General features: G+C 41.5%; 12 protein-coding genes, 2 long non-coding RNA genes and 1 pseudogene across 50 annotated transcripts; 9 read left to right on the top strand and 6 right to left on the bottom strand.

Moving 5' to 3' along the window:
- Window positions 1–3,966, bottom strand: part of LOC116240949 (homeobox protein NANOG-like) — a 4,431-nt pseudogene extending 465 nt beyond the window's left edge.
- A 20,705-nt stretch (window positions 3,967–24,671) lies between these two features.
- Window positions 24,672–32,479, bottom strand: LOC116240940 (solute carrier family 2, facilitated glucose transporter member 3). Its single transcript, XM_031611515.2, has 10 exons — window positions 32,326–32,479; window positions 29,937–30,032; window positions 28,356–28,516; window positions 27,881–28,121; window positions 27,565–27,727; window positions 26,770–26,957; window positions 26,344–26,448; window positions 25,850–25,951; window positions 25,412–25,615; window positions 24,672–24,962 (listed from the first exon to the last, which is right to left on the bottom strand). Exons 1-10 carry the CDS (start codon window positions 32,338–32,340, stop codon window positions 24,741–24,743), a joined length of 1,497 nt encoding a protein of 498 aa, XP_031467375.1. The 5' UTR covers window positions 32,341–32,479; the 3' UTR covers window positions 24,672–24,740.
- A 138-nt stretch (window positions 32,480–32,617) lies between these two features.
- Window positions 32,618–35,897, top strand: LOC116240942 (uncharacterized). 2 transcript variants are annotated; one of them, XR_004169425.2, is made up of 4 exons: window positions 32,618–32,814; window positions 33,062–33,154; window positions 34,047–34,277; window positions 35,477–35,897. It is a non-coding gene; the product is annotated as an uncharacterized LOC116240942 (long non-coding RNA). The 2 variants fall into 2 exon arrangements; XR_016470187.1 differs by having other exon boundaries at window positions 34,047–35,897.
- A 29,485-nt stretch (window positions 35,898–65,382) lies between these two features.
- On the top strand, window positions 65,383–100,279 carry FOXJ2 (forkhead box J2). Of its 7 annotated transcripts, none has more exons than XM_090148466.1 (12): window positions 71,800–72,583; window positions 73,644–73,756; window positions 89,923–90,275; window positions 90,778–90,852; window positions 91,512–91,580; window positions 91,907–92,047; window positions 92,504–92,702; window positions 94,557–94,877; window positions 95,260–95,361; window positions 95,819–96,019; window positions 97,147–97,245; window positions 97,798–100,279. In XM_090148466.1, the coding sequence occupies exons 3-12, from the start codon at window positions 89,943–89,945 to the stop codon at window positions 97,884–97,886; spliced, it is 1,629 nt and encodes a 542-aa protein (XP_090004592.1). In that variant the 5' UTR covers window positions 71,800–72,583; window positions 73,644–73,756; window positions 89,923–89,942; the 3' UTR covers window positions 97,887–100,279. The 7 variants fall into 7 exon arrangements, with proteins under 7 accessions (XP_090004605.1, XP_090004600.1, XP_090004592.1 ...); XM_090148451.1 differs by having other exon boundaries at window positions 73,641–73,756; XM_031611533.2 differs by having other exon boundaries at window positions 71,800–72,939; window positions 73,641–73,756.
- Window positions 100,280–109,273: 8,994 nt separating this feature from the next.
- NECAP1 (NECAP endocytosis associated 1) lies at window positions 109,274–117,451 on the top strand. Of its 2 annotated transcripts, none has more exons than XM_031611517.2 (8): window positions 109,274–109,935; window positions 112,124–112,224; window positions 112,376–112,480; window positions 112,853–112,934; window positions 113,654–113,762; window positions 113,846–114,041; window positions 115,088–115,181; window positions 115,529–117,451. In XM_031611517.2, the coding sequence occupies exons 1-8, from the start codon at window positions 109,535–109,537 to the stop codon at window positions 115,539–115,541; spliced, it is 1,101 nt and encodes a 366-aa protein (XP_031467377.1). In that variant the 5' UTR covers window positions 109,274–109,534; the 3' UTR covers window positions 115,542–117,451. The 2 variants fall into 2 exon arrangements, with proteins under 2 accessions (XP_031467377.1, XP_031467376.1); XM_031611516.2 differs by having other exon boundaries at window positions 109,277–109,935; window positions 115,302–117,451.
- A 26,466-nt stretch (window positions 117,452–143,917) lies between these two features.
- On the top strand, window positions 143,918–157,492 carry FKBP4 (FKBP prolyl isomerase 4). Its single transcript, XM_031611527.2, has 10 exons — window positions 143,918–144,215; window positions 146,130–146,274; window positions 147,499–147,641; window positions 151,503–151,623; window positions 152,171–152,327; window positions 153,585–153,675; window positions 153,991–154,074; window positions 154,486–154,671; window positions 155,055–155,294; window positions 156,823–157,492. Exons 1-10 carry the CDS (start codon window positions 144,132–144,134, stop codon window positions 156,898–156,900), a joined length of 1,329 nt encoding a protein of 442 aa, XP_031467387.1. The 5' UTR covers window positions 143,918–144,131; the 3' UTR covers window positions 156,901–157,492.
- A 3,121-nt stretch (window positions 157,493–160,613) lies between these two features.
- Window positions 160,614–178,175, top strand: ITFG2 (integrin alpha FG-GAP repeat containing 2). Of its 2 annotated transcripts, none has more exons than XM_031611526.2 (12): window positions 160,614–160,797; window positions 162,658–162,753; window positions 163,217–163,258; window positions 165,661–165,829; window positions 166,126–166,265; window positions 166,633–166,781; window positions 167,904–167,998; window positions 170,363–170,416; window positions 172,516–172,607; window positions 173,470–173,587; window positions 174,168–174,341; window positions 174,483–178,175. In XM_031611526.2, exons 1-12 carry the CDS (start codon window positions 160,702–160,704, stop codon window positions 174,638–174,640), a joined length of 1,383 nt encoding a protein of 460 aa, XP_031467386.1. In that variant the 5' UTR covers window positions 160,614–160,701; the 3' UTR covers window positions 174,641–178,175. The 2 variants fall into 2 exon arrangements, with proteins under 2 accessions (XP_031467386.1, XP_090004548.1); XM_090148422.1 differs by having other exon boundaries at window positions 160,661–160,813; window positions 174,483–176,898.
- A 32,227-nt stretch (window positions 178,176–210,402) lies between these two features.
- On the bottom strand, window positions 210,403–246,830 carry TULP3 (TUB like protein 3). Of its 4 annotated transcripts, none has more exons than XM_031611539.2 (11): window positions 246,711–246,830; window positions 229,813–229,864; window positions 224,793–224,955; window positions 222,143–222,319; window positions 220,315–220,448; window positions 218,191–218,388; window positions 217,584–217,696; window positions 217,056–217,170; window positions 215,726–215,824; window positions 213,307–213,478; window positions 210,403–212,812 (listed from the first exon to the last, which is right to left on the bottom strand). In XM_031611539.2, the coding sequence occupies exons 2-11, from the start codon at window positions 229,843–229,845 to the stop codon at window positions 212,679–212,681; spliced, it is 1,338 nt and encodes a 445-aa protein (XP_031467399.1). In that variant the 5' UTR covers window positions 229,846–229,864; window positions 246,711–246,830; the 3' UTR covers window positions 210,403–212,678. The 4 variants fall into 4 exon arrangements, with proteins under 4 accessions (XP_031467399.1, XP_031467398.1, XP_031467401.1 ...); XM_031611538.2 differs by lacking the exon at window positions 246,711–246,830 and adding an exon at window positions 245,768–245,907; XM_031611541.2 differs by lacking the exon at window positions 246,711–246,830 and adding an exon at window positions 245,768–245,907 and having other exon boundaries at window positions 220,396–220,448.
- On the bottom strand, window positions 246,366–250,570 carry RHNO1 (RAD9-HUS1-RAD1 interacting nuclear orphan 1). The gene is made up of 3 exons (XM_090148411.1): window positions 250,281–250,570; window positions 249,327–249,594; window positions 246,366–246,992 (listed from the first exon to the last, which is right to left on the bottom strand). Exons 2-3 carry the CDS (start codon window positions 249,492–249,494, stop codon window positions 246,366–246,368), a joined length of 795 nt encoding a protein of 264 aa, XP_090004537.1. The 5' UTR covers window positions 249,495–249,594; window positions 250,281–250,570.
- Window positions 250,571–250,645: 75 nt separating this feature from the next.
- On the top strand, window positions 250,646–261,730 carry FOXM1 (forkhead box M1). Of its 10 annotated transcripts, XM_090148314.1 has the most exons (12): window positions 250,759–250,848; window positions 251,049–251,196; window positions 251,881–252,111; window positions 253,095–253,688; window positions 254,718–254,866; window positions 255,068–255,274; window positions 255,692–255,820; window positions 255,972–256,055; window positions 256,379–256,420; window positions 257,316–257,394; window positions 257,854–258,035; window positions 259,093–261,730. In XM_090148314.1, the coding sequence occupies exons 4-12, from the start codon at window positions 253,142–253,144 to the stop codon at window positions 260,143–260,145; spliced, it is 2,472 nt and encodes an 823-aa protein (XP_090004440.1). In that variant the 5' UTR covers window positions 250,759–250,848; window positions 251,049–251,196; window positions 251,881–252,111; window positions 253,095–253,141; the 3' UTR covers window positions 260,146–261,730. The 10 variants fall into 10 exon arrangements, with proteins under 10 accessions (XP_090004486.1, XP_031467381.2, XP_090004481.1 ...); XM_090148322.1 differs by lacking the exon at window positions 251,881–252,111; XM_090148360.1 differs by lacking the exons at window positions 250,759–250,848; window positions 251,049–251,196; window positions 251,881–252,111 and adding an exon at window positions 250,646–250,752 and having other exon boundaries at window positions 255,119–255,274; window positions 259,093–261,612.
- Window positions 261,731–272,641: 10,911 nt separating this feature from the next.
- Window positions 272,642–336,971, top strand: TEAD4 (TEA domain transcription factor 4). 5 transcript variants are annotated; one of them, XM_090148300.1, is made up of 12 exons: window positions 272,642–272,835; window positions 292,221–292,475; window positions 313,418–313,482; window positions 314,450–314,512; window positions 318,349–318,483; window positions 319,216–319,259; window positions 321,173–321,228; window positions 321,997–322,127; window positions 323,347–323,520; window positions 332,318–332,458; window positions 333,840–333,992; window positions 336,333–336,971. In XM_090148300.1, exons 2-12 carry the CDS (start codon window positions 292,469–292,471, stop codon window positions 336,444–336,446), a joined length of 1,083 nt encoding a protein of 360 aa, XP_090004426.1. In that variant the 5' UTR covers window positions 272,642–272,835; window positions 292,221–292,468; the 3' UTR covers window positions 336,447–336,971. The 5 variants fall into 5 exon arrangements, with proteins under 5 accessions (XP_090004426.1, XP_031467403.2, XP_090004427.1 ...); XM_090148293.1 differs by lacking the exon at window positions 272,642–272,835 and adding an exon at window positions 273,143–273,234; XM_031611543.2 differs by lacking the exon at window positions 292,221–292,475.
- Window positions 336,972–358,178: 21,207 nt separating this feature from the next.
- On the top strand, window positions 358,179–521,414 carry TSPAN9 (tetraspanin 9). 11 transcript variants are annotated; one of them, XM_090148239.1, is made up of 10 exons: window positions 358,179–358,327; window positions 413,089–413,267; window positions 424,179–424,374; window positions 440,542–440,621; window positions 511,571–511,762; window positions 513,329–513,403; window positions 514,916–515,017; window positions 516,243–516,374; window positions 516,471–516,554; window positions 517,360–521,414. In XM_090148239.1, exons 3-10 carry the CDS (start codon window positions 424,323–424,325, stop codon window positions 517,429–517,431), a joined length of 789 nt encoding a protein of 262 aa, XP_090004365.1. In that variant the 5' UTR covers window positions 358,179–358,327; window positions 413,089–413,267; window positions 424,179–424,322; the 3' UTR covers window positions 517,432–521,414. The 11 variants fall into 11 exon arrangements, with proteins under 11 accessions (XP_090004365.1, XP_090004353.1, XP_031467405.2 ...); XM_090148227.1 differs by lacking the exon at window positions 424,179–424,374 and adding an exon at window positions 372,537–372,612 and having other exon boundaries at window positions 358,188–358,327; XM_090148261.1 differs by lacking the exon at window positions 413,089–413,267 and adding an exon at window positions 393,786–393,972 and having other exon boundaries at window positions 358,189–358,327.
- On the bottom strand, window positions 448,729–480,042 carry LOC149919754 (uncharacterized). The gene is made up of 3 exons (XR_016470116.1): window positions 479,196–480,042; window positions 451,067–451,297; window positions 448,729–449,718 (listed from the first exon to the last, which is right to left on the bottom strand). It is a non-coding gene; the product is annotated as an uncharacterized LOC149919754 (long non-coding RNA).
- Window positions 470,934–472,082, bottom strand: LOC149919755 (uncharacterized; the record flags this gene model as incomplete). Its single annotated transcript, XM_090134354.1, has 1 exon — window positions 470,934–472,082. A coding segment is annotated over one exon (1,050 nt), but the record flags the coding sequence as incomplete, so codon positions are not given.
- A 14,391-nt stretch (window positions 521,415–535,805) lies between the features above and the next one.
- PARP11 (poly(ADP-ribose) polymerase family member 11) lies at window positions 535,806–549,865 on the top strand. 2 transcript variants are annotated; one of them, XM_031611548.2, is made up of 9 exons: window positions 535,811–536,007; window positions 538,640–538,721; window positions 539,269–539,397; window positions 539,489–539,609; window positions 539,920–539,995; window positions 541,481–541,553; window positions 541,633–541,763; window positions 546,017–546,168; window positions 547,758–549,865. In XM_031611548.2, the coding sequence occupies exons 1-9, from the start codon at window positions 536,003–536,005 to the stop codon at window positions 548,069–548,071; spliced, it is 1,083 nt and encodes a 360-aa protein (XP_031467408.1). In that variant the 5' UTR covers window positions 535,811–536,002; the 3' UTR covers window positions 548,072–549,865. The 2 variants fall into 2 exon arrangements, with proteins under 2 accessions (XP_031467409.1, XP_031467408.1); XM_031611549.2 differs by lacking the exon at window positions 538,640–538,721 and having other exon boundaries at window positions 535,806–536,007.
- The last annotated feature ends 26,851 nt before the right edge of the window (window positions 549,866–576,716 follow it).

Raw genomic sequence — 576,716 nt, 5'->3', positions numbered from 1 at the left:
AAAACTATATCCGTCCCCTATAGTTTGGGGTGGATATAGAATCAAATGCAATATATAAGAAATACACTCTTACTCTGGCAGTACTGAAGTGACATAGTCAACATATTACCAGGCTACCTACAGAATGTGGAGAGTCATGCTAAGGCTGTGCCTCTGTGCTGAACAAACCAGAAGGCAGGGTATGCCTATGTGTGGTTAAGTTGCCCACATGTTCTTACTTGCATGAGGCACTGAATCCAAGCAGTCCACAAGCTATTCTTCTGGCACCTTTTCAGCTTCGTCCTCTGGTTTTGAAACCAAGTCTTCACCTTGGGTGGTGAAGGGAGAGCAGAGAAAATATCTGAAGGAATAGTGAATGTTATCAGATTTACAAGCAGTAATAACCAGGGGACAGTGGTCAGATGACGCATGGGCAGCAGTAGATAAAGCCCTTTAAGTGTTCCCTGAGGTTATTGCTTGGGAGATGTCTGTCTAGCAGCCTCAGCTGCTTTGGGAGGAGTGGATGGAGCAACATTATGGCCACATGACAATTATTGTTGTGACACAGAGATAAGTTTCAGTCATGGACATGAATGACCGTGAATTAGACCCATTCAGGCCTCCACAAGCCCCCGCACTGTAAGAAAACTTCTGAAACACTGTTTCTGCGTGTTTATTAGTGAAGTGAAAGGTTTATTCCTTGTATCTAGCAGTTTCTGAATTCAAAGGTTCTCACAGGGTGAATTCCAGGTATGTTTTCCCCCTGGGTTTTGTCTGGACTGTGAGAACAGCCATTGCAGAATGTTGACTGAAGGAAATAGCAGACTGCCCCACCAGCCTTGTCCCTGACAGAAGCAGTTCAGTATGTGGTTGCATATATATGCATGTGCAATGTATATATAACTATTTTAATCCCAGGACATCCAAGGACATACTGACCATCACACTTATCTCTTATATCCAAATTCCAGGCAGATTTTGGAGTTGTTACTGCATGTACTTGTGCCCCACCCTCAAGCTCTGTCTATTTAACCAACACCAGTTCACTATTCACAATGTATCTGGAGACCCTGAAGGACTGCAGTGTAGGAACCTAGCAGTATTTGCAAGGAGGGAGAGTGCTTAGAAGGATGTTTTTAGATATTGGATAAGATCACCCCTGGGAAGTGATAGTTACAGCTGTCAGCATATTACAGACAGAAAACTCTGGGAGTAGGAACACTGGTGTATGTCAGGGTTTCTGTGAAATTCATCAGTGCCTGAAAAAAAGATTGAAAAGTCCTATCAAGCCCAATACGTACATTAGTTTTTGCAAACACCATATTCATGACTGTATTTGTAATTCTACTACAAGTGTTGGCAAAAGTCCCCTTAGCTGACCCCTCACCGAGAACTGAGTAAAGTGCTACTGACTCTTGATTCCCAGAAGTACTTCAGATCTCTGGCATGAATAGACAGGAGAGCAACTGTTACATGGCACTTTTGCCTGTGCCCATTACCAGGAACTATTTTTTCCACCCTGTCACTGTTTTATGTGACTATTCAGCCTCTATATGACATATATACCTAAGTCTCTATGTTCACCTGCTGGTAGGTGAGCCCCAGCACAGCAGTCAGCTCCTGAATCTGATGGGCTGAGGTACTTCTGGCTCTGAAACTGCTGATGCAGGGTCTGTTGCTGCTCCTAGGAGAAAGCTGTGTGGCTCTTGGCCTTTTTGACTGCCCCGATGTCATATTCTCTGCCATTTTGAGACTTAGTGGTAGGTTGAGGGGATGAGGATGCTGTGTTGACTGATGACCAAGTCTGGCATGAACTAGCTGAAATTCCCAGAACTGGAAGAAGCTGAAGAAACATCTGAAAATAAAAAGACAATGTCAGAAATCATGTCAGACATTATGTACACCTGAATGGGTATGAGCACACTTCCTATGTATTGTGTGACAAGATCAGAACTCCTTGTTTACCTGAAAGGGGTCTACTTGAAGGAAAGTTCTGTGTCACACTTCTATGTTCATGAATCTGTGAACACAGACATGCTCACTGACAGTAAGCAGCTTTCCAGCTCTGACTCTCAGGATTTCCACAGCTCCTTTTTATGAGATGGAAAAAGGCACAGAGGGGAGAATGCTAAGCATTGGCTCATAGTATTATTATTCTCCTTCAAAAGGCCTCGGTAATATTTCATTTTCAGGTGGTATAAAGAAGCCTAGTCATGACTGCAAACAGCTTTGAGTTGATAACTGTGCTCCCCAAAACTGTCTGCCCGGGAATCTCAAGATATTACATAGACAGCGTGCATGATGGGGCAAAACAGACAGTGCTTTTAAGGGGAGGCAGATGTAGATTATCAAAGCCAGACTTGGATACTGGTTCACTCCAATGGATCTCACCTACAGACTGCCTCAGTGCTGGAAAAGTGTGCAGATTAAGAAGGGTTATTTAGCTAGGGAAGAACAAAGGAGAGAGATTTTACATAGAGATGGGAAGGGAGAGAGGAAAGGTAGAAGTGTAGGACAGAGGAAAAGACTCAACCCTGTATCAGGGTCATAGGGGACAAAATTCGAAAGTACAGAGGAAGCTCTTCAAGCCCTTTCTTGTTTGTTCTGATAAAAGTCCTGAAGGGGCCTGTGTTGAAGAATAAAGCCAAGACAAAGATCTAAAGGAAAAAAATCCTAAATAATCCAAACCACTTTTCCAGACAAAAGCTGCCAAAATACAAAGTCATTCCAGCTGCCTGGATAGGAGAATGATAAGGACAGATTACCCCTGTCATATTGCTGTCAGGTACCTGATTTCTGAGGCCTGTGAAAGGCTGAGAGCTTCTCAAGACAATCCTGACAAAAAGGCTGTGATACCAATCTTCTTCACATATCTCCAATGATAAATGTGTTCATTCCTTCTTCCTCCAGATACTCCTCTACAAACCCTACTGCATGGGTTCCCTTCTCTTCCTACTGACATTTCAGGAGAGAGGAGATGCAGTGAATGGGCAGTCCCATTTCAGTACACATCCTCTGACTATTGATCCCTATGGTTCCCAAACTCCTCGCTGGCCATCTTGAGAGCTGTAAGTCTGAAAAAAACTGAGGCATCCTCCTCATCTTCCTGAATACATATTCAATGCAAAGTACTAACGCCTTTCTGAGGAATGGGAAAGCATGTTGAGAATATGGGTTAGGAAAATAGGAAAGTCTTCTATCAGACAGGAAGCACAGAAAGATACTATCCTGCTAACATTCCCATATGTGTCCCTGCTCAGTCAGTCATCCAAAATCCCCATATAATTTATCACCTGCAGCTTTAGTTCCCCTCTTCTATAAGAAGAGACTGAAGGAAAAAGGAAGCAGGAAATAAACAGCAGTGGAACAAATGTAAATACAACAACCTAAAACATTTGTCTAAAACGAGGCCTAGACATTCCTCCTCTGAGAGCTACAAACATCTGTAAAACCATGCTGTCACACCATCTGAGCCTGGAGCACAGGCTTTCCTATGCCTGGACTGGTGATATTTACAGAATCAATTCACAGACACAAAAGCAGCATGGAAAGATGACATGACTGTCCAACACCATCCTTCCCACCTAGAACACCATTCTTCATCCAGCACCCATATATATTGGAAAAAGAAAAAAAAAAAAAAAAGAAAAAGAAAGAAAAAAAAAGGGGAAAAAAAAAAAGGAAAAAGGCGAGGAGATAAATAAGAAAAGATTTACTCAAGGCCGTTATTAAGCAAATGAGCAAGCCGGGGCCACAGGTATCCTGAAGATCAGCTCTAAGAAATAAGTGAAATGCCTTACCTGCAGTCTGCCTCTTCTCTCCTGTCTCTGGAGATAGACTGCTACTGGCCACTACTGCTGCTGCTGGCCCAACTGAAGCAGGAGCATGTCCTGCCTCCCCCACCGAGTTCCAGTACAGATCCAGGTATCCCATGCCAGACCCACCGGCTTACGGCTGGTAAAGGGGAAGAGTTAAATGTGCACACATGTGGGTTGGCTCCCACACCTTTCAGGAGATGCCACCTCCACTTAAGGGGCAGGTCTTACCAGCAAGCTGCAGTAGCCGTGAAGTATAGACAGGCAGTTACCCTTATAGCTCACCATAACTTGCCTGGGACTGCAATATCTATCATCGTCGGCTCCTCAAGGCTCTTTGTTATGCTGAAGAGGGCTGTTTGATAGGGTGGGGACAAAGCCGGGCATAGGGCGGAGGTGGGAGTACAAGTGGCACCAGGGCTGAAATTCTTGCCATTCTGCAGGTCTCAGTCACACCCGAGCAGCTCTGATTCAGAGCCCCAGGAAACCTCCTACTTGGTACTTTGGGATCAACTAAAATCGTCCCATCACAAAATAATCCCATGAACAGGGATGTCGTGTAGAAGAGGGCTCTTGACTTTTGGAAAAACGAACTCCATCTCCACCACAAGGAGGAGAATAGAGGAGATAGATCTGATGCTGAGCTATGCACTATCCTGCTGGGCAAACCCAAGCATGGGCTCCAGTTTATATAGGATATTCTGAGACCTTTGCCTTGTCTCTCTTCCCCTGACCCCACACCGATGTAGCAGCATTTTCCACACTCTCAGTGCAGATGTTAGGGGCAGAGCAAGAGGAAAAGACAGGTAAGGATCAGAGCTGGTGTCTAGAACATACTTTTTCCTTCCTCTCCTTTTCTTCTTTTTTCCTTTTTTTTTTTTTTCTTTTTCTCTTTTCTTTCTTTTTCTTTTCTTTGTCTTCCTTTCTTCTTTCTTTTCTTCTCTCTCTCTCACTCTCTTTCTTTCTTGATTATTAATATTATTTACTGAAAAAGGAACTTCACAGACAGCTAGCTGAAGATTATCAAAGGGCTGAGGCACCCCTCCTATGAAGAAATGTTGAGGAAAATGGGCTTTTTTAGCTTGGATAAGAGAAGACTCTAGAGAGACGTCATTGTGGCCTTCCACTACTTGAAGAGGAGCTTATAAGCAGGAGGGGTACCAACATTTTTCATGGTCTAATTGTTATAGGACAAGGGGAATGCATTTAAATTAAAAGAGGGGAAGTTTGGGTTAGATGGTAGGAAGAAATTCTTTACTCAGAGAGTAAAGAATCAGCCCAGGCCATCCTATGATTCCCCTACCCTTCAGACAGGGGTAGTGCTCAAGCCCTCTTGTTACTTTCATCGCCCTCCTCTGGACCTGCTCCAGCAACTCAATGTCCTTCTTGTGTTGGGGCCCCAGAAGTGAATATGGTACTCCAGGGGGTTCTCACGAGAGTAGAGCATAGCGGGGCAGAATCAGCTCCCTTGGCCTATTAGCCACAATTCTCTTGTTCTCTTGATGAAATCCAGGTTGGCCTTCTGGGCTGCAAGCACATGCTGCTAGCTCATGTTGAGTCTTTCATCACCAACATGTTCAAATCCTTCTCCTCAGGGCTGCTCTCAAGCCATTCTTCACCTAACCTGTATCTGTGCTTGTGATTTCCCCTACCCAAGTGCAGGACCTTGCAGTTGACCTTGTTGAACTTCATGAGGTTGGCATGGTACACCTCTCAAGCCTGTCCAGGTCTCTCTGGATGGCATCTCTTCCCTCTGGTGTGTCAACTGCATCATTCAGTTTGATGTCATCTGAAAACTTGCTGAGGATTCACTCAAACTCACTGTCCATGTTGCCTACAAAGATGTTAAATAACACTAGTTCCAGCACTGATCCCTGAGGAATATCACGTGTCACTGGCCTCTATTTGGACACTGAGTCATTGATCACAACTCTCTGAGTGTAACCATCCAGTCAATTCCTAATCCAGAGAGTGGTTCATTCATCAAATCCCTTTTTCTCCGATTTAGCAACCAGGATGTCGTGTGGAACAGTGTCAAACGCTTTGCACAAGTCCAGGTAAATTACATCAGTTGCTCAATGATTGGCTGTTTGCTGACATGTGGCCAACACAAGGGGGATAAGGACCTGCAAACCTGTTCATTAAATAACTAGTGGTAAGTGTGGGAGTCACAAAACACAGTAACAGGACAGTGGGCTTATCTGCTTTGTGGACTTGCTCCAGCGCCTTCCCCTCAATGGGTTTTGGTCTGCTTAAAAAGATTTTACTTGTTTCATCTCAAGAGACACTGAAGTGTCTAACTAATGTTAGACATTCATAGAATCATAGAATCGTTTGAGTTGGAAGATATGTTTAAAGGTTATCTAGTCCAACTTCTCTGCAGTGAACAGGGGCTTCTACAGTTAGGTCAGGTTGCTCAGAGCCCTGTCCAGCCTGATCTTGAATTTTTCCATGGGTCATCTCTGGGCAACCTGTTCCAGTGCTTCACTGCCCATACTGTAGAAAATATTTTCCTTATATCCAGTCTAAATCTCCTGCTTTAGTTTGAAAACATTTCCCCTTGTCTTATCACAACAGGTCCTACTAAAGAGTCTGTCCCCTACTGAAAGGCTGCTATCAGGTCTCCCTTAAGCCTTCTCCTCTCCAGTCTGAACAACCCCAGCTCTCAGACTGTCTTCATAGGGGAGGCTTCCATCCCTTGAATCACTTTTGTGATCCTCTTCTGGATGCATTCCAATAGATCCATGTGTCTCCTATAATGAGAATTCCGCATCTGGATCCTGCACTCTGGGTGAAGTCTCACCAGCACAGAGGAGAGGGACAGGATCGCCTCCGTCCAGCAACTAGCCACACTTCTTTTGACGCAGTCCAGGATACAGTTGGCTTTCTGGGCTGTGAAGGCACATTGCTGGCTCATGTCCAGCTTGCCATTCATCACTACCCCCAAGTGGATTAGTTGAAACTCATGAGGTTCTCCTGAGCCAACTGCTAGAGACTGTCTAGGTCTCTCTGTATGGCATCCCATCCCTCAGACATGTTAATTGTGCCACATAGCTTGGTGTCATCTGGAAACCTGCTGAGGGTGTACTCACTTCCATTGTTAACGTCACTGATGAAGATGTTAAAAAGAGCACTGGTTCTGGTACTGAGCCCCAGTGAAGTTCCAGAGTTGATTCAAATATTTATTGTTAAGAATCAGCCCACCCTTGGTTTAAGTACACATGCATGACTGGTTTAAGTTTAAACCTTAGTATGAAGTTTCACAGGAGTATTCTTATATAATTTAAATCTGGACTATCCCTGTTCTCCTTGACACCTCACTGCTCCACATGTGCCTTCCTCCCAAGCCTGTGCCTGCACCCAGTACCTGCCCAGCAGGCCAGAGAGGGGAAACTGATTGGTGAGAATGTTTGGGTGTCAGCAGGGAGAAGACAGGTGGGGTAAGCAAGGCCGCAAGAAATGTGAGTTAGATTAGCTTAAAGAGTACGGACCATCACTTCTATCAGCAATTCTGGCACTGCTCTGCATCCCTTGACAGATTATATCAGATATTCTCTGACTATACAGCAAGGGTGTCTTAAAAGCATTCTGAAATCTCTTACTGGGAAGTTGAAAAGAACTGCAGGACTGGCCTGTGAGTGAGCCTGAAAATCAAAACAGCTGCTCTTGAAACATCATGGACAGACCATCCAACACACATGTCACATAACTGCACATTTCTGCTGCCATGAGACCACCTCTTTTTCATGAGGTGCAGACAGGAAGGACCTCAGGGCCAGAGTACGCTCTCTTTCTTTTGGCATTCAATAATCATATTTTGTTATGATTTGTTTGCTTATCTTCCTATTAATCACTTAATTTAGCATGTTAATTACTTAATTGCAACTTCAGCTTGAACTTAATTCTTTTAAAGCCCTGTATTTTTCTCTATAGACTTAGTTTTTGGTGCTTTAATGTTTCCTACATTTTACCTTGCTTTGTGTGTGACTGTGCTGGAATCTAGTCAGATCCACATTAGCTATTTTTCACAAGGCCCTTGTTCTCCTTGAAGATTCTATTAATTAATCTGTATCAGAAGAAGAGTTTTTCTTTCCCTCTGCCACATATTGTTCTGCTGTGTTGAAGATAGGCATTATAAAGGAAAATGAACTAAAAAAAAAAACAACCCACAAATATTCGGAATCACTTATCCTTAGAAGGGACCTTCATGATCATAGCATCCAATATGCAGCTACTTTTAATTTTTTTTAAGTGTGAGGCATGCTAAGGTGAGAAATTCTGAAAGTACAAAAACCAATATTCTGCTAAGAAAAAAATGTTATGAGAACTAGGCTGAAGGGAAGGCCCTGGGAAGTGGCACCATATCTTCCACAGGTACCCTCATTACAACATTTCTTGAAACATAGGGGTTGATTTTCTTGCTTTCATTCATATTTAACAAAGTTTTTCTTATTCATTTTCTGTCTCTTAATGTTTAAAAGACATCTGTGGTTGGTAGCCAGAAGAATTTCTGTCATGATACAGCTGTGAGCTTATGAGCAGTGTCAGGAAACAGCAATGTCTCAGACAATCTAATGCTGATCTGTTTTTCCCATTTCCAAGAGTGCTAGTTCATATCATGTATTCACCAGCAGCAGAAACTGCTGCAAGAGTCCCGCATCAGAAATTGAAGATACATTTTCCTCCCTAATTGGTCTTCTCCCTAATCAGTATATGTTTTGTCTTTGAAGTTTGCTCATGAAGTAAAAAACAAGGATATAGTCCAGATCCACTATAACTAACTCCCCTAGAAGAATGAATCTTAACTGTCATTAATGCTATCTATCACATATTTTCTCCATTAAAAGTAAGAGGATGAGGGATTTTCTAATAGTTACATTTGTGCCTATTTCCCTTTTATCAAATGCTGTGAAATTTTTAATGGTGCTTGTTGCCATGGCACCAAGCTGTCTTGAGACCTTGAAATCTCAAATTATGCTTAACCATTTAATGTAACACAGAACATTGTAATCAAATTGCACACACATACAAAACACTCTCCTACCACTGAAAACCCCACTTGGTCCTCCAGAGATGTGATCTCTGTGTGATCCCCTTTTACAGCTGGTCCTAGGTAGATTTGCAGAAGAATTTCCACTTAAGTCCAGTTTGCTGGACTGTAGATTTCCATAGACATTCTTCCAGTGCAGATGTCAATACCTGGAAACCCATCCCACTCATTCACCTCTGACTGATATTAGGTTTTTAACTTAGGCTAGGTCCTACACTTTTTGACTTAGGCAAGACTAGGCTAGGCCCAAGCTAGGCTTTCAGTGCTCTTTTTATGGTAGTCAATCATCATGCTTCATGATCAGTATATAGTCTTATAAGGGACTGGTGAAATCTCACTAAATATCTTCTGAGCAAATGGCCTGCAAATAGAGATAAATTGATAGGGAACTCTGTCCACAGAACAAGACAGGAGGAAGACACTGAGCTAGGGCTTCTCTGCAGGGGAATAAGGTAGAGTGAGAGAATGTGATGACTTTTGGCAGCTGGAAGAAAGTTAGAGGTTTCTCAGTTACATTAAATGCAGGCAAAAAAATTGTTTTAAGGTACTTATAGGCCCTGGAACATCAAACTCCATAGACTCTTTGACATATCTGAGAGTGGGAGAAGAATGCAGTGTGCTCCTTTTCATGTCACCAGCTCTGGCATCTGGGATTCCACCAGCCCAAATGTGCCAGGAATTAACTCTCCTCAGACAAACTGAGATAACATAGCAGAGCTCTGATCAAGGGACTGATATCAAAGAAACAAGCCACTCAGCCCCAGGGCTGAATTATCAGAGCAGTTTATTCCAGCCTTTTCTCCTCCTTTCAAGCATCAGGTACAATTGCAGCAACAGCAGAACAAAAAGCTACAACATTCTAGGTGCTTCACAGACAGGGAAAATACAACCAGGAAGAATGGAATTCACAGGTGATACAAGGCTGGGAGAGTGTTGCAAATACCACAGAGAACAAAGAAAAAAATGCAAAAGGAGCCTATCTTTCTTGGGCAGGGAGGAAGAAGGAAAGGTGAGAATGAGTCATACACCTGGGGAAAAATAATCCCGAAGGGATGTGCAGAATGCACAGCATGAAAGAAAAAAAAAAAAAGGACAAGCAAGAGATGCATGTTTACTAGCTGAGGTATATTCAATTCAAATAATAGCTTGAATTTTGCAGGCATGCAAGCACTTGACAAAGATCTGCATCATCACATTTTCATGGAGAAACTGAGGCATAGCATGGACTCAGTAAAAGTTCTGTTGTACAGCACTTGCCACACCATGGCTAGGCAGAAACATGGGACTGTCAATGCAGAAAACTTTTGTCTTAGAACAAAAGGACAGTGTTATGCACAGTTATAGTGAGATTATCCAAATAAGGCTACATACTGTGTGCATGCCCTGAAAAACAAGAGGGAGGTCCCAAGGAAGAGCAGCAGGCGCAGGAGTGTTATAAACCAGCTCATCTTTCATCCCAAATGTACTTGAATTCCAACTGCAGTGCCTCATCCTCTCTACTTCTCTGTGAAGAAGTAGAGCTGTCTGTGGATTTAATCTCTTTACCGTTAAGATTTTTTATTTTTATTTTTATTGTCTTTTATTTTATTTTTTCTGAAAGCTTTCCCACTGCCAGCTCCATTCAGGTTGCTGTTCCTATAAGGAAAAAAAAAAAACAAAAAACACAAAAAAACAACAAGCAAACAAAACAAAACAAACAAACAAACAAACAAACAAACAAAAACCCAGCTCCTTCTTGCGAGCTGTGTTAGCTCTGCAAAGCAAATACAAGCCAGGCCATCGAATCTGTAGAAAAAATCCATTGTCACGGAAAGCGTGTTGCTGTGTCGCAGGTGTACACTGTGGAGGGGCACAGAAGTGTGGCTGAGTGGTGGTCTGATTTGAGTATTAGAGTTACAGGCTGGTTGATTTGGAGTATTTAGTGGGTTTTTTTGTTTGTTTGTTTGTTTGTTTGTTTGTTTGTTTAGAGATGATAGACACTGTGGGAAGGGGTCAAGTGTTTCAAGGGATTTTGTCATGGTGTTCATACTTCAGAGCAGCCCTATGCTTTATCGTGGTAAGAGTCAAGATTTGCCTCGTCAAGCCCTCAGGTTGTCTGAAAAAAATGTTACTAATAACTGCAGTGCAGATTAGTCTATGCCTTGCAAGGAGAATTGGTGGGTGAGTGGATGACAATTGTCAGTATGGAATAGTTGCTACAGGTGAGATGCCTCAGAAACATAAATGCTCTTAGCACACTGCCAACTAAACAGGTGCGTTTTCATGTTGCGGAGAGGGTAACACAGTGTTGGCACCCTCCACTAAGGGCACCTTGTGTTTCCGTGTGGATACTATGCTCTATTAAGAATCACAGAACCATAGAATGGCTTGGGTTGTAAGGGGCCCTAAAGATCACCTAGTTCCAATTCCCCTGTTCTACCAGATCGTGCTGCCCAGTGCCCCATCCAGCCTGAATGACTTTAGGAATGGGGCGAGGCATCCACAGCTTCTCTGGGAAACCTGTTGCAGTGCCTCATCACTCTCTGAGTAAAGAATGAGACGACTCAGGAGGAAGAAAGTAATTTGTTGCCTAGAGCTGATCTTTTCATGGGGAGGTTAACTCACTGGGAATACAACAAGAAAAGTAGTAGGTGAAAATACCAGCATGGAAAAACATTGGAGAGTTTTTTAAAAACTGCATTTCCCCTTCTGGAATGCATCTGAAGAGCTACTTTGTGCTCACTGCAGAAGAGGCAAATGCCAAGAAGCTCCCAGGATCATAGCAGAAACTGAAGCCTTTGGCTCTTCCCACTTCCCTAGTGATAGACCTCCTGCCTCAAGCTGTGGAAGGAGGACGCAGCCATGTACACCAGGCCCAGCAGGGCCAGCACCACCTGGCATCTTCCCTTCCCAGGTAGCAGTAGCACTTGTAAGGTGATGTGGCATACCAGACGCAGTAGCAGAAGCACTCTCAGGGCCTTGATCTCTAAGGGGCAAGTAGTTTAAGCTCAACAGAATCCCTGTGTCATGCAGTTTGGGTGGGATTAATGCTACTGCTGCTGCCCAAATCTCCACATGTAGTCCCAAAACTTTGTTCACAGAGCTGTATATTTTGAAGAAATCCTCAGCCAAGGGAAGAAAAATAAAATAAGGCCTAAAGAATGGCTCTAAGGGCTGGCAGTGAAAAGGGGATGCAGAGAAGTGGGTAAGAGCAGGAAACTTGAGAGAAGGTACAGAGAGGTTTCCAGAAGTGTAGGAGAGTGTAACAATAGATCACTTTCAGTTCTGTTGATATACAGTCGGATGCAGCAACTCACAGCATGAGGCTACAGGAGGCATACAAAGTATCCCAGAAAATAGTTGGGAAAATGCCATGTCATATGACCAAGTGAGATTCAGGATCACAGAGGAAAGGTCTTGAGATACAAGAGAGAGCCCAGAGCCGACGAGGTAGTGTAAAGCCAACCTCTACACTTTCTCTTCAGCCCTCTCTGTCCTTCCCAAACTTGGGAGATGTCAGCCTGGTGAAAGTGCACAGTAATCCTCACAAAGGTGTAAGATGAGAGATGGATATATTAAGAGACCGCAAAGGCCAAGAAAAGCCACTACATGTTGGAAGGAAGAGAAGAGGCTAGCAAAATTCTAGCTACTTCCAAGGTCCTAGGAGATGACAGAAAGAACTCTGTTGGTGCTGAGGATCAAGCACTGACTGCACCTAGCCTGCAGTGACTCTAATGGAACAGGGAAGCAGGCCCACAGGTATGGGGGTGGGAGAGAAGATCTGAATTTGCCAAATGAAGGAGTCTCCACCATCCTTTCCATGCTGTTTATCTCCCTTTGTGTGGTGTGCCTCTGATGGAGACAAATAACCTAAGGCAGTAATAGCAAGGAGCATGTAGTCTTATCAGTTCTTGTAACAGAAGATTCCTCATAAACTCAGGTCTCTTGCTGGAAGAGTTTAGCATCACATTGTGCTCTTTCTGCAAGTCATCCTTTACCCTCAGAGGTGAGCCACAGGCTCAGCAGTGTTTTTGTGGCCCCTTTGCTGCAGAGACTCCCACAGGGTGGAGTGTGATATGTGAGTCATTGATAAAACAGGATGAAAACCTTGACTCTCACAGATACGCAACTGCTCACTGGTGCAGGGCTCTATCATGACAATGATTCAGCTTTTACTATACATTCCAATAAATGTCAGCATTTTATAATCGATAATGCTGATCTCAGAAGTCCTCCCTAGACTGCATTACAAGAACTTGTTGCGTGTGAACATTTTGCACCTTTTCTTTCACCACTGGAGAGAAACCAGCACACTACGTGTGTGTAACTGAATTGTTCACATCCACAAACCACACGTTAGATATGCTTTTTGGCTCCAGTCCAGAAAGGACTCCCTGGGGACTGTGACATGGAGGTTTACAAGTAACATCTAGATGTGGCACTGAAGGAGATGTTTTAGTAGGCATGGTTGTGATGGGCTGGTGGTGGGAATAGACTATCTTTGTGGTCTTTCCAACCTTAATGATTCTATGATTCCATACGGTGAATGATTTTTGCGTCCTGCCTCATCAGAATTTTTAAAAAGTCTAACAGTAAAGATGATGTGATGCTGCTCCAGCATTCTATTTTGACTGCCATGAAATAAGGAAGCTGGAAAACTTTTCTTTCAATGCTTCTGCATTGACGGTTTTCCAGAGATGGATGGCCCTTGCAAATTTCAAAGCAAACACATTTACTGTCAGTACTAGACTTAGCTGACATTTGTCTTGGCCAGTTTTCTTTAACAGAAACTTGTCTTGCATGATCTAATGGTTAGAAACAGACTTCTGGTTTGCTTGTATGGAAAGGCTGCTCCTGACACACCACTCAGCTAAGCTTTAAGCAATCAATGGGTTCTGCAATTATCAGTTTGCCCTGATCTCTTTCCGCAGACAATAAATTCTAGCAGCAGTTTTTTCCTCTAAGCATGTGTCATTTTGGCTACCTATGAAAACTAATTTTGCAGAAATACGGGCATCCTAAGTTTGCAAGATGTGAGAAACTTTCTGCAGAAGCTGCTTGCTCATATCCTGCAGATTCATCTATAATTAAGTCCATGTGGCTGGTAAGACACAGTCTTAAATGTGTTGCATCCTTGCCCCTGAGAAAACATGGCTGTGCTGTGTTTATTGGAAACTTTCAAAGGCTGCCCATCTTCCCCCACCACACTCAGCTGCCTTATCAGTGATGGTAATTAAAACTGACAGTGCTAAATTTATCAAACCAAGTACAATTTCTGCAGCAACAGGATACAGTAGACTTCATCAGGCATGTAGGGGTGATACAGATGGAGCTTGGCCAATCAGAAAGTCCCATGGAAAGAACTGCAGCAAAGAAATGTTGTGTCTGCAGAAACTCAGGGAGAAAGAGGGGGAACAGCCCAGACGTTAGTCTTTCTTCCTCTCCTTCCAGCAGTTACTGCCAACACCTGGGTAGCTCTATACCCTTTTTTCTTTTTTTTTTGTTTTTTAAACTATGTCAATATTTAATTTAGCTGAACATGGGCTCTGGTTACTACTGCCTTTTCATAGCTGGCTTGCTCATAGCATTCCTCTGGGGCAATGAAGCCAGCGGCAGGACCAGAGGCGAGGTTCTCGCTGCACGTTCTGACCAGGAGATGGCACTGCCAGCCCCTCCTATTTGCAGGTGGCACAATTTTTACGCAGTTGCACAGGACAGCCAGCGCCTTGCATGCCCAGTACCTCCACCACCACCCCTGCCATATGATAAGACCTGGGTCACTTGCTTTGCTCTGTTTGCTAGGTTTCAACTGACTATCCCTTCTCCCAGTAAAGTCTCAGGATAAAAACTTGGACAAGAAAGCACACAGCATCACAGCATTTTACTGCATCCAAAATAGCCAGCTATAACCCCTCTCCTTATCTACTTCAGTCTCCTCTCTGTCCCTGCTTACCCCTGCCTCTCATCTTAGACCTGTCAGAGTTACATACATGTTCTAAACAATTGTGTTGTCATGTGATGTTGCTGTCTGTTTTTAAACATCAAACTCAGCCTGCACTTGCTTACCCAATATTTTTGCAAGCACACTCGTGTGTCCCTACTCTTCTCTCAATGGAACACTGACTGCCTTCAGGCTTTGCTTTACCCAGAGATTCCCAAGTCCTGTATCTGGCTAATAGAACAAGATTATTCTTCAGTATATCCATTACTCCAGATCTGCCTGCAGTTTTTAGTTCATTCCCACTATCCCAGTATGCTTGGCAGCCACTGTAACTGCAGAACACTCCTGGTTGGACATGAAAACACTGGTTTGGGTGGCAGTTGGTAACAAAGAGACAAAGACTGCTGGGATACAGCAAGTACTGAGCTGCAGTTTGTTGTAGGAGATAGAATTTCTTTCTTTCCTCTGTCTCACAGCAGTGTGCTCCCAGAACAGCACTTATCCCAGAAGAAACCCCTGAGTAATGTTTCACAATGGGACAGCTAACAGCTAGCTAACACCAGCTGCAAACTATTCTGCTTTTTTTGTTAACTTCCCTGCAGCCATGCTGCTTTCAAGGATTCTCCTGTACTCTTTTAGATCCCTTCTGCCTTCAGAGACCCGACTGATTTTCACTGTATACTTCTTCCCTCTACTGGTCACACAGAACTTCCTCTTGTCTTCTACTAACTGATAGATACTGACAGTGAGAGACATGCTCTGGCTATATGATTATCCTCCTGGCTCTGTGACAACAATCCCCAACTCTTGCCTGCTCTAGAATTCCCTTCTGTAGTCAACACTGTCTCTGACAGGCCTTGTGCTGCATCATCTCTTAGTGATTTCCTCCATTCCATCCTTCCTTGGCTTCCTATGATACTGTTCCCTTAATACCTACTTCATTTTCAGTTTAGCCTGCTTCTGTTATTTCACTCCTTGTTCATGCTCTACCAGCTCTGCACATTGCCTCTCTGACATTGATATATTCTTTTGACTTCTCTCAAACAGTGGAAGGTACTCATCAGACCATGGGAATATGTTGTCCTTCAGCACAGGCAGCCTGCTTTTCTCCACTTTCAATTGGCATCATGATGGAAGGCAGGTAACTATCTCTGTTGCTGAGTTCTGCCTTTAAGTGTCCCAGAAGCCCTCAGTTCCAGTTGTGCCATCAATGACTTTCCACAGATTTTCAGTGTCAGAATTGCAAGGATAGTGACAGCAGCATCAGTAGCTGCTTGCTAGCACCCAAGGTCTTAGTGCATGCAGAGAGATGAAGAATGAAAGACTTCTTCAAACCATCCTTGTTGCTGAGAGTCTGGGAACTCTGGCAGAAAAATATCCTGGCCAAGGAAGGACTTGCACAATGAATTAGAATGCAAGAAGTGTGTATGTAAGAGGAAAAGAAAAACCAGGAAGAGGCTGGAAGAGCTGCTTTTGTAATGAAAGATAAAATTAGAGATGTCACAGAATCAGAGAATGGCCTGGGTTGGAAGGGACCTCAAGGATCATGATCCAACCTCCCTGACACAGGCAGGGCCACCAACCTCCACATTTAATACTAGACCAGGCTGCCCAGGGCCCCATCCAACCTGGCCTTAAAACACCTCCATGGACGGGGCATCCACAACCTCTCTGGGCAAACTGTTCCAGCACCTCACCACTCTTGTAGGAAAGAACCGTCTCCTGACATCCAACCTAAATCTTCCCTCTCTCAACTAAAAACCATTTCCCCTTGTCCTGCTATTATCTACCCTTTCAAAGAGTTGACTCCCCTCCTGTTTACAGACTCTCTTTAGCTACTGGAAGGCTGCAATTAAATCACCCCACAGCCTTCTTTTCCCCATACTGAACAAGCCCAGCTCCCTCAGCTTATCTTTGTAGGGGAGGTGTTCCAGCCCTCTGATAATCTTTGTAACACCTCTGGACCCTCTCTAACAGCTCTCTGTTTTTATTGTGCTGGGGGCTCCAAACCTGGACAGTACTCTAGATGGGGCCTCAAAAGGGCAGAGCAGAGAGGGACAATCACCTCCCTGTCCCTGCTGGCCACCCCTCTTCTGATTGAGCCCAGGATATCATTTGCTTTCCAAGCTGCAAGAGCACACTGGTGGCTCACGTTCAGTTTTTCATCCATCAGGACCCCCAGGTCCTTCTCTACAGGGCTACTCTCAAGGACTGATCCTTTTGGTCCATATAAATGCCTGGGATTCCTCCGTCCCAAGTGCAAAACCTTGCACTTCGCTGTGTTGAACCTCGTTAGCTTCACCCAGGCCCACCTTTTCACAGAATCACAGAATCACAGAATTGCCAGGGTTGGAAGGGACCTCAAGGATCATGAATCTCCAACCCCCCTGCCACACACAGGGCCACCAACCATTCCACCTAATGCTAGACCAGACTGCCCAGGGCCCCATCCAATCTGGCCTCGAACACCTCCAGGGACGGGGCATCCACAACCTCCCTGGGCAGCCTGTTCCAGTACCTCACCACTCTCTCTGTAAAGAACTTCCCCCTGACGTCCAACCTAAATCTCCCTTCCCTCAGCTTAAAACCATTTCTCCTTGTCCTGCTGTCACTCACCCTTTCAAAGAGTTGATTCCCCTCCTGTTTGTAGGCTACCTTTAGGTACTGAAAGGCTGCAACGAGGTCACCCCGCAGCCTTCTTTTCTCCAGGCTGAACAAGCCCAGCTCTTTCAGCCTGTCCTCGTAGGGGAGGTGCTCCAGTCCCCTGATCATCTTCGTGGCCCTCCTCTGGACCCTCTCCAACAGCTCCCTGTCTTTCTTGTACTGGGGGCTCCAGACCTGGACGCAGTATTCCAGATGGGGCCTCACAAGAGCAGAGTAGAGGGGAACAATCACCTCTCTGTCCCTGCTGGCCACCCCTCTTTTGATGGAGCCCAGGATCCCATTTGCCTTCCGAGCCGCAAGGGCACACTGCTGGCTCATGTTAAGTTTTTCGTCTACCAAGACCCCCAGGTCCTTCTCCACAGGGCTGCTCTCAAGGACCGCTCCTTCCAGTCTTTTGAGTCTGTTGAGATCCCTCTGAATGGCATCCCTTCCTTCCACTGTGTCAACTGCACCACTCGGCTTGGTGTCATCAGAAAACTTGCTGAGGGTGCACTCAATTCCATCATCAGTGTCATTAATAAAGATGTTATAAAGATGTTAAAGAGAACCGGCCCCAAGACAGACCCTGGGGGGACACTGCTCGTTACCAGCCTCCACCTGGACATAGAACCATTAATCACCACCCTCTGCATGCAGCCTCTCAATCAATCCCTTGTCCATCAGATGGTCCACCAATCAAATCCACAGATTTTATAAGGATGTGGTGGGTGACCATGTCAAAAGTCTTGCTCAAGTCCAGGTAAATGACTCTGGTCATCTTCCTTTTGTCCACCAATGCCATCACTCCATCATAGAAGGCTACCAGATTGGTTAAGCATGACCTTCCCCTGGTGAAGCCGTGTGCTGGCTGTCTCTGATCACACGCTCATTCCTCATGTGATCAAGCATGTTGTCCAGGAGAATCTATTCTTCCCAGAGGATCTTCCTAGGTACAGAGGTGAGACTGACCAGGCTGTAGTTCCCTGGGTCCTCCTTGCTCCTTTCTTATAAATGGGAGTGACATGACCCTTCCTCCAAGTCATCTGGGACCCCACCTGACAGCCATGATTTTTCAAATATGATAGAGAGCGGCTTGGCAACCACCTCAGCCAGCTGCTTCAGAACCCTGGGACGCATGCCATCCGGCCCCATACACTTGTATGCATTCAGTCTCATGAGGTGGTCTCAGACTTGTTCTGCACTTACACAGAATCACCAAGGTTGGAAAAGACCTATCAGTGATAGTATTCACTAAACCATGTCCCTCAACACAAAATCAAAATGTTTCTTGAATACCTCCAGGGTCAGTGACTCTACCGCTTCCCTGGGCAGCCCATTCCAGTGCCTGACCACTCTTTCAGAAAAGTAGTATTTCCTAACATCCAGCCTAAATCTCCACTCATGCAGCTTGAAGCCATTCCCTCTAGTTCTATCACTAGTTACATGAGAGAAGAGGCCAACTCCCAGCTCACTACAACCTCCCTTCAGGTAGTTATAGAGAGCAATAATGTCTCCCCTGAGCCTCCTCTTCTCCACACTGAACAATCCCATTTCCTTCAGGCACTCCTCATAAGGCCTGTGCTCCAGACCCCTCACCAGCTTTGTCACCCTTCTTTGAACCTGCACGAGGGTCTTTCTTGCAGTGAGGGGCCCAAAACTGGACACAGTACTCAAATTGTAGCCTCACCAGAGCTGAGTACAGGATGACAATCACTTCCCTGTTCCTCCTGTAACACTGTTTCTGATGCAAGCCAGGATGCCATTGGCCTCCTTGGCCACTCAGGCACACTGCTGGCTCATGTTCAGCTGAGCATCAATCAAAACCCCCAGGTCCATTTCCTCTACGCAGTCCTCCAGCCACTCATCCCCAAGCCTGTAGCATTGCCTGGGGTTGTTGCAGCCAAAGTGCAGGACCCAGCATTTGGCCTTGTTGAACCTCATCCCATTGGCTTCAGCCCAGCTATCCAGCCTGTCCAGTTCCCTCTGTAGGGCCCCGTTACCCCCAGGCAGATCAACACTTCCAGCCAACTTGGTGTCATCTGCAAACTTACTGAGGGTGCACTCAATGCCTCCCATCCAGGAACAATAAAGATATTGAAGAGAACAGGCCCCAGCACCAATCCCTGGAAAACACCAGTTATTACAGGTCACCAGCTGGATTTAGCTCCATTCACTGCAACTCTCTAGGTCCAGCCTTTCAGCCAGTTCCTTATCCAGCCAAGAGCGTACCTGTCCAAGTCATGGGCTGCCAGCTTCTGCAAGAGAATGCTTGGGAGCGAGTGTCAAAGGCCTTGCTGAAATCTAGGAGGTAGGCCACATCAAGAGCCTTTCCCTTGTCTCCCAGATGGATCACTGGATCATAGAAGGAGATCAGGTTGGTCAAGCAGGACCTGCCTTTCGTGAACCCATGCTGGCTAGGCTTGTAGTTCCCCAGATCCTCTTTACAACCCTTCTTGTAGATGGGAGTCATATTGGCAAGCCTCCAGAGGAGAAAGAGCATGCCCATGGACTCACCCACTAATGAGATATCTGTAACATAAAATCAAATGCAAAGATTTGTGTGCAAGGCAGACATCTATAAAATTGTTTCAATAAAATGTGTTTTCACATTTCTTTTCACATAAACTGTTCTCTTGTCTGGTGTACAATTAAGTTCATTGGAGATAACACAGGCAAAAAGAAACAAGTGTCAATAAATGACATTTTGTGATGTTTTGTTGTTATGATAACATGTTATCTCAGCAATAAATGACCTTTAGTGGTGTTGTGGTGGCCATGAGAACTGTTTGGCTTAGATATAATTAACATCTCAACTGGAAAGAAATGTTTAAGTATTCAAACCACCTGACGCACACACTTTGTGCAGTGTCTGCTGATGCTGAAGCTATCCCGACTTACCTCTAGCATAGTTTGCGTTGTCTTCATTCTTTTTGCTTTTTCCCCCCTTTCCTCCACTCTCTTCCTATGAAGGATATTTTCATACTTTTTGATGAATTGCTCTTAGTTCCTGCCTGTGAAGGCAGTGAAGTTTCTTCTTTACCACATTCTAACCCAGATCCTGCTCCTCTAACCACTTCCCAACCCCTCCCCCTCCCCTTACTGAGAAATGTTGGGTAAGTACCACTGAAGGCCATGCTTGGGGGATTTGGGCTAACAATCACAAAAATCATAGAATGGCCTTGGTTGAAAAGGACCACAATGATCATCTAGTTTCAACCCCTATGCTATGTGCAGGATCGCCAACCACTTGACCAGGCTGCCCAGAGCTACATCCAGCCTGGCACATTGCCTCCAGGGATGGAGCATCCACAACCTGTTCCAGTACATCACCACCCTGTGTGTGAAAATCTTCCTCCTAATATCTAACCCAAACCTCTTCTGCCTCAGTTTAAAACCGTTCCCCCTTGTCATATCACTATCCACCCTTATAAATACCTGTTCACCCTCCTGTTTGTATGCTCCTTCAAATACTGAAAGACCACAATGAGGTCTCCCCAGAGCCTTCTGTTTTCCAAGCTAAACAAGCCCAGTTCCCTCAACCTTTCCTCATAGGAGAGGTGCTCCAGCCCTCTGATCATCTTAGTGGCCCTCCTCTAGACCCATTCCAAGAGCTCTGCATCTTTTGTGTACTGGGGACCCCAGGCCTGACACAATACACCAGATGGGGCCTCACAAGAGCTGAGTAGAGGGGGACAATCACCCCCCTCTCCCTGCTGGCCACCTTTTTAGTGCAGCCCAGAACACGGTTGGTCTTCCAGCCTGTAAGTGTACACTGCTGGCTCATGTCCAGCTTCTCATCTATCAGGATCCCCAAATCCTGGTAAGAAGCATGTCTGTACTAAGGAAAAGTAGTAGTAAAGGAATTCATTAAGCTATTAAGCATAGAAGGCTTAGGGAAATAGCCCTTCACACTGGAATACAATAGCAAATCCAGGCTGCTGAGCTAGCCAGAGAAAGAGCTTGTGACATACCAGCCTGTATTTGTTAGGAGTACAAAACAACTACAGCAAGTATGTCCAGCTAACAGCCTGTGGCCCCCATATGGCCTAAACTTTGTCCCACACCATCATGGCAGCAGTTCTTCCTTGCCAACCAGCCAGGCCCAGCCCTGAGCATGCACCTATTGCTCAGCAGCAAGCAAATATCAGTGTACAATTAGCACTATCCGGATTGAAACAAGTGCACAGGGATAGTCCAGTGCAAACTGAAATTATGGCAAGTCATTTTATGCATGTTGATACATTGACTAAACTCTGAACAACAAGCAAGCAGCCCTCCTTTCTATTGATAAAGGAATTGAAGTTTTCAAGACTGCTAAAAAAAAAATCATTTTTGTATATCTTCAACTCCATTTTCAGTTGACAGATATAGTACCTGTGAACTTTCAAATGGAATGTAATGTTGCAATCAGATGTTCAACTCAGAGAAAAATCTGATCCTTTATTTTAAGTAGATTTCAAGACCTATCTTAACAGAAAAATATCCTTCAATTCACAGTCACTCCTTATTCATGTCTTCAATTTTTGGGCAGTATGCACATTTGTAAGCAACTATTTTCAAGAGTGAAGTAAAATTCCAAAAATCTCTGATGATCACCTTGAGAACTCAACAAGTTCACCACCACTGCCATCAAATCAGATGGATGCATTAGTTTCCCAAAAAACAAGGTCAACTACTTCAATAGTTTTACGTTTTTGTGCTCTTTATGTTTTAATAAAATTATTGAAAAAAATAAGTTATTAGTCATACGCAGTAACTATATTATGTATTTTATATATAGTCCAAGACAATTCTTCACTCAGTAGGTCCCAGGCAAGCCAAGAAGTTGGACACTTATCAACTATATTGTTAAGATAAAACCCATAGCAGTTATTAGACCTGTAATCTTTATTTTAAAAACATGAAACAAATCACAATAAGCTTATAAAACCCATCAAAAATATCCACAATGCCATTACAGAATAACAAAAGATACCATATGAGAAAGACCTGTACATTTTGATCCAAGCCAACATACTTCTTAGAGCAAAGTATAGAATACACAGCTGTGGGAGAAATTTCCTAGGATAGCAGATGTCCATACAGAGGATATTTTCCTGCAAAGGAAGGGCACAAACCGTATAACTGGGCAAAAATACAAAAGTCAGGAGTGAGAGTAGTCTTATAAATACCTCTCAGAATAAATATCTCCTAGAGAAGCCTGATGGAAAGCAGGGGAAATTTGGACGCAATAGGACTATACTATGCAAAGATGGAAGTACTCCAAACAACATCACAGCAAGTATTTCAAAGGCAAATCTTATTGACCTCTCTAACTCTTTCTCATTAGAAAAGGCTGGAAAAAAAGGTCTCATCACTAGTTATAGAAAATGCCACAGACAACTCCAGAACTAAAGGGATATTCCTGAAAATATAGTTTCATAGCAAGTTGAAGAAAACTTGGGCTATGCATTCTATTACCAATTTTGCTGTCATGTTTCTCATTTGGGGCTCTTCTTTCTTTTACCCATCTAACCTGCTGCAAACCTGCTTCTTATATAAGATGTCTAATAATGAACTCTGGTGAGAGTCTACAGGTAGACCTGAGTTCGATTAAGACCAAAAAAACATGCAGGCCTGAGATAATGAGTCCACCCTCCCCACCACCACCACTTTTCTTAGCTTATACAGGCCAAAACTCAGAGCACTACAATCAGAGGAAGCAATAGTCCCAAAATACCACATATATTACTTTTTCTCCCCTTCCTAAACTGAACTGATTGCTTATACTTGGCTCAATAACTGTGGGTATATATACACATACTTTTGATTACCTAGCAATGAGAAAGAGGAGAGAGAATTACCTATGTAATGCTCCCTGTGTCTGCCTTGTTAGGTCTAACAGAGGTAATACTACAGATTTGCACAGAACAATGAACAATGCTGGGCACTGCCTCTTCCAGAGACATAGAACAAGAACATTTGGCCTACAACCGACTATAGACTGAATTTTTCAAGCTGCTAAACTAGCATATTCCACTAGCTCTAGTCCCTAATTCTGCATCTCTATGCATGTACACATGCCATAGCATGACCCTGTTAGACAAATGGTCCATTTTGCCTCCAATATTTATAAGTAATTGTTTAACAGCTTTGGAAAATAACTTTTAGCCTCATGCACTTTAAGTAACTATCTGCAAACATCAAACTTTCTGGCCTACTAGAATAAAGCAGAGAGGCCAAAAAGTCAAGAGAAGGCAAAAAAAAGTCACCTTCTGGTTTGCAGTCAATACCCTCAATCATCTTGAACAATGCTTAACTGTTACTGAAAACGTAAAGTAATAACATCCCTTTGCTACAATATCACTTTCCAAGTAATATTTTAGAGCAATATTTAAAGTCACCACCCAAAATATCTAAACTGCATATGAATTTTGGTGGACATATATACTGCTTCTCATCAGCATTCAGTTATTTGAATTACTTTTCAATGGGCAGAATTAACTGTAAAAGGTGATGCGCACAATTGGCTCTGTTCTACCATCCAAAATACCCAACTTACTGTTCAGTACAGTATTCCTTCTCTACAGTTTTATTGCACCTCAAGTCTACAGCATCTTCTGTTAGAATAACTATTTGTCAAACATCTTCAACTTCATTATCTGTACATTTTTGTACACCATTAAAAAAATAAATATTTACAAGGTGACATACAAATAAATAAACTTAAGTAAAAGTATGTTCTGTTTGTCTATACAAAAAAATAAAAGCAAGAAAAAAAATAGGCATGCAACTTGGTCCCCCTTTTCCTGAGGCTGAAAAAGTGCACACTGGAAAGGAAAAAGCAAGAAGATGGCTTTTTAGTAGGCTTGTTAAATTCCAGTGTAACACTGCACATACACGCGCACACATACACCCATAGAGAGTAGACTTGAAGGGCAGGGGACTCAATTTAGTGGGCAACTTTAACTCACTACAAAAATAGTATTTAAATTACATTACTGTCACTGCATAAATAAGTATGTTAATTCCAAACAGCAATTACAGATGAGAAAAGTAACAATATTACCAACGTGTTCACCTGATGTTTGTGGCAAAGAATGAGATTATTTTTTGCTAGAGTGCCAAGTACCTTCCAGTATTTAAAAAAAAAAAAAAAAAGAGATCACCTATATCAGATTTGCTTAACACTGGTAAGCCTAGCAGAATAGGGGGAACGAGGAGTATGTAGGTACAGAGAAGAAAATAGCAGCAGTTAGAGAAATAAATTGTTCCAGTTCTCATAATTTCTTTGCTTATTTCTTTAATGACTCTATGAATATGTAAGAGTCAAAAAAAGGGTGTGTCATGAATTTTAGGCATCTTCTTTGTCAGGTTCTATGCTGTTCATCTCCACCATGGGATTCTTCTCTATAGGTGGCGAGGATGGAGAGCATGTTTCTGCTTGTCCTTCAAAACCCCTGGAGATGTCTTCAAAAGTCCTGCCCTTGGTCTCTGGCACTTTGAAGTATGTGAAGATGAAGAAGATGAGCAGGAAAACAAGGAAGATAAGGAAGACATAGGGGCCACATAATTTCTGCAGTGAGAATAAAAACAGGTGATTTTAATTTGAAAAAATTAATTGCGAAGTCATTTCCTTCTCCAACAATAGCCTCATTGACTTGTCCTCAACATAAAAGATCTTTTTTTTTTTTTTAAAGTACCATATTTCTGTGGAGTTATGAAATGATTTAATACTGGTTCTGGTTGTCCAAAACTGAGGCCTTTAAAGGTAAAGTTTAAATGTATTAAAATGGCTCTAGACTAGAGGAAGTAACGAAGCAGAATGTTAGGCTACAACACTCTAACCTTCAATAGAAATCAGAATACAGACTTGGGGACCCCTTGAGGGATTCAGCCATCTGCCAGAAGTAGAGCCAAAATTCAAAGAGATCAGACTGCTAAAAACAAAACTTCTACAGCCAATCTGGACACCCATGACAATGCTGCAGCTCTCTTGAAGCGTTCTGCAAACAGAGTCCTTACCTCAGCATAGGGGAATAGCATTCCCACTAAGAAATTAGAGGTCCAGTTAGAACAACCAGCCACTGCCATGGCTGCAGGCCGTGGGCCTTGACTGAAAAGTTCTGCCACAATGAACCAAGGGATAGGTCCAGGGCCAATCTCAAAAAGGGCCACAAAGCCAAAAGTGGCAACAATGCTGATATATCTGATCCAATCCACAGCATCCTGCAAAGAAATAGGATATTATTAACTGCAATCTGAGAAGCAAATATGGCACAGCACAACATCCACCATCAATTCTCTTAGTTGTACTGTGAATGCTATAGCACAGCTCCTGCCATAAGGAAGCTGCACTTCTAGCCCCAGCTATAAATGTCTTGCTCTGAAATTCAGCCCTCTACAACTAGTCTTACACATCCCCTACTAGGGTCAGTCTGGATAAAACAATCAATTGCTCACCTTCAGAGCCAAAGCAATAGTCATAACAGCAGCACACACAGCCATGCCACCCAATCCAACTAAATGGAGGGTCCTGCGCCCTGCACGCTCTACCAGGAACAGCTGAAAATACAAAGAATTAAGTTAAGTAGCAAAAGCAGAAGAGGCTCCCTCATTCAGCATGCAGTGCACCTCTTTTGCATCTTCGTGTATTCCTCAACGTCAAGTCATCAAGTTGCTCTTCAGTACAAGTATTACTCTTCTTACTGCCTTCCCTTATCTTGTACCTCCACCAACACTCTTAATTTCATCCTTTACTTCATTTTTTTTTCCCCCTCTTAAAATGTATGTTCTCTTCTCCCATAATACTTTTAATGCATTCTTTTCTTTGCTCTTGTAGGCCAATAGTTAACTGCTGCTTTACTACAGCACAACTACCTGTCTTCAGTCACATCCCTCAGAAGACCCCATGCAGACAAGCAACTTTTCTCAAAAGAATGTCCTGTTCTACTTACGGATACAACAGTGAAGACTGTGTTTACCACACCAGCTCCAATGGTAGCATACACAGGCTCTGTGATACCAGCTCTTTCAAAAATCCCTGTAGAATAATAGAATACCTAGGAAGAAAAGCAAAGAGTTAGACACCATTGCAGTCTTAGTGTTTGAAAGCATGTTCCTCATTCCTTACTTAATGGCACAATCCTAACAAGCAGTCAGCAGTATAAAAGCAATCAACAGCATAATTCCAGTCAAGTTCCATTTGCTTGATGCATATCTCTAACGTCCTGCCAGGGTATGTGCAGTAGACGTAAAGGCCAAAATGATTGCCATCTTCATATTTGCAACCTCTACATTCACAAAGATGTTTTCCAGATGAAAGACATCTTTGAAAGACTAGTTTTCCCAGAAGCCCAATAGACAAGACAAAGATAACTCACAGCATTGATGCCTGAGAGCTGCTGAGAGAGTTGTAGCATGATGGAAATGATAATGGCTTGACGATAGTTTGGAGAGCGGAAGAGCTCTGGTACAGTTGCTTTCTTTTCCTGAGACATTTTAGCACTCTCTTCTTTCATCTCCAAGATGTCTTGAGATACATCTTGTGTCCCACGGAGCTTCTGGAGAACTGTAGGAAAGAATCCAAAAGCATAAGGTGGAACATTCCCACAACCACTAAGTTTCCCTAGACCATTCTGCTATTTGAGGGAAAGCACACTGGGAAAACAGAACCATATACAAATCTGTGTTTGGGCCTGCTCTGCTGTAAAGACAGAGCCACTATATGCAGCTTTTGCTCATTTTTTCAACTCACAGTTCAGAGAGCTGTGATCACCATGGAAACCAAACTCAGACTGTAGACACTCTTCATGTTACTTGTGCTCTGAACTTGCATTTGATCCCTAATTCTTGCCAGAGACGATTCCATGCCTCTGTGGTAAGGGTAGACCCTCCTAATCCATTATTAAATTTGCTTCAGGTGGAGCTGATATTTGCAGCAGCTGGTACTGCCACATCCCACCAGGCCAGGTGCCACTTCTTAATCCCACCAGGAGTTCATTGGGATTCTCAACTCCTGACACTGGTACAATTTAAAAGATGGGAGGGAAGGGTTAGTACCCTCTGGGATTCACATCCTTGTCTACCACAAATTCTAAAGACAATCTCAGCCTTCCACTCAAGCTCAGAGCAGGGAATTAAAATACAGTCCTGCCCCTTCAGAGACAAGTTCTTACCTGTTTGTGCTTTCTCTTCCTCCATCTTGTTGATCAACAGGAAACGGGGGCTCTCAGGGCAGAAAAGAAGAGCCACACACTGCAGAACTGCTGGGAGAATCGTGAACCCCAACAGCAATGGCCACAGTGTTTCAGTCCCCATTATCTCCTTGAGGCCAAAAATCTACACCAAGAATTTGAGAGAAATAAAGTTGTTGAAATAGAGTATGAGAGAACAATATACTGCTCCTGATGACAAAGGCAGACCACAAGATCAAGTCCACAAAGCCTCCCCTCACGTACCCTTTTCCTCCAAGTAGAAGTCTGTCAAGCCTACCTGGGCCACCAGGATGCCTATGACTATGCCCAGCTGGTTGAGGGTTCCAAAGGCTCCACGAAGGCTGGTGGGTGAGACCTCACTGATGTACATGGGAACAAAGCCAGTGCACAGACCACAGAAAAGGCCAATAATGAAGCGCCCAATTATCAGCATCTCCACTGCCTTTGCAATCTTGGATAAGGCCATGAGAGCACCCCCAACAAAAGCCAAGATGTTCACCAGCAGCATGGAGTTTCTCCTGCCAAGACAGAAATACCAAGTCTGAGCTTTAACTAGTAATAGAGCAAGAAAACCATAGGGAGAAAGATAAAGCTATCCATGACTCTTATCTTGGGAGCAGGGAGAGAACAGTATTTCCTGTTCAGCTTCTGCCTTTGCCTGCAACAGTTCACATCTCTGCCCTCTTCCTCCCACTCCCCTCCACTGCAGAGCATAAATTCATTAATAACTTGTATTTGTCTTCCCAACTTACCTGCCAAATCGATTGACGAAAAGGCTGACTGAGAAGGAGCCAATCATACCTCCTACTGAGAAGATTGCCACAGAAAGGGACCATAGTGAGGTAAGAAGCTCTGGGGAGATAGCCTCCCCACTCCGCTGAGATAGAGTTCTGTTGAAGAAGGCTTGGATGATCTGCAAGAGAAACCCAAGTAGGTAAGGAAGGTTTCCAATCCCATGGGAGAGGAATTTAGGAAAAAAATTTGGGATCATTTTTCTATTTTCAAGGAGTTATGCAGCAAAGATAGGCATTAAAAATTCAGTAGAAAGCAGCAGGTTATGCAAGAGATCAGAGTGATGAAAGAGGAATAAAAGTTTCACAGAGAAGTTCAGAGACTCGTAGTAGAATGATAAGAAATGGATTGTTTCACATAGAGCTGTCATAATTAAGGAAAGTGGGCTTATCTTCTGAATGTTTTCAGATGATCAGGGTCACTGCTGGTGTTTCAGGCATGAGACGGGAGTGCAAGAGAATAAGAAAAACAGCCAGAGAATGAAGAGGAATGTTTCTGGCAACACCAGAAATCTAGCAATAGAGAAGGGCTCTCTGCAAATGAAAATAGTTCAAGAGACATATAAAGTTTCATCGAGTTAAGCCTGAAAGCAGAAGCTTTATGCAAAACAATCCTTCACTGTTCCTTGGGACAAGATGAGATGCAACATAACAGGGCTGTGTTCCAATCTGAGGTATCCTTTTTGATAACAAAGGGAGCACTGCAAGAACTGAAGGGGATGTGGCCTCAGAATGCACCCAGCAGATGGCAGCAGGACATTAGCTAGGAAGGACCCTACCCCCCAGGATGTGATGTGACATCTATTCCTGGAGGTGGGGTGGATGTGGTATTGGTGACTCAGTTCCTGAGAAAAGAACCATCTTAGTTACAAGAAAACTGCATTTCTAATTTTCTTCATCTTTTCTTCTTTTTTCTGATGGTATAAGCATGATTTGTCTTTCACAAACACTGAATTGACACTTAACACAAATAAATAAATGAACAAGTCAGAGGCCCTAAGAGAAACTAAAACAACAGCAATCCCTACCAACCCTCTCGGCTTATCTCTGTGCACTGCTCTCTACACGCCTTCTCTGCCCCAGCTGTTTCATTCTGACTCAGAATATCCTGCCTCATTTCCTGACCTGGTGCAACAGGCCAGAAGCACGTTCTTACTCAATTTGTAAGTTTGGAGCAGAGTAGCACCTGGCAGAAAAAACTGAATTGTGTTTCCTCTCCTCTTGTGCCCTAAAGGGGAAGGGGGAAGATAAACTACTAAGAAACAAAATGACAACCCCTGAAGTAGGTGACAATCCAGGAGAAGGCAGATAGACCCCTTCCTTTCAGCAAAACTCTGCACTTCAAATTAAAATCATAATTCTCTCTGATCTCTCTCCTCGCCAGTAACTTTCCTGTCCTTTAAATGTCTTCTTTCCTTCAATTCAAACACCACAACTAAACTATTAGCTGTCTGACAGCTCCTCTCTCCTTCCTATGCTGTTTTTTTTCCTCCCCAGCACATTTACACATGTTTTTTCTCCCCAACTTATTCTTCCTCTCACCTTTTCAGGAGCATTAATGACACCAGTGTTGTATCCAAACTGGAGAGATCCAATGGCAGCAACAGTAACAGCATAGATAAGGGTTGCAGTGATTTTCTGAATAAAAAAAGAGAATGCAATTGTTTGGTTAATTGGTAGCTCATGCTTTCTATATAACTTGAGTTTCTCTTCAGCACAAATAGCTGAAGAGCCAATCTAGCTGGGCCAATTGTAATGAAGAGCCAAAAGATAAAGGAACATGCTTATATCCAGTGAGGATAGGTACCAACAAGAGACTGGAAACAGGTACAACTGAACAGTAACAATTCTGTGATTAGAAGGAGAGCCTGTCAGGTCCTACATCTGTACATCATGACATTTGACTACTTCCAGCTCACTAGTAATTAACACACCAGCTCCATCAGCAGCTGTTATTTTAGCTTTTCTATAAAGCTCTGCTGATCTCTGACATGTCATGAAACAAGGGTCTAACTCTTCCTCATTCTAACTGAGGAAGTCCCAAAAATAAGTGGGATATGGATATAATAAGGGCTTCTCAAATCTACATAAGGGCTACACTGGCAGTCACTTCTAACAGTTAAAGTTTACACTCTTCAGCAGCAGATCTGCTTTTCCCAGGCTAGAAGTCCCCAACCCTGCCCCTAAAGCTGGCACAGCAGCTTCCCTCACAGAAAAGTCTGTGCTGCCAGCATTCCTCATTTATTTTTCTTGCCACTGAGTCAATAACGAATATTCAAAACTAAGCACAGCTGGAATTTGAGTACATGTGAATCTATGTTTGGTTTTTTTTTTTAATTTAATAACTACTCAACACTCAAAGCCATAGAGGAAGCAGCTCCAATCTCAAAAGTCCCAAAGATCAAGAGACTTAACTGTCAGAGAAAAGCATCTGATATTTTCCAGGAGTAAATTAATGCATGGTTTCCCTCGGCTACATCATTTAAACATCCCATGTTAAGGTCTCTTCCTACTAAGGTTAATGCTGGAGGAAAGGGATATATTCCTATATTCCTGCATTGAGCAGATGATTCGCATGCTATTATTCACAGCTGAACAAGGTATGCCTTTTATAACACAGTAACTGACACAAGAGCATCCTTTCTCTCAAGGCCCTGCTTCTAGTAGTCATAGTTGACCCTTTTCCTCTGGATGCAGCAGGAATTATAGGACACCTGCTTTGTGAGCACCTCTTGCCTATGTGGTCCACACAGAATCAAGTTTATAACAAGGTTAGTTTTTTCTCACCACCTATCATGCTTCATTCTCCTTACTGTTGTTAGTTATTCAACTCCCACCCAGCCTCACACCATCCAAGATATCACATGGCCTGACCCAGCCTCTCCAGTGAGAGACCACAGTTTATGCATGGACCGTTTGTTACTGCTAGGGGAACACCTCCCAAAACAGAGAAACTCAGAAATAACAGCCGTATAAAGCAGTATGTAAAGGCCTAAGGCTGAGGCCTATACAGCGGTAAGATGCTCAAACTAACACTTCTTCCTCTGACCACTAGCAGCATCAGGATTCAGCAGCAGCACTCGTGAAGCATCTAGCAACAGCTCCCCTCTCCTCCACCGATAGCAACCTCAGAGTAGCATAAGTTTTTAAATCCAACTTGAGATGCCTCTGCCACACTCCGAGTGACTTTTGTCAGTTCCCTCTCCCTCCTTTTATTTCAGCTTCTCACACTCCTCTCATGTCCCATTAACATGGAGGTAAGAGCACGAGGCTCCCCGACACCGCCCTTCCCGCTGAGTAGAAATCCCTTGATTTCCTGCTCCTCTCCCTGGATGCTCCTAGACTCACCGCAGCCCCACGGGCGCACAGGTCACTCGTGGCCCACTGCAGCCTGCTCTCTATAAAAGAACAGGGAAAGGGCTTGGCTCTATTTTCTTCCGAAAATCGAGGGATAGTTTTAACGTACGCCGCAACGCCACCAATAAAACGCCTGTTTTAACAACCCTCATTTAAGTATCACGAATCCGCTGCTATTAACTCTGGGACAGATGACCACTACTCAGCCAACAAAAGACACGCCGTGATCGAAGCGAATTAAATATAGACGGTGTCACGCGGGCAGCCGGTAACACGCACCAACGGATCAACCCCACGGCCTGCAACAAACCTCCCTAGATAAGCTCCCCGTCCTTTCATGATATAGAGCTCTCGCCGAGCCGCCAGCCGAGAACCGCGGCCTGCCAGCCCCGCCACCACATCTCTCCTCGTTCACAACCGATGGCGGCGGGTGACGCTACGGCGATGAACCGCAACCCGCCGCCAGTCGCGACCAGATCCCTCCCCACTCCCGCCGACAGCCCCCGGCACTCTGGGGCAGCGGCCCCAGCTTTGCATCAGCTCTGCATCAGCTGTGACCGGCCGCACTCCTCACCTTCTTGTCAGCCATCTCCTGCAACGAACTGCTCCAGCACCCGCACCCAGCCTAACTGAACCCCAGAGCTACTCCGCCCACGCGCACGCACCGTTGCAGCGTCTGCGTGACAGCGCACCCTATACCCCCCGGCATCTACGTGTTTATGGGCTCAGTTCTGGGAGGGGGACGGAGGAGTGGCCGCGGCGGCGGGCGGTGCCGCCCCTCGGTTGCCATTGCGCCGAAGCGGTTTGAGATGTGCAGCCAGTTGCTGATGCTGTTCGGCAGTAGGAAAAATTTGTGAGGGTGCGGGGCAGCTCTTGCGGAGGCAGGTTTGACGCTGCGCAAGTATCGGCTGATGGTAGTACACGCGAGTGGATTGCGTGGAGAACGTTGTTTTGAAGCTGTAGTAAAAAATGCGTGTAACGAGCACACACGAGCAAAAGCAGAAGTTACGCTAGGTGCTGGTTCCTAACTCGTACTTTCTGGAGGAGACTTCTGGATGCCTGGGTGTGGTTTTTGCTTGCTACTTGTTTTGCTTAAAGATACATATTAAAAAAAAAAAAAAAAAAAAAAAAAAAAAAAAAGCTATAAGCAGCGGGGATAAAGCCTGCGGTGTGTCTTTGCAGCTGCACTGAGACCCATACTAGCACGCTTTCCAATCAAACTGGCTCCTATATTATACATTTATTTGCAACCCATCCTTAAGATAAAAAAATATATTTTTTTTTTTTTTAAATTGCCATGTTTCTACCAGGAGAGCAATGAAGAGCTGTACTTTCAATTCCGGACAAAAATGTTGTCAAACAGCACACGTCTTCGCTGAATTCTTCTGAACATTTTGCGAATGGTAACAGCTCAGACACGGGGCAGGGGTGAGGTTGCAGTCAGAGGAAGTTGCCATAATGTCATTTCCCTGCAATGGAAAATTATCTGGGGTGTGCTCATCATTTTTGTTACCAGATTCTGAGGAATCTGAGGGACGTTTTAAGTTCGTTACTACTTATTACGTTCCTGTTTCTTTGCCACCTGATCACACATGGGTACATAACTGAAAATTTATAGTGCAAATAGGGTAACAATTCGTCTCACTCACGGGCCTTTTTGCGTTGTTTAAATAATGTCGCCATCAGGGGGGAAAAAAAAAAAAAAGAAAAAAAGCTGTTGTGTAAAAGGAAGTCTGCAAATTCCTCTTTCTTAGGTTACATGATAAAAGCTCCTCTGCACTCCCACAGAGAAGCACGGAGAGACAATGACGGGAGGGGGTATACAATAAAGCCCTGCCCAGATCCTCCTCGGCTCATTACCGGAGCCATCAGCACATCAAAGTCTCATCTCCACATGCCCAGAGGGGCAAAATGGCAGATGGGAAAGCAATTGGGGGCTCAGAGGAAATATCACCTGACTGGGCCACTCCCGGGGTTGCTCTATTGTCCAGGTGCGAAAGCCAAAGCTCTGAGCGATGTCGGAGCAGCTTTCAGGCTGGGATGGGGGCGTGGGGATGTGCACTGCTGCACGGGACGCACGTTCCACAGGGCTTACAATTAGGGGAAGAATCAGAAGTGGAAGAAGGGAATAGTCTAGATCATTTGGGGAGGAACAAGCGTGGGAAAGTGGAGAAATAAGGGAAAATAAGGCTTTGTCCCATCTAAATCTCTAGCTGACCAGTGCCTTTCTCTATGCCTCACCAGCACAGTCTGTCCTAACTTGCCATTAAATTTCATGTCTAACTCTTTTCCTAGGTGATGAACACCCCATTTTGGGTGTGTGCATAGAAGCCTCAGTACCAGCCACTGCAGTAGGACTGTGCATCGGAGGGGCCCACGTGCCTGTGGTGAAATGAGCCCAGGTGTGCAGGAAGTTGCAAAGCAATGAGTGTAAAGGAGCTGCTTCTTGGAAGGATCAGGAGAGTCCCAGACAGCTGCGAGAGAAGCCATCTGTGTCAGAAACTGAACTATGGCTGCAGGCTTCAGGTCTCAAATGATTGGGTGCCAGCAAAAGGGGAGACTGATTCAGGAACGGATTGAGTATCTGTATTAGGTTACTCCAAAAGTAATGCCTCCTGTTTCTTTCCATGGAAACTCCCAGCAAATACAAAGGGCACAATAACACTATTGGATAGAGCAAATTCTCAGCTACAAAACACAGTTTTTCAACACAGTCACCACCATTAACTATGCATTTTCACCTGTGATGAGAAAGAGCCTTCATGCTCTTGTGGAGGTAATACACTGTCACCACATCCACTGTACCATCCACTGTGCTCACATCCACTGTTCAGTTTCCATAAATACTCAGCTAGGGTTAATGAATGTCAACATGTGCAATTTTTTCCTCATAGAGGCATTCAGTTCCTTCACATACACTTCCATGTCAGACACCACATTGTCAGACTGCCCTTCTGCTCATGTATCTGTGTGGTGGTCACATATGTAGGTATTTATGTGGATTGAGGAGCTGTGGAGCTTTGCTTCTACCAGGCTGCCATATCTAGCCCTAGCTCCCTAACACTCTTTGACTGATCTTGGCTCACATTTATTTTTCTTGTTCCTAGCTTATTTTCCACTTAATTGCATGCATAACAAACTCCACCTTGAATCTGATTACATAGATGTCTCAATCTCTGGCATTAGTTCTGAATATATTCAATTACTAGTTAATCTGTGAAGTTGCTATATTTGAAGAGAGCCTAAGCATTTCCAAATTTCAGAGGAAATCTCCGGACAGAAAAAAAAATCTGCTCAAATTGCATCACTTCTACTTTCTTCTTGGCCCACATGACTCAGTTGCAAGTGCTGGGAAATTCATATTTCAAGATTACATTAATCATGAAGTTTGACTAAATTAGTTTAAATACATGTTTAGCTTCTATTCCAACTTAGAAGCAGTACAAGTTTATCTGAAAATTATGTCTCTGTTACAAGATGCAGAACAAACTGAATGACAGTTTCTTATCCTTGTGGAGCTGATGGAATCAATGGCAGTAAAAAAGAGACAGAAGCTGAAAATCCATCACTGGGAAAGAAATTTCCTTAAGAAACGCAGAGAAAATACCCTACTCTCCCATTTCAGCTGGTTTTCCTCCTGTTATTCTGATGGTACTGAAATACTTAGTTTTGAAGTTTGCATCACAGTCTGTTCCTCTTAAATAACACTTTTGTTTCTGTTTTAGGACACACATTTACTTCCCACATTGTTTTTATGAAGATCGTTTTTATGAACATCATCCTTTGAGTAGCTATGGGAGAAGTATCTTAATGCCTTCTTAGCAGAGATACCTGATACTGCACCAATTAAAACTATCTACTTAATAAGGTTGAGTTGGATTTTTGTTTCTTTGTGGGTTTTTTTTAATGTGTTTTTGTTGTTTTATATATGTGAATATAATCATAGAATAATAGAATCATCAAGGTTGGAAAAGACCTCCAAGATCATCTATTCCAACTGTCCATCTACACCAATATTTCACCACTAAACTATTTGCCTTAGTACAACATGTAAACATTTCTTGAACACCTCCAGGGATGGTGATTCAACCACCTCCCTGGGCAGCCTGTTCCAGCACCTGACCACTCTTTCAGAGAATAAATTATTCCTAATATTCAACCTGAATACATCTTGAGGCCATTCCCTCTAGTCCTATCACTAGTTAGGCAGCAGAAGAGACTGATCCCACACCTCATCACAACTTGCTTTCAGGTAGTTGTAGAGAGCAAGTGTATTAATTGCATGAAGATGGAGACTCACTGCAGGTTACCAGTTGTCAACCAGCCAGTTTTTCAAGGAAAGGGCCAGGCAGAACTTCATGCTGACTGCCCCACACTATCCTAGCCATAGAACAATGTGAATTGGGAAAGACTCATTGTATACTTGAGAAGCTTCATTTATTTTAGCTTGGAACTCTTACATAACTAAAATGGTGCATGCCTAATAATGTTTCATTTCCAAATAAGCTACATTCTCCAGCTGTTTTTATCAGAGAATGCTTATTCAGCATTAAGAAAGAACTCCAACAACAAGCAAGCCTGTTCATATTTTATCACAAGGGTTGGAGCTGGAAAATGGTCCAGCCAGAAGCACCTTGCTTTGGCTTTTTGAGTATAGCAGTGGAACTCCAACAGGCATGGCAAACACATGTCATATACACAAGGTCTTGGCTCAGAAAGTACAATGAGAAGACATAGGAAGCTGAGTGCTAAAAAATATTTTTTATATCATCCATACCTCCACAACTTATTGGGAAAAGGAACCGATCGGCAGAAACTGATCAACTTAGCATCATTACCCCCGCTGTCCAAGCAAGCTCCTGGCAAAATAAATTCCACCTTAGCCTAGCTGCTTTGTCATATCTGCTCAGTATTCAATCAACTGGGAATGTTCCACGAAGTTCTTTCCTGCCTTTTTTTTCTCCTTAAGTTACTTTCCACCCCTCTTTGTTCTGCATTCAAATTCCAAAGGATTGCGGTGAATCCTTTCTCATGTTTCTTCCTGTTTTGCCCGGAGAACAAATTCTTCAGAGATAAGAGGAGAATGAACAAGGAGAATTATTATGCAGCGTTTGCCGTGAGAGATGATTTTGCAGTTTTCTGTTGTGTTTCTAACAAAAGCGTATTCAGAACAAAGGAGAGAGAACAAGAGCCAGCAGGGGCCAGATGCATCCCCCACTAACCGTGAGTAACTTTCATTGTTGAGAAGAGCTGAGAAAGAGTGGGAGAAAGAAGGAAAGATAAGGAGAAACAAGATGATGGGTGAGGAATAGGTTGGTCTGTAGACAGCAGAATGTTAAAAGAGTGAGAAGAGAGATAGAGAAGGGAGAGACAGAAGACAAAACCAAACTAATACAAAACAAGAAACGAAAATGCATATTAAGATGAAAAAGAGAATTAAACAGATTAGAGGATCAAAGCAGAGAAATAAAAAAGAAAACAAAGGAAAAGGCAGCAGCAGACTGTGTGAGAAAAAATATAACAGGTGAGTTGATAGAAAAGGCAAGCACAAGCAGACAGAAGTACAGGAAGAAATTGTGGAATCAGTAAGCAGAGCACACACGTAGCACTATCATTAATCCAAAGTCTTCTTTAACCTCTGCCTTTTTCCATGGTAAAATGTAGCTGAGGCTTCTTAAAACCTACCTAATTAACCTAGTTTGTTAATCAAATCATTACTGTCAAAAGCTTCTAATACTTTAACGATCACTTGCAAAGGGGAAGTAATTTTTTCGAGAAAAAAAAAATCGAAAAAACAAAAAAAAACAACAAAACAAACAAACAAACAAACAAAAAAAAAACTACAGAAAACAACATGCAGGAGAGCAAACCATGAGCAATAGCATTATGGTGAGAGCTGTTTCCTGCACGCAGCCTGCGCTACAAGAGAGACGTGACACCCAGAGAGTCGCTTGAGGTTCCCTTGTTCCACCTCCCATAGCACTTCAGGCCTCATCCACTTCTTTCGCTCTAAGCTACCTACCTACCTATTCTTTTTCTGATTAAAGTTGCAAAGACAACAGGCTTTCCACTATAGACAGAAGCCATATATTTCTGTATTTGTTTTTGTTGCTGATAATGTTTTTTTTTTTTCCCTTGTACTGTCTTTTTATCAGTCTTTAATATTGGTTTATATCTAAGAATAGCAACAATGAAATAGATGCATGAGACTTCGTGGAGAATGCTGTACAAATGTTTTCATAACCAACAGTCCTTTATATGATCCTTCTCCATTTTGGCTTCCTTTTTTCTGGTGTCAACAGGCAACAGGTGAGCTGTCTGAAATTGTTCAGAAGCTTCTCAGGATTGAGATGCTGCAGGGGCTGTGGAGGTAGAAGGCACTGGCAGAACTGTGCTGGCAACTCAGGGGTAAGTTGCCAGGAGGCTGCAGCACAAAAGAAAAAGGCTTTGGCCTAAATATCTGCAGCAAGGTTTTTAACAGTCAATGGATCTTACTAGAGTTTTCTCTACTCTGAGCAAGAAACTGGATTTGAGAGGCAATGGATGAAGACATACTGGCTATTTAAATTCAATTTAAAAACATAATCATAAATGGAGAAAAAAAGTTCAGACTAGTAAAATTAAAAAGATATTTTAGTAGCAGAGTCCTGACCAGCATCATAGCAAGAGGAAAGCATACTAGGTTCGGTAGAGTGGTTGGGTTGGGGATCAACTCATAAAAATATCAGAAGAGGAATAGAAGGTGACAGATGAGGAAGTAATGGCTGCAGTTCAGTCGAATCTTCTGCTGAGACCATTCCCTTCTTTTCTTGAGGACTGAAAAGCAGCATCATGAGTGGGTTTTTTTTTTTTATTAGTCTTCTCCAAAATAATCTTTATTTCATATTCTTGGCAAAACAATATATTCAGAAGGGGAGGGGAAGGGGGGGAAGTTGTTTCTTAATGGGAAACAGTTTTTCTCTGGAAGACATAAAAAGAAAACCTCTCAAGTACATGCAGGGCACTGAGCAAGCCCAAAAGAGAGATGACAGGAAGTCTGATGTATTTTTCTGCTTAAAGAGATGCAATGCTGCAATAATACAGATACTATCCAGAAAGCATTTGCTTTCTCACAGCATTTTATGCCTAGCCTAGCCAATCCAGAAGTGCAGTAAGTGCCAGGGCATGCTGTCTGCTGGCACATAGAGCCAGTCTTGGCCCGCACACCATGGCATGGGGTGGAGACATTTCAGCAGTGTAAGCCACTTTTATCTCTTGTCCCCATTTAGACATACTTTTCACACCCCAACATTAGCAACAGAAAGCTATGCACACAGCCAGTACATACACACGCAGTATGCAGAGGCAAACCCACCCACTATGCACACACTCCCCCACAATTACATATATTAGACAGATATGTATATTAACACAGCAGCTCAGACACAAACACACTCACATATAACTAGGCACAAGCAGAGCTGCAGATTCACAAATACCACTGCTGGAGACATTTCTCATCATGCCATATATCCTGCTCCCTAGTACATGGCCTGAATCACGTTGTATTTCCCAGCAGTTCCAAGCAGGGTTGTAGCCTGGGGGGAGAAAGCGGGGACTGTGAAAACTGCCTCAGTAAGACCATGTGTAATTAGATTCACAAATAAATAAAGGAAATAAAGCTTCTGGATAACCACTCTGCTCTGCAGCCTTGTTCACCTCACTGCTGCTGATTAAAATCAGCTGCTGTTGAACTGGCAGAGTTCAACTCAGCGAAGATGGGATTTGAGACACGCTCTCTTCTTTTACTGGGTATGTTTCACACAGTGGCTAAGCCAGCTAGTGCACAGGGAGATGCTCTGACTTGCCCCATGGCAGTGCTACCCCTTCAGCCACATCATACAGAATCCTGTATCTGCTGCTCAGTAGCAATGAGTAGAAGCAGCAGTCTATGTATTGTTACAAGCAGGATGGAAAAGGAGGTGATGTGAAGAGTACTCTAAAGTGCAACACATTGCTCCTCTCCATGCACAGTACACCAGGAAAAATGAGGGTAAATCACGAGTAGGAAGAGCCACCTTAGATCACCAGTCTAGCTCTACATTGCCAGCCATCAGAGAGGGGGTAGAAAGTATTGTGGCACACAGTCCTTCCTTCCCACCCAGCAATTCTGCCCTCTCATCCAGGACACCAGCAACCTTGGGGTGGGCATCTTTCTTACATTGATTGCATATGCTTCATTTGCCTTTTTCTTGCAAAACTCAGGCCATGAGCACACTTGCTGGGCTTGCTCCCACCCCACACATTTGCAGAAAGGCCTCCCTCCAGAGACAGCGTGTTTTTTTAAGTGTTTGTGTTGCCACTCTTGGAAGATGGTCAGTGACATTTCTGGGCAGATGCACAATTGCACCATGCTATGGTTCCACAAAAGCAGGACAGTGATGGGGAGCACACCCAAGCCTGCTCCCCAGTGTGCTAGAGAAGCTTGAGATGAGCAGGATGCAGCCCCTGCAGGAGGGCTACGCGGGGCCCCAGTGGGTCACAACCACCTTCATCACCATCCAGTAATCCTGCCCTTTATTTTGTCCTGCTTATGCAAACCAATCTGGCTCCTCTATTGCTCCCTCTAGATACTCCTCACACTGCATTGAAGATCCGTGCACTCTGCCTGCTGCTACTCACTTCCACTCCTACGCACACACATATCTGCTTGCCTGTGGCCCCCCTCATCTTTTTGAAAAGCAGCATGGTTACTTTCATCTGCTTGGCTGTGTGAGGGTGCTGAATACACAACTGCTGGGGGAGGAGGAGGGGGGTTTCTCAGAGGTCTACATCATGCTTTTCTTTATAAAATGTTCTGAGTTCTGACACAGATATGTGATATTGTGCTACTGCATGCCTGTATGAATGTTGTCTGAGATTACCAGTGCATTAATTCATAATACTGAAATGTGCATGTGTCTATTCTTTTATACCCATGAATATATATATATGCTCATGCTTTTATATCTGAGGATACATTAAAACATCTAAGATACTTGTACGCATGCTTCTATGTCGTGCTCACAGAATCTTAACCTGATGGGGAATTTCATCATCCAGATATCTGCTGGGAAAACAACACAGTGAGCTGCAACCAATCCAGGAGACTCCTGGAGTCTATTGATGATAGCTTTCTAGTTCAGGTACTGGGCAGACCAAACAGAGGTGAAGTGTTGCCAGGCCTGGTGCTCACCAGTGTGAAAAAATTGTTAAAGAGGCAGCCTCAACTGCAGCAACCATGCCCTGGTTGCATTCGTGATCTCAAGAAATGTGGGCCTGGGAAAGAGTAGAGCTAGGATTCTGAGTTTTGGGGGAGCAAACTTGAGGCTGCTTAAGGAATTGAAGGATGAGATCTCCTGGGAAGCTGTCCTTAGAGACAAAAGAGTGAAGGAAAGCTGGTTACTCTTTAAAGATGCCTTTTTGAGAGCACAAGAGCTCTCTGTCCCCCCATACAGAAAAACAGGCAGAGGAGGCAATAAACCGTGATTCAGCAAGGACCAGCTTGTCAAACTGACAGAAAAGGGCATGTATAGGCAGTGGAAACAAGGATGTGTCACTTATGAAGAATACAGGGATATTGTCCAGACATGCAGAGATGAGATTAGGAAAGCCAAGGCGCAGATGCAACTGAACCTGGTGAGCGATGTTAATAACGGGAAGTAGAGGTTCTACAGGTATACTGGTCAGAAGAGACAGGCCAAAGAGAACACACCCCCTCTGATAAATGAGAAAGCATAACTGGCAACAAAATATAGGGAGAAAGCTAAGGTACTTGTAGTAGTTCATTGGAGTTCTTTGCCTCAGTCTTCACTGTCAGCCAGGATTCTTATTTCTCAAATCCCTGAAACCCACATCCCTGAAACTCTAGGTGGGAACTGGGGGAGCAAATTGCCCCCCATTATAAGGATAAAGGAAGTCCAAGACTGCTTCAAAAGACTGTGTACAAGTCTATGGGGCTGGACAACATGCATTCCAGGGTCTTAATGGAGCTGGCTGATGTGGTTGCTGAGCTGCTCTTCACCACATTTTTTAAAAGTCATGGCTGTCAGGCAAATTCCTTGGTGACTCTCACTTATAAGAAAGGGAGAAAGGAAGATCTGGGGAACTACAGGCCTGTAAGCCTCACATTTGTGCCTGGGTAGATCATGGAAGGGATCCTCCTGGAAAACATATTAATGCATAGGAGAGATGAACAGGTGATTCGATACAGCACAGCTTCACCAAGGGAAGGTCCTGCCTGATCAATCTCGTGGCCTTCTATGATGCAGTGACGACACTGATGGACAAAAGGAAGGCAACTCATGTCATCTACCTGGACTTCTGCAAGGCTCTTGATATGGTCCCCTACCACATCCTTATCTTTAAATTGGAGATATATAGATTTGAAGGCTGGTGGATAAGGAATTGGTTGGAAGGCCACAGTCAGAGGGGTTGTGGTCAGTGGTTCTATGACCAGGTAGAGATTGGTGATGAGTGGTGTTCCCCAAGGGACTGTCTTGGGACTGGTACTCTTTAACACCTTTATCAATGACATCCATGAGGGGACCTAGTGCACCCTCAGAAAGTTGCTGAGGATGTGCTCAATCCCATTTTTTCTCATTTTTCAGGAAGCAGTTCATCCTAAGAAAGAACAAGGCAGGCAAGAATGCCAGGAGGTCTCCATAAATCAACAAGGAGTTTCTGGACTTACATAGGTGCAAAAAGAAAGTCTTCTGGGAGTGGAAGCAGGAACAGATTACCTGGGAGAATTACAGAGATGTCTGAGCAGTCAGGGATCAGGTTAGGGTAAACCCAGATAGAATTAAATCTAGCCAGGAACATAAAGGGGAACAAGGAAAAATTATACAGGTAAATAAGTTATAAAAGAAAGGTTGGGGAAGATGTGGGCCCTCTCCAGAAGGAAACTGGAGCCCTGGTCATGAGGGATATGCTGAAGTGCTCAGTGATTTATTTACCTGTCTTCACTGGCAAGGGCTCTAGCCACACCACCCGAGCTGCAGAAAATGAAGATAAGAACGGGGAGAAGGAATATCTGCCCATTTCAAGTGAAGATCAGATTCAAGACTGTCTAAAGAATCTGAAGGTGCACAAGGTGGTTCATGGCATCTGACAAGATCCATCCACAGATTCTGAGGGAACTGGCGGATGAAGTTGCCAAACCACTATCCATCATGTTTGAAAGATCATGGCAATCTGGTGAAGTTCCTGGAAAAGGGGAAACATAACCCCAATTTTCAAGAAGGGACAAAAGGAAGATTTGGGGAAATACAAGCCAGTCAGTCTCACCTCAGTGCCTGGCAAGATCATGGAACAGATCCTCCTGAAGGCCCTAAGGAAGGCATACAGAAAATAGAAATGATGTGATTGGTGGTAACCAAGATGGCTTCACCAAGGGCAAATCATGCCTGATAAACTTGGTGGCCTTTTATGATGGAGTTACAGCATCAGTGGATAAAGGAAGAGCAACTGACGTCATCTACCTGGACTTGTGCAAATCCAACTGGCTGGATGGCCGTACTCAGAGAGTTGTGATCCAATAGTCTCCACTCAGTGTCCAAATAGAGGCCAGTGACAAGTGATATTCCTCAGGGATCAGTGCTGGGACTAATGCTATTTAACATCTTTGTAGGCAACATGGACAGTGAGTTTGAGTGCACCCTCATCAAGTTTTCAGATGACACCAAGCTAGGTGGTGTAGCTGACAAGCTAGAGGGAAGGGATGCCATCCAGAGGGACCTGGACAGGCTTGAGAGGTGTGCCATGCCAACTTCATGAAGTTCAACAAGGTCAACTGTACCTGGGTAAGGGCAATCACAAGCACAGATGCAGGTTAGGCGAAGAATGGCTTGAGAGCAGCGCTGAGGAGAAGGATTTGCCCATTGGTGATGAAAGCATATTGGTGATGAAAGACTCAACATGAGCTAGCACGTGTGCTTGCAGCCCAGAAGGCCAACCATACCCTGGATTCCATCAAGAGAATTGTGGCCAACAGGCCAAGGGAGCTGATTCTACCCCTCTGCTCTACTCTCTTGAGACCCCCCTGGAGCACTGTATTCCACTTCTGGGGCCCCCAACACAAGAAGGACACTGAGTGGTTGGAGCAGGTCCAGAGGAGGGCCACAAAGGTGATCAGAGAGCTGGAGCACCTCTCCTATGAAGACAGGCTGAAGGAGCTGAGCTTGTTCAGTCTGGAGAAGGGAAGGTTGCGGGGAAACTTCTTTACAGCCTTCCAGAATTTAAAGGGAGGTTATAAACAGGAGGGAAATTAACATTTCACACAGGTAGGTAGTGATAGGAAAAGAGGAAATGGTTTTATACTAAAGGAGGGAAGATTTAGATCAGATGTCAAGGGAAAGTTTTTTTCACTAAGAGGGCAGTGAGGTACAGGCTGCCCATAGAGATTGTGAATGCCCTATCCCTGAAGGTGTTTGAGGTCAGTTTGGATGGGGCCTTGAGCAACCTCATTTAATACTTGATCTAGCTGTTGGCAACTCTGCCTGCAGCAGGGGGGCTAGAACTTTATTACCCTTGAGGCCCCTTCCAACCCAAGCCATTCTATGATTCTATGATACCTACTTAATGCATGGAAAGTACTTTAGTACATTAGTACATTTTTTAAGCTTAGCCTAGAGGAGGAGTCCCTGCAAAATTCTGTATGCCTGCTTGAGGGTGTTTGAAGTGACTGGGCATGTGGTCATCCCTCATATCTTTGAAGGGGGTTGTCACACAGGGTGCACAGGGAATGCTATCCTAGTAGATGTTCTCATCTTATTCCTGATAAAGCCTCTTGCAGGACTTGGCATACACATTTTCATTTTCATATGGATAGATCTTTCTGCTAGAATTCCTATTGTTCCTGCCAACATTAGCTTAGGATACAGAGTGGAAGCAAACAGGTTACTCCTCCGTGGCAACTCCCAGCAGAGGTTGATGTGGAAATCGCTTAGAGAGCATAGATAGGCCAGATGTTGCTTTGGCCCAGGCCTCTCCCAAGAGACAGTTTTGTAAACTGGAGAGGTCACAGTCTTGGCTGCACAGCTCATTCCTTCCAGTCTGCATTTCTCCCTTCAGAGTTCTCTCTCAAGATTATTTCATTTGCTCCAAAACAGTTCATACCCAGGTCAGCTTCTGGGAGGTCAGAGACTCCTTCAAGAACAGACAGAGATGTTTCAGATATCTTCAGCATTGAGAAGCTTCAGTTCTGAGTTCTCCAGAGATAACACAAATTATGGGACAGTTAGGAGAAAACAGGCTCATAACTGCTCTTTGGCTTTTCGTCTATGATAGCAACAGGTTCCCCACCATCTACACCACTTTTTACAACAGGAGCATCACTCTTGGAGAGCTCAGGGGTTTGGGGAAGGTTGTCCAAGTCTGTATCACATAGGAAACACCATCACATTTGGCTACAAATGCAGTGCCTGAACAGACAGCTTGCAGGCAGTGAGAATAAACTGTCCATCCCACAGCTCCAGATAGGGCTGAGGGGAATCCATACGAGAAGCCATCACATATCTTTTCAGGAGTGAAAGAGCATGGCCTTAGCTCAATGCTTCTGCACAGATTTGTTCCAGTTTAATTGACCAGGTGGGAACAGGGTACATTTTGTTTGCAAGAGATTATACTCCTGAATTAGCTCTCCTGCTCTCCTGCCAAGTCTCTTATCATTCTGCAAACAATGTGTGTAAGGGGAAATGAACCTGGGAAAAAAGAGACTGAATGTATAAGGAAGACTGTAGATTCCTCCGCTGATGACACAGATAAGTAGAACTTGCCATTCCCCAGCTTAGAAATTAAACTAAAGAAATAAGATGCAGTTCTAGGATAGCAAGGAACCATAGTGGAGGACTGTGTGCTGGCAAGACTAACCCCAACTACTAAGAGAGCTCCAGCAGCACCAAGGGAAAAGAAAGGTAAACCACCCATGGGGAAAGATAAAGAAAGATAAAAGGATCCAATCTTTAAAGGTGTTCTCTTCAGCCAGTGGTCTTCACCCAACGAAGTAATGCATTTAAATATCAGTCATCCTTCTGCTATAAAGCCCTGTCCTGGGAAGGGCCAGAGGCGATGTTCACACCCTCATCTATGTGCCTTGGTTTTACCATGTCATGTTACCTTCCTCTAGCCAGCTTTTGGTTTCTTTTGCATTTGTGCATTCCTACTGTCAGGTCGAGTTTCATCCTTTTTCACTTCTTTCTCTTTCTCCAAATCTCCTTCCATTCCGTTGTGATTTCTATATCCATCTCTTTTCCTAATGCTGTGTTTGCTTCAATACAATGCACATCTTTCTGTACACTCCCGTTCCCTCTGCTCTCCTTTCCCCAGCTCTTCCTTTCCGCAGTCCTTCCCTCCTCCTTTGTCACTGCCTGCACTCCCTGCCTCTCTCCCAGCTTCTGCTCCTGCCTCTGACGGCCCTCGGGAAGGACGCTGTGGTCGGCTCAAGCGGGGGTGGGGAGTTGCCCTCCTCTGTCCTTGATCGCTGTCATCGGCCTTCGGGAGAAGACAGGCGCTGGGGGGAGCTGGGCGCATCCCGTGCAGGCTCGCACGTCCTCTGCAGGCTGAGAGCCTCGGTGCGGTACAGCCTTGAGATTGCAACGCAGTAGAAGTGAGGCTGCAGGCTAGAGTGTTTTGGAGACAGCTAGTGCTACGCGTGGAAGCCTCAGAAACATCAGGATTCAGGGGACTGATACGATGAGTAGCTTTTTTTACATAGCTGGAGCATTCCCTAAGTGCTCAGCCACTCTGCAGAGGCACGCTACTCGTGGTGCCTCCTTTGCTTTCTTCCGGCAGTACACCATGGAGTTCCTCTCAGTACTCTTCTCTTGGGATCCACCAGTACCCACCACACACACACACTCTCTATCCGCACACAGATGTGTGTGTCTTAGACTTGCAATTTCTAAGTAGTTACATTTCTGAGGAACCAAATACTCCACTGAAAATCAGCCTGACATGCATACTCCTTGGGAAACTGAATTTCTCAAGCAACAGAGAGTGAAAAGAAAATGGGGGAAAACAAAACAAAACAAACAAACAAAAAAGCAACACAAAACGACCAAACAAGAAAACATACAAATTGAGATTTGTCAGGGGGAAGAGGAAGAGCAGGCATCTCCTGTGGGGACATGCCCATCACCTTCCACTCAGAAATACAGTAGTATTAGGCAGAAATAAAAGAAATGCCAAAACCAAAGAAGGCCTAGCTGAGTCTGAGCATGGGAACTTAGATGAAAGTGTCAGGGGTTGTGCCTTTGAGCCAAGTGTCCCCAAGTACTGCTGAGTTATTTGTGTTTGTACAGCCAGCTGGAACCAGACACAGAATAGACCTTGTCAGATCACCAAGCTTCAAGGGATCACAGAACAATATGCAAAGTGTTTCAAAATATGTAAGAAATTTCACATTCTGCATCCATAAGGCATGTACACAAATACCCCATTTTGATAGCACTGTAGAGCCTCGTGGCCTTGATTTCAGGCTAGGATGCCAGAATGTGGAGCACTTCAGCATAAATACGTTATCAGCATCTCAAACGAAAACAAAGAACCCAGAAGAAGATATGATTACTATAGATCCAAAAAGACAATAGTTAGGGGGACTGCAATACAAAAGGGTCTAGAGAAAATTGGTGAATTCCAGAACTCTTGAGGCTATTTTTCTTAGCATTGCTGGGAGCTGTCTCCCTCCAGAGGAGACGTGCAACCTATGTTTTTCTAACACTCACCCTTCTTACTTTTAAAAGAAGAATCTGCTCTTTTTCCTCATTGACAGAATAACTCTGTGATTAGAGCAATATCACGGAATCAGAGAACCATTTTCATCTTTTTCACAAACAGAACTTTTTTTCTGCATTCCTCAACATAGTCTTAATGGATCCAGAACTTGCTGTTGAAGGACAAACCCGCTCACCATTCTGCTATCATCTTCATAAGGTCTTCAGCTCTTCTTTAGGTCCCATAACTCCCTGTTTTAGTCCTGATAATAAACTTATTCTCCATCTAAGATAATAAGTTCAATCATGTATGTGGTCAGAAATGGAGTAAAGAAGAGAAGCCAAGATCACCTGCTTTCTGTACCCTTTCCAGGTAAGGTAGGGATCATGTTGCCTCATGCTTGATTCGTCCAATGCATCTTCTTCTTTGCAGGGGGATGTGCCCCACTACCTAACCTGGAATTTGCTGTCACTAAATTGTTAGGGCCTCCACCATTCCAGTTGTCTCCAGCTTCATAAGAATGCTCTTCTAAAATAACACATGCTGCATTTGATGTTGTGTCTGAAAGCAATGACAGAAATTTGCCTCCAGTGTATGACAGCGACTGAGTGGGTTTTTTCCAGGAATAAGATTTTTAGGTGTAGTTGCCTTAACACTGTCTATATCTACCTTTAGGCTCCTAAGACTCTACTGAAATCTGACTGCAACATAAGAAGCACTGCACTACTCGTTTCTATTAGAATAAGCAGCTGAACAAAGAAGAGTGAACTGCAACACTAAAGTGGGTCTAAAAAGGTCTTTCTCAAGGGAGGAAGGTGTGTGAACAGGTGGCAGTGGAATACAGCCGCTTAGACCTACTGTTCAATTTCATCCAGTTCTGTCACTACAGCTACCACATCATTCCTCTTCTCCAACTTCAACTCTCACCTGTCTTTCTAGCTTTTGTACCACAGAGAGCAACTGGGACAGTAATGGAAAGGATTAAGAAAGATTGAAAGTAAAGAATATGGGGAAGAAAGTATGTGTCTTTTAGAAAATGAGAGAAGCCCAGGAAAGATATAGCAAGAGAAAAACAATATGCAGGTTAAGGCTATGTGTGAGAGAAATACATTCATGAAAGAAAGAACAAGAATCATACAAAAGAAGAAAAGGAGAAAGAGAAACAAAAATGCACAGCTGATACAGAAATATTTATTTTTCTAGAAGGCAATATTCTTTTGACTTTCAGAAAGCAACTGAGTAAAAGTTGCATGACAGTTTAAGGGAAGGATGCTCTTGTAGTGGTTTTGAACAAAATGAAGCAATTAGTGCAGCAATGAAAAATAGGGACAGAACATGGGCAGGACTCTCACTATTCACAGAAGGGCTTTCTCTTCAGTTGTTAAATTGTTATTGTTACTTCAGTGACTCACTAACTTGGAGGTTTTCAAAGCTCCTCTTGGTCAAGAAATATCTCCTAGTCATACCTAGCATTAGATGGAGGCTTTCTGCAGCTCTTTGTAAAGTCATAAAGAATGAAGGCACCACAACCATTCACCATAACCTGTGTCAAGTGTTCAGGTTTCCCTGGGAATTTGGGACCTCAAGCCTAATCACCCTTAAGAGGTTGAAGACTTATCAGATAAGACATTCTTCAGCCTTTCAGAAGAATCACTGGATCAAAGAGGTAGGACAATATGCTAGTTATATGAGATCCTAAATCCTGAATTGACCTAAAAGTGCAGTGAAGCTCAGAGTTACATAAATAACAGATTGATCTGCAACTGATTCTTAGTCAACTATTAATGCAAGACTTCTGGAAACACATTAAACTGTGGGATGAAATGTAGTACAGCAGACTCAAGCCTCTCTGATTCCCATCATATTTTGTGCAAGTCTAGATATAAGAACTAGAATTACTTTGCCATGGCAGCTATTCCCCTAATTGTTCCAGAGTTTACCCCACAGAGCTCAGAATAATGCAGAAACTAACAAATTAAACAACTGCTGACATGTCTTTCAGAGCGTGGAACCAGCCAGGCATGATTATAATACAACTAATTAGTGCTCTGAAAGGGTCCAGTTCAAAACACGATGACACTGTAGAAAACACTGCATATAAGCAGTAAGAGTCAGCCATGTCTTGAAGATTAATCTCAAGACCTACACAGATAAGAAAAAAGAATTAATATTAATTCTGCTTTACTGATATGGGAACCAGGTGAGGAGTAATTACATGGCTTAGCCCAAGAGAAAATCCACAATAGAGTTAAGCCAGGTGGAAAAATAGGGAGACCTAAACTGGTGCTTCACTAGTTAGTCACTTCATGATCTGTCCCTGGATTAAAAGCAGGCACCATGACACCAACAGCTGTTATCTTTGGTAAACAGAGCTGCAACAAATGTTGTATTTTCAATGTGTTTCACATTCACCCTAGATTCCATGCTCCTTTACTTGATGCCTCTGGCATAAAAGAATAATGTGCTGGGAAGCAGAAAAGTACAGTTATGGATCATAAACCCTTACTTGCCTGTTGGAAATGTACAAAGCTGATACTATCTATGATTCTGTGATTTTTATCAGTAGAATACATGTCAATTTCTGTCCATCTAGCCTAGATTACAAGAAAGAAAACTACTTTTAAAGTTGCAGTCCATTTTTTTTCTTGTTTAGATGATATTTAGATGTTTTTTTGCTTAGATGACTAGAAAACTGATGTTCCAGTAAGACCCAAAATAGAACATTCTTCCTAAATCAAGGACACTCATTGACTGGTATTATGCACCAAAAGAAGTTGGGGTACAGAGATTCCAATATTTTTATTATTATTATTTATTATTATTATTATTATTTTTAAATTATATTACATCAAAATGTAGTTGTGACTACCTATGTGAGCACAAGCATATTCATCCTTTTTATAGAGTGGAATAAATATTGTTTAGTACTGTTACACTGTTCCTAAACTGCTTTTAGCAGTAGACAACCTGTCGAAGAGAGGAACAAATTATCACTGAAGAATATAACACTGAAGAATATATGTCAAAAATGCAAGCCATTCTTGCAGCCCTATGACCTCACAGGCATCTTCAAAGGGCTAAACTAATCATTGGTGGATTGTAGCATAGTAAAAGACCTGTCTTGGCCCCATAACAGAATGGTCATGACGTGCTCAAATACCTTACATCTTTTTCTGCCTCCAAGTTTTGTTTCCTTTGTGGTCTAATTTCCTGATCTGGTGTAGACTGTTAACATTAAAACAGGTTTCTGTGAGTGCAGCATGTTCTTTGGAGAACAGCTCTCTCCTCCTTCCAAATTTGATTGGTTATGTGGCAGCAGATGTGGAAGATGAAGCTGTCCCTGGTCCCTTCTCTGGGTCAGTTTTCAAGTTGCCCAGAAGACAGCAGAGAGTTCTGTTTGAGTCCTCTGTTTTCTGGTAAAAAAAAAAATAATAATAATAATAATTAATAATAATAAAAAAAATCATGTACTGTGATCCCCTCACAATAAATTTTACAATAAATTTAACTTGTTTTTGAAGAGAATGGGAGAATGTATGTCACCAGTCCCATGATACCAAAGTCTTCTTAGGCTTCCGGTTTCAGCAGATCTGCCTGGATCTTCATCTTCCAAATACCCTACTCTCACATGCCTTCGCTGAGAAAAACAAGAAGGTAGAAGGCAGTATGGAAGACTTAGCTGTGCTTTCTGCAAAACTTTGAAACCCTCTGCTTCCTTTAGACCTTCTCCCACTCTGAAGAAGAGAGAAACTAATCTCATTCCTGCCCGCAAGAGAGCTACCCAGACACAAGCACTCACCAAACAGAGCTGCTGCTTTTCCCTGGCCAGGTGAATTGGAATACAGCTGGTACTGGAGAGAGCAAACCAGATTCCAACACTGCTGGGTCCAGTCTGAGACCAGACCTTCAGGACCTTCTCTTTTCTTTTGTTTCTTCCTCACTTTCTTTCCTCTCACCTATGCTTTTTCTTTCTCCCACTGTCACCTCTCTGAGAGCCTGAAGCTGATGTGACACCACGAGGATGTCAAGTTACACCAACAGAGGCAGCATGAAGCACAGTCTTGAGAGCAGATATCCTGAGCAGATGCATGCTCTGCAAGCCTTGCAAGGTTCATTAGTTTGCTGTCTCCCGGCTGCCACTTCCACAAAGGTTTTAGACCATGGGTGTCCAACCTTTTGGCTTGCCTGGGCCACACTGGGTGAAGAGAAATTGTCTTGCACCACATATACATAGGTTGCTCTAAAAGTAATGTCTCCTATTTCTTTCCACGGAAACTACAATAGATACAATGAGCACAGTCACTCTGCTTGATAGAGCAAATTCTCAGCAACAAAACAATGTTTTTCAGCATACTTATCACCATTAGCATTTTCACCAGTGATGAAAAGAGCCTGCATGTAATGTTTGTCAAAACTTGCACCAGTGAAGGTGACTCACTGTCACTGCCACCACTGCTGAAACACACCCCTCATATCCACTGTTTGGTCTCAATCAGCCTTGATGAATGTCAGTGGGTGCCTTTTTTTCCACACAGAGGAATTCATTGACACACTTTTGTTCATATACACTTCCACGTCAGATGCCATTCTGTTATCAATGTGCTCATCAGAGATTTTTAATTAAGTTTTCCTATTCTTCATCCTTGATAGCAGTTGCTCACAAATGTACATACTGCCAAAAGCGATGACATCATTAAGGCATAACTGTGAAGTGAAGGATACTTTTCTTTGTTAAGAGAAGTCATATAAAAGTCTAATGAAGAACACGATCAGATTTTTTAGTCGAATTGCAACCCTACAAATTCCATCTGAAAGTTTGCAGGTGATGTATTTATGTTGACTGAAAATGGAGTCACAAACATAAATAGATGGATTTTTTTTTTCAATCTTGAAGACTATTCTGAAATTCCTGTATTAAAATGGAAAGTACAGCTGTGTACTTTCCCCTGTCCACAGGGCTGTGTTTAGCCAGTGTATCAAAATGCAGAACATTATTTGCAAGAACTTGAGTCAGTCCTGAACTGTGCTCTCCCCCTGCCAATCACATACTGATGTTTGATTGTTGAGGAGTGATGAGTGCGCACCCAGCCACACAACAGGGAGGAGCTGCCCTTAAGAGCCATGCAGAGCTGCGGGTAGAAGGTCCAATAGAGGCTCTGTGAAGGCAGGCTAGCTCCTGAAGGGCAAGTATACTGCAGAGTGGGTTGCATTCACTGATGCCTTTGGATTTGCCACAAGGCAAAGTGAAATCTCCTCCACCTCACCGGCTCTCCTGTTTCTAGGAAGACCTGGAAGTACCACAGGCCACTTCCTCCCCTTTAAAGCTTGCCAGCTGTCTTCCATTCATAGCTGAAGCAATCAGGTGTCCTCACTTACTCCACTTGGGTGAGGGACTCTGCTTTTAGGTATACAACAGTTATGAACACTTCATAGATACCCTGGCTTGTGAATTTTGTAAAAGGCTGACAATTTTCTTTCTTTCAGACAAATAGTGTTGTTGATATCTGCCACAGTGCTAAAGCAGACTGAGTTCTCCTAACAATGCTTCCTCAAATCTCATCATGGGCCAGATGATGACAGATGGTATTTGTGATTCTTCTGTTGGCACATTTTAGACTTTTATAATATGTATTTATTGGAGTGTAGTTCCAAAATGGGCCATATTTGAGAGACGTAAATAAATTCCTCTTGTGGAGAGTCATGTTGCTGTAGATCTGTTACAGAAATCTACTCTCAGCCTGTTTCACAATAAATAGCTACTTTGATGGTAACATGATCTGCTTCTGATATGTTTCAAAATCCCATGTGTTTTTACAGGCTAAAAATGATTTGGGGAGCTGAAAATTTATTAGCGAATAAGATCATTTTTATTTTCTATTAAAAAATGGATCTAGAGATACCACATAGCAGAGTAATTATCCCAGTGAAACAGATACAAGTTTACTTCTCCTCATAAATAACTATGTTTAGATTCAATGACAACATGAGCAATTGTGGTCAGTAGGACCTTAGAACAAAGGAACCTTCTTAGCATGTTAATATCGCTCCCAATAAAGTCAGCCTTGATTTGTAATTGCTAAGTGTTTTACTCAGAATACCACATTAACAACTGTAAATAGAAATTACCACAAAAGTAGCAATTTATGTTCCCAAGAGAGAGGTCAGAGTGCCCTTGCCATATGACCCTTGGGTCAGTCATGCCAGACTTGGAAACAGACTTTGGGCTTTCTATTTTTCTGGTCCTGCTATCCTCCATTCCCACCTCCACAACAACTGGAATTCCTTCTTCTGTCCTCCTCTACTTTAGCATTCTTTTTTTAGCATTCTGTGCAGCCTAAGCTGAAAGAAAAGTAACATGATGGAAATGTGCAACTGCAACCACCAGCATCCCCTTCTCCCCTCATGATCATGCATTGCCCCATGCCCTGTAACAGGTCACATCTTCAATTGTGTGCTATAGTCTCTACCCAGCACTGCCTAGCTCCTGCAGTTGTCCCTTTGTGAATTACACATCTTCCTTGCATTTGCAGGTTTCCTTCCACATCATCTTTTCTCCATCCTCTTTTTCCTTTCCAGCATCATTTTTGTTCAACAACTCCCTCCTCCTCTGCTTCCCTGGTTTAATCTATACTGAGATTAAGGTGTGGTATTTGCTACACAGGATAAACCAATCGTTTTACCAGTCTAAAATGGGCACAGTAGGTTAGTTTTAAATCACGTTAAATGGATCAAATTCAAATCTAAAAGACACTTTAAATCCTAATGTAGGCAAGAAACTTAAGTTTCTTTGCATTTCTCTTAAGTTTCTATTAATTTCTGACTCATCCTTTCCAAGAGTCTCTCCTCAGTTTTGTCCTGGTTTTTGTCATTTGGAATCCATCTCTTTCTCTCCTTTCTGTCCCAAAGAAGCTCTTTTGCAAAACTTTTCCATCGCCCTAAAGAGCACACAAGTCCTATTTTTTTCCTCTTCAGAATCTGCTACCACAACGTGATTTTTAGCCGCTCTCAGGCAAATCACATGCCTTTTTTTATTTTGATATTTTCCTTTTGCACGTATTTAAGTTACTATTTGATCACTTCTCATTCCAAGTTTATCACTCCTTCCCAAAAGACTCAGAAAGAAAAAAGAAAAAAAAAAAGGAAAAAAAAAAAAGAATCAACAAAAGACTTTCTTTGCAACTTAGATACGGGATAAGGTGAGGCCAGGTTCTGGGAAGAGTGCTGCTAATCATACAGGAAACAAAAGAGAGAGATTAGAAAATCATATTGGAGTTAAAACATGAAGGTAAAAGTTCACAGATAGGGCTGAGGCCTGATTCCACCTCCTCAGTGTCTTCAAGACAAGTGTAGGTGGCAGCATGAAGCAGCAGGCACTAAGCAGAGCAGCCCACCCCAGCACTCCACTCTACCGGCTGCCACCCATAGGGACCCAGTGGGAGCAGACGGGGTGTTGCAGATCATGCTCATCCCACTCCCTCTGCACTGGGACAGCAAGTCTCCAATGGCCACTGAAGTTTTGCTGTCCGCTGAAACACAGCATGCTTGCATAAGGCTAGGGATGACTGAATTACGAGGGGAATTCTAACTCACATAGCCTTTTGGTTTGTGTTACTAGTCACATTTTGATGTCAACTCACCAAATCTACTAAACATGTAGCCCTTTTATGTCTTAAAATGCATATTAATATAACACAACATGCTCATCTCCTTATGGCACTCTGCACTTTCCTGAAGTGGCCTGGATTTTCTCTCTCACTGATGTTTAAAAGGAGCAGAAGCTAAAACAAAATGATAAGTAGAAGCCCTAAAGGACTGTATCATTTACAGAACACTACGTAGGCATATGTTCATAATGTGTTGTGGCTAATGTTAAATATTGTGAATAGCGTTATTTGTTTTGCTTCATCCCTTTGTGCTTAAAGAACTAATGCATGACCTTGGTTTAACACATGTGAATTGTTGCTCGGCCTGCTCCCCTGCTGTGCATATCTCTGTGAAATTTCTTACAGCTTTCTGTTGACGGTGCAATACAAAAGGCACAATTATATGGCTACAGCAAAGCCTTTGCTGCTTTTTTGTTTGTTTGTTTGTTTTCCCAGGGGATCTACAATGTATGACATGTCTATTGCAGATGTATCAGAGTTTCCTTCCTGTGATTTTGTGAGAATTAGAGCCAAGTGCCACCTTTCTTAAGGTTTCTATGTCTAGAACTTTTTTTCAACTTCAAATTTAGTTTACCCTGCTTTTTAGCTACATGTTCTCGACAGCTCTTCAGGCATAATCTCATTAAGCATTTCAGTCCACGTGCATTCCTCAGACCTCCACCCTGTGGCAGAAGCAGCGAGAACTGTCCCGCTGCATTTCCTTTGGAATCGGAGGCTCTCCTGCAGCCCTGGGAACTCCCAACAGCTGCCCTCCTCGAACAGCCTCAGCTCCACCGCTGCCTGTTGAAAGTCTGACTTACTGCAGCCGCCTGCAGCACCAGATGGAAGAAAAAGGCAATCCTGTGCGTGGGGAGTTCTGCCCGGGGACAAAGATCTCTACAGCATGGGGACGGGGAGGGGAAGGATAGCAAGAAAAGCCCGAGGAAGAGGCAGGGGCCTGAAAGCGCAGTGGGCGCATTCCAAGCACCCCGCTTGCCTTTCTCAGTCTTCTCAGGAACCGCCGCACCCTAGCATTCCTGGAAGCGCTGCCAGGACTTGGGGCGGGTCGTCCTCGGCTCTGGATCAGCTCCAGCTGCCAGGTTGGGAGCCCCTCTTCCACGAGCTCACTTCTGTCAGTCCTGAACAGGAAAGGACCATTCTAGAGAAATCAGTTCCTAGAGGTTTTTTAGCTGCTTGCAGCTGTCTGCTTCTGAACAGAGCCCCAGAACAGACTGTGAAGATAATGTACCCTGATAGTGATTTATGATGTAAAAATCCAAGGGCTTTTTGCTTCGGGAAATTAGTGGCTCTGCTCTCGGTGGGATTGCTAAGCAATGCCTTCAGACTGGGACAAGGAGTTTGCACTTCTGAGAGGAAATGACCTGCTGCTGGACAGGAAGGGCATGGCAGGCAGGACCACTGCTGCTCAGCACGAGAGGCTGCAGATGGCATGGATGGTTTATCCCAGTGTTTGACTGACAGCTGGTTGCTTGCCAGGGACAAGTGAACGGCATGGCAGGAAGAGCAAATGGGTTCCCATGGCAACAGTCATCTGAGGTCAAAATGCTGATTGAGGCAGCCAGAGAAGATGAAATTTGATGAGAGGCTAAACCCCCCAGCAGTGATGGAGTGACTCAGTCCATCGGCTCTGGGCTCCTGAGAAGCTCTGCAAAGGCCCTAGTTATGCAGAATTACCCAGGGGCTCTCCCCAAGTCTGATAATCTGTCTGTCCTGAACGCCTGTCCTGAATCCACTCCAGCTATTTCTGTTTCTGGGTCACCAAGAATACATCTGCATAGCCAGCAGAGGTTGACTGCAGCGTGGGCGCCATATCCACACTAGTCTTAATCACCAGCAAGGGCAGCACCAGATAGGCTGCAGAGCACACTGTACTGCAGATTTTCAGAGGTTCTGCTTGCCAGTTACCACTTCTTCACTGTCCTTACTTACAGAAGCCAGCTGAGTAAAAAGCTATGTCTACCATGCCTAGTGATAACAAAATAATGTTTTTCTTTCTTCCTCCCCTACCGCCCACCTCTTTTTTTTTTTTTTTTTTTTTTTTTTTGTAGGAGTGCAAGCTTTGCAGTCCTCCTGAATATCTATCTGGGAAAACAGATGGATTTCAATGTGTCCCTGTGGAGTCCTGCCATGTTAAAATAGATTTTTGTTGCCATCTGGTGGATAACTGAAGAGAACCTGGAAAACTAGAATAAATACCTAAATTCACTCCATCCCCAGCCCTGCTATTCTTCAAGAGGGGCTTATTCACCTGTATTTATTCCACAGTCCCTATTCTTGCCATCATCACAATTTTGTCACAGCTGAGAGGAATATGTTAGTGTTGTTGGTGTGGAATATGTGTTGTTGTCGGTTGAGCCTCAACAGGGCTGATTACAGAAGGATGATCACTTCCCTGCTCCTACTAGCAAAACATTATTTCTGATAGAAGCCAGGATGCCACTGGCCATCTTGGCCACCTGGGCACACTGCTAGCTCATGTTCAGCCAAGTGTCAACCAATACCCCCAGGTCTGTTTCCTCTACACAGTCTTCCAGCCACTCTGCCTCAAGTCTGTAGCACTGCCTGGGGCTGTTGTGGCCAAAGTGCAGGACCTAGCACTTGGTCTCACTGAACTTCATCCCACTGGCCTCAGCACAGCAATCCAGTCTGTCCAGGCAGACAGGCATTTTAATGGCATTTGACTGTAGTCTTCCTTCAGTATTTGCTCCCAGCTATATTTAGCTCCTTGCTGAAGCCCTGCCACTGTGCTTCTCTTCCATGCCAGCCTTGCTCCAGCCTTGCTCCAGTCTAGACAGTTCTACCTGTTTCAACACCCAGCCTTAAAACCATATTGCCTGAACTGTAACAAGCTGACTTACCACTCAGGTACAGGTGACCTAGTGTCTCTCTCACTTCCTGGAGGCAGGGATGACAGTAAGGGAGTGACTCCCAATAAGGGAGTGACAAGATGTCAGGTGTCATCCCTGCCTCCAGGAAATCTCAGGAGATTCAGCCCAGGAACTCTCAGGAGAAGCAAGCCACATTCCAGCTCCATTTGGATGCTGGTGCTCCAGCATCAGCTTCTGTCCCATGTGAAATGGTCTGTGGAAGTGTAATGATCATCTCACAGCTGAACCCTTCCTTACCACACAAATATAATCAAGACAACTTCTTCAAAGAGGAACCTTACGAGGTTCAACAAATGCAAGTGTAAAATCCTGAGCCTGGGAAAAAATAGCCACATGTATCAGTAAAGGTTATGGGCCAACCTGCTGGAAAGAAGTTCTGCAGAGAAGGGCATAGATGTCCTAGTGGACAACAGGTTAGCCATGAGCCAGCAGGGTGCCTTTATGGCCAAGAAGCCCAGGGATCCATTAAAATGAGCATGGCCAACAGGTCGAGGGAGGTGATCCTCCCCTTCTACTCTGCCCTGGTAAAACCACATCTGGAATACTGCACCCAATTCTGGACTCCCCAGTTCAAAAAAGGCAGGGATCTCCTAGAAAGAGTCCAGCAGAGAGCACTGCAAAGATAATAAATGGCCTAGAGCAACTCCCATATGAGGAAAGGCAGAAAGACCAGGGACTGTTTAGCCTGGACAAGACTGAGAGGAGATCTTATCTATGCTTATAAATATCTCATTTTTGAGAGTCAAGTGGATTGGGCCAGGCTATTTTCAATGGTGCCCAGTGACAGAACAATGGGTAATGGGCATTAAATGGAACAAGGAAGTTCCATATGAACATGAGGAAGAACTTCTTGCCTTTGAGGGTTACAGAGCCCTGGAACAAGCTGCCAAGAGGTTGTGGAGTTTCCTTTTCAGGAGACATTCAAAACCCACATGGATGCTTTCCTCAGCAGCCTACTCTAGGAAACCTATATTTCCAGTTGGTTTGAACTAGATGGTCTCCAGAGGTCCCCTCTAATGCCTCCAATTCTGTGATGCCCTTTTGGTACTGTTCATCTATGTTATTTACTGGTTTTAACTCACTTTCCTGTTTGTGCTGCTAACGGTGTTATGAACGCACTCCTGAATAGCCTAAACAATCCCTCCACTGCAGGCGAGGCATTTAACAGTTCATGTACACCTCAAAGGACTGCAGTCAGGAGAAGCAGCACTCACAGTATTAAAGTAAAGGTAATAGGACTATCTGGGGATGTTTGACCATACAACACTCAGGGGGGCCCCTGGAAGAAACCATGCAATGCAGCATTCCCATTTCCAGCAGGGACCAACTTGAAAAGTCCTGGTGCAGTTGAAAACATCCTTCACTTTAGGCAATTGATTTTATATTCTCTACATCAGTACCGACCTCCACTGGGAAAACAGAAGGCTGAGAGTTTGTGGGGCTCAAAAACTGCAGTCATTTTCTCATCCAGCTCTCTACAGCTGCATGTTCGAGCTTCATATTTAGTCCACTATGTGCACAATCATTACCTTAGACCAGGCATGTGCAACCCATAGACTGCAGGCTGCATGTGGCCCAGCACAGCTCGCAAAGCAGACCGCCCCATGCTCTGCACCATCATGGCAGCAACTCTGTCACACTGAGGAGCCTGGCCAAGCCCCAGGCATGCACCCAAACTGTCAGTGTGCTATTAACACTGACTGAGCTGAAACCAGGACACAAGGAAGGTACAGTGCAGTGATAACTCAAGTTATGGCAAACCATTATCTGCATTTTGATAGACTGGTTAAACACAGTTCCATGAACAACAAAAAATATGCAGCCATGCTTTCTGTTCTGATAAAAGAATTTGAGAATAGGTTTCAAGACTGCCAAAATAATCATCACTTTTTTTTATACTTGCAACTCTATTTTTGTTCAACATAAGTACATTTTTCAAATGGAATGTATAGAATCACAGAATCACAGAATTGTAGGGGTTGGAAGGGACCTCAAGAGATCATCGAGTCCAACTCCCCTGCCAAAGCAATAGAGTTGCAATCAGATATTCAACTCAAAGATCTGAGCATGTCTCTTTACTTTCATAAGAGAAAAATATCCCTTGCTTTGAGTTCATGCTTTACTCATGTCATCACTTTTGGCAGTATGCACATTTGTGATCAGTGGTATAGGGTCTAGTTGGAGGCCCAAAACTAGCGGGTCCAGTCTTTTTCAACATCTTCTTCAATGACCTGGATGATGGGGTAGAGTTCATCCTCAGCAAGTCAGCTGATGATGTGAAGTTGGAAGGCATGGCTGAAATGCCAGATAGCCTGTACCATTCAGAGGGACCTGGATAAACTGGTAGTTGTGTGGAAAAGAACTTTGTGAGGTTCAACAAACGCAAGAGTAGATTCATGCACCTGAGAAAAATAACCATATGCATCAAGGAAGATTATGGACTAACTCGCTGGAGAGGAGCACTTCAGAGAAAGACCTAGTGGTCCTGGTGGACAACAGGTAGGACATGAGCCAGCAGTGTGCCTTCGTGGCCAAGAAGCCCAGCTGTATCCTGGGATGCATTAAAATGAACCTAGCCAGCAGGTCGAAGGAAATGATCCTCCCCCTCTATCTACCTTGGTAAAACTACATCTGGAATACTGTGCCCAGTTCTGGACACCTCAGATAAAAAAAAACCAAAACACAGGGATCTTCTAGAAGGAATCCAGCAGAGAGCGCTACAAAGATGATAAATGGCCTAGAGCTTGTCTCATATGAGGAAAGGTAGAGATACCTGAGTCTGTTCAGCCTGGAGAAGACGAAGAGGGGATCTGATCAGTGAATATAAATATATAAAGTGCAGGAGGTAATTGAATGAGGCCAGACTCTCTTCAGTGGTTTGCAGGAATAGGACAAGAAACGTGGCCAAGAACTTCAACATAGGAAGTTCCATGCAAATATATGGAAGAACAGTGAGAGTGACAGAGTACTGGAATACCCAGTGAGGTTGTAGAGTATCCTTCTTTGGAAATGAAAAGACACATTTGGATGCCTACCTATGCAACCTACTGTAAAGAACCCTCTTTAGCAGGGGCATTGGACTTGGTAATCTCTACAACTCCCTTCCAACTCCTGCAATTCTGTGATTATTAAAGATAAAGTACAGGAAGAGTAAAATTTCATCAACAATCTCTTTTGATGAGCACCTTGAAAACTCACTGAGAACGATTAACACTGCCATCAAATCAGACTTAATGCATTAATTTCACAAAAACAAGGTCAATCATCCCACTAGTTTTATGTTTCTGTTACTCATTTTTTAATGTTTTAATTCCTAAATGTCATTCAAAACCATTATTATGAGTGATATTATATGTATATGGAGCACTTCTAAGGGTTTTAATCTTCTACTATTAACTCTGATGCCTCGTTCTCAGGATGCAAAAGCATGAACTGCTCATTAGTCTGAGCTATTGCGATCAGCTTTATATCCTGTCTGCATTTTCACACCATCTGCTTTTGAAGTGGTAGACAGACTGTTAATCAGACTTAGTGCACTTCAGTGTCTCTGTAGTGCAAAGACTCTTTGAAAAGGGACTTGAAGTAGTTCTATGTTCACTGTTTCACAGTAGGTTCTGTCCACACTTACAGGTAGAAAGAGTTTTCATGGCTGCCAGTCCTGAGATGTGAAAACATAACTTTCCTTCCTTGGCACCACTGCCTAATGTAGAGACTTTAATATGCAAAAAAAGAATTGTCCTTTAAGCTACTAATTAATCTTTTACGTTATTCAATCAAACTAACTGAAACTAAAGAACATAATTCTATCAATTCAAAACAGGAAGTAGCAGTATCTCTCAACCTCAACTATTTTGACTCCATAGAGCTAACAAGCAAGAAAAACAGTAAAAATTAATTCAGTCAAGTTGGAAGACAGTCAGAGCACACCAACTTAACTGCTGAGTAAGAAGGTTATCTTTTTATATACAACTTTTCAGAGGAGAATCACTATAATTCTTGCTTGTGCTAAAAAGCATTCTCACACATAAAAACGATTCAGAAGTAAGCATTCCCATAAATACAATGAGGCTATAGTAATGTAACATCTGTAACGGCAGCTCAGCAGACTTTAGGGCCCAAGCATCTTCTATTTATTATCAGTCTGTCTAACTACTGAAATGTTTCACTTGTGAGTACTTCATAATTCTTAATTAAGTAGCACTAAATAAACCTTTGGATTCAAGAAATTATAATTATCATAGAAACATTTTCTTATGGAAAACTTTTTAGATGTTTAACACTGAATGAAAAAGAGTATTAACTGAAAATGTATTTGAAACATATTCAGTTCATCCCTGCAATTTTGCTCTTCCTGAGAAAGTTCCTCCATCCCCAGCAGTCTGCTGTTCTTGTAGTCTTAAGAGCACCTAAGTTGCAAAGGAATCTGTATTTAATTGTTACTTATTTACAAGAAAGTACTTGCTGACTGCAAGCTCTAACTTCACCCTCCAAGCTTTTCAGCTTGAGCTGAAGCCCCAGAACAAGATTCCTTAGCGTAACTTTCCACTGCTAATCTGTCCAGAAGGCCCATTCAGAACACATTTAAGCCACAGAAAACCTGATAGAAGCCGATAGGGTAGACAAAGCATAGAATCATGGAATGGCTTGGGTTGGAAGGGACCTCTAGGACCATCAAGCTCCATCCCCCTGCCACAGGCAGGGCCACCAACCTCCACATTTAATACTAGACCAGGCTGCCCAGGGCCCCATCCAACCTGGCCTTGAACACCTCCAGGGACAGAACATCCAGAACCTCCCAGGGCAGCCTGTTCTAGTGCCTCACCACTCTTACAGTAAAGAACTTTCCCCTCATATCCAACCTAAATCTTCCCTCCTTCAACTTAAAGCCATTTCCCCTTGTCCTGCTGTTATCTACCCTTTCAAAGAGTTGGCTCCCCTCCTGTTTATAGGCCCCCTTTAGGTACCGGAGGGCTGCAATGAGGTCACCCTGCAGCTTTCTTTTCTCCAGGATGAACAAGCCCAGCACCCTCAGCATGTCCGAGTTAAAACAATCTCTCCTGTCTGTGGGAGATCAGGATTCCAACTTCTCTGTTTTGCTTTCTGTCGGGTACCACATTCTGAACATGCAATTAGTTTCCAGTATTTGTCACTTTGTGTCTTGCTGGTATCTCCCATATACTGAATGAATGTCCTAAATACCAAAGTTCATAACACATTTCTTTTTATACCCATGAATATTTAACCATAAAGGGAATCTCAACAATAACCAATTTAAAAAGGCAACTACCTCCAAATACCCAAAGATGGAAAATAACAGCATTTACCTAAGAGAGATATGCAACCACATCTTTCTTTAAAAAAGAGCAGACAAGAATCTCCTGCCTATGATCCTTGGGAATGAGCCCTCTCCTGCTCTGGTAGCTACCTTCAGCCACTACACCTTTCTGAAAGATTGAGGAAAAAGCAGGCAAGCCAGATTTAAACCTTTGCTATACAGATACAAGAAGAATGAAACACCCTTGCAAAGATCTAAAAGTAGAGAAGCCTATTATAGAGTTCAGACAATACGAGACCAAGTACAGGAGACTTAGTATCCTTGCAGAGAGAAAGGTCACAGTACAATCTTAGCTTAAAAAGCATAAAAGATGTCAAAGAATCCAACAAGACCAAAACTGATAAGAAATCAGCCTTTGTTAGTTCAGTAGTCCACTGAACAACCTGCTTCAAAGCACACTGAAGTGCAGTTGTAGCCTGAAATGACTATTGCCATGATGTGTGATGGCACAGAGCCTTTACAGCTGGACTCAAAGAAAAGAAAGGGCAAACCATCAGAGAAATTAAGGCTGGGGCTTTCCTCCTTTTCAAAAGGACTTTCTGTATCAAAAGCACAGCCACTAGCTGAGACTTCTGACAGTTTCAGGGAAGGGTTCACATAGTTATAGATACCCTTTGAAAGCAGGCCCATGCTTTTGTGGGTGCGAGAGACAGGTGGGCTTCTTTCCACTTGGAAAGCTCAATTACCCTTTCCCAGTACTAAAATTAAACTTTAGAGTAGGACCAATTCCTTTTTTTAATATAAACCTGCTAGATTATACTGGCACACATTAAAGTATATAAAGCGGGTCCCCACTCTGAGAGCCCAAGTGGAGCTTTCCTGTGAAAAATTACATTTCACTCACTGAACTAATTTATGTCTGCTGAGCAAGTTAAGTTACATATAATGGCTTTAGTTCCACCCAAATGGTATCTATACAACCTAGATAGGAAGTCAGATACCATCTTCCCCTGTGTCATCACGACTCCTGTGCATACTATGTTTAAATTGATTATAGAGCACAAGGCCTGGCAACTCAGAAAGCACTATTCCACTCCAGTGCAGGCACTGCTACTACAAACATGGAGCTCCTCCTCTGCCATTTTGCCACCACTGTTTTCTACGAGGAGGAGAAAGAGGAGAAGGGAGGAAAGGCGACTTCCTCCCGCACAGCTCTACGCGGAGCGCAGCCACAAACGGCGCACAACGCCACCGCAGCCCCGCTGCTGAGCCCCGCTGCTGAGCCCGGCTACTGCGGTGCGATAGCAAGGCCGCAGCTCCCAGCGCACCTCTGCTCACGGACACAGCACCGCAGCTCCCTACCTCCCCAGCCCGCTTCTGACTGCCCACTCAGCTCCACCCGACGATATACCTCCCCTCCCCTCCCCTCCCCTCCCCTCCCCTCCCCTCCCCTCCGCCCCGCCCCGCCCCGTCCCGTCAGCCACCGTCCTCGCCATGACATGCGCAGCGAGGCGGAAGGAGAGCGGCCACCCTCTCCACGCATGTACCAGTCATTTTCCGAAGGACGACCGAACCCGCCTCAGGTCGCAGAGCTAACCGGAAGCTATGAGCCCCAGACAGGAAGTGACCCCTCTGCGCAATAACAAGTAGCCCCGCTGCCGGTGATGCACCGTCTGTGTCTCTTAGGACGACAGCACAGGCCTTTGTGTGTCATCTGACTGATTAGCTGAAGGCGACCAATAAGACCTCCTTTGCCTTCCTGTCAGGCCTTCTCTCGGGCCATGACCAATTGACAAAGCAAATTTTTCGCCCCTTGATGGATGGATGCAGGGGCCAATCAGAGAGAGGGCTGCGGGCTAGCTTTACCCCGCCTCCCTCCGGTGAGCTATGGAATGACGGCGCTAGCTGGGGGGGATGGTAAGGGCGTTGCGCCAGGTGCCCTCAGAAGCTGCATGCCCTCCGCCGCTAGGTCCCGGGCTCTGGAACCTCCTGCGGGCGGTGCGTTCTTGCCCGTGACTGTTGCCCATGGGATGCGACACGGGGCGGGGCCGCACGGCTGTGGCGCGGCGCGCGGTGGCGCCTCTCGCTCTTAAGGTAGCTCCGGTGTGCGATATTCTCGCCGTCCCTCCGCGGAAGGCGTCAGGAAAAGCTCGCCCAGGGCGGGAGCTCGCCATGGGTAAACGGGCGTTCCGGGATGGTCATGGCTTCGTCCAGGCTCGTCTAGCTCCGTTAGAACATTTTGCTTGTAGAGCGCTGGGAACGAGGCCTCTGATGTAGGGTGCAAAGTTACATAGCCTGTCGCACGTGCTTCTACGAACAGAGAATAGATCTGCTTTGTGGGGAGTGGTAACGGAGCTGGGTGCAGGAGAAGGAGGTATCTCCTAGTTTTAACCACCAGCAGATGAGAGTCTGTTACACGAGGCTTCTTCCTGCTGAGGCGTGGATGTATTGCATGCAGCAAATGGCAGCTGGGACCAAAGCAGTTGCATTTGAAAGATGAAGCCAGTAAATACATCCCTAGGTGCTTGTCCAACTTCATGTGGCCTGATCTCCCAGCAGGTCCTGTTGGCATCGGTCAAAAATGCTGGGTTCAGAGCCATTTTAGTAATTAAGATCCCAAACATGTATTTAAAGTTTCTAAACTACTGACTCTAGGCTCTTAATTGTTAAAGACCCATCATTATTTATGGGTACATGTAAAGAGGGTGTACATGTCGTTTCTGCAAAATGCCATGAAAAGGTTCAGAGAAGATAGCACTAGCAATAAAAGTACGTTTCAATTTATATTTATATACAAAAATATCAGATCTTTTATTAAGTAAGGTGTGGTTTTAGAAAAGGAAACAACCCTCAGGGGTGTTAGAATGCTATTATGCTAGATTGCATATTATGCATTTGCTAGATTGCTGAAGTGTGTGTGAAGTGTGAAGCTTATAACTGGTTGCAAATGGAAGGAACGGAAATTTAGCCAAGATGTGAAAGATAATTCCTTTCTAACTATCGTAAGTTTCATTGTCCTAACTGCCAAAAACCAAAGCCACCTCCTGCACTTTCATAGGCATCAGAAGTCCCAACCATCTCTGATCTATCTGTCAAAATTTGTAGCAATATAATAGAATCATAGAATGGCCTGGGTTGAAAAGGGTCATAATGATAATCTAGTTTCAACCACCTCGTCACAGGCAGGGATGCCAACCAGTAGCCCAGGCTGCCCAGAGCCACATCTAGCCTGGCCTTGAATGTCTCCAGGGAAGGGGCATCCACAACCTCCTCGGGCAACCTGCTCCAGTGTGTCACCATCCTCTGTGTGAAAAACTTCCTCCTAATATCTAACTTAAACCTCCCCTATCTTAGTTTAAAACCATTCCCCTCTGTCCTATCACTGTCCACCCTCAGATACAGTCTTTCCCCGTCCTGTTTATACGCCCCTTCAAATATTGGAAGACCATAATGAGGTCTCCCTGGAGCCTTCTCTAAGCTAAATGAGCCCAGTTCCCTCAACCTCTATTTACAGGAGAGGTGCTCCAGCCCTCTGATCATCTTAATGGCCCTCCTCTAGACCCATTCCAAGAGCTCTGCGTCTTTCTTGAAATGGGAGCCCCAAGCCTGGGCGCAGTATTCCAGATGGAGCCTCACAAGAGCTGAGTAGAGGGGGACAATCACCTCCCTCTCCCTGCTGGCCATCCCTTTTTTAGTGCAGCCCAGAACATAATTGGCCTTCCAGGCTGCAAGCACACACTGCTGGCTGATGTTCAGCTTCTTGTTTACCAGGACCCCTAAGTCCTTCTCTGCAGGGCTGCTCTCAAGGAGATCTTCCCCAGTTCGTATAAATACCTGGAACTGCCCTGTCCCAAGTGCAGCACCTTGCACATGGCCTTGTTGAACCTCACTAGATTTTCATGGGCCCACTTCTCCAGCCTGTCCAGGTTCCTCTGGACAGCTTCCATTCTCTCCAGCATATTGACTGTACCACTCAGCGTGGTGTCATCTGCAGACTTACTGAGAGTTCACTTGATGCCTGTATCATTGTATCATCTGTATCATTGATGAAGATGTTGAGGAGCACTGGTCCCAAGACCAACTGCTAAGGGACACCACTTGTGACTGGCCTTTACCCTGACAAAGAACCATTAATTAAGCCCTTTGGCTGCAACTAGTAAACCGGTTCTTAATCCACTGAACAGTCAGTCCATCCCTCAAATCCATACCTCTCCAATTTAGAGAGATGTGGTAAGGGACCATGTCAGAGCATTTATGGAAGTTCAGATGGATGGCATTCATCACCCTTCCCCTGTCCACCAGTCATAGAAGGCCACCAGATTGGTCAGGCAAGATTTGCCCTTGGTGAAGTCATGCTAGCTGTCTCTGATCACCTCTTTGTCTTGTATGTGCCTGCCTTAACATAGCTTCTAGGAGGATCTGCCTCATGATCATCCCAGGCACACAGGTGAGGCTCACTGCCCTATAGTTCCCTGGGTCTTCCTTTCTCCCTTTCTTAAAAATGGGAGTAATGTTTCCCTTTTTCTAGTCACAGGGGACTTCACTGGACAGCCATGATTTTCCAAATATGATGGAGAGCAACTCAATATATAGCAAACATTAACAATTCAGTCAAGTGGCTTTTTTTTTTTTTTTTTTTTAATCTGTCCTCCTATATTTTTAGCTTGGAGCAACTTTGGGAAGCTCTTTTGGCTTTCCAAATACTAAATATGATAAAGGGGTTGTGATCTGTTAGTTTCTACCTAGTCTTCTGCAAAGCCTTTGACACTGTCTCCCGCAGCATTCTCATGGAAAAGCTGGCAGCCCATGCCTTGTACAGACACACTTTTTGCTGGGTAAAGAACTGGCTAGAGGGCCAAACCCAGAGGGTGGTGATGAACGGAATTAAATCCAGCTGGCAACTGGTGAGGATTGGTGTTCCCCAGCATTCAGTACTGAGGGAGACACCCTGTCCTGCTCAGTATCTTTATTGACGACCCGGATGAGGGCTTTGAGTGCACCCTCAGTAAGTCTGCAGATGACACCAGGAAGTCTTGATCTGCCTGAGGGTAGGAAGGCCCTACGAGGGAGCTAGACAGGCAGCATCATTGGACTGAAGCCAATGTGATGAAGTTCAACAAGACCAAGTGTCATGTTCTGCACTTTGGCCACGACAATCCTAGGCAACACTGCAGGCTTGGGGCAGAGTGGCTGGAAGACTGTGTAGAAGAAATGGAACTGGGGCTGTTGGTCAGTCCTCAGCTAAATCAGTGTGCCAATGAGTCAGCAGTGTGCCTAGGTAGCTAGGAAGGCCAGTGGCATCCTGGCTGGTATCAGAAACAGTATTGCCAGCAGGAGCAGGGAAGTGATCATCCCCCTGTGCTCAGCTCTGGTGAAGCTGCACCTCAGGTACTGTGTTCAGTTTTGGACCCCTCACTACATCGTGGATGTTTGGACCAGATGAACTTGGAGGTCTTTTCCTATCTTGGTGGTTTTATGATTCTGTGTTTCTGCAGTGCATAGCTGCCCCTCAAAGACCCTTTTTGTATTTGATGGCATTTTTGTATTTATGTTCTTTCGAGTAGTGGAGTATGTTAATTACATAAGATCATTTTGTGCCTATAAAAAGCAGGGAATATTTTAGATGTGAATTTGGCAAAGAAGACAATAAAAAGTTAAAGGAAAAATAAATGGGAATTACAAATGGGATGCCTGGAGTGTATTGAGTCCGGCTGCATTTTTCCAACGCCTCTGCAGTTGGCTATAGATCGAACAATATGCAGTTACCTCTCATCAGTGCCTCCCAGCAAAATGGTGCTTCCGTCTTGTCTTTTGAGTCATGAGGAGTCTATGCACAATATCGACACAAATTCTAGCGAGAGAAGGACTTTAGGGCTTTGTATGGAAATAGCAGCGTGTAGTGAATACCATCTAGCTCTAAGAGGTGATCTAAGGAATGGATGTCCAACCTTTTGGCTTGTCTGGGCCACACTGAGTGGAGAAGATTTGTCTTGGACCGCATATATGTAGGTTGTTCTCCTATTTATTGCCATGGAAACTGTAAAAGATAAAATGAACATGGTAACTCTGCTTGATAGAGCAAATTCACAGCTACAAAACAATATTTTTCAACATACTCACCACGATTAGCAATGCATTTGTGCCAGTGATGAACAAGAGCCTGGATGCCATTTTCATCAAAACTTGAACCAGTAGAGGTGACCCACCGTTGCCACTGCTGAAATGCGCCATCTACTGTCTCACTGTGCTCATATCCATTGTCTCCATTAACTTTCAGCATCGATGAATGTCAATGAGTGCTTTAATTTCTGCATAGAGGAATTCAATGACATACTTTTGCTTCATATACACTTCAGTGTCTGGTGCCATTCTGTCAGGCTTCCCCTCTGCTGCCATCTGTTGCACGGCAACAAAATCTAATGGAATATTGTTGGGATGGTTCAGCCACTACTGCCATACTGCCAACATTCACCTTTGACATTATGGGCCAACATAATAAAACAGGAGGCATTACTTATGGAGCAGCTCTTATAAAATATATATTATAGTTAATGTATAAATGTAGCAAAACTTTAATGTTTAATATTTTTATTAAGATGATTTTTAAAAAGAAGAGAGAAAGCAACAAAAACATAAAACAGTGGGATATTTGACCTTGTTTTTGTGAAACCAAAGCATCAGTCTCGTTCAATGGCAGTGGCTGCAATTCTTCATGAGGTCTCAAAGTGCTCGTCAGAAAATTTTTATGAAGTTTTACTATTCCTGATCTTCATCCTTGACAGCAGTTGCTCACAAATGCGCGTACTGTCACAAGTGATGACATGAATAAAGTATGACTGTGAAGCAAGGGATATTTTTCTCTTATAAAATTCTGGTAAAAAGACACAATCAGATTTCTAAGTTGAATATCTGATGGCAACTTTATACATTCCATTTGAAAAATGTATTTACATTGAATGAAAATAGAGTTGCAAATATTAAAAAAAAAAAACAAAAAACAAAAAAACCCTGATGATTATTTTGACAATCTTGACACCTATTTTCAAATTCCTGTATCAAAACAGAAAGCATGGCTGCATATTTTTCTCTGTTCACAGGTCTGTGTTTAGCCAATGTATCAAAATGCAGAATATTATTTGCCATAACTTGAGATGGCACTGTACTATGCTCTCTTGGTGCCCTGGTTTCAGCTTAGGCAGCATCAATAGCACACTGATGGCTGGTTTGTTGCTGAACAATGGGTGCATGCCTGGGGCGGGGCAGGGCTGCTGCCGTGATTGTGAGGAGCGGTGGGGGGGGGGTGGCTGCAGGACGGGTTGTGCCTGGCTGCAGGTTGGACGTGCCTGTCCTAAGGGGAGGCAGAAAGCAAAGGGTGTAGGAGCTCAGGTGCCAGAGCTGGAGTGAGACTGTGGAAAAAAAAACCCAACAGAATGGGACAGGGCTCTGTCGTGGCCTGTGGAGGTGAGAGGGGTGCTGGCCATGGTAATGAATGGGAAGAGTATAAAGTGATCTGATGAGAGGGTAATATGGGTAAAGGCACAAGAAATCCTCCTCGATGGAGAGTAGATAATACCTTTGGGAAATGAGCTACTGCCTGCTCATGGACTGCTGGCACAAAAGTAAAACAAAGATTTGGTCTGGGAGAAGAGCACAAGCTCCCTGAGAGAATGGAGGTTGTGTGTTAATTCCCGTATTAATTCATTCTGAAATGAAGGCATGGGAGTTTGGCACAGATTTTGGCCTGTTGATAAAATGCAAGGAGTCTCTAGCAGATAGAAGAATAAAATAAGCCCTGCAAAAGCATTTAAGTCTCATAACAGTCCCTCTACCATCGTAGACATCGTTCTCATATTACTGTTCATGGAAGACAAAATTTACTCAGAAAATGCAATTTTTCCCCTATTCTTGTTTAATGTCTCCATGCCTTATAGCAGTGCCAGTGTTCAGAGAAATGCAAATAAAAAGCTAGCCATGGAAAGAAGAGATTATAAAATACGGTGAATCTGACTGGTATGGTAGGGAATCTGAGACTGCTACATGTTTGTACATTTCAGATGTTTGTGTGGTAGTAGTCTGCCTACATCACTGGCCTTAGATTAAGGGGGGATCCCTCACAATGGCTGTTCTTTCTTCCACATGCATTTTGGAGTATTTGCTCTATTATATGATTTACTTCACTGGAAAGTCTCCTTTAATTTTCTGAAATAACAGATAGTTGTCTTAGTCTGTGTCTCCAAAATGAGCTTTGCAACGTACCAACACAAAACTCACAATTTTAGCCAGGTAGGTGAAAATGAGACATGTATATAATTCACAGGGTTTTATGTATGTATGTTTTTAACTGATTGTAACATCTTGGAGGGGCAGCAACAAGACTTTTAAAAGGGTTGTGGATGCCTCTTAAAATTTGAGGATATTAATTGGTAGGTTATTGATAAATACATAGTGTGAGGAAAGATTATTAAAAATGAAGAATGGAATTTTCAGGGGGGTAGAAGCAGACTTGGTGTCTGGGCGGGAGCATGACAGTTATTACATGATTAAGGAGTATAATGACATTTTTGCCAAAAAGGTGATGGGGAGCGGTCCACCCAAGGCAGCAGGTCATCTTCCAGAGGTGTGGGGGCTGTGAAGGCAAGTGACTGTTTGGAAGCAGCATCAGGTGGGTGGGATGAGTTGTGTCCTAAAGCTGGAGCAGATGAACACTGTCTGGGTGAGTGACAGTTATGCAGGGGCCTCAACAGCTGTCCCAGTAGGCTGGGAGATGCAACAAGAAGCTTCCTCTGTCAGTGCCCTGAGGGCCTAGGGTCCAACGACCTGCAGGTGGCTCTGGGACAAAGCAAGGCCCTGGGGTGGAACGGCAATGTTGGAGTAGGCCGAGGTTTGGGTTGCCAGCGGGGGTCCCCGTCCTCTGAGCCACCAGGCTCCTCGAGATAAACTACGCACTCAGTTCTCTCCGGACACCGAGTGTGCGCTCGCACACAGCCCAAGCCCGGCGCCTCCTTAACCCGGGGAGGCGGGGGTGGCAGCGGCCGAGGGGAGCTCAGGGAGGCGGAGCGGAGGCCGGGGAGGAGTCGGGGCCTGCAGTGGAGCCGCAGCCCGGAGCAGCAGCTGCTGGAGCGGTGGGGCCTGGAGAGACTCAGCGCCATTCGGCTAGGGCCCCCCAGAGCCCGGGGAGCCCTCTGGAGACGAAGCTGAGGCGCAGCAGAAGGCGGTGGAGGCGACTGCTCTGTTTCGCGAGCCGCTGTGGCGTCCCGTGGTAGTCGGGCCCAGGCAAGAGGAGCTGGGGCCTGGGGGGAAGCCAGGGACGGCCTCCGGGCAGCCGGGGTGGGGGAACACCCCCGTAGCCAGGTGGGGTGGGGGAGAGACTGCCCGCCTGCTCCGTCCGCAGCCGGGAGGGAAGCACCTGGTTGGGCAGCCCTGCTCGCAGCCGGAGCACCCGGCGGGCCCTTGTCGAGGGCGGACCCGCCGGCCCCTTCCACGTTAACTAACTAAGGGGAATTTAGTACTGGCCCCCAACCCCGCTAACTAGCTGAGGGTGGGCAAAGGGCACAGCACCAAATTCTGATAGAGAAGAAAATCTACTCTTTCACTGGAAGAGAACCTCCTGGAGATCCTTTGATACCTATGTAAGTGAGAGGGATCCTCATTTCCCCAGTTTCTGAGGGTTGTGAGAATAACCCTGACTACCTGCTCCCCTTGCTACTTAGCTGCTGGGTGAGGGAATTCTTTCCTCAAGCGAGAAGTCAGCCCTTAACAAGCTGTTCCCTGGAGCAGATAGTGAACAGGGAGCCTTGACAGAAGAAACCTCATATGTTCAAGAGAGGCAGTTTCCAAAGCAGAAATAAGTAGGAGCTCCAGATAATTACCTAGTAATTTTAATTATTTACATCTGGTCAATAGACAGCAGAGAAAGTAAAACAAGGGGGAGAAAGCACAACCAGATTTGGATACTCTTCTTCCCTTTTCCAGTTGCTGTCCGCTACTGTTTTTACACAGTTTTTACTGATATTATCCACAGAACTGACAGTTCTTTCAGAGAAAGAGATCTGCCCACCCTTAAGGACAAGCTGTGCCAACAGCAAAGAGAAGAGAGACTTCCAGGTATGGAGATTATTTAAGATCAATATCCCCAACCTGGCAGTCAGTGAGGAAAAGAAAAGGCTTTCTCCTAAGGGTGACAGTAGTTAGCTGCCAGAATTGAGAGAGAATCTCCATCCAGGGATAAAAACAGCAGTTTCAGGGGAGTGAAGATTCCGAGCAGATTGTTTTAATACTCAAGATTCTGATTTCGTTCACAATCCCCTTGCTCTCAAAATATTTCTTGAAGAAGCTCTTGGAAGACTCTCTGAGGATGGCTCTCAGAGAAGAAGTGTGAAGAGCAGCACCCCCAGAAGCCAACACTGAAGATAGTCTGCCTCCCTCCCGAAAAATCTTCCAAACAGAGTGAGTTACTGCACTCCTGTTTGTATAGGTCCTTGTCTTTTTGCCTGTTATCCTTATTTCCAACATCTCTTCTCACTGTATCTGCTTTTCTTTTAATCTTTTTTTTTTCTCTCCTTTTGTTTCTGAACCTCTCTCAAGCCTTTTTTTGTGCATCTTTCTCTCATTTGGCAATCTTCTGCACTATATAGAATTGATCTGATTCTTTCATTGTTTAGTTTTCTTGGATACCTTAATCCTAATCAATTGTAATAAACCTTTGTCCTCTCCCTTATACTTTTTTGCAATGCTGTATTCATCCTAGGCTCAGCCTTTAGTCGTCACTGGCATGAAATTATTTTCTGCCATATAGGCATCTTTGAGAAGGATATTGTCCAAATAAATATTGTCCAAAAAAAAAAAAAAAAAAAAAAAAGCATTCTGGAGACACAAATGGCGAGTTGTAGTGCTAGTGTTCAAGGATGGGGCTGGAGTGTCAGTTCTTCATTTGTGCACTACTGTGTGAATAACTGTGGGAATGAAGTGATTATGGGCTGCATACTGTGCTGTGCTTGGAAGCTGAACATACAGATCTCAGAGCTAGTGCTTTGGGATGCATGTCCTATTGTACCTAGAGATTGTAGGATGAATTCTAGTAGAGTGCCCTTGAGAGTGCTGTTGTGTTCAGGGTACTGTACTGTTGTGCTCGGGGTCTAGGAATAATGGTAGTGGAACCTTCTCTGAAAGAAAAAAGAATAAGCCATTCTGTAGTCTTCCTGTGTGTTTTATGCTGTGTTCAGGAGCTTGGATTGTGAATGGTTATGTTGATGCTGTGATGAGACAAGCTAGTTGCTTTCTGTAGATGAGACAGTTAATTCCAGTCTCAAATGGATATTCTGACACTAAAGTGATTTCCTAAAAAAAAAAAAAACAAGTTTAAAATAGAATTTATCTCAAATGAAACCACAGCAGATTCCTGTGGGAGAAGAATCAAGTCTAAGGGTATCTCACCTGAGATATTTATGTTTGTGTTCTGCAGTGAGGAAATCCAAGATCAAAGGGCACTTGACCAGGACAGGAACCCTTTCAGAATCTATTTGGGATCACCGTGGTTAACAGGGAGTCCATGAAGAAAGAACTTGGTGTAATTTATCAGTAAGATCAAACTGAAAATGCCTCCAGGTTCATCCAAAGTGATTCCCAATTTATGCTAAAAATTTTGACAGTTATCCTTAGCTTGAGAAGATGCCCCTTTCTAAAGGAAGACTGAATCAAGAAGCGTATGTATGTTTTGTGGATATTGTTAGATGCTCTCCTACCTGTTGTCTTGCAGTTATGCAATCAACCTGTTTTGAGTACAGTGTTATCTAGTGCAAGGAAAGAGATAATTGAGGCATTTTGGCCTTTGTACACTGGGGGGGGGGGTAACAGACTTTTCATAGTGTGGAGGTTAATATACCTTACTCTACACCCATGATCACTGTAATGGCTTGACATTTTTCAATTACTTTTGGCTCTGATGGGTGCCAGAGCACTTTAAAGAATGTATGCATACCAACCTTATGAAAATTTGCTCTCTCAGTGATTTTTTTTTTCTTGTATATAAAATGCTTTTTTTCCCCCTCTTGGTTATGATGTTAAAGATTAAGATTTTTTTTAATTTTCTGTCAGAGCTTTAAGTATTCATGACAGACATCCAGGGTTGAAAGTCATGTGCATTAGTGTAATTGCTATTTATTTGTTAATTGCTGATAGGGCATTCATTGCTGACTCAGATACATAAACTTAAGACAATCTTTGCTCTGAAAACTTCATAGTCTAAAACACAACTGTACTACAGTCAGGATATACTGATACATTCAAAGAAGGGAATGATTTTTAGACAGCATAGATTTTCAGTGACAGTATTGGTATATGCATCAAATGTTTATCACTGCCTATATGTAGGTTCTTCTGAGATGGAATACTGCAGCTTTTCTGCATCATTTATTTTTTTTTTACAAAAGAAAAATGATGAATATTGTGTATTGAAATAAAAGTGCAAAGTACTGTATAGATGCATTTGATTGAAAGTGCTATGTCTTTTTGAGTTTACATTATGAATATTAAACTCAAACACCTAAAATTGGACTTCTAAAGCCAGTGTTTAGATACCTAAGTAAATAGCCAAATTCTCATGAGTGAGTGCTTTGGAAGAAGCAATGGAGATATCAGTATTTTAGTACAGAGACTCTTAGATGTGCGTATGAATTTGTACATATAAATTTGGTCATTCATGTTTTCAAAAGTTGACTTTATAGTTGAAGCAGTATAGTTCTGCCCTGTGTGCACTCTGTCTATTTTTGAGAACTAAGTGTATGCCAGGCCCTAAGGTAAAAATGAAATAAGAAAATCTGGAGAGTTATGGGGAAATGATTACATTACTAAAGGATTAGAAAGTTGTATTAATATTTAAATATGTATCTGTAAGTTCCTTGGATTTTATCTTGAACTATATAGGCAAGTGCATAGGGTCAGTCAGGAGTCAGAGAACTTCAAATGAAACAAAAAATTTAAGGGGTTTTGATATTGCTTCCCCATCCAGTATGTGATTTTGACAAATGCAGTAAATTTTTTTTTTTTTTTCCAATAAAAATAGAGCTGAATGCTGCTTGTGTCTCTGGAGAAGTTTTTTCTTAATCTAGAGGTACTGGTATCTTTGCATCCTCCCCTAAATGTCAGCTGACCTTTATGTAGTGGGAGATTCAGTCTGCGTCACAGTTTGGATCTTTGGCCCTCCAAGTGTCAGGAGAGAAGTATGATTAATTGCAACTGTGATATGGACAGTTGTCCCTCAAGAGCAAGGCTGAGATGATTATCTCATTTTACACATTTGTCAGACAGGAACTGCATCTCTGTCATTAGCAACCAAAAGATGAAATGCTTTTGGACTCATTTTTCCATTTGCTTTTCCCAGTCTTGGAAATGTAACCAGTGATGTTCAGAACTCTGTGTTTTGTAGTACTCAATTTGCAGAAATTGTTGCTGTATGATGCATTAGAATTGAAATTTAAAAAAACATACATGTTTCTAGCACTTCTGATGTGGAAGACAACTTTGAAAATGAGAGTAGTGTCCAGTTTAATGGACAGCCTAAAATGTCTGAACTCCAGTTGTGTTAACTCTGAAACCTAAAGAAAAGCATTTAAACCACTATGTTGCTGGCTTCTCTTGTTATTTCAGCAAGAATATCCAGTTGATGTGTCCTACAAGGATGATAAGTGCTTGGTAGTTGGAGTCAGTATTGCAAATTCTGCTGTTGAGATGTCTCCTTCTAAAGGATATGTGATGAACATAAAAATCTTCTGTGTACTTCTCTGTCCTTAGTTTTTCATATTTCAGCACAGCCTGTGTTATTGAGAGAAGGCAAAGAATGCTGCTGTGTCTTCACAGTTACTGAATTAGAAAATGTTCAGTTTACATTTGAAAAGAAACATGGAATATTGAGACATTCTCAGTATTCCTGAAGACCTTGCAACAGATTTCAGGACCATTTACTGTGGTGGCCTGTAGTGTTTTACCAAGATTTGAGTTGTTTTATCCTTCTGTCTTTGACCTATCTTGTCCCCTACCCCATCCTAAAATGAACGCTGGGGCTAGTATCTTAAAGGTAGATGTATGGATTCTGCAAGCTGCTGACCATTGCGAGCCCTTTCCTAAATCCCATCACTGGCTTCTTTTCATCATGACATAGTCAGATTCTTCTTCACCTTTAAGGTTCAGCATGCTTCCGCCCTTCCTTCTTCTTTAATCTCATTTCCTCCTACACTCCACTATTCTTCCCAGTTTTCTCTGTACTGCTCTTTGTATCTTATTTTCCTTACTGTCGCTTTGTCATTCTCTCCTGTGGTTCCATAAACCTAATATGCAATTACCTCTTTATAAAGCAAGCATTTCTAAGATGCTTCTAAGATTTCTAAGATGCTTTATTGTCAGCAGTTCTTTCTTTACCTGTTTCATGGGCTTTATTTCCACACCTGCATTTTGACCTGGTTGGCTTTTATTAGATAGAATACTTGTGGACACAAAACTGTGGGTGGTTGGTTGTTTTTTGTTTGTTTCTTTGTTTGTCAGCAGTTAAGTCAAGAAGCCTGCTTTTATACAAATATAAAATAAAAGGAATTTTCTTTCTCTGAAGATACACAGGTCATTTATGCTGGAGAATGACTCTGTCTCTGTACTCAGACTTGTTCATTCTTCCATCTTACCTTCTCATTTCACTTCCTCAAGAATAACAAGATTTTAGCTGATTGGAATGGAAAAACCCTTGTGTTTACAATCTCTGGTTGCTCCCAGTGTATCAGGACCTTGGTTTTGAACTGAGGTGTAATAGAAACTGAGTAATGAGGGAGAGATGAGGACTGAGAGCTTTTATTCCTTGAGGAATAAGTATTTGCTTTTTTTTTTTTAACATTACCAATTCATTATTTTTTATGCTCCTTACTGTGTAAAGGCTGTGGGTGGTTATAGTGGAAATATGTAATAACTGTTTAAAGTTCAAATTTGAACAACTGGGAAAGATTCTGAACTTTTTGTGGTGACAAAGGAGTGAAGTTTCAGAATTCTCATTCCCTCTTCCTAGTAGGAAAAAAACCAACCCTCCTTTCTGTCAGTAACTTGCAGAGAAAATGAACAAAACTGTTAAAAGCAATTTCAGAGCTACTTATTTTATCTTCACCTGAAAATGGGCAAGATTTGAATGTAGAGAACTGGTCTGGGAGACCTGCGTTCTTTGCATGGTTCTGCTGCTCCTATGCTGGCTGACCTTGGGCTGTGCTCTTTTCCTTGCAAGACTTATTTATATGAGAATTGGGTATTGATCCTTTATAAGGGTTCTAGAGTATTAGAAACACTTCATAAATCTGGGTGTTATTATCAGTGGTGTTCTTCCTGTTGATTTCCTTAATTACAGTGTGAAATCAAACTCAAAGACTATGCTGCTTCTCTTGGCATTAAGCAGTGAAAGCATGATGCCTCAACTCATTTTTGTTTCATGGAAGGACCCAAAATGCCAAAACTAAAGGGTGACAAATCCTGTATGTAGCCCAGATCTGTTTTTAAAATTGACTTCAGTATAGGTATCCTGACTCCCTTAAAGTGTCTCCTAAGATCTCTAATTACCTTTTCCTGGCCAGGTCTCAGAGTCTCTATTTCATCTTCATCCTTCTTGGCTTCCCTGCTGTTTTTGACACTTGATCATGCCCAGTCTTGAAATCTTGTCCTCCCTTGACTTTTTTGTCTATATTCTACTAGTTTCCCTGTAACTATTCTAGTCACTCATTCAGTTACTTCTGCGCACTAGGCCATTTACCTTACTCCATTTTTTTTTCTTCTGTAATTTAGACATAGAAACCCACCTCTGGTATACTCTCCTTGCTTTTCTTCTTGACAGTGATATTAAATTATGTATCTTAGTATACCACCTTAATGTTGGTGTTATTAAGCTTCAGGGCTAACAGTTATCCTTTATTGATGTCCTTTTTTAAAATGGGAATGTGAATAAAGTTTTCATTTATAAATGCATGTTGTATTCATCTGAGCTGGGTTTTTGTGGCTGAAGGTTTACTGCTGGATGTGATTCTTATAGGCAGCTAAAATTGAAATCCTTGTGTTCAAACAAGGTGCTTCCATGAGGCTGGGGGAAATACCTTCTCTTAAATATAGTTTATCTACAATTTACTTCTGTTTTTCCAAGGGGAAATTACATTCTAGGTATGTGCTCTTAAATTTGAGTTATTCCAGAAACAATAACCAATGCCTTCCTCAGTGTAGGGCTAATTGTTCTATCAATATTCTTAAATGCCAGATATTTATCTTGCCTATCTAAAATATTGCATAGTGGTTCTGAAGGTGGAGGGATGCTGTAGAGATTCTGCTGTGGTGATGTATTTTCTTTATGCTTCAACGTACTTGGTTTGATTTTTGCTTCAAATCTGTTATTTTGGGGATGTTATAATGGGACATTAGGTTTAAAATTAGAATAAATCATTTGTGGTGGTCTTACTACAAATAAAGTAGCTTTCGGCTCAGAAGTGTTTCAGACATGCCAGTACTCTTAATATCATTTGCTGTTTCTTTTGACAGGCATTACATATCCCCTACTCTCACTTGCACAGCAGCATAAATAAGGATTCTAATCTTACTCTGAACACATTTTCACACTGAGGTTTCTCTGAATTTCTACTGAATGTTTATATAACAAATGACAAAAATCTTTTTACTAGTTCATCTTAGTGCCCTGGCAGATTTTAATACTAGCTATACTTGATCCTAGCCTTGTATGCATGTAAAAACACTCTCTTCCTTGACATCAGAATACTTTGAATGTTGGCCATAATACCATCTATTAATAAGCTTAAACATGTAGAGTGAGTTTTGTAAACCAGATTTGTGCAGAACTGGAACACAGTGCTTTTGGGATTGGATCCTGATGCACTTCTGGCATGGGAGTTTTGGTGACTTTGTAGTCCCTGCAAATCTTGCTTCCGTTCCACCAAGACTACATAAACAGTCAGAGTTGTTCACTCACTAAATTCAAAATTCAAAATTATTTCTTACTCATGCAACTTTCATAAGGCAAAGGGAAATGTGCTGTTATATTTATGTCATTAGAATCTGTTATGTAAATAAACTTGCTTTATTTTTCTTCTCTTCTCCTGAACTTAGCATGAACCTCATCTTGTTGAGATTTGTTTGTTAAAGGAAAACCATATCTGTAAAACAATATGATTATAACAGAACAATTAGTTCAGTGATATTAATGAGCAATAAAGGAACAGAAAAATTTTGTCTCTCTTTAACTCTGACATTTTAGTACCATCTTAGTGTATTGTTATATTTTTTAGCAAATTTCCTGCTCAGAATGTCTTTGTTACTGTATTATCTAAGTTCTACTATGTGCAATAGCGTTAAACATTCAGAGCATTTGATCTTGCACACTAAATAGTTTTTAGTGTAGAGTCAGATGACTAAAATTATGACTAAAATTCATATATAGTATGCTGTGCTGTGTATTTAGATGACAACTTCCTTTGGTTGAAGTATTTAAGTATATTTTTTTCCTTTGATTCATGACCACTGTGAACTGTGTATGCTGTATTACCATCTCCCCAATCCATTAATTTATTGGGAATAAATTATTAGTATATTAGTTTAACTCTTCTATTAGTGTCTTTTTTTTTTTTCCTGCTGTTGTTCTGCTCCCAAAGAAGGGAAATGTAGTTTCAGGGTATGATGTTACCTCTTTGCTCCAGGTTACACTTTTCCTCCTTTCATATGACACTGTAGACAGAAATATACTTTGAAACTGCAATATTTCTCCGTGTGTGTGTGTGCGTGCGAGCCCTATTAGTGCTTACATGTTAAGTTTCATTTCATGAACAATACAAAGTAGCCTCTCTCTCCCTTTTGGATTTGATTCTAGAAACATAAGAAATTCCTGAAAACTTTTCACAAATAGTTACCAAAATGATGGATAGCAATTTCAAACTGTACAGATAACCAGATAAGCTTTATCTTTTTGTTTCATGTAAGGGAAAAAAAAATCCCTTAGTGAACAGGCTTACTTAGAAAAGGTGAGATTTTTTTAGTATTTTGTTCCTACCTGCTTAGTCCATATCTCCTTATTTTTGAAAAGAAGCACGTCTTGAGATGGCAGGTTTTTCTTCATGCAGGAATTTGCAGCATTGATTCTTCTTTCCTTTTTGTATTGGTGTAGAGGTTTCTTGCATTTGTAATTTGCATGAGTACTTCAAAATTATCTTTTCCCATCAAAGTAGAAACTGTCTATTTTCCCGTGTTTTCTCGTGTGTTACCTTCTTTCTTAATTTCTAAGGCAGTTTACTTTAATGGACATCCTTCTCACTATGCTGTTTCATAAAAGTTGTACTCAGCTACTTCTTTTTTGCCTGTTTGCTTATTTGTTCAGTACACCAGAAACTAGGTTTATCTCTGACTATACTAGGTGGATATTTTCATTTAGATCACTGGATCAGTGCGTTAGACACCTAATAGAAATTACCTTATTTTTACAGGTGTTCTGCCGTGATACGTCTCACTGCTTAGTAGTCTGTTCTGCGTATCTTCATTCTCAAGGGTTACATTCAGAAATTTGAGTCTCCTTTTGAATGTTTTGACAGTAGAGTTTCATTGGGTTAGAATAGCAGGAAAAAGAAAAAACAGCAGCGAAAATAAATACAGGGAAATAAATTTACAAGTCTGCTATAGAAATTGAATGTTCTGTAGCTTCTGTACAATGTAGTTTCACTTGTTTTACTCTCCTACTTCAGTTGTAATTGATTCTGAATGGACAGCCTTTGAGTCCTGTCTTAGAGAATATTTTTGGTTGTAAATGTTTATGGACTGCATAAGTATGAACTTAGAGTGCTGTTCCTTGCTTTCTTAGATCTTTTTCAGTCCTGATATATAAGTAATGGTGATACTGGGTAAGAACTGACTGTTCAAGCATTCACAAAACAGCAAAGTAGACAAAGTGCAGATTTTTTCAGTCCAGTAGCTGGTATAGTACAATCTGATAGTCTGTCCCTCCTCTCAGTGGGAGGTTTAATTTGCTACTTGCAAATATTCAAAATAAGGCAGTAGCTTTACTGAAAAGCTCTAGTAAGTATTACTAATCCCGAGGAAATTAGTAGTTATTAATAGATGGTCAGTGCTAGGATTTTTTTTTTAATATACTTTTGTTATAAATCAGACAGATTCTTGTGTATTTAACTGTAGATTTGAATTGGTACTTGGGTGACCTTTTTGCATCTCCGATCTGTCTTACATTGGGACTGTACTGGAATTAGTACCTGAGAAATGAAGACTCTGTAGTCAGTTCCCAGCTGTTGATGGTGGTTATAACTGCCAACCTTATTGAAGATTTTTAAAATCAGCCAATGCATAAACAGATACCATTTACTTCTGTACATGTAAAGTGGGAGACTATGAATTCTGGTCTTTAACTTCCTTTTTATTTGGAGTTAATTCTGACTTGCTAATGGGATAGGTTTGCTTGTTTGTTTAAAGACCCTTAATTCCAGTTCAGTGTGTTTGTTGTTAGCCATAAGTTCTTTTTTTTTTTCCTTTAAGTATCATCATAAAAAAAAAAAAAAAAAAAAAAGAGTTTGAGAGAAGAATTGCTATGCAATAAACTGTGAATTTGGTGGAATAATCAGCTGCTGTAGTTTGGCTGCAACATTGTTATATTGATCCATTAAGTACTGTCCAGCTGGTATACTGCCTGATTAGGTGAATGAGATATGTTGCAGAAATTACAGTAGGTGTTACTGTAAATGTTCTTTTAAATAATTGTGTGGCAAATTACACCAAATTATTTTTGTAATGATTATTTTCTGGAATTGCCTTCCATGAAGATTTGGCTGCATTTGAATGTTACATGTCCTGTACTCTAGGGGCACATATTTATAAATACAGTAATACAATCAAGTTTAAACTTCGAAAATCGTCTTACTCTAGTTTGAAAATTTTGATGGATTTCTGTTGGGTCCAAGTCCTTGCTTTCTGTTCTGAACAACTGTCTAGGACAGGCATGTCCAAACCGTGGCCCATGCGTTGCATGCAGCCTGGCACATGGTGGCTGCTCTGTCCTGCTGAGTGGCTCTGCTCATCCCTGGGCATGCACCTATCGCTCAGCAACAACCAATCTGTCAGTGTGCTATTGATGCTGCCTAAGCTGAAACCAGGGCACCAAGAGAGCATAGTACAGTGCCATCTCAAGTTATGGCAAATAATATTCTGCATTTTGATACATTGGCTAAACACAGACCTGTGAACAGAGAAAAATATGCAGCCATGCTTTCTGTTTTGATACAGGAATTTGAAAATAGGTTTCAAGATTGCAAAAAAAAATCATCAATTTTTTTTGTATACGTATACTTTTGTATATGCAACTCTATTTTCATTCAACATAAATACATTTTTAAAATGGAACGTAGAGAGTTGCCAACAGATATTCAACTGAGAAATCTGACTGGTCTTTTTACCAGAATTTTACAAGAGAAAAATATCCCTTGCTTCACAGTCATACTTTATTCATGTCATCGCTTTTGGCAGTATGCGCATTTGTGAGCAACTGCTGTCAAGAATGAAGCACAAGGAAAGTAAAACTTGACTTAAAAAATTCTCTAACAAGCACCTTGAGAACTCACAAAGAGTTGCAGCCACTGCCATAAAATAGGGCTGATGCTTTGGTTTCACAAAAACAAGGTCAGATATCCCACTAGCTTTGTTTTTGTTGCTCTTTTTTTTATTACCATTTTAATAAAAAAATATTAAACGTTGAAATGTTTTGTTGCATATAACATTAACTATAGTATATATTTTATTATATATTTTATGAGAACTGCTCCAAAAGTGGTGCCTCCTGTTATCTTATGTGTACCCATGATGTTAGAATAACTTTTAAATTGTTATTTAAGCTTCGTAGATTTTGTTTTCTTGTCGAAGAGTTTTATAAACCAGGGTATTAAAAAAATCAGATTCTTAGTGTGGATATAATAGGACCCAGTTTTAACCTGACACCCTCCTTGACAAAGATGTTCTACACTAATACAGAAATGCATGTATATTTGTCAGTTAATGCGTTGCCTATCAACCTTAAGTTCTACTGCATATCTGACCATTCCAAATATTCTACTGACTTAGCCTGGGCTAATCTGAAGCTTTATGGAAACTCATTGTTTCATTTGTTTCTGAAAATTCTATTATTTTTTAAAATTCTGTTCTTTCAAATTGGTATTTCAGTCTGTCATAGACTTTTATAACTTCATCTTTTTAATATCTGTGCTTGTCTTAAAAGTAACATGAATGTTGGGGAGGTTGACTGGTAAACTTGTGCTAGCAATACAAATCAGTACTAAAATAGCTTCAGCTGATGTTTCATAGTAGTTTAATATGCATGTGATAAGATGATTTGTTCTGTGATTCCCCTGTGAAAATTTAATTTTATGAGGCTTGCTTAAAAATTTAGCATTCAGCTGACATTAGTTTATTTTTGTTTTCTCCAAAGTTCATCAGAATAATAGTTTTTGTGAAGACTGTACAAGTAAAATTACCACGCAAGTTTAGCTGTATTTCAGTTAAATTTATAGATCAGCAATATTTTTCCATGCCCCCAGAATCTGTATAAAAATACGTTGTTCCTTTACCCTTGTATAATTTGGGAAGGAGTATTAACACTGCATTTATTTATTTATTAATATTTGAGAGCAGCACTTTTTGGTTGAGGTGATCTTTATTCAGGAGAGGTTCAGATTGGATATTAAGAAAAGGCTCCTCACCGAGAAGGGGTGGTCAGACACTGGAACAGGCTCCCCAGCAAAGTGATCACAGCACTGATTCTGTCAGAGTCTGTAGGAGACACAGAATCACAGAATGTCGTGTGTTGGAAGGGACCTGAAAGACCACCCAATTCTACCGCTGGCTCTCCATTGCTCAGTCAGGATTGTCATCCACTGGATCAGGTTGTCCTGGGCTCAATCCAACCTGGCCTTGAATGCGTCTAGGAACAGGAGTATCTACAACTTCTCTGAGCCGTCTGTTTCAGAGCCTTACTACCCTCTGAGTAAATACTTTTCCTAACATCTAACCTAGTATTTCCCTCTTTTAGTTTAAAGCCATTCCTATTTGTCTTCTCATGAGCAAACTATGTGAAAAATAGGTCTTCTTCCTGCTTATCAGCCCCTTTAAGTACTGGAAGGCCATAGTAAGATGTGTCTGGAGCTTTCTCCAAGCTAACCTTGCCCAACTCTAACCTTTTTTTGTATCTATCACCCTCCTCTGGACCTCCTCCCCATCCTTCTTGTGCTGAAGGCCCAGGGCCTCAAGAGGGCAGATTAGAGGGAAACAATTTCCCTTGCCCTGCTGGCCACCCTACTTTTGTTGCAACCCAGATAGATACAGTTGGCCTTCCAAGCTGCAAGTGCATGCTGCTGGTTCATGTCCAGCTTTTTGCCCACCAGGACCCTCAAGTCTTTTTCCACAGGGCTGCTTTCATTGAGTTCTCCAGGTCTGTCTACATATGTGATTGTTATGACCCAAGTGTAATACCTTGCACTTACCCTTGGTGAGCTTCATTTGTTTCTTATATGTTCACTTTTCAAGTCTGTTCAGGTTCTTCTGAATAGCATCCTTTCTTTTGATTAGATCAACTGTTCCACTTAGTATCATCAGCGAACTTACTGAGGGTACGCTTAATCTCACTGTCTAAGTGATTGATAAAGATGTTGAAGAGGACTGGTCCCAAGACTTAGTCCTGGGGGACACCACTTGTGACCAGTTTCCACCTGGACATAGATCTGTTGACTACAGCACTCTGGCTGTGACATTCCAACCAGTTCTTTATCCACGTAATAGTCCTGCCTTTAAATACATCTCTCTCCAATTTAGAGATAAAGATTGTGGTGTGGGACCACGTCAGAGGCCTTGCTGCCACAGGTCCTGATAGACGAGTTGCCCTTCCTCTGTGTACTGATGCTCTCACTCCACCATAGAAAACCACCAGACTGATCAGACACGATCTACCTTTTGTGAAGCTGTGCAGTCCCATCTTGGATCATCCCACATCTCACACATGCTCATTAGATCTGCTCTGTGATCTTCCCAGGCATATAACAGAAACCCTTTTGCAGCCCTGATTTTCTAGTTAGGTACAGTTAGTAGTCATTGCTATCAACTATGGTACTGTGGCAGATGAATATATAGCTAGGTTAGAAGCAGTTGGGTTTTTCCTTCACAGAAAGAAAAATTTTTTCCACCCGTTACAGATACTGTAGTGTTTCTGTTTAACTTTTCAGACTCCGTATCACTGGAGTGTGAATTATAACATTAGCTGTGCAATTAGAATTTGTTTTCTGAGCCCGGTGCATTGGTACAACTGCTTTTGGTAGTTGGGGGATGGATTTTGTTGATGTCATGTGATGGATTTTTAATCTCTGAAAAGTGATGAGCACTTGCATGAAAATGAAAAGTTTAATGCCCATGAATGTGTTGGAGAAAACAATCCTGATCACCAGGGTATGCTGGAAGCACCCATCTGGAAAGTAGTTCTGCAGAAAAGGATCTGGGAACCCTGATGGACGCCAAGTTGCCCTTCCTGCTGAGAAAGCTAAAGGCATTCTTGGCTGTATTAGGCAAAGTATTGCCAGCAGGTCATGAGAGGTGAATCTTCCTTGATCTGGGACTAGAGGTGTTCCCCAGGGGTCGGTGCTGGGTCCAGTCTTGTTCAGTATCTTTATCGATGACTTGATGAGGGTTTAGTGTCCACCTCAGCAAGTACACCAATTAAACAAAGCTGGGAGGAGTGGCTGACACGCCTGAAGGCTGTGCTGCTGTTCAGCAAGACCTGGACAGACTGGAGAGTTGGGCAGCAAGAAACCAGATGAGGTTTAAGAAAAGCAAGTGTGTTCCTTACACCTGGGAAGGAATAATCGTGGGTATCAGTAGAGGTTGAGGCACGACCTGCTGGAGAGGAGCTCTGTGGAGAAGGACCTGGGGGATCCTGGTGGATGACAGGCTGGCAATGAGCCAGCAGTGTGCCCTGGTGGCCAAGAAAGCCAATGGGATCTTGGGATGCATTAAAAGGAGTGTAACCAGCAGGTCAAGGAAGGTGATCCTCCTCCTCTACTCTGCCCTGGTCAGGCCTCACTTGGATTATTGTGTTCAGTTCTGGGCTCCCCTATATAAAAAAGATAGGGATCTCTTGGAGGGAGTCCAGCAGAGGGCCACAAAGATGATTGCAGGCCCTCCCCTGGCATCTCCCCTATGAGGAAAGGCTGAGCGAACTGGGGAAATGGCTGTAAAATGGAGCATAGGAAGTTCTGCACCAATATGCAAAGGAACTTCTTCACAGTGATAGTGCCAGAGCACTGGAACAGGCTACCCAGGGAGGTTGTGGGTTCCCCTTCTTTTGAGAAATTCAAGACCTGCCTGGATGCCTACCTGTGCAGCCTGCTGTAGGGGGCCTGCTTTGGCAGGGGGGTGGACTCAGTGTTCTCTACAGGTCCCTTCCAGCCCCTGCAATTCTGTGATTCTGTGATTCTTCTCTTCTCAGCACTTGTGAGGCTGCACCCAGTGCTGATCCAGTTCTGGGATCCCCAGTATAAGAGGGACACGCGCATAGTGGAGAGAGTCTAACAAAGAGCCATCGAGATGATGAAGGGTGCCTCTTTTATGAGGAGAGGCTGAGAGAGCTGGGACTGTTCAGCCTGGAGAAGAGAAGGTTTGGGGAGGTCTCTAAATGCCTGAAAGGAGAGTTCAAAGGTGATAGAGCCAGGCTCTTGTCAGTGAAGACTAGTGCCAGAACAAGAGGCAGTGGACACAAACTGGAATACTCTGAACATCAGGAAGCAATTCTGTGCTGTGTGGATAACGGAGCATTGGCACAGGTTGCCTGGAGAGGATGAGAGGTTTCTTTCTTGGAGATCTTCATAAGCTTCCTGGGTATGATTTTGGGCACCCTGCTGTAGGTTTGGAGCAAATGGACTCAGAGCCCTGCTAACCTCAGCCATTCTATAATTCTGTATAATGCATATGGTTGTACGGGAAGAACGAGGAGCTCCTGTTGGGTCCATCCACACTGTGTTATTGACAAATACCTATTTTTAGAACTAATGTCTATTTGTTACTGGCACAGATGGGTGTCTCCCTGTCTCATCTGATTTGCTCAGATGAGTGATGGGCTTGGGTGGAAGGTGTTGTGTAAAGAATTTTTCAGAAGTGGAATATGTTGATGTTAGTCTTTCTCTCCTAGATGTATGTGTGTGGGTAATTTGTTACATGACGATGTAGGTATGTGTATGCATGTGGTTAGGAATTTAACTTTTGTAATTACTAGCATGCAGTGGTATAGTATTGTCTAATTTTTAACAATGATTAATTTCCAAAGTGGCAGATGTAAAACTTGCAGCCTTTTAAGACTTTGTTCTTCTATTTTTGAAAAGAATAAGTGCAGAATAGTGCAGTTTTTGGCTGTGGAAGCTAGCTTGGTCCAAACTTAAAGAGATGGAGCCAATTGCAAGTAAGAATAATGATATTTATAATGCCATGACTACTACAAAAGACAGCATACAAACTTGTGTACTGAGTGTGCAAATGTATACATGTTTGTACTATTAAATATTTTCTCTTATAAAATAATTAAATACAACATCCTGGGTACAAGTGCTAGTCATGTTGGACAGATGTATCTTACTTCATGAGGGAAATATGTAATATTTATGAGAGAAAAGATCATGAGTCTATTTCTGTACTGTGTGTGAGCGTGGATAGGGCTGTTTTTCTTGTGTCTCAGATTTGGGGAAAACAATTTCTTGTTATATTGTGAATTAAGCAAGACCTAATGATATGTATATTTAGGTCGAATTGGTTATAGTAGGCGAAAGTGTAACTATTACAAGCTTAATATGGTCTGCATATACTTTAACATGGTAGTTGTAATTATCTGTATATAGTGTTATGCGTAATCTTGGTGTTTAAAATGAGATACATAATCCTGGCTCTAAGGAATAGTATTAATTATAATGTTGCCTGATGCAAAAACAAACAAACAAACAAAAATAACAGTTTTGGCCTTAGAGAGAAATTAATTTCTCCCAAATTAAGATGGTCACAGTCCTGGCTTCTCCAGAAGACCTTAATTAGATCATTAGATCCATTGTTGTTTGGATATGGTGTGAAGGAGTATTCCCTTTTAGGTATGATTCTCCTCTTACCTGATGCAAAAAAACTACTGGATTATAATGTAATCTTGCTGAAGGTCTCAAGGTTATATTGCTTAGATAGTAAAGGAGGGAATGCGATACAGCTGCAGAAGATAGTCTACTTCCTTTAAATAAATCTTCGTTGTTCACCTGAGAACAGTTGAGATGCTCTGGATAAGACTGTACAAGCAGTTATCATCAGCACTTTCCTAGCTATTATCAGCAAGGGTGGCCCTCCAGAGGATGTGGAGATAGGCCTTTTTTGATTATTATATTTGGCTGTTAATAAGGTATATCAAGTAGGATGATCTTCACTCAGGTGTTTTTTAATAGGGGAAGAAGTAGAAGAGGAATGCAAATGTATATTTCTGTTCTTATGGTTCATCTTGGTTGTATCTCTGGAGATCCCTTTCTCCTTCTGTCTCCTCACAGATATAGCTGCTTCCAGTATCATGGCCTCTGACCTGGAAAGCAGCCTCACTTCCATAGACTGGCTCCCACAGCTTACTTTAAGAGCTACTATTGAAAAATTAGGGGGTTCGTCACAAGCAGGACCTCCAGGGGCTGCCCGAAAGTGTCCTCCAGGCTCACCAACAGATCCCAATGCTACTCTCAGTAAGGATGAGGCTGCAGTGCATCAAGATGGCAAGCCACGTTACAGCTACGCCACTCTGATCACATATGCAATCAACTCATCCCCTGCCAAAAAGATGACACTTAGTGAGATTTACCGTTGGATCTGTGACAACTTTCCCTACTACAAAAATGCTGGTATTGGTTGGAAGGTAAGGACTTCAATAGCTAAACTGCTCTTTCTGTCTAATAAATGGACTTTATTTTCTTATTTTTGTGCCAAATATGTTCACTGAGCAAAAAGAAAACACACGTGAAAATAAGGTGACCAGAGAAGAAATGAACTGAAATGGAAGTCCCATTTTCTTTGAGATTTTTGTTGTATGTATGTGGCAGCCCTGTAAGTAGGACCCTGGGGAAAAAAACAGCAAGACAAAAATCACCACCCACAAAACCCACATCGCTACAGCCTCTCCATCACACTGATAGTATTTTTGTAGTACCTTCTATATATGTATAGATGGTTTGTCTGCATGTTACTCAGCCTGATAAATTCCTCTGATTTCCTCAGCTTCTGCTCTACCCTACTGTGGGTATATATTGTGCATTTGAGTATGCATCACCCTTCTGTTTTCTTTACCCATTCTTGAATGTACACAGAAAGCTGTACATTTTTGTTACAGCACTTACCTTTGTCTCTCAATCTCTCTTCAGAACTCAATTCGTCATAACCTCTCTCTGAATAAGTGTTTTCGGAAAGTGCCTCGACCAAGGGATGATCCGGGGAAGGTAAGAAATCCGAGTGCTCCTGGCCAAACCATTTAAAACTGCATGGAATGTGCAAGAATTGCCCTTTCTAACTGATTGTTGGAATTTGAAACCTGAAATGTAGGCAGAAAGGGAAGCAGTAGTAAATACAGTCGCTAGGTTCCCTTAGCTTCCCATTCTCTGACTGAAACATATCTGTGTGAAATGTGTTTACATCATGTGTTTAAGTTTCCTGTCATCATGGTGGACCTCCTTTGGCTCCATTCTTATATGTTAATGTCTTTCTTGCACAGGAAAGACTCAAGTGGGCACGGTACTCAAAATGGAGTCTCACAAGTATGGAAAAGGGGGTCCTTGTAGTTCTTTTTGCCCAGTCTGAACACTGAGTTAGTCCAATAAAAATTACGTGCTGTGAGGAGACACTGAAGGAGAACTTACAGGCCCCAAAGTGTTGGTCCAACTTGGATCAAGACATCTTTTGCTCTTGGAGTGACGAAAGTGGATAGCATCATTGTTCAATACAACACAATGCAATCTCTTCCAATTCTTGGTTGTCTGATATTCAGTGTGGTTCTGTTACTTAGTTGGTGCTGCATTATTTGACTCAGTAACCCACTGCTGTAGAAAGCTCTCTGATTTAATACTGCAGTCATTCATTCACCAGTGGGTCTTTTTTTCAGGGCTCTTATTGGACAATAGATACGTGTCCAGATATATCTCGCAAGAGGCGGCATCCTCCTGATGATGATGTGAGTGTTACTGTTTCCTGAGAGCATGGAGCAGTAGTGCAAGTTCCATTCTTGTTCGAAGAAGTTCTTCCAGCACTCCTGGGGGGGCAGCATATATAGATGAGGAGGATTAATGTGTATATTGTGCTCATTGGCCATTGTTACTGCTGTTCAGTAGCAAAATATAATTATGTTTAAAGTTCATTGTCTTGTCTCTTCAGTGACTATGGCCTAGTTCTCCTGCTTTCTAAGCCATGAACTACAGTAGGGGAACTGGTTTCTCATCTGCAGTTTCACTTCTCCATCTGTTATTTCATTTGGGTTCTTACTCTCTTCCCCATCCACAGATACCACAAGACTCCCCAGAACAGGAGGCAAGTAAGAGCCCCCGAGGGGCTGTTCCAGTCAGCACAGAAGCCTCTTTGCCACCTGAGGCTACCCCTCAGCTGTCACTCCAGAGCACTGCCCCCATTGCCAACTACAGTCAGGTGAGCAGTGGAGAACCTTAAGAAGTGTGAAAGAAGGAGGAGAAAAGAGCGAGGGGTGCTTGAATGGAAAAGTGGAGTGGTGAGAAAAGAGGGAATAGTGAAAAATGGCGAGGCAGAGGGGAAAAAATTAAAAAGGGAAGAAGTTAAAATCGATCAGACAGAAGATAGTGGAGGAAGTGATATTTAAGAAAGGGCTGAATGGGGATAAAGGTAAAGGCATAATGGTATTAGAGAGCTGAAGAATATGCTGGAACCAATATGCTGCAGGATGAGGGTGATGGTTAACTGTCCTCAAGGGAAATAGCTTTTGTGAAAAACCTGCTTACTGCAAGATGAGCTAAGTGATATGAGATAGCAGTGTATGTTCTATCTGTATGTAGTTTCTGGGCCCTGTCAGGAAGTTAAAAATCTAGTATAAAATAAAGGCCTAATTTCTGTCATCTGTGGTCCTTTTAGCAGTCTGCAGGGCCTGTGGATGTTGCCTCTACTGTAGCAGGGGGACAGGGCCGTGAAGGGGCCGATGTACCCCCCCCACTGTACAGTGCCAACCACGACTTCAAGTTCTCCTATTCTGAGATCAACTTTCAGGATCTTAGCTGGTCCTTCCGAAATCTCTACAAATCCATGCTGGAGAAATCATCTTCCTCTCAGCACGGTGAGTAACCATAAGGACCATGTGAAATGGGCAGATATCTGTTTGCATAGTCTTGTCCACTCATCTATCCTTGGTATGTCTCAGATCTTTCTTCTTTTAGGAGCAAAGCTTCTTTGGTGTGTTGTAATTGGTTCTGTCAGAGGCAAATAAGAAATCTGCATGTCCTTTCTTTATTGCACCTCACTGATTTGCTTAGAATGAAAAGGATAATGATTTAAAAATACCGTATCCTAATACAGAAGCAAATATTTAAAGTAGAAGCATATGAAAATGAAGACCTTGAAGAATAGCTTGTCTGAGAAGTACTGACAATCTGTCGGGCTAGAAAATGTAAGAGGAGGAGGATTTTTTCATGTAGGCAGTGGAATTTCCCCAAAAGGAAAATGAGAAGTTATCATTGCGAAGATCCTTTAAAAGCAGAATTGTACATAGTCTTGGAGAACTGAACTTTGAGAGGGAGAGGGAGCCTATAACTTCATTCATAGCTGACATTTCTGTTACTGCGGGAGCAGCTACTGGGAGGCATAACTGCTGTAGGGATGAGATCTGTGTTTCCACAGAAAGCGCTTCTGGAGAGTCTCCAATTTTTGTCTTCATCTTTAGATATTCTTCTAAATACTAGTCTGGTGTAGAAAGGAATATGTGATTAGAGGAGACTTTCACCTATGCTCTCAGCTAACATACAGTGCAGGCAGAGTTTGTTACTCTAGGAGGAGCCTCCTGATTTTGTAACTTCAGTGAGATAATAACAAGCTTTCATCAAGTGGCGCTTGATATTACTAGTAGGAATCTGTTGTGTGAGGTGCTGTAGAATAAGGTTACACAAATGTAGAGAAGAACCTTGACTCACTCTGTGTCTCTGTCTCTAAAAATTAAGCAACGATCTGCTTTTCTACAGCTGTAAGAACATCTTGGAAAACTTGCAGTTTTTGATGAAATTGTGGTGGTAACTTTGAGTCTGGATATTGGCCTTTTGGAGTCAGAATAATATTGACCCTTTTGCTCCATTGCAGTTAGTAGGTCTAAAGGTTGATTTTGGCTCTAGTGAAAAACTTAGGCTTGCTTTTACAGAGGGTCAGCTAATGAATGGTTAGCTGAGGTTACTGGCAAGTAATGCCTTTCGCTGCAATTTTTCTTAGAATTTCCATAACATAAGGAGAAAATAAACCAGGGAAGCAGATGTAAGAGATATGCAGAGCTCCTGATATGGGGAAGAATGGAGAACAAATGATGTTCTTGCATGTAGGGGATACCTGTAGTGGAAGAGAATAGAAATAATAACACCTAAAAAGTCAGGAAGAATCAAAGTAATAAAGGAGCCCTGATACGTGTGCTGTGCTCTGTGTATAGAAGCAGTAGGAAGCATGGCCACTAATGGTCTGTGTGAGAAAAATTGTGAGGGTTTCAGATGAAACTGCTTGTAAGATAGACTATGAAGGGAGCTTTTGGAAACAACAAATCAGATTTATCAACCTCCATATTCTAAATGCTTAAGTTTGCTTAGTGGTTATTTCTAGGAAAACAACATGTGCATGAAATTTCCAGAAAGCATGCATTACTTGCTAGATATAGATAGAAGCTAGATATAGATAGAAGTCCATGGAGGCATAGAAGTATTTAAACACTTAAATTAACACTAAGGAATTAAATTCTGCTGGGACTTTGTAGAGCCTTTTGTTGTTGATGGAACCTGGAACACATTAAGAGCTTAACTGTGCAGGTCCTAATTATTGGCAGCCTCTAGAGGGCACTTCAAAAGCTTCTTAAATAACACTGCTCATCCTCAGTGTGACATTAGAGATGGTCTGATCCAGGCAGCTCTTAAAGTTTCCTCCTCTCTCTTTCATCCCACAGGTTTCTCTTCTCTCCTTGGTGACATGCAGCCCTCCAACCACAACTACTACATGTACCAGCAGCAACAGCAGGGCCCCTCAGCAGTGGGTGCTGCTCCACCACTCCACACTCCAACTCCAGAAGGTTGCCCATCCCAAGGGGGAAAGCAGCAGGGTGGTGAAAGTTATGGCCCTCCGCCAGTGATGTCCATGCACCCTCCCCAAATGCAGCATGGAGGCTACCACCAGCATCAGCATCACCCACACTCCCACCCACAGCAGCAGCCACATCAGCAGCAGCAGCAGCAGCAGTCACAGGCTTCAGTCAACAGTGCTGGCTTTGGTGAGTCAGGGCTCATGGAAAGAACGGCTGGGAGAAATGGAGCAGTGGGGATCCTCAGATAGAAATTCCACAAGTGAGATTCCCCTAAGAATTGCCTACATAGTGAGCAGAAAAGGATGATAGCCAGTTATGATTGAAATCTGAGAAGGAAATTGCCTTCGTATTAGGGCTACGGTCATACTAAGTTTGAGATTCTGTTTAGGGATGCAGGATAAGTTCAGGAGCTAAATGAAAAGGGAGGCACTACCCTTGGTCTTCCAAGGGCAAAAAGATTTCTATCTACTACAGAATTAATATCTTTGAAGTGGCCAGTTATCTTGTATTAAGGGTGGAGGAAAAGGGTGTTCTGTATTGGAATAACATTTTTTCTATTTCATTACAGCATTTCCCCCTGATTGGTGCTCCAGCATTGATTCCCTGAAAGAGAGCTTCAAGATGGTAAACCGGCTGAACTGGTCTAGCATTGAGCACTCCCAATTCTCAGGTTAGTATTGGCTTAGTGCTGAGGCCTAGTGACTCAGTGACTAGGGACTGTAGTATCTAGAATTTGGGAGTGCAGCTCTTTTTTTTTTTTTTCAGCTTAACTTTGGCAAGTCTCATTTTTCTCATTGACTCAGCTGTTCCATGCAACCTACTTCATGGATCCTGTTAAAGACCCTAAAGCACTTGAACACTGTAGGGATTTGGGGCAAGAGAAATTAATTCATAAAAATATGTCAGAAGGTGAATGAGGATTTTTCCCTCCTACTTCTCCTTTTTTATACCCGAGTCAGTGAGACAATACCTTAAAAAAGAAGCTCTCCGTTATATCAGTGACTGATCATAAATAATGAAGTTGAGTTTATGGGGAGAAAGTGAGACTTAGGAGGAGAAGACAAAAGATTTAACAGGAGTGACTGCAGTTTAGTTGCTGTCTTTTACACTGTCCTTATCCTTTGCAGAGTTGATGGAGAGTCTGCGCCAGGCAGAGCGGAAGAACTGGACACTGGATCAACACCATATTGCCAATCTCTGTGACTCTCTTAATCACTTCCTTACCCAGACTGGTCAGCTCCCTCATCTGGTCGGCCCTCAGCAGCCCCCTCGAATCTCTGATTCTTGTGCCCTGAACAGTGGCAAACAGGAGCAATCCATGAATCAAGGTAATTTGGAGGGAAACTAAAATGCCATGTTAATGAAGGTCTGATTCTCTACATACCCTAAAATTCTTGCTACCTTGTAGTTAGTATAGCACCAAGCAGCTCTATCAGAAGCTGTTTATACAAACTATATTCAGTTCTTAGGTTTGTTCAGCCTAGAGAAGAGGAGGCTGAGGCAAGATGTCATCATGGCCATGCTTTCTCATGAGAGGGAGTGGAGGGGTTGGTGTTGACCAGCGATAGGAATCAGCGTGAAGCTGTGACAGGGCAGAGTCAGTTTTGTTGTCAAGGAAAAGCTCTTCACTGAGAAGGTGATCCGGCACTGGAACAGGATCCCCAGGGAAGTGATCATGGCACTGAACTTGCTGGAGTTCAAGCAAACAATGCTTCCAGTCATATGGTTTGATTTTTGGATGGTTCTGTGTGGAGCCAGGAGTTAGTCTCAGTGATCCTTGTGGGTCCCTTCCAACTCAGGATATTCAATGATTCTATGAAATCAGTCTCCTCTATTTGTAAAAAATTATTAGGATGTTCTGTGTCTGTGGCTGACGTGTACCATTATGTGATGCATCCTACCAAAAAGCATCTTCTCCAGGAAGAATTGCATTTAAATGGTTAATTTAAATAACCTGTAAAAAGAAAAGGGAAGGAACGGGTTTTGGTACAAAATCAACAGTAAAGAATGGCAAGGTAGAAATCTTGCTGTTCTAGGTGGCAGTAGCTGTAAAGGAGACAGCTTTTGTGCCTATATTGGAGAAGGACTGACTGGAAAAGGAATAGAAGAACATGCTCCAAGGAGAGTGCAGAGATGATCTTGGTGCAACTGTGATGGTGTGTGTCATCTAGTTTTTTTACTAAATGACTTCGTAGTAAACAATGAGAAATAGTGAACAGTGAGCCATTTTCTGGCATTTCTAGATGAAAAGTTTATTTTAAAATAATAAGTGAAACTCCTGCAGGTGCCAAGAACAAGAACTTCAACTGAGCCATAGCTTTTGGTTAGGACCAGACAACTGAACATCTCAGTATTCTGCGTGTTTGAGTGAGTTGCTCTGTGGCTGAGATGCAGCCCAATCAGGGCTAGGACAGCTGACCAGACCATTAACAATTTGTTTCATTTCATTTCACAGTGAACTCCTATGGTCAGCCCCAGCCTCCCCATCTCTTCTCCGGTCCATCTCCGATGTATCAGATTTCTACCCAGGACTCTCCAGGATATAATCGCCCAGGTAAGAAGTGATAGTAAGGCATATTATCTCTCTGAACATTTAAGAACTGGTTCTCAAGCTCTCTGCATTTCTCCCAAAACAGTCACTAATCCAGTGAAGCGCTCAGGGTAGAGAAAGTGCTTGGACTGCCAAGGACTCTTCATTAGGGCTGTGCCATAGCTCTAATAGATTTTAGAATTTCAGTGACCTGATTTCATTCACTTCACATAAATGGTCTTCTAGCCCTGTGTCACCATCAGTTGGTTGGACAAAGGCAAAATTACATTAGAAGCTTCTGTTGCTGAAGTTCCTTTGTATTTTATCAGCAGTCAGCTGTGGGGAGAGTTAAGGAAGCTGAGGCTTTAACCTCAGTAGAAGCTGCTCTGGAGAATTTCATAGCACACTACCGACAGACAGGGAGAAATTCATGCCAGTAGTGTTATTGCATATACTATTGAAACAGAGAAGTCCACAGTGCCCTTAATGGTTTATTTTGACCAAATGCCCACTTTGAAGAAGTATGACATTTTTTCTTCTAACTGTTCTTTTTCTTTTAACTGTTTTTTTACTCAGCTCATCATCTGGTCCCTCGGCCTTCAGGGCCTCCTCCAGGCACCAATGAGGAAATCCCTGATGATTTCGACTGGGACTTGATCACCTAGCGAGTTACAGACTTAAGAGCCCGTCCTTTGTGAAGGACGTGGGAGGGGAGGGGCATATGGGGTGAATGGTGCCACACCACTGTCTCCAGCCTTCCTATCTTGCCTGTATATAGATATATATTCTCTATCTCCGCCAGAGAAGCCACCGCAAGATGCTGCCGAAGATAATCTTTCATTGCGTCCTGTTTTATCTTTTTTCTTCTTTTGTTTATTATTATTGTTGTTGTTGTTATTATTATTATCAATAATTGAGCACAGCCCTTCCCCTCCTCTGGTGGCCTCGGATGCATCAGATCAAACCTTGTTGTGTGGTGCCCTGTATAGGGCAGAAAGATAGGTCCTTGCTGCCACGAAAAGACCTCAGAAGGCTGAATCCTTGTGTGCATCTTTCTCTGCCTCTGTCATTTTGCATTTAGCAATCCCTCTTTCCCTTCAAAGCGGACAGTAAATCTGTTGTATTGGATGCTGAGTGAGAGTCTAGTAGACCCCAGGAGTCTGTAGTTATGTTATTTCTTAAATGTTGTAAAGGTCAGGAGGCTAAAGGGACACTGTGGAGGGGTGATTTCAGCTCAGTGAACTGTTTCACACCAGCGGGAAAAGCAAGAAAAGAAATAGAGATCCCAAGTGCAAATAGGTTAATTTCTTAAGTTGGGAGAGCTAAGCTGAACTGGGAGGAAAAACCTGAGTTTGGAAAAAGGAGAATGTAGAAAAATGATGTTTCAGCAGAGATACTGGGTTTCAGAATGCACTGCCTCTTGGTGAGGACGAAGAGTGATTTTGAGAAGATCCTGACTGCTCTGCCTTTTGCAGTCTCCAAGGAAGTGAAGCCTACATACTCATCAGGTAAAAGAATCAGTCGAGGGTGTTGTGATCCAGCAAATTTTGTTTCCCAGAGTTTTTAATTTCACCCCTGCCCCTTTAAGCCTTTCTTCAAAGTATGCAGTGAGGCTCTTACTTGCATATGCAAACTTGAAAGTTTTCTCACACAGTCAGTATTTGCTCAATTGTTACTTAGCCCTCTGACCCTTGTACCTTTTTGGAGACTTTGTGGCAACAGGAGCCTTGCTGCATTGCTGTAAATTCTCAGTGGTCCCCACTTTGTGATTGGGTTAATGGTGGAAAGAGGAAGCTGCTGCTCAGAATGGAGGTGAATCAGGAGACTTCTGGTCAAGGAGCTCAGACCCTCTGGTTGAGTAAGTGAGAGCTTCTTAGAAGTGATTTTTGTAAGAGATGCATTAGAAGAGGGGATGAAGTAGAGCTGAACAGCCAAAGAGTATTGTATAGAAAGAGGGGGACGGGTATGTCAGACTCCTTGCAGTTCAGCTGAGGAAGATGATGGAATAGAATGTAAATCCCAGTTAATGGTTTCTGTCAGCAAATTAGGAAAGCAAAACAGATGCAGGAGTTAGTATTGAAATTCCTCCTCCCCTAAGCTGTGTCCTGAGTTACCTTTTCTTTTTCTGGTATGGCTCTGTTCTGTCAAACCTCTTGTTTAATTTTAGTATTTTGTAAAGCCTACCCCAGCCCTTATTCGCTGTTTATCAGTGAAAGGAACAAGACAGAAGTAAAATGTCATGGTGGCTTTGACGTACCTGGGGAAGAGGAGGTAAAAACGTCTGCTCTGACTGAAGAAAGATGGGGAACTAAAATTGCTTTTTAAATTTGCTGTAGGGATAAATCAATTGGATCTTTGTCAGGGATGTGGACAGTCTCATTGTAATGGGGAGGGGGGGCGGTGGGATGTTCTTTTTTTTTTTTAATGTGTGTATTGAGGGGGAGTTCATCAGTGAGTATGTCCAGGAGAAATGAGGAATCCCATAGACAACTTCAGCATGGAATTATCTGTTATCCATGCTGCCTCAGGATGGTAATGATACAACTTGGAAGCATGTCTGATTGGGTTTCTGTGGAATGTGGCACCAGATACAGCCTATGGTTGGTGCCAGTTAGTGCTTTGCAGAGCATATCACAGAGCCAGCCCTGTGGAAATCTGAAACCACTGAAAGAAAAAAAGAAAGATAGCTCCTTCAGCATATGAAAGTCCCCACAATTTGCATATTTATCTCATCTGCATAATGATTTGCTCCTTGTTTGCATATGTAAATACACGCCGGTCAGTGTGCAAATTAGCCTCCTTCCTCTGCCTCTGAAATACATGTGCATTGTCAGTGTGTGGGAAGGCATCGGGTTGGCTATGTGGAGCTCCACACTGGTACTAGCTGCAGGGAGTGAAGGGATGCAAACGTGCCATGGAAGTTCTTGCAGGCCCTTCCACAGTGGTACTGCCCACAGTGCTTTGTGTCAAGGGTCAAGGAGAGAGGGGCGTGGTCTCACAAGTTTATTTTTGTGCATGCTTTCTTAATAAAAAGAAAAAGTGAATGTTTATGGTTTAACTCCTTTGGTGCCAGTATTGCATTTCTTTTCTTTTGAACTGCGTCTAACAGGTGGGCTTAATTCCTACTTACCAGTTACCTTGAAAAGAAAATTTGGGAGTGGATATTACTAATTAACAGCCTCCACCTATGTACACTGCAAGTGAGACTTTTTAGGTTGTCAGCAGAGATTCAGAAGTTCTTATGGCTGTATTTTCTCAACGCTGAAATCAGTGCACCTTTCAACTTGCATTTTGGCCAGAAAGGCTGTGAAAACTACACCACAACTTAATAGCTGTTTTTCATAGCATTTATTGACCTTGCTCCTTAAAGCACTTTGTTAGAGTACTTAATAAACATACTTCTGTTTTCTAGGAGTAGAGAATATTCAACCTTTGGAAACATCCCTAGTAAGTCTCACTGGAAGAATTTTTTTTTTCTGCTATAAAGCACATCTTTCTTTTGGAGACCAGGAAATGACTGAGCTGGAATAGACCAGTTGTCCACCTGCCATGGGGTCATACTACAGTTTATCACTTCTCAGTTCCAAGGCTTTACAAACTGGATAATCGTCCAGCAACCATCCAATTTTGTTCTATCAGTGATGGCAACTGCTCAAATTCTGGTATCAGAAATAGTGCTGCCAACAGGAGCAGGGAAGTGATCATCCCCCCTGTACTCTGCTCTGGTGAAGCTGTACTGTGTTCAGTTTTGGGCCTGTCACTACAAAGAAGACATCGAGGCCCTGAAGTGTGTCCAGAGAAGGGCAACAAAGCTGGCACAAGGTCTGGAGCACAGGTCTTATGAGGAGTGGCTGAGAGAACTGGGATTGTTTAGTCTGGAGAAGGCTCAGAGAGACCTTTCAGCTCTCCACAGCTACCTAAAAGGAGGTTGTGGTGAGGTGGGTGACAGCCTCTTCTCCATCATAACTAGTGATAGGACTAGAGAAATGGCCTCAGGTTGCACCATGGGAGGTTCAGGTTAGAGATTAGGAAAAATTTATTCTCCAAAACAGTAGTCAGGCAGCCTGTCCAGGGAGGTGGTGGACTCACCGTCCCTGGAGGTGTTCAAGAAATGTTTAGAAGTTGTACTAGATAGGTGGACGGTTGGACTGGATGATCTTAGAGGTCTTTTCCAGACCTGATGATTCTATGATTCTTTAGATAAGTTTCATCACAAAGAGAATGCAACAGGCACTGTAATTATCATTTTTTTATAACAATTGCTCACAAGCTTTTTAGGCAAGTGGGACCCATAAGGAAAGCTATGAAATAAGTCATTGGAAAGCAGCTAGGAACTTCAAATTCTAACATGTTTATTTGATTTATTGTGATTTTACATGCAGAAGCAACTTTTTAAGGAGCAATTGGAAAGAAGTGCTGCAAGAGCTGAAGCTTACCGTCTCCCTGTACTGAAGATGGTATGAGACTAGGGAATCAGAGAATGCTGTGAACATTATTAATACAGATTTTACTCCAAAGCAAAAAGAAGAATGAATAAATAAGAAAATACTGTCCACACTATGTTTTCAAGAGTGTTAGAAGGGCTACTGTGTAGTTACATAGATGAAAGAAGGAAATGGAAGGGGTACCAAGGAGTGAACAATAAGAAACTGCAAGAAACTGAAGAGGAAAGCAACATTCAGTTTATTATAGTTACACCAGTGAAGCAGTTATTTCAGTGTGCTGGGGAGCAAGAACCATCAGTCCTGTCTCCAGAGTGACTGAAAAAAGTAAACTCATAACATTTTAGGAACTGATTGGATCCCCCTCCCCCCCCCCCAGTGCGCATGTATGTGCAAAGTAATCATCCCCCCCTGAGGGATAGGCTTACAAAGACTCATTTTTGAAGCTTTAGAGGCAACTGGCTGGTAAAATAAGAAAACAAGAAAATCAGAATAAACTGATACCAAAACACTGTCCTGAGCCAAAGAATATCAGGAAGGTAAGGAATGATAAGCATAGATACATACTTTAAAGTTTCCTTAAGAAAAAACAAGATCACAATGCCAAATCAGATATCTTGCCTATTGGCATAACACTGAATTTATTTCATAAATACAAATTCTAACATGATGCCATTAGATGTCAATGTCCAATCTTTTTGTTTTGTAGCTTCTTCATCTGTTATGAGATCAGCACATTTATCTAGCCAATCCAATTTCTTACCATTTTGGCTTTTTATCACTCCACATCAGCTGCTTTTCCAGCCTGAGAAAATTTAGTTCATGAAATACACGATAATACCCTGTGGAAAATCTGTTCCAATGTTCAACCACCCTCAGGGTAAAAAAGTGTTTTCTAGTGTCTTTTGGACAGAATTTCCCATGTTTCAGTCTGCCCCAACTGCCTGTCACCAGACACCACTGAGCCTGATTCCATCTCCTTTACACACACCAATCATTCCGTCATAGCCCTTTTCTGCATGAAAGGCAGTCCAGTCATCTAAGTGGCTTTTCACAAGCCTCACTCTGCTATGTCCCATATCCCTCTAGTACTGCAGAGCTCAGAACAGCATCCAGCACTTTAGATTTGGTCTCACCAGTAGGGAGGAAGGGGAAGAGCCTTTCCCTGCAACAGCTGGCAGCACTTCTAATGTAGCTTTGAATGCTGTTAGGCTTAATTACTGTGATGGGATAGTACTGGCTCATGTTCACCAGGACCACAAGATCATCATTCTCTACAAAACTGCTTACCAGTCAGTTGGCTCTAAGAATGTATAAATGTATGGGGTTATTCCTTCTCAGATACAGAACTTTGCGCTTCCCTTGAACTTCATTACGTTCCTGTCTGACTAATCAGCCTGTTGATGTTTCTCTGAGTTCCAGAAAAACCATCTGGTATGTCAGCCATTTTTGTATCACATGCAAACTTGTTAAGGGTGCACTCTGCTTCATCATCCAGGTTCTTAAAGAGTTAAACAGTACCAGAAAGTAGTATTCAGTAGTATTCTGCTGCTGAATACTACTAACTTGCACCTAATTGGATTTAGCTCTTCTGATCACCGCTCTCTGAGTCCAGTACTTCAATCCACCTCACTGCCCATTTTCTGTCAATTTGTCTGAGGATGATTGTGTTGAAATTAACATTGATAGTAAACCTCAACTGGTGATCATAATCAATTGACTAAAACCTTATTGCAAGTTACAATTGGCATTATTTCAAATTTGTCATTGTGAAACTGCAGCAGTCTACCAGTTACTAGTTACACCCATATAGTATCACAGAATCATAGAAGGGTTTGAGTTGGAAGAGATCTTATATACTGCTTTTAAGCAGCTCTGCTCTGTTCTTCTCCAAGGTTTGCCTCTCATTAACCTCTTTGCCTTAAATCTAGCAATCAGGCAAGCAATATAAAACTGGCAGTCTGTAAGCAGAGAGACAGAGCTTTATTTTACATTGTAGCATACATCTGCATTAAGAATCGGCTCCAAATATCCCTGCTCATTCTTGTGCAAGCTGCACAAAAGTGTTCAACACTCTCTTCCTAGGCAGGTATCTGTCTGCCTCAGTGCGCAGCCTGGTAAGGCAGACTTTCTTCATCCACACCGCAGGATATGGACCTCTGCTTCTTGGGCATCAAGATCCACCATAAAGTAATGTGTGTCAGCCCCTCTCTCCTACTTCAGAGAGGCAGAACTAGCTGGCAGAGATGAAAACAGAATTTTCACGTTTGCATAATTCCACGATCAGTTTGGGTACTTAGCTCACACCAGTCATGCATTGTCATTGCTTCTATGTATTTACTCATATAGTTGTCCACATTTTTTATTTTAAAAATGGCAAGTTACTTTTAGATCTGCCAGTTAAACTAGAAGTTTGCTGTTTTGTTCTTATTAATGTCTCAAGGAAATGTCACATATACATAGATTGCTCCAGAAGTAATGCTGCCTACTTATTTCTGAGGAAACCACAACAGATAAAATGAGCATAGTAACTCTGCTTGATAGAGAAAATTCTCAGCTACAAAACAGTATTTGTCAACATTCTAACCACCATTAGCTATGCATTCTCACCAGCGATGAACAAGAGCCAACATGCCATGTTCTCCAAAACCTGCACCAGAAAAGGTGACCCACTGTCACTGAAACACAGCATCTACCACCTCACTGTGCTCACATTCGCTGTTTAGTCTCCATAAATGTTTATCAAGCATTGATGAATGTCAATGGGTGCCTTTTTTTCCACATGAAGGAATTCAATGACACACCTTTGCTTCATATGTACTTGCATGTCAGATGCTATTTTGTTAGATTGCTCCACTACTGCCATCTATCACATAGCAACAAAATGTAACAGAATATTAGCAGGAAGGTTCAGCCTCTACTGCCGTAACACCAACATCCAGTTCTAACATCATGGGCCAGTATAGTAAAACAGGAAGCATGACTTTCAGAGCTGCCCCTATAAAATGTATAATATAGTTGTAGAGGAAATGCTAAGGCACAGCTTGAACCAGTAATTAAGCACCTGGTGGGAAGGCAGGGCCAACCCAGGGGAGCTCAGGTGTATTGCACCTGAGTGACCATAAGGGGTGGAGCCAGGGGAGGAGGGGGAGAGGGAGGAAAGTATCTCTGGTTATTCCTGCATATGTGAGGTTTTCTGGAGGTATGTAATTCCTTTTCCTTTATTTCTGTTCGTTGTTGCGTATGAGTGAATCTTTACTCACTGTAGCCTGGGATCTTGCTATTCTGCTGTCATTTCTGTGCTTTCTATTGTGTTATACTCCTCTTAAGTTTGGAACTGTATCTTTTGAAGTGGCCCCCCTGCCCACGTTCACGCTATGTGTGGTAGTGTGTCTATACATGGCTGTAGAACTCATGGATTTATTACAATGATTTAAACAGAATATACAAGGGACTGTAGTGGCTTGGCTCTTAAGACTATAGGACATGGGAGCTGAAAGCGTGGTTCAGTGATTTCTGGACATGCATCCATCACCCCACATTCAGCCCTCAGACAAAGATTACACATGACTATAATGCATAATGATAAAAATCATTCTCTAATTCAATGGATAATGGCTGCATGTAGAATCATGTGGCCTAATTAAAGCAATGTCCCATTAAATACTGGTCCATGGACTTTGATGGAGGAACTTCAAAATCATATTAGAGGATTTGGAACGAAGAAGGTGATTTATGATGCCACTTTTGAGAGTCTGGACCCGGCTAAGTTTTCAGCAGGAATAAGAGACCTCATTTTACACCAGGCACTTCCCCACCAGTATGGCCTACTGGTGTCTGTACTTAAGCCCTTTAGTGGCCTCAGAGGCCATCATCTAGCGAACAGTCCAGTTGGTGGCTGATCTAGGGGAAATGGAGCACGTATAGATCAGGCACAGTATCTGGACAATGAAAGGGCAGAGGTCCTCCCTGTAACTAAAACTAGGAGACCTGCCCTGCAGACATCTTGATAGGAACCCATACAGGTATCCTAGAAACAGATGTGCAATATTTAATCCAGGCTGGTATTCAACTTGCAAAAACTGATTTCCAGTCAATTGTGCCCTCCTCCAGCTATGGAACCAGCTGGAGGAAAATTAAAAATTTCAAAACACCCCCTAATAAGCAGGGGTAAGAATAATTGAATGAGTACAGTAATTGATGAGAACATGGAAAGGAAGAAGAGGCCTTCAAGCAAGCAAAACTAGCTTTTAAACAGGCCCAGGCACTGGGTATATTCCACCCTACCCTTCAAGCCAAACTAGATCTCCATGTGACTTAGAATGGGTTCAGCTGAAGCCTATGGCAGTGCCAGAATTCCATTTGAACCCCAGTTGGTTTCTGGTTTCAGAACTGGCATAGAGAAGTGAGGTATAGTATGATTGAAAAACTGGCCACCTAGTCTGCATTACAGGCAGTACAGGCAGTAACCCAAACAGCTGAAGTTATAGTTAAGATGACCTTACTAACTCAGGGAAGGGTGACAGATCTGATCCACCTTCCTAAGACAGGGGTGGCCCAAGCACAGACAGTGGCACAATGGGATGCCTATCTCAGCTGGAGGAGAAGTCTGTCTTAATCACTGTTGAAAGAAGAGCTCTAGAAGAGACAGTGGTTGCTCCAAGAGTCTCCTTCAAGAAGGGAAATATCCCACTCCTGAAGATGTCTGGTATACAGATGGGTTTAGCAAGGATAATCCAAGCAAGTACAGAGCAGTAGCATACCATCCCTCCAAACAATCTGGTTTGAACAGGGAAATAATCAGAATAGCCAATGGGCAGAACTGTGAGGTGTGTGAATGGTTATAACCAAGGAACCTGGTGATGGTGTCCTGAATAACTGCACAGATAGTTGGGTAGTGTACTGGGGACTCACTCTTTGGATTGCACAGTGGCCACCCATGAATGGACTATTCACATCTGACAAATATGGGATAGAGATACGTGGTTAGACATATGGACCATACATGCCTACCATGTTTCTGGTCACCAACCTTCACGGTCACAAGGAAACAATGAAGATGACATACAGACTTGAGTCCGATGGACTGAAAATTCACCCTCTGAGAACATCGCTTGCTGGTTACAACAAAAGATGCAGCATGCAGGACAAAGGACAATGTGGGCAGCTGCTAAAGCATGAGGGCTGCCTATACAACTCTGATGATGTTGTCCAGTTATGTTGAGACTACAGTGCTTGCTCTAGGGTGAGACAGGTTTTTGCCCAAAACAACAGCCCATCTTGCTAGAGGACACAATCCTCTCCCATGGTGGCAAGTTGATTACATTGGGCCCCTTCCTTGGTCTGAGAGGGTGAGATATGCCTTGACCTGCGCTGACACAGCAAGCAGGCTAATGCAGGCCTATCCAGTGCCAAGAGCAAACCAGGCATATACCATCAGGGCTCTCACCAAGTTGATGGGTGCCTAGGGGACACCTCAAGTCATCGAAAGCGACTGAGGGACTCATTTCACTGGTGCAGTGGTACTATGCTGGGCAGAAGAAAACAACATCGACTGGAGATTCCACCTGCCGTATAATCTGACAGGGGCAGGCCTTATTGAATGCTATAACACCAGTCTTAAGGCTGCCTTGAAGACAGACTCTCAATCCCTGCAGAGGTGGACAAAAAGGCTCTATGAAACTTCCCAGGACATGAATAAAAGGCCTAAAAATGGCAGACGCAGTGCCCTGAAGATATTGCAGATGACACGAGCCTCCCTGCTTAGGATTGAAATTATGGGCACCAATAACCAGGTAAGACCCCAAATTGGCGATAAAATAATCTTCTCCCTGCCTCTGAAAACTAAGGAATTAGGTACCCGTAGAACAGAATGGTCTTGAAGCTGCAAGAAGGACCAAAGTGGTGTGGCCTATTTGTTACCTTAAGGGAGACTGGTGGTGGTTGAGGGATTTCTAATCCCCCCAGCAATGGGTATATGGCTTGCAGACACTGGGTCAACATTCTGGTTTTCATCACTTAATCATGTCCCTCTGGCAAATCAGGACTCCTCCTTTGGTACCTAATATAGCTATGCAGTCTCAGATATTGGGCCAAACAGGATGGTACGTATGGGCAGGACATTCCCCAGCACAAGCCTAAGCGTTGACCCAGGACAGGAACATGGTCTCTATCTTGTTGTGGAGGGTGGGCCTACACCTTTTTGTATCTCTGAAACATCTATACTACTCTCTTTGAGTCCACAGGATCACCAGGAGTAACGTGATATCAGCATATTCCAGTGTCACTGTAAGATCTGCATGACAGCTGGTGGTGGACTACATGGGACTGATGGAACACAAGCCAAACCTTCCCTTAGTCCAAGCAACTTTGTGTCTTGCGGAGAACTATCAAGTATTGGCCAATGAAAGAACATCGACTTCAACCATAAACCAATAATCATCTCATACTTTGTCAGTCTACGTCATGATGGGCAGTTATACAAGCATTGCTTTGTACTGGATTACCATAAAGGAAAGGGTTTACCTTTAACCTGATCAATTATTGGTTCATGCTACGGAGGGGTGGAGTATAGTGGAAATGCTAAGTGACAGCTTGAACCAGTGACTGAGCACCTGGTAGGAAAGCCAGGGCCAATCCAAGGGAGCTCAGGTGCATGCAATGCACCTGTGTGACCAGAAGGGGTGAAGCCAGGATCTACCCTTTCTCAGAACTCATTTAAGAGTTGGCAGTGGAGGTGAGGGTATCTTATCTGGAGATCCCTCTATACTTGAGACTTTCTGGTTGTAAGCAGCTTCTTTCTCTTATTTCTGTGCCCACTGCTATCATGTCTGAGCAAATCCTCACTTGCTGTGGTGTGGGACATTGCTGCTCTGCTGTGTTTTGGAAATTATTTGGAAAGCATTGTTGTGCTTTCCATCATGTTACAATAATTAATGTATATAAGTAACAAAACATTTTAATGTTTAATATTTTTATTAAGATGGTTAGAAAAAGAGAGGAACAAAACCATAGAACTAGTAGGATTTTAGACCTTGTTTGTGTAAAACTAAAGCACTAATTTGGTTTGGTGACAGTGGTTGTAATTCTTAGTGCTCAGAGTATTTTTACAAAGTTTTTCTCATTTTGTTCTTCATCCTTGACAGTAGGATATATGTATACAAAGCATGTACTGCCAGAAGTGATGGCATGAATAAGGCATGACTGTAAAGCAAAGGATATTTTTCTTGCAACAGTCTGAAGAGCAATAATCAGATATTTAACTCAAAACTCTGATTGCAACTCTATACATTCCATTTGAAAAATGTGTTTATGTCAAATGGAGTTGCAAATATACCAAAGAAATATATATTTTTTTGTAATCTTGAAACCTATTCTCACATTCTTTTTATCAAAACAAAGTGTGGCTGCATATTTTCTTTTGCTGTTCATGGGGCTCTATTTAGTTAACGTATCAAAATGCATAAAGTTATTTATCATAGCTTGAGTTGGCACTGCACTACATTCTTCTGGTGTCCTGGTTTCAGCTTAAACAGTGTTAATTGTAGGCTGATGGTTTTGTTTTTCCTGAGTGATGGCTGTGGGTCTGGGGCTTTCCCAGGCGCCCCGTGCGGGAAGCCCGTCCACTCCTCATGACGCTACCGTCACTCCAGGGCAACCTCTGCTTCCGCAGCACTTCAGCCCCGGAGCCAACAGATATGACTCCGCAGCAGCCCACGGGTCCCTACCAGCATTCACCACCGCTCTGGAGCCCTTCCTGGCTCTCCCCAATCCCGACTGGCTACCTTCTGCGCCAGTCCGGAACCTGAGCTAATCGGAAGAAACTTGGATACCGTAGAGCGCCCGCAAGACTTCATCAGCCCGCAGCAAACATGGCCGCGTCAAGATCTGCGAGCGGGGGTAGGGGGAGTGACGGCACTGCCAAGACCCAAGATGGCGCCGGCTCCTATTGTATTGTCAGAACCGATTCCAAGATGGCTGCCCCCTGCGGAGCGTTTTGCTGCCAGGATCCAAGATGCCTTCCCCCACGCCTTCGGCGTGACCTGATTCCAGTAAGGCCTCACCAGCGCCCCCAGACGGTGTCTGACCTCATCAAAGATGGCTGTTGGAAGTGCCCCGTCTTATTAGGCTCTTATCCCTTATTCCTCACTGGAGTGCTGGGGTTTGCCTCTGAGATGGCGGCGGCTGAGCTGGAGTACGAGTCTGTCCTTTGCGTGAAGCCTGATGTCAGTGTGTACCGCATCCCGCCACGAACCTCGAACCGCGGATACAGGTCAGAGGGTCTCGTGGTGCCGGCGACCGGGGCCGAGCTGCGCCTAGCGGGCCAATGCTCGGCGCGGGGCTGTGCGCGGCTCCAAGGGTCGCCCCGTGACTGCCCTTGCCTGATCTGGCCCAGCCCTTATTGCCCTCTCACTGGGCTGGCGAGAGAACGAGAGGAGGCATTCTTGCCCAGGGTCGCATCAAGGTGGCGGCGTCTGTGCTGCAAGGGCGCAGCTACAGGCAGTGCCGCGGCCGGTGTGGGAGCAAGGTGGTGATCGGGACGGAGCCGGTGCTTAGTGCCCCACTGGAAGCAGGGTGCAGCAGCTGTCGTTACTGTTTGCCTCCTAACCGAGATCGTATTGCAGCGTCAGGCCTATCGGATTTCATAATCGCCTAGACGGGACAGAGACTGGGGGGAAGCCATAAGCAGATCTGTGGAGTAAAAAGCCATTTTTATGCGTGTGCTTGTGGTTGTGCTAAAACTGCTGTCCTGGTAATAGATGTGCATCCTTCCGCATACCCTCCTCTTGTTGCCTCTGCAAAGCTGGCACAGCTAATGCAGCATGTGGCTCTGGTGTTCGCATAAGTGATCAGCTGGCAGGATCCCTTCTGTGTGAATAAGCAGGGGCTTGGGAAGCAGGTTTTCATAGGCACTAGTGTCTGCTGAGCTGCTCTCTGGTTGCAAGCAGATCAGAAGTACTTTCTGAGGCCATAACACTTCTAGTTTTGCTGACTTCAGCTACAGATGACATACTAAATACTTCTGATAGATTTTAATCACCTCCTGTGCCTTAGTCCCTCCCTTCAGGTCCCTTGCAATGAACAGGGACATGCACAGCTAAATCATGTTGCCCAGCCTTGCCTTGAGAGTCTCCAGGAGCAGGGCATCTACCACATCTCTAGGGCAGCATGTTCCAGTGCCTCAGTCTCACTGTGAAAGCCTTTTTCCTTATATTCAGCCTAAATCTATCCTCTTTGAGCTTGAAGCCATTTCCCATTGTTCTGTCATCACAGACTCTGCTAAAGAGTTTCCCCTTTTTTTCTGTAGCTCCCCCTTAGATATTGAAAGGCTGCTATCAGGTCACCTCTGAGTCTTGTCCAGGCTGAAAAGCCCCAACTCTCTCAGCTTGTCCTCACAGGAGAGGTATTCCATCCTTTGGATCATTTTTGTGGCCCTCTGGACAGACTCCAGTAGGTCTGTCTCTCTTGTACTGAGGACTCCACATCTGGATGCAGTACTCCAGGTGAGGCCTCCCCAGTGCAGAGTAGAGGGGACAGGATCACCTTCTTTGACCTGCTGGCCATGTTTCTTTTGATGCAGCCCGGTTGGCTTTCTGAGCTACAAGGGCACATTCCTGGCTAATATCCAGCTTGCCATTCACCAGTACCTCCAGGTAATTTTGGCAGTGCTATACTCAATTTTTTTATCCCCCAGCTTGTATTGGTAGTGAGAGTTGCCTCACCTCAGGTGCAGGGTCTTGCACTTAGTTGAACCTCATGAGGTTCTCCTGGACCCACTGCTCAAGCCTATCTAGGTTCCTCTGGATGGTTTTCTGTCCCTCTGGATGGGATAATCAAATGTTGAACTTTTGGCTCTGGCAGTATCAGGGAGGAAGTCAGAAGTTCATGGTTCTTAAAACATATTTCTGTTTGTAAACTCCTGTAGGTTAGCCTGTTTTTGTGTGTGTTTTGTTGTTTTCTTCCCTTTTCACAGCAGTCTATTTGATGGGCTATCAAGATGGTTGCATGTATGATATTTCACCTGATACGTGAAACGTAAAAGCCTCTAGATTCAGACATATTTGATATTATTTTACAACAATGGGGTAAAATAATGGATTGGCTTTTCTTTATGTTAGCTCTTCCTAGAAGATACTCATAAATTATTTCTTAGTCCCTTCTGGATTTACTGTTCCAAGTGAGTTTTTGGGCTTCAGTGTTCCCTCTTTTGCAAGCTTATAAAGGTAGAGGCGAGCTGATGTTCTTTGGTTGTTGTCTATTTCCCTTTATATGGAGGAAGGACAGACCAATCTGAATGATGTTTGTGGATTGGCAGCAGTAGAGGAGAGCTGAGATCTGGTGTGGTGTTTGAAGGGAGAAGACCGCCTCATGTGTTGAAGGTTTGGGAATGGAGACTTTAGCTGAGTTGGTTGGGCTGAGGGGTTGAGATCTAGTCAATGAACAGCTGTTTTTCTTTTCAGGGCATCTGACTGGAAACTGGACCACCCGGACTGGACAGGGAGACTTCGTGTCACTTCTAAAGGCAAAACTGCCTATGTGAAACTAGAGGATAAGGTCTCAGGTAAGGGGAGTAAGGTGGCTTGCTGAAATTGTGACTGTGGTTGCTAATTATGAGCCTATTCTCCTAAGCCTGCTCATAGCTGTGTGTGACAGTCCTGGACGTGCTTTAGAAAAACAGTTGCTTTCCTCAGTACTTAATTCTTTATTTGTAGGGGAGCTTTTTGCCCAGGCTCCCATTGACCAATATCCTGGCATTGCTGTGGAGACTGTGACGGATTCCAGCCGTTATTTTGTGATTCGGATTCAGGATGGGACTGGTGAGTTGAGTCATGTATGCCAAGTGTTGGGGTGGAGGACGCTCAACCCGATGAAGCTGTGTGTATGTGTGTTGGATTGAGATAGTGATGGGAGTACTAGGTAGGATGTCTAGAAGGGTGGGAAGGAAAGGTTGCTGAGAGGGGTTCTCTGTGTTGCACAGGGTCCAGGGACTGGGGAGGAGCATTCAGCTTCTGAGAGTATCATTCAGCGTGAAGAGAGTATCCTGTAAGCTAGGAACAGTGAAATTCTGTGAGATGCTGGTTTCAGCGGTAGATCAATTGGAAGGAGGTAGCACAGAATGGTTTTTGGAGTGAATGAACACAGGCCCGTTCACAAGGCACCTCCAGTGACTCATTCTGTCTCCTTGATAGGACGAAGTGCTTTTATAGGCATTGGTTTCACAGATCGTGGTGATGCCTTTGACTTCAATGTGTCTTTGCAGGATCACTTCAAGTGAGTTGTGCTTTTCTGGAATGCTGTTTTTCCTCTGGCCCCTGGAATGTATTGGGTGGTGGTGCTCATTCACATAGCAGAGGTTTCCTTGGGAAGGTCATGAAGCCCTGCTCTGGCACGATTAGGAATGCTTGAATGTATTACCAACTGTCATGTAAGCTGGGAGTCCTTCAGAGTCCAATCAATAGAATCAATAGATTCATTTGGCTTAGACTTTTATGATTATCTAGCTCCAACCCCCCTGCTGTAGGTGAGGACACTTCCCACTAGACCTGGTTGCTTAAAGCCCCATCCAATCTGGACTTGAACGCCTCCAGGGAGGGAGCATCCACAACCTCTCTGGGCAGCCTGTTGCAGTGTCTCACTATACTCAGTAAGAAATTTCTTCCTAACATCTAATCTGAATCTACCCTTTTCCTCATTCTGTTGCTACATGCCCTTCTTTCCTACGTTCTCCTCAGCTTTCCTGCTGGCCTCTGAGTCTTATTCTTAAATCCTGTGACACTAGAGACAGTCTCTCGGGTTTGTGGTGTTTTGAGCTTTTTGTCATACTATACTGGGAGCAGTGAGGTAGTTGGTTTGAAAAGGCAAGATAGTTATTTGTCAGTTACTTGTGGAAAAGAATCATGTTGTTGTGTTGGTTTTCTTTGTTTTTTTTTTTTTTTAAACTCTGCTCCTATTTGCCACAGTCTCTTATCTTTTCCCTGTCGTCTTTTTAGATGGGTGAAGCAGGAAACTGAGATCTCCAAGGAGACCCTGGAAGCTGACACACGTCCTAAATTGGATTTAGGGTTCAAGGAAGGGCAGACCATCAAACTAAACATCGGGGTAAGGAGCTCAGTTGACCCTGCCTCTTTTTCTGGATATTCCAGTGGATAATCTTTTTCACTTGTCCTTTCATTTTTATATAGAACATGACAACAAAGAAAGGAGGAGCAGCCAAGCCTCGTGTGTCTGGATCAGGGGGCCTAAGTCTGCTGCCACCCCCGCCAGGAGGCAAAATTGCAGTCCCTTCAATCCCTCCTGCTTCTTCCACATCCATTGCCAACCATGTCTCACCACCACCCATGCTGAAATCCAGTAACATCAGTAACATGAGCAATGCAGGTAAATGTTAGCAAACAATCTATCAAACATTAGTAGGTATATAAAGAAGGTAGAGGGAAGTGGCATTCAAGTTCATTGTAACACCCACAGAGCAGTTTAAAAAAAAAAAAACAAAAAAAAAACCTATGAAACATGTACCCTGAGGTCTTTTCTGTCTTTGACCTGAGGATCTCTGTGTTTGTTTAATAATGCTAGCCCCTTGAATAGCATTGTAGCTTGCAAAAGGAGAAAACAAATAATGTGGCCAAAATGAGCTGGGCAGATAGGTATGGAATTTAATTACTTGGATTCTTCTGAACTTGTATGTGCTTTAGGGACACTGGCAGAGCTGTGTGGAGTGTTCAGAAAAGGAGTGCTCAGTTGCTTGCTTTCCTTAGGGACGTACAGATAGCCCATGGGACATACAGATAGCCCATGGTTGTTGAAAGGTGTAGGTGAAGCACTTCTTGAGAGGCTTTAAATAGAAAAGGAGCTAGCTTTCAGTATGAAGACCATAAGGTGCAAAATATAGTGACATTGGGCTGTAACTAAGAGGTTGTTGAGTCTTCTGGATGCTGAATTAAATGCATGACCACAGGATGAATGCTAATGATATAGCACTGTTTCTGAATTCACAGGCATACACAGACCTGAGTGAGAAGAAACCACAAGCTTCTGATAGGGCTGGGCTGCAGTACTGTACTGATAGCAACTGTTATGGTTGCTGTGCTTGTGCTGAGAACTTGGGTTTCATTGGAGGGGATAATATGTTGTAAACCTGCCAGTTCATATGCTAGATAGAGACCTAATGGATCTTGAAGATAAAATAGCCCTATAACAGGAACTGGAGCCTCAGTGCATGTTTGACAAAAAGGGCTACAGTTAAAACAGACTAGGCCATTAAAGGTTGTCACTTTCTTCTTCTCAAGAGCTGGAGTCCATTTAAAGATTCTGTTCCACTGCATCCAGTAGTTTGTATAACGTGACAGTTTAAATACCTGCATGTTGTTTTTGTTTTTTCTACTACCTTGACAGATTTCAGATTTTTTCCTCTTCTCCTGTCTTAGATATTCTTTTAGACTTAGATGCTCCTGCATGTGCATCCAAGACACCAACATCAACTACCACAGATGTCTGGGGTGACTTCAACGCTGCATCCAGGTAAACTGTGATGAAGGGGACTGTACACAGGAAGGATGATATTGTAATATGTGCTAAAGGAGCAGTGAGTTAACAGGCTTTGTTAGGGGTACACCTTTGACTGTCCTTTCTTTCTTCCAGTGGTGTTCCTAATCAGGCTCCTCAGCAGTCCAACTGGGTCCAGTTCTGAATGGTTAAAGCAGTGGAATGGAATAAACTGATGACCAAGAGTCTAGAGGCACAAATAGAGTCATAGGGGGCACAAACCTCTCCAATCTGCAATCAAAAACAAGTCAGGACAATTTTTTTTTTTTTTTTTAAGCCAGATCTTTACTTCAGTCAAAACTTAATATTTTTTATTCCCACAGTGAAACCCACTGAACCTGAAGGGAATATCCTGACTCCTCACAAGGTGAGCAAAGGGAAGAGAGCCTCATCTCTTCTACTCACTTGGCTGTTGCGTGGTACATCCTAGCTCTTCTCTATTTTTCCACATAAGAAAAGAAAGAATCCTGAGGAAAGTGCATACAGGAGGAGTCTGGGTAGATGTCTCTGGGTTCTTCGTCCTTTAAATTTTTCGGTTGCAGACCGCTTTCTGCATTCACTTTCAGTAGCAACTTGAGTTGCTATGGCTTGGCCTTCAGAGCTGAAAACTGTAACTTTAAATGGAAGCTGTAAGCTGTCATGTTTCTCCTGAGTCTTAACAAAAAATGCCCTTTGATTAATCCTGTATGTGGTGAGGAGTGAATCTTGCTGTGCATGCAGTGTACTTCCTTTTTTTGGTGCATTTCTTGATAGTACTGGATGTTCCTGTACCCCTATGGGAGGAATTGTGCAAGCCCTCAAGTAGACTTGCTGCCCGTATGATTTAGCTGCAGCTGGACACCCCATCATGAGGCTCCTTGCTTAGCTTGCAGATTCTCTGGAGGAATTTCTCACCTTCTCTTCTTCCTTTTCCCCTCTTCCTTCAGGAAAGAAAATAAACTCATTATCAGTGAGCTGTTTAAATGGAAATAGCTTTGGGGGGAAAAAAAAAGCCTTTTTTTTTTTTTTGTAATTAGGTAGTTACTTGCACTCAATGTCAATTTAGTTATCCCACTGCTTAGCATTTCATTTTCCTGTGACACTCTGCTGAGCCCTTACCTTTATTTGTCAAGCGATGCTTGTTACAGTGAGAAGTTAACAATAAGTATTGCATATTCAGGCGGCAGTAAGGACCATGGTGGGATGGGGTTACCTTCTGGTGAAGGGACAGTCACGTGTGCTTTCAGCTTGTATCATTTGGGCAAAAAATGTATGGTAGGCCTGATCTTGAACTGTGACAGCCAGGTTATCCCATCTGGGTTCCTTGGTGATTTTCTTCAAAGAAAAGTTTCTGAAGGCCCTTTGTACACTATTTCATCTTCAGCAGCTATGAATGTGATCTGGGATGCAAGTCTGCTGATAAATATGGGAAAGCCTGCTGGCAGGCTGAAAATCTCCCAAGCCCCTCCATGCTGTCGAGCCAAAATACTAGCCAGGATGATGGTCACAATGACTAGAACACTAGCACTTCGGTGCTTCACTAGAAGGCTTCTTCCCATTTTCAACAACAAACCAGCTCAGTGTCAACACTTTAGTAACTGGGATATGCAACTAAATAGTGCCCTTTGGAATTAAGATTGCCTGGTGAGGATGTTAAAAGAGAGAGTAGTTAGTTGTATGTACCTTGCATTTGCAAAGCTCTGAGGTCTGTTTTATCCTTTTACTACATTGAGGGCATTTTGGGGACTACGTTTCACTGAGACCATCACTTGAAAGTAAAACTATTTTTGAAAATAGCTCTGCACTTCTTGTGGTAGTGGGGACAAGACTGCTCTTAGATAATATATTTTAAGCACTCATTCAGTCCTGATGACCTGACTCTCTTGATGTCCCCTTGTTTCTCCCTTCCTTCCACCCTCCTCCTTTCCCCACCCCGCATTATACTTAAGCTCCTTGCCTGCTCAGAATCTGTGGGTGGCTATAATGTGCTAGCTAAGCCATGGACTCCACTGGTTGGCTTTTTTTCCCCTCCTCTCTCATAGCATTGGCAGGTCCTGTCATTTCAACTATGTGTAAGTTCTCCAAACCAAGAATGTTCACAGCACCAGTTAAAACTAATTAGGAGCCTCTTCCATGTTGTCTTAGTATTCTGGAGATAATATATGATGTATTTGAAAAAATAAAAAGGCAAAAATTAAAGATATGTATATTAAGCATAAAATGTATTGGTGAAATTGTAATTAAACAAGTAACCTTGGGGAAAAGAGTATCATGAGTCTAAGTTGTCAGATTATTGTTTTAGAAGCACTACAGAGTGAAGATCTTTGTCTCTAAGAAGATCCCACTAGTCTACTTGTTCTTATGTGAACATATTACTACCTACAAACTGGGCAAGAGCAGCTCTAGAAACAAATCAAGTTCAGCCTCTGGGCAAAGAAGTATGAGCGTGGAAGAAGGATGTAACCATGACCTATAGCTGAAGTGGTGATGGGGGATGGGGGGAAAGCAATGTGGAAAACAGACTTGATTAAAGGGATATTTGTTTCTTGATAAGAATGTGGATAAAACTAGCAAATGAGAGAACTTCTGATTATCTTGCCAACTAATATTTCAGACATTAGAGGTTCTACATCCTGTAGGTGTTTGTCAGAATTAATTCCTGTGGTGCCTGTGAATGGGAAGCAGTCTTTGCTGACTGCAGAGATGAGCAGAGGTGATCTGAGGTGGGCCCTTTGTCAGGAGAAGGCAAAGACAGAGTGCTCTAGAAGGAAAGCAAGCTGGGAGCTTAGTCAGCAATGTAGGCAGTGGCTTCTCCAAAAAAGAAAAGTCTGGTGGAACCTCAACAGGAAGGTAGAACAGGTCAGGATGAAGATTCAGATCAACAGGGTACATTGCCAGGCATAGTTGTAGGTCAGATAGGGATCAAGGGTGAGGCCTTACCTTAGATACAGCTTGTGGGCAAAGGAGGAATAGGGTGTTTGTATGGTAACTATTGAGTTATGGGCTGAACTACTGATTGAGCACCTGGGGAGAAGACCCAGTCAGCTCTGGGAGCACAGGTGAAAACAGTTCACCTGTGTAATTTGAAGAGATGGAGCCTGGCTCCACCTGTCTTAGACTTCATTTGAGGACTGACTGTCGCTGTGGAAGGGTCTCTGGTTGGAGATTGCTCCCTTGTGAAGACTTTCCTCTGAGCCTAGATCTTCAGAGACAAGTGAGCGCTGCTTCTTCTTTCTCTTTGTAATACCATCCCTGTTCATGCAGCCATAGCTGATATTGCCTCCTTAATGGACACAATGAGTAGGGAGATAAAAAACCTATCGCTGTGTCCTACATTTGACAAATGCATTTTTCAGTATTCTAGTTGCCAAAGAATTGCAAGGCCAGTTTGCATTTACGTGGGGAGGCAGACAGTAGATCTTTCAGGTCTTGCCACAGGGGTATGTGCATTCACCAGTGCATTGCTAGTGGCATGTGACCTGGCAAATTAGGAAAAACCTAATAATGTTAACTTGTATCATTATATTGGTGATCTGTTAACATCTGACTCAATGGAGGCAGTAGGACAAGCGTTAGATTCATTGACTACCTATCTGCAAGAAAGAAGATGGGCTACGAATCCTCAGACCTTGCACCGTCTGAGTCTGGGGGTAGTTTGGTCAGGAAAGACCAAAGTACTACCCAGTGCTGTAATAAATAAGGTTCAGGCATTCCCAGTCTCTGCAACACCATAGCAGCTGCAGGAGTACTGAAGTCTATTGTGATATTGGTGTTCCTTTATACCATATTTAGTGCAGCTGCTGAGACTATTATACAAACTCATTAAAAAAAAAGGGAGGGGGGCAACTATGAGACTGGGATAGAACAGAACACAAGGCTTTCTAACAGGCAGAACTGGCTGTTAAACAAGCTTAGGTATTGGGTGTATTTAACTCTATCCTCCCAGCTGAACTGAATGTTCATGCCACTCAGGATGGGTTTGGCAGGGGCCTGTGGCAGTGCCAGGGTTCTGTTTGCACCCCCGTTGGGTTCTGGTCTCAGGTCTGGCATGAAGCAGAAGAAAGATGCATTATGATTGAAAAACAGTTATTGGCTGACTACTCTGCATTACAGGTGGTAAAGCCAATAACCCAAACAACTGAAATCACAGTGAAGTGCCAGTTCAGGGGTGGGAGAAAGATCTGACCCACCTTCTTAAGAGAGGGGTGGCTTAAGCACAAATGGTGGCATGAGGGGTAGCCAGAGGAGTAGTCTTATCTTCATCACCAGTGAAAGAAGAGCTTCAGAAGATCTTAGGCCCAGTGATGTATTGCAGTGATGTGCCAAAAGACACATTGGTTGCTCCACCAGAGAAGAGTTTCATTCAGGGGGGGAAATATCCCATTCTTGAAGATGCCTGGTACATGGATTGGTCCAGCAAGGGCAATCTGAGCAAATGGAGAGCAGTAGCATACCATCCCTCAACTGAAACAATCTGCTTTGAAGAGGGGGATGGTCAGTGTAGCCAATGGGCAGAACTGTGAGGTGTGTGGATGGTCATAACTGAGGAACCTGGTGATGGTATCCTGAACATCTGCACAGATATAACTGCTGAGTCGTGGCCTGAACCACTGATTGAGCACCAGGGGAAAGGGCCTAGTCAGCCCTGAGAGCACAGGTGAAGGCAATTCACCTGTGTAATTGGAAGGGGTGGAGCCTGGCTCCACCTCTTAGACCTTATTTAAGGGCTGACTGCCACTATGGAAGGATCTCTGGTTGGGGATCCCTCCTTTGTAGAGTTTTTCCTCTGAGCCTAGATCTTCAGAGATGGGTGAGCACCTTTTCTTTCCTTTTGTAATACCATCCCATCTGTGTTAATCCCTTTGCTGTTATATCCCTGTATCACCCTTCCACTGCATTAATCTTTTTGATTGTAATAGGTGTTGCTGAGGTGTCTCCAAGCTGGACATGTGCATTCTTTGTGCTGGACTTCAGTCCAGGCTGCCAGTTCCCCAGAAAACATAATAAGTGCATGGTGCTGCATCTTTGCTGGAGCAATCACAGACATGGGTATCAACTGGGAGAACTCATTTAGAGCAGCTCTGTGAAAAAAGACATCGGGCTTCTGGTGGATAAAAACCTTGATGCAAGTCAACAGTGTGTGCTTGCAACCTGAAAGGCTAACCATAGGCTGGGCTGGATCAAAAGAGTGGCCAGCAGGGCGAGGGAGGTGATTGTTTCCCTCTGCCCTCATCAAGCACTATTAAGAGTACTGCATCCAAATTTGGGTCCCCCAGTGCAAGAAAGATTGAATTTGTTGAAATGTGTTCAGAGAGGGGCCATGAAGATGATCAGAGGGCTAAAGCAGCTCTACTATGAAGACAGGCTGAGGGAGCTGGGCCTCTGTCTCACTCCAATTTATGGGGAGAGAGAAGATTCTTTGATATATGTATGCCTGATGTGAGATTAAGAAACAATGATTCAAATGTTGGTCTGACCAGTTTATTACAAATCCTAGTCGTTCAGGGAGATGGAAAAGGGAAAAAGACAATAAAAAAGATAGGAAATAGAAGCAAGGAGTCTTTGTACGAAGCAAGAGGGAGATAGTCACCACCATGGGTCCATTGTGATTCATAGTTCAGTTGTTGATCTTCAGCAGTGGTGGGTCGTCAGGCATTGTTCCGTTGATGATGACAGTGACCATGGCAATAACTTCCAATGGCAGTACAAACTTAAATAAGTCCAAAGTGGTTGAGTCAGCTCTTTTTGGAGTGATAGTTTCTGGCTTTTGGATCTCAGCAGGAACTCCTTTAGTTCCCATCTCCCTAGCCTTGCCAGTGGATAAGAGCGAGTATGGAGGCATCAGCTTGAATCTTGCCTTCACAGGATAGATAGTATCATTTCCTAATCTCCCATAGAAAGCTGGTGTTACTTAGTCACATGCCAGATCTTCAGCCAGTAAGCAGTTCTGAGCACTCCCTTCCAAAGGCAAACAGCTCCAAAGACGTGCTTTCAGATGTAAAATTGTCCACGCGGTGATGTTGATTGCTACATGGCTACACCCACCTCTCATCTCCTAGATAAGTCAGTCTTATCACAAGAAGTACCTCAGGAAGCAAGCTTTGAACCAAAAAAACAAGAAAGGTTCTTACAGCCTCTTCAGCCTGGAGTAGAGAAGGCTCTGGGAAAGCCCCATTGCAGCCTTTCAGTATTTAAAGGGAGCCTATAAACAAGGTGGAGACTGGCATTTTTCACAGGTAGTGATAGGATAAGGGGAAGCAATTTTAAATCTCCCCTCTTCTAGTTCAGGTTAGATGTAGGAAGAAGTTCTGTAGTAAAAGGGTGGTAAGGTACTGAAACAGATTGCCTAGAGAAGTTATGGCTGCCCCATCCCTGAAAGTGTTCAAGGCCAGGTTGGATGGGTTCTGGCTGGCCTGATCTAGGGGATAGCAACTCTGCCTGTGGCAGGGTGGTCTAATTGGATGGTCATTAAGGTCCCTTTAAACCCAATGCATTTATGACTCCAGGAATGTACGCTTGGGGCCCTAACATTTTTGTAGTTGTAGCCTGGTCAAGACCACTCACAGCCATCTCTTTTTGCACAGCTGCGTTTGCTCAGTGTTTGCCAGACTAGTAGCTTTGAAAGTATCACGGAAATGTTGTGGTCTGGGTAAAGGCAAGAACTCTTACCTTAATCCGAGTGATCAATTGCCATCAATGGCCTAGAAAAATCTTTCTTTAGATCTAGGAGCGAAGTTGTTATTGCTTTTTGATGAATATGGTGGATTTACTGAGTAGGTCCCGGCAGGCAGAAAACGAAGGGTCATGTCTTGTCATAAAGATTAACTAACTTTCTAGTAGTTACTTTAAGCAAAAAAAAGACTTGACCAGTCTAAGAGGGTATTTCTTTGGATTAAGTGAAGTTTCAGGTGAGGTATATCTATGGGAGGTGCTGGGATATATTCTTCCTTGTGCAGCACAGATAACTGGAAAACAGTTCATGAGGAAGAGACCTTTGTCTTCTCTGGAGCTCTTCACGTCCTCATACCCTTCCTCACAGTGGGGCCTGCTAGTGGTAGTGTGTTGCATTGTAGCATAGCTCTATGTTCAATGTAAATCCTCTCTTCCCTTCTGAATTCACCAGGAACAGTATTTCACTTCCCCTGGGTCTACAGGACAGAAAAGTCATCTGTGACAGTCTAGAGAAAAGAGTGCTGAGGGAATGCCTTACAGCATAGAATCATCAAGGTTGGAAAAGACCTCAAGATATCCAGTCCAACCATTCACCTACCACCTACTAAAGTATTTTCCTGCCAAACCATGTCCGTTAGTATAACATCTAAATGTTTCTTGAACATCTTCCTGGGCATCTTGTTCCAATGTCTGACTACCCCTTCAGGGAAGAAATTTTTCTTGATGTACAATATCCACCCTGAACCTCCCATGGTCCAACTTGAGACCCTTCTCTCTATTTCTATTGCTAGTTGTACTGGAGAAGAGGCTGACCCCCACCCTGCCCCAACCTCCTTTCAGGTAGCTTTAGAGAGCTATAAGGTCTCCCTAAGCCTCCTCCAGACTAAACAGTCCCAGTTCCCTTAGCCACTCCTCATAAGACTTGTTCTCCAGACCCTGTGCCAGCTTTGTTGCCCTTCTCTGGGTATACTCTAGGGCCTTCACTGGTGGAGTGGATGTGGGGGAGAACAGTGGATGTAGTCTACCTTGATTTTAGCAAGGCATTTGATACTGTCTCCAACAACATCCTTATAGCGCAGCTGAGGAAGTGCATGATGAGTGGACAGTGAGGTGGGTTGAGAACTGGCTGACTGGCAGAGTTCAGAGGGTTGTGATTGGCAGTGCAGAGTCCAGTTATAGGCCTGTATTCTAGCAGCAGAAGATTCCCAGAGCCTTCTGTTTTCCAAGCTGAACAAGCCCAGTTCCCTCAACCTTTCTTTGTAGGAGAGGTGCTCCAGCCCTCTGATCCTTTTAGTGGCCCTCCTCTGGACCTGCTCCAAGAACTCCGCATCCTTCCTGTACTGGGGGCCTCAGGCTTGGACACAGTACTCCAGATGAGGCCTCACAAGAGCTGAGTAGAGGAGGACAATCAGCTCCCTCTCTCTGCTGGCCACCTCTATTTTAAGGCAGCCCAGAACACAGTTGGCCTTGTGGGCTCATGTCCAGCTTCTCATCCACCAATTCTGCATTCTGTGATTTAAAGACCCCACTCACAGCTGCGCAGTAACTATTCCTACTACAGCCACACTATATATATTGCATGGATTTTCAAGCTATAATAGAATTTTTTTTGCTGTGTATAGACTCCTGAATAAATGGAGATGAAGACACATCCATTAGAAGACACGAAACAAAAGCAAACAGAACACGCAAACACGTATACAAAATAAAATCAGTATGAGCTTTATTGATGGGGGAATGGAATCTGAACCTGAAGTGATCCATCCTCTTAAAACAGCATAAAACTGCTGAGCTCTAAAAGGGTGCTAACATATTTTAACGAATGATAGAATCACCAGGGTTGGAAAAGACCTCTGAGATCACCCAGTCTAACCATCTACCTACCACCAATATTTTCCCATTAAACTATGTTCCTTAGTACCACATCTAAATATTTCTTGAACACCTCCAGAGACAGTGGCTCAAGGCCTAAGAAATACATTGGGTGCTTGTCACATTATCTGAACAATAGATTCTCAGTCTAGAGACAGTTTTAGATCACTTCCAATGTGTGCATCAATAGAAGCAAATGATGGAGCCTTCTACTAGGATAAGGAGCACACTTGTATTCATTAAGATTTAGTTTAGAAAGTGATACAGAAAGAAGTAGCTCACCTTTCCCAAAGGCTCATGGAGTCTTGAGAAGGGCACAGTTTCCAAATAGACATGCCGTTCCCTAGCTGCTAACTCTTACATGAAAGTGAGGAGGTGTGGACCTGGTCCATGCCTTCTGGTTACTCAGGTGCCACTGCTTGCTCCCTTGGTTAGCCACACCCTCTCACCTGGTACTCAATCATTGGTTCAGACTGTGAATTAGCAAATCCAACACACAAGGTAATAGTTATGTTCATGCTAATAGTCAAGAAAATCACACTGTAGGATTCAATCAATCACACTATTGAAAGTCAGCTTAATTTTCAAACTGCTGTTATCTATAGCTGTGTATCCATATCCAGGCTTCAGACCCTGAACATTCACTGAAGTTGCCTCTGAGCACAGGAAGATCAATCAGCAGTCTGTGACTGTAGTACTTGAATGCAGAGCTATGTTTGTCCATTTGTGACAGAGGTCAACTGTTTATATCACTTGTGTCTGGGACAGGCTAACAAAATAACATGCAATAGCCTGCCTTTTCTTTCCCAGGCGTTATAGGATGGTAGCAGTAATGCATGATGTGGTGGAGGCAGCTGGCTTTCCTAGGACACAGGATTTTTAATCTTTGAAGCAGTCTGAAGAGACGTTCACTGAATAAATTCGTTGTTTATATCTTGCGGCCTTTCTACTGAACCTTGTGCTTTCAGAATGTAAGGGAGTGCAGTGCTCCCTGTTTCTTCTAGCCTGTCTGCAAGCATGTCTGGATTGTTAGCAAGTATGACTAGGGAATGCATATTCAGTTTAACCTGTGACAGCGTGATACCACCTGCTGCTGAACCCCTTCACTGCAGGGCTTCTGGTAGTCCTTGGTCTTGTCCATCTTCTCCAGGGACCAGCTGGGATGGGTGGAATGTTGGCAAGCAGCTAAGATCTGGCTAGCACTGAAGAAGCACTCTCTGCAAGGAAATGGTATCTGTTATTGAGAACATGGTGACTCCTGGGTTGGCTGCCTGTGGTTATTTCCCCTGGACAAAGGACGCTGGTGTCTGAAGGAGGCATGCTAAGGGGTGTGGTTTAGGAGCTGGACCTGGGTGTAGAACAAGCCATAAAACAGAACTGCAGCAATGGAAGGTGTCCTCAGCAACATCTTGAACCCGCCTTCATTCCCATGGCCATCATAACTTAATCTTTCAAGCTCTTTCATGAACAATATAAAACTCATCTCTGGTCAAGTTTACAGAAGCATGGTTTAAACATTTTTATTACATCTCTCTTGACAGTTTGGCCATTATTGAAATTATATCTTCCAAATACAGAAATCTTCTGCTCTCCTGATGACCTGTGCACCTTATTGCTCTTGTGCACAGATAGTGTAATGTAGGTGTACAATCAATGGGTGTACAACTGTAGATGTACAATCAGTAGGTATACAGAGGTTAGGCTTAGTAAGATAATCACAATGGAAAAATAATCAAAATCAATGGAAATGCTCACCAGTGTCATAGGCTTGCAGTAAAAACCACAAGGAGCAATCTCCAGAAAAAGATCTGTCCCAAGTGGCAGTCAGCACTTAAATGGGATCTAAGAGAGATGGAGCCAGGCTCCACCCCTTCCGGTAGCACAGGTGAATTGCCTTCACCTGTGCTCCTGTGGTTGACTCATTGTTTGTCTCAGGTGGTCAATCAGAGGTTCAGGCTGTGATCAACAGTTCCCATACAGTAGGTCATGGAAAGGAGATGTCCCAGGGTGAGCACATACCTCCTCATGTTCTCTGCTAGTTTTTATATTGCATGTATATGTCTTGTCTTTTAAGTTTGATCCTTAGGAACCGAATTCCTGTTTGTTTGTTTTTTCTCCTGAAGTGACATCTAAGCAATGTCCATGGTCCATGGTGTTATAAAAACTTCTTTCAGAAATGTATATAGACTCTAAATCAGTAATGTTACAAAAACAGTTTCTTTGGTTAGTTAGTAAGGGCAAGGAATTGATTTCTATTGAGCAGTAGTGCCCAGAGAACTAGAAGAGGGATAGGAGGGCATTTCCTTTGAAGAACATAAAATACGGGGCTGGAGATTTGGCATGTAAAACTACACGTCTGGCCCATAGTTATGTCATTAATATCTAAAGCTGAAGTCAATACCATGGGTATATCTGCGAAGTATGTTTTGAAACTACTGCTGCATATTTATCTTTTTATATATACAGAAGAACAGAAAAAGTCCTTAAATAATGTATTCCATACAGAATTAGCGTTTCTATACGTAGTGAACCTGCCCTGAGTAGCCTTATGTAACATCCGAAGCAGCCCTGCTTCAAAAATGGGTAGTGAGGTACCTCTCACCTGAATGGTTTCACAGTACAATTTTTGCATGGAGTATGCTGAGCTGGGTCCTGTAATGGACCAGCTGAGTCGGATGAGATGTCTGATATAGAGTTTTGGTAGGCTGTGGGGTGCATGTGAACTGACAACAGTCCTTTAGCTCAGAAAGGACAGCAGACATACTTCGTTGTGCAAGGGCCAGCATGGTGTGCTGGAGCTCCTTCCTGGTCTTAAAATGCTAAGTATGCAAATAAATGCAATCTGGATACAGAGTCCAAAAGACATGAGCCACAGAGCTGCAAGCCAGCTTGAGTCAGCAAAGAGCACTTTGCTTTCTGCATCAACCTCAACCAGCAGCACCAGGGTCTGCAGGGATTCAGAAAAAGAAGGGAAAGGAAAGGCTTTTTCCCTGAGTGCACAGTGACTTCCATGCTGGTGGCTGGCATATGGAGTGCTGTCTACCTGTCATCCTTTAAATGTGCCAATGCTGATTTCAGTGCCCTAACATGTAATAAGTAGGTGACGCAGGCACCTGGAGGGGAAGAAAAAGTGCTTTTCTCCATCTGACTGTTTTGCCATCTGTGTCATGAGGAGACTCTTGCACATGGTTGAATCCTAAAGCTACAGTTCTGAGTGCCTTGCATTAAAAATTCTCCAGTGTCTTTCAGTGATTGGATGTTGGGAGCTCACAGCATTGTCATAGAATCATAGAATGACCTGGGTTGAAAAGGACCATAATGATCATCTAGTTTCAACCCCCCTGCCATGGGCAACCACCAACCATTAGACCAGGCTGTCCAGAGCCACATCCAGCCTGGCCTTGAATGCATCCAGGGATGTGGCATCCACAACCTCCTTGGGCAACCTGTTCCAGTGCTTCACCACCCTCTGAGTAAAAAAATTCCTCCTAATATTTAGCCTAAACCTAAACCTCCCCTGTCTCAGTTTAAAATTGTTCCCCCTTGTCCTTTCATTATCCACATTTGTATATACAGCCATTCCCCATCCTGTTTATACACTCCCTTCAAGTATTGAAAGACCACAATGAGTTCCCCCAGAGCCTTCTTTTCTCTAAGCTAACCAAGCCCATTTTTCACAACTTTTGTTCATAGGAGAGGTGCTCTGGACTCGTTCCAAGAGCTGTGCTTTCTTGTACTGGGGGCCCCAGGCTTGGATGCAGTACTGCAGATGGGGCCTCACAAGAGCTGAGTAGAGGGGGACAATCACCTCCCTCTTCCTGCTGGCCACCCCTTTTTTAATGCAGTCCAGAATATCGTTGGCTTTCCGGGCTGCAAGCACACACTGCTGGCTCATGTCCAGCTTCTTGTTTGTCAGGACCCATAAGTTCTTCACCACAGGGCTGCTCTCACGGGGTTCTTTACCCAGTCTGTATAAATATCTGGGATTGCTCTGGCCCAAGTGCAGCACCTTGCATTTGGCCTTACTGAATGTCTTTAGGTTCACATGGGCCTACTTCTCCAGCCTGTCCAGGTCCTTGGATGGCTTCCCTTCCCTCCCGTGTATCCACTGCACTGCTCAGCTTGGTGTCGTCTGCAAACTTGCTGAGGGTGCATTCGATGTCCAGCTGGAATGGCTACACACTCAGTTCAGCTTTCTCTAGTTGTTTCCAGAGGGAATTTTTATTTCCCCATCCTGACTGGGTGTGTAAGACAGTTGGTACCAAAGCTGCTATGTCTACAGTTATTCTGTGTTCTATAAGCCGTGCTGCTGGCCTGCGAGAACATAGCATACAAGGATAGAGAAAGGACAAGAAATAGAAGCTCCAAATGGCTTGCTTGGCTTCTTGGCTATCGGATGCTGCTAAGATACATGGAAAGTGTCAGCACATTTATAATCTTAGTGATAAATCTTACCTTGAGGATAAAAGCAGAGTGATGATGCAATGCCAAGGCAAGCTCTGCAGGGCCAGCGAGATTTGTGTTACTGTTCCAGTGCCACCTGGTGGGACAGTCTAACCAATGCAACCCTTCTTCAGATCTCCCTCTCTGGGAAGGCTTTACTGCATTCCTCTACTGTGGATGAAGAGCGTTTGAGGACAAGGAGGAATATGGGCTGAGATCAGAGTGGCCCTAAGTTTATAACATGGATATGGGGACCTTACCTGACTGCCCCCTTGCTTGCTTGGTGATTGTGGTGGTTTTCCATTTTTCTAGTTTTTGTTGTATGCACCCTTCCTTTCAATAGAGGGAGATAAAGTGCATTCCATTTCACAGGTCAGAGATGCAGCCAAACTGAATTCAAGGCTGTTGAGCTATGTGAAATTTCTGACAGCACTAACAATGAAACATGGAGAGTTGTTTCTGTGGGAAGGTATTACGTGGCCACAGCTTGTTCATGTATATGCAGTGCGGTCACTTTAAGAAACTAAATTTCACAGCCTTATTTCTGAAAGAGGCCACTGAGTCTGACCAGGACTTGGATTTGGCCCAGTTTCAAATCAGATATACAGCTGTGGCAAGCAACTGCGGTATCTGGATCTGGTCTCCAGCAGCTTCTGCCCTCAAGACTTTTTCTGATCCAAAAGAGGAGCAGGGTGAAGATGCAGTTTTTCCATTTAAGGCATAACATAAAGCTGTGAGATAACACATGTGATTGTGTCATCTGTTGGCTTTGGTTGGATAATTTGTTAATTTATTTCCTAATGGTGAATAAATGAAATATATCCTTTCTTTTCTGAAAAATAATCTATGGAAAGAAGTGTGTTGAAGCTTCTTGTCTGTTTGAACATTCCCTGGATACTTCATGCTCTTCATGCTCTTCATGCTCATCCCAAAACTACATATATCTGTTGGATTTCAGAAGCCTGTCATCATAGGTGATGTGTTTCCCTTTCCACTGCTGACTGAGTTTGAGCTCCCTTAACTTAGATAGCTTTGAGACATACTTCAGTTGTGCTTGAAACCCTCTCTAAAACTTGGAAGGAACTGGGGTGGGTGTGCAGAGGAATGCACAAATCGTTTTCTACTTTTCCTTCACTGTGACTTGCATAGTACTATAACTAGCGTTTTGGAGAGCTGCTGGGCCAGAATATCACTTTAGGTAAAACACATAAAATGTGTTTCTTCTGCCTCAGACCTGACTGATGATGTGCTACTACCTGCTAGAAATTAGTGTGGCCTTCCAGTTCTACTTTTGTTTTATTCTTCCCACTGTGTATTGAAGTCTCCCTTTGTCACTCTCAACTCAGTTCTTCATTCCTGTATGCTTGAATTTCCTTTTCTCTGAGTTCTCACAGCTCCATAATCCATTTCTTCCTAGGTCTTCTAGTACCTCCTTACTGTAATGTGGTTTACCTTCTGTACCATGGTAATCCTTCCATTAGCAAGGAATAATACAGAAAAGAACAGGCGAACCCAGCTGATCAACCCATGGCTCTAAGGCTGGTGTCACAAATACAATTTTGAGTTTCTCAGTCATGGGATGCTCTATACAACATCAGATATGCTGACACCTTAATGGGATGCACCTTTCTCAGAGGGAGGAAATAATTTTTCTTTGGAGGTTAAATGAGCGGATTGGTAGAGCTTTAAACTAGATTTGCAGGGATAAAAACACTTACCAGTGTTAAGTTTACCACTGGCAAGCCAAAATTTGAGAGACTGTATTCTAGTGAATTCCTTCAGTCTCCTCCATGGGGACATCTTTCAACTTTTAACTGATGGTCAGAAAACCTTAGAATAGAGTGGAGTCGTGCCTATGTTCAGTAAATTCTAGTAAAAAAAACTTGAATCTCTCAACCATGGTCATGTGCAGAAACAAAGACTGTAAGTTAATGTAATTGGGATAGTACCAATGTAACTGGTTGTCCCAGTTGCAATGGCTGATGCAAATCTTAGTGAGCTGTACCGTGGATAGAGAGAGAGGCATATCCTAGCACTAAAAGGGAAGAAGTTAAAATATTTTTAGATGTGGTCTGGAAGGTTATTATCTAGTAATTCTAGAAGAGAATAAAAAGGAGGAGACATAAGAGGAACAAAGACAAAATGTTGCATAGAAAAATTTGGAGAAGGTGCATATGCATATGTAAGGGAAGTGAAGTAGGATGAACATAAGAAAAATGCTAAGAAAGACAAAGACTAGGTAAGGAAGGGATATTGCATAACAAAGAAGAGCAAGACTGTAAGTAGCTCAGAGGATGAAGAATGAATGGGAAACCTGAGGGTTCTTTTTTAGTTTTGAATAGGTTTAGAGACACTGAAGAACTTAGGTCCAGTGGACGAGAATTTCTCTAGGACAGATAAATCAGAAGTAATAGATTGAAAAAAAAAAAAGGAGCTAAAGAATAATAGTGAAAACAAGCAAAAAGTCGTCAGAGAATCATGAATAGGGGTTGGAAGGGACCTCCAGAGATCATCTACATAGGTAGATATCCAGACAGATCTTGAATATATCCAGAGAAGGAGACTCTGCAACCCCCCATTGTTGATGGTACCTTTTCTCAGAAGAGAACAAGAACCACATATCCCAGAAGTCTTTCACTATTCCATTTCTGTTTTCCGTTCAGAGGGAGCAACATCCTCTCAGCTCTTTTCTTTGTCTTCAGGCCTGGGCTCTGCTGTTGCACTTAAGTACACCTGAATGGTTACTGAAACCTAGGTAGGTTTTCAAATTTCACACCAAGATTTCAGTCAGAGTAATCTTACTCCTGTTCATCCCCATCCAAGCTACAATAGATGCACAATTTCACTGGGGGCAGGGGGAGAGAAAAAAAAAAAAAAGCAGCCACATTTCCTGGCACTGCTTTAAACTGTCCACAGTGAAAAATAAATAAATTAAAAAGGGAACTAGAATCAGTAGAAAAAGAAGTTATGGTGTAGCTTCGCAAGCTTTTTGCTGCTGAAACATATCTCCAAACGCATGAAGCATTTCAGAGTCAAATTCAGGGTCTAGTTGCTGATTTTATTAGAACACACAAAATCTTACTCAAATATAAGGAGATGGTGCAACTGTTCCTTCTCAGCCATCAGAGCTGTTGCCATTTCTACTGGTAATCTCAACTCTTTGCTATCTAAATTGTGTTTACATTAAGATAGGGGCTCTCACATTCATTAGACTTCAACAGTTGTGCTTAAGAACCGATCGGAATATCCTAGACTGCATCAAAAGAAGTGTGGTCGGCAGGGGGAGGGAGATGATCCTGCCTTCTCTACTCTGCACTGGGGAAACCTCACCTGAAGTACTGCATGCAGATGTGGAGTCCTCAGTACAGGAGAGACGTAGACGTGTTGGAGCGCATCCGGAGGAGGGCCACAAAAATGATCCAAGGGATGAAACACCTCTCCTGTGAGGATAAGCTGTGAGAACTGGGGCTGTTCTGGGCCTGGAGCAGCGAAGGCTTCAGGGGGACTTGATAGCGGATTTTCAGTACCTAAAGAGGGGCTATAAGAAGGAAGGGGACCGACGCTTTAGCAGGATCTGTTGTGATGCGACAAGGGGAAATGGTTTCTAACTTGAAGAGGGTAGATTAGGTTGGATGTAAGGAAAAAGTCTTTTACAGTGAGGGTGGTGAGGCACTGGCACAGATTGCCCAGAGATGTGGTGGATGCCTTGTCCCTGGAGAATTTCAAGACTTGCTGGAAGGGCTCCGTGCAACCTGATCGAGCTTTGCATGTCCTTTTCCATTGCAGAGGAGTTGGACTAGGTGATCTTTAAAGGTCCTGACGTGCGGAATCAAACGCTGTAACCCAAGGTTACAATGCAGGTATGCTTTATTCAGTGCTGCGCAGACACCAGGTGCAAGGGGGATCGTTCCACCTAACTTGCACAAAGTAGGGCAAAAGCCTGGTACAGATACAGGCCGAAGTAATACATAATCAATGATTTTCCCGGAATTCGTATACATATTCATTACATTTCTGAGAACCCATCAGCATATGGTCCCTCCCTCTTGCATGTGCGCCGTGGGCAGTGGGGGTCTCCTTCTGGGGGTCTCCTTCTGGTCGTCATGGGATGAAGGCTCATTGTCTTCAACAGAAGTAATCCGATCCTGACCCGTTCCTTGTGTAATGTTTCTTCAAGTTTACAATAGAGTTTTGAGATGTTCTTTTCTTATCTGGCCTCACATCCTGCTTACCTGCATTCCTATACAATAGTTAACCCTTATCTTGTCCTCTCCTTACTCAGTCCCACTACAATGGTTAACCCTCAGTTTGTCCTCTCCTAAGTCCTTTCCAACTCTAAGGATTCTATGATTCTATGCTTCTGTGATTCTATTTTCAAATTCCTTTATCAAAACAGAAAGCATGACCGTGCTCTTCGCTGTTCAGAGCCCTGTGCCTAGCCAACGTATCAAAATACAGTTATCTGCCATCACGGGAGTCAGCACTGCACAGCACTGTCCCGCACGCCCTGCTTTCAGCCGACGCAGCGTTAATAGCGCACTGACTGCTTGGCTGTTGCTGAGCGATGGGCGCGTGCCTGGGGCCGCTCCGCGGGAAGAGCCGCCGCGGTCACAGAGCGGGGAGGGGATGGGCCGCACTGCCTGCCGTGCACGCGTCCTTTACACAATGCCAGAGAACATCAGCGGGAAAGGGAAAGGACTTGTTTTGGCCCTGCATCAGGAAGGATCTGAATAACTCAGGAAGTGGCACCAAAGCTGTAGTATGGTGAGAATGAGGAATAAAAAGAAAAAAAGCAAAACAAACCAATGTGCCCTGAGTAGGCATGGACAAGTTTCCTCCTGAGCAGTCATCTCCTGAACGCATTAACATAGACCACGTGAGCACAGCTCCTCGCCTCTCAACTACCTGTGAACGTTGGTCTCTAATTTAGCCATTTGTTTGGGGAACATAGAAAAGGTATCGTTTTTTGTTCCAGGAGACCAATAGCAGAAGACTCAAGGCAGAATAACGGTCAAATAGAACCTAACGATGGTGCAAATAAATATTTAAATATTCACTGGGTGATCAGGGGAATCCTTGGGATTTTTTTGGACGCAGAGAAAGTGCCAGTGCAATTCTGTGATTCTGTGATTCTGTGCCAGTCTCTCCCTTGCTGCCTGTGAAATACACACCACCAACACTGATTCCCAGGGAATTTTTCTCCTTGCCATATAGCCTGGTTCAGTGCCAAGCCTGGTATCCACTGAGCAGGCTTCCACCTTCCTTAACAAAGCAAATCAGCTCTTTTGCCTGCATGCCGCCAAAGGCATCCATACACTTTACTCCCAGAGGGATGCTGAGCTCTGCCCTAGTCTGTACTCTGATGCCAGCCCTGAGGAGCAGCTGGGAGAGGGAATCCAAATGGTGATGGACCTCAACCAGGGTCCCAGGGGAAGGCCTGAGCCGCTCCACATCATCTCTGAGGAACTGGGAAAACCTGGAGTCCTTCAAGATTCCCTCATGGGAAACAATCACCGTCTTGCCCTTTCCATACTTTGAGACCACTGTCCTGTAGCTCTGCGGACATCAGTTCTTCAGTGAATGGGATTTTCTTATTTGCTTGTTGGCTTTATTATTGTACAATTCACCAGTTAAACTGAACTAACAAGTATATCAAGATGGTAGAGAAAAAGGAAGCAACTGTTTCAACAAATTCTGTTATGCATCGTTGACGAGAGCAAGAACCAAGAGAGCAAGAAAACAAAGATGAGCAATTTCCCAACAAACTATTTATTTGAAGAGGGAGAGTGCTAGAAACTCCAGGAAGTCTACTAGGAACATCCCTGGTAGAGGTGGCTTACATGGAAGTTGCCAGAAAATGAAAAGACCTTGCCAGCACAGTATGTGGTATACTTCAAACATGCATTTTACAATTTTCTTTCTAATTAGATATGCACAGAAATACACACATTCACTGCAGCTTCAGTTTCCAAAGCTGTACTTTTCTACCTCTGTTTAAGGCACTAAAAGCAAGCAGTACCAGATGACGTTGTGAGGAAGAAGGGGGTTGGTAGAATGATAGTCAGCTTCCCTGTACTAACTGCCAGTTCAAATCACATAGGACCTAGGAGGTTGGTGCATGGGATATTCACACCTTAGTTTTCTGCTTTAAACTGCCATCAAGGAAATTATTTCTCTCTTCTGTAGCTTCATTTTCCCATCTATGAAGTGAGGAGAATGGAATTCACCTATCTTACCAAGGCCCCTGATGTGACACGTGCTGTATCTAGGGTTCCCTCAGGTCAAAAGTTTGGCTTAGCTCTTCAGCAAAACCATCAGCTGCTGAGTTACATCTACTAGTCCCACCCTTTTCCCATCATTCGTGATTCACATGACTGACTGAAGGACACAACCAAAGGCAAAGAAGCGACGGCCCCAGGGCAGACCCAACCTTTTCCCTGATACTGCCCTCAGCCAGTACTGGCACAGTTCCCTGTGGCTCTCATGTGTATTTCACATTAGGCTGCCCTGAAAGCAGATCCACGTCATGCAGACACAAAAATTGAAAAGTTCTGGAGAATTAGAATCTTTGACGCGGATTTATTTCCCAACAGCTCCAAGGAGCTCATAAACTGCAAGCTGATCAAGCTGAGACACAGGGATATCAGGTTTCCTAGATCTCTGCAGATGAAGGTATCCTCGCTTCCAGCATTTCCTTCCAGTAGAAGGAAAGAAGGGAACTGGCAGGTGGGTGTATACAGCTGATGGGCGCACTGTCTTGCCCTCGAGCATCTTGTGGGAATTGGCTCTACAGGAACATAATAAAACACACTGGTGAGCAGATGCTCTTTGTAAGTATTTGAGCAAAGTAACTGATGGTTGTAATCTGTATACCACACTGAAACAGGATACTCAACAACGTGAAATCCATTTGAAGAACAATCCTAATACCAGGAACAGAGTACAAGTGGGGTCTATCATGAAAGGGAACATTCCAGGACAATATACAGGCAAATGCAGTTCTCAGAACTTCCTAGAAAATGGGCGTATCGGTACTCACTGGTATGCTGACAGACGCTTCTTCAGGTTGGCCAGAAGCTTTTCCTTGTAGAACAAATAAGGCAAGAGAAGGCACAAGAGTGTTATTAAATGACGTAATACCACAGTCTGGGGTACCTGTCGTGATGTCGTCAGACAGTACCCCTGTCTTCTGTGAGCAAGTGGTACAAGAAGTCAGGAAAATGCTGGCAATGGATTGGCAATTGCACGCACAAGCAAGCAGGCTAGTCGAAAAGATGAATCATTCGAGAAAACATCAAATAGATAAAATGCATCAGGCAGCTAATTTATATTGGTACATTATAAAGACTTGATGAGAATTAGGGCAAAACCAAGATAAACCAAGAGAGTTTGAGTCTTTTTGAAATACTGCAGGGCAGACCTTATCAACTTCAGTTTAAAGGGGAGGATCTGAGTCAACTGGGTGAAAACTATTTACAGAAATAGATGATTGCATTGGGAAACGAGTTAAGGAAAAGTAACAAATTGGTTTGGGGAGTCAGAAATAGAGGTTTAGATCAACCAATCCACCCCTTTAAACCAAAAGATTGGGTGCATGCTAAAGCTTTTTCAGGTCAGCCATTGGAAGAGAAGGACCATTCTGAGTGCTGCAGACAACATTTATTGCAGTCAAAATCAGGGAACAACCCAACTGGATTCACTATTCAAGAATGAAGAAGTTGCCAAGAAAGCCATGGGCATCAGAATCTATGGGACCAACGGTTTTGAAGTTTGCTAGACTTTGGTGACTGTACTTGTGGTAAGTATACAGACTTGCGTTGTTGCCTTTGCCCCAGGGTGGCCAATCATGCACGTTACCCAAGGCCAAATGGCACTGATTTTCAGACTGCTACTGGGAACGGAGTAAACTGTACCCAGTATAGAGGAAACCCACCTAATGGTACTTATAGGGGGCAAGTGGTTATGTATCAAATTCAGCAAAAGGATAGGATTCAATCTTATCCAATGAGAAACAATGAGTGGATGTGGAAGTAATTATTCAGAAAATAGAGCACGCGCGGAAGAGGGCCACAAAAATTATACAAGGGATGGAACACCTGTCCTATGAGAACAGGCTGAGAGAGCTGTGGCTGTTGAATAAAAGGCTCCAGGGAGACCTGATAGCAGCCTTTCAGTATCTAAAGGGGGACTATACTGGAGAAGGGGACAGACTCTTTAGCAGGATCTGTGGTGACAGGACAAGGGGAAATGGTTTCTAACTTAAACAGGGGAGATTTAGGTTTGATATCAGGAAAAAGTCTTTTACAGTGGGAGTGGTGAGGCACTGGCACAGGTTGCCCAGAGATGTGGTGGATGCCCTGTCCCTTCAGGAGACATTCAAGGTCTGGCTGGACCAGGTTCCGAGCAACCTGATCAAGCTGCCCATGGCCCCATTCATTGCAGGAGAGTTGGACTAGATAACCTTTATAGGTCCCTTCCAACCCAAACAATTCTACGATTCTATGAATTTTCAAATTCCTTTATCGAAACTGAAAGCGTGGCTGTGTATGCTTCACTGTTCAGAGCCCTGCGTGTAGCCAGTGTTTCAAAATGCATAGAATTATTTGCTGTCACTTGAGTCAGCACTGCCTTCTCCATGCCTTGCTTTCAGCACAGCATTAATAGCACACTGAAGGTTTGGTTGCTGCTGAGCGATGGGTGCATGCCCAGGGCCACTCAGTGAAGAAAAGCTGCCACCTTTACAGCGTGGGTAGGGGTTGTGCCATGCTGAGCTGCATGCGGTCCACGGACAGCAGGTTGGACACTCCTGCCTATGTGCAAAAAGTAATCCCGTTCCAAATCCATGCACCATCCTGAAGCCATAATCACATCAGAAAATAGATTAACTGGCAAACCCTATTCAGAATATGTGAAATATGTAGATGGTTGGTGCTTAGGGAATATCATTTATTACAATGTGACTAAACCTGAAGTAATGTGCAGATACATCACTTTGCCTTCCCTGCTTTTTTTACACATGTATAGTGGATCTCTCAATTTCAAGGGCTCGTGATTTAACTGTATGTGAGCAGTATATGTAAAAGAAGCATTTTAACAATTCCCGAATTGGAAACGTTTATTTATGTTAAAATAGTGTAAAAGAATTATTGCAAATGCCATTTGTAGTGTGCTTGAAAAACCTATCCCATTTGTTTTTGGAAACTCTGCAACAAAGAAGATTACTTAGCCTTATTTTGGCATTATGAATCTCTGAATCGTAGAAAGGCTGGGATTTCATTAGACAAACTCAAAAGTATAATAAAGCCCAGAATAAACTGAATCAGATCTCAGGGCAAATGTTGTTAAGTGTTAATTCATCCATTATTAGTGTCATTAGTGATAATTCTGATATAATTAATTGTAAAGTTCATTTTGGTATAAACTTAAGAAATTAATCCAAAAGGTTTGGGCATTGCTGTGATTAAATACGAGCAATATGAGCTTTTGCGAAAAATTTCCAAGCTCAATGAGAAGGGTTAGAGGGGGTGTTAATTTGAAGAAGTAATTAAAGCAAGGATCCACACATACCAGGCAGAATTAGCCTAAAATGTGACAGACATCAAGACATTCCCCTTTGTCTTCCTTATGGATATATACAGAGACTTCTAAAATTGTCATTGCATTCCACAGCAATCTTTGGGACAAAAGGAGTGTTGGGAAAAAGTAAACGATCCACTTTTAAGGCCTAACAATAGATTGACAATGGACCATCACCATGCTAGAAGGAACTAGATGATATCAAAGATCACCAAATAAGGCTATGTCTGTTGGACAATCATTGGGAGTGGATACGATAATGAATTTGGAATCATAATTACTACGCAATACATGTGAAATTATGACCTGTTCACAAATGATCAACTGATGGAGTATTCTTGGAGAGTTATCACAATGCTACTCCAGCACTATCGGTAAAGAATACTTTGCTTAATGGTAACAAAATTTTGCTGTTAAGTTTCTATGCATTGATTTCTTTGAATCAAAGTGTAGTTAAAAGTTCTATGACATTCTTGTAAGGAAAGAAAGTGTCTACAGTAAGCGATGGCTTGAATATACAAATGAGAGCCTGGGCTCGTGATAAGACAGTAGCATGCTCAGGCTTTGCTCTGCAGGACAGGATTGCAGGAGCAATCAGGAACTTGGGTCACAGTCAGAAAGTGCTCACATATGAACAACATTCAGAATATAACTGTTAAGCTGGACCACTTAAGAATGGGTTCAGATTTGTGTTAACTTGAAGATGGGACAAAAACTCTTAGGACTGAACTTCTCAGGTATGTCCCACATGCTCTTCCACCCCTTTCAGTACCTACAAAAGAATGAGCACCATCAGACCACCAGTAGGATGGGCTAAAGCAGTAAGACATGAAATGTAAAGACCAAACAAGGTATAGGAAAGATGGTAGGGAAAAATCAACAAATCCAGGTTCAATGGATTGAAAGCAAAAGTGAATACAACACTTATACTTGTACAAGAACACTTCTCAAAACAAAACAAAACAAAACAAAAAAAAACACAACAACCTACTCGCTGTCACACTACTGTGTGAAGACAGCATCTAGTAGAAATGAAGCACTGACAGGCAGCCAGGCAAGAAAGCTTGTGTCAGGGAAGACACAGTTAGAAAAAATGTACAACAAAAACCTCTTCTAATGTACAGTGTAAGAAAAGTCAAAGACACAAAGATAAGCAATTCAAAGGAAAACAGAGATAGAGAAGAGTAGGTGAGACTATAAAACTAGTAACTCTAAAATGTCACATAAAAGCTTCACGAAGAGCAACATCATAAAAACTTCCAATAGTTTACACTTTCCAAGGGTGGCTGTTGATAATAGCCAGGGGAAAAAATGTAATCCATAGAGACTGATTGAACCAGGTTAACAAAGACAAGGTCAAGAAAGCAATTAAAAAAATGCAGCAGAATAAATCTGGCAGTTGCCACCTGTAATTAGTTATTGATAAAATATTGGCTATTTATTCAATATGAAAAATATCAACAGGAATTGTGCATTACTTCTGATGATGGCAGCTACTCACTGGCTCAGAACAGAAAAAGAAATCACTAGTGTCTGAGCACATAGCTATCCAGCAATCTCAATTGCTTTTTGAAGATTAGGAAAGAATAGACTGAAAGCAGCTGATTACACCTGCTCAAGCATTTTAGAATAATTTTAAATTGGAAAATGTAATTAAAATTTTCATTAAAATTTGACTAAATTCCTATCTGTCCAGTATGTAAAGACATGGATGCACAGAATCGTAAGAGATATTTATTTTTAAATGGACTATTTTGTCTTTTTTAAAATTTAGAACCATGAACTAAAAGGGGCAGTAGCAGTATGTATCACATAAACCATGGATGCCCAACCTTTTGGCTTGCCTGGGCTGCGCTGGGCAGAGAGAAATTGTCTGGAGCTGTATTCATGAAGGTCACTCCAAAAATAATGCCTCCTATTTATTTCCATGAAGACTACAACAGATATGACGAGCACAGTAACACTGTCTGATAGATCAAATTCTCATTTCTCAACATAGTCACCATCATTAGCTCTGCACTGTTATCACCCATGAAAAGAAGCCTTGCACGCCACACCTGTAAAAACCTGCACCAGCAGAGATGACCTGTTACTGTCATCACTACTGAAACATATCATTCAGTGACTTGCTGTGTTCACATCCTCTCTTTGGTTACCTTAAATGTTCAGCAAGTGTTGATTAATGTCAATGGGTGCACTGTTTTTTACATGGAGGAATTCAATGACACATTTTTGCTTCACAAACACTTCCATGTCAGAAGTCATTTGCCCCTCTGCTGCCATCTTCTGCACGGCAAGAAAAAAGTAGTAGAATATTGGTGGGGATGCTCATCCACTACATCCATACCACTAATATCTGATTCTCATATTGTGGGCCAAAATAATAAAATAGCAGGCATTACTTTTGGAGCTGCCTCCATAAAATATATAACATCATTAATGTATATAAGTAACAAAACATTTTCCAGTATTTTTTATTCTAACATAAAGAGGAGAGCAACAAAACTATAAAACTAGTAGGATATTTGACTTTTGTTAGTTTCTTGGAAACTAACACATCAGTCTAGCTCAGTGGTAGTGGTTGCAATTCTTTGTGAGGTCTCAAAGTGTTTCTAAGAGATTTTTGATGAAATTTCATTTTTCCTGTGCTTCATCCTTGAAAACAGTTACAAATATACACACAACCAAAAAGTGATCACATGGATAAGGCATGACTATGAATCAAGGAATATTTTTCTCTGTTAAGATAGGGCATATGAATGTCCAGTAATGAGATATTATCAGAATTTTTAGTTGAATGTTTGATTGCAACTCTATACATTCCATATGAAAAATTGTAGGTAATGTATTTGTCATCTGAAAACAGTCAAAAATATGCACACAAAAAAAATAGTTTTTTTGTAATCTTGAAATTTGTTCTCAAATTTATTTGTCACAATGGAAAGCACAGATGTATATTTTTTGTTGTTTGAGGAGACTTGTTTTAGCCAAGCTTTCAAAATACATACAATTATTTGCCATAACTTCAGTTAGCACTACACTGTTCTCTCTCCTTGTCCTGGTTTCAGCCCCCTCATGATTAATAGCTCACCGATATTTGAGCAACGGGCGTGCACTGGCAATTGCCAAGATAGCACAGAGCAGGGGACAGGCAGCATTGCAAGCAGAGCTGGGCTGCATGTGGCCCCTGGTTTGGATATGCCTGACATAAATGAAACTCCCAAATAATATTGAGTAATTACGTTCAGAAGCACATGAGAAGGAATCATAACCTTACTAGAAAATAACTTGCAGAAAATGTGAACTTGGTGAAATAAATGCCCCCGGACTAGTTTTAGAGAAATGCTGACATCCATCGGTGAATTATGGGAAGTTCAGCTCAGAAAGCTCAATTGCAAATACACAGCCCTTTTCCAGTCCTGCAATGGAGGAGTTGGATCTTATATGCATGCCTGTAGTGCAACTGCTCAGCACAACTCATCTTTCTTTAAATGTTGCTAGGTTTTGAAGCAAAAGATGAGATACCACAGTTTTACATTTGAAAAGTAACATAAAAGGGGCTTTCCTCTAAGGCATGTGGGCCATACCAACATGCTATAGTCTGCTGTGATGTGGTAAATGATGAGAAATAACTTTCTCTACGTTTAAAGGACAAAAAAGGACTTGTTTTGCTATATACTGCGGAAAGCAAGGATAATAGGGTAACTCAGTGAAGCTGAGAAAGTCAAATATAAAGGTTTTAACCTGTCTGCAGGCAGCAGCTGACATCCTTAATGGCATACACAGCAGTGTCATACAAACTGACAGCACAACATTAGACTGATGAATATTTGTACCCTATTGTGGACTACCAAGGGTAGCACTACTGCTTCCAACAACGTAAGAAGTGCAATTCAAGAAAAGCTACAGCAGAGCTATGTTGCTCTCTATCCCTCTTTTATATCCAAACCTTTTTATCTCTGGCAAATCTTTAAAGGAAGGCTGCTCTGAAAGTAATGCCTGCTATTTTACTATGTTGACACATTATATCAGAGAAAGTTGGTGGCAAAGCAGGTGTTGAAACTTCCCACCAATATTCCATTACATTTTGTTGCCACGTGGAAGATGGCATCAGAGAGGCAATGTGACAAAATGGTGTCTGACATGGAAATTCATATGAAACAAAGGATGCAGCAAACTGCAGACAAGCAGTATAGTCTTCACATCCTTCAAGGCTATTTCAGAGTCTTCCTGCAATTAGTTTTTTGGGGATATCTTACTGCCCAGGCTGTTCTCTGCTACCGTAGACACTCATTTTACTAGCCTTTTGGCAACAACCTGAAAGCTATTGCCAAAATTTTCATTTTTACCTTTCCTGCTTGAACCCATCAAATTCTGAAATCTTTCTTTCATATAAAAAAGGCTTAGAAAGGGAAAACTCAGATTTTTTGTCTACCTTTTGACTTGTTTTCCATTCTTACATACCTAGTGTTGTTATGCCATTGACATAACTTAAAACACCCACTACTTTTTTTTTTTTTTTTTTTAAGTCACCTGTGCCCCTTTTCCATAAAGCCCTCCACGTATACCTCATTTTCAACTTTTGTCTACTGAACTTTAATGGAGGCCCTTGGACAATATTTCAGCAGCCTTTGAAAAGGTAATAAGGGACACAGCACTGGGTTTATATTACTTACATAAGAGTCTGCCCTGCAATTGAGGGAAATGACTGAAAATATATAAGGTACAGAACACATCCTAGAGATCTCCACTAGAAGGCTTGCCTTCCCTTTTACTGTTTATCACTTTCTTAAGCATGGCTTCAGCGTGTTTGGCAATTGTAGCTAAATTGGCATCATTTCTACACACAATTTCTTAAATGCTGGCTTATGAAATACGTAATATACAGCTTAAAAAGTACTAGTGCCAGAAATCATTTTGTTAAGAAAGTGTTAAGGAAGCTTCTGCTCAAATAAATTTGCTCAATCATCTTTATTCCAAAAAGAGACAGAGGAGAGTCTTCAGCTTTCTTTATTCGAATAAACTGGGAGTTCACTGGGGCATACCCCCGTGGCATCTCTGTAAGTACTGGGGAACACAGTCCCTCTTTCATCTCTGTACCCTGACACTAGTGAGCCCTTTTCTCTTTGCTGAAGTAGTCAGGGTTCACATTCTTCTCAATTCACCTATCAGCTCATCCCCCCTTGGCTTGTTTGTACATACTTCAAAATCTGAGTTCAGAGTTTGTTCTTCTGCCAAACTAGAACTATCTTTGTATCCTGTAAAAGTCTGTCACTCTTTGTTTTTTCCAGCAAACGTGATTTACGCACAGGTGCATCTCCTGCCATGCACCTAAAAAATAAGTTTGTTTAACTAGATCCTTGTGAAACTCCTCGTCCTCTCAGCTTTATATTGCTGTGCAGGGACCTCCTATCCTTTCTTTGTTCTTCCCAAGCTTTATTTTGCAAGGACACCTTCTTCTTGTTTTTCCTTCAATTTCATTACCTAATGAAAACCAGATGATCAGCAAAGGTTAATTTAACCCAACATATAGTATGGTAATATAAAAATCTATGCAAAAAAGAGAAGTTAGGATCTGGATGACTTGAGAGTGCAGTGACTTGGGCAACCACGGAATGTGCATCTAGTACTACAAAAATTCATTAAATGCCTCTGTATTTTTGCTGCCTACAGTACTAAGCCCTACTGGGCCAGAAACAGCTTATATACTTCTCTCTATGCACCCCAGCAGATCAAGTCCAGGTTATGACAGCCTATAACAGGACCACCAGCTCAGCAAGCCGAGATGCCCGCACTGCACAGGCACGCTACTCACACTCGACGCACTGTTTCCGAGCCTACTGGTACAACTTTGTTTACATACCATCTACCAGCGCGCGGGAAGACAAGCCACGACTCCCATACATTTGGGAACACTACAGCAAGGCTCAGGGGAAACACCCAAAGCCCAGCAGCTACTACTCTCTACAGGCCCAGGCACCTCGATCACGATCACGCGGGAAAAACTGAGCACATACGCCTAGCCAAATACTCTCTCAGCCCAGCGCAGCTCAACCGCCTTCTCCTAAACTCCACATCTCTATCCGCGACGGTCTCTCCGCCCCAAGGGACGACGCGCACTTTAATCCGCCCCTACCACGGGCGGACGCTCTGCGGCAGCCCGGCCGCCTCTCTAGAAACTTCTCGGCCCCTCCCTCTCCCCCTCCCCTTCCTCCTCCTCACTGACCCCGGGATCGCGCTGCGGTAGGAGAGAAAGTGTGCGCGGTGCTTGTTCTCTCGTTGTTTGGAGCCGGAGGTGCAGCGAGGCATTAGCCCAGCGCGGTGGCCGGTGCCGACTCCACTAGGCAGCCCTTTCCTAGTGCAGCGGTGGCAGCGGCAGACGGGATGACGGCGGAGGAGATGAAAGCAGACGGGGCTCCCTTGGAGGGGGCGGACATCACCCCTAAGCGGGATGAGGGTGTTCTCAAGGTACCGAGTGGCTGCGGCGGCCGCTGTCTACTACTTGGGGGATGGTGGAGTATCGGCCTTGTGCAGGGCCCTCCGGAGCGGCCTGCGAGCGGGCGCTTCCTTCGGCGTCCTTCCCCGGACCGCCAACGCGCTCGGGTAGGGCTATTACCGGGCCGCTCGGCGGGGAATGCTCGCGCAGCCCTGTTCCACATCAGCCGCAGCGCTGGAAGCGGCTGTCTTGGCCTACGCAGGCGCTGCCCGTGTACAGGGCTCCCCATGGGAGCTGGGGATGAGGAGCCCGCGCTTTCCGTGAGGAAGTCCCAAGGGAGAGGTGGGGGGGGAAAGAAGGGGCGTCAGTCTGTATCCCGCTTGGTTATGGGAAAGCCGGGATGAGCTCTCGGCTCGCTAGCTGGGGGGGGGGAGGAGAGGGACAGATCCGTACCGCCCCCAGCACGTGGTCGGACGCTGGAATTAAAGATGGTGCCTTGGCAGAGTATATGCATCTCTTCTGTCTGTGTGGATAGATGGTCGTGAGTAGTGCTGCTCTATGTAGGCTGAACAGACTACTTCTCACAGCCTGAAAATGGGGGCACTCCATCTTAATATGAGCATCTCTTGGAGCTTGAGATGGTGCGTTTTATGCTTGGACCTGATATAGATGTGCATGATGTCAAGAGCTGGGAAGGCTACCTGCTGGTTCAACTTCTGAGAGAAAATGAGTTATCTAGGAGTTGCCGGTGAGATTGTTGGTTAGAGTGGCTGTGAGGCTAGTAGTGGTCTCTGCTCTTTTTACATGCTGAAAATGCTGTAGTATGTCTTCTTTTGTATTTGTATGCCAGTTGATAAGGATGCTATGATTTATGCTGGGAGGGGAGGAGTTGCACTAACTCCCTTCTCTCACAGGAGAAATCCAGTTTCCATATCTCTGGCAGGTTTTTTAGTCTGTCTTAAAAACTTCTGGCAGTTACTAGAAGCCTTTCTTGAAATTTGAGGTTTATTGTTAGGAAAGATGAAAAACAGCAGCACAGAAAAGGCAAGATTCTGTTTTTAACCTTTTGAGCTTTCTGGCTTTAAGTTCTTTATTTGTCATAGTGGCACTGCCTTTCCATGAAGGATGTTGGGACCACTGTGAAAAAGAGGTGCTTCATCTCAGTGCTATTTCCTATGTTTCTTACTGACATACTTCGGTGAGAGTTTTAAGCTTTTGTATGTAGCTTGAATGTATGTGTCAGGCTGGAGTTCTCACATATGGAGTTCTCTCATATGTGACTGCTGAGGAAGCTGCCTGGAGGTCTCTTGTACCTTGTCTACTTGGACATTGTAAAAGGTAGCAAGTATCTCTCTACCATATGTTGTACCCACTCTTTGATGATGGAGAAGCAGGTGATAACGAAAATATAAAGGAGGAGGGTAATACTGGCAAAAGAACTTAGGTTGTATAATTTTTTTTTTTAAAGGAGTGTGATTATAAGCTGGTAAGGCAAAACGTTGTGGAGGTCATGAAGTCTAGTCAGCATGACTTCAGGGTTTTCTTTTTTAGTAGTAGTAGTAGTTGCAGGAGTGCAGGTTACGGCTGTTGAAACGGTCTAACTGAACTGACGTAAACCAATTCTGTACTACTATCACTGCACTGATTCCAGAAGAGGTCCTTTCGATTGTTCATTAGCTTTGTATCAGAATAGCAGAATACTATCCAGAGGATTTTACCTGGTGGTAGCAGAGCCACCTTTATGTTCTTCCTGCATTTGAATTGCTACTTATCTCTAGACAGACTAGTTGTAACATTTCTAGATAACTGAAGCAAATCTGCAAATCTGTTGTTGACTGGAGACGGTAAGGCACACCATCATTCTATTCACCTTAAGTGAATAGACTTAAAGTCCAATAGGCAAATATAGTTTTGATCATCTTAGTGTTGCTTACTGTTTTTTTCAGGTCGTCAAGAGAGAAGGCACTGGTACTGAGTCTCCGATGATAGGTGATAAAGTGACTGTCCATTATACAGGATGGCTTCTTGATGGCACAAAATTTGACTCCAGTCTGGACAGGAGAGACAAGTTTTCATTTGACCTGGGGAAAGGTAATACCTCATGTTTGCTTTTGATCAATCTTAGTAATACTGAGATGGAGCTTCCTTGCACACATGGCTCTTTCACTTATTAAAATTGCAATTTAAACTTGTTTTCAGAGCTTAAGGTTTATTCACATATACAGATGAAATCAGAAGTGCTTTGAGATCTTTCTGAGTGGGTAGGCTGTGTACCTGCCTCAGAATTCTCAGGACCTCAGATATAACACTCCAGGGGAAGTTGGCTCACCTTAATGGGAACTTACTATGAGATACAGTGATTAAAAAGCAGTTAAATAGCATGTATTTTATTGATTGTTTTTGTGTTGGTTTTGTATTTTGTTGCCTCAAATTTAAGAAGAGCTAAGTGTGGCTGGGTGCTGGGACAGAGTGCACAAGGGCAGCCATCAGGTGCAACTGAAGGAAAGAGGAAATGTGCTCTCTCTTTCCCCAAGCTCCCAAATTTAACTGTTGAAGTAAGTCTCTTCATTATCAAAAAGCTTTTTTTTAAATTTTTTTATTTTTATTTTACAAAAACCCAAACGTTCTAGTTCCAGCAAATTTTACTGTTTGATTGGTGTTTTTCATTAGGAGTTCTCTACCTACTGGCTTTTTATTCGGGAGATAAATTCTACAAAGTCCTGAAACTTGGAATGGTAGGAATTTTAGAAATGGTACAAGTCTAATAAACAGCAACCTGATTGAACTGAAAGGAACCATGAGTAGGAACGCTTGAGTGAGAGGTTTTTGTTACATTGGCTTTAGAAAGGATACTTGTTCTGCTTTCCTTCCCCTTTCGGTTATAAACACGCACAACTTTCAGTTACTACTTGTGTTGGTCTTTGCCAGCTGATAAAGTACAGAGAGAAGAGGCTATTGTGGATTGTTTTCAAAATACAATCAGGCAATCTATTACCCCAAGACCTTCCTTTTTGAAGAGTATTACTACTTCCTCACACTTGAGATTGTGCCAGGTGCTTCAGGCATGATCTGTGTCCAGATTACCTATGTTCTCTATGGGTGAAGAAGTGAGGGGAGAAGAAGAATCACTATAGAATGAAAAAAATTAGCTAATTTTGGGTGCCCAAGTAACTTCATAACTTGATTACAGTTCAAATTGATGCATATAAACCTAAATGAGCGTAAGTCAGTATTTCTTAGCTTTTGTAAACTGACAGAGCTGAATATGTCTTTCATGTATACCTAGCAATCATGATAAAAATTTGCTTTGTGCAGGTGAGGTGATCAAAGCATGGGACATTGCTGTAGCAACTATGAAGGTTGGTGAAATCTGTCAGATTACATGTAAACCAGAATATGCCTATGGCTTAGCTGGCAGCCCACCAAAGATACCTCCCAATGCTACGCTGATTTTTGAGGTAAGTGAGATACAGTCACTAAAACTATACAACTGAAGAGCAAACAAACATGATATTTCACAGTGGAAATTATGCAATATAATTTATTTTTGGACAGGAATGTTAGATGAATATCTATGAAGCTTCTACTTTCTTTAGTCTACCTCCTTTCTATTTAAAATAAACTTATAAATTTTTCTTATAAACAAACAAACAAAAACAAACAAAAAAAACAAGCAATGCCAGCATGGTTCCTTTGCAAATGCCATCACCACACCAGAATTGTGTACAAGTTCTTTTACAAATAAAACACTTTCTTTTTGTATATGTTTTCATGTTAGGACTCTCAAAAACTGTTCTTTGAAGATTTAGTAGGTTTTATTATCACATCAACATCTAGATGTCTATGTATTTTCTTTATCCTCATGATCCTTCTGTAGAATATGTTGGGGAGGGAGCATGTAAAAAGTGGAGAAACCTGTATTGTCATCAGTAGGACATTTTGGAACATCTGTGTCAGATAAATTAAATTAGACCAGGATTATATTTGGTATTAGACATCCATCAAAATATCAAGTAGAAATAATCTTTGTGCAAATCCATATTCAATTCCTTTTGCATTCCATGTAGCTTTAGTTCAGTTCATGAATCTCTGAAGTGATGGCTTTGAACTTTTTTAAAATAAGATACATTATTGTAAACCAATGGCATGAAAACTTCTGGTTTGCCTGGGCAGCAGTAAGTGAAGAGGAAATTTCTTGTGCTGAATATGCAGTATGGTTAATATAAGTAACAAAACTTTTATTTTTTTAGTATTTTTAAATAAAATATTTTTATTAAAGAGCAATAAAAATATGAAACTAGTGGTATATTTGACCCTATCTTTGTGAAACTGATGCACTGTTTCGATGGAAGTGTTTGCAGTTCTTGAGTTCTCAAGGTGCTCATCAGAGATTTTTGGTGAAATTTCACTCTTGCTGTGCTTCATCCTTGTCAATAATTGTTCACAAATGTACATGCTACCAAAAAAAGAAATCACTTGAATAAGACGCGATTGTGGAGGGATATTTTTCTCTGTTAAGACAGGTCCCACAAAAGTCTCATAAGCAGATGCGATCAGATACTTGAGTTGAATATCTGATTGCAATTCTACATGTTGAAAATTCACAGGTAATGTATTTAGAAGAACTGAAAACAGAGCTGCACATACAACAAAATAGGGTGTTTTTTTAATACTTAAACCTATTCTTAAGTTTCTTTTTCAAAATGGAAAGCAAGGCTGCATATTTTTCTCTGTTCACAGGACTGTGTTTAGCCATTGTGTCAAAATGCATGATATTATGTGATGTAACTTGAATTTGCTGTAATTTAAAGTTTCATTTCAAATACTGTTGTTTGAAGCATAGGAGATGAGATCATTTTCACCTTGAAGCTACATGTTTAATTCATTGAATGGAGTGGTCAAATCCACCAGAAATGCTAAATCTGTGAGCCATTCTTAATCTTCATGTTCTGGCACAAATTTTCCTTTTCATTCCAGAAAGGACTTGATTTCATTTCTCAAATCACGTATTTTTAGTGTTCAACCTTTACTTAGCCACCCGGCTTCAGAAAAGTAAATGATGTTCCCATGATCAGCATCCATACATGTAAGGAACTCCTGGAATTGGTGATGATCCGATGAACTTGAACTTCATGAAACTGAAAACTTTGGTTTGCATTATATATTGGCAATTGCGTTGTCTTTCATTAATTTCCTCTTTTTAAGTTCCTCTTTTTTAGCAACTTGTTTTCAGTGCACTGGTGGCTATACCAGATATGATGAAAAAGTTTGAATAAAACCACTTCATTGTAATTTTGACTGTCTCATACAAGAGCTGTATTTGTGTGTTTAAAGGCACCAGAGAAGTCATTTCTTCAGTGATGTTATATTCATTTTCAGTACCTCTAATAAAAATGGCAAGTACAGCTGTATCTGGAGTGTCATACTTTCATCTGTTGAAAAGTAGAAAATTTGAAGTTAGCAGCTTTACTCTCCAAATGTGTTTTGATAGATTTTCCTATTTCTTCAGTTTGCCTGTTTATAATCTGGTAAAACAAACTGATTTTAGAAATTTCTTTTTTATTTTTTTTTAGTCAGGACAAAATATGTTTGATATGCTTTCCATATGTTGCTTAATAAATTGTCATTAATTTTTTTTTTAGTCAGCTTTGCTACCACATACCAATTTTTTATAATAAAGTCTACTTGAGTTCTAACTTTATTTAAAATATTTTGTTGAGATGACAGGCTTTTCTTCAGTTCCGCTATTTTGTGTTTACAAAGCATTCAGTGATATGCTTTGGGTTTGGCAGTGTGTTTTTGCTTATGGTGTCTTTTCAAATTCTAATCTTTGAAACTGACACTATTTTCTTAGAAGTTAACCATAGTGCCATGTTATTTGTCCTCATCTGCCTGTTTCCATTTGAGCGTTCTTCCTTCATCCCCAGTTTTCCTTTTTGGGGGGTTCCGTTCTATTTCGAGAGGATTGAGTAGATTGAAATACTGTTGGCAGTCACTCTGCTTTATTCATCAGGCAGCACAAGAGCATGTCATGTCTAATAGACACAGGTTTCAGTTCAACAGAACGTGTGTGGTAGGTGTGAGCGGCAGACTTAGCACTGTACTGTGCCCTCCTCTGGTCCATGTTTCAGCTGAGACAACCTTAATGGCATACTGATTGATGTTTTGTTGTTGCTGAGTGATTGTTGCATGCTTGTGACTGGGTTGGGCCGTAGTGGGGAAGAACCACTACCTTAATGGTGTGGGGCAAGGGTTGGGCCTGATGTGGCCCTGGGTTGGATGTGCCTGATCTAACCAATGTTAACTACACTGTATTGCTTCTATGTGCAGTTTTTATTACTGTTTTATTCACAGATAAGATAGCAAAATAAATTTTTTAATTAATTTTGTAGCCATCAAAAAGTTTGTTTTGTGACTAGGCCATTTTTCCATTTTGTCTAACTATGATGTGAGATAAAGTCTTGGAAGACCATGTGAAGATTCAGACTGGATAGTGTAGTCCAACATTAGCACTTGAAAAGCTCAAGCAATTTGTTGCAGCAGCAATTCAAGGCTAAAAGGTGGACCCAGATCATGGTTTTGTTGTATTTTTACAGATATTCTTTCTCAGTGATTGAAACTAAGATGACTAAATTATTTTCCTGTCTACATTTTTCTGAAACGCTCCCAAAATACACAAAGATAAGCAAAGTAGAGGGGAGAATGTAAGAATAATATCTCATCTTATTCCTGAATTTGTTTTGTTGCTGGACGAAGATTTGGAATATTTTGGGCTGTTATAAGCCCTTTAAAGTTGATCTGAATTTGACAGTAAATTAAGGACGTGATCAGAACTTGAGGGAAAGATTACATCTTTTATGTTTAACTTTCCTGCTCAATCTCTCCTTATAACTTATAACTCAGTCTTACCTTAGGATAGTCTTCTGTTTCTGTGTAAAAAAAAAAATGCTGCTTAATGAACCAATAGCATCTTTTTTTGTGTGTTCTGTAGTAGTCCTTAAGTATTGTGGCTTGTGTAAGCTTTACTCAGAACTCAGTCTCACAGTCCTTTCAATTAAAGGATCTTATTTGTAGCATTGGAAGACCAAAGTTGCTGGAAGGAAAAAAAGCCTAAAAAATCATTTGAAACTGCTCAGTAGGTTTCCACTTAGTACGTGCTAAAAATGGCATCTTTGTAGTCTTGGCTGTCTAATATCTTACAGGGTCTGGAGACAGTGGCTAACTTAATAGCTATGGTTTCAAAGAACTCAAGTACAAATTCTGTGAGTTACTGACTTGAAGTGAAAGAAGTAAATGCAAGATTTTTCTTCCCTTCATAGATAGAGCTGTTTGAGTTTAAGGGGGAAGACCTCACTGATGATGAAGATGGTGGCATCATCCGAAGAATCCGTAAGAAAGGCGAAGGCTACTCGAAGCCCAACGAGGGTGCTCTGGTAGAGAGTATGTATATTATACGAATAGTAAACGGATTTACTGTGATGGAAAGTGTGTTTTTCCCTACCTGCGATTTCTTTGTTCTGGAAGAAAGTAATACCTGTCTTCTCTTTCTGTCAGTAAATAACATAATAAGTAAAAGTAAGCTTTCATTCTCTTTATTCTAGAAAAGGTTAGATTTTCCAGCAGCAGTTGTGATCTTCAGAGATACCAGACCTGATAAAGTGCTTATCAAAAAGTTAAGAGTCTAATAAAGTATGTCCATTTGCTGAGGAGCAAGAGGAAAAGTAGTTCCGGCATTTCTTTTTGGAAGTGGGGAAAAAAAAACACCACACAATGTAACAGCTTGAAAGAAAAAGCATTTATTAACTAAAGCAGCAGAAGTGGAATTTGTTGCCAATAGCTGATGTGCATATGTAACCCTTAAAAAGAGAAAAGAGTGGTTGGGAGGGGAAGCTTTGTTCCTTGTATTGTCTGTGCTGCCTACCCCTTACCACACACAGACACCACCTGATTTGTATCTGGGTTCTCTTTTTTTTTTTTTTTTTAACAGTCCAGTTTGAAGGCCGCTACAGAGATCGTACTTTCGATAGGCGTGAGCTGCAGTTTGAGATTGGCGAAGGTGATAACTATGATCTTCCTCATGGTCTGGAAAAAGCAATCCAGAAAATGGAGAAATCTGAGGAATCCATTTTCTATCTCAAACCCAAGTAAGCTGTTTGTCATCTTCTGATACTTGAGAGGGCTTATTGTAAGCATCTGGTGAGAATGATATGTTTGTTTATGGTATTTTTCAACTCTTTTCAGTGCTATTGTAAACACATAATCAGACCTGAAACTTTGATTTATGGAAGATATGAAGTTAACATTACTTAGCCACTGATATTAGCATTGAAAAAGAAATTGACGTAAGTCTCTATAGTGTTGATCCTAGTCAATATTATAACAAATACTGTTGCTGTTTTTTAACATACATTCATGTGGGTCCTTCATAATGGAAAGTACGCTTAAATATACAGCACTGTTTATAAAGACACCTAGATTAAATAACAGAATAGTAAAACTTTCAGTAAGCCTTCTCAGTAGCCTTATGTGATAAGATATGTGCTGTTCAGGTGAAATGTGGTTAGGAGTATATGAAATCATTTGCTACTAGGAAGAATTTGCTTGAATTTTTAAGCAATTTGGAAGAAGCCATTCAGGTTCTCTGTGGAGAATAAGGTGGTGGTTTGTCTAAACCTTGGATCTAACATCTCAGAATTCTGAGACCAAGAACCACCAGAGATAGGAATGGACTTTAAATGCCCTTAAAGTCAAGCAGAATTTTCCCCTTACAGTATGAACAAATATGAAACAAGTGGAGTTTGCACTGATTGTTTCCATCCAACTTGAATGTATTTGTTTTAAAGTTTTTTAAGCTGGAACTGAATTTGGTAGAACAAAGGAAAAGCAGACCTATGTTCAGTGATTTTCTGCTAGTATGCAGTTTCTTACTGGAGTCTCAGGGCAGAACCTTTGTACAGATATTTACTGTTAATTACTGGATTGGCAGTATCTTGTGCACTTACTGCTGTCTCTTTCTGGAAATAGAATATAGACATTATAAAGGAAGTAGCCTGTCTTGGATGATAATAAAAAGCAAGATCTATGCAATCTCAGAGTATTTTATTTTATTTTATTTAAACTTGCTTCATAGGAACAGCAGTGACCAAACAAGTAAAACTTGAAAAATAAAAACACAAAACCAAAAACCAAAACAAAAATCAGTAACGTGGAAATCAGCAAAATTAGTCCCAGGTTTTTCTACCTCTCTTTTGTCTTGCGCATGCAGATTCTGGAAAATTATCTGCAGTTCGCCAAGAGTTTGTCTTGCAATAATATGGCAGATTTGTGTGGCTTTTACCTTTAGCTTCTTGAGTAGAGATTTGCCCTGAATATCTGGTTTTGTAACCCCCCCAATCTTACAGCTACGGTTTTGGAAGTACCGGGAAGGAGAAATTTCAGATCCCTCCGGATGCGGAACTACAATATGAAGTGAAACTCAAAGGCTTTGAAAAGGTGGGAATGAGGGCATGGGAGGTGTGGGAATTGTTGATGCAGCTTAAACAAGGACAAACTGAATCCTTAAATTTTTTGACCTGAAAAGGAAGATGTTACTGTAGGTGGTGATTACATTCTGGGAGCTTTTGATTGAAATTGTCCTTACTGGTCTCCTGTCTGTTGCTGTCAAGCATCTCTCTTGTTTTCTAGCTCAGTTTCCAGTAGCTGTGCAAAACTGTTCTTTCCAAGTCTGTCTCTTGTGTGCTGTTACTGAGAAACAGTACAGCTGTATGATCTCCCTCTCATTGTCTTGAACTATTCCTGTTTGTATAGGCTAAGGAGTCTTGGGAAATGAATACAGAAGAGAAATTGGAACAAAGCTGCATGGTGAAGGAGAAAGGCACTCAGTACTTCAAGGTAAATGATAATACCCAAGAAATAATAACATTTCTTATCCATATTATGAACTGATTATAATGATCTAAGCTTTGGTCATTTCAGAGTGTTGTTCATGGTTTTCTCCATGTCATTTTATGGGAAGGACTATGGAAAAAGGTGTCTGAAAAGAGGGGAGAAAGAAAAGAAGAAAGAAAAAGATAGACTTAGAGTTGCAATGTCCAAATAGATTTTCTAATCCACTACAGTAATGATACACTATGATGGTAGCATATTTTTGGAAGTTTTATAATGGAAGTTTTCTGATTACTCTGATTTTTTTCTTTTCTCTTTTTAGATCTATTGTTGTAGGTAAGATGAAGGGGCAGGGGGAAGTTTTAAATAAAAGTTACTATGGTGAGCTGTGTGAAAATTTAATTGCCTTGTTTACAGGAGGGGAAATACAAACGAGCAGCATTACAGTATAAGAAGATTGTGTCGTGGCTGGAGCATGAATCAGGACTCTCTGATGAGGAAGATACAAAAGCCAAGAGCTTGAGGCTTGCTGCTCACCTTAATCTAGCTATGTGCCATCTCAAGCTGAAGGAGTACTCTCTGGCTTTGGAGAACTGCAATAAGGTAGCAGGGTTTATTTATTCTTAAGCTGCTCAAGCACTCTGACAGTTTATCTCCTGCTTTAATGACTTCAGGAATACGGCTGTGTGGTGTTCAGATTTTCTGATCAGCTGACAGTTGGGCATGAGTAAATAAAATAAGTATGAACATACGGTGCTGGGTATGGCTTGTTTATCTTACTCTACCTATTTTTGCTGTATTTAATTCAGCTTTTTACTAAGCCCTGACAACCATGAAAATAAGAATGGTCATTTTCTAGCAGTTGCTGACACTCTGATTTGCATATTAGTTTTAAAAAAAAGCAAACTAAACAAAAAAAACCAAACACTACATTGTTCTCAAATGCTGTTTTTGTTTCTTTCTTTCTTTTTCTATTTTAAATGCAGGCACTTGAACTGGATGGCAGCAATGAAAAAGGCCTCTTCCGGCGTGGAGAAGCCCACTTGGCTGTCAATGACTTCGAATTGGCACGAGGAGATTTTCAGAAGGTGATACAACTCTATCCAAGTAACAAAGCTGCTAAAGTGCAACTAGTAACTTGTCAGCAAAAAATACGGGAGCAGCATGAGAAAGAGAAGAAGATGTATGCCAATATGTTCCAAAGGCTTGCAGACAAAGACTTAAAGGTAAGTAGCACTAATCCAGAAGATCATATAGTCTAATGTCACGTGTTAGACAAGGAATAGAATTTTGAGTATTTGACTTACTTCTCATACAGTCAGAGAGCACTCAAGTAGCTAGTTGCTTTTGGGGGGGAAATAATGGAGATAGACACTCAATATGATGAAATCATCTTGTTGGAGCAAGACAGTTCTCAGTACTAAGGATATTGCACAAAATCTTTTTTAATTATATAAACTGATATTGCAACAGAGCAGTATTAATAAGAAAGTAGTGACAAGGTGTGAACACAATATACAAGAATTTTAAAAGTGACTTTTGTCCTTTGTCCTTGAACTGATTATTCTGAGAACAGTTGATTCTAGTGGCTAAGTGACTCTGATGTGAGTATGTCCTGGGCCTATTGTCCTTAAATGATATGAGTGTACCTGGCAATTCAAACAACTAAGGCATCTCAGACTGTGTCAGCTGACGGCTTCTTACATCACAAATTATTTTCCTTCCTCTGCACCGTTTCAGCCCCCGCATTCTTTCAAAATAAGGTGCATAAGAAATCAAATTTTCTTCCAGAGATGATCGTAGATGCATTTCATGCTTTAACTCTGCTAACGTTATATAGTAAGGATGGGTGGGAAAGGGGAGATAATTCGTAATTCTGTGGTTAGATGGGCAAGCTGCTCTGAAGAGTTTGTTTGCTTTTCTTTTCAAAGTGTAGCAGTAGTTTTGTGCATTTAGTTCTCTTTCTCATGAAAAAGTATAAACAAACACACAAAAGTTCCCTGCTGATTCTATAGGAAAGCGGCATTGTCAACGAGTAGGGTTGTAACTGGCTAAAGCAGTCCTTGCATACTGGATCCTGGGGGAAAATATTGTGTCCTTCTAGACACTGTCATATAGACTTATCCAGTGTCTTAATTGTTAGTTTGTTCTTAATGAAGAGTCTGAGCAATAATTAAGATGCAACAACCAAACTAGAATTTTTTGCATCTTGATGTGTAAAATTTCAGGGTTTAATTGGGAGCTGCACTAGATGATCACCAGAGGTCCCCTCTGACCTGTGATTCTGTGAATTGCTCATTATTTGGCTGTGCTGTGCAGGTTCCTTCCAGTAGCATAGCTGCTGGGAGTCTGGTGTATCTAGGTGTGGCACATTGCAAGATGTGCTGCTAGTGGAAGAGTGGATTGCTGAAACAAGCTGTAGCCATGAAAAGTGCAAAAGGACCATGTTAACGCTCCCGAAATGTATGCATCTGCCCCTAAGAAAGACAATGGAGTCCTGTTCTTTGCAGAAGGTAGATTCATGCACTGCAAACCACTAGAGACACAGAAAATAGAACACTGATTTTTGCCATCTACTTTAATACCGGATTTAATGTTTTTTTTGTTTTGTTTTGTTTGTTTTTCAGTATATTGTTAGATGATGTTAAGAATCAGTTCTAGTGATAGGCTTTAAATGACATTTCTGGTATTGTTTCAAATTTTGGTAATTTTTTATAATAAATGAAGATATTTGTTTTATATGTCTCTGTTTAGACAGCTACTACTCTTCAAACCAGCCACACTGAAGATGCAGAAATGAAAGATGAGCAGAATGGAGTTGAAGATAAATAAGTTGACACAGAAGCATAAACAAACCAGATTCCATTAGTTTTGTAAATGAAAGAATTTCCAGTGAATTAGACCTTTATTTTTCTACCTGGTTGGACAGTGGCTTCAGAGGAGCAAAGGCTGAGCTGCCATGCCACACTCAAGAACAGCTTTGTATGTCTGTGAAATAAGCTGACTGGCAGCACAAATCTGATTTAATCCTACGGACTTTATTTATTCATACAGCTTCTGTTATTGTTTGGTTCTGTCTGGATTTACTCTGTTTGGTTTATCTGCATTTTGCCATTGGTGTTTGTGTCTCTCTTGTTCCAGCTCACTTAAATGTAGGAAAGAATATGGGATTAATTTCCTTGATTTCATTTTTTTCTGTTTGTTTTTTTTTTTTTTTTAAAGCAGTTGGCCTTTTTCAGCAGTCCTCATGTGAGACTTGAGAACAAATCAGTGCTCATTGTTCTACTGCCTTGGCATTGTCCCTTTCTCCTTCCTCCATTAAGTGTTGTAACCTTCTTTATATGCTTCCTTTTTGCATATTGCTGAAAGTGAAGACTGTGAAGTCACAGCTTAAGTAATAAAGCTCCAATTAAGCTCAAGGAAATTGAACTTTTCGTGTTTTTTATTGGCATTTGCAAAGAATTGCGAGTCTTGTCTTCTAGTCATTCAGTGTTTTCTTATCCAACATAGCAGTACTGTAGCCATATCTACTTTTTTCTGATAATGTTGATTCATTGCCATTTAAGAAAGTGTATGCAATTGATCCATCTGTTTGCAAATGAAGAAAATGTTGCTTAAAACTGTACACAAGTCTGTAACCTATGTATTATTATCTGTTAGTATTTCTCTTTCCCCTTCATGTTGTAAAACTGGACCAGAAGAATACTGATTGATACCTGAAAGTGACTGGCTTTGAAGATAAACTAAGTGCTAGTAGTAAAATATCTTGAAAGTGTTTAAAATTCCTAATGAAATACAAATGTCTGAATGATTTGTCTTTATTATCCTTACCCTCACAAGAAAACGACAATATTCTCCTACTTTTTTTCTGTGGTGTTTCTTGTGTTGGCTTGGAGAATGGTGTGTGTAGAGGGGGAGTGTTGTGCTTGTTTGTATTCTTCTCTTTATAGGTATGAGGTAGAATATTCAGACTTATCCATGCTCTTCATGCTGTCCTGTAGTGTTAAACTCAGCATCTCAACTGTCCTTTTCTGAAACTTTCTAGCAGCAGGGACAAATTTATTGCTTGCTTTTCAGAACGAACATAGTTTCCTCTGTTTCAGAGGAGAGAGAGGTTGGGCCAGTGAGCTGTATGTCTGAACTGTCACCAAAGTGGTAAGTCCTGCATGACATACTGTCCTGACCCCAGGCCCAAGATGGTAAGTCCAGCCAGTTGCTCGGTTGGAAGTAGCTTATGGATCTGTGAACTGCACTGCTTTACGTGAGATTAGCAGTGCCCTAAGAGCCTTCAGGTTGGGAAGGAGTAAAAGACTGTATACTTGAAAGCTGTTCTACATTGTACTAGAGCACAAATAATTCTAAATGGAACATTTAATATGGTTCACATGGGGAAAATTCTACTGGTGAAACACTGATAGTTGTCCATCCTTTTGGCTTGCCTGGGCTGCATTGAGCAAACAGGAATTGCCAGTTGCCATGGGTTGCCTATTAATTATATGAATTCAGTGTATTTAACAACTATTTTTGAATGCATTTTTATTAAAACAAAAAAACCAGCAACAAAAGCATAAGGCTACTGGGATGTTTGATCTTGTTTTTGTGAAACTAATGCATCAGGCTGGTTCACTGGCACTAGTGAGTTTTCCAGGTGTTCATCAGTGATTTTTGATGAAATATTACTTTTCCTGTATTTCATCCTTGACAGTAATTGTTCATAAATGTATGTACTGCCAAAAATGATGACATGAATAAGGCATAACTGTGAAGCAAGGGATTTCTTTGGTAAGAGAGGGCTTATGACAGTTTAGTAAAGAGACTAATTTTTTTTTTAGTTGAATGCCTGATTGCAACTCTATACATTCCTTGTAAAAATTTGCAAGAACTATATTTGTCAGCTGAAAATGGAGCTGCAAATGTACCAAAAAGTGATTTATTTTTTTTTATTTTCAAACCATGAAACCTATTCTCAGATTCCTTTATCAAAACAGAAAGCACTTTCACTATTCACAGGACTGTGGTTAGCATATCAAAATGCATGAGATTTTTTGCCATAATTTGAACTTGCCATAATTTAATTTCCATCACTGTCGTTGTCTGAAATACAGCACAGGTAAGGTGATTTTCACCTTGAAGATGCATGATTCAATGGATCAGATAGAAAATTACATACTATATATTTGCTTTGATTGGAAGCAGAGGTGCATATTCCCTTCTATTTCATTTGAATATGAAATAAAGCTATCAGTTAATACACATAGATCTGATAATTTCCCACGTGAATGGAAGGATTGGGAGAATACATAAATGGTGGACTGAGAATTAGGATGGGGCTAGTGAGGGGTCTGGAATGCAAGTCTTAAGAGGAGCACCTGACGGAACTGAGATTTAGTCTGGAGAAGAGGTTCTGGGGAGACCTGTACAACAGCCTGAAAAAAGGAGGTTGTGATGAGGTGGGGGTAGGCCTCTTCTGGTTGTGATGAGGTGGAGGTAGGCCTCTTCTCCTACATAGCTAGTGATAGGACTAAAGGGAACCGCCTGAAACTGTGCTGAGGAAGGTTCAGGTTGGGTATTAGGAAAAATTTATTCTCTAGAAGAGTGGTCAGGAACTGGGTCGGGCTGTTCTGGGAGGTTGTGGAGTCACCATCTCTGGAGATGTTCAAGTATTTAGAGAGAGGCTTCAGTGCAGTAATATTGGTAAGTGGATGGTTGGACTAGGTGATCTTGGAGTTCTTTTCCAACCTTGGTGATTTTATGAATCTATATTTAGCTCATTTAAATCAACTGTCAAATCCACCAAAATACTAAATCTGTGAGCCATTTTTAATCTCTGCATTCTGAAACAAAGTCTCCTTTTGATTCCAGGAAGTCTTTTTTAGCACTTTACCTTGACTTACCTTAAATCATGACCCATAATCAGCATCCATACTGTTAAGGAACTGCTAGAACTGGAGATGATTCAGTCTTTTGAGCTTTATGAAATTCACGGCTTTGATGATTTGCAAGGCATCCATTTTTAAAGCACACAAATTTTCTTGATGCCTGATGCAGTGACATGTTATCAAATGTGAGTTAGAGGTAATTGCATCATTATCTATTAATCTTGCAAGTCCCTCTTTTTTTACCAACAACCACTGGGGCACCATCAGTAGCTGTATCAGGTATGTTGACAAAGGTTGAAGAAAATAACTTTTTTTTTCCTCCTGCTTCATAAAAGATTGTAGTGACTGGTAAATTACACTTATCTGTCTCTCTGAATCTATAAGTCTTCATCCGATACTGTCGCCTCGCGCTGTCTTTAAGGTGCGGTTTACTATCATAAGTAAAAATGTAAATGAGTGTTGTAATTCAGCCTACAACACAAGGGAGAGAAAACCACCCCAGGCAATCAGTGGCATACTTTCCCACTGAACTCGAGCAAGAATCACACACCTGGTTTGCATAACACGGTCGGGCATTCTCACTGCGAAAGGCAGCTCAGTCGTGCAGCAGGGAACGGCGCCTCGCAAGGTCGCGGCGGTTCGGGAAGGGAGCGGCCCCGCTCCGCCCCTCAACGCTGACGTCATCACCCCCGCGGAGCCGCCATTGCCTTCCCGTCGTCCCAGCCTGGAGGCCGGCGGCGTAGCGAGGGACGGCATGCGGTCTGTCAGCTACGTGCAGCGCGTGGCACTCGAGTTCTGTGGCAGCCTCTTTCCGCACGCCATCTGCCTGGGGGACGCTGACAACGACACGGTGCGGCCGTGACGCGGTAGCGGCGGGATCTGTTCCAGGCTTTGAGCAGGCTGGTGGCGCGGGGCTGCGTGGCGGGCACACGTGCGAGCCTGGCGGGACTCCGCGGGGAGCCTGCAGCGCGGGGCGGGCGGGCAGGCAGAGAAGGTCGCTCATAAACGGAATGTTACCGTTACTGGATTACAGCCAGTCAACGTTTGCGTTACCGTTGGACGTCGTAGGCGCTACTTGTAAAGTTCTTAGGGAAATAAACTTTTGGTCCCAGGGAGAGACGTTGCCACCGTTGCACGACTGGAAATGCAAAGCTGTAGAGAAACAGTTTGTTGTCGTGCATTGGATTACTAATGGAATAAAGTCGAGGATAATTGTCTCTTGATCTATATGTTGGATGGATGTGCATCAGCACTGTTAGTGTCAGCTTGTAGGAAATATCCAAATAATTTTCTAGGACGGTATCTCTGATAAAGCAGATTTTATTTGCAATTGCAATGGCGGGCCTCCTGCAAGCAGGAGAGCCTCGAGAAAAAAGGTTACATCTTTTTATCCCCTACTGCCCGACGCTTATCTCTTTCTGCCCTGGTTCCTCATTGGCTGAGTACTGCAGGTTCACACTCTTCGCGACGCTCCACTAGTTATACAAATACCGAGTAAATATAAATCTCCTGACGCCTAAACATATATCTTAATTGTTTAATTACCTTCTAACAGTTGTTTTCTCAACAGACATTTGGTCACAGTTTTTGGATATCTGTTTTATAACATAAACATAGCCCGTTGATTGTTTTATGACCCCCCCCTTTAACATTTGTACCCCTTTACACTAAGTCATTGTTCTGGTCATTCATCTGTCCTTCCATAGAGATAAGCTCGGAAGGAGGATGGAAGGGAGTATCCTGGAGCCTGTTTATGGCATCCTGATATTCCCACAGAGCGTGACAGTTTTGCTTTGTGTAAAGGCCCTGACTCTTCATAAGTTTGTTAAATGTATTTCACTTCTGCCTGTCTAATGAACAACGTTACAATATATTCTCTAGTTCCAAACACTATACACACGTTGTTTAGAGCATTCAAAATCTGCTGTGAGAACGAATTTGTTAGGTAATTCAGTAATTAAGTTTCTAAAAATGTTACCAATATGTGTATATTATTCTTACTTTTCGTACTAATTATTTCTAAGAATATGCTACAACTTAATTCTTTAGATCAATTGCCCTTCTCCATTGTTCACTGCAGAAACAACACTTTCACTTTCCACAAGCTCCACAAATGGTTGTTCTTGGAATGTCTGATTTGGCTGTAATTAGGAAGAGATTAGCTTACATAGAATACATATATGAAGACTGTCTCAACAGACAAATCTTATGCTATACCCTGCTGTCCTGGAAAGTGTCATAGCTAGCCATGTGAGCTAATGTTACACAGGGTAATATGCTAGGGGACTTATGATATCCTCTGCATTATGACTCTACTTCAATTTTCTGCATATGTGGGCTAATTAGCAGGAGGAGGTGGTGACTGTTCAGCAGTCATCTTTCAGGAAGTAATTGCTGTTTAGCCAGTTTGTTAATGAGGCTGAAGATCCAGCGTAAATGTATTGTGCTCTTGCAGATTTTTTCTGGAGGATTACTTTCTCCACATCTTTCTCGGATGAATGAAGAAAGCCCAAGTCAGCTGTTTAGTCTGCTTGTGTAAAATGAGGGCTCTTAATTTTTTTTCCTAGACTTTTTCTACTGTTTCAGGCTTTTAACTCTTGTTTTGCTGATTGTTACCCATTTCGGGTATGAAATCTGTAATTCTCACTGTGCTGGGAGTACTATGTTACTGCAATTGTGAACTTCTTACTAACGCAATTCTCTTGTACAGCTGAATGAGCTAGTGGTAGGAGACACCAATGGGAAACTCTACGTGTACAAAAATGATGACAGCAAACCCTGGACTGTACGATCCTGCCAAGGAATGGTCAGTTCTTTTCAAAGCTTTAACTGGTTGGGCCTTTTAGTTTATGTACATATTACTGTCCTTTATCACTGCTTTGGAATATGAAAGCCAGAGAGGAGTGGCAGCCAGAACTGCTTCTGATGCCTTTCATCTAGTGATGTATGAGCCTCTTGCTTACAGCAAGCCCTCTGGACTAGAAATTATGAGCAGAGTACTGAACAAACACAGTAATTCTGTTGGGGCTTCTCCCACCTTGAACCTATTCCTGTCACTGTGAATTTTGCTCAAGAGCTCTGGACAGTTGTGTGGCTTATGTGTTTCTGTCCTGGGCTGTTCTTTTTGTCATTAAAAAGGCTGTTCAAGTTCAAGAGACTGTTTGTCTCTTGACAAAGAGGAGAGGGTACGGCAGGGGTTTATCTAAAAGTACTTCTTTGGGTTGCCTTATCTCATAGATGGACTCTTAAGATCTTCTTTTCTCTTGCAGCTTACATGCGTTGGTGTGGGAGATGTATGCAATAAAGGAAAGGTGAGAGCAATCAAACTCTCCCCATCTTTGTCAGTAGGGCAAATGGGAACTGCTTAGGAGATTTAGCTCATGGTCCGTCAAGAGCGTGGACAAGAACAGATGATAGGTGTTTTCTCTCCAGGATCTGACCTCATTGCACAGAATTTTAATGCTTCTATTTTAAAATTGTTTTTGTGTCATGTAACCTGCATCTTATCTGTCTGTGAACACCATACAAGTCTTAGTAAGCAAAGAGATCTTATCTTTAGGAAGCACTACTGATAAGCACATCCTTCTGTGTGAATGCCGTGAGGCTTCAGGGATTTAAGGATTACTCCCTTTCCTTGGTGGCTTTTATCCAGCTGTACTGAGCCCTACTGCAGATTGTGGCTCTTCTGCTGCTTGTCTGTATGTGTTTAAGGTCACCTAAACAAGACAGCCATAGAATAGTCTCAACTTCCAAGCAAATTCTAGTGGGTCTAATATAACTTCTTCAGGGGGCTTGCTATTTTTGAGAATTAAACAAATGACTAAGAGGTCAAAAATTCCACTTTAGGCACCCTGCCTAAAATATTGTGCTCCAGAGGAGAGCAGAGCTGAATTGAGGTTAGAGTAAGCCATTTATTGGAAATTGCATGCACACATCAGCTTGATATCCTATTCTGAAAATGATGAACTTTTTAGACTGTTTGGACCCTTCAGGACCTGAGTGGTTTGTATACTGGTGTTGTGATTTTGTGATTTTTGTTGTCAGTATTCCACACCACTATGTCATGTAAGGCAGTGGGAGTTAAAGAACTAATGTCCTGGTTCTGGGGACTGCCTTTTGTGGGCATTTTGGTTCTTGGAGAGGAGCAGCATTCCCCAGAGGACTTCAGGCCCAGAGGAAGAAAGGAGGAGCTTGTGGCTCGCTCTCCTGGTCCAGGTGGCTGAGAAGCATGTGGTCCCCGGCTGCTTTTGTCTGCCGTGGTATCACAGAATCACAGAATGGCCTGGGTTGGAAAGGACTTCAAGGGTCACGAAATCTCCAACCCCCCTGCCACAGGTAGGGCCACCAACCTCCCCATTTAACACTAGGCCAGGCTGCCCAGGGCCCCATCCAGTCTGGCCTTGAACACCTCCAGGGACAGGGCATCCACAACCTCTCTGGGCAGCCTGTTCCAGCACCTTACCACTCTCAGAATAAAGAACTTTCCCCTGACATCCAACCTAAATCTTCCCTCCCTCAACTTAAAACCATTTCCCCTTGTCTTGCTGTTAACTACCCTTTCAAAGAGTTGATTCCCCTCCTCTTTGTGTAGGCTCCCTTTAGGTATTGAAATGCTACAATGAGGTCACCCCGCAGCCTTCTTTTCTCCAGGGTGAACAAGCCCAGCTCCCTCAGCCTGTCCTCATAGGGGAGGTGCTCCAGTCCCCTGATCATCTTCGTGGCCCTCCTCTGGACCCTCTCCAACAGTTCTGTCTTTCTTGTACTGGGGGCTCCAGACCTGGACAGTACTCCAGATGGGGCCTCACAAGGGCAGAGTAGAGAGGGACAATCACCTCCCTGTCCCTGCTGGCCACCCCTCTTCTGATGGAGCCCACGATAACCATTTGCTTTATGAGCTGCAAGAGCACACTGCTGGCTCATGTTCAATTTTTTATCCACCAAGATCCCGCAGGTCCTTCTCTACAGGGCTGCTCTCAAGGACTGCTCCTTCCAGTCTATATAAATGCCTGGGATTCCTCTGGCGCAAGTGAAAAGCTTGCACTTTGTTGTGCTGAACCTCATTAGATTCTCCCAGGCCCACCTTTTGAGTCTGTTGAGGTCCGTCTGAATGGCATCCCTTCCTTCCACCACGTCAATTGTGCAACTCAGCTTGGTGTCTTCAGAAAACTCAATTCCACCATCGATGTCATTGATAATGATGTTAAAGAGCACTGGTCCCAAGACGGACTCCTGAGGGACACCACTCATTACCAGTCTCTAGTTTTGGACACTGTTTCTCTCATTTTCTCTCATTTTGTTTGATTTTGTTGGATGTAGTAAATTAATTTTCCTCCTCAGATCGTTGCTGTTGCTCTGTTTTTGGGTTTTTTTTAAGACCCATCTACTGTTTTGCCCCCCACCCCCCCACCCCCCGCAGTTTTTCTCTCTCTCCTGAGGCATACGCATGTGTGCCCTGTCTCATTAGTCGCAGGGCTGGGCCAGACCAGCTTTAAGCAGTTAACACCTTTTTTTCCTTCCTCTCTTTTATTTTTGTTTTGTTTGTTTTGTTTTGTTTTTTGTTTTTGAGACCCCTGTCACAGACACAGATCTAGAGATCTCTGTGACAACTGGCCAGAAATAGTCTCTTGTTCCCTTGTAGCAGTCATTGATCTTCCTTTGCCCTGCTACAATTTCTAAAAGAAAAAAATAATATAAAGTTCTCTTTCTCTCTTAGAATCTTGTAGTGGCAGTGAGTGCAGAAGGTTGGTTTCATCTTTTTGATCTGACTTCCCCTTCAAAGCACCCAGATGCTTTAGGCCACCATGAGTTAGCGGAAGAGCAGAAGCCAGTGTTCAAGCAACATATTCCTGCCAACACCAAAGTCATGCTAATTAGTGACATAGGTGAGTGGGATAACAAGGATGGGAGTTCAGGGTGAGGGGATTTGGGGGCATGAAGTGGTGATGGGGAGAGAGAAAGTGTACGAGCACATAGAAGAAAATGACTACCTAGCTGAAACAGTTACTTTAACAAAGACTGTCCAGTCCTTGAGGAGAGGAGCAAGAATTTACAAAAAAATTCCGAAGTGTGAGTTCTTGTAATGGGGTTGGGATCCTCAAGGATGGTGCTTAATGGATGTCGGGGTTTTTGCAGTTATGAAGGCCTAAGAGTGCCCTTCTGTCTCCTGGTTTCCCTGCAGATGGAGATGGGAAATGTGAGCTGGTGGTAGGTTACACTGACAGAGTAGTGCGTGCCTTCCGCTGGGAGGACTTGTCAGAGAATTCAGACCATGTCTGTGGGCAGCTGATCCTGCTGAAGAAATGGTTGCTGGAAGGTCAGGTAAGGATATGGGAAGAGGCACAAGATCTGATTCCTATTAACAAAGTAATTGTCATCTTGATGACTTGAAAGGAGACTTGTCCAGCAGTTGCCCTGTGCATGCAAAGAAGCTGATGTGATGTTCATTAGCTTCTCTCACTTGACTAGAGAATGTTTTCCACTAGGGGTGTTCTTAAGTGGCTTTTGCTAGGTGAAGATCCCTTTTACTTGGATATTTTGCCTGTACCTGGCTTTGTTCAGCTTATACTCAGCTTCTATGAGTAAATCTGCTGTAGTCAGATTTAGGTACAAGTTGCACAGTGGAAACTTCTAGGTTATGTAAGGTTCTCAGTTCAACTCTGTCTTTGTTTATCTTGTGTCAGTACAGGTGGATAGCCTTTCTGTGAACCCAGGCCCTGATGGCTTACCAGAGATGATGGTGTCCCAGCCAGGCTGCGGTTATGCCATTCTGCTGTGCACCTGGGACTCTGAGCAGCAACCCATGATAGAGGGGAGAGAGAGCTCTTCCCCAAGCAGGTAAACAGTGATTGTGTGGAGTAGATGTGGAGATTCAATTGTAGATGCCTGTCACGAAAGGGCACCACCACCACTGCCTGTCTGAGGGATAATGCTGTCATCCTAGTGAAGCCAGTATCTGCGATGAACTATCTGCTGGGAGTTCATGACTTAAGCTTGTTGGCACCCAAGTGCCCATGAATTCAGGTCTCTATCCTAAAGACGAATACTGTTTTTGTTGTGTCCTGCTCTTCTTCTCGAGTTGGCCAGGGAGTGAGTGACCTAGATCTCAATAAAGAGGAGTAGTCAGGGGAGCTGTCTAATGGTGGGAAGGGTGGCATCTGTAAAGCTGAGCCAAGGCCAATTAATCTGAAGCCCTGGAAAGACACTACTGGTTTCTTCCATGTAGGGCAGGATTTCCTAATAAGAATCTAGCAGCCAGTGCTGTAAATTACAAGCAGAGAAATCAAGATGAGCAGTGAGGTTATTTTCCCTGTCCCTAGAGGCACCACTGTGAGAAAATCAGGCACTCCTGTGCTGTTCTGTGGGACACTAAGGCAGACCTAGAAAACGTACAGGATGGAAGCTAGGCAAGTCTTGATGTCTTAGAGACCTTAATGAAATATAAGTATCTGCCTAGCCAGAACTCAGGCCCAGACATGATCTCTGACTTACTTGTATAACAACAGACAGTTTTCCTGAATGTATAGCAGTCAGGCATGTGTGACAGAAAATAAGTTTAAAAAAAAAAAAGCAAACAAAAAAACGCCAATCTCCTTGTTTAGAATAGATGTTTTATTGACCTAGTTGAGTTCTTTCCAGTTTTTTGATGCTACAAATCACTAGGTCTTGTTTTTTAATCATTAGCAAATTTCTGTCATTCCTGAGGTGGTGTGCTTTCTTTTCATTGCTTTTTGTCAGCAAATAATCTTACTGATGATTGAAATGTCCCCTGCTTAAAGCAATCTCATTTTTTGCTTTGGGGTAGCATACTGTTCCTGAGTATTTCACTAAAGGGTTAGCCTGTGCACAGACTCTATCCATCTCTAGACTTGGAGAGTTCTGGAGTACTCTGCTCTTCAGATTGTCTTGACACAGGACCAGGCATGGACCGTTCCTGATGCCTGCCTCTTTTCTCCCTAGAGAGGCCCCTGTTCGAGATGTTATTCTTCACCAAACATCTGGCCGGATTCATAACAAGAATGTTTCCACTCATTTGATTGGTAGCATTGGCCAAGGTGAGAGATTAAGAGCTTGGGGTCTCTGCCTCAACAGTTGCCTGTGATATTTTTTCAATATGTCAGTCCAGTGTGAAATTAGATTTCCAGAGGCTGAAAACTAAAAACTTCAGGAGTTAGATGCTAGAACAGAAGGATTTCATCTCCTGTTGGTTTGCCTCCAAAAAACAGCTAAACATTTGCTTTTGAACTTTTTACAGACTTTGGACCTTCCCTTGGTTATTCTTCACTCAGCACAAGTTTCCCTGCATCCTCCACTTGCTTGCATTTACTCATCTTGAATGTCTATGAAGCCCTGCTCCTGCAGATATACTAGTTCCTTACTTTTGCATGACTGCAGCTTCTGCCCTCTTCTTAATTGCCTAGATACATCTCTTCCTTTCCACAGCATCATTTTTAATTTCTTGCATTTGAGCACTTGATTCCTCTAACAGCTGTATCCTGCCTTGTTTTACCTGTGGATCCCAACCCTTCCAGAGCTGCTTCCATATTTCATTTTTATTGCTGTCCTTTGTCTCCTTTCAGTTTATACTGTTTAACTGTTATCTATAGCTGCTGGCTTCTCTCAGCCCTAACCAACTGCTTTTGTATCCAGGCATTTCTTACATGCTGCCAGTGCTTCCTGCATGAAACTGGCTGAATATACTGAACACTGTTTTGGTACATACAGAGAGTACAAATTTCACACTCCCTTGTCAATACGCTCATAATGCAAGGAAGAAGAAGATTGGTATGGGTCATTTTCCCTCCTTGTCTGCAACTGGCTGGAATTGATGTGCATTTGAATTATCATCTGCAGTGCTGTCTGTGGAGGAATTAGGCTGTACAGTGTGATTAGAATTGAAGGAGAAGGACAACTGACCAAACCCTCCCCCCATTCCTTTCCCTGCTCTGCAGAGTACAGTTCCTACCCAGTTGCAAAACTTGTCATATTTTCAGCATTTCAGCTGCTGCAAGTACCGTGATCACTGGAGCATGAAATCAGTTATTTCACTGCATACAAAACCTGCAGAATAAGGGAAGAGAAGTTTGTAAAAAGCCCTTTGGTGCTGGAACAGCAGTAGCGAGACAGTTGAAGTGTGTCGTGCTGACCAGTTTGTAGAGGACACAGTAAATGATTTAGAACAGAGTGAGTCTAGATAAATGTCAGCTACAGGCAGTATAACACCCAATTGGCTAACTGCTTGCTATAAATGATCCTGTAGAAAAAGGGCACTGTATGTTCTGGGGTGTTGTAGCCTGGAGCTGTGCATGGATGGCAAAGGTAGGCTTGTGGTACAGTGTCATTTTGGGGAAGCTATCTGGGAAAAGCATGAAACCCCTTTCAGCTCTGCTGACTTGCCACTGACTGCCACATTTCCTGGGTTGCTGCAGACCTCCAGGAGACCGTGCCTCCTTCGACATGGTCAGTGCAAACATAAAATGCAGCTGTAGTTGAAAACAGCTCCAGCCTTCTGCCTCCCAGTGTGATATCACTTCCAAAACTTTTATCTTGCATGTCTCTTCTGATTAGTGGACAGGTAGAGAGTTTACTGAAGTGGTGGTCAGGAAAGTCTTGTCTTTGGATTTAGTTAGTCCTGTGCACAATTGTGTGATACACAGGCTTTGGAGAGGAACTGTTTGCAGGCAGTTCACAGCTGTGGGGACTAATAAAGCCAGGGCTGGGTGCATGAACATTGAGACAGATGTCTAACCTACTCTCAAAGCAAGAGCTCTGTAGCATCTGAGCAGCGTTTGCTGAGTGGAAACCACAGCTTCTGTCCAGTTTTCATCTAGTGGAAAGCATGATCTCAGCAGACTCATTCAGGAGCTGACATGAAGGTGCTTTTGTGCCACTTTGACTGAAATGTAGTCCTAGTGGGATCTGTTTTTCCTTCTTGTTTCTGGAACAACTGAAGGCAACATTCCTATCCCTGAGGGAAGCAGTGAGGATACAGTTGTAATATTTAGTTTAGGCTATTATCCACATTGTCCCTCTGTGATTATTGTGCCTGTGTTTGTGCATTTTTGGAGCCTAGAGAGGGTATGATAATGTTGACTGCAACCAGAACTGCTGAAGGCCTGCATACATTTGGCATAAACAAATTCCTAGAAGCAGTCAGCAGAGCCAGACATGCCTGTATCAATGCAAACTAAAGATGCTGGATTCTTGGGTTTACACTGACAGTAGTGCTCTACAAATAAAAGCTGGCATGAGGTAGGATTGGTTGCAAGACTGCAGATACCTGTTATGCAAAGTTGCAGGACTGGGCAAAAAAGAAGGCAATACGAGTCAGCTTGTTGTTTTGAATTTTTTTTTTCAGGAGAGGGAAGGAACAATGCTCATAAATATGTTTCAACTCTAATTCTCTTCTGCATTTACAGGCTGTTCCAGTGTGGGTAATGGCTCCGGTCTCTTTGCCCTATGTACGCTTGATGGTAAGTCCTACTACTATCCTGAAAGAAGGGCCTGTGAGAAAGCCCAAGACCTGTCCTTAATTAAAAGTAGGGAACAAGTGTGCAGTGCTTTTGCTTTTGAAAGAAGAGGGAACTGGGCTTCAGAAATGTTTCCTGATGCACACAAAAGAACTTGACTCTAGCTCCTTCTTCTGATATGGTTTTTTTTTTTTTTTTGGTGTCTTAGTAGTTCCCTTTTTTGCTATTACAATCCCTTCATCTGTAGATTTCAAAGCATTTTACAAACATTTATTACTCATATGGCATCATGGTGTATGGGGATAGAACTGTTAAAGCTTGGCCCGAAACTGAAAGCTTGAAACCAGAATTAGCATCTGTTTACTCCTAAGCTGCATGCTTACCCAATACTTAAACAACTGTTTGAGATGCCAATTTGGCAGTGCAATTCAATTAAACAAGAGCTTGTAAACCGTAGCAGAGATATGCCTTTGTACTTGAAGGGATTTGTGTTGTTTCCAAAAGCAATAAAGGAAATGGATGCTGAAACTCAAGTATTGTTAGTGAAGAGCTTGCCTCACACTGGCCTGGATCCATGTTTTTCTGCTCCATTGCAGACTGAGAAGTGATAGGACAGACTAAATCTAATCAACTGAATGGAGGGATTCTGTTCAAAAAGCAGCTGTGTGGAGACAAGGTGCTGTGTATCTCTGTTCCCAGATAGGCAACCTGGCCTGTATGGGCTAGATGTCCATCTGCCCTATGATCTTCTGCTAGGGAGTTTCTGATTCTTGTTTGGGCCTTAACTGTGAAGCTGCCTCAATGGGCAAGGCTTCCAGTCATGCCATCATTCCTTCATGAGCCGTACTGAGATTGGAGGGTTAGTGAGGATAGGTTCATGTTTACGTTATATGACCTTCTGTCTCAGGTCTGCATCTCCCACTAGCCTCCATGGTACTTTCACAGTACCTCTGGATAGTAGGAAAATGGTATGAGGTCAGTGTTTAGAATGATTTTAGCATCCAGGAAGCCACTTCTATGCTACTAGCCAGTAACTTTTCAGCTGATACCTGTTCTCTTGAGATTGTGTGATCTGTGGTGATTTGCGGAATCAAACTCTCTAACCCACGTAAGGTTATAAGAGCAGGTATGTCTTTATTTCAGCGCTGCACCACACGCCGGGTGCAAGGGGGATCGCTCCTCCTAACTTGCACACCGGAAAGTGAGATCCCATTACATTTATAAGTCAATCCATACATATTCAGGAGTGTTACCTAAGACTCACTAACATATTCATCACCTTTCTGGGAGTTCATTTACATACTGTCCCCCTCCCCAGTGCATGTGCAGCAGCATCCATTGGATGAAGGCCCGACGTCTTCCTCCCCCTCTGGTGGTCATTCCGGGATGAAGTCAGACGTCTTCCTCGCCATGTCCTTCCGACCTTTGTCCCAGTTTTGGGCTCTTCTCCCGTCCTGCATACCTCAGCAATCTCTAATTCTGCCTATCCTTGCCTCCCCCTCACGTTCTCAGGGGCCCTTTCTGCTGACTAGAGACGGCTGTTTGTTGGGAGTGTATTTTGGGCTAGCAAAGGTTAAGCGATAAGTTCCCCTTGAGATAACAAGAGGTTAAACTAAGAAACGAATTCCCTAAGCTGAGCAATAAATTCCTCCTGAGTTAGCAAGAAGGGTTAAATTACGTGATGCTAATTTCTTTGAGTTAGTAAAGCCAAGCGATGTTACAGACCCCCCTTTCATCTTTCCCACTTTACTGTCTCAGTGGGACATGGTGAGAGGATTCTAGTTTACATGGTCTCATACGTATATCAGTGTGAAACCTGTTGATGTACTACACCCAGGGATCATGTTTTGAACATTTTCTTCTTAGGGTGCAAGCCAATTAGCAGAGCTGCTGCCCATTCCTTCCTGTTTCCTGTTACTGCTGAAAATATAATCAACTACTATCCCTCCCAGAAATGAGACTGCTGTCAGCTACAGTCTGTACTATGCTCTCCCCTCCAAGTGCAGACCATGAGTGCTGAAGGAGTACACAGGGCCCAATGTTAGCAGACATTGTGTTCCCTTTTAATATTTTCAGGACAATCTTTTTTTTTTCCTCTTCAGGGACATTGAAACTCATGGAAGGGGCAGACAAGCTGCTCTGGTCTGTGCAGGTTGATCACCAGCTATTTGCACTGGAAAAGCTGGATGTTACTGTGAGTACTATGTGAATAGGTCTGAGAGTGAACGAATGAAGACAAAAGTTCAACATAGCTTTTCTATGTTTAAATTTAGGAAGGGCAGAGACAGTATTGCAGCATCTGAGGCACGAACTCAGATGTGAATGATGCAGATTGTTTACTGCAGGTTCTAACATCCCTTGTATACATTCACAAGTTTTCTTTTTAACTTTTCCACCACCTTTACATGTCAACAAAACATTCCACACACTCCTTAACTGCACACAGGCACTTATACAATCAGAGCCATGAGTTGTCTCTAGTAACACGCTCTTCCTCCAATCAGGACCATCATCATGAGAGCATCACACAGCTTAGTTGACTTTGCTTTTCTCTTCTTCTGGAGATGTCCTTGGTTCTCAGTGTTGCTTTTTCTTGCTATTTTGCTCCACAGCTGCTGCTCTGAATAGTCTTTCTTGTATTCCCACAGAGTATGACTCAGCTGAAAAAATGCTGGGATTATTGAAGGATGATACACTGAAAGCTCTGACTGCCAGCACATTCTGCACTCGTGTCAGTCTGCCTTTCTCTAAGAGGTTGAGTTGTGTCTGCCTATTTGACCTAGTGAGCGCAGCGCCTTGCTGTGAATTTTTCCATCCCCTAACTGCTCTTTTATCTCATTGCAAAATTGAAAAGTTTTGCAAATTGTCAATACTCCAATTGTCTACAGGCTCATAGGATACATAAGGATTGTAATAGAGAAGGAAGAGTTGATTTCCAAGTTAATGAAGAGTGTTATCTTGTTCATTAAGTAGTGCTCTACCTCTGAATAAGCAGAAAGATTATTGACTGCCTCTGGGAGTAGTTGATGTCTGTGCTAATCCTATGGTTCCTGCAGGGCAATGGGCATGAGGAGGTAATTGCCTGTGCATGGGATGGCCAGACATATATCGTTGACCACAATCGCACAGTTGCCAGATTTCAAGCAGATGAGAATGTCAGTGCATTCTGTGCAGGTGAGGATTTTGACTGCAAAGCCAGTCCTCACAACTCCATAAAAGCTACTACTCTCCTCTGGGGAACCTGTGATCTTTTGTCTGTCTGCAGTGGGGAATAATTTTCCTGGGGTGTATATTCTGCAGGAAGAGGCACAGCTGGTCTTCCCACTGGTGGAATCTGGGAAAAGCAGAATGAGTGGGGGTGATGCTGGGGTATGGCTGTGGTTGGTTTAATTTAGTTTTTTGGGTTTTGTTTTTTCTTTTCTGTCCAATCTGAGAGTGCTACAGCATTTTCTTCTCCATTGCTTTTTAATTTGCAGTCTTCTAAGCCTGAGCCTTGACTTTGCTAATTCTCTTTTACAAGTCTCTTTCAGACTTGTAAAAAGCGGCTTGCAAACCCACAAGCTGCATAATGACAGTTTAGAGATAACTGAAATGTCTCAGAGGGGCTTAACAGCCAAGTCCATCTCTGTTCTTCCCTTGAAGGTGCTTACTGCTCTCTGATAACGTCTTTGTTATCTCATCCTGAGAAGTTACCTATTTGCCTTCTCTGTATTTTGAAAAGTAGCCAGATTTTCCATACTTCTGTTCTTTGTAGGCCTATATGCATGCAAACGAGGAAGCAACAGTCCCTGCCTGGTTTATGTCAGTTTCAGTCAGAAGATCTACATCTACTGGGATGTGCAGCTGGAGAGAATGGAGTCCACCAACCTGTTAAAAATCCTGGAGAGTGACCCAGAGTTTGGCAGTCTACTGCAGGAGCTGGGTGTAGGTGAGTGCACAGAATGAGGGATATACAAGAAAAAAGAGAGGAAAAGCTGCTGGTGCTAGAGAACTGGAGTTCCAGGTACTTCTTGAGAAGGGCTACTTAACCTGTTGAGAATCCCTGCCAATTGTCTTTCTTTTCCTGTAGAAAAAAGTGATGTTTCTGCAATCCAAGATCTGATTTACAAAACACTGTATTTTCCCGAGAAACTGCAGCCTAACAGCTCTTTGCAGTGTCAGAATCCTGGAAAAGACTCCTCTGCCCACTACACTGTCATCCAGAATCCCTTACAAGACTCAAGGTGAACATCTTTCATCCCATTGGAAACTCTCTTCTGACTGGAACTAAGCATTCACCCTGAATGATAGTATTCTCAGCTTGTCTCTTCTATCTCAGTTGAATTTGGATGGGAATAATAGGCTCACCTGCTGTATTACATCTGTATCTTCTCCCATTTGTGTAATGTTTTATTGGACATGCGTGGAGCAGTCCCTTCACCATTATGGCAGCCTGAGGGGATTGTGTATGCGAGCAGATATTATTAATTTGGTGGTTTTGTGTTAGCAAACGATAACATTTAAAGATCTTGAAAGCTGCTTTTTGAAGGCTTGCTGTGCTATGCTCTGCAAAATATCCAAAAGCTGTCCTAACAGCGAGAATTAATTTTGTGTGGAGGAAAAGGATGTCTTGCCATTGGGTCAAAAAATCTGTTGCTCTTGTGTGGGAGAACCTGACTTTTTACATAATACTGCAGCTTTTTTTGTTTGTTTTTTGTTTTGCAATTTCCATTTATAAGTTTATGAAATATTTATAGAGAACAGCATCAGTCTTCTGTATCTTATGGCTGTGAAAATTGAAGCACAAAGCAATAAACTGATACAACTTGCTTTGTAACAGTGAGCACTCCTATTACTTCTCAGAGCAGCATTTTTGCATCTCTGACTACTCTGTATCTACAGTGGAAGTTTTTCTCCATTTTAATGACCTCTCAGAAGCATTTTTGCATGCTCCCATATAATACTAAGTGCTTGTATATAACTGGACTAATGAGGCAGGAGCTCTGAAGTTGCAGTAGAGCTTTGGTACCAGTGTTGATCAAACTAGTGGAAGTTTTGAGCAGCAGGGCATGAATTTGTTATCTATGGAGAGTTGACAGTGTAGGAACCACATACTAATGGGTTAAATAAAGAGTTGTTTTGGGGGCTGCTTAGCTCTGGACTGTAATTTCAGGGAGTTCCATCACCTTTCGTGATGCTGAGATATACAGCTACCTGTCCCACTGGGCAGTCACAATACAGAGCATATCCTTAGCTGCTGGCAGATAGTGTGACTTGGGCTCTCATCATTTTTATTGTGCTTTCCTAATCATGACGAGTCCTGTACTGGCTATTAATTAGGTCACAATAAATTGGCTTCCGTCTAATTTCAGGTTTCTGTTTCCGACAACCTAGAGCTGCTGTTCTGACTGCCAGAACAAGTGAGAATTCTCACTTTTCTCAGAATTTCAGGTGAAGTAGCAACTACCCTTCTCTCTTCTCCTGTGGCCCAGTTGTAGAGGTGGGATGAACAGGCTGGTTTCTTTGTATTCTGAGATACGTTCCTAACCCTATTGCTACTTGATTTTAATCTTCAGAATTAGTGGACCTGACACTGAGGGACCACAGTGGAGCAGAGTTCTGCAACGCAGGTTGCTGAAAACATATGATAGAACATGTGCTGTTCTATCCCTAAAACAAACTGCTGCTCTTCATCTGTGTTGGGTTGTGTATTTCCTCCTCATACATCCTTAATTCTGTGGCATCTGCCTCCTACACTGGAAAAGATATATATATCTTTATATATATCTCTATATATAATTACAAATAACACCAATGTCTGAGTTCTCACTCATGATTTGCACAACCTAGCATGTGTACAGCTGCATAGGTGATGGACTCTTGCTGTATGTGCAAGAGTCTTGTGCTTGCCATGGCCCCACTTAACATCTTTTTTGGCTTTAGTAAGGCAAGCAGTTTCCGCAGAAGTACTCTTCTTGATCCCATATTGGGATCTCAGAGGTTCCTGCAACAATTGCCTGGAACATTTCATTTGTCACTAGTTGAGCTAATATGTTAGCTGGGTCCTACAGGCTATTGCAGCGCTACTACATTAAAACTTCCCAACCCATAACAGCAAAAGAAGATTGTCTACGCTCATTAACAGAGAACAACTCAGTGCTGGCAGTTTATGTAAAATAGGTATCTTTCTTAGCAACACAAGCACAAGGGGGATACAAATGGTTGTATGACTGAAACTGATTTATGCAAAACAAATTTTGCTATACAGGTCAAATGAACAGATAGTTCAAAATGATCTACTGTTGAAATGTTGATTTATTTTAGTCAGAACAGGAAAGCGTTACTGTAGATGAATGACATTTTTCTAGGAACCATCTTAAGAAGAAAATATGACAGAACATGTAAATGTTGCAACTTGTGCAGCTTAGGCCTTTTCTCCTGTTGGATATCGTTGCTTTGTGCAGTGCAAGCTCAAGAATGCTTCTTTGTGGAAAACAGGTTAGAAGGTATGAACACTGCATATCATGGGTGTCCAACTTTTTTGCTTGCCTGGGCCATACTGAGTGAATGGGAATCATCTTGTACCACATCTAAAATACGTAATAATGTATAAAGTCTCATAATCAGACATGATAAAATTTTTGAGTTGAATATTAGATTACAGCTGTGTACAAAATTCACAGGTAGTGTATTTAGATTGACTGAAATGGAGTCCCAAATACAAAAAAAAAAAGTTTGTTTTTCTTTAATCTAATCTCAAAGCCTATTCTCAAATTCTTTTTTCAAAACTGAAAGCAAGGCTGCATATTTTTCACTGCTCACAGGACCGTGTTTAAGCCAGCATATCAAAATGCATGAAATTATTTGACATAGCTTGAGCTTGCCATAATTTAAGTTTTATATCAAACACAGTTGGAGACACAGCAGATGAGATCATTTTCATCTTGCAGCTGCATGTTTAACTCATTTAAATGAGTGGACAAATCTGTCAAAAATGCTAAATCTGCGAGCCATTTTTAATCTTCACATTCTGACACAAATTTTGCTTTTGACTCCACGAAGGACTTAATTTCATTTCTCAAATCATACAATATTTTTAGTGTTCTACCTTTACATAGCCACCTGGCTTCAGAAAAGTAAATGATGTTCCCATAATCAGCATCCTCACTTTTAAGGAACTCCTGGAATTGACGATGATTCAATCCCTTGTTATGAAATACAGAGCTTTGATGATGTTTTTGAATTACATCATCAATTTTTAAATTTAAATTTAAAATTTAAATTTTCTTGATGTTTGATGCAACAGTATTTCACCAAGTGTGATTTTTCTTGTGGCAACTGCATTATTTTCTCTTTATTTTCCAAGTCCCTTTTTTTACCAGCCATTAGGGTGCTATTAGTAGCTTTAACAAATATGTTAACAAATGTTAAAGAAAATTGCTTGAATGTATTTTTTACTGTTTCATACAAGTGGGGAGATGTAGTTGTGTCTTTTATAGACACCAAAGAAGCCATTTTTTCAGTGACATTATATTCATTATCAGTATGTATTACAAAAATGGCAGGTAGATCTGTATCTGTAGCATCAATACTTTTATCACTAAAGCAAAAAAATATGAAATTAGTATTGTACTCTCCATATTTCTTTTGATAGATTTTCCTTTTTCTTCTATTCACTTGGCTGTAGTCCTGCAAGACAAACTGATTTTAGAAAAACCTGCTTTGGACATATCATGTGTGCCATGCTTTCTGTACATTGCTTAATAAACTCATCTTCGGTAAATGGTTTTGATTTTTTTGCAGTTAGATTTGCTATCATGTAACTAGCTTTTATAATAGAGTCCATTTGAGTTTTAATTTTTTTAAAAAAAGATTCTGGTGGGATGACAGTTTTTTTTTTTTCAATTTCACTATTTTGTCTTTATGAAGCAGTCCTTAATATTCATTAAATTTGGCAGCATGTTTCTGCATGTAATGTCTTTTCAAATAGCGATCTTTGAAAACTGACATAATTTCCTTGCAAAATAATCGTAGTGCCATATTATTTATCTTGACTAAAATCTACTTGTCTATCTGTTTTTCCTTGAACACTCTTCCTTCCTTCACAACTTTTCTTTTTTTTTTTTGGCTCTGCTATCCTTTGAGGTAGCATGAGACAGGTTTAAATATTATTAGCAATCATTTTACTCAATAAGCACATCTATACGTAATACACATGAGGTTTGATTCAACTGAGTTGCTATGGATGCGAGAGGAAGACTAAGCACACTACTACTGCTGCACCCTCCCAATGTCTAGAGGGTAGGCCAGGCTGATTGGTACCTAGCCGATGCCACGATGGCCTAGCAACAGGGGCTGGGCTACATTGCAAGCTGTGCCAGGCTATGGGTTGAATATGCCTTTTGTAACTCATTGCCTGTTTGTCAACCATCATAACTCACAACACTGGAATTAGAAGTTCCTAACATTTGTTGCATCCTACTCAGTAGGTACCTAGTAACTCTCCAGCATCCTACTTGCTGGTACCTAGTAACTCTTCCCATAAGACATGATTTGCATGATACTGTTTTATGTCCCAGTGACAGCGCATAGCAAATGAGGAGTTCAGCAGATTGAAACAGTAGATATTTGCATATGAATGATTTGTTGCTTTGGTTGTGAAGCTCAATTTATTATAAAAAAAATAAGGGGTTTGTTTGATTTTCCTGAGAGGAGATAATTCTGCTGAATTCTGCTGGCCATGTCTGATCTTGTTTTTGTGATTTATTTGATGAATGTAGTTATTTCGATTACTCTTCAGGTATAATCTGGCATTTGTCAGTGGCCTATCTTATAAGGAGAGCTAAGACCAAATATATGTAGGGAGCTCAATGCTCTTCAGCTCCATGAACTGCCAGCTACTGGCCTCTAGGAATATGAATGACTGTAGCATCCATTCCTTTCAAAACGCCAAGCTCCTGGCAAGACAAAGATGTGATTATGGCTTCAGGATGGTGCATGGATTTGGAACGGGATTACTTTTTGCACATAGGCAGGCGTGTCCAACCTGCTGTCCGTGGACCGCATGCAGCTCAGCATGGCACAACCCCTACCCACGCTGTAAAGGTGGCAGCTTTTCTTCACTGAGTGGCCCTGGGCATGCACCCATCGCTCAGCAGCAACCAAACCTTCAGTGTGCTATTAATGCTGTGCTGAAAGCAAGGCATGGAGAAGGCAGTGCTGACTCAAGTGACAGCAAATAATTCTATGCATTTTGAAACACTGGCTACACGCAGGGCTCTGAACAGTGAAGCATACACAGCCACGCTTTCTGTTTCGATAAAGGAATTTGAAAATTCATAGAATCGTAGAATTGTTTGGGTTGGAAGGGACCTATAAAGGTTATCTAGTCCAACTCTCCTGCAATGAATGGGGCCATGGGCAGCTTGATCAGGTTGCTCGGAACCTGGTCCAGCCAGACCTTGAATGTCTCCTGAAGGGACAGGGCATCCACCACATCTCTGGGCAACCTGTGCCAGTGCCTCACCACTCCCACTGTAAAAGACTTTTTCCTGATATCAAACCTAAATCTCCCCTGTTTAAGTTAGAAACCATTTCCCCTTGTCCTGTCACCACAGATCCTGCTAAAGAGTCTGTCCCCTTCTCCAGTATAGTCCCCCTTTAGATACTGAAAGGCTGCTATCAGGTCTCCCTGGAGCCTTTTATTCAACAGCCACAGCTCTCTCAGCCTGTTCTCATAGGACAGGTGTTCCATCCCTTGTATAATTTTTGTGGCCCTCTTCCGCGCGTGCTCTATTTTCTGAATAATTACTTCCACATCCACTCATTGTTTCTCATTGGATAAGATTGAATCCTATCCTTTTGCTGAATTTGATACATAACCACTTGCCCCCTATAAGTACCATTAGGTGGGTTTCCTCTATACTGGGTACAGTTTACTCCGCTCCCAGTAGCAGTCTGAAAATCAGTGCCATTTGGCCTTGGGTAACGTGCATGATTGGCCACCCTGGGGCAAAGGCAACAACGCAAGTCTGTATACTTACCACAAGTACAGTCACCAAAGTCTAGCAAACTTCAAAACCGTTGGTCCCATAGATTCTGATGCCCATGGCTTTCTTGGCAACTTCTTCATTCTTGAATAGTGAATCCAGTTGGGTTGTTCCCTGATTTTGACTGCAATAAATGTTGTCTGCAGCACTCAGAATGGTCCTTCTCTTCCAATGGCTGACCTGAAAAAGCTTTAGCATGCACCCAATCTTTTGGTTTAAAGGGGTGGATTGGTTGATCTAAACCTCTATTTCTGACTCCCCAAACCAATTTGTTACTTTTCCTTAACTCGTTTCCCAATGCAATCATCTATTTCTGTAAATAGTTTTCACCCAGTTGACTCAGATCCTCCCCTTTAAACTGAAGTTGATAAGGTCTGCCCTGCAGTATTTCAAAAAGACTCAAACTCTCTTGGTTTATCTTGGTTTTGCCCTAATTCTCATCAAGTCTTTATAATGTACCAATATAAATTAGCTGCCTGATGCATTTTATCTATTTGATGTTTTCTCGAATGATTCATCTTTTCGACTAGCCTGCTTGCTTGTGCGTGCAATTGCCAATCCATTGCCAGCATTTTCCTGACTTCTTGTACCACTTGCTCACAGAAGACAGGGGTACTGTCTGACGACATCACGACAGGTACCCCAGACTGTGGTATTACATCATTTAATAACACTCTTGTGCCTTCTCTTGCCTTATTTGTTCTACAAGGAAAAGCTTCTGGCCAACCTGAAGAAGCGTCTGTCAGCATACCAGTGAGTACCGATACGCCCATTTTCTAGGAAGTTCTGAGAACTGCATTTGCCTGTATATTGTCCTGGAATGTTCCCTTTCATGATAGACCCCACTTGTACTCTGTTCCTGGTATTAGGATTGTTCTTCAAATGGATTTCACGTTGTTGAGTATCCTGTTTCAGTGTGGTATACAGATTACAACCATCAGTTACTTTGCTCAAATACTTACAAAGAGCATCTGCTCACCAGTGTGTTTTATTATGTTCCTGTAGAGCCAATTCCCACAAGATGCTCGAGGGCAAGACAGTGCGCCCATCAGCTGTATACACCCACCTGCCAGTTCCCTTCTTTCCTTCTACTGGAAGGAAATGCTGGAAGCGAGGATACCTTCATCTGCAGAGATCTAGGAAACCTGATATCCCTGTGTCTCAGCTTGATCAGCTTGCAGTTTATGAGCTCCTTGGAGCTGTTGGGAAATAAATCCGCGTCAAAGATTCTAATTCTCCAGAACTTTTCAATTTTTGTGTCTGCATGACGTGGATCTGCTTTCAGGGCAGCCAAATGTGAAATACACGTGAGAGCCACAGGGAACTGTGCCAGTACTGGCTGAGGGCAGTATCAGGGAAAAGGTTGGGTCTGCCCTGGGGCCGTCGCTTCTTTGCCTTTGGTTGTGTCCTTCAGTCAGTCATGTGAATCACGAATGATGGGAAAAGGGTGGGACTAGTAGATGTAACTCAGCAGCTGATGGTTTTGCTGAAGAGCTAAGCCAAACTTTTGACCTGAGGGAACCCTAGATACAGCACGTGTCACATCAGGGGCCTTGGTAAGATAGGTGAATTCCATTCTCCTCACTTCATAGATGGGAAAATGAAGCTACAGAAGAGAGAAATAATTTCCTTGATGGCAGTTTAAAGCAGAAAACTAAGGTGTGAATATCCCATGCACCAACCTCCTAGGTCCTATGTGATTCGAACTGGCAGTTAGTACAGGGAAGCTGACTATCATTCTACCAACCCCCTTCTTCCTCACAACGTCATCTGGTACTGCTTGCTTTTAGTGCCTTAAACAGAGGTAGAAAAGTACAGCTTTGGAAACTGAAGCTGCAGTGAATGTGTGTATTTCTGTGCATATCTAATTAGAAAGAAAATTGTAAAATGCATGTTTGAAGTATACCACATACTGTGCTGGCAAGGTCTTTTCATTTTCTGGCAACTTCCATGTAAGCCACCTCTACCAGGGATGTTCCTAGTAGACTTCCTGGAGTTTCTAGCACTCTCCCTCTTCAAATAAATAGTTTGTTGGGAAATTGCTCATCTTTGTTTTCTTGCTCTCTTGGTTCTTGCTCTCGTCAACGATGCATAACAGAATTTGTTGAAACAGTTGCTTCCTTTTTCTCTACCATCTTGATATACTTGTTAGTTCAGTTTAACTGGTGAATTGTACAATAATAAAGCCAACAAGCAAATAAGAAAATCCCATTCACTGAAGAACTGATGTCCGCAGAGCTACAGGACAGTGGTCTCAAAGTATGGAAAGGGCAAGACGGTGATTGTTTCCCATGAGGGAATCTTGAAGGACTCCAGGTTTTCCCAGTTCCTCAGAGATGATGTGGAGCGGCTCAGGCCTTCCCCTGGGACCCTGGTTGAGGTCCATCACCATTTGGATTCCCTCTCCCAGCTGCTCCTCAGGGCTGGCATCAGAGTACAGACTAGGGCAGAGCTCAGCATCCCTCTGGGAGTAAAGTGTATGGATGCCTTTGGCGGCATGCAGGCAAAAGAGCTGATTTGCTTTGTTAAGGAAGGTGGAAGCCTGCTCAGTGGATACCAGGCTTGGCACTGAACCAGGCTATATGGCAAGGAGAAAAATTCCCTGGGAATCAGTGTTGGTGGTGTGTATTTCACAGGCAGCAAGGGAGAGACTGGCACAGAATCACAGAATCACAGAATTGCACTGGCACTTTCTCTGCGTCCAAAAAAATCCCAAGGATTCCCCTGATCACCCAGTGAATATTTAAATATTTATTTGCACCATCGTTAGGTTCTATTTGACCGTTATTCTGCCTTGAGTCTTCTGCTATTGGTCTCCTGGAACAAAAAACGATACCTTTTCTATGTTCCCCAAACAAATGGCTAAATTAGAGACCAACGTTCACAGGTAGTTGAGAGGCGAGGAGCTGTGCTCACGTGGTCTATGTTAATGCGTTCAGGAGATGACTGCTCAGGAGGAAACTTGTCCATGCCTACTCAGGGCACATTGGTTTGTTTTGCTTTTTTTCTTTTTATTCCTCATTCTCACCATACTACAGCTTTGGTGCCACTTCCTGAGTTATTCAGATCCTTCCTGATGCAGGGCCAAAACAAGTCCTTTCCCTTTCCCGCTGATGTTCTCTGGCATTGTGTAAAGGACGCGTGCACGGCAGGCAGTGCGGCCCATCCCCTCCCCGCTCTGTGACCGCGGCGGCTCTTCCCGCGGAGCGGCCCCAGGCACGCGCCCATCGCTCAGCAACAGCCAAGCAGTCAGTGCGCTATTAACGCTGCGTCGGCTGAAAGCAGGGCGTGCGGGACAGTGCTGTGCAGTGCTGACTCCCGTGATGGCAGATAACTGTATTTTGATACGTTGGCTAGGCACAGGGCTCTGAACAGCGAAGAGCACGGTCATGCTTTCTGTTTTGATAAAGGAATTTGAAAATAGAATCACAGAAGCATAGAATCATAGAATCCTTAGAGTTGGAAAGGACTTAGGAGAGGACAAACTGAGGGTTAACCATTGTAGTGGGACTGAGTAAGGAGAGGACAAGATAAGGGTTAACTATTGTATAGGAATGCAGGTAAGCAGGATGTGAGGCCAGATAAGAAAAGAACATCTCAAAACTCTATTGTAAACTTGAAGAAACATTACACAAGGAACGGGTCAGGATCGGATTACTTCTGTTGAAGACAATGAGCCTTCATCCCATGACGACCAGAAGGAGACCCCCAGAAGGAGACCCCCACTGCCCACGGCGCACATGCAAGAGGGAGGGACCATATGCTGATGGGTTCTCAGAAATGTAATGAATATGTATACGAATTCCGGGAAAATCATTGATTATGTATTACTTCGGCCTGTATCTGTACCAGGCTTTTGCCCTACTTTGTGCAAGTTAGGTGGAACGATCCCCCTTGCACCTGGTGTCTGCGCAGCACTGAATAAAGCATACCTGCATTGTAACCTTGGGTTACAGCGTTTGATTCCGCACGTCAGGACCTTTAAAGATCACCTAGTCCAACTCCTCTGCAATGGAAAAGGACATGCAAAGCTCGATCAGGTTGCACGGAGCCCTTCCAGCAAGTCTTGAAATTCTCCAGGGACAAGGCATCCACCACATCTCTGGGCAATCTGTGCCAGTGCCTCACCACCCTCACTGTAAAAGACTTTTTCCTTACATCCAACCTAATCTACCCTCTTCAAGTTAGAAACCATTTCCCCTTGTCGCATCACAACAGATCCTGCTAAAGCGTCGGTCCCCTTCCTTCTTATAGCCCCTCTTTAGGTACTGAAAATCCGCTATCAAGTCCCCCTGAAGCCTTCGCTGCTCCAGGCCCAGAACAGCCCCAGTTCTCACAGCTTATCCTCACAGGAGAGGTGTTTCATCCCTTGGATCATTTTTGTGGCCCTCCTCCGGATGCGCTCCAACACGTCTACGTCTCTCCTGTACTGAGGACTCCACATCTGCATGCAGTACTTCAGGTGAGGTTTCCCCAGTGCAGAGTAGAGAAGGCAGGATCATCTCCCTCCCCCTGCCGACCACACTTCTTTTGATGCAGTCTAGGATATTCCGATCGGTTCTTAAGCACAACTGTTGAAGTCTAATGAATGTGAGAGCCCCTATCTTAATGTAAACACAATTTAGATAGCAAAGAGTTGAGATTACCAGTAGAAATGGCAACAGCTCTGATGGCTGAGAAGGAACAGTTGCACCATCTCCTTATATTTGAGTAAGATTTTGTGTGTTCTAATAAAATCAGCAACTAGACCCTGAATTTGACTCTGAAATGCTTCATGCGTTTGGAGATATGTTTCAGCAGCAAAAAGCTTGCGAAGCTACACCATAACTTCTTTTTCTACTGATTCTAGTTCCCTTTTTAATTTATTTATTTTTCACTGTGGACAGTTTAAAGCAGTGCCAGGAAATGTGGCTGCTTTTTTTTTTTCTCTCCCCCTGCCCCCAGTGAAATTGTGCATCTATTGTAGCTTGGATGGGGATGAACAGGAGTAAGATTACTCTGACTGAAATCTTGGTGTGAAATTTGAAAACCTACCTAGGTTTCAGTAACCATTCAGGTGTACTTAAGTGCAACGGCAGAGCCCAGGCCTGAAGACAAAGAAAAGAGCTGAGAGGATGTTGCTCCCTCTGAACGGAAAACAGAAATGGAATAGTGAAAGACTTCTGGGATATGTGGTTCTTGTTCTCTTCTGAGAAAAGGTACCATCAACAATCCATGGAGCTGGAGCATTAACTCTTTAACTCCCAGTGCACTACATGATGCTATGATGTGGGATGCTGATAACAAAATCATAAAACCATGACACTGGTGCAGGATTTTTTCATTCTCCTAAGCCAGGAGAAGATTTCTTGTGAGCTAACAGATCTGAAGAAAAATTTGAGTGTGTACTGCTGCAAAGCCTATGGTGATGAAGAGGTGGAGAAGATCCATGAGTTTGCTTCAAGGGGTGATGGTCTACAGGTTAGAGGACAGGCATGGTCTTGGGCTGCAGGAGATGATTAGTAGATACCACTCATAAAAAGTAATTAACACACCAAACTAATACATTTTTATTGCTATTTAAAAATCACAGTTGTGAAGTAGTGCCTTTACTAGGCTTTGTGCCCAATAGGCATGTTCCGATCAGTGTGCATACTGGAGTCATTATGCTAAGAGAAATGTCTAAAGAAGTTCCGTGTGTGGCTCATTGCTTCCACCTTGAGATAGAGGATCATATAAAACAGCAAGGTCCAGAGGGGCGAAATTATGTATGTGTAAATGAATGAATAAATAGATAAATAGTTTGTTATCACTGCTAAGGACATAAACTTGCCAATCTACTACATCTTTACCTCCATATTGCAATACCAAATACAGAGCATTCACATGTGGCTGCTGCCAAACCTGGGAGTTTCATGCTGAATGAGGTCTCTCTAAGCTTATCGTTAATATCAGTCTCTCCAAAAACTTCTGTTTTGTAGTGAATGTTGCTGTCTCTTTACCCTTCCATTTGTCCAGGCTTGTGTACTTATTACAACTTAAAAACACCTTCCAGTAGGTGATTCTCTTTCCCTGTGACCCATTCTCCTGCCAGCTCCCAAAGCTCCTCGGTACTGACAGTGTCCCTCTAGACAAAAGTCTGGGATAGTCTGAAGTGGGATACTTTATGTGGGCTTTCTTCTCCTGGGCACTCAGACTAACACAGCCAGGTTTTACTAGTGCAAATCTCTGAACCATGGCTTGGAAAGCAGAGATGGATTGAATTGTCCTAGAAAATTTTGTTTGTTTCTTTGTTTTGTTTTGTTTTGTTTTTTCTGTTTTTTTCTTTTCTTTTTTCCTTTTTTTGCAGTGATTCTGAGCCATCATTCAGTGAGGATGTGGCAGAAGATCCACCCAGGAGGTTGTCTAGAGTGAGGCGGTCAACTCCACACCTCAAGACTGCCTCCACCACGAAGGAAAAAAGGGTGATTGTCATAGGCGACTCTCTTCTGGGAGGAACAGAGGGGCCCATACGTTGGCTAGACCCTACTCATAGGGAAGTGCACTGCCTCCCCAGGCCCCAGGTCAGGGACATTACTAGGAGACTTCCTAGTCTGGTTCACCCCTCTGATTATTATCCCTACTGATAGTTCAGTCTGGCAGCAACAGTATCACTGAGAGAAGCCTGAGGACTATCAAAAGGGACTTCAGAGGACTGGGGTGGTTAGTGGATGGAGCATGAGGACAAGTGTTTTCCGCTATCCCCTCAGTAGCAGAGAGCAATGTTGAAAAGCTGAGGAAAACCCATCTGATAAATACAGAGCTAAGAGGCCGGTGCCACCACAGGAATTTTGGCATTTTCAACCATGGGGCAGTTTACTTAGCGCCTGACCCGATGGCTGCAGTTAGGTCCCACCTGCCTCAGAGTGGGAAATGGATTATAGCCCAGAAGCTGCCAGGGGCTTTAAACTAGTTATGAAAAGGGAAGAGACAAAATAAGGCTTGCACAAGATAAGCCTGGGGCTGAGGCCAAGGCCAGCATCTCAGCAGAAGTGCATCTATAGCAATGCACATAGCATGGGCAACAAACAGGAGGAGCTGGAAGCCATTGCGTGATAGGCAAACTACAACTTAGTTGCCATCACTGAAAAAAGGTGAGATCACTCTCACAATTGGCATGCTGCAGTGGATGGCCATAAGCTCTTCACAAGAGACAGGCTAGGAAGGAAATCTTCTTGAATCCCTCTAGGGATATCTACACCCTCTGCTTCCCCTAAGTGCCTGTATACCAATGCATACAGCATGGGAAATAAACATGAAGAACTAGAAATCTGTGTGCAAGGCCATGATCTCATTGTGATCACAGAGTCACTGTGAACAACTCACATGACTGGCTATCGTAGATGGCTACATCCTTTTCAGGCCAGCCAAAGAGGCAAGGTGGTGGAGTTGCTCTTTATAGGAAAGAGCTACAAGAATGTATCAAGCTCCACCTGGGGATAAATGTTGAACAAGTGCAGAGCTTGTGGTCAGAATTAAGGGGCAAGCTAATACAGGTGACACCATTTTGGTGTGTACTACAGGCCACCTGATCAGAATGAAGTTGATGAGGCCTTCTGCAAACAGCTGGAAGTAACCCTGCAATCCTACGTACTGGTTCTTACAGTGGGACTTCAATCATCCTAGTGCTTTTTGGGTGGGCAACATGGCCAAGCACACATGATCTAGGAGGTTCCTGCAATGCGTTGAATGTAACTGGATGCAAGTAGCTGAAGGAACTGCAGTGTATGCTGCGGAGTCTGAGTTCCAGTAAGCTGGAGAAGGGGCTATGGGTCACAGCTTACAGAGCTAGGTGTGTGCAGCTGTAGAGACTAACAAGAGATTGTTGGTATCACACAAGAGAGCATGCATATCTGCTTTGACTGTTGTCACAGGGCTGGTAATTAATCCAAAGTTGTTTACATTTCTGTGAGTGCTGGTAAAGGTACTACTTTATCTGTGGTAGTCTGCATGACTGACCTTATGTGTGTGACTCTGGAATATATGTTCAGCCTTGCTACTGTCCAAGCTTGCAAATGAGAACGTGCATAGGACTGGGGTGGAGAAACTTCCTAGTTTTTTGAGTGCATCCATCTGGACTTCAGTGGCAAGGAATGAAAAATCCCAAAGTCCTGGAGTTTGCAATATTTGACAGGCACCAGGAACATTATCAGCATCTCAGTGGCTTCTGGATGCCTGCTTTCCCTTTAATCACTGACTTAACAACAATCAACAACAAAATAAAATAATAAAATAAATAAAATGAAATCAATGTATACTTTGTTTATAACCACACAAGAAAGATTACTTGTGTGCACAGGGAGAAGTAAGGCACGGATGCAGTAATTCTGCTCTTTACAGGTAGTCATTTCCACATCCCACAAAGTGGGTAGATAATGCTGGGCTAAACTCACCTGTGCTGGACTGATACAAAGTCTCAGTGAAGGGCAAGAACAAGTAGGGGCAAAATCAGAAAGGAAGTCTGAGCTGGAGTTTGGAAGGAATGAGTAAGAATGGGTAGACCCAAAAGTGAAGAAAAGATAAAGGAAAATAAATGAAGAAGAGACAGATACAGGCAACAGAAAAATGTTGGGGAGACTAATGCGGAGAACAGAGGGAAATAAAATAACCAAGAAGTTTATTTCAGCATATGCAAAGCTTGATGTAAATGTAGAATACGCAGCTTTCCTGCTGTTTTCTGGATGCACTCCAGTGGCTCTAAACTGGACCCTTTATCTTATAGCTTATTCCTTCAAAGGGTCCTGCTTTGGGACAACATGAGAAACAGCACCATGGTACTACTCTGGTTATTCCACTGTGCTCCCTATAGCAGAGGCAGATGAGCGCACAAACACTCTGAATAAGCTGTATCCTCTGTCAGTTTTTCTGGTGACTTCATCCAGTCAAGGTTGCTAGTGCCCATTCAGTCGGAGAACGCTGCGCACCAGAGATCTAATCATACAGGCTGGACAATTGTAAGATCCTTTTTAAAATGAAACAAGAATTTTCCACATCCTAATTTAAGACCAAAAACCACCTAACTTCTCACCCCTTTCAACATCTGACCGTCTTCTCTGTACCCTTACTCAATTTGCCTTTGGATACATTGAGAGTATTCACAGCATGTAGAATAAAATCAAATATTCCAGACTGAAAGGGTCCCTCAGCCAGCAATGGATGTGACCATCTCACCAACACCCCACCACCCTATAGTTTTCACCGAGATACACTTAAGTGCCCTTGGCAGAGGGACCAGGGACAAAGGAAAACTGGGGGTGAGTTGCTGGCACTCTCACCTACAACTAGGTCTCTGACCAAACTGCAGTTCCATATATTCTACTCAGCCAACAATGTTGCAGATGGAAAGAGAGAGGTCTCCACAGTCTGTGGCAGACACTTCTTACAGAATATGGGACACAAAAGGAGTTATTGCTACAATTAAAGAAAAGGAGAAACAGAACTTCTCACTGATAGCCATATTTTATCCTGCTGGGGACAGGCCCACAAGAGGAGAAATCTATCATACGTGTCTGGAGGCAGATTCCAAACAGAAAAACCCATAATGTACTATCCAGTTCAGTTCCTCATCAATAAAGCATACCATTAGCTGTACAGCTTTACTATGCAGTATACATAGGAAGAATGACACACCTTCTAGTCTGAAATCTGCATACAATGCTCCTCGTAGTATTGTGCCTTACAGTTCACACTCTGCATCTTCTAAATGGCATACGACAATGCTAATAATTATCAGAAGGGACTGTGAATTAAGAATGGAGTTTCAGTATCTAGGTCTACGTCATATGGTTTTGTTTAATAACTTATTTGTTTTTAGCCATCCTTCCTTTTCTAGTATGCAAAGACTTACTCCAGTTGGTTTAAACAGCTCTTGGAGATGCGATTTGGCAGACACCATTAACTGTGACTTTCAATATCTAACCTTGGCACTAGAATAAAACATAAAAACAGATGATTACTACATGTGGGAATACAAGAAAAACTGGTCAGAGCAGCAACTGGAAAAACTGTTCAGAGCAGCATCTGTGGAGCAAGATAAGCAGCATGAGAACCAAGGACACCTTTAGAAGAAGAAAGAACGTTTCATGGCTCTGATTGGATAAGCGTCTGTATGAATGATTGAAGAGTGCTTTTGCACATGTATAAATAGAGTAGTGCTTAACAATTAAGTAGACTAATAGCTTTTAACCACATTGGTGTGCTGTTACGTCTCTAGCGCATCCTGAGTCCAGAGACTTCCCCACATTTGGCGCATGAACAGGGACCCTTTGTGGGACAATTCAGGGAAGTGGACAACAGCAGGACGGTTGTGACAGAAGTTGGCACTGCGTTGCCGTAGCTGGGCCTTGGCACCAACTTAAGTGTTGCGGTTAGCTGGAAGCGGAGTTGCGAACCGCCCTCTGTATCCACGATGGAGTGGGAAGCTGTGGAGAAACTGCTGGTAAGTATTCTCTCTAAGAGAGGGGAGCAGTCATCTCCTAAAGGCATGACCGAGCTGGTGCACTGAGCTCGGAAGAAGGGACATTTGTCAGAAGTGGCGCTGATATTCAGCGTCGATGAATGGTGTGATATTGGGCACTGCATGTGGGACTCAGTCATTAATGGTGGAAAGGAAGAAAAAATATTGCCGACTCTTGGCCCCTTGTGGAGGTCTATTATTAACTCTTTGAAAGCTATGCAAGAGGAGCGACAGGCAGCCGCTGCACCTCTGATACAACAACTAATTTGGCTTCGGAGTTTGACGTGCCTGTTAGGGATATCACACACCCTGCGTGTTCCTCAGCGGGTCAAGAAGCATTGGCAGCAGTTCCTGATCTTTCAAATGACACTGCTATTGAGTCATCTGCAGTATTGCAGCAGGAAAAAAGGGCTATACTTGATATCACCCTGATGGACACTGCAAGGAGCAGTCTCCTGCAGAATCAGAGAGCGATGATGGGGGTGAGGGATTAGAAAAACTGGATTCCGGGGTTAAAATATTAACAGAGCGATTATGTAATCTGGAAATCTGTATGCAGCAAAAAAGGGCCTACCAAGGCTCTCAACTAGTGCCTTCCACGGGTCCTCACCTACCGATAGCGCCTGTTGCTCCCCTGACTCATCTGGCAGTGCCGCCCGACTGAACTACGGAGTTTGTTTCGTGTGCACCCGCACTGTTCTGCAGGACAGAAGGTCAGCAGTTGGGAACTGTGGGGAGTTCACTAACGAAGAAGCAGCAAGTAAATCTTGCAGCATTACAGTTAATTTTAACATTTCAGAATCAGAATGTACCTACTTTAACATTAGTTACTTTTCTCAAAGGGGTAAGCAAAAATGTCCGTGAACTTCTGAAAACTGAATTCTCTTTTTATGGAGAGCTCTGGGACAAAATTGGAGCAAAACTCTGGGAGGCTTCTACTACTAAAGACAGAACGGCTGCTAAACTTTTATCTGTTGGCACCAAATAAAGGAAGGGCTTAAACAAATTCGACAAGGAAGAATTTCTTCCGACTATTCCCCATCGCCCTCCCTCCCACCCCCGTCGCTACCGCTCGGTGCAGAAAGCAGCCGCAGCCTGGATTCCACCCACGGCTCCGACCCCACCCCTTACCGCGGAGAAGAGAAACCGCAACCCCCCCTCCCTCCTGACTTCGGCTCCGCCTCCGACGCTCGTCGCAGCGCTCTCGTCCTCGGCTCCCCCCCCCAGCGCTCATCCTGCTCCTGCCTTCTACTCCGCCTCCGACACTCGTCGCGCTCCCGCCCTCCATCCCGCCCCCGTTGCTCGCCGTGGCGCTGCCTTCCTCCACGCCGCCTACGTCGCGTGCTGATGCGTCTCTGCATCCTGCGTGTAACTTGGTTAGAGCCAATAACGGACCTGCTTATACTTCTAAAGCCATTCGAACTTTCCTCCAAGAATAGGGTATTAGACATATTACAGGCATTCCTCATTCTCCCACTGGACAAGCTATCATTGAGCATACTCATCTAACATTGAAATCCATTCTTAATAAACAAAAAAGGGAGAATACGGGAGACACACTGCAAGAAAGACTGTGTTTTGCTTTCTCTGTACCGTCTGTCAATAAAGCGAAGCCAGCCTCTCAGTATGAATGGGTTGTACTGCCTCAAGGCATGAAGAACTCTCTGACTATGTGTCAGCTATTTGTAGCTACAGCCTTGCAACACATTTGTAAAGCAAACCCTCATATGATCATTTATCATTACATGGATGACATGCTGTGCTGTCAGGAACAGCCTTCTGATAATAGCTGGGAAGTGCAATTAATATCCTGTCTCTCTCAATTTGGCCTTACGGTGGCACCGGAGAAAGTGCAATGCACCTTTCCTATGTTATATCTGGGTTGGAAATTGTCAGATGCTATGATATACCCTCAGACTGTAGAACTGAAAATTGACATTTCCACACTCACCGACTTACAAACTCTTTTAGGTCATTTACAATGGCTATGGCCATTGGTTGGCATTTCTAACGCTCAGTTGGAACTGTTGTTACAGTTGTTAATGGGGAGATGTGTTAATGATGCAATCATACTGATGCCTGAGGCTAAGCAGGCTTTAGTTCAGATTACCACCCAAATTCAATCAGCAGCTAGCCATCATCAATCCTTACTTCACAATATTTCCCTTGTTGTGTATGTCCAGGAGTAGCATGCTTTTGCAATCATTTGTCAATGGAAAAAAAGGCATGCTTCTCCTCAAAACAGGCCTACTAAACAATCTTCTACTTCTTCTGTGTTTTTTTTTTGTTGGAATGGCTGTTACCCCCTGCTCAGCTCGATCGTCCTTGATGACTCATATCGATATAGTAGCTGAACTGATTCGTATGGACAGAGTTCTCTGCATAGTGGAGCGAGATCCTGACGATATTTGTTTACCCTTTACTTTGCTGCGGGCAGAGTGGGTGTACCATAATTCCCTCTCTTTACAGTTGGCTTTAGAAGGGTACCCTGGTCATTTGCATACAGAACTCCCAGATCAGTGAGTAGTGCAGTTCCTGGAAAAACTGACTGGATTGAAATAGCTCAGTTTTCAAGACAACCGGTGAATGGTTGCACAGTATATACTGACGCTGGACGCCGGAGCCACAAAGCTGTCTGTGTGTGGTGGGGCAATAACTGGAAGCATCAGTTTGTGCCAACGGAGCTGCGAGACAGCTTACAAACTATGGAACTAAAAGTGATTTTGTGGGCCATTACTGCATGGCCAAATGAAAATGTTGTAACTGATTCCCTCTACGTGGCTGGCATATGTCAAAGAATTGAGGACACCCACATTAGAGACAATAAGAATGTGTGACATTTCTCTATGTCTTTACATCTTAAACATATGTTATGGCAAAGAAAGGAACCATGTTGTGTCATCCATATTCGCAGCCACCTAAATACACTTGGTTTAGGGGAGGGTAATGCTGTAAAATTGGTTACGGTTACCCCTGTTAAACTGTTTGATGCTGCTCATAGCTCTCATGAGATGCTTCATCAAAATGCTATGTGGTTTACATAGACAGTTTAATATTGGTGTGAATGATGCAAGGTTGATAGTACAATCATGTCCACAGTGCAGTCACCATAATGGTGGCCTTGGGCTGGGGACCAATCCCCGAAGCTTATGAGCATTGGAAGTATGGCAAACAGGTGTCACCCATATTGCAGAGTTTGGTCGACTGCGGTATGTTCATGTCGCTATCGACACTTACTCTGGGTTTATATGGGCCTTTCCTTTAGTGGGTGGATCTGCTAAATATGTCATTAAGCATTGGATTGCATGTTTTGCTATCCTGGGAGTTCCAAAACAAATTAAAACTGATAATGTGCCAGCCTATAAGTTGCAGTCAGAGCAGTCTTTTTTGCAAAAGTGGGGGGTTCAACATAAGTTCAGGATCCCACATATTCCTACAGGTCACTATTATAGAGCGCGCGCATGCTACGCTAAAAGCGCAACTAAACCAAATGAGTGATATACATGATGCACCAGATTGTCTCATGAGTGCTCTTTTCTTCCTTAATTTCCTTTCTGTACAAGGAGGCTCATTGGTACCTGCCATAGCCTTGCATCATTCAGGTACTGAGAGTGCTATCTGAGTCTGCTAAAGTATCTTACAAAGATCCATTGACTGGAGATTGGAAGGGCCTAAGTACTGTTATATTTGTAGGAAGAGGTTATTTTTGTCTTTCCACAGATGACGGCCCTATTTGGATTCCTGCTCGCAGTGTTTGCCCTTGGCACGGAAGTGCTACCTGAACCGCACCAAATCAACCCACAGCAAAACATGTGGGTCACCTGAGCTAAATCAACAGGCCTGACCGACTTCTGCTTAGCGCTTGCTTCTGCCACTGATCCTTTTCAAACTTGTTTAATAGGAATGCCATTTCTAAATGATTCAGTCTTTTCTGCTTACTCCACAGGTAGTTGCAATGTATTGGACACTCCAGGTGATTGTTCTTTCAAGCTTCTTAGGAGTCTCAATACCACTATACTCTGGGACCTACAGGAGTTAAATCTTCTTGGAACTCAAAAGATCGGTAACACATCTAACAGATGGAAGAAAACATGTTTTATGTTTGGAAATACCAGGAAATGCTTTTGGGGGTCACAGAATCACAGAATCACAGAATCATAGGGGTTGGAAGGGACCTCCAGAGATCATCGAGTCCAACCCCCCTGCCAAAGCAGGTTCCCTACACCAGGTCACACAGGTAGGCGTCCAGGCGGGTCTTGAATATCTCCAGAGAAGGAGACTCCACAACCTCCCTGGGCAGCCTGTTCCAGTGCTCCGTCACCCTCACCCTAAAGAAGTTCTTGCGCACATTGGTGCAGAACTTCCTATGCTCCAGCTTCTGGCCGTTTCCCCTTGTCCTGTCTCCGCACACTGCTGAAAACAGTCTGGCCTCGCCACTTTGCCCCCCACACCTTAGATATTTATAGACCTGGATCACCCCTCTCAGTCTTCTCTTCTCAAGGCTAAACAGACCCAGATCACTTAGCCTTTCTTCATAGGGGAGATGCTCCAGGCCCTTCACCATCTTTGTGGCCCTCCGCTGGACTCTTTCCAAGAGATCCCTGTCTTTTTTTGTGCTGAGGAGCCCAGAACTGGACACAGTACTCCAGATGAGGCCTTACCAGGGCAGAGTAGAGGGGGAGGATCACCTCCCTCGACCTGCTGGCCACGCTCTTTTTAATGCACCCCAGAATGCCATTGGCCTTTTTGGCCACAAGTGCACACTGCTGGCTCATGGCCAACCTGTCGTCCACCAGGACACCCAGGTCCCTCTCCACAGAGCTCCTCTCCAGGTCCATGTTACATGGATAAACTCACTATATTTTCTCTCACTTTCCAGGACGTGTGTGACATCGACTCTATGCATGGGTACACACGGGTAGCTTTAGCTGTCCTTATACCAGGGACTGTTGCTGGGAATAGGTATTATAACTATTAGTATAGTTATTGGTATTGTAAAATGTTTACTCAACAAAAAAGGGGAATGGTTGGCGCAAGGTGGCCAGGGTGGCCGTATGTACCCCCCGTTGCAGCTTGAGGAACGCATGAAAAGAACAGTGTCAGGATGTGAAATGATGAGAAAGACTGATACCAGGCTTGAAACGACTGTGAACTCATAATGATCGGGATCGTGTGCTTCTTATTGTTTGATATAGCTTTGTAACTTGCTGTACTGCAAATAGTAACAGTAGTAATGGTATGATTTTCCTGTGCTATCAATGCAGTCTCAAGAACTAGAATTATTGGGCATTATCTAGGTTGTTGTGTGCTTCTTTTATTTTAGTAATAGATTGAATGTGAATTAACAGGATTTAATGTTACCAATGCTGGAATCTATGGGAATAGCTATTTTAATGTATCAGTAGTGCTAAGATAAAACCTGGAAAGGAATCCCAGGCAAAGCAATGATCCTATATTATAGAATGATTAACTCTCTTTCATCCCACTAATCAGGAATTTAAAGTATGAATATGCAACACCTGAGACAAAGGCGCACACTGAGAGAGTTAACCTTGATAGTTTATTCTGTTTTGCAAGCAGGTGTTCCATCTGGCCTCTGTATCACGCACTGGCCATGCGGATGCAATGTACAAATGGAAAATACCCTTCAGACCCTGAGAAAAATAAAAGCAAGAGAGAGGAAAATTGCACCTTGAAGCAGGGGATGCACTGCTGGCACTGCCTATCGCATTCACTACCACCACGTTTTTTCTCTCTTTTTCTGCAGGTTGTTGTTTCTCGAGGGTCAGTAAATAAAAATGCCCCTAGTTCTATCTGGCATGCAAATGTTGTCCGACTATTAATTCTCTATTAGCCCAAAGGCATAATCCTGAGCACTCTAAAAGCATCTGTTGTGCAAATCTTAGTGATCTTTCAAAATCAATATATCAGAATACATTAGAAGTTGAAGACCTCTTTCAAAGCAGTTAGAGATTAACACAGAACGGGGCCCTGAGGGATTTATTTCCAGGTTGCAGAAAAGTTGGGCTGCAGACCAAACATGTGTTTGGGTTTTTTTTAGAAGGTTAACAGCATTTCTTGTCATTATGTTATGTTTGCCTTTCTCCTTTGGAGTATTGTCAGTTGAGGTCTTGATTGAGTTATAATGATTGTATTATTAATATAATTAGTGTTATTATTTTATAGTATGATAAAGTTTGCGAATAAACAAAAAAGGGGGAATTGTGGGAATACAAGAAAAACTGTTCAGAGCAGCAGCTGAAAAAACCATTCAGAGCAGCAGCTGTGGAGCAAGATAAGTGGCATGAGAACCAAGGACACCTTTAGAAGAAGAAAGAACGTCTCAGCTCTGATTGGATAAGCGTCTGTGTGAACGACTGAAGAGTGTTTTTGTAGAATGCTCTGTTAACATGTATAAATAGAGTAGTGCATAACAATTAAGTAGACTAATAGCTTTTAATCACATTGGTGTGCTGTTATGTCTCTAGCACGTCCTGAGAGTCCAGAGACTTCCCCACAACAAGTTCAAAGATGACTTATTAACCTTCAACAGTTTGACCTTCCTTAGCAGCACAAAGATTTTTATAGGCTTTTAGACAGTAGTCAGACAGAAGCTCATCCAAAGCAAAGATGGTCTCTCTGGTGTTCTGCAAATCTCTGCCTTGCGGTTCCTTTTGAATTTCTTGTCTTCTTTAAATTGTATTTGTTTATATAGACTTTTATTTGTTATTAGTAACTTTAACTTAGCAATATTCCAGTTAAGAGATATGAAACTAGTGAATATGTTCAGAAAACTTTTATGAACTTTATTAGCAGGGCAGTAATTAAAAGACAAAAACTTCTAATGTGTTTCTTCTTAGTAAAGGCTGTAGCCTTTGCAGATTTTCTCTCTTCTATTTTCTACTGGTGTTACAGGGCACAATGTTCCCAGGCTAGATGTCTGTTCTCAGTTGAGTACTCTAGGGCTCCAGCTTTCAGCAGAACTCTGTGGGAGAAGCAAATGCACTCTGGACAAGCATCCCTGAGAAGAGTTTTAATTTAAGGCAGTTCCCAAGGTAAACAGCTATTTCAAGTCATTCCTGAATTCAAGAAATAACCTAATGAAGAGTTGTCTGTTTTGTGTGGGGCTTATGTTACATTCCTAGACAGCTTTAAGGAAACATGGCAAGAGCACTACAGCCACAATGCTAGCAGCTGATATTGTTTAGCAACAGGAGAGACTGAATGCCATGCACCACAGTCACCACTGCACAATCTTACTGGAATAATCCTCAGAGCATTGTCTACTTCATTTCTTACTCACCTTTTATTTGAAAAGGAGTAGGAAATGTGGTTAGCATCTGTTTTCTGTCCCCTCTGCAAAGAGGTCCTTTAATACCAGGGCAGAGGTGCTGAAGTGACAGCAGGTCTCATGTATGGCAGAGGTTTGAAAGTACAGGATTGGCAAATGCATTAATATGGATTATGTTCTGGGGGGAAAAAAAAAAAAAAAAAAGAATAAAAAAAGAAAAAAAAAGGAGGACTAGGGCTTAGTAAAGAAAGGGAAAAAGACAGAGTAATTTCCACCTGCAAAATATATCTTGCCTCTACTTATAGTGCCTAACCATACCTATTCTTAATAGCCCAGCTGAAGGCTCTATCTTGCACCAATGCTAAAAGAAAAAAAGAATATAGCACATGGTTTCGCTCTTGGAAGGCTCATTTTCCTTCTGCTGTTAATAATATTTTGCCTGTGATTCCTTCTTTTCCATTCACTATGGCATTCAGTGCCATAAGCCATTCAGAAGCAGCAGGAGACCTGCTGCATAATGCCCTTCTCACAGACTCAGGCACCTCAGTCATACTGTCATCTACATTCAATTCAAGGTTGCTCTTTGGCACATGATATGGAAATTGCTAGTGGACTACAAAGTGATAGGTTGGAAGAACTCAGCTGACTTGATATCAACTGGAAAATTCATGGAAGAGAATCAAAGCACAGAGAAACCAACATTAAGAAGCTGTTCTTTGCACATTCACACAAGAATATTCCTCACACTTCCTTCATAAATAAGCTGTTCTATTGTACTGCACAGCAGCTTGAACCACTGTTCCATAGTAATACCTATCACACATAACATAGATAGTTCCCAGAACACACCTCCATTCTGTTGTCCTTCATTCATGCCTACCTCCTTCCAATTGGCACAGATCTGCCTTAACTGAGTAGGTGAGAATGTTAAAGCCTCATAGAAGGGTACCAGCTCTCTATTTAGAAACTCCTGACTTTATCAATACTTCTGCTTGCTCAAGAAGAAAACAGGGCTGCCATGGCTCCAGACTGTCTGGTGTACTGAGTTTAAACAACTAAGGCTAGTAGTAGAACCTGCCCATAGAGAATCCCAGGGCCATCTGGAAGCATCTCATAACATGACAAAATAACACTTTTATTTGGTGCCAAAAGTGGTATTAAAAACTTCAGGATCTTAGAGAGAGATCAGCCTGACAATGGACTGGATACAGAGGACAATGTGTATCTCTTTCTCTCTGCTTTTAAAGATCTGTAATGTCTGTGCTATCTGGTCCTCACCACCACACCAGCATTGCCTAGGAGGATTATGGCTAGACTAAGAAGAGATGTAGGATAAAGCATACATTGCAGATAAATTATAAGACCATGCTAGACTGTGTTTTCTGTGCCTTCTCCTTTCTAAGTGGTCATATTAGCTGTGTGTGAGGACAGGAATTTTACCACACCTGCTTAGAGCACAGCTTGCCAACAGCATCCAGCTGTATCAGTTCTCCCTCGTTAACAGACATGGGTCTGATGCACTAATTTTTGACCAGTGTTAATCCAGTGCCTCCAGTACCTGCAACACTACTGAATCAACAATGGGTTTCATCAGCAAGTCAGGCATGCTGGAGCTAGCTTTGTCCATGTTCTGTGTACTAGGCCCCATGGCCATTCTTCCAGAGCAAATGAGCAACTGTGAAGAAAAACAGTGAATCTAAAGTAGCTAACATGCTACAGCATTAACAACTGCTTTTATATTTTGGAAAGAAAAGAAGGAGAGGAAAGAGAAAGGAGAAAGGGGAAGGGAAAGGGAAAGGGAAGGAAAAACTCCTAAGTGGAGCAGCAGTTTGATGTAGGAGTTTATCAACATGCAAACAAAATATCTGAACCACACCAGGACTACCAATGAGCTGGGCTACTGTGCATGCCTCAGACTAGCTTTGCTCTTGATCAGAATGTTGAGGCCTGGTAAGTGTATAAATTGCAACTTGAAGCATATTGACTTGACAGCTTTGCCCAGTGTTTGGAACAGGAGAGCTGTTACTGGCTCTTTGGCCAAAACTGTCATGGCTTTTTGCATGGAGCTGAGTCCCTTGTGCCTCTGTTTCCCCATCAACTCATGGGTAAAGAGTCAGATCATTCACATTCTGCTTATGGTTTACAATGCAGTAGTTGAAAAAGTAAAGTAAAAAAATCCCTCAATTCCTCTTCCTGGTCTTTTCCCAGCCCACTGCAGAAGTCCATAGCACACCTGATTATTGATCTTTACTCCTTAAATACTAGGAGCATGGTGGCAATTTGGCTGCCAGCTAACGTCTGAGCCATGGGAAGAAGGCAGGGAACTGACAGCAGATCTCCGAATTCCCATCCTCCCTACTCTGATTCATCTCACATTTTGGCATGCAAATGACCTTTTCCTTTCCCTGTAACCTTTCCCACAGAAAGAGTAGATTCTTATGCATCTCCCCACTGCGTCCCCTTCTCGCTACTCAGGCTGGGAAGATGCTAAGCACTGATAGGTAGCTGATCTTTGAGACTGTGAAGGCATATGATGCAAGAGCAGACTCCTGGGGGAGTCTCTTCTATATCACCAGTGAAATGGAAATATTTTGAGCTGATAAGAAACAGTGAGAAGAAGAGGATGATGAAGTAAGACCTGAAGGGAGTTGTGACAGGTAGCTGGAAGGGAGACCTCAGGACTCTCAGGAGGATGAGAGCGTGTTCCTGGTGCAGCTCATCATTTTAGACTGATATAAAATCTCAAGGCATTGCTACGATTAGTGAAGTGATATAAGCTGAGGATCCTGATTCCTGGGAGGGAAGAAGCTAGATCTTCAGACTTTCTTAGTACTTTCAGAATGCTTTAGCTCATGCAGCAATTTTTTTTTTTTCCCCTTAAAAAAATTGTCACACATAGTTGTGATAAAGCTGGAAATGTGAGGTCTCCATGTATCATTTCTTATTGTTGGAGTTCTGCATACAGCAGAAAAGCCTACATTGCCTTTTACAGCAGGATATGGAAGAAGTGAGCAGGTCCATGGTAAAAATGTTTTAGTCATTCTGTTACAGACCATAACTGAAATACACTGTGATTTTTAGCTACTGAATGCTGTTCACACGTGAGGGATTCTCAAGATTAGAAAGATAAATTTAATCAACAGAGCTGTTAATAATAGGCAATTCTTACAAGGAGTATCTCACTAGAGCAAGTACTTGAGACTTCATGCAGCCATTATTGTTAAGGCTGACTGCCGTCTCTAATCTGCAGGGCAATACAGTTCTCATTTTTGGGACATGGTGTGATAGGAGTCAATATCAAAGCAAAGCAGGTACACATGTTTCTTTTTGTTTCTGTACCTGGACTCAGCAAACATGTAGTACTAGAAGACTCAAAAGATTCCTCAACTTTTCCTACTGAAAAACGTACAAAGAGCAGCATAAGAATATGTCTGACTATCCACTCATGAACTGCTGCATTATGTAACATACAGGGTTGTTGCTAGCCTGCCTATGCTGCCAGGTCTTGTAGACTTCAGTTTGGTCGGACCTGCTTCCCTTCTTAGCAGGAGAGGCCATGCCTTGCTAATGAGCTGTTTTTGTGACCTTTGTGTTCTTATCCAGAGGATTGCTCATTACTAGTCTCTGAGAGAACAACCTCTTAAAAGGACCGAGGTGTTCTGGTAAGACACCAAGTTGAACATGAATCAGCAAAGTGCCTTTTCTGTTAATAAAACTATTTATATTCTTGGTTACATTAGGCAAAATACTGCCTGTAGATCAAGAGAGGTGATTTTTCTTTTCTACTCAGCATCACTGAGGCCAAACCTGAGTCCATTTCTGGTGTCCCAGCACAAGATAGACATGGAGTCACCCAAAAAAGAGTCCAGTGGAGTCCAGTGGAGAGCAACAAAGTTGATTAACAGACTGGAGTACCCTCTCCTTCAAGGAGAGGCTGAGAGCTGGAACTGTTCAGCCTGGAGAAGAGGAGGCTCAGGGGAGATCTCATCAATGTCCATAAATACCTGAAGGGAGCGTGCCAAGAGGACAGAGCTAGGCCTTTTCAGTGGTGCCCGAAGCCAGGATAAAGAAGCAAGCATGAAGTGGAACATAAAATGTTCTCTCTGAACATCAGGAAACACTTCTTTACTGCATGAGTGACCAAGCACTGGCATAGAGAAGTTGTGGAGTCTCCCTCTTCGGAGACCTTCAAAAGCTATCTGGACGTAGTTCTGGGCAACATGCTCTGGGTGTCTCTTCCTGAGCAGGCATAGGACTGGAAGACCTCCAAAAGCCCTTTCCAGCTTTAACCATTCTGTGTTTCTGAAAGCAGATGCGCTGTGAAGGGCTGAAAGAGCATGGAGTGCAGTCACAGTGAATTTAAGTAGTGGCCTTGCCCCTGCCAAAAAGGGAATTTCATTAGCAGCTGGGACAGTTGGTGGGAAAGATGGTGGGAGCAGGAGGGCACACCAGTGCAGAGAATTGACACAGCACAGAACTGACCCCCACGCATGGCAGAGCTGCTCCGCTCAACTGTCTCAGCAGAAGGGATGACTTCCATTCAGACTCACATGCCTGGGATACTGCTTGTACCATGCACCCGTATCTCCCCTATCACAGCTTCATGCCATTCCCTTGGCATATTTCTTGTCACCAGAGAGAAGAGATCAGCACCTGCCCCATCGTGAGGAAGCTGTAGGCCATCATGAGGTCTCCCCTTGATCTCTTCTCCATACCGAGAAAACCAAGGGACCTCCACTGCTCCTCATACACCTTCCTGTCTAGATCCATCTTTGTAGCCCTCCTTTGGACACTCTCTAATAGTTTTATGTTCTTTTTTTGTGACGCCCAGAACTGCACACAGTGCTCGAGGTGGGGCTTCACCACTGCAGTGCGAAGCAGGACAAGCACTTCCCTTGAACAGCTAGAAACACCATGTTGATGCACCCCAGGCTGTGGTTGACCTTCCAGGCTGCCTGGGCACACTGTTGATTCATGTTCAATTTGCTGTCAACCAAGACCCCCAGATCTTTTCAGTGGGGCTGCTCTCCAGCATCTCGTTCTCCAGTCTGTACGTATAGCTAGGACTGCCTCTTCCCAGGTTGCAGAATCTGGACTTGCTCTTGTTAAACTTCATGTGGTCAGTGATTGATTGTTTCTCCATCTTTCTGCAAGGCCTCTCCAGCCTCTATGGAGTCAAGAGCTCCTCCCAGTTTAGTATCATCAGCAGATTTGCACAAAACTCCTTCTACTCCTACATCCAAGTCATTTATGAAAACATTAAAGAGCTGAAAGATGCACATCTTAGTATTTGAAAGATGTCTTGTATGTGTAAGGAATGGCGCTGGTATGATAGTGATGGTAAGCCCATGGAATTAAAGGGAACTCTTGATGTGATATTCTTTTGTTTTGTGCAAAATTTTGATGTTGTTCAGTAACAAAAATGGGAAAAAGCAGTGTGGAAAGATGGCCTTTGAAACCTGGTAAGTGACCATGGCTGGCCAGAAGACAAACATTTCAGAATATCATTGGAGGAGGTGATGCATGCTGAAGCAGACCCACTATATAATAAACTACCAGAAAATGAGAAGCAATATGCCTTGTCCATTGGTGGGTCGTGTCATACTGTAGAAATGCATTGGAAATAGAAAGCTGCTGTATGGATCCCTACGGTACAAGTCTCAGAAAACTGCTGAAGGAGAAGGTGAATCAAGCCAATGTGCAGAGGTGAAGGCCATCTAGATGGCCTTCCAATGTTGCTGCCTGGCACGTCACGTAGATGCTCATGTATCTGAGTTGGGCCACTGAAGAACATCAAAATATAAATGCGGGGTGAGCTGATAGACATCACACTTCCACAAATCCGATACAGTAAGCACCGAATGCTTACAATGGTGGAAGTAACCACCAGGTGGCTAAAAGCAAATCCTAGATCTCATGCCACTATCCAAAACACTATCCTGGGCCTTGAGAAGCAAAACTTATAGCTAAAGGCACCCAAGACAGAACTGACTTAGACAACTGGACTCATTTATGAAAAAAAGACTCACGATACCTGGACCAAAGAGCATGGCATTGAGTGGGTATATCACATCTCCCGTGTCATGGTTTTATGATTTTTTGTTTTCGGTATTCCACGGTATAACATTGTGTAGTGCACTAGGAGTTAAAGAGTTAATGCTCCAGTTCCAGGTACCTGTCCCAGAAGAGAAGGAGAACTTCTCTTTACACTGAGGGCTGTTCGCTGTTTTGTTACCGTTTCTGCTCAGAGGGAAAGATAAAAACTGTCCATAAGTCACTTGACCTCCCCTTTTGATCTTCTGGCTCATTTCTGCTCCCAGACATATTGTCTCAGCTGGCTTAGAGTAAGGCCTTTGGCTTTTCGGACACTCTCATTTTATTTGATTCTTCAAATTTGATTTGAACTTCAATTGTATTACATCGTATTATAGTATGTTATCTTGCATTCTGATATCTTTTTTAGCAAATGAGTTTGTTTCTCCTCAGGTTGTTGTCGCTGCTTTTTTTTTAGGCCCATCTCTCTACTCTTTTCCCCTTTTTCTCTTTCCTGGGGCATGGGTCCCCCCGCCCCGCTACTCATGGAACCGGGCCAAAGCAGCCTGTAAATTGTTGACATCCTATCACACCAGCCCATGGAAAAAAATTGAATGATACAATGGACTGTTAAAGACTACTCTGAGAGCAATGGGTGCTGGGACACTTTGAGAGCGTTAAAATACACATTTAGCAAAGGCCACTTTGTTAACAGTAGATCTGCCAGTTGAGCTGGCACCGCCTAATCAAAACCCCTATGTGCTGTAGAAACAGGTAAAGTTCCCACAGTGCACATAATAAAGAACATGCTGGGGAAAACAATCCGAGTTATTCCTGTTTTGAGCAAGCCTATCTGTGGGACTACTTTTGCTCAAGGACTGGGGTGGATGTTGTGGGTAATGTGGTAGGATGGGGAATTCTGCTGTGTACCTTAGGGGGATCTGATTTTGGAGGAGAACAGCCAGTGGTAGTGCCTCCTATTTATTGCCATGGAAACTACAACAGATATGAAGAGCCCAACGTGTGACAGAGCTACAAAACACTATTTTTGAACATAGTCACCACCATTAGCTATGCATCTTTGCCAGACATGAACGAGAGTGCTGCGCTTGTAAAAATCTGCACCAGCAGAGGTGAGCCTCTGTTGCCATCATCGATGAAATGCACCACCCCCCGCTTCACTGCACTAACATCCACTATTTGTTATTTACAGATGCTCAGGAAGCGTCGATGAATGCCAACGGATGCAATTTCTTCTGCACGGAGGAATTCAATTCCACATCTTTGCTTCATACGCACTTGTATGTCTGACGCCATTTTGCCAGACGGCCCCTAAGCTGCCATCTGTCACACAGCAACAAAATGTAACAGAATATTAGCAGGAAGGTTCAGCCTCTACTGCCATACCACCAACAGCTGCCTTAGACATCATGGGCCAACGTAATAAAATAGGAGGCATTGCTTTTGAAGACGCCCTCAGATGTTAACTGCTATGTAATATTGTATGTCATTACTAGTGTGCTTGCTGTATCAATATTAGTTCAATAAGTTACACAGATTAACAAAGGATGAATATTGATGGAACCGAGCAAAGGTGGTGGTGATTAACCAGGGTATGCTGGCAAGCGTGGGACCAGAAAGCATGATGTAAATGGTATGGAATAAGAGCAGATATTGTCCGGGTTTCGGCTGTGATGGTCACCTGCCACTACTCAGGTGACTGGCTAGGCATCAGTCAGCAGGTGGTGAGCAACAACTGCATTGTGCATCATTTCTTAGACACACACAGAGGCTGCTCCAAAAGTATTGCCTCCTATTTTATTACTTTGGCCCACAACATCAGAGCCTATAGCTCTCTAGCCCACCAGAAGTGGATTTGCTCTGTCTTTTGTACCAGAAAATCGTGTAAGACAGACCAGAGATCACACGTGCATTAGACATATCCTGAATTCCAAACCAGAGGATTCAACTTAATGCACTTTCCCTCAGCATCTCTAGTGGAGTTTCCTGTGATACAGCAGTGGGTGAAAAGCCTAAAGTACGTGCTTGGCCTCTCTATTCCTTTTTGATTTCTTATAGCTTTTCAAGCTCTATGACTGCTTAAAGGAATTTCATTCCTAACCTCAGTGCTTCAGGTAGGACAAAGAGATTCCAAGAAATTATGTTGCCTGGGGTAAAAGGAAATTTCAGGATAACTTACCAACATCAGCCAGTAAGAGACTTTCAGGGACTGTCATTGTCACCGTATCAAGAAAAATCACAAAGATTTGGGGAAAATTCTGAGGCAAGGTGTTTCTACTGACGTCTTGTAAATAGTGATACAAAAATCGAAGTTTGCCCAGATCGTGGCTGTGGTTGCTTAGCCTGCTACTGAAGCTATTTTACAAACAGCCCTTTCCCACAAAGCAGCACCTCTGTATGGAGTGGTTCTTATAAATGCAGATTTATACTAAACACATCATCAAAAGAGTATCAACACATTGATACTCTCCCCTCCCACAGCAACCTGTCTCTTTCCCCGGAACTAAGATCCAAGGCTGAAGCCCATGACAAGGCAAGCAAAAGCATTTGCTCATACTGTGGTCCAGCCAAAGCACGTCACTAAAGGTGGCTGCAGTAAAGATGATACTCAGCTGCGCTCCTGCAAAAACTTTATTGAGTATGCAGATGCATGAGTCATCATTTGTCTGGAAGCAGAAGGATTAGGTCTTTCCGTGGCCGTTTCCTCTTTTGACATGAGGTCTAAAGAAGTGGGAAGAGTAGCCCTATTGCAATGGGAGAAACATACCTTTCATTCCCAGTTTCAATTGCCAGTGAAAATACCAGTATTCACATTACAGGTTCTGTTTCATGTTTTCAGCTGATGTCTGAAATGAAAGCTGCTTTAACCATTCTGTAGAAATCCATCTTACTGCAACTGTGACTCCACCAAGTCCTCTACGTACGTATTAATAAGACTATGGAACCAAAAGAGTTACAGCTCTTCTCCATTCCAGCCTGGGAAGGGAAGAAGAGCTGAGAAGGAAAAATGAACCAAGATTTCATGCTGCAATCCAGTTAATAATTTTTTTCTGTACAGCTTGAGTAGTCACTCAGTCACATATAGATGATTCTTCAGATTTCTGCCTTGGCAACTTTCACGGCCAATGTGTTTTTGGATTAAAAGAAAATGGTATTTTGGGCTCTCACCTAGAGGAATACAGGGCAGGCGGAACATATGGACAATGCTAAGCTAAATCGTTTACCAACTCAAATATTCCCCTAACAACTCTACAAGAATAAAGTTACCACTGCAATAAAGAGCTAGTAATTTAAGGAATGTACGGGGCTTAAAGCCATTAAACCTACACAGAAGATGCTAAATAAGATGAGAACAAAGTAAAAGTAAGGACAGAGAAGGAGGAAGTGCTCAGAGCCTTTCCCATTGGACATAATTGAGGAGTGTACCTGTTTCCTCTCATACCTTGATTAGCCAGGGCTGTTCAGGGCCTATGTAGATGCTAAGCCCTCCCCAGGGACTCTCCACTCTAGCACCAGATTAGAGAGGTTCTATCTTGACCCACATAAATAGTCCACTGCAGCTCAAAAAGGCAGCTCATAGCAGCCAACCGGCCCGTTTCCCAGCTTAGTAGGAGTCAATACTCCCATGAATGAAAGAATTGTCTAAAAAGAATGTCTGCTTTTGATTACGTGAACAGATCTCAGAAGAGGAGTGCTTTCTGTAAAATCCAAATAAGCTAAATTCAGTCTTCTGGACAGTTTACTTCAGTTCAGGTATAAGCTGAGACCAACTAATGTCTGTTCCTAAGTTTTCATCCTCAAGACCAGGAAAGCTGATATCTAAAAGGATTTTGCTCAAACTGTCATTCATGGTGTCCAAAATCAGGCCCTCCATGAGTGATCGGTTTTCAGTAAAACTAGAGGCTGGTAGTTCAAGGGGCAACTGCTTAGTAGATTTGTGAATAAAAGATGGAGAGCTTGTGAGGGGGCCGTGCACTGTGTTGTTGGATTCTGTATTGAGCAATTCCCAAGAGGACTCACGGAGAGGATTTTTAAGGGGCGTGCTGTTAAAACCCAGCAAGTCCTGGTTCTCCTGGAAGGGTGTGAACGGCAGCTGAAGGGTTCTCACTGGACTGAAATCCAGCTCATTATCTCTCTTGGCTGACGATGCAGACTTCCAGGGGTCAAGGGCCCCTAGTGGGGGGGTAGTAGTTGCTGGGACTTTGCAGGGAGTGGAAGAAACTGGCAATTTGCTGAACATCTCTTTGACTGGTGTTTTAAAAGGCCCCTCTTCCTCCTGCAGGCATCTCAGCTGTGATACATTCTCCAGAGGCTGATTTTCCTGCAGTAAGGGGAGCTCTGCCCCTAACTGGAAAGGATCGAATTCATTGCTCTCTGGAAAAATAACGACAGGCTCTTCTGAGCAAGGCAGTGCTAGGCGTTGTTTCCTTCTGGATCTGCTTATTTCCCGCCTCTCACATCTCTTTATAACTACTGCATCAGAAACACCCTTAGATGGTGACTTCAGTATAGTGAAACATTTCTTCTCTGTCACAGCTGAGACTGGGACAAACAAGTCTGGCTCTTCCTTTACATTTATGGTTGAAGCAAAAGGGGACAGCAGACCTCATGTGTGCGATGGAATTTTTTTTTTTTAGTTACACAAACACCTGTAATTATCACATTTAGCCACTGTTTCTACTAACTCAGATTTTAAAACATGTAATTTTTCAAAAAATAAATGTAGATTAATGGTCACTTATTTCTCACATCTTTTCACTTCTTCCTATTCCAAATCTTATAGTTATGTGACTAGTATACTCTATTGCCCCTGTTTCACTGCAGAATCAACGCAGCTCCAAGAGAGGGAACTGAATGCTACTCCTCCCTGCAAATCATCATTTAAATTGCCTTCAGGATTCCACTTAGTCATATATGGCAACTCTCTCAAGGATAACTGAGGTGTTTTTCGTTTATTTATGGTTGTTTTTTGTTGTTGTTGTTGTTGTTGTTTTTGTTGTTGCTGACATTGAAGCAAATTACTTTGCTGAGATCAGAAAGCAGAGGGAGCTGGATAACTTGATCCGGCCAATTCCTCTCTCCTCTACATTTCTTTTCCAAATGATTTTGATATCTAACTTTTAAAACAAAGTCACATTTCACAGTGAAGTACTATTACTTTCCCTTTAATGAAGGGCTCTATTCAATAAAGCATAAAAGGTGAATCCTCTGTTTTCTTCATAATTTATATTGATTTGTTGCAGATGGTGTAATGGTTTCTCTCACCCATTCCCATCCTCTAGAATATGTTCAACTGTTTATGTATTTTCTAGTTTAAATATTTACAGAGCAGGTTGCAGTTATAATAACATCTATCTTAATTGTTTTGGTGAAGTTATTTTGCTTCTGAATTTGCTTCCAGCAAAGAACAATTCCATACAGAACATGTTATGACCAGAATTCAGTAGACCATGAAGTTCAAGAGATACAAGACTAACAGTGGTTACAGTAATCAGCTCTTGATTTGCAAACCAGGGGAATGTTTTTTCCTGCCTTCTTCAACAGGGATAGGAAATTCAAACTAATTTCAATGGTAACTGAGAGATTTACAGATATTAGAATGTAGCACAGTAAATATAAAGCAGATATTATGCTGATAGTAACAAAAAATCACCATTTAACTTGATGTTCCCCCTAACCATGTGTTATCTTAGCTCTTGATTCAGAAATACACTGTACTGTACTTCAGTAGCAGAACAGGTTCAGATGGAGGATAGGAAAATGTATAACAAACCATCTCAAAACCACTATCTTGAGACTGAGGTAAGCATTAAAAACATGAAACTAAGAAGTGTAAGCAGCTCAAAAAAATAATCAAATGTGAACCACAAACTATACCAGAAACCTTGCTGTGGGAAAAAAACGAAGACATTAAGGACATTAGAGAATAACCTTACATTTATTCCGAGGCTTCTAAATGTATGAAGAAAACATCACAAAAGAACAGAATTGAGAATAACAAAGGAAAAGGTGTATGAAAGAAGAGAGATAAGATATGAGAAGACAGGAAGAAATAGAAGAAGTAACTAGTACAGGAGGAACAAGTAACAATCACGAGTGACAAAAATCATAGCATAAAGAAAACAAAAAAACTCATTTAGAATTATTGAGTTTTCCAATATATAAATTATTTATTTGCATTGATATATAAAAATTATAAATACAGTTGATGTAAAACAGTATCTGATAAAAGAGCACTTATGCAGTTAATTTGTCCACAAAGTTGACCAAGACTATGAGACTTTGGCCCAGTGAAGATGATCTAATATCAACAAATAGCTTGAAGATCCACTGCTAATTCGCGTAACTGTCAAGCAATGCTACCATGACTTTTTAAGAACAGAGTAAAATCATCTTGAATTGGAAATCAGCATTCAACCTTCAAGACCTTCAAATCACATCAAACTAACACAGTGCAGATTCTTTCACATTGTCCTAATCAGAAAAAAAAATCAGATTACTATCAGAATTCTTAGTATTTCTGGGTGAGTAAAAATAAGGCAGAACCACCAGACAAAGAACTCAGCAGAACATAACTTGAGAACATTGCCAGATCTTGTCACTGGCCTGATGAGCAGGAAGTACATGAAGGCACAAGGGATATTCATGATATCAGTTCTCTTTGCTGACTGATGTGCTGATGAGATCTCTCTGAATACAATGGCTCTCCAGCTAATACAGAATGGGCTTTTAAGATTGGGCTTCCAGCATTTTGTAGAGTTGGTCCTCCCAGCAACAGTTTACAATTTACAACTAAATACAAAGTTTACAAATGATTACTGTTATTTGTTTGTTTGTTTGTTTTTTTCCTGGGCAATTAAACCCTATGAAGTCATTTTCTGTTTCTATTTTGAAAGAACAAGTGATACCTACCACTGCAAAAACTCTGGAGAACAAAAACAGAAGTTTGCTTCTTAAAAGCATGAAATAGAGCTTGTCTGCTGATAATAGTAACATGTAAAACTGAAGAACGCTGTTTTTTGTCTTAATGGAAGTTTTCCAGGCACATTGTGGATATGCATAGTAGCCATGGAATTGGTAAGCTATTAACTGTTCTGCTTTAGTGCACAGCAGATGTGTGCACTATGAGGCCTGCATATCAACATATTCACTGATAAATCAAAGTCATATGAATCAAGAAATGTCCCATGCTTTAACATGCAGTCACCAAACTGTACAATCCAGCATTTAAATGGGAACATGGGAAAGAAATATTATACAGCTCCATGATATATATATATTTTTTTAAACTTAACTGATACTTTTGAAAACATCAGTAATCTCTTCTTGAGGTATCTTACTCTTACAGGCAGATTCAAATTACTCACATGAAACCTACTACAAACTGTCCTAACTTGAGATAATCTCACATTAAAAAAAAAAAAAAGAAATCAGTTACATCTCGCTCATTCCAAAAAATGTAGAAAATTTTACAAACAAAGGGCAAATTAAGAAGTATTTCGGATCACCATAATGTCTAGATTCAGATGTTCAGTCCAAACACTGCTTTTCAGCAGCAGTACAATACCACTTTCGGCCAAAGTCACGTTCCATCGTCTATTCAATCTTATATTTCACATAGTTAAAAATAAGAGATACACTAATGGATACACTAATGGATATAATTTTGCCAAATTAAAAAGGAGTGATTCTTCATTTGTTAAAAAGTATATCAAGGGACATAGAGCACTTAGGATAATGAAAGGGAAATGGACTATCAGGTTTAACAGATTCATTCCCAAAATAAGAGAAACATGTTTCATCAGAGCCAGCATCTCAGTCCAGTTCTGTGTTTGTTGACCACTGCCTACAGTTGCATGTAGGGTTAATCTGAACCCTTTTCCCTTTCACTGTTGTTAACAAGCTGCAAAATGCTGCACAGGGCAAGACAGAACATATGCCATAACTACTCTCCTTTTTTCTTAATTAATCTGACCAAAAACTCAAAAGTAATATCAGTAGCATCATCTCCAGGGGCAATGCTGAAGATTCAAGGTACATGAACACTAAACCATTATTTTTCTAATTCTAGCTGCAATAGGTTTCAATTAGTGAAACAAATTCCTTAGCCTCCTCAAGCAGCAGCTGATGCAAAGAATTCTAAAAGCAAAATCAATTCTGACAACAAAAACATCACCTGCGTTGCTTGTTCTTCCACAAAGTGTACAGAGACCGCTCAGACTTGAGATAGTCTCCTAAGATGGCCTACTGTTAAATACCAAAATGCTCTCAGGACTCTTATTTACTTTCCAATAAGCTTACAAAAGTTTGTCTTCCAGTATCCTTCCACCCCCAATGATGTGCTTTTCATTACTTCACCTGGAATTCTAACAAGATACAGAGAAGGAAGTGAGTTCCATGTCTCAAGTCTGCTGTTTCTCATTCACAGGCCAATTTACTATCAAAGCTGGAGAGTCCAATAGCAAAAGCCTGAAGAGCACAGAGAGGATAGTTATAGTCCAGAGTGAAAACATCTTCTGCTACACGACCGAACTGCATCACTATGTAGTCAGCTGGAGAGAAAAAAAAAATCAGAGAGCAGCAATTTTTAGGGGTAAACAAAGAAAATAAACAAAAAGAAGTTTAAAAGTGTCTGTCAGTCCCAAATATATGCAGTTGGTGTATCCATCCTTTCTCACCAAATCGGATTTAAAATCTGTTGTCTGTAGTGACTGTGGCATTCTAGAAATTACCCTCCTTCTAAGAATCAAGGCTCAAGCCACCCTCTCATTGCATTGCATGTTAACTCTTTCTTTCCCCTGCAGGAGGCTTGCAGTTCCTCTCTCTCTTTTTCATGCTGCTATTAAGAGCAGCCTCTCTGCACTCACCCCAAAAAAGCCAGGCCTTTTATAGTTTTCTCGACAGAAGTCCCCAGTAATTCTGAGCTAACTACCTTCACCCAGTCTCCCTTCTCCAGGAATAGTGTCCTATTCCTCCGAAACCTCATGAAATATACTGTTTTTCCTGTTTAAATGACCCCCTCCTCCACTCTCCACCAGACTCTTACGGTCATTGTCGTGGACAATCTGGAAATTCTTCACTGAGGCCTGAGTGACTCTCCCATGGAAATTCAAAACATAGGACTGAGTATCATCATTCCAGACTGGAGCCTTGTTGTGCAACTCAATGAGGTTCTCTAAATCTTTGGTTTGCCATTTTGACAGAAGACTCTCATTTTCCTATTTAGAAGAAAGAAACATTTTATCAGATTCAGAATGACTCTGCTTTTGAGCACTGCCTCTCTCATATGTGTATTCTGTGACTTCAGTGTCTTTCCTACTGAATGAAATGATGGCACTTAAATTCAGTCCTACTGAAAGTATCCTGCAAGTAACAAGAAAATACTTTCCAAGCACTCCTTTTGACGCTATAAACTATTATCGTATCTCTAACCAAACAAGAAAAAAGTGAGACAAAAAGCATGGACAGAAAATACAGCAATTCACACAGATGTGTACTAGCAGGAACCTCCTTTTTGAGATTTATATGGTTTCTGTTATCCTGTTCATCTGTAAACCTTCTATTTTCAAAATTCTAAACTTCAAAACAAAAAGTAATGTAAAATTAACTACATAGTGTTAACTGAATATGCCTTGTGATGTTTCAGTGTAAAGTCCAAAGGCTGAAGGAGATGTAAGTATGATGTAAGTAGGTTAAGTGTCACCCTATGCTGTCTAATAAAAGGTGCACAATATGAAAAACATACAGTGAAATAAAAATTAAAAGATGCAAGAAGTAGGCAAAATAGTACAGTAAGACTGAGAAGGAGCTACTTACAAGGAACTGGAAACTGTAGTGAGACACAAGACACGATTTTATTTTAAAAGCTATGCAACAAATAACATAAATTGAAATAATATAGGCTAAAACTCACAAGAAAAAGAATCCAAGAAGCTTAAGTTATTTAACGGGAAGGAGGTGATCAGAAAGCAATATTTTCTGGCTGAAAAAGCACTGAAATGCTTTAGTATTGCACACAGATAAAAAAAAAAAAAAGGTTATTCTAAAAAATTCATTATTTTCCTTGAAATAAAGCTTGTTCTGATTAAGATAGTTATTTAATGCACTTATTCTCACCTTCATTTTACTTTTATAAAGGTGCAAAAAGAACTTTAAAAATTGGAACAAACAAGCTGTGTTTAGATATTTGTTTTTGTTTTAATGTGCAGGCAATATTACTTAATCAGAGGCATCACAGAAAAGGAAGACAAAAACAGTTAAATCCCTCAGCTTTGTAGGATGGTCAACATGCCTGACAAACAAGATATCACCTAGAGACAGGTTCCAGAAGTGGGCGCAGGTGAACCTCATAAAGTTCAACAAATTCAAGTGCAAAGTCTTGCACCTGGATCATGGCAATTCCCACTATTGATACAAACTGGGGAACAAAACGATGGAGCAAAAAGGACTTGGGTATACTGGTGGATGGTAAGCTAGATATGAGCCAGCAATGTACCTTCAATGCTCAGAAAGCCAAACAAATCTTGTGCTGCATCCAAAGAAGCATGGTCAGCAGAGCAAGGGAAGTGATCCTGCCCCTTTTTACTCTGAGCTGGTGAGATGTTATCTGGAGTACTACATTCAGATGTGAGGTCTTCAGTACAGGAGAGACATGGGCCTGTTGGAGTGTGTTCAGAGGAAGAACATCTCCACTATAAGGACAGGATGAAAGAGCTTAGGCTGTTCAGCCTAGAGAAGGCTCTGGGGGACCTGATAGCACCCTTTCAGTATCTAAAAGGGGGCTATAACAAAGAAGGGAACTGTTTAGCAGGATCTGTTATGACAGGACAAGGGGAAATTGTCTCAAACTAGAAGGGGGGAAATTTAGACTGGATATAAGGAAAATGTCTTTCACAGCGAGGGTAGCGAAGCATTGGAACAGGTTGCCCAGAGGAAGTAGATGCCCTGGCCCTTCGAGGTCACACTGGACCAGGCTCTGAGCAACCTGATTTAGATGAAGATGTCCCTTTTCATTACCGGGGAGTTGGACTAGAAAACCTTTAAGTGTCCCTTGGAACTCAAATGATTCTATGGTCATAAAACTTTGGAACAACTTTATGTTTCAGCCTTGGCCACAGTCACTATGTTTGCCTGCAAACAAAGCAGTAGGTATAAGGGGTGAGAAAAACACAATAAGGGCCTTTGATAAAAAGGGGTTGTACATGCAACAGCAACAAGACAGAGTAGCCATTTACAACAGCTAAGTAACATTTAGACTGCCTAAAAGACGTGTAAGAATACAAACAGGATTCAGAAACTTACAAGTGACGTAAAAGGCAAGAATAAATTAATTATCACCTTTGAGCAACACTGTTGCTGCCCATTAAACTCAGTAACAGCCACGGCCATGACCAACCACTCTTTATTAAGAATGATTGTCAGTAACACCCACACTTCCATGAGAGAGTTTTAACTGCATAACTCACATTTTGTGGCTGCACTGGAATTCGCTTATGATTCATATTCATTCCTGGAATGATCACAGACATTTTTCTGGGACCTTTGAATCCTAACACATTGGTTTCCTGAAATACAAGGAAAGACGCTACTTTCAGAAATGGATATACTCCATCACGCAGAATGAAAGACAGCAAAGGTGAACTTGAATTCACATCTATGTTATTTTCAGAGATTTGCTGGCTATAACTGTGCTAGCTGGATATCACAGGAATGTTCCTGAAGAATGACGGGCATTTTTCTTTAGGTTCTGTTACTTGTGTTTACGAGCAGACATACTGTTTTCTCTCAATTTTATTCTTTTATAAATGATTAAGAATAGAACTAGAAGGCAAGGTAGTCATCATCCATTCAAGCCTCAGTCTTAAAACAAATAGATTTTTCCAGAGTACTGCATGTTTCTGCTCCATGTAGAGTTAGTACGGAAAGCAAAGGAAAGAAGTCTTTCTTGGTATTCTTAAACCACTTATTTAATAATGTCAACCAAAATCCACTGGTCTGAAGATCTGTACCCACGTCAGCACTTTTCTAAGACAGAATTCTTTTAGAATTGCTGAATTAAGTGATACAACTTCTCCTGATGTGCTGGTACATTTTAACAGATGAAGAATAAAGGTCTTCAGAGTTGCAGTCTCTGTTATTTCATTTTAAAAGATCTAGGAACATAATTGAGAACAAGAGCACTCATTTTATTTATATATAAACTTCATAAACTTCATGTATATGAAAAGTATTGATATATGAAAAGCTGACTTTATATACTGCTATACTCATTTTAAAACTTTGCTCTGTACAGTTAGGTACTGTATACAAAGGAAAAATTGCTGATGTTTCTGTGAACAGGTTAGTACTGGAATCATCAAGTCAATTTTTTCCCCTGTGTGCCACTAAGATTAATAGCAAAAAAAAAAATTAAAATCATGCTTCAGGCTAATGAACCTTTAAATTTCTGCTCCTGTACCCATAATAAAAGACAAAAGCTTCTACCTGACTGACTTGGATTTTGTGAAGCATCTCAGATTTTCCTTAAACCTCAGGATTGTAGTATAACAATTTTTGGTCAAGTAACAAGCTCATTAGAACATTAATTTGGGTCTGTCTCCCTCTGACATTAATGGAAAAAAGTAATCAAACTCATAAGAAATTATATTTGAGGCTTCTACCCTTTATCTTATCTGGTGGAAATCAGTTCTAAAGTTTAATGGAGGAGTCTGCAGGCAGCACCATTTTGTGAGCCCTGTCTCCTTAGTAATCAGTCTACAAACTAGAAGGGGGCAAAAGGGAAGAGGCACTACTTACATAATAAATAGCTGCAAGTTCTTGTCGTGTATGAGCCTTTTCCACCTGACCTTGTGCCTTGATTGGGCTAACTCCATGGTCATAGACAGTAAATTTAGTTCCCATGAGGTTTGACCTAATGTCAGGTTATAGAAAGACATACAAAAAGAAAGAGGCATCAGTAGAAATTTTTATTATCTTCCAAAAGCATGTGTGCATGACAGAAAAGTTAGGCATCTCCAGTCACCTGAGTCTTTCTCCAGTCATCTCAGTAAGGAGTTTCAGTAAAGAGCCCCTTGTAAAACTGGGTATGTAACCTGTCCTGAAAAGCACTGAGCCAGAACTCCTTCTCCAAATCATCATTATGAATGGTAACTGAATAAAGACTGACAACCTATTTCAATACAGTAAGCTAGAAGTGACAAATTGATACTCTCTGAATAGAGAGCAGATTGCTATCCATAACTCCAACTAAACAAATATGTGAATTCCATCTATCCCACTGCAGAAGACGTAAATTTTTCTGTAGTTTTTATCTATTGTTCTCACCTGAGTTTTCCAATGAAACTCTCCCCTTCCCGGGATAAATCAGTTGGGTCAACTGATATGACATAATTGGACGTTTTGCTCTTTTTTCGTTTTCTACCTGCAAGAAGAAACATCTGGAAATACAAAACTTTTATCAAGACTGGAATTTTGAAAGAACGCAGAGGCACTGCTATCCAGACTGTTACGTCTCCATTTCCTATATCCATTCCCATTTCTGTTCTGAATTGTTACTACTGTCTTGCTAATTTTGACTTCTCCCACAAGTATACAACCTGAAATCCTGTTCTTCCAATTAAAGCATTCAGCAGTCTAGATTAAAGGCAATTGTCTTTTTCAGTTTTCCCCTCTTTTCATCTGGAACAGCTCAGTCTCCCTGCTTTTCTTTAACTCTGACATTTAAAAACTTTTAAATTTCATCTTTCTTTGTATTTTGGCTTCTAAACTTGCGAACACCTTCCTTAGTGTCTTGGCCAGATATATATTTTCCTCATCTACATGTCTCTCCTCTGCTTCTGGTTTCTTACTGATTTATGCAGTGTTCTTCATTACACTGAAATGTTATGTCTAGGAATTCAACAGCGAAAACACTGTACACTACTTTCAATACCTTTCTGTTGTTATCCTTCTCCAGATGCATGTAATAAGTAGGGAAGAGGCCCCGGTCCATTCCCTTTTTATCTCTAGTGACTCGACACTTGACTGTAATACCACGGGGTGCAGGGCGCAATGCAAATTCCTCCAAGTTCTCTACTTCTCCCAGATGTGCAACCGCCTGAGGGGATGGACTACAGGAAGCACTTATTTCCTATAGAAAGAACCATCATATTAGAAAACCAACATCAGGCCAGAGACTTCAGACTTCCTTCATGAAAAGGAAGGTCTGTTGAAACATATGTGCCAAGAACATATTTGAGAAAAGAAAGTTGAATGATAAAACATGTTTCTCTGAAGAAAGTGGATAAAAACTTTTTTACTCTAGCTCTCCCAGGGAAAGAGAGAAAATAAAGCTGTTAACCAGAGTGAATTACTAGGAATGGGAAAACAGGTTGAGACACTGCAAACATTCTAAACAAAGTGCTTCTCTGCTTCTAGAACTTCAAACCCTGTGGTAAATAAGGCAGCACGATATGCTGGATGGATGCTGCAGTAAGACAGACTGGTGTTCTCTGGCTGAAAAAACCACTAAGCTTATGTTGGTTCAAAAAAGCAGCAGAAATGGAGTAAGATGGCAGTGCTGGACATACCCTGGAATAATACATACAGTTAGGATGCACGCTATGGTCACCAAAGGAACTGGAATTCTAGCAGAAACCTCGTATCAGATATTAAAGAAGTCATTTTTTTAGAGGAAGCTAGCCTGGCATGGCCTGGTGTCAGTGCTAAGAGCACAGTCATGACATAGGGCTGGGACAGGCCTCACCATGCTGCTGGGCGGGGCAGCAAGGAAGGCTCACTCGACCCGGAGTCCTGGGCCCTCAGATAGGAGGGAGGGAGCCCAGTGCCCACTGCCCTGAGTTGGGTGCTTCTCAGTCCTTTCCTTAAGAGAAGAGGAAAACATGGGACAGCACCTCCCAAACTTCCATCTGTGTGATCCGAGGGAGTGGCACAGAGCTGCATTAGGGAAGGGTCAAACTGGGTGTTCGGTTTGGTTCTTCTCTGAGAGGGTGCCTGGTCGTGGAACAGGCTTCCAGGGTAGTGGTCAAGGTGCCAAGCTGTTGGAGTTTAGTGTTGTCCAATGACTGCTTAGACAATCAGACACGGGGTTTGAATTTTGGGTGGTTCTGTGGGGAGCCAGAAGTTGGAATCTGTGATCCCTATAGGTCCCTTACAGCTCAAAATGCTCTGTGATTCTCTGAAACGTTATAGACTGCAAAATTTGGAGTATTCCTCCTTCATCTTGGAGATGAATGAGTTTGCTTGTTTATCCCTATTAGCAGCTTCATACAGTATAAAATCTGAGTGAGTACACATACAGACTCACTTGAAATACCCTCATGAGGAATTTCCAAGTCATCTCCCGCAGCTGTCAACCACACCTCAGTTTTTTGATTTACTAGCGCTAGATCTCTTGTACTACTCACTGGCTAATGTAGCACAGTATGCACGCAGCCTCCTCACAAACATACTCAGTTGGGTCACTTCAATATTAGCATGGACTTCCAGGATCCAGGATCCCTGGGGCCTTTTATCCTCTCTATTTACTACTTGTTTTCTTATGCTTGTTGTCTTGTGACTCAACTTGATCCTCTTCCCTTGTGTCCCTCTCTCTAGCACCTCATAGTAAGCTTCGTACAATCCCAGAATTTTCCCCACTCCATCCCAAAATTCTGTTCTTCCTTGCATCCCATCCCATAAAACCTATAATAGAGGTAGCAATCTCTCTTAGTTTGGATGGAATTTCAGAGCTTCTCTGAATCATCGTAGCAGATTTTGAACCAGAGACAATGATCTAATCTTTCTTCTTTGAGCATCACAAGAGCAGCTGATTCAGAGTGTTTCCCTGTTCATTGATTAGGTTACTTAGGTAAAGGTTTCTTCGCCCATCATTGTTTCTTTGATGACTACCAGGTCTTTCTATTAATTAGATGTTCTTCTGTTAGATAATCTGACAATACTGTCCTCTGACTTCAAGGATTAACAATAACTGCAAATACAGTATTTTAACACAGTGCTGAAGGGGTTAGCAATAACACGCCCAGTTCTCATCAGAAACTCATTTCAAAACACCTACTGCAAAGGATTTCTCGGTGGTTGCAGAACTAGGTCTCTCAGATTCAAGATGTGGTGACTGAGATGCTGGTCTCTTACTTACTTCTTCCTCTTCTTCCGTGTCCTCCTCATCAAAATTCAAACTGCCTGAAATTCCTGTCAGAACACAGAATCAAGTAGATAACTTCTAAAAGAAAGTGCCATGAGTCTATGGCATCACTAATTCATATAAAACCTTTGTGTAACTATTAATTTTTTTTTTTCAAATTGCTGATTTTCTTCTTGTGCTATATAACTTTCTGAGCATTGTAATTCTGATTATATTATGTATATAATACTGATAGCAGTAGAAACATTTTACAGCTGTCAGCCTGTGGCTGATAAAGCTTTCATTAATACATATTTCACCAAGCAATATATTATATCATGAATGTGCTATCATGAATTAGATTTTGCTTATTTTTATATGCAAAAAACCAACAACCTCTCCATAGTTCAAGAACAAAAAAGGCAATCCAACTCTATATTGGTAGGTAAAATATAGGTTAAAATATAGGTTGAACTCTGTACAGTTTACATTCTTCATCATTTCCTCTTCGTGTTATTGAAATGGATTATGACAATTTGTTAAGTTAGAGCTTCTCCTGTTTTATATCATCAGTACATCAGCAGCAATAACTCATCAAGTCTCAAATACTACTACTGATTTGATTGTCCCAGGATATATTTAATCTTAATCACAGCTATATAGAGGTGATGTGGATAAATAAAATATCTGTATGTATTACTGTTTGGTGTTTCCTCTCTACATGGAGTTACATTGTTTGGTTCTGTGACTCCGTTCTTTAATTTTGCTGTAGAAGGGAAGAGTACATGATGCACTATTGAAAATTAATAGGCTTAGTCTGCTATAGCCAAATTATTTTCCATGAATCAATTTTACAACAGTATTCTAATATAGGGGGCACTGCTGGGAATTCTTTATCTCAGATAAAACAGAAAAACATCTTAACGATCTGTCTGTAAACTTCTCTAAGCATTCTTAAAAGAGCAAAGGTGTTAGCCCTAATACTCCAGTCATTCACAGTTTACGTTTTACCTTCACTAATTTCTGCTGAAATTCTGGATATTCTCTCCTGCTTCTTTCCCTAAATCTTCTGTGATGTTGCTATTCATACATAAACAGCTGTTGGATGTGACAACTGAATAAAACTATTCCTATACATAGTAGTATTTATGAAGAATACTGGAAACATTCTGGGACACAGGCTCTTCTAATAAAACAAGCTGCTTACTATATTAAACACTACTAACTATTTTGTTTAGGCTACGTTCAACAAAATGCCTTCCTGTAGTACTGACAGCCATATAAGTCACTCAGCAACAGAGATGGACACTCCCATGAGAATGTACTCTGTGGGATACAGCCTCTGACTCAAGAAGAACATCTCTCTTATTAGACTTCTCAACAGTTAAATTATAGCATTAGTAGTTTAAGAGGGTTCTATTGTTGTAAAAATATTCAAGTATCATATCCAGATATATAATATCTGGAATTAAAATGCCCTGAATTTTAGCAAAATGTGAAACGCAGAGTTGTGTCACTAACTTATTTGAAAAGGCCAGATAATTATATAGCACATTTGTATCCGGTTAGTAACAGAAGAAGACACTGCAAATCTGCATGTCTGCATTCTGTACAATCTACTAGTTCTGCATGAAAGCCCTACAAACACCTGTTTCATTATTTCTTAATTTTCTAATTCTTTATAATGCTACAGAAAAAAAAAAAAAAAAGATTACAAGCAGAGGAATCCTAAAAAACACATCTGCCCATTATCAACACTTACCTCGTTTCTGTAAGATTTCTTGCAGATCTGCATTGCCTAATGTTTCTGTTAGAGCGTGTCCATTGTTTTCTTCATCTGTATTTTCTACTGTTATTGAAGATCCAACAGAGAAAGTTTGGAGTTTGGTTCCTAAATCTTGTACTTCTGACTTCAAGAAAGAAACTGGTCCATCAATGCCTGCAAGCCAAAATGAGACAAACTGTATAAGTTTCATTTTTACAGATAGAGATATACTCTAGAATGGTTGTTCTTTTCATCCATTCTTACTTAAGCACGCCTTTAAAGTACTGACATATTCTTGCTGAATTCAACTTTTGTCAAGCTAGGCCTTACTGTGATACAGACCTCTTGTTACTTTCAACGCTATATACATCAGTTTCCCCTTTTATAAATATTGTGATTGCTTTTATTTTTTTTCCAATGACTAGAGCAATTAAGATGTGTGGTATCTGCCATGCAAGTTGTTATGTGTAACTTTATTTATGGGCAACTATTTTTTTTCTCCTGCTCCAACCTTCAAACTCCTTGCTTACAAGCAATGATGTTAAATGAGTGTTCTACAGTAAACATCACAAATCAACTTGTTAAGAATATCCAAAGGCATTGGCCAAACAAATAAATTGATGCCTTCCTTAGTTTCAGTAGAAATTTCATTTCCAGGTTTGTTGACGTAACACAGCATGTGCTGCACTTTGTAATTGGGGGAGATCTCTTGATGTCATACTCTGGCATAATATGAGAGCTGCTCTGAAAGTGCAGCCTCCTATTTTATTATGTTGGTAAATGGCATCAAAGACAAACGCTGGTGGTATGGCAGTAGAGAATGAACCTTCCCATTAATATTCCATTATTGTGGCATATGTTGCTGTGTGATAGCCTGACAAAATGGCATCTGACATGGAACTGTGTGTGAAAAGCAGAAGTGTGGAACTGAATTTCTCTGTGCGGAAAAAATCATACCCATTGACATTCATCAATGTTTCCTGACTGCTTATGGAGACTGAACAGTGGATATTAGCATAATGAGGTGATGGGTGCTGCATTTCAGCAGTGGTGACAGAAATAGTAGATTACCTCCACTGGTGCATATGTTCATTTTATTTTTTATTTTTACAGGCACAGAATGCAGGCTCTTGCTCATTGCAGTTCAAAATGCACAGCTAATGGGAGTGAGTATGCTGAAAAATAATGTTTTGTAGCTCAGAATTTGCTCTATCAAATAGTGTTATGGTGTTCTTCCTATCTGTTGTAACTTACATGGAAATAAATAGGAGGTATTTCTTTCAGGTGACCTACATATTGAAAAAATGTTTGTGTAGTGCACAGTGTAGTTTCTGCTTTGATTTCTTGCCTTTCCGCTATTTTTCATCTTAAAATTGCATTGCTTTATCTAGTCAGACTTCTGACATGATTTATATGTATTAAAGAAGCTTCAGACCTGTGAAAGCTAGTGGAATAGTTAGTTCCTATTAATCTAACAGTGGCACTACAACATTCTGCATTAGTATGCATTTCAAAGCCTATTTGCTATTTTCTTGATAGGCTGACAGAATCTTAGCTCTCATAAACTACTTCCTGACATTTCTGCTACAATGTAGGGGTGTATGGGAACTGCTGAATCACAGCCTGAACCTCTGATTGATCACCTGAGGCAAGCAATGAATCAGCCACGGGAGCACAAGTGAAGGCAATTCACCTGTGCTGCTGGAAGGAGTGGAGCCTGGCTCCACCTCTCCTAGACCCATTTAAGAGCTGACCACCACTAGGAAAAGATCTCTTCTGGAGATCCACTCTGCTGGAGTTTCACAAGTGAGCCCAGGATATGGGTAAGTATCCTATCTTTTCTGCTTTAGTGTAATAACTTTGTAGCCAAGCTCTCTGGTATACTATAATATCTGTATATTCATTGATTCTACAAGGGGTTTAATTGTTACTCTTTTTTTCCATCCTGTGACATGCAAGTCTTTAAAGCTCTCACTAACACATTTCTTTTCATTCTCAACAAAAATGGCTGCTATTTTACTGTAATGTTACTTCAGACCATGGGAGGCTTTGGCTCCCTGATCACATCATGTTTGTGCCTTTCTAGACCCCTATAACTTGCTTGTCATGTTTCTGTTGTCTCCCAGAAGGCCATAGCAAAAAAGAAAAAGGAAAAAGAGAGATAAAAAACAGCCAGAATCTCATCTGGTATTCACAAGCCCTTTGTTTTGATTATTTATGATTTAGTCATACCCAATTTTGAAATAGAGCATACCGTGATACCATGAAGGACAGTAAAGGCTGTCAATGTGGGCCTATCCTCTTTTCTTTATCCTACCGCTTCAGGAAACTCTCTGATTCTTACTTAGGGATTTATAACTCCCTACCAATACAGAAGTTTGTAACCTGTTTCTACAGGTTTTTTTTACCCTAACAAAAGGGAGAGATTCATCAAAAGCAGATGAAGATTCTCAGCTGTCACAAAATTTAAGATGAGATTTTTACTTCAATTTTTTGTCATATTATACTGCAGTTCTATTGCTGTACATAAGGCTTGTGATCCATCTAGTCTATGGCTTGACCACTGTCACAGCAACACAGGTGACCATCTATGACAAAATGCATGCAGTGGCATGCTAGCAGAACACTTTTACAATCAGGTACTTACCACGTAACACAACATTATTGTGGAAAGTGGTAGGAGTTTCTACTAAAGGAGTTTGTTCCTCACATCCTTTAGGCTTTGACCTGTGCAGCTTTGCCTCAGGATTTGGCTGCACCATCAGGGGATCAAGACGTTTCTTCTTCTGCTTTTTCTCTAGAAGAGCTCTCTGTGAAATAAAAGAAAAAGCATGAAATAAGGCTAAGTAACCACATCTGCCAGAGTGCCAGCACCTCAGCCAATGATGAGAATTTCCAATCAACCTAAATAAAGTGTGCCTGTTATCACTCACAGAAATCCTAGGCAGAGATGTTACAGTATCTGGAGTGAGATGCTGCTTTTGGTTCTCCACTGATGGGAAACCTATTCTGAGATGATCAATAGATAACTTTAACTCCTTTTCTCCAGGCAAAATTGCAGTAAACCTTAATAGAAACAGCCAAATCCAGTAGTCACTTAGAATCCACTGTGAAACATCTTATAAAGTATAAAGTTATAACATGTAGCATGTACTGCAAACTTTATTACTCCATTTGTTATACTGAAGCTGATAGACCAAGCCAACCAGCTCACAAGGACTCTCTACTCCTTCAGTGTAGTTACAATTAAACTACTAAACATTTTGTCTCCTAGGACAACTTCCCAAGCATGCAGAGAATGTATATTTTTTTCCTCATTGGTTTGTGCAGTTAAACTACATTTGTATCAAAAGAATTATCACCAAAATAGGTGTCAGAATAAGAGTTCCTGTTCTGTTGATTACATGGCAGTTAAGTCTTTCATTATATCAGTACCATCTCCAAACATCTTTCATTGGGGCTCACTCTACCACTGCAGTTAGAAGTGCTGCCACAACGCAGTAAAAGCAGTTCAAGATTTGCAAAGGACGTGGCCTTTGTCACAAAGGCCACAATATCACAAGAGGACACAACTCAGAAGAGACAGCTCCCAAGAAGTAATGTTAAGAGATAAGATGGAGGAATAAAAGAAACAAATAAAAATCAGTCATTAAAATAAGATTGATTTAGTAACACAAAAAAACTCATCAACCTTACAAAATATTTGTATTTAATTCAGGAAAGAAATTCAAGTGTTAGTGTTAAAAACAAAATGTTATTTTTCCATCATACATACACACTTGATGTTCATAATTTCCTATTAAATGTAAACAGAAAGAACTTCCAAACTTAAAGCAAATAAAGAGACTGCATCATTTTAAAGGCAGCCATGCTTAAATCTTAAAAATTAAGATGATGCATGATGAAGATGTGCAGACCACTTGCCACAGATGCAGATTACTCATGATGGCTTCTTTGGTACCTGAAAAAAAGCCCTGAAAGTTCTTCCTGAGGACAAAAATAAATTTGCTTCACCAAATTCTTCTCAGTCTTCAAGGATCCATCGGATAAACAGTACCAATAAATCAATTCACTTGAGATACAAATGACTTCCAAATTCTTTCCTCTCCTGTTACGATTCTTCTATCTAGTGGGATTTTTTCTTTCTTGTTAGGCTTTTTATCTCTGCTTGCAACAGTTTCAAACTGTTTCTGACAGTTTCAAACTTATTCTGACACCTATTTTGGTGATAGTTCTCCTTGAAAAATTCTAGCACGATTCAGTTCTTGGCCTTTTCTTTATTCTTTTCAGGTTCTTTTCTCCAAAATACTTAAATAAGCAAAAACTCACATGATTACACTTTGAAGACTAGATTGCAACAGAGGTAGTATTACCTACTGCAGAATTATTTGCAAGGATTGTCCTAAAAATACAAAGAATTGCATAGAGATAATCAGATCAGTCTAGAGAAAGGTAAGGTAAATTGAAATTCACAGAAAATACTCAGTTATATTTTTTCTCTAGGAGAATAGTCAGATCAACCAGAAGAATGTAAGTCTTTAAAAATACATTATACATTAGGATAAATTAATGCCAAGTGAAAAAGTTCTGCTCTATTCTCTAAATTTTTAATAGCTGACATAAAAGGAGAATGGAAAAGACAAATTAAACTTTGCTTATTGAGATGAAAAAAATTTACAAGCTAATGGATGGGATGGTTGGTAGCAGCTCTCTCTCTTTACACAAGGTTGCAAAAGCAGTCTTACCTTCAGCGCTGTGTGTCTTTAGACTTATTCCACTAAGGTCAAGTTTAAAAAAACATGCTTCCATCTACCAACCAAATTTTTTCTCCAGCCCTGTGTCGCAGTAAAATTTCATGTATAATTACAAAAAATCACATGACACAGGAACATTTAACTCATTAAATAAAAAACAGGTACCAGGATTTTGCAAACTCCACGCATTGAGTACACCATAGAAAAGCATAACTAAAAATAAAGAAATGGAAGTGCTTAAATGATCACAACCCATCAACTCTGGTTCTAGTGAGTTTCCAACAAGCTGCCTAAGAAGTCAGATGCATCAGATGTATACACCATAGCAGACTAGTCTGGTATTCTTCCTACTACTGTGATGAACAGGAAGACGGTACGCAACAAAGGTTCAACCACTCCCCTTGAAGGTGCAATATACTATTTATTACTTGACATGATCTACCTTAGTAGGCCACAAGGCATGGATTTCTGAGGCATAGCCTCTATTCTTTCAGCTCCTCTTTAGTTCACAATAAGACAGCAGGGACAAATGCTAGTGATGATGGCATTAACAAAACTTAGGTGTCAAGACTAATATCATATTAAATGCAGTCAGAAATGAGTCTTTAGCTTTTACTGTCTCCATCCACAGAGAGGTAGCAGCAGTACAGGTTGAGTTACAGGTACTTCAAAATATACAGGGAAGCACATTCTACTGCTGAGGAAGTAAGCACTGTTTGCGAAGTCATCCACTCTCTTCTCAAGGAAAACAAAGTACACTAGACAAAAACTTTGGGGCAGACAGATATGACCCACAGATAGATCTTGATGTCAAGCATCATTATAAACAACACTTAAATGATAGGGTTCAAAATCCATCATAAAGATGGATGAGAGACACATGCCCTTGATACATCAAAGGTTTATTCTAGATTCTCCATGTGGCCAAAGATTCTAAACACAATCCTGCTGTATCTCACAAAAACATTCTGCAACTCTTATCTCAATTCCTCTAAGTGTTTAGGAGAAATTGCTTAAGCGTGGTATCTGCTACAAACAGTAATGAGTCCATTATGCCTGAATGTGATTTGCTATTGACCTTTAGTTCTTCAGAAAGCATAGTACTACTGGTGTAAAAGATAAAAGCAGACTTCCAACATTAACATTCAAACTTAAGCATACAATCCTAAATAAGAGACTGTTAGCATTTCTCACCAAATATCACCAAGCTACAGTGAAACTGGGGTGTTAAAATATATTCTAATGAAAGTTTCTAGTTGTCAGTTCTGTTGATGCTTGCAATCTCAACCAAATTTAAAAAAAAAAAAAAGGAAAAACAAACAAAAAACACTATTACAGAAAACTCTGAACCCTGAATCAAATTGTAGAAGTATATGAAATCTATGAATTTACCTCTCAGTTGTTTAACTGGCAGTTGCTTCAAAGGAATTCTGTGATTCTGTGAATTCCCTCCAGCCCAGCAGCTTTGTTTTGTTGGAACAGTGATGCATCTCCATGACAATATCTCAAACTGGCATACATTGACCACAGTGCCTAGCAGTAAGAGCACTTGTTGCTACTGGCTCATAACTCAAGCCAACAGTCTTGAAACAGACACCAAGGTTCGTTAACAAGTCAGATCATCCTTCTTCTGAGAACTTGTTATTAAATGTCATTTAGCTCTATGTTCTCCTTTACAAATCACTTCCAAGACCTTTTTCTCAAGCTAAAGCTAAAGCTTTTCATTATCTTATTGTTTTCTCTTTGCAACATGTGTTATTGGAAAGTTTACAGGTAGCTTTTACAAATACAGCCAAGGATATTTTTAACTCCCCAACTCTGAAGTGTGTTAGATAAGTGTCCATATACACACAGAGATCAAGTCAATAATGAATCTGTCTGAATTCAAAGCTATATAAACTCAAACTAGAAATAACAAGTTTTGAGACAGAGGGCTATTAACCGATGCATCAGTTCCCTGGAAAGTATTATGTCTTGACTTAAAGATCCTCAGATGAGACAGAATTTCTAAAAACTGTAATTTCAACACAACTTTATGTTCTACCTTGATGAATTTAATCGATAACGTAATACAGTGAATTCCATTCCATGTGAAATGGAAACCTAGATAATTATAATAATCTCACAACTTCTAACTTTTAGGTAAGCACTTGAAATTTCAGAGGATGGATACTTCACTGATTTGATGAGCAAGTGATCCAGCAAATAGCACCAGCTGCTTTAAAAAAAGAGACAAAATCTAATATCAGATAAATGCTTGGCTGCAAATGTGTTGTTTTGTTTTCTTTTCATTTTTTGTTTTGTAGGAGACAAAAATAACAGTAACTAGAAAGAAACTGGATATCTTTTTCAAAACCAGTATTAAACAGATCTTTTGGTTGCTCAGGGAACATTTTACTTTGAGACTCAGAATGCTAATTACTTACAGTCTTCCAACCTCATTATTCATTTCTGCCTTGTGGTGATTCAATCCCAATAAAATGAATAAGACATGCAAAAAATAAATGCATAAAAGAAATTGAACCTACAAGCCATACAAGCTATGTAACAAGTCAGGCAGAACTTTAATGAAAAATGTTAGCAATCAGTTCTGCTTTTATTCTTCAGATCATTTTTAACCACTTCACACCCAGTTCTCAAGCCTCTATGACACTGTGACTTCATCTGCAGCCTTGCATATCACAACAGAAACTGAACAATGTGGCCTAGACTCATGGTTGCTGTGTACCTTATGTAGTTCTGAGCAACAAATTACAAAGTAAATAACAGGCCAGGTGATCAAGAGAAAAAGTGGGAAGGGAAAAGAAGGGAGAAAATGTGAAAACAAGGACTTTAACTTCCCTTTCTAAAATAAGATGGCTTATGCTTGTTTTCCTTACATTTATTTTTGCCAGCTTATGCACAACCACTTACCTGATTCTCTAGTTTCAGCTGTCGTAGTTTCATTCCTTCATCTTCAAAGATGCTGGAAAAGGCAAGAAACAAATAATTATTACTAGAAATTAGTTTGCATAATAAGAAAATATGACATCCATAGACTACAACATAGCTGTCAAGACTTCAAAACAACTGTAAAGCATGATTTCTATCCCATGGGAAGACCAAGTTATAAGGCATTATAAAAGAAACATACCTTATTTTCTGTCACAAACAGGACCAGTGATTCAGTCACTGAACTAAACTGCTCTGAAAACATTCTGTAAGTTAAAAAACTTTCATTACTCCTGGACAAATTACAAGCCACTACTGAACTGGGCTTTCAGACAGTTTACATCTGAAGACTTAATGAAGTTCAAAGCAATTCATCATAGTCTCCCTTCATACAATACCCAACTCCAAATTAACTCACAATTTTAGGTTTCATCATGGGTCAATGTTACACTATTTTCTCCTTCTACCAGAACTACTCTTAATATCTGTGAGTATATGCAACTATTCAATTCCTGCAGATATAAGAAATAATTATTTTCCTATTTATTTTATAGCTAATTTTCATAACAACTCTGTTTTTTGGTTCTAAGATGTGATCCATATAGTCTCCTCTTTCCTTTTAGGTGAGAATGAATTATTACAAAAACTGCAATTTAGAGCTGTCAATTCTAAACACAAGAAAGATAATTAATTGACACGAACACATACACTCTGCCTATCACAGCTGTGCACTTTCTTCCTACATAGCTTTGTTAAAGACCTCTCTTGAAGTGAAAGAACAATACTGAAGGAAGAAGTTATTAAATACAGGAAACAGACAAATCTTATGTATTTTATTGATGGCATGCAGGGCTAGCCAAAATTTCAATTTAAAAAGGAAATTCACTGTCTGGTCTAGGTGCTGAAATGACCAATGATGAGAAGTCACAAGCTGGCAGATGGTGCTGAATGTAACCCCAAAAAGGAAAACTGAAAAAAGATACAAAAAAAGGAGAGAGGTAGAGTGAGGTTTCTACAAAACACAAGCCGTGAAGTTAACTTCTATTCCTACTTGCCAATAAGTTAAAAGATTTGAACTCTGTTGAGAAAATACTGGGTACTTTCAAGTTAAATATTCCAGAACTATATAAAAACAAAAAAATAGAATGCAAAAACAAAACAAAACAAAAATCTCAAAGGCTGAAATACATGCATATGTTTTGTCATTTTCATAGCTAAACAGATGCCCCAACTCAGAGAAATAGAAATATCATGCAGAAGAAAAGAATTAAAAGTAATAAACTGAGATACCTGTGCTATCAAAAAGCTTTTGCTACAAATTATGAACAGATCAATATTGAATTTTTTTAGCTAACTCAAAGAGAATAGTGAATTTAATCCAAATCTATCTTTGCAACACCATGTTGTCCGTACTTACATAATACAAGCAAAAGTTATTTGCAACCTTGTCATGCAGCATATTCAGCAACGTCATGCAGATTTTCTATTGCGCACTGTTCCCTACCTTACAAACAGTGGGGTTGCACAGAGTTCAGTTAACACACTTCACTGACCACAAGTCAGGTGGTTAACTATACATTTATTTAATACAGTGTCCTTAAGCAATTACAATCTCAGTTAGCAAATGCTCAACAGGTAACAATTCCAAACATACACTAACAAACAAATGGTCTTAGCAAAGCATACAACAAGTAATATGTTAAAGGGCAAGGGCGCATGCTGAATGTGATGTGCACTCCTAGTTCCCCACCAAACCATTAGATAACTCGCGGAAACTCCGAAAGTACATGCCACACTCCACGAATTGCCAGGTAATGGAGTCTGCCGAGGCATGGTATTTGATTGAATTCCTTACGAGAGGGCCATAACCAATATCCCCTAGCAAGAAGGAAGATTTCTAGACATTGCTAGGGAGAGTAGTATGATCTGATGTTTGACGGTCAGTCCAGATGCTGGTGTGTGTAGTGTAAGGGTCTCAGTCCAGCTCAGAGGGGATCCCACTCGATAATGGTCCCTACTCTGCTGGCATCTGGTCTCTGCTGATATTGTTACTTAATCGCTACAGTGCATACTGCTTCTGCTGTATGGGGTTAGTCTCATAAGCTTTGTGTAGTCTGCTTCATGAAAGAGCAAGAAAGGCCTCCCCTGGGTCCCGCAGGAGTTGGTTACACTTCTTTTACTTAAGCCTAGAGCCATGGAACCACATCTGTGAGTGCTGTCATACGTTTTTGGCTTGGTGCAGCACCACCTTGACATGAAACAACATGACAACAGAGTGGCACTACATTCAGCTGGAAGTTGCTGGGTCAGGATCTTGACATCAGTTCAAGTCATGATCAGGAGGGGCAGTTGGGTTTATCGGTTCTCTCAGCAACACAACTGCAATAGGCTATCTATACAACTAATAGGCTATCTATAGAGGGCAAAAAAGACGATTAGGCAAAAAACTGCTATCAGACCTTTGACTGGTCTTCACCTAATTATGCCTTTCCCTTTCTTCAGCATGCCTTTTCAGGAGAATCCCACAAACCCCGCCCATGGCAAGGGGGTTGGAAATACATCATTTTAAAGTTTCTTCAAACCCAAGAACATTCTACAATTTTATAATACCGTTAAATGCAAAACAACCTAACACTAAGTGCAATATAGGTGAAAAGTAACAAGCTGTTCCGGTTAAAACGGTTGAGTAGGAATACATGAGACTTGGCCAAAAGGAATTATTTCAGAAATTCATCTTTTTGGAGGTGATTATTCAGAAGTCAGATATAATAAGGTAAACAATGATGCAGTCTAGTATTGATTAACTGCAGCTAAATTAATGCAAAAAAAAAAAAAAAAAAAAAGAGTATTTATCAGTATAGAGGAATCACAGAATCATTAAGGTTGGAAAAGACCTCTAAGATAAGTCCAACAGCCAACCCATCAACACCATGCCCACTAAACCATGTCCTTCAGTGGCACAACTATATGTTTCCTGAACACCTCCAAGGGATGGTAATCCCACCACTTCACCAGAGAGTCTGTTCTGATCAACATTTGGTCACTCTTTCTGAAATTGTTTTCTTCCTAATATCCAACACAAACCTCCCCTGATGAAACTTGAGGACACCACCTGAGCACTGTATCCAGTTCTGGGCTCCCCATTACAAAAAAGACAAGGGTCTCCTGGAGAGAGTCCAGCAGAGGGCCACAAAGATGGTGAAGGGCCTGGAGCGTTTCTCCTATGAGGAAAGGCTGAGCGAACTGGGTCTGCTCAGCCTTGAGAAAAGGAGACACGGGGGGATCTGATTATTGTGTATAAGTATCTCAACTGTGGGAGTCAAAAAGACATGGCCAGCCTCTTCTCAGCGATCTGTAGGGACAGGACAAGGGGAAATGACCATAAATTGGAACATAAGAAGCTACGCACCAATATACAAAAGAACTTCTTCACAGTAAGGCTGACAGAGCACTGGAACAGGCTGCCCAGGGAGGCTGTGGATTCTTCTCTGGAGACATTCAAGATCTGCCTACCTGTGCAGCCTGCTGTAGGGAGCCTGTTTTGCAGGGGAGTTGGACTCAATGATCTTTTGAGGTCCCTTCCAGCCCCTGCAATTCTGTGATCTCCTCTAGTCCTAGTTATCTGGGAGAAGACATCAACTCCCATCTTGCTACAATCTCCTTTCAGGTAGTAGAGAGCAATAAGGTTTCCCCTGAACCTCCTCTTCTCCAGAACAATCACAGTTCCCTCAGCTGTTCCTCATTCCAGACCCTTCATGCACTTCATTGCCTTTCTGTGGATGCACTCCAGCTCCTTCTTGTAGTATGGGGCACAAAACTGTACACAGTACTCAAGGTGCAGCCTTAATCAAGGTGCAAAGTACAAGGGGATGTCCCAGTCCCCTAGTCTTCCCTAGTTTCCCTAGTCCCAGTGGCTATGCTAATTCTCATAGAAGATGGGACACCACTGGCCTTCTTGGCCATCTGGGCACACTGCTAGCTCATGCTCAGCTGGCCTGCAACTAACACCCCCAGATAATTTTCTTCCATGCAGCTTTCCAGTCACTGTGCCCCAAACCTGTAGCGATGCATGGGGTTATTGTGATCAAAGTGCAGGACTTGTCACTTGATCTTGTTAAAGCTCATACAACTGGCATCAACCTATTGATATAGCCTATGCAGATCCCTCTGTAGAACCTTCCTACACTCAAGCAGATCAACACATCCTCCCAACATGGTGTCATCTGCAGCCTTACTGAGGGTGCACTCAATCCCCTTGACCAAATCATCAATAAAGATATTAAACAGGACTGGCACCAGTACTAACCCCTGAAGAACACCACTAGTGACCAGTTGTCAGCTGGATTTAACTCCATTCACCATAACTCTCTGAGCCCAGCTGTCCAATCAGTTTTTTACTAAGGAGACAAACTTTTGCTTCTTAATAAAGACATTCAAATTCAAACAGGGTAAATGATACAGGAAAGGTGAAATAGTCATTCAAAAGAATTACCTCCATCTATCTTCAGTTTCGAAACATGTATTTGTGAAAGCATGAAGCCCTAGAATAAAATTATGATCTTCTGAATGCAATCGAATATTGTTTGCACTTTCATATCCACATAAACACTCTTTGAAATAAGATAAAAACTAATGTAGTAGGAGACTGTACCATGAACAGGAACATAATAGTAAAAACAAAAAGAAGTGAAGGATGAAAAAAAAAGTTTAATTATGGTGAAACAAAGACTAAAGCATATGTTATCCCTTTTTCAGAAATAGCTTAATGCCGTCCTGTTTGACTAGCTGAGCTTGAGTCTCTATGTACCCTCACCACAAAGGTGTCCAACAGCACTGAGGGCTGTGTTTACAGATGACACCAAGTTTGGCAGGACTGCTGATCTGCTCAGGGATAAGAAAACTTTGCAGAGGGATCTAGATAGGTTAGATCTATGAGCTATGTCCAATTGTATGGTATTCAAGAAGGCTAAATGGTGTGCTACACTGGGGTCATAACAATCCCACACAGTGGCAGAAAGCTGCCTGGTAAAAAAGATCTGGAGCTGCTGGTCAACAACCATCTGAACATAAGCCAGCAGTGTGCCCAGGTGACTAAAAAGGCCAACAGTTCCTGGCCTTCACCAAAAATAATGTGGCCAATAGGACTAGGTAAGTAATTGCCTTTCTGTACTCAGCACTGGTGAGACTACACCTCAAATACTGTACTCAGTTTGAGGCCCTCACTACAAGATGGATATTGAGCTGCTTGAGTCTGTGCAGAGAAGAGTAACAAAGCTGGTGAAGGGACTAAAAAACAAGAGATATAAGGGATGACTGAGGGAACTGGGGCTGTTTAGTTTGGAAAAGGAGGTTGGAGGGGAGATCTTATCACTCTCTAAAACTACTTGAAAGAAGGTTGCTCCAGGTAGGTTGGTGCTCTCTTTTCTCAGTTGACAAGTGACAGGATGCATGGCAATGGCCTCAAGTTATGTGTGGGGAAGTTTAGATTGGTTATCAGGGAGAATTTCTTCACAGATAGGGTGCTTAGGCATTGGAAAAAGCAGCCCAGGGAAATGGTGGAGTTCTCATCCCTGGAGGTATTTAAGAGATGTGTGGATGAGGCACTAGGAACATAGTATAGCTGTGGACTTGGAGAAGATGGTTGTACTGAATGACCTTACGGGTCTTTTCAAACCTAAATGATTCTAAGATTAGAAGTAACACTATCAGCAGGTCAAGGGAAAGTGATCCTTTCTCTCTGCATAGCACTGGTGAAGTCAGTGCTGTGGCCATTATTGGGCCCCCTGGAAAATACAGATGTACTGGTGCAAGTCCAGCAAAGGGTCACAAAGCTGTACTGAGCAACTGGAGCATCTCTCATATGAGTTGAAAGAGCTGACATTGATAAGATCCTCCTGGAACCATCTCCTCTGCAGGCTGAATAAGGTATATAAATGCCCAATGAGAAGGCATAAAGAAGATGGAGCCCCTAGTGCCTACTGCCAGAACAAGAGACAATGGGCACAGTTTAAAACATAAAAAATTCTATGAGAACACAAGAAAACACTTTTTTTCTTGTGAGGCCAGTCAGCACTGGAACAAACTGCATATGGAGGTTGTGGAATGACCTTCTGTGGAGATACTCAAAAACTGAGTGAACACCAGCCTATGCAACGTGTTCCAGTTGACCCTATGGAGCAGTGGGGTTGGATGAGATGATGAGCAGAGGCTCCCCTTTAACCTTCACTGCCTCTGTGATTCTGCCTGTTTGGGTTCTGGAGATCATAAGATAAACAGAAATAGTTTAGAGTCCAGGTTTCAGAGGATGACTTAAATAACAATACAAGCTGTTACAACAGAAACACTAGCCTCACAAAATGGCTGGACTATCAGTTCAGGACAATTTTGACTAACACACTGCTCAGTATTTCATACATTGTTCAAAAGTGATACATCAGGTACCAAAAAAACAGCTCCTACTTCCTAGAACAAGGGAATGAAGCAATGAATTTAGCAACAAATCAGTTAAATGGCACAAAATCTCTAACTCAGGTAGACAGCAAAACTTCTATGAAGTTTATCACTCTTCACGCTGAATTGCACTTGTTCTGTCAAACTAAAAGGTCTGCCAAACTAAAAATGAAGGAAATGAATGAAAAGAAAAAAATCTGAATTAACATTCTAGAACTCACTGTGGATTTTCAGTCCATGTCCAGCTTTTTTTTTTTAAGCTTGAATGGGAAGCTATTAATAAGACTGAAATGGCAAAACGTGATTTCCATCCCGAACTAGGATATACAGCTACTAGATTCAGATTCTTGATTCTTCTGCTGCCTGGAATTTCACATAAGACTGTTTAATGGAAATAGAGTGTATAAGTGATGAGACACAAGCTGTTGGATGATATCCCATAGATGTTATATTTTAAAGAACAATAGAAATAAGGGTAAATGTTCTGAGTGGACCAAGAAAATACTTGTAGGCACGTCAGCAGATGCATTCACAGAAGCATTCATTCTATGACCCAATTACCACACAGTCAATAATATTATTGTGTAGATTGTCCAACTGTGTTCCATTGACAGAACAGGAGACTGAAGCAATCCCAGTTCAAGTCTATCAACAGAAAGTTTTCTCACACCACAAAGTAATAAAACAGTAGAATATCCAGGATTGGAAAGGAACCATGGGGATAAACCCAACACCACAAACCAATTGAACTTAGCTGCTCATCATACAACACTGTCCTCTAGAACATGGCCTGCCTGAGCCATACTGAACAAACAGGAATTGCCATGGGTCACATAAAATGCATACAAACTCAATGTATTTAAATAACAAATCTTACATAAAAAACAGGGAGGAACAAAGACATAAAAATAGTGGGATGTCTGACTTTGTTTTTGTGAAACTAATGCATTAGATTGGTTCAACAGCAGTGGTTGCCATTCCTAGTGACTTCTCCATGTGTTCATCAGAGACTTTTGATTAAATATTACTTTTCCTGTGCTTCACCCTTGACATAATTGCTCACAAATGTATGTACTGCCAAAAGGTAATGACATGAATAAGGTATGACTATGAAGCAAGGGATTTTTTTTTTTTTTTTTCCTAAGAGAGGGCTTATGAAAGTCTGGCAAAGAGACATGATTTTTTTTTTTTTTTTTTTTTTAAAGTTGAATGTCCAATGGCAATTATGGCATTTAATGTGAAAATCTGCAAGTAATACATTTTTGTTGGCTGCAAATAGACTCGCAAATATATTAAAAAAATAAATTTGAAATCAGGAAATCTAATCTCAAACTTCTTTATCAAAATATAGAAAGCACACCTGCATATTTTTCACTGTTCATAGAATTGTTTTAGGCAATGTATCAAAATGCATGAACTTATTTGACATAAACTTAAATTACGGCAAGATCAAGTTCATTCCAAGCACTAACATTGTCAGAAACATAGTACAGATAAGTTGATTTTCACTTTAAAGACACATGTTCAACTCATTCAAATGAGTGGCCAAATTCAGCAAAAATGCTAAATCTCTGGGCCATTATTTTTAATCTCCTCATTCTGGAACAAATTCTCCTTTTGATTCCAGAAAGGACATGATCTCAGTTTGCAAAGTCTTTTTAGCATTTTACCCTGAATTAGCCACATTCATTCAGAAAAGTAAATGATGACCCCATGCTTTTAAAGAACTCCTAAAACTGGTGATGATTCAGTCTCTTGGGCTTTATCCATTTTTAAAGCTTTTACACACAAATTTTCTTGATGCTGTGATATTTTATCTGAGTTAGCAGAGGTAATTGCATCATCTTCTATTAATCTTGTAAGTCCCTCTTTTTTACCAACAACAACCACTGGAGCACCATCAGTAGCTACACCACGTATGTTGACAAAGAAAATTGCTGTAATTCTTTTTTTATTTTTTTACTGCTTTATACAAAGGAAGAGATTCAGTTGTGTCTTTCAGTGGCATCAAAGAAGTCATTTCTTCAGTGATATCATATTTGTTATCAATATTTCTAACAAAAACAGCAAGTAGAGCCATATCTGCAGCATCAGTAGTTTCATCTATTATCAAAGAATAAAATTTGAAATTAACAGCTTTACACTCATCTTTTTCAATAGATTTTTCTTGACCTGTCCATAGTCAAATGGACATATAATTATAATGTAATATAATCAGTCAAATAGACATATAATATTTGTCATAGACAAATTGATTTTAGAAAAATCCGCTTTTTCTTTTTCTATCATAACACGTTGTATCTGCCATGCTTTCCATCTATAACAAACTCACCCTCAGGAAATGGTTTTAATTTCTTTGCAGATTTTCTGTCACATGACTAGCTTTTATAACAGAGTTCATGTGAGTTTTAACTTTTTTGAAAATGTTTTGTTGAGGTGACAGACTTTTTTCAGTTCCATTATTTCATCTTTACGAAATAGTTGGAACTATTTCGTAACGAAATTTTTGGAACGAAATCAACTTCCTTGATGGGCACTGAATTTGGCAGCATGTTTCTGCATATAATGTGTTTTCAAATTGTAATCTTTGAACACTGACATTATTTCCTTGCAAATTAAGCACAGTGCCATATTATTTGTCTGCACTGCACTGTGCCCTCCTTGTGCCCTGCAACCAGGCCAGGCCAAGCTGCTCGATGGGGCAGAGCTGCCACCATGGTGATACAGCAGCAGGGGGCGAGGGCTACAGAGTGAGCTGAGCTGGACTGCATGCGGGCTACATGCCAGATATGCCTGCTCTAGACCCCTCTCAATCTTCACAGCCCTCCTTCAAACAGTCTTGAAGAATTTTAAGTCCTTCTTACACTTCAGCACCCAAACACGCACACAGTGCTCAAACTGAGACTACACCAGTGAAGAGCAGAATTAAACAATCCCTTTCCTTGACTAGCAGGCAGTGATGGACCTGATGCACTCCAGGATTCAGATGGTCCTTTTGGCTGCCAGCACATACTGTCAACTGAGATTCAACTTGCCATCAACCAGAACCCCCACTTCCCTTTCCATGGGGCTGTTCTCCAACCTCTAGTCCCTCAGTCTGTACACATATCTAGATGTGCATCTACATTAACCTATATGGCTACTGTATTAGCATATTATATAACAGTTGCACAAAGATTTTGATCAGAAATAATTTATACCAGTCATACCATCTCTAGTGTCAGATCAGGGTACTTCTTCCTCCTACTGATGCTAATATCAACAGTGGTTTAAAAAAAAAAAAAAAAGCAGGAGAAGAAAAAGATAAAAATAGTCTTTATAAGGATGGGTCCTCAGTAACCTAAAATGTAAGAGAAAATAATTTATTATAAACTGAAGAGACAATTCAAATAACCTACAGTTTTATAAAGACTTTCACTGTTCTAACACTTGTAATTACTGAGTCCATTTCGAGTTTTATCTGGCAAATTTTGTGACAAGAACATGGTTTTACCACTTTTTCCCTCTCTTGCCACTGCTGTCTACATCATAGGAAAAGAGGATTACATCTTCATTCACATTTATGAGAGTTAAAATTGTTTACTTTTTTTCCCGGCCATGCATACCAGCAAGGGTATGCTTGCATAAACAGATAAGCAGATAGTGAGAGACTCAACTGTCAAGATTAGAAAATGGATAGTACAGACACAATAAACAAGAGATAACAAATTACAAGAGAAAGATCAAAGATTGGTGGAATCAGGTTGTAAATACCATAGCAAGAGCCAGACAGACTGTGAACCTGGAGTACTGAAATCACAAAAAATATCCTCTTCTAGGAATACATCTCAGTCACATTTATTTAATACTGAAATGTAAAAATATTAAATATCAAAAATGATAAAAATGCAAACAGTCCCTAATACAACGATATCACATTCTGAGGCACATGCTCTGAAGGGCAGGTCGTTCAGGCTCTCCATGTAGAAGCAGATGTCCCTGGGGTTAACGGTTATGGTGGTACGCAGGCGCATGTCACTGCTGCTCGGCCCTCCCTCGTACCATGGGAGGAGGCAGGGAAGCCAGCAATACGTTCTGCAGGACTGGCTGGGGCCTCCACGCATTGCCACAGCATTGCCTCACTATGCCTCATCATGTCACTCGCCTCTAGCGAAAGCCCCCACAACAGAACTGACCAGCAGCCCTGTGCCTGTGCAATCGGTTACGGGAAGCGGAGCCAGGTCTAAGGGTAGATGCGGCACAGACTTGTCAGCCTCGCCTCTATGTGATGAAAGCTCAAGGAACAGAGCATCCGGAAGCTATGCTAAAAAACATGGAAGAGAAGGAAGCGATATTAAGCAATCAGGATGGCTTCACTGAGGATAAGTTCCATCTGACAAAACTAGTGGCTGTTTATGATTTTTTTTTTTTTTTAAACTCAGCACTGGTGAAGCCACATCTCAAGTTTTGGGCCTGTGGCTACAAAAAAAAAAAAAAAAAAAAGAAGACATGGAAGCCCTTAGAGCACGTCCAGAGAAGGGCAATGAAGTTGATGAGGGGTCTGGAGCACAAGTCTTATGAAAAAGATGTGCTCTTTAACATCTTTATCAATGACATTGTTCATGGTAGAAGGAAGGGATGCCATTCAGAGGGGCCTCGAGAGGCTAGAAAGGTGGGCCAGGGTGAACCTGATAAGGTTCAACACAGCAAAGTGCAGAGTTTTGCACTTAGGCCGGAGGAATCCCAGGCATCCATGCAGACTGGAAGGAGCGGTCCTTAAGAGCAGCCCTGTGGAGAGGGATCTGGGGGTCTTGATAGATGAAAAACTTAACATGAGCCAGCAGTGTGCCCTTGTGGCTCAGAAGGCAAATGGTATCCTGGGCTCCATCAAAAGAGGGGTGGCCAGCAGGGACAGAGAGGTGATCGTTCCTCTCTACTCTGCTCTTGTGAGGCCCCATCTGGAATACTGCATCCAGGTGTGGAGCCCCCAGTACAAAAAAGACAGGGAGCTGTTGGAGAGGGTCCAGAGGAGGGCCAAAAGATGATCAGGGGACTGGAGCACCTCCCCTATGAAGACAGGCTGAGGGAGCTGGACTTGTTCAGCCTGGAGAAAAGAAGGCTGTGGGGTGACCTCATTGCAGCATTTCAGTACCTAAAGGGAGCCTACAAGCAGGAAGGGAATCAACTCTTTGAAAGGGTTGATAACTGCAGAACGAGGGGAAATGGTTTTAAGTTGAAGGAGGGGAGATTTAGGTTGGACGTCAGGGGGAAATTCTTTACAGAGAGAGTGGTGAGGTACTGCAACAGGCTGCCCAGGGAGGTTGTGGATGCCCTGTCCCTGGAGGTGTTCGAGGCCAGGTTGGATGGGGCCCTGGGCAGCCTGGTCTAGTATTAAATGGGAAGGTTGGTGGCCCTGCGTGTGGCAGGGGGGTTGGAGATTCATGGTCCTTGAGGTCCCTTACAACCCTGGCCATTCTGTGAAAAACAGCTGAGAGAACTGAAATTGTTCAGTCTGAAAAAGAGGAGGCTTAAGGAGAGACCTTATAATTGTAGAGAGCTATCTGAAAGGAGGTTGTGGCAAGGTGGGAGGTGAGGGGGGAGTAGCCTCTTCTCCAGCATAACTAGCAATAAGACTAGAGGGAATGGCCTCAAAGTGCCAGTTGGATATTAGAAAAAAATTTCTTCTTTGAAAGAGCAGTCAGGAACTGGAACAAACTGCCCAGGGAGGTGGTTGAGTAACTGCCCCTGGAGACATTAAACATTTAGATGTTGTAGTAAGGGATACAGTTTACTGGAGAAATATTGATGGTAGGTTGAACTGGATGATCTTGGAGATCCACCAACCTTGGCGATTCTCTGATGGTGCAACTGTATCAGTGGACAAGTGAAGGGCCACTTACCTCATCTATACTTCAGTAAGACCTTTGACACTTTTCCCATTACAATCTTTTCTCTAAATCATAGAAGTATGGATTTGATGGGTGGATGGCTTAATAGGTGAGAAACTGATTGCAAGATTGCACCCAGAGCATGGTGATCAATGGATCAGTGTCCAAATGGAAATCAGTAACACCTGGACAGCTTCAATAAAGCCAAGTGCAAAGTCTTGCACCTGGGCCAAAGCAACCTCCACTATGATACAAGCCAGGGGATGAAAGCATTGAGCACAGCTGTGATAAGAAGGACTTGGGGGTACTAATAGATGGCAAGCTGGACATGAGCCAGCAATGTGCAACCCTATCCTGGGCTGCATCCAAAGAAGTATAGTCAGCAGGATAAGGGAGGTGATCCTGCCCAATACTCTGAGCAGGTGAGACCTCACCTGGAGCACTGCATCCAGATGCAAGTCCTCAGTACAAAAGAGACATGAGCCTGTTGCAGTGTCTGGAGGAGTGCTGCAAAAAATAATCCAAGGGATGGAATGCCTCCCTACTTTGAGGGAGCTGGGGCTGTTCAGCACAGAGAAGAGAAGGCTCTGAGGAAACCTGATAGTGGCCTTTCAGAAGGGGACAGGCTCTTTAGCAGAGTCTGTGGTCAAAGAACAAGGCGAAACTGTTTCAAACTAAAATAGCACAGATTTAGACTGGGTATAAAGAGTAAGGTAGTAAAGCACCGGAACAGGTTGCTCAGAGGTGGTGGATGTCCTGTCCCTGGAGACATTCAAGGTCAGGCTGGACAGGGCTCTAAGCAACCCAACTGAACTACAGATGTCCCTGTTCACTGCAGGGGAGCTGGACTAGATTATCGTTAAAGGTCCCTTCTAACTCAAATGATTCTATATTTAGAGATGTATCACACTGAGATGGACATTGAGATGGAGGTTTTGGTTAATGCTCAGACTTGAAAGGGATTGTGCAAACAAAATGTTAAGTCAATTCTCTTTTATCTAAGGATAACACTTGCACAATTTTACAATTATAAATTACCCTGCAGTTTACAAAAATTCTTGTTAATTTCAAGAAGGTCACCTGCATTCAAATAAAAATACCCAGAGACTAATAGGAAATTCAGGATCTCAGTCTTGTTTGGATTACAGATTAACAGTGATCATCATTAGCAGTTAATTGTTTTTTCCTAAAAAAAAAAAAAAAAACAACCAACCCTATAGTTTACATGCATATATATAAAATAGTCAAGCCCAGCACACCTGACAGCCTATACTAAGGTCTTCCAAATATGGAATGGAATGGTGCAAGGTGTTGCACTTGCATCAGGGGAATCTTTGACGTATGGCATATATAGACTGGGAGAAGTCATTGAGAGCAGCTCTGCTGAGCAGGACTTGGGGGACCTCGTGGACCAAGAACTGGACACAAGTCAACAGCATGACCTTGCAGCCCAGAAAGCCAACTATATCTTGAGCTGCATCAACAGAGGAGTGGCCATCAGGACAAGGGAGATGATTGCTCCCCTCTAGTCTGTCTTTGTGAGGCATCCAGGTCTCAGACCCCCCAGCACAAGAAAGATGCAGAGATATTGGAGGAGGTTCAGAAGAGAGCCATAAAGATTAGCAGAGAGCCGGAGCACTCTCCTATGAAGAAAGGTTGAGAATCTGGGCTTGTTTAGCTCGACAAAGAGAAGGCTCTCGGGGCATCTCATTATGGCCCTCCAGTACTTGAAAGGAGCTTATAAACAGGAGAGAGAAACAACAAACAACTTTTTACATGGTCTGATAGCAATAAGACAAGCTTTAAACGAAAAGAGGGAAAAATTAGGTTAGATGCTAGGCAGAAATTCTTGTCAGAATGGTGAGGCACTGGAACAGGTTGCCCAGAAAGTTGTGGATACCCCATTCCCAAGACATTCCCAGGTTGGACTGGACCCTGGACAACCTAATCTAGCTGTCAGCAACTCTGCATATAGCAGGAGGGTTGGAACTAAACAATTTTTAAGGTCTCTTCCAACTTAAGCCATTCTATGATAAGATTTTGCGAAAAAAGCCAAATTCTCTTCTCAATATTTTAAATGCTTACAATGATCTTAGGGTGAATTCATGTGAACGTTTCTACTTTATCCAACATTTTTAGCTTCAGATTTTCCCAAATGAAAAAGAAACGCATAGCACTTACCAAAACAATGAAATAACACTACCAACATTATTTTTATAAAGCACTGAGACACATCATATCTAGATAAAAGTCAATCAGACTTCAAAATGAACTCTAGCTACTTTAATTACAGCCATCTTAAATGAAAGATAGCATTGGTGGAGAAGCAGTAAGTTAACACAACACCATAGTATTAATAGTGTCTATTTAGAAAGGCCTAACACAAAGTCTCACCTGCCTATCCATCAAATAAAATTATTTATGTCTCAATATATCTTACATATTTCTGAATAGCAAGGGTATTTCATTTCAGGAAGAAAAAAAAAAATACTGACCAACTGGTTCCTTAGACTCCACAAAAGGTCTTAAATATCTACTTAGCAACAGTGTACAATTATTTAGGTCTGTGTATTCTAGTATTCTTACATTAATCATTGCAATTAAGAAAGTTAAGGAAATTGTTTAATAAACTGGGGTTATGGGAGAAGCAGCTAGCAGATGAAATTGCATTACTCTCATGGATGTTTCACAGAACAAGCCTAAAAGTGTGCAAAACAAGTTCCCTAGCAGAAAGAAATTGTACTATCACAATTGTTAACAGAAAAGCAGAATCTTTTCCTGTAGTTTCAATTCTGTCAAAATTTAAAATCTAATATCTATGCCAGAAAATTCTGGGGTATGCAGACATTAGGTTTTTGTTCACTCATTCCAGAACTGGTATACAGAACTCACTTTAGATTTTTTCTTTATGCTGACTTCAGTGTTTCACAGCATATTTGGCTGACCCAAGAGATCACAGGATGCCATCAAATTCTACTGCCTTCTTTCACTCTCCAACTAAAAAATACCAAGTCTATTCCATCAACAAATACAGGTTATGTTCTACGTGGGATTTACCATAACTCAACCACTACACATTCCTTTGTTTCTCTCTTTACTGGCTTTTACATCCAAACATCAGAGGCACAAAATAGTTCTTTTTCTGCATTTTCACAATCACTTCACTAATTGTCAAAACCTCTTTTCACTGTGTCCTCACTGAATTTTCAGTAATTTGGGTTCTAGCTAATCTCTTTCCAAAAATCTCTCTTCCAAACTTAACATGCTTTTCCCATTACGTCAGTTAAGCTCCCTTTAGCCTGTTCCTTTTTTTTTTTTTTCCCCCACGCAGATGCCTAAGAGCTTGCTACATCCCAAAAGCTTAATTGCGATCAGAAGCGCGAGATAACACACACACAAAAAACAAACAAACAAACACGTTCACAGTGGTTTCGCTCACGGAGACGCTGCCTCAACCAAAACCGCGCCCGCCCGCAAGAAGCTGGAACTGGATAGGTAGCGCACCGCATCGCATCGCACTTACCGCATCGGGCCGACCCCACCGAGACGCAGGGTCAACCTGAGACGGGGCGCGTCGCAGACCGCTTCGTGCCCACCTTGCCCCGCTGGACCCCACTCACCTGCCCGCACTAAACGCGCATCGGCTCCGCGCGCCTTCCATCCTCAGTCCCTCCTTTAACTATAGGACCTCGGCCGACGCACCCTGCCTCGCCCTCGCCACTACCCTTGGCGACGGAACTCGTAACTCAAGCTCTGCGCCATTGGCCGAAGGCACAGCACACCGCACCACGACTGGCGGCTGCGCCCCCTCAGCTGGCAAGAACTCGAACCGCACATGCGCAGATGTGTCAGCCAGGTCAGCGCCGAGCCCCGCCTCCTCCCCCCAATCCCGTCTGTTGTCCTGGTCGCGCAGGCCACTAAGCTCTGGATCGCAGGAGCTGCGTGGGTGGAAAGGCCCGTTGCACTTACTGCCCTCCCCCACCCTCTGCAAGGAAGCTCAGTCCAAAAAAAAAAAAAAAAAAAAAATCGCGCCACTCGCCCCCCGAGAACAGGGCGCACCCTACGCGTAGCTGTGACTCCTCAATAGAATTAGCATGCCCCAGCACAATGTACGGCTTAAGCTATTGTCCCTCTTTATCCTTGAAAAGAGCATTTTGTATTTAGGCATGTCCTTGTGCATGAAATTACTGTTTTGCCAATCAAAAGGCACCCTGACTTCTAGAGTTCGAGGTCTGCCTTCACCAGTATGTCAGCAGTACTCAGCTTCCCCCTGTCTCTCAGGTACTTAAGGAGATGAGGCCGATGCCTCCAGGTAACCTTTATTCCATACTCACGCTCAGGAGTATCCATAACTAGTGTTCCTGCCAATTGCTCCCTCCCACAGTGGACACTGGACACCCACTCAGCATGACTACTGATTTGTGGCAGAGCACTGCTGCATGTACAGTTCCTTAAAGAAGGCAACTGTGGCATCCCCGTATCTAGTGGACTGAAGACTTCTGGCCCTACAGGCTGAGAAATAGGTAACGATAGTGTTTCACTACAGTTCTCAGAACCATTCACCTGGATATTAGCTTTTGATCCTATCCCTTTCTTGCACTGGCTGTGAGAATGCTGTATGTTCTTTCCTTCATGACTCAGCATATCTGTGGAGTGGACTGAACATACTTCTGAATTCTCAAAAATTAAGGGAAGAAATTTGCAGGCCACAGATCTTCGACAAGCTGTCTCTGCATGAAGCAAACCATAGCTGACATCCTGATTCTGAAGCTTGTGAGAACCATGTTGCTTCTTCTGACACACTCTCAAAACCAATGACTTAGTTGTTTCAAATTGTGGGCACACCTAAAGACATAAGAAAAAAAAAACAACAGTATTTTTCTCCAGACAGAGAAACACCAACCTTATTCTACTCTGCCACCCATCCCATCTTTCTTCAGCATGGGAATTAAATAGGTAAAGCTAGCCTGCAGCAAAGCAAACTAGTTGTTAGCCAAGCTGGTAAGCAGAAAACACCTCCGAACCTCAAAGTTATGTTCTATCCCTGAGAAGCGAGTGGGGTGCAAGTGAACTATCCCTGGGTAACCTAAAAATTAAAAGAAAAAAAAAAGCACACAAAGACTTTAAATTAGAAGTTTAAGTTGTCCAACAGGCACTAATGCCTTCAACACCTGCTGACTTAGAACATTTCAGAGCTGGATCCTATTTCTTAGCATAGCAGAATAAATGAACTACACTACAGCCCAAGTATTCCTGAGCAATTACAGCTACAATTGGGAGTAATACAAAGATAATGTTAATTAGGCCTTCAAAATATCCCTCCGAAACATGTTTTCTTCAGAGACTCTGCAACATAAAGATTAACAGATGACCACAAAGTCAATTCTACTAAAATCAGCTTTCTGTAGAAGACTGTCAATGAAATACAAATTATTGAGCTTTGAAAGACTTTGGGCACTTACTCAAGACTTGAAAATCCTTCTTTTACAGTAGTCTTTATCTTCCAGGGTCTCAGAAGTCAGGTTCAGTTTCTTGCAATTTGTTTTTACCTAGAGTAGCCCAACCTGGATATATGGTTATGACAACCACAAACCCCTTTTAGCCTTCTCGTTTCTATACAGTCCCTTGAAAACTAAGTACAAGCTAATAATGGGTAATGATTGCGTGCCGTACATCTGAACTGCTTGAACCAAAGCCATTCTTTAGGGAATCATGGCTCTAGTTTCCTAATAATTGTATCCTGGCACAAACTTAAAATAACATAAGTGAACAATTGACTTGGACTTCCTTGCTTCAGAGAACACACCATGTAGGCTTTACCAGGAGCCTAGCAGTCAAGAGGATCTGAAAGAGTAGAAATTCAGTTGCCAGTGAAACAAGTGATATCCATTTGTAGAGGACGGTTCAGGGAGTTATAAAACCTACCAATATTTTCTAATGTCTAATAGCTTCAGTGCTTTGACTTCAAAGAAAACACTGGATCTTTAGAACACAGGGCAATATGGTTATTTTAAGCTCTTCCAAACAAAAAGCATACATCTTCACAGCAATTATTTCACGCAGTGTTTCAAAAGCCATAGTGCTAACTTACTTATATAAAAATTACAGGGTAAAATAATAATAATAATAATTAAAAAAAAAAAAATCACAATCATTTGAGTTGGAAGGGATACTTAACGGTCACCTAGTCCAATTCCCCTACAGTGAACAAGGACATCTAATGCTACATCAGGTTGCTCAGAGGCCTAAACAGCCTGGCCTTTGATGTCTTCAGTTATTTACTACCTCCGCATAACTTGTTCAGTGCTTCACTACCCTTATTCCTTATATATGGTTTAAATCTCCTCTTTTTTTGTTTGAAGCCATTTTCCCTTGTCCTATCACAGAAGATACTGCTAAAGAAGCTATCCCCTTTTATCTTAAAGGCTAAAGGAATGTTTCATATGGGTTTGAAACCACACTTGAGTCTACTGTATAAACAAGATCAATAAATAGAACTCCCCTAGGTGGTAACTACTGTTATATAGGAATAGTCTGCCTTTGCAGCTCCCATTTTCTTTATTAAAAAAACAAAAACAAATGCAAACATGGAATTTTGTATCACAAGATATAAAATATGGACTCTTAGGACACCGCAACCAGCCCCTGGAACATTCTTCAGACTATAAAAGGAGTTCAGGAGAGAGGAACTATTCAAAACACACAGAATGAAAGAGATGGCAATTTAAAATAAGTAGTTCTGAAGCAAAGACCCCTGTTCCCTAAATTTAGTAGCGTCATATTTAAACAAAACATGTTTTTAAACAGGTAACTTTTAGATTTCAGCAAATTTGAGCAGCAAAAGATTTCCTTAAAAGAAATTTTTTTATTTATGTGCAGGATCTTCAATTGCCACAGAAAGCAAGCTTCTTCTTCACCAGAATTAGTTTTTCAGAAGACAAATAGAAACTGTGGTCTATACACACTATAGTTTTATACCTTCAAATACAGAGGATTTTATTTTTTATATTTTAATGTGAAGAAACTCATATGCATTTATTTATGCTTTAGGCCTCTATAATGAATTCAGGTCCATGCTGCTGACTTTCCTTATAAGGACATAAAAGTCTGTTGCGATGTGGGAGAAAATTAAAAAACCTGTTTTTGCAAGACACAGAGAAATTGATAGCATATACCAACCCAGGCAGCAGAGGTGTTCTGGTCTACAGGCTTTGTAGAAACACGTACTGGATTTTCAGCCACATACAGTGGAGTTTCACAGCAATGGATGGGTCCCTCCCATGGCCTCTCAAGGAATACCAGCTTTCCCTTTCTAGTTTTGCAGGTACACTTCTTTTTTGGAGGCATCAGACAATATGACAAAACCACTTTGAAACCTCATGATGCTTGCTAGAACCAATTGAAGGAGAGGAAAGCACTCTGAGAAGATGGTCAAGCACCCTCAAATCTGTTGAAGATAAACAAATGAAAATGGACTTCAACAATTATTTGGAAACCTCAAATAAAGTTTTTGAACAAAACACTAATACAGTAACATTGCATACACATCCCCATATAGACTGTTACTTACCAGTAATTTTTACATCTTTTATCAAATTCCAGGCAGATTTAGCATATACATAGTAGAATGAGTAGTTAAGCGCTCTAAAGCTTCAAGAATGCATAGCCAAATACATTGTGGTATACCACTATACAAACGAAGCAGAAGTGTCTAAGCAGCAAAAGGAGTCCTGAAGTAGTGTTTTGAATAAGGCAAAACATTGTAGAAGATATTATTTCCTTATGAAAATGCATACACAAGCCATAAAAAAACTCATAGGATTTTTTTCATAAAAATATTTTAGAAATAATTTGGAAGTCATCCATATTTGATATGACCTAAGTAAAATACAGAAATATAGAACCAACTATATTCAAAACTGAATTCAAAACTTAAGTTTTTTTTTTCCATTTAGAAGCAGATTGACACAGTCAAGCAATTTTAAAGAAAATACCTTGTAAGAAGTACATTTTCTTGTTAAAGATATAAAACTAATAACGTCTTAACTGCTTACTATACATTATCAAAACAACTTAACAGCCCCCTTAGCAGATCCCACAAGGTTTTGAGATACAGCCTTAATATTCACAAACCAGAGAAGTCCAGACGCTCTTTTCTGAAGATCTCTGGGACGGCCGCTGAAGCTGCTCTTTCCTTCCAGCAGCAAACACGAATGCACGCACCAAGAGCCAAACTTGGCAGTAAAGCTGGAATCTCTCAGGCTCGGGTCAGATAACCTCTACTGAAACAGATGACCCACCACTATCAAACCTAATAACAACCTCTTCCGCTAAACCACGCAAACCAGGCTCTTTACAGGCGGCCAGGCAGAGCCCTATCCTACTTAGCAACCACCCATTGGTCCGCCTCGCTTCGCCCCGCCTACCGCTGCGTTTCACTGGTCCGGGCCGGCACGTGATACCAAGGAACCGTCAGGCGCCAAATTCAAACGGGGAAATTATCTCTACTGGGGGGAGGGGGTGGGGGAGGGGGAGGACGGCGACCGCGACCGGAAGTCCTGAAGCTAACTTTTCCTTGCGCGTCTCTTGCACGGCTGGGGAGGGGGTGAGTTGCGACTGTAGGCTCAGCGTTCATTTCTTGCTGTACTGTGATCTCCCGTTGCTTGGGCTTTCCCCGTGAGGAGCTGGGTTGCCCAGTGAGGTCTGCTCTGAGAGTTCAGAGGCAAATACCTAGATGGAGGGATCCTGGGAGAGCGGGAGGGATTCACTGTCGAGGGCGTCGGGGCTAGCAGCACCCGGCAGTCCGGGGAGGTGAGGGTTGAGGTTTGGAGTGGGTGACGTAGGCTTGAGGGGGTACTTGCTTAGCTCTTCAGTGTCCTGTTTTTTGCTTCGTTCTCATAGTTCTATGGACTTGTGTGCACCTCGTGTTACTTCCTGCTGCTGAAAACAGCCTTTGGCCTGTTTAGGAAATTATTTGTTCCTCTAGAGAGTGCGGTTTCCTGGGGGCTGGAAAACAGTTACGCCTCTGTTGTTGTCTTGAGACCTTCCTGTAAGTGAGCCTTGTAAACCTGGTAAAAGGCTCTGTGTGTCCCTGAATGCTACAGCCTGCATGTATGTTTCTGTTTCTGGCCTTCAGCTGCTGTGCAGCATCTGCACCCAATTCTTTCTGCTCATAGAACAGTTCATCTAATGGATATTTTCCATTTTGTGTCTTTCCAGGTGATTCTTACTGTGAGCTTTATTTTTTGAAAAGCCAGTCAAATCTACTAATGCAAAATGCCATTTTTGTTGTTTGTTTTTGTTCTGCCCACCTTGTTCTGCCAATCCCCAGTGATAACAATAAGTGTAACTTTTTTTTCTCTTCTCTGGTGGCTTGCTGCAAGAGGCAATCTCTACATCTAATTCTTAAATGGCATTATATTTATAAGTATTGTTCTCAGAAGATGTTCTCAGCTTTTTACCCTGAAAGCAGTATCTGGATTTGACCTCCACTCCTTTCCACTATATAATCTAAATTATTTGCCACCCCAAAATTTGAAATTTAAATTGTTTACTGCTCTATCATGAATCTATCTAGTGCTACACAAATCTACAGAAGGAATGACTAAAGCATTTACTTTGCCTTTATTTTGAAGTGCCTAACTTCTGCTTGTATTGTATACTTTTAATGTTCAGAGCAATTTCTGCTTTCCACATCTTGTGCCAGCTCTTAAATCCATATTTTTTTTTTTAGGTTGTGACCTGTTGCTTACAGCAGAGTGCTATTTCTGTATTCTGGTTTCTCACCCCTCCAGCTTACTGGCTAGTGCTGGTCAAGTCACTTCACAGCTAAGTATTAGCATCCCTCTCTGTAAAGCAGATACCACAGAATTGTAGAGGCTGGAGGGAACATCTAGTGGTCATAGAGTCCAACCTCCCTGCTAAAGTAGGTTCCCTACAGTGGCTCACATAGGGAAGCATCCAGGTGGGTTTTGAATATCTCCAGAGAAGGAGACTCCACAGCCTCTCTGTTCAGCCTGTTCCAATGTGCCATCATTCTCACAGTAAAGAAATTCTTCCTTGTGTTAGTCTGGAACTTCCTATGTTCCAGTTTCTGCCTGTTGCCCCTTGTTCTATTGCTGATAAGAGTTTGCCTCCACTTACTTGACTTCTATACTTCAGATATTTATAAACAGCGGACTAGAATGAGGAAACTATTTCTCTAGGTCTGAGAAATTAGAGGTAGATAAATACAGAGCTAAGGAATAATAGTGAAGAAAAGCAAAATGATTTCACAGATCCATGGAATTGTAGGGGTTAGAAGTGAACATCTGTAGATCAAGTCCAACCTCCCTGTTAAAGCAGGTTCCTCATACAGATAGACTCCAGACAGGTCTTGAATATTTCCAGAGAAGGAGACTCCCCAATGCCTCTGGAAAGCCTATTCCAGTACTGTGTTACTCTGACAGTAAACAAGCTCTTCTTTCTATTAGTGTAGAACTTGCTGTTGTTCTGCCCGTTGCCCCTTGTTCTGTTGTTGCCACCAAAGAGTCTGCCGCCATCAACTTCACTCCTGCACTTTAGGTATTAATAAATAGTTATCCCCTCTCAGCCTTCTCTTCTCTAGACTGAAAAGTCTCAGGTCTCTCTCAGCCTTTAGATATACAGATGCACATGCTTTCCTAACAAGGATACATCATGGCTCTCAGCTTCTGATGCAAGTATTTACTCTGCAAATATTTCTCATATCATGCTTCCACAAGTTGTTGATAAAAGAGGTAAAGTATATTTTCCTGTAGCCTATTCAATCTTATTATAAACTTTCATTTTTGTTTTTCTTTCTCTGTTTTCTAGCAGCATGGAAATTGCTGAGAACATGTGCACTGTGAAAGACCTGTGATGTATTTGTTGACCTCTTTTATCTATTCCTACTGTCTGTGCACTTATGCTGTATCTTTTGTTTTGCAGGACTTGTTCCTCTCATTTTCAATGGAGAGTAACTGTACAGATAAATAATGAGGACCAGCCCTCGCAGGCCCTTAATTCTCAAAAGAAGGAAACTGACCCTTCTACAGAAGGAGGTATCCAGTACTTCAGGTAGAGATGAGAACAGTGGTCACGATGAAAAGACACCTAAGCAGGAGCACAGTCAGGAGGACCTAAAGGACAGCCAATGCAGAGACAAAATAGACTGTGGCCTGCAGAAATTTCCAGCGGGAATAAAGATAATGAACCATCCTACCATGCCCAACACGCAAGTGGTGGCTATCCCTACAAATGCGGATATCCAGAGCATCATAGAGGCCCTGACAGTAAAAGGAAAAGAATGTGGCAACAATGGGCCCAATAAGTTCATTCTCATTAGCAGTGGGGGAACTTCTTGTTCAGCAGGTTTGATACTTTCACAGCACCTTCCCTCAGTGGAGAAACCTGGCGCAGTGGCTAGGTCTTCAAATAGTCAAGTAAGAGAGAAGAGTATTTCACAGACACCCGATCTTGCAGGAGGATCAATGGTCTGGCATTCAGGAATTGATTCTGCATTTGCACAGAAACAGGAGAACAGTATGTAAACCTTACCTTTTTCTCCTTCTTAAAGATAAAGAGATGCAAATTGGGACAATGAGCAGAGCACTTAGATCTCAGTAGCAGTGAAAGTTATTCAATTAACTACAAAGTAGCTGTGCATATGTAATGGAATCTGAGGGATCTTGGTGGATATACTTTGAAAGAAACAGTCCTGGCATTTGAAAAAAGCAAGATTTCTGTACTGAATAAAAAGAAGTGAGGTGAGTTGGAGGGAATTCTAGTCTAGAAGAACAAAATATGAGGCAAAGGAATGGAGTGCCTTAGTGACAAAAGGGGGCCTAGACCTTTGAAAGAGAAATGACTCAGACTCTTTTATAACTAAGTAGCAAGTGTTTTCTTCTTGGCTGTCTCTTGAAGATGGTGGGCAAATGTTAGAAATTGGACTGATTTTACTTTGACTTGCTTCTCAGATTATATTTGTATTTGGAATTTAAAACAGCTACTTAGATCTGGGCTTTAGCAAATCTTATCCCACAGGATAGTGCTGTCTGAGAAGAACCCGTAGGTAGCTCCAGTTGTTATATTACTAAAAACAACCCCACCATAAACAATAAAACATTAGTTTTCTACTGTTGATTTTCAAAACCATGAAGAATTTTTGATTGCTACTTGGATTGTGTGCTAGGTTGGAGTTTATGCCACTTTCCTTGACTTCTGTTTACTTAATTAATCCTTTAGCTAAAAATGTTTGAATTCTCAAAGTGCTGGAGTCAACGCTTTCCTGTTTTGGTTGAGAACAATCATTTGGTTTGAATGTTATGATTTGTTTTTGTTTTTGTTTTGTTTTTAATGTTACAGCTTTTTTCAGGAATTGGGTAGGTGCACATGCAATCAGGAACTCAAAGTATATACAGAAGCTTTAGCTTTGCAATACCATCTTGTTCCTATCCTGATTCAGGGATACCCTTTCAAAAAGTATGTGTTAGTACTTTCCTTTTGCCACTTGAGATGAAGGAAGAGGGTTACTTGTAAATAAGCAGAGCTTTGGGCTTGTTTTCCCAACAGGCAGTGGTGAGACAATGAGCTCTGTGCTGGATAATAGTCTCACTAACATCCAGTGGCTGGGGAAGATGAAAACTGATGGACTAACTCCCTGTTCTGTGAAGCAAGGCATGGAGAAAGAGAACCAGATGCCTCTGCAAGAAAGAATCAAGGTAAGTAGGAGAGAACAACAGTATACACTAAAACTTTTGATGAGGATGCAATCTATCTGGATTAGAAGACTTGCAAGAACTAGACGTGACAATCTCTAAATAATCTGAGAACTCCCTTTACCAATTTAAATAGCAGTACATGGAATATCCAGCTCTTGTCAACTATTCAAGCACTCATAAATTGTTTCTTCTGTCTCTCAGACTGAAGATTCTGCTGCTGTTACCATTCCCTCCTCTTCTTCCTCATGGCAGGATTCAATATCAGAACGACCTCCATACTCCTACATGGCCATGATCCAGTTTGCCATCAACAGCACTGAGAGGAAGCGTATGACTCTGAAAGACATCTATACTTGGATTGAGGATCATTTCCCATATTTTAAGCATGTGGCTAAGCCAGGTTGGAAGGTAACAAGCAGGCCTTCAAGTTCCAGTTGGCCACAGGGTGAAACTATCATAAGCCTTCCAGCTGAAAATGAAAAGTTGTTTCCCAGCCTGCAGAGCAAGATTGAAATTAATTTAAAACCCCACCCCAAATATCCTCTCCTTTCAAATGTTCCATATTTGAACTTTTTATTCTTTTTCTCATTCCACTTAGGCAAGGTGGTGAGATGTTTGATCACTGAAGTAAGAATGAGGATCTTAGGAATAAAGAGAATAAGAGACTTAATGGTAGAGTTGGCTGAGTTTGCAGTGAATAAGAATGCCCACTTTGGGCTTTGGAATGGAATCTTTTTGTTAGGACAGTCATGTTTGAGATGGACCTTTCTGTGCTGATAACAAAAATGCTGTTTTTCAACTTCCTCCTTGTTCCTTTCTCCACAGAACTCTATTCGGCATAACCTGTCCCTCCATGATATGTTTGTCCGTGAGACATCTGCTAATGGTAAAATCTCATTCTGGACTATTCACCCTGATGCCAACCGTTGCCTAACATTGGACCAAGTGTTTAAGGTGAATGCTTTATGCAAAGAAAATGGGACAGCCTATCCAGTCCCTAAATGCCACACTAAACAGATGCACTTTAATTTGAAAGGATAGTTAATATTCAGTGGCATCAGCCTCTATGTAAAAGCTAAATTCAGTTGCTTCTTCTAAAAAATAGATGATCTCTGTATTTGGAGGAAAAAAGAAAAGGGTGCTGTGGCTTTTGCTGCTGGAGCTTCTTTGGGATGCATTCATTCTTCAGGTATCACGCCAAATGTATTAGCTTGTTCGACCTGTTTCCATAGGACTGCTGCAAATTTCTAATGAGAGCTTTCCACTGAATTAGATCAGTATTTCCTCTGTTGTTTGACTAGACACTCATAAGATGGAATTGTTCTATCCCAGCTGGAAAATTAGGAGAATTTTCAGTTTTTTTAAGATGTGTTTAGTCTCTTCTATGTTTTGTGCGATGGGAGGGCAGATTCATTCTCTGGTTTGCTCAGATTATGCTAGATTAATTTGTCCCTTTTTATTGTTGGTAATTTCCTCTTATTTTTCTTCTTCTCACTGCCTTGCTGCCACTAGCCGCTGGACTTGGGGTCAACATCGTCTGAGCACTCTGAATCAGTAAGACTCTAGCCTGGGCCTTGGACTTCTAATCTCCTCTTGCTAGAAAAAGATAAGAGATTTGGGGAGGGGGACAGAATCACTGCTGCACATGATTGTACAGCTCTGTGCAGACCCATTTTTGGGGAGCGGAGTCAGGCTAATTACCTTCAAGTTATATGTCCTGTCCACAGCTGGCAAGAGCTGTACAGTTTTGAGCAACTAGAAGTCTACTGCTAAAATAGGCTGCAGTGGGAAGCTTTCTGGGACTTCAGAGAGAGCTGAGACAGAGGGTTCAGGTACAATCTTCACCTCTGTGGAAGCAGCCCCAGTCTGTTCTGAGTCTCAAAATCAGGGAGAATAGGATCTCTCTGTGCTCCTTTTTAACTTTTGGAAGCCAGCTGTACTGTGAAGGATAAACCTGTTTGCTGTCTCTTGAACTCAGTTTTAACAGTGATGTATTTTCAGTGACTTAATCAGACACTATTTGTCACCACTACAGCCCTGGGCCTCATTCCTTCTTCTTAGACCATTGCCTTCTCTGGTGCCTCTGCTTGATTTTCAGGTCTATGGTTTGTATAGAGATAAAATATACAAATAAATGTATGCTAATCACATTTCTGCACTGAGGACACCCAAACAAGGTCAGCTCTACAGCAGAGTCTGTTGTTAGAGCAGCTCTGTGGTACCATTTCTGTTTCTATGTGGATTTTTAGTAGCTAGCCTTGAGATGGCATGGCTGTAAAACAGCAAGTATCACAGAGATAACACCCAGCACTCATGCTGGCTCTAACGGCTGCTTTTTCTGTATTAGCTCAGTACTGACTTCTGATTTGCAGTTCTGAACAAGGCAGTAGAACAAAGATGAATTCTTTTATTCTTTTCTCTCCTCTTTCTTATTTCACAATGCTTACAGGAGCAAAAGCAACATGTTCCAGATCCCCAGAAGAACACGGGAAGCAACAGTAGCAGCAAAACTGAACCCCAGAATGCACGTGAGTGTCTACTTCAGGCTACACTAAAATGAATAATTCCCATAAATTTCAGATACTTTCACAGATTTCTCTAGGTACAAAACTATTAACTGTTATCCAGATTTGCCTGCTTAAAGGCTTCCTACAGCTGCTCCCATCCCTCAGCTCTGGAGCTAAAAGTAGTGCTGCTGTCTCTGAGAGAGGATGTGATAGAAAGATGGAGGGAACTAGGTGCTCAAACCGAGTGACAATAGAGCTTGCCCCAGTTTGAGATCTAGGACCTATTAAGGAAGGCCATATTTCGCTCTTCATCAGGGCTTCTGGCTTGGTATCCTCAAAACTAGCAAAGAAGGCAAATGAAAGTAATTGATCAAATGGTTATCTGGGAGTATTTAGAAGTACTTCCTGTTAGGTGTCTGGTTCTCCATATGTGGTGAAAGAAGGGTAGAAGGCTAGCAAATCTATTCTTTTCTCTTCCAGGACGAAAGATGAAGCCTTTGCTTCCTCGCATCAACTCCTACCTTGTTCCGATCCAGTTTCCAATGAGTCAGCCTCTTGTCTTGCAACCTTCTTTGAAGGTTCCTCTATCTGCGGTACAGGGAGCATCCCACAACAGTTCAGAGACCTTCCGGAGCAATAAACGTGTGCGCATTGCTCCAAAGGTTGTTTTCTTTGTTTTTGTTTTCTTTCCTTCTTTGTAGGGGACTGGTGGAATGAGTGTTTGTGTTTTGTTTGGTTTGTTTTCTCTGTAGCTATTTTCTTCCATGGACTGTGTTCTTCACATAGTTCTTTTTTGCATCTTTACTGAGTCCTCCATGCATGTAAGCTTCTGGCTAGGTGACAATTCTTGCTTTTCCTTTTCTGTCTGTATTGTGACTATACCTGCTAGTTGATTATATAGTATGTTATTATGTATTATATAGTATTATATAGTCTGTATGTTGCTTTAATTCACTCTGGGTTGAAAAGTCAAGACCATGTTTCTTCCCTGCTCAGATTAAAAGAATAGGACTAGAGGAAATGGCTTTCTTCTACCCCTGAAACATGCAGATACTTTTTTTATAGCTCTAAGGAGCCATGTTATAAGGCATTGCTTCTGAAAGAGCATTTATTTACAAGTATAACATCTTCCTAGAGACTTCTAATAAATGCTTTTTGCTAATTTTGCGGAGTTCCTTGGTGTTCTGAGCTGAAGAAAAAAACATAATCGAACAGATCTTTCTCCTTGTGTCTCAGTGACTGTCTCAGACACTTAGGCATTGTTAGGCTTCATCTTGTTTCATTCTTTCTAACATTGATCCTGTTTTCCTTTATGCATCTGCTCATTTATATTCTCTCCTCCTATGATTTCTTTTCCCCCGTGCATTTTTCTTTTGATATTGTTAATATTCTTATTCTTCTATTTTTCCTTGATTTCTATGAAGTATAACCTAATTCTTTTTGTTATTGTATACATAAATAGTGTGAGGAAGATCAAACACAGAAATGTTCGGCTGCCTATCCTAGAAGATCCTTCCCATTATGATCTGTAGATCTGTCTGTGTCAATGTCAAAGGCAGATCAATCTCTAGCTGTTGTTATTGCTACCTCACTACGAAGATTCTACTTGTCCTACTGTCCATAGCTGCTGGTCTTTCTTCTCTATCTTCCACTGTCATTTGCATTTTGAGTGGTTACGATTCTTGTTTACTAACTGCATGTCACTTGTTTTTTTTGTAGATGTCGCTCTCTGTTGAAGAGTCATCCTCTTTACCCATGGCTGCGGCCAAGGGGGAGAGCCAATTTGATGAAGGATTTTTTTCCCCAACACATTCTCTGAAGGAGAACAACTGTCAGCTTGATGAGGAATCATCATCTCTCCCTGAGGCACTCTGTATTAAGGAAGAGGAAAGCTCACAGTTGGGGAACTGGCTGTCCCCCTTTGCTTCAACCATAACTGTAAAGGAAGAGCCAGACTTGTTTGTCCCAGTCTCAGCTGTGACAGAGAAGAAATGTTTCACTATACTGAAGTCACCATCTAAGGGTGTTTCTGATGCAGTAGTTATAAAGAGATGTGAGAGGCGGGAAATAAGCAGATCCAGAAGGAAACAACGCCTAGCACTGCCTTGCTCAGAAGAGCCTGTCGTTATTTTCCCAGAGAGCAATGAATTCGATCCTTTCCAGTTAGGGGCAGAGCTCCCCTTACTGCAGGAAAATCAGCCTCTGGAGAATGTATCACAGCTGAGATGCCTGCAGGAGGAAGAGGGGCCTTTTAAAACACCAGTCAAAGAGATGTTCAGCAAATTGCCAGTTTCTTCCACTCCCTGCAAAGTCCCAGCAACTACTACCCCCCCACTAGGGGCCCTTGACCCCTGGAAGTCTGCATCGTCAGCCAAGAGAGATAATGAGCTGGATTTCAGTCCAGTGAGAACCCTTCAGCTGCCGTTCACACCCTTCCAGGAGAACCAGGACTTGCTGGGTTTTAACAGCACGCCCCTTAAAAATCCTCTCCGTGAGTCCTCTTGGGAATTGCTCAATACAGAATCCAACAACACAGTGCACGGCCCCCTCACAAGCTCTCCATCTTTTATTCACAAATCTACTAAGCAGTTGCCCCTTGAACTACCAGCCTCTAGTTTTACTGAAAACCGATCACTCATGGAGGGCCTGATTTTGGACACCATGAATGACAGTTTGAGCAAAATCCTTTTAGATATCAGCTTTCCTGGTCTTGAGGATGAAAACTTAGGAACAGACATTAGTTGGTCTCAGCTTATACCTGAACTGAAGTAAACTGTCCAGAAGACTGAATTTAGCTTATTTGGATTTTACAGAAAGCACTCCTCTTCTGAGATCTGTTCACGTAATCAAAAGCAGACATTCTTTTTAGACAATTCTTTCATTCATGGGAGTATTGACTCCTACTAAGCTGGGAAACGGGCCGGTTGGCTGCTATGAGCTGCCTTTTTGAGCTGCAGTGGACTATTTATGTGGGTCAAGATAGAACCTCTCTAATCTGGTGCTAGAGTGGAGAATCCCTGGGGAGGGCTTAGCATCTACATAGGCCCTGAACAGCCCTGGCTAATCAAGGTATGAGAGGAAACAGGTACACTCCTCAATTATGTCCAATGGGAAAGGCTCTGAGCACTTCCTCCTTCTCTGTCCTTACTTTTACTTTGTTCTCATCTTATTTAGCATCTTCTGTGTAGGTTTAATGGCTTTAAGCCCCGTACATTCCTTAAATTACTAGCTCTTTATTGCAGTGGTAACTTTATTCTTGTAGAGTTGTTAGGGGAATATTTGAGTTGGTAAACGATTTAGCTTAGCATTGTCCATATGTTCCGCCTGCCCTGTATTCCTCTAGGTGAGAGCCCAAAATACCATTTTCTTTTAATCCAAAAACACATTGGCCGTGAAAGTTGCCAAGGCAGAAATCTGAAGAATCATCTATATGTGACTGAGTGACTACTCAAGCTGTACAGAAAAAAATTATTAACTGGATTGCAGCATGAAATCTTGGTTCATTTTTCCTTCTCAGCTCTTCTTCCCTTCCCAGGCTGGAATGGAGAAGAGCTGTAACTCTTTTGGTTCCATAGTCTTATTAATACGTACGTAGAGGACTTGGTGGAGTCACAGTTGCAGTAAGATGGATTTCTACAGAATGGTTAAAGCAGCTTTCATTTCAGACATCAGCTGAAAACATGAAACAGAACCTGTAATGTGAATACTGGTATTTTCACTGGCAATTGAAACTGGGAATGAAAGGTATGTTTCTCCCATTGCAATAGGGCTACTCTTCCCACTTCTTTAGACCTCATGTCAAAAGAGGAAACGGCCACGGAAAGACCTAATCCTTCTGCTTCCAGACAAATGATGACTCATGCATCTGCATACTCAATAAAGTTTTTGCAGGAGCGCAGCTGAGTATCATCTTTACTGCAGCCACCTTTAGTGACGTGCTTTGGCTGGACCACAGTATGAGCAAATGCTTTTGCTTGCCTTGTCATGGGCTTCAGCCTTGGATCTTAGTTCCGGGGAAAGAGACAGGTTGCTGTGGGAGGGGAGAGTATCAATGTGTTGATACTCTTTTGATGATGTGTTTAGTATAAATCTGCATTTATAAGAACCACTCCATACAGAGGTGCTGCTTTGTGGGAAAGGGCTGTTTGTAAAATAGCTTCAGTAGCAGGCTAAGCAACCACAGCCACGATCTGGGCAAACTTCGATTTTTGTATCACTATTTACAAGACGTCAGTAGAAACACCTTGCCTCAGAATTTTCCCCAAATCTTTGTGATTTTTCTTGATACGGTGACAATGACAGTCCCTGAAAGTCTCTTACTGGCTGATGTTGGTAAGTTATCCTGAAATTTCCTTTTACCCCAGGCAACATAATTTCTTGGAATCTCTTTGTCCTACCTGAAGCACTGAGGTTAGGAATGAAATTCCTTTAAGCAGTCATAGAGCTTGAAAAGCTATAAGAAATCAAAAAGGAATAGAGAGGCCAAGCACGTACTTTAGGCTTTTCACCCACTGCTGTATCACAGGAAACTCCACTAGAGATGCTGAGGGAAAGTGCATTAAGTTGAATCCTCTGGTTTGGAATTCAGGATATGTCTAATGCACGTGTGATCTCTGGTCTGTCTTACACGATTTTCTGGTACAAAAGACAGAGCAAATCCACTTCTGGTGGGCTAGAGAGCTATAGGCTCTGATGTTGTGGGCCAAAGTAATAAAATAGGAGGCAATACTTTTGGAGCAGCCTCTGTGTGTGTCTAAGAAATGATGCACAATGCAGTTGTTGCTCACCACCTGCTGACTGATGCCTAGCCAGTCACCTGAGTAGTGGCAGGTGACCATCACAGCTGAAACCCAGACAATATCTGCTCTTATTCCATACCATTTACATCATGCTTTCTGGTCCCACGCTTGCCAGCATACCCTGGTTAATCACCACCACCTTTGCTCGGTTCCATCAATATTCATCCTTTGTTAATCTGTGTAACTTATTGAACTAATATTGATACAGCAAGCACACTAGTAATGACATACAATATTACATAGCAGTTAACATCTGAGGGCGTCTTCAAAAGCAATGCCTCCTATTTTATTACGTTGGCCCATGATGTCTAAGGCAGCTGTTGGTGGTATGGCAGTAGAGGCTGAACCTTCCTGCTAATATTCTGTTACATTTTGTTGCTGTGTGACAGATGGCAGCTTAGGGGCCGTCTGGCAAAATGGCGTCAGACATACAAGTGCGTATGAAGCAAAGATGTGGAATTGAATTCCTCCGTGCAGAAGAAATTGCATCCGTTGGCATTCATCGACGCTTCCTGAGCATCTGTAAATAACAAATAGTGGATGTTAGTGCAGTGAAGCGGGGGGTGGTGCATTTCATCGATGATGGCAACAGAGGCTCACCTCTGCTGGTGCAGATTTTTACAAGCGCAGCACTCTCGTTCATGTCTGGCAAAGATGCATAGCTAATGGTGGTGACTATGTTCAAAAATAGTGTTTTGTAGCTCTGTCACACGTTGGGCTCTTCATATCTGTTGTAGTTTCCATGGCAATAAATAGGAGGCACTACCACTGGCTGTTCTCCTCCAAAATCAGATCCCCCTAAGGTACACAGCAGAATTCCCCATCCTACCACATTACCCACAACATCCACCCCAGTCCTTGAGCAAAAGTAGTCCCACAGATAGGCTTGCTCAAAACAGGAATAACTCGGATTGTTTTCCCCAGCATGTTCTTTATTATGTGCACTGTGGGAACTTTACCTGTTTCTACAGCACATAGGGGTTTTGATTAGGCGGTGCCAGCTCAACTGGCAGATCTACTGTTAACAAAGTGGCCTTTGCTAAATGTGTATTTTAACGCTCTCAAAGTGTCCCAGCACCCATTGCTCTCAGAGTAGTCTTTAACAGTCCATTGTATCATTCAATTTTTTTCCATGGGCTGGTGTGATAGGATGTCAACAATTTACAGGCTGCTTTGGCCCGGTTCCATGAGTAGCGGGGCGGGGGGACCCATGCCCCAGGAAAGAGAAAAAGGGGAAAAGAGTAGAGAGATGGGCCTAAAAAAAAAGCAGCGACAACAACCTGAGGAGAAACAAACTCATTTGCTAAAAAAGATATCAGAATGCAAGATAACATACTATAATACGATGTAATACAATTGAAGTTCAAATCAAATTTGAAGAATCAAATAAAATGAGAGTGTCCGAAAAGCCAAAGGCCTTACTCTAAGCCAGCTGAGACAATATGTCTGGGAGCAGAAATGAGCCAGAAGATCAAAAGGGGAGGTCAAGTGACTTATGGACAGTTTTTATCTTTCCCTCTGAGCAGAAACGGTAACAAAACAGCGAACAGCCCTCAGTGTAAAGAGAAGTTCTCCTTCTCTTCTGGGACAGGTACCTGGAACTGGAGCATTAACTCTTTAACTCCTAGTGCACTACACAATGTTATACCGTGGAATACCGAAAACAAAAAATCATAAAACCATGACACGGGAGATGTGATATACCCACTCAATGCCATGCTCTTTGGTCCAGGTATCGTGAGTCTTTTTTTCATAAATGAGTCCAGTTGTCTAAGTCAGTTCTGTCTTGGGTGCCTTTAGCTATAAGTTTTGCTTCTCAAGGCCCAGGATAGTGTTTTGGATAGTGGCATGAGATGTAGGATTTGCTTTTAGCCACCTGGTGGTTACTTCCACCATTGTAAGCATTCGGTGCTTACTGTATCGGATTTGTGGAAGTGTGATGTCTATCAGCTCACCCCGCATTTATATTTTGATGTTCTTCAGTGGCCCAACTCAGATACATGAGCATCTACGTGACGTGCCAGGCAGCAACATTGGAAGGCCATCTAGATGGCCTTCACCTCTGCACATTGGCTTGATTCACCTTCTCCTTCAGCAGTTTTCTGAGACTTGTACCGTAGGGATCCATACAGCAGCTTTCTATTTCCAATGCATTTCTACAGTATGACACGACCCACCAATGGACAAGGCATATTGCTTCTCATTTTCTGGTAGTTTATTATATAGTGGGTCTGCTTCAGCATGCATCACCTCCTCCAATGATATTCTGAAATGTTTGTCTTCTGGCCAGCCATGGTCACTTACCAGGTTTCAAAGGCCATCTTTCCACACTGCTTTTTCCCATTTTTGTTACTGAACAACATCAAAATTTTGCACAAAACAAAAGAATATCACATCAAGAGTTCCCTTTAATTCCATGGGCTTACCATCACTATCATACCAGCGCCATTCCTTACACATACAAGACATCTTTCAAATACTAAGATGTGCATCTTTCAGCTCTTTAATGTTTTCATAAATGACTTGGATGTAGGAGTAGAAGGAGTTTTGTGCAAATCTGCTGATGATACTAAACTGGGAGGAGCTCTTGACTCCATAGAGGCTGGAGAGGCCTTGCAGAAAGATGGAGAAACAATCAATCACTGACCACATGAAGTTTAACAAGAGCAAGTCCAGATTCTGCAACCTGGGAAGAGGCAGTCCTAGCTATACGTACAGACTGGAGAACGAGATGCTGGAGAGCAGCCCCACTGAAAAGATCTGGGGGTCTTGGTTGACAGCAAATTGAACATGAATCAACAGTGTGCCCAGGCAGCCTGGAAGGTCAACCACAGCCTGGGGTGCATCAACATGGTGTTTCTAGCTGTTCAAGGGAAGTGCTTGTCCTGCTTCGCACTGCAGTGGTGAAGCCCCACCTCGAGCACTGTGTGCAGTTCTGGGCGTCACAAAAAAAGAACATAAAACTATTAGAGAGTGTCCAAAGGAGGGCTACAAAGATGGATCTAGACAGGAAGGTGTATGAGGAGCAGTGGAGGTCCCTTGGTTTTCTCAGTATGGAGAAGAGATCAAGGGGAGACCTCATGATGGCCTACAGCTTCCTCACGATGGGGCAGGTGCTGATCTCTTCTCTCTGGTGACAAGAAATATGCCAAGGGAATGGCATGAAGCTGTGATAGGGGAGATACGGGTGCATGGTACAAGCAGTATCCCAGGCATGTGAGTCTGAATGGAAGTCATCCCTTCTGCTGAGACAGTTGAGCGGAGCAGCTCTGCCATGCGTGGGGGTCAGTTCTGTGCTGTGTCAATTCTCTGCACTGGTGTGCCCTCCTGCTCCCACCATCTTTCCCACCAACTGTCCCAGCTGCTAATGAAATTCCCTTTTTGGCAGGGGCAAGGCCACTACTTAAATTCACTGTGACTGCACTCCATGCTCTTTCAGCCCTTCACAGCGCATCTGCTTTCAGAAACACAGAATGGTTAAAGCTGGAAAGGGCTTTTGGAGGTCTTCCAGTCCTATGCCTGCTCAGGAAGAGACACCCAGAGCATGTTGCCCAGAACTACGTCCAGATAGCTTTTGAAGGTCTCCGAAGAGGGAGACTCCACAACTTCTCTATGCCAGTGCTTGGTCACTCATGCAGTAAAGAAGTGTTTCCTGATGTTCAGAGAGAACATTTTATGTTCCACTTCATGCTTGCTTCTTTATCCTGGCTTCGGGCACCACTGAAAAGGCCTAGCTCTGTCCTCTTGGCACGCTCCCTTCAGGTATTTATGGACATTGATGAGATCTCCCCTGAGCCTCCTCTTCTCCAGGCTGAACAGTTCCAGCTCTCAGCCTCTCCTTGAAGGAGAGGGTACTCCAGTCTGTTAATCAACTTTGTTGCTCTCCACTGGACTCCACTGGACTCTTTTTTGGGTGACTCCATGTCTATCTTGTGCTGGGACACCAGACATGGACTCAGGTTTGGCCTCAGTGATGCTGAGTAGAAAAGAAAAATCACCTCTCTTGATCTACAGGCAGTATTTTGCCTAATGTAACCAAGAATATAAATAGTTTTATTAACAGAAAAGGCACTTTGCTGATTCATGTTCAACTTGGTGTCTTACCAGAACACCTCGGTCCTTTTAAGAGGTTGTTCTCTCAGAGACTAGTAATGAGCAATCCTCTGGATAAGAACACAAAGGTCACAAAAACAGCTCATTAGCAAGGCATGGCCTCTCCTGCTAAGAAGGGAAGCAGGTCCGACCAAACTGAAGTCTACAAGACCTGGCAGCATAGGCAGGCTAGCAACAACCCTGTATGTTACATAATGCAGCAGTTCATGAGTGGATAGTCAGACATATTCTTATGCTGCTCTTTGTACGTTTTTCAGTAGGAAAAGTTGAGGAATCTTTTGAGTCTTCTAGTACTACATGTTTGCTGAGTCCAGGTACAGAAACAAAAAGAAACATGTGTACCTGCTTTGCTTTGATATTGACTCCTATCACACCATGTCCCAAAAATGAGAACTGTATTGCCCTGCAGATTAGAGACGGCAGTCAGCCTTAACAATAATGGCTGCATGAAGTCTCAAGTACTTGCTCTAGTGAGATACTCCTTGTAAGAATTGCCTATTATTAACAGCTCTGTTGATTAAATTTATCTTTCTAATCTTGAGAATCCCTCACGTGTGAACAGCATTCAGTAGCTAAAAATCACAGTGTATTTCAGTTATGGTCTGTAACAGAATGACTAAAACATTTTTACCATGGACCTGCTCACTTCTTCCATATCCTGCTGTAAAAGGCAATGTAGGCTTTTCTGCTGTATGCAGAACTCCAACAATAAGAAATGATACATGGAGACCTCACATTTCCAGCTTTATCACAACTATGTGTGACAATTTTTTTAAGGGGAAAAAAAAAAAATTGCTGCATGAGCTAAAGCATTCTGAAAGTACTAAGAAAGTCTGAAGATCTAGCTTCTTCCCTCCCAGGAATCAGGATCCTCAGCTTATATCACTTCACTAATCGTAGCAATGCCTTGAGATTTTATATCAGTCTAAAATGATGAGCTGCACCAGGAACACGCTCTCATCCTCCTGAGAGTCCTGAGAAGGTCTCCCTTCCAGCTACCTGTCACAACTCCCTTCAGGTCTTACTTCATCATCCTCTTCTTCTCACTGTTTCTTATCAGCTCAAAATATTTCCATTTCACTGGTGATATAGAAGAGACTCCCCCAGGAGTCTGCTCTTGCATCATATGCCTTCACAGTCTCAAAGATCAGCTACCTATCAGTGCTTAGCATCTTCCCAGCCTGAGTAGCGAGAAGGGGACGCAGTGGGGAGATGCATAAGAATCTACTCTTTCTGTGGGAAAGGTTACAGGGAAAGGAAAAGGTCATTTGCATGCCAAAATGTGAGATGAATCAGAGTAGGGAGGATGGGAATTCGGAGATCTGCTGTCAGTTCCCTGCCTTCTTCCCATGGCTCAGACGTTAGCTGGCAGCCAAATTGCCACCATGCTCCTAGTATTTAAGGAGTAAAGATCAATAATCAGGTGTGCTATGGACTTCTGCAGTGGGCTGGGAAAAGACCAGGAAGAGGAATTGAGGGATTTTTTTACTTTACTTTTTCAACTACTGCATTGTAAACCATAAGCAGAATGTGAATGATCTGACTCTTTACCCATGAGTTGATGGGGAAACAGAGGCACAAGGGACTCAGCTCCATGCAAAAAGCCATGACAGTTTTGGCCAAAGAGCCAGTAACAGCTCTCCTGTTCCAAACACTGGGCAAAGCTGTCAAGTCAATATGCTTCAAGTTGCAATTTATATACTTACCAGGCCTCAACATTCTGATCAAGAGCAAAGCTAGTCTGAGGCATGCACAGTAGCCCAGCTCATTGGTAGTCCTGGTGTGGTTCAGATATTTTGTTTGCATGTTGATAAACTCCTACATCAAACTGCTGCTCCACTTAGGAGTTTTTCCTTCCCTTTCCCTTTCCCTTCCCCTTTCTCCTTTCTCTTTTCTCTCCTTCTTTTCTTTCCAAAATATAAAAGCAGTTGTTAATGCTGTAGCATGTTAGCTACTTTAGATTCACTGTTTTTCTTCACAGTTGCTCATTTGCTCTGGAAGAATGGCCATGGGGCCTAGTACACAGAACATGGACAAAGCTAGCTCCAGCATGCCTGACTTGCTGATGAAACCCATTGTTGATTCAGTAGTGTTGCAGGTACTGGAGGCACTGGATTAACACTGGTCAAAAATTAGTGCATCAGACCCATGTCTGTTAACGAGGGAGAACTGATACAGCTGGATGCTGTTGGCAAGCTGTGCTCTAAGCAGGTGTGGTAAAATTCCTGTCCTCACACACAGCTAATATGACCACTTAGAAAGGAGAAGGCACAGAAAACACAGTCTAGCATGGTCTTATAATTTATCTGCAATGTATGCTTTATCCTACATCTCTTCTTAGTCTAGCCATAATCCTCCTAGGCAATGCTGGTGTGGTGGTGAGGACCAGATAGCACAGACATTACAGATCTTTAAAAGCAGAGAGAAAGAGATACACATTGTCCTCTGTATCCAGTCCATTGTCAGGCTGATCTCTCTCTAAGATCCTGAAGTTTTTAATACCACTTTTGGCACCAAATAAAAGTGTTATTTTGTCATGTTATGAGATGCTTCCAGATGGCCCTGGGATTCTCTATGGGCAGGTTCTACTACTAGCCTTAGTTGTTTAAACTCAGTACACCAGACAGTCTGGAGCCATGGCAGCCCTGTTTTCTTCTTGAGCAAGCAGAAGTATTGATAAAGTCAGGAGTTTCTAAATAGAGAGCTGGTACCCTTCTATGAGGCTTTAACATTCTCACCTACTCAGTTAAGGCAGATCTGTGCCAATTGGAAGGAGGTAGGCATGAATGAAGGACAACAGAATGGAGGTGTGTTCTGGGAACTATCTATGTTATGTGTGATAGGTATTACTATGGAACAGTGGTTCAAGCTGCTGTGCAGTACAATAGAACAGCTTATTTATGAAGGAAGTGTGAGGAATATTCTTGTGTGAATGTGCAAAGAACTGCTTCTTAATGTTGGTTTCTCTGTGCTTTGATTCTCTTCCATGAATTTTCCAGTTGATATCAAGTCAGCTGAGTTCTTCCAACCTATCACTTTGTAGTCCACTAGCAATTTCCATATCATGTGCCAAAGAGCAACCTTGAATTGAATGTAGATGACAGTATGACTGAGGTGCCTGAGTCTGTGAGAAGGGCATTATGCAGCAGGTCTCCTGCTGCTTCTGAATGGCTTATGGCACTGAATGCCATAGTGAATGGAAAAGAAGGAATCACAGGCAAAATATTATTAACAGCAGAAGGAAAATGAGCCTTCCAAGAGCGAAACCATGTGCTATATTCTTTTTTTCTTTTAGCATTGGTGCAAGATAGAGCCTTCAGCTGGGCTATTAAGAATAGGTATGGTTAGGCACTATAAGTAGAGGCAAGATATATTTTGCAGGTGGAAATTACTCTGTCTTTTTCCCTTTCTTTACTAAGCCCTAGTCCTCCTTTTTTTTTCTTTTTTTATTCTTTTTTTTTTTTTTTTTTTTTCCCCCAGAACATAATCCATATTAATGCATTTGCCAATCCTGTACTTTCAAACCTCTGCCATACATGAGACCTGCTGTCACTTCAGCACCTCTGCCCTGGTATTAAAGGACCTCTTTGCAGAGGGGACAGAAAACAGATGCTAACCACATTTCCTACTCCTTTTCAAATAAAAGGTGAGTAAGAAATGAAGTAGACAATGCTCTGAGGATTATTCCAGTAAGATTGTGCAGTGGTGACTGTGGTGCATGGCATTCAGTCTCTCCTGTTGCTAAACAACATGAACACCACTGAAAAGGCCTAGCTAGTGTTTTGGATAGTGGCATGAGATGTAGGATTTGCTTCTAGCCACCTGGTGGTTACTTCCACCATTGTAAGCATGTGGTGCTTAACTGTATCAGATTTGTGGAAGTGTGATATCTATCACCTCACCCTGTATTCATATTTCAGCCATTGTTCTACATACCAGAGGGGCTTTATCTGCTTGGCTTCCTTGATTGAAGCACATTTTGCATTTGTGGATAACCTGTGCAATAGTGTCCATGGTCAAGTCTTCCCCTCAAACATTTACATGTTTGAGCCCATTATATGTTGCATCTTTTCCTAGGTGGCCTGACGTATGATGGACCTATCAAGCTGTAAATAATTCACCCTTATGTTGCCAGTCCAGATCTTCCTGAACCACTTAAATTTTAGTAGCCTGATCCACCTGCTTTGTATTTTGATGTTCTTCAGTGGCCCAACTCAAGATACATGAGCATCTACGTGATGTGCCAGGCAGCAACATTGGAAGGCCTTCACCTCTGCACATTGGCTTGATTCACTAAATTCACTTGATTCACTAAATTAAAGTGTCCCTGGTCTTACAATAGTCTTTAATAGTCCATTTCATCATTCAGTTTTTTCTTTGGGCTGGTGTATGCCGTTTTCCATACTGACTGGAGAATGAGATGCTGGAGAGCAGCCCCACTGAATAAGATGTGGGGCTCCTCTGGCACACAATGATGAATTCTTGCTTAAAATGTTCTAAATAAAACTTAAGACACAAGAAAAAACAGAGGCAGACAAGTAGGGACACGTTAGGAAGAAGTTGGGCAAACCAATTAGTATGATAGCATTTTATCTCAATAGTCCAAAGAAAATTTTCTTTAGGTCTCATGATATGCATAATGGAGTTTGAAGTTGGGAGGGATATTTCTGTGTGAATAAATGAAGTAATTTTTTTTTTTTTAAGTTAATTCAAATAATTAAAACTAAAAATGAGATAAAAATAACCAGGCAGAGAAAAAGTGCTGCCATTGTAATACTGTTGAAGGAGAACTAGGGAAATTCCCTTGGCTTGTTTTTGACTACAATCCTGCTTTCTCAGGTGTCAGTGTCCAAATGTAAAAACAGGAGAAAGAAGACTAGTATGGCGGAAGACTGATCCACTGATTAGAAATGACCACTGAGAAAGGAACATTTGTAAAAGACCATGAAGGACCTTTGGGACTTACTGGTGAAGATGTGTTGTGTATTTGCTGCTATGAAGAAGAGATGAGCAGTGTTGGCAAAGCGTGGAGAGATGATAAAACAGGTATTCAGGAAAACAACTCGGTGGCTCTCCTCTGGATTGCTGTGAGCACAGTAGGCTAGTTAGGAGGGTTAAAGATTCAGAAATAGATGTGTTAGGCTAGCTTAAGAGATGAAGTTGATTGATGATATAGGAAAAGAGAAACTGTGTAGTGAACGAGACCAGCTGTCAGATCTAATTCTAAGCCTGCCCCAAGGCAAGTCTGGTAGACATGACAGGATAAATGACTGCTACTGAGCTGGGACTGCCTACTTTGCTTGCTGTGCCAGTTAGGTGTGAATGTATAGTTTCAATGCAGTGACGCGTTGGTCATGGAATGTGCTCTGCAGGTGAGGGAAGACTGGCAAGAGAAGGCAGAAAAGGAGAAGGGATGCATAGAGCCCCCACGGAAAAATGGGAGTCATTTTAAAGTCAACTACCTGGAAGACTGGCTTGAGAAAAGCCATAGAGAACATCCCATTGCTGTTACGTGAATAGTTTCCTATCTCGGATGCTCTCGAAACAGTTAAACTGTCACTAAACAAGCACTTCTGTGGTGCTGGGGCTGGCTTTTATTGTAGCCGTTTAGCTATGCGGGGTGAAAGCCACATTCCTGAGGTAGCTCCGAAGAGGCCTGTAAGTCAGGCCTGGCTGCAAGGGGCTAGACGCGGGGCTGTGCTGGCCTGGGATCACCGCGCTGAAGGGCCGAAGTGTGGCTCTAAAGAGCGCTTGGACCCGACAGTCGAAGAGGGCCGCACGGGGGCCGGCAGCTGTTAAGTCACCGCCTGGGGCGACTGTAGCCCTAGGGCTTCCGGCGCGGGCGCTGGTTTCTCGTCCGCGTACCCCCACGCCTGGTAAAACAACAGGCAAGAGGCGGCGTTACCGCGGCTTGTCCACCGTTTGGAGCAGAGCCGTCCTGAACAGCGATTACAACTTCTTTTCCCAGCTCTCACCGACGCACTGATTTCTGGAGGTGGCCGTGTCCCCTCCGCTCCCGACACCCCTGCAGCCAAGCTCCCTCGGCTCTCCTCCCGGCTTTTCCTTCGCGGCCGCCTGGAGTTTCCTTCCTCTGTTCCCGTTTGTGGGGCAACCCGCCCCTGCGGGCTTTTTCTTCCGGCCATTGCCCCACGATCCCCCCTCCCCTCCCCTCCCCTCCCCTCCCCTCCCCTCCCCTCCCCTCCCCTCCCCTCCCCTCCCCTCCCCGAGCACGCACGTCCTCGAGCCGGAGAGAGCCGATCCCCTCTGGATTTTGTTCACAACCCCGCCTCAGCTTTTCTCTCGCCTCCCCCTTCTCCCCCCGGCCAGTCCCCTCCCTAACCCTCTTCCATCCTCTACATTAGACGGGAGTCCCCTCCCTCAGTCGCGTTCATTTCATACCAACTCTCATTCCACGCGTTCCTCATTTACTCCTTTCAAACTCCAGGGAAAATAAAAACCCTCTCTTTTCCTATCAAACTCTGGCCCGAACGCTGCCTCCCTCCGCCACCGCGCAGTCTCGCCGTCCTGCTCGTCGCTCCACGCTCTTCAGGTAAGTCGGTGGCACTCGCCTGGGGCCGCTTTGTGTGCTCCTGCTTAACTCCGGCCCGGCCCGGCCGGGCCCGGCATTGTTCATACCGTCTCCACTTTCTGCCTTTCTGGGGAGTTCGGGAAGGAAGAGTCCCGAGAATACGTTCTGGAGCCTCCCCGAGGGGAACCACCCCGGCAACTTTCTTTCTCTCTGGCTTGGTGGTAACAATGCTGAGTGAGAAGCTGATCCGCTTCCCTGTCCAAAGCCCTAAGGACTCAGGGGTGGGGATCGAGCAAGAGAGAGAGGCATATAGTAATAAATTTTATCTGCTCTTTTGGCATGAAGTCCTGGAGCAGGAGGTGGATTTGAAACTGGTCCTCACTGCCTCAGTGTAACAGCAGCTGCTCTTGCCTTTCTCAGGTCAGGACATGCTATTTCCCGATCTCTTTCCCGCGGGGTACTGGGGAGTGTCTGCTGGAAAAAAGGGTAAAAGAAAGATTTCGAAGTTGGTCATGTGCGACAGAGGAGATGTGAACGTATGAAGGAAGTGATTAGAAAATTCTCAATGGAGGCGACTGGTTCCTTTCCCCTTTCTGTGCCTGCACAGGACTTTGGGAACTCTGCTGCTGGTGCATCGGCAGAGAACTGTTAACACTTCTCATGGAAAAAATAGGTTTCTGCATGTTTTATAGAGTTGATCTGGGGGGACCAGTTAAGAGGAGGAACAGAACTTTTTGTAGTAAGGATATAAATTCTATTGTAAACTACGGAAAGTGCTTTGGAGTAAAACAAAATTAACAGTAATAAGCAAAAAAATCCATGGTATTACATGTGGGTTGTCTTAATGCATTTATGAAAAGATGAGGAAATAGTGTTTTCCTAGTGTTTTTTAATCAGAAGTTAGAAGACATGAATTTTGGTGGCATGCTCCTGGAAAGGATTTTAAAACAAACAAACAACCCTCTTTCCCCCCTCCTCCCCCTCCACACACACACACACAAAGGAAAAAACAGTGAAAACCAACGCTACTCCCCAAGTAATCTTTTATCTTGTGCAGAATTTTATTTTATTTTGTTTAGAATGGGGGAAGGAGTGCAACAGTGCAGCTCAAGTAGGTATTTTATGGATTAAGTGAACCAATTTTTGTTTTGTTTTTAATTTAACCTGAAGTTATACTCCTGTTACTTTCTAACCTTAAGAGCAGAGCTTTGTAGGTCCGCTACAAATAATCAACACAAAATAAATTTTTGAACGCATGGGGGATGGGTGGCAGGGAAGATTTTTTATTCTTGTTTCCTATTACTTGGAACAGATCTGTTTCCCTTAGACTATATCCCATTTTCTGTGTCCAAACAGTAGAATATTCACTTGTTTGCCCATCTGTCTGTGAAGATGGAAGACATTTTATTTTTCCTTCTCCAGGAGGTGGGTAGTATGATGGGGAAGGAATGAAGTGAAAAGAAGAAGGGGGAAAAGAGGTGTTCTTTTTAACCAGGCTAGGGCCATGATAAATCTGCTTTACTATTGTTGATGCAACTGAAAACTTTTGGACTTGATAGATTTTTCTCACTATGGAGAAGAAGTTGGGCTGTCTTGTAATGAATACAGAGGATTTTCTTTATTAAGGCTGCTGGATGCCAAGGGTCTCTGGCATATGAGGGACTCTTAGTTCACAGACCAAAAGGTAGCCAGCCAGTCCGTACAGTTACCTTGCAGAGTTTTTCTAAATCCTGGTCTGGACTATTCAAATTCGAGTATTTGACAAGCCTATCATCTCTGACCTGGAATGTCAGCTCGTTGTTCTTGCCCTTTAGGTGATCTTGGGATGAAGTAGTGTGCATGACAATTACTGTTGATAGTGGATATTACAAATTACAAATTTCTTTTCTCTCTTGTTCCCTGTTACATTTTTTTTTTTTTTTTAATAACTTTGCTGATAGTTTTAAATTACTTCAGATTATTACTGTGGTGTTTTAATGTTCCTGTACCATGGAAATTCTGGGAGAAAATGGCATAAGAATAGTAATGACAGACTTGACGAGAAAGATTCCAAGGTGCAGAATCTTGCTTGTGGTTTAAGATAAAATAATGGTTGCTGTTGGGTCTTTTACTCAGATATTTGTTTCACAGAACTCAAATACATTATGAAAATCATTGAAAAGTACAGTTTCTCCAGTTGATGCTTGAGATTATTTCTGGAATGACACTCACAATTTATCTTTCTTAATATTCCATGCTTTATTTGGACTGATTCTTTTAGGTCTTGGTTTTATCACAGCATAATTATAGGGATAGGTCCACAAATACTGCAGACTGGTACTGCTGAAGACAGAGCTGGCCTGCACAGGCAGTCCATTTCTGTACTTAAGTTTTTCCTTTATGTGGGGTGGTATGGACGCAGACCCAAATCAGAAGAAACACTGTTTCAGCAAGTTAGTTTTCAGCCATACCTGTTCCCTAGACCAGTTAATCATATGTATGTTCACGTGAGTGGGGCTATGTCTGGAGAGGTGGATACAATGACTAGTGGGTTGGGTGTAAGATTAAAATGGGAATGGTTTTCTAGCAGCATTGTAGTTTTGTTGCACCTTGAGCTGTTCTTTGGACCACATTTATAATTTATTTTTGAGGTAGTCAAAGGATACCTGTCTTATCTGGCCACGTGGCTGTATCTTAAGAAAACAAAAATTCCATGTTATTTAATTTTTTATTTTTTTTATTTTTTTTAAGAATATATATATAAAAGATCCTCACTCAAATTTGTCCTTTGTTCTTTTTTTTTTTTTTTTCTTTTTTTTTTTTTTAAATTCTTTTTTTCCCCTAAATGTCATGCAATGATTCTTTTGGACAGCTTTTCCATAGCCCAATGCATTTTAAAATCAGTTGGGATTTCCTGAAATTCAAGCTAATTTTTGTTAGCCTAATGCAATAGCTTTTGCCTTGGCATGTTTCTGTGAAATTATTGTTTTTCCCTCTCTTCTTGCATTTGCTACTTCTAAGTTATTACAGATCACCATTGAGACTATATTTTTTATATTTTGCAACATCTATTATTCTAGGTCTAATGATTATTCTTTGTACTAGTCATTTTATTCAATTAGTCTGTGTTCCTTTTGCAGAATATGTGATACTTCACGTGTTGGAGGTGATTTATCTTTCTCTATTGCCTGAAGTGACAACTGAGCACAGACAGACAAAAGTTATATTGGTCATTTTGTAGAAGAATGTGCTTTATAGAAAAATCTCATTTGTTCAGCTTTCTTACTCGTTCATGTGTTTAACTCTTGCTTCTGGGAGGGCCTTTTCTTTACTTGATTTATCTCTGTGGTTTTTTATTGTTGTTGTTGTTGTTGTTTGCTTTCTTTTTTCTTTTCTTGAAGTTGCTTCAGTTTCCTGGCATTACTTTTTCCAGATAGTCTAATTTCTGTCCCAACCTCCTCCTCCTTCCCCTCAACCACTTCTCTTGTTTGAGCTGCCTTTACCCACTGGTGTTTGTAAACTTAATTCTGTATCATCTGCAAGTTTAATTAACATTTTGTTTGTTCAGTCTTAGATCAGTAATTAAGATGTCAATGAAAACTGGACCATCTAAGATCCCTGCAGCAACACAGTAGATGTTGTTGTGTCTGATAGTTCCATTGGTATATATCATTACACTTTTGAAACATTCATTTTCTAGTAATATGAGCAGTGCTATTCAGCTACCCAGCTTGAATTAATTTTTCAGCCATGATTTCCTTAGTGAGTAGCAAATGCTTTTCTAAATCTAAACTTAAAACATTGTGCACTTCTTTTTTTTTCTCTTCATGATAGTTCTATCCTCATTTGAAAAGCAATCGAGTTTATCAAGATGGAGCACAGTGTTCATAAAGCCATGCTACTTACTGATCATGGTATATGCTTTTCTCTGCACCAGCTTTTCTGTTATGTCCATCAACATGCTAAATGCCCTACACCTTACTTCATATAGCCATGATCTAGGAAAGAGCCTTGTAAAAAGTTGGTAATTTGCTCATTACAAGATACGAAACTTAGATGATTAAATAAGTCATTGTTTTTTGTTGGTGTAGTTGGTTTTGATTTTTTTTTTTCTTTTTTTTTTCCCCCCCTCTGTCCCTTGGGTCCTACTTTTTCTGGAGATGATGCAGCCACTCTCCTTTGTTTTTAACGCTGTATGAATTACACATTTTCCTGCTAGGGAGGGGCAGGTTTTCCAGTTCCCAGTGTGACCGACTGAGTCACTGGCTCTGTTTTTCTGTTCCATTGTAGGTTTATGATTGCTATGTTCTACCTTTGTTAGAATGTGATTGCTAAAAGGTGTTTTTTTTTCTGCTGTACTGAGACATGAACGACAGTGGCTTGTTACAAACCTTTGAAGCATCTGCTTTGCTATTGCCAAAGGCAAAATAAATTAGCATAGTCCTCAATACCTTCCTTCAAACAGGAGTAACCATTAATGACAGATGTCCAGACAAAGTCTAATCTCTTGTAACCATGACTGCTGTGCTTTAACTGAGGGGAAAAAAAGTCAAGAGAGCACTGAACATGTGTATACTGAAAATGGCAAGGGAGGGAGGATTTGCTGATGTTTATCTTACCTGGTCATACTTCTTTGTGGCTAGGTCCTTGAAACCAACTACTGATACTGGCCTAGCAGGATTTAGAGCTTCTCTTGGTGTAAGAATCTTGTCAGTTTAAGGAAAAAAAAGAGAGAGGTGTGGAAGAGAGGTTTGCATAAGAAGGCTTTTTAAAGTATACTTAATGCTTTAATTTATCTTTTTAAAAGCAAAAAATACTATTGATTTACAGTTACTTTATTTATGAAAGATCTAACAATCAGAACAAAATAACTGTGCAGGAGGAACAATGTAAATTGCTTCTTTTATCCACAAGTAAGCTAACTGAAAAGTAAAGAAGTATCCAACTGGTTTTGTAAGAACTTGTTTTAAAAAGTGGAGTTAAGTTTGTAACTGTCTGTGTCCCTAAGAATCTAGACTTGCTTGACTAATTGCCCCTATCCTGCTGTAGATTAATCCAGCAGAAGGTATATAAGATGTTGACCCTCCTGGGAGAAAGAGGTGGAGGAGCAAAGAGAGAAATCAGAATGTTTGTGCTTTTCTGTGACATCTGAGGACGAGCTTAACTGTTTGGTTTTTTTTTTTTTTTTCAGTTTTGCCATTTTTTCTATTTCTTTGCCTTGTGATTCCAGTTTGAGGATTCAACTTGTATTTACAGGCTGTCATAGTTTTTACTTGCTTTCTGTGGAACTTCTGAACTCTTCTGCTTCATATATTAGATGGAGCATGTACTAAAAAGCTGAGCTGAGATTGTATCTGAATCCATAGAGAGAATGCGGCTTAGTTGGCAGCCATAATTAGGGCTCAGCTTCACCAAGAAGCATTGAAAAGTCAGACCAGGAATTAATTGTTTATTCTTCACAATATAAAATTGTAGAATCACAGAATGGCTTTAGTTGGAAGGAACCTTAAAGGTTGTCTATTTCCAAGCCCCGTGCCATGAACAGGAACACTTTCCACTAGATTTGGTTGCCCAAAAACTCATCCAGCCTGGCCTTGAACACTTCCAGAGATGGAGCATTCACAGCCTCACTAGTGGTGGGTGAGGGTTGAAAAACCTTCCAGTGTCTTCATCCTCATAGTCAAGAATTTCTTTCTTGCATCTCGTCTAAATCTACCTTTTTTGATTCAAACCATCTACCTTGTGTCCTTTCACTACACACCCTGACAGAGTCTTTCTCCATGTTTCCTGCAGACCCCCTTTAGATACTGAAATGCCTCAATGAGGTCCCCTTGGAAACTCCTCCAGACTAAATAAGCTCTTTCAGCCTTTCTTCACAGGAGAGGTGCACTAGCTTCTGATCATCTTCATTGCCCTCCTCTCAACCCACTTTAACAGATGGTGCAGGTGTTTCACGGTTGCTCTTTACTTAGGCAGTGGCTTTTCAAAAACATCGAAACATTTTTAAGCTTCTGTCTAACTCCTACTAAAATTGGGACACATGCTTTATTGGTTGATTGAACTGAGATCCCATTTTACAACTCTTCTGCCATTCATATTTTGCTTCAGTCTTGAGGTGTTAGTAAAGGGCCTCTTTAGCCTTGGAATGGACAGAGAGGTACACAGATTATGATTATAACATAGGCCACCTGAAAGCACTGCAGATGAGGAAGCATGATTCTGCTTGTGTCTATTCTGTTATAAAAAAAACTGTTAGCCCAATTTCTCCTATTGCTTTTGCTGGAAACTGGCTATAGTTCTGGAGCTAAACGCTTTCACAGCTTTAGATGAGTTTTGGAAACATTTGTCTCCTATCTAAGTTCATGTGAAATTCTGCCATTGGTGTCATTTGAACCCAAGAGCGTGTTTTTTGGGACTTGTACCCTTGAGTCCTAGGCAACACAATCCTGTTTTGGAAGGGACCCATGAGTATCATCAAGTCCACCTCCTGACTCACATTCAGCAACCTAAGAGTTAAACAAAACATATATTTAAAAGTATTTTCCAAACACTTATTGAACACTGACAGGCTTGGGGCTATGACCAGTTCCCTGAGAAGCCTGGCCTCTTCTCGGTAAATAACTTCTCCTAACGTACAAACTGAACTTGCTTTTCCAGAGCTTTAAGCCATTTCTCCACATCCTATTATTGATTGAAAGAGGTGAGGCTGAGAGACATCCTGAACAGGAGGCAGAATTGAGAAATAAGAATTTTGTTTGGATATCATGAAATGACAGGGCATTATTAGTCCCTCAATTTTGTGTTCTCTGATAGAAAAGACTAGAAAGGCATCTAATTTCCAGAAAGTGTTAAACATCAGTCCTGAGAAAAGTGATTCTCTCTGAAGTTAAAACAACTGCAAACACAAAGCATTTTAAAGTTCACCTTTCTTTGTCTTGACATTATTGGAAAGATTTTGTCATTAGACAAATTTTCTTCACTGAGTGATTCACTTAGGCAGGTCTTTGTGCTATAAATTTTTCGGTAGGTAGTAGGTATTTTGTTTTTAGTGTAATGGTGAGATTTTCAGAATGGTGGGCTTGGGAGTAAATACTCTTTGCTTCCTGTTAAAGGTTCCTTATCTTTTAATATTTAAGTGAAGAACAGTATTTGGTGAAAATGGTAAACATGATTTATTTCTCCCTCACATATGATTTGGTATGATGTCTCTCATCCGCACTTGGTTGGGCTGTAAGTTGACTACTTTCAAACAGGGCACTCAGTGAGTTGCTGAAGCAATGGAGTCAAGCAGTGACCCAGAAGAACGATGCAAGACAATTTATTGAGCTTTCTAGGTACAACTAATCAACTGCTTTGAGGCAAAATTAGGCAATTTTCTAACAACAATTAATAAGCAAATATTTGAAGGCAAATTTAGGCAATAGCTAGTACAGAAAAGCAAGTAAAAGAAGATTGAGAGGAAAGAGAAGAAGAGCAAGAGAGAAAGAGAAAATTAGAGAGAGATGGTTCACCACTCCTGGATCCAGACAATCTTGATTATGGGTTCTTGATCCGTGGCTGGTGAATCAACAAAGGTAAATGTTCATGTTCTCCATTACATTGTCTGGCTGGTCCAAAACCACCCATGGGCTCACGACCCACTTGTGTATTCAGGACTTTTCCAGCGATTGTCTCTGTCATGCACTCCCTCCTTGCTCTTCTGATGTTTATCAACCATGAGGAGCCATGAGAGGAAGTGAAGTTAAACAGTCTATCATTCCACCTTCGCAAAGTGATGTTTCATAGATCTTACAGCTCCATTTTTTTCATTCGTGGACAGTTGATAAGGCTAGTTGTTTGAGTCAACATATTTGTTGTAAGGCTCAGGCATATGGGCTATGTAATTTTAATCAGTAAGCCACAGTTCTGTGTACTTCAGGAGACAGTTTTAATTTAAACATTAGCTAATACTACTGAAAATTCCATGATAAGGAATGGGCACAATTACTGGACTTCCTTCTGGTTAATTCTTCTTTAACTGGCTTGGTGCTTGTTGAGAGGACTAGTGATGACTACTGCTACTAGGATAAGGATAGCTATCCATCTTCACCCTATCACAATCATTTTTTCTGGAAATATTGAAACATGCCACTTAGAAAGTCAGAGAAAATGGGAGATCTGAGGGATAGTTCTCACATTGGATACAACATTGTCTCCCCCAGTCTACTTTCAGGGCATCAAGATTGTGTTCTGTCTTCTTTATAAAGAATGTAACCAATTGGGTGGTGTGCAATGCCACACACTGTCTTATCACATCCTGTTTGACTGCATTATCTAGGGTTACTCTGATAGAAGTTTTCCTCTCTCCATGTTTTGATTTATATAACTATGTTGGATGTTACATCCTCTCGTTTCAGTCAAAGCTCATCTACTACAATAAATTAAAAACATTGCTTTGCTTCGCTCAGGAAGTCAGGTGCCTCTTGAACAGCAGCTGCTGCAGGTAATTTCAGTGTAGCAAGCAAACCAAGCTTAGTTTTTTGCAAGGCATAAAAGCGTTCTGCTGGAGCCCAAGCATATGTTGAATATGATCTAAGGCCAGTAGTTTTTGTTCCTTTGTAAATTAGTCTAACACAGTGATAAGACAGAGACAAAATCTCACAAGGCAGCCTGTAGATGTAATGATTATATTATCTTGCACAGTATACAGTTCTTCTTTTTTCCTTGCCTGGCACTGTTGTCCGTTAAGACGTTTTCTTCATCTGCAGCATGTAACACCTACTTTAACTGGTTTTAGTCAGAGAATTCTAGTCACAGCAGTAGTGTCCTGGGTGGATAGGAGTATTCACAGGTAATAGCCAGCATTGCTCCAGGACCACAGAAGTCTCAGAGCAAAAGCTAAGACTGTAGCTAGTCTCACCATTTGGCTAAACTGTTAATAGAATGAGTGAGTAGAGACTTCTCAAAAAGCTCATGGAACTGTTCCCACTTTCTATCACTGATGCTGGACCTTCTTATGCAACTTCAAATGGCACTGGCTCCAGGCTGATTTAATGACTAGAGTGCTATTTCTTGGGCAGCCTGAGCAATTGGTTGCTGGGGTGCTGCAAAAGTATTTTACCCTGCTAGCTAGTTAAGGGCTATTTGGTCATGCTGCAGTTGCATCTTTTTTCACTGCAGAGTTCCTTTAAGCATGTTAATGATCTCTGCTGTTTTGTCTGCAAACTTTATCAGACCTCAGACCTTTTTGCTGTATAACTGCTTTCCCACCTTTTCCTCTTACACTAATGTTTTTCCCCTGCAGTCATTGAGTTGCACTCCCTTGGAGATACTCATCTACCGACTGCAGTCATACTTCTTTTTCAGAGGAAATAAGCTATTATTATAGTGCCCTATAGAATTTTCCAGCCTTTTTTTCCTCTGGTAAGTTTCAGTACTATGTTCTGTTGTACCCTACAAAACATATGAGGACTGCTCCTCCTATTTTATTATATTGGCCCACAACATCAAAGGCAGATGTTGTGGGTATGGCAGCAGATGTTGAACCTTCCTGCCAGTATTCCATTACATTTTGTTACTGTGCAACAGATGGCAGCAGAGCTGCAATTTGACAAAATGGCATCTGACATGGAAATGCATGGGAAACAAAGGTGTGGAATTAAATTCCTCCATGCAGGAAAAATCATACCATTAACATTCATTGACACTTGCTGAATGCTGGTGGATACTAAACAGGAGATGTGAGCTCCGTGAAGGGGATGGTGGTGTGTTTCAGCAGTGATGACAGCAACAATGGGGCACCTCTGCTGGTACAGGCTTTTACAAGTGCAGCATGCAGGCTCTTGTTCATGACCGGCAATAATGAATAGCTAGTGGTGGCAATTGTGTTGAAAAATAATGTTTTGTAGCTGAGAATTTTCTCTATCAAATAGTGTTATTGTGCTAATTGCATCTGTTGTAGTTTTTGAGGAAATAAATAGGAAGCATTAATTTCAGAGAAACCTGCATTCCAAACTCTTACTTTCTAAACCCAGATATCCTTGCGTGATTTCATTGTGTAAGCTCATTTATTAGCATGATCCTAATGGAAATAACCTGTGGTTGCTGTCTCCATTAAAAAAAAAAAAAAAAGAAAAAAGTTATATAGTACTTCTCTAAAGTTCTAGTTTGTGCAGCAGGACATACTCTCTTCTGGATTAATTTTTTTTTGAAGTTATCTATTTGACTCTATTATTGATGGGACATGAAAATGTTGTGGTTCAGATGCTCATTCAGATGTTTGACTCATGTAATCAAAGTAGTGAATGCCAGAATTGTTCATTTTTATTTGTATTGCAATAACATCAAGGAATACCTGTAATGAGAAGTAGTCCCTGCCTCAAGAGCTTGTCCCATGAAATGAAACATAAGTTGAAGAGATTTATATAATTAATTGAATTGCTCAACGTGCAGCCAGCGAGAGTGGAACCGTGCTGTCAGATTCCACAAGACTGTGCTGGTAAGCATTGCTTCCTGGGTGAAGTGGATAGGGACATCTCTGGGTAGTGGGTTGTGTTTGATACCAGTTTCAGAAGGCAAAGATGGTAGACATGGGGTAGGGAAGTCTTTTAGACAACTCTAAGAAAACCAAACAGCTGGCTGCAATTTTTCATATCCTTAGGCAAGTATGATTTTGAGTTAAGCATCTGCCACAAAAACCTAAGAGGGAACTGTTACCAACAGTAATGAGTGTAGAATTGATATCAGAAAGCAGATGCGTTAGACTAGAGTTTTTAAAAATATGCTCCCTGTCATTGAGATCTCACTTAAGGGTTTGTGACAGCTGTCTAGCTCTGCAAGATCTCTGAATCACCATGAGATGCCATGCATGAAAGAAGAGAGAGTTAGCATTGAAATTGCCAGCTTAAGAGCAATTAAATTGAAACTGCTGGAGCTGAAAAATTTGTTGTTTCTCCATACTCTTGCTTTCCTCTGAACCCAGAGTCTGCCTTTGTGAGTGATTTGCATTAAGAGACAGGCCATGACATAAATAAGAACAGAGATCAGGAGTAAATAAGAAACAGTGTTTGAACAGAGAGAAATGTAACAGAGAAGTAGAATGGTGAGGAGGTGGTAGTGCTATGAGGTGTTCGTGTCTGATCCTGGAACCCACAAAAAAAAGGTAGATAATCATCTTAGTAAAATATAGAATAAGAACAACTGTAAGATATGAGAATAAATATGAGAACCCAGTAGTGTAAGATTCATAATGACGGAATCTGAAGAGAATAGATGTAAAGTCTAGGACCCCTGGCATGTTTGCAGAAATGAGAAAAGATCAGATGATGTACCAAACAATTGTTCTGGGAATTCAGAAGGGAGAGGAACTGGCTGATTGTGTCTGTGAATTGGAATGTCTATTTAGTGATTTCAAAATCAAATTCACACCAGAAAAAGCTTTGTGATTACAAGCTTTTCCAAAAACAGAACTTATAAATAAATTAGCTTATAAGTACTGAAATACTTACTGATATTAGAACACTCAGAAGTATATGTTTTAGAAAACACCATGCTTTTAAGTTACCAACTTTTATGTGTTTGGTTTTTGATTGAATGGAAAACTGAACCAAACTGAAAGCTAGATAGTAACTAAAAACATGTATTTTGTTAAAGCTAAGTGGTTGGTAATTAATATTATTCATACCTTTCTTGTAATAGGTAATAGTTTCACCATCACCGTGTTTCTACAAAATGCTCTACTTCTGCTCAGATCACATTTTCAATGGGAAATGATTCAGTTTTTTAGCTTCCCATACCAATAAATCTATTTAACATAGAATTTGTCTCCCAGTTCTTCCATGGCTTTGTTTAATAAGTCGCCACCTTTCCCACCAGTGAATTCAGAGTTCACATCAACAGACTGGGAAACTGGAGGCCTGAAGTGTTCAGCAGAAGAAGAGAGCTACAGGCCAGACAACTCCAGAGTTGAGCTCTGAGCTGAGTGGGATTGCACATAAAGATTACTATTTAAGCAGTGTTATTTAGGATAATCTCGCAGGTTCATTAAAACATTATATCTCTGATTCAGTAAGATGCTAATGTTATAAGGATTTTAATAGTCTTTTCAATCTATGGAATATCTTCTGAAGTTATCACAAAGAAGGCTAAGTGGTGTTAGTGCCGTAGTGATTCTTGAGGTTTCAGCTGGAGATGGCCAAATATCCTGCTTGATATCCCCACGATAGCATATTTTAATGCTTACTGACTTAGCTGTAGCTTGAAATAAATAGGACTAACATTGTTGGTCAAGGAATGAAAGGCAAGAAAGAAACTTTAATATCTTTATAATTTTTTCTCTCATTGCTTTTACTTTCTGTATCTCTCTTGCTTTATACTAATGTGAAATAAGGATCACATATGCTGTCTTTCGCTTTGAGGACTTTCCTGAATACACAAGTGACATCTGCTGAAGTTAGCGCAACTCTTCTTTTGTATTGGGAGAAGACAGTCTTGGGGGTTGACACAGAACTGAATGCAAAGTATGTTTTCTCTATTACTGAATTCTGGATCTTGCATCAGAAAAGATCCAGAGTTTGCTCTGTCACTGAAGGGGCTTGGCACAGATATGAAGCCTTGTAAAACATCAGATGATCAGGCAGCAACTCCTAGCATATGAATGCAGAGCTGGAAAAAGGAGCTATGCTTCAGATATATTAATTGTCAGCATAACAGTGCATTGTGATTAAATCATCTACTGGATTTTAACCTGTATCTATATGGGTCTTGAAGAGATGAAAGTAACTGAATTAAAAATGGGTACTTTTTATGTTTATGATAGCCATATATTCCCTAGGAAATGACTTTGTCTACTTGTATTTTGGGATTTTGGCTTCAGAACAGAGATTGTAGCTTGCACTGACTGTGGCTTTGAAAGACACAAAACTGCTAAGCTGTATGAATCTTTTCACTTGGTGCAGATCCTGCTGTCTGTTTTAGACATACATCTCTAAATGTAGGTTGTACTATGCATACATTTACTTTGTCAAACCTTAAGCTTCTTTCTGAATTCTATTCATTTCTCAGTGTGACAGCTGAAGTTAAAACCAGCCTGTGACCTATGTTTGTGGAGTTATTGAGGGAGAACTGGCTGCTATATTTGCCAAGCTATTCCATCGTGTTTGAAAATAATGGCTGTCAAATGAATTCCCCTGTGCCTGGAAAATGGTTTACTTTCATTTTTAAGAAGAGTAGAAAGGAAGACCCAGGAAACTACAGACTGGTGAGCTTCATCTCTGTGCCTGAGAAAATCACAGGACAGATCCTCCTGGAAATTATGTTAAGGCATGTGCAAAGCAAAGAGGTGATCTGAGACAGCCAGCATGGCTTTACCAAGGGCAGATAGTGTCTGATCGATATGGTGGTTTTCTACACTGGAGTGACAGCACCAGTGGATAAAGAAAGAGGAACTGAAATCATCTACCTGGATTTAAGCAAGGCATTTTAACATGGTCCCACCATCCTTATCTCTAAGTTGGAAATACGGGGATTTGAAGGGTGGTGAACAATTCAGTGGATAAATAATTGGTCTCGTGGTCACAATCAAGCGGTATAATCAATGGTCTGTGTACAGATGGAGGCATGGTCTCTTAAGAATCTGTCTTGGTATTGGTGCTATTCAACATACGTATCAATGACCAAAACAGTGGGATTGAGTGCACCCTCAGCAAGCTTGCTGATAACAGTAAGCTAAGTAGTGCAGTTGATAAAACAGAAAGGATGACATCCAAAGGAGGAACCTAGACAGGTTTGAGAAGTGGCCCTTGTGAGCCTAATAAGGTTCAAAAAGGCCATGTGCAAGGTATTCCACTTGGGTTGGAGCAGTCCCAGATATGTCTACAGACTGGGAGAAGAACTCATTGAGATGTGCCTTGCCAAAAAAGACTTAGAGGTTCTGAAAGCTTGTCAAGGGCCAGCAGTGTGCACTTATGGACAGAAGACCAACTGTATCCTGGGTTGCATCATAAAAGGGGTGGTAAGCAGGGTGGGGGAGGTGATTGTCCCCCTCTACTCTTCCCTCATGAGGCTCCATCTGGAGGACTACATCCAGGCTTTGGCCCCCCAGCACAAGAGAGATGTGGAGATGTTGGAATGGGTCCATAGGATGGCCACAGAGGTGATCAGAATGCTGCTGCGCCTCTCACACAAAGTAAGGCTGCAGGAGCTGGAGAAGACAAGGCTTTGGGGAGACCTCTTTAAGTACCTTCTGGTACTTAAAAAGGCCTTTTAAACAGCAGGGAGACCAACTTTACAAGGTCTGATAGTGATATGATGAGGGGAAATGGTTTTAAACTGAAAGATGGGAGGCTTCAATTAGATATTAGGAGGAATGTTTTTTTACTTAGTAGATGTTGAGGCACTGTTACAAGTTGCCTAGAGAGTTGTGAAATGCCTAGTCCTTGGCCATGTTGGATGGGGCCCTGGTTAACCTGATCTTGTGGATGGCAACATGCCCCAGCAAGGGTTTTCAAACTGCATGATCTTACAACCCAAGACATTCTGTTATTATTTTCATGTGCTCATTAATTTATTCTATTATTCTGTAATTTTAATGTGCTTTAAATATGAAGAAGGTCAACAGGCACCAGTAAATAGGTGCACTCAAAGAAACATCAAAAGAACAACTGAAACAGAGAGCTTTTTTTTCTATGCCAAGTCACTCTTTGGAAATCTTATTGATCTCCTCTCATTTCCCAGCAAGGGAATATCTTGAATTAACCTTCTTTTTTCTTTTTTTTTTCTTTCTTTTTTTTTTTTTTTTTTTACTGAACACCTGACAGAAAGGAGATGTATCAGTGATTGATAACTGGTGATGGAACCAACTGTTACTGTTCATTTCAGGGCATCTTAAAGTCATATTGCCTGCTTTAGTGCCATTCACAGCGTGCTTCAAATGTCTGTCCCAGAGGTCGAGGCCAAATATGAATTCTCCTTTCTGATCCCTTCAGCCTCACAGTTCTTTCTTCCTTCTCATGTTTATTAAAGTTCTAAAAATCTATAGCATTGGTCAAGAGAATTCAAGTTATTTAATGTAAGGATTGAAATCTTAGAATCATAGAATCATAGAATTGCTCAGGTTGGAAAAGGCCTTCAAGATCATTGAGTCCAAATGCAACCTAACCAATGTACCCTAACTCTAACAACCCTTCACTAAATCATGCCCCTGAGCACCACATCCAAATGATTTTTAAACACATTAGAGATGGTGACTCAACCACCTCCCTGGGGAGCCTATTTCAGTGCATAACAACCCTTTCTGTAAAGAAGTGTTTCCTGATATCCAACATAAACTTACCCTGGCTCAAAATATTTTATAGAAATATGTATTGTTCTTCTTTACCTTAGTGGCCAAGTTCAGTTCTAGCTGGGCTTTGGCTTTTCTAATTTTCTCCCTGCACAGCTTCACTATGTACCTGTAATCATCATAAGTAGTTTGCCCACTCTTCCAGAGACCATAAACTTTCCTTTTGCTCTTGAGTTCCAGACAAAATTATCTGTTCAGCCAGCCTGGACTCCTTGCCCATCAGCTTGTCTTCCATGACTTGGGATGGTCAGCTCCTGCATCTTCAAAGTTACTTCCTTAAGGTATTCCCAGCCTTTCTGGCTCCCACGTCCTCCAAAACTACCTCCCAAGGGACCCTCTCAACCATGGTCTTAAAGAGGTTAAAGACTGCCCTCTGGAAGTCCAAGGTGGCAGTTCTGCTGACTCCCTTCCATGGTTCGACAAGGATCGAGAAATCCAGCATCTCATGATCACTGTGCCCCAGATGGCCTCCAAACCTTAACATCCCCCACAAGAATTTCTCTGTTGACAAACAGCAGGTCCAGGATTTTGCTTCCCCTTGTTGGCTTCTTCACCAGATGTGTCAGGAAATTATCTCCCCCACACTCTAGGAACCTCTGGGACTGTTCCCTATCTGCAGTATTATAAATCCAGCAGATGCCTGGGAAACTGAAGTGCCCCAAAAGAACAAGGGGGAGAGACCTTGAGACTTCAGCCAACTGTCTATAAAATGTCTTGTCCACCTCTTCATCCTAGCTGGGTGGCTTGTAGCTGACTCCCATGATAATGTCAGTCTTATTGGCTTTCACTTTTATTCTGACCCATAAGATCTCAACCCTATCATCACCATCTTTAATTTCCATACCTTCACATTCTTTCTTAACACAGAGGGCTACACCATCGCCTTTGCTTCCTTGCCTGTCACTTTTGAAAAGTCAGTAGCCATCCATCACAGCACTCCAGCTGTGTGAGTCGTTCCACCATGTTTCCGTGATGGCAACTATATCAGAGCTTTCCGACCACACAGTGGCCTCCAACTCCTCCTGTTTATTACTCATGCTGTGTGCGTTAGTGTAAAAGCACCTGAGCTGGGCCTCCTTTTTAGTGGCAGTAGGCCTAATACCCTCATGACCATACTCAGGTGTTTCTATAGCCACTAACCTCACACCAACCCTTCTGTTTTTCGTACAAAAGGGTGAGTCATCCTCCTCCTTCATGGAGACACAAGACACTAGAGGTCTTACTAGCACATCTCTCTCCTATAAGCACTGGCATGTTACATACAGTCTCCGTTCTAATGACACCAGTTACACCCTCATCCTCCTTCATACCTAGTTTAAAAATTTATCAATGAAACTTCCATCTCCTGTCTTAAGACCCCTTTCCACTGGTGGGATAAGCTACTCCTATCAGTTACCAGCAGGCCTAGTCTAGTGCAAATAGAGCTGAGGTAAAAAAAACCAAAACGCTGCTGGACACACCAGGCTCGGAGCCAGGTATTAATCCATTGGCCCATCATATTTAGTCTCTCATCATTCCCTCTAACTGGAGAGATAGAGGAGAATACAACTTGTGCTCCCAAACCCTTTACCTGTCACACCAAGGCTAAGTCCTTTTCCATAGTCTTTAGGGAAGTTCTTCCTATATCATCACTGCTTACCTGAAACAAAATAAGGGATAGTAATCTGAGGGCTGAACTAGGGAAGGAAGTTTCTTCCTTACGACTTTAACCTGGGAAACCAGGAGGCAATAGACCTTCCTGTGTAGAGGGTCTGGTCTACATATTGGCTCTTCTGCTCCCTTCAGCAGAGTCACCAATGACAGTGACCCATCGTTTTTTTCTTTGCTGATGAGGTTTTAATGCTAAGTGAGGTCTGGTTAGATTTTGCTGACACCACCAAGTGGGGAGAACCATCATCACTACCACTGTCCAGTTATCCCTGCAGAGCACTGTTCCTGTTCTTCAGGGGAAGCTGGGGAGGCAGGGGAGTCTCCAGACGGGCATGCCTGCATCACGAGCAGGGACCTTTTGTCACTGCCCCACCCCTCCACCCTTTCACCGTTGTTGCTAGGGGGAGGAAAAGACAAGGGGTGCATGGCAGAGGAACATTGTCTGCCTGCTGGTTCCTCTTATCACCTGTTTGTAAGGCGGCTGGGGGTGATGTGCTCCATGTGGAGCCTCAGCTGGCTGCAAAGATCTCTGGATTTGGCACCACCAGTCAATCTCCCCCTCACATTCCTTGGTAATCAAGGGCTTCTTACAGGTTTGTGCCCTTTTAAATCTCCCACTATTGCATCTGCAACAGCCATGCCGTGTCAGCTGCTCTCGCAAGATTGACCGATGGATAGATGGACAGTAGTAGGCTATACCAGAGCCTCATATATTCCAAACATTCTAAGAGATAAATCTTACAGTGGCTTTCTGAATTTCTGTATGAACCATGTGTTTTGTTGAAACACTGCACCATGAAGTAAGAAGTGTACAGTGTCTAGAAATTATTAAAATTCTCAGCATTCTCTTATACATTTCCTGAGCATTTGATGGGCTACTGAGTTGTAAAAATCTACTGCTATTTAAAGTCATTATAAGAACACCAAAACCATCTGAGAGTTAGTGTTGTCAACTCTTTTTACAACTTCACCTTTCGAAATGATAAAAATCTCAAGAATTTAATCTTTTTAATTAAAAAGAAAACCTAACAAAAAAACAGCTATTGTCTTTGAGAAGATTTTATGATCAATAAATTGAAAGAGGTAAGAAGCTAAAAAGAAGTATATTGTGTAACATTTTTTATCCAATGTCAAGGAGGTTTCTGGAGACCTGAACTCTGACTTTCTGAACTTCTGAAGTTGAGGAAATTGGTCTAATTTGTGGTTTATTATAATAATAATTATATATATCTATTTTAAATCATCTACAGGAAAGAATAACCGTGCTTTTCTTTTCTAACTAGTTCTTGACATTGATCATGCTCAAATTTCTCCTCAGACTTCTATATTATTGCTATGATATTCCTAGCTAGTCTGACTAGGTGCTATCCTTACTCTTTGGTTCAGTGCAACTTTGATTATCCTGTTGCTCTTGATAAAAAATTTTTTGTGATTTTCTATCTCTGTGGTTCAGATAATGAAACCATTAAAAAGGTAAACAACTTTGCAATTAAGGCAGGGGAGTAAGATTGTGTTCATAGAATCCATTTGTCTTCTATATGATTGACTGGAGTTAATGTCAATACAGTGTCTGTACTGTCTGAATTTGCTTTCTGGATAAAAATTTTAGCAGCTCTGCTTAATGACTTCAGTCTCCATTGTAGGGTTTTATAAATAGAATATAGTTTTATAAAATTTATTGTAGTTCTCAAAAGCTAGCAGCTGCCTGCTTAGGTTCAATGCAGTAACAGTTTCTGCTCCTGCCTTATGACAGTTTAATAGCTTAAAAATGGTTGAGAATAAAAGAACAGAGGAGCATAGAGAACTGAAGGAACTTGCCAAAACTTGTTCTGAAGATGAGCAGTAGAAACACTGTAAGTAACTAGGACTCTTAAACTGAAGTCCAGCACCTTATTTTTTTACTCCTGGTGCCCTTGATTTCTGCCAGGTTATAATTGTTGAGATTTGGGAGACACTGCATTAAATTGTGTCACTTCAGAAACTGTTTTTTAGAAGTGCAGTTCATCCTTAAGAAATGCCGATGTTAAAAATGGCACTGTCCACTAGCTTCAATTCAGTGAAACAGCATCTAATTTATTAATCACTACTTTACTTTGTGTAGTCTTTTACATAGACTGAATAACTGTATGTGTGTTTCAGTAAGCTAAATAACATTTTCAAAGTTAATCACTGCAGAAGGAGAAGGAAATTAGGAGATAAAGGCACAGGAAAGAAGATTGTTTCTGAGAAGAATGGGGAAGTGATAGAAAGTTAATGAACAAAACAGATACTGGAGCAGGCTTTATAGAAGGATTTGTAGAGAAGGTTTCCATCTCCAACACAAGAGCTGATTTACTGTTTAAGATAAACTTGAAGTAAAATCCTTCCTCACAGGGATGTTTTAGTTTCTTTAGTGTCACCTCATTTTTTTAATAACGAGAATTTCCAACTGACGGATGGGATATGTTTGTCATCACAGGTTCTGAGTCTGCTTCTCCACGTGGCACCTTGGAGCTTCTAGCTGGCACCATTACCTCCAACGAGTGGAGCTCTCCTGCCTCCCCCGAGGGGAGCAACGATTCAGGGGGCAGTGAGGCCTTGGACAAACCAATTGACAATGATGCTGAGGGTGTATGGAGTCCAGACATTGAGCAGAGCTTCCAGGAAGCGTTAGCCATCTACCCACCATGTGGACGGCGGAAAATTATCTTGTCAGATGAAGGCAAGATGTATGGTAAGGAGAAAGAAAGGACACATCACAGAATTCATGACAGCCACCATTTCTGTGCAAGCCACCGTTCCGTGTTCTGAATGCAGTCTTTCTTCTCAAGCTATCCCAAATTGATGTAGTTTGTCAATTCAAGTTGTATTTAGGAAAATCCATGAAGATTTTAATTAGCGTGAGGTTCTATAATCCTGTAAAAATCAGAAGGAATCTGCAAATCAGAAAAAAAACCACTATAGATTGGATGCTTTTTTTTCAGAGAAGAATCAGTAAGATAAGTCCCCAGAGCTGGGCATGCTGCTGAACTAAATTCTGGATAGGTATAATCGTTCCATAGTGTGACTAAGTCTGTCTTTTAAGTTAGCTCTCACTGCTGTCTCCAAAATTATTTTCCTAACAGGTAAAGGCTCATGTGTCTGGTGCCACAGTTCAACTCCCAATCCCCTGACTGGCCCTGTAGATAATTTGCAAGCAGCTGCAGTTTGTTACCTGCCTATACTTTTGAGGCCTCAAGAACGGCAGAAAACAGACCCTTCTGGATTCTCTTTTTTGTTTTAGTTTGCTCTCCTTTGGCACAAATGCTTTTCATCAGTGGGTTGTTCTCAGTCTCAAACACAGAGAAACACTGTCTTGCAGCTGCGGCAGAAGTCCACTTCTTAGGTGGTAGACATGATTTGGAATTTTTGATCCATTCCACAGTTACAAATTCTTTTTTGATCGTGTCTGCAAAAAGCAGATCTGGGCTGGAACCTCTAGCTCAGCGTATTGGAAGGAGCCACCTGGTACTTCTGTGACTGTGTACTTCTGAGGTTGAAAGTGCAGAGCCTTTCATTAGAAGCCCAAGGTTAAAATTGTTTCTTGGTACACTAGCATGGATCTTATGGAAGACAACCCTCCCCTAGCCCAATCAGTGTGTTTTTTTTTTTCAATTCTGAAATTGAATCTGTCTCTTTGAAGGCTCATTCATGGGAGGCCATGCCCTGAAGTTTCATATGGAGGACTTAAGAAGTCATTCTGCAGTTTGCTGTCCACCCATCATTGTTCCCTGAGCTAGGGTATTAGGTTGCTCTCACTGAGGACGTCGGTGGGGTTTTATTTATGCAGCCTTATCTGCAATTGATCATTTTAATGGTTATATGCATTATAATATTTGTAATCATGCAATATATTTTTAGTCTAATCACCTTGAAGCTCCTTAAGTATCAATATTCCGATGCAGATATCAATTTCTGATCTATGATGCCTCTAATACTGTTATGGATGTGCCACTGAACTGATCCAGCTAAAAATTTACACAGCCAAAAAAGGAGGAAAAAAAGAACTTCAGTTTGAATAGGCCTGCAGATTTGTTTCACTGCCCAGCTTGTGCCGGAATTTGGAGAAGGAATGGTGGAAGTGGGAATGAGAAGTTATAGTTTAAGTGAGGATAAGACTGTTTCTTTCAGAAAAAAAACTTGCTTAAAATGTTGTTCGAAGTAAAATCTTACCTGACAATCTACTTCGTGGTGCCTTATGGTAATGAAGAAGAGATAGAGACATGCTTCTTGCTGCTCTAAGTCTGCTAGTTTTCTTCACAGTTAGCTTTTAAAATTACTGGTGAAAGAATTGTTTTGAGACTGTCTTCATTTACTAATCATTCTATGCATAGTCTTTAAACTACAGATTTAGGATTAATATGTCAGAGCAGAGAGAGAAAGGTACTGGAAAATAAATGAGAGAGCAAAAGCAAAACTGATGTAGAATGAACTATAAAACAGTGTGAGAATTATCTGGATTTTGATCTGACATTTTGTGGAAAGTCACTGTCTAACCACACTTGTGAGCTGGAGAAGGTAAATAACCTATCTGCAGGGTAAAAAGTCTAGCCTTGGATCTGGGAGAAGAAATGAACCAAGCTCTTTCCAACTGCTCCAAACAGGACAGTGTCCCTGCTTACCTTCAGTGCACCTGTTCCCATCATGGATAGTTCAGTGAGCTCCTGACAGAATCCAAGGCCTCCTTTGCTTACTAGTATCTAGGATCCATGCCAAGGAATTGGGGCCCTGTCTGGGATCTGTAGAAAGATATGACATGACAGGGAGACTAAATATAGTCCCTGATCACATCTTTACTGTTTCTGAGTCAGGTCACAGAACAGGATATGTTGTATGTGGAGCAGGTCTTGCCTCCATAGGAAGGTTGTTAGCTGTTCCATGGCTAATTTGCATACAATTCATTGAAAAAATATTACAAAGAACCATATATGCACCTTTCCCTTTAAAATGGGAACTATAGAATGAGAGTAATAGAATCTCTTGAGTTGGAAGGGAACCATAAAAATCACTGAGTCCAACTATTTGCTCCATATAGCCAAACCTTTTCAATGTTTTCCAGTAAGGAATGGCTTATATGATACTAATCTTTCTTGCATGATGTTTCATTTCTCAGAATCTCTACTGTGTGCAATCGATATAGCTCTCACCTGTTGAGATACAACCTGCTATCAGATGAAAATCGGTAGCTTTTACCAGTAAACATTTCAAACAACTTAGTGTGCATCAAACCATTATGAAAAACTTGTACTTCTCAGTTTCAATCCATTTAAAATTGCACAAAAATATGAGCTTTAGCCTGTACACAGGCTTCATGCTAATGTTTCCTACCATCTTCAAAGTTCATGTTCTTACAGCTCTTCAGCTGACAGTCTTTATTCCTGTGTATTGCTTTATTGCTTTATGTGCTGTGCATGGAGTAGACATCATTCCTACTTCTTCTGCAAGTCAGTGAAACTCTTGAAGCTTCTGATTTTTTTTTTTCTCTCATCATTTTTTTTACCTCTTAGATATGTTGTACTATTATAGGCAGCATATAGACCGAATAAACTTACACTGCAGCAGTGCTCATAATGCAAGCCCTTGCTGTCTTTTCCAGTAGTCTCTGCTTAACACCCTTGTGAGGCAAAGAAAGCTGTCTTGTTTGATACGAGATCCTATCTTTCTCCTAAGCATTGTACTGATATTGGTATCAGTAAATCTAGGGCACTATTAACTTACTGATTTTGTGCTTTCTGGTACTACTAAGGTCCTGCAGGATAATTCTCATAGCACTGTTACCTGCTAGTAACTACTGTTACCTACCATTCTGCTTGTAAGCTTCCTTTAAGTACTGAAAGGCTGCAATGAAGTCTCCTTGGAACATTCTCTTCTCCAACCTAAACAAGCCCAACTCCCTTAACCTCTTTGTATGAAAAATGCTCCACTCCTCAAATCATCTTCATCCCTCCTATGGACCTGCTCCAACAGCTCCGCTTCCTTCCTGTACTGGTGTACTGTGGGCCCCAGAACTGGGTGCAGTCCTCCAGATGGAACCTCACAAGGGCAGAGCAGAGAGGGACAATCACCTCCCTCACCCTGCTTATCACCCATTTTATGATGCAGCCTGTTGGCTGCAGATACTGTTGGCTTTCCAGGCTGCAGGAGCACACTGCTGGCTCATGTCCAGCTTTTCATCCACTGAAACCTCGAAGTCTTTCTCAGCAAGGCTGCTCTCAATGAGTTCTCCCAGTCTGTAGACATATCTAGGATTGCTCCAACCCAAGTGGAACACCTTGTACTTGTCCTTATTAAACTTCATTATGTTCACGCAGGCACATTTTTCAAGCCTGTCTAGGTTCCTCTGGATGGTGTTTTTTCCCTCTTTTGTATTAATTGCACTGCTTGCTTGGTGTCATCAGCAAACTTGCTGAGGGTACGCTTGATCCCACTGTCTTGGTCATTGATAAAGATGTTAAAGAGCACTAGTCCCAAGAAGGTCCCCTAGAGGATGCTGCTCATGATCAGCCTCCATCTGGACATAGTGCCATTGACAACAACTCTCTGGCTACAGCCATCCAACAAATTCTTTATTGACTCAATAGTCCAGCTCTGAAATCCACATCTCTCCAATTTAGAAATAAGGATGTGGTGTGGGACCATGTCAAAGGCTTTGCACAAGTCCAGGTAGACAACGTCAGTTGCCCTTCCTTTGTCCACTGATGCTTTCACTTCATCATAATGGGTACCAGATTGGTGAGGTACTATCTGCCCTTGGTGAAGCCATGCTGTCTGTCTTGGATCATCTCCTTGTCCTGCATGAGCCTTAACATCTCTTACAGGAAGATCTGTTCCATGATCTTCTCAGGCACAGAGGTGAGGCTCACTGTCCTGTATTTGACCAGGTTTTATTTATTCCAGTTGCTGAACACTTTGTCTGACAACCACAATTTTTCAAATATGATGGAGAGCATCTTGATGTGGTCATCAGCCAGCTCCCTCAGGACCCTGGGATGCATATTGTCTGGCCTTGTAGACTTGTACACATTCAGCCTCGTGAGGTGGTGTCAGACTTGCTCTGCTCTTACACTGGGGGTTTTGCTCCCCCAACCTCTACTTACAATTTCAGGGATGCAAGAGGCATGGGAAGCCTAACTGGCAATGATGACTGAGGCAAAGATCTCATTAAGTACCTCAGCCTTCTCCATGTCTGAGAAGGTCAGCTCTCCCTTTTTGTTTATCAGAGGGGGTATACTCGCCTTTGCCTGTCTCTTCTACCCAATGTATCTAAAGAATCCCTTCTTGTTATTTTTCACATTCCTTGCCATGTTTAATTCTGTCTATGCCTTAGCTTTCCCGAACCCATCAATGCATGTCTGGAAAGCAAGTCACTCATCCCTGCTTCTGCTGTTTATACTTTTTTTCCCTCAGTCTGACCTGCAAATCCTTGTTTAACCATTCTGGTTTCTTGCCTCATCTGCCTAATATGTTATTCTGGGGAAAGGTGTACTTGTAGTATTTGTACCAGATAAATCACAGAGTTCAGAGTAGGAATCAGCACTTTCTGGTATCCTCAGTTTCATCTGGAGAAACGGGAGAGAAAGCCATGGTAGCTTTGTGTGATTTGCATAGAGATGCTTAAGAGACAGGATCTTCCATCAATAGTGAGGATGGAGAAATAAAAAGTAACTAGCAAAGTTAGATTTATTTTAACAAAGCATCACTGAAACCTTGATAGGTGAGGAGGTAGAGCTTGTGACAACTGCTAGAGTTACTGGTTTAGCTGTACAGTGTTCCCTTTCAGTAAAGAATAATCTGGCTTTGAGCACATTTTTGTAACATGCTAGAATTGGTGAGTATTTGTTAGAATGATGTTCTGAAGGAGGCAATAGTTCAGCATATGGTTTATGAACAGCTAATTCTGCGTTGGGCAGAGTGGGGCAGACAGCTAGGGGCACTCACCTCTCATCTAGTGCCCATCTGTTTGTTAATTAAAGCCCTGACATGGCCCAGAAAATATTTTAAGTTGTCCAAAACTCAGAGGCTGACTAGCGGGAGAAACATGATTAACCATGTTACTAGTCAAAACCTGGAGCAGGCATTAATTTGATAGTATCATACCTTCAGAGTGACCTTCAAAGGTCTGAAGCTGAAAACCACCTTCTACCCCTGTTTTGAAGTGTCTAGGAAAATCTGTAGAATATTGTTTTCAGTTCAGAGGAATATGTTACAGGTTAATGTTTTTCCCCGGCCTCAAAAATTAAGTGAAAAGTTAAACTGAACAGCAGTCAAGCCCAAAGAAATGTTTACTGCCTGTCCTAGTTCATAAACACTTTTCCTTTTTGAGTGGAGGGGCATTACAGATATTACAAATGGAAAAGTCAATATTTTTGATGCTTTCAAGACCTTAATACTTTCTTTATATCTGGTACAGCATATTACCTGATTTTGTTTCAGTCAATTGGAGCACACTGAGGATATACTCAGTCAGTGCTGAACTGGCTGGCCCAGGTATCTGCAAAATTTGATTTTGAGCTGTGATGTCCCTTGGAGAGCTACTTTTGCATTTCCTATCTCTTTCATTATTGTGACCTAATGAACTGTAGAACAGCCCTTTATCCCACAGTTTTGATAACAAAATGGAATCTGCCATTCAAGAAGGCTTTGTGAACAAACTGTATACTTTTATTTTTTTCTGGGGATAGGTGTGATGTTTTTGGAATTGCTTAATAACAAGGTTTAGTTTCACCAGGTCAGTTTTCTTCTTTGTTTATGTGTGGTTTTAGTGCTTTATTGTTAACTAGGTGAAACCTGATTTCTGGAGGCTTTTGTGATGAATTAAGCTTCCATCTCTTTTCTAGGATGAATTTAAGGTTCTTCATATTAAATTTTATGTCAATTTAACTAGTGCGTTTTTCAGTGTGAAAAAAAGAATACTTTTCTCTAAGTTCAAAGTATTGCCTGAATATTGAAAAATTTACTACTTTTGAAATGCTTAATAGACAGACAGGAAACTGTTTGCACTTGCAAAACACTGAACACTTGAAAAACACTGACTATGTCATCTTCATTTAACATGCTTAGTAAACTGAAGTAAATCAGCAGTTTTGCTGTGCCCCACACGTTATCTAAATTATTGTGACTACTTTTCTTTTTTCTTTGTTCTGCTGATTAAACAATGGGTACTGATCCTTTGTGATTTTAGCAGATTCATAGTCCCATTTTCATATGTCAGGCCTAAAAGCAAGTATGCTGTATGGGACTAAGTTTTTTCCACTATATAGATCTGCAGCCACAGAGCATTGCTCTTTTGGCTCTCCCTTTGGTTTTTTCATTTTGAAATTTCAAACATTTTGTATTTTCCAATAAAAAGTTGATCTGTAGCAGTTTACTATCAGCAAAGTACTTCTGCTTCTTTATGCTGGAGATTGCACAGTGGATTTAATTTTTTTATAGTTTAGTAAACGAGCCTTACATACTCTGTAATTGCATCCACTCTTCAGTATTGTTACCTGAGAGATGACTTCAATTTTATTTGTCAGCTTTTTCCCTTGTAGCAAGTCAATGTGATTCTGTGTAATTACACATTTGCAGTTGTTTTCTGAAAAGCATAATAAAAATCCCTAGTGTTTCCTTCTACTTTTCGAAATATTCCCTTCTTTCACAATTGGATCTAAATATTTCCAGTTGCTAATCTGCTCTTAAGTAAACAAAACAAGTCAATTACAAGTTCAGGTTGAATTTGAAACCTGGGCATAATATCAGATACAGGAAATAAAATTAATCAAGTCCACTTGATTAATAAACTTAGGTTTATTTTTTTCCTGACAAAAAGAACATGTAAATCTCTTCTGTCCAGGCTTTTGCAAAAACATTATCAGAAAGATCTCACAAACATGGATAGAGTTCTAAGAGCAATAGGAGTACTAGTCTTAACATTGAGCTCTGGGAGTTGGAGGGACTGATTTAGGAGAAAAGATTAAAGAAGCTGAATATGCTTAGCTTGGCTAAGAGATGACTGAATGGTGGAGGGGTAGAGGAAACATAATAACAGTCCAAAAATATTTGAAGGGTGTTAACATTTAGGAGAGCGCGATTTTATGTGGAACATATGGGCAGGACTAGAATTAATTGCAGAGAAAGAAGGAATATAGAATGAATGTTAGAAGAATCTTCTCCATATCTAGAGTTCAGTGCCTAGAGATCTCTGCCATAGGAGTTAGAATGGAGATGTGGAGACTTTTAAAATGCATCAGATAAAATTACAAGGAATGTATTTCTAAAATTAGTCTTAAGGAGTGGCCTGATGTGATTGTGTTTTATATAAAAGAGATGGATTATAGATCGGCTTTAATCTGCTTTTATACAAGAAGCAGCTAAAAGAAGTGGCAGTATTCTCATTCATACAGAATCCAGATAATGAGCACAGAAGAATAGGACAGTGTATTTCTTGAAACAGTTACTCATTAGCTGATTCATAACAAGCTCTGTACTCTCTGTGCATGGCAAAGATCTGGGCGGAAAAACTGGGAAGGCTGTGTGAAATTTATGCCTAAACAGATGGTTTTGCAAGTCTTGGTCATAGTGGAACTCTGGGGCCAGGGTAAACCTGCTGCTGAAAGGTACATAGCAGCTGTTTCTTACTGCGGTCACCCTGATCTTCTGACCCATCCTCTGAGTACTCCTTCAAATTCTCTGGATCTCAATGCATATGCACAGACACATTCATGTTTTATTGCTAGTTTCTGGAAGAGGAAATTAGACTGTTTCCATTGAAACACTTCTATCTGAAACTTTCATCTTAATTATCCTTCTTCTTTTCACCATAGTGTGATTCACGCAGTTAACTGCAAATTCCTTTCAAGGAACTTAGGTTTTGTCTGTGGACTGGAATGTTGTTGTGTTCTGTTACCTCAGCAAGAGCTGTTTATACAATAGGTGTGACCAAAGTTTGTGATTGTGGTAGGCAAAGGCCTACTTCTATGCATGATGTTTCAGGGAAACACACATGGAAGTGCGTTATTTAGCACAATGGTACCTTAAACCTTAACTGGTGATTATGAGCCTCCCTACAATATGAAGAGTACATCATCATCTTCAATTGTAGAATCATTAAAAAAAAGAGAGAGAGAAAGACTGGGATGGACCATCTTATCTATTCCTGTGCAAAGAAGGAGCATCAGCTCTACCTAAGCTGTTTGTGTCCAGCCCGACAATTTTATGGCTAAAATTGGAGGAAAGTAATTTTAGATACAGTAGCTTTCATCTGGAAGTTAGTTGAAACATTTCAACATTTGCAAATTTCCTTTTGGATCCATATATGCATTTTTATGTATCCCTTGTAGCTTAAATAATTTTGTCAGCCTCCTGTTCCTGCTTAGTCCAACCGTCTTCCCATTACCATTGCTACCAAAGCACTAAAGCATATTTCAGAGCTCCTCATCCAGACACCTCTTGAACACTGCCAGGGACAGTGACTCCACCACCTCCCTGGGCAGCCATTCCAGTGACTGACCACTCTCTGAGACAAAAAGTTTTTCCTTATGTCTAATCTAAACCTCCTCTGGTACACCTTGCGGCCATTTCCTTGGGTCCTGTTTGTTGTCTGGGAGAAGAGGTAAAACCCCTCCTTATCACAACCTCCCTTCAGGCAATTGTAGAGTGCAGTGAGGTCTCCCCTGAGCCTCCTCTTCTCCAGACTAAACAATCCCAGCTCCCTCAGCCACTCCTCATAAGACTTGTACTCCAGACCCCTCACAAGTTTCATTGCTCTTCTCTGGACACGCTCCAGGGCCTCAATGTCTTTTTTTACAGAGAGATGATTACCTCCCTGCTCCTGCTGGACATTTCTATTTCTAATGCAGGCCAGGATGCAGTTGGCCCTCTTGGCCACCTGGGCACACTGTCGGCTCATGTTCAGCCGAGCATCAACCAACATCCCCAGGTCTCTTTCCTCTTCACAATCATTCAGCCACTTGTGCCCAAGCCTATACCACTGCATGAGGTTATTGTGGCCAAAGTGCAGGACCTGGTACTTGGCCTTGTTCAACCTCATCCCATTCACCTCAGCCCAGTGATCCAGCCTATTTAGATCTCTCTGAAGGGCCTCCCTACCCACAGGCAGATTGACACTACCTCCCAATTTGGTGTCATCTGCAAACTTACTGAGAGTACACTCAATCCCTTCATCTAGGTCATCAGTAAAGATATTAAACAAGATGAGCCCCAGTACTGACCCCTGGGAGACACGACTTGTAACTGGTCACCAGCTGGACTTAGCTCCATTAACCACTACCCACTGGGCATGGCCCTCTAGCCAGTTCCTTACCCAGAGAAGGGTATACCTGTCCAGGCCACGGGCAGCCAGTTTCCCCAGAAGAATACTGTGAGAGACCGTGTCAAAGGCTTTGCTGAAGTCTAGATAGACTACATTAACAGCCTTACCCTCATCTGTCAGGCTGGTTACCCAGTCGTAGAAGCAGATGAGGTTGGTCAAGCACAACCTGCCTTTCACAAACCCGTGCTGGCTGGGCCTGATCCCCCAAATGCCATGCACGTGCTGTGTGATCTCTCCCAAGATGATTTTCTCCATAACTTTCCCTGGTACCTAGGTCAGGCTGACAGGCCTGTAGTTCCCCGGATCCTCTTTATGGCCCTTCTTGTAGATGGGAGTCACATCAGCAAGCCTCCAGTACTCTGGGACCTCTCCAGATAACCAGGAGCACTTGTAGATGGCCGTGAGTGGCTTGGCAATCACCCTCGCCAGCTTCCTCAGCAGCCTAGGATGAAGCCCGTCCAGTCCCATGGGCTTGTGGCAGTCCAGATGGAGGATGAGTTCTCTGTCTCCACCTGAATTATCAGGGGTGTAGTTCTGTGTAGCATAATTAATCTCATAGATCAAATAAATAATTAAACAATTAATAATTAATTATATTAAATTAATTAAACAATTAATCTCATAGACCACTTTTTAACTCCGATTTCTTGATAATTAGAGCTGAGTATTTGGTTAGCCTGACATGTGGACACATGAACAAGATTAGCACTTGGACAGAAATCTGCAAGAATGGAGTACTGTTGGTGCCAACAGGGGCAGCTGGGTAGAAAATGAGGAGGAAGAGAGATGCCAAAGTTTTTGCTATCCTTTGAGGCATTATTGAAGTTGAGATTTGCTTTCACATACTCCTCAGCTATTGGCAATTGTTGAAACATGCAGAAAAGACATCTGTTGACCTAAGGAAGAGTTAAGCAGATGTCTGAGTGTATAATGTAAAGCCTGGACTCACATGCTCTAGAGAATGCTATTAAAGATACATTTCTGTGCTACTGTCAGTGGCCATGTTTTTCTAACATGAGTAGAATATGTTTATGTGTATTTAACATTGTAATTCTCAGGTGTCCTAAGAGACTAAAAGCTGTTAGTTTGGCATGCTTTTCCACATATAATTCTTAATGGCTTTTTTGTGTGTTACCTGATACACTCTCTGACATATGAAATATTCGTATTACTATATGCAGCTGCTTTGTTGTGACTGGAATTTCCCAGCCAAAATATGTCTAAACAATTGTTCATTAGTCTTACTTGGAAAAGTATCAGAACTGCTCTGTTGCTGCTGCTTTACTGTGTATATGAGGGTTATTGGATGGATTATCAGTGGCCTGAGGTGATAATGTGGAAAAACACAGTTGATGAGGGCATTGAATTTTAATGCACTGAAAAATACTGTACTTAATGTTGAGAGTTGGTGCAGGACTGTGTAGCCTGAGGCTTCCCCTTAGAGTAATGGTGAGGGATTGCTACATGAATACATTGCTACACCTTAGTGAAAGATCATCTTTACAGAGAATAATCACATGTTTATTTGGGAAAGATTAAGAGGTAACTGTCTTCAGAGAAACAATTCAAGGGCAGTAAGAACATTGCTAGTTCTCTTCGCACTGTATGTGTGTTCTAGGGCTAGATAGAATAGAGTTCCAGGCTACAGTTTCTCTAGCTGCAAAACAGGTTTAAGAAGTTCTGCTCTGATTCCTTCTCTGTTCTCTTTACAGTACAGTCACAAAAGGAACTGCATAACCAATCCAATTAAAAATAGACTGAAGAGAGAAGGAAAAACAAACAACAAAAGAAACACCACCATAAACACTGCAACCAACCAACCAACCCAAATCCTACAAAATCTAAATTGAGTGGCTTATTTTTTAATTTTGATAATTGTTTTAGAGTGATACGTGCCTGCTTCCCCTGTTTTCCTTATTCCAGAAATTTACTTTGTATGGCTGCACGCAGGAAATGACGAAAAATTTTAGGGAGCAGGGAGAAGGGAAGCTCTTCAAGTTTGTTGCTGTAACAACACATCTGGTGACTTTTCATCTATTTCTACTCATTGTTGTGTACCAATATGAAGCTACAAAAAAACTGCAGGCCTTGTAATTATTATCCCTCATTTGTTGCACTTTGCATGGAGCATCTTAAACTGGCCATCAGGAAGCAGCAGTTTCAGAATAAAGATAGCCCTTCTTATGTTCCTAGGTAAGGATTTAATTTATACAGTGAAGGAGAGAAATAAACATTTAGGCTTCCTAGCAAAAAGGTCTTTTTCAGGATAGAGGGCTTCAGTGTTGAGATGAGTTAGTAAATTAAAAAAAATCTGCATTTTTTGACCATAGGTCAACCTAATCTCTGTTTCTCCTTATGTGAAGGGAAGAAATTATATTTTGTCATCCTTAAGTTCATAGTTGAGAAGTGTAGTCTTCTTTCTCTAAGAGTGTATGTCCTTTTATGAAAAGGTACTGGTCTAGTTTAAGTAACACATTCTGTCCCAGCAAATAAAGCTTTAACTTCTGCATCATTTCAGAGGAGAAAGGAGCTCAGCCCTTTCACAGTCAAATACTAAACACAGATTTATCAAGGTAAAGCTGAAGATGAGGTAGTGCCCATGACAAGCTTTCAGAACCCCTAAGTCTTTCTTGGCAAGGCACATCTCTTCTCCCAGTCTGTAGACATATCTGGGATTACTCCAACCCAAGTGGAACACCTTGCACATGGCCTCGTTGAATCTCATTAGGTTCACAAGGGCCACTTTTCAAACCTGTTTAGGTTCCTCTTTTGGATGTCATCCCTTCCTTCTGTTTTATCAATTGCACCACTCAGCTTACTGTCATCAGCAAGCTTGGTGAGGGTGCGCTGAATCCCACTTTCTTGATTCTGAGACCCCTAAGAAACATACCTCATGACCAGCCTCCACCTGTACGTAGAGCCATTGAAGCACAGCCCTTGGCTGCCCTTGGCTGTGACCACCAGACCAATTCTCTGAATAGTTCACCACCCTTCAATTTCCTGTCTCTCAAATTTAGAGACAAGGATGTAGTGTGGGATCATATCAAAGGCATATTAAAAAGGAAATGATTATAGAAGGATTTTTATTGACTTTGGGGATAGCCCAAAAATGGTTGAATTAATAGTTAAAGTAGGAGCTGAAACAGAGAGGGAGGGAAGGATTAAACCTTTTGAGGAGTCTGGGTGCTAAACATCACCAGTATATTTTAAATGTGGTATGTGAAGACAAAGATCTGAAAGAAGGATGAGAAGGACATGTGGGAGACATAGAAGCCAAAGTTTAAAACTTCATGGATAATTTAGAGAAAAAAGGAGATCAGAAGGTTGAAAATGAGCAAGCTGAGTAATAAAGAAAGACATAAAGACATAAATGACTGTCAGCAGTCAACAAAGATAGGAAGGGATGAAGCAAACTCAGAACTGAAAAGAAAATGTCACATCATTTTTTCTAACCTCAGAAAAGCTGGGCTAGAAAATTGGAAAACTATGAGAAGTTATTCACCAGGCCTTTGGTGACTTGTGGTAGAGGGATCTAATTAACTTACCATTAAAATTTATGTTAAGGATGATATCACTAAGAGCTAAGTGTTTGTGTATCTCGTCGAAAGGATGGTAATAGCGATTAGAATGATTAAAATGTGGCTTTGACACATGCAGCCCTGCTTGTGGAAAAGGTGATTCCCAGAAAGGCATTTAGTGTAGCTGGGAGGAAGAAGCAGTGCCATGAGTGACAGCAAGTAAGACTGTGCAAGGAATTAAGGATTCATTGTACATGTTTATGAGCATAGTAATTGTTTTAAGTGTCATTCTGAAGTAATCTAAAAGACCTGTTTTGTGTTTTAAATATTAATATTCAAATATTAATATTTGGTGGACAGTAGAAGTATACTTAATTTCCCTCTTGTGTCTAGATTTATTGGTCATGTGACATCTGATTCACAGTTCATTATTTATACCTTTATACAGTTCATTATTTATACCTTTATCTTAATCTACAGTTAACAAGATGCTTAGCAAGTTTAGGGGACTGCTACATCACAGTAACTATCATTAAGTGACAAACTGAAATGATAGTTGAGGTGGTTTCCTTGACCTTTCATGGGAAATAACTGCACAGTTGTTTCTGTAGGTCTTTGCTGCACTTCACAGACAGAATCACAGAATGGCCAGGATTGGAAGGGACTTCAAGGATCATGAATCTCCAACCCCCCTGCTACATGCAGGGCCACCAACCTCCCCATTTAATACTAGACCAGGCTGCCCAGGGCCCCATCCAACCTGGCCTTGAACACCTCCAGGGACGGGGCATCCACAACCACTCTGGGCAGCCTGTTCCAGCACCTCACCACTCTCTCTGTAAAGAATTTCCCCCTGACATCCAACCTGGATGAATCCAACAGGATTTTGCAGAAATCTCAAGTTTTTTACTCTCATCCACTCCAGAAGAGCCTTTGGGATCTTCTACCTGAATTTGACACCAAGGCTTAAAGCTTTATCTGCCTCTTGTACAGTAGTATACAGCAGTAGTATACAGTAGTAGTATACTGTTACTAGCTGAAAGCCAGCATGAAGCTTTGAGATAGATTTGGAAATGCTTTTTATGGCTGTGGGAATTCTTTTGATTCTTTTTTTCCCCTTCAGAGGTAGATATTTCCTTCCTCATACAGTGAGAGAGAAAGAAAATCCTTCCTTGTAGTTGCTGAATTGAATGCACAGTTTTGCAATTCAGCCTGATGAGGTGTGAAAGCTAAATTAATGCCCTTGGAAAAGAGAGGTAAAGAACATGAGGGAATGAGGGAGTATCTCTCTCTCTCTTTTTTTTTTTTTTTAGTGCCATTCTTCCAAGAGGAGGCTTCGGGGGAAGATAAAGAGATTTTGGGTTCTGGGCTGTTGCTGGTATGTTGGCTGAAGCTTCATGAAACCCAACACGTGTTTTTGATGTAGAAGGTACAAATGTTGGCAGATTTTGGTGACCATGGCAGACCTCAGCAGAAGTTATTCTACAAATATAACGTAGGATCAGAAGGGCACTTTACATGGCTCCAAAATATGAACCATCTGAAGATTTATGACAGCTCGGCCAAGTGAGGAGTGTTAGCCTTTGCTTAGCCCACAGCCAGAGTTGTGAAACAAAGCACTTTCCATAGGCTTTGAGCCTTCAGACTTCCAACAGTGTAGTACTTGCTTACATCTAACTTCTGATAAAAAAAAAACCAAAAGACACATGCTTCTCCTGCAGTTTTTGTTCATGGTAATTTAATACATTCTTGCTGCAGAGGTTACTAGGTTTGACAGTTTGTATAATTCTATCTTGAGTAACACCTGTGATATTAATGTCTTTTTGGGGTGACTTATTTTTTGCTACCAACACCTTTATTAGCTTAAAATATTCTTCCACCCTGCTTTTTTTCCTGGCTGTGAGGGGATGCAATTCTGGAAGAGGAAGTCTGTATGTTTATTTGAAAGGCGGCAAGTAGGAAGTGAATTCTAAATCTGGAATTCTAAATCCATGTTTAAATGCTCTCGCTAAAGAATTTCTACATCTAATATGCTTACATATTCTAATATGTGTAATTTGCACAGCTCTGCAATTTTTGCTAATGTTGTCAAAGACAAACAGTTAAACACATACTTGGGGAAACAATTCTCACTTCTCCAGACTCAACCTAAATTTACTGCCTTTTCTCTCTGCTTCCTAGTCTCAGCTTCCCTAGTTTTATTCTCTGTATATTACACTTAGTCCCTTCTTGTTCCTTTGTTGAGATGGAAGATGGCACATTTTTTTCCTCCAGTGCTCCTACATGGGTTGTTCATGGGCTGTAGTATTGTCAAAGTTGTCCTTGCTCTGACATGGATCCTCCATGGACTACAGCTGCCTCAAATTGTACCCTCTCTGCCATGGGACATACTTAGCCAGCCACATCCCCAGCAATCTGCACTTCCACATCTCCTTCTTTTCTTCCTCTTCTCCACATGTGTATTTTCATACATCTTGCACATTTCCTTCAGTACATGCTCACCTCTTCTGTTTGTTTTTATTTTTGTTTATTTCTTCATACATCTCTTGCCTCTAGTGGCTATTGTCCTTTCTGAAATGTTTGAACAAAAGTGGCATAAGCTTCTCTGACTGAAGTTTTGGCATGTGATAGATTTCATCCATTTTGGAGATGGCTAGAATTAACAGTGCACAGGACTGTCCATGTCATCCTCTTGCACAGACAGCCTTGCAGCTATTTACTATTGAAGAAGAGTAATGTGTTGTCGGACTGCTTGGTCTATATAATTTCTTGACTTCCATGGAATCACAACAATCCTAATCTTAGTCTATAACATTTATTATACTGTGTTAAGAATCCATTAAAATTTAATTGTGCAAGGGTGACTTCAGCCAGTTCCTGGAGCTTTTCAATATGTTCAAGTTGTTTTATAGCCCAATTTGCATCCTTTAAAATTTGTCTGCCTAAATTTTTCACATCCATTCCTTTCAATGCTAGTTATTCCTATCTCTTCCATTCATTCATTTCCTGTTGCCCCACAAAGGGTCCTTTTGACATATATATACATTTCCCTTCTTACTTCTTTGTGGATAAAACAAGATGTTCAAAACCTGTTTTCCACCCATTTCCCACATCTGAAGTGTCCCGAAATTCTGGGTAAGCCAACATCTGTGGGATAAGTACCTTTTCTTATCACTTCTTTTTTTCTTACCTTTCAAGGTGGATTCATATCAAATGTAGTTAAATAATTTTCTTTGCACTGGAGAAAGGTATGTGTTACTAGTGTTTGGTATGAGCTTTGTAAAAATGGAAAAGTTGGAAATACAGTCAGATGGAATGTAGCAACAACAGCATCTGCTCCTATTAAAGTCTTGGGTGAGTCACCATGCTTTGCTAAAGCTGGGAACTGAAAATGTCAGTGGTTACATGCTAGTCATTGTACATCTGGCACAAAAATAATTCCTAGTTTGTGTGTAGAGGAGCTGACTGCTTTTTTTGTCTCAGATACAGACCTGATCCTTCCCTACACAGAATAAGGAAAGCTTCTGAAATAATACCATTATGAAAAGACAAAAACAGGCATGTCCAAGCTGCAGCCCAGCCCATCCCATTCCTGTAGCTGCCCCACCTCATGCCATCATGATAGCAGCTCTGCTCCGCTGAGTGACCTGGCCCAGCACTAGGCATGCTGCCATCACTCAGCACTAACCAAACAGTGCTTACTTAAGATATGGCAAAAAACTTCATGCATTTTGATACTCTGGCTAAACACAGTCCCATGAACAGTAAAAAATCTGCAGCCTTTCTTTTTTTTTGATAAGGGAATTTTAGAATATGTTGCAAGATCACTGAAAAAAATCATCGATTTATATTTACAACTCCATTTTCAGTTGACATAAATACATTACCTGTGGATTTTCAAATGGAGGATATAGAGTTGCAATCATAGATTCAACTAAAATATCCAATCTTGTCTCTTTACCAGACTTTTCTAAGACCTCTCCTACCAGAGAGAAATATCCCTCACTCTATAATCATACCTTATTCACATTATCGCTTTTTGGCAGTACACACATTTGTGAAAAATTATTGTCAAGGATGAAGTACAGAAAGTCAAATTTCATAAAAAATCTCTGACGAACACCTTGAACACTCTCTGTGAGTTGCAACCACTTCAGTTGAACCAGACATCAATGAATTTCCTTCACAAAAATAAGGTCAAATATTCCACTGGTTTTCTGTTTTTGTTGCTTTCTCTTTTTTAATGTTTTAATAAAATATTAAAAATTAAAAATAAAGGATAATTAAAAATTTAAAATAAATTTTGTTACTTATATGCTATAACTATATATTATATTTCACAAGGGCTGCTCAGAAACTAATGCCTCCTATTTTATTATGATGGCCCATGATGTCCAAGGCGGATGTCGGTGGTATGGCTTTCCCAACAATATTGTGTTACATTTTATTGCTGTGTGTCAGATAGCCGCAGAGAAGCAGTCCGACAAAATGGTGTCTAACATAAAAGTGTGTCATTGAGATCTTTCATGCAGGAAAATTGGTACCCACTGGCATTCACGGATGCTTGCTCACAGTTGATAGAGGCCAAACAGTGAATGTGAACACGGTGAGGCAGTGGGTGGTACATTCAGCAGTGGCGACAGTGACAGTAGATCATCTCTGCTGGTGCAGGTTTTGACAAGTGAGGCATGCAGGTTCTTGTACATCACTGATGAAAATGCATAGCAAATAGTGATGAAAATGTTGTGAAATAATATTCTGTAGCTGAAAATTTGCTTTATCAAACAGAGTTAATGTGCTCCTTGTATCTTCTGTAGTTTCCATGAAAATAAATAGGAGTCATTATTTTCAGAGCAGCCCGAGATGTTTCCTATTCATTCAGTGCAGCCCATGCAAGCCAAAAGGTTGGACATCCATGGATTAAGATCTGTAAATGTAAAATGCTTTTCTGTCCCTTCCTGTGTTTTGGTTGTGTTTCACGAAGTGGTCTAACCATAGTCAAGGATATTTACATTATTCTCCTTCTGAAACATAGTATTAGTAACTGAGCCAGCTCTTGCCTGAAAGATTCAATGGTAAATTTCTGGGATAGAATTCTTCTTTACGTTCATTTTTTGCAAGGCTGAATTAACAAGGTTTCATAATAAAAACTTCTTGTGTGTGTGTATGGAATACACTCAATAAAAATTACATCTTTTTTCACTGCTTGCCTTCTTGATGTTTGTGATGTCCTAACATACATGTTCTCACCATACATTTCTCATGGAAATGAAATGTTTTTTAACATTTTAACATTAACATTTAACACTCAAGTGATTGTTTGCTTCCCATTTTATCCCTGCTCCATTCCTCAAACAGTTGCAGCCATATAGGATGCCTCACAGCCTTGTATATCCCACTTCCAATTTTAATTGAGATGTATCACTTTGCAGAACCTGCTCTTTCTGCCATGCTTCCTGCCTTGAACAAACCTACGGTTCAGATATATATAACAATTGGTTTTTTTCTGCCCTTTATTCCTCGATAACACTCTTGCTACAAAGAACACAAGCAAATCTGGTAATCTGATCAGATTTGATGCATGGAACCTGCATAGTCTGCCTCTTATCTAGATGTTCACTTCCAGTTTTGTTGATTAATCTTTCTGCACCTGTTTACTTCTGAAGTTGTCTGAAGCTCAGCCTTCTCTGCATCTCTTCCAAATTTTTAAATCCTGGACCTCAGCCTTCTGCAGTTTCTTGCCCTCATTCCAAGCAATTTCAAGTTACTGCAAAACTTTGTTTCATTACACTTTTCTTTCATGTTGCTGTTAATACCATTTCCTTCATTTGTCACTGACTGCCTTTTCTTTGCCTCCCTGTATTGCCCTCTCATTCTCTCACACTGAAAATAAAGCTGCTTGTTCTCTTGGCTCTGAAAGGCATAGTCTCCCTATGTCATCTCTTAAAATTGAAATGTAAAACCTTCTAACTGTCTTCAGCCTGCAATGACTACTTGTTCTATATTCAGACATGGATTTTTTCATTTCTTCCAGGCAGTGCTCTACCTTCTTCCCACAATCTCTCAAAAAACTAAGCATCTTTTTTTTTTTTGGAATGTCACCCAGAACCTGAAAGTGTTTTAATTCACTATATCATTTCACACTGATAAATTCCATGTAACTATTTTTGTTTATTTTCTTGTACTTTGAATCACAGAATGACAGAATCATTATTTAAATTAAGAAGATATCTCTTGAGAGATTCCCTTCTACTACAGCAAATTTCTCAGGACAGTGTCCAGTTGGGTTTTGAATATCTTCAAGGATGGAGACTACACAGTCTCTCTGGGCAACCTGCTTTGGTGTTACCAATTATTCTCACCATAAAGCAAAGTTTTTTTTTAATCTTATGTTCAGATAGAATTTCATGTGTTTCATTTTGTGCTCATTATCTTGTCCTGTTACTGGGCTGTATTGAAAGGGGAGTGTGTCCCTCTTCTTCTTTCCCCCCCATCAGGCATTTCTATTCAATGATAAAACTACCCCTGAGTCTTCTCTCAGTCTTGTGTAAAGATGCTTCAGTGCTTTAACCATTTTTTGTGAACCTTTGCTGAACTCAAAGTATGTCTATGTCTATGTCTTTCTTGTGCTGGACATAATACTCCAAATCATGTAAGCAGTGCTGAGAAAGGGGGAATAAGTGGATCACTTCCATTGACTCCATTGACAATGCTCTTCCTAACATAACCTTGAGTGCTTGTTGGCCTTCTCAGCTTTCCAGATCATTGTCCCCAGCATATACTGATAGGCGGATGATTAAGCTGGATGATCTTGTAGATCTTTTCCAACCTTCGTGATTCTACGATTTTATGATGCAGGGATACACCTTTTCCCTAGGTGTAGAAATTTACATTTCCCTTTGTTGAACTTCAAGATATTCCTGGTGACCCATATCTTCAGTCTGTCAATAGCTGTTCGAATGTCAACTCAGCCATTTGTTTTATCAACCAATCTCACAAGTTTTGTATCGTCTGCACTTTCTGAGAGTGCATTCTCTCCTGTTGTCCAGGTCATTAATGATGATGTTGAACAATATTGACCCCAGTACATCACTAGAGACTTTGCTTTAATGGGACTTCATGCAACTGTTCAAAATCTTCTGGGCCCACTTTCTACAGTTTCTAGTTCACCTCCTTATATACTTACCCAACTTACCCATGCTTCCTCAGCTTGTCAATAAAGATATTATGGAAGATGCCTTACTAAAGTAAAATACACAATCTCTACAGCTCTCCAATCACCCACTAAGCTAGTGATCTTGTAGAAGCTATTAGGTTGGATTACAATGATTTCCCATTTGTAAATCCATGTGAACTACTTCCAGCCTCATTCTTGTCCTTTGTGTATCTGGAAATGGGTTCTAGTATTAGATGCTTCACCACTTCCAGGTATTGATGTGTGGCTGACTGGCCTGTTGTTTCCTAGTTATTCCTTCTTGGCTTTCTGAATGATTGAAGGTGAGTGGCTTTCTTTTTACTTTTCTGTTTCTAGAGGTGATTTTGATCCATGTCTACGGCTCTACATGCTATGGTAGTAAAAGTATTAAGCAAAACATTTGATTCTACTTTCTTATTGATAATTTTAAGATAAATGGATGCAAGGTGAGAGATAGAATTTGTAGCCCAAAGTTCAGCTCCTAAAACTCAGACCTCTACCATGTGAATTAATCAGTACAGTTCTAAAATCACCACACTGCCAATCTTTATAGATAGAGCTGTTTTTAAAAAAATCTCTAAATTTGTATTTGCATTCTTTTCCTGTTTCAGGCCGAAATGAGCTGATTGCCCGTTATATTAAGCTGAGAACAGGGAAAACACGCACAAGGAAACAGGTAAGTGTAAAGTATTCCATTTAAACTTTAGGTGCTTAGGACCACTACACATGCTGTGAGGACATATGGTTTAGCGAGAACCATTGGTGATAGGTGGATGGTTGGACTGGATGATCTTATAGGTCTTTTCCAACCTTAATGATTCTGTGATTCTGCGATTCTGTGACATAAAAGAAATTCCTTGCTACTCACTTGCTATTGGTTTCTAGCTTTCCTAGGAAGAGTTACTGTTTAATAAGAGTGGTAGAAAGTCAGAAGAATTTTATAATATGACTATAGTGCTTACATCTCTCATTGACCTTATAACACAATTTTTCTACTGTTAAACAGTGTGGGCTTTTATTTGTTTTGTTTACTAATGAACATTTTAGCTAGCATAAATGGCAGGATTTTTTTCAGACCGGACATACAGACGGCAGTGGTGATTTTGAAAACATATGGCGGATGGGATGAAAAATACGTCTCTTTGATTTGGGAATGGCAGTACAGCCTATTCTGGACAAAGCCCTGACAAACCTGAACATATTTTGGGTAGAGGACTGAAAGGACTGGATTCCTTCCAACCTAATTTTTTCTATGATGTATTTTAGCTCATATTCTGAAGTTCTAAGAGTCAATATATAGTGGCCAAGGTCATATAACATTTTGTCAAAGGTAGGACAAGGTGGAAAGAGGTCAAAACTCAATCGTCAGGTTTATGGATGTGTTCTTCAGTTTCACAGAAGATATCTGGCTTTATAAAGCTATTTGAATGGTAAAAGGCCTTCATCGGCCTGTCTCTGTTGATCCTTTACTTCATGTAATCACAGTTACTTTTAGAAAAGCATCTCATTACTGCCCCAACTCTTCTCCATCCATCAACCTAAATAACTCCCTAATGCACAAGGTGCCTAAAGTAGACTTTACTTCTGCAAGTAGCTACCAAATACTTGTCAGGATTGAAGATTAATTTTGTCTTTCAATGCAGGTATCTAGTCACATCCAGGTCCTGGCAAGGCGGAAAGCCAGAGAGATCCAAGCCAAGCTCAAGGTACAATGGGTATCCTTTATCACATAATGCATTGCTTGAGTCTTCTGTTCTTTCATCCCCTCTATCCTTAGAAGAGCTGGAAAAAAAAAAAGGGTGAGATTAGCCAGTTGTATGGGAACTGCTGAATCATGGCCTGAACCTCTGATTGATCACCTGAGGCGAGCAGTGAGTCAGCCACAGGAGCACAGGTGAAGGCAATTCACTTGTGCTGCCGAAAGGGGTGGAGCTTGGCTCCACCTCTCCTAGACCCATTTAAGAGCTGACTACTAGCAGGGAAGGATCTCTTTATGGAGATCCTTTGGAGTTTTCCAGCAAGCCCAGGATGAGGGTAAGTTCCTCTATCTATTCTTTTTGGTGTAATAGCCTACCTAGCCAAACTCTCTTGTATGTTTCTTAATTATAATGCCTGTGTATTCATTGATTATGTACCACTGAACTGTGGTAAACTGGGAATGTAAAGCTACTTCCCAGGAAGTGCTGTCCAAACACTTGTATTGTTGGAGCTCTGTGATGTCTAAGGTAATTCTACTTAAGGAATAAAGAAACAACAGCTTTTGTTTTAATGTGTCAGATTTCTACCTCTGCTTTATACTGCTGTCTATCAAGTTTGAGCACCTCTTGGACTTGGGAGCACGGGAAATGTGTTCAACTGAGAAGGTGGAGCTTACGCTTACAAATGTTGACCTGTAATCATTCCCCGGTGTTTTCTGTGCCTCGGCAAGGGTAACTTTACAAGTACTGGTGCTCTAGTTCTACTAGTGGTTATGACATGGAGTTCTGCCTGGGAAAGGATCTGAGATAATATAACCACTGGAAGGAAAACGCAAAGCCACCTGTTATCTTCTCAAGTAAAGTGGTACCAGTTGAACAGACTTTGCACTTCGATTAATTCAGACCTGATTTGAAGAGTCCTGGGCTTATCTTCCTTCTTAATAGAAGGAAAGTGGTTGACTTCTGTCTAGCTGCATAAGTAAATCTGTGTTTTCCTTTCTATAGTCCTTGTTATAAATCACTGAGAATCTAAGGAAGGAGATGCATGCTGGCCTTCCTGATTTGATGTGGCACATTTGCTTCCTTGATTTTTCCATATTTTCAGGTGACAATGAGGTTCTTGATATCCCAGTCCAGTCATGAGACTGGGATGATCAATTCTACCTGAGAATAACATTCCTGATAGTCATGACTATCAACTAAATAGCTGTTAGTATGTGATTCCTCTTCACTGTCTGGACAGCTTCTTGCTAGGCTACACAGGGCGTGGACTGTCTGTGAGTGACACTGGCACTTAGTGCTGGAGTGGCATCTCTGGCATGAGCAGTGCTTACTTCTAACTGTCATGAATGCGCACTACCCTCCTTCCGCCACCAGTTTCAGATCTGTTTTATAAACTGTGTTTTGTCTATAATTCACCTGTTATGTTTCCAGGTGTTCTGATAAAGAGAGCCACAAATTACAATTCTGTGCTTCTAGGTAGTGCTGCCTAAGTTCTAAGGCTGTGGTATTATTAAGTGGAGTGGCAAGTTGAAGTGAGCAGGAAACAACAGCCCAGGTTGTTAAAAGATTTACTGCTGCTTGTATCTGTAACCTTGATTCCATCATTTGCATGTCACAGTTCTGGGATTTGGCATGATTGAAAAGCCAGTCAGATGAGCCTGTTTGCACTTAACATTTAAGAGCTGGCAGTCTGTTCTTCAGGGAATGAAGGTGTCTCAGCGAGCAGCATGGAGCCATTGCTTATTCTTCTTACACTACCTCCAGTCATGCTGAGAGCTCTCACAGCTGCATGCAGTGAACTGTTCACTAGTACCAGAGTGTTTCTTTTTTTCCTACAGAGGCGAGTCTGTAGCACTACTTTGACTCATTTACTTCTTTGCTTTCCCTAGTCATTTTTGTAAAGCAAGGAAAAGGAATCACAAAAGCTACTATCCTTCTTCCAATTTTGGCTGATAGCTGAGTGTTTTTCCGTCACTGTTCATTTTTCATTCTGAGTATACTTTTTCATATTCGCATACTAGGGATCTGAGCAGCTACATACTAACTTTTCAAAGCAATTAGTCTAATACTAATTTCTCCCACACAAATTGAGGTCTCTTTAAATCTGCACTGTGCCTGTTGTAGATAGATGTGGGGAAGTAAGGTAAAAGATCAAAGGAAGCTCTGTTCTCAGATGTCAGTTAGTTTTCTATATCCTGGGTGACTAATAGATACTGTACTAAAGAAAAAGAGAAATTTGTGGTTTTATTATTATTTATTCCAATGCATTTTGAGAGGAATAAAACAAAAGACAAACTGCAAGTGTTTGTTAAAAGTAACTTTTTTCTTTTGTACTGGAAATACAGATACGGATGAATACAGAACTGTTAGCTGAGAAAGAATAGAGATGTCTCTAGCATGTTTTTGCTGTTTTCCAACATTCTGTTGGGCATTTAAACAAAGCAGAAAAATAAAAGAAAACTTTGATAGATAAAAACTTTTCCCTTCTTAATTGCCGTATTATAATTAAACTTTCTTTAAAAAATCCACAAGTAATTTCAGTTCTTTTTTTCCCCCCCAAAAAAACCAGGTAGACAAATATGACTTTTCCAGTGGAAAGGTAAGGAGAGCTAAAGGTAGCCTTAAAATGTTGCAGGTAATCTCTGAAGTATCATTTCAGACACTGTAGTCTGAAAAAAAAAATTCTCATAGCTTTTGAGAAACTTAGAAATTCTGTCAGTTATTAAAATGCTTCCCTTCCATGTGTTTGAATGGTACAGAAGTCACAGATACTGTAAAAAAAAAAAAAAAAAGAAATACCTGAGTTATGCTCATTCCTACATATCACTTCATTTCAAAGTTATCTTTCTTGAGCTTTTGTTTTGCTACCTCAAAATGTTTTTCTATGATATCAATCAATATCCCTGTGATTTGGCCTTTAGAAAACTTAGGGGAGGGGATAGAGAGAGTGGAGACCCAAGAGCAAGAACTTAGTGCAGTTACTAAAATAAATGAGCTTGTGTCTTTGAGAGTTCCTGAAGAGAACAAAAACTTCTTTCAGCAGCTTCTCCAAGCCATGAATTCACCTCTGGCATTGCCATTATAACTATGATGTCACAGATAAAAGCAGAGTGTCTAAAGGATAAAGATTACTTGTATGGGATTGTAGCATGAAAGGAAGAATATGTGGAAGTACTTATGGTTGTCCATTTATTTCTTCGACTTCCTTGTAGAAGAAACAAAGAATGCTCTTTGTTTTCAACATACATTAGCTCCATTCTTTGTTGCAACTCCACAGTCTTGCTAAAATACAAATCAGAATGTTCTTGCATATGTTCTTGCCCTAGGATTTCTTGTTTCCCCAAGGATAATCGTTGCCAGGGATGATCAATTCTAACTGAGAATAACATTCCTTATCTGAGATAGTCTTTTTACAATGATGATAAGCTCTGTTTGTGTTGACGATGAGCTTGTTTTTAGAATTTTTTTTATTGAGAATTGAGGGTCTTTCCATTAACTATCCTTACCAATAATTAAAACACAGGGCTGAATTAGAATCCTAACTTCCACAAGAAAACATTTTAGCTGTGGGATTTAAGAACCTTCAGACAGAAAGGAGAAACACTTAGCAGTCTCTAAACCAATGATGCCAGCATTTCAGGAAGCAAGATTAGCCATATCTGAAGGTATAGTAATGGTTGAGAGTTCAAAGCTTTGAAGAGTTATTAAGGTATTAATTAGTGAGTCTGCTGCTCAGGTTTTCAGAGATGCTCCTTCCCTATGACGGAGCTGGTGAGAATACATTAGATCAGGCAACATATTTATAATTATTCTGTCTTTTCTCTTTCTACTCTTACCCATAGGATCAGACAGCTAAAGAGAAAGCTATGCAGAGTATGGCTACAATGTCATCTGCCCAGATTATCTCTGCAACTCCCTTCCATAGTAAAATGGCCTTGCCGAGTCTCCCACGACCAGCCTATCCTGCTGTTTCAGGGGTGAGTGAACCCGTGTGTTAGAAGACTTGGGCTGATAACACTTGAATCTTTGAAAGAGTGTCACCTTTGTACAACAAATGTTTAATATGGCTTCAACATTGTCTGATTCTTAGCTCACATTGATATAATGAAACTCTGTTTTATATGCTTTTCTAAAAAATTATACAAGTGAGAGAACAATCATCCTCTGGATTTTCAGCTGCCTGGAACATTAAGGTGTCTGTATCCTTTTCTCAGTCCTTGAAGCAGTTTGGCCCATCCTGACCCTTTGTCATCATTCCCATGCTCATTCTGCATGCTTAGATCACAAATTGATGGCTCTTACGGAACTTTTAACACAGAGGCCTTGTCAGCATCCCCTGTCCTTTGTGTTGAGCCTAGTGAAATTTGCTCAGCATTGATTTCTCCCAAAATACTTCTGTGGAGTTCTGGAAAAAAGTCCTCCATTGAAGAGGAAGAGCATTTTTTTTAAAGCTTTGGAGACAGAGGTGCAAGAATGCATATATGCTATTTTAAATTTAAAAATACTATTGTCACTTGCTTTTACATTACTACTATTACTGTGTAGAAAATACCCTCCTGGATTAAACCAGGAAAGCAGGAAGAGGAGCTGCAGCTAAATCATATCTTTAAGTCTGAGCTTGCAGTTTCTTTCTTCAGACAGGGGCATGTCTGGCTTTTTTTCTCAATACTAAGAGTGATTACCTTTGCCTGTGCATTGTTCTCTTGCAGTTTTGGCAAGGAGCTTTGCCAAGCCAAGCTGGATCTTTGCAAGAGTGAGTATTCCTTTGTCTAAATGTTTCTTTGTCTACATGTTCCTTGAGGAATGACATTAGCTATTTCAAGATTTTTGAAATGTTAATGTAATCCTTGTTCTTAGACAGAATCCCTGACTGTGGATCTGAGACCTAAGGCCTGACATTCTTCTAAGGCTGAAGATAAACTTAGAGTCACAAGACATTCTTAAACAAATAAAATCTTATGTCTTCATATGGTATCTTTAGTATGGATTGTATCCCTTTAATGTGCCCTGCAACTCAGACAGCCTAACGTGGTTATTTTAATGAGCTGCTGAATCTAGCAGCCTGAAACAAGGCAGCTGTGTCCATGCTCCCAATTTCAACCAGCAAGTGAAGCTGAGCATGTATTCCTGATGGCACACAAACAGATAAATATATACATTGCACATACATGCAGATATACACTGACCCCCCCCCCAAAAAAAAAAAACACCACAGATTTAGCACTCATATAAATACAAACAGCACCAACAGCCTCATTCTGTATCCCTCTCTGGATGATGTTGGTGAAGGTGTGTTAAGGGAATATAAATGCACTGTGCATCCATCCAGTATCTGGGTTTGTGTACTCTGTCCAGTAGCTGTCCCTGGATCCTTTGTCTCCCCCTTTGCTGGCACCTCAGTGTCTGAACTCTTGAGGCTGCAATTCCACTTTTTGCTGGTGTAGATTCCTCTCACACACAGATAAACGCACATGCATGTGAACTTCTTTGGTAGCTGAGATATATAACTAAGATATGTAGTCCACCCAGTAGAGGGGCCTGGATCTTCACTCTTCCCCAGTTTGCTACCCACAAAGATAAACACATACAAACCTGGCTTTCAGTCACCCTTCAGACTTCACAGTCTTTATGTCAGTTGGTCTGGATCTTTGTTCAACTCAAATTAACCTCCTCAGGGTGCCTTGCCCCTGAAGACATACAGTTGGCTCCATAGTCATCTATTTGCTGGCTAGTCTAGCTTGATATTCAGTAGTGAGCACACTCTTAATTGCTATAGTTTCTGAAGCTACAGAAACGTGGCCCCTGTAACCTATAAGTTGGTCCTGTGAATGGCACTTAGACCTCCACAGGCACTGCAGAGTACAGGAAATTAATTAGAATTTAATATGAAGACTGTACAGACTGTAATGGTAATGTGCAGAACATGGCCAGACAAATATACTAATCTTTTAATATGCAACATGTATCCTTTATCCCTGTACTTGCCCTAAATGTCTCCAAAATCTTTTGTAGTCCCCAAATGCTCTTTCATTTTATCTCAGTGTGTCCCATACCATCTAGACATTGGTCCCTTCAGTTGATTTGTAAACCCCAACTGACTTACTGAGTTGGATTCCTACCTAGCCAATGAGGCTGGTGACTCCCTGGCAGCCTAGATTGATCAAATCAGGGATTTTATTTCTATGACTCTATTATTGGGGTTCCCTCTTCACAGTGTAGAGACAAGAGGTTGGCTGATGGTTCTCCAGTAATGGTCTTGGATGTAGTTATGTCAGAATATTATTCAGGTCATTCTGTCTTCTCTTGTTCCACCATGCTATCATAACTGCGTGGAGACGGCATTTTTATCACGTAACCTCGCAAGATATGTTCTGTGAGCAAATTTAAGACAACTTAAGGACAAGTGGCTGGAGGGATTATGCTTTTCACTCCAGCTGTGTGTTCTTGCTCTCCTCTTGTTCTATTGCTGATATTTGTAAGGCAGGTCAGGGAACAGAAACTAATAAGCTGTCTTGTGGGGAAAAGTAGTTCATAAAATACTGAAAGCTGTTCTGGGAGAAATGAAAAGTGTTTAAATCATCTAATCTGTATGAACAGTTGATCAAATGTATTTTCCTTTTCCTCTTTCCTCCTTCTCTCCCTCAACTATCTTTGCGTACTCTGTAGTGTGAAACCTTTTTCGCAACAAACCTATGTTCTACAGCCTTCGTTGCCATTACCAGGTAAGTAAGAACTATAGTTACTTTAAAACTGTGTTAACTTCAAAAATAGCTAACACTTATTTTATAAGTTATTTTAAAAATGATTTTTGCCTACTGAAACATTTCAGTAGGCACAAAATTAATTTCATATAGTTTCCACTTATTTTTAATAATTATTTTTAGTTTACATCCTTATGTCAAGAGAGGTCAAACAGTTTATTTTTTAAAAAATGCAATGTTTAGTCCTGATTTTTGCTGTTTGTTTTGGGGTTTCTTTTTCTCCTGATTCAGAATGAAAAGCAAGTTTATATTTGTTGTTCTTCCACCATGCTGCTTGCATTAGAGCATTGTATTCCATCATAACAATTGCCTTTCCAATTCCTCATAAAGTGGAATAATAAATGTATTTTCTTCTCAGTTTCCCCACTTTGAGAAGTTAGTTAATCATGTTGATGGTGATGCTTCATTCTCTGATACTAAGCCAACTTATTTCACTGCTCATTTAGGGCATATCCAGATCCTCTTAAAGTTGCATGTTTTCTGTGAAGTCAAAACCAGGTAGATTATCTTCTGCATCAGCTGGTACAACTCTGACAATTGCTGGTGTAGCAGAATGTGACTGAGAAGCCATTTACAGCACAGGTGGAGAGAGAAACATGAATGGTATCTTGCATGATGAGTTAAGTTGGAAGGAAATGTTTAAGTCAGATTTGACAACAGGATCTTTATTGGAGAGTTGTTACAACTTACCTGTTTCTAAATTTTGGTATATAAATCTTCTATGCTTAGGGTTTGACTCTGCCACTGGCCTCCCACCTTCATCATCAGCACCAGCTTGGCAAGGACGAAGGGTTGCTAGCTCCAAACTTTGGATGTTAGAATTCTCTGCATTCTTGGAACAGCAGCAAGATCAAGACACGGTAAGATACACTTTTGACTTCCACTCCTGATTTATCTTCGGTATTTAGGTAGCTCCTGCTCATTGTGTATATGTGCTATATGTGTATGAAGATACTTCTTTTCTCTACTGAGAATAGGAAGCCACCTGTGGGAAACAAAGAATCCAGTTAAAACAGATCCTTTTCTTAAAGGATAGAATTGCTTACGGCACTATAGCCAGTTACGTGCCATGTCCTTCTAGCCTCCCTTTCCAGGGTCATGAGACAGTGGTACAGCCCCTATAGGGCTATTCTAGCTATCCTGTTTGGCCTAAGAGGATAGATCCAGAATCAAGAGATGGTTAGATCATGTGGAGCTACATAATCCCTCTTGTGTGCTGAGAACTTAAATTTGGGGTCAACTGGGACAAATTTGCATCCGTGTTTTTCTGTGGAAACATACATAACATAAGAATAATAACACTTGCCTGTCTTACCAAAGCCTTGTGATACTGCATCTTGAGAAATACACTGGTGATGAGCCAGTTATACTTCCTTTCTCTGAGACAGGAAAGTTCAAAAAAGATGGTTGCATTTGGCTGGCACCTTGCTGTGGTAATTCAGGCAGTTCTTCTCAGGATAAGGAGCTTTGATGTTTATTGGCTGAGTGACTTGTGACAGGTAACATTCTTCATCTCAGGTAATTCCAGACTGCTTAGCAGCAGCTATACAAGGCAATGATTTAGAAGTGAATTTAGGGGGAAAAAACACAGAATTACTTCAGAAGAAGCAAGAAGCTGGATGTATTCTTAAGAAATTTAAAACAACATAAGCTGGTATTGGCGGAGACCTTTCAGCTAATATTATATATCTAATATGTTAGAAAGTGCTATCAAATTTTAAGAAAATTCCTGTAGTCAGGCTTTATCTGTTTCCTTCTGGATTAAGGTGATAGAGCATCTATTGTCACAGTTCCAGCGTGATGTGTAGAGCAGGGGTACAGAACTTTCCATGTAATCATTCATACCATCTTCAGAACTCAGCCCTCCGTGCACTGTTAATGCTCTCTGCATCAACTGATAAAAGAACTGCATGCTTTCTGGGCTTCAAGATCTTCTGAAGTAGTCTTATGAGCTTTTTGGATTTCTTTGGTAAGGTAGACTCACCCTCATCATGTTGCTAAAACATCAGCCCATGAAAAGCTGTATGTTCAGAATATAGTGAAAAATTTCCTAATCCCTTGTTTTTCATGTTCTTACAGTATAACAAACACCTGTTTGTGCACATCGGGCAGTCAAATCCCAGCTACAGTGATCCCTACCTTGAGGCAGTGGATATCCGACAGATCTATGACAAGTTCCCTGAGAAAAAAGGGGGCCTGAAGGAGCTGTTTGAAAGAGGGCCATCAAATGCCTTCTTCCTTGTCAAATTCTGGGTAAGGGAAGGACTCTTTGTAAGGTATCCATTTGCTATGAAGTTCTTACTTTAAAAGCAGTGGCCTCACTATCTGTTAGATTACAGCTAGAAGACCTCTCAAAAAATTCTCACTGAGCAGAAGTCTGACTACAGTCACAACTCTCTCTGGCTTCTTTTCCTAATTGTACAAGGTGCTAATTCTACCCTGGAGTAAGACATATTTTTCATGGTATCATCTGTACAGTTCTTTTTGACTAGGTCTGGGGAGTATGTTTGGTAATGGTGACTAGTACACTTTGAATTATGTACTTATATACATAAGAAGAATTGACAGAATATTCTTCTTTGTGCACTTGTGTTCAGTGCTGAGTAAATTCTCAGTCAAAGGCAATGGCAGTGATTTTGTCTCGTCTATCTCACTAGCTGCATTTTATGCTAAGCAAGTACTGATGATGAACAGGTATGCATTGACTGCAGAGACAGTGATAGACAGATGATAAGAGATATATTATGAAATTGTATTATGTTGCTGATATTTTACTGAATTTACTTCTAGTATGTTGGCAGAAATCAGTTTGGCAAAAAACTTTCTTAATTTAGCCTGCATAGGATTTTCATGAATTAACTTAAATTTGCAAAAACTGTGCCATTGTACTTCAGCATACAAACAAAATAGTTACGATGATAACAACTATCATAGGTATTACGTGATTAAAAACAATAAGAGCTTGGTGCAGATGCAAGATAGATGGCTGAAGGCATGTGTGATAGGATTTGGAGCTTTTCACCTTGAGTTACAGCTTACACTTCAACCCCAGGTCAGGAGCGAGATGATGAAAAATGAGCTTCCATATCTTGTACTCTGTGCAAACTGACTTTAGAAAACCTCTTAACTAGTGCCTTCAGAAAAAGAATTAATTTATGTGCCTTGAGTTGTGGCTTCCCAGCTGTCTCAAGCCTAACCTTTCCAGAACTGAGTTGGAGAATGCTGGCTAGGAGTCTGCTGTTCAATGTCTAATGCTTAGAGCATTAGTTATCAGCAGTTCTTGCAGACATAATTTTACTACCCCCATATTGTGTACTACTAAACTTGGTCCCTAAAAGAATTAGTCTCTGTCAGAGTACTACTAAACCTGCTTGAGAAAATTGAAACACCAGCCCTAATTGCCCATGAATGGAAGATATTAGAGAGAGCAGCACCTTACTGGAGGGGTCACCTTTGACAAACTACTTTGTGTGGTAATTGCTCTACGAACTGTCTGAGAAAGGAAACAGAAGTCTGATGTGACAAAAGAAGGGGGAAAAAGAGGGGGTGGCTTTTGAGGAAGAAGTCCTTGGAAAACTAGGATTTGCAACATACAGTTGCTTTGTTCTATAGAGACCCTAAACAAATGTTCATGCCAAGGTGAAGTATACTGTCTCCTTTGTGGAATCATACTGAAGTGCTTTAGAAGTTTCAGGAACAAAAACAAAGTTTAGAGGGAGGTGTTAACCAGAGAGATTGTAACACTTTGAATTCTTAAGGGAAGAAAAATCATAGTGAACTTGTGATCTAGTACAACTGTGATTTTATTTATCTAAACTGACAGCATGTTGTTTTTGTGCTTGTGGGGTTGTCTTTGGGGACTTTGTCTGTATAATAAGGGAGAGGTAAATGTGGCCTATGTACCGTGTCATACCAACCTAAGCTAGGCTTGTAAGGATTTACATGGTGGTATGTCATTGAGGTTGCTCTCACTGGGCCCACGTAAGTTGTCTGGTTTTCAAAGAGTTTCTGGTTTTCAACTCACTGAAATTTGATTTTCATAAGGAGATGTGTCTCAGGACTTGAAAAATCTTTACTCCAGAGCCAGTGATACTATGCATGATGCCTTGGGGTTCACTTCAAAAAATGATGCTCTGGGGCATGGCTTAATATTTTGATTTTCTCTTTTCTTTTTTTTTTTTTTTGGATGCTCTTTCATTGTTGAATTCATGCCTGGAGTTTACATCCACTTTTGTTGATAGAAATATTGACAACTGTTTATTACAAGTGAGATGAGTTTATAAGTGAAGTCACTGATTGAGTGGAAGCCACTAAGACTTGTGTGAAGTAAATCATTCAGTCTTTTATTTGTTTCTCAGTGTAGGCAGTAGGAGTTGAAAGCATGACTTCTGCTGTGGTGTTCTGGAGGAGAAAGATGGGATACTAAAATGATTTGTATTGTGTATGAAGCACACACAGGTGTACTCTACATTATTACTTTTGTAAGATTTCAGCTAGGATCTCCAGGTCAGGTCAGCATAACAGAACTAGTTTGAATAAATAAAATCTTTACTTCTGAAAATCTGTGGTGATTTCTACTTCTTAAGGAAAACTCCAGCACTTTTTCTTGGAAGATTTATAATTCAACATGCTTCATATGTTATGGTAGTGCAGTCTTATATATAAGTTGTGAGCCATGCCTGTAATTCAGCATGCTACATTTGTCTTAGAAATCCTGAGTTTGATGCAATAGGTCTGTATAGTCAAACTCCACTCAATGGGAGAGACCAGATAACATAAAGCAGCAAAATCTGGAAACTTTACAATACATTATATTGGTGTTTCCAAATACAGACTTAAGTAGACTTGACCAAATGTTTTACAGATTCTGGGTGAGAGTTGTCACACTCCATCCCAGGCCAAAATAAACACTTAACAGATCAAGCAATGTGGTTTTAAAAAGTTTTTTCAGAAGAAAACTGGATTTTGGCTGAAAATTTTATCTCTCTCTGCATTTTTACATCTCTATATATGCCTAGGGTGTTTTACTATTTTATTACTTGATCATTCTGGACAACTGTACCAAGTACGCTATCCAAAGATGTGTTGGATAAAATAATTTCTATGCTATTGAATTTGTAGCATTGTTTTTTAAGGTGAAACCATTATTCAAAAGCAAACTGCTGATAATCTTCATGTGTGGGAAGGTAAATACTTGAAGATTTCTTTGAGAACTGTATATATGTTTTTTTCAGATGTTCTGAACTGGTACTTTCATGTGGCAAAGACATAAAAAAAAAAAAGCATCAAGACACTGGATAAGTTGTTATATAAGTTTTAATAGTAATAAGTTGTATTTATATAGTTTTAGGCTTGAAGAACCTGAGTTAGGAAACAGCTGGTACTGCACTAAGCAGTGAATATTCCAGATAATCTGTTGTGCTTTGGAAGTTTAACTCCAAACACTGGGTGTTTTTTGTTATTGTTGTTTTGGTTCTTTTTTTTAACATTACATAAAAGGTAGTGTGGCTGAGAAAGAGTTTGCATTTTTTCAGTGGTGCAGTAAACTACTTATACAACAGCTAAAAGTTGACTAATTTGAAACATAAATAGTGTTTGTAATTCTGCCTTGATTTTGGCCTTGGGAGCCTGAGAAAATGAACTAACTCTTGGACTTGGATTGGCAAGTTGTGTATGATATCTCCGTGACATTTCTTCATGTTCCAAGTTCATTCTAGCACATGACAGTGAATATGAGACATTAACCTTCCAACACATGGGCTGTGGCTGCGCTGCTCTTTTCCAGTGTAATGTTATCTTTGCCACCTGTTACTTGTTTCTCTCCATGAACCCCTCCTAAATGCGCTGTTATTAATAGTTTGAGGAAGAGCAGCTTTCAGGGCTTTGCATGTTACTAGAATGGTGTACTTGCACTGTAGAGCTTTCAGAAGTTGTGAAACTCTGGCTAGGAGATACAGGAAAAATTAAACAAGTTAAAGACTGACAGTACTTTTACCAAAGCAAATATTTGCAGATGAGTGTTATCAGTGGAACAGCCTAGAAGTCTTTTCTGCCAGTGATGAATACATGTAATAGCTTCTCATCAGTGATAGGCATGGTGAATATGTTAAATTAATGAGTGGATTCTTTCCATTAAATAAATTATACTGTTGTAGAAGGGGCTAGAGGTGTAGGTGGGAGAGAGGTCCTGTACATGGTTTCTCTCTCATCCCAAGTAAATCCAGTCAGGTCATAGAGTCATAAAATTGCTCAGGTTAGAAAAGACCTTCAAGGTCAGCGAGTCCAACCACAACCTAACCGAGCTACCCTAATAACCCTCTACTAAATCATGGCACATCTGTGCTTAACTTCTGTAGTAAGCTGAATGAATTCCAGATGCATCAGATTGCTATTATGAGCTAGCCAGTGTGTGCATACCTTTTGACATCTGTACTGAAAGCAACTGCCCTGACTTTGTCCAATGAAGTTGTTTGGTCTAGTTGGTGGCTCGTGAAACATGTGTAGCCTTTTCTACAGAGGTTGCTCCAAAAGTAATGCCTCTTATTTCTTTCCATGGAGACTGCAACAGATGAAATAGCACAATAAAACTATTTGATATAGCAAAGTCTCAGCTACAAAACACTGTTTTTCATCATGTTCATTTTTGACAGCGATGAATAAGAGCATGCATGCCACATTCATAAAAATCTGCATGATTGTTCAGAACATGGCTTGTCTGTCATTATTTCTGTTGCCACTGCTGAAATGCACCACCTCACTGTGCTAACATCTGCTGTTTAGTCTCCGTAAGTGTTCTGCAATTATCCATGAATGTCAATGGGTGCAACTTCTTCTGCATGGAGAATTACACACCTTCATATGTGCTTGCATGTTAGACTCCATTTTGTCAGATAACTCTTCTGCTGACATCTGTCACATGACAACAAAATGTAACAATATTGTTGGGAGGATTCAACCTGTACTGCCACACACACTGTTAACACAATACAGTAGAAGGCATTACTTTTAGAGAAGTCTTCCTATTTGTTCTTCTGCCTTTGCCCTTGAAGAGTCAGCTGATTAAATGATGATTTACCACCCAGCCAGCTAAATGCTGTTCTGCCCCTGCTGTGATTCTGCCCTTGCTAGCAGTGGCTTGCAGGAGCCTGGGGTGGGGACAAGGCAATTCAGACCACTGGGTGAGTGCTTTCCTAAATCCTCACTGTCACTTCTTTGGCTGCCTAGGATAGTGTAAGGAATGTACTCGAGTTATTTCACTTGTTGGATATACTAGTGCATTTGGCAGTGCATTTTGCTCAGAGACTAATTTTTATCCTCCTAGTCTGAATCACATTTAGTCCAACAAGTTCAGCAAGTTAATTTATTCCCAGAAAATACAGGGAGAACTGGCCTTTCCTAATTGATGAAGTGTGAGAAGATTAATTCACTTTAAGTCATAGTTAATATTATTGCCTTGTACCTTTGAGGCATGGAATATACTGGACAGAGCAGAGTGGACCTTCCTTTGCTCATCTTCATGCCTGGTACAGTCTGGGCAGAGAAAGATGTAAGTAGGTACATGACAGGGTGTGATATGCAACAAATTTTCTTGAGAGAAAGAAACAGTGAAGTGAAGAGAAAGAAATAATCTTTTGCCAAAGAATCAGTATCATTTCCAGTCCCGCTGATGAGGTTCATAAGAATCCAGGCACAGAGGCTGCAGGATGTTTAGTTAAAAGCAGTAGCTCCTTTGGCCATTAAATATTCCATTATGAGGAGTAAGGTTTTGTCCTGATGCAAATGTGGGAAGTGTAACTCCATCTGTTAGAGATTTACTGGACTGTCCAGTTGATATTTAAGTTAAATTGGCTATGGGTGATAGTAGTGGTTTCTTCTTTTTTCTCTGTTAAAGGAGGTCATCATCTCCATAACAGGGAAGGCTAACATTGGAATTCAACTCCTGAGTTGCTGCAGTTCTTTGGATGTGTATTCATACACATAATTGGCATTTTCAGTTTACATAAACCAAGTTGAAAATAATTTAGGAGCAGGTAATGTGTATGTTAAATCATCTCTCATACAAAGGCAGTTGCTTCCATGAGAGGATGGGAACCAGTGTCTGTAAGCTGTAACTGGAAGGCCAGTAGTACGTGTCTTGAGATGTTACAGTTTTGTTCTGCTGCAAAGATGCTGCTTCTATCCTTCCCTGGAGTTGCTGGAATTCCATGCATGGGTCCATTTGTTTTGTTTATTGTCTCCAAGGGAAATCTCTGAACAATGCTGTGAAGGACTCCTAGTCTTGTTCTCCTTTAGAAAGGGTAAGGAATTAATTTTTATTAAGACAGCTGTGTATAGGGCAAATAAATAATACAACTGACTGTCCTGTACACTGCGATAAGTCAGTAGAAACCTAAACCAGAATAAAGAGAGCAGTGCCACACTCTAATATGTGCATATTTGTTGCACAAATGAGATAACTGAATAAATACGGTGTGGAAAATTGGATAGGAAGGTCTTCAGTATGAACTTAACAATTCAGTAGGCAATTTAAATTATGATCAAGCTTGTAATGCCTATGCCTCATTCCAGTTAACACCCTTTTACAAGGTAAAAGCTAGTCTGGATTTACCCACATATACTGCTCAAGCTTAGACAAACCATGGGAGCATAATGCTGCCTTACAATCTTTCTGGTGACTACTGACAATGTAAAAGGTCCCAGTCTTCCTCCAGCCATTGTTTCAAAATACAAAATGGATTTAATTGATGGACCACTCACTGGATAAGGAATTGGCTGGATGGTCACACTCAGAATGTTGCAGTTAACAGCTCAATGTCTAAGTGAAGACCAGTGATGAGTGGCATTCCTCAGGGATTGGTGTTGGGACCGGTAAGCCTGTGCCAATCTCATGAAGTTCAACAAGGTCAAGTGCAAGATTCTGCATCTGGACTGGGGCAATCTCAAGCACAGATACGGATTGGGTGGAGAATGGCTTGAAAGCAGCTCTGAGAAGAAGGATTTGGGGGTGTTGGTTGATGAAAGATTCAACGTGAGCCGGCAGTGTGTGCTTGCAGACCAGAATGCCAACCATATCCTGGGTTACATCAAGAGAAGTGTGACCAGCCAGTCGAGGGAGGTGATTCTGCCCCTCTACTCTGTCCTTGTGAGACCCCATCTGGAGTACCGCATCCACTTCTGGGGTCTGCAATACAAGGACATCGAGCTGTTGGAGTGGATCCAGAGGAGGCTAGAGCATCTCCGGTACAAGGACAGGCTAAGAGAGCTGGGGTTCTTCAGCTTAGAGGAGAAGGATTGGGGGGTCCTTTTAGTGGCCTATAGGAAAGCTGGGGAGGGATTTTTTATAAGGCTGTGTAATGACGGAAAAAGGGAAAATGGTTTTAAACTGGAAGAGAGTAGGCTTAGACTAGATATTAGGAAGAAATTCTTTACTGTGCGGGTGGTGAGACACTGGAATATGTTGCCAGCAAGGTTATGGATGCCCCCTCCCTGGAAGCATTCAAGGCCAGGCTGGATGGGGCTTTGAGCTATCTGGACTAGTGGGAGGTGCCCCTGCTTATAGCAAGAGGGTTGGAACTAGATGATCTTAAGCATCCATTCCAACCTAAACCATTTAGGATTCTATGGGTTCCTCAGTGAGTTTCGTAATACAGCTACACAAAAGTTTGTCCCAGTGCAAGAGAAACAAGAGGGCATTGAGACTACTCTGCTGGTGGAAGGACCAGCCTGATATTTATCAAAATACATCTTTGAGATACAGTTTTCCAAGAGCCATCCTGAGTATTGGTTGCCATCAACGTAGACGCTCTTTGTGCTCTCACCTTTTGTATATATGTTCTCACATCTTGTAACCTCTGTGAGGATCAAAATGGGCTTTCTTGTCTTACTGAAAACTACCATATCAAAACTACAACAAAATTTAAAAACTCTTTTGGCTGGGATTAGCTTTCTCATTTAGTCACGGAGTTGTACAATTGCTAATGGTAGCACAAGGGTAGCAGCAGGCTTATGTGGCTACAGACTGGGGGAGAAGGCTGGATTGGCACCTTCTATTATCAGCAGAGGTATAGACTGACTAACATCTCTTGTGAAATTGCCACCTCAGAGAAATAAGTTAACAGTATTTTCTCACGGTAGGGAAGTTCACGATGAAGAATAGAATAGGCTGAAATAGCCTATGGGAAATGATAATTACTTTTCTGCTGAAGTAAGCTAGCAGCTAGGCTCACAGAGTACAGAGAAGCTATACTCTCTTAGTTTTGAAAGGGAGGAAGCCAAGATGCGCGTTCCTACATGCCCTCTGTTTTCAGAGTGACTATCAGTTCTTTTTTCACGTTTGAATGCCCCCTGGTGGAAAATTCAGAGAACCAGGATTTTAAGGAGCTCGTTCCCGATGCAAGACTTCTGTTTTCCAAACCTTGGCACATTTGAAACTGTGCCTGCTAATGAAGATGGACTTATATTCAGGTGGAACTAGACTGGATCCATGAAGAACGTACATTCTTTATGTTGCACTTTATTTACTTACATTATTCATATCATTGTATAAATAATACCTGAGGCTAATGTGTGTGCACTCACATATTCCTTTTCCCTATTCTATATCTTTCCATGCAACTTCAGAGCGGAAGAGCTTTATTACAGTTACTGCATCCTTATTTTTCTTCCTAAGTGAGGCAGCCTATTCTGTCCTGTTGCATTGCTTTGACTTTACAGTGCCCTCTTATTTACTCTCCACATACTTTGTGTACCTTCTTGTTGTCCTGGCACTGACCAAGTGGTAAATATCAGCTAAGGCAAGAGGCTGTGTCATGCATTTTTAATGTTCAATTTCCTCAAAATACACGCAAATTCCCACCAACATTTTCTGAAATGCAAGCTAGATTTTAATGCATACTCTTCAGATTTCTACTGCTAGTGCACATTAACATATTTTGGATCTTTGGACACTTCTAGCTAAACAAGATTACTTTCGTTCATGGCAAAAAAGCCACCACAACAGATACTTGATAACCATCTATTTTTTGTTCCTTTTTTTTTTTTTTTTTGACAGGCTGATTTGAACACTAATATTGAAGATGAATCCAGATCTTTCTATGGTGTTTCCAGCCAATATGAGAGCCCGGAAAATATGGTCATTACCTGTTCCACTAAAGTGTGTTCCTTTGGAAAGCAGGTGGTGGAGAAAGTGGAGGTAAGGAATAGGCACCTTTGTACAAGGTTCTCTCTGACTGCTATTCTATTTTTTCAAGTATACATATATATATAGTATATGTCTAAAGATAAATATATCCCATACTTCTTGCCAGGGAGATGGATGCCATAGGTTACTATTTCTGAGACATGAAGTTATAAAATTGCTTCAGCATCCGGCATGGCATTTTTCAAGACTCAATGGAAGATCTGATAGTGTTTGATGTTTTTTCCTTAAATCTCAGTTTCTGAAGTGTTGGTGATTCTCTGGACTTTCTGCAGAGCAAAGAAAAGCTAGGAAATCTGGATTTACTTAGTCCAGAAAGGTGAAAATAGATCATCTATCGACTATAGTCTGTGACCATTTACAGACTGTGGAGTTATGATTTTATGAGGCTTATTTTAGTGCTTGCATATATGCAGTTCTAGCCACTGCATAATTATATGTGTATCTTTCTAATGCTACGTTCAGCTGCTGAGACCTGCTATGATTTGCTTCATCCTGTTGTTTTTCTCAAGGAGCCATTAGATGCAGAGGGAGCAGCTGTGTGCAGAACACCAGATATTCTGTTGTCAGCAGTCAGGTCAAGCTATATTATTTCCCAAAAAACATCTCCAGTCATATGATAGACATATCTGGAATCTGGCTATGGGTTTGCATATGATGGGACAATGTAGATCAAGAAAAACTATCATGGTGCATGGGAAGAGAGCTCAAGCTGTTGTGGTGAAAGGAGAGAAAGGGCATTTAAGAATCAATGTACAAACCAGCATCAGTTTCTATTCAAAGGAAGATGAAATGTTTAGAAGCTAAGATGTGAATGTTAACAAAAAAATCCCTCTGTGTAATATTGGCCAAACATTCTCCTAAGGGGTAGCAAAGATGCTGTATTCTCTCTCAGAGGTGCAGAAGGCTTTAGTCCTTTCCAGGCATGATGCATCCTGAGCATAGTTACCACTGTCACTAGGAGCCTCCTGGTCTTGCTGAAGCAGTAGTTTTTGACTTCTTCCATTTATTCACACTTATTTTTTTTTTTCCAGCAGAGATGCATACCATATTATAACTGACAAGTGGTCTGCTCCTCTTAGTTTCCTTTTATAGTTCCTTAGCAGTTTGCTACTCATAAACTGGAATTTCTGTTCTGAAGAGAAAAGAAAACAAGCCAAAAAAATTGTTGGGCTCAGGAAGACTGAGGTCTTCTCTTGATACAGAGAGCTGTAGATAAATCAGATTAATCTACAACTGTAGAGGAATCAGCTCATTATTGTTAGTAAAATGACTTGAAAAAGTCATAATTTTTCTGTTTGGAGTTCTTTTATATGATTGTTACTGATGTGATAGCATTAACTTTGTAAGGTCCCTTTTCTGCTTTAAATTGCAGACAGAGTATGCACACTATGAAAATGGACACTATTCCTATCGCATTCATCGTTCTCCTCTCTGTGAATACATGATAAACTTCATTCATAAGCTCAAGCACCTTCCTGAGAAGTATATGATGAACAGTGTGCTGGAGAACTTTACTATCTTACAGGTGGGTCTTAGAACGGTTTTCCTTGGAACTTGGAAACATGCAAGCCCCATGCAAGAGTGCTCTCTTGTTAGTCTAAGCAGATTTCCTTTTACAGCCCAGCATCAAACTATACTTGATATTTCTCAAGTGCTGTACTGTACCTCAAGACAGGAACACTGGAGATCTTAGCTCATGTAGAGAAACAGCAGACCTTCAGTAAGAGAGAGAGAAAAAAAAGAAAGATAAAGTTAATAAGGCAGAGAGATATGGGAAGGAAAAGGATGCAGAGGTCATAGTGAAGGAAGTGCTCATTCTGCTACTGGCTGTGTATGTTTATTCTTTCTGTGTGTTGGTCCTTTACACAAGGTTAAAAAAAAAAAAAAAAAGGGCAGTACTGCAAGGTTACCGTAACTAGATCAGTGTCTGTGTTATGCTATTAGTCTTTCCTGGCTCAGAGGCAGCCCAAATTTGGGAAAAGGGCAAAGTCATCTTAAAAAGTGGATTCTCCTAGTTGACTATGAGTTTTAACCTCTACAAGATGCGTTGCAGATCTTTGCCAAAAAGAACCTGAGACTGGGTGAGCGGAGTTGATTCTGGAGGCTGTATCAAAGAAGGGAAATAGAGTGGTGTTCATTCCATCCTCTGAAGATGTTGTAGGACTTCAGGCAACTCATTACTCTGTTCTGTGGCAAAGGAATCTCAGCTATAATACAAGCTTAATAATATCCTTATACCTCACAGAGTATGAGGTAAAAAGGCTTTACTCTTTCATGTTTCTATTAAGCTCTTCAGCATGTGAAAGAAAAAAATGAGTATAAAGACAGGATTTTTTGTTGTTGTTGTTTTTTGTTTTTTGTTGGTTTTTTTTTTGTTTGTTTTTAGATGAGCAAAAGCATGGTTTGAGCAAGGAAAGTTTGAAAGTGTGTGTGAATACAGTGGAATGCTGTAACTGCTTTCTGCATGCATCTTTCCTCAGTCACACCAAGGACTGCTGTAAAGTTAGCCCCTCTGGGGCGTTGAATAATCTCATGCACTTTCTTCACCTTCTGTCACAGAGAGATGTCTCTCATGTGGGTGCTAGCTCAGTATTTTATATATTGTGTTTGTAGTCTTGCAATCCTGAGCAGTGGGCTGGAAATTTTACACATTGACTGGGGGGCTGAAATCTTGATTTGCAAATTGCTTTGTATCAAGCCTTCCAAGATTTCAGAGCACAGTATTACCAAAAAGGCTCTGATGTCTTACCATAACTCACAAATACCTGCAGAAAGAAGAAGGGTTAGTTCAACTGCAAAAGGTCGTGAAGTAAGAAAAGAAAACAATAGGCCAAAATGAAGGAAATAGTTATTTATGAGTTTGAAAACAGCTCTTTTCTTTCTATTTTTACAAGAGTGGTTGGGCTTTGGTACAGAGCAAGCCTCCAGCTATGCTTTTCTTCTGCAATTAAGTTGGTACTATAGCTGAAGAAAAAGTCTTTTCCAGCAGGAGAGAACTGCATGAAGCTTTAGTCAGGCACAAACCCAGATTACAATAATGTGTAAAAATGTATGGTGACAGAGAGAGGGAAGCTCAGCTAAGAGCTCTGGGTACAGTATTTTGTTTGTCCCTAAATGTAGTGTAGGCAGTACATGCTTCTAAAACCAGGACAGTACTTTTCATCACTATACTGCTGACACTGGGCCTAATACATGCTGCAGAGAAGCTTATATTCCTGAGTGTCATTAAAAAAAGAAATGGGAAAAGAGAAATAACTAGCTACTGTAAGAATGCACCAATATAGCAACCATCCTCCTGATACCTACGATGGATGGAATGGGAGACGTAAAAGTTTCAAATGTGTCAGTCTCCTGTAAAATGAGATAGATCATGAGAATTAGATTGTATGTTTACCTCTAATAAGCAGGATCAGATGATGGAAAAGAACTATTCATGGCTGTGGTATATCAGTGCAGAAGTAGGAATGGGCGTGTCACAGAAGGTGGCCACTCTCAACACAACAAACAGAGCAAAAACTTTTTTTTTTTTTTGCGAATCCCTTCTCTCTGCTGAAATCTCTAACATCAGGGGGCTGGGGAATAGCATACCTGCCTACTTGGTTGGTCACTGCTTGGTCACAACCTTCTTTTATCCTCAGTAGACTCTGCTCATCTCCCTGTCTCTTCATTGCATTGTAGTCCCAACATTGCAGAAGTGCTTTCCTTGGGTGTGTGAGCACGTAGATTGGGGGATGTGATGATTGAGCTATGTGTCATTCCTGTGGAGAATTCTGTTCTTTTCTTACTACTGATTTTTGCTCTCTGTGTTAAAATGTGCAAGCAATGAAATAGCAGATATGATCTCAGCTTCTCTTTTTCTGTCTAGGTTGTGACAAACAGGGACACACAGGAGATCTTGCTGTGCATAGCATACGTTTTTGAGGTGTCAGCTAGTGACCATGGTGCCCAGCATCACATCTACCGACTGGTGAAGGACTAGAGACTATCTGCCCTGAGTCATCCATGAGATGCATGTCTAAGGAAAAAGTCTGTGCTTGAAAATCCCTTGTCTCTTTCCACCAAATTGAAAAATAAACTGCAGATACTGTGTATTTTCAGAAAAGCACATCCAATCTGTTTTATGATTCACAGTGGCAAATATGTATCTCCAAGTTTGTGCAAATGGTGGAAAGGCTTGGAGTCAAAGAAGCAGTCAAATTACTGCTTAAGAGTTTCACTTAAACAGCATTCTCTGGAATGTATTCCTCACATTCTGCAATCCAGCCCTTAAAGCACAAATCAGATGTGATTGTAGACATAGAAGGAGTGGTATACATACACTGATGGTAGTGGTGGCAGCATTCACAAGCTGGACCACAAACATACAGCTTGGCTAGGTGTATGCTATGTCTGATCACAGTGTGTGCACTCACATACATTCATCTGGAGGTCAACACACACACAGACATGCTTACATTTTGATAGATTGCACTGAAAGTAATGCTTCCTATTTTTTCCATGGAAATTACAACATGCACAGTAACACTTCTTTCCATGTAGAAGAATTCAGTTTCATGCCTTTCCTTCACATGCACTTCCATATCTGATGCCATTTTATCAGATTGACCCTCTGCTGCCATCTGATGCATAGCAACAAAATGGACTATCATTGGGAAGGATCAGTGTTTACTACTATACCCCCAACATTTGCTTCTGTGGGCCAATAAAATATGAGACGTTACTTTCAGATCAGCCCTCGTATGTAGATACTTGTTCATCTAGACATGCACAGGAACATGCGTATAGTATTGCCAAGAATGACATTTGGGCAGCAAATCACAAGTGGTTCTCTTTCTGTTTCCAAAGTAATCAAACTCAATCCTTCTCCCTTAGTTGTAAATTGAGATTGTTTACTCAGGTAACTGACTTAACTCGCTTGCTGTGAGTTAATAGTTTTGGTCCCCACAATGCTACTGATGGAGGGGAAGAGGTAGCCATTCATGTTACTTTGAGGGAAGGGGGTGGATGGAGTGATATTCTCTGGCAGTCACTGAACAGGCAGTCTATTGCCTATGACCAGGTAAAGTCTATTAGTGCAGATTTGAAGAGGTGGTTTTAGATGTGTTCTTTCACAATGCAGCATAAGAAGATACCTCACACATTTGTTTCAGATGTTTCCATCCTTGCATTTTTGGCATAGAGAAAAATAATTACTGGTTCTTCAGGCATTTGATCTACTGTCTAAAATCAAAGGATTTATTGGAATTCCAGAAGGTAAGGAGGACTTCAAACATATGCATATGAAATCTGACTTTTTTCGAGAATTAATGAGCTTTGGTGGTACTCCTTTCTACAGATCTCACTGTGATGGTTAAAGTGTTTTGCGGACTGTGTAAAACTTATTCAAGCCTATAATGCTGCCTCCAGGTTTGTAATGCTTAGTTTACGAACTAAGATTGAATATAATCATTTCTGAACCTGTGTTGAAGCTGGGTGAGTTCATTCTTCACAAGAAAGTCATGTCCAAGCAACAGAAAGGAATAAGCTAGTAAAATTCAATTTAAAAGTCAAGATAGTTAGACCCATTACTCAACAATTTTTTATTTTTATTTTTTTTATATCTCAGTCTTCACTGGCAGTTGTCTCTTCCACATCTCCCAAGTCACAGAATCTCAAGGCAGCCACCCACCACAGAAGAAGACCAGGGTTGAGATGATCTGAGGAATCTGAGCATGCTGAAGTCCACAGGACATTATGAAATTCACCTTGGGGTTTTGAGAGAACTGGTAGCTGAAGTTTACTAAGACACAGTCCATTGTATTTGAAAAGCATTGCTGAGATGAAGTCCCCAGTGACTGGAAAAGGGGAAATATAATATTTGTTTTTAAAAAGGGTTAAAAAGGAAAACCCAGGAATTAACAAGTGTCAGACTCACCTCGGTGCCTGATCAAATCACAGAACAGATTCCCCTAAAAACTATGTGAGGGTATATGCAAAATGTTTTACTAGCCTGAGGGGAGAAAGGCACTACAGAGGAACCTAGATAGACTGGATCAATGGGCCAAGGTTAACTGTATGAGTTTCCATAGGGCCAAGTGTTGGGTCCTGCATTTTGGGCAAGGCAACCCTACAGGCTTGGGGAGGAGTGGCTGGAAAGCTGCCTGATGGAAAACGACCTTGGTCCTGTTCTGATGGACAGTCAGCTGAATATGAGCCAGCAGTGTGCCCAGGTGGCCAAGAAGGCCAGAAGCATCCTGCCTTGTATCAGGAATGGTGTGGTGAGTAGGACTAGGGAAGTAATCCTGCCCCTGTACTCGGCCCTGGTGAGGCGTCATCTTGAGTACTGTATTCAGTTTTGGGCACCTCAGTACAGAAGGGACATTGAGGTGCTGGAGCAAGTCCAAGGCTTGTGAAGGGCTTGTAGAATATGCCCTATTAGGAATGACTGAAGGAACTGGGGCTGTTTAGTCTGGGGAACAGGAGGCTGAAGGGAGACATTATTGCTCTCTTCCAATATCTGAAATGTGCTTACAGTGAGAGGGGGATTGGTTTCTTCTCACAGGTGACAAGACAAGGGGAAATGGCCTCAAGTTGCACGAGGGTAAGTTTAGGTTGGATATTAGGAAACACTTCTTTCCAGAAAGGGTTGTTATGCACTAGAATAGGTTCCCCAGGGAGGCTGTTGAATCACCATCCCTGAATGTGTTTAAAAACCATTTGGATGTGGTGCTCAGGGCCATGATTTAGTGGAGGGTTATTAGGGTTATTAGGGTAGCTCAGCCAAAGAAAACATCTAGAAACCAGCTGCCAAACATCTCATTTGCACTGATGTGTTGAAGATGAAGTTGTTAAAGCTGCTGAAAGTTACGGGCAGTGTCAAACAAAACAATATGTGGCAGTGTAATCATCCTGATGGATGAAAAACTTAACATGAGCCAGCAGTGTGCCCTTGCAGCTCGGAAAGCAAATAGTATCCTGGGCTCCATCAGAATCCAGCAGGGACAGGGAGGTGATTGTCCCCCTCTACTGTGCTCTTGTGAGGCCCCATCTGGAGTACTGCGTCCAGGTCTGGAATCCCCAGTACAAGAAAGACAGAGAGCTGTTTGAGAGGGTCCGGAGAAGAGCCACGAAGATGATCAGGGGACTGGAGCACCTCCCCTGTGAGGACAGGCTGAAAGAGCTGGGCTTGTTCAGCCTGGAGAAAAGAAGGCTGCGGGGTGACCTCATTGCAGCATTTCAGTACCTAAAGGGAGCCTACAAGCAGGAAGGGAATCAACTCTTTGAAAGGGTTGATAACTGCAGAACGAGGGGAATTGGTTTTAAGTTGAGGCAGGGGAGATTTAGGTTGGATGTCAGGGGGAAATTCTTTACAGAGAGAGTGGTAAGGTGCTGGAACAGGCTGCCCAGAGAGGTTGTGGATGCCCTGTCCCTGGAGGTGTTCAAGGCCAGGTTGGATGGGGCCCTGGGCAGCCTGGTCTAGTATTAAATGGGGAGGTTGGTGGCCCTGCATGTAGCAGGGGGGTTGGAGATTCATGATCCTTGAAGTCCCTTCCAATCCTGGCCATTCTGTGATTCTGCGATTCTGTGATTCTGTGGTTAGGTTGTGGTTGGACTCGTTGACCTTAAAGGTCTTTTCTAACCCGAGCAATTTTATGATTCTATGATTCTATTCTATGGGGAGGTGACTGAATACATCCAACATGGCTTCACCAAGAGTGAATCATGCCTGACTAACCTGGTGGCCTTGTGTGAGAGAATGACAGCACTGGTGGAGAAGGGAAGAGCAATGGACATCGTCTACCTTGACTTGTGTAAAGCTTTTGATACAGTCCCTCCAGAACTCTCTAAATTGGAGAGTCATGGATTTGATGGATAACCTGTACAGTGGATAAGGAATTGTCTGGATGTCTGTGTCTGAAGAGTCGTAGTCAGTTGCTCAATGTCCAGGTAAGTGGTGACCCTCAAGTGGTGTCTGTCTTGGGCCTGGTGTCTTTACAACTTTATGCATGATGTAGATGGTGGGATCAAGTGCAAGTTAGTGGATAAATGCAAGCTGTGAGGTGCAGCTGACATTTCTAACGAAAGGAATGCCATCCAGAATGATCTTGACAGGCTTGAGGAGTGGGCTTGAATAATCCTCATAAAATTCAAGAAGACTATATAGAAGGTCCTGCACCTGGGTTGATGCCAACACAGAGTTGGTGATGAACTGATTAGATGCATACCTGCAGGGAATGTCTTGGGGATACTGGTGGATGAAAAACTGGAAGCAATTGGATATGAGCATGTAATGTGTGCTTGCAGTCCAGAATGACAATCATATTCTGCATCAAAAGAAATGTGGTCAGGAGGCTGAGGGAGGTGACTCTCCACAGTACTCTGCTCTCGAGACCTCACCTGGAGTACTAGATCTGAGGTTCCCAGTACAAGAAAGACATAGACTGTCTGAGTAGGTTCCAAAGAGGGTAATAAAGATGATCAGAGGGCTGGAGTACCCCTCCTATGAAGACTGGCTGAGAGAGTTGTTGGGCTCCAGTAAGACATCATTGTGGCCTTCCAATACATAAACAGCCTACAAAAAAGATGAGGAGACTCTTTACCAGGGACTGTATTAATGGGACATGGGGCAATGGTTTTAAACTAACAGAGGATAGATTTATGTTGGATATAAGGAAGATTTTTTTTTTCCTATTGGGTTGGTTAGATAACAGAAGAGGTTGCCCAGAGAGGTAGTGGATGTCCCATTACTAGAAATGTTCAGAGTTGGGTTGGGTGGGACTTTGAGCAATCTGATCTAGTGAAAGGTGTCCCTGCCCGTGCCAGGGCAGGGAGGGGAACTCAATGATCCTTAAGCATCTGTTCCAGCTCAAGCCATTCTATGATTCTAAGTTTATTATGGAAAAAATTGAATATGGAATTCCTCTCACAAAATTTTTATCTGAAGTATGTATTTTTGCTGGTTAAGCTGTCAGCAGTTAGATGAAAAGCAAAGGACTAAAGACCGTTAATAAAGATGGCAGATGACTGTTAACTGAAGAGAGGGTGTGTACCGAAAAGATCAGTATAGATGTTTAAACATATTTAATAGATTAATGAGTGACCTGGAGGAGAGAGAAAGTATCAGGGTAACTTAATCTGCAGACAATACTAGAGGACAATTTAGCAAGTTGAGTATGTACTGGAGTAGTTTGAACAGGACTAAAACAAAAATCTTGAATTTGGAGAATAAAATTTTAAGAATGATTTGAAATATAAATTAAAATGTCCTTAAAAAAAATTCTAGCCAACAAAAAACATGAGACAGATGGCATATGAAAGGTGAACTGTCAGAAAGGTAGTCACTGCTTGAAAGTTTTGTAGAGTTGTAGAACCATAGAATCATTGTTTTCAGTTGGAAGGGACCCTTAAAGGTCATCTAGTCCATCCCCTCTGCAACAAAGGATATTTACAGCTAGATCAGGTTGCTCAGAGAGAGCCCCATTCAGCCTGATCATGGATGTCATAAAGGACAGGGCATCCACCACATCTGGGCAATCTGTTCTAGTGCTTTACCACTCTCATTGTAAAAACTTTTTCCTTGTGTCCAGTCTAAATCTTCCCTCACTTAGTCTGAAATCATTTCCTTCTGTTCCATCACAACAAACATGAGAATAAGTTCATTTCTTTATTATAGCCCTCATTTAGATACTGAAAGAGTGCTATCAGGTCCTTTTTGGCAGGGCTTTTTTCCATCCTTTTGTCCCCCACCTTTTATTGATAGTGGGGGTTGCTATGACACAGGTGCAAGACCTTGTACTTGGCTTTGTTGAACCTCATGAGGTTCTCCTGGGCCCACTGCTTGAGTCTATCTAGCTGGATAGCATTCTTTATGCATGTTGACCGCAGAATATAGCTTGGCATCTGGAAACTTGCTGCAGGTGCAGAAATCCCACTGTCAACATAATTGAGGAAGTGTATGTGTACTATTGATCATGGCCTGAACCTCTGATTGACCACCTGAGGCAAGCAATGAGTCAGTTGTGGGAGCACAGGTGAAGGGAATTCACCTGTGCTACCAGTAAGGGTGAAACCAGGCTCCATCTCTCCTAGATCCCATTTAAGAGCTGACTACCACTGAGGAAGGATCTCTTTCTGGAGATTGCTCCTTGTGGAGTTTACTGTGAGCCTACGACACGGGGGAGCATTTCCATTTATTTTGATTATTTTTCCATCGTGATAATCTTACTACACCAGAGGATGAATATTTCACTGTCTATAGAAGATAGTAAAAAGTACCATTAGTACCTTGTGATGCAAAGCCATATTGAAGGGTTTATTCAGTCTGGTGTGCGACTGATCCTGAGGATTTTCATCTTAACAGAAGACCAGAACATGGCTGTGTAAAGTCCTGTTGGGTATGCTTCATACGCAGATGCAATTTCTCAGGTAAGCACAGGCTGCACCAGTACTAGCCTTGCCACACCTCTAAAAACACAGTTGGCTTGGACAATCGATTTGATGTGGAAGAGGAACTAGTTGATTTACTTCTTCATTAAGTTATTGTACACCAGTTTCTTTGTTGTAACTGCCCAAATGCAGGTTTCTATCTACATATAGGAGGTCCATCATAGAATGTTTCTTCACGACACTGTGAAAATGCTGACATGATACCCACTCCATCACACACTTTACTGCTCATAACCTGCATCTAATACAGAACCACATGAGAGAATGAAGGGATGTGGGTAAAGAGAACAGCAAAGCTGATGCTATCAAGTCAGAGCTGGGGAAAGACGATTTTGTTCACGTTATGGGAAGAGGAGTCCATGTATGTATTTGTTCATATAAAATAAACTTTTTCCTCCTAAACTTGCAGACCTTGTATTCCCAAGAGTCTGATTCTAAGGACTATGCAGGGCTATAGTATTGTAGTTTAACCCACAGGTGGCTAAGCACCACACTGTCATTCACTCCCTCCCTCCCCAGGGACATGGGGGAGAGAATAAAAAAACAAATTAGAACTCTGGGTTGAGATAAACCTATTTACCAAGATGGAGAAAAGAAGAAGGAAAATATTCTCTATATACTTAAGTATATACATATAAATTAAGTGATGCACAAGCAATTGCTCACCACCCCCTGACCAAAGCACAGCTTGCCACCTGAGCAGCAGAAGAGAGCAAGATGAACTCTCATTCCCTTCAAAACTCCTTCCACTAAGCTGTCCTAATTCTGTTCCCTCCCAGCTCATTGGGCCGTTCACTGTGAATGGTCTTGGCTTAGCAGGCAACTATAAATGTCAGTGAGTTACTAAGTTGTTTTTTTCCTAGAACCAAAATATAGCATCATATCAGACTGAAGAACACAATTCCATTCCAGCTAAAACTAAGACAGCTAGTGTTGTTAATCTTCTCTGTGGTGCCAAAAACAAGTAGTAAAGGACAGCAGCAATTTTTACATCTACAGAAATATCTGAAATTTGTATGTACACAAACTTCCTGCTGTGCCTCTACCCTTATGTTTCAGAGTACATTTGGATCTGAATGACAAGATGTCTCAGGAGCAGAGGCAAGCAAATTACACACATAGAACAGCACAGAGTGTTATGAGTTTTATTCAGCATACACTCTCTCACATACACAGGCATCCATTTTAGGTAATCCCCATAAGTGGCAACCAGAAATCCCCTAAGCAAGTGCACTATTACTTACCAACACTTGAGAGGTGGCAAACCATTGAAAAAGAGAGAGAAGGAACATGCTGGTGGTGGATTCAATAGGTAGTGCCAGCAGGTTATCACCTGCTTCAAAGTATACTTTTCATCTCTCTTCTACTGCAGATGCTCCTAAGAATCTGCAGGGTTTATTTTTCCACTTGCATGCTGTACCTTTGTGGCCAACATGTCGAACGCCTGCTTCAAAACAAGCTCTTGCAAAAAACAAGATAAGCTACCAGGGTCAGCTCTCTCTACAAAATAAGGTATTTGTGCATACAGCCACAGACATCACTTCCACTAAAACTGTCAGAATACTTTGTTCCATCCCAAGATCATTCTTCAGTCAGAAGCCTTCGGTACCTAACACAACTTCCAATGTTATAGCTCTTAATTTTAGAGGGGACATGCCATTTGAAGATGAGGTAGTTTGCCCTTTCAGAAGTATAATTTTTTTCCAATTGTCATATACTTGCTTTTTAGAACTTGCTTTCATTTTTCAGTCCTTCTTCAGAGGAATGATACATGTTAATAATTAGTATCAGCACCCATGCTACAGCAGATGCTATTACTACTCTTTCCTCAGTTAAGAATGCTTGTTCTAATTTATTAAAAAATTTTGCTATCTTTGAAGGGGATTTAATAAAAGGATCATTGTCCCCTATATGGAAACTGCTGAGTCATCTCATCATCTCAATCACTGATGGAGCACCTGGACTCACAGAATCACAGGATGGCCAGGGTTGGAAGGGGCCTCAAGGATAGGTCCATAGATAGAAGCAGAGATGAAGGCAATTGCCCCGTGTGACCAAAAAGGGTAGATCTGGGCTCCACCTCATTTTAAGGGCTGACTGCCACTGAGGAAGGATTTCTTGTTGCAATTCTCTCCTTTGCGGAGTCTTCCTATGAGCCTAGATCTCTGAATATGGACGAGCATCCTTTTTTTGTAACACTTTCTCATTGCACATATTTGAGATGGGTCCTGCTGTTCTTATGTTTGGCAAGCCAGGCAGGAACACAAATATTTAATAAATAAATAAATAATAAAGCTTTATTTTTGAACATTAAGTGGGCCAAGGGGGAGAAAGTTGTCTCTCTAGATAAAAATCTGCCAGGGCATATCCTGGCATTTCTGGGATCCCCTTATTATGAATCAGTGGCCAAAGTAGAAAAATAGTGCCCTTTGTGAGTCACTGATAATATTTTTTCAATTCCCATCCTGCATGGCAGAATATTTCTACTGATTGGGTAAAAAACATTCTAATTACAAAAGAGTAACAACTAACTGCATCCACTGTGGTATGGCCACTATTAATGGTGTTAAATTGCACAGAACTTTCAATACATTAAGAAATGAGAATCAGTTACTGCATGATAGCACTGAGAAATCTGAACAACAGCTTAGTGTGTTGTTGGAGGAGAAAAAAAAAAAAAAAAAAAAAATCAAGCTTAATTTCCCTTTTAAAACAAATTCAAAATATCTTGTTGAAAAGTACCCAGGTTCCTTAATCAGTGGATCTGGGTAATCCAAAGGGAAAAATCACAAGGTTGGATGGATCTCAAAAACCCACTTGAGGCAGATCCCTTTGAGATTCAATGATTCAACCTGTAGTAATGCAAAAAGAAAAGCCAAAATAATTACAGGGTTGACCAGCAGGGATGTCCCCTGATCAGTAGCCCCCTGCTCAAACACACCTCCATATAACAACTTGCCCTTACATGACAGCTGAATTGAAGGACTTAGTGCAATGGTTCCAACAAAAACCAAGGGAAAGTATACTGGCCCGGTTACTTCAGTTGTGGGACATGGGAGCAGAGAGTGTTGTGGTCAATGGACCAGAAATTTATGTACTGGCATCCATTATCTCACACCCTAACCTTAGGCAAATGTTGTACACCACTGTGCAACATAATGATGAAAACCATGCATTAATAGATTGATAGTGGAATGCCTATCACTTGGCCCAATAAGGTTGATGTTCTGGTACATACAGGCTTATGGTCCTCCATGGAGGACCTCCAAACGTATAGTCATGAACTAGGGATGAAAGAGACAATATAAGAGGAAACTTTTGAAGCTTTAGCTTAGTAAAATTTTTGCCTAGAATGAGAAGACCTAATTTTACAGCAGGCACCCCTCCATCAATATAAAACATTAGTGTCTACATCAAATCCTTGGTAGCCTTAAAGGCCATTGTTCTGCAGGCCAAGCAGTTGGTGGTTGATCTGGGAGAGATGGAGTGCTTGAGAGCAAGCTGCAATGTTAGGACATTAGAAGGGGCTGAAGTATTTCCAGTAATTAAAACCAGGACACCCGCCTCTCAGATACCCTGACTGGGTCCAATATAGGTGTCTCAAAAACAAAAGTTTAAATGATCTTATGCAGGCCGGGCTGGCCTACACCAAGATTGATCGCCAACTCAATCACGTTCTGCTTCAATTGTGGAAACAGTTAAGGGATGATCAAAAATTTCAAAAGACCCCCAAAAGAGCAGGGGTATGAATGATTGAACAAGCCCCAACAAAAACTTGGAATTTAGAGTACATTATAGTTCCAAATAAAAGGAAAAAGCTGCCTCAGGTGACTTGGGCTAAAATGCTCGAGCCACCTGAGGAAAAAGATTTGACAATCGCACAACTAATGGCACAACAGGGTATACTAGGTCCACCATAACTAGGACCTTCCGATGGGACTGGAGGCCCTAGATTGATTTAAAGGTTTTCAGGTCCCAGAAGAACAGACAGTGTGTGGATGCAGTTCATTGGATACAGATATGAAAACATCAACTATTTATGGGGATCCAACCAAGTATAATGGGGATAGAGTGATGATCTGTGGTTTTGGGGTACAGACCATTCCTGTCTTCCTGTCACCCAGACAAGGTTAAGGTTGGGGGTCAGGTACCTCCTGCCCTGGGAGTATAAGGTATCTATTGCCCCATTCCCAGAGTACATCTAGGGTATAGACATTTTATGGGGTCTGGATCTCCAGACAACTGTAGGAGAGTTCAGACTCTGAAACAGGTGTATTAGTGTCTGGGAGGTGCAGGAGAGATATCATGCAAAGCATGAGTCTAGTAATCCAGTGTGGTTCTAGCAGGCAAATAATGTGAAGCAGTATGGACCTCTGGGGGGAGGGGTTAGGGGGAGGAAAGGCAGGAGGAGTAGGCAAGATGAAATATTGAGGACTATGCTGGAATTAGAAAAAGCTGGGATCATAAGGCTTGCACATAGACCATATAATTCCCTCATGTGTCCAGTGCGGAAGTCAGATAGCACATGTAGAATGACAGTAGATTATGGAGAATTAAATAACGTCACACCACCTTTTCATGCAGCCAGTCCCAATATCACCTCCCTAACAGAGGCATTGAGTAGGGAAAAAAAACCTACCTAGTCCTAGACTCGGCAAATGCGTTCTTCAGTATTCCAATTTCTGAACAATCCCTTGACCAGTTTGCATTTACATGGGGAGGCAGGCAGTGGACCTTTCAGGTCCTGACACAGGGGTATGTACATTCGCCAATGTATTGCCTTAACCTAGTGGTGCGTGACCTGGCTAATTGGGGCAAACCTAATAATGTTAACTTGTATCATTATATTGATGATCTCCTGTTGACATCTAACTCGCAGGAGGCAGTAGGACAGGTGGTAGATCGTTGACCACCTATCTGCAGGGAAAAGGGATGGGTCTACCTGTCTGTAAAATTCCTGGGGGTAGTTTGGTCAGGAAAGACCAAAGTATTATGCAGCAGTAATAGATAAGGTTCAAGCATTCCTAGTCCCTACAACACCAAAGCAGCTGCAGGCATTTTTAGGTATATTGGGATACTGGTATTCCTTTATACCTCATTTAGTACAGCTGCTGAGACTGTTATATAGACTCACGAAAAAGGGACAACTATAGGACTGGGAAAGAACAGAACATGAGACATTCCAAAAAGCAATACTGGCTGTTAAACAAGCCCAGGTGTTGGGTATATTTGATCCTACCTCTCAGCTGACGTGGATGTTCATGTCACTCAGGATGGCTTTGGCTGGAGCCTGTGGCAATGCCAGAGTTCCATTCGAACCGTGATCGGGTTTTGGTCTCAGGTCTGGCACAGAGCAGAAGAAAGATACAGTATGATTGAGAAACATTTATTAGCTATCTATTCTGAGTTGCAGGCAGTAAAGGCAATAACTCAAACAACTAAGGTTGTGGTGTATGAATATAAAGATGTTATAATTATGAAATAAACAAGAAAGCTTAGCAAAGCAGATTATAATAACAAAAAGAGAATAGATAGAAAGCTTACCCGTGTCCTGGGCTCACTGCAAAACTCCAGAGGAGAGATGTCTTTTCTCACTGGTAGTCAGCTCTTAAATGGGTCTAGGAGAGGTGGAGCCAGGCTCCCCCCCTTCTGGCAGCACAGGTGAATTGCCTTCACCTGTGCTCCCGTGGCTGACTCATTGCTTGCCTCAGGTGATCAATCAGTTCAGGCCCTGATTCAGCAGTTCCCATACACGTGGTAAAAACAATGTTCCCATAAGAGCCAGGTGGCCCAAGCCCAGCCTATGGCATGTTGGGTCAATTACATCAGCCAGAGGAGGGAGCAATCTGTCTTCATCGCTGCTGAAAGAAGAACTTCAGAAGTTCCTTGGCCCAGTGGCATACCATAGCGACATGCCAGAAGAGATGATGGTTGCTCCACTAGAAAAGAGTCTTGTCCAGGAAGGGGAAATATCCCATTCCTGAAGACGCCTGATATATGGATGGGTCCAGCAAGGGTAACCCAAGCAAGCGGAGAGCAGTAGTGTACCATCTCTCCACTGACACAATATAGTTTGAAGACGGGGATGGTCAAAGTAGCCAATGGGCAGAGCTGAGAGCTGTGTAGATGGCTATCACCAAGGAACATGGTGACATCTGCACAGATAGTTGGGCTGTGTCTTACACAGATAGTTGGGCTGGAGTCTTGCTCTTTGGATTGTGCAGTGGGCCATCCAGGACTGGACCATCCACGTCTGATCGATCTGGGGCAAGGAGATGTGGTTAAACAAATGGAATGTGGTTAAACACAGAACCATATGTGTCTATGACATTTCTGGACATCACCCCAATGCAGTCATCAGAAAATGATGAAGCTGAAACATTGTCTTGAGTATGGTGGATTGAAAACTCTTCTTCCCAGAATATAGCCCACTGGCTACATCAGAAGCTGCGACATGCCAGACAGAAGACTGTGGGCAGCAGCCAAAGCCTGGGGGATGTCTATAACATTATCAGATATCATCCAGGCATGTCAGGATTGCGATGCTTGCTTGAAGATGAGACCAAAACCCTTGCCAGAGTTGACTGCCCACCCTTCCAGAGGACATAAACCTCTCTGAAGGTGGCGAGTTGATTATATAGGCCCTCTCCTGTGATCTGATGTCAACGGTTTATAGGCTGGTTCGGCCCAGTTCTGTGACCAGTGGAGCGGAGGGATTTCGCAGAATTCATGCCTCCGGAAAAGAGAAACAGGGGACCCCAAAATAATTAAAAAAAGCAGCAATGATCTGAGGAGAAACAAACTAATTTACTAAATATAATATCGGAATGCAAAATAACACACTATAATACAATATAATTAGAATTGAAGCTAACAAATCAAATATAATGAGAGAGAGAATGTCCGAAAGGTGGATAGGCCTCACCATAATGCTGAGGTGAGATGCGCAGTCCGATTGAGCAGCAGGGAGACAAAGAAGAGCAGACGAAGAAGAGCGAACAAAGAAGAGCCCATCAGATGACCTTGCCAGGAGTTATATCTCCTCTCTGACCACAAAGCCCCCTGGGGAATTGTTCTTCTTCTCTTCTGGACAGGTACCCAGATCTTGAGCATTAACACTTTAAGTCCCAGTGGACCTCATGATGTTATGATGTGGAATACCGATAACCAAAAATCACAAAACCATGACATCTGAGAGGGCCAGATATGCATTAACTTGCATCAACATGGCAAGTGGACAGATGCAGACCTACCTGGTACCAAAAGTACCAAGTTAATGGCAGCTTATGGGACTCCACAGGTCATTGACAGTGACCAGGGTACATACTTCATGGGTACAATGGTACAACACTGGGCAGAAGAGAACAACATTGGATGGCAATTTGATCTGCCATAGAATCCAATGGGAGCAGACCTTGAACATTATAATGGCATCTTTAAGCCTGCTTTGCAGATAGACTCTTGGTGCTTGCAGGGGTGGGTGAAGAGATTGCACGAAACCCTGCGGGACCTGAACAAAAGACCTGGGGATGGCAGATGCATCAGACAACTTGGGCCTCCCCTCTTAGGATCTAAACTGTGGGCACTGGAAGTCAACTGAGACCCCAAATTGACAATGAAAATAACCTTCTGCTTCCTGCTCCTGACAATCTAGAATCTGGTACCCATAGAATAGAATGGCCCTGAAAGGTGCAAGTAGGACAAAAGTGGTGTGGCCTACTTGCACCTGGGGAGAATACTCGATGCGGGGGGATTAGTGGTTCCTCGGTATATGGCCTATTGACATTGTGGTCAATGTTCCTTTTGCTAAAGGGACCCTAATTGTGTCCCTGTGGCAGACCAGGACCACCCTCTTTGGTACTTGATATATAGGTAGTCACAGATATCCAGCCAAAGGGTGTGATACAGATGGACAGGACATACCCCAGTACAAGCTGAAGTGTTGACTCAGGATGGCCTGTATCTTGCACGGAGGACAGACCTCCCCTCTTAGTGCCTCTGAAACATCTGTACTGTTCCCTGTGAGTCTTTGGAGACTCTAGGATCACCAGAAGGAGCAAAATGTCATTGAAGCACTTCAATCTCACTGTGAGATCAAGAATGACACCCACTGATGACTTATGTGGGACTGATGGAGCATAAGATGGACTTACACCAAATAACTACATGCCTCCAGTAACACCGTGGAGCACTAGCCCATGAGAGAATATGAACTTCAACTATGAACTAATCATCAATTATCTTACATTGTGTCAACCCACATTGAATTGCAATGGGCGATTGTATAAGTGTCACAGTATGCTGGATCCCGGTATTAGGGAAGAATCACCCTCCATCTGGCTCAATCATTGGTTCATTCTATGAAAGGATGGAGTGTTTGGATGCTGAGTCACAGCCTGAACCACTGACTGAGCACCTGGAGGAAAGACCTGGTCCATCCTAGAAGCACAGATGAAGGATGTACGACCAAAAAGGGTGGATCCAGGCTCCACTGATTTTAGACCTAATTTTAAGGGCTATCTGCCACCAAGGAAGGATCTCTTGCTGCAGTTCTCTCTTTTGTGGAGTCTTCCTGTGAGCCTAGACCTTTGGACATGGGTGAGCATCCTTTTTTTGTAACACCTTTTCATTGCATGTAATTACTGGTCCTTGCTGCCTTTATATCCCCATTCTTCAATAATTTGAGCAGTACTCAGCCATGAGGAATCCAGGAATCCTGGGGTTTCCTTCAGGAGCTCCACCTTTGGGGTATTAGGGGTCCCAATGACCAGCCAATGCATTATCCTTTTAAAATAATCCATCCTAAGTATGTACACTGCTGTTACTTTTGCCTGGCTTGCCAAGTGTAACATAATAGCGTGACAGTGACAGCAAAGCAGCAAGATCCCAGGCCACAGCAAGTAAGGAGTTGCTCAAACACAGCAGCAGTGGAGAGAGTAGTGGAGAGAAGGGAAGGACGACTACCAATCCTTAAATGAGGTCTGGAAAGGAGTGGATCCTCCCCTGGGTTCGCAGTTGGCCCTGCCTTCCTAATAGGTGCTCAATCACTGTTTCAAAACATAACATTTCCACTACACTTTGTATGGCTGGTAACTAAGGTCAGTCAAGCTTGGAGGAAGACAAGCCAAGCACTTTAAGTATCTAGGAAACAGAGTATCTCAAATTACTTGCTGTTTTGTGTATTGCATGAGAAATTCATGCAGTCCTACTCTTGCCCAGTGGGTGTCATTTTTAACCACAGTGAGGTGTGAAATCACCTGGAACTGAATTAATTAAACAAAACAAGCACCCATAGTCACCCATGAAAGTATGAACAGCACCAAGTGACTATAGCTCATTACCAATACATGCATCTGCCTGTGCCAGCTCCATGCAGTTTCCTTCATAATCTTTGAACAATGTACGAAGTAGAAAAAAAATCAAATAACTTCACTAATGAAACAACAACTGATCCTTGGGAAAAGTTTTTTTGGCAAAAGTAGACAACATATATGTTTAGAAATTGAAGCCTGCATGTAGAAAGGGCAGTGTTTAATTTCCAGCAGTAGAGTATTTCTTGTGGCATGTATTTGCACTCTTCTGCAAATGTCAGCCTGCATGCACTCACTGCAGTTTGTACTGGCGAAGTTGATGCCATGGAAAAGTCCCTAATGGAGATGAGACCTAGAACTCTACTTAGTCTATCATGAATAAAAACCCAAGTTATTACAGTTATAATATTTTATCGAGGCAATGAATACAAACCAACTGGCAGAAGAACATTCCACATCTTAAGACAGACCATTTAAGGATACCCGTACAGGTCTTTTATGCTCTTAGCAGCAACCTAGCAGCTAGGTGCTTCTGCCTCTTCTCTGGCACTGTTTCTTTCCACTCTTGCTCTTGGAACTTGGGTCTCCTTCATGTCAGTAACTAGAATCAGAAAAATACCTACCCTTCAAAGTACTCAGGGAAAAAAAAGAAAAAAAAAAAAAGCAGAAAATGAAATGTTTAGAAAGCTCATTTTTATGGAGGCTAGCAGAAGTAGATGGAGTATTGAAAACTCTGATCATGGAGTCTTTTGTGCTGATTATTTGACATTTTTTCCTGGCTGAGGTATTTTGCTGAAGGTTGAAGCTCCACTTTTAAATTCTACATGTCTTGCTTATTTAGGAAAAATAACCTTTCCGAGACAGGATGTTTTTCTTCAAAGACTCAAGATGGCCATAAGTAAGAAACAAGGACAGACATCCTTGAGATGAATCCAAAACAAGTCCAAAACAGTAACCAATCAAAAGGTGCCCAATTATGGACAAAGTGAGGACTAGGATACCTCCCTAACTGACCACCAAAGGTTATCTAAGATCCCGCACGCAAGCACAGATTCAAATATAACATATAGCCTTGCACTTTCAAAACTCCATGAGTTTTGATAAAAAAAAATAGCTAGGTGTGACTTAGAAAGGCATGTAGTGAAAACTTTTTGGACTATAAATAGAAGATAGTATAAAGATTCTATGCCCTGGATCTGTGGAGATTTTCCACTTAGTGGCCTGTGCAGAATAAATCAAAGTCTCTTCTCTAAGCTCTTGCCTTTTTCAATGTGTTTTGAGAGATTAAATTGACAACAATATGAGCTAAAGGCTTCTGTCCCCTTGCAGACTGAGTGACAAATCTTCACAAAAATACTTAAAAAGATCAAAAAGACTGTAGATCTCTGTCCCTAGTGCTTTCTTTCTGCAAATCTCACCAGAAGAAACCATCAGAACTACAAGCCAGCTGCAGAAAATAAGGGAAAATAAACACCAAAAAGCAGCACATGTTAAAAAAGAACTAGCATAGTTTTATGAGGAAAGTCTAAACTGAACTGTAATCAATCAAAATAAATGAAGATTGGACTGTCTTACGAACGTAGTTTCTTCTGGGACAGACATTAGAAAACCATTAAATATATAAGCAGTTGCTGCAAAATCAAAGAACAAGAAAGGAAAAATGGATCCTCCAGATCACTTTACAGTCACAACACTGGGGCATTAGGTGACAAATGACAAAAGTGGGGATTTAAATATCCATGTTGCAAATCAGCTTAAGTTTGCATTCAGCTATGTCTCCTTTCTTTTCTAACCTACATGCTTCAGTTTATCAACCCTACATTATACAGCTTCAGCTGTATATATATTCATATATATATATATATTCATGGAATCATGTCAAACTTAATTACTGAAATGGTTCTACTTAGCGATAAGACACAACAAACCATGGGTCTGAGCAACATAGAACTAGGCAGGACAGGAGCCCCTCCCTTACTTCAAAGCCAAAAGAAACAATTCAGATAAGAAAAGTTCATCTGAATTTTTTCATTTATATGTGTGGGAACCTTATAAGTGGACACTGACAACAAAGAAAACATGTAAGTAGGCCTAGAGGAAGAAGCAGGGATTTAATTAAATCTCTTTATCCTCCTGTTTCTAGACCCAGAATTCTCTTTTCCTGAGTATTACATACGTGCTTTAGCTTTTGGCATAATGGCTTCCCAGTGACTTTTTCTTCCATATTATCCGGCTCATTTTTCATTAGTTCTTTGACTTCTTGAACTAGATAATGGAGATGAAGAATTTGAGTGGTGACAACAAAGAACAAGAGCTGATTTACACTGGTAGGAATGCCCTCAAACTTGTGTTAAAGATGTGGTGGAGACAAAAAGAACATGTCCAAAGCTGCTCGAGTGTCATGCTTCTTCATCAATCCTACATCACTAGTCTGCATCAATACTGAGGGCAGCATAAATACCAAGACAAACAGGGTGATCACATACTAACCTAATTCTTTCCCCTCTTCTCAGTGGTCCTCATAATGTGGCAAGATGGTTCGCCAGTCAGTGTTGTCAAAGCCCAGGTGCTGGATTGCTAGGATGTAGGTGACAAACTTAATGATATGTGAGATATTTCATATTAAATCCAGCATCTGCAAGTCCTCAGTAGGTCTTTAGAATGAAACTGCTGCAGGACAGCAAACCCTGTGATTTTCCTGGCAGACAGGGATGTCTCCATCGATGTTGTCTTCCTCTGAGGACTGAGTGGATGATTGTGTTCTTTCGGTGAATTCAAAGTCTAGATTATGGTTAGAGTATTGTGCACTGAATATTCAGAATTTGATGTGATCTGCAGAAGATCCAAGTAATTAAAAATTCTAAGATGATTAAAAATCCCAGTTAATAAGAAAGCTAAGTACTAAATTTCTGTGAAACAGAACCCTACAATATTTACTAAAAAATTGTGTAATAAGCTATGCTGATAACTAAATTTTTATGTGATATTAAAGCTCTAATCATAGCCACAACCCACTGTCACCACTGCTGAAACACATCAGCCACTGCCTCACTGTGCTCGCATCCACTGTTTGGTCTCTAAAACCATTCAGCAAGTATCATTGAATGTTAGTGGGTGCTTTTTTTTCTACACGGAGGAATTTAATGACACACCTTCACCTCATACACATTTCCATGTCAGACACCATTTTGTCAGACTGTCCTTCTGCTGCCATCTGTCACACAGGAATAAAAGATAGTGGAATTTTGGTGGGAAGATTCAGCCTCTACTGCCATAACATCAATACTTGCCTCTGATGGGCCACCATAATGAAACAGGAGGTGAGCAGCCCTCACAAAATATACAATACTGTTAATATATAAGTAACAAATCATTTTAATATTAATTTTTTTCTTAAAACGTTGAAAAAAAGAGAGAGGAACAAAACTGTAAAACTAGTGGGATATTTGACCTTGTTTTTGTGAAACCAAAGCATCATTCTGATTTGATGGCAGTGGTTGCAATTCTTAGTGAGGTTTCAAGGTATTCATCAGATTTTTGATGAAATTTGACTCTTCCTGTGCTTCATCCTAGATAATAATTGTTTAAAATGTGTATACTGACAAAAAATGATGATATGAATATGGTATGATTGTGAAGGGAAGGATGTTTTTCTCTGCTAGGACAGAGATTATGAAAGTCTAGTAAAGAGTCACAATCAGATTTTTGAGTTGAATATCTGATTGCATCTCCATATATTCCATTTGAAAATTTGCAGGTGATGTATTTATATAAACTGAAAATGGTCCTTCAAATGTAAATTGATTTTTTTTTTTTTTCCTGGCAGACTTGAAACTCCAAGCAGTGCGGTGATGTTGACACAACCAAGAGATGAGATGCGATCCAGAGAGACCTAGATGGGCTTGAGCTAGATGGGCTCAGGAGAACCTCATGAGATTCAAGAGAGGCAATCTCTTCTACCAGTACAAGCTGGGGTATGAAAAGATTAAGCAGAGCCCTGTCAAAAAGGACCTGCTGGATGGCAAGCTGAACATGAGTCAGCAATATGCCCTTGCAGCTCAGACAGTCAACTGTGTCCTGGGCTGCAAGAAAAGAAGCATGTCCAGCAGTCTGAGTGAGGCGCTCCTGCCCATCTGTTCTGTCCTGGTGAGGCCTTGCCTGCAGTACAGTGTTGAGATGGATCTGTTGAAGTGCATCTAGAGGATTGCAACTAGAGCCCCAAAATGACTTTGACTAGAACTACAAAAATGTAGTACACTTGGATATAACACTGCTTGTGCTTATGTAAACAGGTAAAGAATATAGCATCATGCTGTCTCTGCTGAGAAAAAGAACAAGAAAAGCAACCAAACTGTCAAACTTGTTCTCCATTGCCTACACTCATTTCTTGTACTTCTCATTTTTGAGGAAATGGTTCTTTATCTCCAGGATACTCTTATTTAAAGATTGAGCACTATTCTTCAATGAAGAACCTTCAGTTGTCAGGTACAATAGCAGTTATTACGTCACAACTACAGCATACAGGAGATGGAGCTTTTTTGGAACTTAGAAACAAAGAGCCAAATGAAATTATCTTCACAAGTCTCTTTCTCCTGCTGCATTGCAGGAGAGATTTCCTTTGTTACTTGCTCCAAGATAAACACATAGCAACATGTGTACATTTGTACATAAATAAAGAACAGAATACTGCTGCACAAGCTCTCACCAGAAGTGAGATGCAAGCATGACAGTTGTGTTGTTGGCATCATGGTGCTCAGGATGCTCAGAGACTGCTGCATCAAGCAGTATGTAAGAATACACACACAGGACAGGATGGAAACTATGAGAGAATATATCGATGTGAGTATGCCCCTTAAATAAAGAAGTGTAGCAATAGGAAAGGAAATGTGTATAAATGAATCTGGAAATGCGAAAGTCAGCTTCCTTGTGGGGAAGGAAGCTTCCCTGTCCCTGGAGGTATTCAAGGCCAGGTTGGATGGGGCCCTGGGCAGCCTGGTATAGTATAAAATGTGGAGGTTGGTGGCCTGCCTGCGGTGGGGAGGTTGGAGCTTCATGATCCTCGAGGCTCTACGCAAATACAGTTCCTCCAAAAAGGTCTGTGTCCATAACTGCACTGCTCTACTTTTGTAAATATTTCTACCTCAATCTGAGGCCACTTCCCAACTAGCAATCCAAACTGGAACTTTCCCAAGCTGTGTTGGTACTCTGAAGACATCTCTGAATACAATGTTGTCTCCAATAACTTTTTGTTGAACTTAATGGACAATCAGAAGAAGGCAAGTGGTGGACTTTCTGTAGGCTCTCAGATCTCCTTCACTGCCTTCTCTCACGCAGCATCACAGATAATGTAATATGCAAATGTAGCCTCCTGTTACAAGAGTAGAAAAATCAGACAGGCCTATTAGAATCAACAGCAATATACTGACAGTCAGAGGTTTAAGAGCACCTAACAGTTTAGCTGTAGATTTGCCAACTGCAGTAGCATTTTAGGTATCAGCAGGCTTCATTCATTCATTCATTTCAGTTTGCTGACTGACAGCTTAGCATGTCTAAGAGCTCCGCTGCCCTTTAAAGCAAAGGGGATGTTCAACTGCAGGCTTTTCAGGGCAGCAGAGGTAAATGAGGGAAGGAGACGTTAGGTGCCCCTCCAGCCTTGGAGTGAGTTAACCTTGGCACAGTCCTCTAATTCAGAGAGGGTGCAGAAGGGTGCTACCCCTGGCATCTACACTGGGGAGCCTCAGGGATCTCCCGTAGTGTGCGTGGGCTGCAAACAGAGCAGGTGGGGCATCTCTGGTGAACAGGCTCCAGGCAGAGCTCTCAGACAGGGGAACTGGTGCGCTACGGCCGCACCTTTCTCCCTCTGAACGCCACGTAGTTGGTACACGGGCAGAGACTAGCACGTAGGAATTCAGAGCCGTGGGTGTTCCCTCCCCTAATGGGGCTGGAGCTCACCCTTGGGCAGCGCCCCTAGCTCCTCCCCACTTAGTAGCGTCGGTCCAAGCCCCTCCTTCCATTTCCGCTGGCAGGATCTGGAGCTGTTTCTTGACTTGCGCCTGCAGATCTCTCAGGACTCGGCCCGATTCAGCCCGGTCCGGTCCGCTCCGGTCTAGTCTAATGAGCAAGGGTGAGCTCCGAAGCCGCGGGCAGCTGGCGGGAAAGTTGCAGATGCTTCCCGGCCTTGGGAGTAGGCAGAGTGGGGTGGCGTGGGAAAGCCGGTCGTCGTGGGTGCTGTGGGGAGCCAGTTGCAAGGAGAGCAGGCTTGGCGAGGGAGACATACATAGTTCTGGCAGGCTGTTGGACTTCTTTCTCTGCCATTTGTTTCCATCTTGCATTTTACTGAACTCCAGGAATGAAAACTGACAGAGCTAATATAATTTCTGCCTCCAGATCTTTCCTTTTCAAACTTTTAGACCTGTGCTGTTCAAGCTGCAGTTCTTACACCCTGGGCCTTTTCTGTAATGGAGTTGTGGAAATTCTGGCAATTTTGGGGTAAGGCATGTGTGTTTTATTTTTTTATTAATAAAGCTGCATGAGAAGACTATGGGGTCAGAATATAACTACTGCAGCATCATTTACATCCCTGCAAGAGAGGCAGTAGGGGAATGCTCCACAAGTAGCAGTGGATCCCCTACCCTACTGCAGCAGTGCAGGGGGAGGGGCGACCTGGGAGGTGATGAATGGAAACAGGTTCCTGCTTGGGATGGCAGATGACCCCCCCCTCCTGGCCTTACCCCACCTCCCAAAGCTTTCTTTGTATAACAGATATGAGGCCCTGGAGCAAGAAAGACAGGCAAGTGAAGAAATTGAAGAAAGTCCATCCAGAGGGCTGTCTAGAATGAGACAGTCAACCCCATGCCTCAAGACAGTCTCTGTCAAGAACAAAAGAAGGGTAATGGTCATAGAGACTCCCTTCTGAGGGGAACTGAGGGCCTGGTATGCTGACTGGACCTTCCAGGGAAGTCTCCTGCCTCTGTGGTGCCCGGGTCAGGGATGTCAGTCAGAAGCTTCCTAATCTGGTGCAGCTCCTAGTATTTCAGGAAGACAGTGATGAAGTTGCAGGGAGGAGCCAGAGGGCTATCAAGAGGGATTTCAGGGCACTGGGGCAGTTAGTTTATGGAGCAGGAGCTTGGGTGGTGGTAACCTCCATTCCTTTGGTAGCAGGAAAAGAAACTAAGAGGAGCAGAAAGACCCACCTGGTAAACATATGGCTTAAGAGGCTGGTTCCATCAGAAGTATTTCGGGTTTTTTTGATCATGGGACAGATTATTTGGCGCCAGACCTGCTAGCAATGGGTAGGTACCATCTTAGTCAAAGGGGGAAATGGATTCTGGCTCATTGAGAAGGCTTTAAACTAGGTTTGAAGGGTAAGGGGATAAAATGGCTTGCTAGAGATGAGCCTAGGGGCAGCATTCCAGGGTCAGGGGTGAGACCAGTAGTCCAACTGAAGTGCATCTATACCAGTGCACACAGCATGGACAACAGAAAGAGCAGAAGCAGTGGTCTGACAGGAGAACTATGACCTACTCACCATCACTGAAACATGGTGGGATTGTTTTCATGGCTGGAGTGCTTCAATGGAGGGCTCTAAGGGATAGGCAAGGAAGGAGGGGCGGTTGGGGTGTCTCTCTGTTTATGAGTATTTTGAGTCTATAGAGCAGTCAAGGAGGTTACTGGAGTATGTGGAAGATAACTTCCTGATGCAACTGATGAGAGAGCCTATCAGGGGAAGCATGCCATTGGATCTACTGTTTATGAGCAGAGAAGGAATGGTGGGAGAAGTGGTGGTTGGAAACTGTCTTGGATGTAGTGACCGAAAAATGAATGAGCTTTCTGTTCTTGTTGAAGTAGGGCATGGGAAACTGTACCGGCAGTGAAGACCGAGTCTTGTTAAACACTTAGCCTTCCATGTCTGATAAAGCTAGTTCTCTATTGTTGTTTATCGGGGGTGTGCTCTCCTTTGCCTGTCTCTTCTGCCCAGTGTGTCTAAAGAATCCCTTCTTGTTATTTTTCTTGTTTCTTGCTAAGTTTAATTCCATCTGCACCTTAGTTGTCCCGATCCTTTTCAGCAGAAGTCTTTTCCTGATGGCCCATTTCTCTGGTATATCTAGCACTCTCAAAATGGTATCCATGCTCTGGAACACATTCACTGCATCCCCTAGTATTGTCACCCTCTCCAGAGCCTAAGAAGGACAAATCTCAAGACAGGCTTCCATGGTACTTTATTTTCAGTGGCCTCTGGATTGAGTATGATGCTTCAGTCACTGCTTTTTGAGCCCAGCATCCCAGTCAGCTTTTTTCTTACCTAGCTGTCAACCCATCCAGCCTGTAATGATACACAGTTACTGTGGGAGAGTATTGTAAGACTTGCTGCAACTGAGAGGGATGATACCTAGTGCTTTTCTTTGTTCTCAAATCCAGTTGTTTTATCGTAAAAGGTTCAAAACTAGGTTCATACTGTATGAAATACCATTGTTCATTGTTTCAATTCATCATCATCTTCGAAGCCCAGAAATGTGCTCCAGGAGTACCTTCTTCATGCACCAGTACCTGCTGTGAGTCAAACATCTGGAAAACAGTTCTGGAGAAATGGACTGTGAGGTCTTGGCTGGCAACAAGCTGACCAGCCACACACGCTTGTGGCAAAGAAGTCCAGCAGCAAAAAGGGCTACGTTAGGGAGAGCAGCGTTGTCACCAGCTCAAGGAAGACAGTCCTCTGCTCAGCAGGGTGAGGCTACCTCTGAAGTATTGTTCCCCAGTAAAAGAAAGATATGGACATATTAGAACTCATCCAGAAAAGCTTCACAAAAACAATGAAGGGACTAGGGCATCTTTCGTATGAGGAGAGGCTGGGAGTGCTGGGACTGTTCAGCCTGGAGCAGAGAAGACTCAAGGGGCAAATCTTGTCAGTGTGTAAAACCCAGGTGGTCACAGTCCTTTGCAACCTGTCACAGCTGACCCGGCATGAGTAAAGAATCTGGACTAAATGCTCGTGAGAGGCTGCTTCCAAACATCATGATTCTGTGAATTCATGATTTTTTTGCAGGTACCAAAGTGAAGTTGACCCAACGATTGTCCTTTTCCCTGTTTGAAAGCATATGAAATATTTGCTTTTCTCCAGTCATGTGAGGCATACCGTGATCTCTGAAAGGATTCAAACACAGTAGAGAACAGTCTTGCTAGTACATCAGCCTATTCTTTAAGCATCCTAGAGCACATCCTGTCTGCTTTCAGGTACTTCTCTGGGTTGGGGTGTGTGTTTGTTGTTACAGATCTGTGACTCAGTCCTGGTTCTTCTGCACCTTGAGCCCTATCTCCAGAAACAGGGACCTGAGACTTCACCTGTGAAGGCTGAGGCAAAGAAGACGTTAAGAACCTTAGCCTTATCTGTATCTGCTGATATTGCACCATTTTTCCCTCAGCAGGCCCATGTTTCCCTTGTTTATTTTACTGCTGAGGTATCTTTTCCTGTTGTGATGTCCCTTGCCAGTTTCAAATGCAGTTGAGCTTTGGCTTTCCTGGCGGCACTGTACAATGTCAGAATCCAGGTTGTGCTCCTCTGTACCCTGTCCTCACTTCTGTCTCTCGTGAATGTTATCTTGGTGTGATAGTGACTTTTTTTCCAGTAACTAAAGCCTAATTTGGATTTTCCTGTCGTAGCCCCACTGGATAGCTTATCTTGATAGTTTATTTTTTCTTCTCTTTCTTAACTCTGTACCTCTTAGGAGTCTCGCTTTTTGGTATGTTAACTTTGTTATTGGTGTTCAGGAGTTCACTTCATTTGCTGGAAAAGGACTTTATGCCCTTCAGGGAAGACTTCTCTAGTTCTGTATGCTAGTTAAGCTCTCATTTAAAATTCACATGTAGGAGTTGTGGAGGAGAATAAGGTTCTTCAGTTATGTTTTTATATAAAAAGATTATTTAAAATACAGTGCATTGTAACAGCCATTGTCTCTGTAGTTCTCCTTTAGTTTTAATGTTTGCGTATCTTACAGCTTGGGCTGTGGAAATAGATGATAAATTCTTTTCTTTTTTAAAATTCTGATCATTTCTTTCTTCACCATCTAGCAGAACTTTTCCTTGGGCTCTCTTTCCAGTTTTCTTAGGAACAGAGGTCTGAAGTTGATTAAAAAAAAAAAACAAAAAACAAAACCCAAAAAGCCAACAACACTGCTACAGGGCAGAATCACACCATACCAAGATTTGCCTACAGCGCTTTTAAAAAATTGACTTTTTATTTTTTTAAACTTATGGCGACTAAGAAGACACCATAATAAATAATTTTTTAACTTATGTATTTCGGTCTTCATCTTGGCTAGCTTTTACATTAATTTTAACACTAGGTGGCAGCTGAAACATTTTAGAAAATGCTCTTTAGGAGAGCTGCTTTCTTTTCTTCATTGCCAGAAGAATGGAGATTTGTTAACTATGTATTATACTTTTATTTTTAGCAAATAATTTGCTTTATTACTTTCAGTTCTTTTGAAAACTAAAGATCTAGCTTCTATCAGCACTTGTGCTTTTGTAGCGCTATTGTGTAGTTGTCCGATGTGCAGTCAAGGAGAAAGTGTAGTTTTCATTTTAGTAGCCCTGAGAGCATACTGCTTGTGCTTCCTGTGTGATTTCATGGCTGCTTTGAGCTGTCTCGTTTCAGAAAGGAGAGAGGTGTCAATGACTGAAATACATTGAAGGGTAATGCTGTTAACTTTTTCCTCAAGAATGTAGAAGTACTTCTCCTTTGGTTTTTTTTTTTTTTTGTTTTTTGTTTTTTGGCTGTATGTAATTTTGAATTCATTTCCAAAGGACTTGAGTTGGTCTTCTCTTATTCTATGCTTCAAAGTTATTTTTTCCCCAGTTTTTAATTTTGTCTTGTATGATACTGTGTTTTTGTTTTTGGAAAAAAACAATGTTGATAATACATTGATATTTCTAGATGTTGCTGGGGAGTGGCTGTATGGATTCAAGGATGTTTCAGTTTTCTCAGCCAGCAAGAGGATTAGGGGCTGGGAGAGAACAGAATCAGGACTGCTGACCTAAACTGTCCAAAGGAGTATTCCATATCATATGAGATCATGTGGAAGGAACGTTTGAGACAGGGGGGAGTTCATCATTTGGCCTACCACTACTCAGTGACTAGCTGGGCATCAGTCAGCGAGTGGTGAAGAATTGTTTGTGCATCACTTGTTTTATATATATACATATATTAAAGAATACTTTTGCTTCCTTGGTGGGATTAATTGAGGTTATCTGTTTTCTTTGGTGTTTAAGCTCACACAGAATACTTCAAAACAATGATCTGAAGTAGAAATACACTTGAAAAAACATATTTAAACTCATGCTATTGTAGGGCTGCATGAACTGAGCTTTTAAGAGATAGCTTTTAGTCTTTGAATGCAGTCGTGAAAACTGATATAGCAGAAAATCTTAGTCACAGCCTGAAACAGTGATTGAATGCCCTGGTGGGAATGCAGAGCCAACCCAGGGGAGTTGCAACACAGAGTGACTGAAAAAGGTGGAACCAGGATCTACCCCTTTCCAGACCTTGGACTATAATCAACAAGGATGGAAAAATTGTATCTCTTTTTTGCTGTGATATCTTAAAACTGCTACAGGTTATGTTTTTGCTTGGTTTCCCCTATCATTTCCATTTTATGCTGTACAGAATAGCTATTAGTACACTCTTGTGTAGTGAGGCTGATGTGTTTCATAAAGTTGTTATTTTACTAGAAATTGAATTCTATCACGAAGATTTACCACACACCTGGATAGTTTTTGGACATCAACCGTACATAATAAATTAAGACTTCAGAGAGATGTAACAAGAAGTCAGAGATCAAAATGATAAGTTTACTGTTGTAGAACTGGAAGAATTTTTTTGTTAGATTAAGGATGAAATGAAAACAAAGCTTCTCCTATTCAGATTGAAGAAGTTAAAGTGACATAGAGAGGAGGAATGGGCTTTTTGAACATTTTACATTGAACTCAAGGTGTTGGTTGAAGTCAACCTCTGCTGTTCATTTTGATTAGGACAAGTTAGAGACCTAGGAGAAAGATTTCTGTAACTTGTTCCCTCTCTAGTGCTCTTTAAGAGCTATTAAGTCAGGAGGGAGGTCAGCAAAACTGCTTCCCTGGACATCTAGAGAGTGGACTTTGGACTGTTTAGGATGTCGGTTGGGTGAATCCCTTGATAGTCCTGAAGGTCAAAGAAGTCGGTCCAGGAGTGCAGGACATTGCTCAAGAAAGAAATCTTAAAGGTTCGGGGACAGGCTGTCTCCCTGTGCCAGAAGATGAGCCGTCAGGATAGAAGACTGGCCTGGCTAATAGGGAATGTTTGCTGAGACTCTAGAGCAAAAAAGAGAGTTCATGATCTTTGGAAGAAGGATCAAGCAACTTGAGAAAAGTACAAGGATGTTGTGAGGGTATGCAGTGGAAAAATTAGAAAGGAAAAGCCCAACAAGAACGTAGTCTGGACACTATTGTTAATTATTTGTAAAGCATTTTTAATTAATATCAATAGGAGGGCCAAGGAGTATCTCTTGCCTTTATTAGATGCGATGAGAAATGTTGTCACTGAGAATGGGGGAAAGGCTGAGCTTCTCAATGCTTCTCAATGCTTTCTTTTCTTCTGTCTTTAATAGTCAGGCCAGTTATCCTCAGGGTTCTGAGATCCCTGAGTTGGAAGATTTTATGAGCTTGAGCAGGACCAAGTGCTGGGTCCTGCATTTCAGTTACAAAAATGTAACTGATGCATCGCTACAGGCTTTGGGCAGAGTGGCTGTATGGAGGAAAAGGATTTGGGATTGTTAGTTGACAGTGGCTGAACGTGAGACAGCAGAATGCCCAGATGGTCAAGAAAGCCAATGGCATCCTACCCTGTAAAAGAAATACGGTAGTCAGCGGGACTAGAGAGGTGAACGTTGCTCTGTACTCTGCACTGGTGAGGCTGCCCCTTGAGTGCTGTGTTGAGTTTTGAGCCACTCACTACAAGGACACTGAGGCTCTGGAGCATGTCCAAAGAAGGGCAACAAAACTGGTGAAGGGTCTGGAACAGAAGTCTTACGAAGAATGGCTGAGGGATTGCACAGTCTGGAGAAAAGGAGACTCAGGGGAGACCCTATTGCTCTCTACAGCTCCCTGAAAGGAGGATGTAGTGCGGTGGGGGTCACCTTCCCAGGTAACTAACAGTAGGACTAGAGGTAATGGCCTTAAGTTGCCTGTGGGAAGAATGTTCAGGTTGGATATTAGGAAAAATTTCTTCTCAGAAAGAGTGATGAGGTGTTGGAACAGGGTCCCAGGGAGGCAGTTGAGTCACCGTCTCTGGAGCTTTTCAAGAAAAGGTAAATGTTGTGCTGAGTGGTTAAAGGCATGGGTCAAAGTTGGACTAAATGATCTTGTGATCTTTTCAACCTGCTGAGTGGAGAGATGAGCATTCATTCCTGTTAATCTCTCTTGAGAAGAGTAGAGGGTTAATTGTGAGCGTCAGTGTTGTCTAAGATATCATGATTGTTTTGTTATGCCTCATAGCTGACCCTGTGTTGAACAGCAGTTTGATTAGGTGACTTCAGATTTGTTCCAGCATGAATTCTCTTATATGTGATAACACTGAAGTGATAACAGTAAAGACTGATCTTTCAAAATGTACAACAGAATTTTTTTTCTGAAGTTCTTTTGAAAGTTTTTCCTGTTACTGTCCAAATTCTCTGTTATAATGCAAACTCTGTCATGCTGTTCTAATGCTGGTATTTCTGAAGGTGGAAGTGACTAATAGCTATTATTTCCATAAACTCTATTATAAATCCAAAAAAAAAAAAAAAGGAAGCAAACTGCATTAACTAGTAAAAAGCTGATTGTATTTCTGAGTTTGAGTCACTGCATATCTTTAGTAATCAGCTGAACTGTGGGAACTAAGCATTAGTGCGTATAGTGATGTTGTTAAAAAAGGACTGTCTGCTGAGTATAGACTTTGCTGATTTATGACTGCTTGGACTGGTGTATGTATTCTCATAATAAGGTATGATGAACTATGTCAACCTCATCCATTCATAGAACCATGAGAGTTGCAGATACAGGACCATGAAGCTCTTCCTTATGTGGTATGTCTGTGGAGGTGTCTGGGCTAGATTTGAGAAGGAACTCGAGGGAAAGAAGGGAGAAGTCACTAGGCTAAGGGGGAGGAAGGATGAGGTGGTAAACTGAACAAGGAGGAACAGAAAGAAAAATCATATGTTATACCAAGCACGTTTGAAGCAGCCTTAGCATAAAAGCTTGTGACTTTGTACTAGGAAACTGCGATGAAATCCTAGAGAGTAGAGGCCTCCATGCACTTTCTGTATGTTGGTTTTCTGGGGTCTAGCAAGTTTACTCCTAATTGAAGTCATTTGACCTGAAGGATTGAAGGAGGCAGAGCTTGAAGTTGAAGGAATCCTGAGTTTGGGAGACTATGGGGAAGAACTTATAGGAAAAATAATGTAATTGGTAGAATTTTATCTGTACTCAGGAGTTGCACTGTGTAACCTCTATGTAGTTATTACTAATTTCTAAATTAATATGGCTGCAGAAGGGCAAAGATGGAGGGGCAGCCTTGGGTAGTCTAACACAACACTAACACAACTGCCTAGTCTTTTGCAGTTCAGTAGTGATTGTTTGTCTCCTTGAATGTTTATGGCAGAATGGTGATGAAAACTGTTTTTTGTAGTGATTGCAGCTGTATATAGAACTTGTGTTAAGCACGGACAAGGAGATTTTCTATTTGGATTTCCTCATTTCTAAAGTTGCTAATTGCTAAATTTGCTGATTTCAATACTTTTTTTTGCAAATTTAGTTTTCTTTTTTGTCTTATCTATTGTTTTGTTTTGTTTTTCCCCACACAACTCCATTTGCAGTTCAGTGAAAGGAAGTTCTACCAACAATGTTCAGCTAACTTTATTTTGCAAAGTTTTATGTGTACTTATCCCCAAATCACCTTTGCTGTGCATTTTATGTTAAGAATTAAGCCTTCTGTGAATGAAGGTTATTGCTTTGCTTTGTGTGCAGCTGAAGTTATGAAGGACTGAAACCAACACAGAACTGAGGAATCTTGGGGGTTGGAAGGGATCTCTGGAGACAATCTGGTGGAAACTACCTGCTAAACTCAGTTCCATAGTTCCCTAGAATGAGTTCCACAGAAAGGTGTGGGAGTTCCAGGCAGGAGACACCACAGCCTCTCTGGGTGGCCTGTTCCAGTGCTTTGTCATTTGTCATGTTCACAGAATCACAGAATCACACAGAATCACAGAATCACAGAATGACCTGGGTTGGAGGGGACCTCAAGGATCATGTAGTTCCAACCCCCCTGCCTAGCAGGGCCACCAAACATACACCTTTACTAGATCAGGTTGCCCAGAGCCTCGTCCAACCTGGTCTTGAACACCTCCAAGGACGGGGCATCCACAACATCCCTGGGCAGCCTGTTCCAGGACCTAACCACCCTCCTAGTAAAAAACTTCCCCCTAACATCCAACCTAAATCTTCCCTCTTTTAACTTAAAACCATTTCCCCGTGTCCTGCTATTATCAGCCCTTATGAAGAGTTTACTCCCCTCCTGGGAGTAAGTTCCCTTCAGATATTGAAAGGCTGCAATGAGGTCGCCCCGCAACCTTCTCTTCTCCAGGCTGAACAAACCCAACTCCCTCAGCCTGTCCTCATAGGGGAGGTGCTCCAGCCCCCTGATCATCTTCGTGGCCCTCCTCTGGACCCTTTCCAAAATCTCCATGTCTTTTTTGTACTGAGGGCTCCACACCTGAACACAGTACTCCAGATGGGGCCTCACAAGAGCAGAGTAGAGAGGGACAATCACCTCCCTATCCCTGCTGACCACCCCTCTCCTGATGGAGCCCAGGATCCCATTTGCTTTCCGGGCTGCCAGAGCGCACTGCTGGCTCATGTTAAGTTTCTCATCTATCAGGACCCCTAGGTCTTTCTCTGCCGAGCTGCTCTCAAGGACAACTCCCCCCAGCCTGTACAGGTGCCTGGGGTTCTTCCGGCCCAAGTGCAAAACCTTGCACTTTGCCTTATTGAACCTCATTAGGTTCACCCGAGCCCAGCTTTCAAGCCTGTCAAGGTCCCTCTGAATGGCCTCCATTCCCTCCACCGTATCGACTGCACCACTCAGCTTGGTGTCATCAGCAAACTTGCTGAGGGTGCACTCCATTCCCTCATCGATGTCATTAATAAAGATGTTAAAGAGCACCGGTCCCAAGACAGACCCTTGAGGGACACCGCTCGTTACCGGCCTCCACCTGGACATAGAGCCATTGACCACCACCCTCTGTCTGCGGCCTTTCAACCAATTGCTTATCCATCTAGTTGTCCACCCGTCAAATCCACTTCCCTCCAGTTTGGAGATGAGGATGTGATGGGGGACCATGTCAGAGGCCTTGCTCAGGTCCAGGTAAATGACATCAGTTGCCTTCCCTTCGTCCACCAATGCCGTCACTCCATCATAGAAGGCCACAAGATTAGTTAAGCATGACCTTCCCCTGGTGAAGCCATGCTGGCTATCTAGGATCACGTGCTCGTTCTTTATGTGATCAAGCATATTGTCCAGGAGGATCTGTTCCATAATCTTCCCAGGCACGGAGGTGAGACTCACCGGCCTGTAGTTACCCAGGTCCTCCCTGCTCCCCTTCTTGTAAATGGGAGTGACGTGACCCTTCCTCCAATCGTCCGGGACCTCACCTGACAGCCACGACTTCTCAAATATGATGGAGAGCGGCTCAGCAACCACCTCAGCCAGCTCCTTCAGGACCCTGGGATGCACGCCATCTGGCCCCATAGACTTATACTCATTCAGTCTAAGGAGGCACTCTCGGACTTGCTCAACCCTTACAGTGGGGAGGGATTTACCTCCTTGGTCCCCACATAGAGGTATGGGGGTGCAAGACTTAGGGACATGAAAAAGACTAGAATCCTGGCCACCAGTGAAGACCGAGGTGAAGAACTCATTCAGCACCTCAGCTTTCTCTTCATCTGTTGAAGCCATTTCTCCTTTTAAATTTACCAAAGTAGGTACGCCCGTTTTGGCCTGTCTCTTCTGGCCAATGTACCTGTAGAAGGTTTTCTTATTGTTTTTCACGTCCCTGGCCAAGTTCAGTTCTGCCTGCGCCTTGGCTTTCCTGATCCCACGTCTGCAAGTCCGGACGGCATCCCTGTATTCTTCCCAGGTGACACAGCCTTGTTTCCAGAGCTTGTACACCCCTTTCTTCACCCTCAGTTCTCTTAGCAGGTCCTTGCTGAGCCATGCCGGTTTTCTACCTCTCCTGCCCACTTTCTTAATCAGGGGAATGGAGACCTCTTGTGCTGCCAGGAGGGCATCCTTGAAGAGCAGCCAGCTCTCCTCAACGTCCTTATCTTTGAGGGCAGCGCGCCAGGGGATCTTGGCCAGCATTCCATTGAGTAGCTTGAAGTCTGCTCTTCTAAAGTTCAGCGTCCTGGTCCTGCTCTTTACCAGGCCCACATCGCTTGAGATCACAAACTCAACCAGGACATGATCGCTGGAGCCTAGGCATCCTCCAACCTTGACGCCTTTGATGATCTCCTCAGCGTTGGTGAGCAGCAGGTCCAGCAACGCTTGACCTCTGGTCGGTCTGTCCAATACCTGAACCAGAAAGCTATCATCAATGGATTCCAAGAGCCTTCTGGAGCTCTTGCAGCTCGCCGTGTGGTTTTTCCAACAAATGTCCGGATGGTTGAAGTCCCCCACCAGGACAAGAGCCCGTGAGGCAGACGCCTCACGCATCTGGAGCAAGAAAGCCTCATCAGCAGCCTCCCCTTGGTCAGGTGGCCTGTAGTATACCCCTAATACCAGCTGACCTTTATTAGTCCCATCTCTAATCCTAACCCACAGGCTCTCAACCTGTTCTTGACTGTTTCTCATGGGGAGCTCCTCACAGTTTATCCAATCTCTGACATAGAGAGCAACTCCCCCACCCTTCCTACCTCTCCTATCTCTCCTAAAGAGTCTATAGCCGTCGATGGCAGTATCCCAATTGTGGGAGTCATCCCACCATGTTTCTGTGATAGCAACAATGTCATAACTTTCAGAATGCATCACAGTTTCCAGTTCCTCCTTCTTGTTACTCAGGCTTCGTGCATTAGTATAAAGGCACTTCAGCCGGGCTGTCCGTCTCACCACCTTCATAAGCGATCCAGGATCCGCTAGAACAGCAGCATCCCCAGCATCCCCCTGCCCTACTCCCTCCTTTTGCACCCTGCCATCATTGCCCACATAGTTTGGTACAATCCCTCGAATGAACCGTTCAACCCCAGTAGCCTTTATTTTGCCCCCTTCCCCCTTCATTCCTAGTTTAAAGACCTGTCAATGAGTCCCGCTAATTCTTCAGCTAATACCCTCTTACCCCTCAGGGACAGGCTGCTTGCATCAGCAGCCATCATGCCAGGTGCAGTGTAGATTGCCCCATGGTCAAAAAAGCCGAAATTCTTGTGTCTGCACCAGCTCTTAAGCCATCTATTTAAGAGTTGGGTTTTTCGGATCCACCCTGTACCTTTTCCCGACACCACGGGCGTAGAAGAAAAGATCACCTGCACCCCAGCTCCTTCTAGTATTCGCCCCATTCCCCTGAAGTCTTTCTTGATGGACCTCAGGCTTTCCTTGCCAACTTCCTCGCTGCCAGCCTGAATTATTAAAAGTGGGTAGTAGTCTGAAGGCTGAATCAACCTAGAAATTTTCTTTGAAATGTCCCTGACCCGTGCCCCAGGAAGGCAGCACACTTCTCTGCGGGTGGGGTCGGGCCGGCATATGTTGATATGGAACTTCCTGAATTCCAGTTTGTGCTGGTTGCTCCTTGTTGTGTCAGTGAGTACCACTGAAAAGAGTCTGGCCCCATCCAGTTGGCACTTGCTCTTTAGACACTTGTAAGCATTGGTAAGATCTCCAGTCTCAGCCTTTCCTCAAGAGGGAGATGCTCCAGGCCTGTAATCATCTTTGTAACTCTCTGCTGGAAGTTGCCTGTCTTCCTTCTGGGAGCCCAGAACTGGACACAGTACTTTAGATGTGGCCTCCCCAGGGGAGGATAGAGGGGAGGGATCAATTCCCCTTGACCTGCTGGACACACTTGAGGCACCCCAGGATACCATTGGCCTTCGTGTCCACATGAGCATTGCAGGTTCATGGTCAACCTCTTGTCCAGCAGGACCCCCAGTTTCTTCTCTGCAGAGCTCCTCTCCAGCAAGTCACTGCCTAATCTGTACTGATGTGTGTGGTTATTCCCCCCCAGGTGTAGGACTCTACACTTGCTTTTGCTGAACCTCATCAGGTTATTATCCACCCAACTTTGCAGTCTATCCCGGTCTTGCTGAATGGCAGCACAGCCTTCTGGTGTGTCAGCCACTCCTCCCAGAGTATCATTAGCAAACTTGCTGAGGACCTTCATCCAGGCCATCGATGACAATGTTAAATGAGACCAGTACTGACTCCTGGGGATTTCCAATAGCTACTGTACATGATACAGTAATGCATATTGAAGGAAAGCGTTCATTTAAAACCAAGTGTAGTATAATTCAAACATTTATGTTGGTCAAGTTTTGTGAATATTTGTTAATAACCAATCTCTCTTTTTTCTATACAGTTGCAGTAGTTTGTATGAGGTTTTTGAACACTGGAAATGTTACTGTTCTGTAATTCTTTTCCACATGTTTGGTGGAAGTCCTCCTCACATGCTGGCTGGTTTGCTGTTTCAGCAGCACCCTCCCAGCATTGGTGTGGTGCATTTTAGTCTTGAAAGTACCATGAACACTGAGTCTTTTGTTATTTGTTTTTATGTGATTTCTTTTGTTGTTGCTATAGCAGTAGTCAGACATACTAAAAGTAATGATGAGACCAATCAGAAAGTGGGACTAATGGAGGAGAGTTCAGCAGGAGAGGTCTTGGTTAATCAGTTCTTTTTGCTGTAAACATTTAATCAGGTGTCTTGGTGGTGATAGCATGCCTAAATACAAAAGGAAGGATTAAACTAGTAGTTCTGATTTAATTTGGCACACAAATTGACATTTACCTTTCCCTAAATTTCTGTTTTTCCTTCAGTTTCTGTTAGTCTGTTTTAATATTTACCTATTGTCAATATTTAAATTCATATCTGCATGGAGTCAGTGTATTATAATCTAGAGACCAGTGTTTAGACTTGTTCCTTTTGTTCAAGGTGAGGTGGGATTTGACAAAACAACTTCTTTTTCTTTTTTTCCCTCAAGGCCTTATTTCTGTCCTCTTGAAGAAATTGTTTTTGATTTGAGTTTAGTCCAAAAGGCAAAGAGGTTCACTTTACCCTTCTTCACCTCTCTAGATTTGCTCTGGAACTTTTACTTTGGCATACATCCAGTTACCTCAAGTAGGAAAGATCTCTGTGAAGGATACTCACAGTAAGTTAATCTAATCTTTAATGCTGCTTGCGTTAACATTAAAGGGAGATCAATTTGACTAAGACCGAGCCCTTATAAAACCTTGTTGCAATCTGTTAATTTCTTGGCACAAAAGATGAGAAAGTTCAGAGTAAAATGGTTGCTCATGCAGTTGCATTGAAGCACTGCCAAGTAACAAAGCAAATGTAACGAGAGAGGACAGTAATTCTAATTGTCTGCTAACATTGTTCTTCCTCTGCTTTCTTACCCGTGTCTGACATTTGGAGGGAAAGGAACCAGGGAAGACCCTGCTATTGGCCTGGTACAAAATATTAAGTCTGTGGACCACTTTCGTTAACTCTTTCATTAATTATGTTGTTTTATGCAAGTGTACACTTACAAACCAGCTTGGAAAAACAGACTGTTAGCCTTATGCTTGCTGTCTTATGGATGAGCTGCAGAGCTACTTCTTTGTGTTTTTATATTCTTCTTTGGGAACATAGCTTTGCCTGGCAAGTGGTTGGACTATGCAGTATTTCCTGCCTTTCACTGTGTTTCTGACAGAGAGGAAACAGCTTCTGGACCTTCTGTGAAAGGAAGGGAGAGAGACAGGAGAGAGACTTTTCTTAGTCACATGTTCTGTCATGTTATATATTCCACACTGAAGGCTGCAGGGAGTCCCAGCAATGGGTCCAGCTGAAAGATAATAGTCTTGACTTGCCAAGAACTGTTGCCTGCTTTTCTGCTGCTTATATTAAACTTGTAAGAACAGCTGTAGGCAAGGAACGTGTGCTGTTGTACATTTGGGGGTGAATGATGAGAGATTATGGTCTGTGAAAGGAAAGAATTTCCTTTGGGCAGCTGGAAATGGTGAAGAACGTATTAGATGAGACTAAGAAAAATAAATGTTGAAGCTTTCTTTTACTCTTGTGTAAATTGTCATTGCAGGTGTTGCTACACAATGGCTAGTGACTCAGTCTTAGGAATATGGCATTAATCCTAAAATTGTTTATGTAAGGGAGAACAGAAGATACGAGATTTTTCAGCATCAAAGCAGTAGTTTTGTTGTCCAGCTACTATGGAAAATCTAACTTGCGGGTTCTGTATGTTTTTTGGGAAAAGAAAAACAAAAAACGCAATATGTATTAAGAGGTGCAAAACTAGTTTAAAATCTGTACTTTTTTATAGGGCACAAATAGCTTCTGGAACTTTCTCTTACAAGACAGCACATATACAGTTGGACGGTGTTAAACATTCATATAGGTAACATCTGTATAAAGCAGAATGCTACAGTCTATCAATTAAAGAATCTATGAAATTTTATAGTGTAGCATTTAAGCCATCTATAAAAAGCATTGGTTTAGGCATAAATGTCTCTTCTGTAAGATTGCTGTGTGTTAACATCTCATAATGATTGTTTGGTTTAGTTTGTGCATGTCTGTCATGATCTGAATGTTGCGCTGTTAATTCCCGTGTCCTAGTTAAGCTGGACTGTACTCCTGGGTGAGGGAGGACACCAGTGAAAAGGTAGCTGAGGAATATTGAAATGGTTGATTTTTGGCCTAGGAGTTACCTTGCTGTTTCTTTTTTTTCCACATGTTATGATTACAGTGCTGTGATCTTTTTTTATCTTGTTTCCACCTCTTTAAAATTTAATACTGTGAAAATTAATGTAGTATTCACTGTGAAATTTAAACTGTTTCATATTATGAAATTGAGAATTCCCACAGCAGCCTTAACTCTGCTTAACTCCCCAGAAAAGAAAGCATACTAGTGTCTTAAGTCACATGATTATGTGAGCACTGGGCACTCGAATGTACTATATTTGGCTAATGTTTACATTATGGATCTGGTCCAAATCCATGGCACTATTGAAACACTAATTATACTATATGATTGTGTTACACTGGTAAAGGGGCATAGGTTTGATGCTTATAATGAAAGAATGCATGTCCATCAAGAGAGAAAATAGGATATTTCAAATGTTTTTCTTGCATGTACAGGAATATGCAGTTTTCTACACTTTCCATTATTTTACTGAAACCTGTTTCACAGTAGATTTAAAAATTAGTATCCTGTGTCTAATGCAGGCCTAGAAATTCCATCAGTTTCTTTACCTTGATGATCAGTGTTAGCTATGGGATTTCAGATAGCCCTTTACTGTAACTCAAGGGCTTTGTTTTTGAAGGTGTCAATTTCTTTAAGAAGATAGGATTTTGTCACATTGAACAGAATAGGAAATGTGCTTTTTACTTTCTATGAAATATACTTAAATTTATGCATATCAAATTGTTTTAAATAATTGAATTTTGAGGCAGGTCTGTTTTTCACTTGTCTAGTTTGTTTTGAACTGTAAGGAGTGTAGGAAATATCCAAATAATTTTCTAGGACAGTATCTCTGATAAAGCAGATTTTATTCGCAATTGCAATGGCGAGCCTCCTGCAAGCAGGAGAGCCTCCAGAAAACAGAGTTACATCTTTTATTCCCTATTCCCTGACGCTTATCTTCTTCTCCCCTAGTTCCTCATTGGCCAAGTACTTTAGGTTCACAATCTTCTCGACGCTTCACTAAATATGGAAACACTGGACAAACATAATTTTTGCTGCATAAGCGTAAATCTGTAGTTAATTAATTAACTTATTCCACACCTGATCATTATTTTGTGGATATCTGCTTGTCCTTCTTTCCACAAAGATAAGCTCGAGAGAAAGACAGGGGAGTATCTTGGTGCCTGCCTGTCACATCCCAACCTTCTCACAGAGTGAGACAGTTTGGCCTTGTGTAGAGGCCCTAACTTCTTTGATGTTTGCTAAATCTGGTTTTCTTTTGCTGGAAGTTTCTTATCCTAACAGAACGACTCTACAGTATGTTTTCTAATCCCTAACACCATACTCGCATTGTTTGGAACATTTAACAACTATTATAGTTTTGCAAGAAAGAATTAATCACATAATTCAGTAATAATGTTTCTAAAACATGCCTCTAACATATATAGTATTTTACTTCTTAGATCAACTATTTCTAAGAATAAGTTACAGAATACAAATGCATTATGTTCTACTTCTTCAAACCAATTGCTCTTTTTAATATCAAATGCAGAAAAAACATTCCATTCCCACAGGAAGTTTATTGCTCCCAAATTCTTTGTGCTGTGCCAGATGGAATGAGGCACAGAGAAAAGGGCCTAAGATGTACTGTACAAATACGTGCTGTGCAGTTTAGCCCAAAAGGAGATCAGACAATGAAAGTTAAAGAATTATGAGAACAGATTTCATTAACTTCTTTGGCTGGCTTACAGTTACAGAAATAAATTGTTGACCTGACTGTATAAGAGATGTGTAGTTATTAATATATATATGTAGTGCACCTAGGTGTTCTGCAGCTGACATTTGGTTTGTATCTCATTTGAGTTCTTGATATAAATCTATGTTCTTTGTAATTTACAGAACTTGTGCAATTAAATGTGTAGTATTAGGCTAAGTCAGGAATGTTATTGAAAGTCCTGCTAAGATAGCTTGAGGAAGAGAACATTCCATGAAGCAACAGCCTTGGGATTGGCCTCTTGCATGGTAAGAGTAATTTTGTTTATTTTTGTTTTGTTTGTCTCTATTTAAAACTGGATTCAAAGACCTGAAAGCAGAATTGATCCTGTCCTGTGTAGCCTGTGTAAGTTGCTAAGTAATATGATATAGCAAGGTTATAATATGTGTAAACTTTAATCTCCACTTTGATGTGGAGAAAGGAAAATTATTTGTCACAGAGATACCGTTAGAATTAATTACTGGTTCTTCTCAGGTTACTTGAACCTGGAATTTTTGCTCCCATTGTTAATTAATTTAAGAGATGCTATTTGGTGTCACCAAGAAAACATTTTCTTATTACTTTTGACCCATTGGAAAATCAGATTTGTGATCCTCTCCCTCAGGAAGACTTTTTCTCCACATTAAAAATCTTAAATAACATTTTCACTTTGAGTGTTCAGTGGTGTTTGAAACCAAATCTCCTGCTTGAAAGACTAAGTGTGACTTTGCCTTGATTGCGAGGAATGTGAAAATGCAGAGATGAATATATTTACTGATGGAATATCATTCTCTGGTCTTCCTTAGCTCATTTTCACTATTGCTTGTCACAAAGCTTCTGCAGAGCTGTGGTTTTGGAGAAGGGGGGAAATCATCAGAACTTCCAACTCTCTGTTGAGCCAATATAAAATTGTTTCCTATTAGTCTGTTTCCTGGCACTTTGTCCAGTTGCTGCAGATTTTCAGGCAGCTGGGACTCCCCCAAGAGGAAGCACAGAAGTTTTTTCCTGGTATGGACCATATTTTTTTTGTATAGTGTATCGTTCAGGATTATACATGTCTTTGCTAGGGTAGATACTTGTGCTGACCATTCAGTGCATTAGAAAAAAGTTAAGCATATATCTAGGTAACAATAGCCACTAATCTTAGTTCTGTCTCTTCCATGAAGCTATCAATCACCCTCCCCTTTGTGTTCTTACTGGAACACAATTTATTTACTGGGAAGGTATTAACTTGTACTCATCTCCGTATTGTTCGTGGCTAAACTATGCTATTCAGCTGTTTCATCTTTTCCATCCTGCCTTCTCTGCCTACATCTTTATTGCCCTTGGGCTGACATGGGGATTGGTTGACCTAGTACTTTAGAAGCTTACTTGTTTTAGAGTCCTCACTCTTCTACACTGTATAAGAAGGAAAATAGGGGAATTGGTTACTCAGCTAGGATTCAGCATTCAATATCTGGGGACAAAAAAACAACGCCATAACATTAATGAGAAAAGCATGACATAAATGCACTATTGCCATACAGAGCTCAGGATGTAGGAGGTAGAAAACCAGTTGTATTTCCTCTAATTTGCCATCATTGTTCTGTTTCAGAACCTCTTGGAGAGACTCCCAAAAGTAACTCTACAGGAAACTTACTGTTCTAATTGACCTGTATCAATCAAATTTCATTTAACTGATGCAATTATTTGAGTTGACAGTTGATAAAACTACTTTAGATTTCTTTAAGGCATTCAGTACAAAACCAGCCAGTAAAGTCTGATCGAAACTGAAAGCGTTAGTGATTTGAAGAAATAATTACACAAAATATTCTGTTAATATATCCCTATAAGCCTAGCTGGAGTAAGCATTAGAAGTAATGTTTGCTTGCAGCACCATAGTAGCCCTTAAAATGTTATGAGTTATATTTGTGATGTAGTATTGTAAATGGGGAGGCATGTTGTATCGTGTAAGGTATGCTTGATAGCAGTATTACTCTCATGCATCCAGTGCTGTCAATAAGAGTACCTGCTTAATAGTAATTAAACTTTTGCTGTTGAGTCTCTCTACATTGGTTTCTTTGTTTCATTAGCAATCATCAAAAGTCTGTTGTACGGCCAGGGAATAAGTTACACATGTTTTGAATTGTCCCATTGGATGCTAAGCAAGATAAAATGTCAGCTCTAGGTTGAGAGCATTTAGTTTGTGTATGTATTTTTACTTCTTCTTCTAGAGGTGAGCACGCAACCAAATTTTAATGAACACTGTTCATTAAATATAGCAGTATTAAGAGTGATAGAGTGTGGGCATGGAGATAGAAGTTTGTGTGGCTAAGAAAAGAAAAGGAATTCAGTACCTGTGGCACTTAAGTACAGATTTGTGGGAAGCCATTGCAAAAGCAGGAAGACTCCTGTTTCCAGGATGCTTGAATTTGGGTGGAAAGGAAAGTTAAGGCAGAATCAGACTATGCTGGGGCTCTGCCTCTGACATGAGAATGCTTTTTCAGTTGTTCCCAGCTGAAAGAAACGATAGCGGACTTGTCACATAGTGCTGCTGGGAGGAAAAAAAAGAAAGTTATTGAGCAAATCTCATATGATGAATATCTTTTTGTCCTATTAATATGTTATCCTTAATTTAAAGAGTTTGTGCAGATTAAGGTGGAATTAGGTAGTATCAGATGCATTTTTTTTTTCAAGTGACTTTCATTTTAAAATACATATTTTTATAAGAATACTTGTAAAATTTCTGACACGTGTTGGCTGCCCTACTGTTGGCTTTTTTCCTACTTTAAAGTTGTGTGCAGTGTCTTTTATTTGTTAGCATGATGCACTATGCAGTGGAAGAGCTGATGTCAAGGAATGTACATTTTTTAATGTTCCCTGCTTTTGTTTTTCATGCAAATGCTTTCTTTCATAGCAGCCCATAACAAAACATAGACTAAGCTCTAGGTTTGGTGTCTTGTTTGGTTTTATTTCTTTTAACAATTGTTACTTGTTTGGAAACAGTGGTTTACAGTTGGCTTGTACCAGCTGTCTACATTTAGTGGATGAGGGTGCAGTTGAAGGAATCCAGCCAAGCTCAGGCAAATTCCTGACAAAATTATTATATGTGTTCTAGTATCTTTCAATTTGGTAGTCTTGCAAGTTTCTTACAGAAAGCTTTTGGTTGCTTTCTGGCATGGTACAAAAAGGGGAGGTTCACTGAAAGCCAAATGTGGGAAAAAACAGTAAGAGATGCTGTGTGACAAGTAGTATACAATCATTGTAGATTGTAGAAGTTGTCATCAGGGTTGATGATGGGTCTAAAAGTTTAGTGTATTTAAAACAGTTCTAGACATATAGTTACATAATGAATATCCACATGTTACACTCAAGAAATCTTGCTTCGGGAGCGATTTTGTATGTTTGGGTTTATCTTTAAGTCTATTCTATACTCATTATGTTTAATTAGGGATTTTCAAGTGGGAGCAACTTCCCTCATCTGAGATTCACTGTAAGACAATGACCTCTATAAGATTGTTGCAATTTCTTGTAAGAATGTAGCAGTTAGCATTTCAAGACTGCACCCAGTCCTGTGTTTTAAGTGAAGAGCTTGCAGGATGTGAACATTAATTTTGCTCCAGTCTGATGAATCTGCCTGTACATTTCTTCGTCAGGGAACCAGTGAACTTCTGGTATTGTAAGAATGTACATGGAGTCATGTGAAGGGAAGGCTGCTCAATCACACTGGATCCATGTTTCTTTGTCAGCAAAAACAGAGTGGGGCTGCACTATGGGAGTGTCAGGAAAAAGAAGGAAAATATGCTGCAGGTCCCCAGGTATTAGTCTGTCCACTGTTGTGGAGTAGTCAACGCAGAGGATAGGAGATTCCTAAATAGTAGTACGTGTGATGGTTGTAGTACCTGAGCATGCCTATGCAGCAGTACTGTTGAAAATGTGCACAGAGCAGCAGCACCACCATGGAACTGAGCAAAAAGTGATTTTAAAACTTCTGTACTTCCTGAAATTTGGTTTACTCTACTTTAGAAACTTTGACATTCCTGTGAAATACATATAAACATAATTCTCTGTTTTAAAACTCCATTTATCATTTGCCCTCCTAAATATTTATTTAACTGTGCTTCTTTGAGACAGCCGCTTACTGTGATGTAATGCTTACTGCTGACAATGGTGTGAACAGTATTGAATTTTTTTGACAGATTTCACAAAAATGCTGAACAAAAGTAGATGTGTAATGTGGGTGACTGTTTCTCTGTGTGTAACTGAGAGTCATGAGATCAATTCAAAGCCAAGTATTACATCAGACTCTTGTGTTCCAGGCAGTGATTTGATTTGACTCTGCTGGGTTACTGCTGCTCTTAAAGTTTGTGTCAGTAAATCTTTTCTTGATTGATGTGAAGTCTTAATTTAGGTAATGACATTATTAGAACAAACATGACCACGCACCGCATCAGAAACCCAGAGGGACCACAGCCCTTCAGGGCTAATGCACGCACATAGATGGACCTCCCAGGGACCTTCAACTGTGGAGAACTCTGGAATCTGGAAGTCCCTCAGGAGACTTCCAGAGGATTGTCATGGGTGGGAGTGCACCCTTCTCAATAAACTTCTTGAGTGGATGGCCGAGCTGCAAGATGAAATTACTAGGCTGAGAAGTATCTGGGAATTGGAGAGGGAGATGAATAGGAGGAAATCTGACATGTGCTGACCAATAGCCCTGTCCTAAGTCTCTGCAAGGGGAAGAAGCTAAGCCAGCTTCCCACTTTGAGGAAAAAATGTCACAGTAACATGCTGGACTCTCATCTCTGCTTGGAGCAGAAGAAGGCATCTCCCCCAAATCCACATATGCCCCTGAAACAGTTACTAGGCTCTGGGGAAGGAAAAAGGAAAGAGTGTGGAAAGCAATCAAAACCCAGGAAACAACAAGCCTGTTAAGCAGGACCAACTAAGGGACTACATCAGAACTAGCACCACCAAAAGAATGCATAGTCTTTGTAATTGAGGGCTCCATGCTGAGGGGCACTGAAGCCCTCATTTGCTGCCTAGATAGTCTCTCCAGCAAGATTTGCTGTCTGTCAGGGTGCATGTTAGAGATGTCAAGATGAGGCTACCATATCTGATGGATGAGTACTGTCCATTTGTTTTCATTCAAGTTGGGTCTCAGGAAGCTGTGGCAGTAGAACTCCAGAACATTAAAAGAGACTTTACATCCCTTGGAAAGACATTGATCAAGCAAGTAGTGTTCTCTTCTGTCCACGTGATTGGAAACTGGAAAGAAGGAGGAGAATGGGTCCGGTAAATTACTGGCTATGTGGATGGTGTCATGATCAGGGCGTAGGGTTCTATGACCTTGGACAGGCCTTTTGAGAAACTGAGCATTTGGGTACTGTTGGGGCAGAAGTGTTCTGAGAAGCAAGCTGGCTGGACTGATTACCAGGGCTTTAAACTAGGTTCAGTGGGGAAGGAGGTGGAGTTCTTTGTTATAGGAAAGGGCCAGGGAATGCTGTCACTTTAGAAAAGTGTGTGTGGGGGAAATGCTGAGTCATCCCAGAGGTTCTCATGAGAAGATAACATTGCTAACAGTCTGGCTCAAGTGCCTCTACACCAATGCACAGTCTGAGAAATAAGCAGGAGTTGGAAAGATATAATAATAAGGGACATCTGATAGTTGGGGTGTACTACAGGCTGCCTGTTCACAGGGAGCCTTTGCATGAAGCCTTCTTGCTTTGATTGCAGTGCTGTGCTCACAGGCTCTCATCTTGTTCAGGGATTTCAACCACATGGAAAGCAAAATGGTGGGCTGCAAAGCAATCTGGTAGACTCCTGGAGAATACTGATGATATCTTCCTGCTCCAGGTATTAGACAAACCAACCAGAGGAGAAATGTTTCTGTATCTGGTACTCACCAACAGAGATGAGCTCAATAAAGAGGTTAAGATTGAAGGTACTCTGGGCTGTAATGACTGTGTCCTGGTAGAGTCTGTGATCTAGAGGAGGATGGGCCTGGCAAAAAGCAGAGTCAGCACCCTGAAATTCAGGAGAGGAAAATTCAAGCTATTTAAGGAATTACGGAGATCCCTGGGAAGCTGCCCTAAGAGACAAAGGAGTGGAGTGAAGCTGGCAACTCTTTAAGGAGAACACCAAAGCCCTCTGGCTCCCAGTATGAGAGAACAAGCAGGGGAAAAGGCAAACCAAAGAGAGTAACTCTCTGATAAATGAGAAGGGAGAACTGGCAACAACAGACATGGAGAAGGCTCAGGTACCCAGTGAGTTCTTTGCCTCAGTCTCTACTGGCAGACAGGCTTCTTGTCTCTCACATCTGGGAAACTCACATCCCTGAACTCATCCAATCTCAAAATCAGAGCATCTCAGCAGGTTGAGAAAGGGAGCCAGGAGACCTGCATGGTTAAACAGGGAGCTGCTGGGCAAGCTCAAATGGAAGAGGAGAGTTTACATATCATGGAAGGAGGGGCTGGCCACTTGGGAGGAATATAAGATTGTTATCAGAAGATGTAGGGAGGCAGCTAGAAAAGCTAAGGCCCCCTTAGAATTAAACCTTGCGAGAGGGGTCAAGGACAATAAAAAAAGGATTCTTTAAATACATTGCAGATATAACTAACACTAGAGGCAATGTAGGCCCACTGATGAATGAGGTGGGTGCCCTGGGGACAGAAGATACAATGAAGGCAGAGTTACTGAATTCTTTCTTTGTCTCTGTCTATACTGCTGGAGGCTGTCCTGATGAGCCCCATACCCCTGAGGCCTCAGGAGAAGCCAGGTTAAAGAAGGAGGTTGCCTTGGTTGATGAGTACTGGGTTATAGACCAGTTAAGCAGTCTGGACATCCATAAATCCATGGAGCCTGATGGGATGCACCCGCGGGTGCTGAGGGAGCTGGCGGAAGTCATTGCTAGGCCGCTTTCCATCATCTTTGGTGAGTCATGGGGAACGGGAGAGGTGCCTGAGGACTGGAGGAAAGCAAATGTCACTCCATTCTTCAAAAAGGGCAAGAAGAAGGACCTGGGTAACTATAGGCCGGTCAGCCTCACCTCCATCCCTGGAAAGGTGATGAAACGACTTATCCTTGGCGCTGTCTCTAGGCATATTAAGGAAAAGAGGGTCATTAGAGGTACTCAGCATGGCTTCACCAAGGTTGACCAACCTGATAGCCTTTTATGAAGAAATAACCAAGTTGAAAGATGATGGTAAAGCAGTGGATGTGGTCTATCTTGATTTCAGTAAAGCATTTGACACCGTCTCCCACAACATCCTTGCAGCTAAACTTAGAAAGTGTGGTCTAAACGATTGGGTAGTGAGGTGGATTGTGAACTGGCTGAACGAAAAAAGTCAGAGAGTTGCGGTCAATAGGGAGGAGTCTAGTTGGAGGACTGTGTCTAGTGGGGTCCCTCAGGGATCGGTACTGGAACTACTTACTATATTCGTCAGTGACTTGGATGAGGGAATAGAGTGCATGGTGACACAAAACTGGGAGAGTAGCTGACACTCCAGAAGGCTGTGCTGTCATCCACTGAGACCTGCACAGGCTGGAGAGTTGGGTGGGGAAAAGTTTAATGAAATACAACAAGGGCAAGTGTAGAGTCTTGCATCTGGGCAAGAACAATCTCAGATACCAGTATAGGTGGGGAACTGACCTGTTGGAGAACAGTGTAGAATCATAGAATTGTAGAATCGCTTAGGTTGGAAAAGAGCTATAAGATCACTGTGTCCAAACATGACCTAAACATACTACCTTAACAATCCTCTGCTAAATTATGTCCCTGAGCACCACATCCAAATGGTTTTTAAAGACATCCAGGGATGGTGACTCAACCACCTCCCTGGGGAGCCTATTCCAGTGCTTAACAACCCTTTCTGTAAAGAAGTTTTTCCTGATATCCAACCTAAACTGACCCTGGAGCAATTTAAGGCCATTTCCCCTCATCCTGTCATTAGTGAGAAGAGACCAACCCTGCTCTCACTGTAAGCACCTTTCAAATATTGGAAGAGAGCAATAATGTCTCCTCTCAGCCTCTTGTTCCCCAGACTAAACAGCCCCAGTTCCTTCAGTCTCTCCTCATACGGCATATTCTCCAAGCCCTTCACAAGCCTTGTTGTCCTTCTTAGGACCTGCTCCAGCACCTCTATGTCTTTTCTGTCCTGAGGGATCCAAAACTGAAAGGGACATGGGGGTCTTTGTAGACAGCAGGATGACCATGAGCCAGCACTGTGCTTGTGGCCAAGAAGGCCAGTGGCATCATGGAGTGTACTAGAAGGGGTGTGGTTAGCAGGTGGAGAGAGATTCTCCTCCCCCTCTACTCTGCCCTGAAGAGACCGCATTTGGAGTATTGTGTCCAGTTCTGGGCCCCTCAGTTTGAGGACCAAGGTACTGCTTGAGAGAGTCCAGTGCAGAGCCACAAAAATGATTAAGGGAGTGGAGCATCTCCCTTAGGAGGAAAGACTGAGGGAGCTGGGTCTCTTTAGTTTGGAGGACTCTGAGGGGTGACCTCATTAATGTTTATAAATATGTAAAGGGTGAGTGTCACGAGGATGGAGCCAGGCTCTTCTCAGTGACATCCAATGATAGAGCAAGAGGCAATGGGTGCAAGCTGGAACACAGGAAGTTATATAAATATGAGAAAAAGCTTCTTCGTAGTGACGGTAACAGAACACTGGAACAGGCTGTCCAGAGAGGTTGTGGGTTATCCTTCTCTGGAGACATTCTAAACCGACCTGGATGCGTTCCTGTGTGACCTGGTCTAGGTGTTCCTGCTCTAGCAGGGGGATTGGACTAGATGATCCTTCAAGGACCCTTCCAATCCCTACTATTCTGTGATTCTGTGATTTTGTGGACCTCTAGGTAGGAGCTAGAAGAAGAAAATCCCCCAGCCCTCCCCCCCGCTCAAAGAGAAGAGCAAGTCTGAAAGCACTTAATGAAACTGAACATGTATAAATCTCAGATTACCTCCTTGTCTTGCACATGCTTTGACAAAGTCATCCAGGAGAATCACTTCAGTGATCTTCCCAGGCACAGACATGAGGATCAGCAGTTCCCTGGGTATTCCTTTCTCAAAAATGGGAGTGATGTTTCTCTTTTTACAGTCACTGGGCAACTCACCGGACTCCCAGGACTTTTCTGGTCTAGTCTAATGAGCAAGGGTGAGCTCCGAAGCCGCGGGCAGCTGGCGGGAAAGTTGCAGATGCTTCCCGGCCTTGGGAGTAGGCAGAGTGGGGTGGCGTGGGAAAGCCGGTCGTCGTGGGTGCTGTGGGGAGCCAGTTGCAAGGAGAGCAGGCTTGGCGAGGGAGACATACATAGTTCTGGCAGGCTGTTGGACTTCTTTCTCTGCCATTTGTTTCCATCTTGCATTTTACTGAACTCCAGGAATGAAAACTGACAGAGCTAATATAGTTTCTGCCTCCAGATCTTTCCTTTTCAAACTTTTAGACCTGTGCTGTTCAAGCTGCAGTTCTTACACCCTGGGCCTTTTCTGTAATGGAGTTGTGGAAATTCTGGCAATTTTGGGGTAAGGCATGTGTGTTTTATTTTTTTATTAATAAAGCTGCATGAGAAGACTATGGGGTCAGAATATAACTACTGCAGCATCATTTACATCCCTGCAAGAGAGGCAGTAGGGGAATGCTCCACAAGTAGCAGTGGATCCCCTACCCTACTGCAGCAGTGCAGGGGGAGGGGCGACCTGGGAGGTGATGAATGGAAACAGGTTCCTGCTTGGGATGGCAGATGACCCCCCCTCCTGGCCTTACCCCACCTCCCAAAGCTTTCTTTGTATAACTGATATGAGGCCCTGGAGCAAGAAAGACAGGCAAGTGAAGAAATTGAAGAAAGTCCATCCAGAGGGCTGTCTAGAATGAGACAGTCAACCCCATGCCTCAAGACAGTCTCTGTCAAGAACAAAAGAAGGGTAATGGTCATAGAGACTCCCTTCTGAGGGGAACTGAGGGCCTGGTATGCTGACTGGACCTTCCAGGGAAGTCTCCTGCCTCTGTGGTGCCCGGGTCAGGGATGTCAGTCAGAAGCTTCCTAATCTGGTGCAGCTCCTAGTATTTCAGGAAGACAGTGATGAAGTTGCAGGGAGGAGCCAGAGGGCTATCAAGAGGGATTTCAGGGCACTGGGGCAGTTAGTTTATGGAGCAGGAGCTTGGGTGGTGGTAACCTCCATTCCTTTGGTAGCAGGAAAAGAAACTAAGAGGAGCAGAAAGACCCACCTGGTAAACATATGGCTTAAGAGGCTGGTTCCATCAGAAGTATTTCGGGTTTTTTTGATCATGGGACAGATTATTTGGCGCCAGACCTGCTAGCAATGGGTAGGTACCATCTTAGTCAAAGGGGGAAATGGATTCTGGCTCATTGAGAAGGCTTTAAACTAGGTTTGAAGGGTAAGGGGATAAAATGGCTTGCTAGAGATGAGCCTAGGGGCAGCATTCCAGGGTCAGGGGTGAGACCAGTAGTCCAACTGAAGTGCATCTATACCAGTGCACACAGCATGGACAACAGAAAGAGCAGAAGCAGTGGTCTGACAGGAGAACTATGACCTACTCACCATCACTGAAACATGGTGGGATTGTTTTCATGGCTGGAGTGCTTCAATGGAGGGCTCTAAGGGATAGGCAAGGAAGGAGGGGCGGTTGGGGTGTCTCTCTGTTTATGAGTATTTTGAGTCTATAGAGCAGTCAAGGAGGTTACTGGAGTATGTGGAAGATAACTTCCTGATGCAACTGATGAGAGAGCCTATCAGGGGAAGCATGCCATTGGATCTACTGTTTATGAGCAGAGAAGGAATGGTGGGAGAAGTGGTGGTTGGAAACTGTCTTGGATGTAGTGACCGAAAAATGAATGAGCTTTCTGTTCTTGTTGAAGTAGGGCATGGGAAACTGTACCGGCAGTGAAGACCGAGTCTTGTTAAACACTTAGCCTTCCATGTCTGATAAAGCTAGTTCTCTATTGTTGTTTATCGGGGGTGTGCTCTCCTTTGCCTGTCTCTTCTGCCCAGTGTGTCTAAAGAATCCCTTCTTGTTATTTTTCTTGTTTCTTGCTAAGTTTAATTCCATCTGCACCTTAGTTGTCCCGATCCTTTTCAGCAGAAGTCTTTTCCTGATGGCCCATTTCTCTGGTATATCTAGCACTCTCAAAATGGTATCCATGCTCTGGAACACATTCACTGCATCCCCTAGTATTGTCACCCTCTCCAGAGCCTAAGAAGGACAAATCTCAAGACAGGCTTCCATGGTACTTTATTTTCAGTGGCCTCTGGATTGAGTATGATGCTTCAGTCACTGCTTTTTGAGCCCAGCATCCCAGTCAGCTTTTTTCTTACCTAGCTGTCAACCCATCCAGCCTGTAATGATACACAGTTACTGTGGGAGAGTATTGTAAGACTTGCTGCAACTGAGAGGGATGATACCTAGTGCTTTTCTTTGTTCTCAAATCCAGTTGTTTTATCGTAAAAGGTTCAAAACTAGGTTCATACTGTATGAAATACCATTGTTCATTGTTTCAATTCATCATCATCTTCGAAGCCCAGAAATGTGCTCCAGGAGTACCTTCTTCATGCACCAGTACCTGCTGTGAGTCAAACATCTGGAAAACAGTTCTGGAGAAATGGACTGTGAGGTCTTGGCTGGCAACAAGCTGACCAGCCACACACGCTTGTGGCAAAGAAGTCCAGCAGCAAAAAGGGCTACGTTAGGGAGAGCAGCGTTGTCACCAGCTCAAGGAAGACAGTCCTCTGCTCAGCAGGGTGAGGCTACCTCTGAAGTATTGTTCCCCAGTAAAAGAAAGATATGGACATATTAGAACTCATCCAGAAAAGCTTCACAAAAACAATGAAGGGACTAGGGCATCTTTCGTATGAGGAGAGGCTGGGAGTGCTGGGACTGTTCAGCCTGGAGCAGAGAAGACTCAAGGGGCAAATCTTGTCAGTGTGTAAAACCCAGGTGGTCACAGTCCTTTGCAACCTGTCACAGCTGACCCGGCATGAGTAAAGAATCTGGACTAAATGCTCGTGAGAGGCTGCTTCCAAACATCATGATTCTGTGAATTCATGATTTTTTTGCAGGTACCAAAGTGAAGTTGACCCAACGATTGTCCTTTTCCCTGTTTGAAAGCATATGAAATATTTGCTTTTCTCCAGTCATGTGAGGCATACCGTGATCTCTGAAAGGATTCAAACACAGTAGAGAACAGTCTTGCTAGTACATCAGCCTATTCTTTAAGCATCCTAGAGCACATCCTGTCTGCTTTCAGGTACTTCTCTGGGTTGGGGTGTGTGTTTGTTGTTACAGATCTGTGACTCAGTCCTGGTTCTTCTGCACCTTGAGCCCTATCTCCAGAAACAGGGACCTGAGACTTCACCTGTGAAGGCTGAGGCAAAGAAGACGTTAAGAACCTTAGCCTTATCTGTATCTGCTGATATTGCACCATTTTTCCCTCAGCAGGCCCATGTTTCCCTTGTTTATTTTACTGCTGAGGTATCTTTTCCTGTTGTGATGTCCCTTGCCAGTTTCAAATGCAGTTGAGCTTTGGCTTTCCTGGCAGCACTGTACAATGTCAGAATCCAGGTTGTGCTCCTCTGTACCCTGTCCTCACTTCTGTCTCTCGTGAATGTTATCTTGGTGTGATAGTGACTTTTTTTCCAGTAACTAAAGCCTAATTTGGATTTTCCTGTTGTAGCCCCACTGGATAGCTTATCTTGATAGTTTATTTTTTCTTCTCTTTCTTAACTCTGTACCTCTTAGGAGTCTCGCTTTTTGGTATGTTAACTTTGTTATTGGTGTTCAGGAGTTCACTTCATTTGCTGGAAAAGGACTTTATGCCCTTCAGGAAAGACTTCTCTAGTTCTGTATGCTAGTTAAGCTCTCATTTAAAATTCACATGTAGGAGTTGTGGAGGAGAATAAGGTTCTTCAGTTATGTTTTTATATAAAAAGATTATTTAAAATACAGTGCATTGTAACAGCCATTGTCTCTGTAGTTCTCCTTTAGTTTTAATGTTTGCGTATCTTACAGCTTGGGCTGTGGAAATAGATGATAAATTCTTTTCTTTTTTAAAATTCTGATCATTTCTTTCTTCACCATCTAGCAGAACTTTTCCTTGGGCTCTCTTTCCAGTTTTCTTAGGAACAGAGGTCTGAAGTTGATTAAAAAAAAAAAACAAAAAACAAAACCCAAAAGCCAACAACACTGCTACAGGGCAGAATCACACCATACCAAGATTTGCCTACAGCGCTTTTAAAAAATTGACTTTTTATTTTTTTAAATTTATGGCGACTAAGAAGACACCATAATAAATAATTTTTTAACTTATGTATTTCGGTCTTCATCTTGGCTAGCTTTTACATTAATTTTAACACTAGGTGGCAGCTGAAACATTTTAGAAAATGCTCTTTAGGAGAGCTGCTTTCTTTTCTTCATTGCCAGAAGAATGGAGATTTGTTAACTATGTATTATACTTTTATTTTTAGCAAATAATTTGCTTTATTACTTTCAGTTCTTTTGAAAACTAAAGATCTAGCTTCTATCAGCACTTGTGCTTTTGTAGCGCTATTGTGTAGTTGTCCGATGTGCAGTCAAGGAGAAAGTGTAGTTTTCATTTTAGTAGCCCTGAGAGCATACTGCTTGTGCTTCCTGTGTGATTTCATGGCTGCTTTGAGCTGTCTCGTTTCAGAAAGGAGAGAGGTGTCAATGACTGAAATACATTGAAGGGTAATGCTGTTAACTTTTTCCTCAAGAATGTAGAAGTACTTCTCCTTTGTTTTTTTTTTTTTTTTTTTTGTTTTTTGTTTTTTGGCTGTATGTAATTTTGAATTCATTTCCAAAGGACTTGAGTTGGTCTTCTCTTATTCTATGCTTCAAAGTTATTTTTTCCCCAGTTTTTAATTTTGTCTTGTATGATACTGTGTTTTTGTTTTTGGAAAAAAACAATGTTGATAATACATTGATATTTCTAGATGTTGCTGGGGAGTGGCTGTATGGATTCAAGGATGTTTCAGTTTTCTCAGCCAGCAAGAGGATTAGGGGCTGGGAGAGAACAGAATCAGGACTGCTGACCTAAACTGTCCAAAGGAGTATTCCATATCATATGAGATCATGTGGAAGGAACGTTTGAGACAGGGGGGAGTTCATCATTTGGCCTACCACTACTCAGTGACTAGCTGGGCATCAGTCAGCGAGTGGTGAAGAATTGTTTGTGCATCACTTGTTTTATATGTATATATATATATATATATATATATATAGTTATGTGTTTCAGGGTATGTTTGGATCTGAGTGACAGGATGTCTCAGGAGCAGAGGCAAGCAAACTATGTGCTCAGAGCAGTACCGAGGGTTACGTGTTTTTGACAACACGCACACTCATACGCACACAGGCTTTCATTTTTAGCTATTCCCCATAAGCAGGAAGCAGAAACTCCCTAAGCAAGTGCACTATTACTTACTGACCGTTGAGAGACGGCAAACAGCTGGAAAGGAGAGAGATAGGGAACATGCCGTTGGTGGATTCAATAGGTAGTGCCAGCAGGGTATCCCCTGCTTCAGTGTGCACTTTTTCTCTCTTGCCTACCACAGCCTCTCTCTTGCTTTTATTCTCCCCAGGATCTGCAGGGTTTTTTCCACTTGTATGCTGTACCTGTGTTGCCAGTGTATGATACAGAGCCCAAGAGGAACACCTTCTTGGAAAATGAGTCTTTGCGACAACAAGATAAACTATCAGGGTCAGCTTTCTCTAGAAAACAAGCTATGTGCAGCTACAGCCACAAATATCAGTTCCCTTAAAATTGTCAGAATACTTTGTTCCATCCCCGGGTCATTCTTTAGTCGGGGGCTTTTAGGTCCTTGACACAGTATCTATATATGTAATTGTCAATTCTTTTTTTCCGTTTCTCTGTCTTAGTTTTTTTTTCAACCCATAAATTCTAGTTTTTTTCCTGATTCTCTCCTCCATCCCATTGTGTCAGGGTGTTTGGAATCGGGGATGAGACATCCACATGAAACACATATTCACACACACAGTCATTCAAAGCAAGCATTTAAGTGTTTTATTGCATACATACAGATCTACCAAGAGATCCCACAAGTATGATTAGCCAGCACATCTCAGATTGGATAAGGTGCGGAATTGGTAGGCTCAGGACCTTGCAGGCATCCCCGCAGAGGCAGTGGTGTCCTCTGCCTAAGTTACTTCACCCTCCTGTCCTCCTTACGATATCTTTATACCCTGAGCTGGCTCATGGCCAACACAATAATGCATGGTGCAGTGCAAGGGGGGGCAACCAATCCACGACTTATTGCCAGTGTCTCATTACTCTTATGAAAACACAACCTTGGCCACATAAGTTCCTTCATTGTTTCAGTGTGATTTCTGTGCACTGTATGCTTTGTTCTCCATTTAGGTTTTTAGATTCAGTATGGTTACTGTGGCTGCAGCCGTGCTTGTGACACTGACGATCATTTCGGTTCAGGCATGTAGGCCTTATGGTTACCTTCAGGCAGTCAGACAATCCATACACATCCCTGGGAAGGGAGAGAGTGAGCAGATGACCGTGTGGTGCTTAGCTGCTTGTTAGGTTAAACCACAACAACCTAGCAGGTCAGATTCTTTAAAAAGAAATCTGATGTGTTTATTGTATGGTACCATGCCACCTAATGATCATCAGCATCCATTGCAAGCTGTACAGACTGGATGATGTCATACAGTGTACCAGAAGTCTAGTCTCAAATTCATGCACTGAGTCAAGATGTGACTGGAGGAAACCATGGGAAGCAATGCAGTGTAATTACCTCTCCTATGAGCACAGGCTGAGGTGGGGCTCTTCAGCTTGGAGAAGAGAAGGCTCTGAGTTGACCTGATAATGGCCTTTCAGTAGCTAAAGGGGAGCTACAGGAAAGAAAAGGGCCAGACTCTTTAGCAGGGTTTGTGGTGATAGAACAAGGGGAAATGGTTTCAAGCACGAAGAGGGTAGATTTAGGTCGGATATAAGGAAAAAATCTTTAACAATGAGGGTGGGGATGCACTGGATCAGGTTTCCCAGTGATGTAGTTGATGTCATATCCATAGAAACTTTCAAGGCAAGGCTGGATCAGACCCTGGGCAACCTGAATGAGCTGTGCATGTCCCTGTTCATTGCAGGGGAGTTGGTCTAGATGACCTTTAAAGGTCGCTTCCAACTCGGAGGATTCTATGATTCTGTGAGGTGCAAGATAAAAATAGTTTGGTGGGCTATAGCCTCTAAGTGACACCATTCCTGGCACATTCTTATTTTAGTTTTGCTTAAGCATCCAATTATTCTAGTATAATTCTTTGAACTGAAGATAGAGCTAATATCTTGTCAGGACATCTAGCTGATGGTGTGGTCAGCATCTAAGAAGACTGATAGTACAGACATACTGTATGAAGTATAACTGTCCTGGGAAGTTGAACAAGTTTGTTGAAAAACTTAAGATTTTTAAAAACTAGATTAACACATTAATTGTAGTAGAAAATGTTAGAACGGTGCTTAGATTTAGTTTTTTGTCTCTACATGTGGATTCTGTGAGCCTCCCTAAGTGGCCGTGGAAGAGGACGGACAAAAGAGAAGATAAAGAGAGAAAAGAAAATAAGAAAATATCAGTTAACTTTTACAAGCACAACAAATGTTGATTTGTGTTTCACACCCTTTTTTGTAGAATTGGCCACCTATTTTAGAATTAGAATATGATACAGCTAAGGTTGCTGGGCATTCCATCAAATCTATGTAACCTGTTACTAGTCTGTCGCTGGGGCTACAAAAATAAAAATCTGCTACATTTACACATCTTCATTTTTTATTTTTTAGCTAGAAGTAAGCTGAATGAATGATTGGCTCTGGAATTAGTAGGTACATAAGGCTTCTAATTATTTTTAGGGTTGTGGATAAGGCAGCAGTAGCTAGGAAATTTTATAATAGATGTAAACTGTAAATCCAGTGATGATTTTTTTTCTTTTACTGAAATTGTTCAGTCACATTTGACCCCACAGCACTATACCTTGGCATCTTTCTGTAAACATGGAAATATTAAAAGTTCTCTAGCTGGCCTAATTATATGCGCTTTCCCAGGAATGCAGAGGCAGCCCCATTCTCAGTTGTTATTTTTAGTTTGAGTGTTTGAATGTATTTTTGCTTAGTTCTCCATCTAGTTAAGTAAGAAAAAGGTTTTTAATTATAAGGGAAGTGAAGCACTGGAACAGGTTGTCCAGGGAGGTTGTGGTGCTCTGTCTCATGGGACATTAAAAGTCAGGCTGGGCAGGGCCCTGAGAAACCTGAGGTAGCTATAGATGTCCCTGTCCATGTCTGGGGAGTTGGACTAGATTACTTTTAAAGGTCCTTTCTGACTCAAACAATTTTATAATGGTATGATACATAGGTCACTCCAAAAGTAATGCCTCCTATTTATTTCCATGGAAACTGCAACTGATACAAAGAGCACAGTAACACTTTCAGAGAGCAAATTCCCAGCTACAAAATGCTATTTTTCAACACAGCATTAGCTATGCATTTTTGGCAGCAGTGAACAAAAGTCTGCATGCTATGCTTGTAAAAATCTGCATCAGGAGAAGTGCACCAGGAAATCATGTCTTTGCTTTAGAGATAGGAAAGATATTTTGAAATACCCTGTGCTACTTATATTTAAGAGTATAAATCATCTTTCTCTGATGTGATGGAACAGTTTAAAATTAAAGAATACTTTTGCTTCCTTGGTGGGATTAATTGAGGTTTTCTATTTTCTTTGGTGTTTAAGCTCACACAGAATACTTCAAAACAATGATCTGAAGTAGAAATATTTGAACTCATGCTGTTGTAGGGCTGCATGAACTGAGCTTTTAAGAGATAGCTTTTAGTCTTTGAATGCAGTCATGAAAACTGATATAGCAGAAATGCTTAGTCACAGCCTGAAACAGTGATTGAGTACCTGGTGGGAATGCAGAGCCAACCCAGGGGAGTTGCAACGCACCTGAGTGACTGAAAAAGGTGGAACCAGGATCTACCCCTTTCCAGACCTCATTTAAGGGTTGGCAGCAGAGCTGAGGGCATCTATCTAGACATCCCTGCATGCCAGCGGTCATGAAAAGGTAAACAGTTTTTTTTTCTCCTTTGTTTATGTGTTATGTGTCCATGGTTGCTGCATCTGGGCTTATTGTCATTTACTGTAGTCTAAGATTGTGCCACTCTGCAGTTATTACTGTACTTTCCATCACATTATAGCATTACGACTGGCAATATAGCAATTCCTAAAATCTCAAGTAATACCTTCTGTTGATTTATTAAAACAAAATGTGTATTTGAACAAAAATGCATGTTCTTGGTAGCATGGTGATTTGGACTTTGATTGACAAAGAAATTCCATATGTAACTCTGTGTGGGATTTTTTTTCTAATTATGGGGTCATTGTCAAAAACAAAGAGCATGTAGAAGAGTAGCTGATTCTCTGTAGATACATTTTCTTTTGCTTTTCAGTGATCTGTAGATGATTTACCTGGAGTGTATGCAAACAACCTTAAGCATGCCTTGTGTTGTCCTTCTTATCTATCACCTGCCTTCTGGGCATTTCATTCTTTCACAGTCAGTTGTACATGTACAGAACTGTGGCATGGAATCATAGAATCAACAAGCTTGAAAAAGACCTCTAAGATCATTCTTTCCAACTGTCTCCCTATCAACAATATTTCCTACTAAACCATGTCCACCAGTACTACATCTAAACACTTCTGAACACATTCTGATATGTAGAGATTTAATCCCTCTATGACCCCAGCTTTACATGGAGAAGAACAGAATTATTCTTGTGCTTGACATCTCTTATCCAGCTAGGTAAATTCTAAGAATTTAAGAAGAATTACAGACAGAAGGTAAACTTCATAACTATATGATAAAGGAAAACAGCTTTGTGTAAATCTTGATGTTCTGTTTGGTGTAGGTAGAAAGCTAGGGAAAGCCGATGGGGAAAGTTCTCTTATTTGTATTTCTTTATTAGAGATTCTAGATCGATGTGTTTAGTGTTTTAAAGCCCTGCAATTAGTGACTTTTTAGTGTGCTCTTTAGTTTGAACACTCATAGATATGTACATGAGAAATGTTAAACATGCAGCCATTGCTTTTATAATCTTCCCAAAGGATAAGAAATCTCAAAATTTGCTGTTTAAATTTAATTAGAGTCTTTGTATTTCCTAGGATGAGCCCCTGTGATGGTGTGCTTCTTTTGGCCAAACTATACAATATGACTGGGTCAACCATCTTTCCCCATAAATAGTGAGCAGCTGAGAGCTCCTTGAGTTTTCTTGCACAACAGTTGGCTGTATGACAGGATCCCCTGTTGAGAAGGGAAACCTCTTGAGAAGTGCAGAGATCTCTTACACCGTAACATCAAGCTGCTTTGCAAATATAGGTACTTGGTAAGGGACTAATAGCTTTAAGATTCTTAAGCTTCGCTAAGACTATCTTTGATTGTGCACATGTAATCCCTCAGACAATAAACCATTAAGTTTGGGAGTGGGACTGGATTTGGCTCTGCCTGAGCAGCTTACCTCTGTGGTTCAAGAAGTTTAGAAAGCAAGGGGCTCTACTCTGAACCACCGTGTGACTCAGTGATAGGTTCTCCTGGGTGAATGTGTTTAACCCTGTCTTCTGTGCAGTAAATAATCAAATGTACTTTGTCATCTTGAATCTTGTTAAGTCACTGTCTTATTTACACCTAAGCTTTGTTAAATCACTGTGTTATATCAATAAATATGTTACTGCTTCTTTCTCAAGAGTGGAGTGTATAGTTTCTGTCTGTAGCAGTCCACTGATGTGTTCCATTTCTTTTATTTCCTCAGTGCCTTTTTTAATTGTTGTGCTTTAAAGAAGGAGACATTCTGAGATTGAGGTTATCTCTTCTCATAATTATAGTAGAATCAAATGCAAGTCAGAATTTCTGAACTTCCTTTAGAATTTATTCCAAAGACAAACTTAGAATTTCCTGGGAATTAGCTTTTACTTTGCATCATAATACAATTTGCAAAAGAACTGTTTTGTTACCTGGAATTTAAGCTGCAATGACTTGTACAAATAAGATGGGATGTTTCAGGTATAAGTGTATGAAAAGTGCTAAGCAGATTAAAGCAATTTAGTGTTGCAGAATACAAGCTCGGTTGGATTGGAGAGCAAATACAAGCATCAGGACTAGTTGGTGGGATGAAAAACCTTAGGACAAGTTAATCAATCAGGTTTTAATAAAAAAATAATAATTATATTACTGGCTTTATGTAACCAGTATTTTGAAAATTTCCAATATTAATAATTGCTACAAAAGCACTAGCAATCTTCAGTCAATTGATTTGCATATTCAGTTGTAATACTAATTAAGAATGCTTACTTTCTGTAAGATGGCAGAGTCATCTTCAGTATGTTTTGGAAAAGTTCACTGCATTTCAGCAAATTCTGTTTCTAAACCATATAGAAATTCCCCCATAATGGGAATCTTTGTCCCACCTTTTTTGTATTTTATACTTTTTGGGTATTAGTCTTAGCTTGAGAGGAAAGTTTTGTTTTGCTTTTTAGTATTTTCTCTGTTGTAATCAATTCTATCTGATTGATAATTTATTATAGATTTAGTGTTTTGTCTACCAGAATACAATTATCGTGCAGTTTATATTATTAATTCCAGTTTTAGGTTGCTCTTCGTGTTTTGTATCATGTACATACATGTATATGTTTATGGTAGATATTACAGAAATAGTACTTGTCTTGGTAGGTGATCCAGATGGGCAGCAGTATTATAGCTATTTCTGGTATTACATGAAAATATGTACAGACCTCTCAAATGACTAGATGGAGAAAAGAAGCTCAGAAATTAGCAAGTGTGCTGGTTTTGGTAAAAGTAGTAGGCTCTGGCTCAGTATTCTACTACACAGTATTCTGTGTAGTTGGAGGGAAAGAAAACAAGACCATTAAATGATGGCGAAGCAGAAGATGTAGATGGTTTTCTGTGAAGTGAGTGAAATTTGCTGCTCTCAGCTGCTCACTATTTATGGGGAAAGATGGTTGACTCAGTCATATTGTATAGTTTGGCCAAAAGAAGAAGCACACCATCACAGGGGCTCATCCTAGGAAATACAAATATTTGAAGTTCACATTTGAAATTAGTTACCAAGTTTTTAATTTGGATAATTTACTATGATAATTTCATGAAGAAGAAACCTTTGCAGAATATGGTAGTGCAATAGTTACTGCTTTATTTCTGCCTATGCAGTATTAATGCTAATCGTTTTTAATACTATAGAATAATTAGTAAGTAAGGTCATCCCATGAAGAACCAGGTAAGCCTAAAGATGAACCAGAGAACTGTAGCTGTTACTTCTAAGCTTTGGGAAAAATAATAAATCACAATCCTGTAAATACAGTAATAGCCATAGAGGAATACATTACAGTGTATTCATATATTGTATATCTTCGCAGATGTATAATAATAATAAGTTTCCTGTTGGAGTTGCAGTTTAAATCATTTTTTAAAATAGAAAGTTAAAACAGCATCAAGTAGAACTTTGTTGATGTAATGACAGTATAATTTTCCAGTTTCCTTCAAGTTAAGGGTGAGACTGGGATTGCCAGCACTGCTATACTGTTTAAATTGAAGTGTAGAGAAATAACATCAAGACTTTGTTGTCCTTTTGGTTGGCAGTACTGGCTAAAGTAATGCTTTGTGGATGGTGTTGGACTTGCCCATCCATTCTGTTGCAGTTCTTAGAGCTCTAGCCTTTCTTTAAGCTTCTTTTATTTGCTTGTTTCTGTAAGTACTCTTAAAAGGTATTGTTCGCAAAGGCTGTAGCTTGAAGATTGTTGGTATGTGATAGGCTGTACCTGCTATGTAGAATATAGTTCTAAGTTGAGATCCTTGAGGTGGTAATAGAGACTGTATCTGTTCAGACTGTATTACATAATGTGGCTTGGTTAAGTGCCTTTCATTCTGCAACTTGCGCAGCATCTTGATCCTGTGTTTAAAATAAGCAGGGTAGACTTTGCTCATTTCCAAAAAAAATGCGGGGAAAAAAAGAGAAATGTTTACATTGTGATATCCAGTATATGCTTTGTAAACAAGTTTGTTATTGAACTGAAACCTGAACTTGACTTGGGGTCAATGGAGATGAAAAAATGCAAAGAGTCACTGTATGAATGTGGTGAAAATCTGTAGTGAAAATAAACAGTCTCCAGCAATCAACTGGGAATGCTGTTGTAGCATGCTGGTTTTAAACGTAACTATTTCTTTTGCTTCTGTAAATCCTGTAATCCTTTCCTTTGGCAAAAAAAAAAAAAAAAAAAAAAATTCATAATTACACTGTGGCTGGTTTGTCAGCAGGTACTGAACTTGTACATATCTGTTTTTATTGGCTCATAAATTTCTGTCAGCATGAAAGGTGCTTCTGTAGCTTCTTGCTTGTTGCAGCTGGAACAGAAAATTGCCAAGATGTTCTTGAAAGGAAAAAAAAAGCAGCAAAAATGTGGTATTTGAAGAGCCAAGAAGGAAAAAGCACTTAAATACTTTTTTTTTTTTTTTTTTTGCCCATTTTCAACTCTTTTTGCTTACCTTCATAGAATTTAAGTTAGTGTTCAATGGTTTAGGTTGGAATAGACTTCGGAGATTATCAAGTTTCAACCCCCCTGCATTGTGCAGTGTTGCCATCCACTAAATCAGGCACTCTGTCAGGTTGCTCAGGGCCTCATCCAGTCTGGCCTTGAATGTCTCCAGAGATGGGGCATCCAAACTTCTCTGGGCTGCTTGTTCCAGTGCTTCACCACTCTCGTGAGTGGAAAAAAACTTCCACCTAACATTCTAATCTGAGTCTCCCCTCTTTTAGTTTAAAATCAATCTACCTTGTCCTATCACCTTTCAGACTGTATAAAACGTCAGTATCTTTCCTCATTAAAAGCTGCTTTTAAGTACTGGAAGGCACAATGAGGTCTCCTTAGAGCCTTCTCTTCCTTAGGCTGAACAAGCCCAGCTCCCTCAGCCTCTCTTTGTAGGAGAGGTGTTCCAGCCCTCCATCATAGTCTGACCACCCTTGTTGAAGATAATATATTTATAAAAACATTTTTTTTTGTTAACAGCAAGAAATGAGCCAAGGAAAATTTCCCACCTTTATTGGATGTGACAGGGAATATTGTCACTGAGGATGAGAAAAAAGCTGAGGTTCTCAATACCTTCTTTACTTCTGTCTTTAATAGTCAGGCCAGTTATTCTCAGTATTCTCAGCCCCCTGAGCTGGAAGACTGGGAAGATGAGCAGAATAAACCCTCCATAATTCAGGAGGAAACAGTGACCTGTAACTGCATCTGAGCTGTCACAAGTCTGTGGGGTAGAATGGGATCCAGCCAAAGTTACTGAAGAAGCTGGTGGAGGTGATTGCTAGGCTGCTTTCCATCATTTATCAGTAGTCCTGGCCCATTGGGAAGGTCCTACACAACTAGAGACTTGCTGATGTTACACCCATCTACAAGAAGGGTAAGAAGGAGGACCTGGGGAACTTCAGACCTGTCAGCCTGACCTCAGCACTGGGGAAGGCCTTGGAGCAGCTCATCTTGGGTGAAGTCACGTGGCATGTGCAGGACCACTAGATCAGGCCTAGCCAGCCTGGGTTCATGAAAGGCAGGTTCTTTTATGACCAGGAAAGGGTGGGTGCAATCTGTGTGGATTTTAGTAAAGCTTTTGACTGTCTCCTACAATATTCTCCTGGAGAAGCTGTCAGTCATAGCTTGGATATGTCATCTTTGCGGGGTGAAAAAGAAGGAAATGCACAAGCAGTGGAAACAGGGACAGGTACCATGGGAAATCTTAATGAAGACACTAGGCTGTGTAGGGTTGGGGTCAAGAAAGCTAAGGCACAGCTTCAATTAAACTTGGCTAGGGATGCCAAAAAGAACAAGAAAGGCTTCTACAGATACCTCAACCAGAAAAAGAAAGTCTAGGAGACCTTCCCAGTGAGTGACACAGGCATGCTGGTGACAACAGACAAGGAGAAGATAGAGGTACTTAAAATTTTTTTTTGCTTTGATCTTCCCTGGTAACTGCTTGCTATACAGCCCTCAAACATTTCATTTAGTAGGAAGTGATTGGGAAAGCAATGTAAGAGAAGATCAGCTTCATGACCACCTGAGGAAACTCAACATCCACAAATCTGTGGGTCCCAGTGAGATGCATCTCAGAGTCCTAAGGGAACTGATGTAGTCCTAAGCCACTGATGTAGTCACCAAGTCACTCTCTATGGTATTTGAAAAGTCATGGCAGTCAGATAAAGTCCCTGATGACTGGGAAAAAAAGGGCAATATTACACCCATTTTTAAGAAGAGTAAAAAGGATGACCCTGGGAACTACCAACCTAACAATCTCACTTCTGTGCCTGGGAAGATCATGGAGCAGATCCTCCTGGAGGCTATGCTATGGCACATGGAAGGTGGGAAGTGATAAGGAAGAACCAAGGGCAAATCCTGTTTGACCAATGTAGAAGCCTTCTTTGATGGTGTAACTGCATCAGTGGACAAGGAAAGAGCCTCTGATGTCATCTATCTTAAGTAAGGCCTTTGACACGATCACAGAATCACAGAATTGTAGGGGTTGGAAGGGACCTCTAGAGATTGAGTTCAACCCCCCTGCAAAGCTGGCTCTGTACAGCAGATTGTACAGATAGGTGTCTAGATGGGTCTTGAATATTTCCAGAGAAGGAGAATCCACAGCCTCCCTGGGCAGCCTGTTCCAGTGCTCTGTCACCCTCACTATAAAGAACTTCCTTTGCATATTGGTGCGGAACTTCCTGTGTTCCAGTTCATAGCCGCTTCTCCTTGTCCTGACCCCACGGACCACTGAAAAGAGGTTGGCTATGTCCCTTTGACTCCCACATTTAAGAAATTCATACACATTAATCAGATCCCCTCCGAATCTTCTTTTCGCAAGGCTGAACAGATGCAGGTCACCCAGCCTTTTCTCACAGGGGAGATGCTCCAGGCCTGTAATCATTTTTGTGCCCTTCTGCTGGACTCTCTCCAGGAGATCCCTGTCTTTTTCATATCAGGGAGCCCAGAATTGGATACAGTACTCCAGGTGAGGCCTGATGAAGGCAGAGTAGAGGGGAAGGATCATTTCCCTTCACCCGCTTGCTACGCTTCTTTTAATGCACCCCAGGATGCCGTTGGCCTTCTTGGCCACCAGGGCACACTGCTGGCTCATGGCCATCCTGTTGTCCACCAGGACCCCTAGGTCCTTCTCCGCAAAGCTGCAGGTCATCCCCCAACCTGTACTGATACTTGCAGTTATACCTTCCCAGGTGTGAGACTCTGCACTTACTTTTGTTAAACCTCATCTGCTTTCTTGCTATCCTCTCCAGTCTGTCCAGGTCTTGGTGAATGGCGGCAGAGCCTTCAAGTGTGTCAGCCACTCCTCCCAGCTCTGTATCCCTGGCATACTTGCTGAGGGTGGATGCTATCCCCTCATCAAGGTCATCAGTGGAGATAATGAACAAGACCGGACCTAGCACCGACCTCTGGGGAACATTCCTAGTTGCAAGTCTTCAACCAGATTCTGCACTGTCAATCACCACCCTCTGAACTCTGCCAGTCAGCCAGTTCTCAACTCACCTCACTGTCCATTCATCTATCCAACATTTTCTCAGCTTTGTTATCAGGATGTCGTGGGAGACATTATCAAAAGCCTTGCTGAAGTCAGGGTAGATGACATCCACTGCTCTCCGCCCATCTACCCAGCTGGTGATGCCACCATACAAGGCTTGACAAGGTTCGTTGAGCATAATTTTTCCTTGGTGAATCCATGCTGACTATTCCTGATGACTTTGTTCTCTTCTAATTGCTTGAAGATGGCATTTAGAACAAGCTGTTCCATCACCTTTCCAGGGACAGAGGTGAGACTGACTGGCCTATAGTTTCTCGAATCTTCCTTCTTAAAGACCAGAATGACATTGACTATCCTGTCTTCTGGCAACTCATCTGTTCTCCAAGACCTGTCAAAGATGATACAGAGCAGTTTGGCAGTCATATCTGCTAGTTCCCTCAGCACATGTGAATGCATCCCATCAGGGCCCATGGATTTGTGCATGTTGATCCCACGTAGACACTCCTGGACCACCCACTCCTCAGCTAGAGGGAAGCTCTCCATTTCTGAGGCTTTCTCTCTTCCATCCAGGAGTCCCAAGGTGGAGTCTTTTAAGTGAAGACTGAAGCAAAGAAGGTTTCAGCATCTCTACCTTCTTAGCATCCCCTGTTACAAGGACATCCCTGTTGTTCAGCAGGGGACCCACATTATCCCTACTCTTCCTCTTACTGTTAACATACTTAAAAAAACCCCTTCTTATTATCCTGGATTTTCTTTAGTAGCTTCAGCTCCAAGTGAGCTCTAGCCTTCCTTGTCTCTACCCTGCAGGCCCTGACAACACTCCTATACTCCTCCCAGGAGGACAGGCCCTTTTTTCCACATTTCATAGACCTTTTTCCCTTTGATCTTATCCATGAACTTCTTGCTCATCTGCACAGGTCTCCTGCCTTCCTTCCCTGATATCCTACTCTTAGGGATGCACTGATCATGAGCTTGGAAGTGCAGTTTAAATGTTGCCCTGCTCTCATGGGTCCCCTTATATTTTAGCACTCTTAGCCCATGTGATATCTCCAAGTAGGTCCCAGCAGAAGTTGAAGTTGGCTCTCCGAAAGTCTCGGGTAGCAATCCTTCTTTTTTTGCCTTAGTTTTTCCACTCAAGGTATTGAAGTTCACCATTTCATGATTGCTACATCCCGAGCTGCCCCCAACCTTCATGTCCCTAACAACTCCATCCCTGTTCGTAAGAAGCACCCCCTGCCTTGTTGACTCCTCCACCACCTGCTTGAGAAAATTGTCTTCAGTGCACTGTGGGAATCATCTGGACCATGCATCCCTGGCCATGTTGCTTTACCCAGCAGATATCTGGATTCTTTTTACTGAATGTAGTGTACTACTTTTTTTTGTCTGCGTCATCATATGTTCAACTATTCCATGTTACTGGTATCAGTGAAGCAGAGTACACTGGGATGTGTTTTATCAGTTGTCTTCATCTCTGTCTTACTACAGAGTAGTATCATTTACTGTTATATCACTACATCAGTAGTACCATTTGAGATAGGAAGACAGAGGGGCTGAGATGAAGTATTGCGGTAGTCTTATTTAATCCAATTCCCAGAAATGCCAGAAGTGAGTATGCCATCAGATACATTCTGTGCACAGTGGTCCTGACCACCTAGGACCTGGCTGATTGCCAGCAAGGATTTCAGAATGTGCCTGTGGTGGTTATGAGGGTCAAGTTTCTGATGTCTCCCTGAAGTGAGATATAGTAACAGCTGTGCATTTCTATCCTGTTGCTGAAGAGGAGTGGGATTCATTTTTTGATTCTGATTCACACTCATGTGCTAGAGTGTATTTCTGATCACCTTTCAAATGGTGTTCAATTCACTTTCAGTTGGGTGTCTTGAAAGCACCTCTTACATCAGAAGACTCCAGGAGCTTCGAGTGAAGGAATAGACAGAATAATGGTCAGCAGTTTTTGAAGGTTTTGTCAAGGAGTCTGGGCTGAGGAGGAGTTTCTTGGCAATATAAAGCATCAGTGACCCAGTGCAAAAGGATATTTTTAGGGAAATGGGAAGTTCTGTTCCAAGTGCTTTAAGCCACTTCTGAGTATTGGTCCAGTAGTTTTATCTGTCTCTGCTTCAATATTCCCATCAACTTGATTGAATACTTCTTGTAAGATAAATTGAACTTGACAAAATGAAATTCACTCTCATACAGCCAATTTATATGGATGATATTTTCTATTATAACTTGGTGTAGCAAGTATACAGAAAAAGGACAATAAATACAAATGAGTAAAAAATATTTAGTTCAACGTTTTATGCCTTTGTTTCATATAATTACATCATTGCGTTTGACAGCTTTTGTTCATACCAATAAGATGCTGACTTGTGAGAATTCTTGTAAGACTTACTCTTTATTTTCCCCTCTTCCAAAACTTGTAATAAGCTGCTGATTTGTAAGGGACTGTCTCAGTTTGCCTTGTCTTTTTTCTCTGCTCTATCATTTTCCTTCCTGAGGTCCTCAGCCCAGTCTAATTACTGTCGAGTGCAGCAGCTGCTGCCTCTGCATTGCTTAAATCGGTAATAATCTCTGTGTGTCTGTCTGGTCAAGTGAATTCGCCTTTAACATCCAGCAGAGACATACCATTCCCACAGTGCATCTTGGTTTTATTTCCTGTTATCTAATAACACGTTAGTGTACAGTCTGCATTAAAGAGAACAAAAACTGTCCTACAAAATAAGGAAAAACAAAAAAGCACAGAATAGAACTGTTTTTATGAACAAGTGTCTCATTTAAAGCATTGTTTTTTGAGATCCATAGACTGAGGGTAGGGGGGGTTGGTGGTTGGAAAATCATACTGTACATCTTCGTGTTATGTTGAACTCATTCTAGTGAGTTAAGATCAGCTCTCTTTCCCTACAACTTATTGTCTGATCGGGTGCATGCAAGTATCCAAGATGTAGAGCAACACAAAGGGATGTTGTGTCTGTTCATGTAGCATAAAAACATAAGATGAGAGAGCATAGTCTGAAAATATGATTACAAAGAAGTGATGATTAAAAAACCAACAAAACATAAGTGATAAGTGATAAGTGATGATTAAAACAAAAAACATCAAACATAATTCCTCAAATATTGGTCCTTTCAGAACAAATATGACTACTGGGGTGGTGTGTTTACACTGATATTTCAGTGGCTGCATTTTTTTCTTTACCTACAGGCATGCAGGGGAAGAATTAATTAAATAGACAGTAACTGTAAAATCACAAAATAATTACCAGTAATGTAAGAATCACTTTTGGTAAGCTTACTTTCTTTGCTCTTTTTTGTGCAGTGTAGAGCTCATATAATAAACATAACGTGTCAATAAGATATGGGGGAAAACCATGCGAAAGGTGCTTTTAAAGGTGTTGTTTCTTTTGTATATCTTATTTACTTAGTTTGTTCATTTCTGTACATTAGAAACTCAGCTGCACCAGCAACGTGATGTAAGGAAGATTCGTGGTAGTATGAAGTAAGGGAACTGGAGACAGAAAATAAGAGGGAAAGGGATGCATTAAAGCTTAGTTCCTCTCTGTCACTCATTTTGTTGTAAAGCTGTTAAACATTCTTCAGGCTTATTTTTCATGATTCAATAGAAATTCTACAACCTTGCTAGTATAATTTAACAAAATATCTGCAATTCCAAAAATTACTGTACAACTGTAAAATTGCCAGGTGGTAGTAATGCTGCATGTTTGTACTGGTGCATCTAAAGAACTGTGGTCATTCCTTGGCACTAGCACACTTGTGTTCGCACACTTAATTTTATGGTAATAACCATGCATTGACTCTTCTGTCTTCCAACTCTTCCTAGTTTCCTGCCCCTCACTTTGATGGTAGCTTCCTCAGTTTGTACTTAAATACATTGTCAAACTGGCATACTAAAAACAACTTGGAATTTGCAAATGATGTGAGCCTTAGAGTTGTTTCCTTTTTAAGGTAAGAGCTATTTTATGGCTTCTATTTTGACAGGACGGGGCAAAAGAGAAACTTGTCATTTGTCTATGATTTTGTGATGTCCCTGTCAGAACTACAGGAATTTCATGAACTCCTAATACTCAGTGCATGCTGTGCAGTGCATGTATTTGGATTTCTTTCTGATGCTTTTTGAATGGTCTTCCTCTGCATTTCATAATATGTTTCATACTCCTAGGCAGTAGGCCCCTGCCATATTTGGTAAGGTGACTCTGAGAGCTTTTCCACTTGCCTTGTCTGATGGGTGTCACATTTGGGCCATAGAGCTGGTTGAGGCATCCTGGGGTGACTGTTTTCTGAATACTGTTGGGATCCTCCTTGCCTTTGTGCCTCTATGCATGCTTGCGTGCATGTATGTGCATGTAGATAAAAGCCTTTGAGAGGCTGACTAATTTACTTTCATAGTCCTGATATTCCCTTAAATTGGTTGATCAGAAAACTAAGACTCAGGGGTGTTAGAAAGCAAACGTTCTTTATTCTTGGCACCAGATGCATGAGGGGATCCTTCCAAATCAAATTGCACATCCTTTGCACAAAAGATCTTCAGCTTATACACATTACACATGTTGCATATAGAGAGGTTTTCCCATTCAGTCCATACATATTCAGTGCTTCCCCCAAAACTATTAACATTAGATTCTGCCTCTTTGCCTTGATTGCACAATACTTGCTTTCACAACTAGCTGATTCAAAGCAAAACTTTCCCTTCTCTGCTCAATGCAAAGATTTCAGGGAACTCCCTTATCTGCCCAATACAGACTGTTCAGCATATCATCCTCATTTACTTCCTATTTTCAAGCTATAGGGTCACCCATCAACAGACAATAGCAAGCTTAATAATATCATTACAACCAGCTTGGTTCTATGACTAATGGGGTGGGGGGACCCATGGACCCATACCCAGGGAAAGGGGGAAAAGGGGAAAGGCTAAGGAGATGGGCTTAAAACCAAAACAGTGGCAAAGATCTGAGGAAGAAAGCTAATTTACTAAATAAAATATTGGAATGCAAAATAACAAAATATAATACAATATAACTGTAATTGAAGCCAATAAATCAAATAAATGAGTGTGCAAAAACCAAGGGTCTTACTCTAATGCTGAAGACGGAATGGCTAGGGAGCACACATGCTACAGAGATGAGCAGAAAGGGAAAGAGGGGACATCTTTCCCTCTGAATGGAAAATGGAAACAGAACAGTGAACAAACATCTGGAATATGTAGTTCTCTTTTGAGAGGGGTATACCTGGAACTACTGATGGTCCATGGAGCTGGAACATTAACTTTTTTACTCCCAGTGCTCTAGTGTGACGTTATGGTGTGGAATACTGATAACAAAAATCATAAAACCAGGATAAACTTGTATCACTGGAAGTAACTGAAAAAAGGTCTAACTGAGGTTTCCTTACCTGACATTGTCTCTGTTCTTCTTCATGAGTGTGGAGAAGAGCTTTTTACCAAATGACCAGTCACCATCTGCAGCAAAGGTCAGTCAGTAAATAGACTCCAACCTTTGGGTACCAATTAATCCTCTACAGAATTGAAGTAATTCATTTTTCTCCTCATTTCTCTTTTATATGACTCTTATTCAAGAATTCTCAAGTATTGGGTTGCTGCAAAACTTCTTTGTATAGGATGGGATTAGTGGTTGATGCGTGGTTGTATTTCTAGTCATTTTGCTTTATTTATTTATTTATTTATTTATTTATTTTAATGTAAATTAGTTTTCTGTAGTGAGCTTAAGTGTTTAGACAAAGAAGATTCGTCCTGTCATAAATGATGACCTGACTGAGTTGATAAGAACAATTCTAGGTAATTTATGCACTCCTACTTTCTTTCCTATAACTGGAAATATATAGTAGGGATAAAAATGGTTTGGGATCTCCAGAGGTATCTCTTGTCTTGTGCTGATCCGGCTGCTAGCTTTGCTCCAGTCCTCTAGTATCCCCACTCTCTGTCCCTTTTCCCTTTTCTTTCTTCTTTTTTTTTTTTTTTTTTTTTTCCACCCTCTAGTCTGCTGCAGCTGTTGGAATTTCATCATTGTCTCAATTTCCTATTAACATCACAGACCCTTCAGTTTCAAGGGGAATGTCAGCTGTGTGCCTTGCGTATGTACTATTGTTAGGTGATCTGTATCTAAAATATATATTTTAGTGTTGAAAAGCTGTACTCCTTGCTAGAAGGCACACTTACTTAAGATTGAGAAACATTGAATAATGAGAAATGCATACTTGTCAAAAAGTTTTTAAACTTTGTTGGTATGATCTGCTTTTTGAACTCCTTTGTACTGTATTTTGTCTTATCAGTATTCAATTTAACAATAGATGACAGTATATTTATTCCTTTTGGCAGTCTTAGTGCCATGTAATTCATATATACTCCTTTGGATCTCCTTAACACTGGTCTTACTTTTTTGGTTGGTGTATAATACTTGTGCAGAGAGAGTATTTGCAACATAAATCACAAACCCTAGGACAACGCCTGTATATTTAATTTATAAACTGCTGGGAGACAGAATAGGCTTTTCAGTCATGATAAACAGGAGGCATGTTGATGTGTACCCTACATGCATGTATGTGTGTATCAAAAGAAATGGTGTGAGCATGAATGAATAAAAAGTCATGGAAAACACGCTATCTCTGATGCAGAGCTTCTGCACTTTTCACATGCGTGAGCATTGCAGATGTGTTCAGTGTTACATGTCATTGTTTATTGACTCATTTGAGGAATGGGTGCATATTGTTAATTCTGTTGTGCAAACATGGCCTTACTTTGTGCCATCAAAGGCAGTTTAAAGTAAAATACTTCTCACTGGACTTTCTGTTATTCACTATCAGGAAGTGGCACACCTCTTGGACAATTCTGGATATTTTTCTCTATTCTAATGCAGTTATTTCGTTAAATCCTTTGCTGAAAATAGAGAATGCGGGTCCTTTTGCAGTTTTAGTTTTTTGTACAGTGCATGGTTTTAGGATGCTTTCCTGAGGACAGGGGTTGCAAAGCTGAAGATTTGCAGGAGTGTAATGCTTGACATTGATGTTTATCTGCTGTGATAGTAAATCATGCTGACAGTGAACACAAAACCAGCCAAGGGATGGGTGGTGAGTGTTTGAGATGATGTGACTAAAGCATTGTTTTGAAAAAGGAGATCCTGTTTAGATTAAGCAAAAAAGAAATTTCTCTGTGGATGACTGTTCAGTTTTATCTATGAGGACTTAGTCTCTGAATGATTGCTGTTTCTCTGCTATGAGCAGAATCCAGCAGTTACTCAAAAACTCCTCAGCATCACTAAAATAATTTTCTACTTTGTATCTTGCTACTGCTCTTCTCTTTAGGATGCCATAATTTTGTCTATCATAGACAAATTTGAGTTCTAGGGGACCTTTAAAGGTAATCTAGTGCAATGAACAGGGACATCTACAGCTAGATAATGTTCCTCAGAGCCTGGTCCGGCCTGATCCTGAATGTCTCCAAGGCATGGGGCATCCACCACATCTCTGGGCAACCTGTTCCAGAGCTTCGTTACATTTATTGTAAAAAAAAATTTTCCTTATATCCAGTCTAAATCTCCCCTCTTTTACTTTGAAAAAGTAGCTAAGGTACTTCTGCTTTTTGCTTTGAACACGCAAGGAAACATACATCCATTGTCTACCCATATACTTTTGAAGACATAGATTGAAAGTTTATAGAAGATTGTATGTAGAGAGATTTGAACCTTTGGGGGTATTACAAAGATGCTCTGCAAGAAGCACAACTAGTCTCTGTTGCCCTTTTTTCTGAAGAGATTTTAATGAAGTGAATGCAATGTGGTGTCACCCCTTCTATAGGTTTAGTTACTGTAGTGGTAACAGTGGTCATTGGTTGTGAAATCCGTAGATATATTGCCTTTAAGGAAGGTCCCCTAAGTGTGAGTTATTTGCTAGCAGAGCTGGTTCACTGACTTCTCATATCTAGTAGTAATCCTGAGTGTGGCATGCTGAAAAAGATGAAGTGGTAGTTGCAAATACAGTTTCACTAAGTTCTCACTTACTTTGGTTGCTCAGAGTGAAAGCAGGGTCTTGCTGTGTGACCTAGGCAGAAAGCAATGAATGTATGGTTCCACTGCACAAAATCTGAGTGTTTCTCCACTTTGGAGCTCTTGAAATTCCCCAGTGATGAGGACTAAAACACTCCGTGTTTTAGTACTTCAGTTAGGCTGCTCTGTACTGCAGAACGTTTGCTGATATGAAGGCAGAAATGAATACCTTTGCTGCTCATCTTTGATTTTCTAAGTTGAAGATACCCTTGGTTGAAATCTTTATGGGATTTTAAGAAGCTTTGAGGATTGCAGATGGTGTCTCTTAGACTGTGAATCAGCAAGTTTTGATTTAAGAGGAATGCAGTGGTATTGTGAAAGTCTTCAATGGATCTTTCTGTTTCTTATTTTTACTAATCAGAAGAGATTTGCTTTCTTAAGCTGCCTGTGACTTTTTGGCCTCGTGATTTTGATGTATTCCATTCAGGACAGAATGCTCAGCTTCCCTCCACTTCATGTTGAATAACAGTAGTTGAAAGCTCCATCTGGTATGGTTAATATTCTCATTAAGCAATGCTTAAATTGCATTTTTATTTTTTGTTTCTTGAACTAGCAGTTGTGATTACTTAAATGTACTTTAAATAATGTGTTTAAACTCTGCAAGCACTGGTGTTGAAAAAAGGTGTTGAAAACAGACTTCCAGCTTGTTCTGGGGTTGTGGAACACTTACATGTTTTGTTCTGTGGACAAGAGTTTTTGTATGGACTTATCTTTCTACAAGTTTCATCAAATCCTGTCTACTTTCTTCTGCCAAATAAATATTGCCTAATGATCTACAAATACGTTCCTTCAGCTTAATTATTTATAAATAATAAAAACTTTTCTTGGCTTAAACATGTGAAAGTCATTGACAGAAGTTCATAGCAGCTTATAATGTGCTGTGTCTGGCAGTGTTCTTTGAAGAACCAGTGGTACTATGGAAAATCAGCTATGCATTATAATGTTCCCAATAGGCATAAGAAAATAAAAGAAAATAACATCTTTACTAGTATGGTACTAGTACCATGGTACTAGGGGCACTAGACTTTAATGTACTTCTCATTCTTAAGCTGAGCAATTGAATTCTTAGTTTTTTGCAGGATATGAAATGATTCATCTGCAGAATCTGTGCCTTCATAGGTGGCATTAGTAACTAGTTATAATTTAAACATTTAGACTGTTGCCAAAGCATTCTAAACAATTGCTTCATAAACAATTTGAATAAGTGTTTTGAATTCTTTTAAAATTCTGTGTTCTTACTTATTTTCCATGTTGTGTCCTTAACTTCTGCTCTGTTAAAATACTAATGGTAGTGTCATCCAAAGTTGGGAAATAACTCTTAACTCCCATGTAGTATTAGAAAGTGGGCATTCTTATTCATAACACTGGTGATGGATATCCTGGACCAAGCCAAGTGCACCAGCCTGAAGTCGGATACATCATTTATACATTTAGAATATACATATGCAACACAACATATTTGTTACTTTTCTGGGAACTCGGTGAATGTATGTTAATTTCACTTGAGTGTGTGCAGAACAGCCCTCTGGTGGTCATCAGTGGTCCCAACATTCCTGTTCTTCATTTTTTCTATTCCTCCTCTTGACTGTCAGATGACCCTTTTTGATTTTCTGATCAAGTTGGCTGTTTTTCATAGAGTCACAGAATCACAGAATTGCCAGGGTTGGAAGGGACCTCAAGGATCATGAATCTCCAACCCCCCTGCCACACGCAGGGCCACCAACCATCCCACCTAATGCTAGACCAGGCTGCCCAGGGCCCCATCCAATCTGGCCTCGAACACCTCCAGGGACGGGGCATCCACAACCTCCCTGGGCAGCCTGTTCCAGTACCTCGCCACTCTCTCTGTAAAGTATTTCCCCCTGACATCCAACCTAAATCTCCCTTCCCTCAGCTTAAAACCATTGCCCCTTGTCCTGCTGTCACTTACCCTTTCAAAGAGTTGATTTCCCTCCTGTTTGTAGGCTCCCTTTAGGTACTGAAAGGCTGCAATGAGGTCACCCCGCAGCCTTCTTTTCTCCAGGCTGAACAAGCCCAGCTCTTTCAGCCTGTCCTCATAGGGGAGGTGCTCCAGTCCCCTGATCATCTTTGTGGCCCTCCTCTGGACCCTCTCCAACAGCTCCCTGTCTTTTTTGTACTGGGGGCTCCAGACCTGGACGCAGTATTCCAGATGGGGCCGAATAATTGATTCTGCAAGGATAAGCAGTTCTTCTGTCAGTTAGCCCTTCTCTGTCTCATTCCATTCTTCTTTAGTTAATGTATGACCACCAAAGTCAGCATGACTCTCAAAGATAAGACCTGTTCATTGTTAGTTTCCTCAAGCTTACATTAGCCTAACCATTATTATCAGCTGTTAAATTTTAATTTCTACTATTTGTGACTTCTATCTATGAGTTAATTAATTTTATTGATATCAGTAGAATTGCACACTCCATCTGCAGCACCATTTCGAAGGAAAGAAAAGCAAGGAAAGGCAGATTTTGTCCATGTTCATTCACTTATAAATAAATCCTTGCAGAATAATAAGGCCATTGTCATTGGCTTCCAACCCCCCTCCCCCCACTAAACAGTTACAGACTTCATATAAGAATAAAATCCCTTTAGCTGGGTACCTTTTTACGAGAAGTCTATATTATATTACATATTTCTAGCTGCTGGCTCAAATTTCTGAAGTAGGAGAAGCAGGATTTTTCTGATTACAAGCTGAAGTTTGAATTTCCAGCCCCACTGCACTCCAAACCTGCTGGCTACACCAGGCTTGTGGATTTAATGTTCAAGCTACATTCTTACCATTCTTTTCTCACAGGAAAATATCTTTAACTGACCATCTAAAATTCCTTTCTCTGCTGGATTTCCTGTCATCCTCAGGAACTTTTGTGCCTTCTTTATTTTGAATGTTAGTATGCCTCTTAAAAATAATGAGCCTGGGGAATGGTGATAGATTAGTGCCATTTGGGTAAAAAAACATCTGCTGAAGTATATAATTCCTACCTCATTTTAAAAGTACATTGTGTCACTTTATTTTTGCTTGTGTTCAGTAAGTACTTTATTTCTAGTTTTTATTCATAAAACAGCATTATTGCAGCACTAGCTTTTTTTGTTGTTTAATTCATGTGTCATTAGTTCCATTAAGGTTTGGTGCTTGATCTCACAAAGATTTTATTTCTAAAGTTTTCATCCATAAAGCTTGGTGTCAACAATTGTTACATTCTGGTGTATTTTTTTTGGGGGGGGGACAGGGAGAAAAAAGTCCAGACTAGGTAGAAAAAAAAACAAGGGTATAAGCAAGTTGTCATCTTGACTGAATTCAAAATTTTCTTCAGCTCCAAGGAGGAGACTCCACAGCCTCTCTACGCAACCTGTGCTAGTGCTTAGTCACCTGTATAGTAAATGAAGAAAGTGATAGAATCATTAAGTTTGGAAAAGACCTCTAAGATCATCTAGTCCAGCTGTCATCTACCATCAGTAGTTTCCACTAAACCATTTCCCTAAGCACTACATCTATCCTTTTTTCACCTCCAGGGACACTGACTCCACCACCTCCCTGGGCAGCCTGTTCCAATGCATTGCCACACTTTCTGAGAAGAAATTCTTCCTCATATACAATCTGAACCTCATTTGGCACAACTTGAAGCCATTCTCTCTTGTCCTATTGCTGTTAATGGAGAGAAGAGGTCGCTCTCACCACACCCTCCTTTCAGGTAGTTACAGAGAGTGATAAGGTTTTGTTCAAGCTGCATTATCATACAGAATATCTAGGAGCATATGATTTATGCCAAAGGTATTGTAACATTGCATAAATGTAAGGCTTTTATTCTTCAGAATAAAATACCACATTCATATGTTAAAATAATTATAGAATGCTGGCAGTGCCATTTAAGAAAATGAGTGACTGAATATTAACACTGTTGTTTGAAATAAAATAATGCTACTATGTTTAGAAGAGAGAAAAAAAGACAAATCCTGTACGAGAAATTGAAATGCTGCCAAATAATATATCATAACACTGGAATTGAAACTGACCGTATTAATGAAAAATTGTCTTGTTTTTACCTCTTTTTATTAACATGCCCTCACATTAAAGAAAAAATCTGTGCAACTGTTGATATTTGGTGATATTTCTGTTGCTGTTGACTTTTCACATTGACAGCATAAAGCTGTGTGGAGTAGTCTGATCTGAACTGACAGACTGTGAAACCTGCTGTCATTATTGTACTCAGTGTCAATATATTCTTTCTTGGAGGGGGAAAAAGTCATCAAAAAAATCCTGATGCAGTGGCACTCTGAAATACTGCCATTCACTTGCAGGTATTTTTGACTTTTTTAAAACATTCTTTTACTTATTTTTTCATTCTTTGGAAATGGCATAGCTTGTATTTAAAATGAAGCAATCACCCTCCAAGTTGTTCATCCTACTTTAGATAATTCATTTTCTTTCAGTTGCTTTGCACACATTAGCTTTTTAATTTTTCATTTTTTAATGATCATTATATAGAGTGAATTATAATACTGATGTTGCTTTTGCTACAAGATGAACAAAGGTATGGGATGCTGTTAATTCTTGCAAGATCTGGTGTAAAAATGCTGAAATGTATTTTTAGTTGCTATGCCAGATTGTTGGAGAGGCTAGTTTCCCAGCAGGGTTTCAGTTTCAGAATGAAAAAGACACATGGATCAAGCAGTCCCTGCACTGTCATGCTGCAGAAGGATCCCATAAAGTGAGGTATCCATCTGTAATTCAAAACTTCAGGAAGGATCCAGCTGAAGCAATGGAGGTCCTACTTTTGCATTCATAGAGCAGCTGCCTGGGCACTATGGCATTCATCAGAGGCAATACACATTCCTTCTCAATCCTGCTGTGATTCCTTTCCCTCTCTCCTGTCTCAAATGCTTTAGTAATGATAAAATCTCTGAACTTTTATCAGTTCATTCTGAACATGCTCATTCTGAACATGCCAGGATTATTCTTCCAAGTTCACCCCACTGAAGGTTTATTACTGTTTTTCTCCTGGTTGTTCTCTTTTAGTGCTCAAATAGGTGTGCACTTTATTGTAATTACAAGAAAAAGACTTTTCCAAGAAGATAAATGATTAATTAAATAAATATTAATGTCCGTTTACTCTGAGCTGTATTGTTTTACTACTAATCCAGTCATATATATAATCCTTATAATATGTATATGTATAATAGCGTGTATGTGTTTATTTAAATATATTAATTATATAAGATATTTGTATATTTATAAAAATGAAGGCCATAAAGTAAAAGCAGCTTTGATCCGTCTCAGTTATAGTAGCCATGAGATCCTATCCTTGGAATCAGTGTAGAGGTTTGTAACTTAATTTTCATTGCTATATGTTAAAAATGGTTTGGGAGGTTTTTGTTACCACATTTTGTGAGAAGCTATAGGTAAAAGCATATATATATATAGAACTTCAGTCTCTCTTCTGAAAAAAAATGAGAAAATCCACAACTTGTCATCATAAAATAAACCTCAGAGACCTGTACAAGAGCACCTGTGAGAGGGAATGAATACCTGATGGGTGGTCTTTCCATCATGGAATGCTTGTCTATTTCTCTAATAAAAGCCTTATTGTTGTGAGAAGGCTCATGAGCATTGACGATATAAGAAAACTTTCAATTTTAATATATACTGTAGTGTATTCAAATTGTTTAAAGCTTGCCCCAGAAGTTTCCTTTGTGATCTTAGTGGCTATATAATGAAGTAACAAACTGCAATATTAAAATAGATGTGGGAGTAATGTCGACTAAATGTAATCATAAATCTTAATGGATGAAAGAGCCTGAGTTACTTCTGCTCAAGATGAGAATCTACATGTAGAAACTTGAAGACAGTGCTCTTAACGTTTTGAATTGTAGAGCATTGCAGCTTGATTTTCTTGCTAGTTGTGCCCCTTTAGGCCTTTCCCTTAAATCCAACCTCCTAATGTGTTTAAGGAAGAAAGTGTGGAAAGTGGATTACCTGTGTGTAGCGATCTATAATAGTCTCTGCATATCCATATCATTGGTCTGAAAGCTGCTGCCAACTGTTAGTTTTTTGGGGGGCTGTGAGAAATGAGTTCCAGTTCAGGCTTTAGTGGATAGAGGCTTTTGCTACACAAAAGCAGTCTCACTGCTTACTCCCTGTTGGTAGTGTCAGCACAGATAGTGGGGTCAGAAAAAGCCCAGCCAACATATAGCTGTGAACATTTTGTCTTGGTGCAGAGAAGGTTGCTTGTTTGTCATTCGCTTCTGACTGTAAGGAAGGGAGAGGCTACAGACTATGTACAAATGCAACATTATTTTCACATAACATGGTATTATTAGCAAATATAATAAAATCAATAATGAGAATAAACCATAATAATTTTACATAGTAATGAGGAAACTGAGAGAGCATTACTGAGGTTTCAAAAGTTAAGCACTGACAAAAAATGAGAAGCAGAGGACGTTTTGTGTTCTTAACATTGATGAGAAGACAGTCATGGAACTGACTGAATGAAGAAGGTGCAGAATCTCCAACCTTGAGGGTTTTTAGGAACACATATTGTGCAAGCTATTTGTGTATTTGTATGGAGAATACAGTCCTGGACAGTAATTAGATTTTTCTGAAATTTTTGTGAGGTCTGGAAGACACAAAATAATTCTCACAGAGGTGTGAGACTAATGTATTTCTTCTGCTGGTTTTCTTGGTACTAGTTACATAGCATCTCTCCTGTTTCCCAGCTGTGAGTGTAGCATGACTGGGTGACCAAACTGGTAGATAAGGGAAAGGCTTTTGAATTGTAGAGCATTGCAGCTTGATTTTCTTCCTAGTTGTGCCCCTTTAGGCCTTTTCCTTAAATCCAACCTCCTACTGTGTTTAAGGAAGAAACTGTGGAAAGTGGATTACCTGTGTGTAGTGATCTATAATAGTCTCTGCATATCCTAGACTTCAGCAAAGCCTTTGACACGTTCTCTCACAGTGTTCTCCTGCGGAAATTGGCTGCCCGTGGCCTGGATAGGTATACCCTTCTCTGGGTAAGACACTGGCTAGAGGGCGGTGCCCAGCGGGTAGTGGTTAATGGAGTTAAGTCCAGCTGGCAACCTGTTTCAAGTGGTGTCCCCCAGGGGTCGGTACTGGGGCCTATCTTGATGATGACATAGATGAGGGGATTGAGTGTACCCTCAGTAAGTTTGCAGATGACACCAAGTTGGGAGGTGGTGTCGATTTGTCTGATGGTAGGGAGGCCCTTCAGATGGATTTAAATAAGCTGGATCACTGGGCTGAGGTGAATGGGATGAGGTTGAACAAGGCCAAGTGTCAGGTCCTGCATTTTGGCCGCAACAACCCCATGCAGCGCTTGAGGATGAGTGGCTAGATGATTGTGAAGAGGAAATGGACCTGGGGGTGTTGGTTGATGCTCGGCTGAACATGAGCCAGTAGTTTGCCCACATGGCCCTGAGGGCCAATGGCATCCTGGCCTGCATTAGAAATAGAAATGTCCAGCAGGAGCAGGGAGGTAATCATCCCCCTGTACTCAGCTCTGGTGAGGCTGCACCTCAAGTATTGTGTTCAGTTTTGAGCCCCTTACTACAAGAAAGACATTGAGGCCCTGGTGTGTGTCCAGAGAAGGGCAACAAAACTGGTGAGGGGTCTGGAGCAGAAATCTTACCAGGAGCGGCTGAGGGAGCTGGGATTGTTTAGTCTGGAGAAGAGGAGGCTCAGGGGAGACCTCATTGCACTCTACAACTTCCTGAAGGGAGGTTGTGGTGAAGAGGGGTTTCTCCCAGGCAATGAACAGGACCCAGGGAAATGGCCGCAAGTTGTACCAGAGGAGGTTTAGGTTGGACATGAGGAAAAACTTTTTCTCTCAGAGAGTGGTCAGGCACTGGAATGGCTTGCCAAGGAAAATGGTGGAGTCGCCATCCCTGGCAGTGTTCAAGAGGCACCTGGATGAGGAGATACGGTTTAGTTTGTGGTAGCAATGGTAATGAGAAGACAGACCAGATGATCTTACAGGTTGTTTCCAACCTTGTGATTCTGTGATTCAATGCAGAATCTGGCAGGAGTGGAACTGGCATACAGATTCTTGCTGAGCAACTGACTCTATCTTTTGATGCTCCTTCTGGAGAGAAGGGCATACTGTGTGAATTCTGGAATTCTACTTTTCTGTGTCTAATTCTGTGAAAGTTAGGTGGATAATGGGTTTAAGGTAACTTGCATGACTTTAGTTAATTTGTCTCATGTGAATTCATGGTGATGCCACTTTTCAGTGAGATCACACCCAACTGTTCCTTTGAGATGTTACTTCATATTGTCTTGAAGGGGCTTGCGCTGCTTGCAGCCAAGGAACACCTATTCAGTCTTTTGCTTCTCATTGTTTAATTAGTGTGTGCTGTTCAAACTTTGCTCTAAAAACAGCTTGCATTGACCTTATTGTGATGATACTGAAATGCTTCAAACTTTTATGATGTGAGGAGCACTCATTTATGCACTATTTTGCATATGGAAGTTCAGAGACTCTATTGATTATGAGATAGCTTTATTGTACTTTTGTTTTTATTTACTCTAAAGGATAGAACCTGTCTACTTGTTATTAGTTGTAGATATAAATAAAAGCCCAAACGTATGTTTTGTAAGGCATATAAGTAGGTATGTGTTATATGCTTGATATAGAATATGATTCATAAACTTCTAATTCTGCTCTGTGACCTTGGTAGGAATTTATTCAGCATGTGTTTCTTCTGATTTTGGCAAAAGGTGCTTCTCAAAACATTCAAGCAACTAAACTTTAAAACTGCTAAGAATGTATTTTGCTGATTATCAGTTCACTGTTTGGCTTTTGTTTTCTTCCCCATCAGAAAACAAACAAACAAAAAAACAAAAACAAAAAACTTCAGGTTTGATTAAGATAAGTTACTCTTCATTTCAGGATCCTAAACACAAATTTCTGGAATTCTGAACTTTTTACTTGTGGTTCTCTTCTAGGACAGCTGCTTTTCTTATCAGCCTGTCAATTTAATGACTTGAAAATATCACCTCCTTTGTCTCCTAGGATATCAGCTCTGCAAAGAAAGCTTCAAGTAACATGTTCCAGTTGTTGGAAAAGGCACCTCTTTAATCATGACAAACCTAAATTCAGTTTCCTGCTCCTTCCAGAAGCTTTCTGTTCAAGCATTAACAATTGGTATTCTTTTGCTTACCCATAAAATGAGATTTATCCTTCTGCACAAGAATATCTACAGAGTGAATCTTCCAAGAACAGAAACATTTGGACTGTTGTTACAGAGTATTTGAGGTTAAACTTAAATTGTGATTGCTGGGATTGAGCCTTGCCCTCCCTTTCCCCTGTGCATGTTTTCATTATCATGCTAATGCCTTATGGAGCTACTCTGATCAGATTCATGATATTTTATTTCATCGGAATAGTTTTCAGTCAGTGCATTTTCTTGAAATGACTTACTGAATATGGGGTATACAGGTTGCTCTGAAAGTAATGCCTCCTATTTATTTTCATTGAAATTACAACAGGTGCAAGTAGCACAATAACACTATTTGACAGAGCAAATTTGCAGCTACACATTTTTTTCACCACTATTGGTCACCACCAATTTGCATGGATGAGCTGATTGAGATGCTCTTCATTTCATGATGTGATGGCTTTATATGGCCATCTGGAACAAGGTTTGTCTTTCATGTTACTGTCACCATTGCTGAAACAGACCACCTGTCACCTCTCTGTGATAACATTTATTCTTAAGTTCTTCATAAATGTTAAGCAAGCATTAATAAATGTCAGTGGATTTTTTCTTCAATTTTTTCTTCATGGAGGAATTTTGTGACACACCTTTGCTTCATATGCATTTCCGTGTCAGACACCATTTTGTCAGACTTCCCATCTGCTGCTGTCTGTCTTAGCAACAGAGTGTAGCAGAATATTGGTAGGAAGGTTCAACTTCTACTGCCATACCACCAACATCTACCTCTGATGTGGTGGAACAACATAATAAAATAGATGGCTTATTTTCGGAGCATCCCTCATACTCGTGAACTCACCTAAGAAGTGTGGAATGCTGCAGGAAAAGTGAGAAGACAGAGGAATTCAGGAGCTTGAATTTGCAATTGATTACTTTAAGCTGCTAACCCTCTGCAGCCCAGTAAGAAACTCCAGTGTTTAACCATGAGATGATTCAGTGTTGACTGAATACCTACATGCAGACCAGTACAAAGAAGCCTTGTTCTCCACAGGCATGATATAAAGATACTCCTTGCTTGAAAGCTTTCTTTTTCTTCTTAAAAAGCCTTTGAAAAGCCATCTTCACCTTTTCCTGATAGTGGGCTGATTTGGAGGATTGTGACTGTGGTAGCAAACTCCCAGCCAGTCCTGAGCATGGGGGGGATTTGATGCTCAGTGCCTGCAAGTAAATCTTGCAGGGGACTGTCGTGATTCATCTGACAGTTCTCAAAGAACTGGCCTATGTCATCACAAGACCTCTCCCAATTAATTTTCAGTGGACTTAGGAATCTGGAGAGGATCCAGTTAACCAGAAGCTGGAAAACATTTTTGAAAAATTTTCAAGACGACGACTCTTCTAATAACAGGCTAGACAATCTCATTTAAATGATTGGCAAATTTGTGGAGATTATTCTGGGATTGTGAAGGACACCTGAAAGACAGTGCATCACAGCCAACACAAATTGGGGAAAGTCCTGTTTAACGGACTTAATTTCTTTTTATGACAAGGTTATCCAACTAATTTATCAAGGGAAGCCAGTTGATGTAATCTTGAATTTCAGCAAAGCTTTCCTCACTGTTTCTCGTGGTATACTTCTGGAAAAAAAAAAAAGTACAGCATACAGGTAGCAAAACATAATATGATAAGTGAACAGTTGGCTGACAGGTCGGGCTTAAGTTGTTATTGGAAATGGGCTTATATCAGGCTGTCAGCCAGCCAGTAGTAGGTTTTCCCAGGTCTCCATTTAAGGGCCAGTTCTCTTTGTTAATGACTTGGATATAGCATTTGAAGGTATACTAAATAACTTTGCAGACAGCAAAAAATTACCAGGAGGTGCAGACTCCCTTTATGGCAGAGTGGCTTTGCAGAGGGATCATGACAATTTAGAGGGCTGGGCAGGTACTAACTGCATGAAGTTTAACAAGAGCAAGCGTCAGATTCTGCACCTAGAATTGTGCAAACCAAATATATGTACATACTGGGGGACAAGCATCTGGAAGGATCTGCAGATTTTGGTTGAAAGCAAGTGTGAGTCAGCAGTGTGTTTTGGCAGCCACAACAGCCAAGAGTATCCTGGAGTGCATCAGGCACAGCACTGCCAGCTGGTTGAGCAAAGAATTTGTGCTTTTCTCTGCTGTACTGGTGCAGCCTCACCTCAAGCAGTGTATGTAGTTATGGTCACCAGAAAATGAGAAGATAAAACTATGAGAGTATGTCCAGAGGAGGATATGAAGATGGTTAAGGGTCTAGAGGGCAAGACATATGAAGAGGTCACTTGGTTTGTTCAGCCTAGAGAAGAGGAGACTGAAGTGAGGCCTCATGGTGGACTAAAGCTTCCTCAGGAGAGAAGCAGAAGACAGATGCCGATCTCTTTGGTACCAGAAAAGGACCTGAGGGAACATCATAAAACTACACTGGGAAAAGATTCTTGGTTGAGAGTGGTCAGATGCTGAAGAGGCTCCGCAGGGCTGTGGTCACGGCATGAAGGATTCTGGAACTCCAGAAGCATTTGGGCAATGCTCTCGAACATAGGGTTTGGTTTTTGATTGGGTGGTTTTATGTGCAGCTGAGAGTTGGACTCAGTGATCCCTATAGATCTCTCCCAACTCAATATATTCTATGAATGTTGGTACAGAATAAAAAAGTTAATAAAAAAAATTTTTTTAGAATGTTCTAGTAATTAGAGAAATTTTGATCCTTCAGCCACAATCCATATTCCATGCAACTTGTTCATGAATGTGCCTTTCAGTCTTGTCTCTTACTATTACCCTGCTATATAATTCTTAGCATTTGTCTCTGAACCCTATTGTAGTTGGTCTTCCTTTGCATTAGTCCTTGTCTCGTGAAGAGCAAACCCAACCTTCTGTCATGTTGCTCTTAACTTGTAGAAAGTTTCTTTGCCTCTCTTTTTTTTCCATGATACAGCAATAATAAGAAAGAAAATGTGTGTGAAGAAACCAAAAGCAATGTATGTATGTCTCCCTGAAAGTAATGGTTCCTATTTATTTCTACAAAGACTACAACAGAAACCTAGAGAGCAGTAACGTTATCTGATAGAACAGATTTTCAGCTACAAAACACTATTTTTCTACATAGTCACCAGCATTAGCTTTGAATTTTCACCAGCATTCTATTTGGTAAGCAAGCTGGCTGGACTGACAGTAGAGCATTAAACTTGATTCAGTGAGGGAAGCGGATGGGCACATTTGTGACAGAGAAGAGCCAGAAAACACTGTCACTTTAGGAAGCAGCCCAAAAAAACCTCAGATTTGTCCCAGAAGAATTCAGGACACAACTAGAAAACTATGACCTAATTGTTATCACAGAAATGTGATGAAATGAATTACACAACTGGAGCATGACGATTATGAGCTACAGACTTTTCAAAAGAGGCAGGCAGGGCAGGATGGATAGGGGAGCAGCCCTTGATGTTAAGAAATAGATTGCAAAGAGCTGCCTCAGAGAAACTGCCATGATCAGGTTGAGAGCTTGTGGGTAAAAGTCAAGGACCAACCCAGTAAAGAAAATCTGGTGGTCAAGGTCTACTACAGACAGCCTGATCAAAGGCTGTTGATAAGGCCATCTTGGTTCAGCTATAAGAAGTGTCATGCTTGCAGGCTCTCATCCTAATGCGGGATTTCAGTCGCCCAGATATCTGTTGGGAAAGCGACACAGTAGGCTACAAGTAATCCTGGAGACTCCTGGAGTGCACTGGAGGATAACTTTCTGGTCCACATATTAGACAAAACAACTGGAGGAGAAGCGTTACTGGACCTGGTGCTCAACAGCACAGATGAACACAGTCTTCCAGGTGTGGCTTCACCAGTGCTGGAGCATCACCTATCTTGACATGATGGTTATACTTTCCCTAATGCAGCTCAAGATGCTGTTAGTGTTGTATATTGTAAGGGTACATTCCTGGATTGTGCTCAACTTGATGTCCACCAGGGCTCCTAGATACTTTTCTTCCAAGGTGCTTTCCAGCTGATGGGCTCCCAGCATGTACTTGGGGTTGTTCATCTGCAGCACTTTGCAGTTCTCCTCACTGAATTTTATAAGATTCTTGTTCACAAGAGGACAAATAAGCCACATGGAAAAGGAGTGAAAAAGAAATAATGTTTGCTAGGATGCACTTGATGACCCGGATAAAAATCTTCACTGCAGTAATGACCAAATGTGTACTGTACTTTGATTAGAAATATGTAGACAGTAGGTCAAGGGAAGGGATAATTTCTGTTTTCTGTTGCTCGGTACTTGAGTCTACATCTGGAATATTCTGTCCAGTGTTATGTCTAAGATGCTAACAAGCAAATTCAGAGAAGAACCACTAGGACATTTTTAAGGGTCCGGAGTACATGATGTTTATAAGTCCTAGGTAGTTGGTTTTCTTTCCTGAAAAATAGGCTAACTTACTTTACTGTGTGTAGGGTTGTGTGTAGAGACAGAGTCTTCTTAGTCCTTCACAGTAAGGACAAGAGGGTGATCACAGTAGGTTGTTGAATAAGAATGGAGGCAAAGTATAAATTCTTCCCTGAGAGTGCTTCTGTGGGAAGAGGTTACAGTAAGAAGCTGTGGGATCACCAGCCTCAGAAGTTTTCCAAATTCAGCTGAACAGGATGTTAAATAATGTGATAGAGCTTTGAATTTAGTCCTGCTTTGAGAATGGGGTTGGAGTAGGTGATCTCTGGAGGTCTTTTCCAACCTGAATTATTCTGCAGTATGTGAAAAACAAGTTAAATTTCTTTTTCTCAGCTCCACGATAGACTTTTCATAGGTTTGGGTTCAGCAAGCCATTTTCGTGCCATAATTTCATGACTGTTATCTTTATGCTAAAATGAAGTGTCTGTGTGAATGAAAGGTGATAGCTCTAGTGCTGACCTTCAAAAGGAAGGCAAGGTTTTCTTTGGAATTACTGCCTGAAAAGTGTAACTGCTAGTAAAATAATGGAGCTGATATTAAAAAAGAATCCAAAATTAAGTCTGCAAGGAGATATAACTGTAAGCAGTAACAATATGAGTTCATAAAATGGATCTCACTAGACGATATGATTGTTGGAATCACAAAATCAATGTTTTTAGGGAATGAAGAGAAAAAATATATACATATTATATATATACATATAGAGAACATACGTTAACTTTCTAATGTGAAGTTTAATTGAAATTGGTTTAGGTAGGAAGGATTTTGGTTGGATTGAAAAATGGTTAAAAGGTATTAAACAGAAGTTGGCTATCAACAGGAATGCATTGGTTATATAGGTTAGGAGTTAGACTGTTGTTAGTAATATAGTTAATGGTATAAAAGAAGTAAAGTAGAATACTTTTTAAAAGTTTTAAAAGCTTTAAAAGCTTAAAAAGTTCTGTCTGAACATCAGGAAGCACTTTGCTTTGCAGGTGACTGACTATTGACAAAGATTGCCCAGAGAAGTTGTGGAATCTCCTTCTTGGAGGTCTTCAGAAGCCACCTGGACATGGGCCTGGGCAACGTGCTCTGTGTGTGCCTGCTTGACCACAAGCGTAGGACCTTCCTACTTCCAGATGACTTCCAGACGTCCCTCCCAACCTCAGCCATTTGATTCTGTGATGCCTGGTTATAAGCATCAAGTTCATTTTTTGCGGGGGGGGGGGGGAAGGGAAGAGGGAGAAAGTATTAATCCTGAATGGTGTAGAAATAAAAATGATATTCAAGTTAACATATGGAGATTTCTGCCATCCAGTCAAGTCATGATGCCTTTATGATGATAATAAATTCCCTTCTAGAATACCCTGCACTCAGTGAGTCTTTTACACATGGCTGTGATTCATCCATAAAGATATCAAACTGCCATTACATTATTTGTGAATATTCTTGCTAATTTTGTGATGTGTACTTGAGAGTTCAAAGTATGCCTGCCTAGCTGCAATTCTGTCTTGCACGTTTTAAAATTCTGCTAAAGCTTAGTGAATAAGTCCCGGTTTTCTTTTGTAGTTTGATTGACCTCACTGGAAACATTCAACATTCCATTTGACCTGTCCCTGGAAAACCTAAACTAAGGCTCTGGTTTCAACAGAAGGTTGGACAATATAGTCTCCAGTTTGTTTTCCCAATACAGACTTTTCTATTATTCTAACAGTTTTCTCTGATATTCAACTATTTAGTCAGTTTCTGTGTGATTATCACAGCTTAACTCTTCCCCAGAATGTAAAAGACGTAGACTGAACTCCATAGTGCAGAGGTCTCTAAGTACAGAGGTCTCTAAATCACTTACTTAGAAGGTAAGTACAATCACAGGCATTGAAAAATTGGCAAACTGTAATTGCTAACACTCTGATGAGGAGAAATATCTCACCAGCAGCTAGATTTTTCAAATTAGTAACAACCTTATCCTATCAAGTATCTGAAGAGCATAAAACCTTTCTTATTTGAGTGAATTTGGTAATTATATTTTAGCAGGATGAGGGGAAATGGTGTTAAGTTGAGGGAGGGGAGATTTAGGTTGGACATCAGAGGGAAGGCCAGATTTGATGGGGCCCTGGGCAGTCTGGTCTAGCATTAAATGAGGAGGTTGGTGGCTCTGCACGTGGCAGGGGGGTTGGAGATTCATAATCCTTGAGTTCCCTTCCAACCCTGTCCAGTCTGTGATTCTGTGATTTTCTAATGTGGTGACTACTATATTGTTGAAATGTAACGTAATAGAATAAATGACACAACAAACTCCATCATCATGTTCTGTATCTTTTCTATCCTATTTAGAGCATGAATCCCATACATGGCTGTATTTCTTAGAATGCAAGACCTTCCCCAAATACAACAATGTAACTTATCCACAAAAACAGGGATAAGTAATTATTAAAAGACTTCATTAAAAGAAATCTATTTGACCCTAGAGATGTACCAGACACACAGATGAAGGGCTGTTTTAATCTCCTCAAAAATAGGTTTCCAAAAGATTCCAAACTAAAGTTATTTATGTAGGAGAAGAAACCATGATCCTTGACCACAGAGATGCTAAAATTTAATTTGATGCTGACACTGTGTCACGACAGTGGAAATCTATTTAACAACTTCAATTTGAGAAGTTGATACAATTTTAGTTTTTGTTTTTTATATTAAAACAAATCTGGATCTTAAATATGAGGGTAGTTGTAAATGTATAAAGGCAGTCCTGTGACAGACATTTTGATGCCTGTATTCATTAAGGAACAACTCATAGTGAAGAATTCATTAAACCCTCCTTCCTTCATTCCCCTCCACCTACAACTTTGATGCAGTCTTTCAGACTTGGGAGATCACTGCTATTTGAGAAAGCCTGTATAAATAGCATACTGTTAGGTTGGGACAGAACTGAGACATCTGTGTAAACCACAAAATCATAGAAACACCAAGGTTGGAAAAGACTTCCCAAATCACCCAGTCTAACCATCCACTTATCAGCAATATTTCCCACTAAACCATCTCCCTTAGTACAACATCTAAATGTTTCTGGAACACCTTCAGGTATGGTGACTCAACTGCCTCTCTGGGCAAGCCCGTTCCAGGGTCTGATCACTCTTTTGGAGAATAAATTTTTCTTAATATCCAATCTGAACCTCCCCAACACAACTTGAGGCCATTCCTTCCTGTCCTGTGGGAGAAGAGGCAGACACCTACCTCACCACAACCTCCTTTCAGGTAGTTGTAGAGAGTGATAAGGTCTCCCCTTGAGCCTCACCTTCTGTAGACTAAACAATCCTAGTTTCCTCAGCTGCTTCTCATAAGGTTTGTACTCCCCTCACCAGCTTCGTTGCCCTTCTCTGCACATACTCCAGGACCTCGGTGACTTTTTTGCAGAGAGGGGCCAAAACTGAACATAATACTCAAGGTTTGGCTTCTTTAGAGCTGAGTACAGGGGGACAGTCTGCTTCTGCTTGCAGCACTATTTCTAGTACCAGCAAGGATGCCGTTGGCCTTCTTAGCTACCTGGGCACACTGCTGGCTCATGTTCAGCCAAGTGTTGGCCAACACATTTCCACATGTGTCTTTTTCTTCCGCAGTCTTCCAGCCACTGCCCCAAACCTGTAGCATTGCCTGGAGTTGTTGTGACCAAAGTGCAGGACCTGGCACTTGGTCTTGTTGATCTTCATCCCATTGGCTTCAGACCAGTGATTCAGTCTATCCAGATCCTTCCAAGGGCCCTTCTACCCCCAGACACCTCGACACTTCCTCCAAACTTGGTGTCATTTGCAAACTTAATGGGAGTGCACTCAAGGCCCTTTTCCAGGTCATCAGTAAAGATGACAAGACAGGCTCCAGTACCAACCCCTGAGCAGGGGGGGCAGCCTGTTCCTGTGCCTCTAAGACTTCTTTTCGAGGAGCATCCAGCCTTCACTCCTTTGCCCTATAGGACAGACTCCCAAGGGACCCTCCCTACCAGCATCCTGAATAGTTTTTCTGCCTTCTGGAAGTCCGAGGGAGCAGTTTTGCTGGTCACCCTCCTGACTTCAGCAAGAATAGAGAACTCTAGCATTTCATGTTTCTCCCTTTGAGACAGGTGAGACCCATCTGCAGCCATCAGCCATCAAGTAAAACCCCCCATGGTAAAAAAAAACCCAACAACAGAATTCTTGTGATTGCACCAGCCTCTTAGCCATATATTCATGAGATGGGTTTTCCTGGTTCTCTCAGTATCCCTTGCTGCACCTGAAAGGATAGAGAAAAACACCATCTGTAATCCTGCTCAGTCATCCAAAGTCTGTTTTGATAGCGCTCAGGCTTCTCTCATTACGGCCAACCTGAACCATCAGTAAGGGATAATAATCAGAGAGGTGAACCAGAGTAGGAAGACTGACCCAGACCCCAGGGATGCAGCACGCTTTTCTAAGGGTAGGATCTGGCCAAAGTATGAGGCCCTCTGTTCCTCTCAGAAGGGAGTCACTTATAAAAATTACCCTTTTTTCCTTCTTGGTAGAGGCAGTGTTGAGGCGTGGAGTGGACTGTCTTTGCTGTGGACAAATGGCTGGGTGCACCTTCCACTGCATCCTCACTCACCTCTCCCTCAAGTTCCAAAACCTCAGGCCTATTACATAGGGGCACCCAGAGAATCAAGGATAAGATTTGCCTGTGATGCCAAGCTGAGACCTGTTTTCTTTCCTCCTCATCTCTTAAATCCCCTCCCTCTGCCTGATGGTGGCAGGGCATGGGGTCCACCACTGTTTGGGGGTATCGCCCTGGTGCCTTTTGTATAGTTATGGCATGGAGTTATTCCATCAGCTGTTCCACCTGCTCACATTCCCCAATGCTCCTTAACGTCTCTATCTCCTCCTTGAACTCTGCCACCATGCTGAGCAGATCATCTACCTTTTCAGACCTCACGTAGGTGGAATCCCTGCTGTCCTTCACTGGTAGCAACAGGCTCAGGCACTCCCTGCAGCTACAGACCTGAGGAGCCACCTTCTTGGGTAGGCACTCTGTCTGAGTTGCCACATTCTTTTTGGCAAGAGCTTTTTGCCTACCGGAAACTATGGCCAGATTTGTTGTGCCTGAGAGGCAGATGATAGGTGAGCCAGTCTCCCATGTGAGGAGGGATACTCAGCACCCCGCCTAGCTTGAACTGCCCATTCCATGCTCTTCTGACATACCGTGCCACATTTGCCCATCCTGCTCACTGCACTCCTGGGTTGCTGTGCTCCTTGTGGGCTGGCTTTATACATGCAGAGGGGTTTAGCTGCTGTCGCTCCAGCTCCGCCCACACTGTGTCAGTGCTGCAGCACCTCAGGAGCTCAATTAATTTCCCAGCAGCTCTTTTTTTTACAGTGTTTTGCTGCAATTTTACCCTTTCTGTGAAGAATTCCTTGGTGCAAGCTGATCTGCACAAGGTCCTAGCTGAAAGTGAAATTAAAAACTCTATTACAAAATAGTGATAGGCACTCTTAAGGAGGCACTGAACTAGAGTAAGTGTTTGATTGCTTTTGTGAAATAATCAAGACAATTTCTTGGTCTTTTTTTGTATCCTTATATATAAACTTGGCATTGAATTATAGGGCAGGTGAAAAGACATCATTCTGTTTGGAAGAGGATTCTGCACAGAAAAATTATACATTAAAACTAATCAGGTCTGTTTGTGTATCCAACTCCTGGTTGCACTGATTAAACTTTTACTGCTTTTTGTTTTCTTGTAGCCTGCAGATCTTCAGTAGTACCTCTGCTATGGAGTGAAATTTATTTATTTTCTTATTTATGGTCTCAGGTCCAATTACTTAATATGGTTAAAAATTCTGTGACTCGTTCTGTAAAGGTACAGGTCATATTTAGTCACAGTACTCCCTCTCCTGCCTTTAAACTGGCTGGCTAATTAATATATTTTAAAAAATTAAATTATCTTGCTATAAACCAGATAATTGATCTGCTGCATATTTGTGTCTTTACAGACAGGATCATGTAAATTGTACACTGTTTTTTTTTCCCTTTTCCCCTTTCATTTCCTCTCACTCTCATAATGAGCTGATCACAAACCTCATGAATAGCTGTACCGTTTCCTAAACTTGCTGCATTACAGCAAGAGGTTTACCTTTGTTTCATTTTTACACCCTGTCTTGTATTTTACTCAGAATGGATGAGCCTCCTTTTGGTGAGATGAGTATTGTGGAAAAGTCTCTCCACTGAGGATTGTTGTTGGCAAAGAAAAGAACACTGATTGTGTAACTCTTACATTGCAGAGAATAACCCTTGGTGTTACCATAAAACATGCAAGGATCTTTATTGTAAAGATAGATACAGGTGCTGAAATAGCATTGCTTTTATGTGTCCACAGGGCTTCAAAGCAGGAAGGTGCCTGTGGACTTTGCTCCAACTAGATTTTTCAGAGACTTGTTGGAAGTCATTGAAAAGTCCAGCCCAAACTAGCCACTAGGAATGTGGCTGTTACCCAGTAGAATGGTCATGACTTGAGAGGTGGTATTAAAGGCACTTTGAGTACTGCAAGTTATTTTGAATTACTAAAAAAAATATTTCTCATCATTTCAGAGTGTTTCATTTGGATGACAAAAAGAAGTGTACAAGTGGAATTCTTAGGCATTATAACTTTTTACCACAGCTGATTGACCTCAGGGAGGGCAAGGTTCAGGCAGAGGATTTAAAGGTTGTAAAGGTTAGCTTCCATTGTTGCTTAAAGATATTTCTGCCCTGGATCATGCTGAGGGCTCATCAGAGGCAATCCTGTATTCTATCTTGAATTCAGCCTACTCTGCAGAAAACTTTTAGCTCTGAGGCTACTGACTCTGGACCCTTAGCAGATAATTAGTCTGGCATTTTGATTCCCATATGAAAGATGGGGACCTGTGCCAAAATATGAGTATTTTAGCAATGGAGAAATTAACTCAGTTATGAAAGGAATGTGCCTCAAAATGTTCTTTCATGGCATCATTGTACAGGTTTGAGAGATGTGTGTTGCATTTAAAAAGTGAATGATGTCATCCTCTGTCTTTGTATTCAGATGAAGCATTTTGTGTGAGGACTTTTTTGTTTGTTTTGTTTTAAGGTTTAATAGAACTATTAATACACAGACACCAACTGTCAGTTAGTTCAGAAAAGCTGAGTTCAGAATAGAAAGTTCATAAGGCTGCTAGAGAAAGATAACCTCTTTAGAATAGAGGTTAACCTTAAATTCAAGGGACTTCTACAGAAGAAGAATTCCTGTATTAATAAACTACTCCCACAGTGACCAAGGAGAAAAAGGAGTGCCATCTCTCACAATAGGCAAAAGACTTCTGCTGTTTGATAGTTCTATTTATATGTAGTTGTGCAACTGCAAGGTGTTGCACTTGGGCCAGGGCAATCCCAGGTGTTTTTACAGAGTGGGTGAAGAACCCTTTGAGGGCAGCCCTATGGAGAAGGATTTGGGAATCCTGGTGGACGAGAAGTTGGATACGAGCAAACAGTGTGCGCTTGCAGCCTGGAAGGCCAACTGTGTTCTGGGCTGCGTTGAAAAAGGGGTGGCCAGCAGGGAGAGGGAGGTGATTGTCCCCTTTTACTCAGCACTTGTGAAGCCCCATCTGGAGTACGGCATCCAGGCCTGGGGCCCCTAGTATAAGAAGGATGTGGAGCTCTTGGAGTAAGTCCAGAGGAAGGCCACTAAGATGATAGGACAAGGGGGAATGATTTTAAACTGAGACAGAAGAGGTTCAGGTAGATTTTAGAAGGAAGTTTTTCACACAGAGGGTGGTAGCACACTGGAACAGGTTGCCCAAGGAGGCTGTGGATGCCCCTTCCCTGGAGGCATTCAAGGCCAGGCTGGATGTGGCTCTGGGCAGCCTGGTCTGGTGGTTGGCGACCCTGCACATAGCAGGGGGGTTGAAATTAGATGATTATTATTGTCCTTTTCAATCCAGGCCTTTCTATGATTCTGTGTATTGGGGTAGTGCAAAAGTCTAAACTTAGAAGTGCTCAGGTCTTGTACCTTACTTCTATAGATTGTAAATAAGAAGAATCTTCTCACATTTGCAACTTTTTTTTTCTTCTAAATTTATTTTTTAAGAGCATTGCTTTGAAGATCTGATTTATTCCATGGGGATATCAGTGATATAGTGTTGCTGTCTACTTACCTGTGGTTGGCAGCTTTCTATTACCTACATCTTGTTTTTTGTGTATGCAGTAAAAAACATTTCTTTGCATATGTATTGTGGTGTTCTGGGAGGGTACAGCAATTGCTGCCACACATTTAACTGTATCATTACTGGCTCAGACTTGGGTCAGTTTGTTAGCTTCTTTAAAGGAGCCCCTAGCTTGCAAATAGAAATACCAATTATATAAGTAACAACTGTTAAACTAGTGCTATTGTAGTGAGAGAACTCCCTTTCTCCTTCAGGTAAAATGCAGAATTTTAATTATAAGCATTTTCTTGTTGTGCTCTAAAGTGTTGGAATTTACAGAGACCAAGTTTTGTCTGAAATAGAAAAGCAGAATAGAAGTGCACATAAGTATATTGGATCTGAATAAAATCACTTTCAGAGAGGTAAGGTGTTGACAGAAACAGAATTGATTAATTAAACTTTGAATTTGAGTATTAACTTTTGTCTTTGAAAAATGTCTTGTTACAGCAAATGGAGTTGAACATCTCAAGGGATGAGGCATCCACAACTTCTCTGGGCAGCCTGTAGTTTAAAACTGATCCACCTTGTTCTATCATTTCCAGACTGTGTGAAGTCAGTCTCCCTCCTGATTATAACCTCAAGTACTCAAGTACTTAAGTACTGGAAAGCCACACTGAGGCCTCCCAAGAGCCTTCTCTTTTCTAGGCTGAACAAACCCAGCTACCTCAGCCTGTCTGCTTAAGAAAAGTACTCCAGCACTCTGATCTTCTTTTTGGCCCTCCTCTGGACAAAGTCTGAAGGCTCCGCATCTTTCTTGTGCTGGGGGCCCCAAATCTGGGCACAGTAGTCCAGATGCAGCCTAATAAGGGCAGACTAGAGGGGAACAATCACCTTGCTCACCCTGCTGGCCACCCCTCTTCTGTTGGAGCCCAGGATGATACAGTTGGCCTTTCAGGCTACAAGTGCACACTGCTGGCTCACGTCCAGCTCTTTGTCCACCAGAACCCAAGTAGCTGGGGGGGGGGGGGTCCAGCAGGGCTGCTCTCAAGGACTTCTTCTACTTGTGCTTTTCTTAGATTTATCCACCAAATAGTCCACCCTTCAAATCCATAACTCTCCAACTTAGAGATAAGGATGTGGTTTGGACCAAGTAGAAGACTTTGTAGAAGTACAGGTAGATGATATCAGTTGTCTTTCCTTTGCCCACTGATGCTATCACTCCATTGAGAAGTCCATCAGATTGGTTAGGCATGATCTTCGCTTGGTGAAGCTGTGCTGTATGTCTCAGATAATTTCCTTGTCTTTCACATGCCTTAAAACAGTTTCCAGGAGGATCCGTTCCACAATCTTCCCAGGCACAAACATGAAGCTCATAGTTCCTCAGGTCTTTTCTTTCTTAAAAATTGGAACAATGTGTCGATTTTTGCATTCAGTGGGGACTTTGCCCAAGTGTCATGACTTCTCAAATATGATGGAGAATGGCTTGGCAACCACTTCAGTCAGTTCCTTCAGAATCCTGGGATGCATGTTGTCTGGCCCCATAGACTTGTACACATTCAGTCTCATGAGGTTATCATTGTGGTCCTTTTCAACCCAGGCCATTCTATGATTCTATGATTCTATGATTCTATGATTCTATGATTCTATGATTCTGTGATTCTATGATTCTATGATTTTGGACTTGTGTTTTTTTTCCCTGACCCCCACTTAGTGGTCCTAAGTCGATGGACCTGAGATATGGGAAAGCTGACTGCTGGTGAAGACTGAGACAAAGAACTCATTGAGTACCTTGGCCTTCTCCATGTCTGTGAAAGCCAGTTTTCCCTTTTCATTTATTAGAGGGAGTACACTCGCCTTTATGTGTCTCTTTTGACCAATGTACCTAAGGAATCCGTTGTTATTTTTCACATCCACACAATTCCGTGTCTGTACATGTCCTTCTTTTCCCTGATTTTGAACAGTGGGTCAGCCAGGCTGATTTTCTGCCTCCTCTGCTAGTTTCTTTATGCTGGGAGATGGAGAGTTCTTGTGCTCTCAGAAGGGTATCCAGAGCTGCCAGATCTGCTCTGCTCCTTTGTCCCTAAGGACAGCTTCCTATGGGATATCATCTGGCTGCCCATGCGTTGCATGGGCATATGCTCTGCTGGTGAAACACTGGCTGGTTGGCTGAACCCAAAGAGTTGTGGTCAATGGAGTTAAATGCAGTTAGTGGCCCCCAGGTGCTGTCCCCCAGGACTTGGTACTGGGACCACTCCTATTTAACATCTTTATTGATAATAAAGGGGGGGATTGAGTGCACCCTCAGTAAGTTTGCAGAGAACGCCAAGCTGGGATGGCGAGTTGATCTGCCAGAGGGGAAAAGGCACTACAGAGGGACCTGGACAGACCGGATTGATGGGCCAAGGCAAACTGTATGACTTTCAATAGGGCCAAGTGTAAAGTCCTGTATTTTGGTCACAACAACCCCAGGCAACCCTACAGGCTTGGGGAGGAGTGACTGCATAGCTGCCTGATGGAAAGGGACCTTGGTGTACTGATGGACAGTCAGCTGAATATGTGCCAGCAGTGTGCCCAGGTGGCCAAGAAAGCCAATGGCATCCTGGCTTGTATCAGGAATGGAGTGGTGAGCAGGACTAGGGAAGTCATCCTGCCCCTGTACTTGGATTGGTGAGGCCTCACCTCTAGTACTGTGTTCAGTTTTGGGCACCTCAATACAGAAGGGACATTGAGGTTCTGGAACAGGTCCAAAGAAGGGCAAGAAGGCTTCTGAAGGGCTTGGAGAATATGCCCTATGAGGAGAGACTGAAGGAACTGGGGATGTTCAGTCTGGGGAAAAGAAGGCTGAGGGGAGACCTTATTGCTCTCTTCCATATTAGAAAGGTGCTTACAGCGAGAGTGGGGTTGATCTCTTCTCACTGGTGACAGGTGTCAAGATGCAGGGAAGTGGCCTCAAGTTGTGCCAGGGTAAGTTTAGGTTGGATATTAGGAAACACTTCTTTCCAGAAAGGGTTGTTAAGCACTAGAATAGGCTCCCCAGGGAGGTGATTGATTCACCATCATAGAATCGTAGAATCATAGAATGGCTTAGGTTGGAAGGACCTCAAGGACCATCAAGCTCCAACTCCCCCGCCATATCCATATCTAATACTAGACCATCCCTGAATGTGTTTAAAAAACGTTTGGATGTGGTACTTGGACATGATTTATCAGTCCGTTAGAGTTAGATGTTATCAGATGTTAGAGTAGTATGGTTAGGTTGCAGTTGGACTTGGTGATCTTGAAGGTCTTTACTGATCTAAGCAATTATATGATTCTGTTATTCAGTAATTTCTTAAACAACCCAAAGTTCACTCTTCTGAAGTCATGAAAGCATGAAACTGGATTACTAAAAATTATTTTCTAAAAATTAATATTTTGAGAGTAGTGTTGTGGTTAGAGTTCTGTCTGGAGCCATTTGAAGCCTGTATAAAGTTTGCTTCTTTGCCAGCATCCTCAGCAAACATCTCGATCCTCCACAATTTTTTAAATGGCGATGGTAGCTCTAGCTTACATAATGGAAATTTCAAGTTAAAATCCATAGTTGGTTGTAAAATGGGTTGTGTATCATGGTGATTGGAATTTTTATTTCGCCCTTCAAAATCTCCCAAAGTTTCATACTTTCAAGTCAGTCATGGGAGATCATAACAGAACCTTAAGATATTTTTGCTCAGCCTTTGGTTTTTGTTTCTGTTCTTGCCTATTATAGTCCTTGTCCCTTTCACTTCATCAGTAAGGTCATCTAGTGGACTATCTTGTAAAATGAATTTCAATCTTTTACAAGGGGAAAGATTCTTTTTATTTTCATATGCTACTTAAATACATTTTTATATTCTGTCTTTATAAGTATGTGGTTGTAAATATATGTATAAAGTTGTTCAGCTTTTGTTCAGGTTTGTGTTGCATCATGATTCCAACAAACTGTTTGTACAAAAACTGGTGAAGTGGGAAGAAAGAAGCAGAGGCATTCAGGCACAATCCAGCTGTGTGTAACTACTGAAGTTCTGATGAGATAAAAATAAAAGCTTATAAAAAGTACCAATAAAAACTGAAGTCGGGATCTGGTGTGTTGTTTCCAGGAGGGCACTAGGTAAATCAGTATCAATAGGAGAACCAGCCTGTTGTTAGGGCATTATTATTAATAACCTCCTTTCCATTGTGACATTCACTTGAATATCTGGTATCTGAAAATGGTCTAATACCATTGAGACTTGGCTGAGCCCATAAATGGATGTCCCAGGCTTTTGTGTGGGGGACTAAAATTATTTTTTTTTATGTAAAGTCACCTTTCATCAACAAAATTCTTTGATTCAGTAATTGGAAAGTAATGAAGTACATAGTGAGCTTTTGAATGTTTTTCATGCCCTAATTACTCAATGGAGGTAAGAGCTGCAGTGAAATAAAATGTGTTCTTTTTGGAGCTGAGGTCCTACTGTCGAGTGAGGCAACTATAATGTTGAATGTCCTCATAGCATCACCTACCAGTGAAGTATAAATCAGAGACAGTTAAGTGTAATTGCTGGTGAAAATACAGCTGGAGGATCTGGATATTGCTTTTTTCTTTGCTTATTTTTTCATCAAATAAGCAGTTCTGTATGATATATTAACTTAGCTACATAAATACTTAGTGTTTACAGCTGGAGGAGGTAGCATCTGATCTGTAAAGCTACAGTGACAGAAGGTTACTGAAGCTTGCAAGGTCTCCTTGGTTGTAACAACATAACCATAAGAGAGAGTCATATGTTTATTTTTTACACAGCACAAGTTCATTATGCCCTAGTGCTAGTTAGTCACTTTGATTTTAAAGTTGGATATTGGCTACGCTTATTTCTTTGATTGTTCTAGTTTATAAATTGTGGTGTCGGCCAGTCATGGACAGCTCTTAGTGATAGGTGCTTTACAAGTAATGGTCAAAGAAGTAATCCCCCTGACCTGGAAGTCTTGGAGGGGGAGCAGAATAACCCCTCCACGATTCAGGTAAAAACAGTTAGAAACCTGAACTGTCAGAAGTCCACAGGGCTGGATGGGGTCCTTCGAGAGTGCTGAGGTAGCTGGTGGAAGTAACTGCCCATCTGCTTTCCAATGTCTGTTAGCGTTCCTGGTCATCCAGAGAGAACCCAGAGGATTAGAGGCTTGCCAGCATGACTCCCATCTACAAGAAGGGTTGTAAGGAGGATCTGGGGATCTGCAGGCCCATCAGCCGTGGTGCCAGGAAAGATTATAGAGCAGATCATCTTGAGTGGTATCACATGGCATGTGTGAGACAACTGGGGGATCAGGCCCAGCCAGCATGGGTTCACGAAATGCAGGTCCAGCTTGACCAACATGATCTCCTTCTGCAATTGAGTGATTCACCAGGTGGATGAGGGAAAGGCTGTTGATGTAGCCTACCTAAACTTCAGCAAAGCCTCTGAAACTGTGTCCCGCAGTATTCTTCTGGAGAAGCTGGCAGCTTCATGGCTTGGACGGGTACACCCTTTGTTGGGTAAAGAACTGGCTGGATGGCCAGGCCCAGAGAGTGGTGGTAAATGATGACCACGAAATCCAGCTGGTGACTGGTGACAAGTGGTGTTCCCCATGGATTGGTATTGTGTCCTGCCCTGTTTAATATCTTTACTGATGACCTGGATGAGGGCATTGAGTGCACCCTCAGTAAATTTGCAGATGACACCAAGTTCGGGGGAATCTTTGGAGGGATCTGCTTGAGGGTAGGAAGGCCCTACAGAGGGATCTGGGTGGGCTGGATCACTGGACTGAGGCCAATAGAATGAAGTTCAGTAAGACCAAATGCCACATCCTCCTCTTTGATAACAGTAATCTCATGCAGTGTTACTGGCATGGATCAGAGTGGCTGGAAGACTGTGTAGAGGAAACAGACCCTGGGGTATTTGTCAACACTCAGCTGAATATGAGTGTGCCCAGGTGGCCAAGAACAATGGTATCTTGGCTGGTGCCAGAAATAATGTTGCCTGCAAGAGCTGGGAAGTGATCATCTCTCTTCACTCAGCACTGGTGAGGCCATACCTTGAGTACAGTGTTCAGTTTTGAGCTGCTCAGAACAACAAAGACATTGAAGCCCTGGAGTGTGTTCAAAGAAGGGCAGTGAAGCTGGTGAGGGTTCTAGAGCACAAGCCTTATGAGGAGCAGATGAGTGAACTGGGATTGTTCAGTCTGGAGCAGATGAGACTCAGTAGAGACTTTATCACTCTCTTACAACTACATGAAAGAAGGCTCTGGCAAGGTGGGTGTTGACCTCTTCTCCAGCATAATTAACAATAAGAATAGAGGGAATGGTCTCGTGTTGCACCAGGGGAGATTCAGTTTGGACATCAGGAAAAATTTCTTCTCCAGAAGAGTGGTTAGGTGTTGAAACGTGCTTCGCAGGAGGTAGTAGAGGTGTTAAGAAATGTTTAGATATTGTACTGAAGGTTATTGGGAAATTTTGGTGATAGGTGGATGGTTGGACTTGACCGTCTTTTCCAACCTTGGTGATTCTATAATTCTGTGAAAAAATGAAGATGGTCTACTAATAAAAAATTGGAAAAAGCTTGGGTGAGCCTTTTTTCTTAACCAGCAATAATAAATGTTTTTACCATTTACAGACTCTGACTGGATTTATGGAGATTTTTTGTACATTATAAAATAATTCTTTTTTAATCTTGATGTGTGTATAATTTGTTATTGTAATGTAGCTGTTAGTAATTGAGGCAGATATTTATAATGCAATATTTTTCACAAATACGCAACATTATTTTTTTCTGAATATCTACCTCCTTTCTTTCTAGTTTGTCAGTGTAAATCTTATGGCAAACTAAAGAGTAAACAGAAAAAAATATATTAGACTGTAGATAACCTGTGCAGTCTCATATTATTTTTTGCTTATTTTGGTAAATTCTGAAAGTAACTAGCTGCAGCATAGGATTCAAATGGCATAACTTCACAATCAGTGAATTCTCAAGTAAATTTTCAAAGGGAAGAGTGTTTTCATTCTTCTAAAACGATACTTAGGCATTTGCTTTGTGCTTTGAATGCTACTTATCCTGCAAGTTCCAGTGACTCAGGCAGATTCCTGGTCATGGCATACCAAGCTTGCACATCTTTGGATTTTTTCCTCCTTGTGTTATGTGCAGAAACTTTTCTGCTGCAGTATTTCATGTGGACTACTTAGTCTTTATTAAACATACAGTTGCAATTACGATGGAGAAACTTGATACAGGTAATTCTGAAAGGACTTCTAAAAAATAGAGTGAATAAGCATGCTTAATAAAGGCTTGGGCCTGCCTGCTGAAATGTTATTCAAACACAGAGAAAGAATTTTACATTCACAAATGCTAAGTATTTCATTACATGAACCACTTTATGGTTATTTTCACATGAAAATAAGGATATTTTCACAGGAAAAACCTATCAATAAAGGCACATAACTGCTTTAGGAAGTTGATTCCAATGTTGCAATGTAAAAATAACAGAAATTTAAAGAGCTGTTGGGCATAGATATCTAAGAGTAAAGAAATTTCACAGGATCAGCTCTAATTTGGCATATATATTTTTTTCCTGGTAGTTGTATTTCTTTTGTAGTGGCCTCCTATTATCCTTTCTTTGAAAAAAGAAAACAATAATTTACAATTTAAATGTTTTCTCCCTTTGCAACATCCTTGTGGTGTGTTTACAGTCTTGACAAAATCACACATTTGAAAGCACCAAGTGTGACCAAAATTATTGCCCCTTTCCCTTCCCCCCCCTCAAGCATAGGCGCCAACACACATGCACACTCCTGCCTCCTCTATTTCAAGGTCCTGTCAGGAATGTTGTGCTACTATCTGGAAAAGAAATGTGACATTTGGGTCAGTGTTTCTAGTTCATAATATGCTTACAGCATTAATTATTTCAGAGGTGATGGTGTCACTGTGTGCATGCATAAGTGAGATATATGTCTATTCAGTGTATGCTGGCTGCTAGTCTGTTCCAGTACCTTGTCCCATGACATTTAAGCCCGAAGAAAATTCTGTTTGTGTAGTCAGTGTTCATTTTGTGCATAGAGGGAGGCTAGTTCTTGGCTGTCTAATATATATTTTAACATAATTTGATTGCAATGGAAAAGTACTATTACCTCACAGTTCTAGCTCATAAACAGCTAAACAGTATTTGACATTTAAAGAGATTTTCTGTTGTGCACTTGTATAGTCAAGAGTAATTCTAATCCTATTAAAGATACTGTGTCATGGAGGCGTGCCCTGTGGGAGAAGACTTCTTCTAACTGGTTAGATGGAAAGCAGAGGGGAGGAGCAAGAAAGAGGGTGGATTTATTATTTGCTATTAGGTCAGGGATTTCTGTGGGAAATGCCCAGTGGTTGCAGTTGCTGCTGATTTCACATCAACAGCAGTGAAACACAGAGTGCACTCTGATAGCTGATTACTAAATGAGATACTGTAAACGGGTGGGAAAAAAAGACAGCGTGTGAAACAGACAGACTCAGAGAGGGAAGGTTAGAGCAGGAAAAGTGGTCAGGCGACAGAGTGTTCTCCCAGGTGTACTGCAGAAGCTTTTTGGAAATGGATGCAAGGACCATCTGCTGCTTATAGATTAGAGGGCTGTAGAATAAGGGCAGAGAGATGAGCCTGTGGCTCTTGAATAAAAACTGGAGTTCTTCATATCTGATTTATCAAGATAAATCATGAGTCTGTGCATGGATAGGATATTAAGGAATAAATCCATGCTATGGATAGAGTACAGCCTGCATTGCTATAAAAAATAGATAAATAGCAACAATGCAGTGAATAAATTCTGCAGTAATCTGATTTATGTGTGAAGAAAAAGATAAGCGAAATACAGAAAGCCTGTATTGCATTGCATTTAATACTGAGAGATGCTGTACATTGAATCTGACAACTATGGAAAGAGAAATCATGGAGAAGTCAAGTAGCGAGGATTCTTCAATTCACCGGAGTCCATCTTTGGATAGCAAAGACTCAGATTTTGCTAAATCTTCTGCCTCAGGAAGGCAATTTGGTCGAGGTTTTACTGCTGGAGCTTTCTATGGTACAGCTGGATCACGCGCACAGAACCACACTGGCGTCGAAACTGGGACTGGCATAAAAAGTAACAAATACAGTGCACCCAAAGGCAGCAAATATGTGGTCTTTTACCTGGATCTATCCTTTGTTTTCCTTTTAGAATTTAAGAAGTGCGACATGACAAGAGGCTGCCTGTGTTGTTTGAAATATATGATGTTCCTTTTCAATTTGATATTTTGGGTGAGTACTGCATTTTCAGTTGCCTTCATTTGTCACTGTTGTCTGTACTGCTGCATTACATTTATAGTGCATCTCTGAAGCACTACAGTAAGTTCTTCCCCTCCCCCCTGCTGTCTCCTCCTCCCCTCCTTGCCCTGTCTCTCATACTTGCATGGAATACATTCAGTATTAAACCCATGCCTAATGAGAAAATGTACAATTTTAGTATCTTTATTATCATCTGGCTGCTGTGATTCAACTAATAATTCGTGAAACTCAATATTCTTATGTGTTTTGAACTGGGTTATTTAAGAAATGGCAAAACTGTTATTCTTCGAGAAGAGAAGAATTACTGTAGGGTTAAAATCCTGTGGTGGCAGGTTTCATAATTTATTAAGCTGTAGTTAAATATAATTTTGAAGTACATTTTTGCTGTTGACAAAAATGCTGTTTATTTATTGTAAACTTCATTCACAAGCTGCCTTTTTGTTTGAAGGAAATTCTGTTCCATTTCTCCAGTTAAAAACAATTAATTGCCTGTGTTCTAACCTCTTACAATATCAGCAAAAATGTGAAATAACTGGAATGATGAAGTAGTCTGGGTTCAGTTTCAGCTACAGTTGTCCACATTGATATGTGAAATTGGAAGTTTGCATTTACTTCTGAAGGATCAAAATTGATTTTCTTCTGTCAGCCAAGAGGCAAGAGGAGTTTTAACAATGCCTCAACAAGCAAATTAAAAGCATAATGTCTACTTCGAACAAAATGATGTGAGGTACAAGGTAGGGAGGAGATGTTCAAATCAATTGGCAGCTAGGCATCCTTGAATGAACAGTATTGCTGAGGAACATACAGACTAATTCTAATACTCGGTGCGTGAATACAGCTGAAAATGAAATAGTTTGCTTCATTTAAAAGCAAAGGTCACTGTTTTCCTGATGATTACAGTACTTGAATGTATGAACCACATCATTAATGTTTGTGGTCCAGAAATATACAGTACACCTCATAAATAAACGAAGACATCTTTTCTAGATTTATTTTAAAAGAAGATTAACGATACAGTTTAGGTGGTTTGTAGTCATCAGTGTTTAAAGTTGGGAGTCTTACTAGCAGCTTCTCTGTTCATCTGACCCACTTACTGAAATAACTTTTAGGAGCAAGCATTAATGGGAGATTTGGTCTAGCACTGAACCACCAACGGCGATCTTTTAACAGAAATAGATTGAAATGTTTCATCCACTGAAATTGTGTGAATCTTAGCTAAATAGAAAGAAATGGAAAGAAAGGAGTGAAGAAGAGTCCATCAAAGTTTGTATATTTTTATTTTTTTATATTTTGTATACAAACACTATCAGGAAATCGCCTTAACTGTTCCTGAGATTAATCACTTTTATTCAACTTGAAGGTTACATTACTTTGATGCCTTGGAAGCATTTTTTTTCATATGATGCTTGTTGCCATTATTTTTGGAACAGCTCTTCTGATACCTTATTTGTGTTCTCTGTGATCAGTCATTAGTTATCTCTTCACCCTCACTTACTAAAATACATGTGTTTTCTTATTAGGATTATATTACTTTTCTTTCTGTTATTAAACATTGTCACATCTCTGATATTCCAAAAATGGTTTTTTTATGAGCTATGCTATACAGAATAAATATGGTTCCGTATAATCACAATTACAGAAGAATGCTGACGTGCAAGATGTCAAGTACTTTTCGAAGTTAGTTGCAACAGAAATTTGATCAACCAGCCTGATTTATGTTGTTCACCTTAGCTGTATTAAATTCCTCCTTTCTTCTCTTTACCTGACTTGAATGCAGTTCTGCCAGCCAAACTTGACATATTGTGCATCATTTGAGAGGACTGAAGTCTTGCTAGATTCTTATTGTTCGTAATCAGACTGTGTTACTACCCTGTGTCTTAAGCCATTCAAGTAAATAAGCCATCTTATTTTACTCATGGAAATGTGAGCTAGAATGAAGCATGCTATAGGCAAGTGTACTGTAGTACACCTGGGAACCTTTGTTTGTTATATTATGGCTGATGGGCTTTGGGTGTTTGGCTGTGTGTATGTGTTCCTTGCTGACTCTGAAAATTTTGGTGTCTCTCACTCCTGCCTTAAACTTTCCTGCAAGCCCAGCTCTAGGCTTCCCAGGCAGCTCTGCTACTGCCTCCTACTTCTACTCTGTACTGAAGCACTCCCTGCTTTTTCAGTTCTGTCTTCCCTCTCAACCCTTTTTCTTCATTCCCAGGTTTGCCTGGTCTCATTAGTCCTTGTCTTCAGCACACTGAGCTGTTAAGTACAGAATATGTTTCCCAGCATTGCTGACAGGGCTGTGTCTAGGACTGTAGTACCCCACTGCAACTTGAGCCTTGCATCCTTCAGAATTTTTATTAAGAAAGAGAAGTCCAGAACCATGAAATTGTGTCTGCTCTTGAGCAGTGACAATCATCTTTTGTAGTGCAAAGTGATTTCTTTTATTTCAAAACCCTTTTTTTAGGCAACTGTAAACAGAGATTGAAAGCAGTTCCAAGGTGTCTTTAAACACATGCCAGTCTAGCAGCTATGTGGCAAATGAAGTAGTTAATGGGCAATCTGAATGACCAGTGTACTTTCCATAAAGCTACTTTGTTCAAGATTTGTAGTAGCGCAATGGTTGGCTGCTGGGAAGTGTTGTTCTACTGTAGTGCTACAGTAGTTCTTCAACACATCTACTGAAAAATGACGAACAGTGTTTACCTCTGGTGTCCAAGAAATCTGGACCCTGTTATCTTGAACAATTCTCAGCGTTGGCCCAAAGAAGGATGTTTTTTCCATTTTTTGCTTATTGACACAGAGAAGAAGATTTAGTCTCTCCCACATGTGCCAGTGAACTGTACTATTCCTTCTGCCTGTCAGCCAGATCACACATATTTGAAGATTAATTATGTATGCATATATATATATAAAATATATATATATTGCAGAGGAGAGCATTAGAGAGGTTAAGATTGGAGGCAGCCTGGGCTGTAGTGACCATGCCTTGGTGGAGTTTGTGATCTTGAAGAATGCGGGCCTGGCAAAAAGCAGAGCTAGGACGCTGTGCTTTAGGAGACCACCAGCTGCTCAAGGAACTGCTGAGTGGGACCCCCTGGGAAACTGTCCTTAAGGGCGTGGGTACAGAACAAAGCTGACAGCTCTTTAAGGACACCCTTCTGAGAGCGCAACGGCTCTCCATCCGCCAGCAGAAGAAGTTGAGCAGGGGGGCAAGCAACTGTTGTGACTGTGCAAAGACGTGCAGCTTAAACTGAGAGAAAAGAGGTGAAAGCAGGGTTGTGTATCCTGGGAGGAATACAGGGCTGTTGTCCATGTGTGTAAAGATAGGATTGGTAAAGCCAAGGTGCAGATGGAGCTGAACTTGGCAAGGGATGTGAAAGATAACAAGAAGGGATTCTACAGGTACATAGGCAGGAAAAGACAGGCCAAGGAGAGTGTTCCCCCTCTGATGAAAGGTAACGGGGAGCTGGCTTCCTCAGACATAACAAAAGCTGAGGTACTCAATGAGTGCTCTGCCTCAGTCTTCGTGGGTGTCAGGCTTCCTGTGTCTGCCAGGACCGTGAGCCTCTAAGTGAGGGTGTGGGGAGCGGTTTTTGTCCCACTGTAACAGTGGAACAAGCCCGAGTCATCCTCATGAAATTGAACGTGTGTAAGTCCATGGGGCCAGATGATATCCATCCTAGGGTTCTGAAAGACATGGCTGATGTGGTTGCTAAGTAACTCCATCATATTTGAAAAATCATGGCTGTCTGGTGAAGTCCCCTGTGACTGGAAAAAGGAAAACATTACTCCCATTTTTAAGAAAGGGAGAAAGGAAGACCCAGGAACTACAGGCCGGTGGGCCTCAACTCTGTGCCTGGGAAGATCATGGAGCAGATCATCCTAGAAGCTATGTTATGGCACATACAAGATAAAGAGGTGATTTGAGACAGCCAGCATGGCTTCACCAAGGGCAGATCATGTCTGACCAACCTGGTGGCCTTCTAATGATGGAGTGATGGCTTCGATGGATGGGGAAAGGGTGGTGTATGTCATCTACCTGGACTTCTGCAAGGCCTTTGACATGGTCCCTCACCATATCCTTCTCTCTAAATTGGAGAGGTATGGATTTGAAGGATGGACTGTTCAGTGGATTAGGAATTGGCTGGCTGGACACAGCCAAAGGGTTGTAATCAGTGGTTCTGTGTTAGGGTGGAGGCCAGTCACAAGCGGTGTCCCTCGAGGGTCAGTCTTGGGACCATGCTCTTCAACATCTTTATCAATGACATAGACGATGGCATTGAGTGCACCCTCAGCAAGTTTGCAGATGACACCAAGCTGAGCAGTGTGGTCGATACAATGGAAGGAAGCCAGCCAGAGGGACCTGGAGAGGCTGGAGAAGTGGGCCCATGAAAACCTAATGAGGTTCAGTAAGGCCAAGTGCAGGGTGTTGAGCAATCCCAGGTATTTATACAAGCTGGGGGAAGATCTCCTTGAGAGCAGCCCTGCAGAGAAGGACTTGGGGGGTGCTGGTGGATGAGAAGCTGGACATGAGCCAGCAGTGTGTGCTTGCAGCCCAGAAGGTCAACTGTATTCTGGGCTGCATTAAAAAAGGAGTGGCCAGCAGGGAGAGGGAGGTGATTGTCCCCCTCTACTCAGCTCTTGTGAGGCCCCATCTGCAGTACTGCGTCCAGGCCTGGGCCCCCAGTACAGGAAGGACGTGGAGCGGGCCCAGAGGAGGACCACTAAGATGATTGGAGGGCTGGAGCACCTCTCCTATGAGGAAAGGTTGAGGGAACTGGGCTTGTTTAGCTTGGAAAAGAGAAGGCTCTGGGGAGACCTTATTGTGGCCTTCCAGTACTTGAAGGGAGCATATAAACAGGAAGGGGAATGGCTGTTTACGAGGATGGATAGTGATAGGACAAGGGGGAGTGGTCTTAAACTGAGACAGGGGAGGTTTAGGTTAGACATTAGGAGGAAGTTTTTCACACAGAGAGTGGTGACACACTGGAACAGGTTGCCCAAGGAGGTTGTGGATGCCCTGTCCCTGGAGGCATTCAAGACCAGGCTGGATGAGGCTGTAGGCAGCTTGGGCTACTGGTTGGTGACCCTGCACATAACTGGGGTGTTGAAACTAGATGATCATTATGGTCCTTTTCAACCCAGGCCATTCTATGATTCTATGATATATAGATGTAGGTAATGCCTCCAATTTATTTCCGTGGAAACTACAACAGACACAAGCAGCGCAATAACACTATTTGATACAACAAATTCTCAGCTAGAAAACAATAATAAAAAATCTGTCTTTTTAGTTAAAAAAGTTCCTAAACATGAATTGCAGATGGACCTGACAATTTTTACTGTCAACAAAAGGAAGTATAGAGGAAAGGATAAGGCAGTTGTGCATTCGGAAAGCAAGTAGGTAGTTGCAATGGAAGGAAGTGGAATGAAGTTTAAAGTGAAAGAAAGATGATCAGTTGCTGAATGACTTAATCTCATGCTCATCTCTTCTTATTTTCAATGGGAGTTGAGAGATGACTCGGGATTTGGCTGTCAATTGGGCTCACTTTTTGAGAATTGGAAGAGTTGTTCAGAGAAAGGGAATTAAATAGAAAAAAGTTAGAAAAGAACTCTAGAGAAAATGAAATAGTTCCTGGTTATAATGATGAGGAGTGAGTTTTTGATATGAAGTAGACAGTAAATTAATATTTTCCAAAGCAACTTTTACAAGATACTGCAGCAGTTTCTTGAAGTACTTCTTAATTCTTATTAGTTCTTTTGTGAGTTGAAATTCCGGTGCTGGTTTCATGAGGAAATTTTGGAGGCAGACATTCTCTTTTCATGTACGTAGGTCATTCTAAATGTAGTGCCTCCTATTTCCATGGAAACCACAACAGATACAAGTAGCACAATAACACTATTGGACAGAATGAATTCTCAGCTACAAAATGCTATTTTTTAAGTAGTCACCACTATTAGCTGTGTATTTTTGCCAGCCATGGACAAGAGCTTGAATGCCTTGCTTTTAAAGATCTGCACCAGCAGAGGTGACCAACTGTTGCTGTTTTACAGCTACTATGATGGTGGTGTTGCTCACACCATCCATGTTTCATCAGCCTGAACAGGTGGAAGTCAGAAGAGAAGTCACCAAATCCGGACTGTACAGTGGGTGTGGTAGGACAGTTAAGAGAAAACTAGCAGAGTGTTCAAAGGTCTTCAAATTGGTATGGGGCCTGGTGTTATTGTGTTGCAAGAGAAAAGTTATCTTCTTCTCTGGCCTGGAACTCTGAGCCTTTAGCTTAGTCAGCATTGTGACGTAGCATTCGGAGTTGATGGTTTGTATGTGTTCCTGGAAATCCAGAAGGCTAGCCCCTTTCTTATCGCAAGAGATAGTTCTCATCATTTTACCTACTAGAGGCTGCTTCTTGAACTTTTTCTTCAGGAGGGAATTCCCATGTGGCCACTTCATGGACTCTTTCTCATAGTGGTGATGACAGCTTGTCTCATCAATGATGATGATACAGTTCAGGACACTGTCATCTTCAGCTTCGTATTGGTTCAATAGATCCTGACAGACTAGCATACAGTGTTCTTTCTGTTCCTGTAGTGTTCATGGGATCCATGTGGCACAAACTTTGCGATGTTCCAGTGTTGCAACCATTGTTTTCAGTGCATTGGAGCTCATATTGAGCTCCATACATATATCCCTGATTGTAATCCACAGATTCTCATGGATGAGCTGATCAAGATGCTTTTCATTTTGTAGTATGACGGCTGTGCATGGTTGCCTGGATTGTTTCTTGCCTTTCACACTGCTGTCACCACTGCTAAAATGCGCCACCCACCTCCTCACTGTGCTAGCATCTGCTGTCTGGTCTTCATAAACATGCAACAAACATTGATGAATGTCAGTGAGTGCCATTATTTCTATGTTGAAGTATTCTATTCCACACCTTTGCTTCATATGCACTTCCATGTCAGATGTCGTTTTGTCAGACTGCCACTCTGTCTGTCATGTGGCAGCAGAATGTAATGGATCGTTGGCAGGAAGGTTCAATCTCTACTGTTGTACCACCATCACCTGCCTCTGATGTCATGGGCCAACATAATAAAATAGGAGGCTTTACTTTCAGAGCAGCCCTTCAGAGCAGTATATAACACACAATATATATGTATATGTACGCAGATCATATACATACACATACATATGTATGTGTGTACATATTTTTATTCAGACTTATCTGTATCAACATGTATATGCATGGAGGTGATGGAGAAGTGCATTGTTTAGTGGATTGCTCTTGTCTCCATTTAGCAAGCATATTGCTGCTGAAATAAACATGATGAAGAGTTGGAGTATTGTTTCTGCCCAACAGGACGTAAGTTTTGTTCAATTAGATTCATGACAAAAATTACGTTTTTTGTAAGCTAAAAGCAGATGTATGAGCTAATGTAGAAGGATTGCATGCAAGTTCTACACAGCAATTTGATCTAAGTGTGGCTGAGCAGTAAGTTGAAACAGGTGTTTCTCCAACGTAGTACTAAGAGCTACAGGTGTTTCTCTGTGGTCCTCTCAGCAGTTGTTCATGGCCATCTGGCATTGCTTTCTTTCAGAGATTAGGGAAGTCTGAGCTGAGGGTTAAGGAAGCTTATAGTATTTAAATGTGGCTGGGATGATGATTTACACTGAATTTATCTTAAGTGTGTAATTTGTTTTGTAAAGGGAGGGGGCAAATGCAAATGTTTGCTGACTTAGTTTGTCTTCAGAATGTTTATGAGCAAATATATGGAGATTGAGGAGCTCCCTGTGTAACTCTGCAGAAGAAATCCAGTATTGATGTTTGCGTTTACAGATAACAACTTAGTTGTCAAGAAAGGTATTCATTAAATTAAAAAGTTTAGGTTACATGTATTTATAGGATAGGTTTCACTTCATTTTTTTTTAATCAGAGGAAAGGTTTATAGAAACTTTTCACAGACTGTATAAGAAAATCATGCTATGTATATAATGGAAATTTTATAAACAAAAATTTTGAAAATAAATGTTATTCATGACGTGAGAATTTCAAAATGAGAATTAAAAAGTAAAATTTGAACTGGCAGGAATAAAATATTAAAACTTCAGCAGAGAACTTTGCAAGAAAACAGACTTAAGTTTAATTTGTTTTATCAATTAAGGTTAACGAATGCACATACAGTGAGACATTTATAATACATTTAACATTGCTTTAATTTTAATTTAAAATGCGTCTTATTGTGGGAACTATATATCTGTCAAGATGATACGATTTCTGATCCTCTGTATTTCAAGGTGCTGGAAAGCTAAGTATAGTTAGGTCCTTAATGTGTCTTATTAGTTGTTTATAGTTAACCTATTTCAAAAATGTCTCATAGGAATGGTACTAGTTTATTATTAATAGTATATTTATGAGGATAAGTTCACATATCTAAGTTAAATGGAGTCAAATTTCCAAATTCAGATATTTGATATTCAGCTTTGGAGTAAATTTATAGTGGATTGCTAAGATTTTCTTTTTTGCTAAAATGTAAAGAGCAGAAAAATGTGGGCTGAAGAGTAGCTGACCTTGAAGTATCAGCAAAATTTCAATACAGCAAATTTTCCATTGATACCGTGTTACAGATAAAAACTATTGCTCCTGATGAGATTTTTCTGCATTAGTTGTTTGTCTAATTTATTATTATAGCAGGAGTAATTCATATTTTCTCTTATAGATGAAAAACAATGTTGTGTGATTATCATTGTACATAAAGACAGTAGTACTGCAGCCATGCAAGTCCTGTTTTATTAAGTCTCAGATCAAACTAAAAGAAAGGGAGCATGTCCATTTCTGTTTGGGTGAGACTGCTGTCAGAGATAATGGTACTGTAGACTAGGCAGAGATTTTAGAATGGTTTATTTATGGTAATCCATACTTAAATGTTTATTTATCCTTAACAGGAATATATGGAATAGCACACCAAAGCTTTAATGCTTATTTGAACCTGTTGGTCAGTTAAATCTTGTGAGCAGGCTTTGTCCCTCTGCATAACTGAAAGTTAATCTCTGAGGCTCAAGAGGGCAGATGGTTTGTCCCTGAAATGAGAAAAATTGCAAATTACTGACATCTTAGAACAGGAAGCATGTTCAAATTCTCTCTTCTATTCTCTTGCCCCTGGCTGCATTATCTGATAACCTCCATTTATTGACACAGGGAATAATGGCAAGGAGAGACAGGTAGAGAATGACCCTGAGATGCTTGTCCCTTGACATAATAGAGATAATTATTTCTGTTATATTTTGACTCTTATGTCATAAGACAGCAGCAGAATAACAATTGCAGTACAATCCCATGAAAGTAAGGGTACTAAAAATAAATGATAATAAAAAAAAATTATTCAGAGCAATACAATGAAGTCTAGAAAAGAAGTGGTCCTAATTTTCTAAAGACTGTTTTCAGTCACATTAGCAGAAGAACTCTGTTTTTAATATGAATTTGAGAAGCTGTGAAAAGATTCCGTAGTTTAGTTTTAGTTTCCCCTCCAAGTGGTATACCACTCTTTACATTGCCTTTGCAAATGTACACATCAGTGTTGGATTACAGTTAGCAAAAAAATGTTTTGCATGTCAGTGATTTGTCTAGAAGAAGAAGGAAAAGTAATGTGTAGTTCAAACAGTATTGTGTCCTAATGAATATGCTGTGAATAAACTCCATTTAAAATAAATATCATTATAGCATAGCAGTTAAATGTTATTTGAGGCCTGAGGCTAGATTTATTTTAAAATACTGAAGTTTATTTCAGAGCTGAGCTAGACGTTTTTATCCTCGCAGCAGGGGCCCCATAACTGTTTTTAGGGAAGTGAGTCTAAGCTGATTAACTTGATAGGGGGACATCTGATATGTCACTTTTCACAGTGTTTGTCTCTGTTTACTGCTCTTTATTAACATCATATTTTAATTAGTTGGTAGTTTGGGTTTTTTGTTTGTTTCAATTATTTTATTTTTTTTTCCTTCAGTCCTGGAGTGTTCTTCCTCTAGCTGTAGGTCGGGAGTGCCATTTCTGCTTGTTATTTTGGGTGAATGGTCTGTTGACTCATAACTTAAAATGCAGGTTTGTTTTGTGTATCTGATATAGAATAGCCTGCTGTACATAGTTTCCTTATTTATGTATTAAGAAGCTTATAGTCATTGAAAGTGAAGTAGAATAACACTTTCAAACTGGAAAACATGCCCCCAGTCTTCCAACTCCCACAGTTAGACTTATTTCTTTAAGAATATGACTCAGGTTCTATTCTGTATATCCACTGTCTCTCTGACCTTAAGCAAGTATGTTCAACTCTCTGTGTCTTGATTTCTGCAATTTTAAAAAGTAACTATAATACCAACTTTTATAAGGCTATGATTATAATAATGAATAAGCATAATAGCTGCAATTTTCCTTACTTGCCTCCAGACCCATAGAGTCCTCTAAATCATAATAAGTTGCTTGACTTGGCCTTTGTTAGCACATTCCTTGTATGTCTTCCTACTGTCTTCTTTGAAAGTAGGTCTGCAAATGCTGATCCAAAGAGGTATTATCTTCCTTGTGCATGTAGAGTAGGATAAGCTTGTAACTCCATTATCAGAATGTCCAAGACGCTGTCTTATTTAAATGTTGCTGGTGCAGAATGGAACCTGGATAGAAAAAATGTGATGCAGTCCGAATTTGGAAAATAAAGTTCAGTTTGTTTCACTGTATATAAAATTAGGACGTTTCCAGGAGGCAGCCAAGTTGTCACATATAATTTGGTACAGTATACTTTGTAGATCCTGTGTTCCTCTCACATCACTAATAAGGTTACCTAGACTTTCAGCAGCTCACTGAAGCTTTGACTTAAAGGCGGAATTGTAATGGATATCTAGGGTTTTGTTTTAAGTATCTTGCAAAAACAAATAAATGACACCTTCTGAACAAAGTAAAGGGATCTAATACAGCCGGAAGTGTGTTACTGAATGTATTTACTGAACTTACTGGGGTGGTAACATCAAACTTAATAATGTTAATGTCCGTTTACAGAAATGACCATGGACGTCGAACTAAAAGTAATTTCACAATTTTCTGAAACAAATTAGCTCTAAGTCTACTTGGTACCTTCAGCTCAGTACCTTCCTGCTTAGGACTGCTGAATGTATATTCAGCAGAAAGTGTTCAGAAATCAGACTGTGGTGATCATTCTTCTTTCCTGCTGCTTTTTCTGAGCTGAGCAAAAGTTCACATTAATGTCCAAACCTCATTGAATTACTCCTGTCATCCAGTATACTATGGATATTGAATATTCTTGGCCTTGCTGCCAGTCTGTATTTTGAAAGTCATGTGTCGTTCATCTTCATTGGTATCTGTTAAAATTGGGCACCATGGTCAACAGGTTTATCACTGCTTAGGTAGAGCAGTTAAGGCTAGATTTTTCAGAGCATTACAATACATCCAGGTGATGTTTATGGTTGCTCTGGATGAAGTTATAGCCAGGTCCCAAGAGTAACTGTGTCTCTATTCTGCCTCGGAGGGGATGCAAGCTTAAGCAGACTATATCTAACATGTGATTTGTTTTACTCTTTGTGTTTGCTATGTTTGTTATTAAGTTCAGTAAATGAGAAATGATTTTTCAGAGTCAGTAGTGTTTGCAAAAAAAAATTGTTACTTCTGTTTTAGTGGGGAAGAAATTGTGCATCTGTGGGTTCTTGTTCAGTCTACTCGGTTCTCCTTGCAAGCTGAATTTGCTACTTCTTCCTTTGGCTTGTTTTCTGACTCTCCTTAATGTAAACCCTTGTGCTGTTTCTCTAGTCAGTGCACCTGAAATAGTACTTCAGTGTATTTTCAAGCATATGTAAGTGTCCATGTGTCTTTCTTTGAATATTATACTGACAAGTCATGAGAAGTCAGGAACTGAATCTGTATTTAATTTGTTTATTTTTGTTGTAGATTTCTCCATAGTTCCTAAGTGCATTCAGGTACAATTTCAACTGCTGTAGGTTGAAGTTGTAGAAAATGACTACATGACTGTCAATTCTTAAGAGCAGCATCTTGAATCAACTGTGCATGACTGGGAAATATATGATGTGTTGAGAGTTGTTGCAAGGATTTTAAATCAGCACAAATTGGTGTGTGTCTTGTTACTTACAGAACTATTAATTCCAAACACTGTAAGGATTTGTGACTCATGGGTGTTTGTTTTTTTTTACTAAAATAAGTGTTTCTTTTTTTAATTTATTTATTTAAGTTCAGTACAATTAAGTGGACTGAAACAAGAAAATCATGAGTTTCCAAAGAAGACTATGAAGAGATGACTGTAAGCTGAAGGGATTCATTGGTTTAATTACTGATCATAAGCAGAGATGTATTAGTTGCTTATAAGCACATTTCTGCTATTCTGCACATACAGTGCAAAACATTAACCAGGTAGCTTACTCTGCATGTATAAGGGTAAACTGTGGAACTGGTTACTCAGAGTAATTCTGTCGTGTACAATCATCTCTGTAAAGTACAATCATTGAGTCTGAAATGGTGCAAAAATGAAGCAGTTGACAATGTAATATTCTGTGTTCGCTTAATTTACTAGCTCAGAGAACTAAATAAAATCAGTATAATAAAATGAACAGTTTTGTAATGATCTCTGCAACTGACCACATATCATTCATTGATTTTTGGTGTCTGACCCTGTAGCATGTACTCTGATTTTTTTTTAGATGGCCTGACTTATATTTCTAGTAATTCTGCTAGTAACTTTCAGTTACCAGGAGGATTATTTCTGAATCAGAGCTATATTCTTCTGTTAGGGTTCTTGATTAATTTGTTTGCACACTTTTCTTACATATAAGCTGAATGCTTATATTTTGTAAGCAAGTTTGTGACTGCTGGATAGCTTGAGTTATTCACAAGACTCATCTCTTCTTCTGTATTGTCTTTGAAAACTTCCAATCGGTTATGTTCTTAAGCAGGTAAAAGATGTTCTGTCAATGAACTGTAATTCAGAATTGTAAACATCTAATTTAATGTCATTTCTCAGTAGTTTTAAACTAATCAGCTGGATAGAAATCTTACTGTCCTGCATACTCCCTCAGCCCCCATTCCAGTTATTCTAGCTATTGTCATGTTCGCAAAGAGGGCCTTTTCTTTTCCAGTGTCTTTTGGTTGTGAAGATATTTTTTCTAATTTAACTAATAAACTGTATTGTCTTAATTATTCTTCCTTACAATTCCGATTGCCCTGTCAAATCAATTTTCAGTTTTAGGGAATTGACATTACATCTGTTTCTATAAGACTTAGTCCCTTAGGACCAGTTAATGTATTTATCCATTTGACAGTTTGTAAATATGAGCAGTGCTTTTTATCCTCTTGATACACATGGCAAGCTGAGCCACCAAAACTAAGTGTCTGCCATGGATGCTCCACTGATAGAGGGCCAAGGGCTCAGACTAGCAGACTGAACTATTGGAGACAAGGACTAGCAAGTCCACATGTAGCATGCTCCAAACTCCAATAGGCTTGTGGTGGCCTCGGTTCAGCTGTGGATGCGTGACGTTGCCCATAAGCTCAAAAATTCTGCCTGTCACATACTTTGATCTTTGGTTTCTTCTACAGTGGTGTTCCCTGCACTTCATTTCCAAATTAACTTGGAGAGAGACAGCTAGAGTCTGTGTGTCTGTATGTTCTTATAGGACTCCAAACCAGATAATAAAAAAGTTTAAACGATAAATAAATAAACCAACATGATATCTAATACTTGCAGAAGGCAGAGAAATTAATATTTTTTTTACATTCAAATCAGAAAAAAATTTAATGTAAAAATAAGGTTATTGCATAAATAGTATTTAGCAGATGTTTAGATGACAGTATACGTTTAGATTATGGAATCACAGAAAAAGTCTAGGTTGATAGGAATCCCTGTAGATCATCTTGTCCAGCCTTTTGCTGAGTGGAAGGCAAGTGGAAGTTGAGTTGTATTACCCATGGCCTGATCAACCTGAGCCTTGAGTATTTTAAGGAAGAGATATTCCATAATTGCTTTTGGTAATCTATTCCAGTAGTTCTCAATTCATTCAGTTTGTTTTCAGTTTTTTTCTCTGTACACAAAAATTCAGTGCAGCAACTTTTGCACATTGCTGATCTTGATGGTGTTCTGCCAGATGATCTCCAAGTATTGAATATTTTTCTTGAACTGGGAGGACAAAACCTGGACCACACATGAGTGTGATCTAACAAGTGCTGAGTACAGCAAAATAATCGTATTCATTGAGTACATTTAAACCAAATACTTCTTTCAGTACTTTTGGTAACCTGTCCTGCAGCTATGTCAGTGTAAGCCTTTCAACCTGAAGGTGCAGTTGGCACAAGCTGACAAAAAAAAAGTTTATCTTATCACTCCTGCATTCAAGCTGCAGGGAAGTATAATTGTGTTCTCTAGTACAGTATACTGTTTGATACATTGTTGTATGCGTTACACTGCTTCACAGTATTTTTCTGAGCTGTTTAGTTTTGTTTTGTTTTGCATCTGGAAGAAGCAATGTTACTGCAGCTCAATGTTACAACAGTCACTGTGTGCCCATCCCCAGCTTATTCCAAGTGATTTGTCCTTTTTGAAGCAGAGCATGCATTCGGAAAGCTTAAGTACTTGCTGTCTCAAAAGGTGGCATGCCAAAGGTGGCAAAAGATTTGTTATTCCTCAAAGTTGACTTTATCTCCTGTACTTCTGAGGTTGATATTTTTTGGTGATGTCCCACCTTTTTTTGTGTCTGTGTTTATAACAATTCCATAGTTGTTATCTATCTCGATATCTGTGTCTTCAGAAACTCTCAGCAGAGCAAGAGAAACTATAGCAGGAGTGTAGGGTAGGAGAGCCAAAACAATGGAAAGGAGAAAAAAATTCTGTTTGGATCTGAATGGTTTCTGTTTGCCTATTAATCAGCAACTCTAAAAACGCCAGTTAGATCCTGATTCTAGATCTCTGAAGAGTTTTTCAACAAGCTTTTAAGGAGGAAGTACATAGAATTAATATAGAAGGAAGAAAACAACACTATTTTAGTCCCATCTGGTCTCCTACTTGTGAGAATACATAAATGAGACAATTTCTGTCCTTTAAAGTTCTGCTATGTACATCATAAAGAAATACGAAAGAAATGAGGAGGTTAAAAGCTTTCTCTGTTTCTTCCCCTCTACTCTTTTCCTCTTTTTTTTGGTCAGAATGAATGTCATATGATTTTGTTGCTGCCCCAAATCTATCTGTAATTGCCTGTGTATTGTCTGCTTCCAGCCTTACTGGTTCTAATGTCATACCTTTCCTGCAGGTTCAAAATTTGAGTAACTGTTGGGGAAGCAAAGGTCCTAATCAGGCTACGATCAAGTTTCTATAATAATTTGTGATTACTTACTTGCTTGCTTTCTCAGTCTCTGTCAGAAAAAGCTAAGAGGTTTCATTTTCACTTCTGTGAGGAATTGCTTTTATAAATCAGATAGCACTATGCTAGCATGCACCATTTGACTAACATGACTTCAGATTTTTGAGTGGGTAGCAGGTAGATTTTTTTCTTAGATGTTGAAAGAACCTCGGTATCTTGTAAAGAGTCTTGTTGCTGGTTTCAACTTACTCCTAAACTGCTTCTAGAATCTGTAATTAAAGCACCACTTTAATAATGACTTCCTGCATACTTTCTTGCTTAATTGCGGCTTTGGGGAGAGGAAGACTTGTTCCTTCGTTGTTGCTGCCCTGTAGTGTCTCCCAACTCTGTTCTTATGAGATTGCTATCAGAATTGACATTCATTTCAGTGGTGACTCTTTTTGCTGCATTATGAGTGCAGATTTATGGCTGGTCATTGATGAAATGTATTTTCTAGCTAGCTGCTTCAAGGTTATCTGTGTTGTAGGCGGTATTGTGGGCAGGTCTAGCAAAGGAAACTTTCAAACTCAAGAGCATGAAGGGGAAAAACAGCCTTACTGAATTACGTCTGCTTAGTATTACGAAAAACTTTGGGAGATCAGAGCTTGCCACAAACATATGACAGTATCGTTCCTATTCTGGACAGACCCTGAGTTTGAAAGATTAAACAGTATTTGTGGTACTTGTTTTGGTCATTAACTGTTCCTTAATTTAGTTGAAAAGTTGCTGAGAAATATCCCAGCAGTTTTGTTCGATGAGATTCTGAATGAAGAAACAGTGAAAGGTGCTCCTAGCAGCTGAGACTTTAATTTGAAATGGGTTAGGCAGAAACAGAAAATACATCTCTATATATTTTACAGGTGGTAAGCTGGAATATAAAGTTAGAGAATGATTTATGAAACAGCTCCAGAGGTATGAATAAAGGTCTCAACTGACCCTTAATTCCCCTGAGACCTATAGATGATTGATGATTTTCTTCCTATTAGAGATTTTTGGATTCAGTAATTCTGCAGACATAATTCTCTCTGACAATTTTATTATGTTAGTAAAGGTTAGTAGACCCCAGTAAGTTCCCCATTGTCACTACAAAGAAATGCAAAGGGACCCTTGCCCCATTAAGACTTATAGTTAAGAAATTTGATTGCGTAATAATTGACACCCAGCTAAAAATTGAAATTAAGGGCAAGTAGCAAGTTCACTGGTGTGTGTTAGGTTTTCTGTACTCACTCCAAATCTTGGTTGATGGTAGTGAATCTACTTGTAAGCAGTTGGTCTCCATTTTTATGAAAGCTTTTAGAAGAGGACTAGGTCTGTCTTCAATTTTAAATGTTGATTTGATCCCAGAATTGATTCCATGTAGTTAGGCACACAAAGATGGATGCAAAGAGTGTTTGGGAGATAAAGATGTCAGTGAATGGTTAGGTGAACCACACGTATTTCAAGCCTGGCAGATAAGTTTTTATAGCTGAAGCAGTGAGATTGTGCATTTGGTAAGGAAATGTTGCAGGTAAGTGTGTGGAAAGATGGGAGATACCTTTTACAAGAAAATGTCGTTTCATGCCTGTTGAGCTGCAGTGGTATTGCTTCTTCCAGAAGCAATTCCTTATTAAAAAAATGTAAACAACATCCTATACTGAGTGGTAGAAGCAACTTCTATTTTGCTTTTATTTTGAGAGTTCTTTGATTTCCCTGTGTTAACAACTAGTTCTACACTGAGGATCTAATCAGAAAATTAAGTTATTCATTCAAAATTCAGTCGTTAGCTGGTTAGAATGCATCACCAGCAACTTCTTAGTCTGGTATTTAAATGATAGTCATAAGAAACTTTTTCAGAGATGATGAGTCTTGACTTGCAATTCTGGGACCGTTGACAACTTCAAAAGGCAAGACCTTTGACGTTATGGGCCAGCAGAACAAGAGGCATTACTTTTGGAGTAGTATTTGCAAAACATACAATATCATTAATGAAATACAGTGTGATTGTGAAGCAAATGATATTTTTCTCTGCTACAACAAGGATTTTGAAAGTCCAGTAAAGAGACATAATCAGATTTTTTAGTTGAATATATGATTGCAGCTCTGTACATTCCATTTGAAAATTTGCAGGTCATGTATTTATATCAACTGAAAATGGTCTTCCAAATGTAAATTGATTTTTTTTTTTTGCAGTCTTGAAACCCCAAGATGTAGGGTGCAGTTGACATCCCTGGGGGATGGGACACTATCCAGAGAGACCTAGACTGACTTGGGCAGTGGGCCTAGGTAAACCCCATGAGATGCAACAAATCCAAGTGCAAGATCTTTCACCTGGGTGGAGACAAACTCTTCTACCAGTACAAGCTGTGGATGAAAGAGTTGAGTACCTGCCAAAAATGGCTTGAGGGGTGCTGGTGGGTGGCAAGGTGGACATGAGCCAGGAGTATGCCCTCACAGCCCAAACAACCAACTGTATCTTGGGCTGCTTCAAAAACAGTGTGGCCAGCAAGTTGAAGGAGGTGATCCTGCCCCTCTACTCTGCACTGACAAGGCCTCACCTGGAGTACTGTGTCGAGAGGTTAAGTCCTCTGAATAAGAGGGCTGTGAAGCTGTTGCAGTGCACCCTGAGGAAGGCCACAAAAACGATCCTAGGGATGGAACACCTCCCTGCAAAAACAGTCTGGGGCTGGTCAACTGGGCAAAGAGAAAGCTCCAGGTAGACCTGAGAGCAGCCTTCCAGTATCTAAAGTGGGCTATAAGAAGGAAGGGGTCAGACTCTTGCAAGGCCTGTTGTGATGGAATAAGGGGAAATGAGAGAGCATTTAGATTGGATACAAGGAAAAAGTATTTTACAGTGAGGGTGGTAAAGCCATGGCACAGGTTACCTAGAGATGGGGTGGATGTCCCATCCATGGAGACATTCAACATCAGGCTGGATGGGGCTCTTAGCAACCTCATCTAACTATGCATGTCCCATTCAGCAGCCATCCTATCCTTCCATGTGAGTGACATGAAGCACAATGGATACTAAAGTCCACAGTTGTAACATACAGAAATCCAAAGATCTTCAGATTTATTCACTGCTAATTTGCTCATGTTTGGCTCAAATAGTGACTTTTATCTGTTTGATTTATACTGTTGCTGTTTTGCTTACAAATTGGAGATGTTATTGAGCTCAGACTGTTTTTAAAATTAGTGAAGAGTAGTTGCATTATGCCTGTAATTTAAAGATGTTAGCACTTCTTGGGACAAACAAGCAATACAGCTAAATTATAATGTTTACCCAGCTAATTAGAACATATTTTTACAGTATAAGTTGTTAGATTGTTACTGTGGAAGGAGTGATGGAAAACCTCAGACAACTGTCTCATTAACCATCTTGCGACATCATTTTGTTTTGAATGGAAATGCTGCTTAATCTGCTCTTCAGATGCCTGTCCCCAGGTATCTGTTGCCTAATTTGCTTGAAAGTGTAGAACATTCAGTTATGGTGAGACTTCTAACATGGTTGTGTTTTGTATTCTGTGATAACTTTACTGTTTAGCCCCATATTTCTCCTGTTAGCCATTTTTGAAACTTTGAAACTTTTGAACATTTTTGAAATGGGCAAGTATGGTCATTTATATTTGGTATACCCACATATTCTCAAACTGTCCTCAGGACTGGCAGATTGGTTACTAACGGCAAATTTCTTAGTATAATGGAGAACGCATACTCTTCTGTAATGAGCAAAGTAAGTAAGTACAGTTTGATTTTTATAATTCTCAACAGTGAATTGATAAAGTGATTGTATATTTTTAACAAAGGTATTTCTTATCAGAGGGCTTTTTGTTTGCATGTTTGAGAAAGTGTCGGGTACAAGCAGTGAGAACATTCTGTCTCCTTTTTTATGAAGATACTTATGGATCTTCTGCAGGTGAAGAATAATAATAAGTAATGGTAATTAACAAATCCGTAGAGGCAGGGGAAGGTGCTGGGTGAACAGAGATTACTTCTAAACTGTAATGTAAAATTTACCTGGCAAGGCTTAAGGTAGACTAAGTCCTTGAGAGTATGTTTCTTGTGTCATGTTTCCTGATAGGAAAGACTAAAGGAGTGTTGCCAGTGGAGTTTCACGTGTGATCTCCTGCCAGGTATCAATAAGAGGAATAAGTAACATGTACAAAAGTTGTCATGGAAACATGTAAGCACTTACCTAGACAACAGCTTACACAAAAAAGATCCTTGTTCTCAGCTGATGTTGTAGCATGGCATGACACTCTCTGGTGCATGACAGACAAGTAGTGACAACTGTCATAAACCATTTAATTTTGGGTTTACAGGGTTATGATTTAGATTTAGATAATTTTCAATAATCAAGTTATATCAGTCAGCTTCCTGATAGTTTCTTCATGCTAGGAACACAGCAAGACATGAAACCTGTATTCTATAGTCCCAAAAAGGTAAAAAGCTCATCAAAACCAAGCTATAAATATTTTTGCTTAATAGTGTCATTCCTGGCAGCTGTTTGTGGTGGGGGATTTTGAATGTGATCATTAAGTTTATTCCTAGTGATTTCAGGCATACAAGCTTTTTGTTTCATTTGAACATGCCTTATCCCTATACTTATTTAAATCTAAATCTTTTCCATTGATTATAAGGAAGTAGATGGATCTGGCATACGCATAGGAGTTTTGCCGAATCACAGAATTGTAGGGGTCAAACTCTAGAGATTTTAAGTTAATGAAAATTGGTAATTCAAGACAAGAATTTTGAAAAAGCTCCTGAATGGTAGATTTGTATTGGTTTTGCTCCCCAATTATATCAACTATATACTCTATACAAAGAAGTCTGTAGTTTAAAATTAAAAGTTCAGTGGAATTGCACCATGTTCTAAAATTACAACCATTTTTAACATTGGAGATTATTGCGAATACAACATCAAAACATCTGATGTCTTAGGATTTTTGGAGAAGAAAAATTACTGCTGTGAAGAAAGCTTGTGTGCCATATAGAATGAAAGCTCACTGCAACAAGCTATTAGCTGCATAGCTGAGACTTCTACGTGCAGCCTTAATTTTGCAAGGTCGTGTCAGTTATTTATAGAAGACAGTCCATGGAGCAATTTAGCATGTCTTGTGACAGTTATGCCTATATTAAATTGCATTCTCTGGTGACATTTGCCAGTCAAACAGGACTGTAAAATTGAAAGAATAGGGTTATTTAAAAAAAAATCTAAACCCATTGGCACTTTATCTTTCTAGGCATGGAATTTATTAAGTTGGTTTTTAAAGTTTACAAGAAAGCAGGTTTTGCATCTCAGATCAGCCCTGTCAGTATTGCTCTTATTCTTTAACTGTGACATTCACTTGGTATGTTATATGTGCTTGTTAAAACTATAAAATCATAGAATATCTTGATTTGGAAAGGAACCATGAGTATCATCAAATCTAGTTCCTGACTCCATGCAGGGCAACCTAAGAGGTAAATGACAAGTCTGTGAGCATTGTGCATACACTTCTAACCTATCCCCAGAGAGAAAAGATCAGCATGTCCCTCTCCATTCTCTGTCATAGAAAGTTGTAGACAGAAATGAGGTCACCTCTCAGTCTTCTCTAATCTGAGCAAACCAAGTGACCTCAGCCGCCCCTTGTAAGTCTTACCCTTACAGTTCTTTCACTGTCCTTGTTTCCCTCCTTTGGACACACTCCAGTATTTTTATAACTTTAAAATATGCCCAAAACTGCACACAGTGCTCAAGGTGGGGTCACATTAATGTAGAGAAGAGCAAGGACGTTCACTTCCTTCAACCTGCTAGCAATGCTTTGCCTGATGCATCACAGGATGGATACAGTTGGCCTGCTTGTCCACCAGAGCCTTCACCTTGCCATCAACCAAAACCCGTAGATCTCTTAGGACTGCATTCAGTCCACTTGTCCGCTATCTCTGTACATCTGTACTGTTTCAGGTGCAGATTCTGACTTTTGCTCTTGTTAAATATCATACAGTTGATGACTCCCCAGCACTCTGGTCTATCAAGATCTGTCTATAGAGCCTCTTTATCCTCAAGGGAAGCAGCAATTTCTACCTATTTATTATTGTTCCCAGATTTAATGTGCAGTCAATTCATATATCCAGGTCACTGATAAAAAAAGTGAACCCTGGAGAACAGTAACACTATTTTTCAACTCTATTTTTCACCACCATTAGCTTGTCATTTTTGCTCTGGATGGACAAGAGCCTGCATGTCATGTTCATAAAAAGTCTGTGCCAGCAGAAGTGAATTTCTGGCTCTCTTGCCAGTGCTGAAACTCACCATCCACCACCTCACAGCATCCATTCTCTGGTCTCCATAAGCATTCAGCAAGCATCAATGAATGTCATTGGGTACCATTATTGTCACATGGGAGAATTCAATTCCACACCTTTGCTTTGTATGCATTTCCATGTCAGATGCCATCTTTTCAGTCTGCCCCTTTGCTGCCATCTGTCACATGACAACGAAATGTAACTGAACATTGGTGGGAAAGTTCAATCTTTACTGCCATACCACCTCTGATGTCATGGGCCAACATAGTAAAATAAGAGGCATTACTTTCAGAGCAACTCTCATAGTTTCTTCCCCAAATGTGTGAACCATATTCATGAGAAGATATTTATTGCTGCATAAGCTGGAACTTGAATACAAACTTAAGTCAAAGGCAGCCACTGAAGAACATCAGAACAACCAGCAGGGAGATCAAACTGCTAGAACTGGAGTGACTCAGGAAGATCAGGATTTGCAAGCTAAGAGTAAATCATTTAGAGATTGTTGAACCCATGACACCTCAGGCCATCAAGGAAGAGATGAAATATATAGCTGGGCTCAGGAGTGAGGGGTGAACATAACCATCAATGTTATTGCACAGACATTGGCACTGGAACAAGTTGCCCAGAGAAATTCTGGAGGCCCTGTTCCTGTAGGAAGGCCAGGTTGGATAGGGCCCTGGGCAACCTGATCTATTGGGTGGCATCCTTGACCTCAGCAGATGTTTGGAAGCTCATCTTTAAGGTCCCTTCCAACCTAAGCCATTCTGTGATTTCAGGTTCACTGAAAAAGACACAGACCTCAGCAACTGAAAGAGAGAAACCACTGACAAAATGGCAAAGGAGTCTGGAGTCTTGTAGTAGAGCTGAGAGATATCAGTATTTTGTAGCTCACCTCAGTCACAACCCAGCAATTTCTCCTCCTTTCCTTGATTGTCAAAAGAGAGTGGCTGAAATGAAAGTAGTCAGCATGTTTAAACTGTCAAATCAATGAATCTAGCAGTAGCCAAGTCTTTGGCCTCATGATCTTGTTGTAAGAGGAGGACTAAGGAGAATCTCCATCCTTTACTGGATGTGGAGGGGAACATGACCACTGAGGAGGAGGAAAAGGCTGAGGTTCTCAATGCCTTCTGACATCCCAGTCTGGGATGGGGAGCAGAATAAACCCCCCACAATGCAGGCAGAAACAGTGACCTACTACTCCACCTGGACTGCCACAAGTCCATGGGGCCAGATGAGATCCACGTGAGAGTGCTGAGAGAGCGACAGACGTGATTGCCTAGCTGCTTTCCATCATCTAACAGCATTCCTGGTGTCAGCGGTTTAGGGTCTGGTTCAGCCCAGTTCTGTGACTAATGGGGCAGGGGGTCCCACTGACCCATGCCACAGGAAAGGGAAAAAGGGAAAGGATAGGGAGATGGGCCCAAAACCAAAATGTTGACAACAATCTGAGGGGGAAAGTTAATTTACTAAATAAGATATTGGAATGCAAAATAACACAATATAATGCAATATTATTAGAATTGAGGCTAATAAATCAAATAAAATGAGAGAGAGAGAATATCCAAAAACTGAAGGCCTTACTCTAATGCTAAAGGCAAGATGTCTGCCAAGACGAGCAGAAAGGGAAAAGAGAGAGAGCCATCTCGTGATCTCTGACCAGTTTTATATTTCCCTCTGAACAGAAAATGGAAGCAAAACCATGCAAGGTCCTCTGGGGTATGTAGTTCTTCTCTTCTGAGAACCAGGTAATTGAAAATGTCAACAGTCCATGGAACTGCAGCATTAACTCTCTAACTCCCAGTGCACTACATAATGTTATGATGTGGAATACCGATAACAAAAATCATAAAACCATGATACCTAGTCAACCAGAAAGTTCCTAGAGGATTGGAGGCTTGCCAGCATGACTCCCATCTACAAGAAGGGTTGTAAGGAGGATCTGGGGATCTGCAGGCCCATCAGCCGTGGTGCCAGGAAAGATTATAGAGCAGATCATCTTGAGTGGTATCACATGGCATGTGTGAGACAACTGGGGGATCAGGCCCAGCCAGCATGGGTTCACGAAATGCAGGTCCAGCTTGACCAACATGATCTCCTTCTGCAATTGAGTGATTCACCAGGTGGATGAGGGAAAGGCTGTTGATGTAGCCTACCTAAACTTCAGCAAAGCCTCTGAAACTGTGTCCCGCAGTATTCTTCTGGAGAAGCTGGCAGCTTCATGGCTTGGACGGGTACACCCTTTGTTGGGTAAAGAACTGGCTGGATGGCCAGGCCCAGAGAGTGGTGGTAAATGATGACCACGAAATCCAGCTGGTGACTGGTGACAAGTGGTGTTCCCCATGGATTGGTATTGTGTCCTGCCCTGTTTAATATCTTTACTGATGACCTGGATGAGGGCATTGAGTGCACCCTCAGTAAATTTGCAGATGACACCAAGTTCGGGGGAATCTTTGGAGGGATCTGCTTGAGGGTAGGAAGGCCCTACAGAGGGATCTGGGTGGGCTGGATCACTGGACTGAGGCCAGTGGAATGAAGTTCAACAAGACTTCTACTCTGCCCTCGTGAGGCCCCATCTGGAGTACTGTGTCCAGGTCCCCGGGGGGACAGGGTACAGGGGGCCCCACCCCAGTGCAAGAAAGACAGCGAGCTGTTATAGAGGGCCACAGAGATGATCTACAGGCCTTATTTGTGTAGTTGCTTTTTAGCAGTCTGTACCTTTCTGAACCACTATTGTCAAGAGTGAAGGACAGGAATAGTAAAAAAAAATCTTTGATTAACATCTCAAGAACTCACTAAGAATTTCAAGCACTTTCTTTGAACTAGACATTGATGCATTAGTTTCACAAAAACAGCATCAAATATCCCACTAGTTTTATGTTATTGTTGCTCACTCTTTTTTATGTTTTAATAAAAAAAAGTGTATATACCAGTAAGTTCTGTTGCTTGTTACATTAACTGTATTGCATATGAGGGCTACTCCAAAAGCCTCATGTTTTATTATGCTGGGTTGCTACAATAGAGATTAATGTTGGGGTTATGAAGTTTAAATCTTGCCACCAATATTCCATTAAGTTTTATTGCCATACAACAGATGGCAGTAAAGGGGCCTTGCACTTGCCTTCTTGAACCTCACAAAATTCATTCATGAAAGGGGCCCACTTCTCAAGCCTGTTCAGGTCCCTCTGGCTGGCATCCCTTCCTTCTTTTGTGTCAGCTGCATCGCTCAGCTTACTGTCATCAGCACCCTTGCTGAGGGTAGACTCAGTCCCACTGTCTGGGTTATTAATAAAAATGTTGAAGAGTAGTGGTCCAAAGATGGACCCCTGGTGGACACCACTCATCACCAGCCTCCACCTGGACATAGAACCATTGACCACAGTCCACTGACTGTGACCACGCAACCAATTATTTATTTGCTGAACAGTTCTCCCTTAATATCCATATCTCTCCAACTTAGAGATAAGAATGTGGTATGAGACCATGTCAAAAACCTTGCACAAGTCCAGGTAGATGACATTAGTTGCTTTTTCTTTGTCATTCCATTGTAGAAGATCATCAGATTGGTAAGCTATGATCTGTCCTTGGTGAGGCTGTGATGGCTTTCTTGGATTACCTCCTCATTTTGCATGTGCCTGAACATAGCTTCCAGGAGCATCTGCCCATGATCTTTCCAGGCAGAGACTTGAAGCTCATTGGCCTGTATTTCCTTGCATCTTCTTTTCTCTCTTTCTTAGAAATTGGGTTGATGTTTCCCTTCATCTAGTCATGAGGGACTTCTCAGGACTTCTCAGAATTGATGTGGTTGCCAAGCATTGCCAAAATGATGACCACATCATTTTTTTTCTTCAGGACCCTGGGATGTACGCCATCCAGCGCCATAGGCTTGTACACATGCAGTCTCATGAGGTGGTCTTGGACTTTCTCTTATTTTACAATAGGGGAAATTTTGTTCCCCTGACCACTGCATAGTGATTGAGGATGTGATACATGTGGGAAAACTTATTGCCAATGAAGACCAAGGCAAAGAACTCACTGAGTACCTCAGCCTTCTCTGTGTCTGATGAAGACATTTTTCCCTTTATCAGTAGGGTTACATTCTCTTTTGAGTATCTCTTCTGACCAATATACCTAAAGAATCCCTTCTCGTTACTTTTCACATCCCTTTCCGAATTCAGTTCAATATTCACCTTTGGCTTTTCTGATCCCATCTCTGCATATCTAGATGACATCCTTATATTCTTCCCATGCCACCCATCCTTGCTTCCACTTCTTATATTTTTCTTTCTTTTCCCTTTGTTTGAGCTGCAAATCCTTGCTCAGCCATGCTGGTTTTCTACCTCCTTGCTTGATTTCTTATTCAGGGGGATGGAGATTTCTGTATTTGTCTTCCTTCCTGTAAGAAAAAAGGTCTTCAGGAGACTCATGCACTTTCTTAGCTTGTGTATGTGCTCCTTGGGGATGAGCTGTGGGCATGGGATGCAGTGTAGACTCTGATTGTTAGGTGGCATATAAACTGAACAGGAAACTTCAGATGAAGTGCTTCAGTAGGGTGTTTTCCAGCTCTTCCTGGAACTGTGGTCCCAACTGTGACTGTTAAGTGGGGCAGTCATGCAGGTGGCCTTGTTCCAACAGATGATAAAGAAAAGGAGCTGAAATTTCAGAGTCAGCCTGTAGCTTTTCACAGGTGACAGTGCAGCCACAAGTCTGGTAAAATGTCAGTGCTGTCCATTGTAAATGGACTTTGGGAAGGGAAAGACAACTGTATGACAAAGTTAAGAAGAATGACTCGTACAGGGTGTTTATAAAAAGGGTGAAATCTGCTTTGTACTACCTGTCCTGTCCTCCCAACTCCACTTTGAAGTGTGCTCAGCATTCAGGCTTTATTTTTAACTAATTATCTTCAGTTCCTCTCTCTGTTTTATGGAATGATGGAATTCCTTGCCCTCAGATCACCAAATGTGATATCTCTCTCTGGAGTTTTTCAACACATACTGTTTACCAGTTCTGTGATTGAAATTGCTACTGTTGCCATTTTTATCACTTCTATAATAGAAAATGTGTCCTAAATGTAATTTTTCTGCCCCAGATCAGACTAGCTTGCTAATTCTGTTTATATTGGCTAGTGGATAAATGAGGTTTTCTTTTTCACTTTTTAGTAAGACTTCCATGTTCTGAATAGACCTGTCAGCTGTGCATGTTATCTATCCTTTCTAAATTTGATCTCTTATTGTAAACCTACATGAACTGGCATTACTTATCACTAACATACAGTTAGCTTAATTTAAAGAACAAGAGTTGCCTTAGGAAATAGAAATTTTTAAAAATGAGTTTTTAATTCCACAGCTTTTCTCACATTTTGTTAAAAAAGTTAAAACATCAAAATGTGAGTATGACTAATTTAGAAGTAGCTGGGGAAGGTCAGAGAAAAAGCAATATAAACACCTACAGTAACTAAGTGTAAGTTTATCTGTGCTGCTGCCATTGATTTCCTTTCTAGGAATTTTTAAGGTCAAAAGTATTGGCTGATGTTTTCAGGCACAGCATTTGGGTAGCAAAGCTGCCAGCCTGCAACTCCAATTTTGTCTACCTTTTGGTGAATGAAGAGAGAGTGAAAAAACACTAGCCATGCATTTGTCTTAAGCAGACAATCCTCTCTAATGGTTTTGTTTTTGTTAAAGTAATTAATAAACTCTCAGTGTGTATGGCATCAGCTGAGATTGCTGTGCTGTGTGCCACTTTCCATCTGGGGGAGGTTATGATCTTGATATCCAGAGTCAGTATTCATTGTGCTGTCACAGAATCACAGAATCACTAAGGTTGGAAAAGACCTATAAGATCATCCAGTCCAACCATCCACCTGTCACCAATGGTTCTCATTAAACCATATCCCTCAACACAACATCCAAACGTTCTTTGAACACCTCCAGGGTCGGTGACTCCACCACCTCCCTGGGCAGCCCATTCCAGTGCCTGACCACCCTTTCAGAGAAGTAGTATTTCCTAATATCCAGCCTGAATCTTCCCTGGCGAAGCTTGAAACCATTCCCTCTAGTCCTATCACCAGTTACACGAGAGAAGAGGCCGACCCCCAGCTCGCTACAACCTCCCTTCAGGTAGTTATAGAGAGCAATAAGGTCTCCCCTGAGCCTCCTCTTCTCCAGACTGAACAATCCCAGCTCCCTCAGCCGCTCCTCATAAGGCCTGTGCTCCAGACCCCTCACCAGCTTTGTTGCCCTTCTTTGAACACGCTCCAGGGCCTCAATGTCTTTCTTGCAGTGAGGGGCCCAGAACTGGACACAATACTCAAGGTGCGGCCTCACCAGAGCTGAGTACAGGGGAACAATTACTTCCCTACTCCTGCTGGTCACACTGCTTCTGATACAAGCCAGAATGCCATTGGCCTTCTTGGCCACCCGGGCACACTGCTGGCTCATGTTTAGCCGAGCGTCAACCAACACCCCCAGGTCCATTTCCTCTACACAGTCTTCAAGCCATTCCACCCCAAGCCTGTAGCGTTGCTTGGGGTTGCTGTGGCCAAAGTGTAGGACCCGGCATTTGGTCTTATTAAACCTCATCCCATTGGCTTCAGCCCAGCTCTCCAGCCTGTCCAGATCTCTCTGTAGGGCCTCGCTACCCCCAGGCAGATCGACACTTCCAGCCAACTTGGTGTCATCTGCAAACTTACTGAGGGTGCACTCAATGCCCTCATCCAGGTCATCAATAAAAATATTGAAAAGGACAGGCCCCAGCACCGACCCCTGGGGAACACCACTCGTGACCGGTCGCCAGCTGGATTTAGCTCCATTGACCACCACTCTCTGGGCTCGACCCTCCAGCCAGTTCCTTACCCAGCCAAGAGTGTACCTGTCCAAGCCATGGGCTGCCAGCTTCTGCAGGAGAATACTGTGGGAGACAGTGTCAAAGGCCTTGCTGAAGTCTAGGTAGACTACATCAACAGCCTTTCCCTCATCCACCAGGCGGGTCACTAGATCATAGAAGGAGATCAGGTTGGTCAAGCAGGACCTACCCTTCGTGAACCCATGCTGGCTAGACCTGATGCTCCAGTTGTCCCGCACTTGCCGCGTGATCTCCCTCAAGACAATCTGCTCCATAACCTTCCCTGGCACCGAGGTCAGGCTAACAGGCCTGTAGTTCCCCGGGTCCTCCTTACAGCCCTTCTTGTAGATGGGAGTCACATTGGCAAGCCTCCAGTCTTCTGGTACCTCACCAGTCAACAAGGAGCGCTGATAGATGATGGAAAGCGGCTCGGCTATCACCTCCGCCAGTTCCCTCAGCACTCTCGGGTGAATCTCATCCGGCCCCATGGACTTGTGACAGTCCAGTTGGAGTAGAAGGTCTCTGACCGTTTCCTTCTGAATCATGGGTGGTTTAGTCTGGTCTCCAGCCGAGACCACCTGGTCGAAAAGTGGAATATCCTGAGGATAACTGGTCTGACCTTTAAAGACAGACGTAAAGAAGGCATTCAGGACCTCTGCCTTTTCTTTATCCTCAGTAGTCACATTCCCGGCTTCATCCAGTAAAGAATGGAGATTCTTCTTAGTCCTCCTCTTACTGTTGATATATTTGTAAAAGGATTTCTTGTTTCTTTTTATTCCAGTGGCCAGGTCGAGCTCGAGCTGGGCTTTCGCCTTTCTGATTTTCTCCCTGCATATCTTAACAACTTCTCTGTATTCTTTCTGAGTTGCCCGTCCCTTCTTCCACAGGAGGTAGATTCTCTTTTTCTCCCGGAGCTTCAAGAATAGTTGCTTATTCATCCACGCCGGTCTCCTTCCCCGCCGGCTCATTTTGCAGCTCAGGGGGACAGCCCGCTCCTGCGCCTGTAAGACTACCTTCTTGAAGAGCAACCAGTTGTCTTGGACCCCTTTACCCTCTAAGACTGAATCCCAGGGGACTCCCCCTACTAGTCTTCTAAACAGTTCAAAGTCCGCCCTCCGGAAGTCCAAGGTAACAGTTTTGCTGTTCTTCCTCCTGGCTCCACCAAGAATCGAGAACTCTACCATCTCATGGTCACTCTGTCCAAGACAGCCCCCAACCTCCACATCTTCCACCAGACCTTCTCTGTTTGTGAACAGCAGGTCTAGCGGGGCAGCTCCTCTCGTAGGCTCTCTCACCAGCTGCATCAGAAAGTTATCCTCTATACACTCCAGAAACCTCCTAGACTGCTTCTTCTGCGCTGCGTTGAATTCCCAGCATATGTCAGGGAAGTTGAAGTCCCCCATGAGGACAAGGGCTGGCGACCTCGCAGCTTCTGCCAGCTGCTCATAGAACACCTCATCTGTCTCCTCATCCTGGTTCGGCGGTCTATAGCAGACACCCACCAATACATCTGCCTTGTCAGCCCTTCCCCTGATCTTTACCCATAGGGATTCAACCTTATCATCCCCAGCCACAAGCTCAGTAACATCAAAACACTCCCTAACATACAGAGCCACACCACCACCCCTTCTTTCTTGCCTATCCTTCCTGAAGAGCTTGTAGCCATCCATTGCAGCACTCCAGTCATGGGAGCAGTCCCACCATGTTTCCGTAATGGCGACTAGGTCATAATTTGCCTGCCGCACCATGGCTTCCAACTCTTCTTGTTTGTTGCCCATGCTGCGTGCATTGGTGTAGATGCACTTCAGCCGAGCCCCTCGCCTCATCCCTAATCCCATTGCCGCTCCCCCAGGCTCATCTCTAGCAGGCCTGGTTTTATCCCCTACCCCCTTCATATCTAGTTTAAAGCCCTCTCTACAAGTCCTGCCAGCTCTTGGGCAAGGATCCGTTTCCCCCTTCGAGACAGGTGAGACCCATCAGCAGACCCCAGGCCAGGAGCCGAGTAGACCGCCCCATGATCAAAGAACCCAAAATTCTTACTTTTGCACCATCCTTTCAGCCATGTGTTTATAAGGTGTGTTCTTCTGGTCGTCTCAGCGTCCTTCCCTGCCACTGTAGGAATACAGGCAAATACTACCTGTACACCTGTTCCTTCAACTAACCTCCCCAGTCTCCTGAAGTCATTTTTCATAGTTCTCAGGCTTCCGTCAGTGACCTCATCACTGCCAGCCTGGACTATCAATAAGGGATAATAATCGGAGTTGCGAATCAAACTAGGAAGTTTCCTGGAAATATCCCTGACTCGGGCCCCAGGGAGGCAGCACACTTCCCTGCGGGTGGGGGCAGGCCGACATATTGGGCCTTCTGTTCCTTCTAGAAGGGAGTCTCCTATGACTATTACCCTCCTTTCTTTTCTGGAGGAGGCAGTCATTAAGCGTGGAGCTGGATGCCTCTTCTTGGGAACACTTGGAGGCAGTTCTCCCACTTCACCCTCAACCACCGCACCCTCCAGTTTCAGGGCTTCAAACCTATTACATAGAGGCACCTGGGGAACCGAGGTAGGTCGGGATGGGGGTCGCCCGCATCGCCGAGCTGGGACCTGATGCCATTCCTCCTCTGCCCTCAAATTAGCTCTCTCATTTCGATCGTGGCAAGGGAGAGGGTCCACTGCTGTTTGGGGGGTGCAATCTCTCTGTCTTTCACGCAGAGAGTCACACCACCAGTCTATCTCCCGCTCGCACTCTCTGATGGCTCTTAATCTCCCTACCTCCTCCCTAAGCTCCACCACCAGGCTGAGAAGCTCGTCCACCTGCTCGCACCTTGCACAAGTGGCATCCTTCCCATTCTCCCCTGGCAGCAGCAGGCTCAGGCACTCCCTACAGCCAGAGACCTGAACTGCTACATTTCTTGGCAGGCCCTCTGTCTGGGTCGCCACAGTCACAATGAGTCAGTATTCATTGTGCTGTCTAGTCAGACCAATCTGTCCATGTGGAACAGCTGCCAAGCTAGTTAACCCAGTTTTGTCTTTGAGCATTGGAAAAGAATAACAACTGTGAATCACTTCCCTTCTGTCTTTATTGAATTTTACTTCAATACATTTCTGTTTTCTCCTTCAATCTGTCAGTTTAATTACTAATTTGAATGTTAAGTCTAAGCTTCTTGGCAGTATTCTAATTTTAAACCTACTTTATAGTGAAATGACTTAATTTTTAAAATATATAATCAAGAAAGCAAAAAATTTTTCTTAGAAAAAAAGAACATACTTGTCATTTGAGGTTGAATGAATGTACATTGCTCCCTTGAAGAGCTTTGCATTGTTCTTTTTTTCACTATAATTTCTCAGATTTTTTATTCATCTCTGTTTTATGCCGGTTTAGGATTGAGAAACATATTTGTTCTAGTCTTTTTAAATTTTGTAGCTCAGACAGTTAGAATTCTTACAGAGATGAGTTTTCTTGAGTATGGGACTTAGAATTATGTATTGCTTCAGAGGCTTATTTCTTACTTTAGCCTCTCCGTGGTTTCAGGGAACTTAATTTATGCACATTCAGTTTCAGTTATTAACTGGGTAACCTCTCCTTATTGGAAAAAAAGACAAAAAAAGACATGAGAGAACATGCTTATTCCACATAGCTACTCACAAGCATAGCTTCTGCTGGCATTTTACCTCGGGCTGCTGTGCAGTGGAAGCAGGGGACAAGCTGGGAGGCAGGAGAGGGAAAGGCAGGGGGGAGACAGGGAGACTCAGCTTCCATGGTTCTTTGCTCTAGTTTATGTCATCCACTTAATATAGAACAGAATTCTACCAAGTTACACACTATGTGAAAATAGATGCTGTACTGTGCTCTCAGGCTAGCGGCTGCCTTCTTTGATACATAGTTTCAGCAGTGAAGTGATCACATGAGCTTTGTAAAAAACTATCCAATTATTTGAAAAAGTTCTCTGTAGTTTCAGTGAGAATCAGCAGTAGAGTATGTCAGCAAATGAAGCCAAACAGATTTTCTGCAGGAAAAGAGCAGAGTACTGTCTGTGAACTATTTTTACATGGATTAGCCTAATGACTGCCTTTTCAGTTTTGTTTTCTAAGCTGCTGGCCTTTAAAAATTGGCAATGATCAAATGTCTATGCTTAAAACAAAAGTATTATCTTTGATGCTTTTGGAGTAGTAAATTGCAGAGGCATGTGCCTTTACAGTTGTAATTGCACATTTTGGACTGAGAATGCGTCACAGTGATGTGATGTGTTCATCTTTGTGCTGTGCTGTCTTAATGCTTGAACTTGACTGAAGGGATAAAAATCACAGAATCACAGAATTGCCAGGGTTGGAAGGGACCTCAAGGATCATGAATCTCCAACCCCCCTGCTACATGCAGGGCCACCAACCTTCCCACCTAATGCTAGACCAGGCTGCCCAGGGCCCCATCCAATCTGGCCTTGAACACCTCCAGGGACGGGGCATCCACAACCTCTCTGGGCAGCCTGTTCCAGTACCTCGCCACTCTCTCTGTAAAGAATTTCCCCCTGACGTCCAACCTAAATCTCCCCTGCCTCAACTTAAAACCATTTCCCCTTGTCCTGCAGTTATCAACCCTTTCAAAGAGTTGATTCCCTTCCTGTTTGTAGGCTCCCTTTAGGTACTGAAAGGCTACAATGAGGTCACCCCGCAGCCTTCTTTTCTCCAGGCTGAACAAGCCCAGCTCCTTCAGCCTGTCCTCATAGGGGAGGTGCTCCAGTCCCCTGATCATCTTTTGGCCCTCCTCTGGACCCTCTCCAACAGTTCCCTGTCTTTTTTGTACTGGGGGCTCCACACCTGGACGCAGTATTCCAGATGGGGCCTCACAAGAGCAGAGTAGAGGGGGACAATCACCTCCCTGTCCCTGCTGGCCACCCCTCTTTTGATGGAGACCAGGATACCATTTGCCTTCCGAGCTGCAAGAGCACACTGCTGGCTCATGTTAAGTTTTTCATCTATCAAGACCCCCAGATCCCTCTCCACAGGGCTGCTCTCAAGGACCGCTCCTTCCAGTCTGCATGGATGCCTGGGATTCCTCCGGCCTAAGTGCAAAACTCTGCACTTTGCCATGTTGAACCTCATCAGGTTCACCTGGGCAAATCACATTTCCTAGACAAAGGAGTGATACTTCTTGATTTTGAAAATACTTTTGGCACTGAAGGAGAAAGTGCTTTGCTCTTTGCTTCAAAGAGCTGCAGCAAGTATGACAAGCCTAAGAAGACTGCTACTGTTTTTCTCAGGGATTAGTTAAGTAATTAAGTGAAATGAGTTGAATTAATAACACTGTAACAGAGTGCAAATAATGAAACTTTAGAGAGAAGCCAATCTTATTTCACAGCATGTGGCAAGTAAATATGCAAAGCACTTGCAGCTCTAAAAGTTTTCAAAATGTTGCTCTTGTGGTGCACACTTTTGCTCTGGAATTTGCTGTTTTAAGATGATATCAACACCAGAGATGCAAAAACAATTTGAGCTTCTGTTTGATAAGGCATATGCACTGATCAAATATCAGTGAAAAGAAAGTTTCAGTTGGTTTGTGACATAATCTAATCTTTGTCTCTAAGCAGTCACTTGACAGAACTTTCTTAGGGGTGCCTAACCTTTTTTGGGCTCTCTTTGAATGCATCTAGTTTCGTCCACTTGTCAAAGGCAGGCTGCTGGAGTGATGAGGACTTTTGATCTTGTGTGGCAGTTCTGCAGTAGCATCCTAGAAGTTTTGGTACTGAACTTGGAATAAGAAATACGATTGACACTTTACCCCTTGTCTTCATATTGCTATATATGTATGGCATCACTTCATGTCATGGTAGTTTCTGATCCTACCTGGAACTGCACATCTTCTATGGGATAATTTTACTGTATTTCATTCATTTATAATGTTAAGTCTTGCGTTGGTAGTATTAATAAGGTCAAGGCTCTTGGTTTCTTAGCACTAGCAATTGTTCTTAGGAGCTATCTAGATTAAACCCGTTTCTATTACTTTGTTACAAGTAGCAGTAGTGCAGCTTCATTGGCATAGAATCTAAGACAGGAAGAATTTGCTAATGACCAATGTATTCTCATATTAGAACACTGCTATTCTATAAGGAGGAAAAAGTTGATATTTGGGGTAGAATTCTACCACCTATGAAGCAGTGTTTCATGGATATCATACAGTTGACTCATGATGTCTTCTTGTAATTACAAAATAGTCTTTTATGTATATTTTAAAACATCAATTAAGAACAATCTTAGTACAACATGAGGCAATAAATATAATTTGAATACTTTTTTGAGAAAGCATGGCTCATTTTTACTACTGAAGTACAATGAAATATAATACTTAATATAGTTTTTCTGAGGATCTCTTTCCTTCTTCTCCAGAAGAGCAGACAACAATCTCAGTGACATTTTTCTTTATTGCTTTTCAGTTCTTTTGACATTTTTGTGTCACCTTTTCATTATTAACTAGGAAAGAAAAAAAGGACTTATTCATATGTTTCTCTAGGTATATTAGGTTCTTATGTTGTCACTTCATTCAGACCTGAATGTTACTAGCTACACAGGACTGCGAAGGAAGTTACTACTAATGGTTATAGCCTTCAAAAATATAACAGACTCATAGAATCCTTTAGGATGCAAAAGACCCTTGAAGGTCAAATACTCCAACTCCCCTGCAAAGAACAAGGGCATCTGCAGCTATATCAGGTTGCTGAGAGCCTGTTCTAGCCTGATCTTGAATGTCTCCATGGAAGACGCATCCACCACTGTATCAAGGATCCTGTTTCAGTGCCTTACCCCTCATACTGTAAAAAACTTCTGCCTTACATCCAATCTAAATCTCCCCTCTTCTACTTTGAAAGCATTTCCCTGTGTCCCATCACAGCAGATCCTGCTAAGGAGTCTGTCCCCTTCCTTCTTATAGTCCCCCCTTAAAATACTGAAAGGCTGCTCTCAGATCTACCTCAGAGCCTTCTCCAGGCTGAACAGCCTCATCTCTTTCAGCCTGTCATCATGAGGGAGGTGTTCCATCCCTTGGATCATTCTGTAGCCCTCTTCTGGATGAGCTCTAACAGGTTAGTGTCTCTCCTGTACTGAGGACTCCACATCTGGATGCAGTAATGCAGGTGAGGTCTCACCTGCGCAGAACAGTGGGGTAGGATCACATCTCTTAACCTGGTGACCATGCTTCCTTTGATGCAGTGGAGGTGGTTGGCGATTTGGGCTGTGAGGGCACATTGCTGGCTCATGTTCACCCTACCATTCACCAGTATCCCCACATCCTTTTTCAGCAAGGCTGCTCTCAATCCTTTCATCCCCCAGCTTGTACTGGTAGTGTGGGTTGCCTCAACCCTGATGCAAGATCTTGTGCTTGGATTTGTTGAACCTCATGAGGTTCTCCGGGTTTCACTAGCCTGCCTAGTGAAGGTCTCTATTCATGGCATCTGCCCCTCGGACACGTTGACCACACCACATAGCTTGGTGCCGTCTACAAACTTGCACTTGATTCCACTTTTGATGTCACTGATGAAGATATTAAAGAGCATTAAAGTACATTTAATATCTATTCCCAATTTCAGGAATGGATAGAACTCAAGCTCCCAGAGCTTACTGTAAGTTATTTGGAGCCTTTTTCTCTCTTTGGACTGTTTTGTGGGACTTAAGCTCGTCAGGGAGCAGTAAGAATAAGTTGTTTCACAATGGGAGGTAAGTTCGAAGCTGAATGTGGCAGCAAAGTATTCTGGATACAGGGGATACAGTGTGGCAATGCTGAACAGGGAGAGTAAAAAGGGCCTGGTAATGATAGGCAGATTCAGCCAGCAGTCAAGTGACCACCAAACACATCTGTAATTATGAGGTAGGTCCAAGGTCAAGCCAGAAAGGCAGGTCAGGTCGGGGTTCACATTTGTGAGGTATATGGCCAGACAGGCTGCTGTGTAATTCAGGCAAGGGCAATGGTCAAGAGTCTGAACTTAAATGCAATTATTAAATGCAAATAGAAGGGGTAGAGGGTTCTAGCAGGTTTGTTTTGTTTTATTTTTACCCAAGTCTTTTCATGATAGTTTCATTCAAGACCATGGAACTGTATCATATCAAAGCTAACTTTAAGCACAGATGCTAACCTGGGTGGGGTACTTGAGGCCTTCAAACTATAAAAATTGCAATACATCCTTTGAGGGTAAAGTTCTTTTATCCTTAGTGTTGCGACTAGCTTAACCAAAACATATAAGAAACAGCTCATATTGTCAAAATATCAAGTGAGCTCTAGATATAGATATTGAAAACACTTCTAAATGTTCTTGGATTGTAAAGATGGTAGCTTCCCAGAAGAATAAGCAATTAATCCTTTCATTAAAGGAAGAATGACACTAAGGTTAAAAAAAAGGATGACATTAAGGAAAAAAAATCCTGAATTCTTGCATGATTTTTGAACTGGAGCATGCAGTTCTTCAGGTTCTTAAAAACTAATTGGCATCAATTCCATCAAATAGTTTACCTTTAAGCCGACTAGAATATAGCAAAAGCAGATTTACCTGCCAGAATTTAGAGAAGCTAATGAAATCTAAATAATAATAATAATAATAGCTGTTATCTTCTATTCCTTATTGTATAAAAACAAACTGTAAAGTAGGATTATTTTTTTTTCTTGAAAAAGTAGTGGCTTGATATTGGCTTTTGTCATAGTAAGACTGATTAATCTGATAGTGCTTTCTGTACCTGGTCATCTTGTATGAAGCTGAAACTTTCTGACTTTCTCTTTGGATAAGGAGGAAACGTGGGGCTGTTAGGAAAGGGAACACTTCAGCTGTCATTTGTAATTAAGTAATTAAGTAAATGTTAAAAGGAAATAATGTTTAGTCTTTGAAATATTCACGGTCCTTCTCTTCAGCTAAGATTTTCATTGACTTTTTTAATGGCAATCTCCTATTATCCCTGTTAATCTACTGAAATAGTAAATATAATCTCACTTTTTAGTAAAATGTACACACATTTCTTGTGTGTATGCAAAACAGATGCAAAAAGAGATTTTGGTGGTGGTGGGGTTTTTGGAAAGTATGTGGCTCACTCATTCTGTATACGTATGCCTGTGTGGACAAAGGGGAGAAAGAAGAGAGGGAAAAAGGACACTTGCTGGCTGTGTCCTAGAGTGCAGCATCTTCAGTGAAGTATTCTAAGGGCTTTTCATTCAGTAAAGCGAATGCAGACCAGTAGTAAGGAGCTATATTGCAGCTTTTGGTAATATTTAGATATTTAAAAGTATCTATATGCTTCTTGTGTTTCCCTTTAATCTGCTCTGATTATGCATGTACAAGTAGTCCATTACAGTATATGCCTTGCTTAGATGCTATCTCCAGAACATTTTTAGAAATAAACTAAGTTACCATTCACTCCTTGCAACTCCAGGAAGTGCACACAACTCAAACCACTCCTCCCTTTCTTTGGGAGGAGCACAAAAATACGAAGAAGCTAAAGCAACACTTTCTAGGTTTCAGTAAAGCAAATAAAAACTTCTTGGAGAGGCACACACGTTTAAGTCACAAAATATCACTTCCTCACTTCCTGAAGAGGCGCAAACACAAAAAGGTTCAAATTTCGTAGTTCAATTACAAGATAACTACAGAGAGATCTTCCCGAGGAGGCACACACATATTAAGCAATATGCAAATAGTCAAAATACGTCCCCGAGAGGTACACACATAAACAGCAAAGATTCGAAATACGGAGCGATCTTCCTGGAGAAGGACCCACGTCTAAATTTTCAAAAATATTGCTCCTTGCAATTCCAGGAGGTGCACACAGAAAAGTTTCAAGCTATATCTGGAAGGACAACACTCTCACAGCGGGTATCCTGCCCGACTACGCCAAAATAAATGTCTCGCTCCAATTTATAGGAGGGAGATGAGGTTCTTTTACTATCTGTATACCCGGTGTGAGATTAAGAAACAATGGTTCATATGTTAGTCCAACCAGTTTATTATAGATCCTAATTAGGGAGACGGGGAAGGGAAGGAGGGCGATAGAAAAGATAGGAAAGAAGCAAGAATGCCGTAAAGTGGAGATAGTCACCACCAGGATTCAGCAGCGGTCCCGTTGCACGTCGTTTCGAAGGTCCGAGGCAGAAGCAGCGGGGGGGAGGGGGGAGGAGAGCAGCAGCGTGGCCGGCCTTGGGCAGCAAGCAGGCAGCAGGAAGAAGTCGCAGAGCCAGTCCAGGAGGAAGCAGCAGGACTCGGGTAGCAGGCCCAGGAGAGTCCGTCAGCATGCAGGCATTCCGTAGTGAGGAATCTGATGGCAGACACCTTTGTTCTTCTTCAGCATCGTGGTAGAGCACGGAGCAAGTCCAGGAGGGAGAGACTGCAGAACGAGTCTGGGAGGGAGAGGCAGGTTGTGAGGCTTCTTCATGGCAGAAACCTCTCCTTCTTCATGAGGAATCTGTTGCCAGAAAACCTCCCCTCATGATTGTAGGTCCCCATTTTATCCTTCTTCTTTTCCTGCCAACGTGACATCCCTGGTGCTTGAGCGAGAGTCATGTGAGTACTCCCTGAGATGGCCATCTTCCTCGAGATAAGCCCACACAAAAGACCACTTCACGGCCATTAAGCTGCAGCTTATCTCTCTCGTTGCCCCTGGCCTTGTCCATCTGTGTCCCTCAGACAAAGGATTTCACAACCCTTGCCCAGGACTTGTCCATCAAAGTTCTCCAGACAAAGGATTTCTCAACCCCTGCCCAGGACTTGCCTGAACTTGTTCATCTGTGTCCTCAGCAAGTTTTGAGACAATGATGTAAAAGAATAATCTCTTACATGAGGTCATATTCAAGAAAAACAATACTATTACTAGGAATACCACTACAATGTGGTGTTTTTTTTACATCTGAGACACAGGCTAAAGGAAACTGCTTGCCTGACTGAGAAACAAAACACCATATAGCAGGACACAGTTTCAAATCCAGTCCAGGTTATTTAGTAATGAACATGTGGTTTTCTTTTTTTCTTTTTTCTCTATCATAATACATTGATTTATGAAAAAAAACTGGAAAGGAGTCAGCCCAATTCCTTTGAAAAGCAGTTTTGGAGAGGATGACAGACCACCTTGAAGAACTTTGCTACTGTAAGAGGACCAAGTCTGTAAAGAGTCATTTCACTTTTAACGCTCTGACACACAGGAACTTCCAGATTTCTGATTGTTCTAATTGTTGGGGTTTGCCTTTACATCATGGTTTTGATGTTCAATTAGCAATGATGATCCTGATTAAATTTCTTCCAGATGATTACTGTCATTATACTCATATAGAACCTTTGAGTCCTAGTTAGATCCTTGTGCAAACACATAATTAGAAGATGTGCATGACTGATTTTTGTAATGGTTTTAATCAGAAGATTTAAGAGTGTTTCTCATGATAGATAAATGCGCTTTAGGTCCATTTTATTAATGGAGAAACTGAGTCACAGGCAATGAAAACACTCCTTGAAGGCCTTTCAACAGGCCATTCATGTTGAAGACAGAATCTAGGTCTTGAGAGTCACTGTATTCTGTTGGTCATATATTTACTAATATTTCAGACCTGATTTACCATGGTGCTGGTTTACCTTCAGTTTCTTATGACTTCAACAGGACTTCTGAATGCCCAGTATTTCAAGAAATGAAGTGCATCTTAGAAAAGAGGCCTGCATCAGCCTATAACATGGATAGCAATATGGAAAGCCATGTTGCATTTATGAAGCCATTCTGCTTTTTTTTCCTGCAGACTCTTGAATGCTGACAGGAGGTTTCAACCTCTACTGCCATACCACCATTGGCTCTGACATTTGGAGGCAACGTAATAAAATAGGAGGCATTACTTCACCTAAGTGAAGTCTTCCTGAGTTATTTTCTTTCCCATTACTAAACAAAGTAAAACAAACACAGGGAGAGAAGTATGCTGCACCTTCAAAACCAGCTAACTTACATCCCCACCAACAAAATACGGTCACTGGGAATCCTGATCTTATTGATATGAGTGGAGCCCTCTTTAAAAGTCCTTGTGTTTCTACATTACTTACAGTAACTTCTAATTATACTGCAAGCTCTTAAAGGAACAAATTCAGATCAGACAGGCATTTCTGTCCTTTCAGCTACCCTTTTGAAGTGAAATATCTGGTCCCCTTCTCTAATTGTCAGCTAGACAGTACGAAGGTCATTCTTTTCACATTCTTGTTGCAGAACTATGTTCTGGGAATACATTGATTTTCTTTCATATTTATCCAGAGCATAGCTATCTGACAGTGCACTTAAAACATGAACTACCATTTGGCAATGCTTCATACTTCAGAAGTCTTGAAATTCTAAGTGCCAAGCACTTATGTTACTGTAAGTCTGTTATGTAGATCAACAGTTCTTCACTCTTTTGACTATGTATTTGAAATGCTTGTTTTTAGCTGTTTTTATTTTGTGCAGCTTTAAGTTGTTGGACTAAAAATATGATAATATGTAACTTTTTGGTGTATGTCAGGAATACACTAAGTAGAAATAAGATCAAGATCTTGGGATGCGTTAAAATTAGACTGGAATTTCATATACGTTCTTAGTAATTCACCAGGCTGTATTTCATCATCTGAGATGTGCAGAATGATCCAAGTTAGAAAAAAATGTTGCTAGTGTCACAAATGCTTGCTTGCATTAGAGTAACTCAGAAAGGCAGTTACTCAGTTGAATCTTTGAGTAATTAAATGAACTTTTTCAATATTCACTTTCATTTTTTTGGGAATTGGTAAGCTAATCAGAGAAACTGAGATCTAAACACTTGCTTCTGCTGTCTGCACTGCTAGCACTACAAAATGAATATTTAAACCTTCAGGTAATGTTTTGTTTCTGTGAGCTGGCCTAGTATTTTCAACTTGTGAAGGTTTATTCCTGTGTTCAGAGTTGAAATCTTCAGTAATAGTAATGGCCAATCTGCAGCTTTTTCTCAAGCAGTTTCTGAACTCAGTCTGTGTCCAGCAGATAGGCAGTCATTTAAATCTCAGGCTGGTTGGTGACCTAGCAGAGTCATCTGGGGCTGACTATGCCAGGGACCTAGCTTTGTGTTCAGAAGGGGGACAATAGGATTCTTTGAATCCTGCTGTTAGCTCTTACCTGTCAGTTACAAGCTAGGGTCCCTGTCCTTATTATCATCTCCTTCATCTCTGATTTTTTGAGTTCTTTGTTGTATGTTTTTGCAGTATGAAAATTTTAGTATGAAGCTAATGAGGAAATCTGGCCTCCTCTCCTTTCTGTGACCCTGCTGAAGTCAGCAGAAGTTATGATATTGATTTCACTGAAGCCAGAATTTTATACTTGCTGTTTAAGAAAACAGTTTATGTTCAGACTTCTTTTACTATGTTATTTTCCCATTATAGTCACAGCTAAATGTTCTACCTCTAATTCATTGCTACACAGGAGACAGTGGGTCACTGTCTCATTCTTTATGATAAATAATTATAGATATGAATGAAATATTTTGAAGTCTCTGTCTTCTGTATAACTTGTTCTCTGGGCCTAGACCTTTCAAATGCACATGACAGCTTTTTTTCATGTATATGCATATATTGCAATGAGAACAAGATAAAAAAGTCTAGTTCCAAAATAAGTTTTAGAGTAATGGATTTGAATGTAGTGTGTTCCTAAAGTGAAATTCAGTCAGCTTCTCTCTGCACAAAACCCATCTGATCTCTGGATTAGGTTAGCTAAGGCTTAACTTAATCTGGAATCTTAACCTAAATCTGTTTGGAAAGTGATTTTTACAGTCTGTATTTATTATGGACAATATTCTTTTCCTAAAAAGATTATTCCTCAAGTTTTTTTAGCCTTTCTAAAGTCAGTGAATGACTGCATCACCATAAGTGGGAGTCATTACCACTTTTATCAAGGGAATATTTAAGCTTTTTCAATTTTTTTTTTTTAATTCTCACAAGAAATGTTAGATGATGAACTAAGAAGCCATCATGCCCTAGAGACTTCTCTGGAATTTATAGAGGAAATAGCCTTTGAAATTTTTTGCTCTGGCAAAGAAATCACCCTGTACAGCTTTCTTGTCACAAAGAAGTGATTAATTTAGCTGAAGTTAATCTTGAGCTGCCTCCTCATAAATATACTTGGACAATTCCAATTCTTGTTAATCACAAAGCAACTGATGCATAAATAAATGATCCCAGAACATTTCATTTATGCGCACTAGCCTTGCTTATTTTCTGACCTCCATGTTCCTTCAGTGTTTTATATAGTATCAGCTGTTCATTCTGAATTCTTAGGGGTTATTTTTAGTTAGTACCTTTTTGCAGAGATTACAGAAGACTCTGGTGGTTCGTTTTAAACTTGGTTGTATATCCACTGGCAAGTAGTTTAGTATGTGCACAGTACTGCGCTGAGAATGAATGGAGAAATCTAAAATGGCTTTGGGAAATAGCTCAAAAGTTTTTTGACTGAGAGAAGCACCACATAAAAAAAAGGTTCATCAAGTTATTCTTCTTAAGCATTTTTCAGCAGCAGGTTCAGAATCAACAGACTTCTGAACTGGTGTGTTTGCCTGAGCCACTAATTCCACACACAAGATAGAACAATCCTCCTAAGTCATATCTAGAGTCATTCTAGGTTTTCAGCTGCCTCTTCTGAATCTAGGACATTGGTAACACCCATGTGCTTACTTCTAGAGTTAGCCTGTCTGAACTGTGCTATCACTGTATGACCAGTGTACTGAAAATTGAATTTTCTTCTTGAATTTTCTTCTTGAATGGGATTAAGGGGAAAGGAATAAGGAGTAAATTGATGTTGATTGAACTTGGCTGCGTGGTCTACCAGGTGTAGAACCAGGGTAGAATTATGTAGGTTGGAAAGATCATAAAGTTCACCACTAATCCATGTCCTTAAGTGCCATATGCACATGTCTCTTAAGTACCTCCAGGGTTGGGGACTCCACCATTTCCCTAAGCTGTCTATTCCAATACCTAACCATTCCTTCTGTGAAGAAATTCTTCCTAATAGCCAATCTAAACCTCCTTTGGTGCAACTTGTGGCCTTTGCCCTATCACTTCTCACCTGGGAAAAGAGACCAGCACCCTCATTGCCACAACCTCCTTTCAGGTAGTTGTGGTGCATGAGGAGGTCTCTCCTCAGCCTCTATTTCTCCAGACAAATCAGCCCCAGTTTCCCCAGTCACTCTTCATAAATCTTGTTTTCTAATCTCTTCATCAGCTTTGTTGGTCTTCTCTTCACAGGTCTGAGCAACTCAATATCCTTCTTGTATTGAGGAGCCCCAGACAGTACAATATTTGAGGTGCAGTCCCAGGAGTACCAAGTACAGAGAGACAATCACTTCCCTAGTCCTGCTGGCCACGCTATTTCTAATAGAAACCAGGATACCATTGGCCTTTTTGGATACCTGGGCACACTTCTGGCTTATGTTCAGCCAGATGTTGACCAACACCCCCAAGTCCTTATCTTCTGAGCAGTTTTCCATCCACTTTTCCCCAAGTCTGTATCGGTGCATGGGGTTGTTTTGACCCAAGTGTGGCATCTGCCATTTCCCTTTGTTGAATGCCATACAATTGAATGCACTCCATTGATACATATTACTCAGATCCCTCTGCACAGCCTTCCTATACTCAGGCAAATCAATGCTCTTGCCCAACTTGGTATTGTCTGTAAACTTACTGAGGGTACATCCAATCCCTCCATCTATTATCATTGATGAAGATATTTTTAAAAACTGGCTAAAGTACTGACTCTGCAGAAAACCACTTGTGATTGACTGCTATCTGAATTTAACTCCATTTACATCCACGCTTAGTGCCCAACGATTCTGTTTTTAACCTGCTGAACAATTTATTTGTCCCAGCCATGAGCAACCAGCTTCCCCAGGAAAAAGTCTGTGGGAAACAGTATCAAATACCTTGCTAAAGTCCAGGTAAATAACATCCACAGCTATGTATGTATACCCACAGCCATACTTATATACAACTTTTGAGGATAGATTAAGTGTTTAAGAAATTAATATGCCTATAGATTGATAACGAAGATGAGATACCATCCTAATTCAAAGTTATTCTAACATTACAGGTCAAAGAAGGTAACACATCTAGCTCAAATTGTGAACTGACTAGTTCATGTGACATGTCAGGAGACAGATTACAAGTTGAGCCGAAGAATGCCATGTGCCTGACATAATTGCTATATAGCCTCTACCGTGACATTTAGGTTGGATTTCACTGCAGCAATTATGTTGTCTTTTTTGTGTGGCTTTAAAGTGGTCGGAGCAAGAGTGACAGCACGAGTGACAGTTCGCATAGATGGGGATGCAAACAGAGCAAAAAGCTCTGCTCAAGACATCATAAGACTCCTTGGAACCGTGCAGAAATGTACCTTGTTCACAAGGTACATGTTTGATGATGTTGCCTGGAGCAACTGTCCTGGCATACTGCAAGCTTTAGACCAGGCATAGCCTCTGAAGGAGGATAGAATCCAAGCTTTGGACAACAAAGTGTACCCAGCACCTGTCTATGAGTCTGTATACTTCTACAAGGTACATAGGAAATCACCTATTGACCTTATTTGTTGCCTCATGTGATCTGTGACAGAGTGCAGACACTAAAAGATATTACTCCCTAGCAGCTCATTAATGTATGCACCAGTGATCCTGGTAAGGGAGAACATAACAAGAGTGACTGCAGGGCTCTGGAACCAATGTGCTATTTTACTTGTTCCTGCCAGTGGAGCAGAAAGGCTTGGGTAGGGAAGGCACCCAACCTACTGGTTAACATATTGCCAGTGTTTCAGGCAGAGCTTTGGTTTTTATGACCACACTTTCCCATCAGAGATGAAAAACACTGGTGTCATGGTTTTATGATTTTGGTTATTGGTATTCCACATCATAACATCATGTAGATGCACTGGGAGTTAAAGAAGTAATGCTTCAGTTTCATGGACTGCTGATTTTTCCAGGCACCTAGTTCTGAGAAGAGAAGAACTACATACCCCAGAGGACTTTTTATTTCCATTTTCCATTCAGAGGGAAAGATAAAACTGTTTGCAAGTCACGAGACGTCTCTTTTCTACTCGTCTCTGCAATGTGTATGCTCTCTAGCTGTCTCGCTTTCAGCATTAGAGTAAGGCTTTCAGTTTTTGGACACACTCTCTCTCATTTTATTTTGTTTGTTAACATCAATTCCAATAATATTATATTATACTGTGTTATCTTGCATTCTGATATCTTATTTAGTAAATTAACTTTCCTCCTCAGATTGTTGCCGCTGTTTTGTTTTTGGGCCCATCTCCCTACTCTTTCCCCTTTTCCCTTTTTTCTTTTCCTGTGGCATGGGTCCATGGGTCCATCTGCCTTGTTTGTCAAAGAAGCGGGCCAAAGTGGCCCATGAACTGTTGACAACTGGAATGGCTCAGGATGCTAGACAGAAGTTGGGGAAGTGCGTCTTTGCTAAGAGGCTTTTCAGCCTAGATAGGAAAACTTCAGCCTAGGTTCATCAGAGCATGGTGACCAAAGCCTAGAGAGAAGAGAAGGCACAAAGAACAAGATGAAAGTTTCTGGTGAATTGAGTGTGCACCCTTCTGTTGGAGAACTGCAAGGGCAGGGCTGCTCTAAAAGAGGGGAAAACCAGGAGCCAAGGTTGTCCACAGAAGTGCCGCCAATGTATTCAGTAGACCAAGATTACACTGGAAGCCAAAAATGAAAACTGGATGTACGCAAGCCCCTGGATCCACCAAAGTCTCCAAAAGTACTGAAGTGGCTGAAAAAAGCCATGGTGAATCTTTGAGAGGTCATACTGATTCTAATCTGGGAGGGTTTCTGATTATTTGGAGAGGCATTTAGCACAATCCTTCTCTCCCCAGAAAGCAAGGAAGAGTACCCAGAAACCTATTGGCTAGTAAGCCTGAGAAAATTATCATAGGAGCTACTTCCAGATGTATGAAAGACAAGAAAATGATTATGGAAACACACATTTACCAAGGGCCTAAGAACCTGATAAATTTCCACAGTGAGACAACCATTTTACTCCAAAGAGTGGAGAGCAGTGAGTGGCTTGGAGTTAAGCATGGTCTTTATCAAAGTTTGCACAGTTACTTTGTAACCAAACAGTTGAGATATGGCTTAGATAAGTGAAAGATATTCACAGTGGATGAATAACTGTTAGATTACTAGGCCTAAGGGTTGTAATCAGCTGTTCAAATGTTCTGAAAGTGAGTTTAACACTTCCATTTCTTAGAGAATGTTATTAAGGCCAATGTCATATAATAACTTCTTTATTTTTTATTTTTTTAAAGACGACACATCAAGAAACATTACTATTACATTTTATTTGGTATTTTACCTGGACTGCTTTGTTTGGTTTTGTGCTCCTCATCGGACGAAAGGCATAGACATCCTGAAACAAGACCAGGAAAAATCCATCAGGATTATTTTGGAGTGTTGAATGTATGTCATACAAGGAGTATTTGAGATAACTGGGTTTATTAGTCATAGGAGGAGTAGATGATCTCACTGCTGTCATCAGCTACTACATGGAAGGATGCATGTAGTCAGGCTCTTTTTGGAGACGTGCAGTGATAGAAGGCCACAGTCACAGGTAGAAACAAGGAAAATTGTGAGTAGGTATTGGGAAAAGAAATTCCACTTCGAGGTTGGGTAAAATTCCAGTTTGGTGCTTAGAGATATTTAGAATCCCCATCCTGGGCATGTTTGTAACATGACTAGGTATCCTGGTTTCAGCTAGGAGTGTCTGGTATGATGCTATATTTTGCCTATGGGAGAAAAACAGTGTTGATAACACACTGATTTTTCCACTGTTGCCAAGCAGTTCTGCACAGAGTCAAGGACTCTTTAGCTTTTTGTTCTGTCCTACCAGTGAGGGAAGCTGGAAGGGGACAGAACCAGGACAGCTGAGCTAAACTGGCCAAAGGAATGGTGCATACCATATAATGTATGGAAAACTATAAAACTGTGGGGAGCTGGCCAGGGGAAGCTGCCATATCTCAGGATCTGGTTGGGCATCTGTTGGTGGATAGTGAGGAATTGCATTGTGCAGTCTTGCGTGTAGTCTCCAAGATGAATAATTCAGATATTCCCTGATTCCATGTTGTGTAGCTTTATCAGTTGGGAATATTCAAAAATAGAGACTCTCACAAGAAAAAAAAAATATTTCAGAAAGAAAATTGTAGTTGTTTTTTTTTGACTGCTTTTATGAAAACCAGCAGTCAGCATTAACAGAATTTTTTTTTTTCTGGGAAGAAACACAGTCATGTTATATGATCTTTTTGTATGAACAAGAAAAGAGTTTCAGCATGGTATAGGCTATTTTTCTTTGTGATTATTAAATTTGTCATCTGGATAATGAAAAGAGGCTTCTAAAGAAATCCTTAATATGCCATCTTACTGTACATTCATTCAAGGTCTTTTTATATAAGTTTTTCTTTTGAGATTTGAAAGCAGACATATCTCCATTACACCCTAACAACAGCAATACTAAGTTTGTGTTAATGCTTTTCTTCCTTGTAAAGATATTGTTGCTCTGGTACAGACTATCTATTTTAGGACTATTTTGTGTTGTTCAAAAATGCTTTTTCCCCATACAACTGGAATCAGAGTTCTTCTAGGATGGGTTTCTGATGTATTCCAAGAGTAAAACAAAACAGGGTACTATTAGAGCGAATACTAAGTGTGGCTACTTTGCAGTATTTTTGCTTGGGCAGGGAGTTAGCAACACCATAATGTTTTCAAGGCTGAAATAATTCTAGGGTAGTTTTGGCCACAAAGATGATCAGAGGAGTGGATCACCTCTCCTATGAGGACAGGTTGAGAGAGCTGGGTGTGTTTAGTCTTGAGAAAAGAAGCCTCTGGGAAGACCTTACAGTGGCCTTCTGGTAGCTAAATGGAGCACACAAGAAAAATGAAGAGGGGCTCTTTGTCAGGGAGTGTAGTGATAGTATCATAGAATCATAAAATATCCTGAGTTGGAAGGAACCCTCAGGGATCATTTAGTCAACTCCTCACTCTACACAGGACCATGCAGAAATCAAACCCTATGTCTGTCCAAATGCTTCATGAACTCCAGAAGCCCTGCTGCCATGATCACTGCCCTTAAGAGCTGGTTCCAGTACCCAGTCACCCTCCCAGTGAACAACCTTTTCCTAATATCCAACCTGAAACTACTATCACAGCTTCATACTATTCTCTTAGGTCCTGTTGATGGTCATCAAAGAGAAGAGATTAGCACCTGCCCCTTGTGAAGAAGCTGTAGGCTGTCCTGAGGCCTCCATTCAGTTTCCTTTTCTTTAGGCTGAATGAACCAATTGATCTGAGCTGCTCCTTGTACGCCCTCTAGAACCTTCACCATCTTCATAGCCCTCCTTTGAATGCTCTATCCTTTTTATTTTGTGGTACCCAACGCTGCACACAGTGCTTGAAGTGAGACTGCTCCAGTGCAGCATGGAATGGGACAGTCAGGCAATGCTGTGCTTGATGCACTCCAGGATATGGTTGACCCTTTGGGCTGCCAGGGCATTCTGCTGACTCATATTCAACTTGCTGTCAACCAGAACCTTCAGATCCCTACAGCGGCGAGTCTCCCAGTTTGTATATATATTCAGAGTTACAGGTGCAGGATCCAGCCTTTGCTCTTGTTAAATTTCCTGTGGTGGTTTTTTGCCCAGCCCTCTAATCTGTCACAATCCTTCTGCAAGGCCTCTCTACCCTTGAGGGAGTCAACACCTCCTCCCAGTTTTCTGTTGTCTGCAATGTTACTTAGTACACAGAATCACAGAATCACAGAATTGCCAGGGTTGGAAGGGACCTCAAGGATCATGAATCTCCAACCCCCCTGCTACATGCAGGGCCACCAACCTTCCCACCTAATGCTAGACCAGGCTGCCCAGGGCCCCATCCAATCTGGCCTTGAACACCTCCAGGGACGGGGCATCCACAACCTCTCTGGGCAGCCTGTTCCAGTACCTCGCCACTCTCTCTGTAAAGAATTTCCCCCTGACGTCCAACCTAAATCTCCCCTGCCTCAACTTAAAACCATTTCCCCTTGTCCTGCAGTTATCAACCCTTTCAAAGAGTTGATTCCCTTCCTGTTTGTAGGCTCCCTTTAGGTACTGAAAGGCTACAATGAGGTCACCCCGCAGCCTTCTTTTCTCCAGGCTGAACAAGCCCAGCTCCTTCAGCCTGTCCTCATAGGGGAGGTGCTCCAGTCCCCTGATCATCTTTTGGCCCTCCTCTGGACCCTCTCCAACAGTTCCCTGTCTTTTTTGTACTGGGGGCTCCACACCTGGACGCAGTATTCCAGATGGGGCCTCACAAGAGCAGAGTAGAGGGGGACAATCACCTCCCTGTCCCTGCTGGCCACCCCTCTTTTGATGGAGACCAGGATACCATTTGCCTTCCGAGCTGCAAGAGCACACTGCTGGCTCATGTTAAGTTTTTCATCTATCAAGACCCCCAGATCCCTCTCCACAGGGCTGCTCTCAAGGACCGCTCCTTCCAGTCTGCATGGATGCCTGGGATTCCTCCGGCCTAAGTGCAAAACTCTGCACTTTGCCGTGTTGAACCTCATCAGGTTCACCTGGGCAAATCACATTTCCTAGACAAAGGAGTGATGCTTCTTCATTTTGAAAATACTTTTGGCACTGAAGACGTTAAAGAGGACCGGTCCCAAGACAGACCCCTGGGGGATGCCACTCATTACCGGCCTCCACCTGGACATAGAGCCATTGATGACCATCCTCTGTCTGCGGCCTTTCAACCAGTTTCTTATCCATCGAGTGGTCCACCCATCAAATCCACATCCCTCCAGTTTGGAGATAAGGATGTGGTGGGGGACCATGTCAAAGGCCTTGCTCAAGTCCAGGTAAATGACATTGGTCGCCTTTCCCTTGTCCACCGATGCCGTCACTCCATCATAGAAGGCCACCAGATTGGTCAAGCATGACCTTCCTCTGGTGAAGCCGTGCTGGCTGTCATGGATAACACGGCCTTTCCTCAAGTGATCAAGTATGTCATCCAGGATGATCTGTTCCATGATCTTCCCCGGCACAGAGGTGAGACTCACCGGCCTGTAGTTCCCGGGGTCCTCCTTGCTCCCTTTCTTGTAAATGGGAGTGACGTGACCCTTCCTCCAGTCATCTGGGACCTCACCTGACAGCCACGACTTTTCAAATATGATGGAGAGCGGCTCGGCAACCACCTCAGCCAGCTCCTTCAGAACCCATCCGGCCCCATAGACTTGTACACATTCAGTCTCATGAGGTGGTCTCAGACCTGCTCTGTCCTCACAGCAGGAGGGGATTTACCACCCCAGTCCCCACCCAGAGTTGTAGGGATGCATGGCTCAGGGACGGGAGAAGTACTGGAATCCTGGCAGCCAGTGAAGACCGAGGCAAAGAACTCATTCAGTACCTCAGCCTTCTCTCCGTCCATTGAAGCCAGTTCTCCTTTTACATTTACCAAAGGAGGTACACTCGCTTTGGCCTGTCTCTTCTGGCCAATGTACCTGTACAAAGTCTTCCTATTGTTTTTCACGTCCCTCCCCAAGTTCAGTTCCACCTGCGCCTTGGCTTTCCTGATCCCACATCTGCAAGTCCGGAAAACATCCCTGTATTCTTCCCAGATGGCACGCCCTTGTTTCCAGAGCTTGTACATACCTTTCTTTGCCCTCAGCACTCTCAGCAGGTCCTTACCGAGCCACGCCGGCTTCCTCCCACCTCTGCCCACTTTCTTGTTCAGAGGGAAGGAGAGTTCTTGTGCTCTCAGGAAGGGATTCTTGAAGAGTAACCAGCTCTCCTCAATATTTTTGTTTTTAGAGAAAGCATCCCAGGGGATCTCGGCCAACAGTCCATTGAACAGCTTAAAGTTTGCTCTCCCGAAGTTCAGGGTCCTGACGCCGTTCTTCACCACCACATCTCTCGAGATCACAAACTCGACCAGAGCATGGTCACTGCAACCCAGGCTGCCTCCAACCTTAACACCATTAATTATTTCCTTCTCATTGGTGAGCAGCAGGTCCAGCAACACTTCACCTCTGATCAGTCTGTCCAACACCTGGACCAGAAAATTATCATCAACACATTCTAGGAGCCTCCTGGACCTCTTGCAACTCACCATGTGGTCTATCGAGGAGATATCCAGATGGTTGAAGTCCCCCATCAGGACAAGAGCCCGTGAGCACGAAGCCTCCCGCATCTGAAGCAAGAAAGCCTTGTCAACAGTCTCCCCTTGATCAGGTGGCCTGTAGTATACTCCTATCACCAGCTGGCCTTTGTTAGACCCATCCCTAATTCTAACCCACAGGCTCTCAACCTGATCCTGACTGTTTTTCAGAGGAAGCTCCTCACAGTCTATCCACTCTTTGACATAGAGGGCAACTTCCCCACTCTTCCTACCTAGCCTATCTCTTCTAAAGAGCCAATAGCCCTCAATGGTGGTATTCCAGTTATGGGAATCATCCCACCACGTTTCCATGATAGCAACAAGGTCGTAACTTTCTAAGCACATCACGGTTTCCAACTCATCCTGCTTGGTTCCCAGGCTGCGTGCATTGGTATAAAGGCACTTCAGCTCGGCTTTCCATCTTACTGCCTTTATAGATGATCTAGGTTCCCCTAGAACAGCAGCATCCCCAATACCCCCTGCCCCAGTCCATCCCTTTGTACTTCACTGTCATTGCCCATCAGGTTCGGTACGAGCTCTGGAATGACCCGCTCAACCTCAGTGGCCCTGATTTTGCTCCCTTCCCCCTTCATACCTAGTTTAAAGACCTGTCAATGAGCCCTGCTAGTTCCTCAGCTAAGATCCTCCTCCTCCTCAGAGACAGGCTACTTCCATTTGCTGCCATCATGCCAAGTGCTGAGTAAGTTCCCCCATGGTCAAAAAACCCCAACTTCCTGGATTTGCACCAACTTTTAAGCCATTTATTTATGAGGTGTGTTTTTTGGTACCTCTCAGTATCCTGCCCTGCCACTGAAGATATGGAAGAAAACACCACCTGCACACCCGCTCCCTTGACTACCCGCCCCAGTCCCCTGAAGTCTTTCTTGATAGCTCAGAGACTTCTCTCAGCAACTTCATCATTGCCAGCCTGGATTATCAATAACGGGTAATAATCGGAAGGGCAAATCAGACCAAGAAGTCTCCTAGAAATGTCTCTGACCCGTGCCCCAGGGAGGCAGCACACCTCCCTGTGGGTAGGGTCAAGCCGACATATAGGGCCTTCTGTTCCTCTCAGCAGGGAGTCTCCTACAACAACCACCCTTCTGTCCTTCCGGGTGGAGGCAGTCTTGAGGCCAAATGCTTTTCCTGAGGCAACTTCATGGGTTGACCTCCCCCTACACCTCCCACTCACCTCTCCCTCGATTTCCAGGGCCTCAAACCTATTACTCAGAGGCACCTGGGGAGCCGAGGATGGTCGGGATGTTGGACGCCCACTTTGTCGAGCCGGTACATGTTTCCACTCCTCCCCCTTTCTCGAATTGTTCATAGGAGGAGGAGAGGGCAGGAGGCTCACTGCAGCACTGTCAGCCTGCCGGTTCCCCTCACCCACGTGCCACTTCCCCTCTCCCACCTGTTTACAAGGCAGCGGAGGGTGACGTGCTCCACGTGGTGCCTCAGCTATGTGCCCAAATCTTGGGGCCGATAGGGACTGGCACCACGAATCTCCTTCTCACACTCTTTTATGGTCCTCAGCCTCTCTACCTCCTCTTTCAGGTCGACCAAAAGGCTGAGTAAGTCATGTAGTTGGTCACATCTTATACAACTACTGTTGCCATCACCCAGCACTACAAAGGCCAGGCTCTGGCACTCACGACAGCCAGTGACCTGCGTACTAGCATCTCATGTTGGGTCCTCAGTCTGAGTCTCCATGTTTTTCTTGGCTGCAGTCTTTTTTCTGCGTGAGCATGGAACTTCTGCCTGGGACTCCACAATTCTTGTGGCGTTAGCCTTCCTCCGGGGTGCAGCCATTGCCAACCAGCAGGCACACTAACACTAGTAGATAACCTTAACGGGATGTGCCTCATCAGGCCCACCCTGCTGCCGGTAGTGCTGGCTCTGCCCCCGTCCTGTTGCTGGGTCGTTAACAGGAGCCCTTGCAATAACACCCTGGCAATAACAACCATCCTTGCTGGGGAGTCCCATGCAGGAGTGGCTTACTGATTCTCCTCGACAAATAAGCCTAGGTGTTTCTCACACACCTACTCTGAGGCTTTTTTTAAGGCAAGGGGGGGTGGGTGCAGAGTCGCTGCCCTGGCAACGCAGGGTGTACACCTTCAAGTGCTGTATCCAAGTTGTTAATGAAAACAGTAAAGAGAACTGGCTCTAAAATGGAGATCTGGGGAACCCTACCAGTGACAACTAGGTGGATAACCTTGTCATAAAAGGAAATTCAGTTCTTTAAACAGGACTTTACCCAAACTGTGTTGGCTGAGACCAATGACTGCATTGTCTTTCAGGTGTTTTTTCAGTAATGCCTAGAATAATCTCCTCCATAAATTTACCACATATTGAAGTAAGACTTACAGGCATGTAATTAACGGAGTCCTCTTTCTTGCACTTATTGAAAACTGGGATGACATTTGCCTTTCCAGGTTCACAAGAAGTTTGAAAACTAATTGGGAGAGGTTTTCTGATGACATCAGCCAGTCCTTTGAATCTGGAATGGGAATCCTTGGATCCCATAGATGTATATGCACCCAGCTGGAACTGTAAATTTTTCATAAGTTCAGGGTTGGCTAGGAGTTTATCATTACAATAGTCATGGTTCTCCAACTCAGGGTTCCAGGGGTCCCAGAGCCCATCATTGGTTTTGAAGACAGATATGGAAGAAGGCCTCTGCTCTTTGTGCATCCCAATTTTGTGAGATGACTATCTTCATGAAGTAACAGATCAGTGTTATCTCAAGTCCTCTTTTTGCTGTTAACATATTTTAAAAAAACATTTTTGTTGTCCTCCAAGGGACTGACCAAGCTTTGGCTGCAGCTTTCTCTGTACAGTAGCTGACAGTATCTCTGTAGTCCTCTCATGTTGCCTGACCTTGCTTCTAGTGCCACCTAAGCTCTAAAGTAAGATCCTTGTTAAGGCAGGATGGCTGCAGGCATGACTTCCAACACTGAGCTCTTAATAGTTTGCATTTAACGGTGACATTAATGCCTTCAAAAGCACTTCCCAGAGGACTTTGCTAACTAGTTCCCTGAGCAGCCTGAAGTCTACTGTCCCCGTATCTGAGGTTGACATTTCGGTGGCAGTTTAACTCCTGTCACCAAGTATTTTAAACTCAGCTACTTCATGGTCGCTGTGGCCAAGGAGAGCACAAACTGCCACTTCAACTGCAAGATCCTCTATGTTTACAAGCTAGCAATCTAGGAGGTCGCCTTTCCTAGTTATCTTTAGTACCTGTACCAAGAAGTGGCACAGATGTTTAGGAATCTCAGAAGGTGTTTTAGGAATCTCCTGGACCTATTCGCATCAGCTGTTTGGTATTCTCTGTTAATGTCTAGCAAGTTGAAGCCACACGTAAGAACAAGGGAGTCTGATCTAGAAATATCTTTTAGTTCCTTGGAATAATTAGTCTGTGTCATTGATAGGTGTGGCCTGTAGTAGACTCCCACAACGACATGTGCCTTAATTGCTTGTCCCTTAATCCTTATCCAGAGGCTTTAAACTATGTCATAACCAACTGCAAGCTGCATAAAATCCAGCCCCTCACTCACTTACATTGCCACCTCCCAACTTGCCTTCCCAGAGCCCAGAACATAATGACACATCAATCACAAGACTCTTCCCATTAGGCTTCATTTATACCAATAATGTTGTAGCTCTGGGACTGAGCCAGGGTTTCTAGCTCCTGTTGGCTTTTGCTAAAACTGAGGATAGGACAAGTGGTAACTGTTTTAAACTAAAACAGGGTAGATTTCATTAAGACATTAGGAATAAATTCTTAACTGTAAAGGTTATGAGGCACAGGAGCACGCTACTTAGAGATGCTGTTGATACACCCTCCCTGGAGATGTTCAAGGCCAGGTTGAATGGGACAATCTGCTCTTGCGGGAAGTGTGGGGGGCTAGGCGGCCAATGGTGGGGGGGAACTACATTATTTTTAATATCCTTTCCAATCTTTTATGATTCTATTCTCTTCCATATATCTAAATTGAAACTGGGTTAGTTATTTCAGAAGTGAAGCTGTGCCTTCAGCAGAGGCCCAAACAATAAGAATGCTGTTAGCTTAGTTCTAAACAGCCATGCAGGTTAGACACAGTTTTCCAAATAGCAAACTAGAATGTAACAAGGAAAAACAAAGATTTCACAGCAAAACCGATGTCAGAAGTAAATCTAGTTCTTCTCAATGAAGAACAATTTTGATGATAAACTTCATCATCTTGACAAAAAAGGACAAAAAAATAATTGCTAGGGCAGTATAATGTGGCTAGGCATATTTTTATACTTTTGGTCACTGGAAGTCAAGACAATGCAGAACTATGCAGTAAAGTTAAGCAGCATAATTACATACAAATCAGTGTTGTGTCTTAGCATAAATTCTCTCAGTTCAGCTTCCGAAAGCTTCTGTTTTTACAGTGGCTTCTGTTTAGAAGTGAAGTTTACTTACTTCCATGTAATTCACTGTTTGTGCCTTCCTACATATCTTTAGGAAATTTCAGTTTCAGGATGAAGAGTCTATTAGACAGATTCCATAAAGCACATGTTCCTTCAGCAATTCTGCTCACTCCCTTCTGGATTGTCTCTTTCATGTATCCCAAAATTTTCAACTCATCTTTTTCATCAAAACAAGTCCAGGTGGGTAATCACTGAAGTCAGTATGTATCCTTACCAACCTTTTTTTCTGGTGCTTTTTGCTATGTGGATGGTCTCTTTAACCAGAGAGACATGCAGGCCTCATCTGTGTGGAGTACCTCTGAAAGTTTGATCACAGGATGGGCATTTCCAGCGCTTTTGGTTAATACCAATATTTTGACAAACATCATCTTTCAGTTGGATCTGTATTTTTTATTGATTCCTTTTCTTCTCTAGAAATGGAAGGTAGGTACATCTTTGTAATGCCTAAGTAGTTTGAGAAGACAGGCTTATCATGGCAGATATCTGTGTGCTGTGTCCTCCTGTTGCACATCATAGTTTTCTGTTTAATATTGATTCCCAATGTAGCTTTAATGTTTGATGTTATAATGGTGCAGCTAAAGCTGGTATATAATACTGAGAGTAAGCCATGAAACAAAGAATCACAGAATCTCTGAGATTGGAAGGGACCACTGGAGATTGTCTTGTCTCCCTGCTCTATCAGGTTCACTTAGAGCCTAGTGGTCCAGAAGCAGGGAGTGAGATTCCACAACCTCCCTGGGTAGCCTGATCCATTGTTTAGTTACTTGCATTGTAAAGAAGTGTTTCCTAGTGATCAAACAAAGCCTCTTGTGTTCCAATGTGCGCCTCTTGCCTCTCACCTCTTACTGGACACCACTGAGAAGAGCCTTTCTCCATTTTCTTTGCAACTTCCCTTTAGGTCTTTGTATACACTGAAGAGGTCCTTCCAGAGCTTTCACTTTTCCAGGCTGAAGTGTTCTGCATGGAATAGAGAGTTTGTGAATTCAAATATACCGTCATATACTTGAATACAATTCTGATTAAAAAAAAAAAAATCCAGTTGATAGGACAGGATGAATTTTCAGAGTCATCACTTTGCTGGATATTTAAGACAGGTTTCATTTGTAGCATTAGCAAGTGAGAACAATACTGCATGTTATCATAGAATTATCATAGAATGGCTTAGGTTGGAAGGGACCCCAGTGATCATCAAGTTCCAACCCCCCTGCCACAGGCAGGGTCATCAACCTCCAGATTTTGTGCTAAACCAGGTTGCCCAGAGTCCTATCCAGTCTGGTCTTGAAATTATTCGTGTTTAAGTATAGAAATGATGGCAGTGATAATGTTTTGTAGCTTTCCTCATACCAAGCACTATCATTCATCTAAGAATACTTGTTTATGATTTAATCAAAAACCATTGAACCAATACAGTGCCTTTTTCATGCCTATAAGGAACCTGTGAATTTTGCATAAATAGAACTCCATTGAATTGCTTGTTTCAGTAGGTTGCTTTTAGAATTAGACAAGTTTACGGAGTTGTGGAAGTATTTAGGAAATTTGACAAATAATTGTATGTGCTGGATCTTGTCACACCAATAGGTTTCTTGGAGCACAGTAAAAGTCCCGCTCTGATGGTCAAAGGATTTCAAAGCAGATTGCTGGCTTGGAACTTCTGCTGCTTGAGGAGAAATTGGTGCTGCTGCCTCTTACCTTTTGTTTTTTGTTTTTTGACTACTCAGGGCAAGTAGCATAGAAGTGAAGGAAAAACATCAGATTCAAGCCAGTCATCTTAAAGTTATTCAGAATGTTTGTTTTCCTATGTCTGATGAGACATGAAATATGCCACCCCCTGATTTCTGTACAGTCTTTGATCCATATATAGTAGCTGTTTGCAGTCAGATAGTAGCTTGGCTGGATCAAATTGAGCTTTTTAATAGGACAGTTACATTGCTTACTGTATGATCAATTTAGCGGATATACATGTACTGGTTAATGAAAGGGATATTGCAGAGCCTCATTCATGGTCCTTGTTTGGCAAAGAAGATATAATTAATAATGTCATTGCACTAAAAGTCAGCTGTTCAGTGGTCATGATAGCTGCCAAATATTACATGATGCAGATTCAGGAATAATTCATCTGCCAGTACTTTCAAATAATTCTGGCAAGGTTTGTATTTCTATTTTAAACTGTGTAAACGGAAATTGCTCTCATTCTTTCAAATCTGAGGACAGTGCATGCTGGACCCTGAACCTCTAGGTGTGGGTGAGAGGAGCAGATTCTATCCCACAGTGGAACAAGTCCAAGACCTCCTCATGAAACTGAATATATATAAGTCTGTGGGGCCAGATGATATGCATCATATGGTTCTGAGAAAGATGGCTGATGTAGTTGCTGAGCCACTCTCCATTGTATTTGAAAAATCATAGCTGTTGGGTAAAATCCCCGGTGACTGAAAAAAGGGAAACATTAATCCTATTTTTAAGAAAGGGAGAAAGGAAGACCCAGGGAACTACAGACCAGTGAGCCTCACCTCTGTGCCTAGGGAGATCATGGAGCAGATCCTCCTCGTTACCATGTTAAGGCACATATGAGATGAAGAGGTGATCTGAGACAGCCAGCATGGCCTCAGCAAGGCCAGAGCTTGCATGACCAATCTGGTGGCCTTCTGTGATGAAGTGACAGCCTCAGTGGACAGGGGAAGGGCCATGGATGTCATCTACCTGGACTTCCGCAAAGCCGTGGTCCCTTCTCTCTAAATTGGAGAGGTGAGGATTTGAAGTATGGACTGTTCGATGGATTAGGAATTGGCTGGCTGGACACAGCCAAAGGGTTGTAATCAGTGGTTCTCTTTCAGGGTGGAGGCCGGTCACAAGTGGTGTCGCACAGGAGTCAGTCTTGGGACCGGTTCTCTTCAACATCTTCATCAATGACATAGACAATGGTATTGAGTGCACCCTCAGCAAGTTTGCAGATGACACCAAGCTGAGCGGTGCAGTCGATATACTGGAAGGAAGGGAAGCCAGTCAGAGGGACCTGGACAGGCTGGAGAAGTGGGCCCATTAAAACCTAATAAGGATCAATAAGGCCAAGTGCAGGGTGCTGCAGTTGGGTTGGGGCAATCCCAAGTATTTATACAAGCTGGGGGAAGATCTCCTTGAGAGCAGCCTTGCGGAGAAGGACTTGGGGGGTCCTGGTGGACAAGAAGGTGGACATGAGCCAGCCGTGTGCACTTGCAGCCCGGAATGCCAACTGTGTTCTGGGCTGTGTTAAAAACGGAGTGGCCCACAGGAAGAGGGAGGTGATTGATTCCCTCTACTCAGCTCTTGTGAGGCCCCATCTGGAGTACTGCATCCAGGCCTGGGGCCGCCAGTACAGGAAGGATGTGGAGTTCTTGGAACAGGTCCAGAGGAGGACCACTAAGATGATTGGAGGGCTGGAGCATCTTTCCTATGAGGAAAGGTTGAGGGAACTGGGCTTGTTTAGCTTGGAAAAGAGAAGGCTGCGGGGAGACCTCATTGTAACCTTCCAGTACTTGAAGTTCTACATATAAACAGGAGGGGGAATGGCTTTTTACAAGGGTGGATAGTGATAGGACAAGGGGGAATGGTTTTAAACTGAGACATGGAAGGTTTAGGTTAGATTTCTAGAGGATCTGAAGTTCCCCAATCCTCTAGTGGAACTTTAGTCACCTTGATTTTCCTTTTTTTTTTTTAAAGATTCATCAGGGATCCAAGGATCCTGCTGATTGAATTCCTTTTCCCCATCTAATGATATATTTCTTAATTTTAGAAGGAAGATTCCATTTGAAGATGAGTCAGTTTGCCCCATCAAAGGTGTAATTTTATTTTCCAGTTGTTTGATACAGGCCTATATGACCTAAAAAGAAGGTCATTTTCATCTTTCATTCCTTCCTCAGAGGAATGGTATGCATTAATATTTACTAGTAACGGCCATGCTACAGCAGGTGCTACTGCTAATTTTTCCTCCACTGCTTGGAAAGTTTGTTCTAATTTATTCAGAAATTCTGCCATCTTGGAAGAAGATTTAATAATGGGGCCCTATAGGTCCCCATTCTTCAATAATCCATGCAGCTCTCAGCCATTGAGAACCCAGGAATCCTGAGAGTTTCCCACAGGTTTTAATCCTTTGGGTTTTATTAGGGATCCCAATGTTAATGCATTAAAAATAATCCATTCCAAGTACGTACTGTCACACCTCCCTTGCTCACCAACTGTACCATGATGGAAAATGAAACAATGACAGCAGAGCAGCAAGATCCGAGGCTGTAGCAAGTGGGGATTTGCTCAAACACAACAGTAGTGGACACAAAGTAAGGGAAAGAAGCTGCTTACCTTCAGAAGGCCTCAGGTATGCAGGGATCTCCAAACGAGATACCCTCACTTCTACTGCTAACCCTTCAGTGAGGTTTGGGAAGGAGTAGATCCTGGATCCTGAGCTCCCCTGAGTTGGCCCTACCTTCCTACCAGGTGCTCAATAACTGTTTCAAACTGTGCATTTGCATTACAAATACAGTTTTTATTTTTGGGCCCCTCAGCCCAAGGAAGACATCAAAGTTCTGGGTCATGTCCAGAGAAGGGCAACCAAGCTGGTAAAACGTCTGAAGTGCAAATCTTAATGAGGAGCAGCCGATCAAACTGTAATAGCTTAGTGTGGAGAAAAGGAGGTTCAGGGGAGACCTTATCATTGTCTACAACTACCTGAAAGGATGTTGTGGCAAAATGGGACTTGTCCCCTGTTCCAGCCTAATTAATGATAGGACTACAGGGAACAGCCTCAAGTTATGCCAAGGGAGATCCATTTTGGACATTAGAAAAAAACTTCTCTGAAAGAGTGGTCAGGTTCTGGAATGGGCTGCCCAGAGTGGTAGTTGAATCACCACCCCTGGAAGCATTCAAGAAACATTTAGATGCTTAGTGGGGAAATATTAGTGGTAGGTGAATGGGTGGACTGGATGATTTTTGAGGTCTTTGCCAACCTTGGTGATTCTATGATTTCAGTAAAAATAGCAATGCTTTACGTCAGCTGGGGACAGTGGTGAGATCTCTCTCCAGCTTTCACTATTGAAATCCATATGCTGTTCAGTGTTAAACAAAACTAGACTTTGTGTCTAGAGTGCAGAACTGTGAGGGTTTTTTTAAACATATTTTGTTCTCTGCTTTTTTATTTTCATTTTATCCTCAGTTTACAGACATCAAAACTATTGAACATTCCATTCCCTGTACATCTGTCTCCTCAGAGAAGAGCTGTGTTGCTTGCAGAATGTTGAAATCCATTTAAAATGCAGGGTAGATACAAACCCATACAAGAATACCAGCTGGTAGTCTCTGTAACGTGAGAATGTTAGTTACTGCCACAGAATATACTTGTTTTTTTCTCAGATCACACTGGGGAGATAGTTGACAGTTAATATAACTAGTGTAACTGAAAATAGGGATATGTTATAACTCAAGAGTTTCTGTGCTCATATGTGCCATACAAGTAGAAAAAGCACAAAAATATGCACAAAATAGTGAAATATGTAGGCTGATAAGATAGACAGGTTTTTTTTTGTTTTGTTTTGTTTTGGTTTTTTTTGTTTTTTTTTTTTTTGTATTCTGTGTTTTCTGTATTCGTTTCTTAACTTTACCCTGATTATTCTAGCACTTAAACTTTTTAGGGTATTTTCCTCAAAAGGAGTTTGGAATTAGAGAAAGCAGACACCTCTGTGAGATACAGAGGTTATAATTCAATTTTACAGGTGAGAGGTCTTGTATTTCAGAAATAATAGAAGGATTTTGACTGCATTTAGTCTAAGTCATATGTACAGTCAATGAATATAAAGATGTCATAATTATGAAATAAACAAGAAAGTTTGGCAAAGCAGATTATAATAACAAAAAGAGAATAGCAAGATTACCCAGGCCCTGGGCTTGCTGCAAAACTCCAGAGGAGGGATCTCCAGAGGAGATGAATTGCCTTCACCTGTGCTCCTGTGGCTGACTTATTACTCACGTCAGGTGATTAATCAGAGGTTCAGGCAGTGATTCAGCAGTTCCCATGCACTCCACCCCTTCACAGCATGAACCAATGATCAAGACTACTCCTTTGGCTGAGGTAGGTGACCCATCGTGCCACTGTTTGTGCTTGGGCCACCCCTGCCTTAGGAAGGTGGGTCAGATCTTTCACCCACTCCTAAATCAACAGAGTGGTCTTGACTATAACTTCAGCTGTTTGAGTTATTGGCTCTACTGCCTGTAATGCAGCGTAGGCAGCCAATAACTGTTTTTCAATCATACTGTATCTTCTGCTCCATGTCAGACCTGAGACCAGAAACCAATGGGGAATGGGGGTCCAAACAGAACTCTGGCATTGCCACAGGCCCCAACCAAAGCCATCTTGAGTGACATGAACGTCCAACTCGGCTGGGAGGGTAGGATCAAATATAACCAATGCCTGGGCTTGTTTAATCTGCAAGTTTTGCTTGCTGGAAAGCATCCTGTTCTGTTTTCCCCCAGTCCCAAAGCTGCCCTTTTTTTGTGAGTCTGTACAGTGGCCTTAGCAGCTGCACTAGGTGAGGTATAAAGGAGCACCAGTAACCCAATATACCTAGAAACTCTTGCAGCTGCTTCGATGTTGTAGGGACTGGGAACGCCTGAACCTTATCTAAGACAGCACTGGGTAGTACTTTGGTCTTTCCTGACCAAACCACCCCCAGGAATTTTATGGACAGGCCCAGACCTTGCACCTTTTGATGATTTATAGCCCACACCTCTGTTGTAAATAGGTGGTTAATGAATCTGCCACCTGTCCTACTGCCTCCAGTGAGTCAGATGTCAACCGGAGATCATCAGTATAATGATATAAGTTAACATCATCAGGTTTTTTCCAATTAGCCAGGTCATGCAACACTAGATTGTGACAATACATTGGTGAATGCATGTACCCCTGTGGCAGGACCTGAGAGTCCACTGCTTGCCTCCCCACGTAAACACAAACTGATCTTGCAATTCTTCAGCAATTGGGATACTGAAGAACGCATTTGCTCAATATAGGACACAATGATAGGTTTTTATCTCCCTACTCAATGTGTCCATTAGGGAGGCAATGTTGGGTACAGCTGCACGAATAGGCAGTGTGACCTTATTTAATTCTCTGTAATCCACTGTCATTCTCCATCCGACTTTCACACTGGCCATATGGGGGAATTATATGGGCTGTGTGCAGGTCTTATAATGCCCACTTCTTCTAATTCCTGCACCGTTCTTGATATTTCATCTTGCCTACCCAGGAGTCTGTACTGCCTTACATTAGTAATCCGTCAGTTTCAGCAGGCAAATAGGCCCATGTTTCGCATGGCCTCTTAATATTGCCTGCACCACCCAGATACTGATACTTCTCTGTCGAAGTCTGAACTCTCCCACAGTTGTCTGGAAAGCCATAGAATATCTATGCCCAAGATGTATTCCTGGTGTGGGGCAATAGACACCATATACTCCTGGGGTGGGAGACATCCAACCCCCAGTTTCAACCATGTTTGGGTGACTGGAATAGTCTGTCCCCCAAAGCCACCAGTCATCACTCTGTCTCCATCAAATTTGGTTGGATCTCCATAGATAATTGATGTTTCTGCTCGAGTGTCCACTAACGCTATAACTCTGAATATTTTTTTGGGACCAGTAGATCATTAATTCTACATAGGGCCTCCAGTCCCATCTGGAGGCCCTAGGGGGACTAACATCCCTTGTCACGCCATGAATTGTGCTATGGCCAATTCTTTTGCTTCCGCTGGACAATGATGCCTGAGCTGAGACACCTGAGGCGGCTTTTTTTTTTCTATTAGGAACAATGAAATCTTTTGTGTTCTATGTCGTTGTTGGTGTTCTCTCTATAACCCTTACCCTTGGTTTCCTAGGGTAGTTCTGAAATTTTTGATTGTCCTCTAGTTGTCTCCTAAGCTGGAGAAGGACATGGTTGGGCTGGTGGTCAATTTTAGCAAATTGGACCTCAGCCAAATCATTAAACATTTGTTTTCGGGAGACCCTTATGGGTCCCAATTGAGGAGCTCAAGTAGCTGGCATCTTGGTTTTAGTCACCGACAGGACCTCAGCTTCTTCTAATGACCAAATTTTGTGCCTGGACCGCAGGCGTTCTGTTTCTCCTACTGGGCAGCCTGCTGGACTACTGCTTCCTAGGCCACTAGGGGATTTAACATAGAAACCAAAGTACCATACAAATGAGAGGGAGCTTGCTGTAGAATTAAGTCTCTCATTCCTGCTGAGAATTTGACTATATCAGGGCCATCAAATGTGTCTTCATAAATTGCTTCCCTTACGCCTAGTTCACAGATATAATTTTGAAGGTCCTCCATGGAGGACATATCCCTGTATGTAGAGGTATATCAGATTTATTTGGTCATACCATACAGCTGGCCGCCATTAACCATTCTATTATAGAATGGTTTTCATTAAGCTATTGATTACCCACATACAACCTCTGCCTGAGAGGATGGAAAGTCATGGTGGCCAACTTGGGTATTTCTGGGCCATTCACCAAAACACTTTCTGCCCCAGAACCCACAGTCTTAATAACCAAGCTGGTACAGTTTCTCTAGGCTTCTGCCGAAATCGCTGTACTAAATCCATCAATTCCATTGCCGTGTATGGCTGGCCGGGCTGTTACATGCAAATGAGTCTGGCAGGGGGCACTGATTAGGCAGCACCTCTGCTGTTCTGTCCTGTACTTTTTTTGTTTTCTGAGTTATAACAGGATGGACTTCTAGTGGATTTGTCAAAATCGGAGATTTGAGATCTAATTTAGATTTTTTATTTTCCTGATCAACAAAGTCTGTTGATTCAGGAGTCTGGTCATTGTCTATTGAAATGTTACGAGCTTGACTGACTCCTGTGGCTGACCTATTGCTTGCCTCAGGTGATCAATCAGAGGTTCAGGCCGTGATTCAGCAGTTCCCATACAGTCATAGTACTCAAGTACAATAGTGACTTTATTCCCCATGATGGCTAGTATGTATATATTATCCAGATTGACAGGAAAATGAAAAGATGGATAGGAGAATCCAAATCCAGTTAATGCTAGTTTTTTTATGCAAAATTTCATCCCACTAGAGCCATATGATATTCTTTATATCTATCTGCCTGGGTTATGTTGTTTTGTGGAGGTGAAGTATGATAGGTTTCAATCAGAGGTCTGGATCAGCATGAATTCTGAAGTAGGATGTGTTCTATGATGACATGGCACTCCAGAAAGATTTAAGTCAGATAATCTCATCACAAAAATTATCTTGTAAATACTCAGGCCAAAGATCATGGCACTGAATGCGTTTATCAAATCTGCTATCATGCACCAACTTCTGGTAAAATTGAATGATATGGTGAGTTGTTAAAAGCAATGCACCCATTTAAGAACATTTAAGCATTGAGAGAAGCATTTGACTTGAGAAGCACTGAGAGAAGCCACCTGGTTGGTCAACACTTGAGGATTTATCAGTCGCAATGGTCCTGCCCAATCCAGCTTCCTACGTACTGTAGAAGGAAGTAAGGTGCCTGTAGTACATGTAACGAGCATGTTGGGAAAAGCAGTTTGGGTCCTCCCAGCTTCTGGGAAGGGCAAACCTCTCCGTGGAATCATGTTTGTTCAGGGACCTGGGTCCATTTGGTGGGTGATGCAGAAAAATGTGGATATTCATTGTGTACCACAGGGGAATTTGATGTTGCGGGAGTGCAGTCAGTAATTCCATGCATGTATATATATGTGTGTGTGTGTGTATGTTTAATACATGTTAATTATTGTTTGTTTGTGTATATATATGTGTGTGTGTGTTAAGCAAGATGTAGTGATGTGGGATAATGGGTGGAAAGTCATGGTTTTATGACTTTTGTTAACAGTATTCCACATCATAACATCATGTAGTGCACTGGCAGTTAAAGAGTTAATGCTCCAGTTCCATGGATTGTCAATATTTCCAAGTATCTGGTTCTCAGAAGAGAACTACAACTCCCAAGAGGCTCGCTGTTTCATTTCCGTTTTTCATTCAGCAGGAAAGATAAAAACTGTTCACAAGTCCTGAGATGCTCCTTTTTTTTCCCCTGCTTGTTCATCTGCAGTTGTGTGCTCCCTAGCCATCTTGCTTTCAGTGTTAGAATAGGGCCTTTAGTTTTGGACACCCTGTCTCTTTCTCTTTTTATTTGATTTATTAGCCTCAATTCCAATATATTGTATAATGTGTTATCTTGCATTTTGATATCTTATTTAGTAAATAACTTTCCTCAGATTGTTGCCACTGTTTTGTTTTTAGGCCCATCTCCCTACACGTCCCCCTTTTCCCTTTTCCCCTTTTCTGTGGGGATCCGTGGGTCCCCCTGCTCCATTAGTCACAGAACTGGCCGAACCAGCCTGTTTTGACACCTCCCCTCCCTCCCCCCCCCCCCCCTTTTTTTTTTCAGGCTGTTTTTTTTTCAGCCTGCTGTTTCCCTGTCATGGACACAGATCTAGAGATAACTCCGTGACACTGTATACATGAATTATCTTTTTTTGTGTGTGTGGTATATAGAATGCTGTTGTCTACTTTCTTTGTACCCAAAATAAATACCACCTCTGGGTTTACAAGTCATTTTCTGAAGGTGTATGTGTTTTTCTACAAAGGCAGCCTAGGATTATGGAAATTTTGAGTATCTTAGGAATAACTGAAAATTATAGGACAGAGGAATTCTAAATGATTTGCGATTTGACCCGAGGTATCCTGGTTAAAGTGCTAAAAAACTCCTGGATGTAATTCTAAATAGCTACAGGGTAGTGAGTATTTTGGGGAGGAATAACATATATCTATATGCATCTTTCTTAAGCATGGATAACCCGGAAATTAAATACAAGACTCAATATTAGAGTATGAAAATATGGATTCATATTTGCATTTGCATATTTGCATTTGCATTAGCAGGTATGGACTTGGATAATTTCTTAGCTAAAGAACATATTGATGGCTTGACAATTAAGGCAGTCCACTGTAGTACAAATTGAAGTAATCTAGTATTGCAGTTGTGCTTGTCAGTGTAAAGAGTTACTCATGGGAAGCCTCACGTTAGATTTTCAGGTGTTTTTTGTTGTAAAAAAGTTGGATGAGAGACCAAGAAAGATGATGATCATCTTTTGTTTGGAAAAATATGTTTAAAATAGGCATTCATAAGCCATTGCCTATTGCCATAATTTGTTGGTTTTCTCCTCAGTAGTTGCTATTTAACTACTTCTATTGAGACTTTAGGGTAAGTGTATCAGGTAGCTTAATAACAGATGATCCAGAGGGATTACAGGTGTGTATACTCTGAAATTAATAAAAGAGCATCTGTACATACTACCTGTTACAGATGCTCTTTTAGTAGGTGTTTGGTTGCTTGATATGTGATTTAAAAAAAAAAAAAGTTAGAGATAGGGAAATTAAAGCTATTTCTAGTCCTTTAAATATTTAATTTAATCTCTTACATCTGTTACATTTTTGAGTCATGCGTGTGTCAATAAACCAAACAAATTGCATCTGGGATAAGAAAAGAAAAAATGAACCTAGTGTGTTTACTTTTGCAGGTGACCTTTGAGGCTATGAATTGTATATTGAGGCTATGCATTGTATATAGAGGCTAGCTCAAAGCGTATCTCTGTTGAATGCCTACAGAGTACAGTACATAGTGCAATAAATGAAATTCCATTAACAGTCTTGTGGGTTTATTTTCAGTTGAATTTAACTTCCATTTTAATGAACTCTACAAAGACAGAAATAAAACTGAATCTGTGACTCAGTAGTGGGCATAGACTGTGCTTCCCTTGGAAGTAGCCTGCAGAATGAACTCCAACTATTTAGATGTTTGAGAATCCATGCATAAGCAAGTTGTTCTAAGTGTCCTTAAGGAGGACAAGCATTAACAAATATTAGTTCACAACAGATCAAAAAGTTGACAATCCAATAATGAATCATAAATCTATAGGAATCCAGGTTTCATGACTTCTTCTGTGGCAGAATGCTTCTTCCTAAAGAAAATAATAGTAATCTGTAGTAATTAAGTCTGAGTAACAGTTGTGGGATTTTTTTTTGTTCTTTGTATTTGGTGTTTCTTGTTGTTTTTGTTTTTGTATTGAAAGAATTGTGCAGAGGAAATATTACATTGATTCAGTGTTGGCATGGAGCACTGAGTCCTTCAGAGTAGGTTCACTGCATTATACCCAGATGAGTGCATTGGGCAATGGTATTCATATTCCTTACAGTATTTACATACAGGTTTTCTTTCACTGTGTGCATATGAATCAAAATATGCACATAACCTCAAATAGTGATACTACCGTGTAACAGTCACAGTCTGTGGGAGTTATCTGACCCACAGGTATGTGAAATAAATTGAAATTGAAATTGAAAAGAAATTGAGATTTTGTTTCCATGAATTTCTGCACTATATGTTACTACAAATTACTACTAGTGGGGCAAGTATATATTAAAAGTTGCTACAAAATTACTGCAAGTAAAGCAACTATATACTTATGATTAGTTAGTTATTTGTGTGCCTGTACATATTATTTGAGGTGTTAATTGTGTGGCGCTCTCTTAAGCCCTCCAAGGAATGGGGCTGAACAACAGTGGAAAAGATGATCCTTCATAGATAATCTGTGCAACATGGACCAGCCAGGCATTCCCAGTGAGAACCTGATATGTATGGGAAGTCAGATACAAAGTTCATTTTGGATAAATAGTTAGTTCTTATGTCTTTCTGATATAGATTCATAACAGAGCTTGTCCTGGTTTCAGCAGAGATAGCATTATTTTTTTTTCGTAGTGGCTGGTAAAGCACTTTGTTTGGCATTTAGTGAGAATAATGATGAGAATAAGGATAACATGCTGATGTTTTAGTTGTCACTGTGAAGTGCTTATGAAAAGCCAAGTGCTTTTCAGTTTCTCATGCTGCTCTGCAGAAGGAACAGTGAGGGTACTCAGACCAGACAGCTGACCCAAACTGTTCACTCTTTGGTCCCATCATATTGTGAAAATCATCAGAGGTAGAAAGTTGTTGTATGAAACCCTGCAAGACAAGTCGTAGAAACTGCTGAAGGTGAATTGAGATAATTTGCAGAAGTGAAGGCCACCCAACTAGCTTTAAACATCACTGAATGAGAAAAATGGTCAGTGCTCTATCTGTGTACTGACTTATGAATGGTGGCAAATGCCACCATTGCAGCAACAGAAGCAGAGCAACTGGCAGAGTTGTAGTGGCAACAATGCAGAGGCAAACCTATCTGAGCCACTACACTGTAGAAAGATATTGCTACCAGAGGAGAGAATATGGATGTGTAAATACATCATGTAGATGCTCACATACTCAAGTATTGTGGCACAAAAGAACATCAGAGCAACAAGCAGGTGGATCAGGCTGCTAGAATTGAAATAACTTAGGTGGACTAGGACTGGCAATGTAAGCTTGCAGAAGGAGGTAAACTGGGTGTAGATCAAGAAGAGAGAAAGCTAATAGAGCAGGAAGACAACAAGGGCATATGGGAAGAGGAAGAGAAGCTCACTTATCTCTTTTTCACACAAGCCAGACTGAAGACAAATTGAGTCAGCAAAGAAAAATCCAGAATCATAAGGATTCAAAACAGACAACTTTGAATACTATCATACTTTATCATTAAAAGCTTTAAACTAAAAGAAGATAGATTTAGATTGACATTAGGAAGAAATTATTTACTCAGAGTGTGGTGAGGCACTGGAAGAATAGCCCAGAGGAGTCACAGATGCCTCATCTCTGGAAGAGTTCATGGCTGTGCTTGATGGGGCTCTGGGCAGTCTGATCTAGGGGGTACAACCTTGTCCACAGCAGGGGCACTGGAACTCATTGATTTTTATAGTCCCTACCAACCTAAGTAATTCTGTGATTCTCTGAAGAGTAGATTTAATAGTAGTAATACTGCTCTTTAGAATATCACAGGTTTAATGAAAACACAACTAACTGTCTATTCTGATTTCACTGCAGTGATCACAGATTAGATGGGAAGTTCTGTATCAGCCATTTTAAGCAAGTATTAAAAAACAGCCAGGTTTTGGTCCCATTGTAGTATATACATTACTCTTGGCCATTCTTCAGAAGACCTGCGATGTGACTATGGTAGGGAACCTTATTTAACCAGATATGGTATTGTTAAGAGTGATGAGAAGAAAAAAAGTTAATGTTGTGCTTTATTATCAGCTTTGCATTTCCTCTGGGTTCTGCCACTGGCAGAGATTAGTGGAATTTGAGCTTCCTGTAGATAATAAGCCTATAAATCTTACTGTTATTGAATAATGGCAAACAAATGTGATGCTATAAGAACTCATCAAAAAACTTATCCAGGCTACTGGGACATTATGACAAATATTTATTGAAATGATAATGTTTTAATTACCTCCATGACTTCTTTGCTTGGCCTAGAATGAAGAACTGTGGGGCTGGATACTCTGAGAGATTGTAGATGGTTGCACAAATGTATGTGATGAGGCATTCTTTCAAATAATGTTTTTGTCCTTCCTACAGAAAACTTGCGCTAGGTTGGTTGCTGGGAGATAAATTGGTAGCCCTGACTTCATCTGCTGAGTCTTCAAAAGTAGAGTTCTTCGAGTGGCTTTTAACTAGATTTATCAATATAAATTACATGCCTAGGTTTAGGTAAGGACATTTAGTTTAATTTTGTTTCAGCACCAAGACAGTGAGAATGTTACTGCAGAACAATTAACTGGGAATTTGCTTGAGAAATTCCTTCCTTTCGGAGAGCAGAGGAAGGAGTCAATGATTAAACCTTTATTTTATCTCTTTGCAGTTATGTGGCTGTGGGCTCCTGGGAGTGGGCATCTGGCTGTCAGTATCACAAGGAAACTTCGCCACATTTTCTCCTAGTTTTCCATCACTTTCAGCTGCCAACCTAGTCATTGCCTTTGGTACAATCATCATGGTGACCGGCTTTCTGGGCTGCCTAGGTGCTATCAAGGAGAACAAGTGCCTACTTTTGAGTGTAAGATATCAATGCTTTTTTTCATGAACACCGTTACTTTGTGATTATTTTATTAAAAAATATTTTCACCAGTGCAAAGCAGTCCTGTGGATCACTAGCATTTCCTTTAACTTCCTGTCTTCCATAGGATTGCAGTATGATATTCCACAGGTTTGGTCACAGTAATATTGCTGGTGCTTTAGCAAATGCATCCTAGTTATTGTGCATTCTTATGTATTAGATACCAAAGTACATTACTCAGGTACCTCTGAATGAATTGTAGGGTCAAATAGATGCCCTTCTGAAAATGTTTGTTAGAAGGACTGACTGGAAAATCTTAAGCACAACTGCTTTTGGATTCCAGTTGTAATTGCTCATGGGTATTTTCTACTTTGTCTTTAGATAAGGCCTGTGTCAGAGATTGGTGGAAAGCATCTGACCTGAAGTCAGGGTCACTGCCTGGCTTTACCATTAAAAAACATATAAAAAATAATAATTTGGTAATTGGCAGCATTTGTCCAGCAAGGAAGCACAGAGTTTGAGAACCCCTCTTAGAAAACACACTGTGGATCTCTCCTCTTGCATAAACCCAGGAGGTTTCATCATGATCCTCACCACTCTGAAGGTGAGAGAAGGGCTTCCAAAGAAGATAAGTTCCAATTCAATTGAAGTTCATGAAACACAGGTCTTCTGTATTACTAAGGATCATATGAGTTTTTTGTGTGTAAATGTCTCCCTTATGTGCTGTTGGGGAGCAGCTGAGCAGTATTCCTTATACCACTTCAGAAAATTAAACTGGAGGAGAAATATGCACTTGCTCACTCTGTGCTGTTTTGTTTTGTTGACTTTTTTTTGTATGTTGTACAGCTGGGAAAGGAAATAGAGAATAATAATGGGGTCTATATTGTTCATTTGCATGAACTACAACACCAACAGAAACTACTTTTTTAAGAGTATGTTTTTATTCTTATAAGGCTCTGCAGAAGTCTTTTGATAGAAATTATTGTGTGTTTCTGACTTTTCAAGTACAGCACATCACTCTTTGTTTCTCCCACCGTGTATATGGGGATGCCATGGCTATGTGGCATACCGCTAGTAGTTAGAAGGTTGCTACTGAACATGAAGAGTAATTAGAAGCTGTTGAAGCTCATACTTGGGCTGCCCCTTGCAGAGAGAGATTTCAACTACAGACAGTTAGAAATAGAAATGCTGAGTCACTTGACTGTTCAAACAGGCAGTCAGATCTAGTTAAAGCCTACCTACAAGGGAACATTTGTCTCTGTAGTAACAGGTGACATTTGTTCTGTAGATTGTATGACTGTGTGTACTGCTGAAACTTGGAAACTGATGGTAGAGCAAAATCTAAGATTTAGAGATTACTAAACAGCATGCTTCCTCATTGATGGTAAGACCTACAGGAACTTTAGTGACAAGATAGTATTAACAATTAACATACTTGAACAGTTTGAATTCAAACTTGCATATTTTTAGCAGTAGAGGAAAGGCTTGGTGGACAAGGCCTATAATCTCCAATTCATAGCTGTCTGTTTTGCAAGTGTATATTCACACTGTTTTTCTTTGTTCTAGTTTTTCATCGTTTTGCTGATAATTCTCCTGGCAGAGCTGATATTACTCATTTTGTTCTTTGTTTATATGGACAAGGTAAGCAAGATTAATTATCTTTACTAGGAAGTAAAACAGGTTCAATTTGCTTTTGTTAGATGAAAATGTGAGGGTTTCTTCTGCTCTTCAGTTTGGCAGAGTCTTAACCCTTAGGTCTTGGCTGTTTTCTGTAAGCTGCTTCTGGGAGGAAAGGAAGGGAGGAAATTATAAGGAGAGCAAGTAGGAGGAAAAAAAAAATCTCCCTGAAATAAAAGCCATAGTTCAAAGCCTTCTGTTTACTCTTATCCTAAAAGTTAAGATACCTATCAACATAGTTATTTGATGTCTCTGCAAAAAGCTGATAATCTTATGGATCTGGATTCTGGGAGGTTTGGACTTGGTTATCTTCTTAGGGCCAACCCTTCTACAGAACTGGAGGAGCAAGAAGCGAGTTTGGGGAATAGATGAAGAGGCAGCTTCTCATAAAGCCCATTTGTATCCTGCTATCTGGTAATGATTAAGAGAAGTGGATAACACTGACTGGCTTAGCAGCTCAGTAAGACTGAAAAAATTCTGGGGGAATTGAAGAGCTCTGTTAAACATAGGACAGAGCCTTATGACAGAGCATATCCAGATTCATTTCAAACAGTTCTCTTTCCATACTGTATCTCTTCCCATGTTGTCATGATGATGTCTGCCACTTTCAGGGAGCTGGGGTGAACTTCGGTTTTGAAATAAAATGTGAAAGAGGAATGAAATAGATCTTACAAAATAGTTGTCCTCAATGATTGGATCTATACATAGGCTAACTCTTTCTGTTCTGCCAGCTCATTTCTGAGTTGGCAAGCTGAGCTGGCAAAACTGCAAACTGTTTCCTAGCCTTTTCCAAACCTTCATTGGATTTGGCTGTCAGAGCCAAGATACATTCCTAATTATATCCAAAATTTCAGACTTGGACAGAAATTTATATGAGAAATAGGACATACGAGACCTCTTGTTAAGCATTCCAACTTCCTCCTTTGAAGCAAGAACACTTTCGAAAACTTTAAATCCTGCAAGCATGTCCCAACAAGCAGAACAATGATAATGCCCTTTCTCAATTGATTTCATATTGGCCATTAATTATAGCCTGCCTGAACTTGTGCAAGGAACAATTAAGTTAAGTTTGGGAGATGGAGACTTCGGTTTTAGTATATTAGCAAATTAAACTAGGCCATAAGTTACTGTCATGAGAGGCTGCTGTGATATCTGTCAACAACATCTGTCTGTGAGAAAGTTAACATAAGCTCAGCTTATGCTGATTACTTCGGTTAGTTTGGATCAGGTAACTATATATGATAGACTCTTACTAGATGGGAAGCGGTTTAAATTCTCATGAAAAATAATCCAGGAGTAATTAATCTGTGAGACAGACCTTGCCTTGGCAGGTGCTTGAAAAGACCTTATGAGAGTATTGAAGACAAGAGAAATTTTTTCTGCCCATGTTAATTTTGTGATGTGACAAAAAAAATGTATTCCATATTCAGGTCTGCAAATAGCAGTGCACTCACATTCAGTATTTGTATGATGCAGGTCAGTGAGAGTGCAAAGAAGGATTTGAAGGAAGGTATGAAGCTGTACAATTCAGAAAATAATGTTGGACTGAAAAATGCATGGAATATCATTCAAGCAGAGGTAACTCATTTTCTCATTAGAAAAAAATAGCAATTTGGCTACAAAGGTTGCCACAGTCTGTTAACTGTAGGATCTGTTCTCAATTTAAAAGATGGCTAATGCAGGCTTTTGTTTTGGGTCTTGCACCCAAATATCCAGAAAGTACTCTGAAACTCAGGATCAAGGAATACTTTGTAAGGTGAAAGTTGCTTACCTGTATCTGAGAACTGTGTTTGTCATGTGAAAGTATAGTCTGTAACAGAGGAAAAGTAGCAAAACCTGCATATTTAGAACAGTTCAGGACTTGTAGGCAAATGCAGATTACCATGTTTTGGCATTTGGGCATTTGTCTCTGAGATAAAAATGCTAACACACCTTGGATATAGGACTGCTTTTTTTTTTTAATGTCATTAAGTATTTGCTTTTAGTTATCACTAGACACACAAAAAAACCCTTGAAAAACAGTAGTTTAGAGGACTTTAATGAATTGATGGAGTGCAGCCTTCCTGAGAAGGACTTTGGGATACTGATGGATGAAAAATTGGAAATAAGATGGCAATGTGCACTTGCAGCCCAGAAAACCAATTGTATCTTGGATACTTCAAAAGAAGCATGGCCAAGAAGTTGAGAGAGATTATTCTCTCTCTCTGCTCTTGTGAGACCTCAGCCTGGAGTTCTGCATCTCCAATTCAAGAAATGAAGGGATATGTTGCATCAGATCCAAAGGAAGGCCACAAAAAATGATCAAAGGCTGAAACTTCTGTCCTACAAAGAAAAGTTGAGTGAGTTAGGGTTTTTTTTAAGCCTGGAACAGAGAAGGCATCAAAGAGACCTTATTACAGCCTTCCAGTGTATAAAGTCAGCTTGTAAGAATGACTGAGAAGTACTTTTCTACTATACTACCAGGATATGCAGTGACAGAACAAGAGGTAATGGTTTTAAACTAATGGTCAGTAGATTTAGGTTGGATATAAGGAAGAAATTCTTCACTAGAATTTCTGGGGGAAGTTGTCCAGAATAGTAGTGGATGACTTGTCATTAGAAGTGTTTGAAGTCAGGTTGGATAGGGCTTCAAGCAGTGAAAGATATCCTTGCACTTCACAGGGAATATGGAAATAGATGACCTTAAAGGGTCCCTTCCAACCCAAACCATTCTATGACACTGTGATTCTAGCTGAAAGTTTGCTATGGTATACTTTTCACAAATTGTGTATAGTTAAGATAATTTATTAATCTTTTACCATAGATGAAATGCTGTGGTGTAAATGACTTTACGGATTGGTACCCAGTACTGGGAGAAAACATTGTCCCAGACCGATGTTGTACAGAAAACTCTCAAGACTGCGGATGGAATTCCACTGAATTAGTGTGGAAAACGGTGAGGTCAAGTCTTAGAGAGGGGTGGGAAGGAACAAAATAGAGGGAATGCATATGAAAGAAATGTAACCTTGAGAATTCGATTTTCATCTTACAGGGATGTTATGAGAGAGTTATGACTTGGTTTGATGAGAATAAGCATGTCCTTGGCTCAACTGGGATGTGTATCCTTATAATGCAGGTAATGCTGGTATGATGTGTGTAAACACAGATTTAACTTGCTCTGAACATCCTTGTTTCTGTTACATGAAAAGTGGTCCTCAACCGCTTTGAGTTTGATCATGTTTTCAAAAATGTCAGATTTATTCTATGAGGTTATTTGAGGCTTTATCTTTGTAAAGAATACAGGTCAGTCATCATGCTGACCCTCAAAGAAGACATACTAGAGAGGGGTTTCACTTATTTGCATTTTTATTTCAGAGCCTAGGGTTACCAGGTTTAGTATCCATTTGTTACCTTGTCTTTTAGAGGACTGTACTTTTTTAAATTTGGAGGCAAGTTCTGGAAATTGCCAGAATGAATTAAATCATGGCTACTGAGCTGAGTAAGTTAATGTGTGTGTAAAAAAGGAAATACAGAAGTATCAACATAGTCTAATATTGTTTGGGCACTCCTGCATAACTGTTGTACTTTGTACAGACTGCCAGAATCTGATGTTTTCAGTCACAAGTTTTTTTGGTTAATCAAGCACAAGATTTTGGATAAAAAAGAAAAGTGACACACCTGTGTTTTTCTGAATATATATATATTTTTTTGCATGTGTGACCAAGACCACTGAGAGCTTTTTGCTTTCATCACTGCTTTACGGATGATACATCTTCAGGCATTGCTGTGTGCCTTCATAATATGCCTCCTAGTTTACTGATCAGTGCTGAAGACAGAAAAATCTGACTAGTGTAGAATGACTTTTAAAACTAAAGTTGGACCATGAACACAGTTTTGGCCATATTCTTGTACTGAAGCCTTCATTGTTTGCTTTCCTTCAGATTCTTGGCATGGCCTTCTCCATGACACTCTTCCAGCAGATTCACAGGACTGGCAAAAAATATGATGCTTAAAGCCTCTGAAACATTATCACATCAGCCCTTCTGTTTGATCATAAAAATGAACAAAAGAAGTGACTGCAAAGAGTATCAAGCCAAGCCCTGCTGACTGAATCCCTCCCACTGTCTGATCTACTTTGTTGTTACTTGGACAGATATTATCACAACTTGTTGTTTGATTCATATTTTTGTCTGTTTCACATTTGCCATTTATTTGCCAAAGAGAGGGAAAAAAGCTTCCGAACCAATGGATTTTCTAAACAAAATCATAGATCTGTTCCAAGACTATTCCCTTGATTTAAGAACACATTTTGCTTTACCAATACATGCTAAATGTGCAGAAGTTATATAAGTTAAACTTTAAAGGAGAATTCTTCAAAGTCTTCCATTACGTTTTCAACCCTCATGTTCAGTTCACTGGAAGTCTTGTAAAAGCCACTCTAACTGGGAGTCCTATGTATTGGAGCTTCTTGTACCTGATGGTGTATACTTTTTTGTTACAATAATGATGATTATTAATATTATGATAAATATAGCTTAGAATTTAGTAGCCTGATTTATAACTTTTATATAGTATATCTGTTTTTACACATTTATTGTACATTAGTGTAGAAACCATTGTGCAGTGTCCTGAGGATATGTTTTTCAAAGTTGACAGTTGGGGGGGATAGATAAAGAGAATGTTTCTCAAATTCACTACTTGAGAAACACTCCTCTTACCTCCTACCTACTATTCCTGTGAGGCTAAATTTCAATGTCTTTACCCAGCCAAAGCAGACTGTGGCACTGTAATTGATGGTCCTTATTAGACTGCTTTGATGTTATGCTATTTTGAAATCTAAAAGTACTAGCTAAGTGAGTAGTTCTCCCTGGCATAAAGGAGAAAAGTTGCAGTCTGACCTGCTGGTCACTTGGCAGCAGATTTCACAGACTGTATTGTCTGTTTCAAAAAATTTGCCTAAAGCATGGTGTGCTACTGGATATTAGAAAGAGGGTTAGCAATTGTATTACAATTTTGTCATGCTATGCCTTTCAGTGAAGGGGTTCCATCAAAGAAATGACAGCTATCTCTCTGATCTGGAAAAGGTGTCTCTGGACAGAGAGGAACATGAATTTGATTAAAGAAGAGCTGATTCAGAAAAGGGACAGTTTCCAAAAGAAACTCAGGGAGACTATGCACTGTCACACCTTCAGCACAGAACTGGTTCATGCTGGGAGACTGCCAAGTCTACCCAATGAGGTAGAGTTCACTGAGATGTGATGCATAATTTTTAGCCGTATTCTGACTACAAAATTTGAACAAAAATTCTAGTTAGAATGCCATTTTATTGCAAACCAATGCAATTTACTTTTTTTTTTTTTTTTTTTTTTTTTAAGAGATCTCTCCTAAGTTTTACAGTTTTGTGAAGGAAGAAGAAAAGGCCATTGGAGGATGTTGTGTTTTAGCTCCAGTCAGGGCTCAACTCAGCTCTGAAAGGAATTCTACTGCTTATATTAGCGGCAGTTAGAGGGGATCTTTTTAGGTTACCTCATCCAATGTCACTCTCAGAAGAGAGCTGTGACCTATGTGAGGTGGAACTCACTATGATGTTATTAGACTGAATAACAGAAACTGCTAAGGATGGAGATTTTATGCTTCTGTGATATCCCATTCAGAGCCATGCCATGTCAAACTACTCCTGTGGTAAATACATTTCTCCTAATGTCCAGTCTGAATATTTATGCTTTAAACTCTTAAAATATATTGGTTTCATTGTATAATTCAGCCAATCTTTTCATGATGAGCTGAAATAACAGTTGGGCCGCTTCCTATCTGGGAAGTATGAGTACCCTGTTTATCTTCATAGTAGGTTCTGTTTGCATTTGTAAATCGGACAGCAATAGCATTTTGTGTGGACTTTGTCACTTTTTGACGTTCCTTTGAGATCAGTATGATGGAAAGAGTGTGAATGCATGGGACAGAGAGATGAATTTGGATTTTGGATATTACAGTGATGAAGGCAGTTACTAATCTTAAAGCATGGCCTTTGTCCACAAGAGCATGATGCCTGAAGTTTCACAAATCTCTTGTTTCCTACTGAAAAATGCTGTATGGGCTCACCTATTTAATTTGCATTGCCTTTGAAATCCAGGGAAGGAGTAGAAGGAAAGCACAGAAACTGAATCCAGTTTTAATTCCATTTCTAACAAAAATTGGGACCAAGAACATCTGAGCCTTATTGGAGATGTTGCTCATCGATGAAGGGGCTCTGATGCCCAGTGTACTTGCTGCTACATGTAAGACTATATACAAAATTAGTAAAATGTATTGCTATTTCTACAAGAAAAGACAGAACAATTTTCATCTAATGGCTCTATTGCATTCTCCCTTTGGGCAAAGGTGCTTTGCTTTCTTTAATTTTCTCTGGGGTTCAAGAAGAACAAGGCGCATCACATCACATCTGTCCTCTTGGGTTGCACAGTGATACCTGCTACACCTTAAATTTCAATCTACATACAGCTTTTATACAAAAAAGAAAAAAAAAAGAAAAAAAAAAAGTGAAAATAATAAGAAAGTAAAAAAAAAAAATTAAAGTTTATGAGTAAAACAGAGGAGAAATGCGTAGTTGCAAATTTGACTATTTTGCCTTCCGTCTAAACTTATTTTAGAATGCTTCATTCCGTTTTGCAATCTAATAGTAAGTAGCATAGATCCTAATCTGAAGATTACTTTTATTATTCTAAACACAATATTAATTGAAGTAGTTACATAAGCTTTGTGTATTCATCTTTGTGAAGCCACTCTACAGTAAGGTAGTCAAGAGCAGGGCTGGTTTTTGTCATTAGCTGACTCACTGATGTGGGAGAAGACAGATATCCTGAAAAGAGAATAAAAGTAATGCCATTTTCTAGGCAGCAGAAACAGCCTTGGAAACTGAGGCTGCATCAGTAAGTTTGTCAGGGAAAGCACTGACTGTCTCGTAACTGTTTGGTCTCATATATATATGCACTTTTCTTTCTTATGTTGATGGGTGGCTGTCTATGCATTTTCCCCAGACATCATTTTAGTTATTTAGCTGCAAGGTTTTAGCATGTTTTTAAATTAAAAAAAGTGATAATTCAGTAAAAATACATTTAGTATACACAAATATTGATTTGTATCAATACATACCTCTCCGCATCTCTAATTCATGAAAGCACAGTTCAACTGTGTGAAAATGCTGTTTCTTTGAATATTTCTTCAGATTGTAGTGTATCTGCTGTCTCACTGTGCTTTATATTTGGAAGCTGCATCAGCACTTAGCAGAGACATATTGGGAAAACTGCTTGAAAACTGTGGAAGTGAAAGCAGTGAATTATGTTCCCTCTTGGTGGTACCAAGGTTTTTAGTTATAGGAATTGCAAGTGGAGGGCACTGAAAAGAGCACACTCTCTGCACATAGCATGTGAGATGTAGCATGTGAGATGTTACAAACAATGGCATAAATTTATCAATGATAACAGATTAGTTGTCTATGCTATGCATTGAGTTCTTGGACTATGGTCAAGTTATGCCAACTCTCTTACCTGTGTCCCTCCTCACTGTCTCCATTACTATTAATATACGTGGACTACAAACATACACAGGGGAAGTGCAAGCAGAAGACAGCAGAATTGCTCCTTGTGGTCTTTTTTGGAAAGTATTTTGGTCAAGTATATAAAAGACAATAAAGGAAAGGGTATTTTCCTAGCTGATATTTTTTGGGAGCAGCATGGAATAGAGCACACATTCTGATGTAACTTACTTCTGTAGGGTTGAACAGCTTCATCTTGTAGCCTATGTGGGGAAACATGGAGATGTTTACCTGCAGACTAGCCAGCGGTCTGTTGTGCAGTAGATAGTAGACACAAAGAAACAACATACCATTCCCACCAGGTGATGTTTGCACCAGTGTTTCTTCTATGCAATACCTTTTTTGCCTTTATATAAAAGTTTTTTTAATAGGATGATACACAAATAAAGGATATTTTAAAAGGTGCTTCTTGGAGCTCATTTCTTTCCCACCCTCTTTTTCACTAAAATCAGAAGTGTACTAAAAAAAAACAGTAAAAGATGACTCACAGAGATCCATTCCTACTTAAATGTCACTGAGATTCCACAGGAGTTGCTTGAATGGGTTGGTAAACAGTGAGCCATTTGGGCAGGACAGAAGAAGGATGTGGCTGAGATAAAGGGCTAAAGCCAGAGAATATGTGCAAAGATATGGAGATGTATTAAGTCAGGAGAGGACTAGAATTTGAAGCCTCTTAGGAACAAAGAGGGAGTGAATAGTTCAGAGTATCTAGTGTTGAGTGAATGGAAGCTAGTAAAGTATGAACTCTGAAAGTATTGTGTCTTGCAATCCAAGGATTGGAAGGAAACTGAAACTTCCATGCTGTTTAGTATGTGAGTTGAGTGTGAATCGAAGAAACTTAACAGCAAAATTTTGTTACTGTTAAGTCAAGTATTCTTTATTAGAGGCACCAGGAAGCGCGGGGGCTATTTCCACCATAAGCACTTCAAAGATTACATGATTCAGAGTTCATTATATTTCCACAGATGGTACATATTCATGAATTACACATGAGACAATTAACATATACAGGCTCCGATAGTGATTTATGAGGTTTTCAGTCTTCTATTCCATGGTCTCTTCTACCATCTATTGTCCTTTTAGCATCATGACAGTCCAACCAACAGTCTTTTACTTCATCCAGTGGTCTTCCTTGCTTGTCCTCTAGATGAACTTTCTTCATCAACGCACCAGAATAGTAGCATTTATTCACTCTGCACTCAGCCATTATTTCTGGACATCTGCTCGTCCTTGGGTAGAGATGAGTTTGGGAACCCGTTTATTTATTTATTTATTTACTTACTTACTTACTTACTTACTGGGGTGTAAACCTGCCCTTTAGTGATGTATACTGGGGTGCAGAAGGTTGTGTGGAGGTCTTTGCTTTCATTATTGTGTTTCTTTTGCCAAGGGTCTCTTATCAAAACAGAATAGCCTTACAGCATGCTTTCTAGTCTATAATATTACATCCACACTGTTTGTTTGCAACATCTAAAAGCTATTACAGTAATGCAAGAATTAATCACATAATACATCAATCCAACAACTGTATTTTTAAAATATGCTTCTAAAATATATGGTATTTCTACTTTTTTCATATCAGCTATTTCTAAAAACAAGCAACAAACTACTTTGTTTTAGTTGTGCCCTACTTCAAATCAAGTGGAAGAAAGCTGGAGCTGGAAGTTTTACAGTAGGCTAGGGTTGGAGAAAGTATGTGAAGTGAGAGTTGAGGGGCCTGGAATTGGAGAGTCAGTCAGAATGAGAAGACTAAAACTTTGACGGAGAGAAGAAGAGGAATGGGTATGGAAGCCATGTATGCTAAGAGGAGGGTAAATGGAATTTGGAGTTGAAAAGTATTTTGGGAGTGTGAGTCCTGGAGGCAAGAGTATGCCTAAACAAGCAGAGAAAAGATTGTCATTGAAAGGTACACATTCTGAGGGGAAAAGAGACGAGAGGTACAAAACATTTTAAGATAATAGGAAGAAGACTAAAGCAAGAGGATATCTATGTTGAGTGAGACTTAATGATACTATGATTCCATTCATTCCTATAGTGACAACAGTCTTCAGAGAAGAAATCTCTTCGCAGCTTTCACTTGGTTTTAGCAGCCCCTTCTCAACCCCACTCCAGGTGTAGCCTGTCACCCCTAGCCAGAATCCAAACTGACCCATAGTCCAAAGATTCCAATCCATTAATAGACTCAAATAGATGGATTCTAATTATAGACTGTATTACCTTTTTCTGTCCCTTACTATTCCCACTGCACATGTAGCACTCTATATTCTCTTAAACTTAGTATGTTATAGGTTAAGACCCCCCTCTCAAGATCCTTAGTCTTCCTTCATTGGCTGGCCCTTTTCAGTACCACTGTAATATGGTTTTGTGCTTTCCTCTGATTGTCAGCATTTACCATAACCTGTAGGCCCTTACAGGCCCCCACTTATGCCAGAAATTTATTTTTCCTGAGAAATTTTATTTGTAGCTGATGCTTTTGTTTCGGGAATCCCATTTCAGTCACAGTTGTCGTCCAAAATCCAGGAAGAAAACTCTAACTCCAGTGCGGTGTTAGAAAGCGGTATTCCTTTATTCCTCATGATACGTATCAGGCAACTTGACAAACAAGCACACACTCTCAGAGTTCAGGTTCTACATTTAAACAGTCGTGACATACATATACAGTATATTGGCATACATATTCATTCTTTTCCAAGAACTCATTTATATATGCTAATATCCCTCTGGGCATGCGCAGTGGTGTCTTGGATGGTCATATGCCCACTTACTTTATCCCAACTTCATCATCATCTTCATCGCTTTTGGCTGACCTTTAGCTGTTTTTCCCCAGTTTGGCAAATTTCCATTGCTTGTTAGGCCAGAACAAGCAACTTCCAAAACAGTATATGTGAAATCTGAGGAAGATATCCCTTTGCAGCTGTTGGGTGCAAAAGATAAAAGTATTCTGTTATGACTCCAGTGCTTCTTGTGAAGCAAAATTGTTGAGGAAAACAAGACTGTTCACAGAGATTGAGAAAAGAAAACAAGGTTTTTCACACACCAAGCAGAATTGAAATTGAAAGTTTAGAACTAACGCTCATGGATTCCTTTTGTTAAACTAATATATTGGTCCTTAAATTAATATCCTGACCTCTATTGCTAAACCAGCCTATATCACAGTAGAGGTATGACTTTCAACTCTTACCTAACTCCACAGACTCCATACTCATGAGAGAATTCTTCTGCAGTCCTGACTTCCCTTTGGCAGGCTCTTTCCAGCCCCACTCCAATTCAGTGATATACTCAACCATAATCCAACCATAGTCCAAAGGACCTTACTCTCTTCTCAGATGTATTACTGAGAAAATATTTTTTTTCTGCAGCCATCACTTTTCTTTAGCAATTTCTTTCCAGCCACATGACAAATGTAGCATTTGTAACACATTTTTCTCTCAGTCCTAGTCCTATGTGGAACTATGGTCCTGGGTCTGTGTGGTCCTGGAACTATATTCCTCCTTTCACAGGCTCTGTATTACTTCTCAGAAGCAAATATAAGAGTGCTTACTATTTTTGGCAGCTGTACTTCAACTGTAGCACTATGCTTTTCTCTGCTCTCACCCTAAATTTTGTGATTCTAACTTTATTGACAAACAAACCTGGGACTTCACTTCCTGGAAAAAAGTCAGTGTTCCTTAGAGAATTCTTCTATGGCCCAAAGTTTCTTTTGGTAGTCCATTTCCAGCATCATTCCAAATATTGTACTGTGCTTTCACTCTCTCAAACTGAACTTGAGCCTCAGATATATAGTAAGGACCCCACTCCTGCTACAGACTCCATATTCCTGAGAAAAATATATCTTCATACATGCTTCACTTTCCTGCATAACTTCAAGTGTTGCTTTACAGTCTCTTTTTCTTTCATCTCCGCCCCTTACCGTGATTCTAGATTTATCATCAGTACTGCTGTTCTCTAAAGGAAGGTGAGGTGGGAACCAAGTGTTCCAACACCATTAGTAGAATCGGGGCATCACCAGGCAGGGCCCAGTTCGTATATGGCCATGGCACTCAATTGAGGCAAACAGGATAGATCTGGAAATGGTGACATCTGAACTGAGTACAGATCATCATGGAAGTTCATGACAATGAGACAAGTCTGAGATGAAACTAGGCCTTACTCAATAAATAGTTTAGTGTTAGAATGAAGGCCAGTGACTGCTAGGCTTGTCCATAGTGATTGCACAAGTCTGAACTTAAGCTAGGGAATCAGTTTGCATCGCAGCATGGATCAAGGGTTTCTATTTCGTGCTCATTTGGATAGATTGCCCTTGAGTTTGTAAGGGGTACTGATGGTGCCCCAGCAATGGTTGCTAAAAAAGAGGAACTTATACTTTTTATTTTTATATTAATTTTATTAATAGAAGACAATGCAATTGCCACTGGCTACTCATGTTTGATGAAATATTACTGCATTGTACATCAAGAAAATTTATGTATCATCATTAAAGCTGTGAATTTCATAAAGTCCAAGGGACTGAATCATTGCAAATTCCAGGAATTTCTTAAAAGTATGGATGCTGATTGTGTGGAGATCTTTTACTTTTCTGAAGCCAAGTGGCTAAGCTGAAGTAAAATGCTAAGTGATTCTATGATCTGGGAGATGAAATTAAGTCATTTATGGAATCACAAGGAAAACTTGTGCCTGAACTTGAAGATTGCAGAATCATAGAATGGCTTGGATTGGAAGGGACCCCAAGGACCATCAACTTCCAATCCCTCTGTCACAGGCAGGGCCACCAACCTCCAGATCTTGTACTAGATCATGTTGCCCACAACCCTATCCAACTGTGTCTTGAACACCTCCAGGGATGGAGCATCCACAACCTCTCTTGTTCCAGCACCTAACCATTCTCTGTGAAGAACTTCTCCCTGATATCCAATCTAAACCTTCCTTTCTTGAGGTTAAAACCAATCTGCCTTGTTCTATCACTATCTACCTGAGTAAAAAATTGATTCCCCTCCTTTTTATAATCCCCTTTCAAATACTGGAAGGCTGCAATAAGGTCTCCTTGCAGCCTGAACAAGCCCAGCACCCTCAGCCTGTCTTTGTAGGGATAAGTGAAGTGCTCCAACCCTCTGATCATCTTTGTGGTTCTCCTCTGGATCCTCTCCAACAGCTCCATGTCTTTCTGTATCCCCTGATCTGGACAGAATACTCCAGATGGGGCCTCATGGGGGAAGAGCAGAGAGGGACAATCACCTGTCCCTGCTGGCCACCCCTCTTCTGATGGAGCCCAGGATGCCATTGGCCTTCTGAGCTGCAAGAGCACACTGCTGGCTCATGTTCAGTTTTTCATCCACCAGGACCCCCAGGTCATTCTCCACAGGGCTTTTCTCAAGGAGTTCTTCTCCCAGCCTGCATTTGTACCTGGGATTACTCCAACTCAAGTACAAAACCTTGCACTTTGCTATGTTGAACTTCATTAGATTCACATAGGCCCACTTCTTGAGTTTGTTGAGGTTCCTCTAGATGGTGTCCCTTCCTTCTTATCTATCAACTGCACCACTCAGTGTGGTGTCATTGGAAAACTTGCTGAAGGTGCACTTTAACTGGTCATTGATGTCATTGATGAAGATGTTGAAGAGCATTAGTTCCAAGATAGGCTCCTGGGGAACACCACTTGTCAACAGCCTCCACCTGGACCTGGTGCCATTCAACCCAACCCTCTGTCTATGGCCTTCTAACCAATTTCTTATCTACCCAATAGTCCACCCCTCTAATCCATATCTCTCCAATTTACAGATAAGGATGTGGAGTCATGTTAAAGACCATGTTAAAGGTCTTTCATAAGTCCAGGTAGATGACATTGGTCACTTTCCATCATCCACTGATGTTGTGACTTCATCATAGAAGTCCACCAAATTGATCAGGCACGATCTTGTCTTGGTAAAGCCATGCTGGTTGTTTTGGATCATCTCTCACATGCCTTAACATGTTTTCTAGGATGATCTGTTCCATCATCTTCTCAGGCATAGTGGTGAGGCTCACTGGCCTGTAGTTCCCCAGGTCCTCCTCCCTCCTTTCTTGTAAATGGGAGTGATGTTTCCTTTTTTCCAGTCCCTAGGGACTTCATCCAACAGCCATCATGTCTCAAATATGATGGAGAGCGGCTCAGCAATCACATCAGCCATCTCTTTTAGGATCCTGGTTTGCATGTCATTTGGTTGTATAGAATTGTATACATTCGGTCACATGAGGTGTTCTTGGACTTGTTCTGCCTTTACAGTGGGGGGATTTTCTCCCCCAGTTCCCACCTAGAGGCCCAGGGATGCGAGCTTCAGGGATGTGAGAAATATGAGAATAGGTCTTCACTGGCAGCCAGGATTCTTGTATTTCTCACATCCCTGAAGCTCGTATCCATGGGCCTCTAGGTGGGAACTGGGGGAGTTCTGGACACCATGCTGTAGTCAGAGTTGCCCCTGGCAATATCATTGGTGTCCACATGGAAGAAATAGCAGGGAGTAAGAATCATGAAGTTCGACATATTCTCATGACAATGTCCCACATCCAGACAAACAGCAATCTTCTCTAAATGACAAGCCAGGTTATCAGATTGGCCTGTCGACTGCAGAAGGGAGTTGCACACTACTGTTATTTACCACTTCTTTCTGGAGATCTTGCATGATTCAGAGTGAACTCATCCAGATACTTCACATGAAAGCATAACTAGCTCATCCTCATTTTTGAGAGTAGTGAACCCTGTAGTTTTAAACTTGTAGGTGGACCCTTCCTCTCAATGCCAGAAGTCAATAGATTTCATTCTTTGCCTTCCCCAGAGGTTGCAATTACATTCTATTAGGAACAGACTCTGCCTGCAGCTAAGGCCTTCAAGCTGTTACATTTCTGAGAAGATCATGCCTGTCTCTCTCATCCTATCTCATCTTCCTCCAACAGAATATTCTAATAAAAGAGAAATAGGTCTGAAAGGTCTGCAAAGATCAGCAAATTGTTTTTGAGAGCCTCGCAATATAGGAAATGATCTGTACATGTCCCAGAGAATAAAGAGTAGTCTTAGAGAGGAGAAAATAGTGGAAAGATAGCCAGAAGTCTCATAGAAACCATAAGAACTGATGAAATACTGAGATAGACAAAGATCACATTATAGTGCCCCTGTTTGCAAAGCTCGTACAAGCAAAAGCCAACAAAGCAAGAGTCTGAAAGAGGGTCAGAGAAATGAAGTAGTCTGAAGGAATAAAATGTTGCAGTGCCAGAGAGGCCAAAGAAATCAACAAGACGAATAATCCACCCAGAGAATACAGAGGAGCCTCAGGTATAATAAAAAAGCATCATAGAGATGAAAGGACCTCCAGAGTACCCAAGGGTTTTCAGAGGAAAACAAAACAAAAAAGGCATAAAACTTGGAAGAACCCGAAGAGGAGTATCAAAGATACTCTGTAAAAAATTCAGAGAACACGGTGTAACCTCAAAGAGGCAGAAAAATAATAGTAGAAAGGCAAAAAAGAACCATGGAGAATACAACACAGACCTTGGAGATGACAAGAAAGCAGCAGAGATTCTGAAAGTTCAGTTGCACAAGATAGAGTACCACTGCAACTGCTAAGGAAGGATAGAGGATAAAACAATGGCAGAGAATAGCCCAGGAGTGGGGAAGAAAAATGCAGGGAGGCTTTTTCCCAGGGAGAAAGAAGAGTAGCTGCTCAAATGCCAAGAATCTTGAAGACAGTCTGAAAGAGCCCCAGAAAACCCAGATGAGCTTCAGAAAGGTGAAGAAAAAAGAAGCTGTAGAAAGACTGGAAGTGCTTCGAAGTCAGCTTAGAAAGGGGAAAGAACAGACTAAAAGCCTTAAAAGGAGCCATAGCAGCTTTGGAGAGGCTAGGAAAGCAGTGAAGAGGCTGAAAGAGTCCAAGAGAATACAGGGTAGCCTTGCAGAGGCTAAGGATCTAGAATAGAGCATGAAAGAACGTCAGTGAAGTCTCAGAGAAGGTAAGAAATTAGCATAAAGCCTGCAAATGTGAAGGATAACAGAGACTAGTCTGAGAAAGATGGAAAAAAATAGCCACAAAGAGACATAGCATACAATATCCTTGACAAAGTGAAAAAACATAGCACAGAACTGAAAGAATGCAAGAGAGCAGAAAGCAGATACACAGAGACCATGAAAAAAACAGATTTTAAAAGAACCCTACGAGAAGAGAAGGCAAAGAAAGTAGGAGATAGATTAGAAGAACCTAAGCAGTGTATGCTTAGGGCAGAATGGAAACAAGCAAATATAACCTCAAACAGCCTCTAAAAGTATGCAGAGGAGGTTGTAGTGTGAGAGGGACCTGGATAGGTTGGTTGAGGCTGTGGTTGAGGGCAGAAGGAGCCTTTGGCAGAACCTTGAGACAGAGACTTCCAGTCTTCTTTGTGATTAGTCTCTACCTGGAAACTGAACAGGATTTGTCATGTTCTGTGCTTGGACCTGTGGAAAGAGGCCTTGTGTCACCATTTTCCAAATCTTATGTGGGGCTAGAGTTTCTGGTGGGACCCAGCACTTTTCTTCATTTCAGAGTACTGCAGTGCGAAGACAGGAGAGCCATAGTAGTATCTACAAAACAAAAAAATCTTTACAGTTTACAGGGAACACATTTTTGTGGTGCACATAGAGTGAGCGTGCTGAGACATGTCCTTATGGCTCTGCAGATTTACAAGCTGAAGGCTCAGCTTCAGCTCCAGGAAGGCTGACAGGCAGGAAAGCAAGAACAGCAGCAAGAGAACAGCATTTCATTCTTGTCAGTTCAACACAGCCATGTCAACTCCTGATTCCAGTTTGTCACCTGCATCCTTTCTATAAGACTCTGTCCTGCTGCTGACGCATTGCTGAGCCATCACCAGATGGCTCAGGGATGACGCCTTTGCAATACTGCAAGGACATCACTTTGCAGGCTGGGAAACAGAGTTGTTCTGGCTCCTTATGTTTATAGACATTGGAACAATGTTTTGTTCTCACTACATAATATGCTGTTCCTTATCTTCAGAAGGGGAAAAATAAATGTAACTTCAGGTCTTTGTTTTCTAGTACTTGTTCAAATGCATCAACTTTTAGATAGTTACTCTTGCTGTATTCTGTGGACTACGCTACTTTCTAGATCCTACAGGAAGGAGAGATCTGGATGATAAGAAACTAAATCTACAGCTCAGTGGATTCAGGAATGCACTGGTGCACACTTGCATATGACAACAGAAAATTAAAAAATCACACAAATTTTAATGTGAAAGGAATCTATGAAAATTAACTAACTGGAATTTTCCATTATCTAACTTAGTCCAATAGCTCTCATCCTTTCATTCTACACATGTGAGAAAAGCCCAGCTCTGTTTTATCCACACTTTCTACTTAGTTAACTAAAGACTGCAAGTGACATTTCCCCTTTCTTCAAATTCAACTCTCATTTTTCCCTGGTATGTGTGAGATAACTGTGACACTGTTGCAGCCCCCAAATTATCTTAAAGGCATGCCATTGGACCCACACTAGTATGTTAGTTTCTTCTTCTGCTGGGAAGCCCAAAACTGGGAATAAGTACTAAAGTTCTAATAGAACAGCAGATAAAGGATAATAAATTATCTCCCTTTGTCTACCCTTTTGCTAATACTGACTTGTTCATCAATAAGATTTACTGATGAGTCACATTCAACTCTAAAAAGGCTTCTGATGTCATCTTCTGTAAAGATGCTTTTTTTCAGATTGGCCCCCAATTTGTACTGTAGGATGGGGTTATTCCACCCCAGCCTCAGCATTTCATATATTTGCTCTTACTGAAACTCTGAAAATTCCCATTAACCCTTTTCTTCAGTCTGTTGAGAGCTCTCTACATGGCAGCCCTCCCCTCCAGTGTATGGACCACCTTCCCCACCCATTTGAAACTGTCCATGAATTTGCTGTGGAGTACTCCATCCCACTGTCCATTGTTAATAAACAAAGTTGGCACCAATATTTACCTCCAAATGAGTAATGAGGGGGACAGTGAAGAGGTACATAAAGAAGAGGGAAGATGTGCTTTACATGCACAAATTTGTGCCAGAGGGACTCTGGGAAGAGGAATCATACTGATAGCAATCTGAGGTCCCTTGAGTGCAAATGAGGAAACCAAAAGTGTAGGCACCAAAGCCAGGATTTGGCTCAGCTACACCAGAAGAAGCTGGGAAAAAGGGGAGATGGTGCTGTTTTTATTGTGTGAAAATACCAAAGAGGATGATGAGCTGCAGGATGTGATCATTCCAACTCTGGAACACCAACTCCTTAATATTCATGTAAAGGACAGGAACAGCAGAAGGAAGGGAAGAATTTGGGGAGAATTTCCAGGATGCACTGAGAACCTTTCACAGAACGACTGAGGTTGTAAGAGATCTCTGGAAATCATCTAGCCCAACTTCATTTCTGAAAGCATAAGCCTTGTCCAGAAAGATTTTGAATAGCTCCAACAATGAAAACTGCAACCTCCCTAGACAACCTGTGACCACGATTGATCATACACAAAGTAAGGGTAACGTTAAGTTTTTCTTATGTTTAATTGGAATTTCCTGTATTTTTACTTATGTCCATTGCTGCTTGTCATTTCACTAGATGCCACCAAGAATTTGGTTCTATATTCCTTGCTCTACTCCCACCATCAGATATTTATACAAGCCACTAGATTTTGACTCTACAAACCTTCTCTTCTTGAGGCTAAATAATTTCAGATTTCTCTCTCTCTTTACATGTCAGATGCTCTAATCCCTTAATCATATGCGTGGCCCTTATGCCACTGGTAGCAACCCTTTGAGCTCAGAAGTTCAGGCAGTTTCTCTCATTAGGAAGCAAATTGTTTCACTGCAGAACTTGGTTAGACTTTATATCTCTTTGGAAGTCAATGTGAACAACTGCCAATTACCTTCATATTATTGAAAATAATTTCCATAAGGATTTGTTCCATCACCTTTCCCAGAATCAATGCCAGGCAGACTAGTCTGTTGTTTCTTGGATCCTCTTTCTTGCTCTTCTTGAGATTTGCTCTTTCCTAGCCCTTAGGAAGGACTAAGGATCATTATGGCATTCCAAAGAAAACTGAGAGTAGTGTTGCAACTGCATCATCTGGCTCCTTCAGTATTTGTGGCTGCATGACAGCAGGTCCCATGCATGAATATATGTCCAGTCTGTTCAGATGTTCCCTGACAAAGGCTTTCAGAGAGACCTTTTGGATCTGGAAGTAGGAAAGATACTTCTGACAAGAAACTTGAGAACCATGAGAATATATAACACAGAGACATGGGAATTAATTTTGCTTTTTCTTATGGGTGGCTCTGCTCTTTAGAGTTCCCAGACAACCCAATCCCACAGTTTGCAAAGTAGGATTTTCTGTGATCACTTCAATCTTGCTCACTTCATTCTCCAAGCAGAGAAGAAACTGCCCACAATCGCTTCTGCTGCACAGTATAATTAGACACAAGATTTTTTTCTTCAGAAAAGTCTTTGCCCAAAACTGGGAGCAGAGATAAGAGAGCCTACACAAAGAAGCCATTTCCTACATGAATGTTATTCACTAGGGTTGAGTTGAACAGAAATACCCTCTCCTGGCATTGAACAAGGTTGATAGTAAGTAATACCTGCATCCTTTTCTTAGGGTGCTGCAATGAACAGTAGGAAAGGAGTGCACCAAGCTGTTGGAAAGCCTCTTTTCCCCAAATGTAGAATTAACTTTTCTATTGAAATCTTAGATTGACAGAGTTCAGTGCAGATATGGTATGTACACTAGGACACAGAAAAACTATACTAAACGCAAGCAAAGTAGCGTGAGGAACAAAGTTTAGTCACTAAAACAATGTCCAGGGAGCAGTCATTTGTATCATACTTGGGAAACTACACTGGTGTTGGCAGCCTTCTGATCTTGACATTATCTAATTCTCTGATTTTGTCTCATTGTGTTTCAGCTGTTTGTCTCAGACCTTGATGTCATTATGATATGCTATGTTTAATGGTACATGACTCTCTCAGCCTAGGAAAGGTCTAGGTCTATATACCTAGCAAAGATTTATATTTTACACATAAAGCATTGCCAGCATCTTTTCATAAAAAAAAGGGGAAAAAAAAAGGAAAAAAAAAAGAAAAAGAAAAGAAAAAGAAATGTATTTTGCAACAGGTAAGGTGATAATCTGCTCTTATTTCTATCCTGTTTGTAAAGCAAGACAGCACAGAAAGGCTATATGGCCACAGTCGTGTTTTTTGATCACATCAATATGAATATCATGGCTGGAAAAAAATGTCCCTACTTTTGGAAAATTGCTTCATTCTTGAAGCTTCGCCTTCATGGTAGTGAAATACCCTCAGTGATTCACCAGATGTTATTCAATCTTTTAACTCAGAAAAAAATAACATTTTTTATCTCAAAGGTGAGGTCAGCCAGAATCTTGACACTTATCTGCCTGACACTCCCTTAGAATATAAGAAACTCATAATCAGGAAAAATTCTTCTTAAAATGAGCAGTCAGGCACTGGAATGGGCTTCCCACAGAGATGGTAGAGTCACTGTCACTGCAGGTGTCTAAGAAACATATAGATGTGGTATTGAAGGACATGGATTAGTGGGAAATATTGGTGATAGGTGAACAGTTGGACTAGATGATTTCAGAGGTCCTTTCTAACCTTAATGATTCTATGATTTTATGATTTTAAATCCATCCTTTGCTGCTTTTGGCTTTCCGTTGTACTAGTTTGGGTTGAGATAGAGTTAATATTCTTCATCAAAGCTTGTATGGTGCTATGCTTTAGATTTGTGATCAGAAGAGTGGTCATAATATACTAATGTTTCAGTTGTTTCTTAACAGCGCTTACACAGCACCGAAGTCTTTTCTGTTTCTCTCACCATCCTTCCAGCATGAAGGTTGGGGGTGCACAAGAAGCTGGCAGGGAAAACAGCCAGTATAGGTGATCCAAACTGGCAAGGGAGATTTATATACTGTAAAACACCATATTCAGCTGTTAAAGCTAGATGAAAGGAGGAGGAATGGGGCTGCAGGGAGATGTAAGATGATGACATTATCTTCCCAAGAAACTGATATGCATGGTATGCGCTGCTGTACTGGATACATCTGCCTGCCAGTGAAATTAATTCCTCATCTTGCTTTGCTTTGTGAACACAGCTTTTGCTTTACCCGTCAAACTGTCTTTCATACATTTTAGACATTTTATCTCAACCTACAAGTTCTCATGCTTCTGCCCTTCCCTTTCTCTTCCACATCACATTGCAGACAATTGAGCAAGAAGCTGTGTGGTTCTTGGCTGACTACTGAGGTTAATCCACAACAGTTGCTCAATGAAAATCCTTCACAACAGGACATACTTTACAGACCTTGCACAATATTACAACGTTTGATATAGGTTATTTTTTTTTTTTAGCAATAAGGATTAGTACATTAGTTTAAGAACCAGTATATTAGTTTAGCAAAATGAATTAATAAGTGATAGTTCTAAAACTTTCCATGTCAGCTTTAGTGGGTGAACAGTCTTGTTTTTCCTCAATAATTTTGCACTGGGGACATAATAGAACACTTTTATCTTCTGTCTCAATGATTCTGCCTCACAAGAAGTACTAGAGTCATAATAGAATACTTCTATCTTTTGCTTCAGAATGTGCAAGGACATTTTCATTGGGTTCCACATACACTGATTTTTAAAAGTGGCTCACTGTGGTCTAATAAGCAATGGAAATCTTCCAAAATGGGGAAAAGTGGATGGAAGTGAGCCAAAGGCTTCAGTAATTAAGCTGACGGTGAAAAAAGGGGAAGAAGCAAGTGGGCACTCAAGTACCCTAGATACCACTGAACAAAGGCTTCAGCCCAAAGGGATATTAGCACATATTTATGAGTCCTTGAAAAAGAATGAATGTGTATGCCAGTGTACTGCATATACATGTATTAGCTGCTCAAATGTAGAACCTGAACTCTGAGAGGGTGTACTTTCTTGTCAAGCCACCTGGTATGTTATTGTATTGTGAGGAATAAAGGAATGCTGCTTTCTAACACCACACTGGAGATGGAGAGTTTTCTTCCCAGATTACAGATGACACAGTGACCTATCTGGAAGCTTCCAGCACAGTTTCCAAAGACTGCAGCTTACATTTATGGATTGGTCAGTGACAGTCTTCCACTCAGCAGCTCTCATCCTAGAGCTTTTCCCTTAAAGGACCCCTTGAAGGGGTAAGGCACATATATGACTATGTCCTCTTACCTTCCTAGAGCTGCTGCCACTTCTAGAACTTGATTGTAGGGTAAAGCTGCCCATAGAGTGTTCATTTTTCAAATTCTGAAGGTCCACTTGATGGATAATGCACTAGGCTGCAGCTTTTATTGTTATTTTCATTACATAATTTTCTTAAAGCTGCCATTTTTACTGTCTTACCTATTGATAACACAGTATGAGTTCATTAAAATGCTACGTGCAAAGAATATATATACAGGCGCCTAAGGAAAATTATGGGATGTGAAAAATCCTTTGCAGAGAGGAAGCCCCTTCCTATCCACAAGTACAGCCAATAATTAAAAGAACACTTCAGAAGGTAGTTAAAAGACTGCTAAAGAACCTACAACTGACAAACCACTGCCACACAGCTGCTCCAGGAAGACCGGCCCACACAGCCGGCTCGCCACACAGCGCCACTCACTGCTCTGTCTCTTCGTGGCACGATACAAGATCAAACACAACCGCTGCCTTGCCTCTCACTTCAACCCCGCCTACTCCGCTAAAAATTTGCATACCAGGCCTCGCCTCTCTATGTGACGATGCGATATAGCGTTGCCAGTAACAACTGTTGCCCCTCCCTTTTCTTCTGCCATCGGTAACGGAAGCGTCCGGAGTGTAAGCAGTGACGTGACCTGCACTGCTACGCTTGGGCTGCTTCCTTCACCCCCGCCTCCTCCCCCAACACATACACTCCTCCCCACTCTCCGGCCAACATGTGGGGAGCGAGTTCGGGGTGGGCGGCAGATGCGGTGAGTGCGCGCGGGAGGGGGACGAGGGAAATGGCCGCTCCTTTCCATATGCTCCTCACCCGCCTCCTCGCTACGCGCTGCCGTTTCCTGGCCGGCCCCGCCTCGTCCATCATACCCGCCGCAGGCGTGGGGAGCGACAGCGTTGCAACATCGGGGAAGAGGGGATGGTGGAATAGGCCGCCATCTTCTCCATTTTTGGGGGGAACACGGGAGACAAATGGGGAGATAGTGGTGCCGTGTATGGGTTAATGCTTTCCCCCTTTCAGCAGTGCCCCTCTGTACTATAACGGGAGAAATGGTGATATAGCTCTGGAGGTTATCACGTGTTGTTCCCTGTACTTGTGCTAGTGCAGTTCTTCCTTCTCACTTCCACTTCCCAGCCCTGTACTCTTATTTAATTATAAGTCACCTGATCACGTACCATGTTTCCTAAGAGGCCATAGGCCATGGTGCATGTGTTCACATCAGGGCATTAGATAATGTTTGTAGGCAAAGCAGCCTTCAACAATAAAGTATAATCTGCCAAAAGGATACCACAAGAAAGCAGCCCATCTAGATGCCCCTTAAAACATGCTTATTCAAACTTAAAAGAACTAATAGGTAAATTAGGTTAGCAGTAATAATAAATCCACACTAGTCGTAGCACAACACACAAATGAGTTCTCTTTAGAAGGAGAATTTTGTTGTCAAAAGTAGTAGTGTTGCCTTTAGGATGTTTATAGTAAATCTGGGACCATTTTTGAAGTTGATATTAATGGGAATCGACTTTTGTTAGAAATAGCATTGCTAATAAAATTCTCATTATTGCATCTTTGATAGTTGACATCCTGTCATCCAGAAAGTCTGCTGATATATTTCTGTTCATGATGTATGCGTTCATAGTTTTTGGACAAAAAGTTATATGTGCCCTATAAATTGTGTGTACATGGTGGTTACATTCATCAGTAAGCCAAGTAATTTTCTTCAAGCATTTTGTATTTATGTCATTTCTGAGAACAGCCCTTTTGTTGTGTTTATGGATTTGGGTCATTCTTCCTTACTTAGAAGTATCTGGAATCTAACTTGTTTACCTAGTATTTCCTGTCTAAAGGTAGTGCCTATGGTCTGAATTTTTAAAGTTGTGGGAATACTTCTATCTTTCATCACTAGTTTATTCTGGAAGCTGTGTTCCTTCCAGATGCATAAAATTGTGTTGATGGGACATAGGTGAATGTGTCTTCACTGTTCATAACTTATTTGAAAGCCAGTACTGATTTGAATGATTAAATTCAAGGCCCTGAACTGACATTAGCATGTAGCTGCAATCTGACAGTTTCGGCAGAAACATGAGGAAACTAAAGATTACCCAAAAAGCCTGAATTGCGTTCCTCTTAGCTGTAAAAATGTGTGTAGACTACAGTACATCAGCCTGTAGAAGAGAACAGGGCCAAATATTCATGTAATCAGAAGAATCAAGTTGAAGGTGGAAGTTGATCATCAAAAGATCTTGGCCAATTGTGCTTTAATACCAAGTGAATGTAGGCTCTATGGCTTTGTATTGTAGTGAAGAATGGAACAGAGAGTGGTTTTCTTACTCTTACAAAATATTTTTGCCACATAGCTGATGTACCTTTAGTATACTTTTGCTTAAACTTGAGGTAGCTGTCCCTATAGGTAGATTTGCATGCTTCCACTTGTAGATCTGCTCACAAATTCTGCATATTAGAGACGTTGTGAGAAGATCTGTCTCTGATTCCCCTGGTATCTGTTTATGTTTTTATAGCCCTTTGAAGCTTATGACGATAAACAGTCATTCCTCATTTGAGATGCAGACTTCAGCTGTTTCCATGAGGAGGTTTCTAGGATTGTTTCTGCAAGAACCACAGAGAGCAAATAAGGCAGTGTGGTGCTAGCAGTTTTCTGCTCAACTCAACTCCTGCCTCAGCAGCACTGCCCAGTTGGTGTCTACTTGTAGATTCTAGTGTATGCATTCTTCAGATCGCTCTGTACCTTTCTCTGTGTTGAAGCGTTCAGGAAAGAACTAAAGCATTCAGGATATTAACTGTACTTTATGTAACCTATTTGTACTAGAGTGCATTGTTCTACTTCTTGAAATAAAAAGTTAAGTTGAGGAAACTGTTGGGAAGAGTGCCAGTTGTGGTTAAGCAGTTTGTCCAGATGAATTGCTAGTACTTTCTGGGAGGAGGTTATACTTCTTCCTCTGAAAGTTCCCCCAGTGCTTCATATTTTGATGTTTGGTGGGGGGGGAAGGGGCTTCAAGGATGGGGCTGGTATGTTAAGCTATATACGTAATTAAAGTCAAGTGCTTTCAGGGTTTTCAGAATTTTATTGTTGAATGAGAAAGGGAAGTGGCTAGGATTATTCTAAAGGTATACTGGCATAGCTGTTGGTAGGCATGAACTTGCCTAGCTGCTTTTTAAACTCACATAAACTTGCAATATCCACAGCATGCCATCTCTCTTATGAAGAAGTTTCTCTTTAGATTGTTGTGAACTAAACACATGCAAACTTTGATGCATGTCTTTTCATTTAGAAAGAAAATGTCATCAGTTATTCTCTACTCAGTTTTGTCATAATTTTATAGACCTGTGTTGTAACTTTTCCCCTGTCCTTTTTTCCCCTTATCCTGAAGAACCCTAACTGTGGTGGTAATAGTGTGTGTGAAAGCCTCTGTTTTTTTCCATGTGAACCACCGTACCAGAACAGAGTGCCAGGTAATTTTGTTGTATCTTTTTTTAAGTTAAGCAGTGTTGAGGAGCAGTGCACCATGGACTCTAGTCTCTTATTTTTTTTTTGTAACATCTCTTAACATCCGTTATGATCTGTTTTTGCATGGTGAGTATCTAGTAGATGTTTTTATCGAACTATCATGTAACCCCAACACCTTATTCATAAGTAGTACCTTTGGCCCCGTTACATTATAAGAATAGCTTGTCCATAGGGTTATCAGTATAAAATGTAGCACCTTTCTTTGATATGTTAAAGCATATAGCTCTCTTCTGGCTGGGCATGCTTATGAACATATGAGAAAGAGTTAGCTTTAAAAATGTTTAATTAACATAAGGGATAATACCGAATAAGTAGAAAATAGAGAAATTGCTTCTGTAAAAGAGAAAGTAACCTAACCTTGTTTTTTTTTATTTAAGAGTTGCAAATTCACTTTTTTATTATTATTCTTTTTTATTCTTTAATGAATTTCTCAAATAATGTACTTTTACGAAGAGTATCACAAAAATCTTTGTATGCATGTGAATATTTCAGGAAATGTTTCAAAGAACATCTGAAGAACTCTTTCCAAAGATGGAAAGCTCAGTTGAAGAGATGGATACCTCTGATACTCAGTGGGGCTGGTTTTATTTGGCTGAGTGTGGTAAATGGCATATGTTTCAGGTAATTACAAAGTTATATTACTTGTGACTTCTGTATGTCAAACAACCTATTGCTGAAAACATCTAAATGTACTTTTTCGTTTATTTTGAAGACTGATTCAAATAGTCATTGCTCAGTTAGCAGTGAAGATATTGAAAGGAGCTTCAGAACAAACCCATATGGTTCTGTTTCTTTTACTACTGCAAAATTTAACTACACACTAGACTTTTCAGGTATGTATATTCATAGGGTTAACTTAAATAACAAAGATGTCAGATACACCACTTCATTTGGTTTGAGTAGTATTCACAATTTTTGTCAACTCTTATAAATAACCCTTGATTCTGAGGCCAATATTTTGAGTTTTTTTTTTTTTTTTAATCTAAGATGCTGATTTATTAATTGTTGAAATAGGAATTCTTTCAAGCAGCTTTTGGTGTAGTAATGTTGTTTGAAAAAAAAAAAAAAAAACGGACTCTTAAATGTCCATATGCTATAGATGAAATCCAGAAACATTTATCCTAACTCTTGTTTCATGCTCAGAGATGAAGCAAACCAACCTAACTACCCTTAAACAACGTCCAATAAAGCGAGCTCCCTTTTCTATCAGTGCTTTCAGGTAAGGAAATAAAATGAAGCCTCCTGATTTTGATTTTAATCCTGATTTGGTTTTAATTCTGAGTTTTACAAAGTAAAATGAAACAAAAATATGTTTTATATGGACTGTCTATATTTATTTACTTTCTTCGTCAAACAATTTGAAAATGTGAGAAAGCTAGTCAAGTAAAAAAGGAAGAAATTTTAGAGGGAGAATAACAAAAGGTTTTATTTATTTATTTATTTATTTATTTATTTATTTATTTATTTATTTATTGAGAAAATAAGGATCTTGTGGTGGGAGAGGCAAGACATAGTGAATACTGATATCCTTTTGCAAGCTGCTTAAATTTGTACCTGACTTCAGCTGTTGGATTCCCTTGTAATAAATAACCTTTTAAATCAGAATTGCTGACTGGAGAATTGGAGGAACAGCAGCAGAAAGAAATGGTGTAGTTTGTTCCAGTGTAACAATGACTTCCTAAATTAGTTAGAAGGAACATTGTGATGATGTAATGCTCTTCTGATGTAATCTGATAGTCAATAAAAACTAGCAGACTCAATGATAGTACTGCAGATAAAATTGACCATCTCTAATGTAGGTTACTTTTTCCAAATATTTCTTAAACAAAATCTCAATTCTGAATTAATATCTGAATTATTATCAGTTATTATTATAACTATTATAAAAGAACTTTGATATTTGTAATAAGAAATGTAGTAGCAATCACTTAACATTGGCATTTAGGATGGGCTGGGGTTTTTGTTGTTGTTGCTGTTGTTTGTTTGTTTTTTGAAGTGTCAGCTGTTTTTCACTTGGTGTTTGCTGAAGTGTACATGCAATAATCTTACAATTCAGTTTTTTATGCTTATTGAAGAATTTCCTTCAATACTTCTGATACTTCAATCAACATACTCTCTTTTCACATGCTGACATTATACTTTGAGATTGCTACATTTAGGTCTATTTTCAGGCCTAAAGTTGCTATGTACATGCTTAAAATACTTTTTTTTTCTTTTTTCTAATCTACTGTAATTTTCTAATATGTATATCTAACACGATGACTTCAGATTACTGGCGCAGTGAAGGCCCAGTTTTCAGAGTCTTAGACTAGTTTTAATTCTTGATACATTGAAATGTTCAGGCTATGTCTGCACTCATGTTTCTAGATTAGTGTTGCTCTCCTGATGTTGCAGATATCTTTGACTATTCCTTTTAATTTAACTTTGTATCTTTTGTTGGATAGATGATGTAATAACATTATTACCACTGTTTGTTTTGTAATAAACTAAGCCATAATTTGAACACAAGGTAAGTTCTTTACCTTTGACCTTACCTGCTGACAACAGGCTTTTTCAGAATTAAAGACTAAGTAGTTTTGTGTTAAGTGGTTGGGATTTTTGAGGGGGGACAGGGGGTGCATACTCTGCTGTTTGGAGAAAGAGTTCACAGGAAAATGTTTCTTGTCCTTGTCATGATGTGCTCTCACCATTTTTTTATTTGAAGTTTCATCTGTGAAAATGAGTCCATACCTATGCCTTCACACTGGGAGAATGTAAATCCTGAGGAGCCATATCAGGTAAGAGTTGGTGCAAGTTGGAAAAAAAATAATGAAATAGTACATCATGTTGTAATTGTGCTAACTTCTTTTTTTCCAGCTTATTCCTTTGCAAAAGAAAACAAATGAATACAGTGAAGTTTCTAGTCTCTTTGGAAAAACAATGGATAGCCACCGAATAAAAAGAATAAAGAGAATACAAAATCTAGACTTGTGGGAGTTTTTTTGCAGGTGAGATTATTTTTAAAACAAACAGTCTTAGGATTGTTAACAGAGCAAGGCATTCAGGAATAGAATGTTTAATTACTTTTATTATTATATAATTAAAATGTGTTACTTTTTTATTATTATATAATTAAAATGTGTTACTTTTGTTATTATATAATTAAAATGTGTTACTTTTTTATTTTTCTTTATTTCCTTATTTCTCAATCTCTGACCGTCTTGAAAACGGAACTTTGAAGACCAACTTTTTCAAGTGTAGAACTATAATGCAGTTATATAAGTATTACATATATATGTAGCACAGATGAAAGTGGAAAGGGGGTTGAAAGGGGATTGAAAAGGGATTGATGCCCTCTACTCAGCTCTTGTGAGGCCCCATCCAGAGTACCGCGTCCAGACCTGGGGCCACCACTACAGGGAAGATGTAGAGTTCTTGGAGCGGGTCCCGAGGAGGACCACTAAGATCATTGGAGGGCTGGAGCACCTCTCCTATGAGGAAAGGTTGAGGGAACTGGGCTTGTTTAGCTTGGAAAAGAGAAGGCTCTGGGGAGACTTCCAGTACTTGAAGGCCTTCTTCTTGGAGGCCTTCCAGTTCTTGAAGGCATCATATAAAGAGGAGGGAGAACGGCTGTTTCCCCTGTCATGCATATAGCTGCACAATTGGCAGTTCTTTTTCCTCAGGTGGCTTGGGCATAGTGGTCCAGGTCATTTGAGAAGCTGTTTTCCTTTTTCCTAGGATGTCTTACTATCACAAGCATGAAGTACACAGTTGTAAAGAAAATAAAAGACATAAAAAAATTAAGAGTGGTAGAGCCATTTACTTCTGTAGGTTAGCATTCCCTTTGTATGTTAACTTCAGGGCTTCTGGGGTGGGACTGAAATTAATCATAACTTTAGCATAGGGAATCGAGCTCTGACTTTGTAGCCATATTAAAATTAATTATTCCAAGATGCAAAAAAGTAATAATGATTGTGCTGCATTTGGCACTGTATTCCTCCTCCTTAAGTAACTTTAATTTCTTGGAAAATATTGAGAAAGACATTTTTAGTATTTTTTGTAGATAGTTTGATATGAACTAAACCTTTCTTTCATTGTGAAAAGGCAAAGGTGTTCCTATCTATGTAGAAATGTCAGCATCTCCTAAATAATGAGATGCTGAGGTTTTTTAGTTTCATGACTGATTTTAAGGATAGCAAGCATTTAAACAGTAACTGATTGGTCAAGTGGTAAAGAATATGAGAAAATAGCAGCAGGTAGACTTATTAACCTGTCAATATCATTTGGCTGTGTTGACAAGGATGGCACCAGTTTTTTTTGTAACTCCTCCCAGTCTGAGTTTACTGTGTTCAAATGTGATGAGTGTTCAGAATATCCATGTGGTAGAGACCCATACTTTCTCATAATGAAGTAAGGAGAAAAAAAGTAAGTTCTTTTCTTTGCTGGCTTTTATGTGTTGAATTTTTAGTGGCCATTAGAATATTTGTGATTTGTCTAATTTCTCAACTTTGTGAAACACAGGGTAGAGGTAAGTGTCCAATTAGCATGAATTCATGTCATTTCTTCAAATTTAAGTGCTACAAAAGCATTTTCTAAGTTATTTTCTTTTCCTTTTCATGTTGTCTTGGCCTGGAAGAACTAGAAGTAGTGAGTTCCCTTTCTACTTCTTTCCTAGTATCAAGTTTTAATTATTAAGGCTTATTTGCTTGGCCTTGTGATTTAACAGTCACCTTTCTATAAATAAGTTTCTGTAGATATATTTATACCATCTCAATACATCAGTTTTTGAGAAAAGAGATAGCAAGCAGACTTTAAATGTCCTCTGTGTCTCCAGTGTAGATGATAGGGGCAGGGATGGGGAGGTGGGGAGAGAACTTGTTTGCTTACGTAAGGAACAGATTTAATTTGAAGAATATTTACCAGTCTAATCAATCAGTGAGAGGAATCCATGGCTTAAGAACTTGGAAGGTATGGGTGCTATGCTAAGATGTTTTTAAAGTACAAAACTGACAGTGAGAATTTGAATTTCATACGTGAGGAGTATTACATTAAGAGGTTTTACACATCAGGTGAGTTGCTATAGAACTATGAATCAAGATACTTCTTAGTACTTTCATCTTTATAAAAGTATATGGAGAAAAATGCATTTTAAAACATTTTTCCTTTATGGCAAAAATACGTAACAAAGCGTAATAAAGGTTGCTAAAATATGTGTATGCAATTGAGGTCTAAGTGCTTTTCTTGTCCCTCCATTTGAGAGGTAAAATACAGCTTTTTGTATGTTAGCGTTCTGCCATTTGGACTATATGGGCTTACACAAAAGCGGGTGTTACAGCATTTGAAATTCACTAAAAATTCTTCTGGTGTCTCATGAGGGATTGCCAAAATAACAAAGGATGAATCTTAATCTAACATATCTAGGTTTATGCATCTCGGTTTGGAATCGTAGAAGAGCAGAGCAAGTAGCAAAGGATGTTTGGTCAGTGAGATTGTTGCCCTCGTATAGAAACAGTCTGTGTGCTGGCGTGTATACAAGCAGCATGTTACTAGGTATTTAGTTTTGCTTTAGGTTTCCCCTTTATTGAGTGGACTGGCTGTATGAGAGCCTGCTTGGGTGGTGGATCAGCTTAATTTTGTTTTGCTGGATTAGTTTTTCTCTGCTGGGGAAAAGTGCTAAGAAGATAATTTTTAGAGTGGCTGAACTCTTAGAGATAGAACTGAATTCAGTTTCAAATCAACAAAGAAAAATTGCTGTGGCATTTCTGCACTCTGTAGAACCAGTTTTTCCAGTACCCTCTGGATATTCTATTATGAGAAAGATTTGCTACTTACGTTTGTGTTTTTGACAAAGTGTTTTCTTTCACTGATAAGGTCTGTGTTTAAATATGAGCATTGCTTAAATGGTTATTTGCAATATCATCAAAACATATTTGTCTGTTTTAATAGTTACTGTATTATTGGATTTTAAATTATGAAATCAACTGGTGAGAGGTGTGAAGGACTGTTAGAAAATGTTTTTGGACAATTGATTATTCACATTTTTCTTGGAACAAATGTGTTCTATTTCATCAGAAGTTGAAGCTGCCTTTTTACTTTGTTAGAAATCACCAGCCAGCAGCAGAGGGAGACTGACTGAAAAGCATTCAAATATTCACAATTTGGAAAACAGTTTTAAAACAATAATAATTTTTTAAAAATTGTAGAGACGCAGTTTAGCTAGTTACTTCACACTAAATAAAAATATGAAAGCTTAAAAATAAGACAATTTAAACATTTTTTTAAGCAAAGTACTGCAAGATGTCAATTCCTTCAAAATGTATTTAGTAATAAATCATAAATAATTGCAATATAATGCCTTTAATATGGTGACAAATTTTTGCCGCCTCTCTCTTTCTCTGGACTTGGTTGATAGGAGATTGATGTATCTAAACTGTAGGCCCTGAGAATGCCTCCCCAGTTCATGTCTGTGCTACAGTTACAATCAGATTGCTTGATTTGATAAACCTATATCTGCTTTTTTTTTTCTTTTTTTTCTTTTTTTTTTTCTGCAGCCACTGTGGTTTTTATGCATAGAAAATTCAGGTACATAGACAAGAATGAAGCTACGATGCATCTTAGTTTTGTACATGTTCCATGGCTTTCTGCCCATAAGACTGTAATATAGGCTCGTCTGTTGTCCTGTTTTGTTGTTTTTTTTCCCCTCTTCTCTCCAAAATTCTTTAATGGTATAGCACAAGACTTGACTCTTCTAGAACGTATGTGAACCATAAATTCAGGAAACCATGGTCATGTTGGTAATTTTGCCTAAACGTTTAGGTACTTTTATTTTTAAAGGTTTTGTTATTTTACCGGGATAATTATAATCCACTAAGATTGTTATCCCTCTAACCATGCAGTGTATGCAGTTGAAGAGAACAAAAACAACAACAAAATAAAAGATTTTTTTTTTTTTTCCTGAGTGTATGTGCAGAAAATGACTGTACTGAAGCTATCACACAAACAGAACTGATAAAAATTTTTTAGAGGACCCTTTTTCCCAACCTTAGATTACTTCTGAAAATAGTCTACAGCATCCAGACATGATTTCTAAACATGTACCTTAAGAATTCTAATCTCTTTTAAAATACGAAATCACATAGACACTTGCAAAAGTGAAATTCATGAAGTATTAAGTCTGTCACCTCTCTGCAGTATTTTCAGAGTAGGAACTTAATTGGTTTTGTACAAATGCTTATAATGCTGCATTGTATGTTCTCTGCAGGAAGAAAGCTCAACTGAAGAAGAAAAGAGGTGTCACAACTATTAATGAGCAGATGTTATTTCATGGCACCAGTAATGAATTTGTAGAAGCAATATGTATTCATAACTTTGACTGGAGAATAAATGGAATGCATGCTGCTGTATATGGAAAAGGTAAATATTTTTTCACATACAGCAGTTTGGCAGTCTGAACTGTTCAACATTAAGTATTCCGTATAGAATGTTCTTTGTGATGTACTCCTGTGTTTTTACAGAGACATTTAATATTGCTCTGCTTTTACATCAAGTAAAAGATGTAAATTAAGATGGAGATAAATTAAGAAAGTAAGAATACAGTGAATAATATAGTGAGCATAACTGTCGGGTAGGACTTGGGAATGGGGTGGATGAAGGGTGAACTGCAAAGCAGTGTAGTTCACAAGGAAAGTGTCCCTGCTAAAATATACACGCAAAATACTTGCTCATGTTCTGTAGGTTGCTCTGAAAGTAATGCTTCCTATTTATTTCCATAGAAACTACAACAGATCCAAAGAGCACAATAACACAGTTTGATAGAGCACATTCTCCACTACAAAACACTATTTTTCAACATTAGTCACCAGCCATGAACAAGAGCCTCCATGCCGCACTCATAAAAATTGGCACCAGTAGAGGTGACCTACTATTTCACAGCTGCTGTGACAATGTTGTTGATAGGAAAAATGCTGCCCGTGCAGTCCATCTTTCATTGGCCCTAACAGATGGAAGTAGGAAGGTGCCAAATCTGGACTCTATGATGGGTACGGTAGGACAGTCCAGCCAAGACTGGCAATGTGCAGCAAGGTCTTCAAACTAGTACGGGGCCTGGTGTTACCGTGTTGCAAGAGAAAGTTTGTCTTCTTCTCTGGCCTGACTCTGGGAGTTTGAGTCTTCAACTTAGTCAGCATCGCGATGTAGCAGTCAGAGTTGATGGTTTGTCTGGGTTCTAGGAAATCCAGAAGGATCCCCCCTTCCCTATTCCAAAAGACAGTCCACATCACTTTACCTGCTGAGGGCAGTGTCTTGAACTTCGTCTTCAGTGGGGAATTCACATGTCATCACTCCATGTGCTGCTGTTTTGACTCCAGCGCACAGTGGTGACACCATGTCTCATGACACCAGTAATGATGCGATCCAGGAAACTGTCACCTTCAGCCTCGTTCCATAGGTCCTGACAAACTTGCACATGGTGTCCAAGGCCATTTGCAACTTGGCCTGTCTTAAACTTTGCTGCCACCACTGCTGAAATGCACCACTCACTGCTTTGCATCCACTGTTTGGTCTCTGTAAATATTCAGTAAGGATCAAAAAATGTCAATGGGTGCAATGTTTTTTCTACTTGGAGGAATTCAGTGACACATCTTTGCTTCATACACACTTCCTTATCAGTCACCATTCTGTCAGACTGCCCTCTGCATCCATTTGTCACGTGACAATAGAATTTAACAGAATATTGGTGAGAATTTTCAACTTCTAATGCCATACCATCAGCATAGATTCATACCTCAGACACTGTTGGCCAACATAGGATTGGATTATCATGATGTCAGAAAAAGTCATTGGATTGCTAATAAATAGAAAAGAACAGACTTTTTTCATCAGCCTGGTACCTACCTGTTCATTAGAAGTCAACCTACCATGATATAATATATATAATATATTAATATATAATAATTATAATAATTATAATTATATATAATAAGAATTTGCTTTTTATTTGAAAGGGACCTACTTTGCAAGAGATGCATCATATTCCAGTCGTTTCTGCAAAGAGGATATGAAGCATGGAGATACTTTCCAAATTCATGGTGTGAATCTGCAGCCTCATCTGCACAAACCAGATAAAGTCATGTTTCTTGCTCGTGTATTAACTGGCGACTATATCAATGGTGACTCAAAATACATGAGGCCTCCTTCAAGAGATGGAAGTTTTGTGAACTTATATGACAGCTGTGTGGATAATACCTGGAACCCGAAAATATTTGTTATCTTTGATGCCAACCAAATCTATCCTGAGTACTTAATAGAATTCTGTTAAGTTTAATGAAGCTGAACTGAATATTTGTGTCTTCTTGGTACTTTTTTTTTTTCCTTTCACAAAAGCAACAACATGAAAACCCAAACTGTGAAAGGACAGAGATGAAAGAAAAGCTAGCATACGTTTATGAAGCTGTTAAACATTTAAGAGAGATTGTCCATCTGCTTTTAAAAATTTGTAAACTCACTTCACTAATGCCTTTTTACAATGTGAGGGAGTATTACAAGTCTGAAATTGCTCAATGAGTGCATTAGTAAGTTTTTGTTCAAAGACAAGACTTATGTTCCGAGTTCTTGAAAATATGTTGCAAGTAGTTATTTGTGTGGTAGTAATATGCTTGTAATACTGTAGCTCTGTGATTAAACAAACCTTTTATAAAGATTGTTTGTAGGACTTAAAGCCAAACCTGGATGATTTCTCCTGTGTGTATGTATGTGTGTTTTGTAGTGCACATTTCAAGATGTACAGGACCTAATGATCAACAAAGCTGCTACATTTAGCTTGAAGGTAAGCTTCAGTTATATCCTTGCTTGGTTACAAAATTCTTTCACTACAATTTCAGGTTTGCTTTCAACAAAAATGATGCCCTGGGGCTCTTGTGGTTGATAGCTGTTCAGTGTATAAATATTGAGCTCAGTGCTGGGATGTCATCACAGCCATATGCCTTTCTGAGTTCTTGCTCTGTAATTTTGCCACGTCGTTGTAGTATGTATGTGCATGCACGTATTTGCATGCAGATTACATAGTCTTGCCTGATCACTGTTTCAGAAGCACTTAGTGCGGGTTTACTTGCTGTTACTGAAGATGGCATAGGTTAATTTCACTGCGAATAACACAAAGTTAAACCAACAATGAAAATTTTCAAAAGATGTCATCCTTTCGTTTTTTAACACCTCAATAAAAAAGGTTTTAATAACATATGTTTAGATAGGTTTTCCTAATTTGTGTAGTTGTAAAATTAAGGAGTGTTTCTGACAAGAAGAACAGAAGAAACTATGTGTGGGTAAACAGCATATGTAAGTATCCAAACACATGAATAAGAGCTTAAAGAAGGGAGCTGTTACTATGATATGTACTAAAATCTTAGCTGATTTGCCATAAAATTGCATTCCTAGTGATTTTATTTGCTAAGAGACATAATGAGGAACACAAGGGACGATAATGAAACATAAAAACAGATTCGTTAAGCCTTCCATTCTTCTTCAGGCTTGCCTTTGGCTATGTAACAAATCCTTACGGAGAACATTAAGGCAGGTAGGGACTAATCTTTATTGGTTTGTCATGGAATTGTTAACAGAATTCTTGGATCAATGGCTGTATTTAAAATTGACTACATATCTGGCATCATAACTGTCTCTGATGTCTCATCCTTTTCCCTAGTGTTGTTATCTTTACCTGTCAACGGAACTTGCACAAATTGGCTGCCTGTTTTAATTTATAACTTTATAGCACCTTTTTTGTTTGAGATAAAGATGCATATTTTTTCTTTATCTTAGATGAATATTTGATCTCTGATTCCAGCTGAGAACTGCAGGTCCTACAGTTGTATTCCTAGTGATTTTATTTGCTAAGAGATATAATGAGGAACACAAGTGACGATAATGCAATGTAAAAGTGGAAAAGTGGCTAGGAACGATTCATGAGTCTGATTTGATAAGTGCCTGCATGCATGGTTAACGAGTGTTTGTGGAATGTTTAGTTGACATGTAGAGGGTTGCGGGAGAGTTAAAAGAGTAAACCTGTGAATGTATATAAGGGATGTTAAAACCTGTAATATATTATTTGTATCATTCACATCTGAGTCCGTGCCACAGATGCTGCACCTACATACATGCATAAATATTTGTATATATACATCCTCTTCCCCACTTCGCTTTAAGCAATAGATGTTCCTTGTATTTGTGTGTGATTCAGGATTTTATTATGGCATGTTGCTAGTTGACAAGATCAGCTTTAAAGAACATTTTCACATCTCTTGAAATATTCTCCTCCTAAAGTCATCACTGAAACTGTAACTTGTGAATAAGAATGAAAATATTTTATCTGCCGAAAACCCAACAAAATTTTATCTTGGAATCTAAAATCTATTCTCTAGTTTTATTTTGTCAGAGGATGTTACATCTTTATCCTAAATTAAAGTATTTGGATGTACAAATTAATTATCATCCTCAAATATAAATTAATTTTAAACGAAAAATATGTCAGTGGAAAACTTCATTCTTCTTTGCCAGTGATCTCTGTGGACAAAGCTAATGTACTAGAGAATGAGAGACATCTACAAGTGTCTCTTTAGCTATTTGGTGTTTTGTTTGCATTTGGGCTTGCAAGAATTCTTGCTTTCAAAATGGTCAGAATTTCTAGAATTATAAAGCTTGCTCTGGAAAACTACCTTCAAACAACTGATGTCGGGGGGATACATTGTATGGGACAGGACCATGTGAGTGAAGCATGCAAATGTTTCATTTGCTCATCCACTGCTTTTCCATTACAAGAAGCAATGATATCATAAAATACTATGTTTTCCTATATGTTTTATAAGATAACCTTCACATTATCTGTTCTGCAAAGCTCAGTTCCAAAGTCTTAAGTCTGGGAAACGCATATGAACAAATCCACTTTTCTGTATTTGATTAACAGGTTTCATGTACTTCATCCTTTAAAAAACCGAACCAAACCAAAACAAAAACATCATCACTAATTTCCAGCTAAAATGCAGCTCCCAGCTAGTAGAAAATTTTTCGTGCATTTTTCAAAATCCCTGCCTCCACTTACGCTGCACTTTAACAAACGGAAGTCCCTCAGCAAGATCAACTATCTTGACATTCCGTCTGTGAGACTAAGGAATGAGATGAGTTGTATGAAGGGAAAGCAGCTACAACATGACTGTGAATAAGCAGAGTATCTTCTTGTGTGGTTCTTTGGAGGTCACAGGCCCTTCAAGGGTGAACATGTGGCCACAACTCAGCAGTGTGGTGACTTTCCACCATCTAACAGGTATGGGTACTTCTGTTTGGCAAAAATAAGATATACAAGCAAATGGAATTCTGGGACATAAGAGAGCAAACACAGGATACAGGGGAATAGCAGAAGAGCATGAGAAGGAATTCAAATAAATACTAGACTGAGACATGATACAACAAATCTGGCAGCGACCATGTGAAGCAGACTGCACAAAATTCCCAGTAAGTTATCCTATGCCTTGCTCATCTGACTTTGTGCTGGTTCGACTTATTAAATGCAGGGGAGAAATACCCCAGATACAGGCACTGCTGCCTAGAAATGCAGGTAAATATTTATGATCAGTTATTTTTTGTTCTCTCTAGGAATAAAAAGTAAATCGTATCTAGACTGGAACCTCTAAGCCTGATCTGTATTGATCTTTGTCTTGACAGACCTCTGAAGTCTTTAACTGAGTTTTAGTTTCTCCGTAAGGGCATTTTTGTTGCTATTGTATGGATGAGTCATGGATGGTGGAATTAATTATGTTTTTACATTAGGCTTAGCTTAAACTGATTAAATTTTCACTTTTAATTAGAGAGACAGAACTCTAAAGCTATATTACCCCCTCCTTATGTGTAGAATTATACAATTCTATATTCTACAAATCGGCAAACAATGGCAAGAGAATGTAGGCAGAGCTTCATAATTTTAAGCTCTACATACGGCCACCATTTACCCATCTACAAAAACATGGCAATAAAGAGATCTGTTAGAAGCAGCATGTGCATCCTGTGGGCTGAAGAAATTACAGAAAAGCTTGTGGAGTAATGCTGTTTAGTACGTTAACGTCTGCTACTTTCTCCACTGTTCTCTTCTAGTCTACCACTAGACAGAAGCATAAGGGAGGAAAGTTGCCTCACAAAGAACCAAATATGTTCTTCATTTTATCAGCAGTGTACTTAAGTTTCCAAGAGACAGCAGGCCAGGAGGCTGTTAACTATTATTGTCCTAAATTTATTTGCTACTTAATTCATTCACAGAAATGCATCCACTATTTTTACCTGAAATACTGACTTTTGATTTCTTTTCTCTTTTCAATGTCAAGAAAGATCAGAATCACTATAGAGAAAGCTAAAATGTATTTTTCACTCTTTCTGATGTAGCAATTGCCACCTTCTTTTTTGAGCTGTACAGTACTGATGGCCATAATTATAAATTTGGGTAACAAATATCTGAGTCCTTAGGACACTCTCAGACAACCAGTAAACTTTTACCAGTTCATCAGAATTATTAATACCACCCATTTAAAAGAAAAATGATACTAACCTGCAAACTACTGTTGAAAATCACAACATTGCAAATAAGGAAATAGAAAAGAATGTTAAATCACTCAAAATACTATGAATACTGTCATTCATGATGAAAAATGTTGAAAGGTCCAGAGGGATCTGATCATTATTCCAGTTGTGGCACTATTTGAGTTTTATTACACGTGATCAAAATCTGTTGTATTGGTAAAAATAATACCATCTTGGTAGAAGTAAGTATCCTCTTTTCCATTTACAGATTTACAGTCACCATAGGCATTCAGTAAGAAGACAGAGACAGAAAAACTGATTCAAATACCACACTGGAGATACAGCAGTGTCATACAGTATCAAACTACTATATTGAAATGCAAGAATCGTCTTTACAACCATCAGTAGCTGCACTGTGTCTTAACTTAAGTACTTAGTGTGCCTGTTCCCACCCTGAAGACAGTCAATAGACACAACTTCAATTATCCTTTGTATTTTCGATGAAGTGTACACTGAAAATCAACTAGTTCTAGAAGTAAATAGGATATTAAGTGATTTTGCTGTGGCACCGTTCATCTGCCTTTAGTACGTGAGGACAGCAGAAGAGCAACTATAAAGAGTATCAGTTAGAGCACTTTGAGGCACCACATTTATGATATATTCATGTATGTTGGGAGAATTTCTGCTCCGATAAGCTTGCTCAATCATCTTTATCCCACAAAGAGACAGAGGAGTTCTTAGCTTTCTTTATTTTTGAATAAAGGGAGAGTCCACTGGGGCATACCTCTATGGAGTCTCTCAAAGTATTGGGAGATACAGCCCCCCTTTTATCCCTGCACCCAGACGCTAGGGAGCCCTTCCCTCATTGCCTAAGGGTACTCAGGAATCACATTCTTCTTGGTTGCCTATTGCACTCATCCCTCCCAGTAGGGATCCCCCTTTGTTTCCTTTGTTCATACTTTGTAATCTGGATTCAGAGTTTGTTGATTTGACCAACTAGAGCTGTATTTATATCCTATTTGACAAAGTCCATCCCATTCTATCCCAACAAGCAAGCAAGATTTACAAGTACTTGATAAAGTCTCTCTCTCTTTGTCCTATCAAGCAAACAGAATCTACAAGCAGGTGCCTGCTATATATCTCCAAGATAAGTTTGTTCAAACAGTTCTTCTTCTCAGGTTTTATTTTGCAAGGTCATGTCATCCTTTCTTCTTCCATCTCACATAGAAAGAACTATGACAGAGAATCATAGAATGGCCTGGGTTGAAAAGGACCATGATGATCATCTAGTTTCAAACCTCCTGCTATGTGCAGGGTCACCAACCACTAGATCACGATGCTCAGAGCCACATCCAGCCTGGCCTTGCATGCCTCCAGGGAATGGGGCATCCACAACCTCCTTGGGCAACCTGTTCCAGTGTGCCACCACCCTCTGAGTGAAAAACTTCCTCCTAATATCTAACCTAAACCTCCCCTGTTTTAGTTTAAAGCCATTTCCCCTTATCCTATTACTATCCACCCTTGTAAGCAGCCATTCTCTCCCCTGTTTATACGCTTCCTTCAAGTACTGGAAGGCTGCAATGAGGTCTCCTCAGAGCCCTCTCTTCGCAAGCTAAATAAGCCCAGTTGCCTCAACCTTTACTCATAGGAGAGGTGCTCCTCTCCCTGTTGGCCAGTCCTTTTTTAATGCAACCCAGAACACAATTGGCGTTCCGGGCTACAAGTGCACACGGCTGGCTCATGTCCACCTTCTTGTCCACCAGGACCCTCCTCATGTCCTTCTCCACAGGGCTGTTCTCAAGGAGATCTTCCCCCAGTTTGTATAAATACCTGGGATTGCCCCAACCCAAGTACAGCACCCTGCACTTGGCCTTATTGAACCTCATTAAGTTTTCATGGGTCCACTTCTCCAGCCTGTCCAGGTCCCTCTGGATGGCTTCCCTTCCTTCCAACGTAACAACTTCATCACTCAGCTTGGTGTCATCTGCAGACTTGCTGAGGGTGCACTTGTTGCCATCGTCTATGTTATTGATGAAGATGTTGAAGAGCACTGGTCCCAGGACTGACCCCTAAGGGGCCCCGGCCTCCACCCTGAAAGAGAACCATTGATCACAACCCTTTGGCTGCATCCAGCCAATCAATTCCTGATTGTGAGAGGTAGTTTTTTGTTTTTGCAGTGGAAATTTCCAGTATTTCTGTATGTGGCATAGGATAAGTTGCCTTTCACAAAGAAAGTTGCTGAACAGAGTAAAGTTGAGACTGGGGCGTTCCAACCTAGGTAAAATTGACACAGGCTCTAGGTAAGGTAATTATACAGGGTAGGTGAGAGTCTGCTGGTACAGGACAGAAATAGTGTGCAGATTGTTGAAAATATTGTTCTCCTATCACCGTAAAAGGTACAGAACATACCCAAAGACAATGGGTTGGTAACAGACATTGTATGGAAGTATAGCGTATCTATGGAAGTGTAACATAGCAACAGCATCGGAAGATTGTAAGCCTGAGAAACTCAACCAATGGGTGCCAGGAGAAGCTTTATCTGCATTGGACCCCAGATATATAACGGGATGGATTTCACTGACTAGTTGCGCAATTTCTCCCTTGTCAGTACAGGGGTGCGCCCATTATTGCAGTAATGAATAAATTGCTCTTCACAGAGATCTTCCTGATTAGAAATTTTTTATCTTGAGTGATTATGTTTCTCACATAATACATCAAACACTCCATCCTTCAAATCCACACCTCTCCAATTTGGTGAGGGACCATGTCAAAGGCCTTGCAGAAGTCCAGGTAGATGACATCCATCACCCTTCCCCCCATCCACTGAAGCCAACACTCCATCACGGAAGGCCACCAGATTGGTCAGGCACATTCTGCCCCTAGTGAAGCCATGCTGGCTGTCTCGAATCACCTCTTCATCTCGTCTCTGCCTTAACATAGCTTCTAGGATGATCTGCTCCATGATCTTCCCAGGCATAGAGGTGAGGCTCACCAGCCTGTAGTTCCCCGGGTCTTCCTTTCTCCCTTTCTTAAAAATGGGAGTAATGTTTCCCTTTTTCCAGTCACTGGGGACTTCACTGAACATCTGACACGTGAACACATGAAGCTGCCATTCTAAATGCAAGTTTCTCGTGCCATGTTGCTAAAGTACTAGCATTACACACAAATGGAGATCAAGACAAAATAGGCTTAAACAGTTTGCTCACATTCACGCCAGCAGGTATTGCAAAGGCAGAGCAGTATGCCTGTGGTTCTAGTACTGATGCCTTCCCATGTGAGGTCGTATTGAAGGTTAACAAAAGAGTCTGGCAGGGGCTGGGAGTGCCGTGTACAAAATACAGCATATCCAGAAATGCTCCTGTGCCACCTCAGCTTCACTGTCATTCAGCAGAACTACCACCTACCAGGCGAACAGACTAGGATGCTTCTCTCATGAGAGATTTTCCAAGCTTCCTCTCAGCAGACACTGTACATACTGCAAGAGCTGCTGCATGCAACATAGCATGCAGGTCCCCGCTCCAAGAAAAGTCAGAAACATGGACTGGCACTCAGGAACAGGAAATTCACTAAAAATGGCAGCCTTCACTTGTGGTCAGCCCTGAACATGCCAGTCTCTGACCGGATTGCCAAGTCTGCAAAAGCAATGGTCTCTTGCAAACAGCCTGTCATGGGAAGCAAAGATTTCAACAGACAGCGCACTGTGGAAGAGCAGGGCACTGCTGAGACATCTGTGCTCTTCAGGGAAGGGTGAAGCAGTTGTTGATGCATTTTCACCAGTTGCATTGTTAGGGTAATGATATGGCTCTTCTCTTCTGACACTTTAAGCCCATGATAGGTTCCCCCTTACCTCACCTCCTGCAAATTGCTGCAAGCACCCATGCCAAGGTATATAACACAAGTCCCATGTGCTAACTGATACAGTCCCATGCACTCATCACACAGTGAAAGTAAGAGCAAAGAAAGATTGAAACAACATTCAAATCTTTGTTTGGACACAGATGACATAACTGAGTGACAAGCACTTAAGCCCTGGGGTGCAACGGCAAGATTGTGCAGTCACCCCTGTCTGCTGCTATATAATATATAATGCTACAGTGTGCAAATCTCTATATTAGGGAGTAGGTTCTATGAGTACTGCTCCACCTCCCCTGTCCCCCACTCCTCCTCCCACTCCCTGAAAGAAACTAAACTTTGTTCATATCCCTGCACGTTACCTCCAGCAACCACCGTGTCTGAGGCCGCACCGCCAGGGGGCTAGCAATCTGCATTTGCTAGGGCCATAGCAACACTGACACCAATATGATGGAGAAGCAAATGGCAATTTATTAAGGCACGACAACCCCTTAAATACACATCCCGTTTCGCTTATGCCCCTTAAGCATATGTCACACGTTACTCACAGAGCAGGGGAGGTCCTATCGCATCACAACCGATACCCCGTTATCGCCTACTACAACACAGCAGGAGTCCTGTCACATCACAACCTCATACCTCATTAACCTCATACCTCATTACCTCATTACCTCATTAACGCCTACTGCAACACCTGCAGGATATCTTAACTGCAGAAGAGCTCTTCATGCATAGCGCTCATGATGTATTCTAATTTAGTATACATGCTAAAGCAAAGTGATGCAATTCATCCAGTTGTGTTTGACCTCAAAATGGATGGCTTCATGAGGTGAGAAATAATTAGACAATAATTCAAAAGGATAGCTGAAATAGAAAAAAAAAAAAAAAGCAGCTATTCAAAGGCAGCCTGCTTTCAAAGCATCACTCTTCCAAAATTATCAATTAAGTAGTACTTATGTACCTAAATAAGTAATGATGTAGATATCACAATCTCAAAGGAAGAACTGGAAAGCACACAATAAAGCATCATAGAATAGGATCGTAGAATCAGAATCATAGAATCATAAAATAGAATCATAGAATAACTCAGGTTGGAAAAGACCTTAAAGATCATCGAATCCAACCACGATCTAACAATACTACCCTAACAACCCTTCGCTAAATCATGTCCCTGAGCACCAAATACAAATGGATTTTAAACACATTCAGGGATGGTGACTCAACCACCTCCCTGGGGAGCCTATTCTAGTGCTTAACAACCCTTTCTGGAAAGAAGTGTTTCCTAATATCCAACCTAAACTTACCCTGGCACAACTTGAGGCCATTTCCCTGCATCTTGTCACCTGCCACCAGTGAGAAGAGATCAACCCCACTCTCGCTGTAAGCACCTTTCTAATATGGAAGAGAGCAATAAGGTCTCCCCTCAGCCCTCTTTTCCCCAGACTGAACATCCCCAGTTCCTTCAGTCTCTCCTCATAGGGCATATTCTTCAAGCTCTTCAGAAGCCTTCTTGCCCTTCTTTGGACCTGCTCCAGCACCTCAATGTCCCTTCTGTACTGAGGTGCCCAAAACTGAACACAGTACTAGAGGTGAGGCCTCACCAATGCCAAGTACAGGGGCAGGATGACTTCCCTAGTCCTGCTCACCACTCCATTCCTGATACAAGCCAGGATGCCATTGGCTTTCTTGGCCACCTGGGCACACTGCTGGCACATATTCAGCTGACTGTCCATCAGTACACCAAGGTCCCTTTCCATCAGGCGGCTATGCAGTCACTCCTCCCCAAGCCTGTAGGGTTGCCTGGGGTTGCAGTGACCAAAATGCAGGACCTGACACTTGGCCCTATTGAAACTCATGCAGTTGGCCTTGGCCCATCAATCCAGTCTATCCAAGTTTCTCTATAGTGCCTTTCGCCCCTCAGGCAGATCAACACTCTCTCCCAGCTTGGTGTCGTTTGTAAACTTACTAAGGGTGCACTCAATCCCCTCATCAAGATCATTAATAAAGATGTTAAATAAAAGCGGCCCCAGTACCAAGCCCTGGGGGACAGCATTCATGACTGGCTGCCAACTGGATTGTGGTCCATTGACCACAACTCTTTGGGCCCGGCCATCCAGCCAGTGTTTCACCCAACGGAGCATATGCCCATCCAAACTGTGGGCAGCCACCTTCTCCACGAGAATGTTGTGGAGGACAGTGTCAAAGGCCTTACTGAAGTCCAGGTAGACCACATCAACAGCCTTACCCTCATCCACTAAGCAGATCATCTCGTCATAGAATGAAATCAGGTTTGTCAAACAGGCTCTATCGTTCATAAATTCATGCTGACTGGGTCTGATCCCCTGGTTGGCCTTTAACTGGCCCATGATTGCTCCTGAGATTATCCATTCCATTACCTTCTTGGGCACCGAGGTGAGACTGATAGGTCTGTAGCTACCAGGATCATCTTTCCACCCTTTTTGAAGATGGGTGTCACATTTGCCAGTCTCCAGTCCACTGGGACTTCCCCAGTTAGCCAGGAAGACTAAGGGCACTGAAACCGTTTATCTATGACTGAAATTAGTAATAGGATCCCTTGCACTTGTAAAGAAATAACTCAGCTTCACCAAGAAGCACTGAGAGGTCAAGAGGTCAAGCCAGGAATGAATTGTTTATTCTTCATAATATAGAATCATAGAATATCTTGGTTTGGAAATTCCAAACCCTCTGCTGTGGATAAGGTTGCTACCCCTTAAATCAGGTTGCCAGGATCCCATCCAACCTGTCTCTGAACACCGCTGGAGATGGGGCATCCACAGCTTCTCTGGGCAACCTGTTCCTGTGTCTAATAACCACACTCTGAGAAAAGAATTTCTGCCTCACATCTAACCAAAATAACCCCTCTTTTAGTTTAAAAACATCCCCCCTTGTCCTATCAGACCATGTAAAAAGACCGTGTGAAAAGTTGATCTTCATCTTTTTTATAAGCTTCCTTTAAGTACTTAAAAGGCCAAAATGAGGCTCCCTTAGAGCCTTCTCTTCTCCCAGATTAACAAGCCAAGCTTCCTCAACCTTTCTTTGTAGAAGAAACGTTCCAGCCCTCTAATTATCTATGTGGTCCTCCTCTAGGCATGCTTCTACATCTCCACATCTTTCCTGTGCTGGAGACCCTGAGACATGGAAGCAGTACTCCAGGTGGTGCCTTAGAAGGACAGAGTATAGGGGAAAAATCACCTCCCTCATCTGCTGGCCACTCCCTCATGATGCAGTTCAGGATACAGTTGGCTACCTGGGCTGCAGGTGCACACTGCTGGTTCACGTCAATCTTTTTATCCACGAGAACCCCCAGGTCCTTTTCCACATGGCTGCTCTCAGTGAGTTCTTTTCCCAGCATGTACAAATATCTGACATTGTCCTGCAGCACCTTCCACTTGATCTTGTTGAAACTTATTTGTTTCACAAGGGCAAACTTTCCAAGCTTTTCCAGATCCCTTTGGATAACATCCCTTCCTGATTGTTGAAAATATTGTTCTCCTATCACCGTAACAGGTACAGAACATACCCAAAGACAATGGGTTGGTAACAGACATTGTATGGAAGTATAGTGTATCTATAGTGCTAGTAAAATCCAAAAAGGTAATGATAACCAGTACGAGAAATAGTTGGGCTTAATAAAAGGAACACTGAAAGAGGAAGAAAGGAAAATATTTTTTTTGGACTGAGGAGTGTTAAATAAATGAAAAGGGATTTGGTGTGATTATGGGAAACAAAAGCTACTATTGTCAATTACTGTTACATTTTGTCAAACTTTTCTTCCTTTTTCTTTTAACACCTTTGCAAAAGAGCATGCTCTTCTCTCACGTGTCTTAATTGAAGTAAAATTTTTTTATTAAGTTAGTTTTATTGCAAAATGTTTTCACATAGGCTTAATATTTTTTAAGATATTCTCATCTCTGTATTGTATCAAACTTCATCTTTTGGCTTCGCTTTTTAGAATAGCTCTGTGTTCATTTATGCTGAAATATTTCACTTCATCCAAAGCATTCTGGAAGCACGTCAGTATTCATTCTAGTTCATTTATAGTGACAGTTCTTACAAACTTTTGTATTTAAGCGAAAATTTGCAAAACCAAAAGATTTTAGCTTTATTTTTGTATAGAAATTGTCCCCATACCCAGTGCCTTGCTATGCACTCACTTTAAAGCTAGATTTGAGATACATAATTTAGTAGCTAGAATTAGTGACTTAAATTCCAGATTATGCTGAGTGCCAGTACAGCTGGTGGTTTGAAGACAGTACTAATACTTGTTAAAACATACCAGCAAATAAGGCCCTAACAGGAAAGCTAAAGGGAATTAATGCAATCTGCATAGTTGGAGATTATTTTCAGGAAGGAGACTTATCAGTTATTGATGTGCTTTGAATTGGCTACCTTTGCTTAATGAGCATGTGTCAGACTTAAAATTCCTTTTATCAGTAGGTGCATCAGTGCTGTAATTGTGATTATTATTAGGTACTGTACAAAATAGTGTACTCCCCCAAATTAGGTCTAATCTATTATACTTTATCTACTGTTAAAAGAGAGGGAAAAAATGTGGGGGACTGAGATTAAATACTTTGTAACAGGCTTGTATTTCTCCCATACTTTTCTTGCTTCTCTCAAGTGGCACAATTCTGGATTAGTGTGGCAATTCAGAGGTTTGATCTTTGAGCAGCCAAAATAAGGTGGTTTTTTTTTTTTTTTTTTTTTTTTTTTGCATGATTGCATTTCTTTTGCTTTGTTGTTTAACGAAGACAGAATCTGTTTACATTGCTCATAAATTCAGTTACATAATTTCTGTCATTTGTGCAGTAGAAGAGCTTATGTCATCAAGCTACACTAGAGATCAAATGTTTTTTGCAAAAATCCCCAAACCCATATTGCATTGCAAATAGTGTGGTCACAGAGTGGTACCCTTGTGGGTTTTCAGAGCGTTTTCCTTTTTCCAGGCTTAGTTATTGAGAATGTTATTCAAACCCTTTATCATTCCTTTAACTGATGTCAACATGCCCAATCACACCAGTAATTGGCACCACAGGCTAGGGATGCCTACACTCCCAGTCTGACTCCAGTAGCTAGCACTCAGTCCACTCATATGGACCCCAGTAGCTGATGCTGGGTTTGTTGAGCCCTTTCACATCCACAAGCTATGGCCCCTCCAGCTACTAATGCTAGGACCCTTGCTCAATCCAGTAGTTGTCACCAGAAGCCAGACTACTCCCCTAGTCTGATACCTATACCTGAAGTCACTTGCACACATACAGGTCTTACTGGTACCTGGCAGATAGTCCTCGTGGCACACATACACACAGCACAGAAGGTGAGATTATGCAGGGCAATAATTAAGGAAAGATTTATTAAGAAGATATGACGATATGGGAGAGACTGTGATGATGAGACACAGGTCTGACTAGAATACTGATCAGCCCTGTTTCATACATTGTCAGCCCCTTTTGTCCTCTCTTCTTTTTAAATTGCCTCTGTTCCTTCAATTTACCAGTGGAAAATCCAGGTTGATCTTCCTTTAAGTGGTACTTGTAGTTTCTTGATAGCCCATCAGTTTGCATGATTAGCAAGTTTTCTTTCTTGCCATTGTCTCCATATTTGCTTTGCTAGGTCTGTATACCCTGTATACCCATTTTTCCTTTAGTTTCCCAATTCACAGGATCAGATAACCTTACCAGAATAAACATTCTCACACTTGTACATGCCCTTATCATACTGATAAGGTTTGTTCTCATCATTGCTTCCCTTACCATGTCAACCAGGATGGTGTTCCTGTATGTTCTTGTTTGCTTACAGCTTCCTCTGTACCGTATTACCTTACCCCCATTTGTACTGGAAAAGGTCCTTGACCAGATATTCTTAAAGGCATGGGCACTCTGCTTCTACATGCCCTTACAGATAATTGTGCCACGTAATTTCTTAGTTGGAGAGGTCAGATTTTGTTACTATGGTAAGAAGGCGCATAGTAAGTATATTTTTACCCAGTTTTCATCCTGATTCTTGAACAAGAGACAGCTGAGGTGAACACAAAGATTGATAGCTTGCAATTTCTTTTGAATGGATCCTTTAATTTAGTAGGGCCTGCTTGGATGTATGGAGACTATTTTGTGTGTGGTGGAATAGACAAGAAAGAATATGCACTGAAATGGAGAGTGTACATTGGGAAAAGGATTATCTGATGCAGTATTCAAAGAAAATAAACTTAGCTTATTCAGACTTTGATCAGTTCCACGGAATACCATAAAATGAGTTTCTCTTCCTTGTTTGCTTTCAGTTATTATGTATTTGACATTGTGTCATGTTAAGTACAGTAAACCAGTTTGCAGGCGTGTTTTGAAGCTATGCTTTTTTTTTTTCCTTTAAGAATCATCCTTTAAGAACATGTTCAGAGACATTGTATAGATTTTTCTTGGAGGTTTTCAAAATCCAATTAAACAAGGCCCTAAACAACCTGCTGTGTCCAACCTTGCTTTGAACAATAGGTTGTAACAGATGAGAGCTAGATTTGTCCCAAGATTAGAGCTAATTTTTAAATAATTTTACATATATATTTAATGCAGTATACCACAATCAAATTTATATTAGTGCAGGTCACATTAGCAGATGTCAAACATTGATTTCCTTTACTTTGGCAAGTGAGATTTGAGAGCAGGTCAAATTGGAAGACCTCCAGTTCTTTTCCCAGCATGTACAAATATCTGACATTGTCCTGCAGCACCTTCCACTTGATCTTGTTGAAACTTATTTGTTTCACAAGGGCAAACTTTCCAAGCTTTTCCAGATCCCTTTGGATAACATCCCTTCCTGATTGTATCAACTGCACCACTCAGCTTAGTGCCATCCACAAGCACGCTGAGGGTGCACTCAATCCCAACTATCCAGGTCACTGACTGCAGTGGAATATTTGGGTCACAGCCTGAACCAATACATGAACATATGAGTGCTTGCAGCAGCGGGAGCCTAGATCCACCCTTCCTCTCTCCTCGTCTCAGCGATACTTTCAGGAGTGCTTGTGCAGTCTGAGTCTGCACTGGTTTCCCCCCACCCTCTTTCCCTCCTCCTGCTACCTCACGTGTCAGAGATCTAAGTGGAGAAGACTGCATTCTTCAGTTCACCTTTTTCTCCAAACTGTTGCTGAGAGTGGTGAGTCCATTCCTCTTTCTTTGGCATCTTGTCCTATAGTGCCTATATCTCAAATAAAGGCTCTGTCATAGCTTTTGTTTGCTTTACACCAATAAAGATGATGAAGAACACCAGTCCCAAGACAGACTACTCACAGACCACTGGGGTAAAGCACTCATCACCAGCCTTGAGCTGGACATAGAGCCATTGACTCTCCAACCAGCCAAATCCTTATTGACTGAATAGTCCACCCTTGAAACCCATATATTTCCAATTTAATAACTCATTATTTAATAACCCATGCTTTCACCTCCCATGTTTTTAGTTATAAGAAAGGAACCAATCATTATGGAAGACGTTCAGGCATGATTTGCCTTTAAATTTCATGTTGGCTGCTCCCATCCACCTTCTTGTCCTGCATTTAAAATGTCTTCTTAGGAGTTTTGCTCCCAAACCCTCCTAAATTCTTAGAATAGTCTCAATGACAAGGAGTCTATATATCAGGAAGTTCACCCAATCACCCTGATCCCTCTGGAGTTGACAATGAGCAGCCCGCACCTTCAGCAGCCTCACCTGCATCCCATGTGGGCCATGAACTTGCGTATGTCTAAGCCAACTGGTGACTCAACTCTGTCTTCCTCTACTTAGGGCTCCTGCTTCACTGCCATGGAGTCTGTTTGTAGTATTGAACAGCCCAGAATCTGCTTCCCCTGAAGCCTGGTTTATAAACCAGATGACAGTCTCTATCACGGAGTTATGCAAATGCCAGAAATACAAACAGCAGCAGGTGCTAGGCAGAAGACCGCTTGCAGCTCTAAGCCAGGAAATGCCAAGTGCAATATAAAAATAAAAAGTCCATCACTGAAATAAAACAAGCTGTACTTCACAGTTTATTTGTGGTGATGGGTGTTTATTTCAGTCTGGAGAGCCATCATTTAGTTGGGATGGAAAGGGTAGATTTCTTCTACATTTAGACGGATGGCAACAGGTCTATTAGTGATTTCCACACTGATGCTTTTAATGAGCTATGAAATTGTACCATCTGAGGGAACTCAATAACATTCAAAATTCTTTCAGTGTTTTCCTTTTCTTATGCTGAGAGATAAGTAGAAAAGTCACTGAAACTGGAGTCATAAACACAGTGCAAGAAATTTACAAATTTGCTATAAAAGTATATTGACATCTAAGAAACTGGAGGTCTTCCAATTTGACCTGCTCTCAAATCTCACTTGCCAAAGTAAAGGAAATCAATGTTTGACATCTGCTAATGTGACCTGCACTAATATAAATTTGATTGTGGTATACTGCATTAAATATATATGTAAAATTATTTAAAAATTAGCTCTAATCTTGGGACAAATCTAGCTCTCATCTGTTACAACCTATTGTTCAAAGCAAGGTTGGACACAGCAGGTTGTTTAGGGCCTTGTTTAATTGGATTTTGAAAACCTCCAAGAAAAATCTATACAATGTCTCTGAACATGTTCTTAAAGGATGATTCTTAAAGGAAAAAAAAAAAGCATAGCTTCAAAACACGCCTGCAAACTGGTTTACTGTACTTAACATGACACAATGTCAAATACATAATAACTGAAAGCAAACAAGGAAGAGAAACTCATTTTATGGTATTCCGTGGAACTGATCAAAGTCTGAATAAGCTAAGTTTATTTTCTTTGAATACTGCATCAGATAATCCTTTTCCCAATGTACACTCTCCATTTCAGTGCATATTCTTTCTTGTCTATTCCACCACACACAAAATAGTCTCCATACATCCAAGCAGGCCCTACTAAATTAAAGGATCCATTCAAAAGAAATTGCAAGCTATCAATCTTTGTGTTCACCTCAGCTGTCTCTTGTTCAAGAATCAGGATGAAAACTGGGTAAAAATATACTTACTATGCGCCTTCTTACCATAGTAACAAAATCTGACCTCTCCAACTAAGAAATTACGTGGCACAATTATCTGTAAGGGCATGTAGAAGCAGAGTGCCCATGCCTTTAAGAATATCTGGTCAAGGACCTTTTCCAGTACAAATGGGGGTAAGGTAATACGGTACAGAGGAAGCTGTAAGCAAACAAGAACATACAGGAACACCATCCTGGTTGACATGGTAAGGGAAGCAATGATGAGAACAAACCTTATCAGTATGATAAGGGCATGTACAAGTGTGAGAATGTTTATTCTGGTAAGGTTATCTGATCCTGTGAATTGGGAAACTAAAGGAAAAATGGGTATACAGGGTATACAGACCTAGCAAAGCAAATATGGAGACAATGGCAAGAAAGAAAACTTGCTAATCATGCAAACTGATGGGCTATCAAGAAACTACAAGTACCACTTAAAGGAAGATCAACCTGGATTTTCCACTGGTAAATTGAAGGAACAGAGGCAATTTAAAAAGAAGAGAGGACAAAAGGGGCTGACAATGTATGAAACAGGGCTGATCAGTATTCTAGTCAGACCTGTGTCTCATCATCACAGTCTCTCCCATATCGTCATATCTTCTTAATAAATCTTTCCTTAATTATTGCCCTGCATAATCTCACCTTCTGTGCTGTGTGTATGTGTGCCACGAGGACTATCTGCCAGGTACCAGTAAGACCTGTATGTGTGCAAGTGACTTCAGGTATAGGTATCAGACTAGGGGAGTAGTCTGGCTTCTGGTGACAACTACTGGATTGAGCAAGGGTCCTAGCATTAGTAGCTGGAGGGGCCATAGCTTGTGGATGTGAAAGGGCTCAACAAACCCAGCATCAGCTACTGGGGTCCATATGAGTGGACTGAGTGCTAGCTACTGGAGTCAGACTGGGAGTGTAGGCATCCCTAGCCTGTGGTGCCAATTACTGGTGTGATTGGGCATGTTGACATCAGTTAAAGGAATGATAAAGGGTTTGAATAACATTCTCAATAACTAAGCCTGGAAAAAGGAAAACGCTCTGAAAACCCACAAGGGTACCACTCTGTGACCACACTATTTGCAATGCAATATGGGTTTGGGGATTTTTGCAAAAAACATTTGATCTCTAGTGTAGCTTGATGACATAAGCTCTTCTACTGCACAAATGACAGAAATTATGTAACTGAATTTATGAGCAATGTAAACAGATTCTGTCTTCGTTAAACAACAAAGCAAAAGAAATGCAATCATGCAAAAAAAAAAAAAAAAAAAAAAAAAAAAACCACCTTATTTTGGCTGCTCAAAGATCAAACCTCTGAATTGCCACACTAATCCAGAATTGTGCCACTTGAGAGAAGCAAGAAAAGTATGGGAGAAATACAAGCCTGTTACAAAGTATTTAATCTCAGTCCCCCACATTTTTTCCCTCTCTTTTAACAGTAGATAAAGTATAATAGATTAGACCTAATTTGGGGGAGTACACTATTTTGTACAGTACCTAATAATAATCACAATTACAGCACTGATGCACCTACTGATAAAAGGAATTTTAAGTCTGACACATGCTCATTAAGCAAAGGTAGCCAATTCAAAGCACATCAATAACTGATAAGTCTCCTTCCTGAAAATAATCTCCAACTATGCAGATTGCATTAATTCCCTTTAGCTTTCCTGTTAGGGCCTTATTTGCTGGTATGTTTTAACAAGTATTAGTACTGTCTTCAAACCACCAGCTGTACTGGCACTCAGCATAATCTGGAATTTAAGTCACTAATTCTAGCTACTAAATTATGTATCTCAAATCTAGCTTTAAAGTGAGTGCATAGCAAGGCACTGGGTATGGGGACAATTTCTATACAAAAATAAAGCTAAAATCTTTTGGTTTTGCAAATTTTCGCTTAAATACAAAAGTTTGTAAGAACTGTCACTATAAATGAACTAGAATGAATACTGACGTGCTTCCAGAATGCTTTGGATGAAGTGAAATATTTCAGCATAAATGAACACAGAGCTATTCTAAAAAGCGAAGCCAAAAGATGAAGTTTGATACAATACAGAGATGAGAATATCTTAAAAAATATTAAGCCTATGTGAAAACATTTTGCAATAAAACTAACTTAATAAAAAAATTTTACTTCAATTAAGACACGTGAGAGAAGAGCATGCTCTTTTGCAAAGGTGTTAAAAGAAAAAGGAAGAAAAGTTTGACAAAATGTAACAGTAATTGACAATAGTAGCTTTTGTTTCCCATAATCACACCAAATCCCTTTTCATTTATTTAACACTCCTCAGTCCAAAAAAAATATTTTCCTTTCTTCCTCTTTCAGTGTTCCTTTTATTAAGCCCAACTATTTCTCGTACTGGTTATCATTACCTTTTTGGATTTTACTAGCACTATAGATACACTATACTTCCATACAATGTCTGTTACCAACCCATTGTCTTTGGGTATGTTCTGTACCTGTTACGGTGATAGGAGAACAATATTTTCAACAATCAGGAAGGGATGTTATCCAAAGGGATCTGGAAAAGCTTGGAAAGTTTGCCCTTGTGAAACAAATAAGTTTCAACAAGATCAAGTGGAAGGTGCTGCAGGACAATGTCAGATATTTGTACATGCTGGGAAAAGAACTCACTGAGAGCAGCCATGTGGAAAAGGACCTGGGGGTTCTCGTGGATAAAAAGATTGACGTGAACCAGCAGTGTGCACCTGCAGCCCAGGTAGCCAACTGTATCCTGAACTGCATCATGAGGGAGTGGCCAGCAGATGAGGGAGGTGATTTTTCCCCTATACTCTGTCCTTCTAAGGCACCACCTGGAGTACTGCTTCCATGTCTCAGGGTCTCCAGCACAGGAAAGATGTGGAGATGTAGAAGCATGCCTAGAGGAGGACCACATAGATAATTAGAGGGCTGGAACGTTTCTTCTACAAAGAAAGGTTGAGGAAGCTTGGCTTGTTAATCTGGGAGAAGAGAAGGCTCTAAGGGAGCCTCATTTTGGCCTTTTAAGTACTTAAAGGAAGCTTATAAAAAAGATGAAGATCAACTTTTCACACGGTCTTTTTACATGGTCTGATAGGACAAGGGGGGATGTTTTTAAACTAAAAGAGGGGTTATTTTGGTTAGATGTGAGGCAGAAATTCTTTTCTCAGAGTGTGGTTATTAGACACAGGAACAGGTTGCCCAGAGAAGCTGTGGATGCCCCATCTCCAGCGGTGTTCAGAGACAGGTTGGATGGGATCCTGGCAACCTGATTTAAGGGGTAGCAACCTTATCCACAGCAGAGGGTTTGGAATTTCCAAACCAAGATATTCTATGATTCTATATTATGAAGAATAAACAATTCATTCCTGGCTTGACCTCTTGACCTCTCAGTGCTTCTTGGTGAAGCTGAGTTATTTCTTTACAAGTGCAAGGGATCCTATTACTAATTTCAGTCATAGATAAACGGTTTCAGTGCCCTTAGTCTTCCTGGCTAACTGGGGAAGTCCCAGTGGACTGGAGACTGGCAAATGTGACACCCATCTTCAAAAAGGGTGGAAAGATGATCCTGGTAGCTACAGACCTATCAGTCTCACCTCGGTGCCCAAGAAGGTAATGGAATGGATAATCTCAGGAGCAATCATGGGCCAGTTAAAGGCCAACCAGGGGATCAGACCCAGTCAGCATGAATTTATGAACGATAGAGCCTGTTTGACAAACCTGATTTCATTCTATGACGAGATGATCTGCTTAGTGGATGAGGGTAAGGCTGTTGATGTGGTCTACCTGGACTTCAGTAAGGCCTTTGACACTGTCCTCCACAACATTCTCGTGGAGAAGGTGGCTGCCCACAGTTTGGATGGGCATATGCTCCGTTGGGTGAAACACTGGCTGGATGGCCGGGCCCAAAGAGTTGTGGTCAATGGACCACAATCCAGTTGGCAGCCAGTCATGAATGCTGTCCCCCAGGGCTTGGTACTGGGGCCGCTTTTATTTAACATCTTTATTAATGATCTTGATGAGGGGATTGAGTGCACCCTTAGTAAGTTTACAAACGACACCAAGCTGGGAGAGAGTGTTGATCTGCCTGAGGGGCGAAAGGCACTATAGAGAAACTTGGATAGACTGGATTGATGGGCCAAGGCCAACTGCATGAGTTTCAATAGGGCCAAGTGTCAGGTCCTGCATTTTGGTCACTGCAACCCCAGGCAACCCTACAGGCTTGGGGAGGAGTGACTGCATAGCCGCCTGATGGAAAGGGACCTTGGTGTACTGATGGACAGTCAGCTGAATATGTGCCAGCAGTGTGCCCAGGTGGCCAAGAAAGCCAATGGCATCCTGGCTTGTATCAGGAATGGAGTGGTGAGCAGGACTAGGGAAGTCATCCTGCCCCTGTACTTGGCATTGGTGAGGCCTCACCTCTAGTACTGTGTTCAGTTTTGGGCACCTCAGTACAGAAGGGACATTGAGGTGCTGGAGCAGGTCCAAAGAAGGGCAAGAAGGCTTCTGAAGAGCTTGAAGAATATGCCCTATGAGGAGAGACTGAAGGAACTGGGGATGTTCAGTCTGGGGAAAAGAGGGCTGAGGGGAGACCTTATTGCTCTCTTCCATATTAGAAAGGTGCTTACAGCGAGAGTGGGGTTGATCTCTTCTCACTGGTGGCAGGTGACAAGATGCAGGGAAATGGCCTCAAGTTGTGCCAGGGTAAGTTTAGGTTGGATATTAGGAAACACTTCTTTCCAGAAAGGGTTGTTAAGCACTAGAATAGGCTCCCCAGGGAGGTGGTTGAGTCACCATCCCTGAATGTGTTTAAAATCCATTTGTATTTGGTGCTCAGGGACATGATTTAGCGAAGGGTTGTTAGGGTAGTATTGTTAGATCGTGGTTGGATTCGATGATCTTTAAGGTCTTTTCCAACCTGAGTTATTCTATGATTCTATTTTATGATTCTATGATTCTGATTCTACGATCCTATTCTATGATGCTTTATTGTGTGCTTTCCAGTTCTTCCTTTGAGATTGTGATATCTACATCATTACTTATTTAGGTACATAAGTACTACTTAATTGATAATTTTGGAAGAGTGATGCTTTGAAAGCAGGCTGCCTTTGAATAGCTGCTTTTTTTTTTTTTTTCTATTTCAGCTATCCTTTTGAATTATTGTCTAATTATTTCTCACCTCATGAAGCCATCCATTTTGAGGTCAAACACAACTGGATGAATTGCATCACTTTGCTTTAGCATGTATACTAAATTAGAATACATCATGAGCGCTATGCATGAAGAGCTCTTCTGCAGTTAAGATATCCTGCAGGTGTTGCAGTAGGCGTTAATGAGGTAATGAGGTAATGAGGTATGAGGTTAATGAGGTATGAGGTTGTGATGTGACAGGACTCCTGCTGTGTTGTAGTAGGCGATAACGGGGTATCGGTTGTGATGCGATAGGACCTCCCCTGCTCTGTGAGTAACGTGTGACATATGCTTAAGGGGCATAAGCGAAACGGGATGTGTATTTAAGGGGTTGTCGTGCCTTAATAAATTGCCATTTGCTTCTCCATCATATTGGTGTCAGTGTTGCTATGGCCCTAGCAAATGCAGATTGCTAGCCCCCTGGCGGTGCGGCCTCAGACACGGTGGTTGCTGGAGGTAACGTGCAGGGATATGAACAAAGTTTAGTTTCTTTCAGGGAGTGGGAGGAGGAGTGGGGGACAGGGGAGGTGGAGCAGTACTCATAGAACCTACTCCCTAATATAGAGATTTGCACACTGTAGCATTATATATTATATAGCAGCAGACAGGGGTGACTGCACAATCTTGCCGTTGCACCCCAGGGCTTAAGTGCTTGTCACTCAGTTATGTCATCTGTGTCCAAACAAAGATTTGAATGTTGTTTCAATCTTTCTTTGCTCTTACTTTCACTGTGTGATGAGTGCATGGGACTGTATCAGTTAGCACATGGGACTTGTGTTATATACCTTGGCATGGGTGCTTGCAGCAATTTGCAGGAGGTGAGGTAAGGGGGAACCTATCATGGGCTTAAAGTGTCAGAAGAGAAGAGCCATATCATTACCCTAACAATGCAACTGGTGAAAATGCATCAACAACTGCTTCACCCTTCCCTGAAGAGCACAGATGTCTCAGCAGTGCCCTGCTCTTCCACAGTGCGCTGTCTGTTGAAATCTTTGCTTCCCATGACAGGCTGTTTGCAAGAGACCATTGCTTTTGCAGACTTGGCAATCCGGTCAGAGACTGGCATGTTCAGGGCTGACCACAAGTGAAGGCTGCCATTTTTAGTGAATTTCCTGTTCCTGAGTGCCAGTCCATGTTTCTGACTTTTCTTGGAGCGGGGACCTGCATGCTATGTTGCATGCAGCAGCTCTTGCAGTATGTACAGTGTCTGCTGAGAGGAAGCTTGGAAAATCTCTCATGAGAGAAGCATCCTAGTCTGTTCGCCTGGTAGGTGGTAGTTCTGCTGAATGACAGTGAAGCTGAGGTGGCACAGGAGCATTTCTGGATATGCTGTATTTTGTACACGGCACTCCCAGCCCCTGCCAGACTCTTTTGTTAACCTTCAATACGACCTCACATGGGAAGGCATCAGTACTAGAACCACAGGCATACTGCTCTGCCTTTGCAATACCTGCTGGCGTGAATGTGAGCAAACTGTTTAAGCCTATTTTGTCTTGATCTCCATTTGTGTGTAATGCTAGTACTTTAGCAACATGGCACGAGAAACTTGCATTTAGAATGGCAGCTTCATGTGTTCACGTGTCAGATGTTCAGTGAAGTCCCCAGTGACTGGAAAAAGGGAAACATTACTCCCATTTTTAAGAAAGGGAGAAAGGAAGACCCGGGGAACTACAGGCTGGTGAGCCTCACCTCTATGCCTGGGAAGATCATGGAGCAGATCATCCTAGAAGCTATGTTAAGGCAGAGACGAGATGAAGAGGTGATTCGAGACAGCCAGCATGGCTTCACTAGGGGCAGAATGTGCCTGACCAATCTGGTGGCCTTCCGTGATGGAGTGTTGGCTTCAGTGGATGGGGGGAAGGGTGATGGATGTCATCTACCTGGACTTCTGCAAGGCCTTTGACATGGTCCCTCACCAAATTGGAGAGGTGTGGATTTGAAGGATGGAGTGTTTGATGTATTATGTGAGAAACATAATCACTCAAGATAAAAAATTTCTAATCAGGAAGATCTCTGTGAAGAGCAATTTATTCATTACTGCAATAATGGGCGCACCCCTGTACTGACAAGGGAGAAATTGCGCAACTAGTCAGTGAAATCCATCCCGTTATATATCTGGGGTCCAATGCAGATAAAGCTTCTCCTGGCACCCATTGGTTGAGTTTCTCAGGCTTACAATCTTCCGATGCTGTTGCTATGTTACACTTCCATAGATACGCTATACTTCCATACAATGTCTGTTACCAACCCATTGTCTTTGGGTATGTTCTGTACCTTTTACGGTGATAGGAGAACAATATTTTCAACAATCTGCACACTATTTCTGTCCTGTACCAGCAGACTCTCACCTACCCTGTATAATTACCTTACCTAGAGCCTGTGTCAATTTTACCTAGGTTGGAACGCCCCAGTCTCAACTTTACTCTGTTCAGCAACTTTCTTTGTGAAAGGCAACTTATCCTATGCCACATACAGAAATACTGGAAATTTCCACTGCAAAAACAAAAAACTACCTCTCACAATCAGGAATTGATTGGCTGGATGCAGCCAAAGGGTTGTGATCAATGGTTCTCTTTCAGGGTGGAGGCCGGGGCCCCTTAGGGGTCAGTCCTGGGACCAGTGCTCTTCAACATCTTCATCAATAACATAGACGATGGCAACAAGTGCACCCTCAGCAAGTCTGCAGATGACACCAAGCTGAGTGATGAAGTTGTTACGTTGGAAGGAAGGGAAGCCATCCAGAGGGACCTGGACAGGCTGGAGAAGTGGACCCATGAAAACTTAATGAGGTTCAATAAGGCCAAGTGCAGGGTGCTGTACTTGGGTTGGGGCAATCCCAGGTATTTATACAAACTGGGGGAAGATCTCCTTGAGAACAGCCCTGTGGAGAAGGACATGAGGAGGGTCCTGGTGGACAAGAAGGTGGACATGAGCCAGCCGTGTGCACTTGTAGCCCGGAACGCCAATTGTGTTCTGGGTTGCATTAAAAAAGGACTGGCCAACAGGGAGAGGAGCACCTCTCCTATGAGTAAAGGTTGAGGCAACTGGGCTTATTTAGCTTGCGAAGAGAGGGCTCTGAGGAGACCTCATTGCAGCCTTCCAGTACTTGAAGGAAGCGTATAAACAGGGGAGAGAATGGCTGCTTACAAGGGTGGATAGTAATAGGATAAGGGGAAATGGCTTTAAACTAAAACAGGGGAGGTTTAGGTTAGATATTAGGAGGAAGTTTTTCACTCAGAGGGTGGTGGCACACTGGAACAGGTTGCCCAAGGAGGTTGTGGATGCCCCATTCCCTGGAGGCATGCAAGGCCAGGCTGGATGTGGCTCTGAGCATCGTGATCTAGTGGTTGGTGACCCTGCACATAGCAGGAGGTTTGAAACTAGATGATCATCATGGTCCTTTTCAACCCAGGCCATTCTATGATTCTCTGTCATAGTTCTTTCTATGTGAGATGGAAGAAGAAAGGATGACATGACCTTGCAAAATAAAACCTGAGAAGAAGAACTGTTTGAACAAACTTATCTTGGAGATATATAGCAGGCACCTGCTTGTAGATTCTGTTTGCTTGATAGGACAAAGAGAGAGAGACTTTATCAAGTACTTGTAAATCTTGCTTGCTTGTTGGGATAGAATGGGATGGACTTTGTCAAATAGGATATAAATACAGCTCTAGTTGGTCAAATCAACAAACTCTGAATCCAGATTACAAAGTATGAACAAAGGAAACAAAGGGGGATCCCTACTGGGAGGGATGAGTGCAATAGGCAACCAAGAAGAATGTGATTCCTGAGTACCCTTAGGCAATGAGGGAAGGGCTCCCTAGCGTCTGGGTGCAGGGATAAAAGGGGGGCTGTATCTCCCAATACTTTGAGAGACTCCATAGAGGTATGCCCCAGTGGACTCTCCCTTTATTCAAAAATAAAGAAAGCTAAGAACTCCTCTGTCTCTTTGTGGGATAAAGATGATTGAGCAAGCTTATCGGAGCAGAAATTCTCCCAACATACATGAATATATCATAAATGTGGTGCCTCAAAGTGCTCTAACTGATACTCTTTATAGTTGCTCTTCTGCTGTCCTCACGTACTAAAGGCAGATGAACGGTGCCACAGCAAAATCACTTAATATCCTATTTACTTCTAGAACTAGTTGATTTTCAGTGTACACTTCATCGAAAATACAAAGGATAATTGAAGTTGTGTCTATTGACTGTCTTCAGGGTGGGAACAGGCACACTAAGTACTTAAGTTAAGACACAGTGCAGCTACTGATGGTTGTAAAGACGATTCTTGCATTTCAATATAGTAGTTTGATACTGTATGACACTGCTGTATCTCCAGTGTGGTATTTGAATCAGTTTTTCTGTCTCTGTCTTCTTACTGAATGCCTATGGTGACTGTAAATCTGTAAATGGAAAAGAGGATACTTACTTCTACCAAGATGGTATTATTTTTACCAATACAACAGATTTTGATCACGTGTAATAAAACTCAAATAGTGCCACAACTGGAATAATGATCAGATCCCTCTGGACCTTTCAACATTTTTCATCATGAATGACAGTATTCATAGTATTTTGAGTGATTTAACATTCTTTTCTATTTCCTTATTTGCAATGTTGTGATTTTCAACAGTAGTTTGCAGGTTAGTATCATTTTTCTTTTAAATGGGTGGTATTAATAATTCTGATGAACTGGTAAAAGTTTACTGGTTGTCTGAGAGTGTCCTAAGGACTCAGATATTTGTTACCCAAATTTATAATTATGGCCATCAGTACTGTACAGCTCAAAAAAGAAGGTGGCAATTGCTACATCAGAAAGAGTGAAAAATACATTTTAGCTTTCTCTATAGTGATTCTGATCTTTCTTGACATTGAAAAGAGAAAAGAAATCAAAAGTCAGTATTTCAGGTAAAAATAGTGGATGCATTTCTGTGAATGAATTAAGTAGCAAATAAATTTAGGACAATAATAGTTAACAGCCTCCTGGCCTGCTGTCTCTTGGAAACTTAAGTACACTGCTGATAAAATGAAGAACATATTTGGTTCTTTGTGAGGCAACTTTCCTCCCTTATGCTTCTGTCTAGTGGTAGACTAGAAGAGAACAGTGGAGAAAGTAGCAGACGTTAACGTACTAAACAGCATTACTCCACAAGCTTTTCTGTAATTTCTTCAGCCCACAGGATGCACATGCTGCTTCTAACAGATCTCTTTATTGCCATGTTTTTGTAGATGGGTAAATGGTGGCCGTATGTAGAGCTTAAAATTATGAAGCTCTGCCTACATTCTCTTGCCATTGTTTGCCGATTTGTAGAATATAGAATTGTATAATTCTACACATAAGGAGGGGGTAATATAGCTTTAGAGTTCTGTCTCTCTAATTAAAAGTGAAAATTTAATCAGTTTAAGCTAAGCCTAATGTAAAAACATAATTAATTCCACCATCCATGACTCATCCATACAATAGCAACAAAAATGCCCTTACGGAGAAACTAAAACTCAGTTAAAGACTTCAGAGGTCTGTCAAGACAAAGATCAATACAGATCAGGCTTAGAGGTTCCAGTCTAGATACGATTTACTTTTTATTCCTAGAGAGAACAAAAAATAACTGATCATAAATATTTACCTGCATTTCTAGGCAGCAGTGCCTGTATCTGGGGTATTTCTCCCCTGCATTTAATAAGTCGAACCAGCACAAAGTCAGATGAGCAAGGCATAGGATAACTTACTGGGAATTTTGTGCAGTCTGCTTCACATGGTCGCTGCCAGATTTGTTGTATCATGTCTCAGTCTAGTATTTATTTGAATTCCTTCTCATGCTCTTCTGCTATTCCCCTGTATCCTGTGTTTGCTCTCTTATGTCCCAGAATTCCATTTGCTTGTATATCTTATTTTTGCCAAACAGAAGTACCCATACCTGTTAGATGGTGGAAAGTCACCACACTGCTGAGTTGTGGCCACATGTTCACCCTTGAAGGGCCTGTGACCTCCAAAGAACCACACAAGAAGATACTCTGCTTATTCACAGTCATGTTGTAGCTGCTTTCCCTTCATACAACTCATCTCATTCCTTAGTCTCACAGACGGAATGTCAAGATAGTTGATCTTGCTGAGGGACTTCCGTTTGTTAAAGTGCAGCGTAAGTGGAGGCAGGGATTTTGAAAAATGCACGAAAAATTTTCTACTAGCTGGGAGCTGCATTTTAGCTGGAAATTAGTGATGATGTTTTTGTTTTGGTTTGGTTCGGTTTTTTAAAGGATGAAGTACATGAAACCTGTTAATCAAATACAGAAAAGTGGATTTGTTCATATGCGTTTCCCAGACTTAAGACTTTGGAACT

The sequence above is a fragment of the Phasianus colchicus genome, chromosome 1 (assembly GCF_987193195.1).
Source record: "Phasianus colchicus chromosome 1, bPhaCol1.hap1.1, whole genome shotgun sequence".
NCBI classification, from domain to species: Eukaryota; Metazoa; Chordata; class Aves; order Galliformes; family Phasianidae; genus Phasianus; species Phasianus colchicus.
The sequence above is the reverse complement of the archived record's forward strand: the minus strand, read 5'-3'. Positions and strand labels throughout refer to the sequence as shown.

Coding starts and splice junctions, on each gene's coding strand:
- LOC116240940 (XM_031611515.2), bottom strand. Junction 26,958..27,564: donor GGAAGAGAAAGCACAAACAG/GTAAGAACTTGT, acceptor TCTTTCCTACAG/TTCTCCAGAAGCTCCGTGGG. Junction 26,449..26,769: donor AGCTCTCAGGCATCAATGCT/GTGAGTTATCTT, acceptor TTTTCTTCCTAG/GTATTCTATTATTCTACAGG.
- FOXJ2 (XM_090148479.1), top strand. CDS start 89,943: ATGGCCTCTGACCTGGAAAGCAGCCTCACTTCCATAGACTGGCTCCCA. Junction 90,276..90,777: donor ATGCTGGTATTGGTTGGAAG/GTAAGGACTTCA, acceptor ATCTCTCTTCAG/AACTCAATTCGTCATAACCT. Junction 94,878..95,259: donor AGTCAACAGTGCTGGCTTTG/GTGAGTCAGGGC, acceptor ATTTCATTACAG/CATTTCCCCCTGATTGGTGC.
- NECAP1 (XM_031611516.2), top strand. CDS start 109,535: ATGGCCGCGTCAAGATCTGCGAGCGGGGGTAGGGGGAGTGACGGCACT. Junction 112,481..112,852: donor TCGGATTCAGGATGGGACTG/GTGAGTTGAGTC, acceptor TCTCCTTGATAG/GACGAAGTGCTTTTATAGGC. Junction 113,763..113,845: donor CCATCAAACTAAACATCGGG/GTAAGGAGCTCA, acceptor ATTTTTATATAG/AACATGACAACAAAGAAAGG.
- FKBP4 (XM_031611527.2), top strand. CDS start 144,132: ATGACGGCGGAGGAGATGAAAGCAGACGGGGCTCCCTTGGAGGGGGCG. Junction 146,275..147,498: donor TTCATTTGACCTGGGGAAAG/GTAATACCTCAT, acceptor TGCTTTGTGCAG/GTGAGGTGATCAAAGCATGG. Junction 151,624..152,170: donor CGAGGGTGCTCTGGTAGAGA/GTATGTATATTA, acceptor TTTTTTTAACAG/TCCAGTTTGAAGGCCGCTAC.
- ITFG2 (XM_031611526.2), top strand. CDS start 160,702: ATGCGGTCTGTCAGCTACGTGCAGCGCGTGGCACTCGAGTTCTGTGGC. Junction 160,798..162,657: donor GGGACGCTGACAACGACACG/GTGCGGCCGTGA, acceptor TCTCTTGTACAG/CTGAATGAGCTAGTGGTAGG. Junction 163,259..165,660: donor ATGTATGCAATAAAGGAAAG/GTGAGAGCAATC, acceptor TTTCTCTCTTAG/AATCTTGTAGTGGCAGTGAG.
- TULP3 (XM_031611538.2), bottom strand. CDS start 245,808: ATGGAAGGCGCGCGGAGCCGATGCGCGTTTAGTGCGGGCAG. Junction 215,825..217,055: donor AACTTGCAGCTATTTATTAT/GTAAGTAGTGCC, acceptor CTTGTATTTCAG/GAAACCAATGTGTTAGGATT. Junction 213,479..215,725: donor TTCCAGTGCAGCCACAAAAT/GTGAGTTATGCA, acceptor TCTTCTAAATAG/GAAAATGAGAGTCTTCTGTC.
- RHNO1 (XM_090148411.1), bottom strand. CDS start 249,494: ATGCCTCCAAAAAAGAAGTGTACCTGCAAAACTAGAAAGGGAAAGCTG. Junction 246,993..249,326: donor AGAACACCTCTGCTGCCTGG/GTTGGTATATGC, acceptor TTATGTCTTTAG/GTGTGCCCACAATTTGAAAC.
- FOXM1 (XM_090148327.1), top strand. CDS start 253,142: ATGAGGACCAGCCCTCGCAGGCCCTTAATTCTCAAAAGAAGGAAACTG. Junction 255,275..255,691: donor TGGCTAAGCCAGGTTGGAAG/GTAACAAGCAGG, acceptor CTTTCTCCACAG/AACTCTATTCGGCATAACCT. Junction 256,056..256,378: donor GGGATGCATTCATTCTTCAG/GTATCACGCCAA, acceptor TGCTGCCACTAG/CCGCTGGACTTGGGGTCAAC.
- TEAD4 (XM_090148300.1), top strand. Junction 313,483..314,449: donor AAACACGCACAAGGAAACAG/GTAAGTGTAAAG, acceptor CTTTCAATGCAG/GTATCTAGTCACATCCAGGT. Junction 323,521..332,317: donor TCTTCCTTGTCAAATTCTGG/GTAAGGGAAGGA, acceptor TTTTTTTGACAG/GCTGATTTGAACACTAATAT.
- TSPAN9 (XM_031611544.2), top strand. CDS start 440,169: ATGTGTGAAGAAAAAGATAAGCGAAATACAGAAAGCCTGTATTGCATT. Junction 440,622..511,570: donor TTTTCAATTTGATATTTTGG/GTGAGTACTGCA, acceptor ATCTCTTTGCAG/TTATGTGGCTGTGGGCTCCT. Junction 516,555..517,359: donor TGTGTATCCTTATAATGCAG/GTAATGCTGGTA, acceptor GCTTTCCTTCAG/ATTCTTGGCATGGCCTTCTC.
- PARP11 (XM_031611548.2), top strand. Junction 539,610..539,919: donor CTACACACTAGACTTTTCAG/GTATGTATATTC, acceptor TTTCATGCTCAG/AGATGAAGCAAACCAACCTA. Junction 541,764..546,016: donor TTGTGGGAGTTTTTTTGCAG/GTGAGATTATTT, acceptor TGTTCTCTGCAG/GAAGAAAGCTCAACTGAAGA.